The sequence below is a fragment of the Nyctibius grandis genome, chromosome 3 (assembly GCF_013368605.1).
Source record: "Nyctibius grandis isolate bNycGra1 chromosome 3, bNycGra1.pri, whole genome shotgun sequence".
In the NCBI taxonomy this organism is placed as follows: Eukaryota; Metazoa; Chordata; class Aves; order Nyctibiiformes; family Nyctibiidae; genus Nyctibius; species Nyctibius grandis.
The window spans coordinates 75607074-76022843 of record NC_090660.1 but is presented as its reverse complement, the minus strand read 5'-3'; the positions used below and the strand labels follow the sequence as shown (position 1 = coordinate 76022843).

Here is a 415770-nt window from a genome sequence, read left to right as displayed (position 1 = left end):
ACCAAAGCTTGTATGAGGGACATTTTTATCAAGTGCATTTCTCAAAGCCAATTTTGCCTGTTTGATTTGTTTGGGTGCATGACCAGGTATGGAGTCTACTTCCCCTTACTATTCAAGCCTTTTAATGACACTTTATTTAAATGTGAACTGCCTCAGAGATACTGACCATTGGACCAGCTAAGGGCATTTAATTCCTTTATTCAGCTATCTGAATAAAGCTACCTGACTTGGGGAGCTCCAGGGAAGTGAGACCAACTCCTCCAGAGGATGCTGGACCCTGGTTAGCCCAGGGGAGACGGGCAGGGTGAGACAGATAGCTGCAGGCCTGTTGTGCCGGCTAGCAGAGATAATGGAGTTTGGCTCTGCCTTCTCACAGTTTAGAGGATCAAATGTGAAGATATTCCCAAGCACCAGTGAGTCCTCAGGTGAGTCCTCAGGTGGGTCACGGAGTGTCCTCATAGAGGCATTGCACTGTGGGCTCAGCACAGGCCAGGAGCAGGCGTGATCACGCCACTGGGCTCTTCCATCTGAATCTCCTCAAAACTGTCTCTCCTCCTGCCAGGTGGGCCTTTGTGATATGTCCTAAATGAAGGGTGGGCTCCTCCACTTTCTCCTCCTGGCTCTATGTAGGATGGTTGCTGTAGTGGCACTCCCTTCCCTTATCCTAAATTTAAGATTTAAAGTGTAGGATAGGTGATGCCAGGACTTCTCAACCCCTAAAGCTCTCTGCTAGTGAAATTCTCTCCCCAGCCTGCCAGAATACCTTCGCCTCCAAGGGAGGACTGGAAGGAAGATTTCACCCTCCATTTCTCATTGACTCTGCAAGCAAGTCGGGAGTGATTTGTGCAGGTTTTCTGTTTTCTTTTTAGCAAAAGGGAACACTTTGCTTATAAAAATGCTGGGGTTTTTGCTATAGAAAGAGCTGCTCATTTAGCTGTGGGTGACAAGATGTACTCTGGGATCCTTTCCTTGAAAGCTCTGGTTATGTTTCTTTTGCACTCTGACTTGGAGGACTCAGAATAACACCCCAGACATCCTGTCCTTTCCATATCAACAAACTTTTGGATTAAAAAGTTGTCTCAAGTGCATATTACAATGGACAAAGGAATTTCAGTGTAAAATCCTAGGTGATTAGACCCTGATTTTTGCAAAGTATTTTTTGAAATTTTTAAGAATCCTTAACAAAATGGTATTCCCTGGCAACGTGAAATCTCATCTTGATGGAGGCTTAGCAAACAGTCTGCTGAAGGACCACTGAGTACAGGGAGTGCTGTAACTGGTGCAGAAGCTGCTTTTCACTGTGTGGCCAGCACGATGGGCAGGGGGCTGTGCATCTGGGAGGGGCTCCCTGTGTCAGTGGGACTGTGTGTTGCATCCAGGAGGGATAATGGAAGCCCTTGCTGGAGCTGGTTGATTAACATAGTTTGTTACTCAGATGATGAGGTTCTCTTAATATCCTAGATCAGCTAGGATTAACAAGGACTTTGCATGTAAGTATCAGAGAAAAGTTTTTATTTTGTGCCAGCCTTAACAATCCCTTTAAATACAGCCTAGAACTAGAAAAAATGTTACCTGCACATTTAATTATATCATGCAGATACTGTATCTATTTATTTGCACTAATTTTATATGGTTTATTGTACCTTAAGTTTCTCTGTCCTAATTGTTGCTCTGTCCTAATTGTTTTCATGGTAAAAATATTAAAAATATTTATAGAACCACTTACTTGTAAATAAAATATTGAGGCCTAGCACTAGGCAGTATCTGAAATAAGCAAGCCATTAGTATCGTACATACATGTAGGTTTTAGGGTAGAACGAAGATCACCTTTTGTTCTGAATTTTTTTTCCTTATTTTAACATGAGAGATTCCTGTAATATAGCAGGCTGAATTTTGTACATATTGAGGACTGAACTGGTAAGCTCTAAATACGTAAAATTCACTCCTGAGCAGAAAATTAATCACAGTATTTGTGTCTACAAACCATACCGAAGCACAGATGAGGGAACTGAATCTTACTTCCAGCTGCCTGCTCATATGGAGGTGTTTTTCCCCAAGCATACAGAAAGACCAAGAGAAATGTCAGTTCTGTGTGTAAAGATTTTGCTGGTTTAGTCTCATAAATAGCTCAGGATTTGAAATCAACTACCTAGTAATGAAATAAATGTTATGACTAGGAATGGCTTCAAAGTGCTATGAAATGCATGGTTAGCTTCTCATGTAGGTAATCCTCTTGTTTCTTCCGAGTGCGGGTTATTTATGTAAGTGGTACATCTTCTGTAGTGCTTTTAGCTGTGTGCATTTTCTTCTGCTTGAAGAACCCCCAAATATCTTGTATTAAAAATATTAGCACTCTTCTACAGTATTTGGTGAGTTGTCTGTAAAAGAGTGTGAAGGGTTTCGCTTGTACTTGTGATTGAAGATACTGGTTGTCTTGTACATTAAACCTGTATATGTAAATGTTGATGCTAATTATTAAGATTATTACGATGTGATTCATGCAAAGGATGAAAATAAATTCGGAGGCTATAGTGTACACTAAGGGGCTATAGGTTGTTTTCTGCCAGATGCATTGGAGTTGTGTGTTTGAGGTACTAGCAAATGAAGGGTGTTTTCTGCATCATTTGTAAGTCATTACAGAGTCAAACTGTCTCTTACTGAGAATTACAGTCCTTGTCCTGCTGGGTAGCAGCTGACTGCATTAGAAGTCAAAGGCACCCAGTGTCTTGATGGATTGGGCCTTAAGTGTCCCAATAGCTCATGGAAGATGAGGCCATTCAGCTCTGGATTGAGTTCACTCCCACTTGCAAGCAAGATGATGGATCCGGATTGAGCACTAAAAAAGGCATTTAACTACCCTATAGCATTTAACTACCCTATAGCATCGTTGTCTCCCTTCTGAATAGTGAGTCCCAGCTGTGCTGGGGCTGGGGGCAGTGGGGGTGGCCACGTGCATGAAGGAGGCTGCACTGCAAGTTCAACTGAAGGGAGAGAATATTCGTGACCAAACCAACTGTAAAGGCTCCTTTCTTCCTGCTAGGTCCCTCCTGAGCAGCCACCATGGTAAAGGACATCCCCGCAGCTCTCCGAGGGGCTGGGCTGTGGCTCTGCACGCTGTACTAGATCCGCCTCTCCTTCCTGCCGTCATCAAATACAGGATGGCAGTGACATTTTCCATGATAGTGTCTATAATAATACACTATGTGCAATAGGTACCCACGTTTCTCACTCAGTTTGGCTTAAGCAGTGGCTTCCCTGGCTGGGGGTTCATTCTCACTGCATTCCCCAAAGCAAAGGATTGCAAAAACTGTACCTGATGTGCGCACCCTGGCTCTTCTTTCTCCTGGCCCTTTTTTCTCCTGACTAGGATTAAAAATGCTCCTGCCAAGGGGAACAGCAAGTAAAGTCGTTGGGATGAATGAGCCCTGTAGGACACTAGCTGATTTTAAGTGCTTTGCGTTAACAGAGTCAGGGGTTTTTTTAAATGTTAAATGGAAAGTGATCTAAATAGAAACCAGAGGATGGGGGCAATCTTGGCTCTTTGGGGAGAGAGATGAGCCTGTGTGAAGCTAACTCCTGAAAAGCCCCTCCTTGGCGAATGACAATGGCAAGACAAAAACAAAAAGATGGTCCCAGAGCTCAGGCTGGCAAGGGAACAAAAGGCCTGGCCACCAACATCTGCTGTCTCCGGCATCTCCCCCACCCCCCTGCTGCCCCAGCCCCTGTCCTGCTGTGCTCGCCGGGGGACTCGGGGGAGAGGGAGGTGGTTAACCACCGAGGGAAGGCGAAAAGCAGCAAGGAGCTTAGTGAATTAAAGATAATGCTGCAAACAAATATTGATTAGTGCCCAACTGTCCATTAAAAAAGAGAGATCATTCACCAGGAGAGCCCTGACTGGCTGTCCTCTCCTTCAGAAAGCCATTTCTTGGGGTTCCCAGTCTCCTATGTGTCCCCACAGCAAGCGCTGGGGTTTGTTTCACCCTACGGACACAGTCGCCATCACCTTCATTTTCCTTTCTCTCCTCACACACGCACATCCCCTTGCATCTTCTGCCTTCTGGCTCTCCTTAATGAAGGAGACTAGACTAGTGTCAGGAGACTCAGGCTTTGCTCTCCTCTTTCCTTCATTTTTGACCCCATGTAAAACACTTACATCTAGATTTTCAGCGGGACCAGCAACTGACTGTGTTTTTAGGGTGTTTGATTCAAGCTTTAATAAGGTTTGATCTCCACCGGTGAATGCCTTTTCTGAAAAGGACTTTAAGGTGTCTGGGGTTGGGTGTTGGCAGCTGGAGTTGTGCAGGAGCACCGGAGGAGAGTATCACAGCACCTTTGCCTGTCCTACACCAGGACCAGGGTGACTCTACTCCATATCCATCCCCAGCCGGTCACTCTGCAGCAGCTCATGCTCTAGGGACTGTCCTGGAAGCCCCAGTTTAGCTGCATTGCGGTAAGGGCAAACCAGGCTTAAATTCACAGGACTAATATTTGGCTAGCTCAGCTGTTTAGTAGTGTAGAGAGCACTGTTGCAGGCCTTAGTGTGGGAATGCCACAGTCATGTGAACTGTGGCACTATCAGTCTGCAAAGCAGCAGTGAGAAAATGCAATTTCTCCCCCCTTTGACTGCAGGGAATTGGGCAGAGCCAGTAGGAGACACCTTGGTCATTAACAGAAATGCAGCAGCAGAGAAGACATCCTCTGTCTATCGAGGAAGGGGAAAGGGATGAATTCTTAGTTTATACTGGCCAAAAAATGGAATTCACAGATAATCCCTGAAGTGAAATCAAGATGTGGAGCCCCCCCCCCCCGTCCCTAGGGAGAAAGGGTCGAGTCCATCCGTTGCCTTAATCCAAGCGCAGTCGGTGGTGTTCCCTCTGGGGCCGCGGGGCTTTGCGAGGTTCGGAGGACGCTGGCTTGGCACGGTGGCAGTGGGGATGTGGTGGCAGGCTGCTCCCCGGAGAAGTCTCGTTTTCCCACAAGTGACCCCACCACAGTGGCCAAGGCAGCCCCAGGGCCTGGGGTGCTGACAGCCAGCTGAGGGATTACCTGTATTGATTCTCTAATAGCTGTCAAGGTGGAGGGAAAGACTACTCTGCCACAAGCTCCCAGCTCTTAGCTGAGTGGGAGCGTAAACACCCCATTAAAGGTTTCATTCAATAGCAATCTTTACTAAAGTAAATGGACAACAGCAGCTCCCCCCACTCCCTAATGCAAGGGCCATTACGGAGCAGGAAGGCAGCACCCAGGAACATATATTTCTGCAGTATCAGTTTCACCAACAGTCTCAGATTCTTTTAATGAAAAGTGGATTTCTTTTTCAATTTTTTTTTTTTCAGGGATATGAAAACCTCAAGGAAAAAACCCAAAGGGAATCCGTTCACTTTCTTGAACCTCCCCCGAGTCTGATGTATGGCTGTTTCTCACCCATGTACCCATCAGCGAGCAATGAGCGGGAACTGCAGGCTGGCAGCAGCCTGCTCTTGCTGCTACTGGGGATGGGCAAGACAGGAACAGTGAGCGCTGGAGATGGCAGAGATGAAGGATGCTGGTGGGAGCTGGGGGCTTTCCCCTCCATAAGGCATGTGCAGTGCTGAGAGACAGTTCTGCCCTGGAGGGCAGCAATGCTTGGGTCTTGCTTTCCTGGTGTGTCTAGAGCCGCCTTCTCTAAAGCTTCCTTCCCCATGCTGGCAGTAGAAGGCAGCTTCACACTATGGATCTGAAGCCTGGGGATCTCAGACAGGCCTGTGCTGGGTGTCTTCACTCTACACAGTGTAACAAGGCTGATCCAGACCTTTGCTAGTCAAAATGAATTTTTCTCTCAATTTATGGACTTACGGTCAAGGGTGGTATGAAACTTTGCATGGGTATTACTATATTTATCACTCTGTCACAGTAGGCTTCTATTTAAGTCATACCTCTTCTTCCAAGCCTTTTTCCCTTGGGTTCAGAACCAGAGGGAATCCCGCACATAGTTACTCTAGTACACAAAACCCAAAATTCAGCATGACAAAACATGTCAGCAAAAGGGAAAATTCCTGGAAAAGAGACATTTGGGGTTTTGCCCAAGCATCTGGGTTTTTCACCTGTCCCCCCAAGGAGGGACCCTTTCCCAAGAGTGCACTCAGCCTAATATTTTGGAGGTTTGAGAAAGGAGGGACAGAGAGGGAGCCTTTCAGCTAGTTTATTTTTTTGAGTTTCTTTCCATCAAGGAGCGAGTTCAGGTGCCACATCTGCAGGCAGGGAGGCAACCTCAAAGAAAACCACTCTGAGATTAACTCAGTGTGGGGAAGGTGCCTGGACTTAGGGCTTTTAAGCTCTTTTGTGTTTCTACCCTGTTATGACACCGTTATCACCATGTTAACATAGCTTGTTTCTATATGTGTTTTTTTTTTAACTGTATAATATTCAAATTAAAAAGGTAAGCTGATTTTGGTTAGAAGAACTGGCCAGATCTATTCAGATGGTCTGTCTAACCCAATTTTGTTGCTGTTGGTTTTGTAACTGTAAGACATGAGCAGCAGGGCCTGGCATGACAAAAACATTCTTCTTTTATGGCTTTGATTGATTTTGTCTCATGGGAGCTGTTTTGGCTGGGATGTTATGACAAAAAGGTTCTATGGGAGGGCTGAGGGGGAACAGTTGTTCTGAATAAGAGAAAATCAGTTAATTTGGGAGAAATTCATAGGAGAAGGAAAACTAAAGTGACTGGTAGCATTTAAAACCTCCCCCCAAATCCATGGATCTTTTTGCGCATTTTAATTATGCCTGTCTCATAGATGGATCACTTCTTTTTCTGGCAACAATAAGGAAATCAAAATTATTATAAAATCTTTTAAATTTTATATTTACTTTTTCTTCAGTCTATGTCTTTGGGACTCATCCTCCTCACAGGAGAATTTCATAAGGTTCTATATAATGTATAGTGATGGCCAAAGATGATGCATACTGTGTTCATACAGGTTTCTGCTTTTCATCATTGTCATAGGAAAAAATGCACTTATTTCCATAATAGTTATGACACAAGGTATTAAACGTGCATGATAATAATAGATGAGTTAAAATTAAAATGAAGTATTCTGGATTATGAGATTCCTATTTGCTTCTGTTTTATATAACTGTGTGGTTGTACCGATAACTCCCTCCTCTACACTGTGTAGGTATTTTCCAAGGGTGTTCACCATTCTTAGCAGAATATTACTGACTTTTTGTTTTGTATTTGTGTGTACATATGTGCACATATATGTGCATTTGTGTACATGTAGGTATGCCCATGCAGATGTGTAATGTCTATTAAAAATTCCTTTTGGAAAATCAAGCAATACTGAATATTCATGTAAGATGAATATATAACTAATAATTATCCACTCTCAGTTTCATTACTCCTTTGGGTGGCATTCATGTTGCAAAAGATATCGAATTTGCTAGAGCTTCTTTTCAAGAAATGCCATGACTTTCTTACTGGGTACTCAACAGCATCAATTTATTTCCCAGCCTAGTCTGAACGAAGGATGAGCAGAAGACTTTGCATCAATGGTAGATGACAACCACTCTTCTTGTCCTACTGCTGATGACAACTGTGGTTCCCTTGGGGTCCACTGGGATAGTGGTTCATACTCTTTCCAGTCTTTATGTTGCGTTGATATTTGTCATCCTTTGCATTTTTTTACATTCCCTAGACCCTTGTGCGGTATGAAAGAGCTGACAGTGCCCAGCTGAAGGCGTGAGTCCTTTGAAGCATCTTTGCTGGTAATATGTTTTAGGATCTGCTTTTGTGGAAGCTGGTCTACTTCATAGTGTTACTATGCTGGTATTGGTTAGTGCTGTGTAGGTCCGTATTTGTCAAACTTTCAAAGACATGTTTTCAAAGATTTCTACATGAGAGAGTAATTAAAGGTCAACCTCATAAATAGCTATAACACCCAAGGCCAAAGGGGAGCTTTTACAGTCATTAGAAACTCATCAGAAGTTTTACCTGCCGGACTTTAATCTGAGGTGCCATAGCTGCGGCACGGTTGAGTCCCACCACAGCCGGGCGGCCCCACGAGAACCCTGGCACCTTGATGGGGTCAGCACTGCCATTGACGAGACCAGGCCAACGACTCTGCCCCTCCTCAACCCTTCTGCATGTACAGTCCAACGCGATGCAGTTGTCCACCTCTCCTTGCTTCTAGGCAGGTCCCTTCCTCAGCCAGCGCTTCAGCGGGATTCAGCAGCATTGTAAATTGCTGTATACATTCACCCACATCGTAACTATCTTGATGGAGGCTGCCACCCAGCAGCCGCCCCCCACCTTCCCACATGCCGGGGGACAGTCAAACTTACTTTACTTCAACATCAGGCTCTTCACTGCTCTCTTTTTGTCATCATTTGCAGGGCATGGAATAAAAGAAAATTAGAGAACTACTCCCTTTAGTGGATTAATGTATGGCTGGAGAAAAAGGGCAAAGATTTTACAAATTCAATCTTTCCCTTGCTAAACACAGATTTAAAAATGTCAAAGCCTGAGGCAGTCAGCTCAGTTAACTACCTTCAGAGGGGTAAAGAGGTCTTTTAGTACTATTCATCACCTTAAAGACCGTGCTCTTCACACTCAATTTCATGACTTTGGATTATTTTACTTAAACCTGCATCTGATGTAGAGATCACTTCTTTTTTTCTAAACATCTATAGGATTATCGCAAGCTTCACCCAGGGCCATTCACTTGGATAGCAATATATCAAGAAGTTAATTGTTTTTTCTACCCAGATCTTTAAAGATTCTATCTTGATCAAATATTTCCTTTCTCCAAAAGAATAGCTGAGGTGTGTGTGGGGAAGTATGTTTATTACTTCTTTTTGTATTTCATGCAGTTGCTGGTAAAACATTCAATTAACTTAAAATTACAAATGAGAGCCTGTTAGATATTGTCTTTTGTGACTGGCCATCTAGACCAGGTCAAAACATTTCTGAATTAGACATTGGAACGGGCTGCCCAGGGAGGTGGTGGAGTCACCATCTCTGCATGTGTTTAAGAAAAGACTGGACATGGCACTTAGTGCCATGGTCTAGTTGACATGGTGGTGTCAGGGCAATGGTTGGACTCTATGATCCCAGAGGTCTCTTCCAACCTGGTTGATTCTGTGATTCTGTGATTCTGTGAGTTCGATTCTCAGAGGGACTTGACTTGCTCAGGTGAGGGATCAACACTCATGGCTTTTCTAACACGTTTTTTATTATCAGTAAAATACACAGGCTTTTCTGACCACTGTTTTCAGATCTCTAATGTGCATTTGCAATGGAAGTTTCTCCTCCAGGTATAGGATTTTTCTGTTATTTAGGCATCAGTTTGGGAGGGAGTGACATACTTTCACAAATGACTAAATATGTTTAATAGGAAAATGCTGAGCTCTTGACTGCAGTTTGAGAGCAGAAAGGCAGATATCCCAGACCCAGCCAGTTCACGTTGGCAGTGGTGCCTTTTGCGCACACGGTTTTCATACAGGAAGGGAGGGTTGACGCTCGGCTCCCCCCCGGGCCAGCACATGATAAGTGTTTGTGCCTGGCAAATTATTGTGTGTGGCAATAAAAAAAAAACTCTGGTAGGAGACTTGTCCAGCTGATTGATGGGAAAGGGTGGTAAAATCTGATTTATCAATAAATGTCACTTCAGAATTAACAAAGCTAATATGAATGTAGCCAGCAGGAAGGGTAATTTATCTAGGAACAAGTTTCCTCCCCTCCTTCTGAGGGCTTATTGCCTGCACTAATAGGGTCTTGGGTCTTTTCCTGATAGATGCCTGAATGCGAAGCAGCAGATTTAAAGATAATAATGACAATGACTGTGATAATGGCCGGCTCCGTAGCCTAAAGCTGGCGATGGGGAGTGTGAAAGCATTTTGGCCCAGGCAGGCACTGCACTTTCCTCCCTTCCTGCTGTGAGATTATCTCCACCCTCAGGAGTTTAACCTGCTATGAGGGTCAACCCTCCTTGACCTGCTCTGTTCTGACACTAGAATTGACATGTAAAGGTATTTTAAAACGTCCCTATTGACTTCACTACAATGGCTCCTTTGCAGCACAATGACCCCAATCCTGGAGTTTCTGGCCAGGATGGGCTGATCTTGGCAGTGCCTCTGGCTCCCAGCTGTGTAGGGCAGGCTCTGGTGCAGGCTGGTTTCTTCCAAGCCTCCTTCTTTCTGGCTTCTGACTGACACCTTCTTCAAGGCCCTGTCACAGCAGCCAGGACAAGGTGGATGCCTGCAAAAGAGGGAGGTGTTGGAGCTATTTTAGTGACCTTCTTCTTTAGTCTCCTTCTCCTGCATTGCTGAATTTCCTCTTGTGCAGACTTTCTCCTTGGAGATGAAGCCCTTTTGTTATTTTAAATAGTGAACAAATTGACACAACTTTGTACCTACTTAAACTTTCAAGATTATAATTAGCACATATATGGGAAAAGATCTAAGATATATGTGTCCTTTAGGAGAAAGGCAGATGTCTGAATTGCTTCATTAAAACCCTACTGTCTGCTACACCAATTAAGTTGCTTAGAATTTGCTCTTTTATTAGCCAGCTCTTAAAAAAGAAAAAAAAAGCCACTAATATTTATGTTGAAATACTTATGGTCTATTACACCTCTTATTTCCTCAATAATATTTAGTAGATATTCCTGCCATATACCACTCACACTCAAGGGCCTGGTGGAAAGGCAGGTGGGTGAACAACACCCATTGCAAAACCACTTGCTTGAGTTACAAGTGTTTTCTGCACCTCAGCCACGGAAAAGAGAATAGCCTGCGGTAGGGGGGCTCAGACTCTGAGTGCTAACATTACAGTATTTAGGTCTGGTATGCAGCATAATCATTACTTGCTATTGGTTTATACATATTGCTTTGTATATTTCAGATGTAAAAATGTGACAAGTAGAACATGAGTCATTTGAGATAGAGTGGGACCTTTGGATGAATGACAAATTCAACAAAAGCCTGAAAACCAAAGATGAATGAAGATATTCCAATTAATATTTGGCCTGTATTTCAACATTCTCGCTACAGCATTCACTGCTGAACATATGCACTCGATGAATACTTTCCATAGGTGTGTCCAGAGGTTCCTATAGAAGAAAAAATTGCGTTAGGGGGTGCTCAGATTGTACCATGATGGGAGTGCTGTAAGAATCTGAAGAGATTAAACAGAAGAATTAAACAAATAATTCTTATTCCAATGAATCATCGAAGTTTTAGCCTTGCTTTATGTATGAGATTGGGTTAAAATGATAACTAGGGAGGGGGCAATGGGAGACAACCACCTTGTCAGTACTCCTTTCCCACCTGAGAACAGCGGTGTAAGGTACAAAGACAACATTCATTGAAAGAGGAAAACTTCATTATCTCATTGTTTTATTTCTGTGTTAAATACTTGTCATGCTAGAATCTAAGTTCTAAAATTACTGTTTTCTTCTTTTTTGCTCCTGACCATTTTGATTCATAATTCTCTGCTGTGTAAATGTACATGCGTGTATTTAGAAAGACACGTTGAGGTAATGACAGTAAAAATGTCTAAGTTGAATGGGAATGTTACATATTTTCAGATTTGCAGTTCACCAGACCTGCACAAAATGCCCAACATTTTGTGTTACTTGATTTAAAAGTCTAAACTTGCAATAACAGAATAACAAATCACATGCCTGAAGTCCTCATCCTCTGAAGTGAAGTCTGAAGTGAAATGAACATCGCACTTTCCTTTATATTTTTCAGGACATGGGACTTACTTCGTTAAACAGGTACATTGATAGCATTTAATAAATATTTTGGTATATGTGAATTCACAGTAGTAAAGATCATGTCAACACATTAGTTATGAGTAATTTTAAATTTCTGATGAAGTAGAAAATAAAGAAAGTCTAATAAAACTGTGATACCAGTGCCTTTTTAAGCTGTTGTGACACCATTATAATGAATCTGTATTTGCAAGACCAGAGGGGTGTGTGAGTTTATATGTGTATACACATACAATTTTTATTATTTTTTGAAAAATCACTGTTTTGCTAGCCTTGGAGATCAAAGTCTCTTATGTTTTAGCCAGAGGTCAGACTGCCATTCTGACCCCTGCTAATCCTCATCATTTTAACTGATCATTTCAGTTTCTGATTTTTTTTTCTATCAGCGAATCAAGAGAACTGTCCCTCTCTGTCCAGCACTGGTGGGGACAGTGAAGGTTTCTTTTGGAGGAAAACAAAACTTTGAGGGGGAAATCCTACAACTGGTCCTCCATGACCAGACTTCTGGATGTCTGTGAAGTTGCCTTGGGGGGTTCATAGATAAGCAAAGAACTGAGAGACCAGCATCTCCATATCTGAAAAATTTTACTCTTAGGAAAAAGTATAGTCTCCAGGTACAGCACTCGATCATTTTTTTCTTCCTCCGGTCATGGCCTGTATTACCTAAGGAACAGGATGAATTCTTCTGGACTCCAGAGGATCATCTCGTTTCTTACTGATATAGGAAATCCCAACAGAAAAAAAAGGCAACTTTTTTAAGAATTCCCATGGGAAACCCCAAGAGGATTGAACTGGAGTTTTTGTGGTCTTTTTAAAACTCACTTCATGGTTTTGAGGTTGATTTTTTTTTTGCCTTGATAGTGGCAAGACCATAGATGTCCTTGGCTACTCCTCATCAATAAACTGCTACAAAGCCCCTGCTGTACTTCGCCACGATGTCTGTAAGCCAAAAAAAAAAAAAGGGGGACCCAAAGAGATGGAAAGAACATTTGCTCTTCCTCATATGAAGGCTTCTTACCAGAAATTGATTTCTTGATTTTTTTAATGCCTTTTAACATAAATATACCCCCATTACATTTCAGGTTTCAAAAAGTAAGAACATATATGATTGACATCCGTAAGTACATCTGCATGGAGCATATGTGCCCTTTTCAGTGATTCTATTGAACATATCTCATCCTAAGAAGTGTGACCTTGAGATGTTTTTGTTTTAGTAAACTCATCCTGGTTAGGAATCTTCCATTAATGTCCTAGAATGAAAGCTATAGCTCAGTCCTCTGGGATATCGGGACCAGGGGAATCTCACTGTCCTCTATACACTGAAATCCATTTGCTAAAATACACGTTGAGTGAGACGGATCCTAACCTGAAATTTTTTTTTTTTTAGGGTAATACCATGATCACCAGAACTTTCCATCTTGTTGAATTTTTTTAAAAAAAAATCTCATCCCTTATATGTATTTTAGAATAACATTTCCACATATTTGAAGGAAACAATATAGGGAAAATAAACAGAATACCTTTTTTCCTTTCTTTTATATATAACCAGTTGGTTTCCTACTTTTCTGGGTTTTGTTGTGTTGGGTTTTTTTCCCCCTAGGTACACCTGAGGAATGAAAAAAATTTTAACACATGATGGAGCTACCATACTTGATAAGCAGGTTCACCCTGTTTAAGCTACGAGTGCTTTGTCAGGTAACTAACCACCTGATATGAGAATGTATAATTACAGAATGTTAGGGATTGGAAGGGACCTCGAAAGATCATCTAGTCCAATCCCCCTGCCGGAGCAGGATTGCCTAGACCATATCACACAGGAACGCGTCCAGGAGGGTTTTGAATGTCTCCAGAGAAGGAGATTCCACAACCTCTCTGGGCAGCCTGTTCCAGTGTTCGGTCACCCTCACCATAAAGAAGTTTTTCCTCATATTTATGTGGAACCTCCTGTGTTCCAGCTTGCACCCATTGCCCCTTGTCCTGTCAAGGGATTTCACTGAGAAGAGCCTGCCTCCATCCTCATGACACTTGCCCTTTACATATTTATAAACATTAATGGGTTCACCCCTCAGTCTCTTCTTCTCTAAGCTAAAGAGACCTAGCTCCCTCAGCCTCTCCTCATAAGGGAGATGTTCCACTCCCTTAATCATCTTTGTGGCTCTGCGCTGGACTCTCTCTAGCAGTTCCCTGTCCTTCTTGAACTGAGGAGCCCAGAACTGGACACAATATTCCAGATGCGGCCTCACCAGGGCAGAGTAGAGGGGGAGGAGAACCTCTCTTGACCTGCTAACCACACCCCTTCTAATACACCCCAGGGTGCCATTGGCCTTCTTGGCCACAAGGGCACACTGCTGGCTCATGGTCATCCTGCTGTCCACTAGGACCCCCAGGTCCCTTTCCCCTACGCTGCTCTCCAACAGGTCTGTCCCCAACTTGTACTCATACCTGGGGTTGTTCTTGCCCAGATGCAGGACTCTACACTTGCCCTTGTTATATTTCATTAAATTTCTCCCCGCCCAACTCTCCAGCCTGTCCAGGTCTCTCTGAATGGCTGCGCATCCTTCCGGTGTGTCAGCCACTCCTCCCAGTTTGGTGTCATTAGCGAACTTGCTGACAGTGCACTCTATTCCCTCATCCAAGTCATTAATGAATATATTGAATAGTACTGGTCCCAGTACCGACCCTTGAGGGACTCCACTAGACACAGGCCTCCAACTGGACTCTGTCCCATTGACCACCACTCTCTGGCTTCTTTCCTTCAGCCAGTTCACAATCCACCTCACTACCCGATCATCCAGACCACACTTCCTCAGTTTAGCTGCGAGGATGCTGTGGGAGACCGTGTCAAACGCCTTACTGAAATCGAGATAGACCACATCCACAGCTTTACCACCATCTATCCACCGGGTTATGTCCTCATAAAAGGCTATCAAGTTGGTTAAGCATGACTTCCCCTTGGTGAAGCCATGCTGAGTGCCCCTAATGATCCCCCTGTCCTTGATGTGCCTAGAGACAGCACCAAGAACAAGTTGGTCCATTACCTTTCCGGGGATGGAGGTGAGGCTGACCGGTCTATAGTTACCTGGGTCCTCCTTCTTGCCCTTTTTGAAGACTGGAGTGACATTCACTTTCCTCCAGTCCTCAGGCACCTCTCCCATTGCCCACGACTTAGCAAAGATGATGGAGAGTGGCCTAGCAATGACTTCCGCCAGCTCCCTCAGCACCCGCGGATGCATCCCATCAGGGCCCATGGATTTATGGACGTCCAGATTGCTTAATTGGTCCCTGACCCAGCCCTCATCTACCAAGACAGATTCCTCCTCTATCCTGACTTCTTCTGGGGCCTCAGGGGTCCGGGGCTCCTCAGGACAGCCTCCAGCAGTATAGACAGAGGCAAAGAAGGCATTCAGTAACTCCGCCTTCTTTTTATCCTCTGTCTCCAGGGCCCCCACCTCATTCATCAGTGGGCCTACATTGCCTCTAGTGTTCGTTTTACCTGCAATGTATTTGAAGAAGCCCTTTCTGTTGTCCTTGACCTCTCTTGCAAGGTTTAATTCCAAGGAGGCCTTAGCTTTCCTAGTTGCCTCCCTACATCCTCTGACAACAGACTTATATTCCTCCCAAGTGGCCAGCCCCTCCTTCCATGATCTGTACACCTTCTTCTTCCACTTGAGTTTGCCCAGCAGTTCCCTGTTTAACCATGCAGGTCTCCTGCTACCCTTCCTTGACTTCCTACCTGCTGGGATGCTCTGATCTTGAGCTTGGAAGAAGCAGTCCTTGAATGCTAACCAACTATCTTGGGCCCCCTTACCTTCTAGTACCCTGTCCCATGGGATTTCCCCTAGCAATTGCTTGAAAAGGCCAAAGCTGGCCCTCCTGAAGTCCACGGTTGTGATTCTGCTAGCTATTCTGTTCCTGCCAGATGATATCCTGAACTCTATCATCTCATGGTCACTACAACCAAGGCTGCCCTCAACCTTCACCTCTTCAACCAGACCCTCCTTGTTAGTGAGGATAAGATCCAGCAGCGCTCCTCTCCTAGTTGGCTCATCCACCATTTGCATCAGAAAGTTATCATCAACGCACTGGAGGAACCTCCTGGACTGAGGATGGCTGTCTGAGTAGACCTCCCAGCAAATATCAGGGTAGTTGAAATCTGCCACGACAACCAGGCCCTGTAATTGCGAGACTGCTCTCAGCTGCCTGTAGAAGGCCTCATCACCGTCCTCATCCTGATCCGGTGGCCTGTAATAGACACCCACAACAGTATCACCCCTGCCAGCCTGCCCCTTAATTCGCACCCACAAACTCTCAACTCACTCCTGATCCGCCCCTGGACAGAACTCAGAGGAGGAGCTCTAGTATTAGAGATCCAGGCAGGTTTTAACTAGCCTGTTGTTGCAGTCCCAAGGAACACGAGGAAAGAATTTTAGCAGCTACTATTGAGACAGGATGACATGGATTGAAATGGGATATATAGTTTGTGATAAGAGTATGGAGAAAACAAATGTAATATCGTAATATCACATTTTTTTACTGAGTAACTACTAAGTAATTGCTATTCATAATTACTTAGATTGTTGTACAGTCCAGGGGTGCCTAGAAGAAGATCTGGGCTGGCAGAGTCATCCCCATGGTGCGGTTCCTGCCATCCTGCCACCTCGGGCCTGGAGAGCAATAGGCTGTCCTCGAAGCTTTCTCCTGAGCTGTTCCTTCCCCCATTACACTGGATGGATAGAAATCTTCCACATGACCTAACATAACGACCTTTCTATGATCACTTGATGCTGGCAGGTCTGGTTGCATTGCAGGGAAATGCATACCAGATCAGATAATGCCATTCATGGTGGCAGGAGCCTATGCCCAGACAATGATTAGGAAAAGCCTCACTGTATAGTCATTGAGGGCATGGATCCCTTAAGAAGCAATACGGCCCAATGTCAGAAAGTGGTGGTCACCATGCTCGCATCAGTATTGTGACAAAGAGAGCATCCCTTCAAATTGATGCTGGCGCAGAAGGGAAGGAGACAATGAAACAGCCTCTCACTGAGTGACCCTGGGGAAGGAATGGCAGTCTCTGTATGCCTGGCCAAACCTATGTGGTCCTCTTCCCTTGCTGTAGCCAGCTGTGCTCAGCTCCACAGCACTCCATGGTGTATGTAAGGGCTTGGCAGCAGGAGTTGATTGCTCTTTCAGTGTTGTCTACTGGCAGGATTGTTGTCTGTGTCCTGTGATGGTTATCATCTGGCTTGCATGTTACTGAGTGGGGTGAGGTGTAATGGAAAAGGGAGAACAGGTAATGAAAAAAAGGACAGCTAAAAGGTATCAGTTGCTACCTGAATACCTGTGAAAATGAGGCTGTTTTTTTAGGCGTCTTATCAGAGCAAGGTGAAGGTCAAGGGAGTAATGGAGGGTGGGGAGGAAACAGAAGACAATGCAAGGAGAGGAGAGGATGAGGGAAGAGACAAGGCAAAGACCATGTCTGAGAGAACATCAGTGGGGATAATCAGGTGAGGTGGATTGGGGACTCAGTAGGTGTTGGGCCTTGGCTGCCTGAAGTTCTTGACTGACCCTGAGCACGGTAGAAACAGAGCAAGCCAAAAGTGTCTGAAGAGCCATGTACTTCTCTATAAGCAGTGAGTGCCAAGACCCCTGCAAGTCACATTGCTTCTCAACACCCCTTGGTGAAGAGGGAGGAAGGACATTCTTTAAGCCCAGGTGACCCATTCAAGCATGGACACCCTGGCTGCTGCAGCCAGCCTCGTGCCTTGGTGTGTGTCTCAGGGCAGGTGTCCCAGGACAGGTGGCCCTTGGGGCACAGGAAGGCCAAGGGTCCATGCTGCCTTTGTGCACTTTCCTTTTTCATTGTATTTGACTTCATTTTGAAGACCATGCAAATCTGCTTAGAGTGGTTTAATGAATGAAAGGTTTATTGCAAGCTGCTTAAATGCTTATTTCAACCAGCGAAGCATGCCTCCCCCTGCCGTGTGCCGGCCCTGGGAGAGCAGCCAGGCTGTGCAAAGTGGGTCCAGCCTGGCACACCCTCATGCTTTTGTGCTGGTGGTGGCAGGGCACAATGGAACTCCCCTACAAAGTTTGGGTGTCAGTGGCACAACTGGCTTAAAGTCTTCCTGCTTGGGGTCACACGTCCCTGCCTTCATAGAATCATAGAATGATTTGGGTTGGAAGGGACCTTAAAGATCATCCAGTTCCAACCTTCCTGTCATGGGCAGGGACACCTTTCCACTAGACCAGGTTGCTCAAAGCCCCATCCAGCCTGGTCTTCACACTGCCACTCTCTGCCCTCCTTAGAGGGTTGATCCTAACCAGTGACTGATCTTTGGCTAGCCTCACAGAGGGGAGGTCAAAACGTCCCTCAGAGGGAACTTCTTTAGTTGGTTTTGCTGCTTTAAACCCATTTCTTACAAATCTGTACCATCAGGAAGTCTATCTAGACTCGGATACTTGGCCTTTCAGTCTTGTTTTTGTTGAAATCTGTGTTTGCAGGCAATGTGCACAAACATGAACCTTAGCAGGTGGAAAAAATGTTCAAATTTGGGCTAACGTGGAATTCCACTTGCACCTTAAGTCTGGAACAGTATTATTTCTTCATACCTTCTCTAGCTATGCGGAACCGCCTGTGATGAAGCCATGTTATGTTGCTCACCTCCTTCTTGGAGTTCATAGTCATCTGTTAGGGTTTATCAGCATTACGGCTCCTTTCCAGCTTGCAGATGGGACGCTGAGGCACAGTGAGGCTGTGTGTCCTCTCACAGGGATGCTTCCTCCTAACTCCTGGTGCTTAGCCACCAAGACTGTGATGTTAAGCTCCTCATAAGTTCCTTCCAGGGCAATGTGAATCAAAATACTAACAAATGGGCAGTTCTGTATCTCACATATCCATTGGTGGCCCCAGCTACAGCTTGTTTTCTCCTAATACCCTAAGAGAGGCTAGGAACCAAGGATACCTGAAGGGGGCCTACAAGAAAGCTGGAGAGGGACTATTTACAAGGATATGTAGTGATAGGATGAGGGGTAATGGTTTTGAACTGAAAGAGAGTAGTTTTAGATTTGGTATTAGGAAGAAATTCTTTCCTGTGAGGGTGGTGAGACACTGGAACAGGTTGCCAAGAGAAGTTGTGGATGCACCCTACCTGGAAGTGTTCAAGACCAGGTTGGATGGGGCTTTGAGCAACCTGGTCTAGTGGAAGGTGTCCTTGCCCATGGCAGGGGGGTTGGAACTAGATGATCTTTAAGGTCCCTTTCAACCCAAACCATTCTATGATTCCATGATTTGTGGGATGGTATTGGAGGACTTTGTTAATGCAAGACAAAAACTGCGTTCTGCTTCTTCAGTAAAGATCATCAGTAAAGATGAAACCTTCATGATTTACTTCACACCTCCAGCATGCTGCTGGACTCAAAACTCACAAGCACACATGCAGGAGGATTTTACATAGGTACCATAGGAGGAGTTGTTCAAAATCAGATCTGCTTGCAGCGTAGACGTGCTTTTCATGGGGTTCAGGCTTCATCTGCAGCTTTGTTTGAAGATAACCCTTACCACAATTGCTGCTCTGGCCTAACTCTGCCTACTGTATAAATCTCAGCACAGACACAGGAAAAACGTGATTTCATACCTTTAGGAAACTGTAGGAGGTAGCTTGAAGCCATTGATACTCAAATATCAGTTGCTAATGTAAACCTTCTAGCAAATATAGAGACATGAAGGATTTTAAAAAATTTTTCTTAAATTCTATTTTATGAAATTTACCCTGATAGTGAGATGACAGGTATTTATATTTAAAATTTCAGACAAATAGTAATATTTCAGGAATGCAAATGCTTTTGCAGAGTTTCCTATTGAGTTCTGGGAAAAGTGTCTGATTCCTTATCCATCACATGACCAAATGTGATAAAAGCCCATGTTTTGTTTTCCAAACACTCCACCACCGGATTTGCCTGGAAGCAGCCTCTCTAATGGAAGGCTCCCTAAGAAAGAAATGTCACTCCCCATCAGTGATACTGTACACAAAGGCAGGCAACTGAAAGGCTCAGGAGACACTCCTGCACTATAGAGCTGAACAATTGATCCTGGCCACAGCACTATTAAGAGTCCTTGATACCCACTACCTCCGAGAGAGGATGTATTGTACAGAGAATTGTGGTTTGTTGTCAGTGGCCTGTGAAAAGCATAATGGAGGTACTTGGTACTATAGATTGTTTAGAAAAGCAGACATTAATGAGAAGAAAAATGAAAACCCAGTGAAAATAAGAATAACAATGGCATTTAATTACAAACCCTTGTATCCTCCCACTGGCTATTTTACCTGTGCAGCTCTCATTTTGTAGATATTCTTAGCACAATACAGTGCTTTTGAGGTCTGTTATTCAGATGCTTTTGGTCTGGAAGTTGTGTGTTTCTGTTTGGAGAATAAACGGTGGATAGTTAGCAGCAAACATCAATCCTAGGTACCAGCTCTTATCCTCCCTTCCAAGGGTGCAAACCAGAAATAGTTTGTATTGCTGAGAAGTGTGCTGTAATCTGTAATTTTTACTGTCTTTGCAATTGCCAGGACAACTATCTACTACAGGTGGAAGAACGGAAAAGAGGTCTTTTTTTCTCCTCCTAGTAGTTGAAGAAAGCTAGACCAACTTCAATGAACTGAAAGAAGACAAAACCAATGCTTTTTATAACAACAAGTACAGCTACTTTAATGTGCAATCTCTGCTGAATCAGACTTTTGGAGACCTTTGAATCCCTTTTTTACTGTCAGTGCTGCTGTGAGAAAATAAAAAAAAAAACAACTGCTGCCTGTGAAAGTTAGGTCTAACATATACGTGTAATGAGAATACGTGTAATGAGAATACATGAAATGATGGCAGTGGTCAATCACTGAGTGGGAAAGTGGCAGCCTGAGAAACAGAGTTGCTTGACACATTTTGCAGCTGCTCCAGCCGTGCTGAATTCTCTGCTAGCACATTCAGATGATGCTTAGGAAGAAAATAAAACTGATTTCCTTTTGCCAAGGCTTGGGTGGTGTTTAGGCCTCCAGCACCAGTGCAGTGACAGAGTTAGGGGCAGAGGAGCTGAGGGCCATGGGAGAAGTGCCACCATCTCCAACTCTGCTTTAGACACCTGTAGTTAAACTTGCATTGTCTTAGCTGGGTGCTGTTTTGGCTGTGCTGGGAGTCATTGAAATATCTGTTCAACATTAAAATATCTCTGCTGGCATCATTATGGTAAAGTAAAATACAGCAGCTGACTCCCCATGCCCTCAGACAGGGTGTGCAGGAAAGGGCAGGGCCATCCGTCAGCATTTTGTGCAGGAGACTACAGCCCCTGCGTGCTGGGTACCATTCTCCATCAGCAACAGCAAAATATTTGGAAAAAGGCACCTCAGCACAGAGGTGCCACCAATACGCCTCTGTCACTGTAAGCTTTATTGCAGATGAGGTTAAGGTGCCACAGGTGGTGACAAAATGCCACCCTGTACAGATATGTTCTTGACTGGTAATTTTACATTTTGCAGCTATGAAGAAGTGTAGGTAAAGGAACAAACTGTATGTGGCTCTGTGTCTTCCGATAAAATTGCTATCCTTAGTTTGCCCTTGCACAGTTCAGCATCAGTGCATTATTGATTGGAATTAGGAAGTTAATAAGGTTTGGGCTAATTAATCAGATGGGTAGGGACTGGAACTGCACTGCAAGGCTTAATCAAGTCATCAAAGCTCTCAAGCCGTGAAGAAGGTAATTAAAGGAAAAGGATGCCTGTTATATAGTAACAGGAATCCAGGAGAGGACAACAGCAAGACAGAGAAGCTCCATTTTCTTTTGTACACTTTTCTGATATAAATCAGACCAAATGACCCAGGTACAGTGCTCAGCTTCCTATCAGCAAATTAAGTTGGATGAATTTATAAATCATGTCAGGGGAATTTAGTCCAGCTAGTCTAATTGCCAAGAAATCTATGTTTGCTCATAGAGGCCTTTTTTTGTAATATCAAGGCCTGCAGCACAATCTCTTACTGCCTGGGACTGTTGTCCCAAGGTTGCTGGATATGGAATGAAGCAACATGGTGTACAAACATAATTAAAAAAAAAAAATTGTTTGTTAAGGCAAAACTGATTAATGTGAAAGCACTGTTTTGTGGACTATTGAGTGCTTACTACAGAAGGCCGCATCTCAAACTTTCTTTACTCAGTTGCTTTGCTGAAAGTAATCTAAGTATCACAAAAAATCTTAGTGGTTTCATTAAGTAAGGTTTTATGGCCTTTCTGATTGTGTTTTGCAGCTCATTGCTGTCAGATTACCAATAATGCAGGTGTGGTTTTTTTTTTTTGCAAAAAGCATACAAGAAATAACCACCAATGGCCTAAAAATAGAATTTAATATATGTCTTCCACATTTATAGTCATTGATGGATCTAATGTTTTGATGCAAACTAGCCACAATGAGCTGAAGTAAGAGCTTACAAACATCCAGTGTCAACCTATGTGTTATTTTCTTGGAAATGTCAGAAAAAAAAAACAATATTCTTTAAGTAATTTATGTTTTCAAAACTAAAATTTTCACATTTGAATTTTTTATCATAAAAAAAAATAAAATAATCTTCTGGAGGAAAATTCAGAGAAGTATTTAAAGAAACTGGCACTGAAGGAATGAATGTAATAAAGGAGTAGGTGAAGCATTTGGATTTTCATGAGCTGACATTTTGCCTAGCAAAAAAAATCCCACATCAATGTAGTAAAACATTGATAAAGAAAATTAAGGAAGATTAGTTGGTTAGAAAATAAGTATAGGCTAAGTAAGCGTGCTTCAATAATGTGGTAGTGATCTTTAAATATATATTTTGGAATAGTACATTTCAGAAATGAAATTCTGTCTATATATATAAATTCGAACTATACCTAGGACCTGAGATAGGGGATTTGGATGTTAATGTTTTTGTCTATTTTTTTCAGCTTTGATCAGACTCTACCTAGTTCTTTAGGAGGGGATTAAATCCATATGTTTGAATGATATTGATTTATAAATTTAGCCTGCAGTGTGTATTTTGTGAATTAAGGAAAAGTGTTCAGGTAATCTTGCCTATGTTTTCAGATGGAGCTGAAAGGGGAAAATGCCAGAGCTGTGGTGCACATGTTAAGTTTCGAATTTAAGCTCATGACCACAGTATTGTTCATTAAAGAGAAAGCAAGCAATGCCCTCATGCTGAAACCTGTCATGTGTCCTGTACCCAAGTTTAGTTGTGCCTTGCCCCATCATTCACTGATGAACGATATCTTCAATATACCAGCAAAAATCCTGGCTAACAGTGCACAGTGTTTCACATCAGGACTTGTAACCTAGACTAAATGGTGCTTCTTTAGGAGGGGGTTTATTGAGATGATATTGAAACATGCCTTTCTAATACTTGTTGCTTGTAAAATGAAAATGAGCCTGTTAACACACAATCAGTGAAATTAAGATTAAAATATTACTGAAATCAAAACAGAAAATACAATGATCTTTACTGTCTCTCTCTGAAGAAGATATTACCTTCAAAGGCTCCCTTTCTGTCCTACACATGTACACTCATACACATTTCAAATCCTATTTGCCTAGGAAAACCACCGTATGAACCAGAGAGTAAGAGTGGCTTCGAAGAGCTAGATATTGGAAAATAAGACTAAAAATGAAGACATCTTTACATACATTTGCTTATGTTTGCTAACTCCTACACACCTCTGCTGGCTAACACTCTGGAGAAAGTCTGTAAAAAAATACATCAGCTGTGCTGGTCAATATTTTGGAAAAAGTCCATATAAATATATCAAGTCTGCAGAAAACAGAAGAATCTACTTCAGGTCACAGGTGCTACAGGAAGGTAATCCCAAGGGTTATGTGGCTGGCTTTACTTCACCAGGTTTCACATTAGGAGGGGACAGAGTGTGCCCATATCTATGTCCCCACAGCAACAAGGGAGCAGTTTCATCAGCTATACATGAGAGGTTAATTAACAGCACAAGTTTCCACCAGCCCTGGAAAATAAAAGGTTGTAACTGCAAGTAGGGAAATTCCTTTGCAGTGTGCCAGGGCTCTTTTGGCCTCGTGAAGTGACCACTTTGGGAGTTCACGCTCAGCATTCACTCAAGCAGGACTCTGATGGGTTTGCTACCACCACCACTCACCTTTCCTGCCGTGATGTCCTGCTCCCAAGGACTTGACATCTGCTACCAGCTCATTTTTTGTGGGTCACTGAACAGCTGTCACCTGGTGCCACCATGAGTCATATCCTAGACAGCAGTAATCCAGAACTGAAAACCTTAACAAAATATTAATGGTGCCTGAACTATCCAGTTATTCCACCCATTGGTGAGTAACACTAATGTACACAATCTTCTCCCAAATGACCTCTCAAGTGGGGCTAAATCATCCTTGTGTGCACTCTCATGTCCTCATTGGGGTAAAACTCCAACTGATTTAACGAAAATTTCAGTAGTGTAAAAACTGAATGGAGACTGAGTGAAGAAGTTTTCAATTTCAGGCTGCTGTTAACATATAGAGGCAGTAATGGCCATTCATTCATTCTTCCTGGTATGTAAAATATACAGCCTAATGCAATACCATTGCTCAGAGACCTGGAGAAAATAAAAAGAGCATGAGGAAATATTAAGCTTTGTGGACACCAGCAAGGTTTTCATTAGCTAGGTTTATAGTAAAGATGACAAATAGGTGTTTGGCTTTTGAGTTATCTAAAGGGATAAAAAGTGAATGTATCAACCATGAACATAATCACTATTGTTTGAACTGTGCAGTGTCTATAGGTAGGTGATACATGAATATAAGCACAGACACCATTGTACATTATTAATGCTGAGTTTATCACAGTAATCACCAATAACTACTGCAGTCTTCTGTCTCAGGCAGGCAGGGCACAGTGATGTGAGCTAGGAAAATGTGAAACTTGGGACAACAGTGAGAAGCAGAGCTGATTAACATCAAGCAGGCTTTTAATAAACCACGTCGATCATCCACTGCCAAAGTAGTTTGAGAATTAGCCTTCTGAAATTATATCCAGTTACTACTATCTCCGTTGTTTTGGAAATATTCTGTGCTCATACCATGGGATTAATTTTTTTTTGTCTGTTCATGCCTAGTTTAGTGATGGTATCTGCTTCTTCCTCCCAGTTTTCTGCACAGTGAGAGCTATCATTTAAGTGATATGTGAAATATCATACCTGGTTTTAAAAAGGCAGTTGCAAATGTTTTAATTAATTGCCCTGGGAAGATTTTTACATTCAAATATGTAAAAAAAATAGATCTATTATCTCCAGTATTAGTTTGTTTTTTTTTTTTTAGAATCACGGGGCTTCTAACAGAGTGGAAACTTAAATCTTTCTGTCATTCAGTGTTGGGTAAATGTCCCTCTTGTTTGTGAGAGGAGGCCATAATCCACTTAATCACTCAGCTGAGATATGTTGGTTACCTGAGCTGATACCACCTCGTACTTCTTTGGAGGTGCCAGTAGCATAACAGCCTTGTGTCAGGTCTTTGACAAGACTGTTTTCACTCAAAGAGGTGTATTAGCTCCTCTGCTCTCTCTTTCATTGCTTCAGCAACAGCAACAATGACTGCAGTAACTGGTTGCCTGAATGACCTTTAGAAAAGTAGTTATTGGTGGTGCTGTTGTTATTAGTGTTACAATTAGTGTTAGTGTTATACTCTGAGGCTGATATGGAGCTTGCAGTTATGTGAAGTAATGTTTTTTTAATAAGAAAAATGTTTGTTTCTTAAACTCTTGATAGTTGGAGGATACCCTTTTGTTAAAGCACCTGATGACATGTATGTGTTACTCCTAGCACTACCTATCCTTAAGAGAACAATGATATAGTCTCTTATTTATTCTCTTCATTCTAAATGTTCTAAGCAAAGGCATCTTCATGGCTTGACACCAACTGTCTTTCTGGCTAGCTGGTAGGTAAAAGAACGTCTGTGTTACTTAAGCAGTGCTATTTTCCATCAGCAAAAGGGAGAACTTCTGCTGCTAGATTCCCACATAAATGATGCTGTGTTGTACCTCACAGGCCATTCTTCCCAACTCCAGTGCTTCATGTAAAAAAAATTGGCTTGATAAGTGCTAGACACAGAGAGCAAGTTTGGAGGATAACTCTATTGACTTATGGTAAACCAGGGTTGTGGCAGGACTGTGGATTTGGCTTTTTTGGACTCAGCATAATGAAAATCTGACCTAGAAGTGATCTAAAGCATTAGAAGTAAGTTACACTTCCACTGCTGTAGGCTCGACAAGGCATAGAGTCAGTCCTGACTAATTATGTGATTTACATCTTCATTTCTGAAAATTTTCTCTGTCTCCTGACATTGTGTTGTCATCGTCTTATAATCACTTACTAAAGTTCTGTTTCTTACCGGTCATTATCTGTCCTATGTTGATCTCATGTAATTAATACATTGGAGATTGTCATTATCTTGTCTCTAAGACTTGTGTCCTTCAACAAAGGTAAAATAACATTAAGATATTTGAAGTTAAAGAACTTAAAACAGTACGAAACGTTGTGATTTGTCACAGCATTCAATTTTTTAAAAGATGGGATTAAGAGACAGATAAGCTAATATGCTCAGGAGGAGCCAGACATATCAGAGGGATGTTTTGCCGTTCAGTACAGTTTGATCAAATAAATAGTAAGAATAGAAGACAGGAAGGGAAAAAAACAACCAACCAACCAAAAAAGATCTAATTTAACTCACCATTTTTGCTTTGGAAATGTTATTTTTTTCAGGTTGCTTCAGTTGCCTTGAGAAGACCTACCAGTCTAGCTGGAACAGAATTTAGTGTAGTTCCTACTAGTTAGCAAATTTTAAATTGCCACAGAAAGGGTCTCCCCTCTGAGTTGAGAATGGGGTGCTAGTAGTACACAGTGCAAAGCTAGCTATGCCTGGAAGATCCCTTCTTGAAGATTAGGATTGTGTGACAGAAGGACAGACAAATGCTCTGATATTTTCTTCTCCATGGGTATGACTGTAAGGCTATTGCTGAGAAAGTGCAAGGGAAAAAGCAAGGGAGAAATATGTTTGCAGGTGTGTCTTGTATTTGCTTGTAGCATTCTCTGAGTGCACTGGAAGAGCATACAGTGGAGAAGGTAAACAAAACCCCGCCACCTGACTTTATGAAAGGTTAAGCTAGTCATCTGCCTTTTACTTACGCTTCTCCTATGTATAACCATTTTCCTGTTTTGTAATCAACTGTAATACCAAGCAAGTGTATTCATTAAGCCTGTAGTAGGACATTTATTATGTGGTGGTTACTTCTAAAGAGAAATCCCTTATCATTTGGAATGGATGCTTATTAACCTTGGCCTAATTGTGGTCTTGCACTGTCACTCATTTATTATTTATCTTCAGACCCTTTAACCTGCTTCTCTATCCATTTTAACAAAACAAGGCTACCCTGGAGGATTTGCCTGGTCTAAAATACATGCAGCTTTCCAAGTTGCAGATGGCTTTGAGTGTTAATATCCAGCAACATCACCTATTTTAAGGAGAGGTTGGCTTGCTGTATTAAGTGGAAGATTTGCTGAGCCTCTTGAGAATGAGCAAGCACAAAGTTTGTGACACCAACTGCATTAAACCCCTTTGTCTTGCCTTCTACAGTGTTCCTGTTACTGGTACAAGTCATGGTGCTGGTTTATGGGTGATTTTTGGTTATTTTAAAATCATTTTTACATTTGTTTAATTTTTTAAAAATCCGGTCAGTTTTCCAGTGTGGTGCAGAGGATGTGCCCTTAAGCAGTTGCATTAGATCAGCTAACGGAGCCGCGTACCATTGAGTAGGAATTGGAATGAATGGAGAAGAGGAGGCTATCTTATGCTGGCACATCACCTACCTTTCAGTGATGTGGAGCCATGAACGCTTGTGCTGATCACTGCTAGGTCACAACTTACCATTGCTATTGGGGATTTACTTCATCAGCTGCATGAATCCAATAAGCTGGATTTCGAAGCTGGCACGGGGTATGTTCCGCTCAGATTGCCAACGTTGAACTATAGCTGTTTGGTGAAATGGCAAAATGATATTTGGAAATGAGCTCCTAAACAGTTTACATTTAAAATACTTCAGGAATTTATTATCAAGTTGTTCAGGTCTTAGTAGCATGGGAAGATGTTTATCTCTGTTGCCAGACTTTTGCAGGAGCTGAGAATTTAATCTTGTTGGAACACAGTGCAAAGCACTATGATTTCCAGTGCTTCTTGTACTTAACTTACTCAGGGATTTTGCGCATAATTTTTTAAAATATATTTTTATACTCATAAATTTCATTTCTTATTTTTAGTATCACAGTGTATTTTGAAACTGAGCATTTCAGTTCTTCATATCTAAAGCATTGAACTGCTTCAACATAATTTTTACTAGTGTTCTGTTAAAGAACTAAGAAATGCTGACTGATAAGTGAGTTTGTAATTGAGAAATACCATCTAAATATCTTTTTTTCCCCCCTCAACCAGTTCTGCTTCTCAAATTTCCTTTGAACATGAGCTAAAACAAAACCAAAATCCACTTTATAGGCAGTTTAAAGGGTAGGAAATACTGCATTTCTGTTTAATTTCAGAAAGGTGAGATAGACCCTCCTTGAACCTACATGTCCTGGCTGCAGAGCTGGCTGGCTCACCACAGAGTTGAGTCAAAGAATGAGTCAACATGTAAACAACAGAGATGGCTGAGCCTGATGTGGGGAAGGAGGCAAATTCCTGAAAAATCACCCATATCTGCCAGAAACGCAGTGTCCTCTAAATTTGTGGCAGTTTTAGAGTTTGCAGGGTTACCTGCTCTTTGCAGGTTAGAAAATATCTCTGACACCAAACCAATGGGATCTTCACAGGGATTTGCCACTCTGCTTTCCAGCTTAGGGCTGCCTGTATTAAAGACTGGATAAAATCTCCCCAAATCTCTTGCCTGGAAAATTGCTAAGCAATGTTTCTTCCCAGCCTTCTTTTCCTCAGTGAGGTGGAAACAAGTATTTTTAAGAGAATAAAAGAAATCATAACCCAATCCGCTTTCCCCAAAAAAGAGGCATACAAGGGCAGGAGAGATGTGAAATGTGACTTGATCACCTAATGCACATGAACTAATGGCTACCTGCTACCAAACACAGCAGTTTTGTTCCTTCATTCCTGGTTGTTCTCTGCTTCCTTTATGCTGCTACTGATGCTTCTTGGATCTCCCACAAAGAAACAACTTAGGAAGCAGAAATGGTTTTTTTCCCCCCCTTTTGTATACTTAGTATTCTGCCTGCCTCACTGATGAACAAGGAGCCAGACAAATGTCACTGATGGTGCAGGCAAGAGGGAATTTGTGGAAAAGTCTGCCTAGGAGCTATAGGAATAGCAACCAGATGTTTGATAAATTGATCTGTATTACAAAATAATGCAGGTTTTGTCACCCAGGAAGCAATGGTTTATTTATCCAAAGTGGAAAGCTCTTTGAGGAGATTGAGGAAAATTCTCTTCCTCCTGCAGTAGCCCAGGGCTAGTGCAAAGCTGGGGCAGAGGAAGAATAGGTCTTCACCATCCCAGCCAAGTGTCCTAATCACTGATCTATTCCCTAGTCTGGGGTGGAGATGTCTCTCCAAATTCCTGCACTGGAGAGTCCTTTCCTGGTGAGAATTTCCTGGAGGGGGGTACATTCTCAGGTAATGCCTCCATCTCCACAAATTAGCATGAGGTTTAAAAAACAAAACAAAACAAAAAATCCAAAACTTTTGTTAGAAAATTCCTCAATAGTTCCCACTTGAGACCAGTGCTTTTTGTAACAGTATTTGGCAGCTGCTGAAAGGCTGCAGTAATGTCACTGACTATACATCAGCAACTCGAGAAGCCAGGCAAAAGGAGGGTGATAGGCTGGCAGGCGCTGTGCAGAAATAACCCTGTCTCAAAACATCTTGACTCTCCCATTCTGCACATAAAAATGGCACAGTAGCAAAACCATGACTGGAAGGAGACAACTTTGCACAGATCAATTAATCCCTGACCCATTTGCTTCTCTATGTGGTTCTTTGGGGACTGACAAATAATGGATCCAATATTTGGATGCAATCAACACTGACATTATGAGAGTTAATAAACCTCATTAACTGTGTGTTTCCCATGGCAAGGGAAAGGATGTTAATTTAACGGGTTTTTTTTAATTAACTAGCGTTGTAAGTAGCCATAAGCCTCTGCCTCAAGCTAATATTTAAAAAAATGACAACAAAACTTAGAACAAAGCTACTTGTGTAGTGAAAACCTCAAATTATGTTACTAGCCAAGTAACCCAAATGATGATGTTTCTTCATTTTGGAGATCTTGCCTTTGGGAGATTATTTTAATTTCAGTTTTTCTGGTCTTTTATGTACTAAAGTAGTGGAACACTATTTATCCTAACAGAGAAACTATACCAAATGTCATTTACGTGTTCTTTTATTGGTGAAATATATGCATAAGCAGAGATTTGAGGCATCACCTGGTTTATGACCAGGAAGGAACAAAGTGGAAAAAGCAAATGGCTCAGGAGTTACCCATGTGTGCAGGGAGGTTTGCGTATAACTGCAAAAGAAAACTCCGGTCCTACTGGATCTCAAAGCAGAGGAAAGGCTTTTCAGCATCTGTAGCTGAAGTGGGAGGACAAGCGTCTGTGTGGGTGGGATGTTCACTAGCTCTGAAGGGCAGATCCTTTCACTGAAGATGAGCACAATTCTAGTGACCTCTGGACAGTGCTAGATACCTTGTGCAAACGTTCATCTAAACTTCAATCACTGCAAGCTAAGTGCCTGGGATGAGTTAATCATGTATGTTCTTCTCGAAGATAGTCACTGTAGACATCCTATTGTCCAGCTTGGTTTACATACTACCTTGGAGTGGTAGGAATATCTCTGTGAAGGTGCCTATTCTGTCTCCACTGGCTGTGGAGAGAGTCCAGGTGAGGGGGTCAGACCCGAAGCTCATATGTTGGGTGGCTGAACCTAGGCAATTCCCACCATTGTGTAGGTGGGATTATTATGACTACTGATAAAACCTAGGGCTCTGATTAAGCAAGCTAAACCAGCAGCTTTCTTTGCTATCTGTCATAACGCAAAGTCTGTGGGCAAAGCTTCATTTTATGTAGATTTTATCCAGAGGAAGGACTTTGGCATACACCTGCCCCACTGTGCATTCAGGCTGGCAGAGGATTATTATTCCCTTTGTTCATTATTTTGAACTTGTGGAAAAACATGAGTTACATTGCATAAATTGTGCTGCCAAAGCAGTGTATCCAGCTGTGGAGTTCAGCATTGCCCCCTGCCTCTGGAGCCCAAAAAGCACTGGCTGGGGTGACTGTCATCACAGAATCACAGAATCACAGAATCACAGAATGTTAGGGATTGGAAGGGACCTCGAAAGATCATCTAGTCCAATCCCCCTGCCGGAGCAGGATTACCTAGATCATATCACACAGGAACGCGTCCAGGAGGGTTTTGAATGTCTCCAGAGAAGGAGATTCCACAACCTCTCTGGGCAGCCTGTTCCAGTGTTCGGTCACCCTCACCGTAAAGAAGTTTTTCCTCATATTTATGTGGAACCTCCTGTGTTCCAGCTTGCACCCATTGCCCCTTGTCCTGTCAAGGGATGTCACTGAGAAGAGCCTGGCTCCATCCTCATGACACTTGCCCTTTACATATTTATAAACATTAATGAGGTCACCCCTCAGTCTCCTCTTCTCCAAGCTAAAGAGACCCAGCTCCCTCAGCCTCTCCTCATAAGGGAGATGTTCTACCCCCTTAATCATCTTCGTGGCTCTGCGCTGGACTCTCTCTAGCAGTTCCCTGTCCTTCTTGAACTGAGGGGCCCAGAACTGGACACAATATTCCAGATGCGGCCTCACCAGGGCAGAGTAGAGGGGGAGGAGAACCTCTCTTGACCTGCTAACCACACCCCTTCTAATACACCCCAGGATGCCATTGGCCTTCTTGGCCACAAGGGCACACTGCTGGCTCATGGTCATCCTGCTGTCCACTAGGACCCCCAGGTCCCTTTCCCCTACACTGCTCTCCAACAGGTCTGTCCCCAACTTATACTGGTACATGGGGTTGTTCTTGCCCAGATGCAGGACTCTACACTTGCCCTTGTTATATTTCATTAAATTTCTCCCCGCCCAACTCTCCAGCCTGTCTAGGTCTCTCTGAACGGCTGCGCAGCCTTCCGGTGTGTCAGCCACTCCTCCCAGTTTGGTGTCATCAGCGAACTTGCTGACAGTGCACTCTATTCCCTCATCCAAGTCATTAATGAATATATTGAATAGTACTGGTCCCAGTACCGACCCTTGAGGGACTCCGCTAGACACAGGCCTCCAACAGGACTCTGTCCCATTGACCACCACTCTCTGGCTTCTTTCCTTCAGCCAGTTCACAATCCACCCCACTACCCGATCATCCAGACCACACTTCCTCAGTTTAGCTGCGAGGATGCTGTGGGAGACCGTGTCAAACGCTTTACTGAAGTCGAGATAGACCACATCCACAGCTTTACCATCATCTATCCACCGGGTTATGTCCTCATAAAAGGCTATCAAGTTGGTTAAGCATGACTTCCCCTTGGTGAAGCCATGTTGAGTGCCCCTAATGATCCCCCTATCCTTGATGTACCTAGAGTCAGAACCAAGGACAAGTTGTTCCATTACCTTTCCGGGGATGGAGGTGAGGCTGACCAGTCTATAGTCATGGTGGACTGGTTGTTGCCTCCCTACATCTCTTCACAACCACTCCAACACCTGCAGTTACAGATATATTGCTACAATGGTAATAATACACTAATACAGATCATTGGTTTTGAGAACAGATTAAGTCAGATCAACACAAGACATCTTTATACCAACACAAAAACATTGTATAAATATAAATATATAAAATACATACAAAATTTGGGTAGGCTTAGAGATTCAAAAGTGACCACGACAGAATGGTTTAAGTTACTGCCTCCTAAATGAAGGTTTTAACTTGTAAACCACCCAAGTTCTGCACTGCAACTTAGGAGCACACAACTACTCTGGCCCTGCTTTTCAGCTGAGAGTATGGCAATTTTGACCTGGATTGCCATAATTTAAGCTGTTTCAGGTAGATGATTTGTGTTTCTGTCTCAACCTGGATAAGCATGCCTTTCTAATTTCAAACAACTCTTCTCCCCAGGACAGACTACTACTCAACATTTGGTAATTGCAGTGAGTGTCATGCCTTAGCAAATTTGGGCCCAAAGAAATCACAGAAATATATCCTGCCAAAGCTCCTAAGGTGTGTGTAACTGCCCAGGTGACTCATTACATTAGCTGGTTCCACTTAGAGATATGAGCTAAATCCTTGGGAAATTAAAAGTCAGCCTTATTTCAGTGACTTCAGTATGTCTGCATAGATTTAAATCAGAGTATTGCATCCTCTGTAGTTTAAATATCTCTTCAGTGTGTTATTTGTGGCACAAATCCACAGTTGTTAGAAAATGAGCCCTCGCAAACTTCGGTTTTGCATTAAAAACATACTCTGCAGTCTATTCTGCTATTGGATAATCTGTCACTGTCTCCCTGCCTTCCCAGCAGCATTCCTGATCCATTTATTGATAAATATCTCATGGACACCAGGGAAGAGAGATTTACCCCTTGGCAAGTACAAACTTTTTATATACACTGTCTACTGATATGGCTGGGTATCACATGAAGCGTTCTAATATTCCCATGACAGAAGAAGTCTCAGTAGCAATACTTTACAGCCATAGGACCAATGAAAAATACTTTACTCTTATTGTGCATTAAACCAGTTGATATAATGCATTAGACTGAAACTGGCAATGAAGCTGAAATCCAGTTTAGGTCAGTTCTTTTTATATGTTGTTTCTGTTTAAGGGCTTTAAGATACTGCCAATCACCTCTAATTGCTCTAAACAGCCTGCATTAAGTGTGATTACCCTGTTGAATTCCCAGTGTTGTTAGGGTCTTTATTTTAGCAAAAAGTCTAAGCACTTATCAGATCTTCCTAACAAAACACTTTAGCTGCAGCCCAATACCTTAACCCTGCTGTGCTATTGTCTAGTTTCAACTACATCCTGCGTCTAACTATGCCATCTTCGATGGATCTATGTAAATATGGACTGAAAAGCCCCAGCGAAACCTTTTGTTAAATAAATATGGAAATTCGAATAAGGACACAACACAAATGATTTCATCATAAAGCTTGTGTACGGTCCAATTTTACACAATATACTTATTTACATGCCTTAAAAAATCTTTGTTATCAAAGCTATATAAATATCAGTGAGACAAATTTTTGGTCACACAGGCTTATGCAAGTCTATCTTCTATAAGTCAGAAGATACAGTTGAACAATAATACAGGGATACAATTATATACATCAAGAATGTATTTTAAATATAAAGGGGAGCATGTGTAGTCAGAGTATACAGAGATCTTGCTTATGTCACATTTTTCTGATGAACCAAAAGATGCAAAATCCTGGTATGGAATTTTGCATCCATAGGTACTAATATACTGCACTTCACAAAGTCTTAATTGATTCCTTCTAATACACTGTTCTCTGTTAAATGTTTGCTTTACCGTTCACAGGTTGGGGACAGTAAGACAGGCAAGCCTGAGCTTGTTAGCTTGGTTAAGAGAAACACAAGTAAGACTACAGAAGTTAAGTTCATCTATAGCAGTGGTCTAATTTGGGGATCAAGGTTTCCTATCCCAGCTCCCACAGTAACAGAAAAGCTGATCTATTTTAAATCCCATTTACATAAATGAAACAATTCTGGTAGGAGAAATTAGACGTATGGTGTAGGTACTCTGCTTTCTCTGCTAGCAAAGCCAGTTTGGGAAGTTCCCTCCTTGTGTGATTTTGGAATTTCTCCTCGTGGTGATTTTGTTTGCAGCATTGCCCCCCAGAGTTGCATGAGCACAGCATAGTGGGCTCTAACCCACAGCACGGGAAGCAAATTGTGTGGAGGCAAGAGGGGTGAAAAACTGAGACCCAGGAACTTCTCAACACCTTTCTGCCCGCAGAGAAAATGGCAGTATAACTGCATTCATAGTTCATACAAATTGTGCAACTACTCTCCCCATCCATTCCTCCTCCGCTGTCATCTTCTGCCTTCGGGGGGCAGAAGTTCCAGTATGGAAGAACCTGAAGAGTCTCTAGGACATCACCACGGTTTGTCAAATCTCTTAGCTATAGATAACTGTGTTAGCTTAAATTGCTGGTGTAACAAATGAATAGAGAACTCAGTGTTGTGTTAGATTAGACCACTGGTGTAATAAATGAATGGTGAACTCAGTGTTGCTCTGGGTATTAGGTGGCTTCTGCTGGGCTCCATGGATATCAACAGCTGCACTGGCTAGTTTACAGGTGAAGGTCTATGCATGCTGCAGCCACAATCCTGGTTGCAGCATAGACTTATCCTTAGAAAGGAAGGTGTATTTGAGCCCGTATTTTTTTATTTCACATTCTTAAAGGGATGGGTTTGCTTCTTTAATCACTTATCTCAGATAGTGTCTCTCTCATCTATTTTATTTGCTGCTCATCTCTAATTTAATTCTACCTACTTACAGTAGAATCTTCATGCTTCCACCCAGACCAGGAGCTCACCGGATGTCCACCAGGAAGCCACAAGCTTCCCCCAAGTTCTCAGTAGGTTGATTCTGACTTATCTCAAAGCTTTTCTCCCACCAAAACCTTTAATGTTCAGTTGCAAGCCTTTACTCCGTTACCAACAAATCATCTATCATCTATTCAATTTTTGAGAAAGCGCACACGGACCCATTACTAACATGCTTGATGAAAAACAGAGAGGAGTTTCATTTCACAACAGAAACATTTCCCTGCGAGGGCTTCAGTCCTCTATGCCCACTGCAAAAAAAATTTGGATTCCATCTGGATATGCACATAAGAAATGTTGAGAAAGACCCTGTTTTATTTTGGCTTTTAAAAAGGTACTTTTTAAGTATTCTCATGAATGTCACCAGAAGTAGATGTATTGTGTTATTTTGGTCTCAAACTCAGCTGTGAGTGGCGATAATCTATTTTAAAAGTGCTATCGGTTAAGACACTCTGTGGCTTCTTATAGTGAGTAGATTAGCACCTTATAAATCAGTTCAGGAACCAGAGTTGGCCTAAAGGTGCTGGGAAAACACAATATTTGAGTTTCCCTTGTCCCAGAGACCTTTCAATGCAAATGGATGAGATAAGTGCACAAGGAGGAAAAGGAAATCATATGACAGCGCAGTGAGCTGCGGGATGGCAGCAAACATTGTTAGTTACAGTGGCTTGGGGGGAGCAAAGCAGAGGGAAAGAAAATGAGGGAGTGAAAGAAAGAGGATTAGAATAGACAGCCAATGAGCAGAAAGAGGTGAAAATATACACACAGCTGTACAGATGTCTCTGGATGTTCAGTGACTCCTGCTTTGGCTGCTTTTGTGATTCCTTCTGCTGCCTGAATCTGAGTTTTACCCCAAATCATGCAACAAAAGTAAGGGAAGATGCATTACATTTTCTACTGCTTCTACAATGGGTGTAGGAGTCCCTTAATGTTCTTTTTCACCCTACTCCTACCACTGTACTAGTCCTTCCTTTGACTTTTTATGTTCGTCCCTGGGAAGTGTCTATCTGCTTGGCATTTGGCTACAGCCCATGTTCTGAAAGCCATGCCTTATCACACAGGCAGCCTTATCACATGTAGTCTCCATGACACCTTTGTTACTTTTCCTTCTTCTTCTTCTTCTTCTTCTTCTTCTTCTTATAATAATAATAATAATAATAATAATAATAATAAAAAATTGCTTTACATTACATTACACTATACATTAATCATAGAATCGCAGAATGGTTTGGGTTGGAAGGGACCTTAAAGATCATCCAGTTCCAACCCCCCTGCCATGGGCAGGGACACCTTCCTCTAGACGAGGTTGCTCAAAGCCCCATCCCACCTGGCCTTGAACACTTCCAGGTAGGGGGCATCCACAACTTCTCTTGGCAACTTTTTCCAGTGTCTCACCACCCTCACAATAAAGAATTTCTTCCTAATACATAATCTAAATCTACCCTCTTTCAGTTTAAAACTGTTCCACCTCATCCTCTCACTGCAAGCCCTTGTAAAAAGTCCCTCTCCCGCTTTCTTGTAGGCCCCCTTCAGGTACTGGAAGGCTGCTAGAAGGTCTCCCCGGAGCCTTCTCTTCTCCAGCTGAACAACCCCAACTATCTCAGCCTGCCTTCACAGGAGAGGTGCTCCAGCCCTCTGATCATCTTCATGGCCCTCCTCTGGACTCGTTCCAACAGCTCCACGTCCTTCTTATGTTGAGGGCCCCAGAGCTGGACACAGTGCTCCAGGTGGGGTCTCACGAGAGCAGAGTAGAGGGAGAGAATCACCTCCCTTGACCTGCTGGTCACACTTCTTTTGATGCAGCCCAGGATACGGCTGGCTTTCTGGGCTGTGAGCACACATTGCTGGCTCATGTCCAGCTTTTCATCCACCAGTACACACAAGTCCTTCTCCGCAGGGCTGCTCTCAATCCCTTCATCCCCCAGCCAGTATTGATACTGGGGGTTGCCTTGACCCAGGTGCAGGACCTTGCACTTGGCCTTGTTGAACCTCATGAGGTTCACATGGGCACACTTCTCAAGCTTGTCCAGGTCCCTCTGGATGGCATCCTGTCCCTCAGGCATGTCAACTGCACCATTCAGCTTGGTGTCGTTGGCAAACTTGCTGAGGGTACACTCGATCCCACTATCTATGTCATTTATGAAAATATGTATGCGCAGATCAACACATTTCCAAGACCCTACAGGACTGGGTCCCAGTTTGCAATGGCAAAAGAACCCCAAGGAGGGTGCACATTCCCTTTTCCTTGGCATGTGGTGCAACTTAATGGCCCAGTAGACTCAGTGTGGCTTAGGTTGACCAGTTTGAATACTGCCCAATGTTTAGAATAGTACCAATAATTGTAAGAAATTTGACTTACCTGTTTGACTTACTGTGACCTTATGTAACATAAAGCAATAAGGCTGCTTGTGCCACCAGACCACTAATGGCAGTGGTTCATCTGGATGATTCACAAAACCCTTTAGCAGAGATTAAACTGGCTTACAAAACTGATTTTGAGTTGAATTGTGTAATATAACTACATTTTTCCTTAAAAACACATATTTTACTACTTAGCATATGAAAACTTTCTCTGAGTTTGATGGGAGCTACTGGCTAGGCCTTTGGGGGATTTTATTCTGTCTTATTAAAACCAGTAGTTCATGCCTCCCTTGCCCTTTCAGAATTTTCAACCATGGTATTAGAGGCCATGCCATTTTAACCAGAAACCTATTTCTTCTTCTTAAATATCAGTGGAAAGATTTACATTTATCAAGAACAGTGGATATCAAAGACTGTCTCACTTGTTAGTTGCTAAAACTATAAAAAAAAATTCAGCCTTCTGGCTGAAAATACACTGTGTTCATGTTGTAATCATGCTGAAAATGCTAAATGACCCTTCAGACTTTGCCGAGAAATATTATCTATTCAATTAATGGGCCATAAAATGATTACAGAATCACAGAATCAATCAGGTTGGAAGAGACCTCTGGGATCATCGAGTCCAACCATTGCCCTGACACCACCATGTCGACTAGACCATGGCACTAAGTGCCATGTCCAGTCTTTTCTTAAACACATCCAGAGATGGTGACTCCACCACCTCCCTGGGCAGTCCGTTCCAATGTCTAATGACCCTTTCTGAGAAGAAATTCTTCCTGATGTCCAACCTGAACCTCCCCTGGTGAAGCTTGAGGCTATGTCCTCTTCTCCTATCACTAGTTGCCTGGGAGAAGAGACTGACTCCCACTCCACTACAACCTCCCTTCAGGTAGTTGTAGACTGCAATAAGGTCACCTCTGAGCCTCCTCTTCTCCAGGCTAAACAACCCCAGCTCCCTCAGCCGTTCCTCACAGGTCAGACCCTCCGGACCCTTCACCAGCTTGGTCACCCCCCTCTGGACTTGCTCCAACACCTCAACATCTTTCTTGAAGTGTGGGGCCCAGAACTGGACACAGTATTCAAGGTACGGCCTCACCAGTGCCGAGTACAGAGGGACGATCACTTCCCTAGACTGGCTGGCTACACTATTCTTAATAGAGGCCAGGATGCCATTGGCCTTCTTGGCCACCTGGGCACACTGCTGGCTCATGTTTAGCCGGCTGTCGATCAGCACCCCCAGGTCTTTTTTTGCCGGGCCGCTTTCCAGCCACTCTTCCCCCAGCCTGTAGAGCTGCATGGGGTTGTTGTGGCCCAAGTGTAAGACCCGGCACTTGTTCTTGTTGAACCTCATGCCGTTGGTCTCAGCCCATCTATCTAACCTGTCCAGATCCCTCTGGAGGGCCTTCCTACCCTCCAGCAGATCGACACTCCCACCCAGCTTGGTGTCATCTGCAAATTTACTGAGGGTGCACTCAATCCCTACGTCTAGATCATCTATAAAGATATTGAACAGCACTGGCCCTAGAACTGAGCCCTGGGGAACACCACTAGTGACCGGCCTCCAGTTGGACTTTGCCCCATTCACCACCACTCTCTGGGCTCGGCCATCCAGACAGTTTTTAACCCATCGAAGAGTCCACCCATCCAAGCCCCGGTCAGACAGTTTGTCTAGGAGGATGCTGTGGGAGACAGTGTCGAATGCCTTACTGAAGTCTAGATAGACTACATCCACAGCCCTGCCCTCATCTACTAAGCGGGTCACTTTGTCATAGAAGGAGATCAGGTTGGTCAAGCAGGACCTGCCTTTCATGAATCCATGTTGGCTGGCCCCGATGCCCCGATTGTCCTGCATGTGCCATGTAATGGCACGCAGAATGATCTGTTCCATCACCTTGCCTGGCACCAAGGTGAGGCTGACAGGCCTATAGTTCCCTGGATCATCTTTCCAACTCTTCTTGTAGATGGGTGTTACATTTGCTAATTTCCAGTCAGCTGGAGCTTCTCCAGTTAACCAGGACTGCTGGTAGATAATAGAGAGTGGTTTGGCAAGTTCGTTTGCCAGTTCCTTCATTACTCTGGGGTGAATCCCATCCGGGCCCATAGCCTTGTGGGTGTCCAATTGGCACAGCAGGTCACTAACCATCTGCTCCTGGATTACGGGGGGTTCACACAGCCCCCCGTCCCTAACTTCAGGCTCTGTGGGCCGAGTCTCCTGAGGACAACCGGTCTTGACATTAAAGACCGAGGCAAAGAAGGCATTGAGCACCTCTGCCTTTTCCTCATCCCCTGACACTACACTACCCTCCTCATTCAGTAAGTGGTGGAGGCTCTCCTTGACCCTCCTTTTGCTGTTAATGTATTTGTAGAAACTTTTTTTGTTATCTTTGACTGTAGCAGCCAAATCAAGCTCTAATTGAGCTTTGGCCCTTCTAATCTTCTCCCTACATAACCTGGCCACGTCCCTATAGACCTCCCAAGTTATCCGACCCTTCTTCCAGAGCAAGTAGGCTCTCTTTTTTTCCTTAAGTTCTGCCTAAGTTCCCTGTTTAACCAGGCCAGTCTTTTTCCCCGCCGGGTTGTCTTCCTACACACCGGGACAGCCTGTTGTTCCTGAATATTTAGCAATTCCTTTTTAAAGCACATCCTGCCTTCCTGGACTCCTTTGCCCTTCAGGACCGACTCCCAAGGGACTCTGTCCACCAACTTCTTAAACAGGTTAAAGTCTGCCTGGAAGAAATCTAAGGCAGAAGTTCTGCTCTTGCCCCTCCTAACTTCCCCTACTATGGAAAGCTCTAACATTTAGATAAAAGAGAAGCCTGAAATGTCTTTAGAAATCCAAGAGAGGAAATCTAATACTACCTAATTTCTCAAACTTCAAGGATATAAAAGGTTTAGGGAATGTAAAACATCACTTGCACAGGATTCTGCATAACACTTTAGGAAACCAGAAACTACAAAATGAAGGGGGAGGAGAAGTACAATATCCTATATGCAGTAAAACACACAGTAATGCGTGAATGCACACTGTCATTTTCCAGGGGCGATGCATTTAATACACTTTCCAGCTAGGATGACTGAAGAACAAGAAGGTCAAGTGATCTGACCACAGACATTGGTCAATGGCTCTGTGTGATTGGAATTAGCACTTTCCTGGTTCCCACAAACCACTACACCAGGACCTCTTGTAAATATATTTTTGTCAATCTGTGAAATAATTTATTAGCTGTCATGGCTATTATGCCATGATAAACCAGCAATTTTACATCTTTATGGACACATACGCAGAAAATGATAATAAGAAGGAAAAACAAGGACTTGACTTTCATTCATTTTGGCGAATTTGCTTTGAAGATTTCATCCTATAACTGCTAAAGTTGCAATATTATACCAGCTTTGCAGAAAACTACTTGGATTTTAATGAACTTTTTTCTTACATATGTTTTTTGTGTCCTGAATGTTTTATAGTATAATAGTCCATCTTCTATCAGCTAACTAGTTTGCTTTCAGCTGCACCCCTGTATGGAGATTCTGACTATAGCTTCTCTGTCTCAGATTCAAAGACATTCTCATTTAATCTCTGGCAGGTCCTTCAAGTGGACATTGCACAGTCTTAAGGAGCAATCATGATGTATAGAAGAGGGAGTCACAAGAGCTCCTTATTGCCACACATTTCATGGCAATAAACTACAGCTGAGGCTGTACACCATCCAGTGAGCTGTGGTCAGGATACTGGGTTGATATGTTTGCTTTGATTGACTCAAAATCATAGAACCATTTGAGGAAAACTAATGATTTTCCAGTTCCGAATATAGATAGGAAAATGTAGATGTCTCCAGCCAGAAGAACAGCAATTAGCAGTGGTAAGGAGTCCTTTGCACTGTATACAAAATGTTATCTTTGTGTTTCAAAGCCCCCAAAACACTCAAGTGTACCACTGAGTCACACATGGCTCTGTTAATGTGGCTTGCTAGCTCATTATACATATAAAGGCACAAACCAGCCCCAAAATAGTAAGAAATACGGTGGAGTTGAGATATTTTAGGCAAGCTTAACTTTTGTGATTCCAGTAAATTTAATAGAGGTTTATTTCACTAGGAGATAAAACCCAGTAAAGTAGGTTTCAGGTGCTGGATGTCAGGATAAGGAAAGCAAAATGCAAGAAAAGAACAAAAATGTGTAAATTGTATTAGTCAAAGGCAAAAAGGACAGTGTCTCTAAGGATAGTGAAGTTTTATATATAACGCTAAGCTTGCTTTCCAATGGAGGTGTGACCTGGGTCTTCCAATCGTCCACATCCATGACTGTTCCTCTCCACATTGTTGCTGCACTGAGTCCATGATCGCTGGGCAAGAGCAGTGCCTCTGCCTGGTCGGGAGCTGTGGGGTGCTGCCTTTCCTCTGCGGGAACATTGGCTGAGTTCTTTTCCCTCTAGCTACACTGCAGTTCTTGTGCAAATTGCAGCAATGCAAAACCATTGAGTTCTTTACCTTTCCCAATTATGAATAGAATTGACAAAGAAGTTCAGACATCACTAGAAGTGAGAGGACTGACAGATGGACAGACACTGCAGTTGTATTATGCCTCCTGCTCCTAAGAAAAAGGAAGTAAAAAAATAAATGAGAGAATAACTTACTATGTCTGCCAAGTGATCATGGGTTTTTTCTCACCAACAGACTGAACATTTTTATATGGCTGTGTAATAACAGCACAAATCCAGGAAACTGTAACTTGGTACAGGGGAAATGATGAAGGGTGTATGAGTTGTGTGGGCTTGTCTACCAGAATGATCAGCAGACTGTTCACCTTTCAATAGCTATGACCAGCACTTGACACTGCTGTGCTGGTGATGACAGCACCATTTCCAGGTGAGGTCTCCTCTCAGGCACTCTACTCCAGATGTGTTGTCATAAGAATGCTGTCAAGTTCCTTTTAGAGCTTTCATACCCTCCTTATATGTTGGTGGCAAGACCAGGCTTTGTTGAGATTACTTTGAGTTTTCTGGTAGTGCAAACCTTGCCAGGGATATGCCATGATTTCTGTTAGCGTGGTTTATAACTAGCCCACACTGCCCGAGTCCTTTTTTTTTGCAGGTGAAAATGCATAAATACAGCAACATTCCTGTGAGTACTGGAGGGACGATGGGACAACTGATGACAATGTGACCTAATTTCACTGACAGTTTAAATTCTATCGCATTATTCCATGACAAGCAGTGAGGTCAAGGAGATGTTGGCTGACACTGCTTTCCCAAGTTCTGGGCAGCAGCCTTATGGCGTGTGCTGTGACCTCATGGAAGCTCATGGGTTAGCAGAGATGGGCCTAGTTAGACCCTGTATGTTTGCTGAGATGCTGTGGCAGCTGGTGACACAATAGGCAGCTCTCCTTCATGTGAGCCATTATTCCACAGTGACTCCTTTTGTCTGTCTGATGGGATGCAAGTGAGTAGGTTCTTGGTTTTACAGTAGTTAAAAGCCCAAGGAGCAATCCACAAGAGCACCTAGGTCAAACTACATGTGTTTGGACTAACTAAAGTCCCTCTTAATTTTTCAGGGCTGATTGATAGTATTTTTTTTGTCTTTGTCTTGAACCACTGTGTAGTTGGTGCATGCTGTGCTCTCCAGAAGTGAATTTCTGTGGCGTGTCAGCTGACCCTTCCTTTTGCTTGGTTATATTAGCCAGTAGAGCTGATGTACTCCATTATTTACTATTTGTAAAGCTCTTTTCAGCTCTTTGAAGCACACAAGCTGCTAATTACTCAAGCCATGGCTGTTATGGTATATAGTGTTTCTGCAGAAGTAGGCTACCTTGGTCTTTTGCTATTTAGGACAACTAAAGGTCATATGAAATATTTTTTAGAAGAATCTAGCCATGGTATTTTGCGTATAGTTAGGCAGCAAGCAACATTTCTGTAGGAAATGTCAAATTGTGCAAGATTTGACTTTTTGATATGAAAAATAAATACACAGACTGAAACCAGTAAATTGTTTGGAGGATGCTGTCTGTCTGCACTGCCCTGGGGTGATATTCTTGATAAAGATCGTCTGTGGTGGGTGAATGTTAGACTGAAACCCTGGCACAGTCTGCCAGGAAACTTGCCCCAGATTTGGCAAAAGCTCTCTGAATATGAGGTGCTTCCAAACAAACATTTGGGTGCGGGTCATCTGTGCCATTCAGCTGCCTTCCTGACCCCTGGTTCCACCCTGGGAACCTCCCCTTGGCCCTCATCGCATGGGAAAAGCAGTGAGAACAGGAATAGAAATTACTTTACTCACTTGCCTAGTTCAGTGAAGGGAGATTTTCTGAGCTGCCAAAACTTCTCATAAAATGGTGCATTGATACCACCCAGATGGTTTGAGAAAAACCTTTAAAAGGAACCCCCCAGAGTGGCTTTATGGCTCAGAGACTGTTCCTCAGGGTGGGATGAGGGAGATATTTCCCCCAAAACCTTGAGGCAGAGGGGCAGAAGAAGGGGCAGGAAGGTCATGGAGCAATAAACTTCCCCTTTGTCCACAGGTATAAAGTTCACAGGGAAAGTGGAGAAACAGAGAGTGGCACTGCTAAAACAGCTTAAACTGGATGCAGAGGGGGACATAGAGGCAGATGCATCCAGAGTGTGCATGAGTCTGTGCCAGGACGACCAGCAGGACACACTGGTTGGAAAGGGAGGACAGAAAGATGAAGAGGCAGAAAGCAGAGGCTGGGAGGATGGTGGGGACACTGTGCTGGCTGCATGCATGCAGCCACCACGTCTCGCACTTGCAGGTCTGCAATGCCAGAAGAGCAGTGCGAGAGCTAAACTCTACACAGACAGCTGTTTTCCTTTCTCTGAACTTTCAAAAACCTAAAATAAATTTATTTGCTTGATTCTGTCTTTCTTTAAGTATATTTGCACATACACTTTAAATTAACCCCTGCTCTCTGAGGATAAACCGCTGCACTTCAGGTGGAAGCTTCAGCAGGCTTGCAGTGGGGAGGCTGAGAGGTCTTCTGGTGAGCAGGGCTCTCACAGGACACGCTTGCCGACTATATAAAGCAGCGAAACACAATATAGTTATAAAAGGGAGCAGAAACGCCATGTTATATTGATAGAAAGCTTTATTCCCCCCTCCCACTTTATTTCATAGCATGAATTTCTGGCCTGTAAGGAATTAGCGAGACCTTTGGGCGTTTTAGATGACGTAACATTGCCCTCTTCTGGCCAGAGATGGAAATTACTTTTTTGGTTGAGGTTAGAGAGTACAGTCAAGTCTTGCTCCCACGAGAAAACGGGATGGCTTGGCTGACAGCGACTGCACAACGCGAGTCATGTTAAGTGAGGCTTAAGAGGCCTCTGTGATAATGGCAGAGTGCAGAAAGCCACAACCACAGCTCTGTGACAGGGCTCCATGGATGCACCAGCGTGGGTCATCACATCTCACCACGGCTGGAAATATCAAGCACTGGTGACTAAGAATGGACCGCACAATGCTTTTCTTATGCATAAATGCAAGCACATACTGCAAATAACTACAAATGAATATTGCTAGACCTAAGTGCTGGAAAGTCTAAGTTGAGCTCCACAAAATCACGAGATTGACAGTTAAATACTGTGGTTTTTTTTCTTCCCCTGCCTTCTGCTTTTTAAGTGAGTTTTCTCAGGTACTCTTCTACAAAAAATTCCCTAAACTTTTAATGGGAGAAGATCTTGTACTTTTTTTTCTCATATTTATTTATATGAATCCTGACCTTCAAGCTCACACAGCATGTGGAATTCCCACTGATGTTCATAGGCTTTTTGGGCTGTAAAGTCCTGCAGAATCATATCTTAAAGGTGTCTTCCTGGAAAGACCTTTGCACTCTGCCTGGCAGCAGTTGTGAGGCTCCATGTGAACAGAGATATCCCACCACACACTTGGATGTGCAGGTTAAGAGACATCTGCTAATTGCAGTGACATGGTGACAGAGTTCTCCCTCTTTATGAGGGAGGGAAAACCAGTAACACTAGAGAGTTTTGTTGCCATCCCAAGGGACCTCTGTAGGCTGGAGAAATGGGCTAACAGGAACCTCATGAAGTTCAACAAAGAGAAGTGCAAAGTTCTGCACCTGGGGAGTAACAACCCCAGGCACCACTATAGGCTGGGGGCTGCCCAACTGGAAAGTAGATTGGCAGAAAAGGACCTGGTGGTCCTGGTAGGCTGTATTAGGAGCAGCGTTGCCAGCAGGTTGAGGGAGGTGATCCTTCCCCTCTACTCAACACTGGTGAGGCCACACCTGGCGTACTGTGTCCAGGTCTGGGCTCCCCAGTACAGAAGAAACATGAACATACTAGAGACAGTCCAGCAAAGGGCCACTAAGGTGATGAAGGGAATGGAGCATCTCTCCTCTGAGGAAAGGCTGAGAGAGCTGGGACTGTTCAGCCTGGAGAAGAGAAGGCTCAGGGGGATCTCATCTATGTCTATAAATACCTGAAGGGAAGATGCAGAGGACGGAGGCAGGCTCTTTTCAGTGGTGCCCAGTGACAGGACCAGAGGCAACGGGCACACACTGAAACACAGGATGTTCCCTATGAACATCAGGAAACACTTTTTGAGTGTGAGGGTGACCAAGCACTGGCACAGGTTGCCTGGAGAGTTTTTGGCATTGTCATCCTTGGGGATATTTTAAAAATATCTCGACATAGTCCTGGGCAACTGGCTGTAGGAGGCCCTGCTTGAGCAGGGATGGTTGGACCAGATGATCTTCAGAGGTCCCTTCCCATCAGCCATTCTGTGATTCTGTGAACTTTCTCCGGTCAAATCCTAAGACCTAGAATATGTAATACCCTGATTCTTCAGAAGTTTAAGTTTATCCTGAAACCATGGTGCACCTTGTAGTAACTACACTATTTTGAAGATGGTTGTGAGCCTGGCAACACTGTTTGAACTGGTTATGTGAGAATTTGTTAAGGGTCTCTTGCAGAGTGTTCACCTTTAAAAAAATAACCCAGCCTCAGCTGGCCTGTTTGCTATAATGTAAAACGTTTTATTATCTGCAGGGTCTGTTCCATTAAAGTCTCAAAAATTGAGAATTTCAAAGTAACTATTACTGACTGCAGCATTCATTAATCACAGATTGTCTCCTCTCTATGCAGGTGAAATAGGGTCACTGCACATTTCTATATATAAAGATTAGGAATCTAATTCTCTGTCTCCCCAGAACCAGTTGAAGATTTTTTTCACTCCAGCTAATCAATCAGTGTGGTGTGGCTCCAAGGATAACTTTGGTGCATGACTTCAACAGAAACTTGAGTTGACTCACTGCTATGGAAAGCAGATCCAGGTAAGAGAGCAAATCTACAGAAAAATGTTCATATTCTTCAAACACCAGATCAACGTGTAGCTATTGCAATTTTGAATTATTACTCCAAAATCTCCCTCGATGAAATATTTCCTCTCCTAAAAAAATCTGGGTGTGGGGTTTTTTTTTTCAGAGGTATGAACTAGGAAACAATTTATCCAGTAATTGCTTCTATTTGCTGTTGTTTATGACATCCTCCCTGTAAATGCTATCTTCTGAGGACATTACTTGCAGGTGAGTTGGATATAACAAACATATCTATTCCAGGTCACAGAGCAGCAATCTGCTGTCCAAATTGTTTGTAAGAGCACTGTTACCACTGTCTCACAGGCAGTGAAGATAACATTTAGCAGCTCTCACTCTCATATTTCAGACTTCTGAGACTAGACTTCTGGACCAGATGCCCAACGCTCTAGATCTGATAAATGGCAAAATATAATAATAGCTAGAAATGTGTTTGGTACATATTCCTGAATGGTGTTTGTAGTAGTGAAAATGCCAGGATTTGCACATCTTTCAAGAACAGTCAGCGATTGCAAACAAATGGCCCCACTAAGAGCAGCTGCCGATTTTGTCAACATGTCTTTTCATGTCTTCATTTTGTTAGTCAATGTAGGACAGATGGTTTAAGTATTTAGCTGCAGGTACAACTGCAGCTGGGGTAGGAAGGGTATATTTAACGCAGTGCAATCAACTTTGCAATCTATTTAAAGAGGGTTATAATTGTTTCTTACCAGTCAGCAGGAAGAGGGGATGAAAGGACTTTCTGAAATAGAGCAGAAAATTGGGGTTGTTCTCTTCTTCTTATCCTGCCCCGCTCCACAGTGCACACTCAAACATGTAGAAGTGCTCATGTTTCTGGAACCCAGTGAGCTATAGCTTTAAAGCACACGAAATAATAGCTCAATAATGTAATATGTTGGTAGGAAAGAGCTGTCAAAGTAATTAAGGATTGGTTAAAGATCAGAATAATGGAAATCATCTACCATCTAAGGACAGAAAGGGGAAGGTTTTACAAGGATGACAAATTTTCCCAATCTTGCTATAAACTTCAGTTATAAACAAGAATGGTATTGAATAATTTGCCCATTCATATGTAATGCATGTGTGATGAAAACATTGAGATGGGCTCTGGACATAGGTATGAGCAGGCAGAGGATGACAATTGTGAGGCAGATATATGCATTTAGTTCTGAGATCAGATAGAGGATATAGGCAACAAATACACTATAAAGAGACATGATTCCTTGGGGCATGTTCAGGATCTTTTTTCTGACTTGCTGTCTTTGCTTATGAACATAAGTCTGCTCTGCTGTAAATCTGGACATTAAGTCCTAGGTGAAACATGGTTCTGTGTCCCTGCTGTGCTGTGTTGGCATTTGACTGAGACCAGCTATTGTAGAGATGGTTCTGTGGGACATGGCCTTTTTGCTTGGAGTGGGTTGGGTGGCCTGAGCAGGAACACAGCATTCAATCTGAGAAAAAAATTCAGACAAAACACTAGGATAGAAGCTAGAACTGGAAGAATACTGCTCAGATCTTTCCCCTTTCTTTCCTTCTGAAAAACACATGCTTGAACTCACAAAATTGTCAGATTATTTACATTTTTGAGACCATCGAGCAATGGTCTCATAAAAAAAAGTCTATTTTTTTAATTTGAATGTTTACAGAGAAGCATTTCAGATTTTTTTCTGTTGAGACAGAATTTCATTTAGACCTCCTGAAATTAGCTTTTATCCTGTTTTACAACAGATCAAACAAGGCTTAAACAATGACGTATACATATGCGGGTGTGTATCCATGTTTCTCTCATGTTATCCCTAGCAGCTTTTGAATCCCATCCTGATTTTGGCCAGGTAGTGATCTCAGGGGCTGTGAAGACAGGTGTTGCCTAGGGAAGCCTGAACATGAGAAAGCTATGCTGTGTACTTGCACGGGGAATCCATAAGTAGAAAGAACTTCTGGGTGGTCGAAGATGAGAAGATGCTTCAGTCAGCACTCAGATTTTTGACATTAAAGTTACTCACACGTATGATCCAAATTCAAAGAAAATCAGTTTGTCAAGAAAAAGATACCAGTACTTTTTTAACACCAAAACAATCATTTAGGTTTTGGCTTAGGCAAGGGAATCAGCAAATCAGCTAGCTGCTTCATTCTCCTTCTGCAAGGTACCATGTTTCAGTGAAGGACTTTCAGAACAACTGCCCTGATACAAAGGCCAGAGGCCAGCCAAGAAGGCAGAAACCATAGAAAAGAAAGCTCTGTAGGTATCATGGAATAGCACCGCTGGTGGCTCAGGTTTTTTTTACCCCAGGGCTGACAGGAGCAACCAGAGCAAGATGGAAGGTACCGAAGTATGACTTGTTCAGCTGGGCACTGTTGCTGTCCATTTGTGCCTGTGATTCCCTAAATTTTGCAAAGTTACCAAAGGAAGGCTCTCATCTCCCCCAGTTCACCTCTCCCCTTAAAAGTCAGTTGAAGCATCTAGATCCTACAGTCAGAAGCAGGTAAGCATCTCCACAGGATGTGTCATCCTATCCTAAACTGAGCGCCTAAAGAAAGACAAACTGCCTTCCTCAAGTGCCTATTTCTTTCCCCTAACCAACAAAGAAGTTCACTAAACCAGCTCAGGATGCAGCCCTAACTTATAGATGGATTGAATTAGGTGAGTTGGATCCTCTCCAGGTCGTCCGACAAAGCCAGGGAGTGACTGCAGTGTGCAGACCCTTTTTTCAGGGATTGCAAAGCTGGCAGAAAGTACTGGCAAAAGTTTGATAAGTTCCTCTGCCAGAAGAACTGGGTCCCTGATTACAATCCAGCAGACAGTTAACTGCACTTTAAGTTCCTTCCTCATTAATATTTCCAGAAGGAGGAAGTGTTGCTATAATGCTATTTTTTAATGTTGATTTAAATGATTCATAGCATTTACAGAGACTCTATCATCACAGTTATTGACCAGTTATGTCTGCCACACTACCACTGCCCTTTAAAAGATCACAGAGCTTTTTATTTTTCATGAAAACAAGCTTCAAAAATATCCTTTGAGAACATTTCATTTTCCTTAATGCAGTCAGCTGAAAATACCCAGACTTTCCTAACATGTTTATTTCTGATTTCCCCCTTATCCTCTCCTCCCCTTTCTGGGTCAGGTTGAGACTTTAGGCTAGTGCTTGTGTTGTGCGGGGTGGCCAGGGCTGTCTTACTCCTGTATGACATGGCGAGAGGCATCGCAGCGACGAGATGTCAAATGCCAGTTGAGAGAGAGACATTTTGCTGGAAACCCTTTCCATGTGGCTCTTGCAAATCTGATGCACAACGAAACGCAGGCTACAGCGAGTAAAATGTCCCCATGTTTCCTTGTTTATTTGTTCTGTTTGGTTTTTGTCTCCACAAAGGCCCGTACAGAATCACTTTAAGAGTGACTTACAAGTAGATGCATATGTATGCTCCTGCTCTCTGCTTCTCAGGTAATGATCCAGTCTGGAAGCTGTGATTAAGAGCACACACTACCTCCTTAGAGACCGCAAGAGAGGCTCACTATTGCTTTTTCCATCTGACAAATGAACAAATCTCTTTCCCGCCTGTCAGCTGTGAGGCAGACCAGGCCCTGCTTCAAAGTGACCAGCCTGCCACCAGGCAGAGATGCATACGGTGAACCACACGAAAAACAGAGTTCCTTGTGTCGCTGCAAACACGGGACAAGACCCCACAGGTGCCCCAAGCCACTGTAACTCCACCGGTTACAGTAGAGATTTAGGACAAGGTCTTTGGTGTCCTTGCAGGGATTTCAGAGGGATTTTCTTTACTTGTGTGGGCTCTTTAGATCACAGCTTGCACGGGGTCTCTTCAGCCCTCGCTAGCATGACTCAGTACTCCTGTGAGGCAGATGGCATCCACACGGATGAGATATCTGCCTCATGTCAGCCAGCCAGAACAGCTGGGGAACTTGTGTGAGGGCAGTAACCGATACCAAGGGAGGTCATTAAGGGGTCATCCTCTCTAGAGGATGAGCTTTGACCTTGCACACAGAAACTGTAGTGACTGACCTTTAAAATACACTTAATTAAAATGGACACGTGGTATATTTGTATCCACAGGTTTAGTTACTGAGGCACAACACTACACAACCATGGCTGTACCACTTCTCACCCTGATGTGAAACCAGCCTTTGTGCCTCCACACCACTCCCACATCTGGAGCTCACAGGGTCCTGATGTAGATTTGCCTACCCTTGCTGAGGTGGGACAGGCCCTTTTCCCACATGTTCGAAGTGTAGGAAGGCTCTTGGCGCCCTCTGTGCTGGGGCCGCAGAGGAAGGCCAGCAGTCAGTACTGAGTGGCCCCTAGCCATGATGGGCAGCATGCACAGGGGTGCCCCTTGTCTGGAGGTGGCATGGAGTCTGGTGGCTATGTGGGACTGGCTCGTTCAATATGTACATGGGAAGCAAGTTTCATTTTCTTTTCCACCTACACACTGGCATACAGAGAGAGCTAAGACTGCCACTGTTTCTGTTCATGATATTTTGTCTTGTGATACAGGAGGTGGACAGGATAGACAGCTGCAATGGCACCGCATGGCTTGTCTGAACACTTCCTTTTGTAGTTGAAAGCGCTCAGTCCTCACAGGACTGAAGTTCGTTAAATGTAATGAATCAAAACTGGTTCCAAAGTAGGGCACCTGGGAGCAGAATCCAGCCTCATTTGCTTTCTCTGCCTTTTGCCTTTCAGGCAGATAGTACAATGCAGTTATAAGGATGACTGCAATGCTGTGACAATACATTTGAATCAGAGTACATAGCATTGCTGCTATTTGGTTTATAATAAAGATACTGTGTCAGATTCCTTTCTTTTGTAGCACTACTTGAAGAAAATGATGTCTGCGTCCGTTGGTATGGTGCTCCTCAGTCTGATTTACTCCTTCTAGCTGCAATTTTCAAAGCATCAGTGCTTGTTCTAACTGTCCCTGAGCAGAGGTAGAAATCAGAGGACATACAAATGTTACCAGATAATAAAGTCTTTTTAACACTGTCACTTTTGGTTTAGTGGACATTGCAGACCATTATATTACTGTCTTAACTACCTTTCTCTGGAACATGGGGTTTTCCTACAGACCATCTCAAGATGGAGTTCATTCATAGTTGTTCTTGTGATATTTACCCCAAAGATTTCTATTTTCAGCGAGTTGACTTGGGAAAGAAAACAGAGGCACTCTACTGCTCTTGTGTACTTTCAGCTCTTGTATAGATAAGGTCTTTGACTACATCCATCTACATGTGAAATCTTTCACTGTCTTAGAAAACATTGATATAAGAGGTACAAAGACTAAACAAGTAGAAATTCACCAGCTGTTGTAATTAAAGATTGTACACCCTTTTTTCCCCCTCTGTAAATACAGAATTCAGTTCCCAAATCTTCTTTGCTATTCATCTTGGATCAGCTAGGTTAGGACAAGAATTAATCAAGTAAGCATTGCTATTCTCATCAAGAGTCTGAGAAACAATGAGCTGATTGGCATTTCATATCACAGCAGGCTTTAACGATCATTAAAAAATAATTAACAGTGATTTGGCTTGTTTGCCTATTGTTTTGAAGAAATGCTATGAAACTGTCCTATTGTTGATGCTAATTTTAAAGTAGATTGTTATCCAGCAGCTCTTTAATGGTAATACCTCCAAGGTTGTGTTGGGAATAGCTTGATTCAGGTTGGATGAATTGACTGCTGAAATCACAGCTGTACCCTGAGTTGCCTCTTAAAACCTGCCCTCACTATGCCCAGATCCCTGCAGCCAGTTTCTCTCCAGAAGATTTTTCCTTCTGCTTTGCACCAAGAAGTCCCAGATTCCATGTGCATACAAGCCTGGGAGGAGGCGGTTGTTCTTAGGTGCCTGCCCTGACCCTGCCTCGATCTGTCCCCAGGAGCTTGGGGACATCCACAGGGCAGCTCACCCCTGGATAATCTGTTATGGCTATTTACTGCAGCAGAGTGTGAGGCAGCCCCATACCTAGCTGACAGCAACAAGAGCATCCAGCAAAGTCCCTTGCTGCATTGAAGTACTGGCTCATTGCAGGCAGACTCCCGCAGTCCTGAAACAGCTCTTTTGCCAATATCCTCCCTCAGTTCCCCAGGAGCAGCCAGGGTTATGGATATCCAAACTGATAGATGTCTGATATACATGTTTTTTAATAACCAAATCATAAAATATTCAGTAACCCCTGGGAATGCAGTGCCTGGTCTCTAACCATGACCTAGCATAATTCTCTGAGCAGCTGGCTTTCAAGGCCTGAGGGCTTAATTTAGAGTCCACTGAGGTGAGCAGGAGCTTTCTGTTGGTGCTGGTGCTGCTGGATCTGGCCCAAAGGCCCAGTTCCTTCATCATCTTGTTTCTGCAGGTGATCCTTAAGGAGTCTGTGCTAGGAGCATTAACTGTGTTGCTGCTGTACCATGCAGGCCTCCCCAAATCTGAACAAATACCTCTAGAATCTCTTTCATCCTTATGTATTACTTTGGAGGGAATTTGGGTGCTATTTATCCTCTGAGGACTAGGATAGATAAGCATAGGTAGAAAGCCCTGCTATGGACATAGATGACATTTGCTGCCAGATCCGGTTTGAGCATCCCTAGGCAGCATCACACCACGCAGGGCAGACCTATGAATTCTGGGGTTGTAGCAGATCTAGTAATATGCCACATTTCAGCCTGCTTTATCCATTACAGTTAGACGACCCCATGTTACTTGGTTGATGAAACATGACAGAGCACCACAAAGGGCTTCTACATAACCTGGAATAAACATTGGGACTAACTCTGCTCAGAGGTCTGAGGAACAACTTTCACTGGTATAGGATGCTCTCTATTAACCCTTCTCCCCCCTACCCAGAAGGGGAAGGGAAAGAGAAAAGGCAGAGAGACTTATGGGTTGGAAAGTTAAAACAGCTTTAATAAACTATAATAATAAAAAAGAGTATAATAATAATAATGGAAATAATTAAATATATACAAATATATACAAAACCAAGATTGAGCTCCCCCGATGTTGGTCACGTCACCCCCGGCACTGCAGGGCAGGCTCCGGGAAGGCCCAGGCTGGGCCCAGCGACGGACGGGAACTGGATTCAGGGATGCACGGATCGGGATTGGGGGCAGCAGGAAAACAGACAGAGTCCTCTTTGGACGCTGGCCATGGAAGAAGGGGGCGAGACCCTTGTGATCCCCCCACTTTATACTGAGAATGACGTGTATGGGATGGAATACCTCGTTGGTCAATTTTGGGTCACCTGCCCTGTCCGCTTCTCCCTGGAGGTGCGACCCTTCTACAGCTCTTCACTCGTAATCAGTGAGGGATTTAGCAGTGACCTTGGTTTCTCTAAGAATAAGTACAGCAAGAGCCTTTCAGCATAACATCCCTAGTAGCACCACAGTGATAACTATAAACTCTGAGCGTTATCAGTCCTAGAAGCAGACACTGTCTGCAAAACATGCAGTTAGTTTCAGAAAGTGCAATTACTTAGAAGAAGCTTAACTGAAAGTAAAAATCACTGAAAGGAAAATTGGTTCTGTTTTAGTCCAAACCAGGACAGAGTGGTAGAATCCTGTATTAGCAGTGAGTTAAAAAGGCAGAACAGTCACTTTCTCATAGTGGAGGCTCATGTTATCTGACAACAGAGAGAAGGGGATTAAGTTGGGCATCCCCATGTCCCCAGCAAATGCATTTGTGAGTCCCTGGCCCCAGGGTTTGCTAGAGACAGACACTCTGGCTGAGTGTCTGCAGATGTGAAACTGGAGTCTGCATGGGGAAAAGCTAAATGAGCAACTGGCAGAGCAGGAACTGGAAACATTAAGCAAGGGAGGCAGGCACAGGCCTTGCAGGGCATGAGGTCTCAAGGCCACACTACATAAATCCCGTTTCTTAGAGTTTAATCACCTACAGAAAAGAGGGCACAGTTAATCAATCAACCTGGTCAGGCAAACCTGTTTCAGAGCTGCAGGTGGTTCAGCTTTACCTATGTAGCTTCTGGTCTGTGGACTTTGGATCTCCTGTCAGGACATGCAGTTACAGAGAGAATTCCCAATTTGAAAGTTGCCGGTTGTAACTGTGTCATTTTCAGTTGTGAATTCTTTTCTGCTTGGTTGCTCTGTGTCTTTAGAGCAGGTTCAGAGCAATATAGTCACTGGCTTATTTGTGTCCTTCTTTATTATCACTGCTCAAGTGAATGCCTTCTGGAAGGCATCATCCCTGAGTGTACCACTCACTGAATCAGTCTTGTGAGCTCTTGTAACATACCTGCAGTCAGGCACGAAGCGAATTCACAGCTACTAAACATTTCCTGGCCACTGAAGGAATAGTTTATCTCAAATGCTGTTCTTGGAAATGAGAGCGGCTCGTAGCATCAGCCCTGTTGCTTTTCTAGCAGCATCTCTGTGGCATTGGCAAAATGCACTGCCCATTAAACAACGTATGACTAATGCCCTTAATGGCTACATTAGAGGGGGCCCCTTTTTAACTGTTTTTCCTTGGTTCTTGGAGGCGAGGCTGTAGGATTAAACAGTGCAGCAAAAGCCAAGGGCATGGGGTCAATTTCCAAACCAGTGTGTGGCAGAATTGCAAAGCAGAGCATGTTAAGAGAGAATACAGAAAGGAGAAAACCAGCTGCAGCTGGACTCACACAGGTCTTTCTCTTCATTTCTGAATGTTACTGCTGTGTATTAATATATTTTCTTTGTTTACTCAATATTTGGGCTACTGATAGTTGAAGGGACAGATTTACAGCTTAATTGATTGACACAGCTCCTACAAACTCAGCCAAGTTTGTACCACCTGACAGTCAAACACTAAGGAACATTTCTAAAGTGTAATTTTGATCATTACCCAGAATCAATACAAATGCTATTTTTAATAGCCAGGCTTAATGGGGAGATTGTCACTGCAAGTGTGCTGTGAGCACAGAGTAAATTCTGCTGTGTCTCTCAAACACGTTGTCTTCCCTGGTTGCCCCACCCTGGGCATGGGTACCCAAGGGGCAGCACAATCAGATTCAGCCCAATTTCTGCTATTCCTGCCCAGTCCCTGGACTCCTGTTTTGCAGGAAAGGAGCTGCCTCAGGCTACCCTGCACTGTGACTGTAGCTGTGATGGATGCTTGGGAGCAAAGCCTTACTACACTCTCTTGACTTCCTGCCCGCGATGTTAATCAAGCTCCTTTGGGAGGTTAAATTAATAGGCATGTTTTGCTGGGTATTTTCCAAAGCAGCAATACTATTCTTTGAATCAAATGAACCCATCTTTGAAGCCAGCCGTCCAAGTTCATCCTTCAGCTAGTCTTAGTTCCATACTCTCAGTTGCTATTTAAAGCATTTCATGCACCAGGATGTTTTATTGCCAATGACACTGACTTTTTTGATTCCTTTAATTTTTATTCTGGATGAAATGGAAAATCCCATACAGATATGTTTATGCATGCACTTTATGTAAATTTATGAGGGCTTGCACATGGGGCTTGTAACAGAAAGTGTTGGTCAGCCTTAGCTGGAAGGGTTTGTTACTAATGCTGTCAATACAAGTATGTAACACACATACTGATAGGACAGGATTCAGCCCCAGCAGTGACTGTGGAGATGCTCAGCTGTGGTAGTTTGCCCAGAACTTTGAGTATACCATGCTATATAATAGTAATGGGACGGACTGCAACTGAACCTTCTCTCCAGCCTAATTCCTCATACAAATGATTTTAACTTCAGTGGAACCAAAAATCCACCTGTGTGATGTAATTCTGGTAAGCAGAACTTAATATTCTTTTTGAGGCAATGTTTCACATATATACTTCCAATCTGGCTCCAGGTCTACTGTTATCCATTTTGTTCAAGAGGTTTACAATTAAAATAGTTTCCACTATCCTGAACATCATTTCTCTGAGACTCAAAGTGGAGTGCCACTGTGATAGGAAAGCCCAGTGGATGAAGTTCAGGCAAACCTTGTATGTTTTCTGATGTTCTACAGCAAAATAAAGACCACTGGTTAATTAACTAGTTAAAGAAGCACAGCTAAATATCAAGAAACCTTTCCCAGCATTTCTACTAGAGGCTAAGCATTACTCAGACTCCCTGATCTAGGAGAGAAACATTGCTTAATTTCCACTCCTATTAATACACACAACAAACTCCCCAAGCAGAAAAGCAGGGAAGGAAGAAGACACAAATGAAGCTAGACTGCAGTGCTATCCCCAAAGGACCATGAGGATTTTGAGATTTATTTTCATGTTTTTTTGTACTTGTGTTCCTGAGTTAGGAGGAATACAACATAAGGGACAAAAATCAAGGAACTTGCTAACCAGGGATCTGTCCACTACCATGACTGTGGCTTGCCAAGGACCAGAGATGAAGCCAACATATTAGCTAAAAGTTGTAATCCATTTGATTGCTTGACCTCTCTGTAACTCAGCATCCAGTTTTACAGCCCAGCCCTTAAACCATTGCTTTAATAGAATAAGTTTGATTTAGTCTATTCCTAGAGGAACATCTAGTAAAACAGCTGTTCTCAAAGTAATGCAACAAACATGATAGGAGCAGCAAATCTACAACCAAGCTGGCCTATCCTAAACTTCTACCATCTAATCCTGGGCAGAGCGAGGAACAAAGTGAAAACACTCTAGGGTGCCTTGGGGACTGGTGAGATCAGGTACCCACTGCCAAGAGGGAAGCTGTCCTTAGCAGGCATCAGGCACTGGCTCTTCGGTGAGCATCAAGCAGTTGGAAGGCAGATAGCGCTGAAAGCATCCATTATTGTAACAACCTGCTTCAGAGCAATTGTTAAAAGGTCCTGGGTGAAGATAGCAGGGAGGGAAGCATCTAGAATATTTTTTTTTAATCCTGGTAACCGTACAGCCGCAGACAAAAGGGAGTGGATGGTTTTCAGTTTTTGTCCCTCCTGCTTCTGTTTTGCCGTCAGCTATATGCTCTGCATGAGGCACACAGCCGCCATGGCACTTTGCAGGGACAATCTTTGTTGGTGTTGTTGAATGAAGCTGCATTTCAGGTGGAGACTTTTTGTTTCTTTGTTTTGGTCTAATCTAGCAGTACATTCTCTAGGAAGAAAACATTAACTGTAAGAATTAATCAGCCTTGATTTGGCATGTGTAGTAAGTGGTGGTGTTGGACAGAGCAGAAAGCTGCCTATTATTTCCCCCTTTTTTTTTTTCAGCTGTTCAGGTTTGTTTGAGGGTGTGGAGACCATCTGCTGACTCACTCTCACCATCAGCAGCACTACTAAGAAAATGAATCAAAAGTGGAATCACAATTCCTTTCTAATGCCAGGTGTGCCAGAGGCATCCTCTGGCATTTTGAACAGCCTGGGCACATGCAGAATGGGTGACTAATGCCCATAGCGCAGGTTTTATTTAATTTGACTATGCCATCTGTAGTTTCAGCACTTTCCCTAGAGGGCTTTTTCACTTCTTTATATTTAAAGGGTATTTTTGCCTAAATGAACATTTATTACTACTTCACAGGTCTAGTCATAGCTAAGAAGGCAAAGCATTAACAAGAAGGGCAAACGGAGACAGTAATTTCCTTTAAATGCTGAATCTCTTTTGCTGCTATTTTTGACAGCGACCTGCTAAAGAGTTATTGCATGGAGTTAGGGTATAGCAATATGTTAGGCAGGACTCCTGAGATCCCTTTCAGCCTGTTTTCCATGATTTTACACACAGATCAGTTTCTTCTAGGCTATTTTCAAACACACAAGATGACCTGTTCTGGGCTGTGTGCGGGAAGGGAGACACAGCTGTCAGGGGCCGGGGGTTGTCCTTTAATTTAATCTTTCTTGCTCTAATTCACTGCAGTATGATGTTTATGTTTGCATGGATGGGGGAATAACCTTATTTGTGTTCTGACAGTCACTGTGCTGCTTTTCTGGAGGGGCCGATTGCCTCTTAGTAGAGAGGCACCAGGGTCATCAAATAACTACATTTAAATATATAGTTATTTTACATTTAAAATAATCAGCATACATGTAGACAAAGCAGGCACAACAGAGGCAGTCAGCTAGCCTTAACTCTGCCCTGTCAGAATACTATACAGTAACCACAAAATCCTGACGGTTGCATGGCTGGATTTTTTATCATCAGTTCCTTGATTCTCAGTTTCCCAGTTTATATTGCCTGAGCTTTGGATAATTACAGTAGTCCCTTAATGTATTTTACCCTTGAATTATTGACAAGTGCTTTCAGCCTTAAATCCACTTAAATGTAGAATAGATTTCTGAAGTGATCATTATACTGTCTTGTGTGTCTCTTCTATTACCCTTCAGAGAATATATAATATTTGTATATTTACATTTATATAAGAAGGAAGTGTTTGAAAAACCCCTTGGCTATGGACTCATGGCAAAGTGTCTGAATGGGATTGTTACCTGGTCTCCTCCTCTGTTTCTTCTTTTTGCTTATTCATTGTATCACTTCCAAACTCATCTTGGTTTTTCTTCTTTTTTTAATTGAAATTTCTCTTAAGAAGGAATTTTGCAGATATTTAATATGACACACCAGACATGCAATAGTAACAGGTACAAAAATAAACTTGACACTTTTTATTTAGAGAGAGATTTGATAGCAATACAATCATCACAGTTTTCTGGCTGACAAGGGCAGCATGATTCCTCCCACAGTCTAGGCTGGATTATTTAGTTGATTTTGGTAAGAGCTGTGGTCACACTCAGTTTTTCCTAACCCTATGTTAATTTTAATATAGTTTTGATATGATTTAGAGGCACTGGGAATTATTCTAAGTACCTGAGTTAGGGGTCTATCTCAGTCATCTCTTGGAGAAGTCATTCTTCTGCTTTGGACTATCGTGAATTAGATTTTGCTGCCAGTTATTTATAAGTAAATAATGAGAATAACCCCAGTATTTTGGGTGCAATGACCTGTACTGCTCTGTCACTGTAAGAAATCACCATATAAGCACAGTGTGCTTGCTCCAGGTACAGCTATTGCCTGACTCCTGAGGCCCCAGGACATTTCCCTCTTCTGATTCACAAGCTTGGAAGATGCATCTTGGCTGACCAAGAGTCTTCAAGGTCTACAGCCAGGCGTGCTCCTAGGGCTGACATCACAGTGCCTAAAATACAGTTTAGAGCTATAAATGTTCTGGGTTTGCCTTCATTCAGAGGAGAGAAGCAGAGCCAGACATGGGAGTGAGCTGAGCCCCTGGAAGCCCAGCTCTGCTCCGTGGATGCTCTGCCTGCCTGACGTGGTTCCCCACTTACTGAGGTCTCCATGTGCAAAGAGGTCTCATCCACACATACCTGTGTCTGGCACAGGCAGCCCAGGGAATACCCTATGCACTTTTTGCTGTTTCCAGTATTATCTGTGAATGTAATTCCCAGTGCATTCTTTTTAAACCTAGTCCTGTGTACAAAGACTTCAGTGCTTCAGCAGGACTTCTATAGAAATGCAGAAATGTTCCTGATGAGATTAAACTGTGTTCTGTATTTTCAAGCTTAGAAGAATCTGGATTTAGACCTGGGATCATCAAATGGGTAAAACTCTTCATGCTCAGAAGTATACAGCTATGTATACATGCTCAGAAGTATACAGCTATGACTTATAAAGTGGTTAATCTCCTTGTCAGCTGAGTTGTTTGCTGGGAATCCTTTCACAAAGGCCTGAGCGCTGTCGTGTCACGTGTTTAAGCTCCTCCATAAATTGTCTTCCTCACTGTAAATGTGAGATTACGTAAACCTCTGCCATTGATGACTGATTGCATCTACTTTGGGAATGCTTTTAAGGGTACATCAGGTTTTCCAAAGTTACCTATAATAAGTCATACTTGGAAAGGAAAATAATATTTTCTTATATCAACTACTGAAAATGATCACTCTGAGATGTCATCTCGTACTTCACTCTTCTCTCTCCCTCCCAAAAGACCCCCAAATCATTTAAATTGCTGTGCTGGCAACTGATCCATTTGGACTACTTCTTCATCTGTTTCTTTCTTCTCCTTTCCCAAGCAGTGTCAGTATCTGGATTTAGGCCTATGTTCCTTAAATGGATGAAACTCTGCACGCTCAGCAACAGGCAAAATGCATTTATAATTGGGTTAATCTCTTTGCCAGCTGAGTTTATTTTCAGGGAATCTCAGCCCTTTCCCCTCTCCCGGATTTCAATATACACAAGCCCATGTAAAGCTAGTGATATAAATCAAGTCAGCTCTGAGATTAGAGGTGTGGGAGTGAGGCAGAGAGAACATAATCAGTGCCTGCATGCTGCTATGATGCTAATGACACGGTTACAAGGGGTATCTTTAATCCCAACTGTCCTATGTGTTCTGTAAAAACGTGTCAAGTCAACCTGCCAAGATTTAAGATAAATCCACTGAAATGAAGTGAGCCATGGCCTTTGCCTTTTTTTTTTTAAGTGGCAGATGTGAGTTTAAAAAAAAACCCCAACCTCATTCAAACGCAGAGATTTAAAAATAGAAGCTAAAACAGTTTCAACTTTCTGGCTAGATGGTAGATCATCTGGCTGTAAAAAATAATAAAAAAACTATGGCCAGAATATATTTCAGAAAACAGAAAAAGTTTCATTATAGCAGCAAAGAACAAAAGCTAGAGGAAACCCATAACATTTCCGCAGTGTGATCAGCATCACATGGGTTCTGGCCTTAATTGCCTGCAACTATTGTAATTCACCATACACAAAACCGTGAGCTGGCTAGTCAGGCAGTTCCGTGCTGTAATTATTACAAACATGAATAATTAATATTTGGGGAGAGCATTCTTGGTAAAAAGGTCTTTTTTTAATTCTTTCCCAACATGCTTTGTTATGTAAGTGCACGAATCCCAGATTAGTACTTCTAATTAAATCAGAGGTTCCTTCCGAGGTGAGTGCATTAGATAATAGGCACGGAAAGCAGAGTGGCCAAGCACACAAATCTTTGAACCTTTTTTTAACTTCTTCACTATATTTGGTCCATCTTTCCTCAAATAGATCAGCTACTAATTGTAACAGTGACGAATTCCAGGTATCTTCTACTGCTTTTGGGACTTGTTAATGCTTTTGTAGGTTCAGTTTGTATCAGACTGTCAGCTAGTTTACGTGAGGAGCCCGTTTTTTTCACACTGACGGAGGATTTGCTTGAAGATGCCAGAGACACAGCTACAGGACCAGGATTTAATCAAATACAGTAGACAGCACAGCATGAGTAACAAGCTCCTATTAGGTATGTGAACCTTACAGGATACTACCAATGTTTGGGTCCTGCCAGCTCCATCTCTCATCAGGTGCTTTTGCACTTTTGCACTTGAATTGATAGTGCATTTCTGGGGTTTATTAACAGTGTTTTAGTGATTTAACATAGCAATGTAGTGCAAAATTATATTGATGGTTGTTCTCATGCTTATGGAGTTCATGGCTTTGGATAATAATAAGATCTGAGAAGCAACCTGAAGTTTCACTGAAAAGATAAATTAAAGAAATTATTTCTTAATGGGGAAAAAAACCCCAGACAACTGGGATGCTCCTGGGAAGGAAGATTGCATGACAAGAAAACATTTAAAGAATTCACGCCTTTCGTTTAGCAGCAGATTTCAGGACGGGCTCCACAGCTGCCTGGGTCCTGCCTGCCTCAGGCTCTGGCCCTCTATCAAATGGGTACAAAACAGCTGGGGAGTGCCTGGGGGGACCACTCTGCTGCTGCAAGGTGAGAGCTGGGCTTTCGGGTCATGATCCTGGTGCTGGTGGGGCAGTGGTGGTCCCAGCAGGGAGGAAGGCAGTAGGGAGCGGGGTCAGAATGCACCTCGGGGGTCAGGAGGGATCAGGAGCTGTGGGGAGAAGGAGAGCTGTGGGTCAGACCCCTGTACCACAGTGGCACTGAACTGGAAAGCAAAAGCCATACTGGGAAAGGAGATTGGAAGGGAGAAGGGACTGAGAAGGGCAAGGGAGGGGAGGGCAGATATTTAGAATAGACCCCATAACCAGGAGGTCAACAGAGGAGGGAGGAACTGTTGAAAGGTGTAGGTTAGAGGAGCAACATGACAAAAGTGGTCTTTAGATTGATATGTGCTTTTAGTACGGGGATACATAGGTATAACGGTCAACACATTTAAAAAAGGACGGCCAGCGTCCTCTACCCATTATGCAGGAGGAAAGACGAAGTCCAAAGAGCTGGAACAAGAGCTGCCTACTTCATTCTGTAAAATAGTCAGAGGTGTAACACAATGCAAATGCAAATGCACTGGGAAGTGCTGACTTAACAGCTTTTCTTTCTTCACACTTGATGAGGATGAAGCACTCTTCCTGGGGCCAGTCTGCATTGGTTCTGCAGGGTGAACGGAGGCGACAGGGTGGTGTAGTCTTTTGCGGAGATACGCAGCCCATTCACACTACAGAACTGTGTGTCTCCTACCAAGTCTGAGCAGGTGGGTTTGGGCAAAAACAGCCTGAGGAGCATACCAAGAAGGTGAGCAGATCAGCACCCTCTAGTCATTTCAGGGGAAATACCAGCAAAACTTCTGTGCAAATGATTTATTAATTGAAAATGCATTTGGCACACATTGTTCAGCTGAATGTAGAAAAATGATGATGCCTGGAGAAATGAGATCAAATTAAGCTGAGCTTGGCTTTAGCTTAAAAAGCAAGCAAAATAACCACACGTTTGGTTTGCGAAGGCTGGCATTTTTGCTATGTAGTTTTGCTAAGGAATGGATTTTTTTTTTACCTGAAATAAAATATCTCTACTTGAAGTTTGCCAGTTTTTTCTCCCACAAGTTCTATGCTAATTACACAGATCCTGAAAGAGTAAATCATGCCTAAGACCTCAGACAAGTGTACAGAACCTATTCAAGAAAAGGATCCTTCCAGCTTTAGTAAGGAGCTATAATTAGGTTAGATAACAAGACCTGTTTATTTTTTTTCAAGAGGTTAAAATACTAACATTTTCTTCCTTGACATACTTTTTATACCAGAAATTGGTTCTTCCATAAGACCATGACCATTTAATTTTGTAATCTTTCAGTCCAGCCCTAGGAGTGAAGAGATCTGAGTTTTATCTAAGTTCACAGTTGTGAAATTCTGGTTGATCTGAGAATAAATGAACATTTTTATTACAAAGTCCCCATTGGCTACAGAAGCATGCAGTAGTCAAATGATTCTTTATGCCCATGCATTTGTTTGTAAAAGCCTATTTCATAGTTTCAAAAACAAACAAAAATTGCTTGGGAAGACATGTTTTTATCTCTTTTGCCAATCAGTTATGGTCTGCAAGCTTCTTAAAATTAAATTCAACTCCAAATACTCCTTATTCAAAGACGTGCCTGAATCGCACGTGCACTGCAGAACTAAGGCCATGCACCTGAAGACAAAACCCCTGTGTTGCTTAGGCAAAGGCAATTTCACCAGCTGACGTATGTCAGCAAACTGGCTGCTACTGTGAGTGCTCGAGCACGATGTGATTTCATATTTATCTTAAGATTGCGCTCAGAAATCCACTTAGCTGAATTAAATTTTTTTCGTATTTCCACTGAGGTTGTGCACAGTAGGCAGGAGTTGCAAAGCCTTGGACATGAGCATGAGATTCAACATAGGACATGATGTGTATCTAGACTGAGCTTGAGTCCTGAATCAGCAGACCTGTTAAGCTCATACTAAATTCCCAGAACATGCTACAATGCTTCGCTGAATAAAGACAAAACTTGTTGCATGCCTAATGGTAAATACTTTGCTGGAGTGGGATCTTACCCATCAACCTATTCCAGGTGGTGTCTAATTCTGGAAATTTCTGTTCCCTGAAGTATCAGTGTTACCTGCTGCACAACACGTTTTACTGTTGTCTCTGCAATTCTCAATAACTTTGTGTTTTTGTCTGCATATCCATGGTGAGATTCAGCACCAGATGATGGACACTCAAATTTAGGCACCTGGATGTAGGTAACAACATGGGAATTAGGTGTCTAAACTTTGTTACACTCAGTGGAAACCTAACCGATGCAGCTGACAGACTGCTCACTGCTGTGAGCTCTTCAAGTTACCCCTAAACATCAATCTACATGAGGAGCTCTGAACTCTGTTGAATTTGCCTAATGGAGGAATCTAATGCCCTTTGGGTGTCCTGCCTGATCTCCTGATGAAGTTTGGAAAGGCATGGGTCTCCTCTATAGCTTGTGCCACATCTGCCACCTTTGTGCAGTGCTCCCAGGTGTCCTGAGATATCTCCAATAGTATTTCTTGGAGATATATATATATACTTGGCAAGTGAGTCAAGTGTTTTATCTTCAGTGACTAGAGCAGGAACTTCTACACTTAGATTATACATAGACACCTACATTTAGGCACTAAAATGTCCTATAGGCTGGAAAATATCAACATTTTTTTAAAGTATTCTCATGTTATCCATACAAAATGTATTCCAAAATATTTGTATTCTTTAATGCTAAAAGCAACAACGGAGACTTGTCTGAGCTTTAAAAAAGCTGATTAAAAATCTGTGCTTCCTTGCCACTCACTGAGTTGGCAGCAGAGCACCAAACTTATGTTCTTCTTTTAGGGAATAGAAAGGGCTCTGTATAGCTAAGAGGTATCTGAAATTCTTCTCTGTCTATAGCGCTTTGAAGCTTTCCTTATAAACTCTTGTCTGAAACTCTTGACTGCACAGATTTTATTTTGCAGGCAAGACAAGTGACTGTAGAAAACCTCTTTCTCCCAAGGCCAGCAATTCTGATCAAAAGAACCCAATGTATGGCTTCTTGCAAAAGTAGCAAAAGTTCCGAGGTTTCAGTACTGGTGTGCCATTCATATCCTCAGCTTTAAGAAAGAGCTGAAAGAGCTTTTTGCAGCTGAAGAGTGGGGGAAAAAAGAAGGGGGAAAAAAAGAGGATTCTAAGCACCTTGCCCCAAATGTAAGCTTGTCTAAGGTAGGTCAGTCTGTGAAACATTCATATTATTCCCACAGTCTTAACTGGTTGTAATTTCCTATGCTGTTATTTGGATGTGCTAGCATATGGCAGCCCTCAGTCATTTCTGTTATTTTAGAGCACTGTAGATAGTGTTTTACAGCCATTAACCTCTCAGCTATTATGGAATTGTAAGTGTCTAAGTGCTGGGAACACTTTCTAACTTGTGCATTTCTCTCGTGTCTTGAGGTATAAGAAAGGATATAACAGAACATGCATGTTTATAAGGTCTGTCTGCATTTAAAAAAAGATTAAGAGCTTACTAATGCATTTGCTGTATCAGAGGCAATACTTTGTTACATCATGATGCCTCTGATGACCTGACACAAGCTTTGCTTGTGTGATGTGGTTTTGCTCCCAAAGCTAGATTCAGGCCAGCTTGTTTGGCTGAATGAGATGAGAAAAGTACAAAGCTGTGCCATCATGCCAATGTGAGGCTGGTAGGAACAGTCCATCCTTCTGTGGTCTGCACCCTCTCCCTTGTGATGCAGAGACCACGCGCTGTAAGAGCTGGACGTCCTCCTGCACACCTACTAGGTAACTTCTAGCATAGCTGGGAGAGCAATGGGACAGACCTTTTTGGAAGGCTGGATGAGGAAGGGGGTGGGGATGGATAGGAGGAATGGAGAACATAAGCAAGCCGGACACTAATCATTGTACTTAAAAATTTTCTTTAGGATTTTGGACTAAATAAGAGCAGGAAAATATACAAGGTGTACAAATAACTAAATTACAAATAACTAAAAACCTAAGGACTTTAAAATCCCATATATGAGAAATATGTCAACCAAACACTAATACTGAAGGGTATAGAGATAGACATGTCTAGATAATATAAGACAGGTAACCAAAGTCATAAGCCCTCACTCATTTTAGTTTTGTACAAAATCCTGCTGACGCTAAGCAAAACTGTTCACAGCTGCTTCATTGTACAGACGTTCAAAACATTTTCACATTGGATTAACTAACAATTCACAGTATGTGTATAAAGTAAAGAGCAAAAGATATCTAGAGGACAACCACTGCCTTCCCTCTGTTGAATATGGAGCGTAGTCCGTGAACCCAGCATGGATGGCCACGTATTAGACAACTAGAGTTAGGTGAGTTGGATCCCATTCACTGCTTTTAAAGTCTTTTGGCCTGATAAGGGGGAAATGAACAGACTTTCCACAACATGAAACTGTAATTTATCAGAGATAAAATGGCAATTTTCCTCTATGTACTTATGTTTTCTGTCTTCTACAGCTGCAAAAAGAGTAATTAGCAAATGAGAAAAATACCACAGACTGATGTCCTGTGAATGATGACGGCTTCAGCTGATGACAGTCTATGAATAGATATGTTTCAAAAAAAGAAAGAAAGAAAGAAAGAAAGAAGGAAAGAAAGAAAGATGGACAAATTTAAATAATGACTCAATACTTGATAGTATTCCATATTTTGCTCAAAATTGGTCTGTAAAGGTGTCCAATTAATGAGACAAAGGACTTCCTTGCTATGCAGTGTCTGCTCCAATCTTATCTAAATCAGTGGAGCTACATCCCTGTAACCTCATTTTGGTGACAAAACACAGTGTTTATGCCAGTAATATTGCAAAGATGAGAATACTGAAACTGACAACTCAACATGAACAGTGCTGAAGGCCTTAATATGGAAATCTTCTGTCTTTCAGTATCCACAGTTTTAATTTTGCATTTTGAGGTTTTAAAATTCATTAAACTATTCCTTGCCTTATTCATCTGCGTCATTCTTCTGTCTTCTTCCAGCATTATGTTTCTGATTAATAGTTATTCAGTAGTAACAGCAATCATGGGAAAACAACTATTTTGTCCTGGAAAATTTAGCCGTTCTAATAACTTAGCATTTCCACAGTTGACTGTGAACATAGAGAATACAATCTGAAGCAATGCTAACCTTTTAAAATCTCTCTAAAGAATACTGTGTTTCTTTTTCATTTTCATTGTGACTGCGAGCTACTATGTTTTCTCAATAGATTATTTTGATAAAGCTGGTATTTCCTTATGTGTAGTAAAAAATAAAGCTCATCTTTCTACTGCAGAAATAATCTAAGTTCTAGAAATAATTAAAGCTATAATTGTGCAATATGCCAAAAGGAAGGGTAAATTGGATAATCCAAACATCTGGTTTTGTTCACAAATGCAATGTAGAGATCCGTAAACCCACCCAGGGTAAATACAGACTGCTTTGTATTTAAATTAAAATCAACTACCTACAGAAGAGGATGTCTATTTTTTTTATTAGAATGGCTGGGTTTCAAGGTTCTTACAATGAGGCTCAGTACATATTTCAGGTGAAACCATGGAAACAGCAGAAGCCATTTTACTCAAAATAGAAATACCACAAATGACCTTACATTTAAAAGCTGATGCTGCACATTGTCATTTAGATTGTCAACGATGAGCATATTATCATGTCCTCTGTTCCAAAATTGTTCTTGGTCTTCCAAGAAAGAGTATTTGAAAGCTGGGGACTTCTCTCATCCTCCCTTTTTATGGCTGCAAGGTAGGAAAGTAGGAAATATGCAGGAAGACATGATAAATAGTAAATTATGGCAGTGGAGCTTGAAAGAGCAGCACTTGGAGGCATTCATTTGCACCTGAAGACTGCGGTTTGAATTCTGTCTGAAGATCCAACACGCAAAACTTCTCACCTCAAGTAGCTGAGTGTGAGCGGCTTTTTGCTGTCTACGTGCAGATAGACAGAATCTTTCTACTTTACCTGTCTAAACAATACTAAACATTTCCAAATACTGCTGAACTTAAGGACTTTGTCTTTTTCAAGGGTTGCTGGACAATGTGATTTCTTAGTCTACAACCCCTGCATAAAAACCTAACTTCTACCATCTTTAAACAGTTGAAAATTGAGAAGGTATTTTTGGCTTTTTGCTGTCAAGCCATTCTTCTGGGAGCCATATTTCCCTTCCTGTTCGAATGATACGCTTGTTGCTGAAACATAGTTGCTGACCCAAGGCCGGTGGGGGATCAGGGGTGTTAAACTTCTCAGTACAGGGCCCTTCTTAACAGGGTCCTACTGGAAAACACATCTTCCAAGAGGGGCTGTCCACCACCACTTGTCCTCTCATAGGACCTGCTGCCAGGGACAGGCACCTCGAGTGGTGCTTAGCACATATGCTCTGGCATCAGCACCTTGTGCCCTGGCCCTCGCCAGGGGGGAAGAGGGAGGCAATGCCATGTTCAAGTGGGGTTGATGGTTCAAAAACATTGGGTTAAGTTCTTCACTGGCACTAACTTCTTCGGAGGCACTAACTGGAGGTTGTGTTTGAGAGGACGGGACTGGCACTCCCAGTTCTCCAGCCTGTTCTCCTTTGACAAGAGTGGGCTATATGTTTCTTCCCCAGGTATTCAGGATCCCACAGATACAGAGTCAAACACACTCCTAAAGAGGTTTCAGGTGCATGTAGGTTCTTTGTTTTTCAGAAGACAATAAATGGGTTGGAGGTGGTAATAACCTGGAGAATAAGTGCCTGGCAATGGAAATTTTACCATTGACTTCCATGGGGCCAGGATTTTACCCTTTGACTTTGGACAGCATTTCATCTCTTGGGTGTAGCTAACACTTAAAAAAAAACCCTAGTTGAATTCACCACTGCACCCACCTACTAATTCACAAAACACAAATCAATACACATCAGTGGGAATTTCTGCTTACATGATGGGCAGTAAAAGAGCTAGCATTGGGCACCATATAAGGAGAGAGTTGAAATGCCTGCTGCAGCTTGGATTGCCTTCTCCCGTGGTTTTATACAGCTCCATTGAATTCACGTCCTTTCTTTCAGTCTTCAGTTTAACTCTTTCCCTTTGTTTATTACTGGTATGAGTGTAGTCTGTGTGCACATACATGTGCACGTAAGTAATAATAGTTTTTACTGCTCTTCTCTTTCACTTTGTTGAGTAATATTTGTTCTTCTAAATAGAATTTTTAATACTTAAAGAAGCCTGTTAACACTGCCCTTGAAGCTTTACTCACTTTGTCCTGTCCTCATGCTGGGAGCTACTCTTCCTTTAGGTGATGGATAGGAAACCCATTTTCTGACATTTCAGATCCAGCAGTGTCACAGCAAGAAAGGAAAAATAATAGCTGCAGGGACAACAATGACAGACTAAAAACATCTGAATGAAAATCTGCTTTATGAACATCATTCTAGGCAGGATTTCCTTTTAAAATGTACATAGCCATTTTATATGTAAAATCATTTAATTCCATTCACCACAAGTAATCTTGCATGTTGAAAGTGAATGCACCACAGCATTTCTTGTACAAACACAAGCTCTGTCCCTGTGGACCAGAAGGGTTTCTGAGGAACAGTAAAGACAATAAGAAATTCAAGGTTTGCTCCTGTTGCCAATGGGAGCAGCAGTCCCAGCGATGCTGTATATGATTTCAAGCCTACCGTGAGAACCTTGAGGTCACATTCCACAGTGTCCTTGAGCATTACACAACACCCAGGTCTTAATGGTCCCACAGACATCTAATAAAAGTTAACAATTAATGCAAATTTTTTTAAAATAAGAAAAGAAAAGATTACCATCTGGGTGAAATGAGGGCTATAGTGCCTGGCTTTGGCTCATGCTCCAGGGCACAATTAGGTCAACACCTTTCACACACTGCTCCACCTCTAACTATTTTGCAAGTTGTATTATTGATCACAGATATAACAGACAAAATAACATTTAGAATAGAACAGAACAGAACAGAATAGAACAGAACAGAACAGTTTAGTTGGAAGGGACCTACAACAATCATCTAGTCCAACTGCTTGACCACTTCAGGGCTGACTAAAAGTTAGAGCATGTTGGACATTGTCCAAATGCCTTTTAAACACTGACAGGTTTGGGGCATCGACCACCTCTCTAGGAAGCCTGTTCCAGTGTTTGACCACCCTCTCGGTAAAGAAATGCTTCCTTACTTAGTATCCAAGCCAGGACCCAGTTTCCAGGTGAGGTGAGTGGTGGAAGGGAGCAGACAGAGCCTCCTCCCTCCACAGCAGAGTGAAAACTGCATTTGCAGAAGACGGAACTGCAGTCCCTCAGTCCCTCTTGCAATTCCACTTCTGGCAATAACTTGCTCTGTTCTAGCTGGTATTTCTAATGAAAATCTCCCATCTTCCCCCTATGATTTAACCTGCTACCTAAAGCTAAAACGAGAATAAGCCTTCCCCAAAACGTCATGACAGTAAGTATCTTACAAGTGTCTGTGACCCTAAGCTGAAGAACTGCACAGGCTGGTGACTTAGCTGATATAGAACATTTTCATTTAAAGAAGCACTGCAACAGTCACCTTCCTTTTGACAGCAACAAGGTAGCTGGATCACATCTGGAAGCATCAATAGAGCCTGCAGCAGGAGACTGAGGGCAGGAAAATCACTGGAGAAAGAATGGGGCTGGCTTGCTTTTTCCCCTTTAGAAGGTGTCCTCCCAGCCTGATGTATCTCCACCTGTCTCTGGTGACACACAGGAAAGACTAGAAAACCAACCCCGCTCTGCGCAGGACCCACCAGCTCAATGGTCACCACATCTCTGCTCTGCTGCCTCTCACTTCAGCTCCAGTGCAGCAAGTTTCCACAGTCCCTGCCCAACTGATAAATCTTGGATTAAATTCAGTGTTCATCCTTGGTAGCAGCTGGACAGCTGATCTCAGTCCTATGGGTAGAACAAACCCAAGGGTATTTTCCTGAACCCAGTGGAATCGCTTTGTCCTATAACTCAGATGAGAATTTGGGCCACAGAGAGCTCAGGGCAATAGCAGAGTGGTCTTTAACATGGAGTGGGAAGCTGCAAGAGTTTAAATTTACCATTGGATTTCAAATATAAGCCTTCATGATTCCATGCCTGAAAGCTTTCTTGGGTCAGCAGCTGCAGAGGCTACTGTTTGCTGAAATATGCCTTCAGAGTGCCCACATTAAAAACAAGTTTTCAAGGAGAAAAGGTGAATACTGTTTCAACATATGGTTCCTCTTAGAGCATTTCCTTTTGTTCTTTTTTCAGCCTTATAATAATAAATACCTAACTTCAGGATAATTTTGCATGCATTCCTCTAAGAGATGTGCGAGTTTTATTTGTATAGGGACCCTAAGGCTGCAAAATATGCCCTGCTGGGAAAAATAGTCTTCCTAAAAACCAACAAAACCCTGCTCTCATATCTGCCCTAAATCTGTTTTAAGCATTGATGCATATTTACAAGCTGCTTTCCTGGCTACTTTTTTGTATCTTTGCTTTTTGCACTGTATTGCTTCAGACCAGATAATTGTAAATAGCTCACTACATTCTCTTCTGGTTTTCATATCCTAGGTAGTGAATTTGGTTTAAGTGCTGGAGATGTACAGTACCTCCAGGGCTTTGAAAGGGCTTTACTCCAGAGGTAGGGAGTAGAAGTCTTATGGATTTATCTCAGACTATAATTTTCCTCATTTCAGCAGTTTTCTCCCTTTTCAGGTCTACTGAAACAGAAGGAATCTAGCTTCTGTACTGTCAAGTGAAGAACATTTTTAATATTCTCAGATTTACTGAACGAATTATGTTAAATCACATTTTAGATGGCAATGTATTTCATGAGTCTATTCTTGTGACTCCTTTCTTGGGTTACTCTTATTTTGTGGTACCTTTTTCTATATTCATCAGTGTTCAATTACTTTATTGCTACTCACTAATTAAACTTGTTCATGATTTTATTTAAAGGCACTGGTTCTGAATGACATGCACTTTCCCTGGACAAATGCTCTTTCCTTTTGTGTGAAGGCACAAGCGCTGATTCCAGGTGGCACATTGTTGACTCCCATCTGAGGTGATGCATTGGGGTGACACCTTGGAGCACCCACTCAGATACAGGCACAGTCCAGAAAGATGTATTTGATGTGTCTACCTCTAGACACACCGCAGATTAACTTAGAAGGTGCCAAGGAAATGGATTTTTTTTTTCGTGCTCTTTGTTTAATGGAGCATTATCGATTTTGTTCATTTTTTGGTGTTTTGTTCTAAAACCCCTACGTTTTGCAGTTGGTTATGTTTGTGGTCGGGGCATGCTGTAGCCCACAGCAGACTAAAAGCCTGTTGTGTTGTGGTAACTGGGATTGCGGGATGATGACACAGGAGTTCCCAGACCTTTTTATGTTCCTGCATACTGACTTTCAGAGAGGATATTTTTACTCAGTGGCATTCTTCCATGTTTCTTCTATTGTGGCACTGATATTTTGTGATTTTGCCAGTGCGTTTCCCCTGAGAGAAACTAATGATCAGGTGCGGGGAAAAAAACAATGAGTAAATGTTCTATTTTAATACGGAATTTTGAATTTGGATATGGGCAAAGAATTCAAACAGATTCAAACTGTTATTTCAAAGTATTTTGACTTTGTCACTTAATATTTAAAACTAGCACACTTAAAGGCATGTAAGTGTAGAGAGGAGAATAATGTTTAAGGATGGTTAAGGTCATAATGCATATATTAACCAAATATAAATGCGTTAGCTTACACATGAATACAGAATTCTTGCCAAAAGGCTGCTGGAAGGTGACATTGAAATAAAGTGGCAGATACTGAGAAACGAGATCTCTGTGAATGAGAGTGAGAGGGAAATCTGGTTTAGCCTTTGTTCATGGCTTTGATCCCGGGTTCAGACGATGCTTCCACAGATGAATGCTTATATCATTTTAAAAGCAGGTTGTAGTAGAGGAACTGGGACTTTTTGGGGAAAAAAGTGAACATAAAGAGTGATATGGCATAGAAAGGGATAGCACAACTCCCTTCTTCTTCTCCCATGTAGACGGTGTGAGTATCTCACGTCTCCTTAATGCCTGGTACCGCTGTGGCAGTAGAGAAAAAAAGGCTTAAAACCAGAGGTATAGCTCTTCTTAGGAAACAATTATAAGCACTGAATGTGCCTTTACATTCAAGGCATCTTATTGCTGCTAGGTAGCCCTGTATACAGTCCTAACAAAGTATCCTGGTGTTCAACAATCTGGTATATCTTGCTTGTAAATGACTTGGAAAAAAACCACCTTTGATGAGTAGCTGGTGGATTATGTACCTTTAGATATTCCTTGCTTGGGACTAGAATGCAGCACTTACAGCACTGTGCTGCAGGATGAGCCGTGGCTCAAAGCTGCCCAGAGCCTCAGCACCCTGCAGTGGCCGAGTAAGGGGCTCCAGCCTGGCTCCACAGTAGAGGAAAGGGTCCGCTCCTCTCCCCAGCACAGGGACAGAGGAAGCCCTCATGGCTCTCCTCAGACCTGAGAGTCTGTCGATACAGAGGTCCTTGGCTGACTCTGAAAGCTTCCTGCGTCCTCCGCGCCCCCCCTCTGCCCTGCTAGACAAATTCCTAGCACAGTCTGACATGTTGCAGGGTTGGGAATTAGAGCCCCTGCCTCCTAGTTTGTCACTTAGCATTTATCAATATGATCTCCAGAGGTTAATGGTGTGTCAAAAAAGAAAATGTGCTTTAGTTTCTCCTTGTTTCTCCTATGCTTTCTCATTTTTTTAAAAAAATTATTTTATTCTTTATACTTCTTATGTCTAAAAACAACTGAGACTTTTTACACTCAAATTTATTTTTCAAAATAATAGTTTTTCTGTGTGTACTTGCATAGGAGACAGACATAAATAATTGAGTGAGTCCCATTTTTAAGATGCTTGACAAGCTTTTTCAGACAAATGCACTTAAACATTGGGCTTTTGCTTGAGAAGGAAGGTCTGATTTTGAACACAAATGTTAAAATTATGGCAAGTAGATTCACTACAACTTACATCCTGAGACTTGGCATCTTCCAAAACAAAACAGTAAGCCCTACAGAATCATTACTATGACTCATATAGGTGGCATGGGCTTTATCCTGCTACTAAGCACGCAAAGGGGAGCCCATGTTTATGGTGATGGTGCCAGATTCACCCTGCGATGGGCAAGGCATATCAGAGCCTTCCTTGCACGTCCCTTTGCAGGTAGCCTTATCACCTGCTGCTTCTGACTGGGCCCCCCGCACTGATGCAACTCCAGCTCACCACCTCTCCATGCCCGATGATCACTGGATGGCCAAGTGAACCCATTGCTCCCACTGCCCTGGCCCTGCTGCGGATCATGGGGCTGCTCCCTGGATGGGAGGGCATGGCACAGGGCAGACTATAATGTAGGAGAATGACCTCAGTGAGAAAAGGTAGCCCTTTCTTCTCTCATATGTACAGTTTTAATGCTGACAGCGGTCACCCCTAAGCTTAACCATTATTTCTGAGACTGTTTTTCTCTTTTCTTCCATTCTCCTATTGCTTTGCACCTCCCTTGCATTCATGGTTTCTTGATTTCATTCATGAAACTGTAGCTAGCTCTTCTCTGGAGACCGACAAACGTTAAGGTGGATTTATCTGAACAGTATACATGTGTGGTTAAGCTAATTTCTTGTACTAAATGAGCTCTTTAGTTTAGGATCTACTGTTACAAGTGCTCTCTCTGACATCCCAAATAAAAACAATGAGCTGCTCTCTGCCAGCAGTGAGCTGCCCTTGGGAGTTCATTAGGACACTAGCTTGGTGAGGGTCCCTGCGGAGTGAAGTTACTTGTCCTTCCGCTTTATGCTTCCCAATGCTCACACTCCACGAGGACCTAAAGCCCATTAGCCTCCTAATGCACATCCTGTTTTGCTTATTGCTTTATTAATATTGGGCTGGGAATGAAAAGCAGATGTTGCCCAAAAATGGCAGCAGTGTTAGGGAACAGGGGAAGGAAGACAAGTGTGCTGATTTATTGCATTTGTGGCATAGCATCGAGTGGAAAACCTGTCTGGAAATGTGAAATACTGAAGGAAAAGCAGAGCCATCAACTCACACCACCCTTCAGCTGAGTTCTTCCCTCTCTTTGTGGCCTGGAATAGACCAGGCTGAGGCACCTCATTGGGTGTCAGCAGCTCCCTGGACTAGCAAATATATGTAAAGCCCCAAAGCCATCACAGCTAAAGTGTGACCTTAAAAAGATGGTGCCTTTATAGTTCTGTTAACTTCTCCTCAGAAACTGATACAGCTCATGAGGCTAAGCCAGCCTGAGATAAAGTACAGCTCTCCCCCTCTGCTGATGGTTACCGTCTCTCTGCAAGAGGTTGTGTCCCTCAAAGAACAGGAGCCAAGAGCGCTATGCAAGCGCTCACCACCACGGCAGAGGCAGCCACGATGGAAGGAGGTTGTCAGCTGGGAACTTAGGTAGGCACTGATGGGATGAAGGGCCTGTCTCCCACTAGTCCTGACTTAATGTTTTTCCCTGACACAGACAAATCGAAAGCAGGATGTCAGCCCATGTCCTTAATCTAGCAAAATGGGAACTATGTTCTTTTGCAGGTGTAGCCATGACCAGACCGTTCTGCAACACCAGTTGATTGCTTTGTGCTTGAGGGATACTGTGTATTTTAAATTCACTACCATGAAACTTTAAAAGTAGAAAGTTTGTAAGTCTTATACATTTACATTTTATTGTGAACTTGGGTACCGCCATTGCACCTTCTGCAATCAACTTGTCAAGTGGAGAGAGTAAAACTGACTTCCCATTCATCACTTGGCACTGGATGCTCATACCCACTGCAGACTACAAATACTCTCTTTGCTCAGCTATCGTGTTAATTTAAGTATTCAGAGCCAAAAGTAAGCAGGGAAGTCAGGCGTTTTGGCAGTTGTAGTCATCTGGAGTAACTTCCTAAAACAAACACCTTCACCTAGTCCTAAGGACAATTTTCTCTCTTGATAGGTTTGCCATGGCAAAAAGAATTGAAATTGTACCTGTTTGCAGGCTATACTGCCTGCAACTGCCGTGAAGGCTGCGAAGGCACCGGGCAGCCCCCCGCAAAGCCTGCCCCACCGCCGGGCTCAGCCTCCCGCAGGGGCTCCGTCAACTCTTACGAAGGGCTGTAACTTGGTTTACTAGCGGGGCCGATTTCCCCTCCTCTTTGGAAAGACTCGGGCTGCCGCTCCGCCCTGTCGGTGCAGGTCGCGGGGGCCCCGGGAACCGCTCGCTGCCCGGCAGAGGAGGGAGGTCGGAAGGCACGAGAGTGCCAGGCGGTACTGCCCGCCGCAGCGGCGCCCCGGCCCGCAGGCGGTGGCGGGCGGTGGCGGGCGCGCCTGCGCTCCGCCGCGTCGCCCGGGGAGGCGGAGGCGGCCGAGGGGGACCCGGCGTTGTGACAGGCGGGGCGGGGGCGCAGGGCCGGCTGGTTCCCTGGCTCGGCCGCGGGCCGCCCCCCTGCGCCGCAGGCACGGTGAGTAGCCACGTCTTTCTTCTCCGCGGCGGCCGGGAGGAGGGAGCCTGGTGCGCCCCGCCGGCTCCCCCGCCCTTACCCGCTGCCCACCCTCCGGGGTGGGGGGAGAGCCGCCGCCGGGGCGCGGTTGCTCGGGCTGCCGCTGACTCCCCCGCCCGCCCGTCTGCGCGGCCGCGCCGAGCAGAAGGCGGCGGGGAGACAAAAGCGGACAAAGGAGGCACGACGCGTGTTTCTCTGCCGGCGTAGGCAGGGCTGGGCATCGGGCGTCGCTCGTCGGTCCCGCGTGTCCGCGGGCACGGGGGGCACCCGGGCGAGCTGGGGCGGCGAGGTCGGCCCCGGGGTGCCGGGCCCCGGGGTGCCGGGGTGCCCGCCGCCGCTGCTCTGGCATCGGCTTTGTTCCCTTCTCCTCCGCCCGCTGCCGCTCCCCGGGCCGCCGAGTTGTAGCGGAGTATTTATTTCAGCGTGTTTATTTTTAGGCTGGAAAATAAAAGGCTTGGCACGGCGACCTTTGGCTGTCGCATCCGGCGCCAAATAAAAGGGTCGCGTTCTGGCCGAGGCCCACGGACGTGTCTGTCCGCCCCTGCTCTTACGTAAACCCATGTGGCTGTCCCCAAGGACGCGGTCCCCGGGGCGCTCCGGCTGCCCTACGCCCCGTCGGGGCGGCGGGCGCTTCCCGGTCCTCAACGCAGACCCCGGGGTCGCGCGGGCAGAGGCCGGGGCGGCGCGGAGGGGTGGCTCAGGGGTCGGCGGCGCTGACCTCCCGTGCTTGCTCTCCGCCCCGTAGATCGGCAGCACCCCGGAGCTCTGTCACCGGCGTCGGCGGCGCCGAGAGAGAAGGATGCGGGCGGCGGAGCGGCAGCAGCAGCGGCGGCGGCGGACGGCTCTCCCCCGCGGCGGCCGGGCTGGCCGCGGGGCCCCGGCGGGCGGCTGCTGAGCGCGGCGCCGCGGGCATGCGGCGGCGGGGAGCGGGAGCCGCCAGCAGCGGGGGCGCCCCGGCGGGCGGGCGGCCTCTTGGGCGAGACTGAGGGAGGATGGAGCCACAAAGGACTTTAGCTGACACGTGCGGCGGGGCGGCCGGCGGCCGCGGCTAGGGCCACCCCCCTCCCCTCCCTCCTCCCCTCACCGCTATGCTGCGCTCCCGCCGGGCCCCTCAGCGCGCTCGACGCACGGCGGCGATGGAGCCGGCCGGGCTCCTCTGAGGGTCGGCGGGACGCAGCATGGCCTCGGCGGGGACCCCGGCGCAGCGGCGCCCCGGGGCGGAGCGGCCGGCGGCGGGGGGCCGGGCGGAGGCGCCGCGGTGCCGCAGCCTGCCCGCGCTCGGCTCCCCCCTGGCGGCCGGGGGGGGCGGCGGCGACGGCGCCCCGCCGGGCCCCGCCGCTGGACCGGCTCCCGAGGACGGACACGGCGGGGGAGCCACCGACGCTGGAGCTGCTCGGCCCCCCACCGCCGCTGGCGGCAGCGGGAGCTTCCTCGGGAGGACGGAGCGCGGCCAGCCGGCGGCGTCCGGCCGGGGGGTGTCCCCGGGGCCCCCGCTGCCGCCGCCACCGCTGCTGCTGGTGGGCCCCCCGGGCAGAGCGTGCCTGCGGGCCGTGTTGGCAGACTCGCGCTTCTTCTTGGTGTGCATGTGCTTCCTGACCTTCATCCAGTCCCTCATGGTCTCCGGCTACCTGAGCAGCGTCATCACCACTATCGAGCGGAGATACAGCCTGAAGAGCTCGGAGTCGGGGCTGCTGGTCAGCTGCTTTGACATCGGGAGCCTGGTGGTGGTGGTCTTCATCAGCTACTTCGGGGGGCGCGGACGGAGGCCGCTCTGGCTGGCTGTAGGGGGGTTTTTCATCGCCCTGGGGGCTGCGCTCTTCTCCTTACCTCATTTCATCGCTCCGCCGTACCAGATACAGGAATTGAACTCCTCCGTCAGTAATGAGGGCTTGTGCGTGACTGGCAATGGCACCGCCAAAGAGCAGTGGGACTCGCCGGTCTGTGTCAAGGACTCGGGTGGAAACGACCACTCTCTCTATGTCGCTTTATTCATTTGTGCCCAAATCCTCATTGGCATGGGCTCGACACCCATCTATACCTTGGGACCAACCTACCTAGATGACAATGTCAAGAAAGAAAATGCTTCACTTTACCTAGGTAAGACATCTAAGTACCAGGATGCTTTGAAGGCTGAACCCCATATCTCTCTGAGGGACCAGTTACAGGTACTTCTGCCCTGTTCCTTCTGAACACCACCGCTGCTAAGCTCTCCTTCTGAAGTGAACTTTTGAAGTAAAATTGCCATGCTTTCCTGTTTTAAAATGTTTTGTGGAGTGGTGAACAGCAGTAACAGGGGAAGCTAATGTAGCGTGCATAAAAGTGGCTGTACTCACACTTCCTGCAGGGGAAACGGGAGAGCAGAGAAGATCGGCTTCTCTAGTGCTACTCAGCACCTGGCATTAGCTGGTGACTTTTTCAAAAAGCAGTGTTAAAGTTTGCCATGTCCATTCACGTTTCTTTTTGCTAATGCAGAAGCTATATATTTCTAAATTTTGGTCAGCATGCCTTTAGCCTAGAGTCTCTGTCTATAATGTTAATGTTTTATAAGCACTTTGGGAGATTTTGGCATGCTTCCTTTTACTTTTCCAGCATTCATTTATCTTTAACTAGCAATGAATTTTGGTTGGCATTGATAAATCATTGGCAACTCAGAAAGAGTTAAAAAACTGTTGATAAAACAGCAAGTGAAACCTTCAGGGTTAAAAGCTCGGTTACGGGAGCTCAAGGGACACAGAATGAGAGTCCGATCTGGCACCTGGCTTTTGGCAGGTACAGTCAGGGCTTCCTGATAGTCATGATGGCAGAAAGGGGTTTCTCAGATAACTGGGTATTAAACTTTTTTGGAGTTCGAGCATGATAATGAACACCATACTTTTTTGATACTTTGTGTAATGCATAAGGAGATTGGCTGTTCTCTGACTTTGCATTAGTATCTTACATGATTCTGTTAGAAATGAACCTCACGTGTACTCCTTCAAATTCTTTTCAAATAAGGAGAGGCACTTACGGGGCTGAGAGAGCTGCTAAGGGGTTCTGCATGCTCAGTGTTACCATTTGTAGTTCAATTTACTTCGGCTTTACAATAACTGGAGATAATAATTCCATGTAAAATAGACATATATGAAAGGAATACACTCAGTATGTGTGTGTAATTACTTTGTTAAGCAAAAGTAGTGATCTGGATCAGTATTTTTATTCCTTTTGACCTGTTCTTTAGCAATTTGACTGCTCCCTGAACTGTTTTAAAGCCATGGGCAGTCTGTGTTCAGTGTCTGGAGGAAGCCTGAGGCACTGTGCATTTTTGGAAGGAGGGAGAGATATTACCTGTGTTTTGTGTATTATTCTCACAGCATTGCTAATCTGCCTGATGAAATATTTGCCAAACTATTTTGCCTCTCTTCCTCCCCTCTGAGAAAGGTTAAGTGGTGTGGAAATTTAGATTAACCTGGAAACAACTTTATTGGCAGTATGAAACAGCAAAGCATCTTGTTGCTGAGGTTAGTAACTGTAGTTTGGAGCAGCAGAGAGCGAGCTGAAACTTTTGCAAATAGATGATTTCATACAGTCCTCAAAAACATGGAAAAAGGGGAAATGGAAAGGCTGTGGGTGAGGAATGAAGGGTAAAGCGATGTACGAGAGGAGGAAGCCTTCACCGAAGGGGGAAGCAAGGTCAGTGGTCAGAAATCCTCACTGTGCAGGAGCAATGATGCCTGCCATTGAAGCGCTTCTAGCGCAGGAAATGGTAATAAAGTGACTCGGGTAACTTTTAATTGCAGCAAAGATCAGCCTTAAAGTTAACAAAGGTAAAAGACACCAGCAGCTGTTGGAAGACTCTATGTGACCCTGTCGCCAGGTGCTGAAGGCAGCTTTGATCTATACTGGGAATAACCTCGTAGAGTTGAAGTTCGTATGCAGTGATACACAAAAGTAATGATGAGGTACCCAGCTAAAGTCTACGTGAAACAGATATGCCTGTGATCTGATTGTGTCCACGGGGAGAATTAAAATGAACACAAAGCATATTTAAACATCGAGTAAAATGTACCATCACCTCCTTTCAGTCTTTAAGCTGCTCAGAGCTAGAAGCAACATTGCTTTTCGTTGGAGATCTTGGTATTATCCTTTTTAAATAGTGTGAAATTCTGAGGAAAATTGTAACTTGTTCAGGTTTGACTGTTTACCTCTCTTTAGTCATTTACTTAATGACTTTTTGAGGGGTAAGAACAGAGTTCAGTGGAAAAAAAAGAGCATTGTTTGGCACGTTGATGTGAGCAAACATGTTTTTTGGAGTTTCTCAGATGTCTGGAATGTTTCATGTACTCAAAGAGAGGGATTTGTGGGCAACAGGCAGCCCAGTTGGGTGTGGGGATGGGCTAGATAGAGGTGGCCAGGGCATGGCTCTGCAGGCCAGCCACCACACATCTTGCATTACGCAATGCCTGTTTCTCAAGGCAGTGTGATTTTATTCCTGGGGTGAGCTATGAAAATGATGTCAAAATGTAAAATGCATGTACGCATGTAGGCATGAGCTAACAAAAAGTCTTGGAGTGGACCATGGGAGCTGAGAGGTTTTGAAAAGAGAAGAAAGTCTGGTGAAAGAGATCCAAGTCTTACAGGTGTATGTGTCTGAGTGAGGACAGTTAATTAAAAAAAAATGTATCCTCTAACATAAAGTGGAAGGTCACTAACGTGTTTGTTCGTAATCATGCTGGTATTACATTCTATGTTTTTTTTCCAAAGAAATGTAACACATATAAAGATGTGTTTAGGTGAGAAACATTTGCTTACAAGCATGCACATGATAAGAGTTCCACCGAAGTGCAGAACTGAAGACCGTTTCCACTCTGTGATTGTGCCCACTAGTCGTAGGTCAGTAAAGTGCCCCTGAGTATCACTGATCCTGATTCTGCAAAAACTCACCTTATGTGGCTGTGGAAGCTATTTTATTTATTTTCCAAGTTAATCCAGCTCAGGGCTCGAGTGGCAATAGCATATCCTCTTAAGTGTAGGCATGCAAGCTCAATGTGGACAGCTGTTTTAACATTCCTGGCTGGAAGTTCTGCTCTCAAAAAACATATTTGATGCTTATACATAGTCTCTTGGCTGCCTACACTTAAGTCCATCTGTCAGGGTGGCACGGCGCCAGTTTACAAGGTGGTATGTCATTTTTAGTAGGACAAAGGTGCCAAGCAGGGATGTGTGTTTGGGCCGCCTGCGTAGCAATGTGCGAGCTTGCTGTTCTGCGGGGTACTTCTTCCTTGTGAAGGCAGTGCCACCTCCGCGTCCTCCTGCCCCTGAAACCTGGCGATGCTTTGATGCCCTGATGCTAACTTTGAGAAAATGTATGACATTAGGCTTGGAAACAAGTCATGATTGTAACAGGTGCCTAGGAAATATAAGAACCCGCTCCCTTAATCACAGATAATCCAAAGTGGAAGTTACACACTTCCTGTAAAAACTGGGCAATCACTAAGTTGTCTTTGTCCGATCTTAAAGTCTCTCACTTCTATGCTCAACTGTACCGTAGCATGTCTGTCAGCTGTCCGCTGTGTGCAGGTTCTCCTTTTAATTAATTAATTAACTGAATTAATTGCAATTAAGTTTGGAGTCAAATTGGACTTCACGAGTCTTGTTTTGTACTATTGGTGTTTTTGCCACTTGTCAAATTCTAGCACTTAAACACAGTGTGTTTTGTCTAAACGCTGTGGGTCTTTTTGTAGGGCTCCAGTAGTTTGTCTTGAATGTGAGTTTACCTAGTGATTGTATTATGAATTTTAAAAGCAGTTCCTTAAAATTAACTGTGGTGCTTGGAAAGGGAAGTTTTCTTAGTGGCATTACAGTGCCTGAATAATTTTTAAATACTTTGCTTCTTTTGCAAGTGGGTATTGTAATAAAAAAGGGATTTACTTTGAAAATTCACGCATAGAAAGTCAATGTTAGGTTTTACAGAAATATTACATTAATGAAAATATTTGAGCATTCAGGAATGGCTTTCACCAGTACCCCCCAAAAATGACTAGTGGATGAATTAGTCGTTGTGCTAAGGATGTTTTATTTCAGTTTCCAGAATGCTATAGGCTGGTTAGGATAGGATATGAGAAAAGGATCTAAGCCAGTTTAATTTCATGCAGACTCTCCATAGTTTTGGGAACAAACTGTGATTACAAAATGCAAAGATAAAGCTTTTAAGAGATAAGAGCTGAAAAATTGGATACACCTGTGTAAATGGGGTTGGTACAGATAATGGCTTGAGAGCCAGGGAAGTAAAATCCTTTCCTAACCTGGAAAAAGAATAAATATTTAGACTAGTTTCAAAAATATTCTGGACTCTGGCTTTGTTTTCATGAGGATCATTTGTGGGTTGCTCTTTCTAGCATTAGGTAAACCATTTCACTGAGACTATATTCTACTTGGAAATCACCTTCTTACCAGTGTTTTACAGATGGATGCTCTATGTACCCTTCATGTCTTTTACAGACATCCCCAAAACCTGTAGATACATGTATATGTTGTTGGTGTTTATTGTGTTTATAGTTAAATCTACCCCTATATGCATGTCCCACCTGGAAGGAGAGGGCAGAAGGAGCAGTTTCACATACTCCATCAGAAACCCACCACCTCTGCCTGCTGGGTCCTGGGGCAGAGTGCAGCTGCTGGGTCTCCATAATGCACTGTTGCCTGGATATTGGCATGGGAAGCACTGGATTTTTGTGCTGCTGGGATTGATTTGTCTTGGTCTGGCCGCTTCTGGGGCCAAACCAGGACAAGTAGAATCATAGAATCATAGAATTGTTTTGGTTGGAAAGGACCTTTAAGATCATCAAGTCCAACCGTTAACCTAGAATGGCCAAGTCCACTGCTAAATCATGTCCCTGAACACCATGTCTACTCGTCTTTTAAATACCTCCAGGGATGCTGACTCCACCATTTCCCTGGGCAGCCTGTTCCAATGCTTGACAACCCTTTCGGTGAAGAAGTAACACTATGCAGTTTTATTGCCCTTTCCTATAGCTGAGGAAATAGACAGATAAATTTTACTTTTCTTCTTCACTTTAGTCTCCTGCTCCATAGGTGGACTGATACTTTTCTTTTCATAGTATAATCCTAGATACCATTTTCTTAGTCATTTAGAGAAGGTGGGATTCTGTGTCCATGTAAGCAGTGTGTGCATAATGAGTTCAATGAAAGGTGGGGGAGCCTTTCCTCTGACATTTCTGCCTGTGGGATTTAATGTCGTGAGTGATACACTTTCACTTGCCCTGCCAGTGTCGTGTCCCTAAGGGATACTTTCTTGATCTCTCCTGTTGTGTCATTGCCATTAGCTATGTCATCGTTCACAAGCGGTTTTATTGACAAAGCATCACTTGAAGTGACTGGCAAAAGGTGCTTTGCCCTTCTCGGGAGCAAGAAGAGGCTTATGCACATACTTCCCTGATTGACTCTTTCCTTTTATATTAAAGGAGAAAAACTGGGTGGGACCCATAGGTCTGAAACTCACTGAAGTCCCAAGCTGAGTTTCTTTCCTTGCCTGGCGTTTATCAAAATACTTAGCATTTTGTTTCTGAGGCCGACAGTGCCCTTTTCACCTGCTCGAGCTTGGGACTGTTTTTTTCTTGGAGAGCAGCTCCTTTCTTCTCTGGCGGGCTCTGCTGCAGGGCTGCTTTGGGCAGACAAGTGTCTGAACCTGCCGCGATCCCCGGAGAAGCTTGGAAACTTAGATTTGAAAGTGGCCTTTTAAGTAACAGCTTGTTTGTACCTTCTCCCAGGAACCGAAGGCTTGGGATCTAGTGTCTGATTACCCTGGGGCTGGAAACTTTAGCTGTCTGCTGGATACCCTGACTATTTTGTAAAGGGTCACTGTAACTGCTCCTGTTGCAAGTGGGTTAGAGATGCTTTGTGTTTCCTGCCTTTTCCCTTAACTCTCATTCAGCGTCTGCCTCACCTGGGTGGACTTAATTGCCATGAAAGTGCTTATGCAGTCAAAAGAGAGGAGACCAGATTTCTCTCTGCCATCGTTCAAAGATATATAGGTTTCTGCCTTGGCTGTGCAGGGAAGACGGGCAACTGTATAAGCTAGGCTCAACCTGCTGTTTCATCCTGAAGGCCAGCAGCTTAAAATTCTGATTTTTAAAGTCGGTGAATGGATTTAATCCATAGATTTTAACAGAACAGAAAAGTAACTCAATCATATTAGTCTCACTAGTCTCACACTCTTCTTTAAATCCTATTTTAAGTCTTTTTCATCCTGATAGCACTTTAAAAACCTTTATCTCTTGGGAAGCATGAACTCAGTTTTGCTTTTTTTGTTGTTTTTACATGCATTTCCCATTTCTTTTGAAAACAGTTGAGAAGTTACCGTGCAAAAATAGCACATACTTCAACTGGTCCCCTCTGGCAGTCGTTGCCTCTGTTGACTGTAGGGGTCACAGTAAGTGTTAGCTCTGTCTTGCGCTGCTGATGGATGGGACAGTGCCACGTGGACTCTGAGGGCAGGGCAAGCCCATCGCCTGCCTTCCTGTGAATCGTCACCAGAGCCGTCAAAATTTCAGCTCCAAGTCCAAGGGTGCCTCTGCAACACCTCTCAGCAGCTAAGGGGGATGCTGGGAGTCGTTGGGGCTGTAACCTGAAGGCACTGAAGTGGCACAGACGGACGAGGGAAATGTTTTCCCTGAGGAACCCCTAGAAGTGTAGGCTCTGCACAAGAAGGAGGCAACTCTGTTGACCCTCTGAGTCCTGGTGTCCGTGCTTTTATTCAAGCACCACGGTGATTTTACCACAGCTCGACTGGAGTATTCGAGCACATGGGCTGGAGCTAGCAAAGTCTATGGCAGCAGACGACTCTGCCGTTGCACACAAGCTGATTTCACTTGAGTCAGCCAGATCTGTACCTCAGCTCCTTCCAAGTGCCCAGAAAAAAATAGGACACTTCCCATGATGGGGAAGAATATGTCAGTGTCCGGCAGCACGGAGAAGTATGGGCTGTGTCCTGCTTTGCTGTTGAGCAGTTGGGAGTTTGGGCATCTGTTGTGCTGTCACAAGGCCAGAAATTCAGACACACTGGACGGCGTTAACGGGAGAGCTAATGAACCCAGGTCTTTCCTCTTCCCTTTCCTCCATCCTTGTCCTCTGCCAAGGTGAATTTGTTCTTACTTGAGAAATCAGGAAGTGCGAACACAGAAACTCAAGTGCTGTTTTATGCTGCTGTTACACCTGATAATCTGAGAGCACTAATTCTCATGTAGGTAAACAGTTTACTTGGCAGCAAAGACACATTACAGCAGTGAAAAACACCGTACTCTGGTATGATTTACATTTGAGCTAATCTCATGGTGAGTTTGGAGGAGATGCAGCTGGAAAAAAAAAGTATACTTTTACTTGTAATTTGACCATGCAGATATGAAAATTAATCAAAAAAACCCCATGAACTGTATAATGTGAAGTGCTTGCAAAGCAGTACTGCATGTTCACTAATCGTACGCTCCTGTGCTGTTCCTCTGATTCTGTTCACTATTTTTCAATACAGGTTCTTTTTCAGCAGCTTGCTTTCTTTTCATTAGCATACTGGGATGTTTTTTGGTTGCTCCCATTTTTTTCTTTGCATATATTGATACTAACACTTTCTTTGCCTTGCACCATGCACAGTAGGACCTCAATCTGACCGTTACCCTCTGCACCTTTTATCTTTGGTGCTTACAGGATTAGAATGAAAGCCTCAAGAGTGTCTCAGTTTTGATTTTCTTAAAATCCAGTGCTGCTCTGAAACCAGCTATCAGCTTTTCAGTTGTTTGAATTTAGTAAGTTTTTATAAATTAGCAACTACTTTCCATATTTATCTATCTGTTTTCAGTCAGCTACTTCTGATTGATACTGGATGGATTCTTGTGTAGTTGTATCCTTTCCTTTCTGGATGAATTAAGCTATCCTCTAGAGTCAAAATATTTCAGATAATCCATACATCAGGTGAACATATCTTCTGATAGACGCTTTGCTAGCCAGGGTGTGGTATTTGCTGTTTCACGCTCAAGTTGTCGTTTACTCCAGTGTTTGCCACAGATTTGTTCACAGTGCTTTACTTCAGGTGTCATGTAGGCACTCAAAGGTGCCAGTGGGCTCCTGAAGTCAAGTGCTCCCAATGAGACCTCAGTTCCCACTTCTTTTTTTTCAGTCCCTGGTTAGATTAAAATCTAAGTACCCGACCTTCCCAGAAGTCATTTTAAGAAATGCGTTTTTGTAGATAAACCAAAGTAGATAGTGAAATAGTTGTGAGCATGCTATGATGGCTGCTAACCTGTAATTACTCAAACAAAATGTGTTAAGCAAGCCTTGTTTGTGTCTAAAAATATCTAAAGGAAATACTGTGTAAGGTATTATCTGATGTTGCTGTGTGTTAAACTTTCCCAGTACTTAAAGAGAAATGGCTGTATTCAGCTGAGCTGTTGACTCAGTAGATTTTCCTATGTGTAAGACAACTGAAAACACTACCTTTTCCATCAAAGGTCCTGAAGGAGTCAGCTCATAGGCTCAGAGGTCAAAACCACCTGAAATTCACAAGCAGAATACCCTGAGGATGCTGCTTACGTGGGGTTTTTCAGCTGAATTAAAACTAAGAAAGGTGAAGGGTAAGTGGAGGTTTAGTGCCAGCGGCGTGGGACTGGCAGTGCCTCTCTGGTGTGGTCCGAGGCAGTGGGGAGCAGAGCCAGAAGGAGCTCTGGGCCAGGGGCCACCTGCTGGGACCAGTTCCAGATGGAGTCATGAGCAGGGCTGAAGATGCTGCTCTAAGTGTCTATGCAGTCCTGGAAAGCCCCTGGCAAGGATGAGGAGCTTTGGACATGGAGAGAACAGAGAAGCTTTGCTTCTGCCCATGCTTTTCTTCCCCCCAGACCAGTATTTCCTTCTTTAGCCTGATGTGCCTCTCCATGCTGTCCATCGATCCCTACCATTTCAGTAGCTGGAGTTTAAAAAATAATAACAAAATAGTTTGCCCCTTTCTGATTTTTAATATGAATTTACGTTTTTGTTTGTTACTTCATCCCAGTGAGTGAAGAAGAGGTTTAATAGAGTGTGTAACCTTCTGGAGTGCAAGTAGCTTCAGTAATAACCCTCATTTCAAAAAGTAAAAAATTTGCAGAAGATCACTACATAATATTAGAATCTCTAATTTTTGTAAGCATGATGAGCAATTTATATCAACTTGATTTAATACAGCTGTCTAGTGACAGAAATAGTGAGAGGATCCCTCGGGAAATTTTATAGTCATGGGCGAATAACATGAGCTTTTGAGTCAGCAGTACGGTAGTGCTGATGCACACAAATTCAGGCATTTATCTGGTAAGTTACATAAATGGCCTAAAATAGGAATTTCAGAAAATTAAGTTTCTTCTGTTAATAGCGTGACTGAGGGCAGGCAGTGGGATTTTGGGGTTGTCTGAAACAAGGTGTTAGTTTGTTACCACACCTGCATTGTGTAACTGGAGGAATATAAAGAGAGTAAAAAGGTTCTGGACTCAGCACTGTATCACCCTCCTGTAATGCCATACCGTAAATATTTTTTCAAAAGCATAGTTGAGTACTGAACTGATGCTTGAAGGAAAAGCTGTACTCTAAATTATAGTTCCTAAGTGGCAATTGCACTCTTGATATGTGGAAGCTCTGTATATTCATTGACCTCAGTGACTGAATATTTCAATGGGACAGTGATTATAATGGCAAAGATGTAGCTGGCTGGTGTGAGTTCCTTTGGCTGTAGATGCAAAGTAGGCAATGATATCCATATGTTTACTCCCATGGCTTCTTCAAAAGCTCTGGGAGAAGGAAGATGAGCACTTCTAAAAGAGAACTCTCTGCATTCAGGAGTACCTCTGTGCCTGGGCCTATGCAGAAGTATAAAAAGCCGCCTTTCCTCATTAGCTTTTGCTCTTTGCCTTACTTGAGATTTGCTAGCAATTGATTTTTGGTTTGCTTAGGATATTTTTTATGCTGATTGAGTTTATGGGTTATGAGTGTCCAAAGGTGGAGCTCCAGCTTTGGACACTCAGAAGCAAGTAGGACACAGATAGCAAGTGGAGAGGCATTTCACCCTGAAGGGCCAAAAAGAGTGGGTAAGGCTACAGCACCCATGCATTTGTGATAATTAAAAGAAGATTGGCCTTCTATGAGAAATGAGGTAAAACTGATCGATTGACTAGTATTTGCCAGGCCAACTAATTGGAAAGGAGTTGAAAAGAGCTTTTAAACCTGGTGAGTCAGAAGCCTTGGGTACGTATGTGGGTATATATGTGCCCTCTCAGCCTGTGGTAAGGATAAGAGATTCAATTTACCAGAGAATAATAGAGGAATATATGAACTAATATAATTTTAAGAGTTCTTACACGTGTGTTGTTAGAGCAGCTATTACTCCTTTGGGTAAGTAGTAATATTGTAAGTCTTTGGATAAAATGAACTGTTTATGATCAGATAGATCTGTAATTAACTTCCCTTCATCCTTCTTCATCCCCTCTTCATCCTCCCCTGCATCCCCACACTCCAAATTTAAAACCTACAAAAAGAGGAGCTTACTGTGGGTCTGATGCAGTGTAATGCTTTCAAGAACCCTCCATGTTTTAATTCTCAGAGCTGTACTGTGTATTTATGCATATCTTGAGTATTACAAGGACTGAAGAAGGGATCTGTCATATGTCACAGTTTCAGGGTATGTGAGAAATGACATCTCATTGTTTGCCCAGGTTGGCGTACTGAAATCTTTTGCTAACTAACTGTTGGGTCAAGGTTGACCACTTTCTTGTAGGAGAAGAAGCCATTACTGGTACAGACAGTGAGAGGACTGCTGAATGGTCGTGGTAGAAGAGTTTGATAGCCATGAGGTTTATATTAGCAGATAGGCATCCTACACTATGAGCCAGCTGCTTTGTTTGAATTGTGCCTGACAGGAAAAAAATGGTGGGGTGTATTAAGAATGTAGTGGATTTCCCTAGTCTGGTTTAATAAGATGCTCAGATCAGTTATTTTGTGGTGTGAGCATTACAATTTCTCCAAAGTACAACTGCTGGACTAAGCAACTCTTCTAGTGCTGGATTAATCCCAGTTTGCGTGACCTGTCCGGAGATATTAGAAGAATTAGTAGCATAGCATTAGAAGAGATGGTAGCACAACCCTTGAGACTGTGTCAGAGAGTCCCTGTGTGCTCAGGACTGCTGTCTGCTGCTTTTCTGCTGAATCAGGATACGGAGTGTGAGGAGCAGCGTGGAGGAGTGAAAAATAAAACAACAATTCTGCCCTCAGTTTAGGCTGTATTGCACTCCTGTTAAACTGAAAACAAAAGAATTCTTAGTTTTTTGCTTTTCCCCCCTCATTTTCTTGCATAACAAAATGGTGTGGAGCTTGGGCAACTGACAGCTGGTGGTTTTCTGATGTGGGAGATTTGACTTGAATATATGTGTGGGTGTGATGGTACAAGGCAGCCTCTTCATACAACCCCTTGGTGCTGTGCTGTATGCTCTTGTTATACATAGTGCCAAAATAGACAGTAATCCTCTTATGTGGGATTGTGAAGCGAGTAATAATAGAGCACAAGTCAGTGTCATCAGTTCAGAGCTGTTTTTTTGATAAACATATTTGTCGTTTGTGTCTCCTAGATTCTTTAGTACTTTTTAAACTTTATATTAACTAAGTCCTCCTCTCCAGCTGCAAATGTTGATGTTTCACAATTGTAATGTCAGTTACAATCAAGACCTTTCTATTCATCTTCCTAATTGATGCACTTGCTTTAAAAAGGTCACAGAGATTTTGAGTTTTATAGTTCAGCTCATTTCCCAATACGAAAAATTCAGGTGAAGAAGAACTGTAAGATCGCTTTAGTGAAGAAGAACTGTAAGATCGCTTTAGTCTGCGTAAAATGTTTCAACTGTCTTACGAGGCACCCTGAAAAGATCTGAAGCAATCAGAGTTACTATCTGCAGGCTGTTCATCCCATTTAGAAAACACAAAGTTAGCTGCTGTGCAGCCGGGCAGGCAGGACAAGTGTGTGCTGGAGGAGAGAAGCAATTAGCTCTACAGCAAGAGCAGTCAGAGCAGAAAGGAAGGTCTGGAGGCGTTTAATTAATACTAATGCTTTTGTGCTTATGGAGGCCAGAGTCATCATAGGTTACTGCTGCCTTGGTCTTGTGCTTCTCAAGTCCGGCATCTAATGAACGTTAGATTCAGAAAAGCTTTACAGAAAGTTAATAAATCATAACTAACTATAGGCACATTCATATTCCCCCTGAAGAAAATGAGGTGCGCCTGATATTGAGTGGGAGCAGCATCCCATCTGTAAAGCTTTTTAATTTTTCAACAGTTAACAAGTCCTTTTGAGATTTTTGTACCAAATTTATTTAAGTAATCTGAAATAATGAAAATACATGTGGTTTATTAAACATTTCTCAAGTTACCAAACCAATAGGGAAAAATAAAATAGGGTTGCTTTTCCATTGTGTAAACAGTTTGGGCACAGGTATCCCTTTCATTAATCTGAGTTTGATGACAAAAGTACTTTTGATGGAAGAATGTTTAGCCATCAGGTGTTTATTTATTTGCATAGCTTGACATTTTGAGATGCATTTTTGCTCTTTATTTCTCAATTCTTATTATTCATGTCAACTTCCATTCATTCCTGGGTGGAAGATGCAAGTAATGTCCCATTTGGTTTGAAGACCACTCTCTGTGTAACTCTTCTTGCTCCTCTTTTCATCCAGCATGTCATTCAAGGCATATTTAGACTCCAGGAGGCTGGAGAGTACAAATTTCTCCATTTGCTCCCACTGAGAATACCAGCTCTGTGGTTTCAGGCTTACCTGTTTTGACATTTTGTAAATGTCAAAACATGCAGCCAGTCGGCAGCAGCGGCAGCGGTGGCAGCAGCGGCAGCGACTGAGGTGAGTGTGGGGCGAGGGTGAGATCGGGCTGTACCGGGCGGTTTTCATACTTTGGGCCCCCCGAGCAGCAGCCCCGAGCTGCTTCCCCCTGGACCCGGAAGTTCCCGGCAACGAATCAGGAGAGGGGGGGACATAACACCACCCCCTGTCGATCGGGTGATAAAGAGCCTCCTGGAGGACAGGGACCCTGCCCAGAAGGTACAGGGGGAGTCAGCAGTGACTGTGTGTGTCCCAGGGCGGGGGAGGCCACAGCCGTTTGCAGCTCGTTGGGGAGGGCGCTGACTCCCTCCCAGTACACAAGACGAGGAAGGTGCCAAGGGGCTGTGAACCAGCCAAGCTGTGAAGGCGTCAAGGAGCTGTGAACCAGGGGTGTCACCAACAGGTATTTCCCAACTCAGTGAAAGAACAATGGTCTCCACCCGGCGGAAGAAGACCAAAATGGATGTGGGAACCCAGACAGAGCTCCCACGGAAGGAGGCGATGGTGCAGGTTGCAGGCTGCAGGGAATGCTACAGCGTCTCTGTGGTGTCAGGGGGCTGTGTGCGCTGTGAGCAAGTAGATGATCTGCTCGGCCGAGCGGCACAGCTGCAAAGCCAGGCTGAAAGGCTTCGAGCCAAAGTAGAAAGGCTTAGGAGCATTCGGGAGGCTGAAATGGAGATAGACTGGTGGAGCCAGGCTCTGCCCTCCCTGCAACAAAAATGGGAGCACCTGCCGGAGAGCTCCCAGGATCGAGGGACCCCTGTACTCTGCCCCTCTCAGGTGGAAAACAATAACCTAGAGGAAGGGAGTGAGTGGAGGCAAGTCTATGGCCGTGGCAAAAGGCGAGTGCCCTCCTTGCCTACCTCGCCTCCACAGGTGCCTCTGAGCAATAGATATGAAGCCCTAGTGGAATACAGCCAGTCCAATGGGGATGTGGTGGAGAGGCAACCTATATCAGAGGTCCCACCACAGTCAGAAAAACCTGACAGGCGTATAGCTACCTCCTCCACAAGGAAGAAGAGAAGAGTTTTAGTGGTTGGAGACTCCTTCCTAAAGGGATCTGAGGGCCCAATATGCAGAGCTGACCCCCATCACAGGGAGGTCTGCAGCCTGCCTGGAGCCCGAATCAGGGATATGACCAGGAAACTCCCCAACCTGGTGAAGGCCACAGACTACTACCCCCTGCTGATCTTCCAGACAGGTGGGGAAGAAGCTGCATCCCGTAGTCTGAGGGGGATGAAGAAAGACTACAAGGCCCTAGGACGGTTGGTGAAAGAGTCTGGGGCACAAGTTGTTTTCTCCTTCCTCCTTCCATTTTCAGGTGATGACGTGGGATGGAATAGTAGGATTCTCTCTATAAATGCCTGGCTACGAGACTGGTGCTACAGGCAGGGCTTTGGGTTCTTTGATAATGGCTGGTTTTATAAGACACCAGGCATGACAGTGATACATGGGAAAGGTTTATGTCGTAGGGGCAAAAGGGTTCTGGGACAGGAATTAGCAGGGCTCATTCGGAGAGCTTTAAACTAGATTCGAAGGGGGATGGGGTAGTAGCTGGGCTTGCACCACTGGGGCAACGCTCTAGTGTTGAGGTAGACCAGGAGGCCTCCCATCCCCCTGGGGTGAAATCGGTGTGCTCAGCTCGCTCCCTGAAATGCCTGTACACCAATGCGCGCAGCATGGGAATAAAGAAGAGGAGTAAGAAGTCCGTGTTCGGTCGGGGGGCTATGATCTAGTGGCAATTACAGAGACTTGGTGGGACACCTCGCATGACTGGAGTGTGGTCATGGATGGCTATGTCCTGTTCAGGAAAGACAGGCCACTAAGGAGAAGTGGTGGAGTTGCTCTTTATGTGAGTGAGCAGCTAGAATGTATTGAGTTCTGTCCAGGGCGGATCAGGAGCGAGTTGAGAGTTTGTGGGTGCGAATTAAGGGGCAGGCTGGCAGGGGTGATACTGTTGTGGGTGTCTATTACAGGCCACCGGATCAGGATGAGGAGGGTGATGAGGCCTTCTACAGGCAGCTGAGAGCAGTCTCTCAATTACAGGGCCTGGTTGTTGTGGGGGATTTCAACTACCCTGATATTTGCTGGGAGGCCTACTCAGCCAGCCATCCTCAGTCCAGGAGGTTCCTCCAGTGCATTGATGATAACTTTCTGATGCAAATGGTGGATGAGCCAACTAGGAGAGGAGCATTGCTGGATCTTATCCTCACTAACAAGGAGGGTCTGGTTGAAGAGGTGAAGGTTGAGGGCAGCCTTGGTTGTAGTGACCATGAGATGGTAGAGTTCAGGATCTCATGTGGCAGGAACAGAATAGCTAGCAGAATCACAACCCTGGACTTCAGGAGGGCCAACTTTGGCCTTTTCAAGCTATTGCTAGGGGAAATCCCATGGGACAGGGTACTAGAAGGTAAGGGGGCTCAAGATAGTTGGTTAGCATTCAAGGACTGCTTCTTCCGAGCTCAAGATCAGAGCATCCCAGCAGGCAGGAAGTCAAGGAAGGGTAGCAGGAGACCTGCATGGTTAAACAGGGAACTGCTGGGCAAACTCTAGTGGAAGAAGAGAGTGTACAGATCATGGAAGGAGGGGCTGGCCACTTGGGAGGAATATAAGTCTGTTGTCAGAGGATGTAGGGAGGCAACTAGGAAAGCTAAGGCCTCCTTGGAATTAAACCTTGCAAGAGAGGTCAAGGACAACAGAAAGGGCTTCTTCAAATACATTGCAGGTAAAGCCAACACTAGAGGCAATGTAGGCCCACTGATGAATGAGGTGGGGGCCCTGGAGACAGAGGATAAAAAGAAGGCAGAGTTACTGAATGCCTTCTTTGCCTCTGTCTATACTGCTGGAGGCTGTCCTGAGGAGCTGTCGGGTTCCGGATTTAAGGTCCGCCTCCAAAGCAAATCTAGAAATAAAATGCAGACAGTCCCTGTCCGCCCCCCCTGCCCCCCGAGAGAGAGAGGGAGAGAGAGAGACCCGCCTAATTAGTAAAAAAGGAGCAAATCTAGAAATAAAATGCAGACAATCTCTCTTCCAAGAGAGAGATCCGCCTAATTAGTAATTCCAGTGCAGCCCACGTGCGGCGTGCCTGGTTCAATGCAGACAGCCCGCGCGCAGGGCCCGCAAAAAATATAAATAATTCCAGTGCAGCCCACGTGCGGCGTGCCTGGTTCAATGCGAACACCCGGTATACTTAACCTGCCTGTAGGTAAAGCACCCCCAAAAATCCTGACCCGAAATATTAAAGATTCGTGATCCTTGAGTTCGGACAAAGCACAACCGAGGCACGGTATCAACAAACTTGGCTCTGACTTTATTAGGTCCAACAATGAGGCAACTCAGTATTCAAGGAAGAGAGAGAGAGAGAGGTAAAAGAAAGAGAGAAAACAGAGAAAACAGTTGAAAGAGAAAGAATATTCACCACCCTGAGATCCAGCGGCGTCCCGCGGGAAATTCTTCCTTCCTACTTGGAAGATGGCGGTGGGGTCCCGCGTGTTCGAGCGATCCAGCCTCTTTTATAGAGTTTTTCGGCAGAATCATGTGACTGGGAGCCGTCAGTCAAGAGTTCGCACCAATCACAGGTCCGAAGGCGGGACATGTCCGGTTCCTGCGCCGTAGGATTGGCCCCTTGCCAGGCTCTCACCGGAGACACACATCCGGAGGCGGGTGGAGGGCGGGCGCCTAGCTTATTGCGCCATCTTACGTTGCCAGGCTCAGGCATTCCAGGCAGCCGCCATAAGATGTCGCCCGAGCACGTGGTTTACGATTTCTGAGACAATGCTCAAAAGGAGGGGGACAGATCCCCACAGGAGCCCCGGACCCCTGAGGCCCCAGAAGAAGTCAGGATAGAGGAGGAATCTGTCTTGGTTGATGACGACTGGGTCAGGGACCAATTAAGCAACCTGGACGTCCATAAATCCATGGGCCCTGATGGGATGCACCCGCGGGTGCTGAGGGAGCTGGCGGAAGTCATTGCTAGGCCACTCTCCATCATCTTTACTAAGTCGTGGGCAACGGGAGAGGTGCCTGAGGACTGGAGGAAAGCGAATGTCACTCCAGTCTTCAAAAAGGGCAAGAAGGAGGACCCGGGTAACTATAGACCGGTCAGCCTCACCTCCATCCCCAGAAAGGTGATGGAACAACTTGTCCTTGGTGCTGTCTCTAGGCACATCAAGGATAGGGGGATCATTAGGGGCACTCAGCATGGCTTCACCAAGGGGAAGTCATGCTTAACCAACTTGATAGCCTTTTATGAGGACATAACCCGGTGGATAGATGATGGTAAAGCTGTGGATGTGGTCTATCTCGATTTCAGTAAAGCGTTTGACACGGTCTCCCACAGCATCCTCGCAGCTAAACTGAGGAAGTGTGGTCTGGATGATCGGGTAGTGAGGTGGATTGTGAACTGGCTGAAGGAAAGAAGCCAGAGAGTGGTGGTCAATGGGACAGAGTCCAGTTGGAGGCCTGTGTCTAGCGGAGTCCCTCAAGGGTCGGTACTGGCACCAGTACTATTCAATATATTCATTAATGACTTGGATGAGGGAATAGAGTGCACTGTCAGCAAGTTCGCTGATGACACCAAACTGGGAGCAGTGGCTGACACACCGGCAGGCTGCGCAGCCATTCAGAGGGACCTAGACAGGCTGGAGAGTTGGGCGGGGAGAAATTTAGTGAAATATAACAAGGGCAAGTGTAGAGTCCTGCATCTGGGCAAGAACAACCCCAGGTATGAGTACAAGTTGGGGACAGACCTGTTGGAGAGCAGCGTAGGGGAAAGGGACCTGGGGCTTCTAGTGGACAGCAGGATGACCATGAGCCAGCAGTGTGCCCTTGTGGCCAAGAAGGCCAATGGCATCCTGGGGTGTATTAGAAGGGGTGTGGTCAGCAGGTCAAGAGAGGTTCTCCTCCCACTCTACTCTACCCTGGTGAGGCCGCATCTGGAATATTGTGTCCAGTTCTGGGCCCCTCAGTTCAAGAAGGACAGGGAACTGCTAGAGAGAGTCCAGCGCAGAGCCACGAAGATGATTAAGGGAGTGGAACATCTCCCTTATGAGGAGAGGCTGAGGGAGCTGGGTCTCTTTAGCTTGGAGAAGAGGAGACTGAGGGGTGACCTCATTAATGTTTATAAATATGTAAAGGGCAAGTGTCATGAGGATGGAGCCAGGCTCTTCTCAGTGACATCCCTTTAGAGGACAAGGGGCAATGGGTGCAAGCTGGAACACAGGAGGTTCCACATAAATATGAGGAAAAACTTCTTTACGGTGAGGGTGACCGAACACTGGAACAGGCTGCCCAGAGAGGTTGTGGAGTCTCCTTCTCTGGAGACATTCAAAACCCGCCTGGACGCGTTCCTGTGTGATATGGTCTAGGTAATCCTGCTCCGTCAGGGGGATTGGACTAGATGATCTTTCGAGGTCCCTTCCAATCCCTAACATTCTGTGATTCTGTGTGATTCTGTGTTTCCCTGATGGGTTTCAGCAGTGTGCCTGAATAAAAGGATTATCTCTGTGATGATTTACTCTTTGTGCAGGAGCACTAATATAATCCAGTTGGAGCTGTACTTGTAATCACAGACAATTTGGATAACTGCAAGGGGTGGTCCACAGACTTTTCAGTTTTGTTTAGAGATTGCCTGTGTTTAGGTATCCCTATATCACCTCTTCTACCAATGGTTACCTGTACAAACAGCTTTATTGTTCTATTTTGGGAGCAACCTTCCATATCACATTGCATTTAATATATTGTTGTATTGCACTGATTACCTGTTACTACATACATTCAGATTTTGCAGGTATTGTGTGATTAAAGTATTCTTATTGCACATTACTGTATGGTCCAGGAGTTACATGTCAAGGTAATTAGTCTATACTTTCTCCAAGGAATAAATTAAAAGTACTGGATTAGAGTCACAACATTTAATGATTATTTTTGTCGCAAGAAAAAAGCTGAACAAAAACATCTGGATTTTCCTGTTTTGATGGATTTTTAAGTGTATAGCACTTCATTTCCTTAGTCATCTGGGACTCCCCAGCTGTACGTTGTTAGTACCGTGGTAGTAGCTTACAGGTCTGGTAAACGAACATAAGGACTTGAATTCTGAATTACGGGCTTCCGAATACCCTTAATAACATCGATGTGCTGTTAATGCCAAAAAGAGGGTTAGTGTTAACCTGAGTCGGATCTGGAGGCCGTTTTCTCTGAAGGCTGTCCCTTGGTTTTTGCCAGCCAGCGGATGTGTTTTCATGCTCCTTCCCCTTCACTGTGGGTGTGTGTGTCACTGCCGCTTCCCTGGCGCTGGGTTCAAGGATTTTGGGGGTACAGCGTCGATCAGACCTCCTGCTGCACTGACTTAAAGCTCCCTCACCACCACTGGCAGGGCCAGGTTCATCCCGGCTCCGCTCCCTCCCGTAGCTTGCCCACGGCAGACGGCCCTCGTGGGAAGGACGGGGACAGCTGGGCAGCCGGGGAGCGGGTGGGAGCTCGTGTATTTTTAGTATTTTGCAAGAGAGGATTTTTCTTTAATATAATATTTGAAATGATGACTTCCTCATTGCGTATCTTCTGTTGGAATATTTTCTCTGCAGGTTTTTTCCCCTCTATTATTGCAAACGTTTGAAGATCCCACTCTGTAGGTAATGGTACGTTATCCATTGATACACTTCTTACACGCTTGCAAATACAAATTTTCAAGGTAATGTTGTAATTAATAATAATACATTATTCATTAATGTGGTGCTTGTGTAGAATAGCAGCCAAGTATAAAACCTGTTTGCTTTTATGCAGTATTGGATATTGAAACTAAATGATAAAATGATAAATGAAAAAAGATTATAGGGATTTATCACCCCCTCTAACAGACATGCTCCCTTTCTTTCCTCTGCAGTAGGAGTTTTTCTCCCAGCATCTTGCACAGACAAGCAAACATCTGCCCTGGATTCTGCCAAACTCACCTTGTTCTCCCTTACATCAAACATTTCATTTTCGTTTCTGAAAACCAGGAGAAATTAAATTCATACTGAAGTGTCCATACTGCAGTCTGCTTTCAGATACTGCAATGATAAATTTGATCTAGAAAAAATAATAAAATAGGTAGAACAACCTTTGAGATTAAGTGCTGTCCTTTCACTGAGTAGCACACAGGGAGATGGGTGTTATAGCCTAATAAGGCATTTCTTTTGATTCCAAATATATTATTCTTACAATGGAAGGTCAAAGAATTTTCATTTAAAAATGAGTAAAATAGGAAGATAGAGAAAATACATAATGTGTTTTTTAGAAATGGCAATAAATGGAAGTAGGTGGTGTGCAGAAATGTTAGCTGGTAGAGTTGTGTGAAGGCACAAGGCAGGACACCACATACCCCTCTGCCAGAGGGAACCTCTGTTGAGCCCCACCGGTGGGGAAGGCCTTGTTTTCAAGCCTGACTTTTCTCTTTCTTCTCATAAACAAAGTTGATGGGTCTCTGCAGAGATCAGTTTTTCCAGTGTCACAGGGCTAGCTGTGAACATCTATGCATGTGCTTTAGGGTTGGTTTTATTTTATTTTATTTTATTTTACTTATTTATTTATTTGAAACGCAGGAAGGGGAATAGCTTCCGTTCTTTAAGATTAAAACTTGATTGTTTGGCCTTCCTTTACATCTTTCCCAAGGCAGATATCTGAAGTGGTGTTATTTACATGATGACAGGCACAGCCTGAGGCACAGGAGAGCCATGGTGTGGATGACTGGCAGGAGGACCTCTGGGAAGGCTCTGCAGTGGTGCCATGCTGGTGGAGGACTTTGGAGAGGAAATTAAACAGACCAGTCAATAGTAATAACTACAATATTTTAGAATTGTTGCAAATGTTTGTTTCCTAGAACAAAATCTCTACAGAAATGAAAGCCTTGTATTTTTGTTTTGCTTTGAGTGGAATAAAATATCAACAGTAAAGACAGCACATGAAGTGTATGACTCAGGTGAGCCTACTGAATAACTAGGTGGCAAATAGTTGTTCCCCAAATCAGTGCTCTGATTTTCTACCTGAGAGTCTTCAGGATATTCCAGAAACTGGGCAATAAGGAAAGAAAGCCATTTTCTAATTTTGTTTCTTCCTGTGACAATCTGAAGACATTTCATTGACTTTGTGTATTTTTTTTTTTCTGTATCACATCAATGTAAAGGAGAACATAGTGTGACCTAAGCTTTTTACTTATTGTTTCTTTTTTAGGCCTATGGAAATAGTTTATTTTTTAGTTCATCTCCTGAGCCAGTTCTTCTGTGATTGCAACATATTTTCTGTGATTATATGAAATCTAAAAACTAAAAAAATAATAAAATACTCTGTTAAACAAAAGATTTTCTTTCTGGACACTTATAAAGGTACAGCTGAAATGAAGGGATGGATTCACAAAAAAGGCTAGGGAAGGCAGCATCCATCAGCTGCGTGCTAAATATCCCAAAGATAAGAGCCTGGGGTGGTACCTCTGAATTGTTTCTCCTGTGGAAAAGGAGAAGCCTGCTGTCAGAGTTTTCTACACAGTTTCACACATATGAGACTGGGAAGTAGCATTTTAGTTTGGTTATTCAGCTATATTTGCTAAGAACAAATGTCTGATTCTGCTGTCATCTCTCAGTGTTTCACTGCAGTGTTTTGATCTTTTAGTTGCTAAGTTTTTCCCAACAGTTTTAGTGCTTGAAAAGCATAATGCTGTGTTACTGTCATTTGTCTGTTTTGAAAGAAACATTTGCCTGATTGGTTTATCATATGAGTTAGCAGAAGGCAATTTAACCACGCTTGATCCAGTGAGAGTCTTGGTTCTGTGAGTATGTCTCCGGCTCAGAAAATCTCTGCAAAGCACTTACAAAGCGGTGAGCAAAGTAGTAGTAGCTGTGCTGTTTGGGAGCACAAACGGAGCAGCTGGGACGTGTTTGACAAGGGTCTATGCAGTTTTGGGGGTTAGAATCGGCCTCTAGACGAGGATGTGTCACTGGAGTGTAACATATGGTGACCTCAGTGCTGCAACGGGTGAGCTGCTTGATTGAGGAGAGGAGGGAATTATGACAAGAGGTTTGTCAAAGGTGAATTTACTCTGCGATGTTTGGTTCCTGTATTCTGTGTATGAGTGTTACCATAATATACTTTATAAAACAGCTGAAGAACTTCAGCTGTATAAGAGGTTACAGTAGATGAAGGTCTGCATTTCTCAGAAGTTCTGCAAATATTCTTTTTTTAACTTGTTCTGTTTTGTCTGAGCCATTTGTGGTCTGAGAGTAGTGTCAGCACTGATGGCAGAAGTAGACTTGTAATCTTTGTGTGTTTTTAAAAATTTATACATGCAATTTAGATTAGGGATAGGAATGTGTCAAATATAATTATCTGTGTAATGATATAAAAATGTGGATCTAAGCATGTCATATTAACTTATAAATAATTTACATAACATTTTTAGTTCAAGGGATTGTGATAACCAGAGAGATTTTTGCTCTTAAGGCAAATGTTTTATTGTAGATTGTATTTTTATTTATGGGGTTTTTTAGAAGCAAGTGTGATTTAAACAGAGATTGAAAATTTTAAGAGTTTTATTGCTAGTGTTCTCACATTTGATTATTTTAACTTTCACATTATAACTTTAGTTGTTCTACAAGAGACAAAACTAAGGCTTACACCACATCTTCAAGTGTACTTGTTTAATAAATATTTGTGAGTTCTGTGTTGAAACTCATTCTATACTGTCATAAACTAGACTCATGGCAATATAGTTTATTAAAATTATTAGCACAATGGATTCCAATTACAGTTAAGTAGAACATGCAATATAGGAATGTATTGCATGCTTTATATTTGCTCTTTGAAGGAGTACTAGGTGTTTACATTTTTCGGTGATTAACGTTTTTACTCTTTCTCTCTGCCTATGAGCTGCATGCTTCCACTTGTTTTGTTGGCAAATTTATCAGTATGAATGTGAAAATGTAGTTTAGAGTCCAGCAGTGTGTGAAGGCATCTCTCTTCTGTCACATGTTGTAAAAATCTCCCATAGAGTGGAAAGATGCCAGATCGATTTTCATTAGGCTTGGAAAAGCTCTGACAGCAGCAGAGACCACTGGTAACACTTGCAATCATGGTTGTTCCAAGCACCTCCAGGATCATTCTTTGAGGACTTCCCTGTCAATCTCTCTGTTTCTCTGTCAGAATAATTTAATAACTGAGGTTAAGATTTCCCAAGGAGCCTAAGGAAGTCAAGGGATCCGACTTCCAATGAATTTTCAGTGGGATGTAGGGCTCAAATTAAATTTTTTTTGCAAATGTAAGCCTGAAGTTTTAACAAATAACTTACTCATGGTAAACTGATTGAAAGCTGTGATAGTTTGCAGATTATGTACATAAGTGTAATCTTCCAATTGAATCTTCCTATATATAAAGGAAAAAAAAGAAAGAATATATGTAAATAACGAAAACCATGTTCCTTATGAGAAGGGTTGCAAATGAACAAAGTACTAGGAAAAAAAGGCCACTGAATTACTTGAGTAAGCAAAATCTAAGTAATGAAATATATTTTATTTTCAATGGTACTTAATACTTCATTTCGTAAGCCTGGCTGAGCAGTTTCTGTGTGTCCAGGCATCAGTACCAGCTCTTGTTTTTCTGGGGCGTTCTTGCTCTTCGGTGCTCTCAGTGTCAGCCTGGCAGAGAGGGATGCCCCAGGGTGGCTCGGGACAGCCTGGAGGTTCCCCGGCTGCCGCAGGGGTACCGAGGCCACCCATTCTGGGGCTACCTCTGCTAAATGCTCAGCTGATACACTGGTGAAATATGTAAAGGGCACGGGGCCAGCTCTGGTCCTTCCCTTACCTGGGTAAGGACTGTGGAGATGTCTCAAGGCAGCATGGCCAGGAAGGAAAGGTGAAGAGCTTTCTTGTCTCTTGGCATCCTTCTTTGCAAAGGATAATGACTGTTTCTGCAAGATGTACTGTGTCAGAGACAAAAAGAGAATTTGGGATAATTTCGTGCTTTGTTGGGCCAGAAAGGACTGTTATGTTCATTTACTCTGACATCTGTGTTGAATCAGATTTCATTACAGTGTTATCCCTATGCAAAGCTCTATTTATATAAAACCATTTAGCTTAAAATGAACCACTCACGGTTACAGAGAGTCTGCCGCATCCCTAGGAATATTGTTCCAACACTTAATTATCCCGTTAAAAAAGCTACTGCTACAAAAGTGTGCCTTATGTTGGCTGAAACTCATCTGTATGTAGCCTCTAGGCACCACGTTTTTATGTCTGTCTGCTAAATGTGAAAGCATCTTTTACTGTGTGAGAACAACAATATGCTTAATAATCTGCTAGTCTAAGTAGTTGAGAAACAAAGCTGTCGTGTCTGATTCTGCTCACACAAGAGAGAAAGAAACAGAATGAACAGTCTTTATTTGAAAAAATTGCAGACTAAATAAAAGGATATTGGCCAATTTTCCCCAAAACATGTCAGCTGAATAATTAAATTACCTAATTAGTGAAAATAACTATAGCTGATTTTAAATTTTTCAGGTTTTGTAAATCAACCATGTATGGTGTTTTTGAAATATCTTGGAAGGATCCCTTTCATATAAATAATTTTCTCTTGGAAATGCTAACACTGCAAGTTAATAATACTTCTATATTTTATTAATGTATTAACATATCTTACTGTGAGTGGGAATGAACTGCAAATGGAGCCCTAAATCGCAGTGACAATTTATGTCTTAAAACGGAAGACAAATGTAATTATAATATTACCATTAAGGAGAACCTTTTGTAAGAGTAATTACTTTTCAGTGCTACACTTTGTGTTTAAACTATGCCATTAAGTAGCACTGATAAAGATGGTCTGATGGTTTTGCTCTTGTAAATTATGATTCAATTAAATCTTGATTTTTTGGGCATATTGATTTAATATTTTTTTCATGTAGAAAAAAATTATTCATTTTTGATGAGGTTGGAATATTTAACTTACATTGCATTATTTTGACCTTTATGTAGGAATACAGATTAGCATTTAAAAAAATCGTTATTTTTACTTGACACATAGATAAAACCAAACCAAACCAAACCATGCAAAACACATTACTTAATAATGTCAAACAAAAACGTTTTCATAATTTTTATTTGATTATTGACTTTGCATGTCAATATCTACTTTTCCCTGTGAGACAGACATTAATTTCTTTCAGAGCCCTAACTAAAACTGTCAAAGTGATCATATATATTTACAGAATCAGTTTGTTACTAACAAATGGTGTCTGTGGTGGTTTTATGTCCAAAGGAGAAATATGAATGAATTTCCTTGCTTTTGGTTTCTTACAGAACTGTATTCCCTTCTTTTCTCCACGAGACTCAGATATCTCCATTGCTTTTTCTTTAAATTTCTTGCATATCTCTGACAATTTACATCCCTTGATCTGTTGGGTTTAGCAGATCCCCTTGGGGTTGATCTGCTAAAGAGATTGATCCCCTTTTCAGGGATCAACAGCAGCAGGTCTGTGCTTCTGTGTCCTGTTTCACAGGACTGTGTCAAGAGTGCCAGGGTACTCTGGGAACAACTTGTTTCTCCATGGGGCACCCATTAACTTCTTAATTATGGGGAAGGAAGGAGGACGTGCTGGGGCATTTCTTGCTGGCATTTCTCTATAGGCTGGGATGTCTCCACAACAGTGAAAATAACTTTTTTCCTAACTCAGGATTATTTCCTGAGGTTGTTCAGGAGGTAGAGGTGTAAGAAGGGCTTTTTCTCACTGGCCAAAGCTCTTTCACAGGTTTTTGACATGGATCTTCGATACCACTAGTTGACTGGGACTGAACAGCTCATCTTTGTGTCACAAGTCCAGTTATAATGATTCTTCCTTAAGTCAAGATATTAAATCCCAGGAGTCTTTTAGTTCTATTCAGTGAATCCAAGTCAGGGCCCGAGAAGCTCACAGTGGTATTTGGTGTTGCCACAGGGATATACAGAAGTTTCTTCTGCTTTGCGGCTGCTAAGGCCATGTGGTCCATGGTCAGCCTTGTCATGGCCTGGGTTCCCTGCAAGACCTGTTACTTAGATGAAATCTAAGATCTAAGTCTTGGCTGTCTAGCTATGGCTATCTGGCTGTCGAAGATCTGGCTAAGCACCATTTCCTGTAGGTGGTTTTACTTCTCCTGCCCTAATTCTATTAGAAGTTGTGATTAGAGCCATTAAGAAGCTTTTGCTGTTGCATCAAAACCAAAAGCTTTTTTTCTTGTGGGTAGTTGTGGAGAAGGGAGAGCCTGTTGTTTTCATCATCCATATGTTGTTGATAAGGAGACTGTGCTTGGATGGTGAAGAAATTAGTTTTGGTGCTGCAGTGAAAATTTGGTGCTCAGCTGTCTCCAAGCATAACACGGAGTTGAATGAACTCTCACATCTGTCTTACAGTCTCTCTATGGAGACACAGATATGGAAAGACCCCTATCCAGAACCCAAAGCTCAGTTTTTTTTTCCTGGGACAAACATTTCAGCATAATTCCAGTTTCATGAAAATGCCTATGAGAATAAGGAGCAAATTTTGAAGCTTTGGAGGTTTTCATAAAATTGTGGTGTTGTCCTATAGCCAAAATAAATAGCCTCCGCTATTTATAACTGTTACACATGGATGGGAATATTTTTCAGACTCTTTGACCTGTAATAATATTTTCAGTATGGTTTCAAATATGGGTACATGGCTCTGCATTTCACTTTACCAATTGTTATTTAATATATTTTTTTAATTCAGGCTATTGCAGCTTTCAGCCTTTTTGAATGTAGAAAAATAACTTCTTCAGCGACAATAAAGCTAACAGGGTCATCTGCAAATTACTGGAATAATGTGCTTTTGCTTACAGGCAGATTTTGAGTCAGATGTGAGTAATGAACTGTAATTCCTGTTGTTTCGGTTGAAAGATGAAAATGTAAGTGCAATTTACAAAGAAAACAAGAAGAAATGCTATTTGGCTTGCCCTTCTTTGCAATCTGTTAGCGAGAGGTAGTCAAGGGAAAAACGATCACCAACATTTTCAATAATTAACCTGTGCCTCCTAGGCAGAAACCAATTTTTGAAAGGAAACTAATTCTGAGAGAACATGATTGAAATAATTTCCCCCTTTACTTCTTTGTTCTGTTGTCTTGCTGGTGGGACAAAGGAAAAATTAATATATAGAGAAAATCTTTGGCTATAAGTACCTAACCTTCCCTTTCAGTAGATACTTGATCTCTGTTTCTTCCTCACAGTTTCTTTCCTAGGCACAAAGGGTCTGGTTTTGAAAAATGATGAAGTATGCAAAATGTGTGTCAAAGCTGCCTCTGAAAATCAGGTATTTATGTGTGCTTTTACCCAGTTTGTGCATGATAACCAGTAAAGCCAAGATCCATAGACAATAGGTATTTAAGGTACATAGACTTTGCAAGGAACTGGTACTTGTTCCTGGTTCTTCCCATGATACGTGATGGCATACCAAATCTGGTCCTGTGCCTGAAAAATTTCGCCAGGCTCTTCCCGTGCTTTTCCTCCAAGAAAAACGTTATCCCAGCAAAAAAAAAAAATGAGAAGACCTGAAGGTCCTGTCTGTTTATGCTGTTACACTGCCTGAACATGATATAAAACTAGGACAGATACAAATATTCTGAAATACTCTTCTGGACTGGGTTCTACTGGTCTTGTAGCTATGGACCTGGGCTTTCTCACTGCAGTTTTAAATTCACAGGATTTAAAAATACTTCAATCTCTTTCTTTCATTTGATTATTTGTGATCTACCTGGTGGGGTCTGCTTGCAGGCCGGATTTCACCTTTCACTGCTTGATATTTTTCAGTTATGATAACCTAAAGAAAAGGGGATGAGATGCAAATGAACAACGTAGCCTCAGTCCAGTTTAGTTAGAAGTAATACTAAAGAAATGAAAATTAGTTCTAAGAAGTTGAGATCAACAGAGTCCATAAGCATGTGCCTGGGGATAGTCCCCAATGAAAATTAAATGTGTGTGTGCACCTTCAACTGCCAAACCATTAAAAAAACCAAAGTCGAGCAATTAAAAGGCAGAGGTGAGATATTCTCATTTGACATGACTTCTCGGAAAGAATGACTATGAGTCAAGAGGCTGCTCCAGTATCTCTTAAAGATGGCTGACAGTTTTGATGTCCTCTTATTAGGAACATCACTGAGTAATAGGACAGAAGTGCCAAATCCTGCCTGCCTCATGAGAGTAGCCCCACTAACTTATAGGATCCTACTACTGTGAATGGTGAATTCACTACTGTGGATTTAGCTTTCAGTGTTTGAATGAATGGGAAATAAGACAATGAAGTCATCTAACTAGTTTCTTGGATTTGGGATGTTAAAAGGCCTTTAAAAGAATTTTGAGTAGTAGTTTGCTTAGGATTTAGGTTAGTGGTTATGTACAGTAGAACATTTTATGTATGGAAATGAACATTGCGTTTGTAATATTTCATTGAAGGTAACTTTGGGATGCTGACAGATCAAGAATTCAGAAGGGATCAAGAAGTCACTCAGTAGGTATTTACATGAAGGGTCAATGTCTCTGCCTAGTTACATTAGTTAAAGGTATTCACAAAAGAAATAATTTTTAAGAAAGATGCTCTTTTGAAAAGTCAGGGTTTGGGAACTAACAGCTAGTGACCTTCTTGGGATATGTCAAGTTGTCGTATGTTTACAATGAATGTACTGACAGAGACTTGAAAATCTTGAGGTAAGCTGTGGAGCTTTGTTTGAGAACTGATTGCCAGAAAGTAACAGCCAAGAGCAAAGTTTTGCCTTTCAGTGCATCTTTGGACACTCTCCCTGTGTTCAGTACAAGAAGCATGTGCATCTGTCTGAGAGCTAAATTTCTATAGCAGCACATTTCCAAATCTAAATTCCCATGTGTGGAGAAACACCTCGGAGGTTTGAAGAAAGACAGTTTCATTGCTCTTATACATTTAAGTAGCATGAAAACACTTCTGCTTTAAAAAACATTTATTGAGGGGACCAATGCCTCTTAGTCCATGGAAAGAATGTCAGAGCATCTCTGTTTTCAGTTTAGGTTCTGATCATGCAAGTGTAGACGAGTTTATCTTTGGTCACGCAAACCATTTGCATCAGTGGGGACTTTCCATATGCTTAAAGTTAGAGATAGCTGTATGTGCTTTTGGAATACCGTCACCAGAAAGTTCTTGCCTTCAGATTGGTTTAGGAACTGATAAAGATGATAAAACCTGATTTGCTTAATTATCTGATCTAAGAATTTCCTCATTCCTGGTGTCTAAATTCAGTTAACCACACTGACACGGAAACTACGCTCAGAAATTGCAGCTGTTTTCACTAAACTCTTACAGCAGATGTGTCTTTTTCATATTACTTACTAACCACAAGTGATACTTGTAATATTATCAGCAAATATTTATTTATAGGTGAATATAAGAGAGAAAAGACAGATTTTGAGGAAAAACAAGAATATTGTGTTTCCAAATGAAACAGTTGTCTCTAAAGAATGGGACAGTCTCCAGTTGCCCCTTGGGTTTCTGCTTCCACAGCTCTCAGGTTTTAGGAATAAAGAAATAAAGACTATTTTAAGCACTGGAGTAATTTTTCTTGGGGTAATCTTTTTCTTAAGCTGAGTATCTCTAAGGCTGAAATAACATGGTACAAGTGCAAGCCTTTCTTCTTTGATATTTTCAATGTTTCCAGATTTTGGATTGGTTGCACACACCTGTTGATAATTTAACCTAAAGACAAGTGATGAATCCTGTGAAATTTTGATTTAACATTAATTGCTTTATAGTCACTGTGGCTCCACAGCATAGCAACTGACTTGGAGCAACACTGCAGTGACAGTGTATAGGAGAGGTACACTTTGGGATAGGCAACCTATTTTAGCTTGTTTTGTTTGGGCTTATTTTCCTGGTTTTTTTTGTGATGTTAGAATTGGATCCTGTGAAAATAATTGTAGTGTTTTAGAATATGGACCACAAATGGAGAATATAAAGCATAAAGCAGCTTAGCTGTTTAAGCCAGGAATGATATCTGATTCCTTTTAGTTTGCATGATAGGCATGTAAAATTATGCTTTGGTTATGCTCCTCTGTAAGTTTATCTCCTAGATCTGTAGAATCTGCTTGTGAAAATACTGACAAATGTATTCTATACAAAGGTCAAGGGAGGCTACTGGAGTAGTTTTGTTGCTCTGTTTATTGTTTTGAGTGGAGCACTGGATCTGAGAGACTTCTGAAGTCATGGTAATGCTAATACATTTTGAAAGGAAATGATTTAAAGATTTGATCTGTACATTATTATCTGAACTGCAGTAATGCTCAAGGCATTGTTTTTTCCTGAGCAAATAACCACATTAAAGAAAAAACCCTAAAGCATGTATAGATAGGCCTGGTTGTATGTTCATGAAGAAAAGAAGGAAGTGAACTGATTTCCTGGCTTAAAAGATTTTGAGAAGTCTGCCTGGCTTCTGCTCACAACTCTTCTCAGTTTTGTGTCCTCAGGCTCAAAAGAGTGGTTAAACCTTACGTTTTTTTGGGTAGCTTCTGTGTGGGTGAATTTAGACAGCGTGAGGTAAATATGCCTTTATGAATGGGAGCAACGTTTCTTTGGAAACTGCTTTACGCTTGTCCCTTGCTGCCCCATCACAGTGCTGGGACATGAGAGGAATGGGGGAGAGCTGAGACATGTTCCCCACTGAAACCTCTGCCTGTCAGCTTTGTTCTGTGGGGAAATTATAACCTGCTTTGTACCCTAGAGGAATATCCTGCTGCTTATTCTCCAGTGACAGCATAGCTCAGCTTTGCGAGGAAGTGTGCTGCGGTAGGAGTAGAGAGGATGCTGTGCTGCCATGGCATGGTGGTGCTGCTTCTGCTTACAAAATCCCAGACAGTAACCTCTGTGACTGACTTATTTTTTTTCCCTATAGCCCCCTAAATCTCCTGACACATAGAGACACAGACAGGATTATATAAAGTTCATCTTGCCATGTCTGTTACAGCTCAGGTTGTAGATAGGTAACCTATAAGCACAACAGTTTTATTGCAAATTCACGAGTGTTTTCTTTTTTCTGTTGTTTTTGTGCTTTCTTTTTTCTGTTGTTTTTATTCTCCCTTGTGCTGTTCTTTCAGGATGAGTGTTGTTCAGCAGGTAGGACACTTGAGTTATTGCTTTGATAAAGTAAATTATACTCCCAGACTTCCCACTCTAATCCATGACTATGGGGGATTCATTTTATCTTTTGTATATCTGTTTCCCAATCAATATCCTCATGCTAATGACAGTTAAGTTTTGGGAGTAAAAATTTGAAATCTACAGATATAGAGGGATTATACCTCTATGTCAGTAAAAAATATCCTGCAAAATCTACTAAAATTGCCATATTATTCTGACAGGAAAAAACATGTGCGTGTGTATATATATATGTAAAAAAATAAAAAAAATATATATTTTTTCTATATATAATTTTAAAAAAAATATAAAAACCTTCCAGAATGCACACTGTAGCTTTTGCAGGATTTTGCAAATTCTAAACTTTCATTGAAAATAGAATAAAGGTCAAATTCTGCTTGCCTTACACATGTATGAAATGAACAGTTGTACTACAGTGACTTGCTGCCAAGATTTGAACAATGGGGTCTTTCAGAAATGTTCCCCCTCATCCAGTGATAAACTCTGTGTGGTGACATGTGTGTGCACACAGAGGAGATGAGAGGGACTAAGCAATAAATGCCTTTGTTTTTACTTTTTAAACCAAGGTGGTGCTAAAAAAAGCCCAGAAGCCTGACAGCCTGTTGTAGCCCACTGATGCTGTGTACTTTCTGTTCATCTAGGCACAGTATGATGCTTGCGACTTTAGTTGGTACTAGCATTACTAATATAAAAAGGCACAGTCGGAGGGTTAACATTGTATGCATTTGAGGATGCCATAGAGACATATGTTACATATTCCCACATGCGAAATATATTGAAGTTGTCATTTGGTGTGATTAGTGGAGGAAAAGGACATTCAAAGTATTTTTAGGACTTCTGTCTCAGTATTAGATTAAAAAAAAAATAAAATCTTTGGCAACAAAGTTATTTCACGCATGTAATGTGAACACAAGGATTTTCAGACCCCTAGAGGATTCAGTCCATCTTATTGTGGTCGTAGAGACTCTGCTGCAATAGGCTCTATGTAAAGCTTTCTTCTGCTGAAGAGGAATCTCTTTGAATAGAAGCAATAGGCAGTATTATCATTTTGTCAAACATCAAAGTGGCAGCATTCATTGCAACATGTCCCAGGATAAACTTTTCAGTGGAGAAGAATGACATTGCTTAATCTTATTTTGCTTTGGTAGGTAAATTCCACGTGTAACAGTTACTGTTGCTTTGACTTCCTTTCTCTCTCCCATCCAACATCTTCGCTGTGATGGACTTTTGTGGCTAAGCCTGGCTGGCCATAGCCAGCTGCAGTTTCAAAACTAGACAGCCTTGCTAGTATAGTTTTGTTCCTGAGATAATACAACATGCTGAGGGCATATTCAGTGAGGCAGAGAAGATGCTCAGGTACAAAACTTCAAAGGCGTTAAAATAACCATGGCTGAATATCATGGGAGCAAGTGGGCACTTAACTAACTGTGTCTGAACCAGGATATTTTTACTTATCTACAGTCTATGTCAGAGGTAGAAAGCCGAGGATTGGGAGGGCTGGGAAAGGCTACCCCTTGTCACTGAAGACAAGCTGCACCCAGAGGAAGAGGTGTGCTTGCTAATGCAAACTCTTCCCCACACCAGTGAGTTCTTCAAAGAAAAAGGAGACTTGAAAGAATCTGCAAGGTCTTTGGTCTTTGAAATTGTCTTGTTAAGTACCATGTGATTTTAGTAGAGTAACCTGTGCAAGCTGTGACAGGCTGTTGGGGAAAAAGTTTGCAGGGTGCCGTCTGAGCTGGTTGTACTGAATGTCATGAGTAGTTCTCAGATGGCTCTGATTCAGCTAGGAGTCGGTGAACTGCAGATGCTCTTTCCTAGAGACCCATGTTTCCAGAGAAGTATACTCAGGGATTTGCCAGCATTGACCATGCATGGCTAATGCAGTAACTCTGAGGGGTACAATTTTTCATTTCAATGAAAACCAATCTTAAGAGAATCAGATGAATGTTGTAGCCCATATGTCTAGATTAATAATAGTTTCCTCATTTTGTCTTTTGAAGATAATTTATTGTTCGGAGTAGAGCTATAACTTGTAGAATGTACATCATCTCTGTTTTATTGTGGGAAAGGAGATGTTACTGCTATTTTATAGCATAGTTTTTTATGACTTAAGAAATTTGAAGGCAACTTGCAAATCTAAGCACCAGTCAAGGTTATGGCTAGGAGGTTAAAAGATAAATCCTGGATTTCCTTAAGGGTGATTTAAAAAATCATCTGGATATCATGTGGCCTGCCTTTGCATCACACTACTCCAGCATGTCTCTTGATAAAAATATTTGTTACTTCTGTTGTTGAAACTTCTCGGCTGTTGAATCAGTGCAGCTCCGTAGATCAAGATCCCAGACTGTGGCCCAAAGAGGGAGGACCAAAAAGAGCTAGCTGAAATGCCAGGCAGGGGGCTGAAAGAAAGGTGCTGCTACATCATCTACATGTTTCAGAACCTTTTTCATCCAGAAGCTGGAGACCCTCTAGTGATCTGAGTGAAAAAAAATATGCAACAGTTCTCCATATGATTTTTTATTTGTGAAGTGGGTTCAGTTTTGATGATGCTATTCAGCCTGGAGAAGAGAAGGCTCCGGGGAGACCTCATAGCGTCCTTCCAGTACCTGAAGGGGGCCTACAGGAAAGTGGGAGAGGGGCTTTTTACAAGGGCAAGTAGTGACAGGACGAGGGGGAATGGTTTTAAACTGAAAGAGGGTAGATTCAGATTAGATATTAGGAAAAAATTCTTTCCTGTGAGGGTGGTGAGACACTGGAACAGGTTGCCCAGAGAAGCTGTGGATGCCCCCTCCCTGTAAGCGTTTAAGGTCAGGTTGGATGGGGCTTTGAGCAACCTGGTCTAGAGGAAGGTGCCCCTGCCTGTGGCAGGGGGGTTGGAACTAGTTGATCTTTAAGGTCCCTTCCAACCCAAACTGTTCTATGATTCTATGCCCTGACTGAATCTGTTTCCAGGTTAGTTTCCTTTCCATATCATCCAGTAATCTTGGTGGCCTGTTTGGGAATCAGGAACCTCTTTATTCCTGGACATTGGGGTGCATAGCTGTGAGAGCTGTGACTGGAATTTCAAGGGTCCAGGACCCTGGAGCAGCCTCCCAGGGTGACTCTTGGTGATGACTCTCCCTTCACTTCCACAGCAAGGTTTGGAGGTTTGGGGCAGATTTTTTCAAGTACCTAATTTTGAAATATCAAAATCTTTTACTTGCCATGCTCTATTTTTAGTCCTGTTTAGAAGTCCAAATCAATGTATTGCACTTGGTGTTTGGTTTCTGATAGTGGCCATTACTAGGTGCTGAGGAAGATCCTGCAAAGTGTCTTAAAATGGCAATTGTGGAACTCGTCTGCTCACAGGTTTCCTCCTGCCCTGGACCGGGCCCATGGGGGCTCTCTGTTTTCTGAAAGATCCAGAAAGTTACACGTTGTCTGTAAGTTATATTTAAAAAAATCTTGAAGCCTGAACAGCATACAGTAATTTCAAAATACTTTTGAAGTGATGGACAGCATTCCCTTCTCTAATGGACTGTAGTGTACACTGTTATTTTTATCTTTATTGTACAGTATTTCTGCTTACGAAGAAAACCCTCTGAGTTACCAGGTGTAGAAAGTACACTGGGTAGTGCTTCTAAGCTTAAGCAGTTGCTGCATTCTCCCTGTTTCAGTGGTGGAACTGAAGCTGAATAAATGCAGCATAAGTATTTTTTCTGAATACTGAAATGAACGGATTAGGTCACTCTTTTACTCCCTTTGTGTTTCCTCTGTAAACTTTTTAGAGATCTGGATTTGCTGTAGTTGTTTGAATCAATTTTCCAAGCAAATGTTTGTAGAACAAAATTTATTATAATGGATGGAGGTGGGTTTTTTTTCCCCTCCTTATGATGTGGATTTTGGGTTTATCTATCTAACCACTTACTGCTAAGAAGCAGTGTTACAGTGTCTGATGGAGCATTTTAGGCATACAGAGAATTGTTTACAATCAATCCAGAGGGGAACATGACTGGCATAAATTTAAATAGTGAACATAGTTCTGGAAACCATTATGCAAAAAGGACTTCAGCAAAATCTAATTATTTGAAATTGCAGTTTCATAAAAACTGAAAATGTGTTTAAGAAAGAGTAACTTAAAAGTGTTAAATCTATTTAATCAGTTTGTAGTCTGGAAGCATTTTTTACTATAGGCAGTTTACCTTTTGTGGTAGCTTCTGTGATCTTTTCCCCTGCAACACAGCTCTCAGATGGCAGCCACTTTTTGCTCATGATGTTCTTTTTCTTCTTTCTCTTATTTCAAAACATAAGATGAAAATATACAAGTTATTTTGGTTTAATTAGGCAGATTTAGTGATTTATTTTTGCTTCTATTCGTATTTCGTACTCTGTTATTCCAAGTTATAAGGATTTTGCTGTCATCCAGTGTTCAGACCTCAATGATCTTGTAAAATATGTGTCTGCATTGTTGCACATGAGAAACTTATTTTCATTTTACTTGCTTTTTAAATTAGGAAATCTCTTAAAATAACATTAAGATTTTAAATTTAAAAGATCAAATGTTCTGAATAAGGCAAGAGTCTTGCAAGAAATATGGTATATATGGTCTGCTGATATGAGTATGTAAAACAGGGGCAAGTCCATGACTACACAGATAAAAACATAATTCTGTCAATCTCTGAAATAGGAATATTTGATTTATTAACTTTGATTGTTCATTTAAACCCAGTATTAGTCTGATGGTAACTAAGTTGGAATGTTGTACTTCATTTTTTGGTGTCTTAACACAATTTTTGTCCTTTGCTTTTCTGTTTGCTTACCATTAATTATATTTTTTTTCTGTTTATGTATTAAATTTTGTTTTGATTCAAAGGAAATGTTACCAAATATGAAAAATATTGTCAAAGTCAAGTATGCTTTCCCTCCAAAATACCTAAGTAGTATATACTTCCCTCCATAATTTGGCTGAAAATGCACAGAAAGGACTAATTTTCTTATCAGTATGTTACTTATGCAGAAGTTGCTGACTTTGAAAGTTGCAAAAAAGGACTATGAAGGTTTTTGGTTACAAAACTCCTTTCTTTAAGAAGCATCTCTTACTTTTGGATTTTACATGTAAATAACTAATGAACATTCATTTTGTTGATGTACGACTGACCTTTTATTTCCTCAGCCATCATGTATGTAATGGGAGCACTCGGTCCTGCAGCTGGATACTTGCTAGGAGGACTTCTTATTGGTTTCTACGTTGATCCTAGGACAACTGTTTATATTGACCAGAGCGATCCCCGATTCATTGGAAACTGGTAAGGATCAAGCATGTTTCAAAACTACTTTTTAAATTGACGGTAGGGCATTGAGACAGGTTGGGAAATCGTGTCCCTTGAGGGCTTGTTTAAGAGTATAGAAGGAGGTTCAAGGAGAGGAGATTTCTGTTGTTTACTGCACGCTAGCTTCTGACAGAGAGGGAATGCTTGCCACAGAAGCATATGGGCACGTGGCATGGAAAACCTCCTGCTTTTGGCTGCTCCAGGACTATCTCTGACCATTGTGGACGTTGACTGACAGCACTCAGCACACGGATGGCAGGACAGAATATCCATGTTGCAGGAGCACATTGAGGATCACTGCTGCCCAGGGCCGAGACCTTCCTGCTGGAAGGTGAATTAATCCCTTCTTTGGTTTTCCAGAGCTGGCAACACAAAATGCTGAGCTCTGCTGCCCAGTTGAGAAATGGTAGACTTTGTTTACCCTAGTCTAGGAGAAGGAGGTAGGATGGGGTCAGAACATGGCCTTTCCAGTCTTGTTTCTCAGGGTGATGGCTTGTGTTAAGGCAGCAGACGATGTAAACCATCACATTATTCTCCAGTAAATAGTAGGATTCCAGCAGTGCTGAGATGTGACAGCCATAATCGTTAGCTGATGTCTTTGGGCAGTCTTTGATATGTGGCCTCCTTGGAAATGTCTCTTTGAGGAAGCAGGTCATGAGCAGGCTTTTACTGGCTTTTCTCAGATAATTCATAAATCTGCCTTGAAATTTCCGTGCAAGCCCAGAAAAGACTTTAAGTTCATTATCCCAGGAGGAGACCTCTACTTTCTAGGCATAGGGTGCAGTGTCAGTTCTCATGCACTGGGTTAGTGTTTGTCACTGTGCCCTCCCAGTCAGACTGTATCGGTTTCTGTTTATCCTGCAGTGATCTCTCCTGATGGTTTGATATGAAAAATTCTCTCTTTGGAGTGTTCTTAAGCCTTTGAAGATTTATTGCTGCTTTATTTGTCTTACTTAATTCAAGAGCCTTGCCGCACAGGACTGTCTAGCTGAATTTTCAGTAAGAGAAAGGCAAATCTGAGTGCTCAGTTAACCTATGACCTTCGGGTTAACGACTCTGTGCTCTCATGTATGTACTGACTTATCTCACAGACAAGATTCATCCTGTGAATGTGCTGCGGTGTTAAAAATGTGCTTTGACTATTCTTGGATAAAAAAAGGTTAGAAATCAAAGCAAAATGTTATACATTCTTCATAAAACTCTTATGTTTCATGTGGTTTTAAGGACATGTCAGAACTGGTAGTCAGCATCTGCTCAGTACTTTCCAACAGAAATTGTGAACTGGCCCATAAATATATTTAATAATTGAAATCAGTGGTGCTATATGAATGTGGGGTAAGCTTTACTTTTGACTTTATCTATAAAGCAACCACTGATGTAGCTGCCTTGTAGTGTAGGCATATCTGTGTGAGTTTTAACTTTAGCAGCTCAGGTGAAGGTAAAATAACCAAAGCAGCACGGACACAGCAGTTTGCCGCTTCTGAGGCCATTTGCGCCAAACTCTGTGCTGCAGCAGATGGATGGCCACTACTGCTCGATTAAAGCTAGCTTGGATATATGTGCAATGTTGTCATAGCCAAAGCATCAGAGAGATCAGGAAAAAAAATGCCTGTCCTTGCTCATGAATTACAAGTTAACTTTCCTCCGTCGAAAGAGTGAGTGGCAGGGATGGATGCCCAGTGCCAGGGGTGGATCCCCGGCATCCCACAGGAATGTGTAACCACTGAGCTCCATGCAAGAGTTGTGAGAAGTCACCTCTTACAACCATTTCTGTGGGCAGGCTTTGAGAACATCTCCTGTACCAGGCCTTGCAAGCAAAATAGTGAAAAGAGCCTAGTTTGGGCATTTGGAAGATTTTATGTCAAATCGCTAAATGCATTTTATGTATCTGCAATGTTTAATGTCACCTGAACAAAGTATCTCGGTGATTTCAATTTTGTACAGGGGTGCCAGCAGAAGTGATGCAAATATGACTGAAGCAAGGGCAGGAAATTTGCTGTCATAGGATCTCAGCAGGCGAATCGTATTCTAGCCAGCGCAGAAAAGTAAAAGTCATTCGGTTTCCTTTTTCCATCACGTTGATTAAATTTGTAGAGACTCACTTTCCCTGAAGGATGTTCCAGGTTCTTGTATTACTTTTTCATTTTTGGCTCTCTCAATTTTTTCTCTCTTTAATTTCTAAGAAGTATCCCTTGCTATCAGATCTCTGGTAATTTGTTTCACAATCTGTGGTGACCTCTCATAAAAGTTCAATGGTGTTCATAGTATCTGCGCCTCATTCTCTTTTCTCTTCCTGAAGCTTTGTCTGCCCATTAAAATGGAGACTCTCAAGGTGTGAGGGCTGGTCCTTTGTCCCTTGCTGCTCATTGACTGCCTGGTTGCAGAGAGCTCTGGAAGTACAGACTTCCATTCCACTGAAATCTGTTTTCTGGGACTGTGACATTTTCTCCTTGGAGGGAAGTGCCACGTAGCCAAGTTTATTTTTATTTGTGTAATCTAACAATTTGAAATATAAGAGTAGTCTAGCACTTAGTTCAGCTGACACGCTTACAAAAGTAGAGTGCAGTTGAGGTAAGTTAATGGGCAGTCATATTTGAGATTTCTCAGGCTTGTCTCCTTTGAAGTGAATTAGCGTCTTTGATTCTCGTCTTTCCTTTATTGAAGTTGTAAGGTTTCTAACATAACTAATTACAGGGGCCCAGTGGAAAAACTCCATTATTAGAGGAGGCAATGATTACAGACAAAATAGTAAGTAAAGCAACTATGATAAATGGCAAAAAAAAATACAGTAAAGCCTATTTTTTACTTAAGCTGTTCCTTTCTAAGAGGTGTGTTGCATATATGCAGGACAGGTAACCTGGTTTATCTCTTGTGAAACCTGATAAAGTGGTTATTTCTCAGGGTTATTTCTGATCTGATTCTTCCTTGAGTTTCACAGAACTTGGGTTTGTGCTCCTGGGTTTTGCACAGTTAGGCTTTCTGGAGGTGCTCAGGGCTAAGTTACAGGCCAGCTGTCTATGCCAGCCCATCAAATGTTTAAAACTGCTTTTTATTCAGATGTGGTAACTGTAGGGATATCTGTTAGAAATCATCCATCATGTTGTCTTTGAGAACTGTTAATGTGCTACATAGGGATCTCATTAGTTGTGGAGTAGCCCTTGGCAGACTGTCAGGTGCTTTGAATCAAATTCTCTTTTGCTGACACTTTCCTGAATTTTTGCCTAGTTCTGAACCTGTTTAATACTCAGATCTTCCCGTATAGTCTTTCATCGTCATTCCACACAAGAAGTTTAAAGGAATTCCTCCAACACTGTCTGGTCCTTCCTTAGCTTTAATTGCTTTTATTTGAGGTCCTAGGGCTTGTGCAGATGCCTTGGAGGTATTCTCCTGCATATTTTCTTTGACTTTAGAAGACAGAAAATCAAGGGCTTTTTAATTAATACAGATCCTGTTCTGACCTCTCATTTCCCATTGTAGTTGTCCTTATTATTTTTGATATTGACTTTTGTCTGTTTTCCAATTCTTTGATATTTCTCCAGGAAGATGTGAAGTGTAGACGGTGCAGATAATTGCATCCAGTGCTACATTTGTGACATCTCCAGCACTCGGTATGCTACTGTAATGGTCTCTTTGGATTTGAATTTCATCTCGTGCTACACCACAGGCCCCTGTCTCTTTTGCTGTTTCCCGCTGAGTGGGTGGTTTCAGATTTCTGCGTATTATTGCGACAGATCGTTTCTTTGATCAGTGTCTTTGCAGCTTCTGCCTTTGAGATCCTGAAAGGGATGTTAGTACATTTTTATACAGTCTACTGATTTATTCCCTGTCTGATAGTGCTGACTAATCCTCCTAAAAGTCTGCTTTCTAATCCATGTATGTTATCAGCTAAACTGAATGAATAGAGGATTTTCTGTTTACGTAATATCAAAACTAGTCAAAACTTACAGTCACTTAGATTTGCCTTGCAAAAGCTTCCTGTACAATCTTTCTAACAAAAATGGTGTTACACGTGCTTGTTTGTTTGGTGTTTGCCTTTGCATAACCATTTACCACACAAACCATTACACATGTATACGAATTTGCTATCATTTGAAAATACAGTTTGCAATGTCTTTGCATTACAAAATGTCCCCTGGGCCTGCAGGGGACTTTCTGCTCCAGCACCTGGAGCACATCTTCCCCCTTCTTATTCTCTCCCCTTGGTGTCTTCAGGGTTGTTTCTCTCATGTTTTCTTACTCCCCTCACACAGCTGCTGTGCAGCGTATTTTACCCTTTCTTAAATGAGTTACCACAGAGGTGCCACCAGCATCACTGATAGGGTCAGCTTTGGGCAGTGGTGGATCTGTTTTGGAGCTGGCTCTGTCCGACATGGGGGCAGCTCATGGTGTCTTCTCACAGAAGCGCCCCTGCAGCCCCCATCTGCTACCACAAGCTTGCCACATAAACCCTGTACAATTAGATCAGTATATAGTGAGAATTGCACTTTTAGTACATGGGAACTTTGTGGATGAATTCTGAGGTTGTCCTTCTTTATGGAAGTGTCTATGTGAGTTTATCCATGTTTCCCTGTAGTCTTTCATTGCGAGATGAACTTAGAGGACAAATTATGTTATCTGATACTCCACTATCAGCCTTCTGACTGCAGAAGGTTAACTCTAGAATACTTTCTAGTAAGGCCCTTTTTCCCATCTGTGTTGCTGTGGTAAAGTTCATTAAGCTTCCTGCCCTCAGGGAGGATAACTGTCTGCCTGCAGTCTGAAGGGAACTTTTCTAGCATCTCATACATTGCCCCTTCTGTGGGTATGTCCAAAGTTATTCTGTGTAAGCCAAGGGATCATTGCAGGGTTGTTTATATCCCGTTCTTAGAAGACAGAGGGAGAGAAGAGGGAATTCCTTGTGAAGGGATATTTCAGGTTGTGGTCACAGAACAGAACTGCAAAGTTTTAGGCATAAACCCTGGTGTGAACTGCAACACATCAGTTGTTTACAGTCAGGCTTTGGGAGCTCTTCATTGGGAAAGGAGAGAATTGGGCAGTCAGGGCATTGAGAGGTAGGCACTGGAAAGCACAACAGATTTAGCCCTAATGTATCCGACTGGACATTTTATCTTCTCATGCCATGGATAACTTTTTTTCATGTTCTCCAGAGGAATACTGTATTGCTTTACTGGGAATTATCCAAGAAAGGCAAAGTAAAAGTGAGTATCTGCTTCTCAGCGCCTGGTACTGAATAATTACCAAAACTGAAAATTTACAGGAACTCAAAGGTGACACTATTTCATAATATTTGATGGGTTCTGGATAAATACCTTTATCAGTGGGCAAGCCAACAGAAACATCTTCTAATTAAGGGTTTTAGTGCAGTGAAGGCTCTCCCTCACGCCAGTCCTTTACTCTTAATGTCAATGTTCCATATTTTTCAAATATATCTTTCCAGCCAGTACAGCCTGTAATAATCACTTTGGTTTTTTTTATTTCATGTAATGCATTTGCTTTCATTTCTGTTCCTGTCTCCCGGCATTAGGTGGAGTGGCTTTCTCCTTTGTGCCATTGCAATGCTCCTTGTGATATTTCCCATGTTTACCTTTCCGAAAAAGCTCCCTCCTCGACATAAAAAAAAGAAAAAGAAAAAGAAGATGAACTCTGATGATGTTTCAAGTGATGATGAAGTCATGAAAGAGAAAACAAATAGCAAAATGCAAGCAGACAGTGCAGTTCCTGCCTCTATGGGATTTGGAAAGAATGTTAAAGGTGAAGTTTGTTTTTAATTTTTAAATGCTTTAAATTTTGTCATGTAGGATTTTATGAGTGTAATTGAAGGCAGAGTTTCCACATCCTGTATTTAATATTATGGTTTGCTATTGAGATTTTAATAGATGGTCATCCTCTAAAATTACAAAATGCAGTGATGAGTGTAAGACATTAATTTACTTAAATCACTGAAGCGTTTAATGTGCACCTGTAACAAACAGGTGTCCTATTTCATATAGTTATAGGCCCTCTATTACCAGACATATTTGTGCACCATGCGGTTGGAACTGTCATACTTGCTTTAAGCTGTCCTTCATAGAGTAAAGTGCTCTTCTAAAATATAAGTGAAACAAGTAACAAGAATTCTAGTATCTGAGTTCAATTACATTCATGCATTTGGGTAAGTTAATTAAGAAAGATTATTTGTTTCATGCGCCTTTCCTGGCTGTTTTGTACTGCAAGCTATTTATTTTCAGAAGGCTAGGACGAATGAAACCTGTGCTGATTTTGAAACAAGAGGAGATCAAAAGATAGACAAGTAGTAGAGATTTTTATTTTATTCAAGAAGTAAACCGTTAATGTGAAATCTAACAGTATGTAGTAATCACTGATAAAATGACATGGGAAGAAGGGCAGTGTTGTTAAAAATTAATTAATGTGAAGCATATACATTTGGAGTTGACAATATAGGCTTAACAGTGTCATAGTATTGAATAGTATGGAACAAGAATGAACGTGCCTTAATGCCTGATGAATGCAGTGGGACTAGGAGAAACTGTGAAATGTCATTTATACCATTAGGTGTAATTTGAACTCAAAACCTTAAGTGTTTGTTGACATGAACATTAGTGTTACCTTTTCATTGGATATCAGTCCAGGATATAATGATTGGCAGATTTTTTAATGACACGTTTATGATCACTATATTGAGTAGGCAAGGCTTAGCAAAACCAGTGTGCTGGTTTTAGACTAAAACCAGTGCAAGTAATATTTGCCCACATGCATATTAATTTGCTCTACATTGCATTTATGTCTGTACTTTCGGGGTACCTAAAGTTACTGTTAATTTCTACGCAAGTAAAGGTAAAACAGGAGACCAGAATTTGCTCGTGGTGATTTTATTAGCTTACAAACCAGCATCTTAATCAAGGCACAGAGCAAGCAAGAAACAGCTGCAATATCAGATCTTTCAGAACCACGTTCTCCTTTTGTTTGCAAAGCAGCTAAAAAAGTGGTGGAGAAGCAAGAAAAGGATGTTGTCTGCTTCCTTCTTTGAAGACTCTCTATTCCCCACATTTGTGAGTCCCTGTACATAATGTTTTCTCCTAAATCTATAAAGCTAGTTGTGGCTTTTTTTGGCCTTAAAACCTACTGGCTTCTGATTAGCAGAAGTAGTTCAGGTCTACTTCTGTCAAGGTTTTCTCACTAACTTAGGGAAGTGGGAAAGGGGAGTTCAGTCTTTGCTGGGCTCCTTCCTAACCATTGAAGGCAATGTCACAGCTGAGGGACTGCTTCATCCTGTAGGTGTGCCTGGAAAAGAAACAGGTATTCAGATAAACCCTGCATCTGGATGAGTTTGCTGATGCTGGTTCTCTGCTTCTGTACCTAATTTCATCTTCCAGGTCCTGTTGTGTCACTACAGGCACAGCAGATACACAGAAAATAAGTATACTCTTAGGAGAATGTTTCCTAGTACTTTTTTTTCACAGAAATGAAAACTACTGTATATCTCATTTTACCATGTATTTTTTTTAATACATATCTGCCTAAATGTGTGCCGTATCTTCTACAAAATCCTATATTAATATATTAGTGGAGCCACCAAATTAGAGGTTCTCATACAAAACTTCTCATTTTCTCTAGAGGAGAAACTTCACCACGTGGAACAGTGAAAAGTGGCATTGTATCCACATGTCAGAAAGATATCAAGCGAGTTGAGATAATGCAGAGAAAAGTATTTTGCTATAAGCTGACAATAACGTTCCCATTAGGCGTCGTTTACCCTAGCAAAGAGGGCCTGCAGCCCGAATGCACTATCATTTAATTATTTTTCAAGTTTAAGTGGGCTTTATGGAATGAGATCATCCCTCAAGCTTCTCAGTTGAGGTAATTTTGTTTATAACGGGAAGGAAAAAAAGATCGCATGTGTCTAAGTCATTTAGCGTTGCTTCTTCTGAGATGCAATGTGCATTTTATACTTCCCATTGAATTTCAGGGCTTCATCTTTTTATAGCATGATGGGCAGAAACTCCACTTAGGCAATAGCCAGGACACTAATGATTTAGTAGGTCACATCTTCTGTTCTGTACTAATAAATATCAGTGATGTCGTTAGTCTGCCATGACAGAGTTCAGTGCCATTAAATCTGTGAAATCTGTGCAGCTTTGGTAAGGAAAGTCTCAGCTGTTTGTTTTGATCTTCTGATATGATGTTGTCTTACCTGGGAAGCCTGGCAAAATGATTCTTGTCCTGCTGTAACTTCTCATAATTTCACGTAAGTTAGTTCTCTAGATGAATGAAAAGGAATTGAAAAGGCATGATGGGAGATGGCCGAGGTCCTTTATGCTGCAATGACTGCCAGTATAAGCTGAAGAAACAAACCAAAACTGGCTCTGGTTGAAAACCTTCAACTTCAGTGACCTGAGCATTATTTTGGCCCATGGTAGAGCCGGGATCAGATAAAAATACAAATACATCTTTTCTTTTTCTCATGTTTGAGATGCAAGGGCTTGGAATTCAGTCTTTTCCTATTTATGTTGCAAGTAAACAATGCGAGAGGGAGATTGCTTCTGATGCAGGTATCGAAAGTATTAAATAAAACATTAAATAGGTCACAGGAGGAAGAAAATTGGATGTAGTTTATTGGGAGAAATAGAGGTAGTGTAGATAACATGAGCTAGAGGAGATTTATAATGAAGAAGCCACAGTTCAATCCCATACATGCAGATAAATAATGAACCTGAGCAGACAAAACCGCAGTTTTCATTTATTACATGGATACCCTTAGGGTTTTGTGCATGGAAATTGTATTTGCAGTCCCTTTTACTTACCACTATAATGAAACTTAATGTGCAATTGTATAAAGGAGCAGTGTAAAGAAAATCAATGTATATATTACCTAAAATGTAGGGATCTAATCTGAAGGCTGTTAATTAATTACATGCATTTCATAATCTTTTGTTTTCGTTTTAACGTTTTGAGTTTTGTCCCTTTATACATCCCTTTGTTAAATGTGGAATATTCCTGGCTGCCTTTTCACGTCTACCAGCAGTCGTATGCCCTTCCCACTCAGTCCCTGCTTGGGACTGAGATAGGATAATAACGCTTGTCAGGGCATCAGCAAAGGTGAAAAAAACTCCTGAGGGGCTCGTGGCTGTAGGGTAAGTTCACTGAAGTGCTCTCCCATCACAGGATCTTGAATGTAGTTCCTGCAGTACCCGAAGATGAGTTGGCAGGGGTCGGAAGAGGAGGAGGAGACAGTGGTCTGTGTGAGCTTGGTGAGCAATGTCAGAGAGTTCAGCAGACCGTGGGCTGGAGATCCTGCTGTGCCACTGACCTTGAGCGAGTCGCTCCCCCCTCACCCTTTCTTAGGCCACCTTGGAGAGCTCAAAATAGAAAAGGTTGGCATGGCCTTGTGCAGGGATAAGCAGTGTTAGCTGGAGCCTCGAGGAGCTGCTCTGAATCAAGTTAACAAAAGTAATAATCAGATCAAACCTCCCTACTCTTGATGGCATATTAGGGGCTGTTCAGCGGTCTGGCTACCCAGGTACTTAAGGCATGTCCTGAAAATGCTTGAGGAATCGAGTTGAATGAGATTGTTTAAATGGAATGTGAGTAGATAATGAAATTAAATACATGGCAAAATATTATTCTAGCATTTTGTGATTAGCTCCATGCAGAACATAATTGAAGTAGTCGTGTGTGACTGAAAAAAGCGCATTTCCATTCTGATAAACAAACCAGAAATTCTGTCTCAAATCTTGGCTCTGCCTTGTACTGCGCGAGAGCAGAAGCTGCCCCTGAGACCTTGGTGTGGAGGCAGCTTCCTTCAAAGCTGCACACTTGGATAGTGCTGTCCAGGCTCGGAGCACCAGGAGAAAGGAGGTCCTTTGGCTAATACCTGCATCACCCTTACAAGGGGCTTTGCTGATGGACTACAAGAGGACAGTGCTGTATACTGGGATAGTTTATTCCCCTGGTTGTATTCATTACACCACCTTGGACTAGATGCACAGGAATAGGGATAAAAGAAAATATATTAAATTATGAAAAAAGGAGGCGAAGTCAGAATTATTTTAGTTTTTATTGAAATTCTGTTTACAGTGCTTTAAGAGTTTTGCTTAGAGCAGTATTTATGAATATTTGCATTGCTTGCAGATTTTTTTTATGCTTTTCCCCTACCACGAATCAAGCAGTGGTCCAGCACACTAGTGAAAGAAAATGAATACTGGTGGTCAAAAACCACGAAGGGAAGAAAATTGCCAGTAGACTAGCAAACCAGTCCAGCAAGGCAGGTTTCAATTTACTCTTAGTTATATATCAGGTTATTAAAAAAAAAAAATTAAAAAAAGAAGATGAGGATATTTAAGATTTGAGTTACTGCATAAAAGAGTAAACATGTTTGCAGCCATACTAAAAGATCATTTCAGTTTTAGGAATGTAATCGATAGAGATTTGTTTGTTCTAATGACAGAATGAGGGAAACTGCAAGTTCTCATTGGTTTGTTTCTGATGCACACTTGCTAAAACAAGAGATGTTTTTTGAAGACCTCCTAAAAATCAAAACCTGACAGGTCTAATAATGGCCTTGAAATCAAAGCCTGGGCCTATGGCTAGTCACACAAAAATAATGTGACATTGAAATGTTTTAAATGCATGATTGATTGTGTGGTACAAAGGAACCTTAAAGTCTTTAGCATTCTTGCTTTTTACTAATTTTAGAATTAGTGTGGTTGAAAGACATGAGATACTTATGGTGCCTTTTTATTATTTGTTTTTAAATTCAGAAGTGTAATACAGATTCTGTTCACGCAGGATTTGACTATAATCATAGGAGGAAATCGGGGAAAACCTAATTCTGAATATGTATTTTTGTTTTCAAATTTCTTACTATATAGCAACTTTTCCTTGTATGCCAGACAGTTGCTCTTTATAAGTCACAAAGAGCTTCAACCTTCAACTGCTCGAGGTGGTCTGTATTAGTGCAGCATGCAGGAATAATCTCTGTTTTATTTCATGCCAAAAATTACAGTAATCAGCAGAGCTATTCCCTGAAGAGTCCTTCACACAGGTATAAGGGAACTTGTGCTTATTCCAAGTCACTGAGTTTTATCTAGTTATCAGTAGAAGTCCAATTTGAAAATACTAATTAGTTTTGAAATTAATAATGACCTTTAGACTGAGTGCTCAGATGAGATGCAAGTAGGAGTCAAGAGAAAGTACAGCTCTACATCTGAACACCAGAGCAAAATGTTCGTTAGCTCTGCCGTTCTTTACCTAATTAGTTCTTCAGTATCTTTAGGTCAAAAATTCTAAACCGAACATTTTCCTGAAGCTCAGTTTTACCAGGAAGACCTAAACTTTACCAGGTATTATGATATTTGGACCAGACCCTTTAAAAGTGTGGATTTAGCAAAGATCATGGACTCAGCCCTTGTCCAAGGACTTCCAGTTCACTTCTACAAAGAGCACTTAGTTCATCTTCCTAAATTTTATTTCTCCCTGTGATGTTCAGTCTTCTGAAAGTTACTATATTATTATTTTCTTCCACACGTTTTCAGCACAGGTGAGCAGCTGCCACCAAATAGCTCAGTTTCCAGCAGGACCAATCCTGGCACCCCCTCTTTCTGCTCCCTGATGCCTTTCTCACAGCAGCAGCAGCACGGTCATAACCGCTTGCTCCTGTTGCAGGGGGAGAAGCACTCAGTCCTGCACCTTGTCCCAGGAGAAACCTTCTCCACAGGGAAATCCTGCTACAGCTGCCCCGCTGCAGCCCTCTGGCAGCCGTTTTCTTAAACTGTGTCATCTAGCCCCAGGAGAGGCTTTGCAAAAGCTGTGTTAGAGCATCTTGGCTCTTGCCCTTTGGTTTGTTTTTGCCCCTAAGCCCCCATCAGCTAACCCAACCCAACCCACGCCAACCCCAAAAATAGACACAAAGCCAAAGCTGATGGGTTTGAGGGCTGACATCTGATGTCATTGTAGATCTTTCTTTTTTTTCTCTCATTTCCTTTTGAACAATGAGATAAATTTTGGTCAGCTCTATTTGGAACACGCAGCATATTTGCCCATAAATACTGATACTATTTTATCTTTGTACTTGTTACTGTAATGTAGTTTCTGAAGGTGTACAGTTGCTTTACAGTTTCCATATATTCATGTTGATATTATGTGGTCTCATACTCCTGTTATCTTGTTTCTTTCTGTTCTTCTATTGCAAACGGTGCCACATTTCTTTAAAAAAAGCTGTAAGTGGTAAAAAACATTAAGATTCAAATATATGAGTGCTTCTTAATATGATTTATTCATTACTTATTTCCACCAAATTTTGTATTTAGCATTTGATATGTTTCTTCATAGAGGCAGCAAGGGAGCATTTGACTACATTAAAATTACAAACTTTGCACTCATAATAAATTCAGTATAAATTTTGACATATGCTAAGACTGGATGCAGACAGACAACTTATGTGCTAATTTGCAGCTTGACAAGTTTTGACATGACAAGAGTCTAAATTCTGTTTGCTTTTATACAAATAACCTACTGGAGTCAGTGGAGAAAGTGACACAGATTTTTGACTTGACAACTTTTAACATCAACAAAATTCTCACTCAGGAGTTCTTACTCAACATGTTATATTTCTAATGGCTGTTCTTGTCATTAAATTCAGTGGGCTTTGATTGAAGCAGCGTTCAATTTCTGTATGAAGTGAAAAGCAAATGAAAAAACCCGAACTGTAGTAGGTTAGATATACTTGAACAGAAAATCTGATCTTGGTAGAAGCGCCAAGGAAAAAAAAAACATGTTTAAAATCACACCAACTAATCTGAAAAAATTAAGTCTTGAATAGAGTTATCATCATCTTGTGATGATAATTTGACATCGCTACGGGACTGAATTAAAAGTATTTAAGTGTTTCTTTTAACTACAGTGCTGAATTTCATGGGGGTTTGATATTTGATTTGAGGATAATTACAACATCTATGAATATGTTTTCAATTTAAGTTAATGATGTGCTCTCATTTTTAATCGATTGTTTTATCCCTTCTGAGAATATTGAATGAGTTGTATGTAAGGGATGTTGAGACTCATTGATATCATTGACATAATTTTTTCAGTATGTTTTGTCTGCATCTATTGTAAATACTTCTAAATCACGTAGAAAAATGTTTAGTTAAAAATCTTTTCGTTCTCTTTTCAAACTATAGTATTATTATACCAGCTTAACAAGCGTGGTCCTTGAAGCAGAGAGTTACAGTGGGAGTATGTGATCTGTTTTCCTCCTGTGGAGGGCAAAACTCAGTACTGTTGTTTCAGCAGTGTGACGTGTGTTATTGCGTAGAAAATGTCAAAATAAGACATCAGAATAATTCCAGAATTGCTACATTTTATTGCCGTTTTTCTTTCCTTTATAGTGTTACTATGTAGACCCTGTTTCTTCAGACAGTTTTGTTAAAACAGACCTCAGTTGTGTTTGAGAAAAGTGGGACTGCAGCCCCGGGGCGATGCAGTGAGATGGGGTAAGAGCAGACAGCAAAGATTGCACTCCCAAATATGCACTCTCCCTTCCGCTTAGCAAATGTAGCCAGATGCTAGCAAGCCATTATTGCCAGTCCATCTCAAAGAAAATCAGTTTGTTTTGTTTCAGTTTGCTTTTGTTTCTCACTCATTATTTATAACATTTGTTTGTCATTTTTTGTCATTTTATAGAGCTTCCAAGAGCAGCTGTCAGGATCTTAAGCAACATGACATTCCTTTTTGTGAGTTTGTCATACACAGCTGAGAGTGCCATTGTCACAGCTTTTATTACCTTCATTCCCAAGTTCATCGAGTCACAGTTTGGCATCCCAGCTTCCAATGCCAGCATCTACACTGGTAAGGCATTGCCATGTAGCGTAACACTGAAAGGGCTGGCGTTCTTTGACTAATGAAATGAATCAATGTAGGAAAGAACCAAAAACGTGCTTGTTAGAACAGGTGATTGGATACAGCTTTGTGTATTTGATTAGATATTCAGGCTGTTCTTTGATGTTTGCTATATGTGTTTGGTAAAACATGAACCCATTTATATTGTTAAAGGGCTGGGTTTTTTTGCATAAGCCTAGACAGACATTTTCTAATGTGTTGATGGTCTTCAGGGAGGAAAAATGCAACAGAAACAAGGCAGAAAACCCACAGGCATTATTGCAGTTTGTCTGCCTTAAAAGATCTTTTAAAACTGTTCTTACTTTATGTGAATTTTACTTAGTCTTTGATCTTTAAAATATCCTAATCTTTCTTTTTCCCCAGTGATGAACTGTTTATCTGTCCCATCGTTTAGTTCTCTCTCCCCTCCAGGCTGGTGGTTTTCTCCTTATTTACTTACTAACATTTAGCGCTTAATGATCTAGTCTAGTCAGGAGAGCTCCCCACATCCTCTCCCACCTGTCATTTCAGGTCTGAGACCCCTCTTTTGCAGGTGTGGCATTCCCCTGCTGCCACAGCAATGTACAGCCAACTCCAACTTCTAACAGAGCCACAAACCACAAAATTTTAAGCTTTGTAGCGCTCTGCAGGAGGGAGAGATGGGAACTTCTCTAGGGAAAGGGGCCAAAATGTTGTGCAGAACTGGGACCCATGTTATGCAGATCATCTCCCTTCTCTCCTAGCTGCATCAAAGACACTTGTCTTTAGAGGCATCTTTTTGACTTCTCCATAGCGCTTCCCATATCGAATAGCTGCTAATTGCTAGGCAGGATAGTTCTTTGCTCCCCCATACTTCCAGATATTGCACCTGAGAAGGAGTGATGGAGTGGAGAGTGAATTGTGGGAACAGGAGTGAAGTATGGGGTGAAGCTGCCCAGGAGCAGCAGTCAAGGAAAAGACAGAAAGTCGTAGAAGAAAGAAAGAGAGACAAAGACACAGAGACCTCACGTGGGAATAATTTGTCACCTGCAGTTGGTGGAAGAAAAGCGAGGAGTCTTTCTAGAGTGCGAAGGGGAAACATCAGAGAAGCACCATGTGACGACTTCTGTTTGGGATGAGATTTTCTTCAGGGCATGAAATCCCTGTGTTCTGTATATAAGGAGGAAACATTGATTGATGGGACCGTGATTTTATCTGAAGCTTAGGGTAGCTACACACACATAGGAGTTTTGCTGTAATGAGTCTTGATGGGATTGCTGCTCCGTAACTCACTTGTTCTCAGGATAAACCAGAAACATTCTTGCCAGACAAAATATTCAACAGCCAGTATGTTAGAAGAGGAAAAAATGACATGACCCTACCTAGTGTGTGAAGCTATTAACATCTGTTGTTTTCCCTGTTATAAATTGCTTGATAAAGACTATTATACTGAACCGGAAGAAGAAGATTAAATAGCTCAAGTTGGATGTGCAACACAGACAAGTAAGCACTTCTTGCACAACCCCAGCTCCTGAACTTAGCATTAAAGTCAACAGTTGTTATTAATTTTATAAATTCTTTTTGTAGGAAAAATGGGAAAAGGAAACTTGGAGATTCTGTATTAGATTGCTACTAGCTAGTCTAGTAAAAGACATGCCCAGTTTACAAACTTCTGGTTAGCAAAAGGAGGACTTGCATGTTATTTGTATTACTACATCTATAGTTCATATGTACATCACCAGCTGAGTACATGTGCTTGCTGAATCCCTTTATGTTACTGATGTAGATTTTTTATTGGCCATTTTCCATCTCAATTCATAAGCATGAATTCTTTAATTAAGTCTCAATTTGTTTATATTTTTAAAGAAACCTGGCATTAATCATTAGCAAAAATGCCATGTACCAGACATCATGTCTTGAACTTGTGCAGCTTGTGCTGTAGTCTTGTCTTGTTTGGAGTTTTGTTTTCCATGTGTAGAGCAGGTGGCATTCAGCCTCCAGGCTTTCTCAAGTCCAAAAAAAAGTGAACTTTGACTTTTCGTTACAGGTAGATCTTAGGCAAAACCAGATTAAAATTTCAGGTGCTTTGCTAGCAGATTTACTTGTGAAAAAGAGAGTTACAATTCAAATAATTGTAATTAGAACTGCACACTATATATTATAAAGCACCTCTCTGGTAACTTCTGCTAATATGGTTATAAACCCATTGGATCTACCTTCAGTTCTAGAAAAGATATAGCATGTATCTCAGACAGAATTGGTTTGAAGATCTCCACGGTATTCCCTTTGAAAGTGTAGCCCACTTGGCACATATTGCAGTTTTCCGCTCCCAGGGTATTAGTAGCTGTTAAGATCATCTTTTGCTGCTGTGGAAAGCCTCAAGTGCTGCAGCATCCTGACAACAGCAAAAAGGAAAAAGCTTGAAAATTGCTGACTGCAAGCCAATACTGCCTCGGAGCCCTGTGCCCAGGAGTGTATTTGGCACATGGACAATTCCTGTAAGCCAAACTGTTGTTATAAAATGAAGGAAAGTGCAGCGCAAGAGCTGAGTATCAGATCTTAAGCTTTATTCCTCTAAATGCCTTTGAAAAAGAAGAATGCATGTCCTGATTAGATGTACATGCTTTGCTTTGCCCTAGAAGCTCGCCTGGAAGTGCACTGTAGTAGCTGCATTTCTTTGACAGTACATCCCTTCTGATTTCACATCCCCTGTGGAAAGAGAGGGGCATAAGGATGAAGAGCTTGTACTTAGGGCAAAAGAATCTGTCAGGCTTCCTGACACGTCGGAGGGAGTGAGCGCTTCTTTCTGCTGCCTTCACCACAAACAGCGAAATCTGCTCCTGTCCTTCCAGTTTCTTGCAGAGGGAGCTCTTTTCCATCTGCAGATTCACTTTGCAGGGAGGAATTTGTCCTTATACTTCTTCTGTGTAGGCTTGCCTTTACCTTTCCATCCTCCTAAATGAGAGCGAGCCTTGGCAGGCAGTTTGCTCCTGTTCTTCTCAGTTTTAATGTTCTGATCTTCATGGTGTGGCAGAGGATGGACAAAAACAGCAGCGCAGTATAACTCACTACTGGAAGAACCACTAACCTAATGCCTCGTGAAATATTTACGTGCTCAGTTTTGAGAAGGTACTAGACATAGACACACAGGTGCTCAGTTCTAGTGACTTTTCCAGTATCCATGCCCTCAAGAGGACAAGAAAGAAAAGGTCCAAAAGAAGTTAAGAACTCAAAGCTAAGCTATAAGGTGGAAGGAAGAACAATAAAATACTGAGGTTAATTTATTGTCAGTAAGCCCTTACCTTGGGCTAGAGCCGTAGTTCATATAACTGATGTAGCCACAGATTTGGTCCATGGAATTTGATTCACCTGACAGGGGTGTTTTAGAAGGCATTGCAAGTGATCCCATTCTGCCTTCGATGTGGATGTGGGCTTCTCTGACACAGATTTCATAGAGCAGGGCATGCCTGGTAGACTCAGGTGGCTGAGTTACCATTTTTACCCAGAGAGAACATTTTCAGTGGAAGTGAAAGGATTTGCATTATTTATTTCCCTCGCTCATATTCAGTCATTGAAAGTGAGAGATAGAACAGCTCGAGAGAGATAACAGCTTTGAACTTTGTGAAAATCATTTAATTCTCCTAGAAGGACTTACACATTTAAATTCTGCTTTTATGAGAAAGACTGGTTTTGAGTCTGTGAAGGGTTATTATTAAGAATCTTCCTCATGAAATGACATTTTATTTTATAATGCCATTGGTGATGGCAGTATAATCAAAGTGGCAACTATTTTTACCTCTTATTTTTAAATATAATGACCCCTTCACCTTTAGACAAATTAGCAGAGAAAGAGAATGCTTTGCAATAGTATTAAAGATACTTGAAAGTGATAGTCTTACCAGCTTCTTTAAAAAGAAGACCAACATCTTTAAGAATATGGATTATAAATTTCAGCTCCTCCCTCGATGCAGCTGCCAAAAGTTGTTCAAATTTCATATTTATGTGGCATGCATCTTTATTAGCAAAGACCTTATTTAAAGATATTCTCACATGTCAGTGAGAAGCAAAAGCCAAGGGAAGCTAAGAAGTGCAAGGCATTCGCAGACAGCACCACCTCAGGCCCTGGGAAGTGAGGACAGCCCGGTGACATGTTGCTGAGCTGCCACCTTGTAACAGCAGCAGCAGAGCAACAGAAATTTCATAGGCATATCTTTTGTGTCTTAAACTTACCCTAATACTAATTCTAGTATCTTAATTTCTTTAATTATGTTTGATCAGTTTGCACATGGCTGTGCTGAGATGAATGAGGCTGCTGATGTAGGAAAGTGCTGTTCAGCTTGAGTAGAGTATCCAGAAGGCAGAATTTGCAGCCAGGCTTACGCATGCACTACCAGGTGGGAAGGCTTCTGGGGTCCTGCCTGAGGTTAGCACTTGTGCTTCACTGGAATTAACCATGAGAGTAGGAAGAGGAAGGTTTGTGTCCAAATCTGGATTTCTTCAAATTTTCAGTAATTAAACTGGAGCAATGTGTATCTCTTCTCCCCATTCTAAAATAAATACAAAGCAATGTTTCTGCTTGTAAGCACAATAGGTCTCTTATAGCACTTTGGCTGCTGGTAATATCATAAGGAGGCTTTTATTAATTCTTTGACAACACTCCAGAGATTTGAAAAGTCTGACTCAGTTTGCTAGCAGAGAATCAGACAATGGAGATCTTAGTGCAGCATTTGTAGTCATCTAATTAGGGAATGAAGCCAATATTTATGTTCTATGTCATTTCTATAGGTCCTGTTTTAATGTTGCCTGATTATCTTCCTGGCAGGTGTGATTATTGTCCCAAGTGCTGGCGTTGGTATTGTCCTAGGCGGCTACATTATAAAAAAACTGAAACTTGGTGCGAGAGAGTCTGCAAAGTTGGCTATGATCTGCAGTGGTGTGTCTCTGCTCTGCTTTTCAACTCTCTTCATTGTTGGATGTGAAAGCATTAATCTAGGGGGAATAAATATACCTTACACGACTGGGTAAGTATCTTGGAATCATCTGAGGCAAAAACAGCTTTTTCCAATATGCCTGATAAAGAAATGTAAAAAATGCTGATGGCTGATGTATTGAAGAAGCCACGTGTTCAAATGAGAATTCAGTGAGTATTATGATATAAACACACGCTGTTACTATGTGGCCCTTTGGTTTTGCATCTAGTTTTTAATGAAGCTTATGTAATAACTCACCTTTTCGAGGGATGGGAAAATGCGTTAGAATGGACTTCAGTGATTTTTACAGGAAAATAACAATAGTACCCTCTGTAGATTGTTCAGAGTTTAGTTGGTGTTTCAAAATGTTTTCTGCTGATGAAAATTGTGAAAATACTAAAGGGATTATAAAGATTATTTCTGAATAGGGTTGTTTATTATCACCATAATAGTGTCTTAGGTCTACAGTCCCTATTTGAGAGGAGTCACTTGAGCATGTGCAATCGGCATTAGTGGTGTACACTGCTTCTGAACCCCTTCCTAGCTGTATGAATGCCCTCCAGTGCTTGCTGGATCATCATCAAGACAGGGACTAGATCATAACCATTAAAGGTATATTGAGAATGAAGAAGGCTATCATGAAAAAGAAGGTGTGGATGTACGAAGGTATTGGGAGCGAGGGATTTAGGCTGTGACATTAAGAAATGCATGGAAGAGCATTTTAGAAAAATGAGGGATATTTGGAAGGAAGACAGTGTGATAAAAGTTGTGAGAGGGTGTTTCCGTGGAAGGTAATTCCTCAGAAGCCTGATCATGAGCTTTTATTTTCTTTCTTATTTTGGGGTTTGGAAGACAGTGTAGAAGAATTGCGGAGCAGGAAAAGAGATGATAAAATGGGGAAAAAAAGAACTACAGTGGGGCAGTGAGCAAGCCAAGTGAAAAACAAAGAGGAAAAATGGGAAGCAAGAGAGGAAGAAAATGGGCACTGTTTACACAGAGAATATTTTGTACTGCATGTTGCTGGGTGTTACTACATTGCTGTCAAACCCTAATCCTAGGGCAAGGAGAACCAGCAACTGAAAGTCATGAGCTAATGGAAAGCTGTTTTCCTCCTTTGTATTCTTAATACCTAGAGTTAAAGCTTGGTGCTGAGGGGCTGACTGTAGAGTGGAGTAGCATAGTGATATATCCTTGTCTGAGCGTAGTGGGCTGAAGAAGGAGAGAACAGGGATGGGAAGAGGGTGGAAGGGGCTTTGATTGTCTACCTTCTATTGATGTTTGTGACAGCCTGTGGGCATAGATGAAGAAATGAAGATTATTAGGAATTAAAACATAAATTTCAGATAGCAATTAATTGAACTGTGTGGCAAGTCAAAATGTCCCTGCCTGGCTAATGAGAAGGCTGTAGTTTTCTGTTTGTGAAAAAGTGCTATTTAATTTAAATATATTTCTAAATTGAAGACAAGGCAAACTATTGCTGTGTAACACAACCTTTACACTGGAATTGTAAGAGTATCTAATTATTTTTTTGCAGTAAGTAATAACATTTGTGGTAAATACATAGCATGAATTGAAACAGGCATCTGTTCACAGCTGTTCTGAAAGTCTGCATAGCGTTACTTCTTTACCATCTTCATCTAATTGTTCTTATTGAGAAAAGAGGTGAGAGATGGTAATGGCAAAATTCTCAGAAGTGTTGAGGTGTATCAAATCTTTGAAATCAGTATAAAAATCAGTATGCTTAGAGTGTAATGTCATCAGAAATTGAGAATTACCAGCATGTTATAAAACATGGTTCAGTAGTTTGCAGCCCCAGCCCCATATGATTTTTTAAATGCAGAGATCAAATCCAAATTTATTATCAGAATGATAATAACGAAGCACCACTATGCATGAATTCATCTTGAATATCTGACATGATAAACATTCTCTTAATCCTCATGGTAATCATTTGATAGCTTCAAATAATGTACTTCGTAGGCAACTCTTTAACTCAGACATCAAAGAATGTTATTGTTCATGTAACAAAAAAAGCATGCTTTCATTTTGAGATTTAATAAAACACATACTTCATTCTCTAGTTCCAGTGTAGTGCAGCATGTGGACATCAAAGCCAGTTCAACAGGCTAGATCAAATAGGAGAAGCCGTACAGCTACTTGGTTCAGAGTAAATGTCTTGCATGATGCTCTACCTTAACATGGCTATGCCGGTTCTGATGGCTGAGGTACCTGCGCTGGCAGCAGCCCAGAGATCTCAGCTGCACTGGGCAGTGTAGACATACCCTGCAGGAGAATCTTCTCTGGACAAACATGTTTGATTCTGCTGTTCCTTTGTTTTACATTTAAAAAGTAGGTTTTTTCCCTTTGGTGAACGGATCCATAAACCAGTACAGAGAAGAAGGATAAGCTGGGTTTTAGTTAAGATAGAAGTATGTGCATAGCAGTACTCAGCAAAGTAGGCAATGGTATTTCATAATTCAGTATGTTTCATAACTCAGTGTTTTTCTAACTGTACCAGCTGTGAGGAAGTGTATTGGACCTGGAGGTATGCACAAATTAGAATACATTTGCAAGGATTTTCTTCTGGTTTATGTTGGACACAAGCAGTTTTGCCGTTGTTGTGTGTCATCATCAGTTCTGTTATCAGGAAGGTCAAGGGCACCTCTGTATTATATATCTCAGCATTTTAGAACTTGTTCTTCCGTGCCCCAGCCTTGTCTCTGAAGGCATGTTTGATATTTGAACACATGTCAAACCATGATATGGCATCCCTTCTCTTGCACCATAACCAGCACTGGAATGGGAAATCCTGAATCAGTGAATTGTATCCTTGTCCAGACAGCTTTTGAAAATCTCCAAGGAGGGAGACTCCACAGCCTCTCTGGGCAACCTGTGCCAGTGCTTGGTCACCCTCACAGTGAAAAAGTGTTTCCTGATGTTCAGAGGGAACCTTCTGTGTTTCGGTGTGTGCCCATTGCTTCTGGTCCTGTCACTGGGCACTACTGAAAAGAGCCTGGCTCTGTCCTCTTTGTACCTTCCCTTCAGGTATTTATAGACATTGATAAGATCCCCCCTGTACCTTCTCTTCTCCAGGCTGAACGGTCCCAGCTCTCTCAGCCTTTCCTCAGAGGAGAGATGCTCCAGTCCCTTCAGCACCTTAGGGGCCCTTTGCTGGATTCTCTCCAGTACGTCCATGTCTCTCTTTTACTGGGGAGCCCAGAACTGGACCCAGCACTGCGAGTGTGGCCTCACCAGTGCTGCATAAAAAGGAAATATCAGATATCAGGTGCTTTAGTTGTTTCTAGACCTATCTTTTCCATGTTTTGTGGTATAAGGCAACTATAACAGGCTCCATGGGGAGCTTACTCATAGTGACAGATTCCTGGATTAAGTTCTGTTCCATCTCTCACATTTCTGGTATGTAATGAATCAAAACAGACCCTTTTGATTGCCTTCTACTGTTTTGGTGCAATTAAGGTTTAGTTAAAGCATGCAGTTGACTTACTGAGGCACTTCACATAAAAAAAAAATTCTGTTCTTCCTCTTGTACCACCAGTTTGGGTTTCTGTTATTCTTGTGTCTCTTTCAGTCCAATGAGCCAGTTGGATCCCTTAACTTGAAGGCAGTGACTAATTGGATTAAAACAATAACAACAAAGAAGGAATCCAGCTAACACAGTGAGAGGGTCCCTTGTTTGACAGCTACACAAAAATTGCATCATTGCTGCCATTCCAGCTGCTTGCCAACAAGGAGACTGCAGATCTCTGCCATCCAGAATGTCCTTCAATACCAAACCAAAAATATTGCTATCAGATTAATATAATCCTTTTTATCATATAGCTCAGTATTAAGATTATAGAAATTATGCGGTGAGAGGTTATCTCCTTTCCTTCGTATTTCCTTGGTCCTGTAGGTTACTACAGCGATCTCAATAAATATGAATAAAACCATGTGCAAACCAATTCTTTGTTTAGATGTTACCAAAATATAGTCAGGCACTGTTGTTTCTTTAAACTGCATTTCATTTAGATTGTAGCCTCATGGGAAGAGGGTCCACCTTTTTTTTCCAGTATGTGTGCATTGACTGCCAGCACAATGAAGTTTCAGTCCAAGCCTGGGTATCTGAAATAACAGGTCACAGATCTAAAAACTCCAGGCAACAAATCTCATCTTATACTTTCCCTTTTCTTACTCCTATACCACAAACCTTACACAGAGTAATAGTTGGAGAGGAGAACAAGATCTAGAAAAAAAAATGTTAGGAACTAGAGTCCCTTTTATTGTTAGTCACATCTAATAAAGGTCTCCTCTTTATTAGCTTTACCAGCATCGTGTCATGGAGACACAGAACAGTCTCCCTGAGAAGTGAACAAATGCAATTTGTCAGATGGGATTCTGGGTTTTGTCCCAGCACATATGTTTAGCAAACTTGCAGTTGAATCTTATTAATGAAAGGTCATTGTTTGGAATCAAAAGACTAGTTGAGGAAATGCTGTCGTCTGAGGCTGGTTTCTCGTGGTGCGGTCGTGCGTGACGGTTCCTTGGCAGCTCAGGTGGAGCAGTGCTGTGAGTTGACAGTGTCTGCACCCGCTGAAACAAGCCAGGCAGCTGTTTCTCAGCTGTCCCATGTGTCTCAAGCAGTGAGTGCATTGAAACTAATCTTCTTTTCCCACATGCCAGCTCACGAGCAGGATTTACTGGCTTCGGTGCAATTTCAGTAAGAGCCTGCTCTTTCTGACTGATGCAGGTAAATCTGTGATGTGCTGTGCAGTAATTCAGGGATCAATACTCTGTTTTCCTTTTTGGAGAGCAGGCAACCTCCCAGTGTCAGAAGGCAGGATTAGCAGAGTACTTTAGTTCCACTTATTGCTGGAAAAATATGTACCTTCAAGAAAAAATGATCCGCTCCTGGGAGAAGTGTTCATAGAAATCTGTTATAATATGAGCTATATGGTAGATCACATATGATGAAAATGGGGTTACATAGATATATGTCAGTAGAGATTTCATGTCCTCGGCATCTGAATGACTTCATCTTTCTTTCGTTTCCCATCATTGAAAGAGGAGTGAACAACGATTGAACAATGAAGGTTATAAAGATGAAAGCGTGAACCTCTTACAGCTGTCTGATAATGAGCTTTTGGAAACAGAGATAGATGAATTTGTGTATCGCTTGTTCTTGAAAGGATGAAAAAAAAATCTCTTTGCATTCAAAACATTTGCTGTAAACAACAAAAAAATCGCCCAAATAAACCTTAGAATCATAGAATCATAGAATTGTTTGGTTGGAAAGGGCCTTTAAGATCATCAAGTCCAACCGTTAACCCAGCACTGCCAAGTCCACCCCTAAACCATATCCCTAAGCACCACATCTACTTATCTTTTAAATACCTCCAGGGATGGTGACTCCACCACTTCCCTGGGCAGCCTATTCCACTGCTTGATAACCCTTTCAGTGAAGAAATTTTTCCTGATATCCAATCTAAACCTCCCCTGGCACAACTTGAGGCCATTTCCTCTTGTCTTATCGCTTGTTACTTGGGAGAAGAGACTTAACACCCACCTTGCTACAACCTCCTTTCAGGTAATTGTAGAGAGTGATAAGGTCTCCCCTGAGCCTTCTTTTCTCCAGACTAAACAAGCCCAATTCCCTCAGCTACTCCTCTTAAGACTCGTTCTCCAGACCCTTCACCAGTTTCATTGTCCTTCTTTGGACTCTTTCCAGCACCTCAATGTCTTTCTTGTAGTGAGGGACCCAAAACTGAACACAGTATTTGAGGTGTGGCCTCACCAGTGCCCAGTACAGGGGGGCGATCACTTCCCTAGTCCTGCTGGCCACACCATTTCTGATAGAAGCCAGGATGCTCTTGGCCTTCTTGGCCACCTGGGCACACTGCCAGCTCATATTCAGCTGGCTATCGATCAACACCCCCAGGTCCTTTTCCACCAGGCAGCTTTCCAGCCACTCTTCCCCAAACCTGTAGCGTTGCGTGGGGTTAGTGCAGGACCTGACACTTGGCCTTGTTGAACCTCATACAGTTGGCCTCGGCCCATCGATCCAGCCTGTCCAGATCTCTCTGCAGGCCCTTCCTACCCTCAAGCAGATCAACACTCTGGCCCAACTTGGTGTCCTCTGCGAACTTACTGAGGGTGCACTTGATCCCCTCGTCCAGATCATTGATAAAGATATTGAACAGAACTGGCCCCAATACTGAGCCCTGGGGAACACCACTTGTGACTGGCCGCCAACTGGATTTAACTCCATTCATCACAACTCTTTGGGCCCGGCCATCCAGCCAGTTTTTTAGCCAGAGAAGCTTATGCCCATCCAAGCCATGAGCAGCCAGTTTCTCCAGGAGATGCTGTGGGAGACTGTGTCAAAGGCTTTACTAAAGTCCAGATACACAACATCCACAGCCTTTCCCTCATCCTGTAAGCAGGTCATCTTGTCATAGAAAGAGATCAGGTTACTCAAGCAGGACCTGCCTTTTGTAAACTTGTGCTGACTGGGCCTGATCGCCTGGTTGTCTTGTATGTGCCCCGTGATTGCACTCAAGATGATCTGCTCCATAACCTTCCCTGGCACTGAGGTCAGACTGACAGGTCTGTAGTTCCCCGGATCCTCCTTCCGGCCCTTCTTGCAGATGGGCATCACATTTGCTAATTTCCAGTCACCTGGAACCTCCCCAGTTAGCCAGGACTGCTAATAAATGATGGAAACCTTAGAGTGATTTGCTGAGGTACAAAAGGTGATGAAAGCTGGAGAGACACAGCTTGCAGTAGCTTGTTATTAATTTGAGCATATTTGCTTTTCATATCTGTAAACTTAAGGCTTCTTTCGGAGCAAACAAAAAAATGCATTTGAGATCAAATTATCACAGTGGTCTCAGTTGAGTTTCCAGTTTCATGCTTCTCATTTCTTGCATGCCTGATTTCATTCACCTTTATTTTTAAGCTGATTTCCTAACCGCTGTGTCATGGTAATGTTCAGCAGTGCAGCTGAAGCGAGATAGCTACGTAAGCGGAGCAAGCCAGGGAGCGGGCGCTCTTGCCTCTGGAACAACATGACCCGTCTGCTGCTGAGAAGGGTTTTACATGGTGGAGGGGTAGAGGTCAGAAGAACACAGAAGTTTCACAGGGCCCACCTGAGGTTGGAGAAGGGAACCCGACCTGTGCCTTTCCCTGCAGCCTGGGCTGTCCCCAGTCCTGTCCGTGTGCAGGGTGGCAGAGCCCTGCTGGCAGCCAGGATGTGGGCATGGGGGTCTCCCAGGCAGGCTGGGGAGCCCCTGCTTACCCCAAGTATTCAGGCATCTGGGACATCCAGCTCAGCAGGCTGCTGAGGAGCTTGCGAAACGCCAAAAACGCAGCCTCTCTTCTTGGTGTGAAAAACTTCTGTCACCTTGCTGCTGAAATTGATATGTTCCTGAGGAATGTTTTGATGATTTAGTGTTTTCCATCGGAGAAAAGGTTCTGTTGAGACATTACTGGAAAAGTCTGCCTGTTGCTATGTGACCTGTTGCGGCATATTGCTTTTTGGAATCCAGCGTGATCTAATAAGACAAGTTTCAGCTGACAGCTGAGAAGGTGACAGAGCCAGTATCAGTCCTGGATATTTAATTTCCTGCTCAAGCTGCAACTTGTTTCTAAAACTGTGCTTTGTTTGTTTATGGCGCAAGAAAGAAAACACTCAGAAAGGCTTTGGTTAACATCCAACTAGACCATAAAGTGTAAAGTAACTCCAAGAGCTAAATTTGTGATGGTGATTTGTGTGATCAGTAGACAGTCAATAAATATTTCAGAGCTACTTAGTAACATTTGATCGGCTGCAAAAGTGCCCAGCTGGAAAGACAAGCATATTTAGCAAAAGCAAATAGTGGTGTATAAATACGTTAAAAATAAGTCAAGTGGAAGCCACTAAGCAGCAGTCGTACTGCTTAGTGTCACTAATGACAGGAGGTGAGGTGACGGATGACACGGGTGACAGTCACTGTGTGTAGAGGGGCTCCTGAGCCGAGTCTCTGACCTATTCAGATGTAGAAGGTGGGAGCAGAAGAACATCCCTTGTGGTCCATGGGGTAGCTGGGATGCAGTAAGTCTGATGTTTACCTTTACAGTGGTCTTGCCCATGCATTACAGATGTGAAGGCAAGCAAACAGCAGTCCTCATGGGGGTCTGCAACCATGGCAGTCTCTGAGCATGTGTACAGGATCTTGGGGATGCAGTCACAAACCCAATCCAGATTCCTGTTCAGCTCCTGCCTGGCTGAGGAGGTGCTAAAGTTCCCTGGATATCTACTGATCAGATTAGAGCAGAGATACTTGAGCTAGTTTTAAACAGCAGTGGCCTCTCTGTGGCACCATTGAGCAATACTGAGAGCAGGGCAAACAAGGCAGCACAGTTAATTCAGTATTACCCTGCAGTGCCCACTGTGGCGAGGTTGTGCATACCAACATTCCCAAGGCAAGATTTTTGCTTACAGCGCATGTACAAATACTCGTGCCCCAACAGAGCTCAGTACTTCGTTCATGTTTAAAATCTATCTGGTTTTGTGGATTCTGCAGGGTTCAAACTGGCATTTGTTTTCAGAATTCAGGTCTTCTGGATTGGACTGCACGCAGACCACAGGCAGTGTCAGCATAGCACCTGCAGCTCCGCTTACCACTCAGGCGTGAGAAGGCAAAGGGCACATTCTTCTCCTGGAGTTGGGGATTTTCATACATATATTCTAGCCTCTGGAAAAGGCCTTTAAATTTCGATCCTGCAGCCTCTCCTCTTTGTCACATTCAGCCTTACGTAGATTGCTTCAATATTCTTTGGAAGCTGAGTTTCCATACCTAATCAGTGAACTACTGGATAAACGATGCAATGGAGGACACTACGCTTCCATTTGTGAAAAAAATGTCAGCTAGTTTAAAAGTATCATCCAGGAAGAGGAAGGAGGGATGGTCTTGTGTCATGGAGCTAGGCAGATCCAGCCTCTTGGGATAGGATCCAGAAGCTGTGCCCCTCTGTGGATTGAGGCCAGAGTGACTGTAATCTGTGAAACACTGGTGAAAGGTGGCACATGGAGTATTCAAAGTAACCTTTCAAACTATGCTAATGACATACCAAGGGGTTCTGGTACCACTGTAATAAAACCCACGAGAAAAAAAAATATTCAGAAGTGCGTTCTCAAAGCACCACCTTTCTTCACTGTTCAGCTACCATGCACCCTTGCTATAAAGAGTCACAAAACCATGCTGATGACAGACTGCATGGCCCTTTCTTCTGAGCTAAACTAGGTCTCCTGCCATTGTGGCCACTGTGGAGAAGGTAGAAAAATGCATTGACTGAAGAGTGACTTTGGGACATGTTTGAAATACGTGAATTCTTTCCAAAACCCAGATTAAGCATATTTTGGACTCTTCAATTTCAGGGATTAGTGCAGATTACCCATTCTCAAGGACTACTGAAGTTAAATAAGCAATTGTTTGTATTTTGGCCAGAGTTCTCCAAGTGACCAAGCATAGACTCTTGTGTGCTTTTAGGGAGCCAGGTAGGTGCAGGTGTTGAAGCTGCTGTGACTCAAAGATAAGAAGAAAGCATTTGAAGTATGTCCAAATCCACAAGGGTTGTATGTGTGTTTCCCACTGATACACACTTTATTAGCATTGGCCGCTATGTTTAACAGTTACTGTGGAGAAGAACTGCCCGATAGTGTGTTTTTGCTAGGAAGTCAGGAAATTGTTTGCTACAAAAGGAGGTGAGTTGCTCACCTTATGTGTGGTAGCCTCTACCCAGCAATTTAGTCAGAGAGAATCTGACCCTCAACTCCTGGTGTCCCTGAGAGCACCACAATCACTGTACAAATGGATGGTTGGTACAAGGAAAGAGAAAGGTGAAAAAATGAGGAACAGATAGAGATACAGAAGAAGAAAAAAAGAATAAGCAAAAAAGGAACCTAACTTTAAAACCTTCTGAAAGGAGATTTCCCGTGGAAGAAATGGCTTTGGTCCTGGTCCCTGCTCCAGGTTTTGCTTATAGATTAGGCAGTAAAGAGTCATTGATGAGGCGACATGAACATTCAGCTTCAGCAGGAAGGATGGAAAGCACCATTCTGGAGCTTGCTGATAAGAACACCATCAAGGAGATGTAGGTTTGAACCCCCTCAGGTTGTGGAGGACCTGGAACCCCAGTGTTTCCACCTCAGGCAACTGCAGAGCCAATGGAGAAGAGGAAGCCTCCTCCTCCACTTCAGAAGAGATCTGTTATAAATCCATGAAGTATGGTGTTTCTGGAGAAGGCTATCAGCACAAAGGGGCAGCTTTTTGCTCCGTGCATAGGAACTCACTGAGCTGTCTGGAGTGGGCACCAGAATTCCTATACAGTGTCAGGGTGCAGAGCGCGTGCCCCCGCTTCTAGGAGCTTGGTCACCTGAGTTAAGGAGTTCAGCTGGCTGAGGCCAGGGTCAGCTCCGTCACTGGTAAGAGCTGTTGTGAAGAAAGCTGGAGGCGAGGACCTGCCCCTCGTTTCTCCTGGACTTGCTGTGTGATCACTGGACTGATCATTGTGATCATTGTCTCCAGACCCAATTCTGATCTGGTCTTGCCATCACTCTCGGCTCCCATCTCACGTTTCCTGGCCACAGTGCCAACCAGAAAGTCATTGGAGGGAGGTCAGGCCCTCACTTCCATGTTCTGAGTTTTTGGAGATCTTAGAGGTGCCAGCTGTCTTTATTCCTTACAGAACCTGCCTTTCTGACTTTGGCACCTGGAAGGACTGAAAATGTTTAGGTATTGCAAATTACAACCCATAAAGCGTGTGGTTTGAAACTGTCCCTCTATCTTCAGACAAACTTGTGTATCGCAATACTGAATATTGCAGTGCCTAGCATTTGGATACCTTCAGACACAAAATAGCATTTACCAGCCTAGAGTGCAGCTGTGACAGAAAGTAAGACTTCCATTTAAGAGTAAACCCCAGAAAAAGAAAGCCATTTAAGCATCCCAGGAAATGATAGATTGCGGTGCTTGCAAACATAATAAAATGGGGGTTTTCCTAAGTAACAAGAGAATCTTCAGGTGAAAACGTTGATATCAGCTGCTTTTTCAGTTTTCAGTGGTTTGGAATAGCCTTATTCAGTGAAGAGGGAGTGCGGGTGCAGAATTCAGGAACCGTGATTTCTTTAGACAGAAAGGTATTTAGGAAATAAGAGCTAGGCTCCCTAGCCTCAGCCAACCCTATCACTTGGAAATAGATTGGTATGAATAAGGTCATTCAGGTAATTTTTTCATCGGCTTAATGCATTATTCATGTTGCTGGCAGTATTTTAAACTAGATGAAATTCCAAATGAGATGCAGAAAATTGAACCGGCAATAAACCACACTGCAAACTCTTGCTTTTCCACTTATTAAATTAATTTAGCAACCTGTAACAAGACAGAGAGCATGGCAAGTGTAGTAAAAGTAGGTATAAATGTAATATGGGCTGTTTAAATGTTCATGCTTGTTATAATTTGGCTGCGTAATGACAGCAGAAAATAACTTACATTTCAAGGTGTGTCTGCATATATATCTAAGCAGAACAGTTATTTTTGTTTTGGTACCTGAGCTAACATGTTCAGTAGTAGCATGGACAAAAGGTAATACTTCATGCCTATACCTCCAGGTACCTTCTGGCATAATGCCTTCAGGTAATACTAGATGTGATTAAATTAGATTAGTTAATATTAGATGTGGTTTATTTAATTGTAACTATAAGATTTCAGTAGAGCTTGCAAATATTTTCATGTTGGCCACAGGAATACCTTAAGTTTATTTTTTCAGGAGCATTCATGTGTTCAGAGTTTAGAAGCAAAGTAATAGAAGTCGGGGCTGTCAGGTAAATCTAGTAAGAGCCAGATTCAAAACAAACAACAGCTCATGTAACAGACTGAGGACTGTGGAATAATCCTTGATGTTGGATATTGTAGATGCAAAAAATTTAATCTCAATGGGAAAAGTACAGGGGAAAAAAAATAGGGTTTGTTAACTAAAAAAACACATCAGACTCAGAAAATATTTTGGGCTGAGACTCATTAGAGGGCAAGAGAATATTTTTCTGGGGGAATTTACTTGCTCTGTTCTTGCTTTTCTTGGGGCTACTATTAGAAACAGGATATTGGTGAAGAGGCAACCATGGTCTCAACAGCCACTTTCATGTGTTTCTAAGATTTTCATAGAAAATGTACACATATAAAAATAAGTTTTCAATTAGTCTTTAGCCAGCCAAGGAAAAAAAGCAATGCTACAAAACTTATCTGAGCAATCCCAGTAACTGAAAGGGCCAAAGGTAGTATGGTAACTCTTTATAAACTACTCTGAGGTTTTCAAGAAAATATACCCATTAAAAGTAAATGGCTTTTCAGACCAGTTATTTGTCAGAAAAATATAATATGATCATCAACTACTTCCTCGTTAATGAGGAGCTTCTAGTTAATAGAGATTGACACCTTACATCCTCTGATGTTAGCTCTATATACACTGGGTCCAGTTAATGCCAGTCTGTTTTTAATTTGGGAACAAAGTAGTATCCATTTTCTCTAACTCTTTCATTTTAACTCTCTCTGTTTCTCTATAATCAGAATTTGTATATACAGTTATGTAGGGGTTTTTACTATTCTTTTCTTTCAGTGAGGTTGCCTTTGTGCCTGCTAACGTTTTTCCTCCTTTGTTTTGTACTCCAAGCCCTTACCCTACCCAGGAATGTTTAAAGTCCAGTGTCACCTTGGGCTTTCCTTCAGGGAGTAGCTGGGTGTCTCCTCCAGGGCTTGTGCTTGAAGCTGGGCATTTTTAAGTGACCTGAGGGTTGTTGTGGGCAAGGCTGAAGTGATATGGTACATAAGACAGGAGTTGGTTAATTTGGTGACTGTGTGACTTGGTCAACCTGAGTCAAAACTTGTCATGGTGACAGCCGGCGGTCAGTTGTAACCAGAGTTGGTTTCTTTCTACTGGTAGCAAAAAGCACCATTTGATCAGTGGGTTTTTTTTCCCCTATCATCTTCTGATGAACAGCCTGTGATCTTACAGATACGTACACTGCTAGTACTAAGGCCTTTGTCATTTCTGGATTGAGCTGCAATGGTACAACTGATATGGTAAAATAGAGCCACAGTGGGATTATATGTTTATAAAATCTCAGTTCCAACCATGAGTTGCACACTGGCATTCAGTGGTTCGTACTGGCTGCCCCTTGGCAGCTCAGGATATCAGATATTGGTTCTTAGGAGTTTGTCTTGCTTTGGGACTCCCAGCACCCAGGGCAGCACCGTTTGGGGGAACCAAAACTGCTTCTGAATGACCTGTTCTCTCCAGACAGGGCCCAGACATGCCATGCAGAAGTGTTAGCTGGAGGAGAGGCTGCATCAGGAGAGACTTGTAGCTGTCCCAGTGCAGTGCTTCGTTTGTGCCTTGTTACATGAGCCACTGAGCAGACATGAGTGCCATGAGCTGCTGCCTTGGTTGGAGTCCCTTTGCGCATTCACCTCGTGGTGAGGACATGCCCAGGCTGGCGTGGAGCTTGCCAGTGAAGAGTTGATGCAGTTCCCTGCTGTGGCAGTTGAGATCTGTTCAACCTCCTGTTTGGAGCAGCCCTGATAGATAGTGAAGAGCCTGCTTTTTGGTGTGTGCATGTCCTTCAGCTTTGAAATTCCCTTTAGTTCCTGCTGAGCATGTGGTCAGACCCTTCTGGGGAGGACCTAGAAAGTTGGGCTTTGGCAAGATGTTGGGGAATGGCCCAGGGAAGCGGAGTAGCAGTTCTTTTACAGACATTTAGTAAAAGCGCAGCACCCCTCCAGATCTGGAGAGCTTCCAGTAGATTTCAGATATACATATAAATAATACAAGCATTAAGTTTTCTGAACAGTTGTTGGTATGGGGGAAGAGATGCCTATTAGCTCACATAGCGCTTACATCTCATCACTGAGCCCTTCACTACTAATCAACAACAAATTGCTGCAGCTTAGGATAGACGTATAAAATAGTGGTGTCTTAACTCTTAAAGGAAAAAAAAACCAGGGGAAAAATACAACTGTTACCTGGGCAAATAAGATACAAGTTTTAAACTTTGGTATTGTTTTTGTATTGTGTGTTTAGTTGATGTCAGGGTTGCCTTGGGTGTTCTATATTGTTTAAATCAGGTACTTAACCTAGAGTTAATGCAGTCTTTCTCAGATAATCAACTCTCAGTTCCAGAGTTAATGAGCAGGATGTTTTCTCCCTCTGAACAGCAGGATATCTGTGCTTGCTCTACTACATGTTCTTTTTCCTTTCTTCAGTCCCACTCTTGCCATGGCCCACAGGAATCTGACTGGGAGCTGTAATGTTAACTGTGGATGTAAAATTCATGAGTACGAGCCTGTCTGTGGATCAGATGGAATAACATATTTTAATCCTTGCCTAGCTGGCTGCATCAATGGTGGAAACCATAGCACAGGGGTAAGTGCTTCACCCACCCACCTATATACAACCCGCGAGTAGCCCCTTGGGACTGACGCAGATCGAAGACTGCTCTGTTTCTAGAGCAAGCATCCCCCCTCTAAGCTTCAGAGAAGTTGCTCTGCAGCTGACTTTTGCACGAGTCTCTCCATGTTTTGCAAGGCTGGTAACACTACTTTTGCATGGGCCCACCCCGCTTCCTTTCAGTTATGTACAAATTCGAGGCACAAGTTCATCTGTACCAAGTGAATCCTCCAGCCGAGTGAGTGTGAAGTGCCACAGGGTAGGGAGGGTTGGTGTTTCCAGTACAGACTCTGAAGTCCCCGATGGCAGTGGCCTGCATGTTTGCTGTTCCTGCAGGACTTGGAGAGGGGACCTTGAATCAGTGTCATCTAATTCAGCTTTCTGCTAACATAGGCAGCCAGGTCATGCTGTCATTCTGCAAGCTCATCAGTGTTACTCCTAGAGCAGTTTTGGTGTTTTTTTCACCTCCCTCTCTGAATGGAAGGAAGAACTTAACTCTTCAGGTAGTTGGAAGTGTTTTAAACTGCTGTTTAAATTTAGTTATGGCCTGTTTAAAGTCTTTGGTGTTTGTGCCAGCCTTGTCATTTTGCATAAGTAGCTGTTGCACCTGCACCAGTGTATTGATAGGTCTTTTGTTTGTACGGCTAGGTAAAGACTGCCTGTGTATTCTGCTCTTGTAAAATAGTTTGGCCATTCTTATAGCCTTTCTTTAAACCTCTTCCAGGCTAAATGAAGTGACTGTCATTGAACTCAAGTAACCAGAACTTAAAGGATATTAATAATCCACTTTCTTTCTTGGAAATACTTTGCCTGTTACAGCCCAGTCTTCCAGGTATGCTGGACTGGGGAAGGGCATCCTGTTGATAAAATTACACCATGGAAGTTTGGCAGTTTCCAGGACTGGGCACAAGAAAACAGTTGAAAAGTAGAATCAGACCTAAATATCAACAGGGCATTAGAGCTGTGCTTGTTTCATACAAAAAACAAACTCTTAAATTCTTCTGTTACAGAACTGTCCTTTAAAAAAGGATAATTAAGGAAGACAGGAATAATGTAAACATTGATTTTCTCAGGACTTGATTGTGCTTTCCAGAAAGCTTATTTATAATGTATCAGTCTCCTGATTTGCAGTGCTCAGCCAGCCTGTGAAGCAGGAGGGTGTTCGGTGCAGCACTGTGCTTTCTCAGGGTGACTGGATAATGCTCTGAAAATGCAGGTTCATACATAGATGACACTGAGAACAGATTAGTTTCCTTTATAGAGTTTTTTTTTCAGAGTATCTTGCTGTTTTTCAGTAGAAAATTGCTTTGGCCCAACTGGAAAAGCCTGTGATGTGAGCCTGTGGTTAACTTGCAGTGTCTGTATAAATCTATTTGTACTTTGCTGGATTGACACATAGGTTTGATCTTTGCTACATTTCACCTGACATCAAACTGGCACTATTATTTCGTTTAGTAGAGAGATACTTTGGGAGTATGTGCTCTTCACTACAGATTTTGAAACATACTATATCCTGTTACAATTTAAGAAAAGATCCTTGATGGCCTGAAGTTTTAACTTGGTAGCTAATGCTGAAAAGAATAGGGCTGACATTGGTAGGAAAATTCATTTCTTCATTAAATAATGCTTTATGTAGGGTACTTCTAAAAACAACAAATGTAAGCTTGTGCCACTGTATAGCACACAAAATGTTGCTAAGCTGTAACATTTGGATTTAAGTTTAGAACATACAGTGCTTTCAAAAGTAGCCATTTAAAAATTGAAAGTAGAAGAAAAAGATGCCGGTGTACAGTTCATACCTGTTTTATATATATATTCCTATACTGTAGCATTTCTGTTGTGTCATGCCTGTCTCATTTAGTACACAGACTTGGTTTCTCTAGTGATGAACCAAGATTGTGTATTAAAGAGGACTGCTTTCTTAGGATGCCTATTTGGCATTTGCACTTGGAAGCGATAAGGAGATTAAGGTGAGGGACTGTAGGAAGAAAGCAGATACTCATGTGATATTAGGCAGTGGAATGCTGCCTTGGGAAACTGGATTCTGTCATTGCCTTCATTCCTAAGCAATGTTGGGAAAGTCACTTAAACAAAACTTCTCCCAGTTGGTCATTAATCTTGTATTCTTTGTATTCTGGATGATGGACATGAGCAATAACCAGAAATGCCATTTGTAGAAGCACTGAGTGCCTAAATCTGTATCTGAAGGCATGAAAAGTTACATTTAGAATATATTAAATTGTATATAATGGAAAATGTTCCGAAAAAAGGAACCCAATTGTCTCAAATTAGTCACCTACATTTTTGAAACTTTTGATCTGTTTCAGTTACTTAGCTACAAAATAGAGATAATATCAGTGCCTCATCTCATAACTGTTTTGAAGATAAAGTACTCCTTTTTGAAAGAGTTAAGCTATAATGGTGAGTGTGATGATAGAAAAATCCATATGAAATACAAGTCATTCTGTCTTTGTAGTGGAATATGTTTAGTGTGAGGAAAAAAGTACCTGGAGCCACATTTTGAAAATGGGAGGTAAAATACTGGATAAATTGATGTGTTATTAAGATGCGCAGCTAAATTCCATTGGAAAAAAATGTGAGGCTATGTCATAGCATGAACACATAGAAAGGTATACATTAAAGTTGACAAGCAACCATAATTTGGATATTTCCTGATGTCCAAGTGCTTAAATTTGCAGCCTTAAGATGGTCTTGTACCTTCTGTGCATGTGTGGTCCTAGGTTTTGTGAATGCAAACATTGAAACCAAAAACTCCTTCCTGTAACATCACATTGATCCTGACCTGTTTCTTCTCTAGTGTCAGAGTATTCTAATCTGCTGCACACCCCTGTGTCATTAGATTAGTTGACAACAGTAGCAGAATAGATGTGACGGGGCTATTTCTGATCCAGCTCTTCCTCACCTTGCTCAAATCATGGTCCCCTTTGCCTATGAAATGCCACTTCTTTATTCAGTCTCTTCATCCTAATTTCAGCCACTTTGTCCATTCAGGAATCCCTCAAGTCCTCCAGTCTCACTGTTTAAGTCTCTGCTTTCCCCTTATTCTCTGGTTTTGCTCCTGTCCACATCCCACCTACACACCCACATCCAGCTGGAAGGTCTTGGGCTCCAAGCATGAAGTGCAGCTTGTTGCTCTTTAGCCGAATCTGAGTAGACTTCCATTGAGATGGCAGAAGACACCCCTGAATATGAAAGTCAACAGCCTGCCAAATTCCAGAATATGGCATTGTCAGTGCTGCTTAAAGAGTGTTTCCTCACAGTTTTTGTAATACAATAGAAACAATCTTTTTCTCCAGCCTCCCTGTCAGGCATGATTTCATGCAGATTTTTCCAAAAATGTTACAGAATTCTTTTTAAACTCAGCCTAAATAAAACAATGGAAAGGCAATCTCATCATGGAGAGTCCTGGCCAGCTTTAAAAATACTTGGAGTGGTAACTTTGCTTGTACTTGGGGTAATGATGCTAGAGGCAGAAGATTCCTGGTTGAGAAGTACCATGGGACTGTCATACCATGTCTCTGCGCAATGTCTTTCTCACACAGGTTTTTCATGTGGAAATGTTCTTTTTCACACTCCCCAGGTAAGAAATTACACAGAATGTGCCTGTGTCCAGAGTCGCCAGGTGATCACTCCGCCGACGGTGGGCCAGCGCAGTCAGCTCCGGCTGGTTATTGTCAAAACCTACCTGAATGAGAACGGCTACGCTGTTTCTGGGAAGTGCGATCGAACCTGCAACACGCTTATCCCCTTCCTGATATTTCTCTTCATCGTTACGCTTATAACAGCATGTGCCCAGCCATCAGCAATCATAGTGACACTCAGGTGAGAACTCAGTTTTTTTAAGTATTTTTGCTGTGCCCGCTATCACCAGTGCCTTGTGTCAGAAGAGGCTGGGGCGATGCAGCCAAACTCCTTCAAGCTTATGTATCCCTAAAAAGTGAATAGAGTAGGGCTGACATGGATAGGGTGGAACTTGCTTGTATTTAGAATGTGTAACATGGTAAGCCACTTTAGGAAACATGAAGTGCCCAGCAATTTCCAGGTGCTACAAAGAGAGAACAAGTAAAAGCATCATGTAAGAAAATGATTACTCCTGAAGAAATTTTCAGCCTTCTTAGAGCAATGGTTTGGATTTTCAAATGCAAATGAAAAAAAGTTAACATTTAAAACTATCCTTTTCTCTTTCTTAAAATTGTTCATTCCTGCCACATGCCTGTTTTTGAATCTTTCCTTTTTTTCTTCACAAGGATTTCTACTGTAGTAGTGTTGTCACTGTGGTCATTTAAGGACAGAGAACAACACAGTCTTTGTAGGGAAAGGTAGTGTCATTTATTTGTCCATTTGAAAAAAAGTGTTCAGGTTTTTGGATTGTCTTTTCCCACCTCTGCCATCTGGTCTGATAAACATTATCGCTCCCTGTAACATCTTTGTCGATTTAAAATACAGCTTCTGTAAGCAAACCTTAGTCTGATTTTTAAAGAAAAGTGAGGTGAAAAACCAGAAAATATGGTCTACTGCTAGAATAAATTTGCATTTGTATGATATATGTTGCTGTTGTTAAAGAGGAGGAGGAAGCATTAGAGGAAAATGAAATAACTATTTACTAGGATTAACAAAGGACACCCATAGGTATTAGTTCTACTGGTAACAGAAGGACAAAAGGGAATGGTTTAAAGATGTCTATTCAGTTTGGAATCTGAAGCTGAAGAGCTCTCAGAGTTCAAGAAGTAAGTTGCTTTCAGAAGGAGATGAGCTGGAAGATAGCAAAAATAGACTAGACTAGACTAGGCTAGAATAGTTCAATTGGAAGGGGCCAACAATGATCATCTAATCCAACTGCCTGACCGCTTCAGGGCTGACCAAAAATGAAAGCCTGTTATTAAAGGTATTGTCCAAACACTGACAGGCATGGGGCATCGACCAACTCTCTAGGAACCCTGTTCCAGTGTTTGAGATGCTCTTCAGAAGCACACTCAAAATGATCCAGGTGCAAACAGGCATTCAGTCCCTGGGACCCTACAAAACCTGAAATGCTTGTGGTGTAGGGGTCAGGTCCTCAGCATGAGCTGTTTAGCTGTATGAATCTGCTTCTCTTGAGCTGCATTAATTGCTAACATAGAGACACCTTTTGACCTGTTTTTGTGTAAAATCTCTCTCCAAATTGACCTTTTTTAAACCAGGCTCAGGCCTTTTCTTTCTGCGAGAATTGTGCTCCCAACCTAGTGGGATTTTCTCCTGGTCGTGTTGTCTTTCTGTCTTCACTGTGATATTCTGAGACTACTGATGTTCTGCTGCTGCTCACAGTTAGACGTCTATAAAAATAATAATGGCAAATCTTTGTAATAGCTCATGGAGCCTTAGAAAACATGAGGCAGATGAGGACTTAACTTTGCTCTCCTTAGGCTCAGCTGTGAACACAGCTCTGAAACCCTCTGGCAGGCATCTGTGTCTCATCCCCAGCAAGGATGAGCACTCTCCTGCTGTCATTGTCTCAGCTCAAGTGGCTGAAGTTTACGCAGGAGCCTGCTGCTCACACATGGAGGTCTGTGCCGTGCCATGTTGTGGAATTTGTCTTCCAGTTTGCTCTTCAAAAAATCTACAAAATCGGTGGAAGGATCACTTAGGACTGTGAAGCCAAGTGCTCGGGAGTGGGCACTTCCAGTTGCTCATGCAGCCTTAGCTCAGCTACACTCTGCACAGCACTGTTATGATTCAGAGGCTTGGAATCATAGAATCATAGAATCGTTTTGGTTGGAAAAGACATTTAAGATCATCAAGTCGAACCGTTACCCTAACACTGCCAAGTCCACCACTAAACTGTGTCCCGAAGCACCACTTCTGACCTTATTCCTTCTGTCTCTGGGTTTTCCACCTGTACAATAATGATAATAAACCATTGTCATTGCACTGCAATTATGCAAAGATAAACTACAATGAATGAACATTAATATTGCAGTGAGCCTCACAAGAGTGAGGTGCATAGGGGACATCTCCAGCAGGATTTCGTAATGTTTAGTAAAAAAAAGGGTGGCCCACACACATGAACAGTGACACCCACTGTCCCAAACCACACACTGTGCACAGCGCATCGGTCCAAGATTTGTGACCCAAGTTGGTTCTCCAATTTCTCAATTTCTGAATGAGTGCTTGACTTCAAAGCCTTGATTTTACAGCTGCACCCCTTTGACTGCAGTCTTTTTGTGTGTTTTTATCTTATCTTTCAATGTCATTAGAAGCTGCCTATCTTAATTTCAGACCTTTAGGTTAAGATTTAAAAATATTTTTTAAATCAGAAGAAAATTTATAGTTTCCTGAAATTGTAGTTGCATTGTGGAATATCATTACTCTGTATTTAGTCTTTTGGAAGCTTGATGTTTTTCCTTTGAAACCAATGGAAGAAATCTTGTATGACTTGTATTGAAAATGAACAGTGTTTAAAGAGACTATTTGGATGTTTCTGCTGATATTTTTCCTAAAGCAGATCCAAAGTGCTTACGCTACGCAGAGATCTATTAAATTCAGCAGCTTTGTCCAGCTGTCAGCAACTTAATTCTCCATTAATTCCAGTTTATCTGAAAAAGATTAAGAAAATAAAGCAAGACATTATATGAAATTATATAAAAAATATATTTGTTCTGACTGTTTCTTCAGAGGAGTTTTCTTTTCACCTGCTAGGTCTGTGGAAGATGGGGAGCGGCCCTTTGCACTAGGAATGCAGTTTGTTTTATTACGAACTCTTGGTAAGTCTTACAGTTACTCAGCATTTCCTTGAAGGCTTACCATGTGTGGCTCAAATGTACCATAAAAGTACTAAAATTCTGTAAATCTGCAACTAATTGCCTGACTAATTGTATTAGGAACCTAAAATTAATAGCTTCTGAAAATGTTGTAGCTGAGAATGTATTTACTGACTTTCTAGAACATTTTTGTCCCAGAAAGAGATATTTTTACAGTTTCAAATTTTATTTAAAAACTAATAGTTACTAAATATTATTTTATAAGGATTTTTTCTTTTTTAGAAACAGATTTTTATTGCTTTCAGCAATAACAATAGCTTTTTGCATTTTTAAAATAAGAAGCAATTGTTACTTAATGTCTAATTTAAAATGTTTCAAAGCAAAAAGGGTACATGTTGAAAGTCTTTATTCCATAAAGTAGTTTCTTTCGAGCTCTTGAACTTCTAAAACCCTGCCTATAAAGAATACTCCAGATGATCAGCTACTATGAAACACACGACTAGAGCAAGCAAGGCCTATTCTAAGAGCACAAGAGGAGAAGCCCGTATAGCTGCATCTGGAAGTTTTCTTTGAGGAAGGACGTTTCTGACTTGTCTTAAAGGTGGTGTATTTCTGGAGAAAACAGGAGCATTCAATGGGATGGCTGCATTTTTAGCAGCCTTAGAAGTTAAAGTCTGTTTCTGAGGAAGATCTATTCAAAAGAAAATTTACAATTTTAATGGTCTCACCGCTTCCATCCATCTTCACGAAGAGAAACTTTTTGCGGTCTTTGGGGCTTTTTCTCCTTAACCTAAAGCAGCAACCCCCACCTTTTCCCAGCTCATGGGCAATCGATGTTCAGCAAGTAACTTTCTGGAGATAATGTTGTATTTTGTTCGCCTCCCATATTTTATTTCCTGAGAGAAACATTGAATTTTCTTTTGGGGCACACATAGTTCAAGAAGAGCTGTCTGAGGACAGCAGATTGAAGCAGTACCTGTTGTAAGGTGCTGCTGCACTGTCTTCTTTGCTTGAATTCTTTGCCATTTGTGGTGCGTTTCATGTGTGGGATAAGTAGTGTTGGTGGGAAGATCAGCTGACCAGTTTTCTGTGTTTTACATTTCATGAGAGAACAGCGGTGTATCAATCTCAAAAATTCTCGACCTACGCTGTTTGGCTACGGTACATAGTTTCTTTAGAACTTTTCCACTATATGCTAACACGTACTATTTCTGCTGCTATTTTTATTTCAGCTTACATTCCCACTCCGATTTATTTTGGGGCTGTTATTGACACCACGTGCATGCTTTGGCAACAGGATTGCGGCATACAAGGATCTTGTTGGGAATACGATGTCACCTCATTTCGTTTTGTCTACTTTGGGTTGGCAGCTGCTCTCAAGTTTGTGGGATTCTTTTTTATTTTCCTGGCCTGGTATTCCATTAAGTGTAAAGAAGAGCAACTGCAGCGACAGAGGTGGAGGGCTCCGCCGGTGAACACTGTGAGTGAGATGGTTGGCCAAGCTGGACCTCAACAAAACTATGCACGGACTAGATCCTGCCCTACCTTCAGCTCCCGAGGAGACATCAGTGTGGCACAAGGAATGAACTGCGTAGCACAGACATACCCTGGCCCTTTTTCAGAAGCAATAAATTCCTCAAATGAAAATGCGTTGGAAGAAGTCACTGCTGAGATATAGACCCCTGGCTTGGTAATGTAATATTTAGTTTTGTTGGTTGACTTAATTATGGCGCCTTGTAAAACACCCGTGCCTTCTATTTTTAATCTAAATGTAATGTGATAAAACCAACAAAGCTTAATGCAAACAACCATAGTATGTTCCTGAGGGCTGGATACCTCAAACCAACCCAAGTTCTTATTTCACCCCTTCTGACAATGGAGTTTGAAAAATTGTGTTTGTAATTATTTCAGATGTGTCCATTAAATGTCCATGCTCTGATCTAATATCAATGTAAGGGTGAGGTATTTCAAACAGCAGAAGTCAGTGGAAGAGTGACAAAAACTCATATCGTTGATGTCTAGACGTCACAAAAATGCTTAAATGTCAACTTCATATCCACAAATCGTATTTTTAAGAGATGAGTAATTACTGTGAGTTCTGCTACAAAGCACAACTGAACTTATTTAAACTATGCAACTTATTTGGGTAATTGCATGTGCAGCAAATTAAGTTTAAATTTTGCTTTTAAAGACATTACTGCAACTGAATTTGGAAGGCGCTATTTTCAGACATAAGCATTAAATTAAAAAATAACATAAGGTTTAAAGTACTGATAACACGTTAAGCCATACAAAAGTTATGCATCAGGTAACGTTTGCAAATGTTGAGTCGTAATGTCTTTTTCCTGTCAAAATGTGCATTAATTTTCATTTGATGGGATGTAGTCATTCTTCACAAAGTACACAGGCTAGGAAAGTATAATACTTGGAGTAAAAAACTCCAGTATTAATTTATAATAACATTAAGATGTAGGAATCACACACATACTAGAGCGGATATGTGCATATTTCTGTAATGTTATCAGGGTGGTAATTAACTAGCGCCAAATCCATACTTTTCCTCAAGAAGAAAATAACCAGTTATAGCTTGAGCCGTCCTTCAGAAATGTCTGCCAATCTAGCTCAGCTTCGGTGAAAAAAACCTCGAGGGAGAGCTAAGGGCCTCGTTTCGTGTCTGAGTGGCCACTTGGGCCCCTTGCAGCCAGTGACGGCACGGTGTTCGGGCTGGTGCATCTTGCTTCCAGCTGCAAGAGTGAGCAGAGAGACCTTCAAGTGGGCTCCAAGCAGCCTGCCCACCGCGGTGCCTGGTACGAGGAGGCTTTCCCCTCCACTGCTGGCACCGCCAGGGTGCTGTGCTCCCCGCCACTGAGGGCGGCTGGCGAGGGGGTGCCAGCTCAGACCCTGGGTCACTGTCGTTTCTGCCCCACTTCTGCCTCTCCCGCTGCCTGGTGCTGGGCAGGCTGGTGGGTCAGGCCTGGAGGTCCTAGTTGTATGGTTTGTCCCACACGTGGCTGCCTTTCCTTTTCTCAGCTTCACTGAAAGTTTCTGTGAAGGCAAAGGGCGAGTCCTCTCTCCTTTGCCCTTCCAGGAGAAGAGTTAAGAATAGAAATTGTCTGCAAGTGTGGACCCACAGGACGTGATGTGGCCTTTGCTTGTTCCAAATTACTGTAGTGTGTTTTCTCCCCAGGAGATGCTGAGACTTTCTAATCAAATGTCCTTGGCATTTCATTTCTTGCTCTGGAGGCTTTGTAGTGCCATGCTTATGATGTACTAATGATGTCTCAAAGGGCAGAGAATGATGTCAGGTGGACACTAGGAAGTCAAAGCTGTATTTTGCCCTGCAGGGAAAGCCTTAGAAGTTTAGGAAATTAAAAGCACTCTTTAAGAGGACTCAGTGATAGTCAGGTTTGGATTTTGCCATGTGGAGAGCTTGCCTGAAACCTGAATAGGAAAGAGCAGAAATTCTACGTATTTTTGAACAGAGTTATTCCTGGTTTAATTTTTAATTTATAATATGTAAGTTGATCAAACAGTACATGGAACCAGGTCCTTGAAATTAAAGGCAGTACTCTCCGTGGCATCCATTGAGTTGTCCTGGGAAGAGGGGATTTCCTTCTCTCATTGCCAGCCGCCTTTCCTTGTCTCCTGGCTCTTCTTGACTGGCACATGGCACTACCCACGGGGCTGGTTCCCCTGTTTGAAATGGTGGCTGCTTATTTCAGAATGTCTCAGTCCATTTATGTGGCTTGTAACGATACCCACTTTCTCCGTCTGCAAACTCAGATGCTCCTACCCCAAACTACAACGTAGAGGAATATCGTTTTAATCACCTCCTGCTATTCTGTACATATTAATAGTTTTTTGGGGTGAAGCCTGAGAAGTTTTTTCTTTTGTGCAGTCACCAGATACAATACATCCTCAGTCAGCATATGCCACCTGAGATGTTAGCTTCTACACTTCTTCTCCCGAGAAATAAATTTCCATGGCTCAAAGGTATTTGGTATATTTTTTTTGCTGTAGGAGATCAGAATAGATGATAAAAATGTTTCCTTTTGCTGCAGTCTCAAATGCTTCTTGCACCAGGAGTTTCCTGCCATGGCAAAAATTGAGGCAAAGTAGTAAGACAAAGTGTAATTGCAGCCCATCACCCATCCATTTTAATCACTTGCCCATTTTAATCATCACGGGGTGAGGTGAAGAGTGACAATCTTTTCAAATACCTCAGAAACAGAGCATTTAGGGAATTGTAAAAGGCTGGAGATGAATCATCTATCCTGATCTATTTCATGCCTTGTGCGCGCTTCTATTCCATGTGAATAACAAGGGAGAGCAGATGAGGCTTGTAGGATTGTCAGGAGCTGATACTGATGGGAAAGAATGGGAGTGACGGAAGTGACACATCTGCAACTGCTGCCACTTCTGAGCTGATTTCAAGGGAGTTTAGGGCTTGTTGGATGGAGACCACTTGTTTTTTAGGAAATCCTGACACTTCAACTTCTAAAAACATAGATTTTTTGAAATGTTTGAGAAACTGGAATGTGCTTTCAATAGCCTTTTAATTTTCCTTTCAAAATTATATGCAAAACAAAAAGTAATTTGTTACTTTTCAAATGAATTTGTTAGCTGTTTTGGATATAGATAATTTTGACATTATGAATATATTTCTACAAAATTACTTAATTAAATCAGCATCCTCTGAAAGAAAGAAAACGCAAACTCTGACCAGTTTTTGGTTGGTTCCTGGAGAAGGCTTTACTGTGAGTAAGCTGTAACAGTGTAAACTAAGCCAATAAAGGCACGCAGGGGAAACACATTAACTTCCTAGAGAAGTCAATTCCAACTTTGTCAATATTGACTGAAATATGGACTGAGACCTGCTGAACAAACACTATTTTCTGAAGTTGTCATTGCTGAAGGAAGCAGAATTGCCAGAGAAATTGTGTGCATCCCTAGCAGTAGTCATGATTGACATGCGGTGCTAAATGGACTCACAAGAAGAAAAAAGGAGCTTTATCTATCACCCAGCGAAGATGGCCATGTTGTCTTCCTGCTGCGAAATCCTCTGACCATAGAAGATAAAATTCCATTAACTTGTAATTTCTGCCATCATCCTTTTCTACCCCCAATCACTAAAGGTTGCATAGCAGCGAGTACAAGAAAAGGTAATGCAGAGGCCCTGCTCACCCACGGGCTGCTATCAGTAGCAAACCCAAGTCCTCTACCTGCAGTTAACCAGCCAGGGATAATATGGAGCAACAACACCTGGCAATTAACTACAAGTCCACAAAGTGCCATCATGCCATCACCAGGAGAGACTAATTTCCTCTTACACCACTTATTCCTGATTTGGAGTGAGGGACACAAGAGGAGAAGTAACCTCAATATATGGACTTGACCGAACAGGTAATTGTCCCTGCTTAGCCTCACATTCATCCTTGTTTCCTCAAAGAGGGGAAAACTTCAGAAAGGGGGTAGCCATCACCTTCGGTGCTTAGGAGTGCAGCACCCTCAGGAGATGGTTCGTAGAGCTTTTGGGGGCTGGAGTATCTGGAGAGTGGGAATCTCTGTATTTCCAGTTCTAGGCAAAAGCTGGGATTTTGGTTCCCCTTCTTCCCCATGAGTATACTGGGTATAGTATGGTATAATTTGGAACTGGTAGCATTTTATATCCTTCAGTACAGTGTGAGCAGCTGCAAGAAACACGTCGAATATTATGGTGCAATTTATATTCAATTGGAAACTTTCAGTTGACCAGCCATTGTATCTTTAAAAGTGCGTGTAGTAACACACAGTTCCTCAAAACTTGCTGTTCTGTAAGTGAAGCAGAGGCACAAATCTCCTCCTAGGTATTAGAAATGTAAGTTTGAAAGGCCCTAAATGAGTTACAAACATTTGAGTGTAGTGTTTTCAAAAATATGTTTTATTTTTTTTTAAATATAGCTTATTAATTTGTAGCATTAACTATTCATTCATTATGGCTCTGATCCAGCAGAACACATAAATATGTGTTTAAGTTTATATACTTAAGTAAGGCACTTCAATGCATGTATGTATGTAAGTATTGGACTGAATCCCATCTGCATTCAAAAAGGAGTTCCTTTACCCAAAGAGTAATTTCCATGCTGAGTTCTTTTCCCCATGGATTCAGTGATCATTGCAACCAGAACAGCACAAAGTAGCACTCGAGTACTCCCCTGTGGCATTTAAGTGTGGCTGCTTTTATATCTGGCAATGGAGGAAAGCTTTCATTTTCAAATACAATTAAAATTCAAAATATTTTGTATTTGAGCACATGCTCAGAGATACATTCTAGCTCTTCCTGCCATTCCCTTATGAATTTCTGACTGAAAATCTGTGCGTTACATGGGAAGATAGATTAAATGAGGGCATCTTTCTGACCTTAAAAACCAATGAAATTGCTTGAGTAATGCTGTAGGTTCGGATTGTACCCTTTCACAGAATTAGGACCTAGAGGTTCAGATGACACATTTTCAGTATCCTGCACAAACGTAGCAGAGCACTGCCTGCTCTGTGTACCTCCAGACAGCATGGCTGGGAGAGGGGTCAGCACCTCTGTACTGTTCTTGCAGGTTTTTTCCCCAAAATGCCTGAATTATTGCTGCCTTACTACACTTTCTGCGTTTGTGGTGTTATATTGACATAAAACTGATGACAAATGGGTCCAAAGTGTCCTACTGTTATTTTGGAGCCAGATTCTCAGCCTCATGAGTCCAATGATGAGGCTGAAGAACTGGGCCAGTACCTTGGGTTGGATGTTAAGCTGGTGCTTTAGCAAGCGTCTGTGAACTAAGGGATATCAAGTGCTTGTTTTGCTTTTATACTGTTCACCGGTTACTACTACTGTTTTGGAGATCAAAGACAAAATAGTTCTTAAACAAGTTTATCTTTTTCTGTTTTCTCAGTATTGTGTCTTCAACAATGGCATAGGAGATGTCATGCTGCAGTGTCTGGGTTCCCACAGCTGAAGCTGTCCAGCTGTGGTTGCTTTCTAGGGGCTTAAAACACTTGGTAATGGAGCTTTATCTGGACTGCAATCTGAATCAGCATTGCTTTGGACAAAGTGTTTGCCCCTTAGAGATTAAACCTGTATCAACACGTTTCAGGTCCTTCCCATATTGGATTTGATTTTATAGACATTTTTATCCTTTAGAGTGCTTAGAAGAGGGACAGTTGACATCATGGTGGTAGATTCACTCTTTGCTATAGAATTAGGGCTTTCCTTTTTTTCTTGCAACATCTTGTTTTCCAAATAACAATTCAAAAAGGTTACATGTAAACATTGTTGCAGAGTAGAGATGTGGAGCCTTCAGAGATGGGGACTAGAGATGGACAGGGTTCATATGATTCTTCTTCTTTACCCTGAATATCACTAATACATGTTATTTTGTGGCCAAAGGTTTGAAAGCGTACCTGATCCTCAGGAAGATTTTCCCTATCCTATCCACAGAATACATTACATAAATTAAGGAGGACAGCTAACACTATCCCTATCCCATAGCCATATCCGTTACACTAACTACAGTTAATAACTAGTTTTTAGCAATCCCTCGCTCCAGTCCTTCAGGTAAGCTATTTTCTTTTGACTTCATACAGCCTTTTAAACACAGACTTAGCTCTGCAAGTTCAAAGTAGCTCCAAAATTGTCTTGGTTTCAAGTGTTACGAAATAGATGCTTATTTATTCAGGTTCCATTCTACTCTTCTCATTATTACATTATTCATTGTGTGTACTGTATTTTCTTATTTTTTCTATCTCAAACCAGTTGTCACAATGTTATCCTGTGACAACATTTTGTTCATGATATAGAATAGGTGAAAAGCTGTGGAATTCATGAAGGGCTACAAAAAGCATCCAAAACATTGTTCACCTCGAGGAAGGGTGAGCCAGCTTGATAATCTTTGGACAAATGACTAAACAACCCTGTGGTGCTAATAGGTACTGAAGTATTTTACGGTGTATTCACTATGACTTAAATGACATACTCAAGGCATGTCAATGATGCAACTGCGTGTGTTTTTATTCTTAAAGTCTGGACTGCTCCAGCAAAGAGAGTGTTTGTAATTCCTGGTGGGCCAATTCCCACCTAGCTCTTCTGTGGGAAAGTAATTTCAGGAGGCAGTATAGAATTTGGCCCAGCACTAATAGCTAAGGTAAAAGCTATACAGACCACAGAAATCTCATGTAGGATGTATTCATCCAGCTGTAGCATGTTACTTTAGTGGCTTTGCTTAAGCAGAGGCTGAAAATAAATTCTATAGTAATGACTAGAAACACTGGGCTAAATTCTGGGACCCCTTAACCAAGCAATGTTAGTAAGTGTTTAAAATAAATTGAGGATTCAGATCTGAAATATTAATGTTCTTCCATGGAATACCAGAAAGAGAGGGGTAGAATAAGAGCAAATTCTATCTCTAGCAATGGAAAAAGGGAAAATCTGGTCAGCTTTAAAGTGAGCTATGATTTAAAACAGAGGGTTTTGGTTTTAAAATCTTGAAGACAAAATTTTTCCCTTCTGTTTTGAATTCTGAAAGGTGATTATTTTGCGTTATTGTGCCTGGACTGCTCATGCAGAGGAGGCATCTGTATCCCAAGTAGCACTAAGAGGTACACCTCCGACCGATAGGTCAGAAATTTTACCTCTCTAAGAAACTCCATATTTAAAAACATGGAGGGAAATTTCAAAACAAAAAAAAAAATGTGCAAAATCATCCAGATCTGAGTTTCAGTACAAAAAAAAAAAAATAATTTGGAGTCAGTAAAGCCCATGGTTGAGTGAAGGCTTTCCCCAAAGAAGGCCCGCTCTTTTCCCCGGTTGAGCAAACAGGAGCTCTGCCCTCGGTTGCAGTGTGTACCTCTACCACAGGATTTAAGCAGAACAGCAACAGTCTGGGTAGTATGTTAGGAGCATGGAGTGGGCACACTGCCTGTCACTGTTTAGTTTTTAAAAAACTCATTATTAAGCAAATGTGTAGAGTATTAAGGAAATTTGTAGAGTATGTCTGACTGTATGAGTGTGTGGGTGCTGTGCTGTGGTAAAAAGAGACTAATGGGTTTATGCGGTTTGTTTTGCATACTTTAGGCTCTTGTATGGGTTTTTTGAATTTATATTTATTTCTCAGCAGAGCTTAGAATAATTTTAAAGCTGTGTAACTCATCGTTTAATGAAATCTATTGTCAGCATCTGTTGTAAACATGTGTTTACAAAACACTCTTGAATACTTGATATTTGGAAATAAAAAATAGCATATCAAGCGTGTTTTATTTCTGACAAAAAAAAAGAAAGTGACAAAAAAGGCATATGGGTCACTGTGCAATCATTCTGGATCTGGTGATGAAGTATTTAGTCTTTTAGTGTGTAGCCAGACAAAAACAAATAATTCCACTGAACTCAGCAACCACGGAATCACAACTAAGTTTTGATCGTGCAGAAATAAACTGTAAAATTCCAGTTTCCTCTAGCGCTAAATTTGATTGATATTAGTTATATGCTAAGAAATACAAATTTGTTTGAAATAGATATTGACAGTTGGAAAAAATACACGGAGTACGAGTGTATGTGCACCTACGCTGCTCAGTAAAAGAGAGCTGGGGCGTGAACCCAAGGACTGGACTCCTGAGGTCATCACTGCTTAGTGCTTAGTTCACTCCTTGGCTCTGATGTGGACCACGCCAACAAACTACCTCTATGTGGTTTGTGGGGAAGGGCTCCCACATGTCAGAAGTGGCTGAGCCAGGTTTGGTTCCCCCTGTTCCTGCAGCCACCCAAAACCACAGGCTGTGTGCATCAGGGACCACGTGTCCTCATGCAACACCGCAGAGCCTGCAGCACACACCACAGTACCACGCCATAAGAGCTCTAGTGGTTGCAACACAGGCCTTGTATGACCACAGACATTTAAAAATTGAAATAAATGGAAATTATATTTTGAGTCCACAGGAACATCAGTACAGAGCCAAGGGAGACCCACGGCTTAGTGCTACATAAACGTGGATAGGGCCAGCCTGGCCTGGCAGTCTGGATGTGACCTTGTTCGTACAATTTGGTTTTGGAACTAGGCTTTCTACTCTTCTGGACTCACTTTTATTTAAAATTATAGATGTATCCATGGATGGAAATTCTGGCCCAAGGCAGCCTGGTCTTTCAAGTTCAAAACAACAGCAGCTTGAAGTTGAATATATTTTCCTAGACATGTTTCATTATTGAGCCTTTATACTCAGAGTGTTTTGACCTGTAGTGCATGTTTCATGGCTGGATGAGCTGTGGCTTGTTTCTGTGAAACTTCCTCACTGCTTGGTGTAGTGTGAATACTACGAGCCCCCGCACCCAGCAATGACTCAACAAAACTTTTCTGCTATAGGGCAGATGAATTTGCATTGATTCAGGACACGGCTTGTCTTTCTGAGGTATCTTAAGTGCATTTGGTTTCAGACTGCAGTCAGAAACTGCAGTGTTGTTCACAGCACCAACAGATTCGAGTCCTCAGCCAGCAGCGCAGCTTCAGCTGATGTGTGCAACCAGGGAGGAGCTACCGTTTCATGGACAGCAGAGAAATCTATGGGGTCCAGATCCTGTCTGACTTCAAAGTAAGACCTCTCCATTTTCATTTCCAATACATATAACCGCACAAAAAGGCATCTTACAGATTCCCTTGTAAGTCACCAGTGCCCAAGACTACAAACGTTAAATCAAGGAATGTGCTGTGGATGAAGTTATCACCAGTAGATTTCTAGCACATCAGTGTGCTAGTAGATTTCTAGCACATCAAGTTCCTAGTTGAAAACTGAAGACATGAGCTACCTTGGCAGGGGTTGGAAGCAGTGCACGGTGGTGCACGGGCCAAGGAGAGGCCCTGTTGTGTGGCTCTGCACTCACATTTGCTGCCGGAGCAGGAGTAAAGTTACCCCAGGCAGCTCCAAGGTGGCTCAGGCTGTGATTGCATCCCTTCAGGTGCGACACATGTTTTTGAAATGATTCTTCTGGCTTGTACCCCACTTGCTGCACATTGGTTCTCACTGAAAAATGGTGTCAGAGCACACAGACTGGATTGCTTTTCACTGAAACTAAGGGAGGAAGTTTTATTACAGCATCATACCTAGTGGGCACCAACTGGTCACAGGTGCTCAGACCTTAAGACCAGTCCTGAGCAAATCCTCCCTGAACAGGGCTGCTGCAGCTCTTGGCTTCTCGGCTCCAACTGTTTCACCACACAGATCCTCTTCCACTGTGCTTCAGTGACTGCCAGCGTAGACCGCTGTAGGCATCTAAAGGGATTTTGGTGGGGAGAGTGGAGGTTGTGTGTGCCCAGACCTGCACTCTGAAAAAACCTTCACTCAGCTGTCACATAAACCTGAACTCCATAATGATGCTGTGATCCAAATGTTACCCAAAAGCCTTATTTTTTTTAAGCTGTTTCTGTGCATTAACACTTCAGGACCAAGAGTATTTTCCTACCCATAACAGCAGCTAACACATGTCTATAAAGTTCTGGAAACGAAGCATTACCCATCTTTGCTTTTCTTGAGGGCTTTAAGTTGGTAAGAGGTCTCAGAAAGTGTCTCACACAGTCCAAGTCTGTGAGGTCAGTACTGGCTGCCTTTGAAATCCCAGAGGAATAACATTGACACCTCCCAAAGATGTGCAAGCCTTGAAGATATTCCTGTCCAGCTCCAGGCCCTCTTCAGAAAGTAGATAACTATGTACTGCCTTTCAAAAAAGACACACCTGACACTATTTTGCACATCAGAAAAAAGCCAGGAAGGTCCTCCTCTTGGCCCTCCCCTTGCCTGTTGTGGGGAGCACTTGCCCATGAAGTCTCAGATTTCATCATTCGTTTTCCTCCTGAGCCTGCAACTGCCTGATGCCTGTAAGAGCTTCCTGACAGTCACACCATACGCTGCTCATGGACTCGACTGCCTCAGCTATGGGACAAGAAGTACCATACAGAAAAAAATGCAAAATGTATTGGGATAGCAACACACTGCTTAGGACACCTCTTAGGCACAGAATGAGTCTTTTTTTTTTTTTTCTTCCCCCCTCCACGGTCTTGTAAAAGAACTATAAAAAAAGGCTCCCACCTAGTTTAGAAGATAAGGCACTATCTAAGCTTCTGATAGTTTAGAAGACAGGGCACTGCCCTGGAAGAAGGAAGGCTGACCACTTTCAAGCTGAGGAAGATGCGATCTCTTCCATTTCCTTAGTGAGTACTTTAAACTGTCACGTAAGAAGGAAAGACAAGTGGGGTGAATGGGTGGACCACACTATTGCACCATTCCCTTCTCTATCTCCACCCACGTGTTAGGAGAGAAGAAAGCATCTTGCTTGTTTCTTTCAAAGAAATGCACTTTCAAACAATGGAGGGCACATGGTTGGTACTGGATAATTCCCTGCACAAAGATATGAGAGGTAGTTGTATGGGACCTTGCTTCAACTTGCCTTTGTCCTTAAAGTTCTCCCAAACTTGCTGGCTCTGCCTGCTCTGCACCCTGTTTTGAAATAATATATCCTGTGTGTGCCAGTGTGCCTTTCAGGGGCAGGCATCTCTCAGGGGTCTATCTAGCATTGCAACGACTGATTTTTTTGAACACTTAGGTTAACCACTGGTCCCCTTTCCTGATTCCCACAAACATCACCTGTAACTTTATGTCTGCAGGAGCATCAGCGTCCAAGGACTGTGTAGAAGAAAGAAGGGTTCAAGAAGCATAACTTCAGAGGCTGATTTTAGCTATGGAGATAATCTTATTCACAGGCCACCAAACAAACATAGAGTGCAAGTAAGAGGAGTTTACCCTGAAACCTAAATTCCCTTTTGTGACGACTGTTATGCAAGGAGACACTCCTCCTGATTAGAGATCTGTGGTCCACTCTTGTTAAGCCCTGTGTGTCCCATCTACTGCACTTTGCTGTCACAGGGAGAGCTCTGCAGGGAGAAGGGAAAGCAGCAAAGCAGGGGATGGCACCATGTGACATCATTGCTTTACTTCTGGAAACTGCCAGTTATGCATCTCTGTGCATTGACTTCAAGGAAGAAAGGGTTGGATGAATTGAGAACTAAAAAAAAAAAAAAATCACAGCATGTCTTAAACAAAAAATATATATTATTCACATCTCCAGGAATAATTTATAACTAACAGAATGTAGGGTATTATTTTGTTACCCATTGCTTTGAATGTGGATGGATTCTTAAAACTGAAACTGTTAACATATTTTTAAAATAAATCTTAATTAGGAGGAAAACTGGATCATCTGGACTTCTCTGAAGGAGGTAAAGTAAAACACTCTTTATTTCAAGAAATATTGCTTCTAGACTTTCCCGAAGCCAGAATTGTACTATAAAAGTATCACAGAAATATTATACAAGATTTAAAAAAACAGTCTGTATGCTAGTAACTTAAAATCTATGTACAAATAGCATCATTCATGACCATAAATACGTTTTTCTATCAATCAGCCTGACACATACATCAGATAAAGAGCTAGTAATTTTAACATATTTACAGAGTCCATCAAAAAGACTGCTTCTTAAAATTATTAAAATCCTACTAAAAGAATCTCCTTTTTAAAAAGTTTCAACTTAAAATACAATGCAATGAATGTAAGTTTAACCTGCAGTGCTTGCAATAGCCAAAAAATGCTCACTACACTAAATAACATGTAACAGATAGGAAACACACCCGTGAATGGACACTATGGAATTACATCTGTTTGAGGTAATTCTCTTTTGTTGTTGTTGTGCTAATTGTTTAAAAATGTATAAAAAAACAAGGGAAGATACTAAGTGTTGAGTAATACAGATTTTCAAAGTCATTCTTGTATTACACTTTATAAAATTCAATGTCTGGTAAAGTTCAACAAAAAATTTAGAATACAACATCAACAATTATCTAAACAACTATTTTTTACCTCATGTGCCTTTTGTATCTAAAATAATAACATGATTTTCTCATTCCCTTTAATGCCTGTTCAAAACAAAAAGAATTTAAGTCTCAAAATGATAATAATGCTTTCAAGATATTGTTCAGGATAATAAAAATCGGATGTGGTGACAAAAGTCTATATGTATTGATGTAAACCTTTCTACCAGTATCAGCAAAAAAAAAAATCAAAGAACCTCATGGATTTTTAATACTGACAATATCAACATATAGGGAAACAATCCAATTTAAACAAATCCTCCTACAGTTCACAATCATTAGCCATACCTTTCTGAAAGTAAATTTAATTAACACAAACATGCAATATTTTTCTGAAAGTAATATTCAAAGAGTCTGTTTCCACAGTTCATGCTGTTTACCTCTTTCCTGTCAGTCTATTTATTGGTTTCACAATTGCATAAAACAATGAACAAACTAAGAACACGTAAGGTATTAGATTAATAAATGGTATCGCATACAGATTTTAAAAGTGCATTTTACTTAAAAACGTGACATTAGGGATTTCCAGTGGTTAAAATAATTTATGAAAAAGACATTATGCAGACAGGTTGGGTGGACTGAAACATTCATTCATGGCGGGATGATTTGGAAACAGAAAAAGTAACTTGAACATCCTCTTCAAAGAAATAATTTTTAGCTTTCAGAGAATGTGTTACTGCATTTGAAAGTTAACATGATTTCTTTTCATTGAAAACTGGATATCTTGCTTCCCAGTGGGGAGAATTACCGTGAAAGTATGTGCGTGTGAATAAAAAAAAATGCACACAGACAAATACTGAACTGGGCTCAATTTAGCTGCAAAACATATCTACAATAAACATGGAATGTCAGTTGTCGTGATTACCTTTATTTGTTTCCTAATAAGAAAAAGGAGAACTTATTTAATGGTTTACAACTTGATCTAATCCAAGGAGAGTGGAGCTGAGGCACTGCCTTCTACATTTAGGATTTGTGAAGTTTCTCTAGCAAGACTCTGTTCCGTTTTTTTTGAGAACGTTCCTGTTCTCTGGGTACCGATAGATGAATCCCTAATGGATACGTTTACAGCCTGATGAACGAGGGGTTCATCGGACCTCATGGGAAGATAGATTTGATCTTCAAATATATCTTCCACACCGTCACTGTCCTGATGAGTGTCTTTTTGAGGAATGCTGATGGGTTGTAGCATGAAGCTATGCCGAGACTCCAACTCTATCAAACCATTTCCGCTGAAATCCATATCAAAACGATCTGATTCTTTATCCTCCATCCATTTTTCAGCTTGATGATTATTTCTCCAGTGTGCATCATTCAAACTACTTTTCTCAGGAATATCATTGTTTGATTCAAGTTTCCTCTCCTTACTTAAATTCACTGTGCTCAAAGCAAGGGCTGCAAAGTCCGTTGGCACAATAAGCTGCAACTCTTCTGCAGGCAGACCGCTCAATTCTTCAGCAGAAGTCACTTCCACCAAGGTAAGCAGCGTGGATGATTCGTCCCCGTCCCCATTGCTTCGAGCAGTGTTAGCCTTGTCTGTTTTATTTTGCTGGTAGTAACTGTTCAGCAGTGCAAACATTCTATCTACATCCTTCAAGTAATTAGTCCAGTCAGCCAGACTAAGTCTATAGTTGTATCTGTACTCATATACACTTTCATTCACACTGTACAAGTCTTCCAGTCCTTGCCAGTCGATGTCACCAGTGAAACTGGGCATGTTAGCCTTCCCATCCATCCCATAACTGTCCTCTGTTGAAAGAAAGAATAAAGCCTAATGGTGAACACCAGCTTAAAAGTGCAAGCAAAGCTTCCACATGTGTTTCTACTCCAATTTGCTTGAAAGCACAACTATCATAACATATGTAGCTCAAAATGTAAGACGCTCCGCATCTTCTGTCATCAGATTAATGGTTCTGGCCTCAAGTGAGTTCACAGCTCCTGCTAAACACACAGCAAGAAACCCCTGGTCTTCTGCTACATCCTTGGACTGAGTAAAAAAGAACAAAATCTGATCTAATGGGGCTTTGTGATGACATTCAGAGATAAGTCTTTCCTCTGATATTTCAAGGCAGGAAAGTTGCTTCAATACATGAATAACCCATTTGCCTTTCCTGAACACTCCGCCAAAATATGCAATAAACAAGCAGTGGTTAAGTATAAAAGATGGGATTAACACTGAAAGCCATTAGTGATCTGAACTTCAACAATGCCCACAGGAATTTGGTTTCTGGGTAGCTTGAGACGTATGGTCTACAAACCAACCAGCCACATTTTATTTAATAAATGATAGCCAAAGGTAGTTTTTTATTTACTTTGTAAACATTCATTTTAATTTACATGGAGCAATAAAAGCTGTAAAAACTTGGTATGAATTAATTTATAGGACTGCACCACTCTGTAAAATAATGTTAAAATATACATAGATGCAGAATCTTCTAAAGGTTTTCTTTTTGTTCTTTTTTTTTTTTAAAAAAAAGCTTTCAAAGAAAATATCTAACAGCTTTATCAAATAATGAATCTGTATAAAGGGCATAGATAGGAGTCTGTAAGTAGCAATGGAGCTGCATTTTATATCGATCACAGACAGAAAAAGCAAAGACAGGCAGGAACCCCATTTCCAAAAGATTTTTACAAGTCTCTACAGTGACTATAGTCATTCAGATTATCAACTTTAGCGTGAAGCCCATTTTATATTGACAAGTAACACTGAACACCACTACTTTATTTAATTCACTGCTCAGACTGTGTTCAGTCCAAAGATTTTAAGAACAAAGTGGACTGCAAGGGAAAACTAATCAGGTAATGCAAAAACCTGTCAGGGAAAGTGTCAAATTTGTCCTTACAAATGATGTTGTAGGCAATACTTTGTAATTAGTTCACTGAGATGACTTACTCTCTTTCTGAAAATTGTCCAGGCAGGCAGGCTAGTAGCAATTACTTGGGAAGTTCAAGTGGCTATAGTCCAACAGCATGAACTGAGCACAAATATTTATCTATATTGAGCCCTTCATCCCTACAGTGGGTTCTTGGCATCTCCATTAATTTGCATTTTAACTTGCCCTTTCTCGTTATTCAAGTGAAACAGAAGATACGACTTGTATCTATTATAGCTTATATTCTTTGCTTCTTTACTAGCTTGGGATTTCACAGTGGAAAGAATTTCTTGAATATTTAGTCCATCATACGGAAAGTCAGAAAAATAGCACTATGGTCAGAAAAAACCTTGAGATTTTCTTATGATGAGGGCCCTTATTCTGCACCAAAGGGAGACCGCTTTCCTTACTTGGAAACACCGACTGATTTTTTTTTTCACTTAATACAACAGCTGTAAATATTTGACAATGTAATATTTAAATATCTTATATTTTTTAAAGCAAGTTCTAGAAATATATTTTTTTTTTTGCAAACATTTGGCAAACTTCCTGTTACAAGAAGCAACACAAGCTTTTGGGATTTGGTAGGACAGCTATGACAGAGCGTCGTCCTTCTTTCTTTTCCTGAAGTGGACAAGAGAAATGAAATCATGGCATGGCCACATGAGAGCCATCTTCGTGAGTCAAATTATGGATAATTTGTTTCCTGAAACAAAAAATAATTAAATACTGCAGAGGTTTCACGAAAGAAGTCTTACTATTCCAGTGCTTAGAGGCATAAAGGGCCCTAGAAAACATCATATAGTAAGAGATGCATTTTTGAGGAATTTAGTCATCAAACCCTCTAAGATATTAACCACACTGCAAATGCGACAATATTTAAATTTTGCTCTATTATTAATTGTATTGATAGTTTCATATTTTTTTTCTTTGCCAAATCAGAGCCTGTATAGGAAAACAAACTGCTGCAGGAACAGCCAGTGGCCAAAGTGTTTTGGTATGTGATGGCAGAAACTGAAACAGGAGTGCTGCCATTTGAGCTGTAACTGTTTGGGGATGGACCAGGGCAGTGGGGGGCAAAGCAGGGACCAGAAAGGTGCCTTTGGGCCCAGATGAGCCTCTGCTGCCTGTCCCAGGCAGCGGGACAGAGGGTTGAGCTGAGCAAGCCAGAGTGGCAGGGTGAGCAGCGGGGAGGTCTGGGGACCAGCAAAGAGTAGCAGGGTTTCTCATCAGCATCAGCAGCAGGGCAATGGAGCTGAGCTGCAGAGAAGTAACATCAGCAAGGAGTTTGCTGTATGCATACAAAATACCTCAAAGACTGAATCAGAGCTACACGGTCCTTGATGCTGGACCTATTTTTTCCCCTCTAAATGTGGCACTGTTTCTGCAGTCTCAGAGGAGTTTCACAGCTGGGAAGGCACTGGGAATTGTTCCACGATCTTCATATCAAGCAGAAGAAAATAACTTGTTTAAACACATGGGACAGATAACTTGTATTGATATATGTTAAACAGGAAAGCAAGTCCTAGAGCTGACTGTGTGTTGGTTGACTGAGCAAGTCACCTCACAGCTTAATTCCACAACTTAGCAGTAAGTGTGAAAAGTTTCCCACTGAAATTGAAGTAAACAGAGGAGAAGGAGAGAGGAAAGAAAGGTTTTCCCCTGTAAGAAATCTCATTACAAATAGGTGTGAAACGGGAAAGTGCAGATGAGTTGCATTTGAATAACAGCATGGCAGTGGTTTCCTCGATCAATATTTTGGAATTTCTCAGCTATGTTGTAGACCCAAAAGAGGGAAAAATCGTCACTATCTGTTCACAGCAAAACTTTTAAATCAAGCATTAGCTAAGCTTCACTCTCCAGTTATCATACCCTGGAGCCCCATGATGCCATCCGTGGCTGCGTTGTCTCAAAGCTAATAAGAGATTTGAATATATCTCCACTGAGATTAAAGACAAGTAGGTACAATCATCTCCTTGGTGGCTTTGAAAAACCTCAGACAAGCAGGAGAGAGAGGAGTATGCAATTCCCACATCCTGTTATCAACCATGCCTGCAGAGTCATGTTCTGTCCATCAACAGACACAGGTGACACCAGTTCTTCCCTGCTGAAGCTCTCTCCCTATGTGTTAAGCAAACAGCACTATACTGGCTGTTTCCATACAGGCCTGTTGTTCCAGTATTGTACTTACAACACAGGTAGTTCTGTACTAATGCAGGGCATTTTGAACTGGAAACAGGTCTGAGTGATGAAACTATGCGATCTGAAAGAAGCCTAAGGGGCAATTCAGATGATTTAGCAGCACAGAGTTTTTCCTTTCTTATTCCACTGGTTTCTCTGCAGGCATCAAGACAAGGATCCTCTAAGAAATCATTTTAACAATTCCTGATAAATGGTTTTCGTTTGTTTGAAAATTTTTTGTTTCAGAAAAGAAAACCAATTTCCACCAAGATGGGGCCTGGACCAATATGTTGAACCCAAGCACCTGTGTATATTCAGGAACTGGGTGTCTGGAATGTAATGGCACAGTGCAATATCACTTGTGTTATAGTATATACCTGCTATTTATCCCAGTAGCATAATGTTTATTGACTTGGTATCAGAAGTTAAAATGTTTTCCTTACTAAACAGTGTAGCAAGATATAATTTAAAGATTAATCCTGTGTACTCTAATATTTCATGCAATCCTACAGTTCAAAAATGCCCTCTGTTACATCTGTAGTTAAAATGAGGAATGCTTACAGGGATGTCTTCTAATTAAAGACTTAAAAGCATAATTACAGGGATTACTTTCTTTCATTGTAGTAACCAGTTCCCACCAGGCTGTAATGAGCAATGCAAACAACTGGGATATAACCAAACGAAAGCTTATCATTTTCCTAGATCCCAAAACTACTCAAGTGAGAAAATACAAAATTGGCTGCAAGGAAAAATTAGCTGCTTAAATTGGAGTTCTATAAAACATTGAAGTACATTATCTTAATTGTTCCCTGGCTGCTGGGAGGTTCTTTTCAGAAGACCCTGTGAAAAAATGTTTTATGTAGACTTGTATACTCCTTGGACCCAGTTTACCTCTCAGGTGAACACTGTATATCAGGAGCTACTCCACCAAAGCGCGTGGAGATGAAAATGTGTAAAACTGATATACTGTGAAGAGGTATCAAGTCTAAATGTGATGCTTGACAGACTTTAATCTCTTTTTCACCCTGAGTGCAAGTATCGCTCAATGAACAGCAAGTGCAGTACTGTTAAGACCTGAGGTTTCTCAGTCTCTTCAGGCTTTTGCTTTATGTTTGACTGGTTCCTCCACCAGGAGAAACTGGGCTCTGCATGATAAACGTGTAGGTATGATAAGGTACTTGCAAACAGCAGTCTTTCATGTATTGCTCAGGTTCAAGCATTGGGTATAAAAAAACCCTCACCTGGTGCCCTTCCTCAGTTCAAATATTATAACCTTTTTAAGAAATTTCATTTTATGCTTGTGTGATCTCGTCTGAAAGCATGCCCCCTCCCCAGCCCAAAGGAGCCCCATCTTTCTGCCACACTTATATTGAACTGTCTCCTGCTGCCTTCTGAGCACATGCTGCTCACGTGGAGCACTGCTTTTGCTTAAAGCAACATCTGCCAACATTTCCCAAAGCCAGTGAGAAGATTTTACTTTACTTCCATAGGTTTGATTAGGCCCTTTGGATACATATACCTCAGAAAGCTTTTTAAGCACATTTGGTTTATGTTTAAAAAGCAGCTGTACAGACTTCCTGAAGAAAACCAGAAAAAAACCCAACCCATCCGAAGTCAACCCAATAACAAGAAAACAACCCAAAAGAGGTGATTCTTTTTGTGTCATTTACCCTGGATAAACATCTAAGAAATACAGGCATGAAATATGAACTGTATGAAGTCTTGCTATGACAATGAGCTACGTTAAATGCAGAATGGTAGATCTAAAAAAACAATGGCCAGGTTCAGTGTAGAGTAGTTAGAAAATGCATGCATCAAAAGCTATGCTGTGTGCAACATGGCAGGATACAGACATTAGTTGAAATGGACTGGAGTCATGCAATTATTTGGAAAGAAGCTGCTGAGGAGAATAAAAAAGTGTGGATACCTGTGTGGATCATAGCTTCCTCCATCTTTATTTCCTGATATAGGAAAATACAAGAGTAACTTTTGTTAGTGTTTAGAACTTGTAAAACCATTCACAATGTAGTTTTCCATGCACAGCATCTAATTCCTAAAAAGAAATGTACTGTGTTAAATAAAGACAGAGCTGCAGTCCAACAAAGATATCCTGGAAGTTTTATACAAAAGAACTGAAAATCCACAATTTTTAAAAATAATAAAACCCCCAAACAATTAGATATTGTAAAAAAAGAGAAACATTTGTAGCTGAAGAAAGAGGGACAAAGATGCAACACCACAAATTGTGTAGAGGGGAATATTCCTGAAAAAAAAAATCACAATATTCAATCAACCGAATTTAAGTGCAATGAATTCCAGAGTTATGAAGTATAAATACCAGCTATTTTTGTACTCAAAGACTCTTGCAAAGAAGTATTTCTTTCCTCAAAAATGGAGGAGACTACTGCTGATGATTAGAAGTTCGCAATGTTAAGTCTCAGTTGCTTGCAGAGCCTGAAGCTGTTCGTACAGGCAGACAGCAGTTGGAATAAACACAGGATTTAATACCTCACCTGCTACTGGGAGGCAAAAACTAACCAAATAAACCCTGCAACAGAGAAAAGAGTTATGACTATGAAGATGTGCATATGCTTGTTATTGATTAGCTCAGATAACATTATAAGCTTTCTGCAGCATTTTTGTCAGATGATATTGTTTGCCATCAGTATCTGTCTAGAACAACCTGTGCAAACTTGCAAAGAAGCTTCCTGCTCGTGGGGTTGTGCAGGATAGTGTATGTGGATCATTACAAACTATTCAGAGCAACACTTAGGAGAGCAACATTTCATGGATACAATTAGTACTTAAGCAAATTAAAAAAAGGAATAAAATGGAAATAAACACTTCTATTTTTCTTGTACCTGTTTCAAGTCCCTTTGGCCTCGGATTGCACTGCTTATAACCTTGACAACTTCTCAGTTCCATTAGCTGTATATGTAATTGATTCAAAATGCCTCTTTCCACTGTGTGTACTGTATTCGTCAGCTGAGAAAAAGAGGAATGGAGGGAAAAAATACTTGTTAACAGAAATAAAAAAACCCTAGAGGAGTTTGGTGAACATCATTTTGTAACAGGGAAAGGGGTTTACCTGATAGGGATCAGTGTTCATATCAAAATATTCCAAGAAACCAGTTGCAAACTCACAAAAGAGAAAATTGTGGGTGTCATTAACTGTTCGCAAACACCAGTAAGTGTTGTTATTCGAGCTTGTGCAAGCACAGAAAGAGCCCACTGTAATTAAAGAAACAAGTTATTAGTTTTCAGTGAAAAATAATGTGCTTGTTTCTTCTACTAGTGCAACTTCTATAGGTTTTCATGTACTTAAAGTCTAGATCAATTTTTTTAAAATCTTCTATTTAAATAATGTTAGATTCTCATCTAAAACAGAATAAATGTTGCTAACACGTAATTTTCACAAACATACAGTTAACGAAAGCAGAAGATAATGAATCCCATAGTTAATAAGACATATTCTGTTCTGAGTGATATACAGTTTATTGGAATTAAGCAGAATCCAGGCAAAAAAACAACACAAATCCTGATCCTTCAGATTTGTATACAGGATTCATTGGAATTGCTTGCTATATATATATCAGGATACCGTTTTCCCCAACACTAAGTAGCCTTAACCTAGTGGAGCCTCTGACATGCAAGTACAACAGAAAATTACAGAATTGTAAGCGCTACAGAGGAAGGTCAAACTACTAGTTGATATCATAAGTGAGATGGAAATGACACAGCAGATGAGAAAGCATGAAGCAGTGTATGGGAGTGAGGCAAGCGAGAGAGATTAGGCAGTGAAGAGATGGGTTTGCAAGCAGGGAGCCTGCCTGGCACCTTGAATGCAGGAAAGATGGAAGAAGCAAGGTGGAAAGGGAGACCAATGGATAATCCTATGCCTCATTTTAAGCAGCTCTCCCTTACTGGCTTGAGTTTTCCACTTAACTATTATTTTGAACTGCAATCCCTCACTTCATTTATTTGATATACAAATAAGAGGGAAATTGAATCGTTCAGTCAGGCCTTTGTAGGACAATCCCAAGCAGTGTAACTGGATGACATCTTGTTTTCACTTTACAACCTGGGGAAACCTAGAGTAGGCTTCCACTCCAGACTGAAGACACCTGGATCCAGGTGTCCCAGCGATGGGAGCAGCCATAGAGGCGACCTGGGTATATCTTGTCTATAATCTTGTTCTGCCAGCAGAAAAGGCTGTAAGGTATCTCTCTTAATTTTCAAACAAACTGCTAACAGAGTTTTGCTGTAGAAGAATGTCTCTTTAATTCCAATAATAAAATATTAATATTGCCTTAGATTTCTATTTAGATTTATTTAGATTTATTATTAGTTCTGTGACTAGCTGTACCAGTATCAATGTTTTGAACAAACTTTGTAAAAATAGTAATGGTATTGGACCTTCTTATCTGTGTAATGTGAATCAATACATTAACTCTTCTTTAAGTTATGGACTGCATCAAAGGGATATTTTTTTACCCCATGACTGTTGCTGGAACCTTGCCAGAATGCACAGCAATATGAGAACGCTTTTCATAACTGTTTGTTACTCCACAGTTAAAAAGCAATGAGCCAATTTAATTGTTGTCTTTAAAACAAAAATCATGCATATGACTGCTTTAGGAACATCTTAGATTATAAAAAGTGTATTAGCAGAAGCCCTAGTGCAATCAGAACAGGTTATTACTAGGAGACAACATCTTTCTCCAAATGAAAAATTACATCTAGCAAATTTTCTGCTTGAAGTCAAATATGTGGTAACTTAATCATCATTTGATCTTGAAGTTTTTGAAAGTGAAGTTTTCAATCACTTTTCTTCCTTCACAAACAAAGAAGAGAAAGGTGTTGTTTTGTTAATGCTGAATACCGAGAAATGCTGAAGCATGCCTCAATAGGATTGTTATCTATACACCCTGAAGTTTAAAGGAAGTTAAAATATCTTCTAGCTATAATATTTTGTTCTTATACACCAAGTGAGCATTCCACAGTTGTGATTTGTAAATTCTTTTAGAATATAAAAGATGGGAATAATGGGAAGAATTCATAAGGGAAAGTATCTGTATTTTCTTCACAATAAGGTAAGTTGTTTATGATACACTAAAACATCCAAATGATAAAATTAAAGTAGACCTTTTATGTGCTGAAGTTTGTGACAACGTAAAAGGTCAAGTCCCAGAAAGGATTTGTGACAACTGGAAGAATAAAGTTATTATTAATAACCGGAAACCCAATTAAAATTCCTATGAAATATTTTGTCATCTTGATCTCCAAGAGGTGCCATAAATCTCAGTGGCTGGCTATGAAAGTCTATGTTTTAGAGGCAAATTCTCCTTTTTATTTCTTTAGTGTTTAGCATCGAGCCTCTTGTGATAATTTCATATAAACAAGCAATGCAACAATTACAAGCATACTCAAGTGACATTCTTCCTTCATAGTTCGGAATAACGGCAGCAGCAGCATCACTAAGTGCCAGTTCTTCAAAATAATGCTCTGATTGCATGAAGTGGAAGCTCTGTAACACAGCAGAATAACCTAGATCACATCTGCACATGGACATAAGACTTACAGTTCCAGAATGGTGCTGTTTGCCAGTGGTTGTTGTCGTGGGTAAAACACGTCAGTCCAGGAAGGCTACACTCGTCTCCCTTCTTCTGGCGCTTTTTCCCCTTCCTTTCTTTCTTCCTTCTCCGGTTCTCTTTGAACAGCTGGAGTTTGCCATCCACTTCCTGTGCTGCTTCTCTGTTCAGAGAGAAAGTTGGGTACGGCTGACAGAGAACAGCCTTTATTTGGTTAACAACAACACTAGCAGTTTTTCCATCTTTCTTGCTTTTTTTAATGGTGAGAGGAGGAGATTATGCCCTTCTTCTAGCTCAGCTTCCACCCCAGCTGTTACGACAAGGTGTTCTCTTCAGTAAGCATGAGAACTGATGCACTGTTGCATTTAGGTTTAACTGGATCTTTTTAACAATCATGAGGACAGTCAGCTTCTGAAATGATTAATTTCACGCATTTTCTATCAACAGATTTTAAAAATATTGTCCATAAACTTTCACAAGTCTGTTCAAAACTACTGAAGGTTTCTTGTGAGAGCTTGCTATATGTCACCTTTTGTTTCCCTCAACTCTCCACAAAAAAAACCCAACCCCCCAAAATTATATTTCTCCAAACACCAAAAAGCCAGCTGAGAGAGTGAGAGGATAATAACAATCTTACTTGAAGGGATGAAGATGGCTCTTGAGTTTCTCTTGGGCCTTTACCCCTTTCTCTTTGTTGTAATAGCTACACGGAAAATTATTAGGAATTATCAAGTCATGAAACCATTTTCAACACAAAACCAAACCAGAAACATACCATCTTTGACATTTTCTTAAGGAACTACACATAATGACTTACGATTTTTCACAATTTAAAGAAGTTATATCTGTGTGAGTGATCCTATGCTAGGCTGTAACAAAACTACAATTGGGTTCAAATAAGTAGAATACAAACATATTTAATCTTAAAATTTTAATATTTATCTTCTTTTGATTCACAGTATTTACTCTTAAAAGGTATCTAACTAAAATGGGTACCTACAGTGGTTATAAATATCAATAAAGCTTATGTTCTTTCTTTTCCATCTCAAAAAACTTGGAAAATGTGTAAGCCTTAGCAATCAGTGTAGCTTTCAGTGTTGAATGCCATTTCTCTTACCTCTGTTTACTACAATCACATTCATCTGGTTTTCTTCTTTTTAGGTGTCCTCTAACTTCCCTCAAATTCTTAATTTTGTCTTGGAGAGCTTCAATCTGCAAAGAATATTTCCGAGTCAGAATTATTCTTTGAAAAGGTAGCAGTGCAAAGTCTTCACTCAGATTTTAAAATACCTCTTACCTCCTTATCAATGTAAGCTTTGTGGTCCTTCCAGGCTCTGGCAGATTGGTACAGCTCCCTCTCACAGTGAATAGTGTCATTTGGAAGAATAAAACATCTGTAGACATGAGTTTAACAAATATGAAAAAGGTCAGTGGTTTCCCAATTGCCTACCCATTTCTTCTCTTCTAACATTCCTAATCAATTCTTTGTTATACTCTATTAATAAATAAATAAACTCTACAAGGTCTTCTCATGTTGACTTAATAATATTAATAATTGCTTCAATCTGATTTCTCTGCAAAATAATAATAAAAAAATCCTCATCCATGACAGATACTCTGGGCCTGCTAAGTGACAGTGCAACGGCAATGCCATCTTGGAGATTCTTAAACCAATCAGAAGTGAAATTGAAACTGAAAAAAAAAATCTGTTCAGAATTTAAAGCCTCTTGTTAACCAAATGTGCCATTTCTTATTTTACCACCAGCTGCGGAGAAATATATCCCTCTTGCCATATGAATGTGACTCATATTCCAAGTATGCAAAACAGTCAAGAACAGAACATACAGTCAATGGGCTAAAGATCCAGATAATCAATAAGGATCAATAAGAATAAAAGTTAGAGCAAAAAGTTCAAATAAGTCGTTAAAAAAAAGGCAACAGAACACTCAAGTTAAAAAGTGGTGCAATGACAAAAATGTTCATAACAGTGTTTGAAAAAACAGCTCTACTAAGAGAAAAAAAAAACACGTGGCAAGCCAAGGCGGTGCACTGAGATAGACAATCCAGCAGACTACAGGCTGGGCTTTCTAAGTCTCCATGCTGACAAACAGAAATTCCTTAATTATGGAAATATTCCAGTTTTATAGACACAACCTTTCTTGGGTCCTGCTTTATCCTTCTTTTAATTTTTTGAGAAGAATAGCAGAAAGGAAGATTTAGAGGCTTATTTATTCCCATGTTATCCCATTATGGTTTTTTCTTCACTCAAAGAATTCTGAAAACAATACTGTATACAGTAAAAGTCAAAACACTTTATGGAGAAATAGCTTTCCAGAAAGCTATTTAAGGCTTTATTAATGCCATGGATGGAAATTATCAATATAAAAAAAGGATGATTTTTACTTATTAAAAATTAAATTTTATGTTTTCCTTGATGTTTAAAAAAAAATAAAAGAAAGAAATGGTATTTATATTTTAAACACAACAGAAAGGATAAAATAGAAGATTTTTGTTGCCTGCATCTGCGTGCCTGGGTTTTCAGATCAATCATATTAGCTTTTTTAAACTAAAAAATATTTCTGAGATTTTTGTCTTTTCATTCAGATTTAGCGTAGGGCTAAAAATTGAAATCTAAGCATCTTCCAGGATGGTCTCTTCAGGGATAAATAGGTCTAATGTAACTCAGCTAATGTTAGTGGCTGCAAGCAACTAAGCATTAAGAAAGATGAAGTAACTGATCTAATCTGTCCTCATTTAGAGTGGGATTTCAGTCGTCTCAAATTTAAGCCTCTATGCTAAGCTGGTAGCCTAGACTTTATAAAGAACAGCAGGAGTGTCAGCTTCACAGAGTGATTAATCCATCATGAGATGAATGTTTCGATACGGAGGATGAATCTCCCTCTGGAGATGCCTACTCCTCCTCAGAACTAAATCCTAAACTACATGCCTCCCTTTAAAACACACATACTAAAGTTAAATGATTCTACCTACTAACAAGTACAACTCAGGTTTATCTAAAATCTACGATGACAGTTTTAAGTTTCTTAAATATTGTAACCATAAAATCATAAGAAATGGAAAGAGGGAGAATACAATTAGAAAATGAATATTTCATTTTAAGAGAAAAAAAAAAACACAGAAAAAGCAATTGTACTTGTGCGTCACTCTGACAGAGTTGGGTTGACTAATCGCATCAGTGCCATCAGCAATCATTGCGTCACCAGGAGCACCATCGGTTTCCTCTGCTTCTTCCTCATTTTCAGCATCGTGACGCTTGGTGATACTTTTGGTCTTTAATACCTGCAGTTCTTCCTCTTCCAGATTTATGTCGTAAATTTCACCTTCAAATTCCACAGACAAGGACCGGGTTTGGCGAGTGTGAACAAATCGGGGTTTGTATTCTGAAGCAGAAGAAAGAAATGTTCCTGGTTGCATATACATATCTACATGACCTGTGCCATGAACACAAAGCATACTCCAAAGAGCAAGAATGCTGTTCAGTAAAAACAACTTATTTTTTCTGTGGCTTTACAGAAACCCGTAATGATTTTTTGATATGTTGGGGCCCACACTTTCATTTGTGGCATGAAATTCCGATTGCTTCAAGGTTTGCAAGACTGACCTGAAGCCACAGTTAGCATCTGTATCTCCAATTCAAATCAGTATCTTAGAAATCAGATATCCAGAGACGCTCGAAAAATCAGAGACCACAGGATTAGAAACGACTTTAGAAAATTAAACTGCTCAGTACTATGAAGCAAGGTCACCACCTGTAAACTGGCATGTGATATGTTTGACTTATGCTTTAGAATAAAAATGAGTTTTAAAAAGGATAACACATTTTCCTTTTTAAAGGTCGGCATTGAAAGAGCAAAAACCCATCATATATCAGTGTATTTGTATCTATATCTATATATATACTTTGACACACACATCATCTATATCTATGTGTACAAGTCATAAACCACCAAAAACTTGCTGCATTGTAGAGCTACAGTGAAATTTATTGTGTCACTTTTACCCATTGAAAGCTCTGAACTTAGTAGGGTTACAGCTCTTTTAGTAACTGTCTTGGAGTTCTGCAAGTACAGAAATGTATACGAGTCAGATTAATTAAGACAATGAACTCTGAGGATTTTTTTAATGCTATGTACAAGAATACCTGTGCTTGGGCTCAATCTGGAAGACCTTACACTTCTTACTTCTTTTGCTAAATGCACTTGTCCCAAACAAGCTGCTAAAATCCACAGCCAATACCACACCAAAGCATATTCTGTCTAGCAAAACCACACACACAGAACCTTAGAAATACGTATTTCAGCTTGTAAAGATCAGTTGTAGGGCATTTCCATTTGTTACCTCTATGCTGAGCACACCTTCATCACCTAACAGTTAATAATAATTCACATAGCAGAATAAACCGGGAGCTGTAAGAAAGTACTGCCTGTGGCAGGTAGTGTCTGTTCTACCGCAGTTTTTGTGTTAGTGTCTTTGAGAGATTCACACTGAACCTTTCCCGCAAGGATCTTTTAGAAGTGCAGATAGTGAGCCTCATTCACCTCTTCATTCAAACCACTCTGTCCTTCTAAACTGGTTCAGTGGCTGCCTGCTGTCAGGTGAAAAAGGCTTCACAGTCAAGTCAATGAAGACATTCATCTTCCTGAAGAGAAAAACCCTAGTTTCAAAGCATCTTTCTGATTAATACCCATATTGCTCTTTAATAAAATAATGCAGAAAGATTCATAGGGTCAGATGGGACAATTTCTGGCATTGTAGCAGTATCTGATGATATTATGCATTAAGTCACTGAAAGAGTCTGGAATATATAAGCATATAAGTGTCATCTGAGGCCTGAACTAGTCATTCCCTTAACAATGTCTCATCATCATGAGTCTTTCTCTGCTCTACCTAGATGAGTGCTAAGGCGGATTTGGAGGAGGAGGAGGGAAGACGAAGAAGAATGTTGTAAAGAAGAAAATCGTAACAGGTGGACTTTTTCTGATGCCCATTTCATATGTTTTCCATACCTTCCCTTTTTCCCCAAGTCACTTTCCCCCCTCCACCCCGAGTTGCAATCCCCATTCAGCCCTTGCTGGAGTGCTGGCAAGACCTTCTCTTTCCAAGGTACACAACAGGTATCTCCCCTTGAAAATATCACTTGGGGGAACATTCCCGTTTGAGAATCACTCTGGCAGTCTGTGACACGTGGACTTTTTAGGAGAGGCCTCCTGTACACACTGTGAAGTTCCTTAGATCATAAGAAGGGCAATAAAGCTGGTGAAGGGTCTAGAGAACAAGCCTTATGAAGAGCGGCTGAGGGAATTGGAGAAGTTTAGCCTGAAGAAAAGAAGGCTGAGGGGAGACCTTATCACTCTCTACAACTACCTGAAAGGAGGCTGGTTGTTAGTCTCTCACATAACAAGTGATAGGATGAAAGGAAACGGCCTCAAATTGCACCAGGGGAGGTTTAGATTGGATATCGGGAAAAATTTCTTCACTGAAAGGGTTGTCAAGCAGTGGAACAGGCTGCCCAGGGAAGTGGTGGAGTCACCATCCCTGGAAGTACTTAAAAAATGAGTAGATGTGGTGCTTAGGGATATGGTTTAGTGGTTGACTTGGTAGTGTTAGGTTAAAGGTTGGACTTGATGATCTTAAAGGTCTTTTCCAACCAAAACAATTCTATGATAATAAACAAATGGAAGAAAAATTATACCAACGCAACATTTAGTCTGAACGATGAGACAACTCAAGGCAGACAATATTGTGGTTGAATGTATAAAGAATACCAGGGATTCTTGTTCACATCGAGAGTGGGTGAAGTTTTAAATCAGGAAATATTTTGAATTATATCAACATTATTTTCTTATTTCATAGACATCTGTGCAGCATCTTCTAACTTTTGCGATTCTCATATGACTTCACTATCTTCCTGTTTTAAAGACCCATCTTTATTTCACTCCCTAGTCTAGTATTCTAGATAGAGAGCAGGAGAATACAGCTCGGTCTTGAACAAAGTCTGAAATCAAGATCCACTTGTATTGCTACAGCTACAGAACTTCACTTTCGTCGCTGGGCAGACAGAAGAAAATACTTGCTCCATTTAAAATAACGGCTTTTTCAATACGCTTCTTTTGTAGAAATCATTAGCAGAAACAAATCCCAGTGCTGCTGTCCTAAAACCCGCTGGTACGTGCCCTTCAGCCCACGCTCCACTAGAGGACACTGCGATCCCACTCGTGTCCCTGCGGGGATCCCGGCGCTCACTTGCCGGGCAGTGACAGCCGAGCAGAACTGCGGCCCGAGAGCAGCCACGGCCCTGCGGTGCCCCATGGAAGAGACGGCTGTCACCAAACGGCGAGTGACTTCAGTGTCAACGAGGCAAGGACATCACTCGCTCTCACCGTCTTAGCAAATAACGGCACCGCTTGATCTGCGGCTGTCACCGGGTTGTCATGTCCGGGCAGCGCGATAGGTGGCACCAGAGCATCACCACCGCCACCACCGCCACCGCCACCACCGCTGCCACTGCCACCACTGCCTCTACTGCCACCATCACCACTGCTACTGCCACCACTGCCACCATCACCACTGCCACTGTCACCACCGCCACTGTCACCACCGCCACCGCCACCACCACCAACACCGCGAACACCGCCACCACCGCCACCATCACCACCGCCGCCACCACCACCACTGCCAACACCGCCACCACTGCCACCACCGCCACCATCACCACTGCCACCACCGCCACCACCGCCACCACTGCCACTGCCACCACTGCCACTGCCACCACCACTGCCACCATTGCCACCGCCACCACCACTGCCACCGCCACCATCACCACTGCTACTGCCACCACCACCACTGCCACCATCACCACCGCCACCACCACTATCACCGCCATCACTGCCACCGCCACCATCACCACTGCTACTGCCACCACTGCCACCATCGCCACCGCCACCACCACCACCATCACCACTGCCACTGCTACCACCGCCACTGCCACCACCGCCACCATCACCACTGCCACCATTGCTGCCACCACCACCACGACCGCCACCATCACCACTGCCACAACCACCACTGCCACCACCACCACAGCCACCAAATCCACCACCAATGCCACCGCCACCGCCACCACCAGCCTGAAGACTATTCCTTGCTGTGATCCAAAGGATAAATATTATTGTTATTTTCATCATTATTACAGAGGCAATTATGTAGAACCTGACTGCCAATTACGGCTGTATTCATTAGACATGGAGGTGAAAGCAAGAGTACACCGGTAAGCCAACACTCTGCCAGTCATTTCCCCCCTGCTCTTTGCCTCAGAGTCCAAGAGATCAGATAACACTTACTTTGCGCATTAGGGTTTCTCAAGAACTGCCTTTGATTTTTCCTTTGGGTCCTGCTGTTTCGGTAATCAGTGTCTCCACAGTTGCAGTCTTTGTCTTTACTGCTGTACCCCCGGGAGTGTATGCTGCGGGTCCTTTTTCTGATGGCGAGTATGTCGCTAGATACCTTACACTTGTGAATTCGAAGTTTGCCGGAAGCATCCTCTGTGCACTGCCACTTCTGTGAGAGAGAGAAATAAAGATGATTTTCACGCAGCATTCCAAACCCCTGCTACTTTCAGGTGGATTGTAAAACAAGACAGGAAAATGTCTTTAAAAATTAAGCAGTTTCCCAAATAACAAACTGGGAAGGGAAACATTTCAAGGGACTAAATTCACTCACATTCTTTTCAACATCTCTTTCATGCTAGGCAAACATAAGCTTGAATGAAATCACTGCAAATCGGCATTAAAAAAATACAGCCCAGCCAAAAGATATATAAATCAACAGTATCTAGACTAAACACATCCCTGAAAGGAGCAAGTAAAAAGTCTTAATTTACTGAGCCTCAGAGTACAGCTGACAGGGCTGTTTTCACCAACTCTTTTTTTTCTTTGAAAAAACAAACTCTATTTCTTTGTTCTGTGACTTGGAATTTCTAACATGATTCAGGGGAAAATAAAAAATACCCACAGATGAAGAAGGACTGGTTCAGTTGTAGGGTTCAGTTCTTGGCAAAGAAAAGGACAAATTGTGGATGTGATTTATAGAAAAATACATAAACCACTAACAACATGCAGTTTATTTCCTTACCAGTGGTCAGATTTAGGACCTGCACCCTAACACAAGCCCTTGCAAGCCATGCCACTCAGACCTGCAAACATTGCTGTCTCATTATATTTTATGTGAGAAAGGAGGAGCCTGAAAGCGCGATAGCCCCAGCCAGCCTCCCTACACCCAGCAGGTGCAAGGGAGGGGAGGAACCTCAGGGATAGTAAACAAATAAATTAGCTTGGATAAACTCCTTTGGATACCTAAGTCTTGAGATTTGTATCAGCCTTGGGAGAAAAAGGTGCAGCCTGGATGGAGTACCTGTAAAAGGGATCGTACACGTGCTGAGTATCAGACCAAGTGCAGGAGAATGAGAGGAAACAGAGTTTTTTCCAGCTTGTCTGCACAATATCTGTCTGACTTGATTATCAACATCACTGAACCAGATGGAAGATTCCAGGTGCATTTTTCCAGTGGATCCCACTGCCTTCACATTTCAAATTAAAAAGCAATTGGGACTTTAATTTCCTTTCCACACTGAACTGTCTTAAAAAAGCTAAACATAATTTTTTTTTAAAACATGAATAGGTGCTGACAGATCAGAGCTCCTTTGCCCATGTCCAAAGCTTGCCATATATGGCTGCTGGGTTATAGCTGGCACTTGTAACACCCTACACAAGCTAAGAAGCCTGTGAAGATTTTAAGTCAGTTGTAGTCCAAATAACAACAGGGAGAACTAGAAATAGCCATGTTTATTTATCATTTGAATTCAGCTATAAATTACTATTACCCAGTGAGTTTTGTGCACTTGTGCATCTTAAGCCACAATGACCACACTTTGCATACAAAGCAAGTAAGTTTGGCTGAATAATATAGAGGACAAAACTTAATAATGCTGTTGATAACTGGAACCTTTTAGTTGCAGTTTCGGCTAAGTTTCCCTATAATGCTTCCTTTTTTGGTTCCCGTGACTGAGTAGCGTAGCTTTCTCTTGCCTCAATAATAATAAGACGACAGCTAGATGCTGGTCCTAATGGAGTCCCAACTTAACTAATTTTTGAAATGGACACCAATATCAGAGCACACACATTTTGGTAAGTCTCTTCCGTTAACTGCTTCCATTAATGGCTGCTCTGGACTGTTTTGGGGGTGCTGTCAAGCTCATTGAAGAATGAAGAAAAAAACCCTAAGCCTCAGGTAGATTTGCTGACCCGATAACCTGAGGAGTGAGCTGATGTGGCTCTGAACCGCAGCACCGTTAGAGCACTCTCCAGCCTAACACATGGGCTGAAATAAAAGATGGATCCCATGCTCAGAGACTTTGCCTGTGGGTTGGCATGACTTTGATCCCAGAACACTAAGCCATGTGTAAAAGGCCATAGACTTGCGCACCTCTGATGGCTGAGAAACCACACTCGTGCCCAGACTTTCAGTGTAAACCTACACCTACAATTGACAAGGTGACTTTCTACAAGTAAAGTTGTCCGAGAGCTGTAACACTTTGCAGGGTTTTATTCTGCAATAGCATGTGCACTCTTCTGACCGCAGCAAGAGAAGATTGTTGCAGGGTGAGAACTGACTGCACCACTGTATTTCCATGTAACGTGTTTACTGGGTACGCGTTACATTTATAAACATATGGCACTCGTTTTTAATGAGTCTCAAAAGCACCATTTTAAAGTAAGTACTCTCTTTGTCTAACATTAATTATAGCAAGAGGTTCCTGGAGTGGCTTCAATAGCCATTTAGATAATTTTTAACAGTATTATGACTAACATGGAAACAAGACTCTCTGTCTAGTGCAAGCCAATAACAGTTCTCTGTTTAAAATTAATTAAAAAAGGGATTAAATGTGATTCAGTTCCTCTTTTTTTTTTCAATTTTACTTTTAGAAGTGTCATTATAAAGATGCTTCAGAGTTCTAAGAAGGAATTTTTAGACTAACTTTCCTGAATCCCTGCCCGTGCCAGCATAATCGGGCACTGAGCGTGCATTATGCAGTAAGTCATAATGGTCCTTCTGCTCATCTTTAGATCTATAAAATGCATTAATGCACATAAAAGAAGATTCCGACTGATGCACTGCCCCTTCCTCTCCCCTGTTTTCTACCTTCCTTCCCACTATGAATACCAAACTATTCTTTGAAATCCAGGAGTATTAGGTTTGGTTTCTGGGTCCCCATTTCTCCATCAATAAAAAAATATTGGCACATACACAAGCTAAATATGTCTTCATTAAATTTTAATTTGTATATTTTTTTTATTTTCCCCATGTTTATCCTTCTCGTGGCAATGTTTCACAAGACACCTAAGCTGATCTAACTATTCACTGTTGCCATAGGAATATGGGATAGTCCCTGCTTCTGGCTGCGTGCTGACTTAGGGACCCCTGTGCTGATTTATCCTCTCCCTCAGCAGGAGAAAAGAGGACTAACTCAGAACTAAAAAAAAAACAAACCAACTAATGGGACAGGAAAAGCAGGACCCTGCCATTTGGCTGAAACAAGCTGTTATATTGTTTCAGTCATGTTGTGAAACTTAAACCTGTGTCAGTCTTTTTCCCTGTCATTGACTCATCTCTTCTTTCTTTCATCTCATTTCATCACCTAGCCTCCAGCAATTATTTTCCTCTCACCTCAGCTCCCCATTTCCAGTTATCCTTCCACCTCAATTTAACTTCAGAGGGGAAGCAAACATGAATGAGGATCCTTAATACCCCCACACCAACGGAGTCTTGAAACCCCCTGCCTGAAATCTGGTGGGACTATCCTGCTGTGAAGGGCTTTGCTGGTTCACAGCCGCTCCAAACTGAAGCAGGGTCTGTTCTGCACATGCACTTGGGCCCCAGCTGACTCCGCATGTGCTGCCTGCCAGCTCTTCCCAGAGCACCCACCCTGCCCCTGGCAGCAAATTACAGAGGCATCTTAGGAGAGGTAAAGGTGTGAAAGGACTGAGCATCCTATGAGGAGCGGCTGAGAACTTTGGGTTTCTGTATTTCGGAGAAAAGAAGACTGACGGGTGACCTCATTGCTCTCTACAGCTTCCTGAGGAGGGAAGTGGAGAGGGAGATGCTGATCTCTTCTCCCTGGGTTCCAGTGATAGGACACATAGGAACGGTTCAAAGTTGTGCCAGGGGAGGTTCAGACTTGACATTAGGAAGCATTTCTTTACCAAGAGGGTGGTCAAACACTGGAAGAGGCTCCCTAGAGAGGTGGTGAATGCCCCAAACCTGCCAGTGTTTAAGAGGCATTTGGACAATGCCCTTAATAACAGGCTTTAACTTTTGGTCAGCTCTGAAGTGGTCAGGCAGTTGGACTAGACGATCATTTTAGGTCCCTTCCAACTGAATTTATTCTATTCTATTCTATTCTATTCTATTCTATTCTATTCTATTCTATTCTATTCTATCATTGGGGAGCTCAAGCTGCTTTAATCTCTGCCAAACCTGAAGCTTAAACACATAAGTATACGTGCTTGCTCCTCTGTGGGGAGGCAAACACTGGACTGGAGCAGGACTGCAGCAGGAGCTTTTCCGTGGATGATGTCATTGGCATGATGCATTTTCCTCTGGGGGTAGAAGTTTGCCCTTATAAAGTCATTTCAAAAGCAAAGGGGAGCAAATGGGCTGGTTAAAAGGGTATTGTTTGTACTTGGTGGCTTTGCTTTGTGCTGCTGCTGGCAGGGCTCCAGTTGTGACAGAGCTACACGAGCAAGACAACAGCAAATGACTTGATAACTACCTTAGGTCTCAGTTTCCTGGTATTAATCAGTTTGTGCCACTGCCTTCAAATTAAGTAAGTCTATTTCATTACTGAATATAATTAAGGCATAAAAATATACATTCAGCATGAATCATTGTGATGTGCTGCACTGTAAATATCCACTTAAGCAGGATTTCAAATCAACTTTGTTTAGTTAATAGACTGTGACAGCTTTGAGAGAGTTCCTGCCCCCTTATATAGAAGGGAAATTAATTAGACAATTCATGAAAGGTGTCTTAAGAGTAGGCAAACTAAGGGTTTCTATGAAATGTAATTACCCAGTATTTGCAGTAGACACTTCAGCGTTAAATATCTTGTCAGATTTTGTCACAAAGCTATGAAACCCTGAGAAACATGCAATCAGAAATATAACAGGGCAACAATATTTTTACATGTGCTTTTTCATTTTGGTAATGTATAACTAACTGAGTATTATTGCTCAGCCTAGGGAATGTTAAGACAAGGCATGAAAAGGAAGACCTCATGAATTTAAACATGTCCTCAAGATCTCATTTCCCTTTTTTCCTGTTTCAAAAGGTATGATCTAAATTTGAAAACAGTTTAGATGAAAATAGCATCATGGGCTGTGTATGGGTGTACCATTTTCCTCTATTAGCAGTAACCAGATCTGTGTGAGTGTCAGGGGACCTGATGGGATAATACTGGTAAGGGAGCCTGGTTTAGGCCTGCTACTGCAACAAGAACTGAGTCCTGTTTTTGCTTTCTCTGTGCAATCCAAAGAGGCCATGTCACACAGCATATTGAAAAGTGCCCTGTAATTAGTTGGCTATGGTAAATACCACAGAGCAGCAGCAGCTTATTTCTGCTGAACTGGACCTGAATACTGAGAAATGTTTACGGGCTAAGGCCGTGCCCTCTATGCATTCCCACAGAGCAGTCATGAACCCTAGTCCTGACCAAGGCTCCTAAATGCTCCTGGAAATATTAATCTGTGTTGTTATATCTCAGCAGTATTTGAACATCGCGCGCGAGTGCAGCTGTTTCACAGGGATGGTGTGCCAAGTTCACTCAGGGAACTTGGAATTGCGGCATTTTTGTGGGACAAAAATCTCCTTCTTCCTTTTATAACTGGGTTGGCACTGCCTGTAAGGGCAGATCCCAGTTTTTGCACCACTCCCTCATAACTGGGCCACCTTCTATTGAATCATGCACAGCTCCAGAGTCTACTGACGTGAATGTATTCAAAGATGGTTATTTATACACAGCCTTACTCCCTGAGAAAGTGTTCCTGAAAAGTGCAATGGTCAGTGGTTCAACAGATAGGGAAGCAATCTGTCCTATAAGAACTGATGTAATGTAGGGGGAAATATATGACAGACTTTAGAAATATATTCAGTTAAATGCACAGGGACAGAATTGGAGGAAAAAAAGAATTAATTCATTAATCACTGTACAACAGAAATAACTATATGAAAATTGCTGATTTTGAGCTACCTCACAGCATTTAAGAAATGGAAGAAAGGGAAAATAGCCTAGGAAGTTTTAAGACTACACAATTTCACATTCTTGACGTATAGACAAGATTGATTTTAAGTGTCGCAGTTATAGCAGTTCTCTAGTTTATAAAAAATGCATGGACTGCATTGTCAGCTCTAGAATTGTAGGCACTTAGGTCGAGACATCAAATATTTCACTTCCATAGCATTCTCTACCAAATCTATTAGCTTGTCTGTAGTTACAACTCAGCATCAACAGACCTCTGTTGTTATCCAATAAACATCCACTCTCAGGTGCAAACAAATAGGAGACAATGAAAAGGATAAATTTAGCCTTTCAGTTATAAATAACAACACCAATAATAATCAGTTACTATTGGGTCATATAAATTTAATTTGCACAGGACTTAGTTTATATTATATTTCACTGGATACTTTAAAATGGAAACTCTGCAAAAAGAGAACCTCAAAGGAGTACTATGGAAAGTGCTAAAAATGATTCTTGCATAATCTATGTTTTCTGTCTAAACATTTTTGGTACATAAAATTGCTTTTTAAGGTGCAATTCTACCAAAAAATCTTTCTGTTAGAGAACACTGATAAGATGGTGGTAAAAACGCTGAACACAGTTATTAACTGAAAGAAAGGAAACCAGTGAAACCAGTGATCTTCCCAGACTGGAATATCTCTGGATTTTATCCAGAATAGAGCTGGTACTTCAGATTAAGAATTGCTTAAATTTGAAGAATTGTCAAATCTGGAAAAAACTGCCCTCTGTTTAATAGGAAACTTAAATATTTAGGCTGAAATGTGAAATATTTAGGCTGAAATATGAAATACCATGCTTTGAAGGATTGTTTTTAGAGATAAAGGAACTTATCTTCATATTTGGTTTTAACTCAAACAGAGTGGTATTTTAACATGGAATAACAATTTCTGGCAATTCTTAGGAATTCTTGAGCAACTGTGTTGCAGGCATGTTTCTGTCAACTGTGAGGGATGACTCTGCAGCATCTAAAGAGAGCAATAGCTGCAAGAGCTGTTCATGAAAGCACGTGACTGGTCCCAAACACATATGCTTGCAGTTAAGCCTGTGCATAGATGCTCTGCTGAATTATGATTAAGAAAAGGTGGTATCAATGGGCAGGTGGCAAAGAAGAGCCAGCTTCAAACTAACATTCTGGTAAAAACGCCGAACACTAGTGTCTTTCGACTCTCTGCAGCTGTCGGGAGGTTGTTCTGAAACCGGGAGGATCCATGAGTGATGTTTATATACCATATCATAATTTTAGTTAGGTTTTAGTGGGTGCTCGGGGTCTGGCTGTCAGTTGCTGGACAGCCATCTGACACTTCTGGCCAGTTCTTACTGGCTTATGTGTTTTTATTCGTACTCCGCAGCTGGTCATAAAGCTGACCTTTACAAATGTATGGTCTGTGATATTTATTTTATGAGAACATAGATACTTGAGCCAACCAGACTACACCTAATAAGCCCCATTCTAATTTCCTTTACAATATTATCTGTAAGCTGATTGATGGCAAGTGTTCTTTTAGCATTACAAATAGACATGCTTTCAACTGAATGCTGATATGATAATGTGATAAATATGAATATGAACATTAAAATTAAATTATTACACTAGATTTTTAAATGGCAAAGGATATGTGAGAAATAAGAGGTATGTACAGACTACATAACATGCTCTTTGGATGAGAGCCAGAAGAATCTCGCGCATTTACCGCAGAGCTGATGCTTGGATTCAGCAACATGTCTCCAGTGACTACCTTGTAAAGCCTTAAATCACTGTAAAATGCACTGAGACCTAATCTAACTAAAATCTCACTGTATAGTCTTCAGGCATATTCTCCAAGTGGAACATTATTTCTTTAAGGCAGTTTTGGGATACACTTCCTCAGGAAGAGACACAATACTCTGCATCTCTAAAGCTGAGATGCATGAAAAAAGAGCACAAGGATGGTTAGTGGCTACAGCATTATACCTGTCTAGCTCATTTTGAGTTCATGGGCATGCATGTCAGACCAACACAGGCAGCACGATGCATTTTTCCATTCTGCTCACTGTCAGTGCTCGTTGGAGCTGGCAGCAGACCACAGGTCTTTACAAGTTGCAGACCTTTGCTGTTCACAAATTGGCAGGTATTGCTGAGCAGATGGTAGGAGATGTATGCCCATAAAATAAACAGACCTGTGTCTGGGTTTGGTTGCTGAGTCATCCAACCTAAGAGCTGAAATTTTAAACACAAAGCTTCACAGTCCTCATTTTGGGAGGGTGGCTTTTTTTTTTTTCCACTATTGGGAAAATTTTGAAATAAGGTTGTGGTTTGTGTAATTTTTGTAAGAGGATAAAAATGCATGTTTGGCTACAGATTTGATACTGATTATAAATAATGGATTGAACAGTACACTGGAGACACCCAGCCTGTCAGTCACAAGACCTCTAAAAAGTAACAGCTATCTGGGTAACAGCTATCTGGGAAACAGTGTTAAGTCCCAAAAGTCAAAATTATGCCTCAGGAAAATTCCTATGATTCAGACTGGTGGAGAGAAAAAGAATAAATACTTATGAATTAACTCAACTCATTAATTACACATTTAGGTAAGGGAAGAGAGAAAGAAAAAGTATAAATGAAAACACAGTTAACATGCTTTGATTTGATATTTGCTAAGTATCCAAAGAATTTCATGAGTGAGAAGATGGAGCGAGTTCAACAAAAATAACCTGCCAGAGGATTTAAGAGCAGCTTGCCTCCAAACCTCCCGAACTAACTTATATTCTCATCTCAGGTTATTTCAGTGGAAATCTGAGAGGAGATTTGTGTCATGATAAGGTTGTATTAACCCAGAGAAACATTTGTTCACGTGCTATTATTTCTGCTCTATTGGAAAATTAACAAAGTTTTAGTTAAAAGTTTGCACTGATTATTTCCCATTTTAAAACAACAGCAGCAGTAGCAATGTTGCAGATGAACAGATATTTCTGTACTGTGAACCTTATTACAGTAAAGCTGAGAGGGGAAATATGTATCAACAAAATATAAAATGAACCTGCAAACCATTTAAGTGCTAAAACCCATCAACAGTCACTACTAAACCAACTGTGCTCAATCAGGTGACCTCAGTGAGTAACACCACGTAAACTGGTGACAAATTTGGCATATAAACTACAAAGGAAACCTCCGGTTCCCATCATAACTTCTTGCAGCACTCTTTGGGATGTGAAGGAGGGACAAAGGAAACTTCTACCCTGCCCCAAGCCCCAAAGCTAAGCAGAGAGCCCACCCTGCTGCTGTTCCCTTTGCAGGGGGAGTGAACCTGGCCTGGGTGTGATGGGACAGGCTGTACTGTGGGTGAGCACAGGTCAAGAGCTGGGTCAGGGCGGAAGCCAAAATCTAGTCTGTATTCATATATGATACAGGCAGGTGACCCATAACTCACAAGACGGACAAAATTAACAGCACTTCCCAAGTTGTGAAGCTGAGGAGGAGGAAGAAAACATGAAATCCTCAAGTACAGGTATTAAGCAAGCAAAAAATTAAGAGCATGTGCAATTGCTTGAAGGAACATCTGGAGGTCATTTAGTCCAACCTCTTCCTCAAAGCAGGAACAATATTATTAGGTTTTGAAAGTATCCCTGAATGGACCTTCCACAGCCTCTTTGGGCTCCAGTGCCTAATCGCTCTTATGGTAACATTCTTCTCCACACACCTAGTCAGACTTTCCCTTGCTGCAACTTGTTGCTGATAGCCCTTTTGCTGTGCACCTCCAAGAAGAGCCTGGGTCAGTCTTCTCTCTAATTAGCCATTAGTTAGTTGAAGGGAGCAATTAGATTCCCCCTCTGCCTTCTGTTCTCCTGGCTAAACAAACTTCTGCCCCTCCTCAGCACTTCCTGACCATCTCTGGGGTCCTCCACTGGACTTGCTCCAGCTTACCGATGTTTCTCTGCTAATGGAGGTCCCAACCCAAATGCATCACTCCAGCTGCAGCCCTCAAGCACCAAGGAGAGGTGAGTAATCGCTTCCCATGACATGTTAGCTGTGCTCTTGCTAACGCAGCTCAGCAGGCACGGTCCTCTCCTCTGCAAGGGCTCACTGCTGACTCGAGTTAATGACTGGCTGAACATAACTCAAAAGTGAACATATCCATGCAGTTGTGCACATCTTGTTTCTGATATGCTCTCAAGGAGGTTAGTGAACTTTTGGAAACTGTCCTTCCATAAAGGGATTACAAAAAAATAGCAAGGGGAGGGTGATCTACAATGAAAGTGATGCAATCTGTCAGCGGTGCTAAAAAATGCAAATAAAAAAAACCATGGTGAAAGTAGTTTAACTTAATTTTGCATATGCATTTGATAACTATTTTTTCTTAATGAAGCAAAACTTTTTTTTTTTGGTAACACATAAGCCTTACTGATTTGCAGCTAAATGTAATCTATAATCTAAACTTCCTATCTTTTTTTGGCAAAGAGTCATTTAGAACTTGAAATTTTGAAACTTTTAATTAAAAAAAGTGTCTTTGTCTTTACTATGCCAAGTTCTTTTTTCTTTCTTTTATTTTTTTTTATTTAGCTGTTACTTATTAAATTGAAAATAAGCCGAAGCAATTATTTTACTGAATACCACGTCCTTGGAGATTTTGGAACAAGCAGGTCTCAGGATCACACCTCATTTTAATACAGGAAAAAAAAATTTTCTTCTTTTTCAGCTCCCAAATGCGTTCTATGTTTCAAACGAACTAGATATTGACTGAAGTAAATTTAAATGACGAACAAGCTCTAAATGTACTAGACAGTACCTTGGTGTGTTAATTCACCAAATACTTATTCTTTGCTCCAGACATTTAGCAGCAACTTCCCACAAACCAGTAATTTCATTATTTAAAAATCTGTCAGCGATCACTCATTCTACAAAGGTGATTCTAATTTAAGTGATGTTAACCGAGCCCCCCAGTTCAAGAAAGATAAGGAATTACTGGAGAGAGTCCAGCAAAGGGCTACAAAGATGATCAGAGGACTGGAACATCTCTCTTATGAGGAGAGGCTGAGAGAACTGGGTCTGTTCCGCTTGGAGAAGAGAAGACTGAGAGGGGAACTTATCAATGCTTACAAATCCCTTAGGAGTGGGTGTCAAGAGTAGGGGGCCAGACTCTTCTCAGTGGTGCTCAGTGACAGGACAAGGGGCAATGGGCACAAGCTGAAACATGGGAAGTTCCATCTGAATATGAGGAGAAACTTCTTTACTTTGAGGGTGACAGAGCACTGGAACAGGCTGCCCAGGGAGGTTGTGGAGTCTCCTTCTCTGGAGATATTCAAAACCCACCTGGACGCAACCCTGTGCAACATGCTCTAGGGGAACCTGCTTTGGCAGGGGGTTGGACTAGATGATCTCCAGAGGTCCCTTTCAACCCTTAACCATTCTGTGATTCTGTGATTCTGTAACTGCAACCAATTAGAGTAAATGTAGGAAGTATAATAAACCATCATAATTGAAATGAAGATTTTTTTCTATATATACACCTATGTAATTTAAATTAAAGATACTAATCTCAAAAGATAAAGTTAAGACCTACATAACAGTATTTCCTCTTTCTCTTTTCCAAGAGGTGCAAAATGACTAGGGGAAATCTGCTGGAGGAACCTCATATTAAACAATGGTGCCTCACATTGCACACTGGAAACCATCTGGGCTAAAGTAAAATTATTTGGTCTATTTTAATTTTCTTTAAGAACTTTTCTACATGGAAAAAATCCTTCAGACATTTATTTTACACTGCAATGCCTCGCTGATGTTCATGTTATTTTCAATGTCGCTCTTTAAATTCACACCCTTCCTATTCTACATTGACTTCCCTGTAAGCACTGCATGTAGCCCAGAGAGAAACTACCGTTTTGCTGTCTGATGGGAGGCTTCTGTAGGCACGTTTAACTTCAGCATCCCTGCAAGAAGCCTTCAGGATGTTAGAAGTATCAGGGACAACTTTGGTCTCTGTTTAAGAAAATAATTTACATACACGGATAGCTAGGTCTGAAAATTGGTCTTAAGAAGGTCAGTTCAGCCCTGTCCTTCATTCAGCCATGAAGGATGGCTGCTCGGCTCTGTGGAGCTGAGCTATCTTCAGCACTTAAAGGACCTCGATGGGAGTTTGTAGGTGGGAGAGCCACTATCAAACACCATCGCTCTCGTAAGCTCCTTGCTGGCTCAATGCCTTCTCCCTCCACCCTTTGATCAAACAGGATTCACCAATATGGGATGGAAAGATAAGTCTGCTGCAGTGGGCTGGGAACAGGGCTGTGAGCAATGTTTCCTACTGCTCCAGGTGTGATATCTGGTCAGGACATTTAACCTTTTCTATTCACATGTGGAAAAGTAAAGTTATTCCAAACCTGGATTTTGGCATAAGAGGTAATAAATATAAGAAATAATTGCAAAGAAAATATTTTGGTATTTTAAAACTAAATATTTTAGCATCTAACAGTCTAAATGACTCCATTGATCTCCTTTAGTTTTTATAAAAATGTTCAGTTTTTCAAATTTAATCTCTGTTTACAATGGCAGTGTTTGAACTCCTGAAAACTTTGCCCTTGGGTGAGACTGTGATATTGTGTATATCCCTTCAAAAGTGGCCACATTTAAGGAGCATGTGTGAGGTGAGAGCTGTGGCAGAGGACCTCACCGAGGATGTGCCAGCCAAAACATATTCCAGTCCAATCTGGGATTAACCAAGATTTACTGTAACGCTACGCTCTAATGAAGGAGAAGGGGAAAAGTAGGGACAGAGCATTTGTCTAAGTGAGCAAGCTCTCCCCAGCGCCCTCCGGTTTGCTGTGCAGAGCTCTACGTGCCCTGGGCGAAGCACCATGGGTGGCTGCAGATGGGAGCAGAGCACAGTGAAGGCTTTATGCCCCTGTTCAAAACAGCTTTCCGATATTTCAGCGCCAGGTCTACAGCCGGCTGCAGCACTCTGAGCAAACATCTGAGGGAAAGGCACAAGTGCCTGCCTGGGAGAAATCTCCTCACACTCCTCCAGGGAGGTGTATGGGTACAGGGATGGAGACAGAGGGAGAAGACAGCAGGGAGGGCACGAGCTGCTGCCTGGGGCCCCCAGCATGTGTCTGGTTGGAGATGGTGTCGGTGGGAAGGCATACCACTCCCTTCCACATCTTCCCAGCAAATTCATCTTCATATGCTACTGTAGGTATAGTGTTAATTCAGAATGGATTGAAGAGAATGTGGGGTCAGATTAAGTTTTTCTTAAGTTAGTTCCCTCCCTGTATACACACTACAGAGCTGCAAGTGTAAGCGTACTAGTCAGGGGTGCAGTAACTTCTGGTTTTGCAAGCAGGCAATTAAACCTTTGTATCAGTCAGGCATTACACTGAAATCATTAAGGCTACGAGAAGAAAAAGCAAAGCTTGGGTTATGGGTATCACTGTCTGATTCCTTACAGTGACCTTAAACAGCAAGCGTTTCTGAGCAAGGGGACCCTTCTATTAAAGGTGTTTCAATAAATAATAAAGCATGATGATTACCAAGAGTGTTGTCCGGTTGTTCATCCCAGCAAATGAAATCATGTGTAACTGTAGGACTAATCAGTTTGCTTCAGTAATTCTGAATTAGCCCAGTGAGTACAAGCTTTCACTGCTCAAAAAGGTTCCCTCCCTTATTCATAATTATCATCGAATTATCTTGCATATTTAGCAATACACTGAATCAAAGAAAAAGTAGTCATCTAATGTTATATTTGAGCATGGGAGTTTTACCATAAGCCCTGTACAAAGATAGCTAAGGACCAGACCTTCAACACATTAAATTAGACTGTTTCTTAGAGCAATTTATGTCTCATTTTCTTTGCTCTAAAGATATTCAGAATAATGGTCTTTAGCTATCTTCCAAATGCCATATTCTTCAAATTCTTTTGACCCGTAGCGAAAAATAGGTATTTCCCTTTGGCACATAGAAGACTGTAGTTGTTTGTGGCTTACCTGTCCTGGTTGTTCACAAGCTGTCTGGTATCTTGCTTGTTGGCATAATTCTTTTACTCTCTCATATTTTGGTAGTTGATTAGACTGCTGAGTGTTTTTGTTGGCTTCCTCCTTCTTGCGTAGAAATTTTCTTTAAAGAAATAAATTTGAATATTTTAGAAACATTCTTCTAAACTCTAGAGATGATGAATTTAACTGGAAAAGCAAAGCTACTTGAAGATTTAATGTTTTCTCAGGGAAAAAAAATTCCCACGTTTCTGTTACTGACCTTCAATGTAGGTCATGTAGTGAAAAAAAGGCTCAGGTGACTTGCTGGAAATTACACAGAGAGAATTAAGGGCTGCTGAAATATGTCTAACTGATACAGTTCAGCACCATTCATACATAAATGTACGTTCTTTCACAGAAGCAAAACACGCTGAAGCAGTACTTGCCTGACTGAAAAACCCAGCTGAAGAGACTAAAGGGCTTCCATACTCATTCAGCACTATCTTGGCTATTTCTTATATATTACAGTGTGTCTTATATGCACTGTTTTGTATTACCTCACACAAGATTTCTATAATCTGTAAAGCCATAAAGTGCCACAAGGAAATTGCTGCAAAATTTTTACTCAGAGAAAATTTTCACAGCATTAATTGGCAAGGTTAGAGGGTGTGAAAAGAGGAGCAGTTACAGTCATAAATCTCATTTACACATAAGTCTTTTCTTAGCTAGAACAAAAATAAAGAGTACGTCCAATATGTGATGGAAAATACAAAATCAGTTCATAAGAGGATTCTGCACAGCTGGATTTGAAACAGATATTTGGAAAGAAAATTAGTCAGATGACGACATAAGTGGTCACAAAAACAATGCTAGAGAAAGAGGAGGTACAGGCTAGGACAGTCATCAGAAAAGTATGCTGTCAAATGTCTTCAGAGGTAGGGATTTGGGATCACAGCAGTTTGCAAAGCCAGTGGTGGGAAACTAGGAAACAAGTCAGGCCTGTTAGTTTGCTTGCAAAATTTACTACTTCGCTGACCATAAAAAGGAAGAGGAGGGAGCAGAAAGGAAAGCATGTACAAGAGAGTGTTCCCAGCAGGCAGGCTCTCCCAAAACTCTCTCACCCCTAATAATTACCCTCTTTCCACCAGAAATGTGTCACGCCAAATTTTGGTCTTCTTGTTTGTTCGAAACCTGAAAGCAAAATAATAATATTTACTGCTGGCATCTATATATAGCACTGCTAGTGTTAACAATTTATTTTTGAAAAAACAACTCTCCACTTATATATACCTGCAATTTTATAGATGTGCTTTTTAAGAGACTCTTCAAATGTGAAAGCTGTGGTTGTTGGCATGACACAGCTCATTTTCACAGAATCTTTTTCCACTCAGTTGTTGATTGACTTAGGTGTTTGCTTCTGAACTGGCTAAAAAAAAATGCTGGGACCCACCTGTTTCCTGGTCTCTCCAAGTCCAGAAGCTTTAGGACAGATTTGCCATCCATATCTGGAGGTGTGTCAAGTCCTGCTATATCCAGAATTGTTGGAGCAAGATCAATATTGAGAACTATTTGAGGTACTCTGCAAATCAACAGAAAAGGTCATAGTTGTCATGTGTTTGATATGTAAGTCTTCACATTCTCTTGGAAATAGAATGGTAATTAATGTTTATCAGGGCTTTGAAGATGTGAAGCTCTACAGAAGTGCCAAGTTTAGAAAATCTCCTTTGAAGGCTACAATGACAGGCCAGTACTGCAGATTGTCATCACAAAGAAAAAGCTAAGCACAGTAAAACAAGGAGGTGCAGTAACCACTACTCTTATGTCATTGACAATGAGGGCATGATGCCATCCATTCTGCTAAACCAGAAGGTGAGCAGTAAAGATGAGTACCTACTTTTAAAAACAAAACCTAAAGCCTAACCCTACAGGACTACACATTATACAACTTTCACATCTGCATTATAACTTATTAATAATATGCAAAATGAAAGATTTGCCTCTTTGTAGGACTCATTGCTCTACAACAATAGGACATCCTTTATGAAATGAAACTAGACAGAGTGATAATTACATGCTCTTAGAAACATTTTACATTAGGCTTAACAGCTCTGCTAGAGACATAAGAGAACGTACACTGATCCTGGCTGTACATTTGGACCACGAATAAAGAAAGGAACTCGAATATCAAAGTCATATGGCATTGACTTCCCCTTGACCAGTCCGAACTGCCCGATATGATAACCATGGTCAGCAGTGTAAATAATGTAGGTATTCTCCAGTTCTCCCATCTCTGCAAGCATTTGGTATAACTGCAACACAGCATAGGAAAAACTCTGAATTAAATGTAGCAAAACATGTTTTGTGCATAATCATGTATAACCGTTACTTTACTCCCTTAAATACACCGAACCAAACATGACATCAATGAGGTTGTTGAAACAGACATTCTGGGGATAGGTATTTTTACATCTCATCTTTACTGTGCTGTTAAAAAATTCAACTTAAAATTTCAATTCACATTTGACAAAGGGGAAAGTTAGGTCCAGAAAATTAAAACAGCAAAATATGTTAATACTCATTATATAGTTGTATATAGTTGCATTAGTATGTCCAAAAGTCATTGTGTACTCAAACACAGCTTGGGAAAAAAGTCTGCTACAGCTTTAGGGCAAATGGTACTCAGATTTGATTTACTGTGTTAGTCTACAACTTTCTCATTTCTTACAGTTGTGGGCTTGGGAAAAGGCTGTAAATTTTTATTAAAGTTTAGAGAAATCTCTCTAGGGGAAGATCTTTGGTCATGGTGCTTGATTTTTGAACAAGAAGTCATGCAAAGTACACCTAATAGTTCATGTATCATATTACCTACAATTAGCTGTACACTGCATTGCCTAACTTCTGCAAACACTAGCAGACTGACACTTGAGTTGGTGTGATTTGCCAATTGCCAGATTTCAGCTGAAGGATGAACTGTGAAGGGAGTTTGTGAAATGAATAGAAGTTGTCTTGTGTGCACCTGTGTCTATCCATGTGTGCACACAGGTGATGCATCTTCTGTTAATACCAGGCTTTATATTAGGCCCAGTGACTTTTCCCTTTTTAAAAATCATCAGTTTATTCACCCAGTAATTGCAGAATCACAGAATCACAGAATGTTAGGGATTGGAAGGGACCTCGAAAGATCATCTAGTCCAATCCCCCTGCCGGAGCAGGATTACCTAGATCATGTCACACAGGAACGTGTCCAGGCGGGTTTTGAATGTCTCCAGAGAAGGAGACTCCACAACCTCTCTGGGGCAGCCTGTTCCAGTGTTCAGTTACCCTCACTGTAAATTAGTTTTTCCTCATATTTATGTGGAACCTCCTGTGTTCCAGCTTGCACCCATTGCCCCTTGTCCTGTCAATGGATGTCACTGAGAAGAGCCTGGCTCCATTGAAAGAATTGAAAGAAGCAAGCGAGGAGCTTGGCACTATGTTGCAGAGAACATAAACAGAATTCATTTCTACTGAGGAAATATGACGTAATTCTTTGTAGGCCAGGGGCTTTCCCCAGGCTATGGTTGGTGAAGGTGAAGAAAGAATTAATTTCATTTTGTAATCAACTAATAAGATTGTATTCACAGTAGTTTCTTGAACTCACTCTTTCCATAGAGTCGTCAACTGACATCAGGGTCTGAAGTCTTTTGCGCTGCAAGACATTTGTAAACTCCATGTGGATAGGCAGCATGGGCCCTGTGTACTGCATGATCCAGTGCTTATCCATGTTTGGTGCGTAGTTATAGCTGGGAGTGCTGGGAGGAAAAGAAAGGATCTGAAAAGTTGTGCAGCATCACAGGCATCAGAGCAAAATGGGAACTCCTCTAACACACGAATAGTCAACAAACAGTTAAATCATATATTCCATGTAGTAGCTGCTATTCCTAATGTAAAATATCACAAACATTACTTCAGTGGCTTCCGAGCTTCACTAGTTCATACATTACTCCCTCAATATTTTTTAACCACTTGCTGAGCTTTCTTTCAGGCTCAAAGACCACTACCAGATCCACGTTAATATTTGGGGTATGCCAAAACATGTTTCTCAAAAGAATCTGTAATTGTTAAAAATGCTCATCTGAATGATGCATCCCATAAAGATAAGTAGAAAAAAGAAGAAAGTCAGAAATCAAAGATGACTACCTCCCCTTAGCATTAATGTAAAATGCCCTGATGCTTCCAGTGGGGAAATTACCTTTATATTAGCACAAGTTCAATGAAACTCACAAGAAAGATATTTTTCTGTGGGATAAAGAAATTTAGTAGTCAATAGTAAGATAAGAACAGTAACACCAGTGTTATCAGTTTTCAAGATGCCCCTAAGAGCAAAAGCACTAACTTTTTTCACCTCCCCATCACCAAAGGCAAGTGCAGGCATTGCCAGGTCTCCGAGTACACTCTTCTGGGTCTGGCTGCCTGGGCACAGGGGCAGCTCTGATACAAAGCCATGCTGTGGCCTTGAAGGAGAGAGCTGAGAAAGTGCTGCAACCAGCGCCGTTGACTCCAGACCCACATTCAGTCTCCATCACTTGCCCTTGGCCCCCACCTGAGCTACATCCCAGTGATGCTGGTGATGTGGTAGACATGCAAATTCTGCCCATAAAAAATAATGTTTATTTATACACTAAATACTGTGGAGGTATTATTTTCTTAATGTGAATGCAAAGCACAGTGCACTAGCAGCATAACATGGACTATGACAACAACATTGAACTAATACTCCTATCAATACTAGTACCAAGAAGAGGTATGGCACAGAGTCCTATTGAAGCAAAAAATGATACTTTAGGAGTTTGCACATCATCAAAGGAAAGACTTAAGAGAGGAGTTCTACCCACAGACGGTGAGTTTTTGAAGGATATCATATAAGAAACAAGAATACGTTCACAGATATATCATCTCTGAAGAAAAGGTACTGCAAAAACTATGTCAAGTAAATTTGCTGTACAGATATGCACAGCACAAAAGCTTTCCATCAATCCTGTTTTTATACCTAGTATTCATAACAACTAAAAGGTGAAGATAAACCACACGAAATCCATGTCCTGTAACGGTTTCAGCTATGTATGACCACTTCCCTTCTCTAACACTTGCAGAATCTAGGCTTTGAGAATCTAGGCTTTGCCTTTTTGATGAAGTTCTTTGGGTTTTATTTTTTCCCCATTTCTAATACACTGCACTACATGATACACGTATTGCAGCATCACCTTTGAAAAATAAACATAAATAGAAAATTCTTTTCCAGAATTTTTAGAAAACTCTTTTACAAGGAGTCACATGGAAAAGACGAGGGGTGATGGGTACAAGTTATTCCTGGGGAGATTCCGATTGGACACAAGAGGAACATTTTTTACAATGAGAACAATCAGCCATTGGAATAATCTCCCCAGGGAAGTGGTGGATTCCCCAACATTGGACACTTTTAAGATTCAGCTGGACAGGGTGCTGGGCCATCTTGTCTAGACCATGCTTTTGCCAAGAAAGGTTGAACCAGAAGATCCTCGAGGTCCATTCCAACCTGGTGTTCTATGATTCTATGAAAACGAAAAAATGCTATTGTGTGATTGGATTAATTTGATTCCTATGGTTCTCTTTTTATTTTATATGTGCATTACCCAGAGGTACATTTTCCCCACAGAAATGTTTATGTGTAGTTGTCCTTTCATAAGAGGTAGCACTGAACAATATTAGAACATTGTATACTGATAACTTAAAGTCACACCTTTGATCAGTCCTTCATTTAGCTTTCATTTTTCTTGACATGGTTGTATGTGATCACAGAACGGTGGAAGCAGTTCGTTTTACTGAAGCAGTTGATTTTACTATATTAGCTATAGTATGTATAACCTATAACTATATATTCTAAGGATAAAAATTGGCTGAATGGACAATGCAATAGACTGATAGTAAACTGCAATAAATTAAGGGAGTCTACATTTTAACTGGAGAATGTTTTTGAGAATTCAGGTAGAATTTGAGAAGTATGTATGTCTCTAGTACATACAGCTGGTTTTGACTAACCTGCTTAACAATTAGCATCAAGGGAAAACAGATGCGAGACAAAGGTATCATAGGATTTGTCAACATTTCCTTGAATACTTCCTTCCTAAGAAGTATGGAAAGGTTAGCAAAGACAAACATAAAGTGAAATTCCTTTTCTGTTGGGAACTCTTTTATTGCAGGTTGAAAAGTCAAAATTTTGACATTTCCCATGGTAGAAGTCTGATTTTTTAAAGACATGTTTATATTACCACAAATTTAATTAAACTGAGCCCAGGAGCAGAGTCCTCTAGGTTGTTGGCTAGCCAGCAGCCCTAGCAGATGGACTGATGGAGCCCTAGACCTTGAAGAAGCAAGTCTTAGGAGTTTTGGTCACCTATCAGGTATTAAGCACAGCAACAGAAAAGAAGGATGCTTCCAGTGCAAACTTTCGTCTGTTTCTTTGGAAGTTTGTCAAATGAGAGGTTTTCCCATGAAAGAGCTCAGTTTTGATTAATCGTCATTTTCCAGCAAAACCCTGCTTTTTTTCAGCGGACTCCTGAGTGCCCCCGCCATGGAGGGATGAGGTGGCTGTGAGCCCTGCTCAGCCGACAGCGCCGTGACAGCCGGCCGCTGTGCCAGGAAGGAGAGCCAGCTGCTGAAGCAGGCTCAGGTCTCATGTTCCCAGGCCATTGTCAGAAGTCTCCTCCACATAACGGATAGTCTTTAAAAGCAGCGCTCAAGGGTTTAGCAGGGCGGTTAAAATCTTTCACAGACACTTTCCAAATGCATTTTGAATCTTCTGGGTGAGAAATGCAGCAGGCAGAGAGTGAGCAGAATTTTCCTCCCAGACAATTCAAGGAACAGGACCTTCTGTGAAATATCCTGTGCCAGTGGCTGATGGAGAAATGTGAAATGGGTGTCCAAAGTGGAGGGGAAAGAGTACTAGGGAAGAGACAGAAAGGAATCCGAAAACCCCACAGCTTGTCTGTGTTCCCCGCACACCCCTCTTTGTTGTGCCTTGCAGAAATCCACCAGAACGACACTGCTTGCCAGGCACAAGACCTGACATTGCCCTCAGATCTGTCTACCTTTTTCTTTGGGTAAAAAATCCCAGAACAAGCACAACAGAGGTGAATTCTGAGCAGAATATTGCTGATTTCTGAAAACCTTTCCAAGCAGACATACCTCTTCCCTGTCAGTGATAACTGTTCATCACATTTTTTTCTCGAAGCAGTAGGAGATTATCGACTAAATGCTCAGTTGTTATAAGCCCTTGAAAGTCATCATGGCACAGTCTGTCACTGTTTCTATTCTTCCATTTTTGGGAATGGCTTTGCTCTGTAAAGTAACACAGCTGTCTACATTTCCTTGATTCCTCTTAGCACTGGGAATATAAGATTGAAGAAATGTACCCTATCTTCTACTGCCTCTTCTCAGTCATGGAGGCTATCTTGTCTTGAGCACATTTGTTGATCCATGATCAGCAGACAGTGCCAGGTACCTCTTATTTTCAGGTTGTCCATGGCCTCTATGTCTGGCAAGGAGCTACTGCTCACCTGCCTGTCAGTCTTTGCTGGGCTGCCCCTGAACAGCTCAGATGCTGCCCCAGAGTACAGTGAGGAGCAGTTTCTGATTTCAAGGTCATTCTTGCTAATTGATCAGCAAATAGTAAAGCACTTAAACTTCTGAACATGTGCCCAGAGACTGACTGAGAGTTCATTATTTTACGTGTTACAAAAATAGATATCATGAAAAAATGCTCCCATTCATGTAGGTGGGTTCTAAAATGACCAGCAACATACTACATGAATATTAAATCTGTAGAGAGGGTAAGGGTTGAGAGAGCAAATAATTACTCTACTAAAAAGGTATAGTATTTGTCATTCTTGTAGGCTATACTAGCTTGGGCAAATCTAGTTTGCTCAGTTGCTCACTTATATTTGTCCAACACATACTATGCAGAACTTACTACACAGAGACTTCTTGGCACTCCATGACAGGTCTGTTCTGGCACTGGGCAGGACACTGGAAGATGTCAGGTTCATAAATTTTCAAATTGATACTCCCAGTTTAACTAACAACATGCATTCTCAGAATGAGAAAAATAATTCACCCTGAGATTTCACAATCATTCACCTATGTGAATAAATTTACAGAGAAATCATCCCATTTTGTGCACATATCCAAAACCCAAAAAAGTAAATTAGCATTAGCCTTCTCTAGCCTTAGATAAGAGTCTTCTCAGGAAAGGGATGACTCATGTGGTTTGAGTTCGGTCAGCACTTAATGTCTCTGCATCAATGTTCATTGTTTTGTTCACACTACATCATGGAAATTGCATTCACTGTCTATTTACCACCTGTTAAAATGCAGCAGGAAAGCCCACAGCAGTGATAACAAAGTGTTCTATATGTTATGGAAGGAGTAAATATCTATAAGCACTAGTACACTTTTACCTTTAAAGAAAGATTCACCATGAAATCTATGATTTATTTATCTGTAAGCATTGGTTCAAATAGATACTTAAAGTTATGTTGAGAGGAAAGGAATTATGTTAGCATTCAGCTTTGTGGCCTGAATTCAAAAGGCCTCCATAACCTTCAGTTACAAGAACAATCAGCGTTTCATATCACACGTTTTAATTACTCTTACTAACAACATATTTACTATATTAGTATATTTAAATTTGAAGTTCAAAATACAGAATGCATCTTCTTTGGCTTCTAAGGTACCACAATAACTTTAAGTTAGACAAGAAATAAAAAACCCATGAAACAAATGGAATAAAGCCCTTCTGCAAATCATTATTACAAAAAAGATACTTTACAGGTTAAGAAAAGAATGGGAGATTAGTTTTGGCTAATGCTGTTTACACAGTTGTGGTATCTGTGTGGAAAAAAAATAAAGCAGAGTACAGCATGTTTTAAGAGCTCCCAGAATTCAGTGCAACTTTAAATTAACATTTGTTTTCTAAAAGTTTCATCTAAATATATACATTTGTTTCAGATGGGTTAACATGGAAAGAAACAAGCATGTTTACAAACATTTGTTCAATTGCTCATACTAAAAATCTGCATTTGCCTCTATTTACAATCTCCTAGTTCCCTCCTGTTTTTATCCAACAAAAGAAAACTATGCTCACAAAAATACTGCCTAAAAATGTTGGTTGCAAATAATTCCACAGAGTTCTCAGAGGCTTTTATCCCAAAAGTGTTTGGCTAATCTTCTGTTTGGATTGGGAGTCCTCCAGTTAGTGAAAATAATACAGCACTTATATGCCCCAGGAACATTTTTGTTTAACAAAAATAAAAGCCAACATTTTAAAATAATACCTATGATAAAACTCATTGTGAAAAAGTAATAGCATCTGTACAAAATTAACACCTATATTATTCTTTGAAATAGGACTTGCAAACATTGCATAAGTGGTCCTGTTTTTTTACAAAAAGTGTAAACAAACAAAGGAAGCAAATCCTTTGTTTCCAGGGAAAGTAGAATTCCAGGTTTAGACACTGTTCTTGGAAAGCAGGAAGCCTAGGTTCTGGGCAAAATTAAAAGTCAAAAAAACATGACCAGTGGCATGGTCGGTATTAATGTGAAGTTGAATTTCACCATTCTGGATCTACTTTCGCTGCCTTTTAAAAGAGGAATCTTTTAAACTCAGGGATATTTATATATCTGGGAATGTGAGGTATGAAAGTTTCACTCCTGAAGTGTAACACAACTGCTATATTTGGAATAAAGAAGAAAAAAAAAGTTGTTACCTGTTAATTATAACACCTTTTTATTTTAGGAAAAAGTATTTGTTGCTGCTGCAGCAGTTAATTGGGTAGCTAGAATCTTACCACATTTCTACATCCCACTATTTCTTCTAGTTCTGTTTAAAGTTGCACTCACAATGATGTGTGTGATGATTTTGATCGTTTGTCTCTAAGTCAAGAGCCCAAGCAGGCCTCATGCCAGCAATGACAAGACACATTGACTTGTGAAGATTTATTACTGATAAATATGTATGATCCCCCTGTAATGGGCAAGTCCACATTACAAGAAATACCCTTGTAGCTGGCAGATGTTGAGACTCAGCCTCAGCGACTAGAAGGCACCCTGAATGCAGCCGTCGCACACCCCAAATTCACAGCTAAGGGTGCTCTGGAGATCCAGAGGTGCAACAGCATTGCTCTTCCATGCTTCACTACTGCAAACACGCTGCTACCATCAGACCTGGTCATTCAGCATCTTTCATGCTATATTTAAATGGAAATATAAAGCTCTGCTTTTTGTATCATCTACCTTTTCTCACATTATCTTGGGACACTTTCTGATCTCTTCCCAGACACCACTTCTAGCTGCCCTTCCTAAGATATTTAGCCTGGCGACAGGATTGCTTCCAGGTAATCATAAAATCTGGTTGTCAGTCCTCCTGCCAACCCAAGGATTTTTAACTCAGCACAGCCAGCAGTGTTTCAGATTTCCATTTTTTACATTCTTCAGTAAACCTGCCTCCTGCAGATTTTTGCTTCTAATGTTTGTTTACTTCACAGCTTATAAACAGCTTAGGTCTGATTCACAGTTCCCCTAGGACTGGTTCACACTGGAAGGTAAAGGGAAGCTAAAGTGCCAGAGGCCCTGAGCATAACTGAAAATTCAGGTTTTCATTAGAGCATCCTTTAAGTCAGAGCCTTCCCGCTTGGCTGTCTGATGGAACAAGATGCCCCTGTAACAGCTGCCAGGGACACCTAGAGAGCCATCTCTTGTGCCATAACTTCATATTTAACAACAGCATTTCCAAAGGTCTAGCAACCCCACTCCCTAACAGATGATGTTCATTACCACAGGAAAGATCTATGTATTGCTTTCATCTAGTACATCTTCTCCAGTCCCATTTTCTTCCACAGAAATAACTTCTAGGCATAGCTGGACTACATGCATTAGTACTATTTATTTTCAGAAAACATATCACTCATTACGGTGACAGCAGCCATCATAAACTTTCAGAAATATTTTTAGGTGTCAGAAATAGGACATATTTTAAGGAGAGGAGAGGTGGGAGAGTGGGAGGGAGAATGGACACTTCAAAACAATAGTGTCTGTTGCTTCCAGTATGATATGGTCTGCGTTTCATGTTAAACTGGAGCTAACGAGAATTAACAGGGATCACTTAAAATTAATGATTAAACAGTGTACACATCATTACCTTTCTTGTCCTTGTAAGACATTTCATGCCACTCCAGCAGGCTGTTTGTGCTGAGGAGGACAGGACTGTAAGGTAATGATGGTAGGTAACTCTTCCTTTTCTTTTTGGCTTTGATGGGTTTTTCATAAATCTATGGACTTTGCTGATGCATTCATTTGATTTTCTTCTTTCTGCGTTAAGTAGGGAAAAGAGACCAACAGACGTCCACATTTGAGGGCAGAACTCTCCCTGAACTGGAGTATTTCCTGCAGTAGCTGCTCCCCTTTTCATATGTGCAAGTGGAAAATTTCTTCTAAACAAACTTTTGGTTTGTGTTTTTTTTAAATTTATAAAGACAGTATTTCAACCAAATGACAGGTACTTTACCAGCGAAGAAATGTAATGTAATTTAAGGGTCTGCTTCAGCTACTGTCCTTTTAAGCAAAACTTCCCCTCACATGGGGTTGACAGGCTATCTTAATCCTTGGTTTGTAGGTATAACCTTCCATTTCAGTTTGTAAAGCCAGCAAGCAGCTTTTGACCTGGTTTCCCTTCTTTGTTTGAGGTAGTTACAGTAACATGATATAGCAACTACATTTTAAAAACAAAATCCAAGGTCAGATGGCTGTCACCCAAGGTCAGAAAGAAGGAGATTCAAATAGTGCTTGACCACCAAGGAAGAAAACCTAAGGGTTAAATGTTCAAATTACACAAACCTTGGCAGAAGGGATTTTATTGTTCCTGTGCTGTTTTCACAGGGAGCACCAAATATTTCTGTGAGAACAGAACTTCTTATATCTTTTAGAGCATGTTGCTAATATTTTTGCTAGAGAAATCAGTTATTTGGAGGCTTCAGCCACCCAAATTGGCAGTTTATCTTCATTTTGTCTCATTTCTTAGCCTGCAGACTGAACTCTAACACATGCAGTCGGTGCAATAAGAAACACAAAACAACCCAGCAATGATCTCTTGAGGTCACTAGAAAAAAAACTCTTTACAAGAAGGTTGCCAAGAAATCAACACCACCAGAAGAAAAGAATAAGCACAGCTGAGTCTCATATTCTGGGCTATTTCACAAGTAGCCTAGAAGAGCAAGGTATTAAGACCCCACGAGTCCACGCAAATAAAAATTAATTTACACAAGTATCCAAATGAAACTAAGCCTGCAAACAGATAACTAGGATCTTCACTTGATCTTTGCAGGTGACATGCAACCTGTATAAGTTGGAGAGGCAGTTAAAATTTTGGAGACTAACTAAAGCCATTGGTTCTAGCAGCACAAGCTAGAAAACTGAAACCACCAAGCAGTAGAAAGTGTCAGGAGCATGATAAACCAATGCAAGTTCCTACAAGCACTCTTTTATCAGAAGACAGGGAGCATGGAGTCTAAAATGAGTTACTTTGGCCTGGGGAGAGGTAGGGTGAGATACAATGATTCAGTGCTTTTCTTCCAGACATGGTCCCCACAGCTAAGCAGAAACAATTTGAATCCTACCCTCCTGTATGATGGATAGTCCCCCCGCAAACAGGATGGCTTGCCTGAGGCCAGGCAATCTGTGCCACTAAACAGGAAGCAATCTGTTGAACAGAGCGAGAACAAATAGATGTAACTCTTCTTGCTATGAAAGGAGTCATTGGAAGAAGACATGAGAGAGCTCCATTAAATTTGATGTAGTGACTATTCATTATTTCTCACAGGATGGGAAGTAGGGGACACCGGTGGCATGGGCAAGCTCCAGTTTTAGAAGGAAAGAAAAGGTGGTCCTTTGTCCCTGACTCACAGGGTGACAATGTGGAACCTGTCACTGAAGGATGGTGGGGCTGCCACCGAGGTGCAAAAAGAGATCAGACTGATGCAAAGAGAATGGGGCACAGTGGCCTGGACGCTTCACCTAAACCGATGATTTTCAGAAGCTGGAAAAACAGGGAAAAGGAATCTTTCTTGTTTTTTTTTTTCCCTAAGCATTCCCTGCTGCTTTCTTCTGGAGCACATAATTCCAGATACTGAGTTAGAAAGATCTTTCATACAACCCGATATGACAGTGTCCATGTTTTTAAGTCTACTTTATTTTACCTTTAGGACACAATAATGTGACAACAATTCTTCAGGATGATTACTTCAGAACCAGCTACCTTTTCAAGTGAATATTTACAAACTAAAATATCAATCTCATCACTTCTGTATACAGGTAGGAATTACCCTGAATATCTAAGTAACTATGAAATGCTGCTGACTGGTTTGCACTACTTGCAAAGTCTAGTGTCAGGAATGTAGGACTGTTGAGAATGTGGGACAAGAAAAATACAGTAAAGAATGTAAGGTCAGGGAAACTGGCATATCTAGAAAGCAGCAGCCAATAAGAGGATAAAAAAATAGAAACTAACAAATATTTAACCATGTGCCATGAACGGCAAATCTCTTTCTGGCCCCAACTAATGATCAGTTTATGCAGCAACTGCTACTCCTTGCAATTTTAAACTAGTAAATGTAACTACCAAGCACATCCTGCGTGTCAGCCACTGCAGTGTCCAAAATGCAATTTGTAGACCGCAGAGCTTTTCCACAGTGTGAAGAAGCTGATTCCTCTTCATTTTCTGAGGTCAAATCAATGCACAATCCAGCTAAAATATTTTATTAAGTTGTTTCTTAATGTGTGGAAGGAGGTGCAAAGATGTTGTTTAAGCACAAAGGAGAAGAGTGGTCCACACGCCCACAGCAGACAGAAGGGCAATGGAAAGCTTCCCTAACACCTCACTATGAATAAAAGGACCCAGAATATTCAAGGTATAAAGCAAGACGTGGAATCCAGGACTATTCTCAGATTTTTACCTAGAGTTGGCTTCAGTTCTAGAAACAAGATGAAGAGTTCTTTTTTTATTATAGTATAACCACCAGAAAAGATTAAGCATGTTTTTTAAAAATTAAGTCTAATAGGTTGTTTTGGGAATCTGCCAATATCTAGTCTATAAACTAGCGCTCAAAAGCTACAAAAGGGTGTTTTTACTCTTGATGCATTCAGTTACTTAGAGCCCAGGAAGCGCATATCTTAGAGGGAGACGAAGGAAGTAATATCTTCCCAACAGATCCTGACCTGTGTCTACATATTTTCAGGGTGTTGTAAGAAGCTGCCCTTACAAAGCCAAATACTGACCTTTTAATCTCCCACAACTTCCCAGGAGGAAAAGAGCTTCTCTCTGCTTTAATAATGGTCAGAGCTGTCACTCTCCTCCCTGAAAGGAGCAAGCATGGCAAAAGAAACAAGCAAACATTCACTGCTTACTATGAGTGTCTTATATTTGAATTCTCTGTTCCTGCAATGTCTCCATAATCAAATACCTCACAAGAAGCAGATACAAGGAGTGGGTCTGGTAGCATGTGATTTTGACTTACATATGCTGTGAAGCGTTGGGGTAGAGCTCTGAGAACTGTGGTGCTGAATCCTCAGGGCCATGGGGCGCAGCGTGGCTGATGACCATCATTACGGGCCTATGGGGATATACCCTCTTAGACATTCTGAAGTAATTAATGCTCTCATTAGTGATTAGGTCTGTGAAGTAGTCCTGGAACATACGATTAACACAAAGCAAAAGTTACAAAGCGCATGATTAATTAGATCGCATACTATTATGTTGCTATGTTATTTTCAAGTCCTCATTAAAGCTCAGATCAGGAAGTAAAAACATACCATCAAAGAGATGTATGATTCGAGGGAGCATAGGGGAGACTGAGCAGCAATTACTTTCTAAAGCAGGCGATGCCACATAAAATGATACAGTATTTTGCAAATCAGATACAACAGAGGGCATTAAGTAAATATTATTACCAGATTTTGTAATATAATGCTAAGTAACATTTAAAATGACAGACTATACTGACAAAGACATATTTCTTGAATTTCACTGATAAAACACTTCCACAAGGTAATGGCCCCTAACTGCAAGAAATCACTGACTTTTATGTTGGTTTTCTGTTTACATAAACATTTCTTGCATGCTTTTTCTTCAGAGTACACTTTTGCATGTGCACAAAGTGGAAGAAAGCTACAACAGGCAACAGATTGCAAAAATCTTTGTCAAAGAAATTGCAAATGCGAATGCAGGGAGCAGTTGAATTCCTGCAGGCTCTGTTCGTTTAATTGTGCAACTTTAAGCAGTGCAGCTGCCGAGCTTAAGGTTGTGACTCGCTAATAAACTGGCTTAACCCACAGCCAAGGTGGCAAATGGAAGCCTACAAGGGGAAGGGAGGAAATGGAACTAAGAAAAAAAGATGGAAACTTAAATTAAACCACCTGCCACCTTGGAGCATTCACTGTTGGCCTGGAGGTCTAGTGCGAGCTTCATTGAGAAAGTGCTGAGACAATGTTTGTAATTTCAAGCACTTCCAGGCATGACTAATCATACGTTGTGGAATCGAGGCCCCAAACAGCTGCAAAAGCAGAGCCTGAGGGACAAGGTCTGTGTTGCATGTCGGTGCTAGGACAAGACAACCAGCTGTGACCTCCTCACTCGCCCGCTCCCTGTCCCCTCTGCCCCTTCCCCTCTCCTGTGGCACGCTTGGAGCACACACAGTAGTCCTGGCTGCTACAATCCTTGCAGGGATATGGAAGAGACAGGGAGTGACCTTTTGGTGTACAAAATGGGTAATGAGCGTGAGGCACTAGTGTTGTGATAATTTCTGGGTTTGTGGCCTGTTCAAGTGAAATGCCTGTATGACTGCTCTCCCAAAGCATCCACTCCCCTCCTACTTGCCTATTTATTCTAGCTACATACACAGGGTGTGTAAGGAATGTATAACCAACGAATATTATTTATTTTATTTTTTTTTTACTATATATAAATACATAATTAGTATCACGTAATTTCTACGGGTGGAGAAATCAGAAACAGGCATCACGAGCCTCCAATAAAATCTCATTACATGGGTCAGAAACCACAGCTGCAACATCTGTATCATCTTTCGTGAGCTACAGTCTGAGGAAATGCCAGATTCCTTTCTGCAGGCTGGAAAGTCTGCGATCTGCGCTCCTAAGCCTTTCCAAGAAACTTCACGACAGGGGGCAGGTCACCTTGGCATAGTTTCCAAACTTTGTCAAGAGCACAAACAAGCTCTGAAGTTTTCCAGCAGCCATGTTCTCACGCTTATCTATTCTCATAGTCATATTCAGAGGCTGACACCACAAGCACACAGCCTTTTTTTTGGTGTGAGCTGTAAAACGGAAAACAGCATTAACTAAGGTTTCTTATGTGGGTAATAACTGACGACACCCAGCTAACTTTAAAGTTCAGTAGCACAAGGGCCACAATTATTTTGCGGAATGGCCTTTATTTACTGCTTGCTTCTGCCACCAAACCATCCCCTTCTAGCAGAGAGAGGGAGGGAGGGAGGGAGGAATCATCAGGCTGCACTGAAGAGCCCGTGGAAACTTTCTTCTGTTGCGCGACTAATATTCTCACGCGGAAACTGATCTGCAATGCCCTGGAGAGAAAATCACATCTCAATTCCTTGGTTGTGGTTGGTTAATTAATTAATTATCTGGTTAATTAATTATCTGAAAGTTATTTTATATGGATTAATGATGCAGCATTTATGTGCCTGGAAAATACCTTTGCATAATCAAATCCATGCTTCTCTTTGTTACCATTGCGAGAAATGGTGTAATTATAGAAGCGAGAGTTCTTCACTAATCCAACCCACTCTCTCCACCCAGGAGGGATGTAGCTGCCATTGTATTCATTGAGGTATTTCCCAAAAAAAGCTGTGAAGGTAAAAAAAAAAAGAACACACACACACACATGAGGCTTTGCAATCCAATTCTTTCAGTCTGAGTCAAAAGCATGCATGAATGAAGATAAAATGTGTTAGAATGAGTCAGAGTTGCTTGATCAAAAATCTTCCTTTTATACCTTAGAGGGTTTTGAAATTAAAATAAGTTATTTCCAGAGTTTTTATGAGAGTTGAAAGCCTTCGTGACTTTAGGTTTTCTTCTTAATCCTTTGGAACCCAGTGCTCACATGAAGTATTTTTGAGGTTTTCTTTAGAATGAGTATGTTTCTCTTGGTTTCCACTTGAAAAAGGAATAAAAACTCAGTCCCCAGAGGAAACATCTGAGAAACACCTTGTGGTTTTAAGCAAGTCCTGTGATGTTTTGGAACTTGGCTTCTGACTTTTGAAAGTTTGAGTTTGGCAACCTGTCTATGTTTGCTGGTTTGATAAAAGGTCTGGGAATTCTGCATCTCCACCCCACTGGGCCATGTTTGGGTAGAGCAAGAGGGGAATCCCTGCCCTGTTTTGCTGCCACAGCTTCTCTCAGTCAAAACTAATGAAGAGACAAAGACTTGGAGGTCAAGCACCTCTACCTGGCCTGCCAAACTAAGTGTATTTTTTTCCATTAGCTCCAGGTGACAAGTCAGAACCCACTTAGACTGAAATTTTCAGCCTTTGCCATTGGGCCCAGGAGGTTCTTCTGCCAATTCCTCTAGAAGGAAGTAAAAAGAAAAACAATTTCACAATGCAGTGGGCTCCCAGCTATCTGGGAGTTGTGAATTGCTTATGCCAAAGATACACAGACACCAAAAGCTGGCCAACTGGCTTTGGGAGGGAGGATTAACACTGGCATGGCACCCTGGCAAATGCAGCCGTGTTGCTTCTATGGACAGATGGGTATGGAAGCTCTTTAGCTGCTTGTGTATGGTCTTTGGCCTGGATAAAAAAGTCAGTTTGGATGGCTCTGCCCTGCTTTTCCACTGCCTGGGAAGTGCAGTGACAAAACACTTGACTGGGCCTGCAACTTGGGTTTTTAGGGATTTACCAGCTCCAGCTCAGTCCCAGAAAGTTACTGGGGTGTCTGAGGTACTTCACCATTTGCATTTTTAATTTTCTTGAGGTTTACAAGCCCCTGGAGGGTCACCTGTGCCAGCAGTTCTGCTGCCCAAATCCCCAGCAGCCAGCACAAAGGTGCTCACAAAATGAGACACCCCTGAAGAGGAGGGAACGACAGAGACCTCTCCCTTTCCAAGGACAGAGCTCCTCTGGGCAATAGCTGCCCACCTCACTGCACCCCTCATGGTGCACAGCCCCTGCCCTCGCTGCCGTCCCTGGCTTGGCCAGCCAGGTCTGCCTGCAGACAGCTGCTGCCCAGCATCATTTCCTTGTCCGGGCTTCAGGACACACGTCAAACCCCCAGACTTGTTTCCTACTAGGAAATTAAATCACTTTGGAAAACCTCACATTCAACCTAGACACATTCAATCTAACCAAAAAAGCATGTTTGTGGAAGGGCTTAAATAATTCAGATCTGACTGATGTGGGCATGGTGAACTTCCTGGGAAAACTGGTGGAAAAACCAAAATGTCCATAATTGAGACTTGCCTGAGGCAACATAAATATGGTGCAATCGAATCATGTAACTGCCAAATGTCACTAACCAGAGGTTACAGTCATATATAATGTTACTTTCCTATACCACGTGGAATGTGACATATAAACAAGTTCTACAGACACTAGACCAGGCTTCCCGATCTTCCTCCCACAGCCACTAAGAAAGCAACCCAGCCTCTCTCCTTTTTCCTCCTGAGGCCAACCAGAAGTCAAGAAGCTTGAGGTGGAGAGGGTGACTGTGGGGAGGGAATATGTGCCCAGCACTGTTGCCTCCTGGAATGGAAACCATACCTCTCCTCTAAGGCAGCCAAACTAGGTTAAACTCTCAGGGAGTCAGATGTCCAGGGAAAGAGTAAGGGCAAAGGCTGAAACACTGTGGGAAGGGAAGTCAAGGAAAGAGAAGAAGGGGAAGAGAAGTCAGAGAGAGAGAACAGTGAAGAAAAGTATGGGAGAGTGATGTCACCAAGAGAGAGGAAGCATTTCCAAGCCAAACAAAATCAAGAACAGTCTGTGGTTACAAGGGACATCTCAGGTCAGCCCTCCTGAATGCCATCCCAGATCCACCAGCAGCTACTGCATGACCTTGGGAAACCTCCATGTGCTGTGCTCATCTGTAAAAGACTCTACTGCCAACCTGCCTCCCACAAAGATCAGAGGCTTTCAAGCTGTGAAATGGAAGTTACAGCAATTTATCATGTAGGATGGTTTGATAGCCCCACCTATAATTAAGATTGGCTAATATTGAGATCTGAACTCTGCTATTTACAGTCTTGCCAAACTTCAGTCATTAGTGATGATAGTTTCCATGCTATGTGACTCGGGCTGGATTTGGCTCTATGGAACATTTTAGCCAAACAGTTCAGCAATTTCCAAGAAAAAGGCTAGGGAAAAATAAATGGGTTTGCCCATTTAAAATTATTGGCAAACTTCTCTGTAAGAAGCTCTAGTGTCTCTTGGTTTTGATGTAGTGCCTTTGTAAATAAGAGAGGTGGCCATGAAAATCTGTCTCAAAATGACCAAGCTCTGAAAAACTGTAGCACACAGATGATCAGGAAAGACTTACTACAGCTTCTCAGTCTAATGTCACCATAGGGTGTTCCTTTATGGACCTGAGAAAGTCCCCACAGTTTCAGTTTTGGCACTAAAACAAAGAACAGTCAGCTTCTTTCTCTCCTCCTCTCCTCTCTCTTCTGGTATTCAGCCATTACCCGAGAGAAAGCCACCAGCAAAAAATCCAGACATGAAATGACCTGGGGCATAAGGACAAGAAAAGATAAACTGAATTTAGAAAACGAAAGGGAGGCTTGGAGCTGGTGGGGGCCAATTCATCTTGGAATTTCCTTGCTTTAGATTACTTAATTTTCTAACTTCAATAATGTTTTGTTAGCTCTCCTTTGGCCCCCTGAACCCCATATTTCGGTGCACGTTATGAGACTTCAGATTGACAGCCTGAACCATTCACTTTTGTGTTGGCAATTATTTAGTATTTTACCGTAAAAATAATCTCAGAGCTGTCAAGTTTTAAGCAGCTCCTTGAGTGACAGTTTGCAGAAATAGATGTTTCCCCTTGTTGCAGAATAAAGCAGTTCCCATGTCAAATGTATAGCAAAGTCCTGAATACTAGCAGAAGCAGCAGTAGCCATGATAATGGATCACATTTGCCAAATTGCTTTAACCAAGAGTGGTTTGTTGGTCAACAGCTCAGGAGGATATGAGTAATTAAGACAGATGAGGGGAAAAGCCAGGCTTTTACTGAAACACAAGACTTCAGTCCCTTCGCCATGGGATTTTCTGAGTACCACTGAGTATAGGACGGGGCAAGTGAGTCAGAGCTAGAGCCCAGCACCAGCAGTTAGTGTCTCGGTCTTCACGCTCTGAGAGAAGACAAGTGCTAGAGTAAAAGGAGAGCACAGTAGTGTCCATGGGGCCAAATAATAATCTCAAGTAATCACGACAGGTGTCCGTGTTGTTTTTTGTTAACCAGAGGACTGTAAACAATTAAAGCGCAATGGAACATGTCACGGAACTGCCCAGAAGCTGACACCTTGATATTCAAATGTCCTTGCTGGCTCTTCACATTCTTGGCTTGTAGAGTCAACCCACATCCTTGACTTAGCTGTAGCCCGACACTTGCTGAATTGCCGAAGTCTGAGTACTGACTGGGAATGCTCAGCTTTAGAAGCTGCTTGCACTCAGCAGTTACAGGGTTTAGGAAGCCATTACTGCTTGTAATTAATAAAACGGAGATTATAACTCAATGGGTAAAAGCCTCATTAAAAAGTAATGCCATTTCAAGGGACATCTTTTCATTATTGCATGTAATGGCCCCCACAGGGTAACAGGAAAGATAAATGCTGATTTTTGCATTTTAATAAGACAGTTTTTATCTGCATTCTGGCAGTTTTGCTAACGGTTAACAGGACACATTGTTATTTTTTAATCACATGTAGAGTAGCTTAGTATATCAGAATAATTGCGTTTTGTGTAAGTATGTTCAATTAAGTTTATGCAAACAACAACACATGGCATGGTGAACAGTTACACAGACATCTATGTGCTTCAGGAGATGCTGCAGAATATACATGTTTGGTACCTAACATGAACAGATGCCTTAATACAGGTTTTTGTTTTCCCTTTAGCAACTAGCTAATGAGTTCTGAACTGGACTGAGAGATCCAGGGGGTTGCAATGGGTGCAAGACAAGGAGAATTTGACCCAGGGGATCTCCGGAGTTTGAAGCCAGGTTATTTATAGCTGAATGTGATTCAAATTCTCGTAATTCCCAGTACTTTTTTCCCCAGTATTTTCTGCAAGCATTTGTGACTAATGTTTACAGTATTACACAATAGAATTAGTCCCCCAACTCCTGTCAGCGTTAGTGAACGAGCGTACAGGTGAACTGGTCTACATCTACTGGTGAGACATCTCTGCACTTCCGTGGATCAAAGGACGTATATTATGTTCTACGCCCTTGTTATTTGTTGAGACTTATGGGCATATTTCCGATCTAAACCAAACGCAGACCTTTAAAAAGGCATGCTGCAGTAAGGTTTAGTCACTGTGACCCAGACAAGAGCTTTAAGTACACAGACCACTTCCTTTAACCAAGTCAGGAAACCATTTACAGGAGTTGCAAAGCACTGTTTATATGACATTTCAGAGCTGACACACAGTGATTCTGTGCTTCTGGGGACAGAGCCCATCAAAACTGCAGCTTCCGGATGATTCCAGTAAATTTCTCCTTGCTTTCTTCCCATTATGCAAGCAATAGATTCAAACCCGAGAGGTCTGATTTTTCCCTTCTGTTGAAAAATTACAGAGGATTAGAGTATCACATCATTAAAGTGCAGAAAGCCAGTTCAGTGGGCCAGCACTGCCTAGGAAATGAAATAAGCACTGTCCAAAAATGTGGTGAGGAAACTGAGGCACCAAGAGGTTAACCTTCAGCTAGACCTAAGTCACGCAGGAAGCCTGTGGCGTTGCCAAGAATATTATTCAGATTTTGCAGTTCCCAGTCTTGTAACTTAACCGCAGGAGAAAACCTCAGGTTTTCTACTTTTTCTCCAGCTTTGTGGGTCTTTCCCAGTTACTGCCAGGTTTACCATTGCAACCAAAAAGAGCATTAAGGATTTTATAACTCAGCAGTTGCAAAAGGCATTAGCTTATAACTTGATATAGCAATCGTTAGCCTGGGTGATGTCTTTAACAAAGCCTGTATTATGGGCCAAGCTGGTAGCATTTTCCAGTATTGATGTTGTCTGACACTTCTCATTATAAGACCCTGTTTTCAGTTGCTTATAACTTTCTCATACTTGGACTGAAATTTTCCACACTGGATGTCTGCCTCAGGCTGAATTTTTTGAAACTTCTTAGCCCGAACAGTAGCCATTTTTGAGAACCGCAGTAATGGAAAAGGAATTATGTTTAACATCTGAAAAAAATTATGCGAGCTTTCATTTGATAGCACTTCCATGCTCTGCACTGAGAGCACTAACTCTGCCAAAGATACGGTGGACTCTCTGTCAATGAGGCATCTTTTATCATCCTGGTGAAAATCTGTCCAAAGTTTGCTCAGTTTTGAAAAAAAACCCAGCAGTTTGCATATGCTGGAGATCTGGGCACCTCGGGACTTCACTCCCTGTCCACCTGTGAGCGGTGTCAGTAGGTGGGAGAAGGTTGATTTAAATGCAGAGGGCAGGAGGTGACCAGATAAGGACAAGCAGTTTGGGGAATGGCAGGAGATCCAGCAAAGGAGCTGAGAGAGGGGGGAAAGCAGTGGGGGCTTGGGCGGACCCAGGACTGGCAATATCAGCCAAGAAACTGGACAGTGAGTGCTGAAAGGAGAAAGAAGCTGTCTGACAAGGCAAGGCGTGTGGGAGAAGCAGATTTGCTGGGCAGGCTGGAAAAGGAGATCGCTAATGGTAAGCGGTGGGAACAGGACATGCCTATGAAAGACGGACTGGATGCCAGGAGGGAAGGGAGGGTGGGAATGACTCGAGGACAGATAGGTTGGGGGACAAGGCTCAGAGCAGAGGCTGAGGTGAGGTCCTGAAGGGCCAGAAAACTGGGATGAGAAAACTGAAGAGTGGAGACTGCTCCGCCTAACAGGGTAGGATGAAAGAAACCAGAACTGCAGAAAAATGAACAGTTGGACAGTGGGGAGGACACAACAACGCCTGGAAAGGACTCCTGAGTCTCACTGGTGCCTTACTTTCAGCAGACATCTGAAAACCTATAGCTGCCCCCACCAGCCCCCATATATGTGATAAAAACCCACTCTGCTTAGTAACTCAGTAAGAAAGCAGTAGAGTTTTTCAGAGGTGATCTGAGACCTCCATCCTTGCTGATGCAGATGTCAGCGTCATGCCTCTTGATAGAACTGGTCTATCTTTTTAAAAGGAGAAAACTTCACCCTCCAAAAAGTGGTATGCTAGTGTGTAGTTAAAGACTATCATTTGGCCACATGAACAAGAGATTAAATAGTTGCACAGACAATATTCTACCCAGATTTTTCTAAATGAAGCACTTGAACGCATAACCTTGCTAAAAATCTTTTAGGGCACGGTTTCCTGTGTGATATTTAATAGCACAGAATTCTGGTTAAGTATAAGCAGACAAACACGTTGTGGTTTCTGATGAGATCCTGGACAGAAACCAAACAAAGTCTCACTTCACATGATACCATAGAACTAGAAAATTCTGCATGTTATCCTTTTTCGACATTTCCCTCCTCTACATTTCACTTTTTGTGGACTATTTGAATCTGTTCAGCATATTTCATTTTTATTTACACATCTCTTAAGTTGAAAGTGCAATTTTATTCTGAAAAGTGAGGCATATTTTAAAATATTTAAAATATTTACAATTGTGTTTGAAGCTCCCCAGCCTCTTTTATACCAAGTAAGAATGAACCTGAATGCTTGGGGTTCTCTCTCACTCTTTGTCTTTATTTTCACTTTAGAAATGTTCTGAAAACCAGGGCTCACTCCCTGCACACTCATTGCCACCCCTGTATCATATTCAGTCACGCACTCTGTTTTGAAATGGTGCATGAGGCAGGATACAAATTAGGTCACTGAAACGATGCAGATTAAGAATAGTGTGTGCTGGCAGCGAATTGTACTGTGAGGCTGTGAACAGGAAACACACTGGCTTTGCCTCCAGAGGAAACGTATTGTCTGCCCACACCTTCAGGAGGCACAGCTTTTGCTCCCTTTATGAAAGATTAACGTGTCCTGTGTGTCAGAAGGGAATGGTGCACAGTTTAAATACTCCTTAGCTTTCAGTCTCTTGTCATCTTGGCATTTTATTAGTTCTTTGGTCACTACACTGAGAAATGTACACGTAAGTGACAGATGTCAACTGATACACACCAGAAGCTGATGTGAACTGTTGAACATATTAATTACATGTGAAGTAAGTGACTATTTCTGTTCATCACTACACAGAAGCATGTAGGATGAGAGGAAACAGCCTCAAGTTGTGCCAGGGGAGGTTTAGACTGGATATCAGGAAACATTTCTTCACTGAAAGGGTTCTCAAGCATTGAAACAGGCTGCCCAGGGAAGTGGTGGAGTCACCATCCCTGGAGGTATTTAAAAGATGTGTAGATGTGGTGCTTGGGGACATGGTTTAGTGGTGGACTTGGCAGTGCTAGGTTAACGGTTGGACTTGATGATCTTAAAGGTCCCTTCCAACCAAAACGATTCTATGATTCTATGGTTCTATGATGACTAATGTCAAAACATGACAGATAATGACATCTTGATGTCCAGTCACTTCTTGAGTTTTGAGTTTTACAAATGCAAGCATTTAGAAATTAATGTTTGAGTTGATTAACTTTCCTATGTTACCATTTTTGTCCCAGAAAAGGGTGAGAATGCCAGCGGTGTTGTTTCTGAATATTGTCTGCCCTGCTAGCACCCAGCACAGTTCCTGCCTATGATTTAGTACTGACATATAATCTTCAAAAAGGGATGTTTCCATTAAATGTAACATCTCCATTTGGTCACATCAAAGTAAAATAGGAGTAGAAGAGTAAAACAGAAAAAGGAAAGAAAAAAACATTCTGTTCTTTGCCAGGTCTTCCCAGTGGGCTCTAATTATGACCGCAGTTTATTAGAGCACATTTCAGACCTTTCTTTAAATGGCCTGCTGTGCTTGCTTGGAGTCCTCGTGGCTTCAGCAGGACTCCCCTCATAAGCAGTCTGCCCACATGTGACTAATTGCAGTACAGAGGGTTTAGTTAAGGCTGCGGCAGGTTTAGACAGTGAATGCTTTATAGATGTTGGAAACTATTTGGAGTGAACAGAAGTAAGGACATTATACAAACACTCCCCCACTCCCTTATTTCCACTGGCTTATATAATAATTTGATCCTATGCAAAAAGTGAGAGGTAAATGCTCATCATTTCAAACAGAGAACCAGGTTGGAGGTATTGCACCTTGTCTCATCTGGACTGGAGCTCTCTGGACCAGTGCCTTATCAGGACTGTCACCAAAGTGTGAGTAGCCTTGCATCACTCACTTCTCTTTCTCTGCTTCAGTTTCCCATTGAGGAGGATACTGATTCAAAACATGTAGAAATCCACGGGGCAAATACCCACAGCATCTGCAATATCAGCACAGAGTCTCAACTAGTCTATGTGGTATGTAGCCACTCTTTCTCCCCAGTTCCCTCTTTTTCACTCCCAATTATTCTTGACTCCCAGGTATTCTTGAGTCATTACAATTTTACTAAACTTTCTAGCTGTGAAGTGTGGATTATTAGTTGGTTAATGGACTTTTGATGACTTTTTAATGAGGCAACACTATCCTCGAAAAATGTATTATAAGATCTGCTGTTAATTAAGCTGCCACTTCAAAAAATAATTGTGGGGTAATTACAAGGAGTAAATGGATAAATTCTCTGGGGCCATATTATTATAGGGTCAAACAATGTGCCTTGGTCAGAATCAAAGTTTCATAGAAGCCTTTTCATTCATTTCCATTTCCTTTTTCTCCTTCTTGCCCCTTGTTAAAACTCACCTTTTTTAGGACTGATGTTCTCTCTGTCTGCCTTTAGAAAGGGCTTTTTTCCCTTTTCCTTTTCTTTTGACCCCTTTTTCCTTTCCATTTAATAGGGCCAAATCTGCATTTAGTAAACATCTCTACATGCCGTCATAATACAAGGCAGTGCAGAAGATATACACCCGAAGCAGAGTGTTTACCCTGCGAAGGGCAGAGGGCTAGTGACATAGCTATCCAGTTTACGCATGAGGCATTTAGTTGTGCAAGTATTACAGAATGTTAGGGATTGGAAGGGACCTCGAAAGATCATCTAGTCCAATCCCCCTGACGGAGCAGGATTACCTAGATCATATCACATAGGAATGTGTCCAGGCGGGTTTTGAATGTCTCCAGAGAAGGAGACTCCACAACCTCTCTGGGCAGCCTGTTCCAGTGTTCAGTTACCCTCACTGTAAAGAAGTTTTTCCTCATATTTATGTGGAACCTCCTGTGTTCCAGCTTGCACCCATTGCCCCTTGTCCTGTCAATGCATGTCACTGAGAAGAGCCCGGCTCCATCCTCATGACACTTGCCCTTTACATATTTATAAACATTAATGAGGTCACCCCTCAGATTACATATCTATAAGATATTAAATCTTTTAAGAACAGGAAAGCCAAGTGCCACATTAAGCAGCCTTAGGTCAAGCAGAAAGGACTTCTGAGACAGAAGCCATGAGACAAAGCTTATATTTTAGGGTGAATTCAGCACCTTTTCTAGCAGTGATTGTCAATTCTCTCTCCTCTCTTTTTCTCCTCCAAAGCCTTGATGCTGACCCTTACTCAGGTTTAGCAGCACTGTACTCAGATGGCAGCTTCACAGAAACCAGCTTAATAGAGGCTGAAGTACTATCAGCACATGTGTCAGAGCCAACACTAGGTCCAAAGAAGTTAAATATTTGTCTGGTTTTGCTTTTTAAACAGGATGCAGAAGCTCTCCAGAACTACAGATACAGGGAGACAAAAGAAAAAAGAGCGAGCTGTCTGTGTGGTGAAGAAAAGATGGCAAACAGGCACTGGATATAGCAGCATTAAGAGAATTAGGACAAGCAGACAGCATGGAGACATTTGCCTGCTGTATGTTTTGAAAGCAATCTGTTCTCGTGCCTAAGCCGCTGATAGAGACAAATTTCTTTGCTGCCAATTACATTGTAAGGAACGCAGTTGGCAACAAAATCTGTGCCTCATTGGTCCTGTAAAGGGGAGCCTTTGTAGTTGAATGACACTTCTGGACAAATTGCACCCTGATGACCTCGCACAACTCCCGTACCTTGTGAAGGGGAAGTCAGGCTGGAGCCTAATGTGTCTACAGATTGAATCTTAGGGGATAGGTGATGCAGAAATGAATCAGGTTTTACATCAAGCTGAAGCGCAGACGAGAGGAATAAGAAGAGTTCTTTGTAGACGGTAAAGGGATCTCCTGACTACGGAAAGCCACCAGGAATTTACAAGGAAACTACCAAACCTTGTTGGTGCACAGCAGAACAATCCTTCTTAAAGGCATGTTTCTATTCCTTTTCAGAAAATGCAAATGAAATATCGCCCCATGGCAAAGTTTAAATTACACCATTCACCTTGTTTCACTCCCATGACAGGCACTTCGCTCCTGTGAGGTCTTTGGCAACAGTCCCCAGCCTGACCCTGGCATCTTCTTCCATAACTGTTAGCACCTGTCCACAAGCAGGCCATAAAGCTGACCATAATCACGGCTGGAACTGCCAGTTCGGACCCACAATGCCACTAAAATGCACCTCTTTCGCACTAGATGTAACTGCCCAACAGCTTATTTCCCACCTGGGACATCCAAACATGAAAATATGCTGCTCCATTACAAGTGAGTTTCTTTACATGCCCGTTAGCTGCAGATCTGGACCAGCAGGCAGTACTATTCTCCCTCTCCAAAACACTAAACCTCTGCTCTGTAAACCTAATCTGGGGCAATAGTTGCTCCATTTTAGGCAGCAATTTAACACCTGACACTGAATGTCCATCACCATCACTTCAAACAAAGAACTACTGTCAATTTATCTCTTACCTGTTCTATACCCAGTGTTATTGAGATATACGGCGAAGGTACGTGGCTCATGAGTAGCCTGCCATGAGGGAGAAGAGCAGTTTTCGTTGTTGGTGTATATGTTGTGGTTGTGCACGTACTTCCCAGTCAGCATGGAGGAACGCGATGGGCAGCACATTGGGGTGGTTACAAATGCATTGATAAAAGAGGCTCCTCCGTTCTCCATAATCCGCCTGGTCTTATTCATCACTTGCAAGGACCCTGCAATAAGAGGTACTGATCATCACTGTGATGCCAAAAATAGTTAGAATATATTGGCTGCTATTATGCCATTAAAAGTAAAGTATCAGTGATGAGCTTGCCTTTGGGCATCAGTCTGTACTACTCCATAGTTTAGGAAAGATTTTTAGGAGGAAAGATTAAATCTTTATTATATCACCAAAAATATTTTTCAGTATTGCAGAAAGACTGAGTTATTTCAAAACAAGTTTAAGTACAGGCTAACCTAGAAATACAATGTTAAAGCTATAGAGCTGTGTCAAATTTATAGGTCAATAGTTCTTCAAATGTGGCTGTAGGAAAACAGTATGTTACAGAGACTGCATCATTAGTCAATGTACTGGTAAAATATGTAAAATGCTGAGATTACGAATGAATCTGTTACAATTCTTTCAATTTTATCAGATAATCAGAGAGAGAGAGGAAGGAGGTAAAGGAGGGAGTGAGAGATGGGGGGAGGAGAGAGAAAGAATTCAGTAACAATTTTTCTAGAGGAAAGTTTTTGTGGACACAGGATCAGCATGTCTGGCTCCGATACTAAAGTACAGTGCTCAAAATCAGCTTTTGGGGATAAATCTGTATGCAACGAAACATCAGCAAAATTCAGCACCTTTCTCAAGAAATTGCATTGATCCAGTTTAAAGAACAAAGATGTTTTTTGCATCCTTCAAAACATCTTCATGAACAACAAGGTGAGACAGGCAGGGCTTCCAGTTTTCTGATTGCAGAAAGACTGAGCAGCTCCTGATAGGGTCTGTCAGTATTTGCTGACAGCTGTCAAACTTTGCTCTTTCTGTTATCCAACAGAGAAGACGTTGAAGGGTGAGGGTGAACTGTGGATATGTCAGTATGGGCCCAGGAAACAAGTCTGTGAATTTTAATACTTGCACACTTTTGATGGTAAAAAGAGGTTTCTGGAATTCTACATTCTTTTTTTCCCTTTGGCTTGACAATTCATTTTGCACAGTTGATGGCAATGGGCTTAAATTTAGATTAATTGATTCCACTGATACGATACGAGTTTCTCCTGGTGGTTTTGTTTGGGTCACTTGAAGACCAAATCATAAAAAGAAAAACTTTTTAAACCATGAAAGGCATGTCTGTAAAACCACAAAACTGCCAAGGAGGCTCAACTTTAGGTGTAAGCAGTAAAATCTTACAAATTATCTTACTAGTTAATGTTAAGCATGCTCTGTTTTGCTTTTGAGCTAAGGAGACAGTATAGAATGTGAAATCTTTTGCATCAAAAGTGTTTGATTAAACAAAGGAAGAGGCAGTTAGTTCTTCAGCGTTCCTGATTATGTGATTCAGCAGTGCCAATGCCTGTGTCTTACAGATACATTTACTACTCTGAATATAAGTCATCATTTGCACTCTTTGTCTTTCACAGTTCCTCTTTTCTAAATGCAGAGCATCTGCATTCATGCTTTCCTGAACTCAATACAGACAAAACCCATGTGTTTAGAGATACAGAGAAGCAGAAGAGTAACTGGGAGGTCCCTGAACACAAAAGGTCTCCATTTGTACGAATGGCAGCATTTCTCTGAGTTGTTGAGTAAAAATCAAATGAGAGATCATCCTCATTCTACATGTCTTTCTCTCGGACCCTAGGCTGGGTTTTTCTTTTTAGTTTTTGGCTTGTATTGTTTTGTTTTGTTTTTGCCATAGCTCTCCCATTTTTGAAATGTCACTGTTTATTACTGAGAGCTCAGCTGTAAAGTGCTTGTAGGTCCTCAGATGGAAAAGTGCACTGTTCAGGTACACTAATGCACAGTAACAGCAGCAGAGCTGATGTGCACTTTCATGCCTCTCTGTATTATAAATGAGCAGCTGTCAGAGAGCTTCCTCATTCCTCAGCTTGGTCAGCCCTCTGCTCTTGCAAACCTGCTGTTTATGAGTAAGTTTTTCCTCCAGGTATGCACTTACTGCCACTGATAATAGATTTAGCCCCTCTGGAAATTCTGGAATAGGCACTTCAAAGCACGTGAGACTTCCTCATTTGGAAAACAAAACATAAGTAGGAGATAAAACTTGCTGATATAAGTTATAATCCTTTGCTGTCTGTAGCTCTCCTCACAGCTTGTGCTCTTTACCATCTGGCCCACAGTCTTCAGGGCACACATACTCAGGCACTGTCTGACAGCAGGACACTCGCACTCTGCATGACCTGCAGAGTCAGGGGAGCACCTGAGGGGAACCAGATAACCAGGAACAGCCACTTTGGATACAGAAGTTCGCAAGTTTTGTCAGGCAAGAAATTCAGTGTCACCTCTCAGTCTATTCTCATATATCAAGAAATATGTTTGGTAACCAAGGTTTCTTAACAAGTAAAAGTTGGTATGGATTTTCATCCAGGTATATCACAAGTGGGCATCTCTACAAAGGGACAGCTAAAGCCACCTTGTCTGTTTTTGGGTTGTACGTAAGGCCCTAGGAAAGTCATGGACTTTCTCAGATCTCAGGACATATCCCCATTTTTTCAGTTTGTGTTTTTTAGCGCTTTGAAAGTTTTAGTGGCAACGGAAAGCAAACCAGCAAATTATGCCTGATATGATGTATCCAGATGATATGATCTCTTCCTCCATTGCAGTAGTCAGTGGATGGTTTATACAGATTTCACTGAGTGGTGCATTAGGCTGTAAACAAGGGTACAGAAAAAGTAATTGTCTCAGCTGGATTTTTCCCTCTTTTTATTTTTTTAACCTTTTCCCACTTCTCTGACATCTCAAAGGTCTCTGGGTTAAAAACACTGGAACTAAATACTGAACGTATTCATTAGTTTTGATTCCTTTCTGACATTAAGCGAGATACTATTCATGCTGAGGATTATCAGAATGATTGGGGAGTCATGGTTTGGGGTACTGAAGTATACAAGTGATAGACAATCTAGAGGACATGGGAAGAGACTAAAGAGTGAGCAAAAAGTTGGAAATATCTGTACTAATGCCTGAACAGAGTACAGACCTGACCTCAGCGGGAGCTGGGGCCACTGCCCTGAAGAGCAGCAGTACGTTGTCTGCAGGGGGGCAGTAGTTCTGGGCAGTTCTGGGTTCTGGGAGCTGGTGCTTTGCCTTGAGCAAGATGACCATTTGCCTCAGTGTTGGACAGTTATTTCTCTACCCTCAGGATCTCGGTGGGGGAAAGAAAGGGCACAGAGGTACAGTTTAGCCAGTCATCTCCCAGCTTCTGGGACCAAGTATTTGCTGAGTTTCTTCAAGAACTGTGGGCCAGGCTGCTTTATACCGCTTCAGTTGCCACCCACAGGCTGATCAGTAATACCTTTCTTCTGTGCCACATTCCTCCCAGCATAGACAGGAACTGACTGGAGTTGTGGAGAAATTTGTGGGTTTTATCTGATAAGTTGAATGAGACAGCAGCTCTGCTGAGCTTTTTTGCATTCAGAATGCAAAACTGGGAGGGATGGTGCAGATCAATAGGAAGAAATGCATACTCCTATGCTTTGAGCACTAACTAAATGCAAGCTCCCTGCCTCTTGCAAATTTTACTTTGGGTAACTCCCCTGTATATGGTTTGCACTCAGGCAGCTGAAAATTTTGGTTCAATGCTTATACATGCTCTGGAGACAAATTCATGCTGACTGACGTCTATAACGTACCTTATATGCTTTTATGTTCAAGCATTCATTTAGAAGAGCTTTTAGAAATGTTCGTGCTGGGAATACAATAGCAAATAATCCATATTAAAAGACTACTTTCGGATAGCAATGCCTAAGCTTTTTTCTGTTTGTGGCAGAAAGTGTTACTTCCCAGTGACCTTTGGGAGACTTAAGACTTTTTTCAGGAATCACTGAAGGGGGAGGGGATAATTCACACATGGAAAACAGTATTGCTTTACTTCTCAGATAAGCAGAATGATTTATTAGTAGAAGTGCGAATAATGCAGTACAGTAAGTCTTGGGACTGAATCCTGTTTCCTGTGAAATGATCTATGAAAAGGGGAAACCTGTGTCTTCGTTCAATGCAGAGGGAACACATACACATCCAGGCTATTGCTCAACTGCTTGCTAATAGGAGCCAGAGTGCCCTGCGAACACCCAGAGCAGCTTTCAAAGAGAGGAGCTCCACAATATGAACAAAGTGACTTGCCACATCCTTCCTGCTCTTTCACCACTTGCAAATCCTCTCGAAAGATTGAAGACAGCAAGTCAGTAATGTTGTTCAGAGACATGTGTCTGCTGACCTACCTTCCCCAGTGCCCTGGAGAAAGCAGGCTCTTTTGGACCAAAAAAGGAAGATATGATTTGACCCTTTTAACGAAATTTTCAGAATGACTCTATCAAGAAGAAATGCATTCCTACTGTAATAGCTGTATTTTAGATCACAAATAGAGCTGGGAACAACCATCCATTATGCAGCTCGCCTAAACGGACCAGACATTTGAAAGAATGAGAAATAAAAAAGATATAAGATGTGCTCAGATCTAACGGCCTGATCTTGGAGCTCTGCTGCATAAAAGCACTAATTCTCAGTCACAAAATATAGTTTATTAATTATGTTCTCACAACCCTGAGGGGCTGTGTAAATTGTTATTGCACCAGGACAAATACAAAAATGCTAGCAACTAAAGAATCGCTTTTAGATCTAGACCACTTTTTGTCTACAACTTTTTGGCTGAAAGTATGTGATTTTAGAACAAACGAACTATTTTGTTGTAAGTTTTCTGGAATGAAGCATTTTAATTTTTCAATGTCATATGGCATTTTGTTTAGAAATTCACTATGCTTTTATTAGAAACATCTTTCATTAAAAAACACTAAGAATGCAAAATTTCATTTCAAATTGATTTGCCATTTTTTTACCTTTTTGATCTCACCTCCTACCCCCAAACTAAAATATTTGCTTGGGGGTAACCTAAAATGATCCTCTTTCTCTCCTTGATTTTTCACTTTGGGCAGTGAACCAAAAAATCAGTTATATGCATAACTACCATTAATATCTTTCTAACTTACTTAATGGAAAACATTCAAAGGCCTCCTGGAACATCATCCAAGTATTTTAACTTTTTCCACCCTAAGAAAAATATGTGAAAATCACTTCTGGTATGTCCAGGTTGTGCTCAGATATTTAGTATACTTGTGAAAGCTAAACTATCCAATTTTCATACGTATAGCATAGTTTTAAAGCAGATGGATTTTAAACACTTTAATAATTCATAGAAATATTAAGCTTATATCCTGAAACTAGACCAGTTTGTGTGCATAAACATGTCAGATGACACACATGCATGTGAAAAATATGTGGAGAATATAGATACTCGAGAATATAGATACTCAAGAATATAGATACTCACCCATACAGCACTGAGGGAAAGGTTAACCTCATAAGGCTCAAATTCTTAAATGCTACAGAAAGTCACACAGTGAAAAAGGGCTTTTGATGCAAGCTTTTTACCTGTATGTCCTTGTATATATTATTAAATACTTTTATGGTGGTGATTAAAGCCTTCCATGGCTGATTTTGATAAGCATATATTTCCTAAAGTCTGTAATTAAATGTGATGAATGCTATTAAATAATATTTGTTAACTCATTTTTCCAAACTTGTCCCACATTCTGATACTGTTCCAGGACCATTACCTTCTCTGAATGTAAAATACTTTCTGCTTGGCAAAAATTACTGAAAGACATGTGACGATATGAAGTAGCAAATAACAATTATTTCTCACCTAGCTCCACATCTTGATCATCTGTGAGTACAAGGATGATATTTGGTCTGATATTTTTTCGCTCCTGCTGCACACGTCCTCTGAACCTTGGGGACTTGATGGTGGAACAGTGACTTGTTAGCAATTCAGTACTGAGCACTGCCAAGATGAGTGCAAACCAAGAAGACTTCATAGTAGTTCCAGTATTTCAATGAAAAGACTGATCCAGAAGTGCCTGAGCTCTAGTTTTCAAGACCTGTAGAGAGGAAAAGAAATTCTGTTCAAGCAATAAATAAACTCCGAGTCACACAGTGAAAGGATGACACTTAGGGAAGTCAAGCCTGACACATACCATTTAACATGATTATAAGCCATATTGTTGAATAAGAGCTTTATTCTGTCATTTTCTAAGAATAAACTTGGTCATTCTGCGACTACGCTTTCTCAAATAATTTTTGCTTGAAGTCATGCCACTGCCTGCATTTTGTAGAGGCATGACTTCTGATACATTCCCCACAGTGCTCCTTCTCCTACACCCCACGCTTCTTTTTATGCAGCTTCTTCCTTACATTCAGTACCTGGGTGCAGTAAAAAATTGCTGGGATGCAGACGTGTTCAGAACATCTGTAGGAGGAGCCCTGTAAGAAGAAGAAAGAAGAAGGCTTGTCAGTCAAAGACCTCAGCACTGTGGCTGTGCTTCAAAGTCTCCAGAACTGCTTGTTACAGCTTCTTTCTCCTGAAAGAGTAGAAAAAATTTGCATTCCCCTCAGCTCACCTCCTTAATTTAACAACATAACTACACAGTGGTTAGATGGCACCTTGGCTGCTAGAAATAAAGGACATATATATATTATGTCATCAAACGCAGGTGCTTTTCCAACAGTTATAGTCAGCCTGAGATTCTGAGAATAAGCGTTAATTCCAGCATATGGCACTTGGCAAGCGATAAAGCTGGTTTAGGTTAACTCACCTGCATTAGAGACTAAACCCTTACAAAGCAGAGGGGAAAGCATGGCTGTCATTTGCAATCTGCATTGGATCACTACGTGAAAAGTCATCTTCCCACTGACAAGAAAGCTCGTATTAAGTGACGGTCCAGATGATGTTACCCAGCATTGTGAAAGAGCGTAACTGTCCCTCCATCAATCAACGACGGACCTGAGTGCCTCATCCATAATGCACAGTACCTCTGGCACAGCCTTGTCCTCGATACTTTGCTTCCAGACTCGGCTCAGTACATTATCAGAACCCCCTCTCCGTGCCTGTCAGTCAAACAGCCTTGCTTTTGTAAGACCTGATGCAAGCACAGAGGCTTGGCTTTGCTGCAGCAGATTTAAACCTGCGACTGCAAATGACTGATTGGCCCGGGGAGGAACAGGTAGCCACTTACACATTAACATTTTTGGCATTACTGACTGAACCTCCGCAAAACTGTCCTGTTACACAAGGAAGGGAGGGGATATCTGGGGGCAAAAAGGAAGGGGGTGGGAAGGGAATCACGGAGTCATGCCTGCTCCCTCCAGGGTATTGACCTGCCACACACATTCCTTCTGTTTTTATTTTGGGACTATGGATAAAGCACGGTGGCATCAGTCAATAAAAAAACCCCACAGAACCATCCAAGCCCAAGAACATTCAAGAGGTCTGCCCAAGGGGAAGCCTGCCCGGGAGCTGGGGTGCACATTATATAATTAGACTGGAGCATAATTCACAAGGACATGTGTGCACCCACACCTGCGACTTCATATTCAGACATGCAACATTAACTACAAACAGATTAATAAGCAGAATAATTTAATGAGAGCAACACAGAAGACAAAAAGGGCCCTGCCACTCACCTAAAAACGCATTAATAGGAAGGTGCTCTACATTTCAGGGGAAGAAGCCACAGGAGAGGGAGGGGATGGGACTTGGTGGTGGACTGCTAGAAAAAGGATCGTGTTCTTGTTTTCACATACACCTTTTATTTTAAGCTTCGCAAGCTAAACAGTTTCATGCTCCCCACTCTGGCAGGCTGTAATTACACCAGAAGAGTGTGAACATCTTTAAAAGGAAAATCTAGGCGTCTGTTGCAGAGAAATCCTGTCTTTCATTGTCTCTGCACCAACAAACAGTCCAGCCTCCGACTAATGTTAGAGCACTGCAAAGCCAATACAGTGGGTCAGCGTTTAAGGTTAAACACCATTTCGGTGATTACACAACATTCAGATAAGTAGACTGAAAAGTCTGTAATTAGGCGGGACTGACTTTTAAAAATACTTCAATTTCCATGTATTTGTTCCAAGTCACATAAAAGCTGACAAAAGCCCCGAAGAATGGGGTTACCGGAGAAGTCAGACTTCTTCTGACAGACACCAGACACCGCATGTTCTTGGTGCAAAAGCAGAAACACAATTTCTGTAAATGTCTGATCTTTAAATAGCAAATCTTTGACTCACCTCACAAAGCACGAAAGGCTACATGAAGTGAGGCTCAATGTTTAGTTTCTTACCTCAGTTGTACCGTACAGCAAACTTTTTCAGACAATGTTGACCCAGAAAGCACAGTCATCCTCACTTCACTGAGCAAACACTGGCACCAACGTGTTTGAATAATCCCCCACAGGATGAAACTGCAAGTTCCTGACAATTGCACCTCAGTGCTAATAAAATTTACAGTAATCCAAACGATCATTAACAAGTATTCTTCATTTCACCCACTTTGGGCTATATTAGTTAGTTTTTAAAAAATCCTTCTGCTTTAGCAAGTTAGGGCCACCTCAGGCAACTCTCTTCTAGAAAAAAGAGCATAAAGTGTTTGTTTTCTAACTCTATTTCCCCTTGATGGATAAAGAAAAATATCAGGACTGATCTACACGCATAAAATTAATGATCCAAGTGTCCTGGTTTGGCCCAAACCAGGCCAATTAGTCTTAGAGAAACCAAGGTCACTGCTAAATTCCTCACTGCTTATGAGTGAGGAGCCGAAGGGGGCTCGCACCTGCAGGGAGGAGCAGACAGGGCAGGTAACCCAAGATTGACCAACAAGGTATTCCATCCCATACATGTCATTCTCACTTTCCTATTTATCACTAACCCACTGCCTCCTGGAGGTGGGGCCCAGGAGGGAGGGGCCCTCCTGTCTCCCACTGATTGGTACCAGCTTTGCCAATTCTCCAGTTAAAAGCCTGCAGGTGTGATGGCAGGGAGAGCTACTGCCTTTTCCCCTCTGCCTGTGCTGGGGGGAGCAACTCTGCCTGAGGAGGATTTCCAAGCTCTTGATCTTGGTTTTGTGTATATTTGTATATATTTGGTTATTTCTATTATTATTGTTATTATATTCTTTTTCATTATTATAGTCTATTAAAACTGTTTTAACTTTCCAACCTGTAAGTCTCTCTCCCTTTTCCCTTTCCCTTAGGGTGGGGGGGGAAGAGGGTTAACAGAGAGTGTCTGCCACTGGGTTAATAGCTGGCCCAGCTTTAAACCATGACAGATTTATTGGTGCCCAATGTGGGGCAAGAGAGAAGCTCCAACAGGTTGCTCTGATAAGTTGAATCCTGGCTTTGGTGGGAGGAGACCCAGAGAGCTCAGCTGAAAGAATATCAGATTTCTTCCTTTGAGATTTACGAGGGGTTGGAAATTAAAACAGATAGTGAAGATGGTGATGTCATTTTTGAATGCTGTGTTATCTCATCTTTTTATAGAGTTTCTTTCACAGTTGAGTATTGCAATGATGCCTTACCTGCCATGGGCACTGTGTTATTGCTTGCTTCTTATGAATGTTTACATGCAGTTTAGCAGTGGGCACTGGTCGAAATGTATTGTTTTGGTATGGGGTTTGATACTGATTTATGCTGTGATAAACTGGGCAGTTAATATTCTGATCTCTTATCTCTATGACACAATGATGGGCAGCTTTAATCGCAAATCAGTAGCAGCGACTTCATCTGCACGCTCCAGGCGTCCTTTAGCTGATTCTGTTAATGATTACACTTCCAGTTTTACTTTGGGAAATAGTACCTTCTCCTTTTCTGCCAAGCTGATTCCACTAGATTTTGCGAAATTAGGATGGTGCTGTCTAGGTGGCATGTTTTTATTTTTGGTTGTCCTGAATGTGTTTCTGATGTGGGATAAGATTAAATATTGGTGCAGGGACAGTTATAGGTGTTATGCAGCCACCTCAGTTCCTACAGTGTGTACTGCCGCTACAGCCACTAAACCCACTAACACCTTGGCAGCCTGCACCACAGCTGCTACACCCCCCAAGATGGCCACTGCAGCTACTCAGACTCTCAGCACTGCCACGACAGCCACTGCATCTACTCAGACCCCAGCATCTACTGAATCTGTACCAATTGCTCCTGTAACCAGGAAGAAATACCAAAAGAAATCAGCTCGTGAAGAGAAGGATGATGACTCAGAGCCTTCTAAGGCAGAGCCATCATATGACCCAGGTGAGGGCCCTTCTCAGGCAGAGTTAGGGCCTGACACAGATGGGGGTTTCCTCAATCGTCCTTTTAAAACAGACCCATCACAGAAGAAAGGTCCTTCTAAAGCAGAACTATCACAAGAGGAGGACTCGGATGTAGAGATAACCTACCACTGCTTATCCCTGAAGGACCTGAGAAATATAAGGAAAGACTTCAGCCGTTATGACGGTGAGCCTATTATTACCTGGTTGCTCCGATGCTGGGATAATGGGGCAGATAGCATGCAATTAGATGGCAGAGAAGCCAGACAGTTGGGATCCCTGTCCAGAGATGGTGGTATTGATAAGGCGCTTGCAAGAAAGTCAAACACTATCAGTCTCTGGAGGCGACTCTTGTCAGCTGTAAAGAGCAGGTATCCCTATAAAGATGATGTTATGAGTCACCTAAGCAAATGGACCACTATAGAAAAAGGTATTAACTACCTTAGAGAACTAGCTGTGCAAGAGATTATTTATAGACACCCACGGGAAGTTGTAGATCCTGTAGATCCTGATGAAGTGGAATGCAACCGATCCATGTTCCGGAAGGTTGTGAAGAATGCTCCACCAACATATACCCATACATTGTCAATATTAGTATGGGGAGAAGATGCTATGGCACGACCTAGTGTGGGTGAAATGGCTAACTGTATGCGACAGTATGAAGATAGTATTTCTTCCCCACTGCAGGCACGCATCTCGGCTGTGGAAAAACTGACTAAGGAAAACAAGGACTCATTTAAACAACTGTCAGACAAACTGTCCAGGATCGAGAATAAACTTGACTCTCTACCTACACAGGCGCGCGTTGCAGCTGTTAGGAGAAAACGCTCTCCTACAGGACCAGCTCAAAGGAAACGGAACGCATCACGAGGTATCCTATGGTTTGCCCTGCGTGGTTATGGGGAGGACATGAGCAGATGGCATGGACAACCTACCAGTACCCTACAGGCACGAGTACGTGAGTTGCAAGCTAAAAGAAATACCAGAGAGAATTTTTCTAGAAGGATGGCTGCTCCAGTTACCAGTGAGCAGGACCGCAGCCAGGGTAGATGGGCCTCAAATTCCTTTTTCCCAAGTGTGAATAGGAGAAATGAAGGTCCAGTCCCTGTGAGCAGCACAAATCCATTTCTTAATTGAGGTGACACGTGCTGAAGAAGCCCCATCATATAATGAATTACCAGAGGATGAGAAGCAGTATGCCCTGTTCACCGATGGATCCTGCCGTCTTCTAGGAAAGCATCGGAAGTGGAAAGCTGCTGTATGGAGTCCTATACGACGAGTCACGGAAGCCACAGAAGGACAAGGTGAATCAAGTCAATTCGCAGAGGTAAAAGCCATCCAGCTGGCTTTAGACATTGCTGAACGAGAAAAGTGGCCAAGGCTGTATCTTTATACTGACTCATGGATTGTGGCAAATGCCTTGTGGGGGTGGTTAAAGCAGTGGAAGTGAAGCAACTGGCAGCGCAAAGGTAAACCTATTTGGGCTGCTGAATTGTGGCAAGATATTGCTGCTCGGCTAGAGAAACTAGTCGTGAAGGTACGTCATGTAGATGCTCACGTACCTAAAAGTCGGGCAACTGAGGAACATCGAAACAACCAACAAGCGGATCAAGCTGCTAAAGTGTTCCAAATAGATTTGGACTGGGAACATAAAGGTGAACTATTTTTAGCTTGGTGGGCTCATGACACTTCAGGTCATCAAGGGAGAGATGCAACGTACAGATGGGCTCGTGACTGAGGGGTGGACTTAACCATGGACTCTATTGCACAGGTTATCCATGATTGTGAAACATGCGCCGCAATTAAGCAAGCCAAACGGTTAAAACCTCTGTGGTATGGGGGGCGGTGGTTGAAATATAAATATGGGGAGGCCTGGCAAATTGACTACATCACACTCCCTCAAACCCGCCAGGGTAAACTCTATGTGCTTACCATGGTGGAGGCGACCACCGGATGGCTGGAAACATACGCTGTGCCCCATGCCACTGCCCGGAACACTATTCTGGGCCTCGAAAAGCAAATCTTGTGGCGACACGGCACACCAGAGAGAATTGAGTCGGACAATGGGACTCATTTCAAAAACAGGCTCATAGACAACTGGGCCAAAGAGCATGGCATCAAATGGGTATATCACATCCCCTATCATGCACCAGCATCTGGGAAAATTGAACGGTATAATGGGCTGTTAAAAACTACCCTGAAAGCAATGGGGGGTGGAACCTTTAAAAACTGGGATAAGCATCTGGCACAAGCTACCTGGTTAGTTAACACCAGGGGATCTATCAATCGAGCTGGCCCTGCTCAGTCAGACCTTCTACATACAGTAGAAGGAGATAAAGTCCCTGTGTGTAGAGGTTTGGTTGAGTGAGAAGGGGCACGATCCAGTGTCAGTCACCAAGCAGTCTGAACAACCCAGGCTTTGAGCAAGGGTTAAGCCCAGAGCTAGCGACCTTGCACTCCCCTTGCACGGAGCAGAACAAAGAACCTCGTGGTGCCTGCTTCGCGGGAAGCAAAACTACATCCGGGAGGGGAGGGGGCGGTCACGGCTCTGAATATGTAAACCTATGGACCAATCACAAGTGCGATCGGGGCGCGCGATTAACATATGCATAGTCTATATAACTACTGCTTTCTTTGTTAATAAACGAGAAGCTTCCATACTCACATTGAGATCAAGTAGCTTACTCCGGACCGATCCCCAGCACCTGCGAGCACGCCTCCCCCGGTTTTCCCCGTACTACAACTGGTAGCAGAGGATGGTTCCCTTTGGCGTGCTCTCTCCGAGACTGCGGTAAGCAGCGAAAAGGAGGTGTTGGGAAAAAGACGGCTGGGAGCGGTGATGTTCGGGTCAAATAGGGCAGAACAGACACTGGAAGGGTTGGCCACCCAGCTCCCAGAGTTCAGGTGCTGTTCAGGTTCAAGAAAGGGCAGAGCAGACACTGGAAAAAGGGCAGCCATGGAAATAGAGGCTGCAGTCATGCTGCTTGCAGATATCCTCTCTAAGAGAGGGAGCAAGACAGTGGAGAAACAGCTAATTAAGCTGATAAAGTTGGGCCAGCGCTGGGGACATTTTAAAGACACAGCGCTTGTATTTTCTGTGGAGGAATGGAAAGAAGTGGGAGACATTATGTGGGAAAAGACTGTTGAGAGGGACCCCGAGGAAGAAGAAATTAAGGAGGTGCGTGAACTCTGGCAAAACGTGATAGAGACTTTAAAAAATATGAGGGCAGAAGGAGAGGTCGCCCGCGCAGCTGCTGAGATGCGGCCGGCGCCACCGGAGCCCAACCCCCCCGCTAAAACAGAGAAACCTGGGGTTCTGGCTCGTTTCTTCGGGTTACCGGCGGTTAAAGGCATGTCGGCAAACATAAAGCCATCCGTGGCTGAGGTTCGTACGGCGGTAGAAGCGGCGAACTCCCGGGAGAAATGGCGCAGCAAGAATTTACAGGAGGAGGCTGCGAACAAAGAACCACGTGGCGCTCCTAGGACCGCGTGGCAAGGGGAGCGGAAACAGGAGGGGGAGGGGTGGTCAGCCCCTCACCCTGCTCAGCTAGCGTCCGGAGAGGGGGGGCCGGCCCCTACCCTCCGCGCCGCCGGAGTACCCACCCCTCCCGCCTTCACCCTGTCAATCAAGATCGCCAAGCGCCGTTGCGAAAGTGGTCTAACCCCTAGGTTTGTCGGTTTTCACCCCGGCGGCCCGGGTTCGATTCCCGGCATGGGAATCACGTTATTGGAAAATTCTTAAACAAAAGCTGCAGTTACACAGTATGGAGTAAAATCAGACGCTGTAGCTATACCAAATATACAGGTTTAGTACTTTTTTTTGCCTGTTAGTGAATGTTTTACATGTGTAAGGTTTTGGTTGAGATGTTAAATGGTGGAGGAGTACTGTGGATGTGAATGTGGGAAGTAATTTTAGTCATGTGTAATTGGTTATAGGGCCTAAGTTGCAGTAATTAACTTGTTGCTGATTTATTCAACAATGCCTTGTTGCTTTGTATGCATTAATGTTTGGGTGTAAAGAGTGTGTATATCCAACAGGGAGCCACAGTATTTAAATTGACCAACCTAATGTTACAACTGCTTTGAGGTGGCCTATGACTGAAGAGCGACTGCAGATTACTAACGGACTGGTAGAGGAACAGTTAAAAGCAGGACATATCAAACCCTCAGTTAGTCCTTGGAATACACCCATTTTTGTCATCCCTAAGAAAAGTGGAAAGTGGAGATTATTACATGATTTACGAAAAATTAATGAGCAAATGCAAGCAATGGGAGCATTGCAACCAGGTATTCCGTCACCTAACATGTTACCAGCAGGATGGCATATATTGATTGTAGACTTGAAGGACTGTTTTTTCACCATACCTTTACATCCTCAGGACACCATGAGGTTTGCCTTTTCTGTTCCTGTTATCAACAAAGCGGAACCAGCTCAAAGGTATGAATGGGTAGTTCTACCGCAGGGCATGAAAAATTCACCTACGTTATGTCAGCTTTAGGTGGCATGGGCACTGAAACCATTGTGCCAGCTATGGCCACAGACTATCATCTATCATTACATGGATGATATTTTGTTATGTCAGACCGATCCTTTTTCAGAAGAAAGTCTCCACAAACTAACAACAACGTTGGCGGAGAAAGGTCTCGTGATTGCACCAGAAAAGATTCAACGAACTGATCCCTGGAAATACTTAGGATGGACAATTTCGGATGCTCAAATCCGGCCTCAAAAGGTGGAGCTACATACAGATTTGAAGAACCTGAAGGATGTACAAACACTTCTCGGAGATATTCAGTGGGTCCGTAACTGTGTTGGTATCTCGAACACCGAGATTGCCCCCCTCACCAAACTGCTGCGACGATCACACCCTGCTGACACCATACAGCTGTCTGAGACTCAACAAAGCGCGTTGCGGTCAATCATCGCCAAATTACAAACTGCATGGTCGTCGCGACGCATTCATGAACTACCTGTGTCTCTGCTTGTAATTAACAGTGAAAATATGGTTTGTGGTGTCATTTGTCAGTGGCAAAACAAAAAGGGGGAACTCCCCCAGGGCTACAACCAATGCCACTACAAATGCCATGATAAAGATGAAGCTTTTTGGGTGTTGGAATGGGTATTTCTTAGTGTACAACCAAAGACAAGCATACAGACTAGACCAGAAGCCATAGGGGAACTAGTGAGAAAGGGTAGATCTAGGATTGTAGAATTAACAGGACTGGATCCAGCGGACATTAGTATTCCTGTTAATGCTGTAGACCTAGAATGGTGGTTCCGCAATTCTCGACCCATTCAGGAGGCGTTTTTGGGGTACGAAGGAAGAGTCCATTCACAGCAACCGAAAGGTAAATTATGGCAGATATTACAGAAAAATCAATGGATAGAAAAATCTAAAGTACAGAAAACACCAGTAGTGGAAGGGTTAACGGTCTATACAGATGTGGGAAAGAAACAGCGCAAAGCGGTGTGTGTGTGGCAGGAAAAAGGGAATTGGGTACACCACATGCTGTATGGTCAGACCGATGATACCTTACAGACTCTGGAACTATCTGCTGTAGGCTGGGCCTTAACAAATTGGCTAGATGGGGCTATAAATATAGTCACGGATTCTATGTACGTAGCAGGTGTCATCCCACGATTGGAGGAGGCATTGCTCCGAAACACACAAAATCCCCGCCTTGGGCAGTTATTCTTGCAATTACGGTCTATTATGCGACAACGCAGTGCGCCTTGTTGCATAATACATGTGCGGAGTCATCAATGGGATCTTGGTCTGGGGAAGGGCAATCAGGTGGCAGACTCTCTAGTTAGCCCTGCTTGCCATATTCCTCCTTTAGACAAATTTCAACAAGCTAGACAAAGTCATGAGCATTTCCATCAAAATGCAAAAGGAATACAGAGACAATTTGGAATAACAGAAAATGAAGCAAAATCTATTGTTCAGGCATGTCCGAGGTGTGGGGCTCAGGGACCAGGCATTGGTATTGGTGTAAACCCGAAGGGCTTGGCAGCACTTGAGCTATGGCAGATGGATGTAACACATATTCCAGAGTTTGGGAGACAAAAATATGTACATGTCACAGTAGATACCTTCTCGAGGTTAATCTGGGCATCTGCAATGTCCGGAGAAAAGGCGCAACAGGTTTGTAAACATTTGTTGGCGTGTTTTGCCGTTATGGGGGTGCCAGAACAGATCAAAACAGATAATGGGCCAGCATACACCAGCCAAAAGTTTCGTGTATTTTTAACACGCTGGGGAGTGAAACATGTTACTGGTATACCACACTCCCCCACAGGTCAAGGGATCATCGAACGCACCCATAGAACCTTAAAGGAATATTTAAGGAGACAGAAGGAGGTAGATACTGATCCAACATCGCGGTTGCATAAAGTGTTGTTTACTTTGAATTTTCTGTGTTTAACAGGGGACCGAGAAGAACCACCGGTTGTCGTACATCACCAGCAGTTGAAATTTAATAACAACACCATTATACCTCAGTTACAGGTGATTTATCGGGAACCTGCTACAGGGGAGTGGAAAGGACCGGTGCCAGTGGTCCTTAGTGGCCGGGGATATATGTGCGTGGCCACCGACCAGGGACCACTTTGGGTGCCGAGCCGATCAGTAAAACCACACCTCCCCGAGAAATCGGATGGGTGATGGAACTGGTAAAAATGGTTCTTACAGGAGTTCTTGTGATTGCAGTTATATTGTTAATGTTACCATGTTTATTTTCTTGTTTGCAGAAAGCGTTAATGAAACTTGTGAATCAGGCCTGGCTTGCTCACAAACAAGAAGGGGGAATTGTAGAGGTTTGGTTGAGTGAGAAGGGGCACGATCCTGTGTCAGTCACCGAGCAGTCTGAGCAACCCAGGCTTTGAGCAAGGGTTAAGCCCAGAGCTAGCGACCTTGCACTCCCCTTGCACGGAGCAGAACAAAGAACCTCGTGGTGCCTGCTTCGCGGGAAGCAAAACTACATCCGGGAGGGGAGGGGGCGGTCACGGCTCTGAATATGTAAACCTATGGACCAATCACAAGTGCGATCGGGGCGCGCGATTAACATATGCATAGTCTATATAACTACTGCTTTCTTTGTTAATAAACGAGAAGCTTCCATACTCACATTGAGATCAAGTAGCTTACTCCGGACCGATCCCCAGCACCCACGAGCGCGCCTCCCCCGGTTTTCCCCGTACTACACCTGTGGTGCATGAAAGGAATCTATTGGGAAAAACTGTCTGGGTTCTTCCTGCAACGGGCAAAGGTAAACCCATTCGTGGGATTGCTTTTGCTCAGGGACCTGGATGTACTTGGTGGGTGATGTTGCAAGATGGTGAAGTCCGATGTGTCCCTGAAGGTGATCTGATTCTGGGTGAGACTACTTAATTCTGAACTGTATGTTGTTGCTGCATAAGTGTCTTTCAGGTTAAGACAGTGTTGATGAGACTGGAACTAGCTTCATCAAGTGGCGTCCAGTAACCTCCTCGAGTCTGACATCTTTAACCTGCAACCCGTGGGCACGAACCATGACAAAAGAGAGACTGCTAGCCAGAGAGACTGCTGAGAGACTGCTAGCCAGATGGAAACCCACAATCCTGAACTAAACGAACTTAATGAACTTTTTGTATAGAGATGAATCATAAACTAGTGATATGTATATATATATACGTGAAAATGAAAAGGTAGTGGTGATCTGAGTATGATGTGAATGGTATGGAATAAGGGGTGGAATGTCCTGGTTTGGCCCAAACCAGGCCAATTAGTCTTAGAGAAACCAAGGTCACTGCTAAATTCCTCACTGTTTATGAGTGAAGAGCCAAAGGGGGCTCGCACCTGCAGGGAGGAGCAGACAGGGCAGGTGACCCAAGATTGACCAACGAGGTATTCCATCCCATACATGTCATTCTCACTTTCCTATTAATCACTAACCCACTGCCTCCTGGAGGTGGGGCCCAGGAGGGAGGGGCCCTCCTGTCTCCCACTGATTGGTACCAGCTTTGCCAATTCTCCAGTTAAAAGCCTGCAGGTGTGATGGCAGGGAGAGTTACTGCCTTTTCCCCTCTGCCTGTGCTGGGGGGAGCAACTCTGCCTGAGGAGGATTTCCAAGCTCTCGATCTTGGTTTTGTATATATTTGATTATTCCAATATTATTATTACACTCATTTTCATTATTATAGTTTATTAAAACTGTTTTAATTTCCAACCCGTAAGTCTCTCTCCCTTTTCCCTTTCCCTTTGGGTGTGGGGGGAAGGGTTAACAGAGAGCATCTGCCACAGGTTTAATAGCTGGCCCAGCTTTAAACCGTGACACCAAGTTTCATTGAATGGTTCTTGCACAAGAGCACAGGAATGTCACCTTTTGTTGCTCAGAACTATTTCAGTTTTGCATATGACAAATCTTTATTAAAAGGTGATCTTTGACAAATTCTCCTCTTACAGCCTGTTACCCAGACCTAGAAGGAAATGAAGTAAAGAAAACTGTCAAAATACAGCCTTGATAGGGAAGACAAGGCTGCAACGTTTGTGTTGGATACTGGCTGGTAGTCTACAAGTACCCCTACAGACACTGTAATTCGTCTTGAGAAAAAGATGCAAATAGGAGAAATTCTAAAATGGACCTTTTCAAATTCGCATGGGGAAGTAAATTTAAAATTTTTTGTGCGGTGTTCAGAAACCAAGATGGTATTATAAAATGCTTTTCTCTAGCCAAGTAAACAAGTGCTGATCATAACTTCTATATATGCTATTTCGAAAACTTAAATTATATTTTTCCTATAGATCATACCTATCACAACTGAAATGTAGTCAGTAAATAAATGAAACCAGAGAAAATCAAAGAAACTATTTTTCCTCATCTGGAGGTAATTTTTTCTTTCATTCTTTTTTTTTTCACAGGAGCACATTCGTAGTTTGTACTCACCTTTCATGGGATAAAATTTGAATACTTGGATCTTTAGTTGTTCTATGCTGCTGGTATTATAACAGGCAGTTTAAGGACTCGTTGGCATGGAGAATTAATTACCCGTGAAACTTGAATTACATTGGCAGGGCACTGCAAAGAAGGGCTACTGTGCCACTTCGTGTGATGTGGCATAAAAACTAGGAGGACTGTATTTCTAGGTCTCTTAAGAGAATACCTTTCAGTGACTAGGAAGAAAAGCAAAAGGTAGAATAGTATCTTTTGAAACTATTCATAGATTTTTATATTCATTTTGGCCAAGAAGTGTTTAAGATTTTTCAATGCCTTGACTGAAAGTTCTTAATTTGGAACACAACAAAAGACAGACAGTTTTCAAAAAAGAGCATTTTCTGTTTGAAAATCCACTTTGCTTTCATGTTCACTTTTTTTACTATGTTCACTTTTTTTACTATGTTCACTTTTTTTACTATGTTCACTTTTTACTATGTGCCATTTTGTGTTTGCCCAATAAAATCTGTCCAGAGTCATACACTTTGTTTAAGAAATAGGGCACTGAGTATCCAGAAGCATACTCCATTATAAGCTTTAAAGATGTATGGACCTCTTCATATTTAAAATTCTACAAATGTGGCTTCTACATATCCTTGCATAGAGAATCTGGCTTACATGAACAGATTTCACTCTTGTTTGTAAATCTGAAATCAAATGCGGTGATTATGAGTACTGGACATATGTCCATCCCCAATACTATGGGCTATGCAATACCCACATCAGTAATTCATGGCCAAGTGATAACAAAGGGCAGACAACTTTGTCTTCTCTGCACCACAGTGTTGATGTTTTCTTTTGAGTATGAACATTGAGGACACCACATTATCCAAAGTCATAGGCTAAGGCCCGCTGTTCTAGTGGCCTTTCCTTAGAAACAAAAATGGATCAACTCTGGCCAACAAAGGAAACAGCAGTAGTAATAACAACAATAATACTAGTAATAATGTGGACTATGATTGTGAAGCTTGAGAACCAGAATTCTGTTTTTTTATTCCCCTGATATTAGCAATAAATGTGCCCAGTGAATTGAGAACGTAAGTTACCACAGGTACCTTACAGTAAATCAAGAAACTCCTAATGTGGTAGCAATGTTGTGGTTAAGTGTTTTGTTCCTCATTACTATCCAGTATCCTACTGATTATTTATCCGTACTTAGATTTCCCTGCCTCTGAAAACTGACATAATTGTATATAATTAAGATCTAGTCCACAAACAAACGTTTTGCTACTTAGGACATTTTTGAGATTTGCTGACAAGTGTTAGGAACTTGCACAAAAATATATCAAAAGCATGGAAAAGAAGCAGAAGGCCTTGTCATTGCAAGTGATAAGTTGCCTCATTTCCTTTATGTAAAAGATCATCTTGGATAATTTCTTCTTACAGGTTTCTCTGATAAATAAATGGATAAAGCCTCTCAAACAAACAAAACCTCGGATATCAATCACCACAAGAAAATGAGCTTTTCTTCCTCATCCCAAGCAGAGGAGCATTATCTTCCTATGTATTTTAGCTCCTATGTATTTTACCTACAACCTGCTGACTTGACAGTTTTAGCTTTGATGAACATTTTTCACAGGAATATGACCCCAGTGTTCTGTTTCCTTAAAATCAGACTCTCTGGAAGAAAAGTAGAAAGGCAAAGGACAACAAGAACAATTCTCATTCATAAAGAGCAGAGTAGGGATTCTGCTATTGTCAGCAGTTTGTAATTTCCAATATGTCCTTGCAGGTTGGTCACATTGGTGGGCATCTGGTCAACATCATTTCAAAAACCTGCTAGTCTGCCTGTAGTGCCAGAAACTGCTGTCATTGGCATCATGTATCTGGAGGTGGCTTCACCCACCAGTGCCCCTACAAAGGTCAGATTCACTGGTTTACACCTACTGTTTTCAGTTCTTTGCTTTAAAGTGAAATGTGTCTACCTAGCAATGCTGCTGTACTCACAAACGTTTTGCATACACAGAAACTCCAAGGTGAAAGGGAGTGAAAGGGGTTTTCTCAGCCACACACATACAGCTTCTATGAATCTTTGATATTTATGTCAAAGGGTGGCTGGACATCTCAAAGTCCCATGTAGTCTGAATCATAGCAGGTGTGTGGTTAGAGACTCAACAAAATTAGTAATTCAATGAGATTAGTAATTGCATGAAGATTGTACAGACAAATTGAAACTACCTAATAAAAGGTCAGGAAGGTGAGATGTTCATCTGCACCAAAGCAACCTAACAGTTCAGAAGTTTTAAATCTCTCCTTAAATCATATTGCCTTGACGACTAGAGGGCTGTAACACCCTACAACAACAATAACAACTCTCAATTTCACTAATATAGTGAAGCACTTAAGTGGAAAAAGCTTTTGACAGATGACTGTTTTAAGGTTAGCAATGTTAATGCTCTTCTCACATCTTACACTTCTATCTTGTATTTAAAAGGCAAACTCTGCAATCTCAGACTACCAAGCACGACCGTGTAAATCTGCAGGTCAGTTTCCTGTGGGAATATCCAGCCTCCAGCCATGGGAAACACATTTACAGTACAGCAGAAGTCAAGAAAAAGCAAGACCTACCGTCTCTTCTTAAAGGTTAATCCCCTAATCTTAGTTGTAAAGTATAGGATTTACAGTGAACACAAAGAACGTAGTTCCTATCTGGGTCTAATCTAATCATTACCTATTGGATTTCCAACACACTTTACTAATCAATCAGTTATTTGCTCACCTTCCAAATGTAATCTCTGTATTATAATGATGTATCATCAGTGCCTCAGGCTAGATTAATTTAAAGTAACTATAATTTAAAGTAATTGCAGGCAGGGAGAATCATAACCTTATATTACGTTTTTACATTGTAATTTTGCAAACAGTTACAGACAGGAAAGGAAAAAGCCTGCAGTGACTTGAAAGCATAATGCACACTTGCTAACCCACTTTTATAACTTTGCACAGGTTAAGGGATATTCTTAGTAGGTAAAACTTTCCAACACTTCATATGTCAGAGTACACAACAAACTACAATAACATTTTAAAAACACATAACTGTAGAAGAAATGGTCTGTCTTTGAGAAAAGGAAAATATGTCTTTGATTTTAATGTTGTTAATATAGTTGAGCAAAACATTAAAGAAAATTAAAAATAATATTTTTATATTAACTTCAAATCTGTGAAAGTTTTAAAAGAAAATTCCCACATACTTTTCAGTAAGAAGAGTGCTGCTATTAACTTACAAACTTCTAATAATATACAGTTACTTAAATTTATTTTTCACCATCTGATTACTTTGTTTTAGAATTTCATATTTCAACACAGCCAGAATTGCGCTTGTCATACAAAGGAGCCTGGTATAATTGAGCCAGATGACGTGCCCCACAAGTAAAATCAGCCATTCATGAAAGCTGGTCACCAGAGGCCATTTCAAACAATGCACATTTCAAAGTAATCTAAAGTAATCCCTTTTCTCTACTGATTTGGTTTCCAGGCAGTCTTAAGCACGTGTGCAGCAAACAGGAGGCTTATTAAAACCTGATGTTATATTGGAAGTTATAATGCCCATTGCCTTGTGATTGAATTCCATGTCTGTTAGTCTTCAAAGAGAGGGAAAAAAAATCAATTAAATTTATATGCTTATTAAACATGAGTGTCATGATATGTGCAGTTTATTAGCACTTGCTAAATAATTAAGACTGAGAAAGATAATTAGATGTGCACTAAGCTCCAAGCAGGCTTCTGATATCAGATTTTTTTTATCTTTAAAGAAGGTGCCTTTCCAGCTACCAAGTAATATAATTGCTAAAAGATTCCAAGTATTTTTCAAACATAAAGAGTAACCTCTGTGTGTAAGGGAATTTAAGGTAATTTTAAAATTCCATTTTAAAGCCACATATCTTTGCTATATCCCTGCTCACTTCAGCAGTGTGGGACATTACGAAAACATACTGTACAATAACACACTGATGATTTAGTGATCCACTAAGTAGTCTTGAATTGCGAGATCATATCACAGAGGTGAACAACAGCAACACAGTTTGCACATTTCTTTAAGTTCCTAGTTAAAGTCCACCAGCTTTAGAAACCGTGCAAGAGCATCGCATTTCATGTCTCCTTTAGATGGAGAACTCTTTCAATTTAAAAAGCTTCCCTCCTAGATATGCTTACTTCCCCTCAAATGTCTACAACTCTCTTTGAAAGAGGAATTTTTGATTTTTTATTTGGTAAACTGTTTGTTTGCCTAAATAAATGGACATGGTTAACTTGAATATGAATACAGCATCTTTAGCACAGAATATCTATGGATTTACCTATATAGGAGAAGACAGAGAACATGCCCATTTCCTCATGTAATGTACACACCTCCATTATCACAGAGAGAGGTTAAGGTAGGTTGTGCTGTCATGTGCGTGGGTGGTCTTGGGTGGAAGCTGAGCCTAATACATGGCTGCTCTGGCTACTCTCCTTGCTGGCTGCACAGGGGAAGCGACAGGAGCTCATGAGGACCAGAGGAGCCTATGGAAGGACTGAAGCATGAGGAATTGGCAGTATGAATCCATATAAGTGTATGTATGTGAACAGATAGAGCAGCTGTACTCCTTAGAGAGGATCTGAGATGTACTTTTTAGCTATAACACAGAAGGATCGATTACTCAGAAATACCACAGGAATTTAGACAGGTGGCATCCCCAGGGTAACCAGCCGAGTCAGGCAGTTCCTGTAAGTGCTTTTGAAAAATGTACTCTATTATACTACAGTGAAGCAAGTGAACTTCTTTGTAGCATCAGTACTTTGTGCGCTTACGTGCACAGTGAGTGTGCTTACGTGCACGTAGATCCACTACAAACCGCATATGGTGGCTGCTGACTTTCTTTCACTTCTAGGTCTGGAGATCAAGCCTAATAATTTCTTTATTTATTTTCTTCTTCAGTAGTCTCATTATATTCAAATGAGTTTTACCCTCAATGCATTCAAACTGAATTTAATAGGACTACTAAAATAGACTCAATAGATCAGGTCTTGATTACCATTTTTTAAGCAAGATCTTCCTTACTAGGTTGCTTCTCTTTGTCAAGCAGCTTTTCCAGTCCTGGCACAGTATAAATTTTACCTTCACTGATATACATGTAAAAGCTCCTTGACAAACCAAGAAATGTGTTTTTAAATAAGTTCCTCCCTGACAAACCTGTACTATAGAGAAACCAGCCTACTAATAATAGTAAACAGACAGTCAGACGAAACAAAACAATCTGTTACAAAAAACAGATGCTTCATATCCTTTTCCATAAAGACTAGTCAGCAAGGAAGCTGCACTGACTTGAGGCACTGCCGAGAAGCACATCATCCCTGCTATCTATCTTACTTTTAACCGCCTTTGTAATCAGGAGGCCCCTGGTGTTCCCCAAGCTGAGTTATCTCGGGGCGGGGAGGGGGGGGGGGGGGGGGGGGGGGGGGGGGCGGGGCAGGGCACAAGGTACAGCCTCAGCCCAGGAATGCAGGGGGCTTGTGTCTGCTATCCCAGTAATCCTTCCAGTTCCCTCACCTCCCGTCACCTTGCTGTCCCACAGTCCCCACTCAAGCACACACCTGTGTATGCTTAGGGGCGATTCTCAGGGTGACCTGCACCTGACCCACCATGGGGAAACTCAGAAAGTCATCTCCACATGGCCATGTCCTACCAGGTGAAACAAGTTTTGCACTGGAATGGCAGCAAATATGAGCAAGGAATACAACTGATGGATTTTACCACCAAATCAGGCATCCAAGTCCTTCCTTAGACCCTGATACATGCTTTCTGCAGTACAAAATAAGTACGTCTGCTGGGTTCAACTGGACTGCTCAGCTCCTTAAAACAACCTCCTGCAGGCTCTTCAACACATCCCTGGTGCAAGGATGCTTTAAGATCTTTTCTGGATGTTTCAAAAGAAGCTAACCATCAGAGGCACATGAAGAAAGGCCAAAATGTACAAAGTATCTGGATACTGAATTTCATCTGAAAATTAGTATTCCTATCAAAAAAGCCTGAAATTAGAGTCACACTTCCCTGTTCAAGGACAGAATATACCATATACAGCTTATCTGTCCGAGGAATGCCAATTCTCAGCCTGAATTCTGGAAATCTTTTCTCAAAGAGCTGTTTGACAATAATCTTCAATCTGAGATCTAAGAGACTCAAGAATGACTTGTTGAAATTATTCTGTGAATAACTTTATCTCAGAAAACATTTTGAAAGGGTGGCACATATAAATGCGCCTTCATTTTCCAAGTGAAAATGCCTGCAGAAAGACTTTCTTCATCTTTCAAGTGCACATACAGGTACTTTCAATTTCACAGTCCTGGCTTCTGTACATGAGAGAGCAGTTTTAAAGCATGGAAGCCGAGGCTGAATACATTCAAGCACACATATATTTATTTCCAATGTACTTCTTATCAAGCAAAGTTCCTATTTAGCAATGAAGACATATGATTTTATATCATCTTTATAAATGAGATATATATATATATGTCCTGGTTTGGCCCAAACCAGGCCAATTAGTCTTAGAGAAACCAAGGTCACTGCTAAATTCCTCACTGCTTATGAGTGAAGAGCTGAAGGGGGCTCACACCTGCAGGGAGGAGCAAACAGGGCAGGTGACCCAAGATTGACCAACAAGATATTCCATCCCATACACGTCATTCTCACTCTCCTATTTATCACTAACCCACTGCCTCCTGGAGGTGGGGCCCAGGAGGGAGGGGCCCTCCTGTCTCCCACTGATTGGTACCAGCTTTGCCAATTCTCCAGTTAAAAGCCTGCAGGTGTGATGGCAGGGGGAGCTACTGCCTTTTCCCCTCTGCCTGTGCTGGGGGGAGCAACTCTGCCTGAGGAGGATTTCCAAGCTCTTGATCTTGGTTTTGTGTATATTTGATTATTTCTATTATTCTTATTATACTCTTTTTCATTACTATAGTTTATTAAAACTGTTTTAACTTTCCAACCCGTAAGTCTCTCTCCCTTTTCCCTTTCCCTTAGGGTGGGGTTGGGGAGAGGGTTAACAGAGAGTGTCTGCCACTGGGTTAATAGCTGGCCCAGCTTTAAACCATGACAGATTTATTGGTGCCCAATGTGGGGCAAGAGAGAAGCTCCAACAGATTGCTCTGATAAGTTGAATCCTGGCTCTGGTGGGAGGAGACCCAGAGAGCTCAGCTGAAAGAATATCAGATTTCTTCCTTTGAGATTTACGAGGGGTTGGAAATTAAAACAGATAGTGAAGATGATGATGTCATTTTTGAATGCTGTGTTATCTCATCTTTTTATAGAGTTTCTTTCACAGTTGAGTATTGCAATGATGCCTTACCTGCCATGGGCACTGTGTTATTGCTTGCTTCTTATGAATGTTTACATGCAGTTTAGCAGTGGGCGCTGGTCGAAATGTATTGTTTTGGTATGGGGTTTGATACTGATTTATGCTGTGATAAACTGGGCAGTTAATATTCTGATCTCTTATCTCTATGACACAATGATGGGCAGCTTTAATCGCAAATCAGTAGCAGCGACTTCATCTGCACGCTCCAGGCGTCCTTTAGCTGATTCTGTTAATGATTACACTTCCAGTTTTACTTCGGGAAATAGTACCTTCTTCTTTTCTGCCAAGCTGATTCCACTAGATTTTGCGAAATTAGGATGGTACTGTCTAGGTGGTACGTTTTTACTTTCGGTTGTCCTGAATGTGTTTCTGATGTGGGATAAGATTAAATATCGGTACAGGGACAGTTGTAGGTGTTATGCAGCCACCTCAGATCCTACAGCATGTGCTGCTGCTACAGCCACTAAATCCACTGAAACCTTGGCAGCCTGTACCACAGCTGCTACACCCCCCAAGATGGTCACTGCAGCTACTCAGACTCTAACGAGTCTCAGCACTCCCATGACAGCCACTGCATCTACTCAGACCCCAGCATCTACTGAATCTGTACCAATTGCTCCTGTAACCAGGAAGAAATACCAAAAGAAATCAGCTCGTGAAGAGAAGGATGATGACTCAGAGCCTTCTAAGGCAGAGCCATCATATGACCCAGGTGAGGGCCCTTCTCAGGCAGAGTTAGGGCCTGACACAGATGGGGGTTTCCTCAATCGTCCTTTTAAAACAGACCCATCACAGAAGAAAGGTCCTTCTAAAGCAGAACTATCACAAGAGGAGGACTCGGATGTAGAGTAACCTACCACTGCTTATCCCTGAAGGACCTGAGAAATATAAGGAAAGACTTCAGCCGTTATGACGGTGAGCCTATTATTACCTGGTTGCTCCGATGCTGGGATAATGGGGCAGATAGCATGCAATTAGATGGCAGAGAAGCCAGACAGTTGGGATCCCTGTCCAGAGATGGTGGTATTGATAAGGCGCTTGCAAGAAAGTCAAACACTATCAGTCTCTGGAGGCGACTCTTGTCAGCTGTAAAGAGCAGGTATCCCTATAAAGATGATGTTATGAGTCACCTAAGCAAATGGACCACTATAGAAAAAGGTATTAACTACCTTAGAGAACTAGCTGTGCAAGAGATTATTTATAGACACCCACGGGAAGTTGTAGATCCTGTAGATCCTGATGAAGTGGAATGCAACCGATCCATGTTCCGGAAGGTTGTGAAGAATGCTCCACCAACATATACCCATACATTGTCAATATTAGTATGGGGAGAAGATGCTATGGCACGTTCTACTGTGGGTGAAATGGCTAACTGTATGCGACAGTATGAAGATAGTATTTCTTCCCCACTGCAGGCACGCATCTCGGCTGTGGAAAAACTGACTAAGGAAAACAAGGACTCATTTAAACAACTGTCAGACAAACTGTCCAGGATCGAGAATAAACTTGACTCTCTACCTACACAGGCGCGCGTTGCAGCTGTTAGGAGAAAACGCTCTCCTACAGGACCAGCTCAAAGGAAACGGAACGCATCACGAGGTATCCTATGGTTTGCCCTGTGTGGTTATGGGGAGGACATGAGCAGATGGCATGGACAACCTACCAGTACCCTACAGGCACGAGTACGTGAGTTGCAAGCTAAAAGAAATACCAGAGAGAATTTTTCTAGAAGGATGGCTGCTCCAGTTACCAGTGAGCAGGACCGCAGCCAGGGTAGATGGGCCTCAAATTCCTTTTTCCCAAGTGTGAATAGGAGAAATGAAGGTCCAGTCCCTGTGAGCAGCACAAATCCATTTCTTAATTGAGGTGACACGTGCTGAAGAAGCCCCACCATATAATGAATTACCAGAGGATGAGAAGCAGTATGCCCTGTTCACCGATGGATCCTGCCGTCTTCTAGGAAAGCATCGGAAGTGGAAAGCTGCTGTATGGAGTCCTATACGACGAGTCACGGAAGCCACAGAAGGACAAGGTGAATCAAGTCAATTCGCAGAGGTAAAAGCCATCCAGCTGGCTTTAGACATTGCTGAACGAGAAAAGTGGCCAAGGCTGTATCTTTATACTGACTCATGGATTGTGGCAAATGCCTTGTGGGGGTGGTTAAAGCAGTGGAAGTGAAGCAACTGGCAGCGCAAAGGTAAACCTATTTGGGCTGCTGAATTGTGGCAAGATATTGCTGCTCGGCTAGAGAAACTAGTCGTGAAGGTACGTCATGTAGATGCTCACGTACCTAAAAGTCGGGCAACTGAGGAACATCGAAACAACCAACAAGCGGATCAAGCTGCTAAAGTGTTCCAAATAGATTTGGACTGGGAACATAAAGGTGAACTATTTTTAGCTTGGTGGGCTCATGACACTTCAGGTCATCAAGGGAGAGATGCAACGTACAGATGGGCTCGTGACTGAGGGGTGGACTTAACCATGGACTCTATTGCACAGGTTATCCATGATTGTGAAACATGCGCCGCAATTAAGCAAGCCAAACGGTTAAAACCTCTGTGGTATGGGGGGCGGTGGTTGAAATATAAATATGGGGAGGCCTGGCAAATTGACTATATCACACTCCCTCAAACCCGCCAGGGTAAACTCTATGTGCTTACCATGGTGGAGGCGACCACCGGATGGCTGGAAACATACGCTGTGCCCCATGCCACTGCCCGGAACACTATTCTGGGCCTCGAAAAGCAAATCTTGTGGCGACACGGCACACCAGAGAGAATTGAGTCGGACAATGGGACTCATTTCAAAAACAGGCTCATAGACAACTGGGCCAAAGAGCATGGCATCAAATGGGTATATCACATCCCCTATCATGCACCAGCATCTGGGAAAATTGAACGGTATAATGGGCTGTTAAAAACTACCCTGAAAGCAATGGGGGGTGGAACCTTTAAAAACTGGGATAAGCATCTGGCACAAGCTACCTGGTTAGTTAACACCAGGGGATCTTATCAATCGAGCTGGCCCTGCTCAGTCAGACCTTCTACATACAGTAGAAGGAGATAAAGTCCCTGTGTATAGAGGTTTGGTTGAGTGAGAAGGGGCACGATCCTGTGTCAGTCACCAAGCAGTCTGAACAACCCAGGCTTTGAGCAAGGGTTAAGCCCAGAGCTAGCGACCTTGCACTCCCCTTGCACGGAGCAGAACAAAGAACCTCGTGGTGCCTGCTTCGCGGGAAGCAAAACTACATCCGGGAGGGGAGGGGGCGGTCACGGCTCTGAATATGTAAACCTATGGACCAATCACAAGTGCGATCGGGGCGCGCGATTAACATATGCATAGTCTATATAACTACTGCTTTCTTTGTTAATAAACGAGAAGCTTCCATACTCACATTGAGATCAAGTAGCTTACTCCGGACCGATCCCCAGCACCTGCGAGCACGCCTCCCCCGGTTTTCCCCGTACTACAACTGGTAGCAGAGGATGGTTCCCTTCGGCGTGCTCTCTCCGAGACTGCGGTAAGCAGCGAAAAGGAGGTGTTGGGAAAAAGACGGCTGGGAGCGGTGATGTTCGGGTCAAATAGGGCAGAACAGACACTGGAAGGGTTGGCCACCCAGCTCCCAGAGTTCAGGTGCTGTTCAGGTTCAAGAAAGGGCAGAGCAGACACTGGAAAAAGGGCAGCCATGGAAATAGAGGCTGCAGTCATGCTGCTTGCAGATATCCTCTCTAAGAGAGGGAGCAAGACAGTGGAGAAACAGCTAATTAAGCTGATAAAGTTGGGCCAGCGCTGGGGACATTTTAAAGACACAGCGCTTGTATTTTCTGTGGAGGAATGGAAAGAAGTGGGAGACATTATGTGGGAAAAGACTGTTGAGAGGGACCCCGAGGAAGAAGAAATTAAGGAGGTGCGTGAACTCTGGCAAAACGTGATAGAGACTTTAAAAAATATGAGGGCAGAAGGAGAGGTCGCCCGCGCAGCTGCTGAGATGCGGCCGGCGCCACCGGAGCCCAACCCCCCCGCTAAAACAGAGAAACCTGGGGTTCTGGCTCGTTTCTTCGGGTTACCGGCGGTTAAAGGCATGTCGGCAAACATAAAGCCATCCGTGGCTGAGGTTCGTACGGCGGTAGAAGCGGCGAACTCCCGGGAGAAATGGCGCAGCAAGAATTTACAGGAGGAGGCTGCGAACAAAGAACCACGTGGCGCTCCTAGGACCGCGTGGCAAGGGGAGCGGAAACAGGAGGGGGAGGGGTGGTCAGCCCCTCACCCTGCTCAGCTAGCGTCCGGAGAGGGGGGGCCGGCCCCTACCCTCCGCGCCGCCGGAGTACCCGCCCCTCCCGCCTTCACCCTGTCAATCAAGATCGCCAAGCGCCGTTGCGAAAGTGGTCTAACCCCTAGGTTTGTCGGTTTTCACCCCGGCGGCCCGGGTTCGATTCCCGGCATGGGAATCACGTTATTGGAAAGTTCTTAAACAAAAGCTGCAGTTACACAGTATGGAGTAAAATCAGACGCTGTAGCTATACCAAATATACAGGTTTAGTACTTTTTTTTGCCTGTTAGTGAATGTTTTACATGTGTAAGGTTTTGGTTGAGATGTTAAATGGTGGAGGAGTACTGTGGATGTGAATGTGGGAAGTAATTTTAGTCATGTGTAATTGGTTATAGGGCCTAAGTTGCAGTAATTAACTTGTTGCTGATTTATTCAACAATGCCTTGTTGCTTTGTATGCATTAATGTTTGGGTGTAAAGAGTGTGTATATCCAACAGGGAGCCACAGTATTTAAATTGACCAACCTAATGTTACAACTGCTTTGAGGTGGCCTATGACTGAAGAGCAACTGCAGATTACTAACGGACTGGTAGAGGAACAGTTAAAAGCAGGACATATCAAACCCTCAGTTAGTCCTTGGAATACACCCATTTTTGTCATCCCTAAGAAAAGTGGAAAGTGGAGATTATTACATGATTTACGAAAAATTAATGAGCAAATGCAAGCAATGGGAGCATTGCAACCAGGTATTCCGTCACCTAACATGTTACCAGCAGGATGGCATATATTGATTGTAGACTTGAAGGACTGTTTTTTCACCATACCTTTACATCCTCAGGACACCATGAGGTTTGCCTTTTCTGTTCCTGTTATCAACAAAGCGGAACCAGCTCAAAGGTATGAATGGGTAGTTCTACCGCAGGGCATGAAAAATTCACCTACGTTATGTCAGCTTTAGGTGGCATGGGCACTGAAACCATTGTGCCAGCTATGGCCACAGACTATCATCTATCATTACATGGATGATATTTTGTTATGTCAGACCGATCCTTTTTCAGAAGAAAGTCTCCACAAACTAACAACAACGTTGGCGGAGAAAGGTCTCGTGATTGCACCAGAAAAGATTCAACGAACTGATCCCTGGAAATACAATTGGACAATTTCGGATGCTCAAATCCGGCCTCAAAAGGTGGAGCTACATACAGATTTGAAGAACCTGAAGGATGTACAAACACTTCTCGGAGATATTCAGTGGGTCCGTAACTGTGTTGGTATCTCGAACACCGAGATTGCCCCCCTCACCAAACTGCTGCGACGATCACACCCTGCTGACACCATACAGCTGTCTGAGACTCAACAAAGCGCGTTGCGGTCAATCATCGCCAAATTACAAACTGCATGGTCGTCGCGACGCATTCATGAACTACCTGTGTCTCTGCTTGTAATTAACAGTGAAAATATGGTTAGGGGGGCTCTCCCTCCAGCCAGGTGGAGGAGAGGGACAACCGAGTTTATTGGACTGTGTGGATTCGATGGCCTGGCACATTAAAACCACAAAGGTATCGAGCCTTGGTAGACACTGGTGCACAGTGCACCCTAATGCCATTGGATCATAAAGGGGCAGAATCTATCAGTATTTCAGGAGTAACAGGAGGATCTCAAGTGTTATCTGTATTGGAGGCCGAAGTGAGCCTAACTAAAAATGAATGGAAAAAGCACCCCATTGTGACTGGCCCAGATGCTCCGTGCATCCTTGGCATAGACTACCTCAAGAGAGGGTATTTTAAGGACCCAAAAGGGTATAGATGGGCCTTTGGTATAGCAGCTGTAGAGACTGAGGACATTAAACAGCTGTTTACCTTGCCTGGCCTCTCAGAGGATCCTTCTGTTGTGGGGTTGCTGAAGGTTGAAGAACAACAGGTGCCAATTGCTACTACCACGGTGCACCGACGACAATATCGCACCAATCGAGACTCCCTGATCCCCATTCATAAACTGATTAGACAATTAGAAAATCAAGGAGTGATTGGCAAGACTCGCTCACCCTTTAATAGTCCTATATGGCCAGTGCGAAAGTCTGATGGAGAATGGAGATTAACTGTGGACTATCGTGGCCTAAATGAAGTTACACCACCACTGAGTGCTGCTGTGCCAGACATGCTAGAACTTCAATACGAACTGGAGTCAAAGGCAGCCAAGTGGTATGCCACCATAGACATAGCTAATGCATTTTTCTCTATTCCTTTGGCACCAAAGTGCAGGCCACAGTTTGCTTTTACCTGGAGAGGTATCCAGTATACCTGGAATCGACTGCCCCAGGGGTGGAAACACAGTCCTACTATTTGCCATGGACTGATCCAGACTGCACTAGAAAAGGGTGGAGCTCCAGAACATTTGCAATACATTGATGACATCATTGTGTGGGGTGATACAGCAGCAGAAGTTTTTGACAAAGGGGAGAAAATAATCCAAATTCTTCTGAAAGCTGGTTTTGCCATAAAAAGAAGCAAGGTCAAGGGACCTGCCCGGGAGATCCAGTTTTTAGGGATTAAATGGCAAGATGGGCGTCGCCAGATCCCGATAGAGGTGATCAACAAAATAACAGCTATGTCCCCACCTACTAACAAAAAGGAAACACAAGCCTTCTCAGGCGTTGTGGGTTTCTGGAGAATGCATATTCCAGATTACAGCCAGATTGTACGCCCTCTTTATCAAGTGACCAGAAAGAAGAATGATTTTCAGTGGGGCCCTGAACAACGACAGGCTTTTGAACAGATTAAACAAGAGATTGTGCATGCAGTAGCCCTTGGACCAGACCGTACGGGACAAGATGTTAAAAATGTGCTCTACACCTCAGCTGGGGACAATGGTCCTACCTGGAGCCTCTGGCAGAAAGTACCAGGGGAGACTCGAGGTCGACCCCTAGGATTTTGGAGTCGAGGATACAAGGGTTCCGAGGCCAATTACACCCCAACTGAAAAAGAGATACTGGCAGCATATGAAGGAGTTAGAGCTGCTTCAGAGGTAATTGGTACTGAAGCACAACTTCTCCTGGCACCTCGATTACCAGTACTAGGCTGGATGTTCAAGGGTAAGGTTCCCACTACCCATCATGCAACTGATGCTACATGGAGTAAATGGATTGCATTAATTACACAGAGGGCTCGAATAGGAAACCCTAATCGCCTAGGAATCTTAGAAGTGATCATGGACTGGCCATAAGGCAAAGACTTCGGAATGCCACCAGAAAAGAGGGTGACACGTGCTGAAGAAGCCCCACCATATAATGAATTACCAGAGGATGAGAAGCAGTATGCCCTGTTCACCGATGGATCCTGCCGTCTTCTAGGAAAGCATCGGAAGTGGAAAGCTGCTGTATGGAGTCCCATACGACGAGTCACAGAAGCCACAGAAGGACAAGGTGAATCAAGTCAATTTGCAGAGGTAAAAGCCATCCAGCTGGCTTTAGACATTGCTGAACAAGAAAAGTGGCCAAGGCTGTATCTTTATACTGACTCATGGATGGTAGCAAATGCCTTGTGGGGGTGGTTAAAGCAGTGGAAGCGAAGCAACTGGCAGCGCAAAGATAAACCTATTTGGGCTGCTGAATTGTGGCAAGATATTGCTGCTCGGCTAGAGAAACTAGTCGTGAAGGTACGTCATGTAGATGCTCACGTACCTAAAAGTCGGGCAACTGAGGAACATCGAAACAACCAACAAGCGGATCAAGCTGCTAAAGTGTTCCAAATAGATTTGGACTGGGAACATAAAGGTTAAGACAATGGTGTTGAGACTGGAGCTAGCTGCAAGTGGCGTCCAGTAACCTCCTCGGGACTGACATTTTGAACCTGCAACCCGTGGGCATGAACTGTGACAAAACTCATACCATGTCTCCTGCCCTGAGAGACTGCTAGCCAGATGGAAACCCACAATCCTGAACTAAATGAACTTGATGAACTTTTTGCATAAAGATGAATCATAAACTAGTGATATGTGTATATATATTTGAAAATGAAAAGGTAGTCGTGATCTGAGTATGATGTGAATGGTATGGAATAAGGGGTGGAATGTCCTGGTTTGGCCCAAACCAGGCCAATTAGTCTTAGAGAAACCAAGGTCACTGCTAAATTCCTCACTGCTTATGAGTGAAGAGCTGAAGGGGGCTCACACCTGCAGGGAGGAGCAGACAGGGCAGGTGACCCAAGATTGACCAACAAGATATTCCATCCCATACATGTCATTCTCACTTTCCTATTTATCACTAACCCACTGCCTCCTGGAGGTGGGGCCCAGGAGGGAGGGGCCCTCCTGTCTCCCACTGATTGGTACCAGCTTTGCCAATTCTCCAGTTAAAAGCCTGCAGGTGTGATGGCAGGGGGAGCTACTGCCTTTTCCCCTCTGCCTGTGCTGGGAGGAGCAACTCTGCCTGAGGAGGATTTCCAAGCTCTCGATCTCGGTTTTGTATAAATTTGTATATATCTGATTATTTCTATTATTCTTATTATACTCTTTTTCATTATTATAGTTTATTAAAACTGTTTTAACTTTCCAACCCGTAAGTCTCTCTCCCTTTTCCCTTTCCCTTAGGGTGGGGGGGGGGAAGAGGGTTAACAGAGAGCATCTGCCACTGGGTTAATAGCTGGCTGTCCTGGTTTGGCCTAAACCAGGCCGATTTTCCTTTCAGTGATTTTTACTTTCAGCTAAGTCTCCTCTAAATAACTGCACTTTCTGAAACTAACTGCATGTTTTTGCAGACAGTGTCTGCTTCCAGGACTGATAACGCTCGAAGTTTGTAGTTATCGCTGAGGCACCGGTAGGGATGTTGTGCAGTAAGGCTCTTGCTGTACTTTTTCTTAGAGAAACCAAGGTCACCGCTGGATTCCTCACTGCTTACAAGTGAAAAGCTGAAGGGGGGGTCGCAGCTGCAGGGGGGAGCAGACAGGGCAGGTGACCCAAAATTGACCAACGAGGGTATTCCATCCCATACACGTCATTCTCGGTATAAAGCGGGGGGATCACGAGGGTCTCGCCCCTCTTGCTCGCTCTGGCTCTTTTCTGCTATGGCCGGTGTCCAAGGAGGACTCCGACTGTTTTCCTGCTGCCCCCGATCCCGATCCGTGCATCCCTGAATCCAGCTCTCGACCGTCGCTAGGCCCAGCCTGGGCCTTCCCGGAGCCTGCCCTGCAGTGCCGGTGGTGACGTTGCCGACATCGGGGGAGCTCGATCTTGGTTTTGTATATATATTTGTATATATTTGATTATTCCAATATTATTATTATACTCTTTTTCATTATTATAGGTTTATTAAAACTGTTTTAACTTTCCAACCCGTAAGTCTCTCTCCCTTTTCCCTTTCCCTTTCCCTTCGGGTGGGGGGGGGAGGGTTAACAGAGAGCGTCTGCTGCAGGTTTAATCGCCAGCCCAGCTTTAAACCGTGACAGATTTATTGGCGCCCAACGTGGGGCTCGAGAGAAGCTCCAACAGGTTCCTCTGATAAGTCGAATCCCAGCTCCGGCGGGAGGAGACCCGGAGAGCTCAGCTGAGAGAGTATCAGATTTCTTCCTTTGAGATTTACGAGGGGTTGGAAATTAAAACAGATAGTGAAGATGCTGATGTCATTTTTGAATGCTGTGTTATCTCATCTCTTTATAAAGCCTTTTACAGAGTTAAGTGTAATGATACCTTACTTGCCGTATGCGCTGTTTGTTACTGTTTATGTGCAGTTTATCACTGCTGGGCACTGGTCAATGTGCATTGTTTTGTTATGGCGTTTCATACTGATTTATGTCGTGATAAACTGGGCTGTTACTATTCTGACCGCGGTAGCAGCGATTTTATCTGCGGGCTCCGGGCGTCCTTTAGCTGATTGTGTTAATGATTACACTTCCAATTTTACTTCGGGAAATAGTACCTTCTCCTTTTCTGCCAAGCTGATTCCTCTAGATTTTGTGAAATTCGGATGGTGCTGTCTAGGTGGCATGTTTTTATTTTCGGTTGTCCTGAATGTGTTTCTGATGTGGGATAAGATTAAGTATCGGTGCAGGGACAGGTGTAGGTGTTATGCAGCCACCTCAGATCCTACAGCGTGTGCTGCCGCTACAGCTCGCACCGCAGCTGCTACACCCCCCAAGATGGCCACTGCAGCTACTCAGACTCTAACGAGTCTCAGCACTCCCACGACAGCCACTGCATCTACTCAGAGTCCAGCATCTAACGAATCTGTACCAATTGCTCCTGTAACCAGGAAGAAATACAGAAAGAAATCAGCTCGTGAAGAGGAGGATGATGACTCAGAGCCTTCTAAGGCAGAGCCATCACAGGACCCAGGTGAGGGCCCTTCCCAGGCAGAGTTAGGGCCCGACACAGATGGGGGTTCCCTTGATCGTCATTTTAAAGCAGACCCATCACAGAAGAAAGGTCCTTCTAAAGCAGAACTATCACAGGAGGAGGACTCGGATGTAGAGATAACCTACCACTCCTTATCCCTGAAGGACCTGAGAAATATAAGGAAAGATTTCAGCCGTTATGATGGTGAGCCAATTATTACCTGGCTGCTCCGATGCTGGGATAATGGGGCGGATAGCATGCAATTAGATGGCAGAGAAGCCAGACAGTTGGGATCCCTGTCCAGAGATGGTGGTATTGATAAGGCGCTTGCAAGAAAGTCAAACACTATCAGTCTCTGGAGGCGACTCTTGTCAGCTGTAAAGAGCAGGTATCCCTATAAAGATGATGTTATGAGCCACCTAAGCAAATGGACCACTATAGAAAAAGGTATTAACTACCTTAGACAACTAGCTGTGCAAGAGATCATTTATAGACACCCACGGGACATTGTAGATCCTGTAGATCCTGATGAAGTGGAATGCAACCGATCCATGTTCCGGAAGGTTGTGAAGAATGCTCCACCGACATATACCCATACATTGTCAATATTAGTCTGGGGAGAAAATGCTATGGCACGACCTAGTGTGGATGAAATGGCTAACTGTATGCGACAGTATGAAGATAGTATTTCTTCCCCACTGCAGGCCCGTGTCTCGGCTGTGGAAAAACTGACAAAGGAAAACAAGGACTCATTTAAACAACTGTCAGACAAACTGTCCAGGATCGAGAATAAACTTGACTCTCTACCTACACAGGCACGCGTTGCAACTGTTAAGAGAAAACGCCCTCCTACAGGACCAGCTCAAAGGAAACGGAACACATCACGAGGTATCCTGTGGTTTGCCCTGCGTGGTTATGGGGAAGACATGAACAGATGGCATGGACAACCTACCAGTACCCTACAGGCACGAGTACGTGAGTTGCAAGCTAAAAGAAATACCAGAGAGAATTTTTCTAGGAGGATGGCTGCTCCAGTTACCAGTGAGCAGGACCCCAGTCAGGGTAGATGGGCCTCAAATTCCTTTTTCCAAAGTGTGAATAGGAGAAATGAAGGTCCAGTCCCTGTGAGCAGCACAAATCCATTTCTTGATTAGGGGGGCCCTGCCTCCAGCCAGGTGGAGGAAAGGGACAACCGAGTTTATTGGACTGTGTGGATTCGATGGCCTGGCACATTAGAACCACAAAGGTATCGAGCCTTGGTAGACACTGGTGCACAGTGCACCCTAATGCCATCGGATCATAAAGGGGCAGAATCTATCAGTATTTCAGGAGTAACAGGAGGATCTCAAGTGTTATCTGTATTGGAAGCCGAAGTGAGCCTAACTAAAAATGAATGGAAAAAGCACCCCATTGTGACTGGCCCAGATGCTCCGTGCATCCTTGGCATAGACTACCTCAAGAGAGGGTATTTTAAGGACCCAAAAGGGTATAGATGGGCCTTTGGTATAGCAGCTGTAGAGACTGAGGACATTAAACAGCTGTCTACCTTGCCTGGCCTCTCAGAAGATCCTTCTGTTGTGGGGTTGCTGAAGGTTGAAGAACAACAGGTGCCAATTGCTACTACCACGGTGCACCGACGACAATATCGCACCAATCGAGACTCCCTGATCCCCATTCATAAACTGATTAGACAATTAGAAAATCAAGGAGTGATTAGTAAGACTCGCTCACCCTTTAATAGTCCTATATGGCCAGTGCGAAAGTCTGATGGAGAATGGAGATTAACTGTGGACTATCGTGGCCTAAATGAAGTTACGCCACCGCTGAGTGCTGCTGTGCCAGACATGCTAGAACTTCAATACGAACTGGAGTCAAAGGCAGCCAAGTGGTATGCCACCATAGACATTGCTAATGCATTTTTCTCTATTCCTTTGGCACCAAAGTGCAGGCCACAGTTTGCTTTTACCTGGAGAGGTATCCAGTACACCTGGAGTCGACTGCCCCAGGGGTGGAAACACAGTCCTACTATTTGCCATGGACTGATCCAGACTGCACTAGAAAAGGGTGGAGCTCCAGAACATTTGCAATACATTGATGACATCATTGTGTGGGGTGATACAGCAGCAGAAGTTTTTGACAAAGGGGAGAAAATAATCCAAATTCTTCTGAAAGCTGGTTTTGCCATAAAAAGAGGCAAGGTCAAGGGACCTGCCCGGGAGATCCAGTTTTTAGGGATTAAATGGCAAGATGGGCGTCGCCAGATCCCGATAGAGGTGATCAACAAAATAACAGCTATGTCCCCACCTACTAACAAAAAGGAAACACAAGCCTTCTTAGGCGTTGTGGGTTTCTGGAGAATGCATATTCCAGATTACAGCCAGATTGTACGCCCTCTTTATCAAGTGACCAGGAAGAAGAATGATTTTCAGTGGGGCCCTGAACAACGACAGGCCTTTGAACAGATTAAACAAGAGATTGTGCATGCAGTAGCCCTTGGACCAGTCCGCACGGGACAAGATGTTAAAAATGTGCTCTACACCTCAGCTGGGGACAATGGTCCTACCTGGAGCCTCTGGCAGAAAGTACCAGGGGAGACTCGAGGTCGACCCCTAGGATTTTGGAGTCGAGGATACAAGGGTTCCGAGGCCAATTACACCCCAACTGAAAAAGAGATACTGGCAGCATATGAAGGAGTTAGAGCTGCTTCAGAGGTAATTGGTACTGAAGCACAGCTTCTCCTGGCACCTCGATTACCAGTACTAGGCTGGATGTTCAAGGGTAAGGTTCCTACTACCCATCATGCAACTGATGCTACATGGAGTAAATGGATTGCATTAATTACACAGAGGGCTCGAATAGGAAACCCTAATCGCCCAGGAATCTTAGAAGTGATCATGGACTGGCCAGAAGGCAAAGACTTCGGAATGCCACCAGAAAAGGAGGTGACACGTGCTGAAGAAGCCCCACCATATAATGAACTACCAGAGGATGAGAAGCAGTATGCCCTGTTCACCGATGGATCCTGCCGTCTTGTAGGGAAGCATCGGAAGTGGAAAGCTGCTGTATGGAGTCCCATACGACGAGTCACGGAAGCCACAGAAGGACAAGGTGAATCAAGTCAATTTGCAGAGGTAAAAGCCATCCAGCTGGCTTTAGACATTGCTGAACGAGAAAGGTGGCCAAGGCTGTATCTTTATACTGACTCATGGATGGTAGCAAATGCCTTGTGGGGGTGGTTAAAGCAGTGGAAGCGAAGCAACTGGCAGCGTAAAGGTAAACCTATTTGGGCTGCTGAACTGTGGCAAGATATTGCTACTCGGCTAGAGAAACTAGTCGTGAAGGTACGTCATGTAGATGCTCACGTACCTAAAAGTCGGGCAACTGAGGAACATCGAAACAACCAACAAGCAGATCAGGCTGCTAAAGTGTTCCAAATAGATTTGGACTGGGAACATAAAGGTGAACTATTTTTAGCTCGGTGGGCTCATGACACTTCAGGTCATCAAGGAAGAGATGCAACATACAGATGGGCTCGTGACCGAGGGGTGGACTTAACTTTGGACTCTATTGCACAGGTTATCCATGATTGTGAAACATGTGCCGCAATTAAGCAAGCCAAACGGTTAAAACCTTTGTGGTATGGGGGGCGGTGGTTGAAATATAAATATGGGGAGGCCTGGCAAATTGACTATATCACACTCCCTCAAACCCGCCAGGGTAAACGCTATGTGCTTACCATGGTGGAGGCAACCACCGGATGGCTGGAAACATACTCTGTGCCCCATGCCACTGCCCGGAACACTATTCTGGGCCTTGAAAAGCAAATCTTGTGGCGACATGGCACACCAGAGAGAATTGAGTCGGACAATGGTACTCATTTCAAAAACAGTCTCATAGATAACTGGGCCAAAGAACATGGCATCGAGTGGGTATATCATATCCCCTATCATGCACCAGCATCTGGGAAAATTGAACGGTATAATGGGCTGTTAAAAACTACCCTAAAAGCAATGGGGGGTGGAACCTTTAAAAACTGGGATAAGCATTTGGCACAAGCTACCTGGCTAGTTAACACCAGGGGATCTATCAACCGAGCTGGCCCTGCTCAGTCAGACCTTTTACATACAGTAGAAGGGGATAAAGTCCCTGTGGTGCATGAAAGGAATCTGTTGGGAAAAACTGTCTGGGTTCTTCCTGCTACGGGCAAAGGTAAACCCGTTCATGGGATTGCTTTTGCTCAAGGACCTGGATGTACTTGGTGGGTGATGCTGCAGGATGGTGGAGTCCGATGTGTCCCTGAAGGTGATCTGATCTTGGGTGAGAATACTTAATTCTGAACTGCATGATGTTAATTGCTGCATAATACTAACAGTGTTCATAAGTGTCTTTCAGGTTAAGACAGTGGTGACGAGACCAGAGCTAGCTGCAAGTGGCGTCCAGTAACCTCCTCGAGACTGACATCTTTAACCTGCAACCCGTGGGCATGAACTGTGACAAAACTCATACCATGTCTCCTGCCCTGAGAGACTCCTAGCCAGATGGAAACCCACAATCCTGAACTAAATGAACTTGATGAACTTTTTTTTTTCTGTATAGAGATGAATCATAAACTAATGTTATCTGTATATATTTTAAAATGAAAAGTTAGTGGTGATCTGAGTATGACGTGAATGGTATGGAATAAGGGGTGGAATGTCCTGGTTTGGCCTAAACCAGGCCGATTTTCCTTTCAGTGATTTTTACTTTCAGCTAAGTCTCCTCTAAATAACTGCACTTTCTGAAACTAACTGCATGTTTTTGCAGACAGTGTCTGCTTCCAGGACTGATAACGCTCGAAGTTTGTAGTTATCGCTGAGGCACCGGTAGGGATGTTGTGCAGTAAGGCTCTTGCTGTACTTTTTTCTTAGAGAAACCAAGGTCACCGCTGGATTCCTCACTGCTTACAAGTGAAAAGCTGAAGGGGGGGTCGCAGCTGCAGGGGGGAGCAGACAGGGCAGGTGACCCAAAATTGACCAACGAGGGTATTCCATCCCATACACGTCATTCTCGGTATAAAGCGGGGGGATCACGAGGGTCTCGCCCCTCTTGCGCCTCTGGCTCTTTTCTGCTATGGCCGGTGTCCAAGGAGGACTCCAACTGTTTTCCTGCTGCCCCCGATCCCGATCCGTGCATCCCTGAATCCAGCTCTCGACCGTCGCTAGGCCCAGCCTGGGCCTTCCCGGAGCCTGCCCTGCAGTGCCAGTGGTGACGTTGCCGACATCGGGGGAGCTCGATCTTGGTTTTGTATATATATTTGTATATATTTGATTATTCCAATATTATTATTATACTCTTTTTCATTATTATAGGTTTATTAAAACTGTTTTAACTTTCCAACCCGTAAGTCTCTCTCCCTTTTCCCTTTCCCTTTCCCTTCGGGTGGGGGGGGGAGGGTTAACAGAGAGCGTCTGCTGCAGGTTTAATCGCCAGCCCAGCTTTAAACCGTGACACTGGCCCAGCTTTAAACCGTGACAATATATATCATACCTTTATAGATCATTAATTGTAAGCCTGCTCATGAGCTAAGATTGTACTAAGATGCCTGACAGAGCACATACTGAACTATTTTCTCTAGCAGTGATGAAGCAGGCAGTCAGCCTTACGTCCCAGCACCTGACTGTGCATTATGCACAGAGAGGGAAGACAGGAATGGAAATTGGTAATCATTAGATAGAAGCTTCTGAATAATACAGACTGGATCAGGAATGCAAAGGACCAGAATCTATTGGAAATCACTCCCATGTAATGGAGAAGAGATAGAAAGGCACAGGATAGAACTGTAGCGTGTTTCTTCATTTTGTGTAGGAAGGAATTTGAAAGGCATCCCAGTTTACAGTGATTATTGTAGAGAAACCATCAATGCTTGCTTTACTGGATGTTTTTTTCCTAGATGTAGATGAGATGGTCTTATATGAAAGGTGTCTCATAAACTGCATCAATGACCCAGTTCAGGAATGCTTAGATCAACATATAGAGAATCCACTTCTTTGTCCTTAGCAGGCTCAGCTGTGAGGTCAGACCAGGCTGCTCAGGCCTTTACCAAGTCAGGCCTTGAAAATCCTCAAGGATGGATACTGCCCAAATGCTTTGGGGCCCTGTTCCACTGCTTGACTGCCCTGAGGGTGAAATTTGCTTTTCCTTATATCCAGTCTGAACCTCTTTTGTTTCAATTTATGTCCATTGGCTCTTGTCCTCCTGCCATACATGACTGTCAGGAATGGGGCTCTGTCTTCTCAGTGACCTTTCTGTAAGTACTGGGGGGCTGCTGTTAGATCGAAGCTGTCTCTGCTCCACACTGAACAACCCAGCTCCCACAGCCTCTTTGCACAGGGCAAGGGCTACCAACCGTCTTGATGGCCCTCTACTGAGATCACTCCAGTTTGTTGAGGTCTTTCCTGTATTCAGGACCTAGAACTGTTAGATGCTAACAAGTGCTGAGTCAAATACATTTTAATATTTGTTTAAAGAAGTATTGCTATTGTTTAAACAGGGAGAAGTGAGCTGAACTAAATGAAACAAAAATTTCGCAGAGCATTTTACTTGTAAAGTGAATGAATCGGTGAAGATTTTCAAATAGTTGGATTGACTAAAAACATGACTTTTCTATTTCTGATTATTTCTGAACTTTTTGTGTTATTCTCAGGACCAGAAAAGAATAGTGCCATTAAAAAAGTTGGTTTTGCTATAGTTAGAGGCTGACCAAAGTCCTTTGAACCGTGAAGAAGTCCTCTAATTATTTTAATGGTCAGTGTTTCAGCAGAAATGAAAACTGATTTAGACATAATTTTGGGTGTGTTTTTTTTTTTTGTTAATAAAACAGAGTGATTAAAGCAGTCAGGATTTGGAGAAAAAGTGCAACTTTATATAGGAGAAAAGAGAGATTTGAAATCCCCTCTGTCCCAGGCACCATGTAAATGTAAAGAGCACAGCTGGAATGAAACAAATGATCTGACTGGTTTCTGATGAGCTGGGTGGTGTAAATTTTTCACACTAACCACACTGCACACTCATAATATAGGAGCTAATTCATCTGCCATGAATACATTCCTGTGTATGTTGTCCTTTAAAATAAACAAGTAAAAATGAGTAATTTATCAGGAGTTAAACGAATATTTTTCCAGAGGGACCTCTTCTGTCCCTTATGGCTGATTTTAAAGTCTAAATGCAGGCAGTTTAAATGTTACATCCTCTGTCTCACTATGTGAAACAGTTATTGCTTTAAAATATTGAATTTCAAATTTTTAGCACTGTCAACAAGTTCCAATTGTTCCTGAAAAAATCATTCAGGCTGCTTGTTAGTTTCTTAGAAGACTGCAAAACTCTAAACACAGGGTTGCAGACAGTGAATAATGATAATTTTTCAAAGCCTCTATTTACAATGGCATTACATTTGCAAAATGTGTTTATTTCTAGATTTAATTTAAGAATTTTGACAGAAGGTTTATAACCACAAAAAAATCAGTTTTGTAGGAAAAGTCTCTTGGAAAAAAGACTAATCATAACTAGCCCTGTATGTTTTAAATTTTACAAATCCTTTTTTATTTCTTAATACCTTAAAATCTATAAAAAAACAGATTATACTTGAAGATATGATTATGATCTATGAACATCACAGTGATTAATGTATTTCCCAGAGTTTTTCTACAGTAGGAATTTACTAACTTGCATTTGTTCCTGTAAAATCTTCCCCATAGTAAGGGTTACTCGTGTAGGCAGGTCTAATCATAAGCTCTTAGTAATAGACACTCTTCGAGACCGAGGGTCACAGGTTTCTTAGACTAAGACAGCCTCTGGATAACTGCCCTCCAAAATTAGAGCTGCTTTCCATGCCTTCCAGTGATGAGCAAACACCTCTTGGACAGAAGATTCTGAAAAACTCTACAAGGAGGTTTGTGTCATAATCTCCCCCTTTTTTCTGCCCAAACATTTTCCTTTATGGCAGAAGAATTCAACACTGAACATTAATATAGAAAAACTTCCAGACTGAAAATGCTCTGTTACTCATGTGTAGTGTCCTGATGCGTATCTGGAAACTGTAACTTGCACCTAAAGCAAAGCATGAACACTGTTTGGCAAAACCACTTACTGTGGTGGTGGTGTTAAACAGAGAGGCAGTGCAAAAGACTTCCAAGCTCCAGAAAGGAGGATACCCTGAAAATACAACATTTTCCTATCTCTGTTCTTTTATTCAATGTTATAATGTGCTTTTATAAAATTCCTAGCTCTCCTTAGCATCTCCTTTAAAAGCAGGGTGGTTTCAAACAGATTACATACCCTAAATCCCCTCCCCAGACCTGCAGGATGGGGATGACAGCAGCCCTATAGCACACAGCATAATCCTCTTGGTTGCCTGCTCGAGTTACCCCACCTTCTTGTTTTTGCATTTTACTGAAAGCTCCTAGAAACTTACCTTTTCCCTAGCTGGTAAAGTATGTTTAGATCATAGACATGTTAAAATTTGGACAAAAATATACCAAACATTTCAGGGTACAAGGAGAAAGAAAGGATCTGAAATGAAAAATGCATCATGCTAAAGTATCGTATGGCACCAGATTATGTTTCCATTATCTCCTACATTTAAAACTCTGTTGACCCCTGGTCAGAGGTATTTATCTTAACATTGCAACTATTTGTAATAGTCTTGCATATTTCTTTGCACGATTTTCTCTCCCAAAACTAGGCCTTTATTACACTATTGAGTTATGTATTCAGCTTTTCACGGAATAGATCTGGGAAAGAGATACAGCGAAATGTCTCAGCATTGGCATGTGTTTCACTAATGTAATTTTTATGTATCTGCAAATGAAATCCTCCTGTGTTTCCAGTAACACCTATAACCACATTTTCAGGGCACAGTGTGGGGCCCTGTGGGCCCATGGCCAGGAGTGGCTGGCCGGGCTCTGACAGCCTGTACTGTCCCACCCCCAGCCAGGAGCAGGGCACCAGGGGCACAAGGGCAGCCCCAGCCCCAGGCATTGGGCACCTCCCTGGGGATGGGGACAGGCCCAGGCCAGGCTGGGACATGGGCCCATGGGTGGGCCTGGCTCAGCAGTGTCCATGGCCTGGCAGATCTGGGGGGAGCTCCAGGGGGGTGGAATGGGGTCCTGAGCAGGTTGGGGGGACCCTGAGGGGGCTGGAATGGGATCCTGTGACATGAGCAGGTTGGGGGGATCCTGGGGGCTGGAATGGGGTCCTGGGCCATGGGCAGAGAGGTGGAGGCCCCAGGGTGTGGGCAGGGGCAGGCAGGGCCAGTGGCGCCTCACGGCCATGGCACGCACAGGCAGCAACAGCATCAGTTATAAATGACTGAAAAAGTATCTATCCAGCTGAATGAGAATTAAACCCCCTTACCTCAAACTGCAGAAAAGTTGCCCTAAAAGTTGCAATGGACAGGTACATTTCACCAGGAAGTTGTTTGGATAAATCCACAGAATCGGCTATTCTGTGGGGAAGGGTGTAAACAACAACAACCAAACAAAAATCGCAATACAGTAGAATGGTGCATGTCACAAATCATCACCTTTACCAGTATGACAAAGAAGGGTCTATTTATTATAAATTATCCTTTTTTCTATGGTTTAACCTTCAGTTCAGCAGTCTATACAAAATATATATCAACTGTTAACAGACAAATGATACAGGTTTTAGCTTACAGGTGAGGACACAGTGGGAAGGCAATTTTAGGAAGCAAACAACCATAACGACATAGCAAAGAGTTTTTGCTAATACATTTTCTTTTTAGCTTGAAATTGCTTAAAACCAAGGCAGCTGACTGAGTAGTGTGAATCATATGCATCTCCTAGACTGTGCAAAGAAGTTAGCATCTAATACCTGCCTAAGGCTTATGGCTAGAAAACTACTCCTTATGCCATATGTTATGTAAATATCCTGTTGAAGAGGACTTGTGGACAAATTTTTAATGTGTCATTCTCTGTTCGTAAACTACATGGAGGCCTGTGTCTAGCGGAGTCCCGCAAGGGTCGGTTCTGGGACCAGTTCTATTCAATATATTCATTAATGACTTGGATGAGGGATTAGAGTGCACTGTCAGCAAGTTCGCTGATGACACAAAACTGGGAGGAGTGGCTGACACACCGGAAGACTGTGCAGCCATTCAGAGGGACCTAGACAGGTTGGAGAGTTGGGCGGGGAGAAACTTAATGAAATATAACAAGGGCAAGTGTAGAGTCCTGCATCTGGGCAAGAACAACCCCAGGTATGAGTACAAGTTGGGGACAGACCTGTTGGAGAGCAGCGTAGGGGAAAGGGACCTGGGGGTCCTAGTGGACAGCAGGATGACCATGAGCCAGCAGTGTGCCCTTGTGGCCAAGAAGGCCAATGGCATCCTGGGGTGTATTAGAAGGGGTGTGGTTAGCAGGTCAAGAGAGGTTCTCCTCCCCCTCTACTCTGCCCTGGTGAGGCCGCATCTGGAATATTGTGTCCAGTTCTGGGCCCCTCAGTTCAAGAAGGACAGGGAACTGCTAGAGAGAGTCCAGTGCAGAGCCATGAAGATGATTAAGGGGGTGGAACATCTCCCTTATGAGGAGAGGCTGAGGGAGCTGGGTCTCTTTAGCTTGGAGAAGAGGAGACTGAGGGGTGACCTCATTAATGTTTATAAATATGTAAAGGGCAAGTGTCATGAGGATGGAGGCAGGCTCTTCTCAGTGACGTCCCTTTAGAGGACAAGGGGCAATGGGTGCAAGCTGGAACACAGGAGGTTCCACATAAATATGAGGAAAAACTTCTTTATGGTAAGGGTGACTGAACACTGGAACAGGCTGCCCAGAGAGGTTGTGGAGTCTCCTTCTCTGGAGACATTCAAAACCCGCCTGGACGCGTTCCTGTGTGATATGGTCTAGGTAATCCTGCTCCGGCAGGGGGATTGGACTAGATGATCTTTCGAGGTCCCTTCCAATCCCTAACATTCTGTGATTCTGTGATACATGTTGGATATAACACTTCCAGTATTTTTGCATGTTTTCTTACATAACATCTTTCATCTAAGTTCCTTGATTCACTGTGCAAAGAATTAGCTAATTGATTATCACTAGTACTGATGAAATAGCATTGAAATTAAAACAGAGAAGGATCAGCTCGACTACTCTGAGTCCAGGCTAAGCTTTCTGCTTACTCCCAGACTTGAGGCTCAGATGGAAAACCTTTACTTTTCAAACTGAAAATAAATTTCAATACAATTTCATGTTGTAGAAAGAAAACAAAAAAAACACTGGAAGGCTTTTGTTTTCATTGCAGTGTGAAATGAAAAAAATCTAAATCCTTGAAAGCTAAACTGTCATCCCCTGGCCAGCTCTACCTTTAATGAAAGACATAGTGCAGATCATACATCCCTACGATATTAAATGACAACAGTTGTAAGTACAAAGCCTCCCTAAAACTCGATGATATTACTACTGAGGAAGTTATGCCAGAAGGACTTTCCAAAACTAACACTATTCTGTAATTTATTACGGATGATGACATGTCAAGCTAGACTGGACCATCAGCTTGGATCCTTAATGATCATCCAGGTAAGCCTCCTTGAAGATATATTCCTGACTTGTTTCCATTCATCAGCCTTACATTTGAGCTAAGATGGCCTTACAGTTAATTCATCTCTTCACTTGTAAACTGATCACACACTATTCAGAAATTATTAAGAGAAATGATAAGCCGACAATGCCATATTTGGGTCAATATTCAAAGTAAAACCATGGTTTCCCTTACTGCTCTATACTGTAGGAATATAAGACAGACTGTGTTTCTTCAGTAACGTATAGTGCATGTTACCTTAGGAGCTAAGTAAGGGAACTGGAAAAGATTTACTGATATTTACTTATTCACTAATACAAAATTTTCAGACCGTTCATGTTACAGTCTTCACCTGTGTTATGGTTCTCTGCCATACATAAATATGCAACTGTCAGACATTCTACATTTAAACGCTCCTCAACACCATGCGTTTTCTCTCTTTGAAGACGGAGAGCATTTAAATTGCTTAATCTGCAGGGCATTCAGACTTTGGTAATGACAATACCAGTGTGGACTAAAATATGACATATTACTTGCTGCTGTGTCGTCGACTATCACAGCAGATGCATCATCTGTTAAGTGGGCATGTCACCCCTTGCAGCAAGTTCAGCACATCTTGAACAACTCTTAAGTTAGCACAGTTGTGACAGTAGACACATGGTCAGGCTATTGTTATTACCCTGATACTTTGTTCACAGGTCCATAGACTCCGTGCTCTCACAGAAAAAAAGTCCTCACAACATGCTGGTGCCTCAAGGAACAGCACTTGCTGGTATTTGAACAGTAGTCACCATCTGTTGATATTTTGGTTCATTACTGGCACAGACACAGGTAAGATGTTCTCTTCTATCTGCCATTACTAGAATTGTTTTTGAATCTAACAATATCAACTGACATCTGAACCTAATTTTTGTTCAAGCACCTTTCCCCTGCTGTAGCAGCAGGAAAGAAACTTAAAATGACTGTCAGCATAGAGGCAAGGTTCCTTACCAGAAAGAAAGCCATATTGCAGATGGGAGGAACCAGGAACTACTATTCTAGTGAAAATGTGTGTTAAGTATAATTTTCCCAAGTCTTTTCTATACATGTAACACATTGAGACTTCAGTAAAAGGAAACTTCTATGGTCTAATAATCAAAGTTTTCTCTACTTCCATAGCCAACTATTACTGCTGTTGTAAGCTGTGCTGACAATGAAGTATCATCTCCCTATGACTTTTGGGAATTATTCTGTATCTTGCAATAGCCAGTGGTTATGATTAACATATTATTCTTATTAACCAGCCTTCTAGGAAAGGTCATTGACAGTTGAAGATGGGATACAGCCATTAATAAGCATGCAGCTTGCTTTATTTACAAAAGTTTCCTGAATTCTGCCAGTTTTCTCTGATGCTTGGTAGTTATCCATTCAGTGAGTATTTCCTGCCTTTTCCCTTCCTCCAAGAAAATCACATAATGTAAGAACATCAAAGCTATTGGCTACACAGAATTAGCAAGTGATCACCCTGTGGAGGGTCTATCAGTCTGTGAAGACTACTAATAAGGCAATAAGTATGAGAGTTTCCTCAATCTGTAATTGCTTACTCTTCATCTCAGCAGGTTTTTCTTTACTTAATCATCAGCAAAATAACCCATGTAAATCACAAAATAGTCTAGTTGTTTGATCATTCCCTTTCTTTGTGTTAGCCTTTTCATATTTAACCTCCCATTTCAGTCAGCTTTACAAGGATGTTTTCCAGAGAAACAGTATGTCTCATTTGATGCTATATTAATCATTTGAAGGGAACATGTATGTTGCTAGGTTGGCAGTAAGTGTATGCATATGAAAGCAGGCCCAGTGGTGGGTCACAATGAGTTCCTTCTACAACAGACCAAGAGCCCTTCATCTTTATTGACCTAGGGAGCAGGTCAGATATGATGGCTGCTATTACAAAGACATTTCTTGAATACAAAAACGCCTTTGCAGTCACACCAGCTAATCAGTCTGAAAATCTCAATTTTATTTGGCTTTAAAATACTTCAAGATAACAGCACAATACAGCTGACATGCTAGAAGAAAGACCAATACTTAATCTTTTCCAAGCCATAACAGACATGCAAATTAACAGCTGACTGGAGATGGTAAGCCTTTTGGCAAACTGTAAGTATCTTTTCACCTACTAACTAAAGCAATCACAGAATCACAGAATGTTAGGGATTGGAAGGGACCTCGAAAGATCATCTAGTCCAATCCCCCTGCCGGGGCAGGATTGCCTAGACCATATCACACAGGAACGCGTCCAGGCGGGTTTTGAATGTCTCCAGAGAAGGAGACTCCACAACCTCTCTGGGCAGCCTGTTCCAGTGTTCGGTCACCCTCACCGTAAAGAAGTTTTTCCTCAAATTTAAGTGGAACCTCCTGTGTTCCAGCTTGCACCCATTGCCCCTTGTCCTGTCAAGGGATGTCACTGAGAAGAGCCTGGCTCCATCCTCTTGACACTTGCCCTTTACATATTTATAAACATTGATGAGGTCACCCCTCAGTCTCCTCTTCTCTAAGCTAAAGAGACCCAGCTCCCTCAGCCTCTCCTCATAAGGGAGATGTTCCACTCCCTTAATCATCTTCGTGGCTCTGCGCTGGACTCTCTCCAGCAGTTCCCTGTCCTTCTTGAACTGAGGGGCCCAGAACTGGACACAATATTCCAGATGCGGCCTCACCAGGGCAGAGTAGAGGGGGAGGAGAACCTCTCTCGACCTACTAACCACACCCCTTCTAATACACCCCAGGATGCCATTGGCCTTCTTGGCCACAAGGGCACATTGCTGGCTCATGGTCATCCTGCTGTCCACTAGGACCCCCAGGTCCCTTTCCCCTACGCTGCTCTCCAGCAGCTCTGCCCCCAACTTGTACTGGTACATGGCGTTGTTCTTGCCCAGATGCAGGACTCTACACTTGCCCTTGTTATATTTCATTAAATTTCTCCCCGCCCAACTCTCCAGCCTGTCCAGATCTCTCTGAATGGCTGCGCAGCCTTCCGGCGCGTCAGCCACTCCTCCCAGTTTTGCGTCATCAGTGAACTTGCTGACAGTGCACTCTAATCCCTCATCCAAGTCATTAATGAATATATTGAATAGAACTGGTCCCAGAACCGACCCTTGAGGGACTCCGCTAGACACAGACCTCCAACTGGACTCTGTCCCACTGACCACTACTCTCTGGCTTCTTTCCTTCAGCCAGTTCACAATCCACCTCACTACCCGATCATCCAGACCACACTTCCCCAGTTTAGCTGCGAGGATGCTGTGGGAGACCGTGTCAAACGCTTTACTGAAATCGAGATAGACCACATCCACAGCTTTACCATCATCTATCCACCGGGTAACATCCTCATAAAAGGCTATCAAGTTGGTTGAGCATGACTTCCCGTTGGTGAAGCCATGCTGAGTGCCCCTAATGATCCCCCTATCCTTGATGTGCCTAGAGACAGCACCAAGAACAAGTTGCTCCATCACCTTTCCGGGGATGGAGGTGAGGCTGACCGGTCTATAGTTACCCGGGTCCTCCTTCTTGCCCTTTTTGAAGACTGGAGTGACATTCGCTTTCCTCCAGTCCTCAGGCACCTCTCCCGTTGCCCACGACTTAGCAAAGATGATGGAGAGTGGCCTAGCAATGACTTCCGCCAGCTCCCTCAGCACCCGCGGGTGCATCCCATCAGGGCCCATGGATTTATGGACATCCAGGTTGCTTAATTGGTCCCTGACCCAGCCCTCATCAACCAAGACAGATTCCTCCTCTATCCTGACTTCTTCTGAGGCCTCAGGGGTCCGGGGCTCCTCAGGACAGCCTCCAACAGTATAGACAGAGGCAAAGAAGGCATTCAGTAACTCCGCCTTCTTTTTATCCTCTGTCTCCAGGACCCCCACCTCATTCAGCAGTGGGCCTACATTGCCTCTAGTGTTGGTTTTACCTGCAATGTATTTGAAGAAGCCCTTTCTGTTGTCCTTGACCTCTCTTGCAAGGTTTAATTCCAAGGAGGCCTTAGCTTTCCTAGTTGCCTCCCTACATCCTCTGACAACAGACTTGCATTCCTCCCAAGTGGCCAGCCCCTCCTTCCACAATCTGTACACCCTCTTCTTCCACTTGAGTTTGCCCAGCAGTTCCCTGTTTAACCATGCAGGTCTCCTGCTACCCTTCCTTGACTTCCTACCTGTTGGGATGCTCTGATCTTGAGCTCGGAAGAAGCAGTCCTTGAATGCTAACCAACTACCTTGGGCCCCCTTACCTTCTAGTATCCTGTCCCATGGGATTTCCCCTAGCAATTGCTTGAAAAGGCCAAAGTTGGCCCTCCTGAAGTCCAGGGTTGTGATTCTGCTAGCTATTCTGTTCCTGCCACATGAGATCCTGAACTCTATCATTTCATGGTCACTACAACCAAGGCTGCCCTCAACCTTCACCTCTTCAACCAGACCCTCCTTGTTAGTGAGGATAAGATCCAGCAGCGCTCCTCTCCTAGTTGGCTCATCCACCATTTGCATCAGAAAGTTATCATCAACGCACTGGAGGAACCTCCTGGACTGGGGATGGCTGGCTGAGTAGGCCTCCCAGCAAATATCAGGGTAGTTGAAATCCCCCACAACAACCAGGCCCTGTAATTGCGAGACTGCTCTCAGCTGCCTGTAGAAGGCCTCATCACCCTCCTCATCCTGATCTGGTGGCCTGTAATAGACACCCACAACAGTATCACCCCTGCCAGCCTGCCCCTTAATTCGCACCCACAAACTCTCAACTCGCTCCTGATCTGCCCCTGGACAGAACTCAATACATTCTAGCTGCTCACTCACATAAAGAGCAACTCCACCACCTCTCCTTAGTGGCCTGTCTTTCCTGAACAGGACATAGCCATCCATGACCACATTCCAGTCATGCGAGGCGTCCCACCAAGTCTCTGTAATTGCCACTAGATCATAGCCCCCCGACCGAACACGGATTTCTAACTCCTCCTGCTTATTCCCCATGCTGCGTGCATTGGTGTACAGGCATTTCAGGGAGCGAGCTGGGCACACCGATTTCACCCCAGGGGGATGGGAGGCCTCCTGGTCTACCTCAACACTAGAGCATTGCCCCAGTGTTGCAAGCCCAGCTACTACCCCATCCCCCTTCGAATCTAGTTTAAAGCTCAATGACAAACTCCAGAAGAAAGTAGCTTCACCAGGTAAATAAAACACTTGTGTCTCTATTACAAAAAAAAAAGAAGTCTTTGTGGTAAAGCAATGGGCTATTTTGTCCCTGTTTTGCTCTGCAAACATTTTTCTTTTCATCCAGCTTGTGGAAGACCAAGCGAACTGCATGCTGGCTATAGCACATTTACGTGTTATTTTCTATGATCAAGCAGATGGTGGTGAACTGTGTACAAGAGCATACTGAAACATGGTGACTTAGAATCCACTTGGATTCACGTAAAGGGTAGAAACTTTCATGTGGATCACAACAAAAGAAGGTTAATACTTTCACCTTTCTCCTGTCTTGTGGCACCTTACCCAGCCTGACCTGAGGAATAAAGCTTCTAAGGCCACCATAATGGAAAATTCACAGAATCACAGAATCACAGAATCAACCAGGTTGGAAGAGACCTCAGGGATCATCGAGTCCAACCATTGCCCTGACACCACCATGTCAACTACACCATGGCACTAAGTGCCACGTCCAGTCTTTTCTTAAACACATCCAGAGATGGTGACTCCACCACCTCCCTGGGCAGCCCATTCCAATGTCTAATAACCCTTTCTGTAAAGAAATTCTTCCTAATGTCCAACCTGAACCTACCCTGGTGAAGCTTGAGGCTATGTCCTCTTGTCCTATCGCTAGTTGCCCGGGAGAAGAGGCCGACTTCCACTTCACTACAACCTCCCTTCAGGTAGTTGTAGACTGCAATAAGGTCACCTCGGAGCCTCCTCTTCTGCAGGCTAAACAACCCCAGCTCCCTCAGCCGTTCCTCACAGGTCAGACCCTCCAGACCCTTCACCAGCTTGGTCGCCCTCCTCTGGACTCGCTCCAACACCTCAACATCTTTCTTGAAGTGCGGGGCCCAGAACTGGACACAGTACTCAAGGTGCGGCCTCACCAGTGCCGAGTACAGAGGGACGATCACTTCCCTAGACCGGCTGGCTACACTATTCCTAATGGAGGCCAGGAAGCCATTGGCCTTCTTGGCCACCTGGGCACACTGCTGGCTCATGTTTAGCCGGCTGTCGATCAGCACCCCCAGGTCTCTTTCCACCGGGCCGCTTTCTAACCACTCTTCCCCCAGCCTGTAGAGCTGCATGGGGTTGTTGTGGCCGAAGTGTAAGACCCGGCACTTGTTCTTGTTGAACCTCATGTCGTTGGTCTTGGCCCATCTATCTAACCTGTCCAGATCCCTCTGGAGGGCCTTCCTACCCTCCAGCAGATCGACACTCCCACCCAGCTTGGTGTCATCTGCAAATTTGCTGAGGGTGCATTCAATCCCTACGTCTAGATCATCTATAAAGATATTGAACAGCACCGGCCCCAGAACTGAGCCCTGGGGAACACCGCTAGTGACCGGCCTCCAGTTGGACTTTGCCCCATTCACCACCACTCTCTGGGCTCGGCCATCCAGACAGTTTTTAACCCATCGAAGAGTCCACCCATCCAAGCCCCGGGTACCCAGTTTGTCTAGGAGGATGCTGTGGGAGACAGTGTCGAATGCCTTACTGAAGTCTAGATAGACTACATCCACAGCCCTGCCCTCATCTACTAAGCGGGTCACTTGGTCATAGAAGGAGATCAGGTTGGTCGAGCAGGACCTGCCTTTCATGAATCCATGTTGGCTGGCCCCGATGCCTCGATTGTCCTGCATGTGCCGTGTAATGGCACGCAGGATGATCTGTTCCATCACCTTGCCTGGCACCGAGGTCAGGCTGACAGGTCTATAGTTCCCTGGATCATCCTTCCGACCCTTCTTGTACATGGGCGTTACATTTGCTAATTTCCAGTCAGCTGGAGCTTCTCCAGTTAACCAGGACTGCCGGTAGATAATAGAGAGTGGTTTGGCAAGTTCATTTGCCAGTTCCTTCATTACTCTGGGGTGAATCCCATCCGGGCCCATAGCCTTGTGGGTGTCCAATTGGCACAGCAGGTCACTAACCATCTGCTCCTGGATTATGGGAGGTTCACATAGCCCCCCATCCCTAACTTCAGGCTCTGGGGGCCAAGTCTCCTGAGGACAACCGGTCTTGACATTAAAGACCGAGGCAAAGAAGGCATTGAGCACCTCTGCCTTTTCCTCATCCCCTGGCACTACACTACCCTCCTCATTCAGCAAGTGCTGGAGGCTCTCCTTGACCCTCCTTTTGCTGTTGATGTATTTGTAAAAGCTTTTTTTGTTATCTTTGACTGTAGCAGACAAATCAAGCTCTAATTGAGCTTTGGCCCTTCTAATCTTCTCCTTACACGACCTGGCCACGTCCCTATAGACCTCCCAAGTTACCCGACCCTTCTTCCAGAGCAAGTAGGTTCTCTTTTTTTCCTTAAGTTCTAGCCTAAGTTCTCTGTTTAACCAGGCTGGTCTTTTTCACCGACGGCTTGTCTTCCTACAGACTGGGACAGCCTGCTCCTGAATATTTAACAATTCCCTTTTGAAGCATGTCCAGCCTTCCTGGACTCCTTTGCCCTTCAGGACCAATTGCCAAGGGACTCGGTCCACCAGCCTCTTAAACAGGCTAAAGTCAGCCCGCCGTAAATCTAAGGCAGAAGTTCTACTCTTGCCCCTCCTTACTTCCCCCACTATCGAAAACTCTAACATTTCGTGGTCGCTACTCCCAAGATGGCCACCGACCCTCACATCTCCCACTAGTCCTTCTCTGTTCACAAACAACAGGTCAAGCAGGGCCCCTCCTCTAGTGGGCTCATTTACCACTTGCATGAGGAAGTTGTCCTCCACACATTCGAGGAATCTCCTAGATTGCTTCCTCTCTGCCATGTTGTATTTCCAGCAGACATCCGGCAAGTTGAAGTCGCCCACGAGTACAAGGGCCGGCGACCGGGTGGCTTCCGACAGCCGCTTGTAAAACGCCTCATCTGCCTGCTCATCCTGGTTGGGTGGTCTATAACAGACTCCCACCGTAATGTCTGCCCTGCCGACCTTCCCCCTGATCTTCACCCATAGACATTCAACCTTGTCATCCTCACCATCTTCCTCAATTTCAACACAGTCCAAGCAAAACTAATACACTTACACATATGTATGTGTTACATTGGAGGTAAAAACTTAATAATACTTAAAACAACATTTAAAATTAGATTTTATATGACCATTTCAAAAGAAGGAAAACCTAACAGAATGAATACTCTTTTTAACAACCGAATAAGCTCTTATCCATAATGATACACAACACTTTGTAAAACTGCTCAGAGATTAAGGGATGTAAGTTATGTGGCAAATATTATAAGGATCTTAGTTTCTATCCCGCTTCATGGGATGAAAAGGAATGTTTAACTGCTTGGTTCCTGCTGGTGTTGAATGAAAATCCAATGCTTCATTAATATTTAGCCCTTTTTCTTCCAACCCTACTCTACACGCTCTCTTTTAGAGTTTCAGGAAAACCAGCAATTATCACATCGAAGGTCATCAATCCACCACGGAAACCTCAGTCCTTAACTGATGGAGAATTGCTGCAGCTTTTGCAAACATCTCAGATCAGGCAAGCAAGCGTTTTCGCTCCTCCATTCCCTCCTGTGACTCTCATTGGTTTTATTTAATCAGCTTAGAAGACCTCCTTAGTTTTCCTGTGATGCCATATACTATCCTAGACATCAGAAAGATTTCTGTACTGCTGTTATATTTACACAGAGGGAATAAAAGAATAACAACGATTTAACCATGCTGCACAATAGGTCCAGTCTGAAACAGTCTGAAGGACTCTGCTTAAATTTTCCAAAATATATTTTTGTTAAGCTCCATTCTGAAGTTATTGGCAATACTCTCACTTACTTCAACAGTAGCAGTAGCACTAAAGAAAGAAGGTGATCCACTCAGATGAAAATTACAGAGATGTTCAAGTTACTGAACAGCAGAAATCAAGAGAACCACTGAAAAATGAAGACTACTTCTGCCAACAGCATGCATTAAATAAAAAAGGTATGAGTCAAACCCCCAGATAAATCAAGAAACTGTTTGCAAAATAATGGTATTTTAAAAAATAATAAATGTTGTGTTCGTGTTACTTATCATTTGGCTTCATAGCCTCTATAGTTGTGCATTTTGAAAGTTTTTTTGGCAATCCTAAGTCCTAAAGAACATTTATTTTTTCTTCCAAATGAGAGATAGATAAGTTTTTCTAGAATCATGTGATGCCAAAAATGAGGTATCTGATAAAGCTGAGGGAGCTGGCAATGCTGAAAATGTGTTTTCTTCAGGGCTGAGGAAGACAGAGTTCTGATGACATGTAATGGGAAGGGCACTGCACTCATCTGTGCTTCCAGCCTCGCTGGAGAATGGATGACCAAACATCATTAATTCTGAGTATTACTTTTTTTGGCTCTTGTACCTTTGCACAATGAATTGATTTAGGCATGTAGGAATCTTGATGCTAATCAAAACATTATTTCAGTGTCATGTAGCCTGCTAGCTTGGGCAGGTTACCTCCACTAAAACAAAGTATCATTCAGTGCTTAAAAAAAATCATTAAAATAAATTAACAAATTTGGTAGAACTGTCAGGGAATACTGCTCCACTTTGTCTGAAGTATCATTTCTTTCTGACTGCTATTTCTGGCTCTGATCCTTTGCACAACTCCTGTGGCCAAGTCCCATTAAATAAGAGTCTTTCCTACTTTATGTGTGAAGCTGTGCAGAGAATTTGCCTTCACAATATTGTAAAGCAAAACCGAACAATTTTATCCAACTTACTGCTTTAATGTAATTAGTTAGTTGATTTCATTTTACCATTTAATCCATGTTCCCCAGTGCCTCCTTTAAAGAGACAGAGTAGGAGGGAACACTCCTATGTACTGAGCTGTAGGTTTCTGAAGCATGTTTTTCTTTTTGATAGAATTACAAGTTTGTAATTCTATGTTTCTCTTCTTTACGATAATCTCACATCTGTAAGGGTGGGAACCTGTCTAAGAAGCCACAGAACCATATGAAGCCGAAATTTCAGCCCTTCCCAGCTCTGCAGCTCCCCTTACCAAGACATGAGCTGGTGCGTCCCTCCTGCATGAGAGACTTCCCTCACCATGCACTATACATGTAACCATTTTGGTGAGGTTCCTGTTCTTGTACTCATTTTGATAGGGCAGAAGGCGAGGAGACAGGCAGAGGACTTGTTTCTTCTCCCAGATAACACAAAGGCCTGCTGTCTTCTTATTGTGCGCTGGCAAGGTTGGGAACATTGGTATTGCTACTACAGCTTTGCATCACATAATGACCTTAAATTCCTTGGACACCCTGCTAATGCAGGGCCTCCTATACAGTTAATTTCCTTAAGGTAAATATAGTAATGTGTTTTTAGTGTACTTTCATATTACTGTACCTACTCTTTGGGTGTTCAAGAGTTCAGTGTGGTTGGCCTAGCAAAGTAAACTCAAGAATTAACTAGAAGCATTTTTTATAGAAATGGACTTTGTTAAAAAGTGACCTGAAATGATAAATGGTTTGTTCAAATAGCTGAAGTGACTGAACGTTTGAGCTTGGCTTCAGAACATGAATATTCTCACAGCAAAATACAGCGTGCTGAGGAATTTTGCCTATGGCTATGGTATGAATGAACTGAATCATCCCCTGAAAAAGACATTTCTTCGATCTTCAGCTGAGCATGTAAAACACAGCAACTGGCACAGTATAGCAAACAAGCTGCCATTTGAGAAGTGAAATTTTACTGTTTTGTTTTATGATTAGTATATTTGACCACACTGATATTATCAGCTGCTTAATTCCTAGTTACTGCTCTGGTTTTAGCCCTGTTAATCTTGTTACAATTCAGTTAGATTTGAGAAGCACAGCCGAAAGCAGCCACAGAAGCAGCTGAAAGAGTTTCATTCAGGTGCACTGAAAGTCTACTCAGGTGAGCTGAAAGGAGCTCCCTGGGTAGGGAAGCATTGGCAGCAGAAAAAAGGACATGTCACTAGTCTGCCATGTGAAAGCCAAGTACACTGAACCGCCCTTAAATTAGGTCCTAGGTGAAAATAATAGCAGAGGCCACACAGGCTTTTTTAAAGCTTCCTGTTATAAAAACAGTGACACTATTCCTCTTGGATAAAACCCCACTATTGATATCAAAACCTTTGTCCCATCAACACCCAGCTACAGTACTATAGCATGTGTGGCTATGAGTTAGAAAGACACCAAAGTTATCAAGCTGCTGTAGAACATTCGACTCTAGGAGAGTTACAGGACAGAAATGATGCACTAACAAAAGCTGCTGTGATTAACTGTTTCTGGACTATGTGATAAGAACCAATTTTCATCTACAAGGAAATGGTTCTGAGCATTGTACCCAACAGATCACCTCTTCTCCTGCATTACTGTTTTGCAATGGGGTCACCTAGAATATGGATTAGTTTGCCTGCTGGATACACTTAAAGTTTCTGAAGCTTTAGGGAAAGATGTAAGTTTATGAAAATGAGAATAGGCAGCATCCTTGTGGCACAGGGACTTCTGCAGTTTGGACTTTCTTTTTCCAACAGGCTGTGGAAATTCAATTGAAGAATATAGTATCTGGATTACACCACTAGAAGGGGAGAGGTTATACAAAATACATTGGAGTTTGCATTTTAATGAATGTATAGTATGTCCATAGGCTGGCACAAACACAGTGAAATAAAAAAGAAATGCCCCCAAAGCTTAATGTGAGGTATTCTTTCTTATTGCCCCCAGACACTGCATATTGCAAGACTGCTGCTTGTCTAGATACAAGGCCATGATTAACTGATGATTAATTAGTTTAACTTATACTCTCATCAAATTCACTACTTTCATAAGTAATTTCTCAAATGACTTAGCTCATGTAGACAAACTCAAGCAATTATTGACATAGTTCAAATAATTCAACATTTCTAGCAGAAAGGCTCAAAGAAATACAAGCAAACTAAAGTCTTGCCAAATGTCCTTAATGAAGTTTTCTCTGGGGTCACAGGCAACAGATTTTTCTGGCTCCACAGAGCTTTCAGAATGTGTTCCACATGGCATGTCTTTGGTCCTTGTTTTGATAAGAAAAGATTAAGGGACTTGCCCAGGCAAATAGCAAGACATGGTTGGAACCACCTGTATTTATGGGAGTTCCCGATGCATTTAACAGACAATATGAACAGTAGTTTCCTTCGCAGTTTTGGCAGTGTCTTAATTTTGCCATTGTTTGCATTAAATGTCTAGGAAGTTTGGGTCAGAATCTTGTCTACAGTTATAATCTAGAAATACTTGCTGTATGTGTTTGTTACCATCTGGGTCAACAGGGCTATATGCTGTCAAGTATCAATCACAAATGAATCAGACTGTATTCCAGTGATAAACAGAACCATCCCAATATAACTCTTAATTACCTTTCAAATTGTGAGGCTCAATTAATTCATGTTTTTAGAAAGTTCTTGATAAGTTGCTGTAGAAATTAAAGATATTTGCAACCCATAGAAGCCTTTGCTTCAGCACCCTTCAGGTGTTTTTCTTGTTACCTTTTCTCTGATTATGTTTCAGTCTTGTCCATGGATCTCAGTCTTCCATTGTCTAACAGCATGTTTGAGGTTTCTGTATTTCATTTATACACAAGCTAACTTTATAGTTTCAGAACCTCCACTACTTGAAATAGGACTTTTGAAAAGAAAAGTGAAAATGAAGAAATGAATATGCAATCATAAAGAAGCTGGGGGAATACCCTAATATTGTATTGTCCAGAATTCTCTGCTTTTTGGCAAGGCAAAATTAAGAGCAGCTAAGAACAACTTCATTTGGAAGTCCCTCCATCAGGTCTGGAAACAGCATGCTTTGACTGCAGCAACTTTCACAGCCATCATAAACCACAAAGATTTTAATAAATCTGAGGCTAGGCTTTCCAAATTATGCTAGAATATGTGTCTCACTGTCATGTGAAGAAAGTACTTGTGTATGAACGTTAAAAGCTTGGAGAAACTGAAAGAATTAGTGCTGGAGAGCTATTTCATGCCATAGGCTTTCAGGAGCTGCCCAGGTCATAGTGCAAGTGTCAGTGTAGGACTGATGCATTAGAGTCTCCTGACATGAAGTACAGTTTAGAGATTAATACACATCCTTAAAATTAATCTCTTATCGACAACTTAAAAACACCTATCCTACTAAACCTATAGATAAACCCTATAGATATCCAGAGTGGATTTTTGAACACGTGGACCTCTCTGACTGAACACAGGTCCATGCAACTCCTCCTGGCACTTCAGAAAGATACGTTAGCTAAAATTTTTTAAAAATTGAACAAACTGTCTGAAATCTTGTGGCACTGTCCTCCACTAATAAACCGCAAACTCCTCTTCTAGGAAAATGGTGTAGAAGCAACTGCACCCCTTGTCACCTGCCAGCCTCAGTGTTGCCATTAATGTCAGCTCCACTATGGGCTTGGCAGAGCAGCATTGAGCCCAAATTAATAAAGTCCAGCTGGATACAGGTTGACACCATCAAGAGCCTCTGTGTTTCCCAGGGAACTGGCTTACCATGGAGCCAGATAAGACTCCTATGGGCTTGTTAACTCCAGCTCTATGTAATGCAAAAGCAGCTGTACTGATTATGGAGTTGAGATGCTCCTGGAAGCAGTGTAGCCACATTCATGTGGCTCTGAGCTTCAGGTAGTATCTGTGGCATGAATAATATGCAACACATGGATGATCAAGTGCTGACTGTATCCTGCTTCTGAATGGCTGCACAACCAACATATCTAGTCAGGCAGTGCTGAGACAGAAGAATTTAAGATCTCTGAGCCTAAAAGCAATTCAAACGCTTCTTTATTTCTAGGCTGTCAGAAACTTGTTTTGCACAGAAAAACAAGACTGAATCTTATTAGTCAAAGGAAGGAATTTTATTACTTATAGTCAGATTCACCTTCATGCACAGGATCAAGCACAAAAATCTATGAATCACTTCAGGTCTGTTTTGACATCTTGTCAGTGCTTCTTAGGTCTTAGGCTGAGCCTCTCTTAAGGCATGAACGTGCTCCTGAGGACTCCACCCTGCTTAGTGCCAACTTCTGAAGGCGATGAGTGCTCTTACTTTACGGTACTAATCATTATTTGGAACTGTTCAGACTCTACAGGACTAGACCTCTAACTTGTGGTTTTAATATTTTCATTGGAAATGAATAAGTGACTTATGTAATGCTTAAAGGGAGTTTGCATTACTAAATGCTTACTGAACACCCTGAATGTCTTAATTGTGAGAAAGATACTCTAGAGTTACTTGCCTCATCAATACAGGCATATACATCCCTTTTGTGATAGGTAAATGCACATAAAAGTAAGGTAGGCATACACTGGATTTTAATTACCCCTGTGGGCCACATAACAGAATAGGTTGGAATTTGTTCATGTTAAAATCACAGCAGTTTTAATCCAATCACTGTGTTTACTTCACACATACATCTGCATCTACTTAAATAATTACATTGGGTGGGATTCACTTTCACATTGTAGACACCTAGATTTAATTCTCAAAATGTCAGTGTCCCTACATGAGGTAGGTGTCTAAGCTCCCACAACAGTCAGAGGGGAATCTAGTCTGTACAGTTAGGGGAACCTGGAAACTATTTGGCTGTCCAGGTGCAGCTCTCCAAGCCCCACTGGCTGTATCGACTCAAATGCTATTGCCTATAATGGGAGACCAGATATTCACATACCAACGCCTACATCTAGGTCTCTGAATCCCAGTCAGTAGATCAGGTAATTGGTGTCATTTCTGAGCTATTGCCTAACTCCTTTTACTGAAAATATATTGAAAAGCACAAATTTGAAAGAGTTTTAGAATATAATCAACCTAGTGTACATACATGGACTAATCTCCCTGGAGATGCTCCTTCAAGTTGTACTTAAAGGTACAACTATTGTACAACTACAAATGATACAGAGAAAGAAGAAGAGGATGAAAGAGTCACACTGGGGAGGGTTTCTTAAGTTTTCATGATTTCCCAGCTTGTGTCTGGAGTCAACGATCGCCACAACAACACAAGGCTAGAGATTATATCTATCTCTTCATCTATATCTACCTACAGGCACACATACACAGGAAATAATATATGCATTATTTTCCTTTCTTATACATTCATTTAAAACTCTGTACACTTATTTCCTCATAAGGGTAGAGAAAGCATTACTCTCCTATAATCTGCAGTTGGGAGGAAAAAAATAGACTTGTGTTCAGAAGCATCAACTGTAATCCTGAATTTTAACAATATAAGCCAATATAATACTGTTGCCTTTGGAAGAGTGACACTGACATAAAACTTCACTTGCAACACTAAAAATACTCACTTACTGCTGTTCCTTATGCTTTAGGGAAGATGTGCCTAAGTACCCAGCGCTGCTCTGAGGCAAAGCCTGGCACAATTTTGCCGTCTAATACTTTTTTACTTTCTCCTGAAGCCTAATATACCATCGTATTCGGCAGTGCCCTGTTCTCCTTCCTCTGCTCAGCTGTGCTAAGCAAGCTAAGGAAGCTGTCCAGATTCCAAATTTTGCCATGAAGAGCTTGGGAGCAAACTATATTGCATTTTCAGATCATATTTAGTCTCATCTTCCATCTGCCATTTTTACATCTTCCACAGCTTTCTACAAAGATAAAAAGGCAACTGGGAAGAGAATAAAAAGGAAAAGGTCCGGGAAAGTGTTTAAAGTTAGGGAAACTTTGATAAGGAAAAACATGACGAGAGGAAAGGGAGAAAGGAGGCACTGCAACAAATGACACAGATGTGAGAAAGGCATGTCCAAGTCTGTGCTGATTAAGCTAATCTGGTTCAGTTAAACCCCTGCACGGACACTTCTGGGAACTGTGACACATATGTGAACAAATGAACAATCTCTAACAATACTTGGGTCACTATAGCATGAACCGATGTGCTTTTCAGCAAGCATGCAACAAATCACATCAGTGCCCTTTCAGAGAAATTAGGAGCTTAACTTCAGAAGAGCAATTACAATAATCCATACCTATCGTGCTGCACAGCTTAAGATACCTGAAGTTCCTTGGAGACCTAATGCTAGGCTTCTGGGTCTGCTCAGTTGTCACCCTGTCTTTGCTGCACTAATTGCCTAAGATCCTGCTTTTTCACTAAAGCTGTTTGGGAGTTGCAAAACAGGTGTAAGTCTCCAAAGGAACCCAATTTGTGAGGCACACATTGGCCATGGAAAATTCATGGGATGTTAGGGATCCACCAGGAAACGGGAAGTCTGAGATTCAAGCCCTCTTCCTCCTGATGACGTCTGGAGCACCACCTCCTGTCCCAGGAGAGTTCCTCAGTCACCAGGCAACGGTGACAAAAGGTTCAGTCTACTTCTGGGAAAGCTGCTCCAGGCAAGAACCATATGCCGGGGAGGAGAAGGAGGAGGGCTTGATTCTGCAGGTTAGATCACTTGATGTGGGGACAGAGTGCTGGCATTCATGAGACCTTTCTGCTCTTTATCAAATGACAATTTTGGAATAATGTATAAACAGTCTAGGAGCAAATACTGAGACTGAGGACATGATTTCAGGCTCCAGGTATCTGCTTCCCAGAGAAGCTTGACTGTATCCCTGACCTAGGTTTCTATGTTTGTGCAAGACAGGTACCCATGCCTTTGCCATCCCCTATAAGCTTTTGCCATTTCCCCTTGCTCGGATCTCAGTCTAGGAAACAAAAATCTATCACACAGATTGTAGGTGTCTGATAATACTTAGCCAGAGCATCACAACATTAACTGCCTTTGTTGCCTTTTGCCTTAAAGAACAAAACCATTTTTCCGAGCTTTTTTTTCCACTAAAATATACAGGAGAAACCATGTATAGTCTGTGAATTTTTGGAAAATGTCAGGCTCCCATACAAGCCACTTAATGCATTTTCTGATTACCTATTCAAGATGACTCACAACATTGTGTAAATCATGGTATTGTCTCACGACTTGCTTATGTCACTCAACAACCCAGGAAGCAGGCAGGAACCTCAGCTCTGCTCTGGAGTTTCAGCTGTTTGACCAGTCTTCCTTCCTTAAGACCAATGCTTGCAAAGTTTCACAGAGACTACTGTTTTTTATAACTGTAGTTGTAAGGCTAGTTTGACCTACCGTGCCTAAATATATTCAAACAAAAAATGTGCTTAAAAAAACAAATAAATATATAAATTATTTTTTCCATTTCTTTATATGATCTAGAAGAAATTTGCTATCTAGGTAAAGTCAGCTTCAAAATTGTTTGCTATTTAGCTAAAGGCATAAAAGTTCCTTCGGGAGGTATGAACTAAATGAAGCTATAGATTTCAGAGCTGGAGGTTTAATAATTCCCTCTGCTGTATGCTCAAAGGCACAGAGCTCTCTTGGGCAGAGGCTACAGTTTGCCAAATGCATTGAATGAATGCTAAAAAGACTCTGATCCACTCAAACACAGAAACAACTTGTCATTACTTGCACTGTCAATACCTGAAAACATGTGACCTTTGCTGTTGGCAAAGTAACATCTTATAGCCCAGAGGTACATTAAATGAGCTTAACGTAGAATCAGTTTGACACTACCATTAATCTAGGGCATGTGGACTTAGAAGAATCACAAATCTTCTTTTATAGCTTGAAGCAGGTCAAACATCTTCCTTTATAGAAAGAGCATTTTAGTTCACACAGCTAAAGAAAATACCCATTATTTAAAATAAACATCTCTTAAGACATATACAAAATATTTTAATTAAGCAGCTGCATTCTATCCTGCTTACCTTGTCTCTGCATTTTTAACAGCACATATTATTCTGCTCCTCACTAAACTCTTGTTTAGTTTGCTAGCACCAATAAAATTCCACATCCCCGAAATGGCTGCATTTCAATGATGAGTGAAATGATCCCTCTTATTTTCTTCATATAGTGAAGTAACAGTGCTACTTGAAAATGTATTTCTTTATTGATACTTAGAGAAAAGACATAAGTCTGCAAAAAAACCATCAGTGAAACATAAGAGCCAGAAATATCTTCTGTTATTACTTAGATAGAAGGCACACACATTTCAAGTTTGTATTTTAAAACTATGATCTATGGAAGTATTTTGTTGCTATTCAATGTACTGATCAAGAATGCACATAAACTGCTGTCCTGCACTGAAAATTCAGCTTGCAAAATGACACCTTCTTATTGAGCAATATTTGCTTAGTGAATAACAAACTTCAGAACTAATCCAACAGCAAAAAAAGAAGAAAAATTTAAGGTTTTTTTTCCCCTGTTACCTCTTTCTGGTCAATAATATTAAAAAAGTAAACAGGTTTTTATGTTACCTCGTGTATTAACTCAATAGTTACATTCCTGTCAGATACAGTGGGGCAAGTCCTCCAGAGGTAAATGGCTTGTCCAGATTTTATAATGTTGATAATCTAATGAGTAACTCTACATAGGGCGTCCAAAGTTTGTAGCCAGCAAACCTTTGCTAAAGGAATATGTCTAATGTAGCCGACATACTTTTAGTACTAGTGATTTAAAAGATAGAAGTTATGTTTTCAAAACTGCTTGCTAGACAGCAGAAGCTGTATAACTTTAATACATTCACTGTAACCATCATGAATAACAGAAGACATGGGGATCTCGTGATACTGGTCTTATGACAGAGTTGCACATTAATAAAAATCACCGCAGATTTTTCAGAAGTCTGAAAGCCCAAATAGAACAGCTCTACCTTTGAAATGTTCCTGGAATGAGACAGATCCACTCAGCTCTCTATCACCCTTTTTTTCCAGCAAACACCTATAAGCATCCCTGTGCTGTCTATGCCAATTAACATTCTTTGAGTTAATAGTTAGGTCTTTGTTTCTGTTGTATTTCAGCATCATGCTTCACCTTCATCTCTGCACACCGCTCTTTGTTTTTATCCCAGCCCGTGCTGTGTATGTGATACAATATTCAGACTGGGAGAAAAGTCTCTCAGCAGAGACCCAGTAGAAAATTTCGGTGCAGCCAAGAATCAGATCATGCATTCAGAAGATGGTTCCACAGCACTTGGTAGCGACCAGAAGGAAAATCATGGGAGAAAGATAAAAAATGCCACCACCACCCCAAAATATTCTCAAAGTACTTATCTTCTTTCATAAGGATAAAAATTCATCATCATCCAGATGAGTTCCTTGAGGTGTAAAGGCCATCCACTATGTTTGTTCTGAGCATCATAGAATATAATTCTTCTGGAATATTAAGCGTAACCTGAGCATGAGACCCTCCAAACAGAGTTCACCACTTCCATGGCATCTTGGCCACTAGCTGGAATATTTACAAACTTATCTAAATCACAAACTAAATTCAAAGTGCAAGTTTCCATTAAAAAATGTATTATTTTGTTGTCTTATGGTATTCTGGATGATTTCAATAGTTATGCATAGCTTTAAATATTCAGGAACACACAGTGTACATGATGGTTTAATTTGGTGCTATTTAAACTATGGAATGTTGTGGGGAAGGTCCCCTACCTAACAGAAATAGTTAATGTGTGTGTAATAATCTAAAAATGCTGGTGAAGAATGTTTTCATTTCAGTTACAATTACTATGTCATCATATCTTTATTTGCTTTCAATTAGTTGCATGGTTGAACATTGTCAGTCAGTCATGTCTCCAGCTATTTATAAATATAGAATTAATGGCTATAAAGACCTGCTTTGTTAATCAGTAGTTATATTTTATTGCCTTAGACATCTTAATTTACATCTCACAGGATTTCAAAATCCCATAGAAGCTCTGGACCTGATCACCGAGGGGTCTGAGAACACCTTCAGTGGGAACCAGCGTGGCCTGCAGCTTCCAGCATCAGTTCCTGGAGATAAACATGCCCACTGTGCGATACACAGCTGCTGAGCCGTGAAGACTGGGATTTCTCTACGGCATTTATGAGCATCCCATTACTGCACTATCCAAGCACTTCGTAATCTTAAATGTATCTGTTTCCCCAGCTCTCCTGTGAGATGGTGAAGCAATGTTTTTCCTGTGGCACTGACTGTAGTGCTGTCGTACAGGAAGTCTCCACTGGAGCAAGGAGGTGAGGCTAAATTCCTCTAAATACCAGGTTAATCAACCAACCAGTGCACCAGCTTTCTCACTGCAGTGTAGCACCAAAGGAGCTGAGAAGAGGGTGATGACTTACTTAGAGTATCTCTCATGTACACCTCATCACTCGTCTGTACACACTCCTATATATTAAGAACTGCAAAACTGGCTGGAAGCCCATGCATTTTTCTTTCACACGAGGAATAAAGTGTAAAACATGGCTGAATTCTTCCCCAGAAGTAACATCCTCACTCTCAACATTTCTTTAGGTGAGAGCCTGCACTTAACTACTACATAATCTGATTGCTTGTCCAGACCAAAACCTACCAGGCCTTCATGTGACACAGATAATAGGCCATTTTCTTCTTCCTTCTGGGAATAGATTGAGGAGGTGGTAGGGAAAATTATTACAACTTGAGGTAACAATGAGCAAAGAAATGTCTTAGATCTGTAAATCTGCAAGGCAACAACAAATGCTGGAAAGTTTTCCCATTAGTGTTTCTTGGCCCTGAGTCAGTAAGCTGTTTCATTGCTATGTCAATAGCACATGCACATATATAAACACATGTCCAAGTGCTTTTTTCACTGCAAGCAGATTTAAGCAGTTGCAGATATGTCATTTTTTTCTAGATGACCAAAAAAGTCCTCTGTGAAGAAATGTTAATCTTATCCATATACTTCACTCAAAAAGCATTTACAGTTTTAATATTACTGTATCTCACCACTGATGTCACATCAAGCAGTTCTGTTTGTTTGTATGGTTTTGCTTTAGCTGCTTTCTTTTGTCATAATACATAAAGACAGAAAAGAGTTTTCTTTCTAGTATTCTTTTTTTCCATTCCCTGACTATATCATTACAATTTTAATGATGCTATAGGTCTACTTCCTAATAAAGACACTTTGCATTTTTGCAAGAAAAACAGTGAAATACTTCTGGATCAAGTTACTGGCAGTAGAAGTGTGTGGCTGAAAAAAATCTCCATTCTTCTTAAACTTCTATCTGAATGGAAATATTTGGAAGGGGTAGAGGAAATAATGGCACATACAATTCTTTTACAAAATCCACTTTAAAAGTATTCCTTACATGAAATATTAGAAGTATTTTTATCAGACTAGGTGTGTCTTATTTTGATGCCCTTGCATAGCACCAATTCTCCACTAAGGCATAGTAATATAACTGGATAGGAAGTGACCTGGCTCTTACGGGAAAAAAAAACACTACCTAAATGTGGGAAAAGTTTCATAAATACTTCCAGAGCCTGGCATTTTGAAAGCTTGATCTTGAAATCTTAAGAGTATTCTTACACAAAAGTTCCTGCCTTCAGTTTTGTGCAGGCTGGGAAGGAAGTTTTTTGGATCTATTTTTCTCTTGCCCGTCTCTCTTCTCCTGAGCGTACTCTCAGCATAGTGCCCACCAAACTGCTGACCGCCTGTTCCTTGTTAAGGCATGTAGTGCGGAGAAACACGCTGATAAGAAAACCAATGAAGCAACCTAATCAGCAGCTGAGAACCCCTTCCACTAAGTAGCAGGAGGAAACGAAGGAGAAAAACCTCATACTTCCTCTCTGGAGCTCTACTGGTGTGAACTAATTTAATAGGGATGAGCAGCCACAAAGACAAACAAGTGCCTGTTGCTTCATAAGTGACATGTGGTAGGTTATGGATATACTAAAAGTGAATCCCAGAATCTTCACTTTCACGGCTTCTGAAGGGAAAACTCCAAGATCACAGACATTCTACTGTATTGACAGGCTGTAAAAAACTCCCTCTGGATCTTAATCAATGCTGTATATAGAAAAACACAGACAAGGTTTATGTGTGAGAGGCTGACGGAAAAGAAAACCAAATGGAAAGGGCACTCATTTACCAGGTCAGATAAGAAATGTGCTGTGGGCAAGAAAGTCACAAACCAGAGAGGAAATGAAGGGGCAAAGTCATGTCTCCTTGGAACATCTCATCAGCTGCATCTATTGTAGTTAAAAGCCATTTACTCTAATGCATTTAGGGCAAAAGCCCCTTATCTTTCAGCTAATGATCTCCTTCTACGTAATCCTCTTTTCCAAAACGAGAAACTTGACAGCATGAGAGGAAAAAAGAGTTGAGAATGAATCGGTTTTGTTTCCAAAAGTGGAATACACTAATGAGATAGAACTAAGGTCACTGATGACAGAGATCACTTGGGAGGGATGCAGAAGCAAATAGTTTAGCACCTGCTTCTTAGCAGATAATCTTTGTGCAGGTCTGAACATGTATGTGTATGCAACACGGAGATGCACCTCTGTGTTAGAGGATTTTTCCCATGGGACTTCCCTGGTTTTGGTAGGTATTTCCTTGTGACCTTTTAGCAGGAGAGAAACAAGCTTCTAGACAAGGAGATGAAAATGCCTGACAAGATTCTGGCTAGAGAAAGGCTGCCTGATTACAGATTCAGCATGACTTGGCTGCATCCTCTGTGGATAACTAATAACAACGAAATATCACAGCACAGAAAGAGGAACCCTACAAAAAGATCCTAGTTCTGCTGTACACCTTCTAGCAGGACGGTCAGCAGTACCTTCTGCTGCTAGACCAGTGACTGCGCCCTCAGTGTGTATAGAGTAAAATGAAGGGTGATGTAGTGAACTGTAAAAAAATGTTACTTGCACTTGCTGTATGCCTTTGTTCCTCAGTTTCCCAGCCTCTCATAACAATCTACTGCCCATTGGGATTTTTCTGAGTTATTCTGTGAGACTCATCTGACCATCTACCCAGGTTTCTTGCTTGGAGACACCACCGGTCAGCCCAGTACTCTTGACCTATAGATCCCTCATGCAGATTCACTCTTCTAAGCCCTGTAACCTGGAGTGAAATGCCATAACGCAAGCCTCTCCGGTTCTTGTTTCAAGATCATGCTCATTTCAGATAAAGTGAAATGGGTTTTTCAAGCTCTTACACTTCCCAAAAATAAACTGGGATCCAAAACCCTGTTTGGAACTGGGACTGTGATACGTGTGTGTGCAGTAATGAAACTACATTTCTAAAAAACTTGACCCCAAGGGTTAAGTTGTATTCAACTTAATTAACTGAAGTTGGCTTTTGGAATGTCAGTGGATAATGTGCCAAGAAAGTCTTTGCACTGAGAGTGTCATTAATAGATTATATACATAAGAGACATGATTTTTAAGCTTCAGGTCAAAAAGCCGCCTTCTCATTTTTCTTGGAACTTTCCAACTATTTTATCTATGGTGCAAGTGATAACACTTTATTTCATAATAAATATTCTGAAGGCATTCCTAATACTGACAAATGTGAATTACATTCATGCATACTTCACAGTTACAGTTTCATTGTATGAGATACCACAACCCTAAATCTATAGAGAAAAAGTATGTTTAGAAATTTTTCTTGAGAAATGTCTCCACAACAGCACATGATGTAGTCAATGAAGAGTGAACCTCTAAAGTTTCAGGTTAGATAAACAGTGTCCAAGCTTTTTCTAAAAAAAGAACAAAATTAACCTTTGGATCTGCAAAAATTGCTTGGAAATGTTCCAATATAAAGTCCATCATAAGATTATTTGTACTTCCTGCCTTTGGTAGACTGGGAACATTACCAAAATGATCACTTGTCATTTCATTGAGTAGAACTGGAAGGCACTGCAAATAATAATCCAATTCATTCTCTTCAACAAAAGCAAGATCACTCATCTAAAACATGTTATTTCATAACTTCCGTTTCTGTGGAAATCTAAGGCATGCATTTTCTTGGCCCTATTCTAGTTAATCTCTTTAAGAGCAACCTAGGAAAAATATAGATAAACCTATAGATAAACCTAGGAAAAATTTAGATAAAAGTTGGGAGAGAACATTAAGCTGGAACTGAAGATAATGACTAGATCGATGGTATCGGACAGCCTGGATATCCCGATATGCTGTATGCAAGCAAACAATATGTGCTTTATATGGGACCAATACACAGCCACACATCTGGAGGGAAAATAAAGCAGATTGAATAGTAGTATATTCATTCTAATTGTTACAAAACATTATCTGAATATCTGGTAATTTAAATATTCTGTAATTAAAAGAAACTGTGAGCTAACATGTCAAAGAGCAACTGGTCCCAAACAAAATTCCATACAAAGACTCACACATGAAATAAACTTGACATATACCAGCTGCTTTTCATTGCTAGTAATGTCTTAATTTTAAATCCAAACGTACCTCTGCCACATATATACCTGCTATTAAATCACATGCATTTGCAAATTGTTTAACCAGAAATATTTTATGTAAATGAGGTGACAGAATATAATATAGGTGAGGGAAAAAAATGAATCTCAGAGCATTTCAAGGTTCATGCTCTGTGCCTTGTCATGTGGCTTTATATTTTTATTTGTTAAGTTGAGACATATGATTTTATACTCAGCCTACTGCCGTAATTCCCACATCACAAGGTCACCACACAACTTGCTGCAACCTCCTAATTCCACCTAGAAGTCAGCCAGGCCTTGAAAGCACATGACTAGTGCAGATCTTTTGGAATTGCTTTGGCAGAGTCACATAAAACAGCTTGCATAGTGCTTTTCTTTACCACCACCAGCTGCATACAGTGAAATTAGCTTCAAGTTTTCATAATTGTCATGTTCACATAAACAAGGGAAAATTCCAAACCATTACTTTTTGCTTAATGTATATCTTTCGCTGCAGGAAAAGTGCACTTCTATCTTGACATAACTCAAGCCTATAAAATATTCCTTTCCTAGGCTCAAGAAAGGCATACATTTTGTTCACAGGATATTATTCAACAGCCACAAAATATACAATTTCTGGATGTCTTAAAAAATAGAAAGTTAATCATAGCAAACTTTGGATTGAGAAGCTATCTGTGTAATCATTTACGGGCTCACTAAAATGTTAAGGGTCCTTGGGTTAGTCTTGAGCCTTTACAGTCTGGCAGGATAGAACCTCCAGAAGATTTACTACAGTTTAATTATTGACCTGACATAATACTTAGGCTATGTAGCACATGCTGATGGCTTGTTTGTTTTAATTAATTACTGAATAAGCATTTTATTTTTGTACCTTTGAAGATTTCCTGCAGTTAATGTGCCTTCGTTAATTTTCATAGCATTGGACAGAAGTCTGTGTGTCTTGCTCAGTGAATTTATTATAGGCAAAACCTGCAAAAACGGGAAAACACATTAATACTTATAGCTGCTAGCAATCACACATTTCAGTTGTAACACAAGCTCTGTCCATACTGGATTTAGAATTTGTCTGCAAAACTAAACTTATTCATTTCTATTTACTTTGCTGAATCAGCCTGCAGATCCAAGTTTATCCATGTCTAATTACCTTGCTTACAAGTCAGTAAGCTGCTGTAGTTAAAATAATTGAAACATTAGAAAGCATACATTAATTTTTAAAGATCCTGACTTCCTTGTTTTTAAGTACTTATCAATGTGTACCTGCTTTTTCAGTGCCTTAATACAGCAGAGAAAATTTATGGCATATATTTTTCTACACAAGAAAAAAAAAAAAGAATAATTTCTACTATTGTGAAAGAACTGTAAAGAGATTATAAGCTATACCTTATTTAGCTGTCAAAATCAAATGAAAGTGCTTTCCTTTTGTATTCCCTGTGGGAAAGCTTTATCAAATTTAACAGAAATGTGTACCTTCAAGTTAAGCGTAGTCTTACTGTTTGGCTAACAAAATTTTTACATCTCCAGCCTCAGATTCTAATGGATGGTTCAAAAAGCTAAATGTCCATCACTAAGTTCTGTAACTTGTCAGGATATTTTCTGGGGATATTTGTAATATTTTAATAGTATTTTCAGTTTTGGAGATACTTGTCTTGGCTTTCATAATTGTTCATTCATTTATTTGTTCTTTTCTAAAATGAGGTAATATTAAGATCATGTATAAATTAGAACAAACGAGTCCATTTTGTCTTTAGGCAACTGAAATGTAGCTACCACTATCTACTATATTAATCTAAATTCCTCACTCATCTTCTTCCTTTGACGAGAACCAATCAGTTCATATCTACTTTCTCCTCTTCTGACCTGAGCTACTATTAACATGCAAGATCTCATAGGTGACTCCAGTCAGGAGAAAGTTTCACTGATTGATAGAAAAAAGCTCTGTTTTGTTTATTTTCATGAACACAGGAAATATTTTGTTAAAATGAGCTGTAGTTTCACTTTCCCTTAGCCTCAACTAGTCACAAGCTTCTGACAGAAGAGACATCACCTTCCCCTCCCATCCTGGTGGCACGTCTCTCCAGCATGTGCCAGCACGCACGCTCCTGGGGTTGAGGGAAGCCAGGTGAAAGAACTAATCTGACCAAGTATTAATCCTGTCAGCCAAAACCATACCAGCAAACAGGTTAGTTTTCAGATGGGTCAGCTCTGTCATCTGGCTCCCCGTGTTGTCACACCACTGCCAGTGCTGTCACAAGAAAGGAGCAGAACTGAGGGTCACCACCCCAGCAGTCAGCACGTACATCATGAAACCCTCACCTTGGACATGGGTACACTAAAACCACCAGACAGGGTTTTCCTGCCTAAGCCAGCCCATCGGTCAAAAAGGCCTCTCTGTAGGCTTTAGTTTCCTCTGTTGTGAAGTTTCTTGCTCTGTCAGTCTGTCTGCTCCCCCTCTTCAGGATCTCTCTCCATCTGGCACATCACCCTTCTGGAAGGGCCAGCCACAGCCTGGCTGCCTAATGCTTACGCACTCTCAACAGCTCTGGGGTTTGACTTTGGTTTTGGAACAAGCATGCTTTACTGTTTCTTACAGCTGTTTTATAAGGGCAGTGGCAAGGAAGTCTATCTGTTTTGAGGATAATGAATGCTGTTAGATTCTTCATTTGAGAACTTCTGAAAGGTCAACCCCAACTTTATTAGGAAAACTCTGGTGACTTGCACAGACACCAGCAACAGGAACAATAAACACATATGGGGAGCACTATTTCATGCACAGCTGGGTACCTGGGACCAAAAAAAAAGAGAAAACCCAGGAAAAACTGGGGCATTTATAACTTCCAGGGAATGGAGTGGGAGGAAAAAAAAAAAAGAAAGAATGAACCCTCCCTTCTGCAAACCCAAAATGGAGATAGTGTAAACCAAGGAACCTGAAATACATACATCCCTAATATGCTGCTACAAAATGAAATGTAACCTTTGCTTCTCTAATGCAGAACAGGTCAATACAGTGGCATATGCAGTGTCTGACAGTGGACTCTTTGTCTCAGTTAATCAGAAAGTATTGTGAATTTTAAATCACGAGTTTTTAGGCAGCCAAGAGTGTGAAGTCTGTGTAAGTTTAAACAAAACTTGCTCCAACTTTTGTTGGAGCTAGTCCAGAGGAGGGCCACAAAGATGATCAGAGGGCTGGAGCACCTCTCCTATGAAGAGAGGCTGAGAGAGTTGGGGGTCTTCAGCCTGGAGAAGAGAAGGCTCCGGGGAGACCTCATAGCAGCCTTCCAGTATCTGAAGGGGGCCTACAGGAAAGTGGGAGAGGGGCTTTTTACAAGGACAAGTAGTGACAGGACGAGGGGGAACGGTTTTAAACTGAAAGAGGGTAGATTTAGATTAGCTATTAGGAAGAAATTCTTTACTGTGCAGGTGGTGAGACACTGGAACAGGTTGCCCAGAGAAGTTGTGGCTGCCCCCTCCCTGGCAGTGTTTAAGGCCAGGTTGGATGAGGCTTTGAGCAACTTGGTCTAGAGGAAGGTGTCCTTGCCTGTGGAAGGGGGGTTGCAACTAGATGATCTTTAAGGTCCCTTCCAACCCAAACCATTCTATGATTCTATGATTCTAAAAAGCTGTCAGTATTTGGGAATTTAACAAAATGAAATGCCTCATAATTATTATTATGATATAAATAAGCATTTGCAATATTACCGTCCTCTAAATCTTACCTTTTTCTCATGCAAGAAAGAAATATAGTCATTATTTTTCCAGTCTTCCTCAGTTCAGTCTTTTTTTTTGCTGTAATAAATAAACCAATAGAAAGTTACAACAATTTCTAGGCAATAAATTTAATAATATTTTTAAATAAAATAAACCAAATCACTTACATTTATCTATACATTATTTCTAGGAATATATCCCAGCACAATAAGAAAGATATTGCATAGAGTAATTGTTTTTTGAGCTGTGCCATAAGCCTCACTGGGACCATTGCCTCTAATTTCAGCAGGGAAGGGTTACAGCACAGTACATTGCTACTGCAATTTTCTTCATTTATCAACAATTGTCCTTTATTTCTTTTCTTGAGAAGGTGATACTGATAGTGTACAGTATCTGCAGAGGGCAGTAGCTCTCTAAAGCTGCTTCTGCAGGTGCAAAGCAGAAATCCAGCAAGCCTTATTTAGATTCCAGCCAGTAAGTTCAGTTAAGCCTGATTCCTAATAAATCAAAAAACAAACCAATGTGCTGTTAGGTTCTCAAGTTGGTAGTGGCTGTGAAAGCCAATAGGTCTTCTGGGATTTCACCTTGAAAATTTTAGCCCAGAATCTAGATGGAACACTCTTAATGTATAACAAAAATACATAGGTATGAAATAATTAGAGACATGAAAAATAATGTTATTATTGTATTACCTAATACACATTTTTTACTCTCTTTCTTTGAGAGACTGGTCTTTCAAGCTTTTAATAATTTATTTTTTGTTGATCAGATTCCATTTTTTTAGCAATGCGGTAATAGCTAGGATAATCAGACTGAAGGGTTTCTTTGTGATTCTCACTAGCTACCACTGAACCTTTTTGCTCACCATGTCACATAAAGTTATGGGCAATTAATGAAGACTTGCCTTTCTCTCTGGATATCCTCAGCACTCTTGGGCATGTATATTGCTTGGGCCAAGAGGCTAGGAATTAAGAAAAACACTCTCACAGCCAATCAAACTCAACACCACTTATCTATCTGTCCCAACGGCCGCATAAGCCATCCTTTGACCACATCATAGGAGCCAGCAACGCCCTGACGACCTTCTGAGTGCAATAACTCCCAGGTGACCAGTGCTAGGGATGGATGAGCGCACCAGGCCCCTTCCCACAGGAGCTGGTTGAATGCACAGTAGTGTTACAGCAAATTTTTCCCCCAGTAAAATCTGTGACATAATGAAAGGCCAAGAAGTCACAACTGACACGGTTTTTCCACGTACTGTATTAACTAGATCAAGTCTCAAGCACATGATGCAATGAAAGATTAGCTATCAGTCACAGTATGAGAGGATGTGAAGAAGGGATAGGTATGCAAACACTAGAAGATGATTAATCGAATTGTTCCCTCAATTTTGAAACATAAATGAAGTCTTACTACATTTTGTAACAGTTACATGTTGTAGTTACATGGAGGGGTGGGCTGTGATGCACAGGCCAGCTTTTTAGCTTCAGTTACGTGAGTGAAAATCCCACTGAAAGGGTGACTGCACGTAAGTACCAAAGGATGGATTTTGGCCTTTAACTTGCTATAAAAAAGAGTATTTTTTTCCTATTGTTGTTGTTGTTATGGGAAACAAATTGGGCAAAGAACTTCTGTAAGGAAAGTGTTTTCTAATAGCCAAGACTGTAATAGCAAAGAAAATAAAGAAAAAAATGTATCAAGAGGAAAATAAGCTAATGAAGAAAACAATGGTTAGATCAGCAAATCAAACAGAGGGAAGATGTTAAAAAACAATCCTCAAATCATCCCTGTTCACAATCAATAAGCTGACTTCACACGTACAACAAAAGCTCTTCTTTCCCCTGTTTAAAATATCTCCTTCTTTCACTGTGAGAGATCCATTATTTGTTTACCTCTTCCTTCTTGCTCACCACTGAACTTAAGATGTTAGTTTCAAATACATGTGATAAGGCAAAATCAAGAATCACCTAACAGCACCAACTGGAGTGAAACACTGGCTTTAGGAACCTCTTTATCTACACATACGAAAGGGTAAAAATATCAGATGATGAACCAGAGTGACGATGAAATAAGCCATCGGATGATATACAGAAGAATGAAACCAATAGCACTAGAATCAACAGGAATCTTTCCATTTACTTCAGTGAGCATTGAACTAGTCCATTACAGAGCAGCAAGACACATGGAGATGGTAGCTACCATTGTCAAAGTTCCCAGATCCCTGTTTTCCACATTCATGAGCATATGAAAATACAATACTTTCCAGTAGGTGTACAAGCGAGTTCATTATGACTTAACATTAAAGAGGATGTTATGCCATAATTTTATTCTATGGGAAAAGGACCCATTATTTTCTTTAAATGCTGCTGTGTTTAAAGAAATTGCAGGAACAGTTTATTCTTTCTTTTATTTTTCTTCTCCAGGTTTCTGTGTGCACAATTTACTATCTAAATTCTGAATACAGCCTTAGTCAGGAACCTTGCCACAACACATTTCCAACCTGTGGTGCAGATGGAGACTTAACAGTGACACAAGATGAAAGAGGCTTATAGCATGCTGTAGTGCAAGATCAGTATTTACGGTTCTGCCTTTGAACAGCAGGTGTTTAGATACTGCCGGATGGTGTGTTGTTTGGGAATTTTGGGGAGTGTAGGTGTATGTGTGACAGTGAGAGAAATCCTTCCTATATAACAGAGATAATCAGCAAAGCATAGGAGGGTTCACTATGTGCAGGACTTTTTCCATACCTGGGACATACTGGTGATAAAAGATTTTTCCGAATCATTCCAGAAGTGGTAATACATGACTGTTACTATGTCCTGGGGCTGCAATGATCTTATTTAAGCTCACAAAAGAAACACAGTCACAAAGCCTCCAAGGAAGACCCAAGAGACCGCAGGGAGTGTTGTGTGTGATTCACTCCATCTCTGAGTCAGTCCTGAATTTACGTACTCAGTTTCATGCCAGAAGCGAGGTCTTTCAGAAAACAGGAAAATACTAGACCCACATCTTTCTACAGACTCAGCCAGAGACATGTTCATTACTTCCTCAGACCAACGCTGTATAAAGAATGTCCTTATGCAGCAGCTTCCCATTTCACCCAGAAAGAACTTTATTCCAGTGGAGAACACAGTGATTTCTGTGTGCATAAAGTGCTTTTGCATTTCCAGGGTTTAAATATTCTATACACAAGTTACAAGTGCAAGATGATTGAAGTTGTAACTCACTGAAAACAGAACGACCTAGAAAACATTGTGGTGGATGACTTCACAAATGCCAATAAACGGACAAGAGAATCCAGTTCCAGTTACCCAATACTTTTTTTGCTGGAGCATCTATAGGAATGGCTGCAGAGCAGCCACAATTTATGTAAGTGTTTGATTCTCCTCTGGCCTTGTATTTCTCATTGCCTTCAGTAGGCACTGTAAAAAGTGTTTCTGAATAAGGATATAACCTAATATTTCTCAGAACTGCAGCTCCATTATTGACACATAAAGGAGCTCCAGCATACACAGAGCTCTCCCACTGCCTGGCACTGTTATCCTGCCATCTAGCCTTGCTCATTCAGAAGACAGAGTAGTAAAAAGGCACCAAACACAACTTATGAACATTACTGACTTCACCACTCATGCAGCAGCATTGCCATAACAATGGAAACATCTCTTGTTTAAAAAAACTTTGATTTAACCATAAGGTCTGGTTTAGTAAGTGTACCAATACTGAACAGATGTATAGGCTTGGTAGATATTTCCATTATCATTATTCCAGTGAAATTAATCACCAAGGAAAGTGGAAGCAAATAGGAGTGACCTTAGAAACAGCAAAATGGTGGCAGAATCTTCTTGAAATAGATTGAACCTGACAGGCACTTATTCCTCAAAAATTACTTTTATACAAACTGTTATAACTCCTCAGGGTGTAAGGTATTCCTATGTTTCTGCTATGCAATTGTGGGAGAAGAAAACAACTTGCATTTAAAAGGATATCTATCTCAGTTTAGGTATTTGGGAGACTCTAGCAGCCCCAAAATAGACTTAAAATGTTAACTGATACTCAAAATACATGAAGGGGGAGGTGGAGCAGGAAATTTCTTAGATGTGACTTGATGAGGGTTAATGAGCCCCCAATTACATGTGTGCTTTCTTAGTTGACAAAATATCAGTACCTCCCTTTGCCTTACTGTTCTGGCAGATTTGTTTTTTCAGTAGCCAAATACAGCCTTTTGTTTAGCAAGAAACACAAACTATAGACAAGGTTGCTTTGGAGAGAAAAATAACTCAGGGGTTTAATAAAGCAGACTTTTCCTGTATTTCAGCACTTAAAATAACAAAGTCATTGTGACTTGAAACCTGACTACTCCTTATCGCCTTCTGAACATAAAGAACAATGTCACTACAATCAATGAATCAAAAAGCAAGATGACCTTAATTTAAATATTTAAGGAGCAATTTAGGAAAGTGAAACATGAAGGCAAGGAAGGAGGCAAGGAAGAGTACTTGCTGGAAACTTTGCCTCTCTGATTTTGAGAACGCACAAGTTTACTTGAAAAAGAAATGAAAATAATTATAAGTAAGAAATCTTTTGTGTTATCCGGTTAATTTGGTTTTTTTGTGGTGGTTTTTTTTTAGATATGTGGAACCATTCCATAGACACTACTGAGCTCTGCCTTCTGTTAAGGGTTGCAGCACCATTGAAGTTTGAACTCATTTAAGCAGTTCTGTTGTGCTTTCAGTTCCTCCTACCTTCTTTTTTTCTTCCAGTGGATTGAAAGGTGACCAAATAGCAGCATGACTGTGAATGGAAAAGATAATTCTCACACAGCATTCTTCTCAGTGCTTTGGGGAAAACACACACATACAAACACATTTGCTCATGTCTGATTCAAGATGTGAAAAAAAAATAAGGCAAATCTATGAGAAGTTTTTCTGAAATTGGAAACACACTTAAAAACTCTCCTATGTATTTGTTTTGTTTAGACTAATTAGGACTTCTGCTTTATGTTACCACAATATACGCTAATTATTTGCAATGTATTTACTGAGGTTAAAGGAATTATGGGATGAATTTTTACCTATTACACCATTATCCTTAAGCAGCACTGCTTTAGTAATCAGTTGGAATATATTTTTATCAGTGAAAAAGGTGACTTGTCAGTCTAACCAGAGACATTTTGCATCCTCAATACATTATAAAATCCAGAATGCTAGTAAATTTTGTTTCTCAGGAAAAAAATCCTCTTCTGTTGAAATCTTATATTACCATATTGGCATAGCTTGATTAAAGATGGAGACAAAAGAACTCATGGATTGGCTGGGAGCTATACTTTGCACTGCTTCTCTCATATCCGTGTAATTTGTTATACTAATAGATGTCCTTATCATGAACTGAAAAATGGGCAATTCCTTAAGTAAAATATGTCCAAAAGAGTGAAAACTAAGTTAAATATTCTAATGCTAGGGATACAGGGATTTACTTCTGTTATTGTGCCTCCCACACAGACACACATGTAGAACAATCACTCACTTCCCTTATTAAAACATGATGGTGGAACTAGTTCTTACTAATACAATTTTTTTCCGTGTCCTACTCACAAAATCTAAATTAGATTAGAGCCAAGCTTCAGCTACATTAAGTCTCCTCTTCTGAGGAGTTTTTTAAACACCTATTTTTGAGTTTCTCCAGCAACATGAAGGACTGTGAAAGCTCTTAGTTATAAAAGCTATTTTAGATCTTAAAAAACTTGAGTCTACTTTCTTTCATTCAGCTTTTGTATTGTACATTGTTAACTTTCCCTGAAGCATAAAAGCTGGAAAACTGGTATCAGCAGTCTTCCCTTAATATCACGGTATACAGGATAGCACAATATCAAGACACCAGTAAAACTCAAGGCCCTAACGCATGATTTTGGAAATTCGTACTGTGTTAAATTAAGAAGTTCATTCTTCCAGCTGTTTCATTTTCTATACCCCCATCTCTGCCAAAGTAACTGACCGTCTAAGAGAGACAGCAGATTGGGAGGTCTGTCCTGATGGGAGAGCTCCCCAGTGCTTCTTGTTTATAGCCTGGCATATTAACTAACATTTAAAAATGGCTTCTTCAATTTACATCAAGATGCAGTTATGGATTGGAGTAGTTGAGGAGATGCTACAGAGCACATTCAGCTTTATTTGCAATGGGAGCTCTAATCTCCAGGAGATTAATGGGGCAACAGCTGGGAAGAGTGATTCTGAAATCTCTCCAAGGCATCAGAGATCACGGATTAGTACAGAATCAAGATCCGTGTTGAGGCTCCCAGCTGCAAGTGAGGAGTCTAAGACTGCATTTCAGATCTATCACCCTGCCAAGCAAAGAGCAGACCTAACTAGCTAGCAAGAAGGAGTACTGTGCCCATTTTTGGGACCCACAGTATAAGAACAGCAATGATAAACTCCAACAAGTTCAGTGGAGGGCTATGAAGATAGTCGAGGGATGGAGCACAGCGAGAATCTGTGGTAATTGGGCTTGTTCAGCCTGGAGATGAGCTGGCCTTTGGGGGACCTCACAGCAACTGTCCAGTACCTGTAATCAGGTTATAAAGGAGATAGAGCCAGGCTCTGTCAGGAGACTGCAGTGCATGGCAGGAGTGCAAGAGATAATGGGCATAAACTGAAACAAATGAGTCAAACTGGGTATAAATAAAAGCAGGCTTCTTCCCTATGACAAGCTGCCCAAGACATTGTGCACTCTCCATCTTCTGGGATTTTAAAGATCCATCTGGATAAAGCCCTGGATCTGATCTCATAGCTGAGCCTAGTCTGAGCAGGACCTGAGACCTGCTGAGTCCCTTCCAACATGAATTTTCCTATGATCATTCTGTGAGTGTGTGAAATGTTTAATATGTTTGTGAGGAGCCTGGTTGAGAGTGTCTTCTCTTCACAGGAAAGGGTAACTTCCCTTATTCTTGACAGAGGGATAAAGAATTGACTTGAACATCTCTATTCAGATTAGTTATGGAAGAACATAGTGCTTAATCACGTGATTGTGTTTTGTGAGGAGAAGTGGCTCAGTTAAATTGAGAACTAAACCAAAATGAAATTTGAGGTTAAAGAATGGCTGGTTCTTTCCCTGGGCTACACAATCAGCTCTCACACTGTCTCTGCACATTGTGATGTCTCTCATTACAAAGCTCCACGGACCACAATTTGCTGTGGAATAACAAATGGAGACATCCCAAACTGCAAAATTCTGCAATGGATAATGCCGGGACTGAAGGCAAGAGAGAGGTTCAGACCTAGCTCTTCTCCTCTCAAGAGCATGACAACTGAAGAACACAACAGCCTTTCCATTAAAAGCAGCAGTGTCCTGAGGACATAGAGCCTGCTCTCTCTGAAACTCTTTTACAGAGAGACTGCCCATGTATTTTGAAGCCAGCAGACCAAGGACAGGCAACAGCCCCCTCACTAGCTGAGAGCATTCTGTCTCGCTCTGTGTATGTTACAGTAGCTGCAAAAGATGCCCAGATAGAGATGGAAAATATGGCAACATTTCTAGGTATTTGCAGAAGCAATACAATCAATATTCACAAATTGCAAATGTAGGAATTCTTTACATTTGTTCTTAATGCCAATAAAGAAGATGCTTGGAAGGAACCCATTAACCAAACTGAGATTTGCTCCTGAGATTTGTTAATCTCTAGTAAGAGGACTGGCAACATCATCACTAGCAAAATAGAGCTACAGACATGAGAGAGAAAGGCTTGACACTTCATTATCATTGCCACAAGCTATTAATTTCTCTCTGAAAATCCAGTTTAACAATTTTGATTGAGGAAGGATGAATGTCCATAGCAGGGAAAGCAAACATGAACTATGGAAAGTCTTTCTGGATAAGCTGGAAAGGCTGCAGCCAAGATATTTCCCACTTAACCTTCATCAAGGAAAAGGTTAAAAAAGGCCAATGTGTTTAAGCAGGGCACAGCACGGAACAGGATAAAACTTCCTATGAAAAAGATTACGTTCACATTCTTTCGGCTTTCATTAAAACTATTCCACATCACTCCACACTTTCATTTAAAGCAGTTTCCTGACAGCATTGAACACAAGATCTTACAGTAGGAAAATCAAAAGATAAAAGCGTAAATGGAAAACAGTTCGTGTCCTGTATACAAATGGGGAAAAATACGAAGGACACGTAAGAAACAGCAACAGAGAAATAATACCTTCAGCCTTTGCACATTATATAACACATGGTGCCCAAGGTAACCTTCCATCCCATGTACTTCCATGTACATGCATTTTAAGCTGAACAGTTCCCAGGACATATGTGCTTTACAAAAGTAGAAGATTCTTGTTTTACATGAGGCTCCTAAGGAAGAAAGGATTTTCTTCCAGCACTACAAAAAAGTAAGACTGAAACTAAGGTCTCCAGGTATGTAATTTCCAAACTGCTGAGAAAACAATTAGCTCCTCTTTGACACTACCACCTCCCCATGTCCATTACAGCAACTATAGGTATTGTACAATAGAATATGATACATGGTAAATGCCCTAGAAATGTTTAATTGTGCGATACCATGCTCAGAATTTTTCCTGCAAGAAAATGTAAGTATACCTTTGAGCAGACTGATAGATGGATGGATCAACAGAACGCGCAAGAAGCACACTGCAGCACCACTGGGAGAGGAAGAGAATGTATTTTCTTTCCATCATCCAGTTGCCAAATCTGGTCCACATTCCTTCCGGAGATCTATCAGCCATGATTCAGACTCCTACTCTGTCTGGTTTAGATGTTGCCTATTCACTCAGATTCATTTGTGATGCCTGTATCTATAGTGTCAGAATGGCAGTTCATTGCCCACCTGAATTTTCATCCTCCATTGTTCAGTAACATTGTTACTATTAAGTGTAGATGTCGATGATTCATGATGAAGCAGGAGGGCAAAGAACTTTTTCAAACAATGAGAGCAGCCCATGCAGAGCTTTGAAGATAAGAGCTGACACATGGACTCCTCATTTCATACCAGATGTGACTCGGCAAGGTGTCTGGAAGAGGGGTGAGGCATTCCTGGAGACCTGCTCGGCCCTGTGTTAGGCTCTCATCCAAACTATCTGCCTCACTTTTTCTAAAGATGAGTTGTTTGACAGTAAGGTATGACTTGAAAAAAAACCCAGACCCATAAACACATGCATTACTGAGATGAGTTCCAAACTGAAAAGCCCAGAGTACTCTTCTATTGCAGGCAGTGGAAAAGTGGAAGTTCTGGCAGCTATAGGTAGTTGGATACCAAAAAAACAGTGAATAGTTCAAATAGCTACCAGATGCAACACACTGATGCTCCATATGTCTGTGTCTCTTTTCCACTGTCATGGTAGCACTGGTGTCACAGTTCAGTATACAGCTGTATTAGTGCAACAAATGTAGAATGGCTGAATCACTGTTGCTCGTTATCTGAACTGTCTCTGACTGAAGGGCAAATATTCTTGTGACAAATCAAAAAGTTGCTCTGCGTTGGATTTTGTACTGGAGTTCCTGAGGTGTGTGCATGCACTCCATTAGTAATCTCCAGCAGGGGAGTAAAGCAGACAGGTCACAGCAGCAGCATCACTCATCCCAACTGGAGCTGCTGATGCTCATGTCAATGACTTCAGTAAACAGTACAGAGTATGTAGAAAACAGCTTTATTCAAAGCAACCTTGAACCAGTACCCAAAGGGAGAACCAACAGAAAGTCAGCAGTGTGGTAGGTATACTCCTAAGTATGACCGCAGAGCTCGCTTACCACACAGGGATGCGTTCAAGCTCCTTGGCACATGATTCTCTCCAATAACCCTGCCAGTTTCTGACAACAATCAAGGATTCTTACACAGCACACAAAAGGAGCAATAAACAAAGCATGCATGGTCTTCTCACACTGCTCGTGCTGTCCAGCTGCCAGAAAGAGCCCTGAATTCTCCAGGCTTACATACAAGGTACACAGGCTTCCTCAAAATGGACAAAGTCAGGATATGGTTGAACAATGTCGCTTGTCCAAGACAGCATGGACCTCAGTTTTAGCTAGCCATGCCCTTCCTTTACTTGGCTTTTTCAGCCCATCCTGGCAACATTCTCCACTCTAAAGGATTCACAGGATTTGACAGACTTCTTTTTTATGTTAAAGGTACCCATGGTACCCAAGACCAAAACAAGCATCTGTAAACCAGACATATTTCTTGAGATATGGTTATACTCCATCTCAAACCATTTGCAAGTTGTTGAGGTGCAAAAAGGTGCAAAATTTGCAGAGAAGTTTGCAGAGTAATTTAGTGAAAGAGAAAATTGGACGTGAGCCGCATAAGATGGAAAAGACCGAAAGAAGGGCCGTACCTGTTTCAACACATCTTTGTGGCTGCTCATCTTTCTATGTTGAACTATTTGTTATTTCTTTGAGAAGCCTGGTGATCCCTGACCATGCACCGCTCATAGTCTCTTCATTTTACCATTCCTCACTTCAGAGGATCCATGCTTTAGAGGAATTCTCCATACCAAGCAGAAGGAAACCAAAAAACCAGCTCAGCGGCCTTTTGCGCTTAGGAGTTGAGTTGCAGAGCAGCAGAGCACAGGAAGCCTTCCTCTGTGAGCCTATATAGCAGCAATGGACTGAAGTCTCCAGTGAGATAAGAAATGCCGACCCTCTACTGATATAGAGATAAAAGAAACTACTAGAATGCCTGGCAGATAAACTTGGGTTAACTTCAGAACGTTTTTATTGGTCTAACTACGGTAATGGTTTTTTATTGGTCTAACTATGGTAATGGTCTCTGTAAATGACTTGGATGAGGGAATAGAGTGCACTGTCAGCAAGTTCGCTGATGACACAAGACTGGGAGGAGTGGCTGACACACCGGAAGGCTGCGCAGCCATTCAGAGAGACCTAGACAGGCTGGAGAGTTGGGCGGGGAGAAATTTAATGAAATATAACAAGGGCAAGTGTAGAGTCCTGCATCTGGGCAAGAACAACCCCAGGTATGAGTACAAGTTGGGGACAGACCTGTTGGAGAGCAGTGTAGGGGAAAGGGACCTGGGGGTCCTAGTGGACAGCAGGATGACCATGAGCCAGCAGTGTGCCCTTGTGGCCAAGAAGGCCAATGGCATCCTGGGGTATATTAGAAGGGGTGTGGCTAGCAGGTCAAGAGAGGTTCTCCTCCCCCTCTACTCTGCCCTGGTGAGGCCGCATCTGGAATATTGTGTCCAGTTCTGGGCCCCTCAGTTCAAGAAGGACAGGGAACTGCTAGAGAGAGTCCAGCGCAGAGCCACGAAGATGATTAAGGGAGTGGAACATCTCCCTTATGAGGAGAGGCTGAGGGAGCTGGGTCTCTTTAGCTTAGAGAAGAGGAGACTGAGGGGTGACCTCATTAATGTTTATAAATATGTAAAGGGCAAGTGTCATGAGGATGGAGCCAGGCTCTTCTCAGTGACATCCCTTTAGAGGACAAGGGGCAATGGGTGCAAGCTGGAACACAGGAGGTTCCACATAAATATGAGGAAAAACTAATTTACAGTGAGGGTAACTGAACACTGGAACAGGCTGCCCAGAGAGGTTGTGGAATCTCCTTCTCTGGAGACATTCAAAACCCTCCTGGACGCGTTCCTGTGTGATATGGTCTAGGTAATCCTGCTCCGTCAGGGGGATTGGACTAGATGATCTTTCGAGATCCCTTCCAATCCCTAACATTCTGTGATTCTGTGATTCTGTGAAATCCTGCACAATGGTGGCCAAGCAGATAGTGTTACAGTCTCAGTTCATAAATTGGCTCTAGATGTAAAATAGATCACAACAAGGTAAATTCACGTGCTTTACTAGGGACACATTCAGGAATGCAGGTATTACAGCTATTTGATAAAATAGTGGGGAACAACACCAAAGGAATCTTTGCTAAAAATTACTACAAAGGTTGGCTTAATGCATACTTCTTTATTGCTCTCAAGTTACCAAAATCCAAATTAAAATCTATTATTGTTAGCATTTTTGCAGTCCTTGGAAAAAGTGATAGTTAAAAGGTATCCTGTGCTGATTACTTACAGCATGTTCAGTTTATTATGGCACTACTGTTCTCTAATTTGTGACTGGCATGCCCTGAGGCAGCCAAGTCACTGGGAGATAATCCTCAAAAGATTTAGCACAGCTAAATCCAGAAACATGGGTACTGAATCCTTACAGTTCTGTCTGTCTTCTGTTCTTTGTCCACCATTATACCCCTGTAAGATCACCCATTATCCCTCATTACACCTTTAGTACTTGCAGGCTCCAACAACATCTCTGATCCCCCCAAACTTTATCTGCCCCACAGGTCTCTGAGAAATTCCTTCAAGTAACAATGGTGGGTGATCTTTAAAACATTTTCCTGTAACTTACATAATTTAGGAAGAAAAGGCTATGCATTTTTCTTGTTGGCATAACCCAGTACTGAAACAGATGACACTTTGAATGAGTACAGCATTCCATTTCTACAGTCAGTACCTCAATTACATTTAATCTAAAATGAACATCCTTGTCTCTTCAGGTGAATCGCAGGTCCTGCTGTTCAAATAAAAGACCTGCTTCATGATTTCTTCTGTGGAAAGTATAGGAGACACCTTAAAGAGCTGTGTAGGAATTATATCACAGCTGTTCAAATACAGTGTTTATCCACAGCATTGCTCATCTGTGGGCCAACCAAGAAACTAAAGATGATATCAAGCCCCTCCAGCTTAAACTCCTTAGCAATACTTGTAGAGCAAGGGGGTAAGCTCCATCCCTACATGTGCAACTGAAAGAGGCAGGCGCCTTTGAAAGTTTCCAGGAGGAAATCCTGCCTGCCTAACCACAATGCCTGGAGGCCTTCAGAGGGACTCTCTTCACTGATCTGAGAGGGAACATGTCTTTACGTAGCTGCTGTATAAGCATTTAAGACTCAGGGGCACCTCAAGTGCCTTGGCTATGCAGACTGGATCCCACCCTCAGAATCTCATCCACCTTTTTAAAGCAGCAGCTCAGCAAGCACCTGTGTTTGTTTCCTCTTTTCTACCCACACTTCTTATTAGCTTCTCTCCAAAGGCTATCTGTTGATTTAAAAAGTCAGAAACAGTCAGCGGGGCCTTTCTGTATTCTGAGTGACATTGCAGCAACCCTCTCCGTAAATATGGATACACTTTTGTTAAAAGCACGCACATTTAGCCTTCTGCTCATGGCAATGCTGGCACAGTCACACGTGTCTATTACCACACCTTCTCCTGTAGACACACACAGTGTCCTGATTCGCAGGATCAGGTGTCACCAGGTAGCTGAGTGATCTCACAGCTCACATCCCCCTAAAGAGGTGGCCATGTTTTTCCCCCTCACCCCAAGCGACCAGCTCCAACCGCTTCCCTTGCACCACGTGGAGCTTCTGTCCATTTGCTGAGCTGGACCAACTCACTAGACAGGCAGCCAACGCAGCTTCCCACTGCTCCAGTGAGCTCACTCAGCATGCCAGGAGGTGAGCCAAGAGCCAAACCTGGCACGAGGGAGGAGATGGGAATACACAGCTGGAGGCAGAGCATGGGAGGATCAAGGATGGGTTTCTCCAGGGCAGCAACCTATTCCACTGGCTGAGCGGAGTCAAAGAACCTTACCCTCCATTGCAATAAAACCTCTTTAACAAAATAGGAGTTATCAGACAAATGATCGGAAATTTCGGGGGGAGCTGACTACGGTAAACCTCAGGAAAAAAAAAAGTTGTGTTTCTTTAATTGCTAGGCATAAAATACACAAAACCACCTTATTCACAAAGTCTGCATTCATTTACATAGTGAGATTTGGGATTTCTGTTAGTTTCCTTAATGTTTCTGGAGCTGTATGCAAGTCAGCTTCCTCAGCAACCAGGAGGATTAGGTCTAAAAAAACAGAGAGATCTGAACTTCTCATGTTATATCTTGTCTCTAACACTGAAAGCGTTGCAAAAAAAGCTAAATATCACGAGACTACTGATAAAAGTCAGGAGAGTTGGCAGTTCTGCAGACATTTATGGGCTTGGTAACACATTTTTCTGTTTTTAAGTGAAAACAGACAAAACAGTGCACATGCTAGAATAATGCCAAGGCACATTGCAATTACAATACTGGAACAGACAACTATTCTGTTTTTATGGATGCTTTTGAGAAAAACAATCCCTATGTTCAGCTCCCTGTTACATTTATTCTCCAGAATTCTAGTGCCAAAGGCTTCCCCATCTTCTCTGTGGGCTTTCCAAACAGAGTTCACCTCCTGTGAAGCACCACAAAAATACAGCTGCTGTGGAGCAGCTCCTCTCCTTGCTAAGATGGGTTAGAGTCACATCATAGAGAAACGGCAACATGAAGTGCCATAATCACACTCAGAAAGCATCAGGAGAGATTTGTTTTTTAGGACATAAAATTATTGACTTTCAGTGTTTTGCTTCCATTTATAAACTCCATGAAATGTTCTGTGGATAATCTAGCATTGATCTACAAAACAGTCTGGATTTCCATAGCAAGGTACCGCATCTAGAAATCTTCCAGAATATAATGGTGGTATCATCACACTAGCCTGTGATAAAATTGGTGAAAAGGAGTATTTTCTGTTTGGAGTTCCAGCAATATTATCAACTTTGCAGGGAGCTATAAAAATTACAATACAGAATTATAGTCAATTGCAAGTTAATTTTTGCTATAAAATAAATCAAACAAAATTTTAAGAAAGTCATGATAAAATCTTGGGTGAAAAGGTCAACTATTACAAAAATGTTTCACTGTAACCAAATCACCAGTGATAGTTAAGGCTGGGAAGGCTCAAGAGCTCCAGGATAATGGAGCACACACAGTAACAAAGGCTTATCAAACCTTTTAAGTAGGTTCTGAAAGTGGGAATTGAAGTTCTGGGAAATCACTGATACCAAATCTGCTGTGTGCAATGCATAAACCAGAAGATGAAACAAGTATTAGTTTTCTCAGAAAATAAAAGTCTTAAGACACCAAAAATTAAAAAGGAATTACTCTCATTAGTTAATGCTAACTTTTGAGTATGAACAAGCAATACTAAAGCAAAGATCTTGCAGGGGTTCTCAGAAGAATTCTACTGACATAACTGAAATATGCTAAAATAATTCAGCTAAAAAGTGTCTGATTTGGCAAGTCATATATTGCTGTGTTGCATTCTGAGGTGACACTGGTGACGGCCTTGAGTCTTACCACTTTAGAGTGTCCTCTACAAGGACATGACAGTGTTGAATGTGCCCTAGTTGGTAAGAACAACAGTAGAGTTACCGTGCTCTGATCATATGGAAATGGTGAATTAGTGTTGGAGCAAGAAAAGTGAAAGACAAAAACAAGAAGAGGGGGGCAGCGGGGAATATTGTGTTGCTGGTCCAGCTGAGAAGGCAGAGTGATGATTTAGGACTCATTAAAGGGCGAAGCAGGTTGACTTGCTGCCACTACTGGGGCACAGCAAAGGGGATCGTATCGCCTCCCACTCTCTTAACCCACTGCCTTTCACACGTGTAACTGCATAAGGACAAGGTCTACAGGTAATTGCAGTGCAGGGACAGCCGCAACTCAATGGAGTATTCACTACATACATACATCCCCAGCCTCCCTACTCCATCTGTAGCCCCCTTATAGCAGCTCTACCTGTGATGGAGGTGTTAGGAAAATCTGGGAAAGACAACTACTGGGTGACACGTGTGTCACACGTAGCTCTCTTGTGAGCTGTGCTATTCAGTGCCTTCTAATTTAATATCCTCAAAATCTCCTAAGACAGCAGTTAAAATTTAAACAGGCATTCTGAAAACACACTCTTGATCCCATTATCAGTGTCGTGGATGGGATTACAATGAGGGTGGTAATGGCAGAAATTTTTTAGGAGAGATTTAGTATCAACAGCAGGAGTGGCCACTAATTGGATTCTTTCTGTGTCACCGCAGAGTTGTCACGGGACCCTCGTTCTCTGTTGAACACTGCAGCTCTCAAGGCACTCAGAAAGGAGCTTTCTCAATTGTTATCGCATCAGTCTGCCTTCCCACTCAAACACAAATCCCTCAAAGCCCTTTCTAAAGCTAAGGAAATCATGGAACCCACGACTCTCATGACATCTGCGACAACTGTCCAGCCTCGCCTGAGTAAGAACGAGTCCTGCTGTTACACAAGGCTCAAACTCCTTGAACATATAACATCGAGTGCAGTAAGTTAAACACAGCTAGACAATAAACTGCAAACTGTCAAAATAGTCTGCAATAAAGTGATCTAGTCAGAACAGAATTTGCAAATCTTTCAAAATATTTTTTTTCCATAGCTAACTACCACTGAGTGTGGGTTTTATAATGGCTCCCACATTTGAAAACACTGTCCCCAGCATCACAACATTTTTAATAAACTGGTTTTATCAGTTCCTTACTGAAATGAGAACTGTTACAATAATTTTCACACTGATACTTGCCATCTCTAGGATACTTCTGGATTCCTACATGCATTTTTTCCCTAATGACCTCTCATTTAGCCTACTTTTTGAAGATGTATTTACATGCCATTTGGAAATTCATCAAGGGGTTTTTTTGCAATGTGAAATTACACCAATCATAATTAATTTTTTTTCCTCTGAAATGGAGACAAAAATCAATGAAAGGCCAAGGAGACATGCCAAGCAGCAGAAACTGAGGTTGCATATTATGATGGAACAAGCTCACCCACCTTGATTATAAAGTGCTAAGAAGAGGAAGCCCCTGACAAGCAATAAACTGACACATAATTAAGACAGTTCAGGGCAGAACACATTCTGGCTGAAAAACATTTTCCTGGGCTCTGTGTCACTGCTCAGAGCAGTGAGGGGAAAAAAAAAGGTGACACTTTGCAAACAACTCTGTGAAGACAATCAGTGTACCACCTAGTCTTCACTAGCTGCTGGAAAAAGAAACCCACCAGCTTTTGTGCAGTGCAGATTCCCTCACATCATACACACAGTTGATAGTACAGACATGCCTGGTATGTTCAGCATTCCATATCATGCAAAGATGAATTAGCCGCAACAAAAATGTATTACAGCTTTCATGCAGCATTTTATGGATCTGTTTGTACCTCTGGAATTTTTCACCTTGAGCATATCGTGGATCTACTGAGGTTTGTACTGGTCTCAGATCTTTTCCTCAGATTATGTTTATCTCACTGTGAGGAACATCTTTGTGATTTCTGAACACTTTTACAGCTGCTAGGATGCTAATGGGAACTTCATGTGTGTACCCAGTACAAGTGCTCTCAGGGAAAAAAAAAAACCAATGTCAAAGGAAGGTATGTAGAAGTCACCATAAATATGTCTTTGAATGTTTACCATCTGGAACAGTAGATTACATTTTGACAAGAAGCTGGACTGCCCCGTGGGCATTGTCTTTTAAACAGCCCCATCATTATAAAGGAAGGAAAAACATGATTTGCTGTTCCTAGTTTCTCAGCAAGATTTTCTGGCAGTGCTAGAGAAACTCAGGTTTTTTTTTTCTAGTAAAACAATAACAAGCTGGGCATCTGTAGTTAGCTATGCAGTTTCTTGGAAAATATGTTTTCTTATAGATCATCTGATCTGTGGTCAGACGCTACCCACAGAGAGGGCTGCGTTTCAGTGAGGCTGTGACAGCAGCGGGCTGCACAGCTCGCAGTGCTGCACCTTAGCTTTGCTGGAAGATGAAACCTCTGCGCACCACAGCTGGCTTACTGGGCTTCTCACAGGACAGACTGGGAAGAGCGAAGAGGAGAAATCCAATAAACAAGGCACACAAAGTTTTAACATTGGGTCATAGCGAGGGTTTCTTTGGGTTTGTTTTGCATTTTTAAGCTTGTAAAAGTTTCCATCACTTTTTACACTAAGAGTGGACTGCAAGAAAAATCAAAATGGTCAAATTTATGCACATACATCCTGGTCTGGTCATGCAGTCACATCAGGGATTTAACTAATTCTCTGTCTGAAATTGCTGTGCGTCGCTTCTGAGGACACATTCTTACTGAAGAGTGTGTTTGAAAATACAAGCTGAGAACAACCTGTAAAGGGGCCAAATAGCCCACTCAAAAAAAAAAAAAAAGTTAACAAAAAAGCTGGTTGGAGGCAAAATATATGTGCAACCTGAAACATGGTTTTATGGGCATCATTACACAGTTGAATGCCAAAATCACAAAGCACCAGCTATAAATCCCCTTGCTCAGCCTACTAAACAGATCTTATTTCAGAATGCATTATATACAGCATTATTTATAGAATATCTCACCTGTAAATGGTGAGGACAGTTTTAGGTTTCTTTCACAAGTAGGAGGCCAATAACTCGTAAGCACCACAGGTATGTGAGAGTTAGTGTGAAGATCTGTTACAGTGCAAAAGAAACAAATCATTTCGTTACTCTGCACAGGAAGACACTATATATATATACACACACACACACACACACACAAAAAGTAAACCTTTTATTAAAAAAAAAAAAATAACCCATCCTCTAGTGTCTCCATGTAGATCATTTAGAGTAAACCAATGCGAACATCTTCATTCTCCGATAAGCTAACATACTGTAATTAGTGATATCATTTCTGACTCCTTAGTTAATTTGCTGGGCTTCCCCCGCTCCAGACATCAATGAACTTAATAGTCGAATTAAATGAAAATGATAGCAGAGTACTTCCATAACTAATTTCTAATTACATTTCTGCCCCTCTTCCTTCCTAAACATAAATTTTTAGTTACTGTTAATTAACACTTCAGATTGCTAGTTTAGAATCTATAAATATTGCGAGACTAATGATCACATTATAGTGATGCTACTTAGTTTTCAATGACTTGTAAAACTTTCACAAACAGGTCTGCAAATGAATTACATCCATCTGCTCTGCTGCAGCTGCAAGAGCAGCAGAACATTGTACGCTGCCTTTCCCTACTTTCCTGATTTTCTCTTAACTTTAAGCCCACTTGTAAACCAAACCATCTCTATACCGTCCATCAGAAGCCCAGCCAGGTCTCTATAAAGGAGTCTTCAAACTTTACAGACATCTCAAATGCACTTTCAAAACACCCTGGTTCGCCTCCCAGCTGAGCCCCAGACAGGCTGCACGCTGCTCAAGCACCCTCCTCAAAACCTAGGAAATACTCCGTCGCCCAGAGTTTCCTCCTCCCGCCCGACCACGCAGTTTCCACGACGCTGTTGAGACACGGGGGGCATTTACACCCGCAGCAACAACCCTCACCCGGCTGCGCTGGAGGTCCTGGCACAGCACGTGTGCGCGGCGGCGGGGAGCGGTGCCTGCGGGAGCGGCGGCGCGGAGTCCCCCGCGCCTGTAAGGCACACCGCTCCACAAGAGGCTTTTCTAATCTGCACCTTCAAAAGCGTGCCCTTAGCTGCGTTAAGAGTGTCAGCTCTGTGAAGACCGCCAAGCATCAGGCTGTGCTCGCTGTTATCTGTCAGCCGTACAATAGCAGCATTGATAAGGCAGCAGCAACTGGCTTTGACAAGTGTGCTGTGCTAGCATTCCTCTGGAAACCGTGAAGGAAAGAGAGAGCGAGAGAGGCAGGAGGTGCCTTTTACTTTACCTGAACGAAGTCTGGGGTTTTATTTTTCCCTCCGAGCTGCTGGAAACGATTCCTCCCTCTTCTCCCTCAAAGCTAGGTAGTTCTTCTTTTGCTTACAGCTCACACTTGGGGAAGACCACACAGCTCCAGCAAGGCTGCCTCTCTTCCCTAATCCCCACTCGAGTGTGATGACACACACTAACCCCAACCATCTGTTGAAACACGTCCTCAAGCACTCAGCACAGTGGTGTGTCAAGCCGGGCTGCCCAATCCAATCGCTGGGGCTGGGTGGCTCTTAAGGAGCTGGAGGCAGAGACAAGGGCAGAAACTATAGGGCTGAGAACTCTTTTGCAAAGTAACCTGAGATTTTGAGAAAGGGCTGCTATTGAAAAAAAGCGCAGAAGGGGGAGGTACTAGCGGGAAGGTAGAGGGAGTGGATTAGTCTGGTGGCCAGTTGTGTTTCTTCTCACAACTCCTTGTATTCCCAAGGGACCACTGGAACACCACCATTCCCCCCCACACACACACACACACAGTGGGATGCACAGAAGCGCAAGAGCAACACTACAGTTTTTTACGGCGAGTCTATCGAGGGCAATCTCCTCCGAGAGATGCTTTTCTAAAAGAGATAAAAGATGCAGTTTGACATCCTGATAAAGTGCTGCTAACGTGGGGGTCGTTCGCACCGCAACGTGACATTTGCGTCCCGAAATCCCAACTCCTCACCGTGCCGTGATCACCCCCTGGCTGCCTCCAGCCTGCCTGGGGGAACGGCGGAGAGAGGCGGAAAGAAAGCCGCGGGGCGCGGCGGGGAGAAGCGAGATCCAACGGGCAGATACTTCTACTTCTGCACAGAAACCTGCAAGTCCTTCCCACGACCCCGCCCTGCCCCGGGCTCGCTGTAGACGCCTGTGCTCCCGGCCGCGCCAAGCGGCACCCTCGCCACCCGCGCCCTGCCCGCTGCAGCCGCTCCGCGCCCGCGGCGCTGCTGTGACAGCTCCGGCCGCCGCGCCGCGCTCCGGCTCCGCGCAGGGCTCCTCGCGCCGGGCTCGGCACCGGGCTCAGCGCCGCGTCCCCGCGCCCCCCTCTCCGGGAAATGGTGTCACCAGCCGGTTGCTTTCTCCCCTTCCCCACCGCTTCCGCCGCCACCGCCGCGCCCCCTCGGACTTTCTTGCGGGATGCAGCCCGAGGGGTGAAGGCTCGCTGCCCTTCCCCGCGGGAGCTGGCACTCGCCACCCCCCGCCACGCCGGGGCGGGGGGCTCTGGGCAGTGCCCCGGCGGGTCTGGACTGTGTCTAGTCTGTACCTCAGTTTCCCTCGGCCACAGAGCAAGCGTTATCACACCTTCCTCCCTCTCAGGGACACTGCCAGGAAAAATACACTAATTCACAGAAGATGTCCGGGAAGGACAGATAAGAGAGGCAGAAAAGCTGCTAAGTGCCAAAGAAACAGTTCTTTCTTTCCCCTCCCTGTAATAGGATAGTGTGGAAGAGAGACTTAAAATCCCAAGGGTTTTTACCTCATTACCAAGTGCCTGACTTGACACTTGCATTAAATCTACATTTCGCATTATGACAGATGTGTTTTCTTTGAACTGAAAGGGAGGAACGTCGTTTTGGCATTAAAAGTTACTCTGAAAGTGTTAACATCCAGCTTGAAGAAAGGTTTGCAATTGTGAAAAGACACACTCTACCCAGCTATATGAAAGCCATATGAGAGTCTTGAAATCTTGATTTGGCTAACTTGTTCTTTAATACCTTACACAAGGCTATTTTTGAACCACTAGTGGCAAAGTGAATGCTTAATAAAAAGTGAGATTAAAGAGCTGTGGTTTGTGCCCAGTTAGCTGTTATCAGAGCCAACCTGGAGAAGAAAGGAAAAAGAAGAAGAAACTGTAGTCACAATTGCGTTTGCTCAAATTCTTCCCCAAAGTGATTATACGGTGTCTGTTTCGGCCTATCAAACTGAAACTGCTTTCACAGATGTTGGGTATTCACTAAAACACTACTCCCTAATCTGCTAATTCCAGATAAATAAACAACTAAACAATATTTTCGACAATAATATGTGGTGAAGTAGGGATGCAACTACTGTCCCTGGGGTATCATAAGATCCTTGACATTGCCAATTATGTCTTCAGGGTGAAGGTTTGGTTTGATTTTGTTTTATTTTAGCAGACTGTGGTCTGTAAACAGGCTGGATAACCTTACACAGTCGGAAAGCCCTGGAGACATTATTAGACTCATTTGCATTCTCTTTAGCTGTACTTCTTACCAGTATTGTATTAGTAACTCTGCATTAAAAATGTATAGTGATCAGAGATGTGGAATATCAAAAAGCCCCCAAAATTGTGCTGTATCATCCTGTGTACTGACTCATTGTCTAAAATGCAGCTCAGCTCACGACTGCTCTGTTTCATATTGGTAAGATGAGATGCAAACTCAACCGGGTTTAACCTCTAGATACTTCTAACCAACATGAACTACAGTTATGTGCAGTACAATTATTTTATGTTGTGTTGTGTGTATGCTTACACAATATTGTATATTATATCTGTGTATAAATACACATAAACAAGATACTGAGCATTCATATGATGTACAGGCCCAGTTCTCTTATTTTTTATGCCTGCGTAAGTCAGGGACGCCTCACAATAGTGTAAAATTAACATGGTTAAAAGGACCCCTAATTTCGTGTTTTGTACACAGAGACACATGCACGCACACACTTATCTTCAAAGACTCTTCAACAACTTGAAATACTTTCATCTCCAAAACCAATGTGAGCAATAGCCCTCAAACATTGCACTTGATCATGTTTTCACATAAAAGCTACTGCTGATGTTGCGGGATAATTTAACTGCTACTCTTAACGACTCCAGCCAGATTTAGTTTGCTGTGACAGTTTATAACATACTTTTCTGCCGCTTCTCCTCTCTCCAGACTGCCATCTGCAAAGAGTTTAGGTTTTAAAGGCTGAAATGAAAGCTGCACTGGAAGAGCTGCACCTGAAATACTGTTAAAATAATGCACCAAAAAACAGGTTCTCAAGTTCACTCTCAAACCCGTGAACTCCTGCTAAGGTCAGACTGACCCCACTCAGATAAGACTTGTAACAAAGTGAATAACGCTTTACATGAGTAACTCAAGACAATCCTAATATGCAAGATTAACTGTAGGTAATTCTGATATCGAGAAATAGTCACTCCTGTTTTGTTCCCACAGTTAACATGTCCCTTACTCATTAGCTCCAATTAGTTTCCATGGTAGCCATCAGCATTTTTAAGCCAGGGCACTGAGCTTCACTCAGTGTTCCTAGACTAAACTCACCACCTTTCCTCCAGCACTCATGGCCTTGGCAGTTTTGTGTGTCTGTGCGGACATACGCACACATTCACACACGTGCACTTCTGCTCAAGAACCTCATGTAATTCTCAACTCCGGCATCTTCAGCTCTCAAAAGTAATTGAAGGGGATTTTTTATGGTTCCTGAAGAAATCTCAGTCTATCGCAGCTGCCAATATGAATATAATCTCCTTTCTTATTTCCTTGAATCATTACCCTGTATTCAATTAGTTTTGAAGAGTTTATATAGGAACAGGAGAGGTTCTAGAACATGACTATAAATCCACAGACAAGTCCACAGTCAAATTCTAGCCTAAAATGTACACATGCAGAAGCTCATGTTGAACTTGGGTGATATATTGATGAGGTATAACAAAAAGGCCTCTAAAATCCTGACTGGGAAAGAGAAGGTAAATAAAGAATTACCAACAAATGTTTCTCTCTAAAGATCTCAGCAAATGGCAGGTTCAAAGCAGCACGGAAAGATATGCTTCTTCATATGGAGCACAGTGAAGACTTGGAACTCCTAGCTGCAGTATGCAGTGGAGGAAAAAAATTACATGTATTCAAGTGTTTGGGCAAGTTCATGGCAAAAAAAAAATCTACTCACAGCAATTAAATACAAATACAGAACGTCTGGTACAAGGAATCCCTGAACTGCCTGGAGAGGGTCCTGGACAATCTGTGCTTGGCCTGTTCTTACCCTTCACCCCAAGCATGTACTATTTTCCACTATTGGAGGGTGCCGAGCCTAGTACACCCATGATTTAGTGTTTCTTTCTTAAAGAATTTAGCCAGTGGTAGTTTTTGGGCCTCATCATGGGTAGTATAAGAGAGGTTAATTCCTTTTAAGAACTTCAGCCAAGATTTTTAAAGGTTGGCTCATAAATCCATATTCAGGAACCTAAGTAAAAATGTTCTGATCAGAAGTATTGAGTATACAGCAGCTGCTACTGAAGTCAGCAGTTAATTTTATTTTTCCTCATATGTAGCCATTCCAGAGTCAGACATGGGCTCATGTAAAATTTGGGTGCTAAGTCCCAAAGTATATTCTGTGCAAAACTCTGCTCAGCTGTTTCCTAACCTGGAGTCACCTAAATTCCACAGACACATGGTCTTTTAAAAGCATTCCCCTGGCACCTCTGTGCATTCCCCCATGCTGAAAGCTCATGTCCAAGGCCAAGCAAGACTCAGGAGTACGACATTCCTTCACTTCAGTCCTCTGAATTGCTTCATTGGCCTCCAACCAAACTTGGAGGGCTTTGAGTGGCATAATTAAAGATCAACTCTTTCTTCTAAAACCTGGACAGAGGAAGAAGAAATAGGTAACTTGTAGGATATGCACCCAAATACCCACTGGGGTAGCTTTCTCCTCACTGTGCCTGTTCAAACACATTCAGTTGAACACAAGAGTCCAACAATGATTATTCTGTGTAAAAATATGATAAGGTTAATGTGCAAAAAATACTGAAAGATTCAATGAGTTACATACAGTGCAAGAACAGGAAAATGCAGGATTCTGTATCCTAGAAGCATGGATGCTAGTTCAGGTGTCCCAGAACAATTTCCATATTTTATGGGGTAGTGTATATGGGCATGTATTCACTCAGTATGAATCCATACATATGCTAGGTACAAAAGGACTGCTTTAGAAATGCATTAAGAGTGCAGTTCTAGACTCACGATTACCTGCCTGCACATAGCTGTTGTGGGATGGAAGAGTCTAGCCTTCTTCAGTTTTTAAAGGAAGCTCTCCTGTCTTCCTCCATCTTCCCTGCAACGGAATCGGATGGTACGGAAGTTATACCCAACTACAATTTATCTCAGATCTGCAATGCTAAAAATAGTTCCCCTGAGGGGTAACTAGAACAGAGGATAGAGTGCAGGTGAGACAGACAAAAGTTCATAATTGACTCAATTCATCACAGGGCTTTACAATTTGTCAGGTTGTTGTCATCACTATCACTTGCCCCCAGAAGAAGATTAATGGTTTCAATGATCGCCAGTCCCCAGTTTGTGTTGCTTCACTTTATCCCCTCTCAAAATACTTGTTCTCCTCCGTTACTGTTTCTTCTAAGGTAGCTCCCTTATTAGTGGTTGTATAGTAATTCAGTACCAAGTAAGGCCATTGCAATAATGAAAAAAGACATGTTTCTTACCCTAGCAGGAGAGCAGGTTAGATTTGTCATATCTAAATTTTTTTTTAGATATCCCAAAACAAAAAAGAAGAAGAAAAAAACCAACCAATTCAAACCCCGCATATTTGTCATGTCATGCTTACGGAAAAAGAAAACAAAGCCAGCAAAATTTTTTCCAAGCTAGAGCCTAATATGACGATTTTGCACTGAGAAGCTGTGGTTCTTCCCCCTCAGCTGCCAGCTGGACAAGAGTTCCAACTCCAGCACAGTAAACAAGTGATCAGGGAGTCTGGGAGGAGCTCAACACACCAGACAGTTGGAAAATAGAGGCAAATAAAGGCAGGAAAATCAACAGACTTAACCAGTCAGCACAAGGTGGGTGATCCCATGTTCAGCAGTAGGGAAAGTGCTAAGGGGAGAGTATATATGGAGTCTGTAAGGCTTTAAAGTGTGAGAACTCAGCGAGCAATGTGCTCTCAGAACTTGTGCTGACTTCACATTTTTGGACAGAGTTCAATTTCATTACTGAAAAAATCTGAGGTAAACCATCCAATACGTAACAAAAATTGAAAAAATGCCAACAATTTAGAAGCCAAAATGTCTCATAGCTTTCAATGTTAATTATTAGTAAACTGATGACCAACGGTCATCTTTAAGTCCCTCTCTCTTACACAATTCTTGTCTTCACCCTTACTTAAAGCTTCCACCCTGAAAAAATTGCAGGGACAAAGAATGAAGGACTTGAATGACTCCGAGGTTAAACTCACCAAAATCAGTAAAACTTTCAATATGAAAGTTCAGTCTTACCATTTCCCTCTTTGAGTATGCCTTTAATGTTGCACATATTCAAGGTACCACTTGCCTAAAAAAACAACTATGTTCATGATGTTGTTCTGGATAGAGCGTGGGAATACACAGTTTAACATAAAGTTTCATTTTTTCCTAGCGAGTCAAGGAAGCAACAGCCCCTGTAGCCCTTTTATTTTTATAGCAACAAAGCATCAGCAAATCCCATAACACTTTAGGAAAATATTTCATTTAACCCCTTTGTGATCTCATCTCAGACGTAACGATGAGAAAATTTGCGGGCAGAAAGACCAGACACATTGCAGTACCAGCTATACCTCTGTATAGAAACTTCTATATGATAGCAGGGACCTTTCAGTCTCACTTCTTTTCTCACTGAGAAAACAGGCCAATATGCTTAGGTTGCCTCTTACATATAATTAACTCAGAGTTGCACCTGCTAAGACAATTAACCTCAAGGAAACTGGCACCTAACGTAAGCACCTACAAGTAAACAGGTAGGCTAATACAGCAGTAATAACTGGCAGACTCACTCAAGGCCCTCTTGACCATAAATCTTGATGTAGTCATAACACCTAAGGTAAGCACATACTGAAGTCGTAATACAGCCCCAAGTCACCAAAAGAATGACAAGGCAGTATTCATTGCACGGGAGAATGCATGTGCTGGAACCAAGTTTTCCTAGTGTTGTCTTGGGTGCCACTAGGACCTTCTCCTACACATGGGAATGACTTAAATGCCAACATCCATCCCTAAAAAAGTATGTGTAGACATGTGTAGATAATATTGATATGTAGAATTAAAAATATATGCATATATAAAATATGTGTCTATGTATAGGATTATATGTATATAATTCTACATCTAAATTCTTGTTGCTGGGCCTAATTTAAGGATATCATAGATTGAAAAACAAATACAAACATCATAAACCACTATGTTTATAAACATGACCTTTAGATAACAATTCAAATATAGCCAGCTACTTTAAGAGAAAAAAAGAAAAAAGAAAGTTAACATGCTTATCCCACCGACCCAAACCACTTGTCATTCCCTTCCTAGGTGCCAAAAGCCCAGAATGTCCTCACTCTACTGCCAAAATCTCTAGTTCACCTCCTGAAAACACCTATGGCTCACATCTTGTGTCAGTAAAAAAAAATTATTTTAGAGAAAACTGAAAAAGTGAGGACAGAGTAAAAACTGAAATGTAATATTGAAGAAGGCCAAGAGGGAACTGTTAATGTGGGGTGAAGAGTTGCTGGAAGACATCATGGTTACTTTGCAGGTCAGAACATCCCTCTGGATGTATAAAAAGTCCCAAGAACAGGTGTGGGTCCTGCATCGATATTGATGGGGGTCTTCAGTGATAAAGAGAAGAGAGATGTCATTCCTTTCCACGCAGAGCTAGTTTAGGCAGGCATGAGTGATGCCATCTGAGGGGCCTACCGAGCAGCAGATTGTTCAGCTGTATTGACTAGATGTAATTGTGTTGTTCCAAGGATGAAGAAAGGATAGGCAAAATTCAGTGTTGCAGTAGTGGCAGAAAGACTTGGGGGAGAAAGTATGGAAAAAGTCACGGTACTTTATAGAACAAGAAGGTATTAGTTGAATTTCAAGAAAGCAAAAGAGGTTGAGGGCATTCAAGCTGGGCAGCAGGGAGTTGGGGGGGGTCTTCAAAGAAGGGGAAAGGTTTTGGAGGGGTTAGCAAAAAGTTTTAGGGGAATAATTGCAGGGTGCTAAGAGGGTTTGATGCATTTCAGGGAGGATTCCACAAAAGACAGTCTGAAAAAAGGCATTGGGCTGCAGAGCCTGCTGGCTGTGGCATTTCTGAAAGGCTGTGGGTGAGAAAAGAGATTCCTGACCCTTCGGACAGTCTGCCCCTCTGCATTTTCTCTTCAGCTCTTGTGGCACAGGAGAATCTTGTTCCTCATCCTCATGGCTTCCCCCTTTTCCTCTCGGTACCCACAGCTCTCCCCCAGTGCCCTTTAACACAGCAGTCACGCTCCCTGTCTCTACTTAGGCAGTCCCTTGGCACTTCCCAGACTGTGACCACTAAAGGGGAAGGGACACAGGAGAGAGGAAAGGAGCAGGACTGAAAGGAGCAAAATGGAAGTCTGGCTGGAAAAGCATTTACTGCTCTTGATGCCACCATGAGCCTGAGTAGTCCTTCAGCTCTTCTCTCTTCTTCTCTTCTCTTCTCTTCTCTTCTCTTCTCTTCTCTTCTCTTCTCTTCTCTTCTCTTCTCTTCTCTTCTCTTCTCTTGTCTTCTCTCTTCTCTTCTCTTACTCTTCTCTTTTTTCTCTTCTTCTCTTCTCTTTCTCATCTCTTCACTTCTCTTCTCCCCTCTGCTCTCTGTCCAAGCAAAACCTACCCCAGCAGCACAGGGAAACTCCCAACAGATAGTCCCATCTGCTGTCCTTAGGCTGACACTTACCCAAAACCTCCTCTTATGGCAAACATAATTATTATTTACTCTCAGTGGTAATTTAGGGCACTGAATCTTTACCAAGCTTGTGTCAGTGAAGTTGAATTTTAAAAGGACTGGAGCAGGAAGTTGTAATATTTGCCTGGCTGGTTTATTTTGTTTTTATTTGAATTCCACATTTGGTTGAAGGGAGGGAAAAATATTTTTCCTCTTCTTCATTCTGGTATCAATCAGTGGGAAGGTGGAACCTGGTTAGTTAGATTAGTACAAAAGGCAGAGCCATTCTTAATTCTGTACGGTCCTAGGGAATTCAGAATATTTTTTATAGTTGGCTCATTCTCCTCCCAAGGCTGTATACGTGGTTCTAAAAAAAGGACGCAAATGCCATTTTGCAATGTTTCGAAATTCGATTTCATTCCACACTTTAATAAATCCAAGGCCTTTCTAACATTTTCTTCAAACTGAGTGCTGTCAGAGAGTCACTTTTACACTGAAAAAACAGAATTTGCAAAAGAATTGTAGTAAGGGCTGTGGTCTGACATGCAGTCCAACACCCAGCTCCACAGGGGCAGCAAGGAGCTGCACTCCAACTACAGATGATGCAGCTTCAGAGGGCAGGTTCACATCCAGCAAAAACCACTGGAAGTGACAATCCATCCTTTTCCCTTGCTCTGCTCCTGGTTCTTGTTCCTACTGACTCCTTTACATAAACATTAGCTGACCACTTTTTTTTTTTAAATGGTTGAATTTCAGTCAGGCTTAATCATAGCATAAAGCTACGAAAATGCTAGTGCTGACACAAGAAAAGGCACAGAAACCTACAGCCAAGGGAAAGAAAGAAGAAAATATGTCTCCTTTCAGAGAGAGTCTCATCTTAAATGGGCTTAAGCTGATCTTAAAATCAGATTTTGGAACTCACACAAACTCCAAGTGAGTCAGACTGGAGAAGCTTTACAACCATCATCTACTGAAAGACAGCACTAAGGACAGAAATTGCTCTACTGATGGGAAATTGTCTTACTGCAGGAGATGAGACCTGTCCCTGAGATGCTGAATTACCTCAAAAGGCAATCATCAGAAAACAAGCACTTTTTTTAGGCACTAGCCCACGTGCTATTTAAAACAGTTTCAATGACAATAAAGAAGTTTTCAGTGGAGTTGAGTTTGATTTCCTCATAGTGATAGACTTAGACTGAGGTTAGTGTCCCTGCCATATTTGTTTGAGAGAAATGAGGAGGCTGTCCTTTCCTGACAGGAAGATAGCCTGACACGTGAACACCATAAATAGCTTTGGCTTGTGCTGGAGATGTATTCTGCCAAAGAGTGCCCTTTTGAAGTCGTTGTCTTTGAGTCTCAAGAAGGCCAAGATGCGATTTTCCAAATAAAATAATATAGAAGTTATAAAAACTGCTGTAAGGGTTTTTAAACTGAACTACACCCACTGCATACTCTCGTGACTTTTACTTCATAGGTGGTAAAATGGTCTACCTGAACTTTCTGAGAAGAAAAATAAATTATAGTTTACATATATATAAATATATATATACATATATACACCATCTTTTATTGCATTTAAGATTTTCCCTTTAAGTTGAGAGCCTCTGAGCAAAAGAAAAAAGCTTTTGACCTGTAGTCTTCCCAGAAGCAGCTGGCAGCCTGAACTAAGCTCCATGCTTTTATAGCCTGGCCCTTCGGTGGGACCAAGCAGACAGAACATGGCACTGAAATGAATGGAACTTACCCTTCTACAAAATATCTTTGCACGCAAATGAATCCACAGCTACGTTTTAAGAGAGCAGTACCTGAATCATAGGTAGTAATGTGACAGCTGATCAATAGCTGTGTCACAGCACTAATAATAAAGACACGTTAACAAACTATGTGTTAGAGCTAATTGCAGATCTTGATTCCTGCCTGTCTCATGCGCTGACGTAAAAGCCCAACAAGTGAAAGTAGTGGAGTCTGGTGACTATTTCAGAAGTCGTTTGAGCTAAAGATCTGATCTGCTCTCCTGTGATCTTTCTTTAACTTAAGTAAATCAGGAGAGAGGTATTTGATCACTGAATGACAATAATCGTTGGCGTATCATCGCTCATTTTTAACAATAAACATTTCCACTTACGGCAAGTTACTTATTAAAATAAAAATTGGTCATTTTTATTGGGACAGCATAGTTTCCTGCAGATTTTTTTCCCATTCCAGTGTTACTCCTGAAATTAGCACAACCTAAGGCAGCTTGTGTTAACTCTTTCTTATGCTAAACAGCCCTTGTTAGTTTAACAGAACAAAAGCTTTGATTGTAAGTGCAAATATGTGTGAGAATCCAGAGTCAAAGCACAGTGGCAGCTTTTTTCTGAATGACTTGCTTTGGTGCAAGTTTCCAAATAAAGATTTAATTGCACCCACTTGCATCAATTACAATATCAAAGCGCAGAAGTTATAAAAACAGAAGGTGCATACACAATGGCTATTTCACAGTCTGTTTTGAAAACAGATTAAACACAGTTATAATGATCATTTCTTCAAAAGAATGTAGAGACTATCAGAAACAGAACAGACTGTGGATTTTAATTGAAAACTCAGGCCGAATTCATTGTATCCCTCCACCCCAGCCTGGTCTCCTTCACAGTGTTCAACAGAAAAGTTACTGAGTGGATTTAACAAGGGGAGTTTTCAAACCAGAAGATAAATACAGTTGCAATACCCAGTCCTTAATATTGCAGTCCTTGTGGTACCTTTGGGTGATCTCATTTCCTGCACTCATGCTTTGATGTAATAACACTTAGCACCTGTATGTATAATTTAGCAATTCATTCTAACAACCCAGACACTGTTTGCAGGCCCCTCGGATTTGAAAATAACTATCTGTATATTTCCAAAGAGAAATCTGACTCCCACATACTTGGAAGACCTTTGTAATGCTGAAATTTCAATATCTCTCTCAAGAGAATCAAATAAAAATATAATAATGCAAGAAGAACAGAGCATCTTTTTATATTCTGAATATTAATAATCACAAATAACTTTGTTTAGACCATAGAAACTCCTTGGAAAATGTTCTGATACGCGTTGTACAATACAGTACATATAAAAAATAAGTGATATCAATAACACTTTTGAGAAACATAGGCCTAAATTTGAACCTCACCTAGGCATATTAAACGTGTTTAATAATACAGCTCAATAGTTGTTAGATCAAGATATGACCATATAGAAGTTCCCCTATATATTGATTGGTGAAAAGTCAAGAATATATTGAAAAATGTGGAGAAAGTTGCTGTAATGATGACAGAAAGAATGCCTTTATGAACATAATGTATTGATTAGGTCATTTCATCTTTTTTACACAAAGATTGTATTTTTTGAGCTGCTTTATTTCCACAAGCAGAATGACATTACAGACCTCCCAGGAAAGGCGCTTCATGTGCCGGGATTTCTGAAGACTGTTTAATTGGAGTTTAATTCTGATCACATTTCCAAAGCATCAGTCACTGCTGAAAGCACTTCCCATCCCAAATTAAGGTGGTGTTCACAGGGTGAGAACTGGACCACTTTGTGTCTTCCTAAATGCTGAATTCTAACAGTGATTTAAATCATTGCAAATTTAGAATCATAGAATGGTTTGGGTTGTAAGGGACCTTAAAGATCATCTAGTTCCAACCCCCCTGCCACAGGCAGAAATTTCTCGGGGGGGATTAAGCATTTTAATCATACTGACATGAAAAACAACGAGTGATCTATCCATTGCGTAATTGAAAATAAAAATTAAAATCTTCTAAAAACATTAGCTAATTTAGGTATCAAGGACACCAGTTAAGGACATTGAAGGATTAGCAATCGCAGCCAAAGATAGCCACATGGCCAATTCAAACACATTACAAAACCTTTCTAAAAAGTAGAAAACCGCTGTGGTTTCACATCAGATCGTATTTCTGTGCAGTTCTGTCGCTGTCTTTCTTTATATTGCAAGCAGTCTTGGAAACAAATTTAGCTATCACCTACATCTCACTCCAGTTCAAGTGCTGGCCTGACGGGAACTCTGATGGACGTCCTCTGCACTGTCCCCGTGGAGCCGCTTCACATCCTCTGCCGGCCAGAGCTGGCGGCTGGGGACAGGGCATCAGCCTGCGGGAGACCAGCCACCTCTCACTGCAAACCTTACTGCAGGAAAGAGAGGCAGAAAAACCCCTCCTGTGCATAGGGTTGGAACCACGATGTGTTTTGTTCATGATAGATTTATCCCTGGCGACTAGCAGCAGCTCTTGGGTTTCAGGCAAAAAAAAATCTCCCTAGATAATCCTAATTCACCTACTGTGACAAAGGGGAAGCATGTGAGGTGCCCTCTATGACAAGGGCCGTGATGACACCTAGCAATTTATCCTAACTTCAGGGCATAGCAGGGAAGGTAAATGGGTCTCGAATGTAGGGTGGTGTGAGGAGTGGGGTGCCTGTCATGCTGGTGTCCCCCCCACAGGGTCAATGAGCATGGGCCAGGCAAGCGCCTTATGTCTAGTGTTACTACTGAGATCACAACTTGTAACTATTTCCCTTCGACTCCATACTCTCCCCACAGCATCTCACTATTGTTTTCCCTGTTTTAGATGCATATGCTTTAGCCTTGAAATAATAAACAGACACAGGGAAAAGGATACACTGGTTTAGAGAGGAGGTGATTGAGTAACTCAGAAACCTTTGAACAAAAGAGCAGAAATTCCATGAAGTCATTTATTTGTTTTAATTATCTGGTATTCTGGGGCCAAGATGTTTCAAAGTCAAATGACTATAATGAGCCTTTAAAATCTATATTTGGATAGATAAATAGCACCGAGCACTGCTGTTGCCTCCACCTTGTCAGGGATAAGCAAATGGCTTCCAGGAGATGTGCAGCCACTAACTCAGGCAAGCGAGTCAGTGGCTCTGGTGAGCCACCAGTGCAAATGAAAAGCGGGGATGAGAATCGGCTCTGGGAAAGACCCTGGCATAGAAGAGTTACACAGTTTATGCCTGCACATTTCCAGAAAGGGCAGTGAAAACTGTCTCCCCCGCCCCCCACCCAGTAATAGTTGATTTCTTCTTTAAAACAGAACTAATGAAACTTGAAGGAAAAGTATCTGAATTAATAAAGGCTATTGGCAGAAGAGGGAGAACGTTTTTGGGTTGCAGCAGAATAGAAATGAACACAGAGACATTTTGCTAACCTAACCTCAGGGGCAGAAGAGTAAGGGGCAGAAGAGTGAGGTGTTACGCTTAAAAAACTATATTGTAGAGGTTTTCTCATTTTACATATTTAGGGACAAGCCCAGCAGGACAACGCTGGTGCGCAGCCAGGAGATTTACTCTGAATTCACACCGGCGCCACACAGCAGAATTAGCATCACAGTCTCTGGGGAACAGCTCCCTTTTGGTCAAAGTATTTTACAGATAGGTTGCCAGGAACTGAAATCCAGTGGAAACAGCAGTTCCCAAACTAGGACTCACCGTCTGGGAAAGAAGCAGGGGGGTACGAGAGGTACTGGCAGGGCTACAAGCTGAGATAAGCGGCTGTAATCCTGAATGCTGGATGCTGGATGAGTTGGGGAGGAAAGGGGGAGAGAAGGGTCAAGAACGGTAGAGTTCACTTGGGAGAGGGGCACGGGAAAAACAGTTTGGGAAATGCTGCTGCAGAAGCCTTTTCTTTTTTTTTCAAATCCCTTCTTTTCCATTGTTGTTTCCTTGAACAAAAGCAGCCCATGCAAAGACAAAGGCTTAAAACCAAAAGGCCTGACACATATTTCCTTGTCTCAGTATCAAATATCTCCTGTGATATTTGCAATTCTTATACCGTAAATAGAAATGCTTGAACGCAAAGCTCGTTTCCTGGTTTCTCAGAAAATGACATCCTCTTCCTAGTTGCCAGTTTCCCACATCTCTCCGTGCTTAGCGCTGGTGGCCTGCCTTGCCCCACCATTGTAGTGGTTGTTCTCTTTTCCAGCAGCCACAGCCTCACATTCGGTAACCTTTGCCCTTCCATTCGATCGGAGCCAAAATGCCACCTTTAGAAAACTAACGTACCAGAGAAAATGGAAGTATGAAGCTGGGCAACCCAACGTGCTGTTATCTTACCCTGCTTGCCACTGACGTTTATTTTCTGGAATTCACCTGTGGATTTTAAATTCAGAAAAGATTTTCTAAAGGAACCAGAGCATCTGAAGACTCAGGGTCTCCTTAGCACAGCCCCCTTTAAAACTGAACCTCTACCAACGTGGTAAATTTGAGGCAGAACAAATATTTACTGAAAAAGAATAGCACTTTACCTGCAGGCTTCTTCAAAGTCTTCTCATCATTACCAGAAATTTCATTGATTTATCTCGCCATCCCCCAAATCAGCTTTCTGCTGACACAAGAGAGTTTCACCTTCTTTTTGATCCTACAAGTGAAGCCATGTGGAAATGATTGAGAGTGACGTCACGAGTTCAGCATTATGATTTAAATTTGGGATCAAGCAGGAGGAGGGGAAAAAAATTACACGCATCCATGATTACTGTGTTTGGGTCATTCAGATGCAGGCTTAAAAAAATAAGGTCTTGTCTCAGTGAAAAGTCCCATGGGATCTTTTAGTAGGGACTATTACTTGCCCTTATATATATATCCAAAAGTTTGGCTTCTTTCCCACCCTGTCATTGTTTATGCAACTTTTTGATCGCTGTTGTCAGTACCAGAGGTAACTGTGTTTCAGTGATACTGTATGTAAATAAGTTTTAGACCTTTCAAAAGGAGAAGCATGTGTTTCCATAAGCTCCAGGCCGCTTCTGGCCTGTTAAGTTGAGCACCCAGAGCATAAGACACCCAAACCCACTGAGTTTAAAACACTCACTTACAGTTATTACTAATTATAGTAAAATTCAGGTAAGTGTCTGGAAGGTGACCTTTTTAGAAAGGACATTTACCTACAGAAACAGTTGAACAAGTAAATCAAGAGTCAAATCAAGACAAAACAGCTTGCAGGGAGAAACTTAAGGAACTTATATCTGCTTAGTTCATTACAACAGAAGACTAAGAGGGCACTGGTCAATTTTTCACCAGGAGTCTACCAGGAAGAAAGGGCCTCAGTTCCCTAGCAGAGCCAGGAAGGTGGAGGCATATTGGCAAGGTGCTGTGTACATGTTTTCTGAGCTGAAGCAATGCTCCACTGGAACTCACTACCAAGGAAGTGCTAGTGTCATGAAGAACACGAGTGACTCCTTTTTTAGGAGACTTGCTTTAGCCAGTCTTGGATTCTGCTTTATTCTGCGCATTTTACTGCATTCAGATCAGAGTAAGCTGGGAAGAATGTGATACACAGGATTGTTAGTTCACTTCGAATCGCATACATCTAGAAAGGCCTTGGGATTTTGTTTTCTTTTTTTTAAAAAAAAAACTAGAGGTCATTGGAATGCGAAGAAGAGGAGTTTTCCTATAACAGTTTTATGGCAATGTGAGCAGTGAGGGTTGAGGACAGAACAGGGCCTGTGGTAGGGTATGAGAGGACATCCAGAAGCATTCCAGCAGGCATACAAGCGACCTGGGATCTACACAGAGAATTCAGTTCTTTAAGCTGACAAGTAAGACAGTAGATACACATGTTTTCTTAGGTAGAAGTAGGTAACTTTTGCCATCAATGAATAATGTTAATCTCTAACCTCCAATTAACACTAAGCTCATACTAAAAGCATATAAATATTTCTCTGTATGTGAACACTTAGATTCATATGCAGTCTGCGTGACTTACAGTATTCATTAAATCTCCTTTGTACCACACATGCACACAACACCAGCAAATAAATCAACGAGGCAAGAAGTTTCATCCTCAAGCCTCATTTCAATATTTGAGCTTTTCCTTGCTCCTCCAGGGATACTCATGTCAATGTCTTAATAAGGCAAGGACAGCAATTTCCATGCCTGAAAACACGTGCTCAAACTCAGGAAAGTGTACATGAAGTGGGATAGGAGTCGTATGTTTTCTCAGAGGGAAGACGCAGAGTAGTTCTCTATTGTGTGACACAAGCCTCAGCCCACAGTTAACTTCAACAAAAGCATCACCATGATCAGTTCAAGCAAACGAACAAGCAAACAAAAAACATTACCCAAAAAGACAAACATATCACAAAATAGTTATATGACTCTGGAAGTACCTGTTGTACAAATTCACAGCCAATATTGTTGCTACTGTGGAAAATCTTCCTCAGAGTTTTCTGCTGTAGAGCACAAGATGTTGCCAACTCCAAAGGTGATCTACAGCCAAGATCCTGGTTAATCCATCTGACTGCAAGTATTTACTGTCTTCCCCAAGAGTCCTTTAACTTGAGCATTAAAGAAGAACCTAAACTGAGATGTGGTCTTTATGAAAGCAGTGCTTCCAAATGGAGTCATTTGGGAGGAGGTATACAATAAGCACAAGTTTTCAAAAATAAAGACTTATTATATATGACATATGAAAAATAACGTGGATATTTGCATTAGTCTCACATTCTAGTAAATATAAAAGATCTCAGGCAAATTTATTTTGAGAAAAATTTCATAATTCACAGAAAAAAAGTAAGGTTAATAAAGATTATAATGTTTAGATGATTACATATATCACCAATTTTATTTGTCTGTTAATTGAAACTCCACCCAGGAATTTCCAGGGTGAAGGCAGAGAACTGGCAGCACAGGAGAAACTACAGCAGGTCTACACCTCGTCTGCCCCAGTCGCAGTCCCATGTAGGAGGGAAAGCACACTTTCATCATGGTCTTGGGCTAATACGTTGAATCACTTTCAAGGTGTGCTTGGTATAATATGTGGGATTAGGACTAATTCCCCATTCATTATTCCAACAACCTTAGATCCAAATAGCAAGTGTGGGAAGAGGCTATTTCCAGCAGACATGGAGACTAGGTAGCTACAGGCAGTCATAGGGCAGCATCTTAGCAGGCTGCAGCTAAATCCTCCCTGCTGAAGGCTTTACAAATTCTAGCTATATCCAGCTTCCCTGCAAGACATCCATGATGGTGGAGCACAGTTGGGGAGGACACGATGCACATCTCCCCTTTCCAGGCACCCCTCGCTACCCTTAGTTAGAGGGATGACAACCTGTCAGTCTTCAGGGCCAAAAGCTGGCCAGAGGATGAGGTCCCTTCTTGTTCTTTGCTAAGCAAATGGCAACACTTGCCTTGCTGGAGTTGCAGTAACCTTTCAGTGAGCATTTCCGTACAGCTTCAGCACAATACAGAGTATATACTACATGTAGTTGCTTCTGCCCAGTGTGAAGTTTTCTGGAAGTCTAAGTCCAGGGCCATCTTTGCATGGCTTCTAAGTCACCACAAGGCACCCAAGTTTCCTTCCTTGAGTCCCAGTTTTCTTCCAGCTCCTGGCTTTCTTAAGCTTCCCAGACCAGATGGCTTTGATGGACACACCCAGTCATAAATCCCACCAGTCCCTGGGCTGTAACCCCTGACCTAACTGCTGTGGTAATTTAATTTGAACCATATACTTTTGGGGACAGCAATTCCATGCTTCTTTAAAGCAATCCAGTGAAAAGGAACTCCCTGAACTTCGACACTGATTTCAGTAAGGATTTTGCCTGCGTGTGCACAGCAGAACTGAGCTATTAACTGCTGATAAAGGACTGGCTCTTTGAAATATGTTTTGTACTTTGATGTTTTTTTAAGAAGGAAGTTAAAAGAAGTTAAAAGCACATTTAGATTCAATGATCAAGTATTCAAAGCACTTAGAAGTTCTCAAATTAAGGTGTCATTTAATGAGGCATGGGTCACATACGAGTTTAAGACTATAGTTGGGGATATACAAGAGAATCCTGAAATGTCTCAGTTTATCATCATTCTGGCTGAAGCCATTGGCCTGAGATTTTACATGGTTTCAACTGTTTTGGTAACATCGACCTGTCTTTTTGCCCATTTTTTGAAAAAAGGAAAATTGAAAAACTGACAACACCTTGATATTCCTCAGCAGAAGTCTATAGCAGATTTGGATTCCCAGCTTCTGGAATAAAATGAAGTAAGATATCATGCCCTTTGTAGACCAGCTACTAATGGATGGAGAAGAGAAATATAATCTGGTGGTTATTTATTTCCTAGTCAGGGATGGAATGTTCATAGTTATGCTATGTTTAAAATCACACTTCTATTTCTAAGCTATCCCAGTGTCCTTTAACTCCTAAATCTCATTTATCTACATGCCTGTTTTGCATGTTTATTCCTGCCTCTTTCAAAATCTGCAGATTTCTATAGTTGGATCTTCCTCCTTCTTCTGTTTTATGGCAAACAATATGTTAAATTCATACACAATCTTTTTCCAGTCTAGTAAATATCAAGTAATGTCAGGGGAGACCTGTATATCTCCTGCAGCTCTGGGAAGGTACACTATTGACCCAGCTGACATATCAGAGCTGTATGAGGATGGAGCATGTTCAGTGCACTGGAATTTTTTGCAACTCTGCAATTTTCAAATATATATACTTCAGGCAGTTGTAGATAGATTTTCAAAAGGATGTCAAGGAATAATACATTTCTATTCTCTGTTGCCAAGTTTTTAGTCTCTTATTGGGAATATTCTGGTTTGTATAAATAATTAAACATCCAAGCCAAAGCAAGACTGGTTTTATAGCCCAAATGGTTATCACATTTCTCTGGTCTATTGTTCGCATCCCTGTTTCAAATTGGACAGCATAGCAATTTTTAATCTGGTGTTCTAGATTTCAGGTAAATGATGTAACCAGCAGGCTTTTCTCACATTTCCATGAAAACAATTCCAGGAGATCATTTGTTTGTTCTAATGTCAAATAAGCAAATTTTCATTTCTTGGCCACATGTAGCCGTGAAAACTGTGCCTTCTATAACTACAACTGGTACAGGCTAGTCGCCCCATTTTTCCCTCTGCATTTAGCCTACTGTGCAAGAAAGAAATCAAGAGCAGTGATCACCTGAGAAATGACTGCACTATGGGTGGTGTCACCATCACCGTGCACTTTTGGGACAGGGCGACTGAGCTCTTACAACCTCTGGGTTTGTCAGATGATGTCAAGCATGGAAAGAAGCAGGAATTTGCAAGGGAAACATTCTAGTCCTGCTTAACTTATTTGAAGTGAAACTCTAAATATTGGGGAAGGGAGGAAGGAGGTGAAGGCAGAGGGAGAAAATGAATGTTATACCTCCCATATCAGTTTTACCATTTGTTTCATAAAAAGATGTTAAAGCACAAGTCACTTGCTTTTACAATTTTTGTACCACACATTCTTTGGGGAAAACACTGTGAGACCAAGAAGCTTTGGGGAATAATATAGCATAATCTGGAGAAAAGTTGGTGTGTTTATGCTGTGTTTTGTAACTGACCACTAATTCCCTAAATTAGTTTGTAGTTAACTCTCTCCTTGTGTTAAGTGTGCAATGGGCTGCTGAGTCAAATATTTTACTGACTTCAATTTGTGATAAGTATGCTAGTCAAATGCTGTGGTGATGTGCATTAAATGAGTTGCAAAGCAATGACTGAGTTATGCCGTCTTCCCAATGGAGTGCTAATAAAAAACTTTATACCTTACAAACCATCATAACTCTGTATATGCCACATGAAATAAAGTATTAAAATGTTTTAGGGAGCTTTAAAAATTTTATTGGTACTTTTTTTGGTATTGCTCCACCTATAAAGTTGGACTACCTTAATTAGTAAGGACCTAGGCTCAGGAAAAAAAAAAAAAAAAGTCTGGAAAATATTGGACCCTTTAAATTTTAAATACCTTTAAGAACGTTTAAATTTTAAGATTTTTCTGTCATACAGCTAATGAAGTATGCTTAGACGAACTGGTCATCCATCCTAGGCAGAACATTCATACAGATTAGTCAGTACATTCATTTGGGGTTTCTGATTTAATTTCAAAAAGTGAGCTAAGTTCTTGGTTTGGAGGAATTATTTTATTCTTCCCAGGATCTTACTGCTCATTAAAAGATCACTGCACACAGAAGAGTCATTAGCTATTCTATACATCACAACAGTATCCAGTCAAAGTGTTCCTAGCTGCAGATGGATGGGTCAACAACACTCTTGTCAGAAAACATTTCTCACAAAAGGAAGCAATTGGACATTCCAACTAATTTAAAACTCACAGAGGAGTACATGAATCCTATGTCCCAGAAAAATCTCACCCTAAAAATCCCAAGCAACCATGATCTGCTTGGGCTTAGGGAAGCAGGCGGAGGCAGACACGGAGAGCCCAGCACGTGGCTCGGCTCTGGATCCCCGTGGAGATTGTGATGGCAGGATGTCTTTCCCACCAGGGTTAACAGCACCCCGTGGGCGATCCCCTTGCTCAGCTGGACCGTACCTCACTTTCTTACCACTTCACGCAGTAGCTTGTCTTGGATTTTATGTTCTAGAAACTGCTGCTATAACTGCGAGTCTTATACTGGAGGCTGTGTTTTTATACTGTATTTTTGTACCACTTTTTGAGAAGTATTGGTAAAGAGTTTGCTTTTTTATATATATTATAAAAATTTTTTTGTTTTTTGCAGTCGTATTTTTTGCAAATGCTAGCTTCCACTCCTCTGGTAGTTTGTCTGATGGACATGTGCTTGAACAGAGCACTTGAGCCCCACACACTTCCAGATGAGGCCTGGAGCCATAGATGTCTCTGATGATCTGAAGTTTAACCCTTTCCTGCAGCTGATTTTTTCTGTTTTGGCAAGTACCCAACTTGCAACATATAGATTTCTTAAGTTGTACCAGGGACTTAGTTATGCTTACCCTAATGCACAAAATTTATGACCCTGCTGGAGACTGCCATAAACCAGCTTCTGCTTCGCAGGTCCATGAGTGGAGTGAGGAGAGGGCAAACAGCTGTGCCGGCCCCTGCTGAGGGGTTGCAGCTGACTGGTGAGGCTGTTGAATAATGGGGAAAGCATAGCTGGGACCAATTCCCACTGCAATGCCCTAACCCCACTGGAACCTTGTTGTAGAAGCTTCTCTTGGCTCTCACCCCAAAGAGCTGGGTCTCAACTGTATTTTTTTCACATATTGATGATACAATATGGTCCTATAATGATGTTTTACCACTATGAGTTTAAATAAATGTATCTTCTTCCTCTCTTCACTAAATCAGCTGGCTATACCACGGTCACAGGAACAACTATTCAGTTTCCTCTTTCCTTCTGCCTCTAGGTTATTTTCTTCAGCTAAACCAGATAAGCAAATTCAGGGGAATGGGAAAAGGCACAGGGTACCCTTTTTGCTTCCCTCCACAGAGAGCGGCAGGTGACTTCTCATGGCTGGCTCTGCACCTGCTCCTCACCCATTTTTAGGGCTGAGATGTTACGGAGACTCTGAAGTGTCACTGCGGTTTCTCAATAGTGTGCCATCCGAAAGGCATCCAGGTAAATGCTGAGGGTGATTTCTTGCTTAGGATAACACTGCAGTGCAAAATACCCTGAGAAAAAGCTACTAGGACAGTGGGAGCAGGACTTTAAGCATCTGCAATACAGCTGGAGGTTCAGCTGCAGAATACCAAATAAGTTTAAAGTCGCTGGTGAGAGGGGGATGGTACTTACCGCAGCAATGAGACACCAGGACTTTGCCTATTTGGTTGCTGCCAGCAGTACTCCACTGCTATCAGGACCTGAGATTAACTCTAGCTCTAATATATGTAGGGACCTCTAATTGGAATGTGGACAGTAAGTAAATAGCAGGACCTGAGAATGGTTTAGCACTAGTCAACTGCTCTCTGAATATCTCTGTAGGAAAAGGCAATCAGCAAATTCTCTGTGGAGATGACAGGGGAAGCCAGTGATGTTTCCCACCCACCAGATCTATGGAGTAGGATCTTTAGCCTAATTTTCCTGAAACTGCCAAATTTAACTCTTAAGATCCCACAGTATTTTACCTCTGCATGTAAGTCTTGTTAATAGCTAAAAGTCAGGGCCTGGCAAGAAACACCACATGATCACTTTGTGCATAACTAATGGTATAAGAACATAAGCAAAGCATTTTTAATAGTGACTGAAATACAGATGTGTATTTTTAAGATTTGGTGACTAGGCCATAACAATGTCAATATAATCCCTCTATCTGAGACTTTGCACTTCAGTTGCTGGTTATCCAATACACATTCGTGGGACGTAAATACGACTTGAAACATCTGCATCACACTTGTGGAGTGTCAGCTGGACACTTACACTTTTCTGTATGCAGTTCGTAAGTTTTCTCCTGCAGCCTCTTCCAATGACCATCTGTAAGTCAGGAGGTGAAAAGGAGAATATGGTAGCTTCAAAAACATTTAGGAATGGCTGCCTTAGTCCATAGCACAGCAAGAATAAGCATATCATACAATTCTTTGAAAACAGAAATATCCCTCACTCAAGTAAACACCCACATCCTGTCTGCAGGATGAATCAAAATTTCCTTTTGCTTTGTCCCAGATCCAAATTACTCATCTTTTTGACAAAAGAGATGTTATTATTAAAGTATAAGCGTTCCCAACACAGTGGCAGATTTTCAAAGAGGCTCTTTTTCAGGTCAATGAAGTTGGGCAGAGCATTGTGTGGTGCTACTTCTCTGCCCCTGGTACACGTTCCTGCCGTGTGCTAAAGCTGGCATCACCTCCTGCTTGCTCTCCTTTGCCCCTCTCCTTCCACTGTCTGTCCCTCTGCCCCTTTCCTTCCTCATCTCTTGCCTTCCTCCCACACTTGCCTTGTGGCAGAGTCCATTAGCTGAGAGATTTAACTCACCAAAAGCAGAAGAGAATTGCCCATGGTTTTGCTGCCTTTCCTCTCAGCTTGGGGGGCTGAGCTGGCTCGTGGAGCGTGGCGCCAAAACGAAGCAGTGGAAGAACGTGGAGGGGAATGGGCAAGGAGGGAGATTTGTGAAGGGGGAGCAGGACCTTCCCCCTTGGCAGTGGTGAGAAGTTTTCGCCTAACTCCATGCCTTCAGGTCTGTCTCCATCAGATGCAGCAGTCCCTGCTGGATTTTACATACCTTATGCTCCAGTTCATTAACCAAGACAAGATCTCAGTTTCAACAAATAGCTGTTAACTATAGTTACTCTCTGAGAGCCCAGGAAGCAACAAAATTTCCTTTTCTCAGTGTTCCCTCTAGAGTCACTAGGTATTTCACAGTGGCTCCATGGAGTAATAATAGCATATAGACAAAACCTCACAGATTAAGTGCACACCTGAGATTAACTATGTCAACCTTCCCTGCTAAATTTCCTCAACAGGCCAAGTCTTTCTAGCTGCTTTGCTGTTAGCTGCCAGTATCACAGACAGCTGACAGAATCATAGGCATCACATGGCATGTGCCGAACTTACCATTACCTCCAATTTTTAACTCTGGAAATTCAAAATGATCCTCATCATTGTTGAACATTATTTGGGAAGCCAGTGCACAGTTAAGTGAAGTGATTAACCAAGTCTGTGGTAAAGCAGGAAATCTAAACCTGTGTCACCTAAAATCCTAATTATATATTTTACTGAACAAGTGCAGATGGCAAAAGTGTAGATACCAGATTACAAGGCATGTATTCATAAATTCCAAACCTAACCCTAAGCAATAATTACCCCTGCTCTTGCAAAATATAAAACAAGAATGATTGTCCTTTTGGTTATCTTCTTTGCAAGCTATGAGGTATTTTGGGAAAGAAAGTAGTGAACTAAATGAAATAATTTTATGCCACTTAAAATACACCATGTAGTGCCATAGATACTTAATAGGAGAAAATCCCAAATGGAGAAAAATTAATTTAGAAATCTTTTCTAATGAGATTTATTAGAGGACTGTAAAAAAATTGCCACTTAACAACATTCAGTTTTAAAGATATGTTGGGTTAAAGTTTGATAGTCAGCTGCAAAGTTACGTCAGTGCTTTTTTGGGTAGCTCGGCAGTCCATAAATAGGATGCATAAATGCTTAGGCACCCCAGTATCTCCAGGCATCCTCTGATTCTGTCTAAAGGACCCATTTCATGCAAGATTGCCTTTCCTACATTAGACAAACTTACTGTCTTTCTGCAGCTCAGAGTTCTGGTTTTCAAGGCCTTTGGATATTTGGAGATCCTGTCGACATCTCCAGCTCTTCAGCACTGCTTGTCACCACATCTTACTCCCATTGTGGAGCTGTCAGAATGGCTCTGACCCTCTGTTGAGTTATGCAGAGGAACCACAGGCTAAGTGGGTAGCACTGACAGATATGCATTGATGTGGATCTCGCTGGCAAAGTTAAGAACTATTTTTGGCTTTTCATTTTTAATATCCACAAATCAGCAAGAAGTGAACTGGAAAGTTAATAGCCTTCTCCAGTAACATTAAGAGGTTATACTCCTTAAAATGTTTTCCTTTTTGGAAATGTGAGTACATACAATTGGATGACTTAGCTGGTAATACCCCATATGTTAGCTCAAAGTTGAGAGCACTGGTAAAACCACTGTCCATTAAAACTGTCTAAGTGCTTCCTTGCTTTCTTTTGGCATCTGTCCTACAATAAAGTACCTTACCTCGAAATAATCTTTTTACTCATGAAGACCACCACATTGGCTGGGAGGATGGAGTCACTCAGCGGGAGAGAAAGCAGTACCAAAGCCTACGGCCAGCTTAAGTATATTTGTATATTTGCATATTTAGACAGAGAAAGGAATGGAAAGCATTTCCCCCACCCCCCTTTTCGGTGGCTGTCATTTTGAGCATGGCTAGAGGTAGGATGAGGTTAAAAGTTCAGGAAAGAGAGAAAACACAGAACAATATCCTATGCACTCACCATAACTGCGGCAAGGGGCTTAAAACCCTTCCTACATATTGCCATATACCGTACTCACCACAAGTAGTCCCCTATACTGTCTGGCTGTGATTACAGTTCATTTCTCAGCCAGGAGTAGAGGAGGACAGTCCCAAGCCCGGGCAGGCGACTGTGCTTTCAGCATGCTTTGCCGGATGGATGAGACCTGGCATTCCCAATTAGGGTACTCACACAATGCCGCGGCAGGGCCGTGGCATTGCCATGCAGCCCAGCTCCTCGGCTTTGCAGGCTCCCTCCTGCAGCCCCGCCCCGCCAGCATGGCAGCTCCAAGGTAAGCACTGTGCTCCCTGCCCTGTGTTTGGGTGCAATAACCGCAAGAAACTTTATACATCTTGTCTGTGTACACTCTCCTCCTCACAGGGAAGTGCAGATCAGGATTTCTTTACAGCACCGTATTGAAAGGATGAGGAAGGACTGCTGGTTTCTCCCAAGCTTGTGAGCTGCCATCAGAAAGCAGCACTTCAAAATGGAAGGGGCAAGTAACACCCCATCAGCCAACAGCAAGGAGACCGCCCCAGGGAGGGGGAAAAGGGATCTGCTTTTACTTTATTTGGGGTAGACTCATCCTTTATTCTGATATGGCCAGAATAGATTTAATAATGCTCATCAAAAATGACAAATGATTCACGTAGCAAATTGTATATGTGGTTGAATGACATTGAAACACAGGATTAGACAATTAGCTTGCCCCAGATTTGCTAGCCTTGAGTTGCTGAGGATAGAAATAAAACAATTAGCACACATGGGCAGCGAGGGAGGTCAGAGCATGGACTCTGTAATTCCTGAGTTTCAACACTCCCGCTTCCAACAGCACAAACAATAACCCCAGAGACCCCTGCCTTTTATTTCTGCTTAATCTGTATGGGAGGGACTAATTTTCGATTCCAGTTGCTGTTGGGGATTTGTATAGTATCTTAATTCACTGGCTGAATCTAATCCTTATCTCAAAACTTTGCATGTTAGTATGTAGCTACTGCCACTCAAAGCCTTCTTGCAGCTATCAAGAAAACTGCTCTGGGCTCATGAATATTGCCAGCTTTGTGGATAACTGTGAGGAGCCCCATATTCTAGAGAAATCTGTTAAAAATAATTTGATCACTTTCATCTCCAGCTCCTCACCTGCAACCTGCCACATTTTAGTGGGCACTTTATCTGTTACACTGTTCCCCGACTTCTTTACCACAGTAGGGAATCTGCCAGCATTTGTTTTTTTAAGTCAATATTATTGAGGTTTTTGTTCACTGATAAGAGGAGATTTGCTGTACTGAAATAACAACGGAAAGCTTCTAACAGGTGCTCTGATAATTGTCCCTTCTAGCAAAGATCTAATTCGTATGATAATCTGTCATCATCTGGTATTTCATTCTAACTGATTTTTAATGTTATATTGATCACAGCTTCCATAATTGGCCTCTTCAAATAGTTCATTTTCTTCTTCTCAGAGAAAGGGAAATTGCAGGTTTTGTTTCTTTTAGCCTCTTTTACTAACTGGTATATGCTGCCATGGAATTTAATTCTCTAAAACTTATTTTTTTTTAAAAAAGCAGAATCTACATTACTAGAGCCTAAATAAAATACAGTCAACTTTCATTTGATCTCGAAATCCTTATGTAAACCAAGATTTCTTACTTGAGACAAGAAAACTAAAGAAATTGAATGGTCTTAATTTGCCTGTCTTTAAAAAGCAATGATTTGATTACTTCACACAAAGGGTGTCACTCCTCATAATATCTCAGCTGGAAAAAAAAAAGATGAAGAATTGTCAATAAAAAAAAAAGAAAAAGAGATGCTTGCAGGCTTTTGTGAATATCTTTCTGAGTGGTTGTATTCTAACCTATATAAATCAGCAGCCACAGATGCAGTAGCTAAGCTAACAAAGACGTATGGTGCTCTGTGACCCTCATCATCCCTATGCATCTGAAAACAGAACTCAGAACTATAAGGTTACTGCGAATGTGGAAGATGGCAGGCAGTCAGCTCTTTCGCCAGACTTAGCAAAATCACAAGAATAAATGAAAAGTAAAAACATGTAACCAGTTCTTTGCACAGGGATGGGGGAGAGGGGAGAATTTTAGGTCACCAAACAGCTAATGTAAACTACAGGGTGGATTTCTTCCAGAGCTAAGCTTGTGATTACATTAATCATACACACTAGAGCTAATGCTCTACATTACAATTCGAGGACTTCAATAGCGGGTTAGAGCTATAAAAGAGGGAAACAGTCCCCAATATTGGTCACACCATTAATAGAAATAAAGAACAGGAAAATAATTGCTGAGACAGCTAGTCGGCTGAACACCAAGGAAACAGTGAGTGAGCAATTATCGGTTTGTAATCGATGTGACCATTACCCTCTTCTATAGTCTCTTTTTGAGCACATCTTTTGCACCTGGCACTTCAGCAAAACAGCAGCTGAAAGAGGACTCTAACACATCCATAATAGGCTTCTCCCCTGCCTTCAGGAGCAAGTGGCCATTTCAATGGCTGCAGATGTTAACCTAAGAATGGCTGCTGCTAGGTACCATTCTCTAGTTCTAATGCCAGAGTCCTTGTAGTCAACAGTTTGAGCTCTTTAATTCATGATACAGTCTTTACGCTAAAAGGTCTCAAGGAAACACTGATAGCTTCTGCTTCAGATGTTCTCAGCAGACTGTGTAAACGATGTGTCGGTTTAGAAGGTCACACAGATATCCTGTATTTATTTTTTACAGTAAAGGCCTTCATTGGATTTTTCTGATGCCGTCTGCCTAAATGGATATGCATGTCAGCTGAGTAGCTTGCTGAATTCTGAATGCAGAAAAAAACCCAACTATGTTATAACTGGTTCTCATTAAACTGCTAAATGGAATACTAAAAGGTAGCTTAAAATCAGGTGCGTTTAATAAAGCTGTATTTGAATTGGCACACATAGGGGTCCCATGTGTTTTTCAGTTTGCTAGTGTTGCAAGTTTATCATCTGTATTACCTATGCTTACATGTTACTTCGCTCCAATAAAAACAAGCATCATTTACAATTTCTATCAAACATTGCTAAGTAAGTCCATGACCAGATTCGTTAGCTAACCGTTTAAGGCAGCATAACACACCGATTGAATTTACTGTATCTTGGAAAGTGATTTATGCCTTTAGATTAGATATGGGTTTGGAGGATTAAAAAAAACCAACAACACAGAGGCATGAAGAGGGGATTTTCTGTAGTAGATATAGATATATTCTTAGTTTAAACAGAACTATACAGAGCACTCATTCACCACAGTTCACTTTCCTTGTTAAACCTGCAGGCAGAAGTCCCAGAAAATAAATCACAGGGAGGAGTTTCATCAGGGTAATTATACAAAAATTCCACGTTGAAGAAAGCTGTGTGACAGGATCTGTTGTGGGAAAGAGGGTTTTCCTGTTTCTTCAGGAAAATTTATCTGGGGAGAGAGCACGAAGACCTCTGTGGCAAGGCTCTCCTGAGGGCTCCCTGCCCAGCCCAGGACAGGCGCTGACGTCCTTCCAGATCTGGCTGCTTCTGTCTCTTCAGATGCGCTGTTATGACTCAGGCAAGGGCAAGTCCCGACTCTGACACAGATCCCAAAACAGATCGGTATCCCAGCAAGACTGTGCAATACGCATTCATAGCCAGACTGCCAAAACTAACCTTGGCCATAGGAATTTGGTGTCCTTGCAACTCTGGAGACATTGCATTCCTCAGATATGATAGATTTGTTGAAATATGAATAGTAGTTTTACAGTTTTGCCTCAAACCACTTTTCACATAGAAGCCACTCCTCTGATTTGGGACTCCACAATACCTCCATAGTACTTTATTTGGTTGCTTACATGGAAACAGAACAGTAGAAAACTATTTGATGTAATTTAGCAGCAAGAAAGAGAGCAAAGGAGCCAGCATTGTGTGAGCATCCAGCTCTCTGGACCACCATCAGGTAGCGCTTAGAATAAAATTTGATCATCTCTGCTTTACAGCAGCACCAAAGTGCAACAGGTTTCTGCCTTTCCTTTTTCAGATTACGAAGCTGAAATAACTTATTACAAAAAAGAAACTGAATTTTAATTAGCAATCATGCCCATGGTAAGATAAACTTATGCTTGCAAAGGCTTCAACAGATGTTTTTCATTGTAATGGCTGAGATCCAGAATCTTTTTACATTCTTATTTTCTTTCCTCAAACTGAAATAAGACCAGAGATCACTCCAGAGTTTTTTTTTGTGTGTGTGTGTGTGTCTGTGTGTGAAGAAAGTGGATACGTGTAGAAAAAAAAGAGCCCTCTAAATAGGAAAAATAAATCAGAAGTACCACAAACCAGGATAAACTCAGATTTTCTGAGTGACGCAGGCATTTGAAAATAAAAGCCATCTGAAACAGTAATTTTAAAAACATCACAACTTCTTTTGAAGTGAGATTTCTCAATGAGGAAAGCAACTTCTTTGGCTCAAGGAAGGTGCAGTGGCACGACAAAGCTCATGCAACTTTCCCAAATATTTCAGAAACCCGTATAAACTCATCCAAACCAAAAAGGAAAACATAAAACAAGATATTTGACTCACAAACTAGCCACTAAAATGTCAACTGGTTACAGAATGCTCCACCTGCCAAGGCTGAAATCTAGGACAAAGATCCCAGAGGGGTCAAACCCCTGTAATCCCTACCAGACCAAAGTCCTGTTAACTCTAAAACTTCCCTAAAAAAGAGAGGAAATACCTATATTATACCATGAGACTAGAGTTAAATGGTTTTTATGAAAACCTGGAAGGTACCAGGCTGCTAGTCCCAGAAAATAGAAGGCAGCTATAGCTGAGGCAGAAGTAGGACTTGCTCGTTCATCAACCTGTCATGACCCGAGGCCAGGACAAAGAGTTCAATCTCCCTGACTGCTTAAATCCTTGGCTCAGGAGCTTTTGTAGCCAGCAAGTGTGCTAATTAGAGTCAACTGTGATGCTGACACATGTGTGCTGGGAACTGGGAGGAGACCCACCTCATTTTTACAACAACGTTCCACAGATTTGGTTGGTTGGTTTAATGACTTGATTAGAATTCGAGCCAATAACTTACAAGGGATAGGTGCTGTATCTGCTGCCGGTCCTCTAAACCAGCCAGCTTCGTACCGGATCAAATTTGTATAACAGTCTAGAATCAGCAGTGATGTCAATAAGGGTATAAATTTCATGCCCAGTGTAAATGAGTAATAAAGTAGTTACAAAGTAGTATGCCTGTATGCTGATTTGGCATTCCATGTGTGTGCAGAAGCAATTTGGTATGCTATGGGGAGAAAATTCAGCCCTGGCATAAATCAATGGGACTCACATCTATTGAACACCAGAACTGAAACAGGACTCAAAAGCATTTCAGACGGTGTAGGAATTAGTGATGGGAGGGATATGTGAAGGGAGTATGGATGGGGAACAGCACAGAAGAGGAAAAGAGCAGGAAAGAAGCAAGAAGAGAGGAGGGCAGAAGGTGAACAGGACCTTCTCTATTCTTTTTACTGTTCATTTTCTTCAATTGGAACTTGATTTATTTATTTATTTTTTAATCTAAACTGTGCAGTAAATTGGGGAACAGCTTGGAAACATTTAAAAGCCTTTTAATGATCATTACACCTGATGACTAACAATCATTCAGGTCAGTTCTGAACGAGGTCCAGAGATCTCTGCGGAATTTCCATCTGCTCGCCGCAAACAGCTTCAGGGGAATTTGGCCGCCAAATAATCTTGAATCCATAGGGTTATAGTCAAGGTGAACTGAGCCCAACGTATACAGTTTTTCTAGACTTAGTTTCCCTCAGCAAACAGACCCTGAGTGATAAAACTAGAGTAATATTAACACCCAGACACATGGAATGAAGCATACTGCAAATCTGGGTGAGAACAGTGAACTACTAAGATGTAAGACTGGTATCTGAGAGCAGGCATGGTTTTACCAGTTGGCTAAGGCGGTTCAGTTGCCACTCATTTTATCAGGCACACTTGCATCACAAAAAGCGAAGGAGAGCTGCACGTCTCTGCTGCTCCCCTGTATGAACTGAAGCATTCCTTGCAGTGTTTATTATTGCGCTGTGCAAGCCTAGAGGAGACCAGCAAACAACGGTACACGGTACTGCCTAACAGGTTCCAGATTATCCAAATAGTTTGTAAGTGGGCATGAGGGAGCAATGCAGAAGTTCTGCAAATTGTCACCATACATTTCAGACATTTATAAGCTCTCAGGTGTTGATCACAGGGGTTCATTTATATAGTATTTGCGCAGTGCTAAGGTCCTCAGCCCTAATAGGGAACAGAAAGCAGCTTTTTGTTATTTTTTGGTTAGATTTTTTTTTCAGACTGAGCACTTGCTACCAGTTTTAGACAGCAGGTTTTGATATTTTAGCAAGAACTTATACTGATGTCACTTTTGAACAAAATTCCACTATGGAAAGCTCTGCAGACATTTTAGGCATGGACATTTGGCTCATCGTTATTTATAAATGCACTTGGATTATCAAAATACTCTCTGATACATTTTCTGAGGCTTCCCAGAGCAGGAAACAATAAAATTCAGGATAAGGCATGAGTATGTGAAATCTGCACTGTCAGCAAGCTGTACGATTTCACTACTTTTTTTTTTTTGTGCATATCACCTGCATTGTGTTACCAAAACCAGTATAATCTACTTAACTGTATTCAAATCACATTTAAATTAAGTGGCACAGTTTCTGAAAATGTTTCCTCACAACATACTGAAAGGATGCTTATAATTGATGTGGTAAGTGTAAATTTATTACAATTATTCACCTATTTGATCAATATCCACCCACATACTGTCACTCCTTGCTGGAAGTTTCATCCACATATACTTTGAGAAACACATTTAAAGCCACTAACGGTGTCATGTTTTGCTCCAGTGCAAAAGCTCTTTTCTTCCACACTACTGTAGCAAATTGTAGAATAAATAAAAATTGCTGTTGGGTTCTTAAAAATGCTCAGGCATAGGCTTCCAAGGGCTATCATCTGAAGTATAAACAAATACACTTCATAGCACATCACCATCACCTGCCAAAGCAGTGGTTGCTGAGAATTATGAATACTTCCATGGCAACGGGTAAAAATTAATAACAGAGAGTGAAATGATGACAAATACTTTCCCATTGGTATATAGACCCTTAAGATTTTTTTTCAGATCCTTCCCTGAGAACAGAGAGGATGGAAACTTCAGGGGAAGCTCACCTCTCTTGTGAACTACACTTAGCAGAATAAGGCTGATGAGGTTGCCTTTGATTAAACTCAGGACATTTCAAAGCCAGCTTCAAATAACCTCCAGTGTATCTAGCTCCTGGCTAGACTCCATCAGAGGACAAAGGCTGGGTTAAATGGTAGGTTATCTAAGCACCTGCTTGAATTAGACAGATCTAGGTTAAAACATGCACTACAGCAATCACAAGCCCTTAGTTCATTAGAGTCTAGGGCAAGGCTTACGCATGAGCACACAGTAAAGCGCATATGTTGTCAGAGCTGGGCTAGGAAACGTTGCAGGGCTGCCTTGACTCCCAGAAGGCTCCATACATTCTTGACCTTTCTGCCATCAAGCCATCTAAGCAGTCACACCGATTCACAGAGCCAGAGCTAATTGGGACGAAAGATCCCGCAGGATCCCTGACCGGCTCAGTTCTGCATAGCACAAGTTCTCTCGTGCAAGAGCAGACATGAGCCCCCGCCAGTCTCACAGGTGGTATTAAAGTTCAGTCATAATGGTTAGAACAGGGGCTAAGAAGAAACTGATTGTCATATAATTAAGTTAATCATGGCACCCATGCACTTCATTCAACATTGAAGCTCAGCAGTTGTATAAATCAGGTGTTTGAGAAGAAAAGAATTTGGTGGCTAACCTTAGATATACTGTCCTTAAGCAAACAGACATTTACTTATCAGAGACACACTATCATTTGTCAAGGAATGTCATAAAAAGGTGAGAATTGAATATTTTAAAGCCCATGTGCAGCATCTTAATAAAATATTCTGCCAATCATGCAGCAAAGTTCAAGCATCCTCTTTAGATCAGACAGGAGTTACCAGGCTAACGGTTGGTTCATTTTCATTCACCAAAAATATGGTGAATTTATGTGCTACAGCTGTCCGGAAGCAATTTCCTGGGTCATCAGCTTAGTCACCTGCTCATAGATCATGAAATTCCTTCATGTACACACTATCCCTAAAATCAGAAATATTTTTCCCCTCTGCCCCTCTCTCCCCACCTTACTCAGACTGAAAGTTTGTTCCAGAAGCTGACTGCTCAGGTTTACGCCAGACCTGTCCCTACCTGGCAGAGAGCAGTGAAGGAGTGTACGTAGCACACCTAGTTCGGCTTTAGAGCACATAAAGTTACGCCACTGGTGACTGGGACCCACCAGATAAGACAGCCCAAATATTGTGTGTGAAATAGCTGTGAAAATGGTGAAAATCCTTTTCTTGCTACAATCTCACACAGTATCCTTGTGAAGATCACAGGATAGATGAGATGCAGTATCCAGTTTTACATTACTGCAGTAGGGCACAGTTTGTTGAAGTCTCCCAGGAATCCCTGACTTAGTTTCCCAGGAGCAATCAGTAGCATGTTCCAGAGAAAATATTATCTGCTCCAGGCTAGCTGGCATCAAGCTGAGGAACAGATGGCATGATCTTTTAGGAAAATGGTGATAGATGGGCTGAGGCGAATTAGACCATTCAGATCTATTTATCTGATGAGAAATGAAGCCCTGAGCTGGCATCGCCTTTTCCTGAGGTAGCCACGGCAGCAGCAGATGTGAAGATGAGCAGATGAGAAAACAAGATCAGAAGGCACCTGGCGCTGAGACGTACATCTCCTTTACAGCAAGCTTGTGTGATGCTAGCCAGCTATCTAGCTGAAATTCGTACCTCCTCGAGGTTTAGCTATCAAAGCAGTAAGTTAGGTAAGACTGGGTGATGCTGACAGAAGAGGGAGAAGTCTTCTGTTAGAGTACCTTTCCAGGGATTATCCACTAGCAGGGTTTTGTTAATCTTTTTTGGATTCTTGCCTGTAGCCACAGCAACTGAGAAATCACCGCTTTCTCCTGTGACCAGGCAAAATGCTGTTCACTCTTTGTTAATAGAGGTCTGGCAACAGCTTTTGTGATTTGATTATTTCAGTTCCTACTGTCGAACAATCCAGCCTCCCTGAAAAAGCTCCAGTGAAGAGAATCATAGAATCCTTTTGGTTGGAAAGGACCTTTAAGATCATCAAGCTCAAGGAAGTAACAGCCTGTTTGAGGTGTTCCCATAATCATCTTCACCCTCTGAAGTGCCTGTTCAGGAGGTCTTCGTAGACCTCAGCAGAACGGGTCCTTAGCACCTGTTGTAGGTGTTTGTTATACAAAGGGGCTCCTCGGGCAGTTCCTGTCTCTTCGTCCTGGCAAGGCAGAGTGGTATGTACGGGTATGGGATCAGACCTTGGAGGCTGCACGACAGCTGTACCCCTTCAGAGCTGAAAAGCCATGTAGAGCACTGCACCAGCAAAGCTCCTGCCAGTCCATGAACTGATACATGCATCTGCACTTGGGACTGCTGTTTTGTCAGAAGCACCTTGCTTTTGTGTTCATATGGATTTAGCTGTGCCCATGAGAAGGGTGGCTGGGGGCAGCACGCTGGATCAGGCACGCTCGATCATGCACTGTCCTCTTTGCTCTAGGAATTCTCCCTTTCTGCCTGCCCAGCTGGGTAAATGGGGAAGGAAAAGGCAGTGGCAGAGGCAGGTTTCTCCAAAACATTCTTACTCCTCTCCCCATTTGTATGGAGAACTAAAACAATTTTAAAAAGAGGGGGAAAAAAAAGAAGAAGGAGAAAAAAAGCAGTTGTCTTCTCCCCGCAGCAGGAATCACAGTGTGAAGAGCCACGGAGTGACAGAGTAAGAGTAGGAGGTTGGGCTTAGCTGCCTTTATTCCTCGGTGCATGTGGCTCACAACAAAGGCCATATGCTCTGATCCTAGACATCTTTAGGCTTTTAAGCAGTCTTCAGCATGCAAGTAGCTCTATTAAGCATTATTAATTATTACAGCATATGACTGTAAAGTTAAAAATGAGAAAAATCTTATCAGTTCCTTTAATTAAAATAGCTATATAGCTAACCTCTTAGATAATGTTTGTAGACAGGAAAAAAAGATAAATTAATCGTCTTTTTTGATGGGTGAGTTATTTGCAAGGCACTCCTGATTTCTGCACAAGCACTCATTCTTCACAGAGATTGGAAAAAAAAGTTTAGAATAATACCTGTCACACTATGAGGTTATTTGTGAATTGTTCATTTTGACCTTTCACTATCAATGACATGCAATTTGCCCCATGAAATATTTTCTGCTATCTCAATGGGTGAGATAGTTTTATACAAGAATAACAGCTGAAGAAGACTAGGACAGGTTTGTGAATGCCACCAAGCAAACTGCTATTCAACAAAAGACATGAGACAGATTCTGCTCCTATTACTCTTGTATTTCTAAGGGACTATTCAATGTAAGATTGATCAAGTTGTCAGTTACAAATGACATAAAACAAAAACCTGTGTGGCTTATTGATGAGTTTATTTGCAATGCCGTGTTTTCTGTTCTTTGCTCTTGCTGAAAACCAAAGCATATTGAATTTGCTTGACATAATGAAGCTGATTCTTTATCTGTTGTATTCTGGTACTGAGCAATTTTATACACATTTACAAATAAAGCTCTAAGGTATAGTTCAGTTCTCATTTTTCCTCCTTGAAAATGGCAGAAGTCTGCATACTTCTCAGAATTCCATTATACCACTAAGCAACAGAAATATCTTATGGGATCTTTTCCATTTTAAAAAAAAAAAGACAGTGGCTCAAGAAACAAACCCTTGATGTAGAAAAGTAATTTTATTCCAGATATACATTTTGGCACAGGCAGCCCAGTTGATTAGCAAAACCAGTTGTTTAAAATATTGATCTTATTAGTAAAAATAAAGGAAACTCTTATTACTTCTTATCCTTGCACTTTAAGTAAACTGCTCCCTTTAATACAAGAAGAGAGAGACCTGAACATTTCAGTAGAAGTAAATGATAAAAAAGCAAGCCCAATTTTAAAATGTGCCTCAAATTTTGGAAAGAAAATGCAGCTGGGCCCTCTTCAGTCTAGTCTGTTAACTAACCTCATGAGGTTGAAATCCAGCCCTTTCCTATAAGCACCAGGCTTTTGTAGTGTTTCCTCGACCCACAGTGAGCCGCCCAGCTCACTAAGTGCTTGCATATGCATAAACAGAACAAGGCATCCTTCCACTGTCTGCCCCCTGAAAGCCTTAAATGCTGAAGTAAAGGGGAACCTTTTAAGCAGGGTTTTCATTAGCACCCATTGTTCCTTGGCTGGCAGGACACGAAGAAAGGCCCGGTCGTTTGAAAACTGCCATCACAGCGGGAATCTAACTTTGCAATTGAATCAATCTGCAAACTCCACAGGACTTGTACACTGGAAATAAAAAAAGATGGAGGAGACCAGGGCATTAATTATAGTGGTGTACTCGTACTGCTACATTTAAGGGTCTGTGAGCATTTCTCTCATATATTTTTAAGAGGAAAATAGAATCATATAAATCCACTAGAGAATGAGACCTGGTCATACAAGTCTAAACATAAAAGTGAAATTCAGCATTAAGTCTACCACTTGATCTTTAACTTGTAGCATCTGTACTACAGATGGTTATTTCTGAAGATGTCTGAAATGGCTAAGTGGGAAACAGGGATTTCAGGAGGAAGATATTCTTTGGCTTTAGTAGGCTTGGTATATAATAAGCAGGGATTCAGGTTTAACAGAAATTCCTCCGCCTTCAGTAGAGAGGTGCATGTGTGATGATGCATGACATGATGCAGCTGTTTTAAGAAAACCAGGCTGCAATCATTGACTTGAATACCCCAGATAAGAATCTCTACTGGAGGCTATCATCTTTTCAAATTTGAACAGGTAAAACCTGACTGACTTTTTCGTGGTTCTGCACCAGCCCAGGCAGGGCTCACCCCCAGTCATTCAGGCTACCCTTGTGGCAGGCAGGCAATTCACCTCATCAGCTAGTTATTTCTGCAGAGGGCTTCGCCCCGTCTTTTCAGGGACCATAGAGAAGTATATCTTTTACTTAAAGAAAGATGGAAAATAAGCAAGAGCAGTGAAAGCAAACTATACTCGGGCTCATTTATCAGTACCATCTATTTTATAGCTATACAGAGAATGCAAAGAATTCTATCTAAATAGAATATAGAAAAGAATGACATGAAATAACATCTCACCTTGTTATAGTTATGTTTTTGAAAGATTCATTCTGCATATTTGTTTTATTTCTTTGCTGTGTTTTAGGAACGATAGGTCCTCTATTTCATGTGAGAGGATGCACCATGAGCAGTACTGTTTTCGGGACAACGGTCACTGTAACACAGAGAGAAGAGGACACTCCAAGCAAAAACCTTTAAGTTAAACTTTGGAGTGAATAAAATAGTCTTAAATACTAAAATAAAAAATGGTGGGGAATAAAAAAGTGTTCTTCAAAAATCTATTCTATGTTAATTTAAGCAGTCAGTTCTATGAGGAATTGTATCTACTTTCAGTGCTAAAAAATACAATAGGATTTTCTTATCAGCACAAGTTTTCTTACTGATGGCAGCTGAGATTCCCTGACATCAAGACGGGGGAGCAGTGAAAAGTCCCGCTATAGATATACTTATGGACCCTTTGCAGCTGCCTAGAATCTGATCTGAATCAAAACACGGATATAGCCAGGAGCAATTTGGGAGCTATACACAAAGTAAACCTCCCGCTGATTTGAAGAATGCTCTTTTAATTGCATGTTAAATATATCTTAAAAGTCCACCAGAGCTGGCAAGGCAAGCTTTCAGAAGCTGAGAAGTATCACAAGTAAAAGTGTCGAAGTAAAAGCAAATATAAAAAGTAAAATCCACTTTTTTCTCCATTCCTCTCTTCTCATTCAATGCACAGGACGGGTAGAGTTCAAATAATGAGCAGCTATGCAATATTTGTGCCTGCAGGCCTTATTTACTATACACAATTCATATCCTGCACTGAAGAGAGAGTTATTAAATGCCCTATAAACTTTTTCATGGCTCTACTCACAATACTGTATCTAAGGTCTTTGTGAACAAAATGAATTTATTTTTACAGCATGTTTCTGAGGACAGGGACACATTGCAAGAGGCAAGTGTTATCATAATTTCATAGAGGGGGGAACTTAAGGTCAAAAGGCCAAAAGTATTTTGGGCATGTAATTTAAAGAACCAGGACCTGATATTTTTGAGAGTACTTCACATTAAGAAGAATTTCATCTATTCGAAGCATGAATAACTTTGTTAACTTCGGCTCCAAGAGTATTTTTTTTCTCTACAAATCTGCCCACCTCCCTCCAGAAAGACATGCCCAAAATGAGTGACCATCTGAAAAATTTTGGCATCATTGAATGGCCACAAATCACAGAGCAACCCAAAATTTAATGACAAGGTTCATTTTCCCCTTCTTGCCATTCCTACCCAATTTGCCCTTATCAAACAGAGGAGTCCCACAAACAGCAGTGTCTTTGTTAAATAGCTTTGATTATTTATGAGAAAAGGTCTAGCTTTTCTATGTAGTGAGGATGATGTCCTGCAGAGTCAAGATCATCTGGATGCCTTCATGCTTAAGCATCTACCTTACAGTTGGGAACCAAGCTCCTGCATAGTCAAGGAAGAGAGGTAAGTGCCTCCAAGGAGCAATTCTGAACACCGCAGTGGCGTGAATGGCTCGTGTCAGTCAGTGTGGCTCCCACTGGATGCCCCTGTGAGCCCACGGAATCGTAGGAGGATGGGGTTGTATAGGCAAGGTGCCAGGGTATGGTGCACAAGAAAGAAGTTTTGCAGGCAAACTACCTTCTGGCATTTTTCATCTTTCTTTGCTTAGCTTTGCAACATTATATTCTTCCAAGCTGGTATTTAAAAAATAAAATATCTTGGGAATTTACTCACAAAACTCTTGATTGAAAATAGAAGTCTTCCCTTCTGTTCTCATATCAAAACCTGTGCTGGACATCCCCAGAGTGGAAGGCTTAGTGCCATCGCAATAACTTCTGATACTTGTGGGTAAGGAAAACTGCTTGCTGCTATGGGATCTGCACAAGCTGGAGCATATCCAGCACAGGCAGCTGTGCTGTAGGGTGTAAAAGCTGTGTCCTGTCTGCAGAGAAGTAAGACTCAGAAGCACTGTGATCTTTTCTTATCCTCTAGAAAAAGGTGTACTGGGGCATGCACAGGCCTCTGTCTATTCCCCACCATCTCATCTAACCTGCATCACAGTCAGGTCCAGTTACCTTAGGTCCAAATCCCCTTCCCACCCCAATTCTTCTTGCAGTATTATTTTCCAACCAATCTTTTTCCCTCTTTAATTCCTATTGCCATCTCTTTCTAGTTTTCCCATTGCTGCTCAGCTGTACAAACCTTGTTTCTTTTTCACTCAAATGCAACACCTTATTTTTCCATGTTGCCAGGACCTGGCAGGAAATCCTTAAGGACATGGTTAAATGGATTTGATAGTCTGAACAGCCCAAACCAGTCTATTTCAATTACACATCCAAGTCAAATGTAAAAATATTATCCGGAAACAGAGTTGCTAAAAGCTTATAAAGTTTCAACTGAGAGCGTTCAAACTACAATTTAAAAAGGCTTAAAAAATCGCCAGATTTGGATAACAGAACAGCAGAGCCCTTTTCTGACACAAAGCTAGCCAGAGTCACTCCCACCTTGTGTTAGAAATGCCCATTCTTTTGTATTATACAGGATTGGATCGTTTCATATGGACAACTGAGGGGTGTTTACCTCAGAATACCCTACACGAGAAGCGTAACTGTTTTAGCAAGGTAGAAAACTTTTAGCTGAAGAACATCCCATCTCTAATGTTTGATGGCTGGGACATTACCCTAGAAAATGGGACATATATGTTAAAATCTTCTGAAGGATCAGAAAACTGATTCCAGCTTTTCTGTTCTGGAAGACAGACTTAACTGGTAGGCTCTCTGGAAAAAAATGCGAAGTTACCAACCTTTAACTTTCTTAAAATTCCCCTTCACTGACTTTCATTTTCTTGAAAGCTTTCCCCAATTAAATGCTAAGGAAAAAAAAATATGGAAAAAGAAAAAAAAAAGGCATTTTTGGGTTACCTTCAGTAACCCAAGGTTACCCCCCAAAAACCCCAAAGGTTTTTCCTTTCATTTTTCCCCTCTTCCCAGGCAGTTTGAATCTTGGGGGTCCCTATGATTGCTCACAGGAGGTGACATCTGGCTGCAAACCTGGTTCATATGGGACACAAGAGACTGTGTCCAGTGAACCTGATTTGGAAAATGGATTCTAACTAAATACTTGAGAACTTTAAAAAAAGAGGGCTGGAGAGAATTTTATAAAAAGCAAATACTTCAGGCACAAAAAAATTTGTTAAAAAACAATTTTCCATAGAAAAACAGTATCAATGGAAAGTGTTCGAACAATCCTAATAACTACCCTAGTAAAATATGCCTTAACATTGACTTTGACTTTTCATGCCTTAAACACAAATGCACCTCTTTTCTTTTGCTTTATTTTTAAATAAACAGAATTTTCCTACTACTTTGTCCAAAGGTAGAGGACATCACATAATATCCCTACCTTTCCTTTGGGAGAAAAATGCTAAGGAGTTTTTCATCTTTATCTCTCTTTTATTACAGATGGCAACACATGGTTTTATAAGTCAAGGTCACGTTTAGCTAGTTGTCATGGTGAATGAAAACACATGGGAAATCGGTCATATGGCATTTAGTTTGGCTTTCTGGGAGAAGTAACATACAAGAAACCCTGTCATGAAGAGGCTGTGTTTAGCCAACCTCTGGTACCTTTAACAGTCATCTTTTTGGCACTCACATTTAAATGGAGTAATGAACTTTTCCTCTCCTCAGCTGTAAATCAACACCACCAATGTGTCCCTTAAGAAAATCATTAACAAACTGTATAAATGCCTGACCAGTCAATAGGAGGATTTCCATTTCAATTGTCCATGGAAATAAAAGAAATTCTTTTTGTAACATATTCAGAGCAAGTTCTGGTTGTACATTGCAACCACTTTCAAGACAGGTATTTGAAAAGACATAACTGACTCAGTGCTGAATGTTTTCTGGGAAAAATAATAAACATATATGTATCTATGAGCTCTTTATGACTATTTTCTCCAAAGCAGGAATTGAAGAAGCTGAAAAAAAATATGGAAAATGCAATTTCAAGACAAATCTTTCTTCTTTCTAAGTATCTTGAAAGGGTACCTAAGAAAACCTTTCTTAGCAAAGTAGCTGAACTACTGTAGGGGAGATTCCCCTAGAGAAACTCTTCTGGTAACTACCTGCTCTAGGTACAAATTAAAAAGCTGACCTGGAGAGCGCATGAGCAGCAGTATGAGGAAAGGGCAGTGATGGGCATCAGCTGAAGAAAGACCAATATACGGTTGCTGTTTGAGCTTTCTCTAGAGGCTAAAAACGATTTGAAGACATCTTAAATTGGAAAGCAAGACAGTTTTCACTAGTAAAGTGGAGAAAAAGAATAAGTTGCTGCAAAAGAAAAAGAAGAGTGCAATTTTTATAGAGCTGTGCTGCAGTTCACAATAAAATCCTTTCAATCCTTTCAAAATCCTTTTATTGCAGTTCACAATAAAATCCTTTCACAATAAAATCATTGGGTGGAAATGATGTAACCTATCGCTTTCGATTGCCAGTGGAAGCTCCTAATACCTTCTGTAAATCTAGCTTGGAATCGTACCAGGCATTTGGATGTGCTTTGACCTGGATAAGAATATCACCAGCTCTTCCCTCTGTCCTAGCCCATCCCTGTGGCAATGATTACATACATTCCCACAGAAGTCTGGGCTCAGCAGTTCAAAACTTTCCGTTGAAAACCTGGCTGTATTTATTGAAAAAAATGAGCAGTGACATCACCTCCATGGCTTACCCTTTTTGTAAAGGGAAAGTGGTCCTAGGAAAGAATGATTAGCATTTATTTGCTGTTACGTAATGGGAGAAAAATAGAACCAGAAAAAAAAATAATCTCCCATAAAACTAACACTTGAACAGCTTCTTCAGGTTACATGTGCATTTTGCCCAACCACTCTGAGTCAGAAGGGTTCCCCCTCACTCCCATATCCTTCTCCCAAATCCACCCATTTCTCTCCCTGTCCCCAGGAAGGAGTGCATTCCAGCTCTGTGAGGAGGATGGCTCCTTCCAACTCCCTTTTGCACTTTGGTTTGTCCCCTGATGTTTAAAAAACAGTGAATGTAAGGGATAATCTGACATGATATCTATGTAGGGGCATGGTAGGGATAAAGGGACCCTGATTACTGTGAGTACTTCTTAAAAAAATAAAAGTCAATATTCCTTGATGGAGCAAAATAGGAAATGAAGACAGAAAGTGGAATAGAAAAAGCAAACACCAAGCTGCAATTTATAAGACTGATGCAGAACATACTACTTTCTAATGCAGGCTCACAATTATGTATCTGTCTCAGTGTTTTTACACAGAAGTGATGTATCCCATGTTTTTTTCTGGTTGTAAGGAGTGCCACGGCTGACCCATGGCTGTGCAAGAGAAATAACAAAGCTGGTGTTCACATGAATTCCCTGAGCATGTCGAGGGATGATGCAAAGAATGAGTGGGTTTAAATGATAACATCTAGTGACCCCAGAGCTCCCTAAGCAGAAAAAAAGAAGAATGAGAACAAGGATTTCTAACAGTAGTGGCAAATTCCTTATTAATGTGTGCAGACAGCCTCATGTGCAGTAGTGACTTTGGTGCACTGCTTTCTGACAGCTCATGCCAGAGCCATTTTGTAATGTTAAAAGGCTAAGTAGTAAAGAGGAGGGAGAAGGGAGCCAAGCAGACTATTATAATAATTCATATTAGCCTTGTAATACTTTCTGTCATGTGCTATTCATAAACCACAAAGGAAGAAAGTTTGTCACACTGTCCTATGTTATATGATCATTCAGAGAAACTCTTATCAGATGTGTAAGCACAGAGGAAAGCCCAATGGCTGCTGCTGGAAACAACTCCATATGCCTTCTAGTTTGGGTATGCTGGACATATCAAGAGTCAGGGTCAGCATGCCTCAGGAACCTTTATTTTGTGCTTAATACATGTAACGCTGCATAGCTACCCAGTTATTTCAGTATTACAGAAAGTGTGGGAAAAAAATCCTGTACGCAAAGACAAAAAGAACAATTAATTTTTTCTAAACTATAAAAATCTCGTGTCCCTCCATATTTTTATTATGCTGAAATAATGACAGAGCAGCGACAGAGAAACCATTACAACTCTGCCTACGTGGTGTTCAGGCAAGGGCCCAGATTCTCCAAGGACGATGTGCTTCAGGTGTTTAAGTGTGACAAGAGGACATAGCCCTGATATTAATTGCACCTCCAAAGTGACTACTTCTTCCAGCAGCTGCAAAAGGAGATAGTTAAGCTTCATTAGCTAAATCCCAGCTCTACTTTGGATGCTAATAAAGGACGTGGTATAGCTGTCAGACAGTAATTCTTCCTCCTTGGAATCAATACAGCTCCCAGCTGAGGGGAAAGTCTTTATAGGTGAAGCGTTGAGATCAGGCATAACTTTTCATCTTTCATCCCAGCACTTTCAATTGAACTTTCAATTATAGGTCAGGGAAGGTATCTCAAAAAGCATCAAGAGAAAAAAGTAAGAGAATTTGTGTCGAAAATGGAGCTGAGTGAAAAGTTTGTGAAGGAGACAAGAACCTGAGGAGACAAGAACATAAGCAATGGATCAGAGAGCATGGGATAGGGAACACATCTCATGGAGGGACAAGGAGGGCTGGGGAAAAGGATGCTGAAGCAGCAGCAGTTGTATTGGGATTAAATATACATGTGTAAAGAAATCAAAGTATCTAACTTTCTTGTTCCTAAAGCTGAAATCTCAAACACTTATTAATAAAAAATCTTCACTGAATGGGCATGTTCCTGGTCATGTTAGCATGAAGCCTAAATCCACTTACTGTTTCAATTAATAATTTTGGAAATACAAAGTACTGCAGGTAAAATTTGCACATAACACCAATGTTAGCATATAATGAAGACAGAGCATGTGTACAAAGTGTTCTCAACTGCTGCATAAGACAACCTTTTCAAAAGACAAAATTGCCATGAATTTTTGCTATTGCAGACTTATAAACCTAGGGCATACGTTAGAATGGCATTCTCGAATTTATTTAGAGTAGTATCTTGAAAAGTAACCTTTCTGAAATGATTTAGGGTCAAAGCAGGCAAGCAATAGAACATAAGCTTCCACTATGATGCTGTGGCCAAAGGGCTAACATAATCTGTGGATGTATAAATGTAGGAAAAACGGGTGATGACTTCATTTTTCTCTACAGCAAAAATGAGTGCATTAGAAAGGTAGATATATTGGAAAAATTTGAGCTCTTAAAAGCAGAGTCACAGACTTGTTCAAGAGCCATAGAAAATACCCTACTAGGAGAGACTTGAATACTTCAACAGATTTAGTCCATTAAAAAGAAAATTGAGAGTTACTTGACTATAGTGCACACGTACATTTATGAGAAGAAAATAGAGGGCCCTTTAACAGTCAAGAAGGTATGATAAAGGTTGAACACTGAAGCTGGACATATTTATATAAGAAATTATGCACTTTGGGTTTTCATACCACAGAAAGGGTGATCAACCTCTGAAATAAAAGAATTTTTAGAAACTTTTGTTGTTTAAAATCCTCATGTCAAAACTGGGTGTTTTTCTGAGGGGTATGATTTTACTGTGTGTGTGTTATGGACTAAGTCTAGAACAAAGAAAACAGACATGCCATTTTCACAGATAAACCAAAATACAGTACACTTAGCCAAGCTGAAAAACTAGGGAAAATGGCACTTCAATTTTAGTTGTTCTCTCTATTTTTAAAACTTAAGGAAGGTATATTTGACCCAAAGCTATAAAGCTTCTGTCAAGCTGAATTGCATCTTTTGTTTCATGTACTGCTTTACCAACATGTTTTGTCTAGCTCTATTCAGCTCAGAGGTAATACTGTGAGATTTAATGGCTTTGATTTACAGGTCTGATGAGACAATCAAATGATCTTGCCAGAACTTAAAGTCTATAAATCTATCAATTTATTCTTATTAACAAAAGAACTTTGCCTGCTGATGTTTATCTGCTGCAGTTTAATAACAACTTCTTTTCCTAACAATAATCAATGAATACGTTCTCTTATCTATTTCACTTCATTTAAAAAAAATACTATCTTTATCTGCTTATCTGAACTATTCAAAAAAAACACCCATTCATGCATAAACTATTCAATGAATTTGAAAATAAAGCTTTATGTTTAAATTAGCATCCCATAGTCTATTCCTGATGATTCCCTGTCTTCCCCGTAAGTGACATGAATTGTGATACTGGGTAGTGTGCACTAGTCTTTCAATGACACTGCATCCTTTGAAGCAAAAATAGTTGACAAAAACATCATCAGAGTTGGGGGTACCCTGGCAGCAAATACTGATGATTCTCATGAGAAGTTTTCTTACAAACCTGAAAAGCAACAGGAAGAACTTGAAAGTTGGGGGAGGTGATGCTAAACACTTGGCAAAGTTCTTTTTTTATACTTAAATTCTGCTCTTCAAGATACCCCTCTGCAGACAATGCAGGCGTCAGAGTTCACTGTCTGTTACTGGAAAACCGGGCTGCCTAATCTGTACAGGGAGAAGACAGAGCAGAGTCACGGAGTTTCTATGGAGATGGGAATCGGTGAGGAAGTGCATTTTCTCCCAATTCATCCAGCCTTCCTGATCTTATAAGGGGCCATTATAGCCATTTATCTCCCTCTGAAGAAATGATGACGTCTTTGGGAGCAATTGCAAAAGCACGGTTAAGTTTGGCCTCAAATGAGGGAATCTCGTAGATTTTCACCAGGTCCAGCATTTCAAAGAATAATTCACAACAGTTTTTGGTTCTTAGACCTGACAGTATATGCCAAACATAGATAAGCTAGTAGGCTGGTTTTCACAGAATCACAGAATCACAGAATGTTAGGGATTGGAAGGGACCTCGAAAGATCATCTAGTCCAATCCCCCTGCCGGGGCAGGATTGCCTAGACCATATCACACAGGAACGCATCCAGACGGGTTTTGAATGTCTCCAGAGAAGGAGACTCCACAACCTCTCTGGGCAGCCTCTTCCAGTGTTCAGTCACCCTTACAGTAAAGAAGTTTTTCCTCAAATTTAAGTGGAACCTCCTGTGCTCCAGCTTGCACCCATTGCCCCTTGTCCTGTCAAGGGATGTCACTGAGAAGAGCCTGGCTCCATCCTCATGACACTTGCCCTTTACATATGTATAAACATTAATGAGGTCACCCCTCAGTCTCCTCTTCTCTAAGCTAAAGAGACCCAGCTCCCTCAGCCTCTCCTCATAGGGAGATGTTCCACTCCCTTAATCATCTTCGTGGCTCTGCGCTGGACTCTCTCTAGCAGTTCCCTGTCCTTCTTGAACTGAGGGGCCCAGAACTGGACACAATACTCCAGATGCGGCCTCACCAGGGCAGAGTAGAGGGGGAGGAGAACCTCTCTCGACCTGCTGACCACACCCCTTCTAATACACCCCAGGATGCCATTGGCCTTCTTGGCCACAAGGGCACACTGCTGGCTCATGGTCATCCTGTTGTCCACTAGGACCCCCAGGTCCCTTTCCCCTACGCTGGTATCCAACAGCTCTGTCCCCAACTTGTACTGGTACATGGGGTTGTTCTTGCCCAGATGCAGGACTCTACACTTGCCCTTGTTATATTTCAATAAATTTCTCCCCGCCCAACTCTCCAGCCTGTCCAGGTCCCTCTGAATGGCTGCGCAGCCTTCCGGTGTGTCAGCCACTCCTCCCAGTTTGGTGTCATCAGCGAACTTGCTGACAGCGCACTCTAATCCCTCATCCAAGTCATTAATGAATATATTGAATAGAACTGGTCCCAGAACCGACCCTTGCGGAACTCCGCTAGACACAGGCCTCCAACTGGACTCTGTCCCGCTGACCACTACTCTCTGGCTTCTTTCCTTCAGCCAGTTCACAATCCACCTCACTACCCGATCATCCAGACCACACTTCCCCAGTTTAGCTGCGAGGATGCTGTGGGAGACCGTGTCAAACGCTTTACTGAAATCGAGATAGACCACATCCACAGCTTTACCATCATCTATCCACCGGGTAACATCCTCATAAAAGGCTATCAAGTTGGTTGAGCAAGACTTCCCGTTGGTGAAGCCATGCTGAGTGCCCCTAATGATCCCCCTATCCTTGATGTGCCTGGAGACAGCACCAAGGACAAGTTGCTCCATCACCTTTCTGGGGATGGAGGTGAGGCTGACCGGTCTATAGTTACCCGGGTCCTCCTTCCTGCCCTTTTTGAAGACTGGAGTGACATTCGCTTTCCTCCAGTCCTCAGGCACCTCTCCCGTTGCCCACGACTTAGCAAAGATGATGGAGAGTGGCCTAGCAATGACTTCCGCCAGCTCCCTCAGCACCCGCGGGTGCATCCCATCAGGGCCCATGGATTTATGGACGTCCAGGTTGCTTAATTGGTCCCTGACCCAGCCCTCATCAACCAAGACAGATTCCTCCTCTATCCTGACTTCTTCTGAGGCCTCAGGGGTCCGGGGCTCCTCAGGACAGCCTCCAGCAGTATAGACAGAGGCAAAGAAGGCATTCAGTAACTCCGCCTTCTTTTTATCCTCTGTCTCCAGGACCCCCACCTCATTCATCAGTGGGCCTACATTGCCTCTAGTGTTGGCTTTACCTGCAATGTATTTGAAGAAGCCCTTTCTGTTGTCCTTGACCTCTCTTGCAAGGTTTAATTCCAAGGAGGCCTTAGCTTTCCTAGTTGCCTCCCTACATCCTCTGACAACAGACTTATATTCCTCCCAAGTGGCCAGCCCCTCCTTCCACGATCTGTACACCTTCTTCTTCCACTTGAGTTTGCCCAGCAGTTCCCTGTTCAACCATGCAGGTCTCTTGGTCCCCTTCCTTGACTTCCTACTTGTTGGGATGCTCTGATCTTGAGCTCGGAAGAAGCAGTCCTTGAACGCTAACCAACTATCTTGGGCCCCCTTACCTTCTAGTACCCTGTACTGTTTTGACACTCAGTAAGAGGTAATAGAGGACAAGAAGCATTTCTCAGGTAACAGTAATCACTAACCATGCTGTCAAACAATTGTACACTACTCAAATTCTCTGCAGAGCAAGCCTGTTGAACACCACTGGATCTTTGACAAGCATGTGTAGATGCCAAAACTGTCTGAGTTACCGAGACACGCAAGCAGGTAACTTAGAGGTGCTTTACATGATCATCCGTACACCTGAGAGATGCCTGGAAAAACTGAGTTAAATTTCTCTACTTTCAGAATACATAGGGTTACTCAAACTCTGTTTATCGCCCTGTCGCTTCTGCTTCTTTCAGGGAATTTTTTTTAAGAGATGAAATTTATAACTGGAAAAGGAAATCATTTGCAAGAAGAGAGCTACAAAGCTGGATTTTTGTTTTTAAAGCCACTGGTTTGGCTACTGTTACTTTGCATGGCTTTGAGGCTGCTCCCTTATCTACACATATATCTCTTGAGAGGCTAAAGGACTGGGGAAAGGAGTTAAAACACACCTTGATGGAGTCATCGAAGAGAAATATATGTCTGGCTTCAATTTAACTCAGTTCAAGGACATAATATATGTGGTGGGTGACACTCATTTGCAAGACCTTGTAAAGAAATATGTTTCCCAATTTGTATTCTCATGTAAAAGAAAAGTTTTTCTTTTCAAATCTGTAAAGACCAGATGTTTTTACAAGATTTGTAGCATGAGCTGGAGAAGTTGAAGGGAGCCCTTTGCCTTCCTCCCCTCGCGCTTTCCCTTGGCAGCGGTGGTGCATCACGGCTGTACGTGAGGCTGACCGGTTACTGTCCTCTCCCCGGAGAGCACCCGCAGGCTCCTTTATTAGCACTCCCAGCCTTGCAAGCACATTTTGATACACGTTTGAATCTAAGCTTGATTTATTTAACAAAATAGGCTTTCTAGAAGTAAATGGAAAGTCCAGGGGGGAAGCAGGGAGGTGAGGGGAGGAAGCACACAGAATTGCAAATTCTGGTCCCCCGCTCTGAAAACTCTCACGGGAGCTCAGGGAACGCAAAGGACTGTGACATAAAACAAGTTCCTCAAAAACCAGAAGAAGTGAGGGGTAGGAATTTCCCTAAAGCTATGTAAATCTTGAGGACAGGAATATATATGTGTATGTATCTACATATCTCACAATGACAGATAACCTGATCACAATAGTTTCTTCTGAGCTTACTCTTAACTTGCAGATCCCCTTTGGTTTTAACCTTTTGCAGTTTTGTTTCATTTCTGGTAGAAGCAGGGTTGTAAAATTAGTGTTTAGCTAATGTGAAATAAACCACATATATTTCAAGGAATATAAATTCATAATTTACTTCAATCTACAGAAAAAATAAAATTATGGAGCATTCAGCTCACACCAGTAGCTACTAATACTTCATTACTATTTCAGGAAAACAGTTTCCTTTGATAATCTAAGGAAATATTTATGTACTGAGGCATTTTCACAAAGCAGAAAAGAAACAAAGAATATGACTAGTGATCTTGCTAGTAATTCACAGGTTCAGAAGATACTATTTGCAGTGTAATATTCTGTGTGTTTTGTAACATACATAATAAATCACTTATTTACTTATTAAATGAGTTTTCTTTTTGGATCTACTTATCTCAGATTTTTAGAATTACTCTAAAAGATTTTGAAGCTTTTCTAAATTAGATTGCTAACTTTCTCTTCTTTTTAGTAAATCAGAGATATTTCAACTGTGGTAGACATACAGTGATTTATTTGCAAGATCCATTCTCCCTTCCTCCCCTTTCCCCACAAGCCAATTCCTCAGTTTGCTTGCCAAGACAATTCAGGAGCCACGCTTTCCTTGTGCAATGTGTATCACGTCAGCATTTTGTGGTTATACACATTTTACAAACTAAAAAATGCCAAGCGAAAATCCTGAGCCACCACTGGAAGTTTCTTCTTGTGAAAGCGGGCCTAAACTCCTTAGAAGTTATACAAAAAACAGCAGGTCAGCAGGAGAAAATAAAGTAGGCAGGAAAATGTGGCCTTTAGTAGATACAGACTGTAATATTTGAATCTTTTCCAACACAGATATTGAGAGTACTATCACAACACCTTTAAGGAACAGCACAAGGGGTTTCCTTTAAAGAAAACAAGGTGTTAGTGTGGTCTTCAAACATTGCTTTTGCAACCCACAGATGTCACATTTGTGGCAACTCTGCTGTAGGTGCTATAATGCACCTGGGAGGAGGCTGCAGGAAGAGTGTGGTCCATTTCCAGACCTGCTCTCCACACCTCTGGGAGAGCTGCAGCTGTGGGGGCAGCACGACCCCCAGCTGGGGGCAGAAAGTAGTGGAAGAAGGTAAGGGAAGAGAAGCCCAGAACAGGGCAGAACATGAGTATTGCAGACAACAGAGCTATATGACCTTACTTACTATAACAGGTTTCAGTATACAGATGCATACACATCACTGCCTTCTAGTTTTCACATGAACTACTGAAAAAAAAAAGGCTTATGCTAGATCTTGACACAGCAGCCAAAACATATGTCACTAATCCAAACCTTTATAATCAGATTGAAGCAGCTGGAGGGTGTAATAATAATTACTGCCAATAATTTCTTCATGGTGTGACACTAAATAAGCCAAAGCACTAACAATTGTTCTAATCTACATGCAGAAACCATCAATGGAAAAAAAATTAAACCAGTCCATACTCCAGTCTGATTAAAGATGTATGACATGTGAAAACATACTGTAAATAAGCCAAACTCCACTATGCATGACTGACTGCAGTAAATTCGACACGTCTTAACTATACGTGTAAAGATTTGTAACGAGAGCTATATGTCATCATGTTCTGTGTTTCTGCTAAGGTGTCAGTTTTAGAAGACCGAGTAACTCATCCTTTTGTGATGGGCAAACTCTTCGGGCAGCTGCTGTCCTTTACGCCTTCCTCAGCTGCACCCGACTAGAGGAGGATTTTGTAAGAACCAGCAAAGACCATCAAGAAGACTAGATCAAATGAGGGACTACAGCTCCGGATGTGGCTGAGGCTGGTTCCTGAGGCTCAGCAAGGTACTTCTGCTACCCATGAGCAAGAGGAGTGCCTTCTCGACCCTCTCACAGGAAGGTATCATGGAAAACCCAGAGAGGAGAAGCCAAAAAGCTGCAGCCAAATGCAGGAAAAAGCAAAAGCAGCCCAAGCAGGGGATATGCACTGTACAACAACTTGCCACAGTTATGCCCAGGTTTTCCAGTTCCCTTCTGACTGTCTCTTTCTTCCCTCTCTTCTTTCTCAACCAGATCTTTTAACAGCTTCTCCATCCACCTCCCTTTTCTTATTTCTCCTTGCTTTTCTGCGCCCTCACCCTCCCTCACCTCTCTATGTGTGTATTCTCCTTGTGATCTTTCACTCCTTCTTCACTGCCCTCCAAAAAAGAGCAATGAGTTTTGCTGTCATCTTTCTGTCCCCTTCGCTTTTCCTTTAAACCTCTTCTCTGACAGCTCTCTTGCCTGTGTACTTAGCAAGCTTTTCAGGAGAAAACCACTAGATCTTCTGAGACCGTGTTGCCATGAAAACTAACACCAGATCTGTGAGCAGTAAAGATTTGACCCAGAAGAGGTCACACAACTGCACTTTGGGAGCACTTGATCTGGGGTTTATGCTGACTCCACACCAGTGCTGAGAAAACAGGCTGCAGTTGGTTTGGTACAATGCTGGATGGCTGGGGGAAAGATGATACCAAAGCTGGCATGCAGCCAACCAATATAAAGCTAAACTACCAACATTTAAAAATTCAGTTGAATTTGCAGAATTATTTCATACAGCATCAGCATTTTGGCTCATGTGGCTTTGGTGCTTTTGATCCGGTAGTGGGAGCCCTGAAGCAGACTGTCTTGAATGACAGCCCAAAGTTGCAGAGCACCCAGCAAGACGAAGCTTACCTTAGCTTGCTCCTTAGGCGTTTTTGGAAGAAGCACTATTTTATTATTAATAGTAATAGTAGTAATAATACTAATAATTACTCTGTGCATTAAGCCAACAGCCATTCAGGTGGTTGCCTGAGTTATTGAAATAACCTGGAAACCTAATCAACTTGAACCACTCTCTCTGCTTCCTGGGGGCAAGGCTTCAACCTCCAGCATGGTGCTATAGAAGGTGGAGAAGTCTCTGTGCCTGAGCTGCTTTTATCTGCCAAGCACTCTTGAAGAGAGCAGGGCCACTCTCATATGGAAATCACCCAGGCCACATATTTGTCCCAACATGCCTGGAAATTGTGAGGCAAATGAAGGTAGAAGATTGCTCCCTGTCTAGAGCTGCTTCACTATCCAGCAGTCTGTTTAAATTTCATCATCATTTAGTTGCAATAAATACCGAAAGCCTATAAAATTCTCCAAGCATTGCGTAACAGGAATAAACTTGAACTGGGAGCCCTGAAAGATTAGCTGGACTGACACTATGCTCGGAAATCCAGCTTCTGACTAGGTGACAGAGCATCCTGTGGTTTCAGCCTGTTGGGATTTGGTATTTGTTGCCTGAACACACAGCTGACCATGAGCTTACTGCTTTCAGTGGGCCTGCTTTCCTCTAGACTCCCGTACCTCTGCCCAGGGTTACCCAACAGAGCTGTACCTACATGTGCCCTGAAAGGTTTCCAACGTACCTGTGACATGCCAGGCATGTGGTCCTTGCAATCTACAGCTGGTCCATGATGAGCAATGGTGTTAGCTAAAAGACCTTGGCAGAGGGCCAAAGTCTCCTTTTTCCATTCAGACAATATTTCTACATGAGGAAAAAAAAAAAAGAGATAGTATACGGGGTAGCCCTAATTCTGTGAGTTTAATCTGCTGCTGTGTCAAAGATATCACATAGTGTTGAAGGCAAATGGGCTTAACTGTGCTCAGCACATAAAAATCAGGCCTTTCATATGACTCAGAAGTGAGTTGCTTAACCACAGATCCCAGAATCCGTGACAGTTCAAGCACAGTCAATTTTTATACGTCTGAGTTCTTGGACGACATGGACTTGGCTGGGCTGCACTGTGGGTAAAAGTAATTGTAGTCCCTCATCATCTTAACTTTGCTGAGGGATAACCTCCTCCTCGAAGGGCGAAACAGACGACTTGAGAGAATGAGCTGTGGCATAGCTCAGAGCCACAACAAATTCTTACTAACCGTGGAGCTTTTTCTAGAAAATACCTGCATCTGGACTATGGTGGGGAGTACAATGGGATTTAATAAGTGCCATTAAAACTGGCAGACAGCCCCACTCCTAGAGAGGGGCCATAGATTTAAGAACTATGCAAAATGTTATGTAGTATGCATGTGACCAAATTCTTTGCAGAGGAAAATCCCTAGGACTGTGTTAAATTAAATAGGATTATGGCTTTCACTAATCTGTACCCAGTGTGACCATACAAGGGTATTAGTTTGATAATATTTAAGGACTTAGCTCTATAGCAGCAGCGATCAGCTGTCTAAGCTCAGCAACTGTGTTGCTGGTGAAAATGTTAACTATTAAAGTGATTGCTATTTACATTGCCTGAATTAAACATGTGACACTCACCAGCTGGTTAAATTAAGCACAAGAAAGTTATGCATAGGTCAAGGCACTTTTTCCTCTTGGAATAAGCAGAAGGAGCGAATTGTAGGATGTGACTTCTGTGAGCAGCACTGCTGAGCTCTGCTCTTCTGAAGTTGTGGGTAATGGTCTCCTCAGCTTCAGTGAGCATGGAGGCATACCAGCGTGATGCTATCAAAAACCTCACCCTGAAGCCTTTTCCCTGAGTGGCATAAATGGATTGTTAGATAATTTAGCCATACAGCATGGTACCTAAGCTGGGAGCATGCCTTGTCAACCCGGCACTACCAGGAGTTACTCAGGTAGTGGTATCATGATGCTACAGCTGTCTCCAGTCGCTGAAATCAGAGGTAACTCTGTGGCATACACTGGGAAACACTGACATTTTAATGGCTCTCTCCGAAAAAGCAAACAGATAACTCCCTTCGAGCCTGTTTCTGCACAGACACACACATATGTGTATAAATATATATATACTCAACTGGAAAATATTAGGAGCCTTCTTAAATGTAAATCCTAGTAATGCAATATAAAAAACATTCAAAGCAGAAAAAGGATCTAAGCCACAGCTCAGTTTAAAAGTCATAGAAATGTTTCCACTGATTTCAGTGAAACAAAGATTTTCATTACCTGTATTGAAAGCATTATTTCAGTAAATGGATGACATAATCAGACTATTTTTCTATTATTTTTTACCATATTTTATTGTGTTAAAGCTGTAAAAAGCCTAATATTACATCTTCAATTGTCTTGTATGCATAGAATTTTTACCAAAAAATAAAATAAAACTGATAAACAGCTTGCTTGAAGAGGACTCTTACTCCAAGAATGGATTATATGAAAATGACACCTTTGCCATTATCATTCTGTTCTGAAGGTATTCAAATTTGTGTATTTTTAATAGGAGGGAAAAACATTTTTAATATTTCAATTACACGTTCTACAGTCACCACAGCTAAAATAAAACAATAGGTTCAGCATCTTCTCACATCTCTAACATTGGAAGAAGACTCTACTTGAAGGCCACCTTTTTAAAAGAGACATCTATATAAATCCTATTGAGGATAACTGTGTTGTGCGAGTGTGACAGAGCATAACGATCTGAAAACAAAGTATGATTACAGTGTGGGCTGCAGAATGATCACTCATAAGAATACAGAGCACGAGATGTAGTGGGCTGATTCTTAGCTCCCAGACAAGGCTTGCAGGGCTGCCAGAACAAAATATCCTTTGTGATTAAATGGAACAGCCATGCAGCAGAGGTCAGTCAGGGACACAAGCGTAGGAGAAGCCTAGCGCACCCTTCCAGTTCCTCAGATTGAGTCTGTTCTTTGCATAGCCCCATCAAGGAAGACCTAATCTGTCTCATCATACTAAAATCCCCAACACAAGCAGCTGCCTATGTAATATTAACAGGAAAGACACGATGCCTAAAGCAGCCTTACTCACTTGGGCACTGCAGGTGACTTATTCAAGATGAAGATTCCCTGCAATGGAGGGTGATTTTTGATAACCTTGCTGTCATATCACCTCACTTCTAACTGTACATATCATTAGAAGATCTTTCATGTGCAAATATAGCTATGATCCATCCAGTTGCTCTTCACGTGCTTCATAAGATTACAGTGAACTTTTTATGATTAAAATCCAATTTCTTCGTTTTGTTATTTAACTCACTTTTATTATTACGTTATTTCCTTGACTGAGTTAATTGGTTTGCTGTATGATTGCATGACACAGATTAAATATCTAGGAAATTTCTTCGGATACTCCAGCTGATTTTTTTCTGGCTTAGTCAACCAGACAGCATTTTAAACAAAAGGGGTTAAAGAAATACAAATGTGAGTTGGAGTCTTACCAAATTTCCTTAGACAGTTTCTCCCAGAATCATCAGGAACGCTGTTTATGCTTCCTTAAGCTTTCAGTATGCTTTCCAGATAGATGTTTTGGGATCCCAGCTTTGCAAGCAAAACCATCCTAATTGAAATAAATGCGTGCCTGGACAGGTTCTTCATCGTACCCTGGAGCCACCTGAACTTGTGGCAATTCCCAAGGATTCATACAGCTATGCCAATGCTAGGGCTCTTCTCCAGAAGACACACAAGCTGTGTCTGCTCTTGTCTTATTTTTTATATTAAAACTCAGGGAAAATTCTAGCCTAGACAGCACAATTTTAAGCTAGAAATACTTTATTATCACATCCACAATAACAATATCAAATAGTTAAATGCTAAACTACATTTCATTTAAAAATAGGAATCAGCGAGCTGTTTGGAAACCCATTAAAGTTCATTTTGTTACATTTTTAAACACATGTTTTCTAAAGGCCTCTTCCTGACTTGCACCACAAAAGCATCTGTCTCCTAAGTAAATTACTACACCATTGCAATGGCACAACAGTAACAATACTATTAATGAGGGCTGTTTCCAGAGCTGTGTGCTGTAGGTATGGGAAAGAGCTATGGGCAGGAGTGCCTCTCCTGATGAGGAGGGATTCCGAGATACCGCAAAATCTTCATGTAGTCCTTGAATCACTGCAATGGTGCAAAGGGTTACAGTGAGTCTCAGGGCAAGCAAATAAATAAAGACATAAAATATTTTCGCAAGTGTCAATCTTTCTTAAGTTCACTGAATTCAGAGGAGAGAATTTGGATAACTCCAACTGGTGTTGAGCATCGATGTACATTCTCTAGCAATTACTTTATCTGGGGAAAGACAGCTTCCACTTTACTAAGAGAAGTAGAAAATCCTCTGCCTCCATACCTGAGAACCTAAACAGAAACACAACAGCCTATTTACATTAAAAAAATATTATCCTTCTATCAACTCATTTGTAGTGCTGTCACTTACCTGAACAGGAGTAGGGTAGAGGTTATCGCTGCATGCCTCTTTGTAATTGTTTTTATACATCGAGCATGTTGCCAAGGAACACCTGTGTGTTTTGGCTTAATTTTTTATCTTTAGGAGGTTTTTGAAACACCAAGAGAACAAAAAAAAAAAAAGAGCTTTAGATGTATCTGTGACCTCCCATTCAATGTGTCAAAGCAAATCCTAAAGACATGGTGCTAGCTCATAACTCGTTTTGAACATGGAAAAAATGGCATACAGTGGTACACACAAACTGTAAGAACAGTCCCTGCAGTGCTTTCAGCCTGGGCCAGCTTGAATTCTCCTGGCAGCTATTGGGCAGAGTCTGGGAGCTGGCACAGTGGAGAGACAGGCAGTTTGCAGGTGGTCACTGCTCAGAAAACAATGTAATTGGGTAGATGCGGGATGCTCCATGCCAGCCTCTGCAGTGCCAGAAAGCATTCGTTGGCCTTTTTAAATTTACTAGCATAACTATAAGCCATGTGTTCTCTTTTCTCTTTGTCAAGAGAATAGAATGCAGAAAGTTAAAAACAACTATACATGCCAATATATCAACTTATAGTGAGTTTTAAGGTGCAAGGGAAAGAGAGGCTGGTAATCATATTGTTATAGATGCAGTTTAAAGGCTAAATTCATCCTTGTTCTAAATTCACTGACCTTTATCTGTATGTCAGATCAATAATAATAAAATATTGGCAAGTAATATAAAATAAGTTTCTCACAACCTTTCAGCAATGCTTTGTCATCCAAAAAGTTAGGTTAAAATTGAAGGGCTTTGAGAAGAATGAGTCCTCTTAAGATGGATAGGTATGTCAGGATCCAGCTCCCACAGAATAATATAGTTGTTTACTTCATTTGTAAAAATGCTACCATAAACTTTCCCAGTTAAAATTAATTCTCAAGACATTAAAAAAATCAATTACCAAGCATAGAGCTTTCTTTCTAATGACGTTACATACTAAAAATTCAATCTGGATCATGGAATTATGGGGAGGGCTTCTTCTAGATTTATGTGTGTACCATTTAAAGGTTTTGCAGGTAACCATCTGCTCAGTCCCACGGAAAATAATGGTACAGAACAGAATCTCTGTCTCTGTAAGCACCACTTGGGTGTGAAAAAGAAAACTGAGCCCACTTCAGTTTTCAATCATTATATTCCTTCCCCACTGGTATGTCTACCACTCACGTTAGCAGCTGTAACTCCACAGAATGGTAAAAACGTCTCTGTTAGAAAGTAATTTATAAATCGTCATTTTTCTGACTTTAACGACATTTTTCTGTATAAGATTCTTATTCTAGATATGAATTCCCAGCTATCTGAAGATAGTTTTACACCCAAGTTGAACACCATGTGTTACTTAAAGAATGTGTTAAATGTTCAGAAGACCAAAGCTGACTAGCAGTGATTTACAGGCACAATATTTATCACACAAAATTACACAAAGAAATCACAGAATGAAACATGTCACTGAAATCTCATTCTTTTACAACGTGACTCTGGCTTTTTGGAGGTGCACATAGAAAGCAATTCTTCATAGGAATGCCATCAAAGCATAAACTGAAAGGATTTTCCAAAGGTTGTGTCAGTTGCAAGACATTGCAAGTCATTTTTACCTGCACAACAAAGCCTGGTTTCACTGAGCTATCTCCACTGGTAGGGCCTCTCTAAACCAGAGTGTACTGGCTTTTCCCCCAGTGAAACTAAACAAAGTACCCCCTGTTCCAGTGTGAACACGATTCAAGCAGTCGTCTGGACCTAAGGACACACTATCAAATCGACACACTAGGCAAATATGAAAAATTATCAGAGATCACAGCAAACAGTGGTATTTGTGAAACAATAAATTCTTCTTAGACAATGTTTATAAACAATACATTGTTGATCTGAATACTTCAGCAGTGACCTAACATTTACAGAACAGAGAGATAAATACTAACTCATCTCTATGCCACAAAGTACATCTTTCACCTATTGATCTTACTGAAGTGAATCCCTTGGCTCTTCTACACTCTCAAAAGACTACAGATTTAGAAGGACATGGAATAATAATAAGTGATTAAACACAGAAGTAAAAGATGGAAGTTTTAGATAAACAACTTAGGAATTTTGAAATTTAGGGGAAAAAAAGGTGGTTAAGCTAAAAACAAAATCACTGTCTGAAACCCAAGCCAATTATTAGAAACACAAAGTAATCTTACTAAGTCTCTGTACTGCAAGACTGTAACAGTTCTACTAAAAGTCAACTTAAATCCACTGTAGAGGAGTCCTAGTTGAGACTAAGAGGAAGAATAACGTACCACCATTACATTATCAAATTCTATTAGAATAGATAATTGCCCACATTTACAGTGATTTCATAATCTCCCATTATGGCAGCTGCAAGGAGGAGAGAGAGTAGGGGGACATGGGGATTCTTGGCACTGAAATCACAGAATCTATGTTAAAGGCTTATTAAGACTATTTAATCCCTCTCCCTGCTGATTCTGGATTGTCCCCCACTGTACACTTCCTAGTGTTTTGTCTAACCTAGTTTTAAACATCCCAAGCAATGGGAATGTCTTCAGGTCCCTTAGGAGATTACTTCAAGGCTAATGGATTTCACTGGCAGAGACTCTTTTTGATATCCTGCCTACATTTGCCCTTACTTCATTCCTTTTGATTAAGAAAGTTTCTTGCCTTTTCTTTTTCGTGTAAAAGATATGAGATACTCCATGAATATCAGAAATTCCACCCCCTGCCCTGTTGTTACACTTGTAGGCAGTTTTCAAGCAAGGGATCTAGAGGATTTCTATCCAGATAAAGCCAGTAGCAAGCCGCCAGCTGTATTAACCATCAGTGTAGTCATACTTTCTTCTCTGGCTGCTGCCGTGCCACTAGAAGTGGTTTCCATACGCAGCCTTCAGCCAGCTACTTGTCACCACCCTCTTCCTAGAGGTTATGCGCACCCTCCCACTCCTGATTTTCTGGCTGAGCTATTGCTAGAATTGCTGCTTAAAATGAGCCAGCTTAGTTAAAGCCTGTTTAAACAGCGAATTATAGCTTACCCATCTCTTTCTAGCTGACGAGGGCTAGAAAACCCTCCCAGCCCCATCTCATCTAGTTGACAGGAGAGAGGATAACCTCCAGCAAGTTGGTGGTAACCTTTGATGCAGCAGAAGGGGAAATGCGAATGCAAACATTCACATTTGCCTCCTTGCCCCTGATGTTCTGTGGAAACCGGCAGCGACTGGTGATAAGAGACACCTACAGACTGCAAGGAGACAGGCTGAACTTTTTCCAGACCGAAGGTGCTTGATTAAACTAGGCCTGCCTGAGCTTTGCACAAATGTCACCATGGTTGTGTTGCAAAAACAATTTGCCACTTTGCTTACTTTGATAAGATTGCTTAAAGTAAAAATACTTTCTTTTGAAAAAAAAATCCCATTTTTGGTTCACTACAGGTGCTGACTTTAACTCTGAAAAGCAGGACTCGCACGCAGTTAGGTTGTGTGGTCCCAGGAACCATGGCTGCATGCACTGTCCTTCCAGCCCAGCCGACTGAGGATGGGAGACAGATTCCAGCCCAACAGAAGATTTAGTCAGTCACTTGTCAAATGTTATGCTTCTGTAGAGTAGTCAAACTGTATTTAGTTATTCACATCTTTTATAAATACTCTAGATGCTATCAGCAAACCTGCTAAGACACCTCAGTGATAGCAATCGCTAAGTATTAGGAAGCAGTGCCTTTTTAACGAACGTAACACACTATCCCTCTCACTGAAATCAGAATTTCTGCCTGTAAAGTGTAACCATTATCAGAAAGTTAAGTACTTAAGACTAATGCTTTACAAATGGCTGAGGATGGAGTGATAAATGCATTTTTTCTAGGTCTGTTATAAATTATAATGTTTTGCCAACATAGCTATGTCAGTTCTCGGTGTGAAAAATTCACGTCCCCAGCAGATATTGCTATGTTTGCAGAACTCCTGGTGCGGACGCAGCTTTGCCAGAAGGGGAGAGCTTATATTGGCTCAACTTATATCACTTAGGGAGGTGGTGTAACTATGCCAGAAAAATTCCTTCTGTCAGTTTGAACTGTATGTACCGGGGGGTGCTCTGCCAGCTACAGCAATGGTGGAGCTGTGGGGTAGACAAGACTGCTCGGTACATTCACTTTTAATTAGCATATTAATCAACGTGCCACGTTTGAGAAATGCGTCTCATGAAAGACTGCTCCATTTATTGACATCCTCAGTCTGCAAGTCTGCTAATATATCAGAACTGCTACTTTGATGCCTATCTTGAAACAAGAAACCATGTGCTACTCAAATGTGTATTCTTGGAAACCAGACAGCTAAATTATGACCTCTCTAGGTGTGTTGGCACCTTTGCTGCAGTCATATAATTTTATGTTTTCTTGTTTCCCTGCTTGGCATCTACTAGCCTCCAGACCTGTATTTTGGAAGTAGAGCTCATCCAATCTCTTCTGACTCTGTCAAATATATTTTTGAATTTATTGTGAGCTAAGTTTAACTGACAAATCTTTTTATAAAAAAAGAAAAAAAATGTTTCAGTAAATTGTCTGAAGTGTCCTTAATTTGTCCTTGATGCCCTTTTCTCCAAAATGTCACATCAACTGCTTTCACATGACTCTGAATGCTACTCATGCCTGAAATGTATATGGATAGATACCGATTTCAGCAGTTGTTTTCAGTATCAGCTGGTTCCTTCCTCTGGCTAGAGCTGTGTCTGGCAATTCTTTCCGGTGCCGTGTGAGCTCCGTGTTTATGTCTAATATCCTGTCTCCATTTACCATAGAGCTGTAATATCATGTACACTTGGTAACATTTATGAAATGTATATGTTGTGCTCTATACTAAGAAAATCGAAAAGAAAATGTTCTTAAATGTGTTTTTTTTTTAAATGAGTGGATACATATTTTATTTGTATTGTCCTAAAAAGTGCAAACTAAAATTCAGTAAAGCCAGTGAGATATTTCCCATGCAATACAAGCAATACAAGTATTGCTTAAGGAAGCAATAGAAAGGAAAACCTTCAAAATAGTGCCATGGGAGTGTTCATCCTAAGTTCATTTGTATTAGCTCTATCTTCCATAATTAGTTGGTTTGGCTCTACTTTCCATAATTGTGACAGAATGAGCTGCAATAATTCAACCTGAGGAGAAATACATCTCTCTGTCTACAAAATGGCAGTGGTGCCTTTAGGAGAACAGGAGAGACATCTGTCATTCTTACTATTGTTACTGAATCTGAAAGTCCAACATGAATCTGCAGACCATCTTAACAGCAGGAAAGCTGATACCTACAATGGGAGCTAGAACAGGCACCTGGCAAACTCCTAATAGTTCATTTCTCTTTAGAGAACATCATCCCAGTGGTTTTGAGCCAGCAGCTTTTCCATTCCCCATGCTTATCTCTTTCTAGATGCAGTGTTGTCTGTGTGATACCACTGGCTGTGTTTGTTGAGAAAAATATAAAGAAGGACATCATGAACCCCAAAAGCATCACTGAATCCCATGTGTCTCAGCAACGTGTGTACCAACAGGTGTGGAATTAGAACAAGTGGAGCAGAATTTAGTTGGAGTAAGGAAAATGTGAAGATAAATGGCCTTCACGGTTCTGACATGTCTGTGTCTGGTAAGCGAGAAAAGCAATACTACATTACATACGTATAGCATTAGCACTAGCTATTAGCATGTATAAAGATGTTCCACCAGCAGTGGATGCACTCAGAATGAACAGAAAATACTATCATATTTCTGATCAGCTATCCAGAAAAGTTAGATAAGACTTTTTTTCCAGTATGTAAAACACACAGGGATATACTGAATTGCACCCTTAAACCAGTATGTTTAAATGCATTTAAATAGTAGCTAATTTCAAAACAAATTGTACAAATATTTTGCTCAAATTAATGAAGACAGCAATTCTAGGTTAGAATTAATGATTTCCACACTGAAAGCAAGCTGGGATGAAACTTTCAGTTTTACTGTGTGTGAACATCAGTGAAAGGAGCCTGTAATTTCTTTGAATTGTGGAAACAAGATCACTCTCCTGCTATTCTTTTACAGCCATTTCATTTCCTGAGCGTACAGCTTACTTTAAAAGTTTGCTAATAACTTAATTAATTAACAAGCTTAGACTCTGAGGCGCTTACTCCTGCCAGTCTCTGCTTCACACAGATATGGCTGTATTAAATTGGTTTTGTCACAGAGCTGTTCCCTCTTCCTCCATCCCCATGGTGTGCCTCAATCTTAGTTCATTGGCAAACTTGGAAAGGTCATTTAAAACTTGGTGATGAGATGCCCCTCTATGTCTTAATTATTATGAGCCAAAATGCAAAAAGATATGAAAGGAGTTTAAGGATGAAGAAATCTTTTAACCTACATAAAGTCTTCTAATACAGAAAACTAAGCAAATACTAAAACTCTTTTACACATGGAAGAGGTGACAGTGCAGGCAGGCCACCATCTTACTGAGCTGCTCTCACTGAGCAGGACTGTTACATTTCAGAGTAAAAGGATATTTGGAAAGAATAGCTGGGATCAGACAATTTGTTAACCTCTCTGCTAATACTGCCAATTGTGGTGGTGTTTGTAATGTGGGCACCTGTTCAAAAAAGAGCAGAACAGAGACAACTCCCTTTACGCAAACTTTTCCATTTTGTGAACCACATCTTAAAAGAGACCACATCCCTCCCATCCAGACTGTGGGCTACCTCCCCATCCCACCAGTAACCAGCTAATATTTCTGTAATAGCTACAGTAACCGAGTTTATGAACTCAGCTGAGAAATAACAAAAAAAAAATAACATAAACAGACAGGAACGGGAGCTTTCAACTTCTTTTTCGTTCTATTTACCATCTAGAAATGAGACAGATACAGCTCTCTCCGGCTGACTGGTGTCCTCTGGCTGACAGCTCTGCTGAGAAACTCTGTGCACCAGCAATAACCACTGTCTGTAGTGGTCACTGAGTCACAAAAGCTGGGGTAGATGTCACCTGAGTGAGGACATCAAACTGCAGTGCCTGCGTTAGGGCGCAGGTTCCCTGTATAACCATCAGAGAGAGTGAGCCACCTCCAGAACCAGATCTTGAGGGAAAGTCACACTGTTGTTTCCACTGACCATCAAGGAACCCAGGCACCTCACTTTTACTAATCTCCTGCATCTGGCACAAGTCAAGTGCCTAAAATCTGGCCAGCTTTACCCATCAGCTAGCACCGCAGTCTATGTGTCAGAGGGAAAATACAAGCAATCATCAAAGGTGCCTTGCAAAAGCTGAAGACACTCTGGGGAACTGTCCCAAGGTGAACTTGCTGTGGAGAGTGCAGCTCCAGGGATTCCTGCTCCGACAGGCAAACATGTGATTTACTTTATCTGTTGCAGTTCTAAGTTTAAAATGTTTACTGCACTCCTAATGCTTTACCCACTCCGAAACAAAAATATTTTCTGACAAACAGAGTGTGGAGCTGTGGCTAACTTCATAAAATATCTGTTGGTGACTTACTGGGAAAAGAACAAATAAACAAATCAACACACACACACACAAAAAAAAAGGCAGAAACATTTAATTACCTCCACAATGCAGATGAATTCCTCCAATTCTTCAAAACTCCCTCAGTGCTCCCTCACCTTCCCAGGTCCTCTCTTGTCCCCATAAAATGTGCTATTTTAAGCTCATTTTCAGTTGGGCAATTAATAACTACAAGCTAACATCATTGCTCTTTTTTTCTTGTTTTTGTGTTTTGCCTGGGAAATTCCTTAGGAAACGTTAGAACAACTGCACGCTGGAACAGGCCCAGCGCGGGTCACAGACAGGCACGACGCCGCCGCCGGGAGGGTCCGCTGCTGCGGCGGCGGAGGGACAGGGCTCGCAGGCGTTCCCCAAACCGCGGGGGACGCTGAGGAAGGAGCAGGCGGACTCACCTCACGGCGGAGGGCGGGCGGTGGAGGCGGGAGCCGGGCTGGGGAGGGCGGCAGGGAGCGGGGGGTGATGGCGGCCTCCGCGGAGTTGAGGCGCAGTCCCCACCGCGAAGCTCCGAGCGGGCAAACTCGTGCTGGGGGGTCTCCCGCTCTCCACGGGACTTTCTGCCCCGCTGCTCGCGGCTCTCGCTGCGAGCCGTGCCCGCCCCCCCCAGGCCTTTACCCGGCCGCAGGTGGAAGCAGAGCAGGGCGGAGGGTGTCCCGCGGCACCCCCTGCGCGCCGCCGCCATCACCTCCCGGGGCGGAGGCGAGGCGGGCAGGTGAAGCGGAAGGCCGGGCCTGGTGGCGAAACGCAAAGCGAGGAGATGGTTCCCCCAGAGCAGCAGAGCCCAGCTGGGGAGGGCTCTAGCAGCCCCGGCGGGTTGCCGAAAGGCTTCACAGGGCCGTGCTCGCCCCTGGCTCCCGCCCTGCCTGGAGCGTTCCCGGGGGCATCGCATTCTGTTCGCCACCTGCGCGCCCGCGGAGCTGGGCAGTCACCCTGTGATATTGTTTGCTCCTTTATTTCTAAGGCACCGTGGCGGATCTTTGTGAAATTTTTCAGAAATTTGATAAATGGTCTGAAGTGACATGATTTCAGATGAGTTTGTTTAGTCTCAGCGAAATTTTGAATTATTAACCCGGGTTTATTTTATAAAGCTGTTTTGTTCTCATCACCTTCATATCACCTTTGGGAAAAATCCTTTGGTAAAGTACAAGGCCTACCACCCCCTAATGCATCTCTTCAAAAACATCAGCGTGGTTGATATTGTTGGGTTTGGCTTTATAGAAATCACAAAGACATTCCCCAGCTTCAGGAAAGAGAACTCCAATCTTCACCAAGTAAACTGCATGTACGTTACTTCTGGGAGGTTATACCAGCGTTGAGGATAGTTGTTTTACTAACAAATTCAGTGTACAGCTGTACTATAGAAGCCATAAATGTTTAGCAAATATGTTTTTACAGTTGATTTGCGTTTATAAATAGCTTATATAGCTTTTCCAATTGCAAACCTCCACCAGCCTTGACATTTTATTTCAGCCATTGGAAGACAATATTCATTAAAAGAACCACAGCTGCTCTGCAGGCAGTCTCAACTCATTATTTATAATTAATATCCTTCTATATGCAGACATATAAAAAATCTTTCCTCTTTGTCCTAGTGTTTATGGCAGTGATGTGCCAGACTGCCAGTAAATTTGAAACCTGAGGAGTTTGTTTTTAGAGTCTCCAGTGGAGATCAAAGTTACAATAGTCACTCTCTCACTGAAAACTTTTGCCTATATCAGGCTTACTGGTAGAGTTGTTGCTATAAGTACTGAGCAATATATTTTTCATGAAGGTTGGACTTTTATAACAGCAAAATAAATTAATGCTATCCAAAAATAAGACAGAAAAATTTCCCCATACTGGGGACCAATATACTGCAGCAAACACTGGCTGTAAAACAAAGAAATATTCTCTTCCCCCAGCTTCCACAGACATGGTTTTCCTCTGATACCTTGGGAGGGAAACTGAGCTAAAGCTATTTCCTGACTTAGAGGACTTTGGAGGGATCATTGTCCCGCAGAAAGCTAAACCTTTCTGAAGAAGACTTATTCATATATATGACTCACACATGGTCATTAGCACAATATCTATGCATGACATTGCCGTGAATATCAGTGTCACCCTTCCATGGCTAGGAGCTTGATTTTCCATCTACATCATTTTAACAGTGCTGTACCTCAATGGACCCCTTAATTTTGGGGAGACCATACAGAAAAAGGCTAGAGATGTTTAGAATATATCCAGTATGAATTATCATCCCCATTGTGAAAGTGTGATCACAGCAAAGCTTTGTAAAAAGTTCAGAATGGATAAAAAGGCACCCATTTGAAAATATCCAAGCTACCCTTAGAATGTCTAGTCTTTTCTGCTTCATCAAAATAGTTCTAAACATTCCTCACTTTCTAAAGCTAATGGACAAACATCTTTTGAAAGGCTTTCAGACATATTTAATTGATTTTTCGAATAAACATAAGATAATGCTGATTAAAGCAAAATAAAGTATCATCCATGTGTGCAAAGCATCTGCCCTTGGTTTGTGAAAGTCTTTCCGTCTGAAGATATATACACTTTCATCTTTAATTTTTTATGTGGAGGTTTTTGGCTAGAAGTTTATCAGATAATTGTGACAGTTTTATATGAATTTTGACCTGTTCCAAAAACACTCCAGAGGACATCCCACACTATTGGGTGAAAATAGCTCATACGACTGTTTTTTTTTCCACCTTAACATTGACAGGCTGCTGATGAATAACAGTAAATCTCCAATTCCGATCTGGTTTACATGTGCAAAGCCTCTTGTCTGTCATGCCTGCCTCCCAAGGACAGCACCTGCTGTAGTCCAGTCCTGTGAGCTTCACCAATACTTCCCAGCATCATACCAGGTCATCTCGTGGCTCTGAAACACATCTCTGTGTTGGCAGAAGGCCACATTGCTTTAAAAACCCTCTTGCTTCTCCCAACCCTGGAAAAAAATGTGCTTGGAAAAAATGTGCTTGAAAAATATGTTAAGAGCTGTCGGGTTTTCCATTTTCATTTCAATCAACTCTGAATCCATGTGCTCAATCTCTATTTAAGGGAGTGTAAAATACCCCCAAGTCAATGTCCCCGACAGTTGACTCTTCTTGGATTGCAGTTATGTCATTGGAGACTGTAGGGCTGGGCACAAGGAGGAGCTGAGGAATGACTGAATGAAACAGACCCGCTGGTCCTCTTCCAAGGCTGGTGGGAAAGATGCGAAATATCTTGACACACTTTGTCCTCTCCTACTAGTCGAAGGACATGTAGAGTTCTCTGCCAGTGGCAGCCTTTCCTTCCATAAATCTTGTAAAGCCTTTCTTAATACTTTATTTTTCAGTACCAGCCTGGCCGTCTTCTCACACTCATGCTGCCAAATAATCCCGTGCAATTGCTGGATTTATGTGGTGCTAAAAGAGCCTATAAGCAGGTTATCAAATAAAAAGCACTGCTTGGCTATTTTTCACGATGCCATTTTTTTTCAGAGGAACTAGTTAAAATCATAACTATTTATTACTAAATCTAAAGAATTTACTTACATGCTGTGGGCAATCTGCTGAACATGACAGAGCACACTGTGTATGGACACAAGTTTTAAGACAGCATTTTACTATTCCATTCGTAAAGAGACATGGGAAATACATGAAAGCCTCCCCAGTCTGCTGGTTGAGAGGCCGTTCTCCAGCTTGCTTTCCCTACCTGCCTTCCACAAATGGGTTCAGGGATTAAAAAGAGTTTTGATTATTTGTAACTTTTAGCTCTAATTATCATAGAATCATAGAATGGTTTGGGTTGGAAGGGACCTTAAAGATCATCTAGTTCCAACCCCCCTGCCACAGTTATATTATGGAGTATATGACATGGAAAAAGACTGGTGGAAATACTGAATCTGTTTTTTCCAAGTGGTTTTAGCATATGCAGCTATAACATAATGAAAGACAAAATTCTTTATAAGAATGAAACAAAATTTGAAATATGTTTGGTGCTGGATGAGTTTGCACTAATTTATGATGGGGAAATGACCTGTTACGTCATTGTAATGCTCTTCTGGGTCGATTTTGCAGATTACAGATGTGACACAGCAGAATTTATAAATAAAATTAACTGATTTTATAACTTCACCTTGTCATTCTTCCACAGAAATATCATCTAGTAGAAATCAACTGCAGATGGCTGAGTCTGCAGACTTTGTGACAGGAGGCTTTTCATTATTAGGCCTGCAACGTTATCGAAATGACCATACGTGACAATAAGGAAAAAAAGCCATGAATGTGCACATATATCTGTGTGTATATGCTTGCATTATGCATGTGTGCATGTATAGGCATCTGTACATTGCCACTGTAACTTCTCTGGCCTTGGAGCTTTTCTTCAGCTCTTTTACAATAGCCAGAAGGTAACAGTGACTATCAATCACTTGCCTGTTGCTTGCTGCTCCAAAACATTTTCCTTTGATTTCTTCTATTAGTTTTCTCTACCTGTCAATCAAATGTAAGTTTCCTCCTGATTTTAGTAGTCTGCTTGATGTAGCCCTTATAAGGGCCAGAGCATTTCTGTGCTCTGGCATCTGAACCTGTTCCTTCTGTCAATAACTGTTCCATGCCCTGCCCTATGCCATTGCTGAAGCTGGAATACTATCCCCTTTAGGCTCCTTCCTCTAAAACCATACTTGTCCTGAGACACTGCTACAAACAGGCTGTGTTGACAAATTGCCATAAGCATTTAGAGTTCTCCCATTTTTTTTAGTCTTAATGATTTTTCTCCTTTTACATGGCTATAGAATACGGTTAAGTGCCACCAGATCCACTGGTATTTTACCATTATACCTCCCTGGGAGCATATTTAGTCTGTTAGTGACTGCTTAAGTTTTGCCACAAAACAGTCAGAGATGCCTTTTTGGTTCAACTTAGACTACAATCAAATGTCAAATTTTGCACTGAGAAAAAGAAACTGGCTAGTTCTGCTCTTGATTATGTAGGTACTTGTTTTTTTAAGCTTCCAGTTTCAACACTTAAGAATAACTGTAGGCTAAATAAAATGCACAAGAGATTCATAACAAGTACTTATACCAAGAAAATATCCATGTAGAGTGTGATTCTTTTGTTTTGTCCTAAGATATTTCTTCTCATATCCAAAGAACACTTTTGATTTATCTCTTAAAGAAATGCACATCCAAAATCAAAGGACAATGTACAGTTTTATCATCTTTGAATACCTTGTTACATTACAATGACCAGGCAACTTTCCATCTGTAGCTTTGCAAAGAGGCTCCTGACTGACCCAAAAGCTATGTTTTATCTTTGTTAGTCTCCAAGATCTTAGCCAGGTAAAGTAATGCAACTTGAGTTACTTCATCCACAAAGCTCCTTTTGAAGTCCTGCCAGCTGCCTCCTTTTGTTATGAATGATTTGGCAGACATAAGGGAAAAAATAAAATCTTGACTATGCCATGAAACATGTCCACCTTCTCTTTGCTGCAAGAATGCTGTTTCCGTCACTCACGTTGAAGAAAATTGCTAGCACTGTACTTCTCATAAACTTGCTGTGTGGAGATTTTCTGGACGGTATTCAGTTAGCGTTGCTGACTGGATCCATGAGGCACTAGGTCAAAGGAAAATCTGTTCAGTATTTTAGAAAAACTTAGACTCAATCCTCAAGGAACCAAGGAAGTACATTGCTCTTTGCAACACTGTGGATTATATCTTATTAAATTGTAACCTCCATTTTGTCTTGTAAACTCACCTGCGGTTTGAGACTTCCATTTTGGATTGTGTACTGAGATTATGTCTAACTTCTGTGACTGAATTTCTTCTGTTGATCTTGTATGACCTTGATAAAATAAGCAGTCTGTGACGTATTAAAACCTGATCATAATAGCATTTCTTTTAATGTGTTCATGAGCAACACTAATGCCAGTAACAGGATGAAAGAAAACTGAAATAGGATAGGATATGGAAACCTCACAGGGACAGCAGACCATGCACCTCCTGTTTGGAAATGCCATGCTCCAGCAGTTATCTACTGACTACATCTCCTGCGGAGCATGGGGCTGGTAGGAGTAGGAGAGGAGGAGCAGCAATGACTGTACAGATCTCCCAGGCAGTCTTTGGGGTGCAGAGCAACAGAACACCGATGTCACCTATCAGATGATGCTATGGCAGTTATGAAATAGAAAAGGGAAGAGAAAATTACAGAATCACAGAATCACAGAATGTTAGGGATTGGAAGGGACCTCGAAAGATCATCTAGTCCAATCCCCCTGCCGGGGCAGGATTGCCTAGACCATATCACACAGGAACGCGTCCAGGCGGGTTTTGAATGTCTCCAGAGAAGGAGACCCCACAACCTCTCTGGGCAGCCTGTTCCAGTGTTTGGTCACCCTCACCGTAAAGAAGTTTTTCCTCATATTTATGTGGAACCTCCTGTGTTCCAGCTTGCACCCATTGCCCCTTGTCCTGTCAAGGGATGTCACTGAGAAGAGCCTGGCTCCATCCTCATGACACTTGCCCTTTACATATTTATAAACATTAATGAGGTCACCCCTCAGTCTCCTCTTCTCTAAGCTAAAGAGACCCAGCTCCCTCAGCCTCTCGTCATAAGGGAGATGTTCCACTCCCTTAATCATCTTCGTGGCTCTGCGCTGGACTCTCTCTAGCAGTTCCCTGTCCTTCTTGAACTGAGGGGCCCAGAACTGGACACAATATTCCAGATGCGGCCTCACCAGGGCAGAGTAGAGGGGGAGGAGAACCTCTCTTGACCTGCTAACCACACCCCTTCTAATACACCCCAGGATGCCATTGGCCTTCTTGGCCACAAGGGCACACTGCTGGCTCATGGTCATCCTGCTGTCCACTAGGACCCCCAGGTCCCTTTCCCCTACGCTGCAGGTCTGTCCCCAACTTGTACTGGTACATGGGGTTGTTCTTGCCCAGATGCAGGACTCTACACTTGCCCTTGTTATATTTCATTAAATTTCTCCCCGCCCAATTCTCCAACCTGTCTAGGTCCCTCTGAATGGCTGCGCAGCCTTCCGGTGTGTCAGCCACTCCTCCCAGTTTTGTGTCATCAGCGAACTTGCTGACAGTGCACTCTATTCCCTCATCCAAGTCATTAATGAATATATTGAATAGTACTGGTCCCAGTACCGACCCTTGAGGGACTCCGCTAGACACAGACCTCCAACTGGACTCAGTCCCATTGACCACCACAATCTGGCTTCTTTCCTTCAGCCAGTTCACAATCCACCTCACTACCCGATCATCCAGACCACACTTCCTCAGTTTAGCTGCGAGGATGCTGTGGGAGACCGTGTCAAACGCTTTACTGAAATCGAGATAGACCACATCCACAGCTTTACCATCATCTATCCACCGGGTTATGTCCTCATAAAAGGCTATCAAGTTGGTTAAACATGACTTCCCGTTGGTGAAGCCATGTTGAGTGCCCCTAATGATCCCCCTATCCTTGATGTGCCTAGAGACAACACCAAGGACAAGTTGTTCCATCACCTTTCCGGGGATGGAGGTGAGGCTGACCGGTCTATAGTTACCTGGTTCCTCCTTCTTGCCCTTTTTGAAGACTGGAGTGACATTCGCTTTCCTCCAGTCCTCAGGCACCTCTCCCATTGCCCACGACTTAGCAAAGATGATGGAGAGTGGCCTAGCAATGACTTCCGCCAGCTCCCTCAGCACCCGCGGGTGCATCCCATCAGGGCCCATGGATTTATGGACGTCCAGATTGCTTAATTGGTCCCTGACCCAGCCCTCATCAACCAAGACAGATTCCTCCTCTATCCTGACTTCCTCTGGGGCCTCAGGGGTCCGGGGCTCCTCAGGACAGCCTCCAACAGTATAGACAGAAGCAAAGAAGGCATTCAGTAACTCTGCCTTCTTTTTATCCTCTGTCTCCAGGGCCCCCACCTCATTCATCAGTGGGCCTACATTGCCTCTAGTGTTGGTTTTACCTGCAATGTATTTGAAGAAGCCCTTTCTGTTGTCCTTGACCTCTCTTGCAAGGTTTAATTCCAAGGAGGCCTTAGCTTTCTTAGTTGCCTCCCTACATCCTGAGGCATACATGAGCTGACAGCGGCGGCAGCAGCGAAAAGCGGCGGCAGCAGCGAAAAGCGGCGGCAGCGACTTGAGGTTAGTGCGGGGGCGAGGGCGACATCGGGCTTAACCGGGCGGTTTTTCGTACTCTGGGCCCCCCCGAGCCCCCCGCGAGCATCAGCCCCGAGCTGCTTCCCTCTGACCCCGGACCCGGACCCGGACCCGGAGGTTCCCGGCAACGAATCAGGAGAGGAGGGGGCGTAGCCGGAGGCACCACCCCCTGTTATCGGGTGATAAAGAGCCTCCTGGAGGGCAGGGACTAGTCCCTGGCCAGAGGGGGGAGACTCAGCAGTGCCTGGGTGAGTCAGCAGTGACTGGGTGTGTCCCAGGGCAGGTGAGGCTGCAGTTGTTTGCAACTCGTTGGGGAGGGCACTGACTCCCTCCCAGTGCACAAGGCGTGGAAGGTGCCAAGGAGCTGTGAACCAGGGGTGCCACCAACAGGTATTTCCCAGTTCAGTGAAAGAACAATGGTATCTACCCGGTGGAAGAAGACCAAAATGGATGTGGGAACCCAGACAGAGCTCCCACGGAAGGAGGCGATGGTGCAGGTTGCGGGCTGCAGGGAATGCTACACCGTCTCTGTGGTGTCAGGGGGCTGTGTGCGCTGTGAGCAAGTAGATGATCTGCTTGGCCGAGCGGCACAGCTGCAAAGCCAGGTTGAAAGGCTTCAAGCCGAAGTAGAAAGGCTTAGGAGCATTCGGGAGGCTGAAATGGAGATAGACTGGTGGAGCCAGGCTCTGCCCTCCCTGCAACAGAAATGGGAGCACCTGCCGGAGAGCTCCCAGGATCGAGGGACCCCTGTACTCTGCCCCTCTCAGGTGGAAAACAATAGCCTAGAGGAGAGGAGTGAGTGGAGGCAAGTCTATGGCCTTGGCAAAAGGCGAGTGCCCTCCTTGCCTACCTTGCCTCCACAGGTGCCTCTGAGCAATAGATATGAAGCCCTAGTGGAATACAGCCGGTCCAATGGGGATGTGGTGGAGAGGCAACCTATATCAGAGGTCCCACCACAGTCAGAAAAACCTGACAGGCGTATAGCTACCTCCTCCACAAGGAAGAAGAGAAGAGTTTTAGTGGTTGGAGACTCCTTTCTAAAGGGATCTGAGGGCCCAATATGCAGAGCTGACCCCCATCACAGGGAGGTCTGCAGCCTGCCTGGAGCCCGAATCAGGGATATCACCAGACAACTCCCCAACCTTGTGAAGGCCACAGACTACTACCCCCTGCTGATCTTCCAGACAGGTGGGGAAGAAGCTGCATCCCGTAGTCTGAGGGGGATGAAGAAAGACTACAAGGCCCTAGGACGGTTGGTGAAAGAGTCTGGGGCACAAGTTGTTTTCTCCTCCCTCCTTCCAGTTTCAGGTGATGACGTGGGATGGAATAGTAGGATTCTCTCTATTAATGCCTGGCTACGAGACTGGTGCTACAGGCAGGGCTTTGGGTTCTTTGATAATGGCTGGTTTTATAAGACAACAGGCGTGACAGTGATACATGGGAAAGGTTTATGTCGTAGGGGCAAAAGGGTTCTGGGACAGGAATTAGCAGGGCTCATTCGGAGAGCTTTAAACTAGATTCGAAGGGGGATGGGGTGGTAGCTGGGCTTGCACCACTGGGGCAATGCTCTAGTGTTGAGGTAGACCAGGAGGCCCCCCATCCCCCTGGGGTGAAATCAGGGGGTGAATCTGGGATGAAATCGGTGTGCCCAGCTCGCTTCCTGAAATGCCTGTACACCAATGCACGCAGCATGGGGAATAAGCAGGAGGAGTTAGAAATCCGTGTTCGGTCGGGGGGCTATGATCTAGTGGCAATTACAGAGACTTGGTGGGACGCCTCGCATGACTGGAATGTGGTCATGGATGGCTATGTCCTATGCAGGAAAGACAGGCCGCTAAGGAGAGGTGGTGGAGTTGCTCTTTATGTGAGTGAGCAGCTAGAATGTATTGAGTTCTGTCCAGAGGCGGATCAGGAGCGAGTTGAGAGTTTGTGGGTGCGAATTAAGGGGCAGGCTGGCAGGGGTGATACTGTTGTGGGTGTCTATTACAGGCCACCGGATCAGGATGAGGAGGGTGATGAGGCCTTCTACAGGCAGCTGAGAGCAGTCTCGCAATTACAGGGCCTGGTTGTTGTGGGGGATTTCAACTACCCTGATATTTGCTGGGAGGCCTACTCAGCCAGCCATCCCCAGTCCAGGAGGTTCCTCCAGTGCATTGATGATAACTTTCTGATGCAAATGGTGGATGAGCCAACTAGGAGAGGAGCGCTGCTGGATCTTATCCTCACTAACAAGGAGGGTCTGGTTGAAGAGGTGAAGGTTGAGGGCAGCCTTGGTTGTAGCAACCATGAGATGGTAGAGTTCAGGATCTCATGTGGCAGGAACAGAATAGCTAGCAGAATCACAACCCTGAACTTCAGGAGGGCCAACTTTGGCCTTTTCAAGCAATTGCTAGGGGAAATCCCATGGGACAGGGTACTAGAAGGTAAGGGGGCCCAAGATAGTTGGTTAGCATTCAAGGACTGCTTCTTCCGAGCTCAAGATCAGAGCATCCCAACAGGTAGGAAGTCAAGGAAGGGTAGCAGGAGACCTGCATGGTTGAACAGGGAACTGCTGGGCAAACTCAAGTGGAAGAAGAAGGTGTACAGATCGTGGAAGGAGGGGCTGGCCACTTGGGAGGAATATAAGTCTGTTGTCAGAGGATGTAGGGAGGCAACTAGGAAAGCTAAGGCCTCCTTGGAATTAAACCTTGCAAGAGAGGTCAAGGACAACAGAAAGGGCTTCTTCAAATACATTGCAGGTAAAGCCAACACTAGAGGCAATGTAGGCCCACTGATGAATGAGGTGGGGGCCCTGGAGACAGAGGATAAAAAGAAGGCGGAGTTACTGAATGCCTTCTTTGCCTCTGTCTATACTGTTGGAGGCTGTCCTGAGGAGCCCTGGACCCCTGCGGCCTCAGAAGAAGTCAGGATAGAGGAGGAATCTGTCTTAGTTGATGAGGGCTGGGTCAGGGACCAATTAAGCAACCTGGATGTCCATAAATCCATGGGCCCTGATGGGATGCACCCGCGGGTGCTGAGGGAGCTGGTGGAAGTCATTGCTAGGCCACTCTCCATCATCTTTGCTAAGTCGTGGGCAACGGGAGAGGTGCCTGAGGACTGGAGGAAAGCGAATGTCACTCCAGTCTTCAAAAAGGGCAGGAAGGAGGACCCGGGTAACTATAGACCAGTCAGCCTCACCTCCATCCCTGGAAAGGTGATGGAGCAACTTGTTCTTGGTGCTGTCTCCAGGCACATCAAGGATAGGGGGATCATTAGGGGCACTCAGCATGGCTTCACCAACGGGAAGTCTTGCTCAACCAACTTGATAGCCTTTTATGAGGATGTTACCCGGTGGATAGATGATGGTAAAGCTGTGGATGTGGTCTATCTCGATTTCAATAAAGCGTTTGACACGGTCTCCCACAGCATCCTCGCAGCTAAACTGGGGAAGTGTGGTCTGGATGATCGGGTAGTGAGGTGGATTGTAAACTGGCTGAAGGAAAGAAGCCAGAGAGTAGTGGCAGCGGGACAGAGTCCAGCTGGAGGTCTGTGTCTAGCGGAGTTCCGCAAGGGTCGGTTCTGGGACCAGTTCTATTCAATATATTCATTAATGACTTGGATGAGGGATTAGAGTGCACTGTCAGCAAGTTCGCTGATGACACAAAACTGGGAGGAGTGGCTGACACACCGGAAGGCTGCGCAGCCATTCAGAGAGACCTGGACAGGCTGGAGAGTTGGGCGGGGAGAAATTGAATGAAATATAACAAGGGCAAGTGTAGAGTCCTGCATCTGGGCAAGAACAACCCCATGTACCAGTACAAGTTGGGGTCAGAGCTGTTGGATACCAGCGTAGGGGAAAGGGACCTGGGGGTCCTAGTGGACAACAGGATGACCATGAGCCAGCAGTGTGCCCTTGTGGCCAAGAAGGCCAATGGCATCCTGGGGTGTATTAGAAGGGGTGTGGTCAGCAGGTCAAGAGAGGTTCTCCTCCCTCTCTACTCTGCCCTGGTGAGGCCGCATCTGGAATATTGTGTCCAGTTCTGGGCCCCTCAGTTCAAGAAGGACAGGGAACTGCTAGAGAGAGTCCAGCGCAGAGCCACGAAGATGATTAAGGGAGTGGAACATCTCCCTTATGACGAGAGGCTGAGGGAGCTGGGTCTCTTTAGCTTAGAGAAGAGGAGACTGAGGGGTGACCTCATTAATGTTTATAAATATGTAAAGGGCAAGTGTCAAGAGGATGGAGCCAGGCTCTTCTCAGTGACATCCCTTGACAGGACAAGGGGCAATGGGTGCAAGCTGGAGCACAGGAGGTTCCACTTAAATTTGAGGAAAAACTTCTTTACTGTAAGGGTGACTGAACACTGGAACAGGCTGCCCAGAGAGGTTGTGGAGTCTCCTTCTCTGGAGACATTCAAAACCCGCCTGGACGCGTTCCTGTGTGATATGGTCTAGGCAATCCTGCCCCGGCAGGGGGATTGGACTAAATGATCTTTCGAGGTCCCTTCCAATCCCTAACATTCTGTGATTCTGTGATTCTGTGATCCTCTGACAACAGACTTATATTCCTCCCAAGTGGCCAGCCCCTCCTTCCATGATCTGTACACCCTCTTCTTCCACTTGAGTTTGCCCAGCAGTTCCCTGTTTAACCATGCAGGTCTCCTGGTACCCTTGAGATTAGTTTCATCCTGATAGCATCTGCTCAAAGGTGGACTGTGCATAGGAATGAGATTTGACCCTGGGGCAAAGGCTGTCAGATGCAGAAGAAAACATGCAAAGTAGGAAATAGAAGTGTGAGCAAGCAACAAAATCTGCACACAGATTTTTAAGTAAATGTTTGAGCAAGCTGGGATTCTTTCTGCCTCATTTTACAAGCAAGAACCCAGGCACAAAATTTAGTTCTAGTTTAAATTTCCAGTTCCCTAATTCTCTATTAATAGAGGTGCCTGATAAGAGATGTCAGAGGTGCAGAAAACCTTCCACATGAAGAGTGATTGAAACAGCCTGAGACTTCGTTATTTAAAAATGAGAGAAATAGGAGAGGCTCAGTTGGAGGGATTCAAAATAACAAATGGCTAAATGGAGGCAGATAGAGCCAAAAGAGTTCCCATTTCCATGGAAGAAGAGGGCATCCTTTGGAAGTAAATAAAAGAAAACTCAAAACCAGTAAAACCAATTAAGTTTCTACAAGTCAAATTGTCAACCACTAGAGCTTGTCACTACAAGGTACAATTAAGGTAAAAAACTTGGGAAAATTCAGAAGAGAAGTATGGATGAAAGACTTTCTGACTTAAATGCAAAAGAAGGGGAAAAAACAAGCCAACCCTCTACAAAATAAAACTGCTTGAAAACAGACACTACACTTTAACCTAATGTGTACAGGAAGAAATTTTTCCTGAAGCTACGTTATTTGGTTCCTATCTGTCCACCACAAGGTCCTTTGTTATGGACAGCATTTGATGTTAGCTAAAGTCAGAAACAAGGGTCTTGCTCAATGGACCACTGCATAATTTTGCTTGTGTTGCGCCTCCCAGGAAGATGAATTAGGTTTTGTAATTCAGAAAAGACATTTTTTTTTTTTCTAGAAACTCATCATCCCATCTTTGCCCTGTGCTGGGAAAGGGATAGACAGTTACGTGATATAGGAACAGTTTTCCTGATGGCTGTTTTGGCCAGCTGTTATTTCATCCAAGTAACTCTGCTATCTTTTAAATGTGCCTGTCTTCTTTACAGGCTTTCTATTGCTCACAGGTAACTTCTTTGCTCCTAGCTGCCTGCTTCTGGATTCCTCCTCCTTCCTAACCACAACTCAAAAGAACCATTTCTGGCATGACTCAGTCTAAGGGATTAATATTGTACTAAACATTGTTTGATCTGTATTCATCCCATATTTTAAAATCAAAAAGTTTCCTTCTCTTTTACTTGCTCACCCACTCAGCTGAAGCGAGTAACTTTTTGTGCAAGCTTGGAATGTCAACTGGTCGCCAAATAAAAAAAATTAAATGTCTCATTAATAAGTTGAGGGGGGGTGTATTTGTGCTTTTAACTATTGTTTTTTACTGAAGTCCAAAGAAGACATTAAAACTATCTTGGGATATCTACAAACCACAAGGATGAAAAGAAAGTGCTATTCCTAAGCTTTCCTCTTCAGGTGAGAAATAACAGATGGAGGGAGATAAAAAAGAAGAGCAGGTTCCTACGATGTATGGGGAGTTTTGTGTGTGTGTACAACTCTATGAACTGCAGAGAGTCACACAAGCACAAGCTAATCACAGATAAATACAATTGCACCAAAAAATTACCATAAGAAACTGCTCACAACTTCAAATGAAATTCAGACTGAATTCGTATTATTTGTACTCCGTGACTAATTGCATAATAATAATGACCTCTGTTTAGCTTCAGGAACACTAAGAATTATGTTTGTCATCTGAAAATTAGTGTCTCAACCATAGGAAATTTTTTGTAAAGTTGAAGCATAAAAGATGAAAAAATACTTTCAAAGGGGATGGAAAATACTGAGATAACAGTGTTTTACAGTAATATTTATCAAGTTTTCTTTCAGGTGATCACTAGATGCAACAGTGGGTAGAACCAAGGAAAGTGAGGTTCAGAAAGTGTTCTAGTCAGAGAACAAAACCTTAAGATATTTATGAAGTTATATAATTTCCCATTTCTTATGTATACTCACTTAATAAATCCTTGTCTCTCACTGCATAACGTCACTTTGTATAGCTCCATTCTGTTTGATATCAGCGACGCAGCAATAAGTGTCGGCAATCCACCCTCTGCAAGAGAAAGACTTTCTGATTGACCTATAAAAAGTACAGAAGTTCAACAGTTTGCCATTCAGAGACTAAGTTATTCTCAGGGATTTATTCCATTTTATGTTTGGGCTATATGGTAGTAAACATATATAATCAGCAAAATATAAATAGTCAAGGATTTATAAAAGCACAATATAAGCTTTTCTGAAATACCTTCTGCATTATCCCATGAAAGCTGGATATACTGAACCCTGGAACTGTGAGCTGGCCACAGAATGATGTTTAGATGGTTGTGAAAACACATCTTTCCCTCGGGGGAAATGTTAATTAACATATCTACTGTTTATATAGAAATGAATTACCATTTCCTTTTTTTTTTTTCCTGGCTTCATCTGTTAGTTATGATTGGGAAGAAAAAGAAAATTTAAAACCTTATCTGGAGGTATAAATCCAAGGTTAAAGCACAAAAGGTTGTAAAGCAATAAAAAAAATAAAACACCTACAAAGAAAAGCACACGAGAAAAAGAAAGTAGCATTTATCAAGAACCATCTCTCCAAAGAAACTTCTAAAATATATCCAGTAAAAGTTAATCATAAAAATCACCCGGACTTTTTAAATACCAATTGTATTTTTATGCAAGTGACTGTCATCTAGCAGGATTATGTTCTCAAATGTCTTCATATCTACATTGAAAAATGTGAAAATGGCCAAGTATCCAGAAAAAAACAAATTGCTTAACATAGGATTCTTGGAAGTTAAGGGGCCAGAATCCAAGTGTCATTTTCGACAATATACACCATATGTTTTGGAGAAGACTTAGAGAAGCAGAAAGGAGAAAAATCCTGTTAGCAACAGAACTATATAGCTTATCGGATTTGGGTATCTGACACCTCACGGAGGAATTCTGCAGTGTTGTACCAACAGATTCACTTCTCTTTGATATACAAAATACCGAGAGACTACTAGGACTCATTTATTCCTTTAGGAATTACAGCTGTTATCTTCAAGTTTCCTGGAAGACATGAAGGTTGAAGAAGAACCAGATCCCATTAGCTAACCAAAATACAATTAAATAAAAAAAAAAAAAAAAAAAGAGAAAGAGGACTGGAAAGGCCTCTGTTTTAGGCTGCAGATGAGTGATTCCTTGGCGGGGTGGAAGGTGTTAGAATTTGACACTACAGGAGTGCAAGTAGAAATTAGTTTTATGGGGTTTTTTAGCTTGTATCACTACATAACTTCAAGATGATAAAAATTACTGGTTGATTACAACATGCTGCTGTCGTATCAGTCATACTTAAGTTGGGTTGTGAAAGTAATGCAAGGAATTAAAATATTTTTTAACAGCTGCTTTGTAAAAGCATACAAAATTCCAGTTCTTGAAGAACTTAATTTAGATAAATGTCAAGCCCACTGCTAAAAGAGAAATACTAGGAGGAAGGAAAGTCATGGATTTCAACAAAGGGACAGTTAAAGACAATCTACCTGTGGTTTTCTCCAAATTGTGCTTTTTGTCATTTATAACCTAGTAGCATCTGGAAATCCCAGATCACTCATGCTTCCTGTAGTTCTCTTATGCTTATCACATCTTAAATGTTCCTGTCTTTTTAAGTGGGGCATTAGAACTGATACAATGCTAAACTTTCCAGGAAATGTTTAAGTATTTAAGATTAGTGATGGATGACTTTGGAGAAGCGCAAAGAGCTTAGTTCTCCAGAGTAACTGGTGAACATAGTAAAACAATCTGTGCTGAATGTCTGAAACATCCCCATTATAAATGGCTCTGTTGGAGAGTAAAGCATAGAAAATGATTGCAACAGTAGCTTAAGCTTTTAAATATAAGAAATTGCTCCTTACTTCAAATAACTGCTCACATTTTTTTCTGTAAGTGTCAACAACTTTTATTTTCATGCCAAGACATTTTTCTTTAGTTTTAACAGAGGAAATACATTCATTTGAAATTGCCCCAGTGCATAAAAACTCCAACAATTTGCAAAGTGCCTACATGGTTTAAAACCAAAAATTAAATGGTCAGGAACATGTTTTCAAGGAATAACTGACTCTAAAATTCTTGCTTGAACAGCAGTTATTTTTATTGCCTATAAGTTTCTATTACTCTTACTTTTTTCTTTTTAAAGTCAATATACATCTCATGAAAAGTGCCAAATTAAGAGGCTTAGAAACCAAAATTTTGCATTATCCAAGGAATGGGGACAGTACAGTACAAGACTCCACACGTGGCTTCATCAATGTGTTTTAAATCTGACCAAAAGGTTGTTAATCCAGACTGCCTCCATGTGCTTTTAGAGCTGAGCATCTCTCTTTTAAGCAAGTTTGCCCTAAAAAGCACTCAAACATTTTAGGAGTTTGGCAAAGGGCTATAAACCCAGTCCTTCGGTGAGCATACCTATTTGTAGAAATTTCACAACGTTGGTGCCTCATATGTCATTTCTTAAATTATTTTTCTTCAGTTTTTCAAGTATAAATTCAATTTCTTTTAGAATTTTCCTTCAGTTTCAATTTTTAATCTCAATACTTGACTCAGAAACAAAACATTCCAGTTTTGTCAGGGAGAAGGTGTGCTTAACTGGAACGGAAACACAAAAATTACATGATATAAATAGCAACTACACAACAACAACCAAAACTAGTAATGTCAAAACAAGAATGATCATCTTTTCCAGTTAAGCGAGATGTAATTATTTCCTTTAACTGTCAGTGACTCTGATGTGAGCAGCCTTAACTCAGTGATTCAGAATCTTCTGATTCTCAGTATTGGACCGTGAGCACTGGGATTTCCTCACGCTAGCAGTGTATCAAAGCCAGTCTCGCAGCTCTTAAGACACAACTTGATTGTCCAGGCTGTTTTCTTGAAGCATGTAGGACACCCTCTGGAAACTGGTTCTTGCCCCAGAGTCAGAGAAAACATCTGAGACAAATTAGTGCATCAGGAACATGCCCATTGGATAAATCATATTTGTTTGTGAACTGGATGAAAAGGAAATTTTTTGTGCTATCTTTAGTAGTAGAATTTTGTTGTCATGAAGTAACCTTAGAGGTAGCTAATTAATTGTAGTTAATTATCTACCCTTCTACAGTAAATAGTAGAGTACTAGTACGGTAACAGTACTTGCAGGTTTTGTTTCAAGTAATCTACAGTAGTTTTAAATGGCAATAAGCTAACAGAGAGAACATGTTAGATCTTTTACTGATATCCATGGCACCTTAAATGTTATTTGACTCGCATAACACTTTGTCATATCATAAATCACAACATTTAAGAATGTTGGCCTTGCTCTAAAGGTAAACATGAAACTTCTGCTAACACAAAATGTTTAGACTTTCTTAGATTTTAGTTTCACGTGTCTCTGAACCAATGTCTCATTTACACTCATTGCTGATTTGTTTTTTGAACTGTTTGAATTTGATAGGCTAGTAGACTGAAAAATAAGGAGATTATGTTTTTAGAGTCTGATCCTAAGCCAGTGGACTTAATGTATGAACTCCCTTTTGCTTAAGCTAGGTTTAGGCTGGACCCTCAAATCTGGTAATACACAGTGCTAACAAAATCTTAATCTTGTCTAGTGCTTGCCTTCTTTTCGCTATGCTCTTTATTGCAAATGAAATCCCCATATCTCTTCCCACTGCTCTTTAAGCTGTGAGTCTGAGGTAATTGAAACAATGGAAAAAAAACACATTTTGACATTGTACTATTCATAATGCTGCCAACATTATTATACTAATCTTAGGAAATACAAAATTGTGGGTCTAATATATCATAGTCGGACCCAATGGGCATGTTACACAGGGAAGACAAGAGTATGTTGAAGGCACTACATATAGGCCTGTAAGGGAAAACCAAAAATATTGTGAGAAGAGGTTGGTGCTATGGGAGACATAGGGAACTGAGCAATTCTTGAACTAAAGACAGTGGAGAAGACTTGTGTCTGAAATATGCTGACAACCTCAGACAGCCTTCTCCCTTATCTGGCTTCAGTATTGCCCCTGGAAGCTGTCAGAATTAAGTTGAATTTCCGCATTTGCCTTCAGGACATCCTAAGCCTCCAGTCCTGCAAATGGATTTAATTAAGACAATAAAGAGTTTCTCAACCCTATCTCCTATGCAAATGAACTTCTGCCTGATACAGTTTCCCTTTCATTATGTAAAGGTATTTTGTGAGTATCCTATCCAACCGGGTGGACACCTGTCATTATATTGCTTTGTTGACTGTAAATAAATTTATATATGCTGTGCAAACATACCTTTTCCGGGCAGGCATAATGGTGGTGCCAATTTGCACTGCCTCTGCATAACCGTGAGCCTAAATATGTAACTCTGTACAACATGACTTCTGAAATGTCATCATAAAATGTAAATGAAAGCAATGAATGTGACTCATTAGCGTGTCTTAAAAGAAGTGTTGTAAAAAAGATTGCTGCAACTGGGCATATTATCCTGGGAATACAAATCAAATACCTTTAGTTTTGCTGACTTCAAAGGAATGTGATTCTAAAAGGAAGTAAACAAAACTTCTCTTAAATACACTAAATTCTCATGTCAAGATAATTTAAGAAAATACAGTATTTGCTTATTTTCCTTGCAAGATCTATTTGTTCTGCTTATATAACAAAAAACTCTTAGGTGCAATAAAATGCATTTCACCCATCAATTAATACACACCTTCTCTCTCCATGCTTGAAAACTAGCCAGCATGAAGGGCAGTTTGTGTAGTCCAGTAGGAATGAAAGAAGGCAGACACACATAATCCCAGAAAGTCTACTTCATCGCTCTGCTCTTCATGGTAAGGATCAATCAGATGCAGCTGGAATAGTCCCTTGAAGTTTATGCCAAGTTGTTGAACAAGGCAGTAGGTTTGTTGAAATGGTTAGTAATCTCCCCTCTGGAAAAAAAATAAAATAAAACAAAATAAATCCTTTTACCTCCTCTGATCCTCTGGAGTGGAGCCCATTATAAGCAACAATAATCATCCACTTCTTTTAGCACCTCCCTGAGTAATACAAACATAGGTGTCATCTCATGTGAAGGCTTTCACATGATATTTAGATTCAATACTTTCATTTAAGAGTTGCTGCTAGAATAGAACAGTCAGCAAGTACTAAAATAAAAACAAATATAAACAAGTTAAGAAAAACATGAATGAATGATGAAATATGTGTCATTTAGACATGAGGTCTCCTTGAAAGAAGGAACAGATACTGTACACAAAGGACAGTGTACTGTGTTTTTTCCTACAAATAATGTTTATTTTTTTTATAACATAGTGCCTTCACCATTAAACTATCACAAAATGCTTTACAAAAAGGACAGAACAAACTGTGATTCCTGTAACATCTGAGAGTAACAGAGCAACTATTATATGACCTCATTAACAGCTTATGAATAACCTTGGCCATTACAACTTGTTTTAGTAAAAGAGGGAATGTCAGGAGAGCCACTAGACTTCATCCATAAACTTTTAACAAATGTGCAGTACAAATTCCCAACTTATTCCCTGATGGACAGCCATCAAGGATAAGCAGAAGTGACCGTAACTTCAATCCTTACATCAATGACAGACCATCTAATAAAGACCACGGCTCTGTGTGAGTATGCACAGGAAAAATCTCCACTTACAAAAGCCACAGGAAGTTTTCATTCAATTCTTTTATTTGTTCTAAATTGTCTGCAAACAACGACAAGCAGCTGGTTTGCATTGTTTTATTTGTATCACATTATCTGACAAAAATGTTGATGAGATCAAGTTTTGGGACAGTCTATTGTGGGTTATGCTCAGTCTGGATTTAAGGACAATATATATTTATATCTCCCTTCATATGTGCTTGTGAATAATACTTCAGGATTCCATGGTGAGTTATGTAAGTCCTGAATGTGAGCAGTGATCATTAATAAATTACCACATTATAAAAAAAAACACCGCATTTTCCTGGCTCTGCCCTGCTAGCTGCATCTGTGTTCATCTGGTTGGATGAACCATTAGCTAAGCCATTTACTGGGAAGGCAGATTTATCACACAGCCCTAAATCATATGGAATAGTCTGTTGGAGGAGAGACAACCAGCTACACATTGGAAAACACTACAGTGGTGATTAAAAGCGAACATGGACCCAGTGCTAATGGAGTAAGACTGATGACAGGGTAACACATTGGTAGTGCATTCCAGCACCTAGAAATTAAATTATTAATATGTGACAAGAAGCTGGTAGTGCTGTAGGTCCAGATCTTACTGACATATAGAACTCACTTCCCCCAGATATTCAGCAGTTGCCCACTTTAAGCATGTTAACAGTTCCACTAATATCAAACTCTTTAAAGAATGATAGAGGAAGAGTAGACATGACATATTCCGGCCAAATAAGAGGAAAATGACAATGATTATCTGAGGAGAAGTGTATTTGGGGAAAACATGACTGTTCGTCTCATTGCTCTTACTAAAGGAGTACATGGGCTTTTTTCATGAGCTGGAGAAGGATCAGTGTGTATGAATGTTAATTACTAGATGATTATGAGCCATTTATTGTAGCTACAGAAAGCAAGTGCAGTCAAAGATGTACTAGAAAGATATTAGCAGTGTGAGGGGTTTCATAAGCTTTGCACAATGGGATGTTGTACCTCCTTTCTTCCAGATGTAGACACTGCAACAGCAACCTATTGCAGGACACAGGTAGTGAGCTGAACATGGAGCAGCAGCTTCTGTGGGGGCAAAATTTGATGGCCATCTTGTTAAGCTGTCTTTTCGCTCATGAGCCACGTCGATTTGTCTTCTATGAACCTGCCTGCTAGTTTCTAGTTTTATGCCATAAAAAACCTAGTTGAAATCTTCAGATGTGCACCGGCCAAAGCGTACTTGAAGGAAGGGCGATACAGGAGTGTGGTGTTTATTCTGCTACTGTGAAGTATTAATTTCTCTGGGTTTACATCTCTTCTGGGGCAGTGTTATAGACGCATAATTGCTGAGGACTGCTTACTTTATGATTATAGTTGTTAAAAATATTGTCAAGAATGACTAAAGCTTGGAAAGAAGGTTGTTTTATTTAAGATACTATGATAACAATTTCCTAATTAAATGCGTATTTTTTTAGCAAGTAATCTTTTTTTTTCTCCTGGGAGTATGTCAGTTCTCCTTTTGAATGTGATTGGCCATGAGTTTATGTTGGCTCAGTGAATTCCCTGTAAATGTGACCAGCCGTACACCATACTGATCTGAAATTAGACAAGTTATTAAATTAATACTTAATTTTTCTTTGTAATTTTACCTATAGACTAAATATTTAGACTCAGAAAAAATGTACACATTTCTTAATTTTTTTTTTACTTGATTAGTGAATTGGAATATATCTTAAAAGATACTATTTTTAAAGAAAAGAAAAGCTACAGAGTAATAAAATATGATCAAATAATCCAGAATGTCAAAAACTCTCCTCTGTGATCAGAGGAAATAACTCTGCCCATTCAGCATTTCTTTGAGAAGAAATCTGAGTAAATAAATGGCCTTTGTAACATGACCAAAAGTCAACAACATTCAAGCTCTCTCTCTAACCCACCCATGTTTGTGCCTAGGAGGGCATCGTTAGGGCAGTTACTTGATTATACAGCCAGTCCATTTTGTTTATTTGTTACACTCCTCAAAGGAGCACAGTTCACTTTCACAGGAGCACTTGTGTATCCAGGAAATAGAAGCAGGTTAATTACATGCCTTAAAATCACAACGTAGAAAATGCTGTCCCTTTGTCTTCTGCTAATCCACAAGCAGGAGCAGAGCTGAAGAAAGGCAAGATACGTCTTGTGGGCCTGGTTGTAGGCCCTGCATGGCTCTAAAGCTGCATAGCTCTGCTGAGGATGTACCTCTCTTTTCTTGCACAATTGTGGAAAGATTTGCACAATATCAATATTATAAGACAGGTATAGCATTTATTTATGACAGTTAAACATTATTACTTCTCGTTGTTTTTAAGAGATGGCAGGAAGAAGTGTTCATTTTATCTCAAAATACCTGCCGCTCTTACTGGTATTTACATACCTTTTTTTTTTTTCCTGAGGCCTCTGATTAATTTGTCTTAAAAGAGAACTTGCTTTCATTTCAGGTTGTTTTGTTCATCTATTTTTACTTTTAAAAATCCCTTATCATTTAAACGAAATCTCTAGCAATCAGCACTCAATACAAATACTTTCTCTAGGGGAGTTTGGGTTTTTTTTTCAGGATCATGTTACCAGAGTCTTTGGTTTTGTCAATACGAGTCTCCAAGAAGCCAGAAGCATGGCATATTTCCAGCTCTGCTTGCCTCCAGTCTACACAAACAACTCCTAGGCAGCAGGTATAATGATTGCAGAAATGCTTGCAGGCAGCCTACAGATACAGTGTGCAGGTGTCCCTGAGAGCATCCAGGCTGCCTAATGCTGAGCTAATAGCATGTCAGTAGTGTACTGAACCACTAACTGTGCTTAAGAGATGGTGTCTCATTTTGCTACGGAAGCAGTACCTGGAGCCATGTTTCCATGTTCAGTATCTGGGCATCTCTCAAAACACAATGTAAAAATACCTACTGTGGTTTGGGGAATTTTTTTTGTCTTCTTTCATGTCTCTTGTTCTTGTCTTCTTCCTCTCTTACATACCTAGAACATCAGCCAGAAAAGTTCTCTGCCCAACTACTTTTCCCTCCTGAGCACACTCACAATATGCCTGTATTTTTTGGCTGTAACATGGCTTGAGATTTTGACAGGAGTATCACTTCTTACATATAACTGAAATGAGGGTAGCTGTCTGATCTTGGTCCGACTTCAACTATAGCAATACTATGACTACTGTTTTATATATGTGTATATGAATAACATATCTCTGGTCTAAAGTCCTAGAAAAATGAAGACTTTGTTACTTCATTTTCCCCAGATCTGACATTAAAGTGACCTGTATAAAAACTGTTAACAGACAGTGGTAGTAAAATATTGGTATTTATCCAAAATTACATATCCCAAAGTCTAAACTGGGTGCAATTAGTATAAATCCATAAATCACTGAAATATTTGGAAGAAAAGAAGACTTTTAAAACAATTTAATATGTGGCTGTGATATATTTCTGTTTCACTGTTCAAAGGTATATTTTCAAAGATGTAGAAAAAGGAAATGCATAATTCCTTTCTTCAGTATAGAAGCAAAAACTTCTAGAGTGGATTCAGGTGATTCACAGTTTTGATGAGACACCTGTTACAATGCTGGAGTGATTCTGTATGATGTGCATAATAAGGTATATCATGCGGTCTCACAGTGTTCTCTGCTCATGCTAAATCTGATGCTTCTGCCTTATTTTTCGTATACAGAGTGAGGGGTAGGTGTATAGTATAGTAGATGTGATACACCTGTGTTTTGACTGTGGAGGTTCTTTCTAAACATGGCTTGCACTGAAGACAGCAGAGTGTTTAGGCTTCTTACTCAGCCTGATTGCAAGATAAGAAGTAAGGAAGGAAGTAAAGGTGATACAGGATACAGGAGCAGGTCTTCATTCAGATAAATGCACCCTACCCCAGTGTGCTGCCTACATTCACGGGACTGGAATATTTTATGTTTGGTGAACTTAGAACAACGAGGAAAGAATTAGGTGTGCACTCTCTGCTTGTATTTTGCTACTTTGCTGTGATCTGCAGCTCTCTTAGATTGACTTATATTTTCTCATTAACAGTTTTTCTTTCCTTTTTTGTTAGGAAATTGTTCAGCTTTCATTAGCTGAAAGGTAACGCTAGTGTCTTTCTACCCCAATATTTCTACACAGTTGCAATACTTTGGATCCAATAACAATACCTGCTCTGTTGTTTCACTCTGAATTTAGTGATTCATTAATTCTTCAACATAGCTATCTTAATAGCATATGATATCTGTCTTTACTGATTGCAGTAAATACTTCATGCTGAAAGTGAATCTTCTGCTTTATTTATGTAGAACCATAAGTAAACTGGTAGAAGTAAGCTGATGCTCAGGATAAAAAGA

At 42.0% G+C, this 415770-nt stretch overlaps 2 protein-coding genes across 7 annotated transcripts; one reads left to right on the top strand and one right to left on the bottom strand.

The window, feature by feature from the left end:
- The first annotated feature begins 78488 nt into the window (after positions 1–78488).
- On the top strand, positions 78489–165012 carry SLCO5A1 (solute carrier organic anion transporter family member 5A1). Its single transcript, XM_068396079.1, has 9 exons — positions 78489–79407; positions 115527–115659; positions 121208–121434; positions 129361–129525; positions 134357–134555; positions 148799–148958; positions 152584–152825; positions 155679–155743; positions 156973–165012. Exons 1-9 carry the CDS (start codon positions 78489–78491, stop codon positions 157416–157418), a joined length of 2556 nt encoding a protein of 851 aa, XP_068252180.1. The 3' UTR covers positions 157419–165012.
- A 3862-nt stretch (positions 165013–168874) lies between these two features.
- SULF1 (sulfatase 1) lies at positions 168875–391214 on the bottom strand. 6 transcript variants are annotated; one of them, XM_068396021.1, is made up of 24 exons: positions 326260–326485; positions 324953–325045; positions 306726–306795; positions 303884–303981; positions 236279–236338; positions 235722–235956; positions 229779–230018; positions 218423–218574; positions 216210–216379; positions 205268–205418; positions 203761–203936; positions 203078–203206; positions 202762–202818; positions 201640–201769; positions 187676–187892; positions 183469–183715; positions 181612–181708; positions 181432–181526; positions 180952–181017; positions 180305–180477; positions 177812–177954; positions 177585–177708; positions 176651–176684; positions 171297–171418 (listed from the first exon to the last, which is right to left on the bottom strand). In XM_068396021.1, exons 6-24 carry the CDS (start codon positions 235891–235893, stop codon positions 171388–171390), a joined length of 2604 nt encoding a protein of 867 aa, XP_068252122.1. In that variant the 5' UTR covers positions 235894–235956; positions 236279–236338; positions 303884–303981; positions 306726–306795; positions 324953–325045; positions 326260–326485; the 3' UTR covers positions 171297–171387. The 6 variants fall into 6 exon arrangements, 5 of the variants coding, with proteins under 5 accessions (XP_068252124.1, XP_068252122.1, XP_068252120.1 ...); XR_011047795.1 differs by having other exon boundaries at positions 171367–171418; positions 176651–176776; XM_068396019.1 differs by lacking the exon at positions 171297–171418 and having other exon boundaries at positions 176578–176684.
- Positions 391215–415770: the final 24556 nt, after the last annotated feature.

Bases quoted from the DNA above. Each gene is read 5' to 3' on its own strand.
- SLCO5A1 (XM_068396079.1), top strand. From the start codon at position 78,489: ATGGCCTCGGCGGGGACCCCGGCGCAGCGGCGCCCCGGGGCGGAGCGG. The intron at 148,959-152,583 runs GTAAGTGCTTCA...CACACTCCCCAG, and splicing joins GTGGAAACCATAGCACAGGG to GTAAGAAATTACACAGAATG. The intron at 152,826-155,678 runs GTGAGAACTCAG...TTCACCTGCTAG, and splicing joins GCAATCATAGTGACACTCAG to GTCTGTGGAAGATGGGGAGC.
- SULF1 (XM_068396023.1), bottom strand. From the start codon at position 235,893: ATGAAGTCTTCTTGGTTTGCACTCATCTTGGCAGTGCTCAGTACTGAA. The intron at 216,380-218,422 runs GTATTTTCCAGG...CGTATGTTCCAG, and splicing joins ATGGATTTGATTATGCAAAG to GACTACTTCACAGACCTAAT. The intron at 205,419-216,209 runs GTAAGTCAAAAT...TTTTCCTCCCAG, and splicing joins CCCAACGCTTCACAGCATAT to CACTCCCAGCTATAACTACG.